This window comes from Chiloscyllium plagiosum, unplaced genomic scaffold, assembly GCF_037043375.1.
Source record: "Chiloscyllium plagiosum isolate Xiang-an unplaced genomic scaffold, Cpla_swu_hap1 HiC_scaffold_5, whole genome shotgun sequence".
Lineage (NCBI taxonomy): Eukaryota > Metazoa > Chordata > Chondrichthyes > Orectolobiformes > Hemiscylliidae > Chiloscyllium > Chiloscyllium plagiosum.
This window is the reverse complement of record NW_028270143.1, coordinates 36,802,451-37,304,608: the sequence shown is the minus strand read 5'-3', so window position 1 is coordinate 37,304,608 and position 502,158 is coordinate 36,802,451. Positions and strand designations below refer to the sequence as shown.

General features: G+C 41.3%; 4 protein-coding genes across 5 annotated transcripts; 1 reads left to right on the top strand and 3 right to left on the bottom strand.

Annotated features, from left to right (window-relative positions):
- Window positions 1-101,432: 101,432 nt before the first annotated feature.
- On the bottom strand, window positions 101,433-361,074 carry crppa (CDP-L-ribitol pyrophosphorylase A). 2 transcript variants are annotated; one of them, XM_043689823.2, is made up of 10 exons: window positions 360,807-361,074; window positions 346,880-347,159; window positions 295,872-296,021; window positions 286,229-286,333; window positions 281,614-281,659; window positions 275,692-275,789; window positions 259,212-259,301; window positions 246,050-246,145; window positions 241,667-241,798; window positions 101,433-101,818 (listed from the first exon to the last, which is right to left on the bottom strand). In XM_043689823.2, exons 1-10 carry the CDS (start codon window positions 361,046-361,048, stop codon window positions 101,714-101,716), a joined length of 1,344 nt encoding a protein of 447 aa, XP_043545758.1. In that variant the 5' UTR covers window positions 361,049-361,074; the 3' UTR covers window positions 101,433-101,713. The 2 variants fall into 2 exon arrangements, with proteins under 2 accessions (XP_043545758.1, XP_087843235.1); XM_087987109.1 differs by lacking the exon at window positions 246,050-246,145.
- Window positions 361,075-366,008: 4,934 nt separating this feature from the next.
- LOC148149910 (general transcription factor II-I repeat domain-containing protein 2A-like) lies at window positions 366,009-366,874 on the bottom strand. The gene is made up of 2 exons (XM_087986886.1): window positions 366,476-366,874; window positions 366,009-366,323 (listed from the first exon to the last, which is right to left on the bottom strand). The coding sequence occupies exons 1-2, from the start codon at window positions 366,872-366,874 to the stop codon at window positions 366,009-366,011; spliced, it is 714 nt and encodes a 237-aa protein (XP_087843012.1).
- Window positions 366,875-390,853: 23,979 nt separating this feature from the next.
- sostdc1a (sclerostin domain containing 1a) lies at window positions 390,854-394,287 on the bottom strand. Its single transcript, XM_043689824.2, has 2 exons — window positions 394,026-394,287; window positions 390,854-392,532 (listed from the first exon to the last, which is right to left on the bottom strand). The coding sequence occupies exons 1-2, from the start codon at window positions 394,243-394,245 to the stop codon at window positions 392,084-392,086; spliced, it is 669 nt and encodes a 222-aa protein (XP_043545759.1). The 5' UTR covers window positions 394,246-394,287; the 3' UTR covers window positions 390,854-392,083.
- Window positions 394,288-416,977: 22,690 nt separating this feature from the next.
- On the top strand, window positions 416,978-490,626 carry lrrc72 (leucine rich repeat containing 72). The gene is made up of 8 exons (XM_087987107.1): window positions 416,978-417,045; window positions 432,612-432,681; window positions 444,535-444,591; window positions 456,418-456,499; window positions 472,612-472,701; window positions 472,793-472,939; window positions 481,405-481,435; window positions 489,306-490,626. Exons 4-8 carry the CDS (start codon window positions 456,442-456,444, stop codon window positions 489,460-489,462), a joined length of 483 nt encoding a protein of 160 aa, XP_087843233.1. The 5' UTR covers window positions 416,978-417,045; window positions 432,612-432,681; window positions 444,535-444,591; window positions 456,418-456,441; the 3' UTR covers window positions 489,463-490,626.
- The last annotated feature ends 11,532 nt before the right edge of the window (window positions 490,627-502,158 follow it).

Genomic DNA, 502,158 nt, shown 5'->3' with positions numbered 1-502,158 from the left:
GGCTGGTACAATTGCAACATTTAAGGGCATTTGGATGGGTATATGAATAGGAAGGGTTTGGAGGGATATGGGCCGGGTGCTGGCAGGTGGGACTAGATTGGGTTGGGATATCTGGTCGACATGGACGGGTTGGACCAAAGGGTTTGTTTCCATGCTGTACATCTCTATGACTCTATGACTAACCAATCATTCACTCATCCACTTATCCAATTAGCTACCTCACCCAATCAACTCCTACTCTCTCACTCACACACACACCCATTTACCATTCATCCACTCAACCATTTACTCTTCAATTCACTAACATTCAAACACCAGACCTTTAAACTTACCTTTACAGCTGGTGCAGTAAAAAACAATTATGTTCTATCCTCCCCCTGTTCTGCACAGAAGGAATTCTCTGAGGGGTGCTGTACTGAGAAATTTTTTTTAACAGCCAAGATCATAAGATCCAGGAAGAAATGTGCAGCTGCATGGGTCAGGAAAATCTTTGAGAGCAGTAGCAATCCCTTCATTATTGTCAATGATGTGATGATTCAGGCCAATGTATTGCTTTTCATAAATGGTAATCTGGAAACATAGGCTGTTTAAGAGTACATATGATGAGGGAGTTAGTAGTTTATCCTCACAGTTCTTTAATAGAGGTACTTTGTAATCCAAGATTATTTTACTTTCAATAGGAATTTCTCTTATTGGGTTGCACTTTCAAATTCAAACACTGATGGACAGTCTGTTTTATCACTGATTAGTGTCATGTGTGGGCATGCAAGTTCATTCGTATCTACATGCATTATATGTACATGTATATCAGAGATTTCTACACTCGGCATATACTAGTGTAGAATTCTTAGCTGTGATTAATTTTTTTGTCAGATATTGACCCATGATAAAAATATAAACATGGCTCAAAGAGGCCAATTCCATTGATAATGTAAATATGAAGAATCAATAGCTGTGCAGTAAGAGTAGTCTCCAGCTAGGTTTACATATATCCAAAGAGCCATAACCCTGGAAAATCCTATATTTAAAACTTTCTGTTCTTGAAGGTGTCTGGCAGAATGTGGCTGTTTCATCAGCTTTCTGTGTTCACAGTTTGAAAGGGTTCATGATTGAGTGTGAGAATTACCTCTCCCAACAGACTATGTTCAACTGCGTCAAGATACTAATGGTATCGAAGCTTCTGATGACAAGCAACAAGTAATATTTACACAAGTACCAGGCAGTGATCACCTTCCAGAAGAGGGAATCTAATGATCACTCCTTGACATTCAATGGCATTGCCATTGTTGAATCTTCATATCAATATCCTGCAAGTTACTATTAACAAGACACTAAATTGAACTAGCCATACAAATACTGGGTCTACAAGAGCAACTCCAAGGCAAGGAAATCATGCAGAGGATCACTCACCATCTGAATCCCTGAAGCCTTATCAGTTCAAAAAGGTGGTGCAACTCCAAACTTGTAAAGTCAATTAGGGACGGAAAATAAATGTTGGCCTTGCCAGAAATGCACACAAAACTACGAATTAATACATTTAAAAAGAAACTATATACAGATAGGGATACAACTTGGTTGATTGAGGCGATCCAGTTGTTCTGAGTAATATCAACAAACACAGATACTGACTGGGCAGTCAAAGCACTGTCTGTGTGAAATACTGGCGGTGCTTTAAACTGCTGCATCTATTCTCCCACTATAATTCATCTGTGTTTGTGAATTTTGAGAGTGTGCATGTGCAAGTTGGAGTTTATAAAATTATTTTACTTAGACCAAGTACAATAAATACTGCTTTCTTGTATTTTTTTGCAAAAGTCAAGGAAAAATATCTGTGTGTGTCTTTTATAGTTGGAACACATGTAAACAGTTAAATAGTCATTCAATTGGCATGCATATTTCTTTTTCTGAACAAAACAACATTTTTCCACTCAAACAAGGAGTGGGACAGAGAGAAGCCATCCTACTGCTGCTCACACGGTTGTAACAGATGGGGCTGATATGTCCAATGCATGATTGGAGCTCGGGAACTACACCGAGCTCAAAGTTAAGGGCTGAACGAATTAAGTCTTCCCATTCGATCCATAAATTTGGTGCAGAAAAGATGGACACCTTCATTATCTCTATTGCAACATTAACATCGCAGTTAAAGTGACCAGTACACATGGACTCCAAATATAATCTTAGTTAACTGAATCAAAATGAAAGGTACAATTCATGAGGTTTTCTTGAGTGAAAGAAATTAATTTTATTACCTACTACCCTGAAAAGCTAATAGAATTGCCGCATTGTGGAGATCGTGAAGTGCTCAAAATTTCTTGGCATCCACCTGGCAGAGAATCTCACCTGGTCCCTCAACACCAGCTCCATAGCCAAGGAAACCCAGCAGCATCTCGACTTTCTGCATAGCCAGCTGCATCACAGCCTGGTTCCAATATTGCACCATCTTGGATCATGAGACCCTACAACAGACAATGAGGACAGCTGAGAAGATCATGGGGGTCTCTCTTCCTTCCATTACAGACATTTACACTACATGCTGCATCCGCAAGGCTAACAGCATTGCAGATGACCCCACATATCCTTCATTCAAATTCTTCTCCCTCCTGCCATCTGGCAGAAGATACCAGAGCATTCGGTCTGTCATGACCAGACTGTGCAATAGTTTCTTCCCCCAAGCCATCAGGCTCGTTAACACTGTATGACCAGATTCTATTCCATTTGCAATTTTCAGATGACGTTCTGAAAACAATGTTTAATTAATGATCATTCATTGATACATTGTAATTTGTCCACTACTGTGCCTATTGTCTTGTCTTGTTAGGAACTATTGTGCTGTCTTGCATGTTTTGCATTTCTCTATGCACTTTATGCTGCCCTGTGTATGGCTGTTCTCTCATGTAGTCTGTGTGTTCATATAGCACCTTGTTCCTGAAGGACTGCTGACTTGTTTTTAATTGTATCAGTTGTATATTATTAGAAACGACAAATAAAGTTACTCTATGTTACTCTCTCCATCAAATATGCACACAAGCAGGTAATAAGCTTTAAAAAACCAAGAGGTGGTGGATGACTAAACAGACAAGAAGATAAAGCAGTCCAGCTTAAAGTTTTGTGAAATTTCGATTGCAAGAGTGAATCCTGAGACCCAACTGTTTAACTATTGTCCTTTTTTTTATGAGTTGCAAAACTTGCAAAAAACTTTGAATTCTTGGGTAATTGGTGGTTTTCCAACTTGATTTTTGAATTGCACAGGTTTCTGAGATTGAGAACTAGAACACCTTTCAGTAGCCTTGCTGCAATCAATCCACTTGTTTTCTCTCTCTCTTTGCTGCGCTAAGGCAAGCTACTGAAATATGGCTCATTTGAATGTGCCAAATATAGTTCCATTGTTTTTTTCAAACTGAATCCACAGATAATCTTAGATCTACTGAAATGTAAATTTATCATGCAAGTGTAATTAAAAGAGATGTGAATTTATTGACACCTAACTGAGTTTCAATACTTTTCGATTAAAATGATAATTCCAGTTTAATGGGCTGGTGTAATCCATGTGGGTTGCCTTGGTTTGACAAGTGACCACATCAACCATTTTAGGTGAGTAATGTCCTTTTATTCTATGAAAATCTCAGGCCATTAAAATCATATGATGAAATTGGAATGTTGATAGTCCATTTCACTATGATTGTAGCAATAAATGACGATTGACAATCTTGATTTACTCCTTAGTTGATAGATATAAGTTTAATTATGTAAAAACAGGGACTGCAGATGCTGGAAACTCGAGTCTAGATTAGAGTGGTGCTGGAAAAGCACAGCAGGTCAGGCAGCATCAGAGGAGCAGGAAAATCAATGTTTCGGGCAAAAGCCCTTCATCAGGAATAGAGGATAAATGGTGCTATATGCTCTATTCCTGATGAAGGGCTTTGCCTGAAACATTGATTTTCCTGCTCCTCTGATGCTGCCTGACCTGCTGTGCTTTTCCAACATCACTCTGATCTAGAATCTGGTTTCCAGCATCTGCAGTCCTTATTTTTACCTAGTTGATTTTAACCCTACTGCGAATCCTCTTGCAAGGATGCCTGCCTTGAAGAAGTTTTCCTCCTCTCTCTACAAGAATCTCAGGGAGTCCCTCTCCCACTGCAACTCCCAAGTCATTTCCTCTGCCCTGAAGCTCTTCAACCATATCCTGAAACAGACTCGCTACTACAGCCACATTTGCTTCCTCAGTGCCTGCCTCCGTAACCAACTCATCTCACACGGAGTTCAGACTACCTTTAAACCAGCAGAGTTCGGAACCGAACAGGACAAACAGTACAGACTACAGATTCAAATACATCAGCAATGGTTCTCCTTCAAGATCCTCTGCTCCACGCTCGTAGCAAAGCACCGGCACCTAACCTCTCTACAGTCAGATAGGTAAAAACAATGACTGCAGATGCTGGAAACCAGATTCTGGATTAGTGGTGCTGGAAGAGCACAGCAGTTCAGGCAGCATCCGAGGAGCAGTAAAATCGACATTTCGGGCAAAAGCCCTTCATAAGGATCCCTCCTTTACTATATTCTCAGGAGAATTCATACTCTCAACAAACAGTATTTCAACACCGTCTCAAACATCAAAAACTGTAAGTACAACAAACTTTTATCTACCCACCTCCATAACCAGAGCTCTTCAAACATTCCAGAAGATTCCCTCGGCCTCTGGAACTGCTCGGACCCTCTATACGTTTAATTATCTCTGATCAATTTTTACATGGAGCACACAGCCTAAAGGAATACGTCATGCACTTCTGTACCTTTCAGTTTCTTTAAGAGAGCCTCAGTGAGGCAGTAGGTCAAAAGCTGTACCCAATCAATGAGTGCAAATTGAATGAAATATAGGAACGTAGATAGTAGCAGCAAGAATAGGCCATTCAGCCTCTCAGGCCCCCTCCACCATTCAACTAGATCATGGTTGATCTTTGACATGAACACCATTCTCCTGCACTAGCCCCATGTCCATTGTTGTCTTTAGTGTCAAGAAATCTATTAATCTTGGTCTTGAACATACTCAGTGACTTAGTTGCGGAATTCTGTGGACGTTTCTCTCCACAAGCTCTGGCGAGTGATCTCACATTATTCTCTGCAGCCCATCTAATAGCTATCATAAGCTTGCCAGTGGCAGAAGTACTTGTCACTACCAGTAGTTTCCAGGATTCACACCTCCAGCACCATGTTTAAAGTCCAGCTATGCAACAGCTCAAACACGGTTTCTCAGGAATAGCCCTTTACTGTACATATTGTGAGAGGGAAATTAAACGAAGAAGATTCTGAGGGCACATGGTGTCACAGTGACACTTTATTAAAAATAGAATCTCACATTGATAAATATATTGAATGTTTATATCATCAACTTTCTGATTGTTATTGTAACTGCAGCTACAGAAATGAAACTGCAGAGACTTCCCATCCTGAGCACCATTTTATGTTAGAACCACTGCCTGTAGGAATGTTACTCTTTTTCTAATGCCCAGCACAGCAAATTATCTTGTCTTTGTTCAGTGCAGGAGGCTCACATACAGAAAAACCTTCAAACAGTTGTTAATGTTAACATTTATTGAACAGCAGAGAAAGTGAAAAAAAAGAGAAAAAAAGGCTGAATTTGTTTCTGAGAACAAACAGGGATTGCTTTCCTTTTGAACAACCATGCCGTATCGTCAAGGAATGATCACTGCACTCAACTCACATGTACTGGACTTGGGTGCCAATTAAGTCCTGTCTAGCTTGTTGCACCTGACACTGCACTGTTCTGTCATGCTGAAGATCATTCTTCCTCCTGCACCATGTTCTCACCCTCCTCCTCCAAAGACATTTGCACACTCTGTCTCGAGTGTACTGCAGCCACTGGTGACTACCCTGGACCTGAGCTTACTGGTACATTTATCATGCCTTGATTTCTCTGAACCTTCATTATACAGCAGTCACAGACATGATGACACTTACTGTGAATGGATCCATTGGTCATGGTTCCAATGAATCTATTCGGAGAACATCAGAAACAAAACAGGTCTTCAATAATGTTGGTAGTCAGCATTCATGGTTTGGCATGGACTCCATTCTGTTAGACGTAGAGGACTTGGATAAGGTGGACTATGGCATGCCTCTACATGAAGTTTTCTAAGCACTACAATCAATGTCACATGGTGGAGTGGACTCGATGGGCCGAATGGCCTTACTTCCGCTCCTATGTCTTATGGTCTTATAATACAGTTGGAGATTTTAAGTGCAATATGATCACTGAAACTTTGCCTCTCACCTCCATATAATCCAAAAAATGCAACATATAAAATATTTTGGCAAATACTCAGTGTTCAAGCTCAGTAGTAGAGCCCATGTCCTCAGACAAGGAAAAAAAAACTTACTCCACCCTCTCTCAATGTGGTGGCAGCCAATTATCATTTTCATTCTGCATTTGCAATTCAGATCAGCATGAAGCCAACATAGATAACGCTTTGAAGAGTGAATTACAAGCTCAATCTGTTAATCCAGGGGATCGCAAAACCTCATATTCCCTTCTTGCTTGCACTCCCTGTTCAGCCCATCAGCCTCCCAATGTTCCCACCCAACAGTTCCATTTAAGTCTTCATCTCCTCATATTACCTCCAAAATCCTGGGCCTACTGCTTAGTTGTGCCCACCCAACCCTGTCAACTTCAGTATGGTGGCAACATCAATGAGATCACCTCTCACTTTTTTAAGCTCTAGAAAGTACAGACACAGACTCCTTAATGGCTTCTCATGGACTTTCTCACCATCCTAGAAATAAGTGTGGTGAACTTTCATTGCACCCACTCCATGGCAATGATATCCTTTAGTAAAGGAGATCAAAACTTCACACAGTATCTCAGCTGCAGCCTCACTTTGACTCTGCCTAACTGCAGGAAGACATCTTTACCCCTATACTCAAATCCTTTTATAATAACACTGACATACCATTTGCCTTCATAATTGCTAATTAACTTGTAATAACTCATGAATTAGGTCACCCAATTTCCTTTGGACTTATACACTTTTTAGAGTCATATGGCAGGAAAACAGACCCATCGGCCCAACTCGTCCATGTCAACCAGATTTTCCATATTAAATTTGCCACACTTGGCCCATATCTTTCTAAGTCTTTGCTATTCTTGTACCTGTCCAAATATCATTTAAATGTTCTAACTGTACATGCATCTACCACTTCCTCTGGCAGCTAGTTCCATATGCATACCACACACTGTGTCAAAAAGTTGCCCATTTAAATCTTTCCCAAATCTCAATGTTTGAGAAATACTGTGCATTTTTATTTTTCATGCTGAAGTGGGTAACTTCACAATTACCCACATGATATTCCATCTGCCATGTTCTTGCGCACACGTCTAGCCTGTCTAAATCTCTTTGAAGCATTTTTGTATATTCTTCACAATGTAAATTCCTGCTTAGGTTTGTGCCACATCCAAATCATTGATATAAATTGTGAATAGTTGGAGCCCAAGCATTGATCCTTGTGCTACTGCACCAGCCCTGGGTTGCTAACCTGAGATTAACACATTTATTCCTACTCTTATTCTGTTGTCTGTCCATTAACCAATTCTTGATCCATCCAAGTATATTACTCCCAATTCCATATGCTCTAATTTTGTTTATTAGCTTCTTGTTTGGGAACTTATAAAAATGCCTTCTGAAAATCCAAAGCACCACATCTACCAGTACTCCCTTATGTATTACTTTCTTGGTAGGTCCTCAGGTTTGTCAAACATGATTTCATTTTCAAAAATCTACATTGACTCTACCTAATGCTATCCTTATTTTCTAGAACACTATATTTCTCATCCTAAGGCGATGACATGGGTGAGAGGAAGGCAAATATATTCAAGTGGGTTGGCATGGCTGAGGTAGTGACCTCTTCCCAATAACTCAGCAATCGCTCTGGGCAGGAAGGTTCATGGGTGACTTTCTCATTCTACCACTAATTAAGACCCTTTAATTGTTAATTAACAGCCAAGTAAGGGCTTCTACCCATGACTAACCTGATTATCTACCATCCTGGCAGGCAGGAAAATCAGGGTGCTATGCCCGATAGATCGATCATTGGAAAGAGGAGGAGCCTTTATTGCCTCAAACTGGAAGGAATTGGGAGCACAGATGGCAGGCAGAGGGTGGTTAATGGAAAGCCTGTCCCCAGCCTGTCCTTCAATCTCTTAAAAATATCAATTTACCTTTTTGCGTACTGGGCCTGTAGTGACCATTCCAGGTCCCAGAATCTGTCAGCATCTGTTGGCTGGCTGCTTGTTGTAGGGAGGCACATTAATATTGAGGCTCATAATTTGCTGAAAAGCCAGTAGACACCTCTTAAGTGGGTGACTGGAATTTGATCTGGAGGGGATTCACTCTGATTGGGGAGTAAGTCATCTCTAAAGACGCCTCCATCACAATTAGAGCAGTTAGCGCAAAATCCAGTTCAGCCCTTATGTCCAGTCATAAAATCTTTTAAAATAGATTTTTTAAAAAAACATTATTTTTAATAGATACTAGCAATTCACCCACTATTCATGTCACACTAAGTCGCTCTCTATCTCCTTTCTCAAATAGTGGGGAAATTGTTTTCTACTTGGTAATTGTTTATACATTATTGCATCTCACAAACATCAATCAACCCCAGATATTCATCATAAAAGCAATCAAATCTAGTTTTCCTTTCTGTTTGCATTATTAGTCTCCAACACATCATCTACATGATATAGAATCCCAAAGACTACATTAACAGCATGAGATATCAATATAATTCCCCAATATTTAATGATTTCAATAGGATTTCCTCAATTATGGCTGAAAACTACTACTGAGCTCTGGAATACCATGAATATGTGTCCCTCAAGGAGAATCCTCTTTCCCATCTTCAGAACAGTGTTTCTAAAGCGAATCAGGCAGTTTCTGGTTTTAATGTCTAAGACTATTGTGTTTACATTACATTGGCAGCTATGAGGATCGGTTATTAAAAGCAATCAGAATATTTTGTTTGTAATCATTGTGATTTCATTTACATGCCATATGTTGGAAAATTCCAGAATCGGTCATTAATTCAAGGATTATGAAAGAACTATCAAACTTTAGGAATGTAAAAAAAGTAAAATATAATTCAGGTACAAGGAAATAAAATTCATTCTGTCCTGCAAACTAAGTTCAAGCCAATCAAGTAAAAGTAAGCTACCAACTACAACTAAACATGACAAGCAGAAAGATTCCTGTATCTTCAATTTCTTGAGTCGCAAACTTGCATGTTAAATATACAAAAGAAACAGAAGAAAAAAATAAAATGAAGTGGAACTCTTGGATTGGTAATTGAATGTATCAAACCATATCAGTCTGATAATAGGAAACAGGACTTCTCTGTTTAAAAGTTTGATTAAGAGACAATATCAAGTCTCTAGATTTCACTTATTTCTAAATGATCTACTTGATTGCTAATGATACCCAGATATTGCAGATGAAAATTACTTCTTTACATGCACTATTATAAAGTTATAAGAACCAATTATGTCCAATTACAAACATAAACAGAAATTGCTGGAGAAAGTCAGCAGGTCTGATAGCATCTGTGGAGAGGAAGAGCTGAAAATGTGTTGCTGGAAAAGCGCAGCAGGTCAGGCAGCATCCAAGGAGCAGGAGAATCGACGTTTCGGGCATAAGCCCTTCTTCAGGAATCAGAAGGGCTTATGCCCGAAACGTCGATTCTCCTGCTCCTTGGATGCTGCCTAACCTGCTGCGCTTTTCCAGCAACACATTTTCAGCTCTGATCTCCAGCATCTGCAGTCCTCACTTTCTCCTCTGTGGAGAGGAAGCAGAGTTAACATTTCAAGTGCTGTGCCCCTTCTGAAATGATGATCAATTCTCTGGCACTACACATCTGGAAACATAGCGTAAAATTGTCAAGGAGATGAGATGGCAGTGAATAAGGGAATAAGCTCTGTTTCAATCTCATTCTGATGTTAAATTTTCCATTGTACTGTATTTCAGAATTTAGGCTGATTGCATACATTTCCAGTGCCTGTCTACTGATACACATGCTCCTGGCATTTGGAGGTGGGGAATATTTTTATAATGTTCAAAGTGCCTGTTTAGTGGAGAAATTTTGTTAGGTTTTACTTTACACAGGACCAGTGATCAAAACAAAGATTTTGGGTTAGTCCTGCCATACAATTTGTTCAAAAACTCTATTTCATGTCTCCACTTTGCATTATTCTGTCCTTTCAATCTCTAGTTCTTCAACTTGAGTAAAGGTTGAAAATTACTATGACCATTTCTGAGTGATATTTATTAAAATTGAGTCTCTTCCAACACTTTATGATAAATTAGATGTATAGATGTAAGGAAGTGAGTAAATTACAACGAGAATGGGGCATCCATTTGGGATTAAGATTACTATTTGTTTCAGGCAAAAATATCAACACAGCTAGTTGGACTAAGAGACCTGCTTCTCTGTAGTAATTTCTGGATAACTTTGTGCAATGTAGGTGTGTAAGAATTGGAAAAAAACCCTTTCAGTACATTCAGATCGTATGAACATCTGAACCCTGTTTCAAACCTGCTCACTATTTTTCACCAATTTTTCCCAATTTGGCCTCATCTGGAGTTTTCTTCTTGAATATGAAATGCTTGCTAAACTTTAGCATTTTATCTACTCTACAGAATAATTTGTGTTCTGTAACAATATTTGAGAAAATATGCTGTCAATAAACTCTTAGGGATAGATTTTGTAAGAACAGTGGCAACAAAACTATTAGCAAAGTATAAAGAATGAAGAACAGTACAGCACAGGAACAGGCCCTTAGGCCCACCAAGCCTGAACTGTCACATGATGCTTGTCTAAACTAAAAACCTTATTTCTCTGTGTTGACCATATCCCTCTATTTCCTGCCTATTCATATATCTGTCAAGATGACTCTTAAACATTGCTATTGTATCTGCTTTCACCGCCTCTTCTGATAGAGTGTAGTAAGTGCCTGAAATGCACTATGTAAAAAAAAAACTGTCTCTCACATCTCCTTTAAACTTGGCTCCTTTTACTTTAAAGCTGTGTCCCCTTGAAATTGACATTTCTACCTCAGGAAAAGAAATTCCAAGTATCCATTCTATCCCTGCCTCTCCTAATTTTGTAAACCTCTATTGGGTTGCCCCTCATCCTTTGACGTTCAAGTGAAAACAAACCAAGTTTGTCCAACATCTCCTCATAGCTAATACCCTCCAAACCAGGCAACATCTTGGTAAGCCATTTCTGTATCCTCTTCAAAGCCTTCACATCCTTCTGGTAGTGTGGCGACTAGAACTGTACACAATATTCCAAATGTGGCCTAACTAAAGTTCTGTACAGCTGCAACATGACTTGCCAATTTTTATACTCTATATCCCAGCCAATGAAGTTAGCATGCCATATGCCTTCTTGACCACCTTATCCACTTTTGTTGTCATATTCAGGGAAATGTGGACCTGTACACTGAGATCCATCTATATGTTGATGTTATTAAGTGTTCTGCCATTTACTGTATACTTCCATCCTGCATTAGAATTTCAAAAAACTATCACCTCCCATTTGTCCAGATTAACTCCATCTGCCATTTCTCCGCCAGGTCTCCAGTCAATCTGTATCCTGCTGTATCCTTTGGCAAAGCTCCTCACTATCCACAACTCTCCCAGTCTTTGTGTTATCCACAAATCTACTAATCAGACCACCTTTCCGCTTCTCCAAAATTACTTATATATATTACAAAAGCACTGATCCCTATTGAACCCTACTGGTCACAGATCTCCAATCAGAAAAATATCCTTCCACCACTACTCTCTGTCTTCTATATCTAAGCTAATTCTGCATCCATCTTACCAGCTCACCATGGATCCCATACAACTTCAACTTTTGGATCAGCTTGCTATGAGGGACCTTATCAGAGGCATTGTTAAGGTTTAGGAAACCAAAGGCTCACGAGCCTATCATTTCCTGGATTCTCCCTGTTGCCTTTCTTAAACAATGGAAAAATGTTTGCTATTCCCCACTTTTCTGGAACCTGTCCTTCGACTAAAGAGGATACAAAAAATTCGTACAAGTCTTCAGCAAATTCCTCATCTACCTTCCTCAGCATTCTGGGATGAATCCCATTAGATCATGGGGACTTGTCTACCTTCATGATTTTCACGACATCCAACACCTTTTTTATATTGACATTCCCTTGAATATCAACATACCCTTCCAAGACTCACCACCCCCCATGCCCTTCTTCATTGTGAATATTAATGAGAAGCATTCGTTATGGACCTCACCCACTTCCACCGGCTCCACATAATAATTTCCTTCTTTGTTCTGGAGCAGACCTACCCTTTCCCAAGCTGCCCTCTTATCCTTTTTTTTGTAAATATATTTATTAGCAAAAAAACTTTTTTTGACTTTACAAAACTATAAAATTATAAAAAATATAACAAATACCAGTACAATAAAAAACGCAAATTGCAATACAACTACTGTCTACTAACTGCTAACCCACCCTATAAAACAAAACAAAACCAAACACTGGCAAAACAACACCAATAAATAAATAAGTGACTAAAACAAAAGCAAAAGAACATACAAGAACACAAAATAACTGTGCTCAGTGTAAAGCTCCCAAAGAGAAGAACTGGAGCATTGTATAAATACCCATATTAACTCAGGAGACCCCCTTCCAGGGCCCAGGGCTCAGCAAACCTAACCATCCTGGTTAAACAAATGCCCTAGTTAAGATAGCAGACAAATCTGTGTCCAAATAACTCAAAAATGGCTGCCATGTCTTATAATAAAAGGTTTGTTGTGTGGTGCACCATACTTGTGAAAAAATCCAAGGGGATGTGCTCCATAATTAATTTTCAACATCCCAGCCAGCCGACACTCTGATACCCAATTCATCAGAATATTCTTCTGTGTACAGTAAGTAAGAATATTGAATGTTTCTTCCCATGCCCATCTAAAGATAATAAATTTTGTAGATCGAGAAGGAGAGATGTCGGGTCTACTTTTTCAGTCCTCAATACCCTCCCTATCTCTCCCACCACAGTGCTCCAATAAACACAGAGTCTGTGGCATGTCCAGAAGCAATGGGTAAGAGTACCTACGCTTATTTTATGTTTGGGGTACATTGGAGATGTCCATTTTTTTAAAACTTCGCCAGACGGTCTGGTGCCAAACGAACCCTGCGCAGAACTTTTAACTGCATAGTGCATTTCCTATTACAGATTGAGATCTTTCGCGCATTCTCCCATATGTCTGCCTACATTTCAGAAGAGATCTCCACTCCTAGCTCTTGCTCCCAGACTTCACATAGCCGGTTAATATCCTGCCAGGCCCTACCATCCAGCAGGTGATAAAGGGCAGTAACCGAGAGAGTGCTTGTGGCACGTAGCCACAACCACTCTGTATTGGGCTTATAGGGCTTAGTGAGAAGAGTAGTCTTCTTCTGGATGAAATCCCGAACCTGAAAAAAACAGAAAAGATCTCTGCTAGGAAGCCTGTATTTGCGGCTGCAAATTGCTTGAAGGACATCATAACCTCCCCCTCAAACATGTCTCCCAAACTAGAAACTCCCCTCGCTATCCATAGTTTGAACCCTGAGTCCATCATTCCTGGTCGGAACCCCGGCATACCAACTATGGGAGTGAGTGGCGAAGTCTTGGATAAGCAACCCTCACTCTGACTCATTGCTGTCCATGCCATGTACTAATAACAATAGAGTTCCGGCAGTGGACCACAACTGTCCTCATCTTACCCATGAACAACAGGTTAATAAGAGGTCACTTTGCCTGGGAGGCCTTGACATCCAGCCATATTGAGCCTGGATCGTTACCTGCCCAATCGCACAAAAGGACAGCATGAAACACAATTGATACCTCCTGATATCTAGGTAATCAACTCCTCCCCATCTTTGAGACAACTACAATTTAGTAAGTTTGATGAGGGCCCACCCACAACATTAAACGAAAAAATTAAACCAGCCCATAAGGTTCCTCCATGTTGACCTGGGAAACATAGGGAGCATATGCATGGGATAAAGCAAACGAGGGAGGACATTCATCTTAATGAGGGCTATTTGGCCCAACCATGAAATTGGAAGACCGTCCCATCTCTGAGGATCCCGCCTAATATTGTCAAGCAGGTGAGCAAAATTAGTCTGAAATAACCGATCAAACACGGGAATAATAAAAATACCAAGGTATCAGAAACCCGCCCATGACCACTTAAAGGGGAACCTAGGGCCATCTTCAACCTCTGACACTTTCTTAAGGTCCCCCAAAGGCATAGCCTTCGACATCGCAAAGTTGATCTTATATCCTGAAATGGCCCCAAATGAATTAATGTATTGTATCAGATGGGGTACAGAGGTCATTGGGTTCATTAAAAACAAAAGGACATTATCTGCATACAGTGTAATCTTGTGTGCCCTCGATCCCACTTCCAGAGCGGTTATGTGTACGTTCTGACGAATGGCCTCTGCCAGCAGCTCAATCACCAATGTAAACAACAATGGTGAAAGGGGGGCAGCCTTGACGATTACTCCTACCAATCCTAAAGTTCCCATACTTCACCCTGTTGGTAATGACCATGGCCAGAGGGTGGCGATATAAAACCTCCACCCACCCAGCAAAGACTCCACCCAACCCAAACTGCTCTGAGACATAGAAGAGATATGGCCATTCCATCCAGTCAAATGCTTTCTCTGCATCTAAGGAAATCACCAACCCCTGGTTCAATCATTGCTGACATGCTTGGATCACATTCAGCAACCTTCTAATATTGTTAGAGGATCAATGGCCCCTTATAAAGCCTGTCTGGTCCTCTTTAATAATATGGGGCAACACCTTTTCCAATCTCAGCACCAGGATCTTGGACAGAATCTTGAAATCTGAATTTAATAGAGAGATGGGCCTGTATGTAGCAGAATCCTCCGGAACCTTCCCCTTCTTAAGAATTAAGGAAATATTAACTTCTCTCAAAGATGGTGGTAGGCATTCGTGCATATAGGAGTGATTGTACATCTCCAACATCGGCCCTGACAGAATCCCTATAAACTCCTTATAAAACTCACCCGGAAGACCATCAGGGCCAGGCGCTTTCCCACTCTGAAGTTGCCTAGCTGCCTCCTGTATTTCCTGAACTGTCAAGGGGGCATTAAGGAGAGAGGGCTGTTCCAAGGTTACCCCGGCAGGTCCAGGTTCTTAAAAAAGGTTTCCATCTTGACTCACCTATCCTCGCAACCTTCAGATTGATACAATTCAGAGCTCTGAAAAGCCTCATTAATCCTTTTGGCATCGTATGTAAGAAATCCGGCACTGTCTCTAACTGTAGTGATGGATTGGGGAGCACACTTTTTCCTAGTCAGATATGCTATATACTTCCCTGGCCTATCCCCGTACACAAACAGCCTTTGTCTTGCAAAAGCAAGTTCTTTCTTTGTGATCTTTGTAAGTACTGAATTACTTAGGGGGAGCCTTGATCAGCTATAGCTTAGTCACCGAAGGCCTCGCAAAATGTGCCACCTCAGTGGCTTTCAGCCATGTCTCAAGTAGACCTGCTGTTTCCCCTTCTGTCATTTCCAGGTAGCTGAATAGGAAATAACTAAGCCCCAAACAAAGGCCTTAGCGGTCTCCCATAGCATAGACAGACTACTCGCCGTGCCTGAGTTGATAGTGAAAAACTCCTGAAACTCTCTCAAAGAGTATTCCACAGATTTGGAATCCTTCAGGAGAAAAGGATCCAGACACCATTGCCATGAACCTAGCCCCTTACTCATGGCCTTAGCCTTCAAATATACTGCCGCGTGATCAGAAATAGCTATGTTCCCAATTTTACAACACATAATCGAATCCAGAAGGGTCAAGGGTGCCAGAAAAAGATCAATCCTCGTGTGACATTTATGCGGGTTCGCAAAAAAAGGTGAAGTCCCTGCCAGTAGGGTGAAGACATCTCCAAATGTCCACCAACCCCAACTCCTTGCATAAGTCAGTCACCTGCTTGGCCTGTGAAGAGATAGTTGGGGGCCCATTAGGCATCCTGTTCACTATTGGATCCAAAAGGCAATTGAAATCCCCCCTATAACAGAGTGCCATGTTCCAAAGGCACTCAGCTTAGAGAAGGCACTAATCAAAAATTTGAGGGGATGCGCCGGGGGACAGTAAACATTTAAGATGCCATATTCCTCCCCATGTATCAGGGCCTTAAGTATCACAAACTGTCCTTGCTCATCTTTCACCTGCTCTAATAATGTGAATAGAAGATTTTTCTGGATAAGTACAGCCACTCCCCTACTTTTAGTAGTAAAGGATGAAAAGAATACCCGGTCATAACCCCCCTGTTGTAACTTCAGGTGTTCTCCTTCATCAAGATGGGTTTCCTGCAATAGGGTGATATCAACTCTTTCCCTCTTAAGGCAAGGAAGCCCTTTTTTATTTTTAACAGGCGAATGATTTTTCTTGATGTTGCAGGTGTACCATTTAACAAGACACTTAGCTATATCCCCTTTCAGAGACCCTTGAACCCCCGGGAGGGAGAACTCTGCTTGCAATGCGCCGAGCACAAGTAAATGAAGACTCATGAGTCGTAAAATTGTGTATACAAAAACTACTCTAACATAACTACAAACAACTATTGCTACCAAAAAAACTACAACGAAAACCAACTGTAAAACCTTGAATGGGAGACTCTCCTCCCTGCCTATAGAGGGCACTCACCCTATCCATCCCCCTCCTTCACAGGTTCTTCAAGCCCGGACTGTGCCCCTGCCTTAGGCAAAAAAAAAATAAGTAAACAAGAAGATGATCCTTAAATCAATAAAAGAAGACAAAGTCAGGATAAGCACTCCACCCATCCCCTGCTCCATGTCAACCCCAATTATGACTAAAAGAGAAAAAGCAAAAAAACAAAGAGAAAACAACAAAGGGCACCCATACAATTTCCCATGAGAAAATCCAGCTTTAAAAATATAATCGGAACAACATATTCCAAGACATTTCTTCCTAAAAAAAAATTATTAGGGAGAGAGGAAAAAGGGGAAAAGGGAAAACACAGGGCAAGAAGGAAAAGAGGACAAATGTTAACCATATCCTTCAGATTAGTCGGTCTATTTTAAAGTGTCCACAAAGTTCTTGGCTTTATCTGCCGAGTTAAACATATAAACCGAATCCTCCTGGCTGAAACGGAGCACCGCCGGGCGCCCCATGAAGTACTGGATGCTCGGGTTCCTCAGCCTCTTCTTAACCTCATCGAAGGACTTGCTCTTTCGGATTACAGCTGCCAAGAAATCTTGGAAGTACATAATTTTTGACCCCTTGTGCTGCAGTGCCTGTGGATCTTTCCTCAGTAACCTGGAGGATTCTATTACTCTTTACCTAGCCTTGTATGAGTGGAAGTGCACTAGGACCGGTCTATGGTGCTGTACCTGCCCAGACCTGTGCACCACTACCCGAGAGGCCTTTTCAATCCGCAGCTGGCCAGACTCAATTCGAAGGCCCAGGAATTGCGGCAGCCAGTGTTCAAAGAAGCTGACTGGCTGCCCACCTTCTTCACACTCCGCGAGCCCGACAATCCGCAGATGCATCCTCCGCCCTCGATTTTTGAGGTGGTCGATCTGGTCTCGCAAGGCCCGCATTTGCTGTTCCAGGGCCTGGATCCGTCTGGACGAGGACTCGGTCGCCTCTTCCGAGGTCATGGTTCAACCCTCCACCTCCTCCATCCACTCCGCTGGAGCTCCCATTCATGCATTTGCAGCAAGAACGCGATGGGTTGAATCTGGCCTCAAATCTCCTTGTACGCAGCCTCAACCTTCGTGGTATGTCTCACCATTGCCGCCGCCAATTCCTGTGGGTCGGTGAAGTCCCTCGGGGTTTCGGGAGAGGCCACTGCAGCGGCCTCTGGCATGCCTGGTGCTGCAGGGGAATATCCTTCCTGCTGCTGTTTGCTTGCTGCCTTTTCCTTTGGCATCCTTTTCACTCCAAATTGTGAACAAATATGTGTTCTCAAAGCTTTAAATTATCAATTCTCTCATAGAAGTTAGTCAGGAATGGCAAAAAATACCAATTGGCAGAGCTATCCACGGCAGTTGTAATGATTCATCGCCATCTTGCCGAGTCCGCTACCCTCTTATCCTTAAACATGCAGACAATGCCTTCAGGTTTCCTTAATCCTGTTTACCAAAGACATTCCTGGCCCCTTTTAGCTTTCCTAATTACTTGTTTGAGTTCTGCCCTACTATCTTTGTACTTTTCGAGGGTTCTGTCTGACTTCCATTTCCTAAGCCTTACCAATGCCTCTCATTTTGTTTTGACTAAGTTCTCAATTTCTTTTGTCATCCAAGGTTTCCAAATCTTGCTATTCTTATCTTTCATTTTCATAGGAACATGTTGGTCCTGAACTCTAATCAACCAGCCTTTAAAAGATTCCCACATACCAGATGTAGATTTACCTGCAAACAGCCACCCCAACGTACATTCCCCAGTTCTTGCCTAGTATTGTGGTAGTTAGCCTTCCCCCAGTTCAATACTTTTATATGAGGGCTACTCTTATTCTTATCCATAAGTAATTTAAATCTTACAGAATTATGATCACTGTTGGCAAGATAATCCCCCACTGAATTTTTTCTCGCCTGGTCAGGCTCATTCTACTATAACAGGTCTAGTAGAGCCCATTTGCTATTTGGATTGTTTATATATCATTTTAAAAGACCATCCTGAACACACTAACAAATTCCCCACCATCCAAGCCCCTGGCAGGAAGAGTCCCAGTCAATGAAAAGAAAATTAAAATCACTCATTACAACAACTCTGTTATGTTTACACTTTACACATAAGCTGTCCACCTATGTGTTCCTCTATCACTCTCTGGCTGTTGGAAGGCCTGCAGTACAATCCCATCAAAGTGATTGCACCCTTCCTATTCCTGAGCTGTAAACACATGGCCTCGCTGGATCAGTCTTCCAAGGTGTCCTCCCTCAGTACATTCGTGATATCCCCCCCTATCAGTAACACAACTCCCCCACGTCTTGTACATCTCCCTCTATCTCATCTGAAACATCTAAATCCTGTTAAATGCTAATCTTATCCCTCTCTGAACCAAGTCTCTGGGATAGCTACAACATCATAGTTATGTGTATTAATCCAATCTCTGAGTTTATCTGCCTTACCTGTCATACTCCTCGCATTAAAATGAATACACCTGAGACCACCAGTCCTGCCGTGTTCAGTAATCTCTTACTGTCTCTTCTTCCTCTCAGTCTTACTGGCCTTAGTCCCAGATTTCTCTTGCCCTTTTCACTTGCTGTTCTTCTGCTCTGGCTCATGCTCCCCTGCCACATTCACTTAAACCCTCCCAAGTGAAGGAACAAACCTCCCTGCCAGGATATTGGTGCCCCTCCAGTTTAGGTGCAACCTATCCTTCTTGTGTAGGTCACACCTGCCCCAGAAGACATCTCAATGAGCTCCCTCTTACACCAGCTCTTTAGTCACATATTAACTGTACTATTAGCCTCAATGGCACATGGCAGAGGAAATGATCCGAGATTATAGAGTTAGATCACATGTGATTCAGGGTGTGTTTGTTAATCGAATACAAAATTGGCTTGACAGTAGGAGACAGAAGGTGATGGTAGAGAGTTGTTTTTCAGACTAGAGGCCTGTGATGAGTGGTTCTCCGCAGGGATCAGTACAGGGTCCACTTTTGTTTGTCATTTATATAAATGATGTGGATGACAATACAGGAAGCACAGTTAGTAAGTTTACAAATGACACCAAAATTGGGGGTTTAGTTGACAGTGAAGAAGGTTATCTAAGATTGTAAAGATATCTTCATCAATTGGGTGAAAGTGAGGACTGCAGATACTGGAGATTAAAGTCAAGGTTAGAGTGGTGCTGGAAAAGCACAGCAAGTCAGGCAGCATCCGAGGAGCAGGAAAATCGACATTTCGGGCAGGAGCCCTTCATCAGGAATCCTGCCTGAAACATCAATTTTCCTGCTCCTCGGATGCTGCATGACCTGCTGTGCTATTCCAGCACTACTCTGATCTACCTTCATCAATTGGTCAATGGGCTTAAGGAGCAGCAGATGGGGTTGAATTTGGGTAAACGCAGGGGATTGCATTTTGGTGCAATGAACAAGGGCAGGAATTATACAGTTAATGGTCAGGCCCTGGGTAGTGGTGTAGAACAGAAAGACCGAGGATTTAGGCACATAAATCTTTGAAATTTGCATCACATGTAGACAGGGTGGTTAAGAAGGCATTTAGCATACTTGCCTTCATTGCTTAGACCTTTGAATAGAGGAGTTGGGATGTCATGTTAAGGTTGTACAGGACACTCGTGAGGCCTTTTCTGGAGTACTGTGTGCAGTTCTGGTTGCCTTCCTATAGGAAGGATATTATGAAATTGGAGAGTGTTCAGAAAAGATTTACCAGGATGTTGCTGAGATTGAAGGAATTGAGTTAGAAAAATAGGCTGGATAGGCTGAGATATGTTTCACTGCAGTATAGGAGGTTGAGGGGAGACCTTATTGAGGTCTACAAAATCATGTGGAACGTAGATTAGGTGAATGACAAGGGTATTTTTCCCTAAGGTGGGGGAGTTCAAAACTAAGGGGCATTATTTAAGGTGAGAGGAGAAAGTAATTTAAAGGATGTGAGGGGCAATGTGTGGAATGAGCTGTCAGAGAAAATCGTGGATGCAGATATAGTTACAATATTTAAAAGACATGTGGATAATTACATGAATAAGAAAGGTTTGAAGGCATATGGGCCAAACACAGGCATATGGGATGGGTTTAGTCGCCATGGACTCGTTGGAGTAAGGGTCTGTATCCATCCTGTATGACCCTATGACTCTCCAATCCTACAGGGCCTGCTTTTCAACTTCCTATCTAACTCCCTTAACTTCCTTTGCAGGACCTCATCTCTCTTTCTGGCTGTGTCATTATTACCAATACAGGCCACAATTTATGCTTGTCATCACCCTTTTGAGAATATGTTGTGCTGGCTCAGAGGCATCTTTGACCCTGTGACCAGGGAGGCAACACACTACCTTGGAGTCCACAGAAAAACCCATCTCTGCTCCTGACTTTACTGTCCCTATCATATGCCTTTCCTACACTTTGAGCCTCAGTCAAAAAGTGCAGCGTTGGAAAAGCACAGCCGGTCAGGCAGCATCCGAGGAGCAGGAGAGTTGATGTTTCAAGCATAAGCTCTTCATCAGGAATGTTGGGGGGGGGGGCACGGGTGCAAGGGGCCTGAGAGATAAATGGAAGGGGGGGGGGTGGGACTGGGGGGAAGGACTAACAATGTGATAGGTAGGTGAAGGTGGGTGTGATGGCGATAGGTCGGAGTGAAGGGTGGAGCGGGTGGAAGGAAGATGGACTGATAGGACAGTTCAAGAGTGCGGTGCAGGAAAATCGCTGCTGGATGTGGAAGGATCCTTTCGGGCCTTGGATGGAGGTGAGAGGGGAGGTCTGGGTGCAGGTTTTACACCTCTTCTGGTGGCAAGGGAAGGTGCCAAGAGTGGAGCGTGGTTTTTTTGGGGGGGTGGGGGGGATAGTGGTGGGGGAGGAATTCAGGTAGGGGCGGGGAGGAAAATATATCTCTGGTAGTGGGGTCTGACTGTAAGTGGCGGAAACGGCAGAGGATGTTGCATTGTCTCCGGAGGTTGGATGAGCCTCCCTGTTGTGGTGCCAGTGATCTTGCTGCTGCAGTTGCTTTCCCTGATAGGCTATCACCCTCACAGCATCCAAAACAGTATAATGTCCAGAGAGGACTCCTGCACTGTCTGGCTTGCTAAACATGCTACCCACAAGATTCTCAGCCTCATGGATGCTCCGTAGTGAGTCCATCCGCATCTCCAGGTGCTCCATGCCGCAAATCAGGACCTGCAGCTGAACATACTTCCTGCATACGTAGTCACCACAGATATTGGAGGTCCCTGTGTTCCCACATATTGCAGGGTGGGCACTGCATGGGCCTGTGTTCTCCTGCTATTTCAAACCTATCGACTAAATCAACCTTAGCAACCACAGACAGTGACCCAGGAACTGATTACACACTTATCATAAAATTCAGGTCTTTGTCTCCCGCTCTCTATTCCTGGCAGATAACATCTCCAAAAAGTATATACTTTAATTCTGTCCAGGCACTACTCACTCACTCTGTAAACTTGCTTCCTGAGCAGCCAAGCCTATGTCACTGTCTGGGGGGAGACTTCGCCCTTTGATTCAGCGTCATATTTGCTCCAACTGACCCTGCTCCTCAGGTATTTATCCTGCTGCCACAGTTCTTCACCCAAAGGGTTATGAACCTGTGGAATTCCCTGCCCAGCGTAGCAGTTGAGAGTACCTCACTGAATGCTTTTAAGACAGAGATGGATAGATTTTTGAACAGTAAAGGTGTCAAGGGTTATGAGGAGTGGGCAGGTAAGTGGAGCTGAGTCTACGAAAAGATCAGCCACAATCTTATTGAATGGCGGAGCAGGTTCGATGGGCCAGATGGCTTACTCCTGCTCCCATTTCTTGCATTCTCTGTTCACTCGTAGATTTACTCTGACTGACCCCGCTCCTCAGGCATTTATCCTACTGCCGCTGTCACTGTTCACCCCCCAGGTTCACTCACCTTCATCTGTCGCTGTTGGATTGATCCACAATCACAATCGTTGTTCCCTTGAAGCTGACAGAAAATTCTCAAGGCAGCATATGCACAGAAACATGGGGAAATCCTTAAGTTGTTGTCAGTGGCACCACTCTTCGCCAAAGTGTTGAAATTCCTGTAAGTTACAATTGACTAAAAATCACTGAACTGAACAACATGGTGGATGCTGCAAGACCTGTAAGAGTGTCGACATGGATACCACCATTACACGTGGGGACACCTCCCAGCATGTATGTGGCAGGTACTCATGTGACTCGGTCAACGTTGCCTATCTCATACATGCAGGCAAGGATGCCCTGAGGCATGGTACCTTGGTGAGACCGAGCAGAGGCTACCGCAACGGATGAACGGACACAGCACAACAATCACCAGACAGGACTGTTCCCTCTCAGTTGGAGAACACTTCAGCATTTGACCAGGACATTCAACCTTGGACCATCAGGTGACGATCCTCCAAGGCAGACTTTAGGACAGGCAACAAGGCAAAATGGCCGAGTAGAGGCTCATAGCCAAGTTCGGTACCCATGGGGACCGGGACCTTGGGTTCATGTCACATGTCAGGTGACCCCACTGTACCCCCCCAACACACAATACACTCCAACAGACATATGCACTCAGGAAGACCCTTTCTCTCATACACTCATACATACACTCCCACACACACACCCTCTCACCGATTTATACCCCTTTACACTCACACTAACATACATACACATACACACACTCTCTCACAGACACTCATACACCCCCGCACACACACACACACAAGTAAGTTTGTGGGGTGAATATGTACTTGCAGAATTGCATTTTATTTTTGCTCAAAAACTGCATGAATCCATGTAAGATTCTGTAAATCCCCTTTTGTAGATTAGAATCAGTCTGAACATTGGGGTACAGACAGCCTCACACAGGGGCACCTCACACCTTCAATGCTTTATCTGGGCCAACATGGCCCCTATTGTTAAAATTCGCTTGAGAATGTAACTTTAAGAAAGTTCTGGGATTTACATGTGAAAGAACTGAAACCAACATGCTCATTCTAAAAAATGAGAGACTTAACAAACAATCCAGGTCTTTTTCAATAAATAAATAATATCAGTTACATCACACTGTAAACTTTTGCTATAAATTCTGTGACCTATGATCTTATACTCCACAACCACCAATAATGAGCAGCGCTTCGAAAGCTAGTGCATCCAATTAAACCTGTTGGACTATAACCTGGTGTTGTGTGATTTTTCTTTTTTAACTTTGCACACTCCAGTCCAACACCAGCATCTCCAAATCATGAACTGATTAGAACTTCCTATTTTATGCTGTTGTATTGCCATCGACAATGCCTTGTTAATGAGGTGCATCTGGGTTTTTAACAGTTTATTAGGTCATGATTACTATACTTCCCAGGGCCTGGAAATTTAATTTTGTTTTTAGTTATTGTCAAATCTAACTTACCTGTCAAAGGTTCCATGGTTTGAATATAATAATTTAAAAATTTTATTTCTGAATTCCAACTTCTTCTGAGCACGTGCCACTCATTTAATCCAGGCCAGTAAAGTCTATTCAAAGTGAAAGTGATCAGTGTATTCCTGCTGCCTGATTTTCTGTCTGTGAATACTTCAATGTGATTAGCTGCTTACACCAATTGATGATATTACTGTTTTTGATGCCTTGAAATCCCTTTAACTTGATGCCAGATTAAAATTGCTGTCAGCAAAACTAAAATCCATGTCACAGAGATTGCAGAATGACTGTGGGCAGCTTCCTTTGAGGTCAGTCGCAAACAAAGTCTCTTCACTACTGATTGCAAAACCCAATCCTTCGATAACTCTTTACTATCTTGCTTTGGTATTGTTTATGTCAATATGTTTGGACAAGATACGCACTTCAGTTTGGTGAAAATGTTATTCACCCGCATTTAGCAATCAGGGATGCAATCAGATTATGAGATGATAGACGTTGATTTCTATCTCTACAGTTGGGGTCCATCCCAAGGAATGACATTAAAGTCACCATCAGTTTTCAATGCTCAGGAATAGAATGAGAACTTCAGAAAACCACATACGTACCAACAATACATTGAACACAGAGATCCAAACTGCCTGAATAGGTTAGAAAATAAAGCTGAAAAATGTGTTGCTGGAAAAGCGCAGCAGGTCAGGCAGCATCCAAGGAGCAGGAGAATCCTGTTTAAGCATGTACGAGTGATGTATCAAATCTGGATTGCCAGAACACATAACATAAGAAAATGTATTCTATTCTATACATTGCACCTGTTTACATTTTTCGCTACTTTAATTGAAAATATGTATATCTTGACAAATGCTTAGTATTTTTAAAATTCATAAATATCTCAACAAAACTTCAATAATTTAACAATACTAAACACAAATACATCTCTGAAATGTAATCATGTTTTATATGTGTACCAAATCTGTAAATGCTAAAAGTTATCATTTGTGTCCACCGTGGAATCATACAAACTTCTCACTGGAACTTTGCCCTTCTCCATTCAGATTCTTAATGATTTTCAATGTCTCGTGCCTACGTTGCAAACATTATCCAATCCTACTTAGGCAAGATTTTTGATGCTATGTAATAATTGTGTTAATTTTATTCATGGAATGACTTGGGTATGTAAGGTTGTCAGGAGCCAAGATATTTCCTCAAACACATACTCCACGCATATAAAAGCTTCCTTTGCCCCATCGTTGGCAGCTGTGCATTTAATCATCCTGGCCCTTATCTTTCAAAATTTCTCTGTAAGCCTCACTGTCTTTCTCTCTTCTCTTTTAAGATTCTTTTTATCCAGAACATCTCTGCAAGAGCCTTAGGCACAACATCTTCAGCTCCTTCAACAATGGCCTTCCCTCCATGATAAGGTCAGAAGTGGGGAGGTTTGCTGATGATTGCACAATGTTCAGATGCTGAAGCAGTCCATGTTCAAATGTAAGACGCACTATCCAAGGCCCCAGACACACCTTCTAGGTGAAGCAGTGATTCAGCTGCACTTCACTCAATCTAGTATACTGTATTCGCTACACAATCACTACACTGGGGAGACAAAGCGCAGACTGGATGACGACTTTGCAGTAACACCTAAATTCTGTCCACAAAAATTATCCTGAGCTTCCAGTTGCCTTCCATTTCAACACACCACTGTTTCTGTAGTCAATATCTCTGTCTCAGGCTTGCTGCAGTGCTCCAGTGAAGTTCAGTGCGAGCTGGAAGAATATCACCTCATTTTTCGCTTGGGAACCCTGAAGCCTTCTGGACTCAATATTGAGTTCAATGATTCTTGGGCCTGAGCTGGTTCTTCCATATCCTTACCCTAACCCCTACACACTAGATCTTGTCATCACTAAGGTTGCTACCACAAACAACCCACCATCAGCCACTAACAGGCCACATTAGCAGCTATTCATTCTCCCAGGCTGACCTTTATCCATACCTTTGTCTGTCCAACTGTCTTTCTCTCTCCCTGGTCCATCTCCACCTATTGTTTACTACTCCAACTCCCCACCCCTTCTTCAGCATTTATACCAACCTTTTTCGAGCCACAGACCATTCAGAAGAAGGGTCACTATACCAGAAATGCTAATTCTGCTTTCTCTCCAAAGATGCTGCCAGACCTGTTGATATTTTCCAGCAATTTCTGATTTTGTTTGTGGTTTATTTGTACTTTTGCTTTTCAACTGATGTAAGAAGATAGTCCATCGTAAGAATGTGTTTTCACACACTAATGGCTAGAGATTAGGCACAGTGATGTCCACATAAATGCCTTTAATCACAGTTGGCAATCCTATCTTTTACAACAAAAACTGAAATCGCTGGAAAGACTCATCAGGTCTTGCAGCATCGTGGAGAGAAATCAGAGTTAATGTTTCAAGTTCAGTGACCCTGCCTCAGAACTCCTTTATAACACTCGCATAATGTTGATGCTGCTAAACTGTCATCGTGAACTAATATTTCCTTAAATATATCCACTGCTTATTCAGTTCACCCTCCCCTTTGATTTCTATGATGAAATTAGAATGTGAATCTGAATATCAAAATTTGGAGTAGAAATACAACATGATGAATGGAGCTCACTGATATCAGAGAAAGACATGGACCCCTACAACAAAACACATTTTGAGGAAAAAAAGCATGCAAAATGGAGGATTTTACAACAAATGTGTTCCGTAAAGCAGTGTCTATTACTACCGCAATCCAACTTTAATGATTCATAAACCTCTTTAGGATTTATGCTAGTTTTAGTTAGATAAATGAATATTAATGCAACAAGAAATGAGAATGATATATGTCTCAAATTCTGAGCCAGACATTGAGTGCAGAGAAGCAAGATTAATTTGTGTGAAGCTGAAGTAAGGGTTGGAAGAAATTCTTCACAAAAGATATCAAATTTCACTAATGATATCAAATTTCACGAATGTATTTAATGCAAATCATGGTCTAGGCCGAACTATCTTTAACTGCTTTACCTTTCCTCGATCGTATGATCAGACATGGGGATGCTCAATACTATTCACAATTCCTCAGATACTGCAAATGGTGTCTGAATGCAGCAAGACCTGAACAACATTCAGACTTGAGCTGAGAAGAGCCAAATAACATCCATACCACACAGCGGCAGGCAACAACCATTTTCAACAAGGGGGAATCCACCTATCAACCCTTGACATTCAATGATGTACCATTACTGAATTTGTCTCTATCAACATCCTTGGGGTTACCGAAGACCGAAACTGAACAGCGTTATAAATACTGTGGCTTACATGAACAGGTCAGAAGTTAGGAATTTTACAGCAGATAACTCACCTTCTGTTTTCCTAAAGCTCATCCACCTTCTACAGGGAATATGCCAGGAGTGTGATGGAATGCCCCCTACTTGCAGTTCTAACAAAACTCAAGAGGTTTGAGACCATTCAGTCCAAAACAGTCTATTGGTTTACATCCCAGATAACACCCTCAACTCTAACTCTTCCCACCATTGATTCACAGTGACAGCACTGCACTACTCAGTAAGAATCTTTAGCAAATTCCAAATGTACCATCTCTATCACTTAGAAGGACAAGGAAATCTGATACAAGGGAAGACTACTACTCGTATGTTCCCTTCCATGCCATGTGCCATCCTGACATGGAGCTGTATCAGCCTTCATTCACAATCATTGGATAAAAATCCTAGAACTTCTTCCTTAACAGCATAACAGCATATAACATATGAATTGCAATGGTTCAAGAACGTAGCTCACCATCACCATCTCGGGAGCAATTAGAAACAGCCAATAACTGCTGGCCTAGCCAGCAATGTCCACATGACATGAATGAATAAAAAAGCGAATTGTTAATGTCAGTATTAAAATTGTCAAGAGAAAAATGAAGGAGGTATGGTCAGAAGATAACGTTACAATTACTTCCAGTTTTACATCTCTTACATGTGTCATTGAAAATAATGGTTGATATACACTGGTAGAGCAGATCAAATGGGTGCTTTACTGAAGCAGAATATTGAAAAAATATGATCCATGCTGTCTGTAAAATAAAACAGAGGCACCTAAAAGCCTGTGGAGTCATTCTACCACACAAAAGACAAAAGCTCCATTTGTTTAAGAAATCAATCCAAAATAAAAACCTTGCACAGAAATATAGGAAAAGTGAGTGCTTAAATGATTCTCTGTAAGTAATGAAGTGAAAAAAAATATAGATTTGAAGATGAATTTGCAAGCAACAACCCCCTGGTACTGTAAAGTTTCTGAAAGTGATGCGAAAGTGTTTTTAAAAGTATGGTGGAAAGTTCCTGCATTTGGCAGAGAATTGCTGCATTTTCACAGGGATCACAGACGATTAGGAGACTCATCCAAACAAAAGTATGGGCACCGTAGTTGGCATGCTTTTGGATCAACAGCACAAAAGAGAACTGGAATAGCAGCTGCAGATAGGAAACTCTGGACTCTCTGAGCTTCTTGACTGTGACTGTGGGTTTATTTAGTAGGTTAGGAAATGCACACAGCATCCTGGACTGCATCCTCATTCAGGGCTCTCTTTCACGCTGCTCCATTGAGGTCCTTATTTGAATCCCCATAATAGAGTTCATCTGTGAACTCGGGTGAACGGGCATGTACATTCCCTAGATGTAACTGCAGTCCACTTTGCCTGATAATTCAACATGTCCCGATTCGAACTCAATGTCACCCATTAAGGTATGTGTAGAGCCAACAGATGCACATTTCTGAACAAGTGGCAAAATTCTTCATTAGTGCTAAGCTCTTTGTCCCACTCTCCTCTCTTCCTTGGATTAAGGTAACATTTGTCAGGCAGGGAAAATAAGAAGGGGAGGGTAGAGATGAGGACTGTAGGTTGGAAGCGAAAACAAGAGATCCATTTTGACACATCTGCGCTTGCTCACAATGCCAGATAAATTGATAAGGATGAGCTGGGAGCTCAAAAACCAACATAAAGCAGGAAGCGAAGTTGCTGGAGAGGCTCAGCAGGTCTGGCAGCATCTATGCAGAGAAATCAGAGTTAATGTTTCGGTGACCCTTCGTCAGATTTCACTTCACATTTGCTGCCAGACCTGCCGAGCTTTTCCAGCAACTGCTGTTTTTGTTTCTGATTTATAGCAAGTACAGTTCTTTTGGATTTTACAAAGCAGGAAAATGCCACCTTCTGAATGCTGCTAACTGCCTCACCAAAATGGTATCCACTGTGATGTGGATGTGTAGCACACATTTTGGTAGCATAATAGCATACACAGCACTAAAGCCACAGGTGTCATGAAGCTGAAAGTTGTGGCCTACAGCTTACAATCAGAAACACTGAATGCATCATTAAGAAGCTGCTAACATGCAGCTATCCTTAGGACTGATTCACTGAGTCTTTAAAACAAGTGAATAAAAATTTTATTTATCTGAATCTTCTGAGTGTTTGCCATTTCTTAGCTATTTATTAGTCAGAATTAGTTTTCACACAAGACAAAAAAGAACATAGTGCCACAAACACCAATCTTTCATGTGAAATCTTCAAGACAGAGAATCACCACAGTAATGCTCTGGAGAGTGATGGGGCAGCAGATGTCAATCCATAAGGTAATGCAGGATTTCAAAAGTTTTATATCTGAAAGGTGCAGCCGGAAAGCAAAAAAGGGCATATTCCCTCTCTATCCCAGTCACATCTGTAGCATCTGATTGAAGAAATGAGTCTGGAGGGAATCAATGAAATTCATTGAAGCAACGCAATAGTTTCATGGTTAGTTAATCCACAGGAAATAGCTTCTGACTTTTCCTCTTGTGTATATTTTTCTTTCTTTAGCAAAAGAGCATAACCACACTTCAATGAACATTTCATTGGCATAAGCTCTCAGCATATTAGTTGATTTGACATAGTATTTTGGAGATCATCCTACCTATATTTATAGAGGATACTCATGGTAATCAGTTGAAAGTGGACTTTTTCTCCATAATATGAGTAATTATTTAGATATCTGTCTTTTGTGTGTTCACAGAACATGCGTGAAACAGTATATTGAATAAATTACAAACTAATATTCTATTTATACCACAATATTGATTGCAAATACAACTAAATTAATTTAATTTTAGTTTTATTTCTATTTTAAACATTTAAAAAACATCATATGTCCTTCAAATATGAAGAGATTTTTGACACATTTTGGCAATACTAGTACTCACCTTTGTACCAGGGGTCTTTTCCAATCTCAAAACTCATTATCTCCCAAAATATTTCAGTTCTCCTCCTGTGTTCAGACTTCAAAATATCTGGTTAGCCGAACAAATTCTCTATCCTTTTGCATTCTCTTACATTCTTTTAATCTTGCTCTGTCTTGCAATATTGAACTGGGCTGCTAACCTTGATAGTTCGACAAAGAAGGTAAAATGCTCTTTGGTAACTCAGCAAATACAGTAGCTTTTTCCATTATATATTCTGTAACATGTTATTTTCAAGCACAACAGTTTTATAATCAGCCACTTAACAAAATTTATATGATCCCACCTTACTTGTAAACATGAATAATGGTTCAATGTTATTCTTTTTATCTATGCAGGATAGAAAAAAGCTGATTAATTTTGAATCCGCATCTTTTGGACACTTATTGCCTTGAATACCGAATTGACCTGCCATTTTTGTATAATATAATTTTGCAATTAGAGCAAAAACTTGTCGCGCAGTGTATTTTTGGATGCAAAATGGTGCAGTGGTAACAAAGCTAGCAATGGGATTATAAAGCTAAAGTGTGAATTTGTGCATCTGCTAAATTTGTTGAGCCTATTTTTTAAGTATCCCAGTGGACCATCTTAACCGAGGTGTTAGGCTCCTTGTTCCAGTTAATGATGGGCCTAATTCCTGTTTATGGGCTCTTTTGATTTCCAACGAATGAAGTACCAGCAAGGTTTGCTCGACTCAATGTTCTCCAAAGGTTGCAGACTACTAAGAAGTGAGCATCAGAGGCATGGAACTGTTCAGACAGAAAAATTAAAACATTGTAGTGGAGCGAGAAGAACAGGAACCTTGTATTGACTCCATAGTATCTTGATTTTGCCTTCTCATTGCCATTCCACACCTTCCCCTCCTTAGGCTTATCTTTGAGTGCTTTCAGTGAAGCGAATGACCCAGTATTCATTACGTTCATTAAGGCAAGATGACAGGGAAGTGTGACAAGTACTGATGGTTTACTCAGTAAATTTTCGCAAGACTGAAATGGAGTTTGGAATGGGTTACTATATCATCAGATATCTTCATAACCAAAACTGGAAAGCAACACATTTTATACATCAACCTCATTCAACACAGTTTTCAGGATATACTTTGTATGATTATAAATAATCAGTTAGCAAAAAGGAAAAGTAATTTAGTCATGTGAGTCTTAGTTTAATTGTATCACTCCTTCCTCTGAGTCAGAATGTCAGATTATTAAAACCAATTCCAGACTTAATTACATAAATTAGACGAGGATTTCAATGGCACATTAAAATACGCCTGCACTTTCAGAAATGGTGGCCTAGACTTTTCTATCAGAGTATATTTTAAACTCTAATCATACAACAAAAATGCACTGACCTTTGAAGGAGTTGTCCTGGGAAAAGTCCAGGTGAGGAACCCATACAGTTGAAGATATGTACAACTCCTGTTCTTCCTGTGTTCTTCCCATGTACCCTTCCTGTTCTAAGGAAAGACCATTCGACCCAAAATATTAACTCTGATTTCTCTCGACAGATGCTGCCAGACCTGTTGAGCTCTTCCAGAAACTGAATTTGACTGTGTTTACAAGAGCAGGACAGAGACGAGGAATTCTGTAGCAAATAATTTACCTTCTGTCTTTCCAAGTCTATCCAGCATCTACAAGGTAGAAGGCAAAAGCACTCAAGAGGTTTGATACCATCCAGGACAAAACAGCCTGTTTGACTGGTACCCATATACCACATGAAACATTCACTCCCTTCATTATTAATGCTCAGTGTTAGCACTGTATACCAAATACAAGATGCACTACAGTAACTCACGTTTGATAGTATTTTCCAAAACTGAAATCTCTACCACCTAGAAGGATAAGGTTAAAAATCACACAACACCAGGTTAGAGTCCAACAGGTTTAATTGGAAGCACACTAGGTTTCGGAGCGACGCTCCTTCATCAGGTGATTGTCCTGATGAAGGAGCGTCGCTCCGAAAGCTAGTTTGCTTCCAATTAAACCTGTTGGACTCTAACCTGGTGTTGTGTGATTTTTAACTTTGTACACCCCAGTCCAACACCGGCATCTCTGAATCTAGAAGGATAAGGTTAGTGTTGGGGCCACAGCTGTTCACTTTACATATAAATGATCTGGACAAAGAGACTTGGGGCATTCTGGTGAAGTTTGCCAATGATACAAAGTTAGGTGGACAGGCAGGTAGTTCTGAGGAGGTGGGGAGGCTGCAGAAAGATTTAGACAGTTTAGGAGAATGACCCAAGAAATGGCTGATGATATTCAATGTGAGCAAATGCGAGGTCTTGCACTTTGGAAAAAAGAACACAGACATGACCTATTTTATAAACGGTGAGAAAATTCATAAAACCAAAGTACAAAGAGATCTGGGAGTGCTAGTACAAGATTCTCTAAAGGTTGACTTGCAGTTGAGTCTGTGGTCAAGAAAGCAAACATAATGTTGTCATTTATCTTAAAAGGGTTGGAATGTAAAAGCAGTGGTGTGCTACTCAGACTGTATAAAGCTCTGGTTAGGCCCCATTTAGAATACTGTGTCCAGGTTTGGGCCCCACACCTCAGGAAGGATACACTGGCGCTGGAGCGTGTCCAGCGGAGATTCACACGGATGATCCCTGGAATGGTAGGCCTAACATATGATGAGTGGCTGAGGATCCTGGGATTGTATTCATTCGAGTTTAGAAGGTTGAGGGGAGATCTAATAGAAACTTACAAGGTAATTCATGGCTTAGGAAGGGTCGACCCTGGGAAATTGTTTCCGTCAGGCAGGGATACTAGGACTCATGGGCACAGCCTTAGAATTAGAGGGGGTCAATTTAGAATGGAAATGGGGAGACATTTCTTCAGCCAGAGAGTGGTGGGCCTGTGGAGTTCATTGCTATGGAACACAGTGGAGGCCGGGATATTAAATGTCTTCAAGGCAGAGATTGATAAATTCTCAATCTGGCAAGGAATTAAGGGCTACGGGGAGAGTGCGGGTAAATGGTGTTGAAATGCCCATCAACCATGATTGAATGGCAGAGTGGACTCAATGGGCCAAATGGTCTTACCTCCACTCCAGTGTCTTATGGTCTTATAAGGACAGCAGATGAATGAGAACATCACAACCAGCAAGTTCCCCTCCAAGCCACTCATCATCCTGACTTGGAAATATATCGCTCTTCCTTGAGTATTGCTGTATCAATATCCTGGAACTCCCTTCCTAACAGTATTATAGGTGTCCCTGCACTCCAAGGAGTCCAATAGTTCAAGAAGGCAGCTTACCATAACCTTCCCTATCAAGCTTGGCAATGAACACTTACCTGGCTAAAGATGCCTACATTCTATGAACGAAATAAAAGAATGATGCTAGATTCCAAGATTTCAAGGTCCAGAAATTTATCCTTCAAAATCACTAAAAGCATGAATCTAGTCATTCCTCTTTGCTGTTTATAGGACCTTACTATAAGACCATAAGACCATTGGAGCAGAAATTAGGCCATTCAGCCCATCAAGTCTGCTCTACCATTTGATCATGCCTGATAGGTTTTTCCTGCTTTCTCCCCATAACCTTTGATTCCCTTAGTAATCAAGAACTTATCTATCGCTGTTTTAAATATAGTCAATGACCTGGCCTCACAGCCTTCTGTGGCAATGATTTCCACAGATTCACCACTCTCTGGTTAAAGGAGTTTCTCCTTATTTTCGTTCCAAAGGGTCTTCTCTTTACTCTAAGGCTGTGCCGTTGGGTCCTACTCTCTCCTGCCAATGGAAACATCTTCCCAACATCCACTCTGCCCAGGCCATTCAGTATTCTAAAAGTTTCAATCAGATCCTCCTCATCCTTCTAAATGTAGTTCCGGAGTCGTCAAACATTTGCCATTTATTAAGCCTTTCATTCCTGCGATCATTCTTGTGAACCTCCTCTGGACCAGCTCCAGATCCAATATATATCTGCTGAGGTATGGGGCCCAAATTTGCTCACGATACTCTAAATGTGGTCTGGCCAGAGCTTTATAAAGCCTCAGCGGTACATCTGCTTTTATATTCTAGCTCACTCAAGATGAATGACAACATTGTAATTGCCTTCCTAACTATTGACTCAACGTGCAAGTTTACCTTAAGAGAAACTTGCACTAGGACTCCCAAGTCCCTTTGCACTTCAGATTTCTGAATTTTCTCCCCATTTAGAAAATAGTCCATGCCTCTATTCTTCCTACCAAAGTGCATCGCCTCATGGGAGGCACGGTGGCTCAGTGGTTAGCATTGCTGCCTCACAGCGCCAGGGACCTGGGTTCGATTCCGACCTCAGGCGACTGTGTGGAGTTTGCACATTTGCTCTGTGTCTGCGTGGGTTTCCTCCCACAATCCAAAAGATGTGCAGGTTAGGTGAATTGGCCATGCTAAATTGCCCATAGTGGTAGGTGCGTTAGTCAGGGATAAATGTAGGGTCGGGGGATGGGTCTGGGTGGGTTAGTCTTCGGAGGGTCGGTGTGGACTTGTTGGGCCGAAGGGCCTGTTTCCATACTGTAGCAAATCTAATCTAATCAAATCTCACACTTTCCCACATTGTATTTCATCTGCCACTTCTTTGCCCTCTCTCCTAACCTGTCTAAATCTTCCTGCAGCCTCAATACTAACTGCTGCTCCACCTATCTTGTATCATCTGCAAACTTAGCCAGAATGCCCTCTGATCCTTCATCCAGATAATTAATGTATAAGGTCAACAGTTGTTGTCCCAGCACTGATCTTTGTGGAACACTACTAGTCACCGGTTTCCTTCCTGAGAAGGATACTTTTATCCCCATTCTCTGCCCTCTACCAGACAGCCAAGCTTCTATCCATGTTAGTAACTGGCCTCTAGCACCATGGGCCCTTATCTTACTCAGCAGCCTGCTGTATAGCACCTTATCAAAGGCCTTCTGGAAGTCCAAATAGATAACATCCATTGGCTCTCCTTAGACTAAGCTACTCGTTAACTCTCTAAAGAATTCTAATAGATTTGTCAGGCATGACCTCCCTTGATGAAACCATACTGACTTTGCCCTATTTTATCATGTACTTCCAAGTGTTCAGAGATCTCATTCTAAACATTAGATTCCAAAATCTTACCAACGACTGAGGTCAGGCTAATTGGCCTATAACTTCCTATCCTTTGCCTTGTTCCCTTCTTAAACAGGAGAGTTACTATAGCTATTTTCCAGTCCTGTGGGACTCTTCCTGATTCCAGTGTTACCTGAAAGATCACTACTAAAGGCTTCACTATCTCTTCAGTTATCTCCTTCAGAACTCTAGGGTATAGTCCATCTGGTCCATGTGATTGATCCACTTTCAGACCTTTCAGTTTTTCCAGCATCTTCTCCTTGGTGATGGCCACCGCACTCATCTCTGTCCCCTGAGTCTCTTGAAGTTTTGAGATATTACTCATGTCTTTCACTGTGAAGACTGACGCAAAGTACTTATGCAGTTCCTCAGCCACATTTTTGTTCCCCATTACTAATTCTCCAGCATAATTTTCCAGCGACCCAATGTCCACTTCTGGCTCTCTTTTGCCCTTTATATATCTTAAGAAACTCTTTCCTAATATTGCTGGCTAGCTTACCATCATATTTAATTTTCTCCCTCCTTACTTTTTTCTTTGTTGCCTTCTGTTGGTCTTTGCAGGCTTCCCAATTCTCTGGTTTCCCACTGCCCTTCACCATAGTATATGCTTTATTTTTTGCTTCTATGCCCTCTCCAACTTCCCTCGTCAGCCATGGTTGCCTCATCCTCGGTGTAGAATGCTTCCTTTTCCTCAGGATGTGTCTCTCGAATTACTCCCAGAAATTCCTCCATGTTATTCCACTGTCTTTCCTGCTATGCTCCTCTCCCAGACAATTCTGGTCAGCTCCTCCCTTGTGCCTCTATAGTTGTCTTTATTCAACTGTAATATCATTACATCTGATTCCACCTTCTCCCTCTCAAACTGCAGAGTAAATTCTATTACATTATGGTCACTGCCTTCTAAGAGTTCCTTCATCTTAAGCTCCCTTATTAAGTCAACCTCATTGCACAATATTAAATCCTGAAATTAGTTTAGAATGGTGCTGGAAAAGCACAGCAGGTCAGGCAGCATCCGAGGAGCAGGAAAATCGACGTTTCAGGCAAAAGCCCTTCATCAGGAATGAAGGGCTTTTGCCGCAAATCCTGAATTGTCTGTCTCCAAAAAGTCATCTTGTAGACATTCCACCAATTCCTTTTCTCATGATCCACTGCCAACCTGGTTTTCCCAGTCCACCTGCATACTGAAATCCCCCATGATCACTGCAACCTTGCCTTTCCTAAACGTCTTTTCTATCTCCTGGTTTATCTTATGCACCAAATCCTGACGACTGTTTGGAGGCCTGTAGATAACTCCCATTTTGTTTTTTTAAAACGTTTGCTGTTCCTCAACTGGGTGCTATCCAAATAGACCCTTGCATTCAACTGTTTGTCAAAGTGATCACATTTCAAAAGTTGTTTTTTTGGCTCAAAGTGCTTTGGAACACATTAAGCCCATAAAAGCCATCATATTGCTCAAGATTAATTCCATCCTTACAGTATAAAACTACAAACTAAACTCAAAATACAGTTTAAAACTGTTTGCTAGAGCAGATACAAAATCCAGTCACCATCAACAAGACATCAGTTTTCAGTGTCTATTGAGATAATGCAGCTTGATTTCTTTTTAAATCCAGTTTTAGATGAAACAGGATGCAATACCACATTAACTCCCCTGGCATATCTGTTGAGGAGGAAATCAGAATCCAACTACTGTGTTCACAAATATCCAAGGGAGACATTCCAGTCAAACTCAAAGCATTCCTTAGCTCAGGCACAAACAAAACTAGGAAAGCTAATGTAATAAAGTCTCATGGCAATAGTTGTACAGGATAGTGTAAACAATCCCAGAAAAAAAAGGAGATTGAAATTAAAATAAAGAAGAAAAAAATTAGTTTAGATGAATGCAGGATAGACAATACAATTGAGAACCAACCTGAACGTAGACTGTACAGAAGGGAGATTTAACAGCAAATATAAGAAGTAGAGTGGGATTATGAAATGAGATTGGCAGCTATCATAAAAGGGAATCTCAGAGTCTTTTATCGATATATATACAGTGAGAGGGAGATTTAAGGAGGAGTAGGTCTGAATAGGGTCCAAAATAGGTATACATGCAGGAAATAAAGGGCATGTCAGAGGTATTAAAAGAATACTTTGCATCTGAATTTACCAAGGAAGCAAATGCTACCCAGGCCATTGTGGCAGAAAGGGAATTCAATCAGTAGAAGCGTTCAAACTTGATAAGGAGGAAGTGGTGGACAAGCTTTTGACATTTTTTTTTAATAGATATTTTTATTAGAAATTTAACATTTTTACAAGTTTACAAAAATAAACAAAACTCTCAGATATAAACATTGATATACAATTAGCTCAAATATACAATAGCCAAAATTTGACAAAAAAAAACAAAACAACAAAAAAAACCGAAAAGAAAAAAAAACAAACAAACAAAACTCAACTATCTACTAATCTAACCTACAACTAATCAGGGTGTATATTTAAGTCTCTTACATGCTCGGGATGTGTTAGCATCAGATATGATAAAACCCGTATTCGTGCGGGATTCCTCCCCCGAGGGGCCGCGGACCAGCCAGGTTTGTAATCTCAATTAAATAAAAGCCTTTGTTAGGATAGCCGAAATATCCGTATTTATGTAATTCAAAAAGGGCTGCCATATTTTATAAAATAATTCGGTCTTTCGGTGCACCATATTTGTAAGGAAGTCAAGGGGAATACATTCCATAATTAGTCTGTGCCAATTTGAAAGTCCAGGGGGGCCCTCCGCCACCCAGTTCACCAAAATATTTTTCCTTGCACAGAAAGAAAGAATAGAAAATAGTCTCTTCCCGTACGTGTCCAGGGAGGGAAAGTTCGAAAAGCCCAAGAGGAGAGATACGGGGTCCACTTTTATTTCCGTTCCTAAAATTTCTGTCAGGGTACTTGCTACTTTAGTCCAATATCTACGGATCTTATGACAGGTCCATAAGCAATGTACAAGAGTGCCCACCTCTATTTTGCATTTAGGACACATTGGAGATGCTCCTGCCTTAAATTTTGCCAATCAAACCGGTGCTATATGGGCCCTATGAAGTATCTTCAGCTGGATAGCCTGGGTTCTGTTACAAATAGTAATTCTTCTAGCATTTTCCCAGATATCATTCCACGTTTCTGTGGAGATTTCTAGTCCCAGATCCTGATCCCATGTTTTAAGCAGATTATCCATATCTCCCGATACTTCAACATGTAGTAAATGATAAATATTACTGACGGAAGATACCCCCACTGGTCGTAGGACACTACATTCTCTATCGGATTTATAAAGACTATCTAATAACGTAGTCTTCTTCTGTATATAATCTCGAATTTGGAAGTATCGAAAGAGGTCTCCATTGGGTAATCCGAATTTCTGACGCAGCTGTCCGAAAGACATCAGGACCCCATCTTTAAATAAATCCCCGAGACATGAGATACCCCTGGATCTCCAGAGTTTAAAAGTGGCATCTGTTAACCCCGGTTGGAATCCCCATGCTCCCACTATCGGTGCATAGGGGGATGTTTTATGTGAATTACCCTCATTTTGCCGCATTATATTCCAAGCCTTGATTGTATTTAGTATTATAGGGTTTTTACAGTGATCTGTAATGATTTTCCTCTTGTCTGAGAATAAAAGGTTAATAAGTGGGTATTTTACTTGAGAAGCCTCGATGTCCAACCAGATTGATTGTGGATCAGACAAGACCCAATCAGCTATATAACTTAATAGGGAACTTAATTGATATTTCCTAAAATCTGGGAAGTCCAATCCACCCCTTGTCTGTGGAAGCTGTAGCTTCTTCAGCTTAATGAGGGGCCGCCTATAATTCCAGATAAAGGAACTCAGCCAGCCGTATAATTTACATAAAGCCGTCCTCGGCAGCATCACCGGAAGCATTCTCATAGGATATAGGAGACGGGGCAGGATATTCATTTTGATTAATGCTATTCTACCCAACCAGGAAATTGGCAGGTCTCCCCATCGCTGGAGGTCCTGCCTTATCCTTTCCAATAAATACACAAAATTAGCCTTATACAACTGACCAAATACTGGAGTAATAAAAATGCCTAAATATAAGAAACCCTCCAGGGACCAGCGAAAGGGAAAAAGGGAACCGTCCGCTAAGCGGGGTATCACAGCAAGGCCACCCATTGGCATAGCCTCCGATTTTGAAAAATTAATTTTATAGCCTGAGAATGCACTAAATGTATTAATAACTTGGATTAAGCGAGGTATGGACATCAAAGGGTTACTGAGGAATAGAAGAACATCATCTGCATAAAGGGTAATTTTATGTTTACCTGTACCAATCCTTGGGGCCACTATATTAGGATCAGCTTGTATAGCTTCTGCTAGTGGTTCAATTATTAGCGTGAATAACAATGGCGAGAGGGGACATCCCTGACAGCAGCCCCTACCCACACTGAAGCTATCCGAGCCTAATCCATTGGTAACCACAACTGCTTTGGGATCACTATACAATGTTGAGATCCATTTGGTAAACACCTGTCCAACACCAAACCTCTCCAATGTGTAAAACAAATATGACCATTCGACCCTATCAAATGCCTTTTCCGCGTCTAATGAAACCACTACTCCTGGTATCTTTCCCTGATGACAAGCTTGAATCATATTCAGAGCCCTTCTAACATTATTGGATGATCTACGGCCCTTAATAAACCCCGTCTGATCCTCCTTTATAATATGTGGCAGTATCCTTTCTAGTCTCAGTGCTAACGTTTTAGAGAGGATTTTAAAATCTACATTTAGCAAGGATATTGGTCTGTATGATGTACAATCTTCTGGGTCCTTTCCTTTTTTAAGGATAAGAGAGATATTTGCCTCTTTCAGCGAAGGCGGGAGACAGCCCTGACTATATGCATAGTTATACATGTCCATAAGTGGACCAACCAGTATTTCTGTAAATTCTTTATAGAATTCAGCTTGAAAGCCATCTGGGCCCGGTGCCTTACCATTTTGAAGGTGCCTAATTGCATCAACTATTTCTTGGGGTGTAAGAGGAGCATTTAGGACCGATACTTGTTCCGGAGTTAGGTCTGGAAAAGTCAAATTTTTTAAAAATGACTGCATCCTCTTCGTCCTATCTTCACAATCCTGTGATTTATATAACTCAGAATAGAATTCTCTAAAGGTCGCATTAATCTTTTTATGATCATGAGTCAAAATACCCGTACTTTCCTTGATAGACATAATAGTCTGAGGGGCCTTTTTTTACTTTGCAAGAAATGCTAAGTATCTACCCGGTTTGTCGCCATATTCATATAACCTTTGCTTTGCAAATAATATTTCCCTCTTAGCCGTTTGAGTAAGTGTAGTGTTTAGAGCTGTCCTAAGAGCTGTAATCCTTTGCAATTTAATAATAGAAGGTCTATCAGTGTATGCTGTTTCAGCCGCTTTTAAGCGGGCTTCAAGCAAACGCTGTTGTTCTCCCTTTAATTTCTTCTGGGTCGCTGAGTAGGAGATGATCAAGCCTCGCGTGTAAGCTTTGATGGTCTCCCACATCATTGACGGGTTGCTAGCTGTACCTGAATTAATTTCTAAAAAAGTTTTAAATTCTTGAGAGAAGTACTTTACAAATTTACTATCTTTCATTAAGAAGGGGTCCATACGCTAATGCCGAGGGGATGTCCCACTGTTCCTCGCCTTAGTTTCCATATATACAGCAGCGTGGTCAGAAATTGCTATATTACCTATTTTACAGGATGATATGGAATTTAAAAAAATCGAGGGGGGCAAAAAACATATCAATTCTGGTATGACATTTATGTGGATTAGAGTAGAAAGAAAAATCTCTACCCTGTGGATGAAGACATCTCCATACATCTACTAATCCTAATTCTTTGTTCAGATCCATCAATTGTCTAGATCTGGGAGATACTCCTGCAGTACTCTTGGGAATCCTGTCTATTTCCGGATCTATTTAATACAATTAAAGTCTCCCCCTATAGTTATATGACGGGCATCAAAAGCCATCAATTTTGAAAAGGCTTCCGTTATAAATTTAAAGGGGTGTGCCGGGGGGGCAGTACAAATTTAAAATCCCATATTCCTCTCCATTTATGAGGGCTTTAATCAAGATATATCGTCTAGATTCGTCTTTTATCTGCTTTAGGATTTTGAAAGGGAAATTCTTCCGAACAAGAATAACAACTCCCCTGCTTTTTGAGCTAAAAGAAGAAAAAAAGGCCTGATCAAATCCGCCCTGTCGTAATTTCAAGTGTTCTTTATCTGACAGGTGTGTCTCCTGCAGGAGAGCTATATCAACTCTTTCCTTCTTAAGATTTGATAATATTTTCTTCCTTTTAAGTGGCGAATTACTCCCCTTGACATTCCAGGTGCACCACTTAACCGACTGATCAACCATAATCCTCTGGGCCAATCCGAGACCCCTCGGGAGGGGGATCCCTATCCAGAACATCCCGAGCGTGGAACATGTAAAATTTACAAAAATAAAGCCTCTTTAATACACCCACAACAATACAGTAAAAAACTATTTCTAAATAAAAAAAATATAAAACGTATCTAAGTGGAGACTTTCCCCCTTGTTCCCAGGGGGCGTCACTTCCTCTCCAAAAGTCCCTCATATCCTCTCCCAACCAATGCCCCACCCTTGACCCAGGCACTCCTCAATAAAATGAGGAGAATTCAAATATAATACAAAGCTAGAGTTAACAGTGAGCACCCTACCCCCACCCATACCAACACCTGGGTATATTTGGTAATGTTAATACCATATATAAACATATAACTATAAAATTACCACTTCAACAAATAATAATTAAATATGATAATACAAAATAACGAAGGGAAAAAACAACCCCCTCCTAAAGACAGAGGTAAAATCGAATAAGGTAACCACCTCCCCCCACCAACATTAACCAAATCCCCCAGCTTATATATATATATACATATATATACATACACATACACACACACACACACATATATATATATACACATATATATACATACATACACATACACACACATATACATACATCCCTCATATATACATAAAATAATAACAGAAAACAACTCCAAGGGGGGGGGGGGGGAGAAAATCAAATCCCTCTCCCCACCCCCCATGATAATATTAAGCAGTAAGGTAAGAAAAAAATAGGGAGGGGATATAAACCAAAGCGGGGTGGGGAAAGGCAGACCAACATCCATTATGTCCTACAGTTTATCTAAGAGAGTCCAAGAATTCCTTAGCCTTTTCTGGTGATCCAAAGTTATATACGGATCCTTCATGGTTAAAGCGTAACATCGCTGGGTAGCGTAAGGAGTACTGAACATTTAAGTCCCTTAAACGCTTCTTCACCTCGTCGAATGCCTTCCTCTTTCGAACCAGAGCCGGGGAAAAGTCCTGAAATAGCATGATCTTGGATTCTTTGTAGATCATAGCTTGGGGGTCTTTTCCGAGATTTCTAGAGGCTTCTAGGAGTATCTGCCTCTCCCTGTAGCTCTGCAGCCGGAACAGGACCGGGCGTGGGCGCTGGTTCGAGCCGGGCCCGCGTATTGCTACCCGGTAGGCCCATTCCACCCTTACCTGGCCTGATCCAGCTTGCAGATTTAAAAGTTGTGGCAGCCACTGCTCCAGGAATGCTGTAAGCTGGCCTTCCTCTTCCCGTTCGGGAAGGCCCAGCAAACGAATATTTTTTCGGCGACCTCGATTATCGAGGTCGTCAATATGATTTTCCAAGGTCCGGACTCGCTGCTCGAGAGTCCGGACCTGATCCACGGCCGATTGAGCGGTTGTCTCGGAGGTCGCGGCCTTTAGCTCCGCCCCTCCGACTCGGCGTTGAATTTCTTCAATCTCACGGTCGTGCTTCTGCAGCGCGGCCGAGAGCGACTCCCAACGGTTTCTGGATTCGACAATAAAAGCATCGATCTTCGAGTCAAGCTTGGAAAGCATTTCTGCAAGACTTGCTACTGTAGGTAAGTCCCCCGGGGCGGCTGTGTACGCCTCTGCTGCAGCTGGAGAGTGTGGGGGAGGGGTTCCTGCTTGCTGAGAGCTGCGGGCTCCCTTCCCTTTAGTCATTTTAACTTAGGATTAAGTTGTTTAAATGTAATATTACACAACTAATTGAGTTACTAAACTATTATAAATGATTTATAAATGATTTGGTGAGCTTGGTAGGGGGTAGGTGACCCACTGTGCCCAAGTCTTGGGAGGAGCACTATAGACTCAGTCTTACTGGGTCGCCGCCATCTTGGATCCCTCGCTTTTGACATTTTAAGTTAACAATGCACCAGAATTGGATGAGAAGCATCTCAGGATCATGAAGAAATTGAGAGTTCAAATGAGAAAGCATTGCTTCCAATTTATCAGTTCTTTAACTCAAGGATGGTGCCAAAGGACTTGATTTATTCATTCACAGGATTAGGACCTTGCTGGCCAGGCCAACATTTATTGCCCATCTCAAATTGCCTAGACAGTAGTTAAGAGTCAACCACATTGCTGTGGGTCTGCAGTCATATATAAGCCAGACCACTTCTTCATGAACCAGATGGCTTTTTTCTTCCCGATGACAATCAACAATGGTTTTCATGCTCACCATTAGACTCTTAACTCCAGATTTTTAATACTGAATTCAAATTCCACTGCCTTATTGGGATATGAACCCAGGTACGCAGAACTTGCCTGAGTCTCTGAATTAATAGTGTAGCGATTATACCACTCAGCCATTGAGCTAGGCCCTAGAATTGTAAACATTACACCCTTGTTCAAAATGGGTATGACAATTAGCCCAGCAATTGTAGACCAGTCAATTTAACTTGGCTGGTGCTGAAATTCCAGAAACAACAATTCATTAGAATTAATAGTCAATGTGGAGAAATGCAAGTTAGTTCAGTGGTTATTATCGTGTATGCCCATGTGCATTGTGATGTACTGTTTGGATGCATCGTCTATTTCCTTGCAGGATTGGCCATCACTCTTTACAACACTATACAATTGCCCTTGACACAATGACACAGGACAGAGTCTTATAGGGCTCTTTGTAAATGTGGGCTATGATAAGATGGGGCAGAATTGGGTGACAAGTGTTTTGAGAGCCATTGTGATGCTGAGATGATCTCGCTTCAAGTTTTATGCTTTTCACAAGTGGTGAAGTGAGATTCTTACTAGAATGCCAACAGATGGGGATTAATGCTCATAAAATATCTTATTTATGCATAAGCACCTCATTGACATTCAGATTCCCATTTTACCTAACTTGCCAAACAAGCTGGACATTAGGAAAACTCAGCGAGAAAACTGGAGCAGGTACCTGGCAGATTCAGCTCACTGCCCGCTCTGAGGAACCTTCATGCTGGACACTGGATAACATCTTGGGACATGATCCATGGGTACCAGCCATACACGCCCTTCGTCTATGGACATTGACATCTGTCATCTGCCAACCAATATATCACCTCTCCAAAACAATAGCAGGGCACTCAAGAGGTAGAAACTTGTAGTACTGAGCACATTAGCAACGGACAGAGACCCTAACTCTTGGATTGGATCAGGCTGAATATCAGCGCTGCTCACTTTCTGTCATTTTGTGCTTACCTGCATGCTCGCACCATCCATGCCAAGCTTGCTTTGCTTTGCCTTGTGATGTTGTGCTCCAGTCAGAACCAAAGGTTTTCACTACTGCTGTTTTATGGGCCTGTTTGCTGTAGACATCAGACAGGCTGCTTGTCATGCTCTTTAATATTACACAGTCCTGGATTGTGGGTGGATACAACACCGAGATGGCAATGTAACACCTATAGCATGGTGGGCGGTACGGTGGCACAATGGTTAGCACTGCTGCCTCACAGTGCCAGAGACCCGGGTTCAATTCCCGACTCAGGCGACTGACTGTGTGGAGTTTGCACATTCTCCCCGTGTCTACGTGGGTTTCCTCCGGGTGCTCCAGTTTCCTCCCACAGTCCAAAAATGTGCAGGTTAGGTGAATTGGCCATGCTAAATTGTCTGTGGTGTTAGGTAAAAGGGGTAAATGTAGGGGAATGGGTGGGGTGCGCTTCGGCGGGTCGGTGTGGACTTGTTGGGCTGAAGGGCCTGTTTCCACACTGTAAGTAATCTAATCTAATCTACTGAAAGCATGTGACAGCTGCCTGCAGGGGCAAACTCACTACACACTAATTTAACAAAATAGAAACTGAAAGAACTGCAGATGCTGTAAATCAGAAACAAAAACAGCAGTTACTGGAAAAGCTTAGCATGTTTGGCAGCATCTGTGAACAGGAATTATTTCGGGTCCAGTGACCCTTCCTCAGAACTGCTGGTATTTAGGAAAATGTTGGTTCTCGTGCCAAAGATAGGGTCGGGGATGGGGTAAGGAGTTGAGGATAGAGCCCGAAGAGAGAGAACACTTGGACAAAAGATTGGATAATGATCTGGCGAGGAGAGTGAATAATTATTAATGGAGACTGTTAGTGGCTAACTCTGTGTGTAATAGCAGACTATGTGATCACAAGACCTGGGGTGTGGAGTTGAGAGCTAGGACATAGAAGAATTCAAACCGCAAAGTTTATTGAACTTTGACATTGAATCCAGAAGGCTGCAGTGTCCCCGAGCAGAAGATGAGGTGTTGTTCTTCCAGCTTATGCTCAGCTTCGCTGGAGCACTGCAGCAAGCCTGAGACAGAGATGTTGGCTAGGGAACAGGGTGGGGTGTTGAAGTGGCAGGCGACTGGAAGCTCAGTATCCACACTTCCCTTGCTCAGTATCTCTGTTTCTATTTCTGGAATTAAAAATGAATCTAATGGCAACCATGTAACCATTATTGATTGTTGTAAAAACCCATCTGGTTCCCAAATGTCATTTTGGGACGGTAATCTGATATTCTTACTTGATCTGGCCTATTTGACTTTGCATCTACAGCAATGTGGTTGACTGTTAAATGCCCTCTGAAAGACCTTGCAAGTGCTCACATCAAAGCGCAATTAGGCATGGGCAATAAATCCTGGCCCACTCAGCAATGCATACAAACCATGAACTAATATCAAATGATCTGTATGAGCTTTTATGTTATGATCAGATGCATTTGTTTGCTTTTGGCACTTCTAGGAGATGCACAGCACCTAGATGACATATTATGTGTCCCACACTGAAGCAAATATCAGAGCAGCTGTCCACTCCATAGTTTGACTGTCTTATATGTGAGCCAATCTGTATGTATCGTGCTGCTGCCTGCTAATCCAAATTTCATGCTATCTCTCTACCTACACAAAGCAAAAATATATTTAACATTCCAACTCTAAACAATTCTATGCTTCAACTCCACAGCTAGTAGTCACAATGTTGTAGAAAATTATTTCTTTAATATTATTCTATAGAAATAAATATGTTCTATTTTGCAAATGGAAAAGAGCATATGAGTTCATAATATGCATGTATTTGTGCTAGAACTCTACAGAAAACAACGCCAGGCTTCTTTATTGTAATCCTGTAGCCCTGTAAGCATTAGTTTTTCTAAACTGTTTTCCATGATTTGTTGCTTGAGGAACACTTTGTTGCCGAAGATTTTAAAAGTGACTTGTGCAAATACAGAAAATGTGACTGCCAAACTTATTTTAATTTGGGGAAAACAAGGTAGGAAGCAAATTCTTTTGTCATTCATTTGCCAGATGTTGAGCAGCATAATGTAAATATGTCCAATCTCAGTTCCACAGAGTTCCTTGATCAATTAATTAAATACTTTCATGCAGAGCCAATGAATGATGGATTGTTGCAGGAAGACTTGTCTCTTATTTATATTTCACTGAGTGATATATCATAAACCAAGTTGAGGATTGCCCGTTTCCGTTTTGATACTCCTTCAAACTTCAAAGTACAGAGACTGGAACTTCCTCTGAGCTCTACATAAATGACAGAATGGGACTTCCACCTAGCTGTTACCTTCCCTGGGGTGGGGGGAGCTGCTTCTCATTCTAAGTGTATGGTGGGCTTGCAGCAGTTTTTCCATTTCTGAGCAGTTTACGTTATTAGAAGGTGTCAGATCCAGCAAAAAATCCCCACTATTAAAACATGTGGACAAAATCCTGGATTTTGAGCAGACCCCTGGATTTTCAAAACTTTTAAAAGAAGAAAGACAGCTGGACTGAGTCTGCGGCAAATGCACATGGTGGTTGCTGACTGGGACTATTGTTCAGTCTGGAATCCCAATTTACACTCCTTTCTAAGGGGCAGAGTCAAAAATCACACGACACCAGGTTATAGTCCAACAGGTTTATTCGAAACTGAGGACTTTCGGAGCCGATGTCCCATCCTCAGACAGCGGAAGGAGTGAGGGCTCTGAAAGCCTGCGGCTTCTAATAAACCTGTTGGAATTTACCCCAGTGTCATGTGATTTTTGACTTTGTCCACCCCAGTCCAACACCGGCACCTCCACAACATCTCTCAAGGACAATTGACCGAAACCAACAGACCCCAACCCAAGACAGCTTTTACACCTCGGGCTACCCAGCACAGACAGCATGGGGCTGACAGAGATACTGGGCATTCAACCTTGATCAAAACCCATCCATACATACTCTAACCTTCTGGAGGCCAATTAATTTCAGGTGGCCTTCCAAGAGCACAATCAAAACTACAGATTTGGCATGGAGATAGGGGGTACCTATAATTACCAGCCCTCATCCCACCCGAGGGTGGGCTTTTCCAACAACAAGCTTCTGTATGAACAGCTTTCCCACAGGCTTCACCCCCCACAAGCAGAGAGGGGAAGGCGTGTGGGACCCTACAGGTAGGAATTCAGATTAAGGGTCTAAGCTTAAACACTATTGTTTTCTGTCGGTTAGTAAGATAGCTCTAATTATAGAGAATTTTAAAGTACTATTGTTCTCCTGCGTTAATTGTGAAATTGTGTTAATTTCGTTGACTTTTTACATTACTTATTTCTTATATTATAATTACCTTTAGTACCTTAAATAAACAGAGATTCTTTTGCCCTTAAACACCTGTCTACTCATTCACATCCCCCCAAAAAATTGTATCCAGAAACAGAGGCCTAAGAGGGAATAGAACCACTTGAAGATCAGGAAAATAATGGATTGCAAACCCAGAACCCTACAAAATGGCAACTACAACAGAACACTGGCAGAAGAACATGTGATGTGGCAGAGTGTGCTGTGGAGGCAAAGACTCTGATGGAGGAAAGGATCTTCTCCTAAGCATTTAAATAGGTGAATATATCCAAGAAAAGGGTCCTCGATCTCTTGAGTCTCTGGGGAGGCAGCAGCCCTGTGGACTGACGGCAAGGAGTGTAAGTGTTCCATAGACAAGGCAATCTGCCTTCAGCAACAGGTCCAGGTACTGGATACGAAGTAAGGGAGTCCGATGGAAGCTCTAGCATGAGGGCCACAGCAAAAGAAATGCTGTATGTGCACCTGCAGTGAGAGAGGCAAGAGAGGTAGCAAGCAGAGGAAAGGTACAGGAACCAGCTAGAATACCTGCTGTGTCAAGAGTCAAGAGTATGGTGCTGGAAAAGCACAGCAGGCCAGGCAACATCTGAAGAGCAGGAGAATCAACATTTCGGGCAAAAACACTTCATCAGATCAGGTCACTGAATCCAAAGGAAGTGAACAGGCCCTGAAGAAAGAGAATAACCATCTGGGGAAGCAAGATGAAAGTACAGGAGAAGAAGCTAAGAGACTTCCAGGCAGTCTATAAGTAGGAGAAAGTGAGGACTGCAGGTGCTGGAGATCAGAGCTGAAAAATGTGTTGCTGGAAAAGCACAGCAGGTCAGGCAGCATCCAAGGAGCAGGAGAATCGACGTTTCGGGCATAAGCCCTTCTTCAGGAAGTCTATAAGGTAGCCCACAGAAAAGAGTATCAGTGGGTTGAGCACTGGCCCTGCCAGGAGCAGATCATAAGCTGAGCCTAGCTCTGTCCAAAGCCAGAGGCATGGTTTGGTCGTGCGTTTGGAAGGTGGTGTCTAAGGATCTTTGGTGAATTTCTGTACTGCATTTTGTAGTACATGTACTACAGTATGTACAGTACGTAGATAGTGCATACTGCTTTCACTTTTGGTTTGGAGTTTTGGAGGGAGGGGATGCTTGTGGATGTGACACCAGTCAAAAGGGCTGCTTTGTCCTGGATGTTGCAAAACATCCCTGAATATTATTGGAGCTGCACCTATCCAGGCAAGTGGGAAGTATTCCATCACAATTTGATTTCTACCTTGTAGATGATGGATAGGCTTTGCAGAGTCAGGAGGTGACTCTTAGCCTCTGGTCTGTTCTTGTAACCACTGTGTTTATGTGACAAGTGCAGTTGAGTTTCTGGTTAATGGTAACCTCAAGGTTGTTTATAGTGGGGGATTTAGCAATGGTAACACCATTGAATATGAATGGGTGGTGGTTAGATCATCTCTTATTGCTGATGGTCATTGCCTGGCATTTGTGTGGCATGAAATTTTACTTGTCGCTTGTCAGTCCAAGCCTGGATCTTGTCTAGATTTTGTTCCATTTGAACATACAATGCTTCAGTCTCCAAGGAGTTATGAATGGTGCTGAATATTGTGCAATCATTCACAAACATCCCCATTTCTGACCTTATGATGGAGGGAAGGTCGTTTATAAGCAGCTGAAGATGTTGGACCCCAAGACACTATCATAAGGAACTTTTGCAGAAATATCCTGGAGCAGAGATCGCTGACCTCCAATAACCATAACAATCTTGCTACATGCCAGGTATGACTCCAACTAGTGGAGAGTTTTCCTCTGATTTCCATTGATTCCAATTTTGCTAGGGCTCCTTGATGCCACACTCAGTCAAACGCATCTTTGATGTCAAAGGCTGTCACTCTCACTTCACCTCTGGAATTCAATTCATATCTGAATCAAGGCTGTAATGAGGTCAGGAGCTGAGTGGCTTAGTGGAACCCAAACTGAGCATCACTGAGCAGGTTATTGCTGAGCAGATGCTGTTTGATAGCACTGGTGATGACACCTTCCATCACTTTACTGATGATCAAGAATAGACTGATGGGGTGGTAATTTGTCTGGTTGGATTTGTCTTGCTTTATATATATATATATATATATATATAGGACAAACCTCAATAATTTTCCACATTGTTAGGTAGATCCCAGTGTTTTAACTGTAATGGAACACCTTGGCTGTTCTGGAGCACAACTCATCAGTATTATTGCTGGAATGTTGTCAATGTCAATAGACTTTGCAGCATCCAGTGCCACCAACTGTTTTTTGATATCATGTGGAGTGAATGAAATTGGCTGAAAACTGGCATCTGTGATCTTGGAGACCACTGGAGGAAGCCAAGGTGGGTAATTCACTTGGCATTTCTGGTTGAAGATTACTGTGAATGCTTCAGCATTACCTGCTGTACCTGCAAAATAGCTTTCTGTGACTCATGTACAAAAACACCTAGATCTGTCTGCGCAAAGATTTTTTGAATTTTCTCTCATATTAGTTGCCTTTTATTCTTCCCACCAAATTGGATAACTTCACACTTTTTCATGTAAACTCCAGACGTCAAAATTTGGCGCATTCACCTTACATCTTCATATCCACTTGTAAATTTCTTCTTTCTTCATTGCAACCAATATTTTCCCCTATTTTAATATCGTCTGTAAACTTGGCTATCATACATCCCATCCCTGCATTCAAGTCAATAATATAGATTGTAAACAGTTGGAGCACAAGGCTTGAACTCAGTGTCAACCCACTAGTTACATCTTGCCAATGAAAAAGAGACCAACTAATCCAGACTGTCTGCTTTCTCAGCAACACAGTTTCTTGGTGGTTAGCGTTGCTGCCTCACAGTACCAGGGACAGAGGTTTGATTCCACCCTTGGGTGACTATCTGTGTGGAAGTTACACCTGCTCCCTATGTCTGTATGGGCTTCCTCTGGTTGCTCCAGTTTTCTTCCACAGTCCAAAGATGTGCAGGTAGATGGATTGGAGTAAGTTGCCCGTAGGTGTGTAGGTTAGGAGGATTAGCCATGGGAAATGCAGGGTTACAGGGATAGGGTAAGAGGAGTTAATCTGGGTGGGATGCTCTTCAGAGGGTCAGTGTGGACTTGACGGGCTGAATGGCCCTTTTCCACACTGTAGGGAATCTATCCAAGGTAATAACTTATCACTTACTCCAATGTGATCTTAGATTGTGTATTTACCTCTTGTATGCACCTTATCAAATACTTTCCAAGAGTCCAGATATATTGCATCTACAGGATCCCAATTATGTACATTGCTTCTTACATTTTCACAGAACTTTAGCAAATTCAAAACATGGTTTCAAACTGTCTCATTAATAACTTCTTTAATAATTGATTCTATCAATTCCCAAATGGCAGATATTAAACGAACTGGTCTCTGGTTTCCTACTTTGTGCCTCCTGAAAGGGTGTTGTCATTGCTCATCTTGGTGAGGTTCAGTCTAGGGCATCATATGTGGTACCCATCTTGATGTAGTTGAGCAGCCCCTTGAAGGGCAGGCAGTAACACTCAGCAAAGAGCAATGAACAAACTCTTTCTACTAGCAGGGATGATAGTAGCCGTAAGTACTGAGCATGTTATGGTGGGACTGATGTTGCGTACTCGCCTTGCATTTGCTGATGAGTTTCAGGAAGCCGAGGAAATTTTTGGAATTGAAGCAGAGACAGAGCGAGTGTTAATATCACTCTAACTGATCAGTGAACCTACATTAATTGGTGACTCACCTCTCCGAGAGAGTAGTGGGCACTCAGCCTCACACAGTCCGATTAATTGGTGAAGTTGGCAGGTTGAAGCTGTGTGCCTGATGCACTGACGATTTTCTCAGTTTTATGATCCGCCTGTATCCAAATTCTGCCAAGTTAAAATTGAGTTGAAAGTTTAATTACCAAATAGAAGAGAATCTAACAATGTAATCTGAGACACAACCTGTATTTATAACCTCTGTAAGGATGTACTTCCCTTTTAATTAGACCAGGCCCCATTTTCCACTTATACAATTAGGGGCGCAATGATTTAATTATGCTCCTATTGAGTCTGCTGCTTCAAATGTATTATATTTCTCATAAATTTAATAACTAAGATAAAAACACAAGCTCTGTGCTGTTAATAGGTCTGCCCTGCAGCAAATATACCATCTGCTGAGAGGCAGAAACTTTTTCCAATGACCATCAAAAGTGCAGCAATAAAGTCCTCCGAGTCCTAGGCTGACTTAGAACTATATACAGTATACCTTTTTTTCCCATTGATTCATGAAAGTACATTGCTGCCTATCATTTCTGACATCAATTTCACAGCATATATTTGGGCAACTAGTTGATTGTCTAATTAGTTATTATTATGATATTCATTGAGTTGGAAATGCTAGTAAAACTGGTGAAGGAAAATAATAGGACGAGATAAGTACATAGTGATTTTTCAGGAATTTGCAATGAAGGGAAACTAGATCATCTTCTGTTTGAGTACTTCAAGTTCAGGGGAGTCCTGCAGGTGTGCGTCAGGGTGGGGTGGGGGCATATGTATGTGAGACCAAGTGCATATGTTCTCCAGCACAGGGGCTTTTAAATGAATATCAGACTCATTGGTGAGAGTTCACGTTTCTTGGAGGTGTTGGAATGTCTATAAAAATCACCTGCACTTTGTAATTCTTTCGACTTATTTGTTCCTTTTCTTTCCACTTGCTTTCTAATTGCAGTTTGTGGGCACAAGGGGAAGTCTCAGACATGCTGAATGAACTGATTCAAACACATGTGGTGGTTAGCCATACCTCTCTCATAAATGGCATCACTGCCTGCACCATTGCAATCTGGTCAACTACCTTTGTACTCCTTCCAGTAAGGAAGCCAAGAAAATATGTGCAGCAAATCAGTGCCATGAATCATTTTAACAACGTACACTAAGGGGTGGTAGGAGCTAGTGTCAAATGTGCAAAAGCCATAGGCAACCTGCTTCAATTACTTCTTTTTTTTTGCTGAAATGCTGCATTTATTGTTACTAAAGATCCAACAGAAATTCCTTTTTGTTACTCCTTTTTATCCCTTCTTAAAGTGGAACAAAATTTCCAAAAAATGAAATGAAAAGCTACGAAATAAGGGTAATGATGTCACCAGCTGTGTGATACTCATATTGATATTTCACTGAACCAGAAAAATAACCATTGTTTGAATTTCCCATTAATCCATCCCTTCTAAATCCACAAAATGCTTTTGGAAAGCTCTTGGGCAAGCATATTGTTTCCAAGATGTATGCACCTGATCTTCAATATGTTCTGTTTAGTATTTATAAACACCAATTCACTGCATGACTTAATTACAACCAAATTATAAAGGATAACTGGGCCTCCCACCAGCTGTGAGGCCCAGCCCACCAGGAATATTGGGCACAGACACCAAGTTTAAAGGCTTTGGCTTGTCACGATAGCCCACTTTGCTGGCTGCCTTGGGGGAACTTGTCAAGCGTGGGTCCCTGCTGCTTTGCTTCTGAGATTATTTTATTAAAAAAAGCCTCACAAGTGGAATTCCAACTGTCTGGTTCCAGAAAATGTGGAATGGATTAATGTGGCATACAGAACAAATCACTCCAAGATCAGCTTGAAAAAGAAACAGCTAATATTAAGCAACGACATCACAAACAGAGCTTTCGTGAAGGAACTAAAGTTTTGTATACAAGTTTCATTTGCTCAATCCTTAAGCCTACAGGGTGTTTGGAAATAGAAATTGTGTATGGGAATGCTATTTCAAGATCCCTCACCAGAACAGATGCAATGCAATCTAGTTTCTGTGCATATGAACTTATGTTCCTTACGAGCAGAGGTCAAAGGTAATCTAATTGAGGTTTAATCGTTCCTTTGCAAAGTGTTTTTTTGGAAAATATAAAACTACAGAGCATGCAAATACTTTCTGAATTGCAGCATTCCAAAATGCCCATGCCTGGTGTGAATAAAACTCTGATAAAGTTAGCAGCAGGCTGGCTAAGGTGCTTGCTCTACACTGTCTTGGACCATGCAGACATTCATACTGAAATGCACCAACCACATGTGGACAGTTGTTCAATTTTCACACAGGTTATTACAGATATTAATGTATCCAAATGGCATGCATAATCCACTCCGCAATTCTGGGATGACCAGAAGAATCAGTGTTGTGTAATTCCATAAAGCAAAAAAAACTCTATAGTTATTTCTTTTGTACTTTTCACAGCAACATTCTTGAAGTGTCCAGATAAGTTTCATACACATCTTTATATTTCTGTTCTTCTTTTTACCTTGCTGTATTGTTTCCTTGAGCACTTTTCAAAGAGTGTGTCGATCCTGCCCCAATAACAATTATATCTAATTATCCCATGATAAAGTAGAAAATACATTTTCGGGTTAAAAAAGAACAGGTCAACAGCACAGTTGATCACTACCACTGAACCAATGGAAATTAACATTATAGCCGAGGTGTGAATGAGCAGAACAGGGAGGGAAATATGAGATGTTGAACAAAGTAGTATCACTTATGATCCTAAGTTTTATGTCTCAATTCAAACTCACAATGTTAAACTTACAAAATGAGCAGTGGTATGCATTTAAAACATTGATGGCTCCTGCTGTTGACTGTGGTTTTCAGCTATGAAAAATCGCTGTGCTGAGCAGTGTGCTCAGCATGAACATCCTGCTACTGCTACTATTTGTCAAGTGTACGCAAAAATTCATTTGCTAACTTTCACTGTAATAATGAAAAAAATATTTTCTGCCACAGTTACGTCTTTCCAGGTGGCTACTCATTCAAGCAGTAGCTAGTTATCTGCTTTCAGGCTCATAACATTGATGGATTATAATGGAGATTGAATAAATGGGGTACAGTAGATTCCATAATGGGGTAAATTATGCACAGAGTGTAGAGATTTGATCTACTGGCCTGTTATTGTAGAGGTTCAGGTTAGCTCACCTGTTAGTTTTTGTTTTTTCCTTTTTCACTTTGTAGGTAGCAAATCCCAAATGGCACAACTGTGTTCTGGAATATACAGAATTAGGAAATATGAATGTAATCTACCTATCACCATCATGAATTAATAATAACTTACTAGTGACCTGGAATGTTTAATAAAAATTGTATTTTTTTTTCTAAATTTATAATGAATAGTGTGTTTGACACTTGCTAATGAAAGTATGGAAGGTATATGGCCTGATGCCATTCCCTTCATCTATTACTTCCTCCTCATTTGGACCAACCTTTCACCTATATCATTCATACCCACTATATTTGTTACTTAATGTTGATGTTTAACAAAATGATATACTCTCAAGAAATAGAAATGTTTACCATGATCTTGAACACCAGTTTTTGGAACTCAGGTGATTAAAGGCTTTTCTTCATAAGAATAACCGCACTTTCTTCATATAATCCCACTGGATACATATTAAAACTTTTTCATTGCTTTTTCATCCTTTGTTATGATCCCAGTTAATGGTATTACTGGACAAGTCAGATCCCAGACTGAAATCTGGCTTGATTGACCATATGTTGTGTTTATTTTTTTCTTTTAAATAACAGTTTTGCACTAAAACTCTAGCATGTAATGCTGCAGATTTAATACAACAAGAAAATGTTCATTATTCAAAAGAAAACAAATTAAAATAAACGAAAGTATTGATATATAAGTTGAGAGTGTGGTGCTGGAAAAGCACAGCAGGTCAAGCAGCATCAGGAGTTGGTGGGTGGCAGAAACCTGTGCTTCCATGCACATTATCTACTGTATCCATTGTACCAGATGTGGTCTCCTCTACATCGGGGAAACAGGGCGCCAACTTGCAGACCGCTTTAGAGAACATCTCAGGGACACCTGCACCAACCAACCCCACCGTTCCCATGGCTGAACATTTTAACTCCCCCTCCCACTCCACCACGGGTATGCAGGTCCTGGGCTACCTTGATCACCAAACCCTTACCACCCGACGCCTGGAGGAAGAATGCCCCATCTTCCACCTTGGGGCCCTGCAACCACACGGGATCAATGTGGATTTCACCAGTTTCCTCATTTCCCTCCCCACCCCACATTATCTGAGTCCCAAACCTCCAAATCAGCACAACCCTCTTGACCAGTCCTGCATGTCCATCTTCCTTCCTTCCCACCCATCCGCTCCATCCTCTCCTCTACCTATCACTTCCACTCGCATCTTCATTTACCTATCACATTCCCACCTCCCCTCCCATTCATCTCTCAGCCCCCTGGCCCACAACCCTCATTCCTGATGAAGGGTTTATGTCTGAAACGTCAATTCACCTGCTCTTCGGATGCTGCCTGACGTGCTGTGCTTTTCCAGCACCATACTCTCGACTCTGATCTCCAGCATCTACAGTCCTCATTTTCTCTTATTTATATATAAAACAAGTTAAAGATTTTGAAACAGATAGTGAAATGTAATGCCATTAATCGCAAAAGCATTCCTCTATAGTCCTCAAATACGAGAGAGAGAATTCCTTTTTCTATCACAAATCGGATTTGATTTAGCTGTGAGTTCAGTTCTCTGCTCTTGAGATTCGATTTATCTTTTTCTTGAGCTTGGTACAACTGAGCCTCGGCTTTCTCAGCTTCAAATAACCCTTTCAGGGTTTGAATTAAACACTTCTAGTCTGGCACTTTTGAATGAAACTGCTTACATTGTTGTAACCTGTTTCTTATTTGTTCTAAACCATCTCCTTTCTTTCAAAGCAAATGTTTTTCGCATTCAACTTGAGCCAAGAATTTCTGCAAGAGCGCCAAATACAAAAATGTTTTCTTTAAGCTGTAGTTGTTTACCCTAAACCAAAATCAAATCAAATCCGAAATCTTCTAACTGAAGCCAAATGCAGATCTTTTTTTACTGTTTGCTTGTAAACCTCTCCCACTGAAAACAAAACCTCATTAGCCTTCATGAACTATCTCTCTCAGACTGTTTTTTAAAAATTCACCATGGATACAGAGGTACTTCTTCAGAACTGAAAGGTGCTTGAAAAGTAATGGGTATCTCCCTGGGATGGGGAAGCTAGAACTCATTGGTACAGTCTCAGGTAAGAGATTAATCATTTTGGACTGAGACAAGACAAAACCTCTCCTGGAAGGTTGTGAATCTTGGAATTGTCAACTCCATAAGCGCTGTAAATGGTCCATTGTCGAGAATAACAAGACTCAGATGAAGTGGATTTTGGCTTGTCTGAACAGCAGTATTTCAGGAGGCTCAGGTTTATTTGTTAGTTTGTGCAAATTGCACCTTCCTGAATGATAGGAAGCATAATAATGGTCAACGGATATCTTTCTGGTTGGAAGAAAGTTTATCATGGAGTTTCTAGGGTCAATATTGGAATCCTTGCTTTTCCTGACATACATTAATGATACAGATCTTGGTATGCTGGGGAAAATGTAAAAGCTTGCAGATGATACAAAACTTGGAGAGAATTGTAAACTGAGGATGATGGTGAAGATCTCCAAAACAGCATAGACATGTTGGTGGAGTGGGCGAATGGTTGGCAGATATGTTTCACTCCAGAGATATGTAAGGTGATACATTTTGGTAGGAACAACATTGAAAAACAATATAAAATAGGAGGTACAATTCTACAGAGAGTTCAAGATCAGAGGGCCCTGAGTGTATGTATGCACAGATCATTGAATGTGGCAGGATGGATGGGGGACAGCAGTAAGTAAACCATACGATACCCCTGGTTTTATTAATAGAAGCATACAATACAAGAGCAAGGAGGTGATGTTGAACTTGCATTAGACATTTTTTGGACCTTTGCTTGAGAATTGGACACAGTTATGGACACTACATTATCGGAAAGAAGTGAACACTTTGGGAAGAGTACAGAAGTAATTTTCAAGAATGGATCCAGGGTGAGATACATCGGTTTTGAGGATAGATTGAAGAAGTTGGAACTGTTCTCATTGGAGAGGAGATCTGATTGAAATCATAAAGGTTCAAAGGGATATGGGCCAAATGTTGGCAAATGGGACTAGATTAATTTAGGATATCCAGTAGGCATGGACAGGTTGGGCCGAAGGGTCTGTTTCCAGCTCTATGACTCTATGACTCTATCAGTGGGCTGGATAAATTAGATAGGGAGAAACCTTTCTGGCTTTTAAAACGAGCCAGAATGAGACAGTGTAGATTTAAAGTGTAGATTTGCAAAAGAAGCAAAGTTATGTGAGAAAAAAAACTTTTCACTCACCAAGTAGTTAGATTATGGAAAACACAGCCTGAGAACGTACTCACTTTTTAAACTGCAAACAAATCTGTCCAACAGTGCACTCTTTTGAAATTCTCCAAAATTACAATGAATGGGCAGCTTTTACAAGGACACAATAATCTTGCCAATATCCTCACTGATAACTGACTAGGAACTGAGGAACAGGAGGAGGCCATTCAGTCTTTGATCCTGTTCCACAATTTAATAATATCATGCCTGATTTGTGACCTAACTCCACTTGCCCTTTGCTAATATCCCTTAAATTCTTTGCTTGACAAAACATAACTATCTCAGATTCTTTATTGTTTTAAAACAATGGCTTTCTTTCTGATAGCATAAGGTTGTAGCACAGCTCAATTGGCTTAATCAAAATGTCCAACAGCAGCAGTTTGTTGGAGTGAGCCATTTCTTGAGTAATCCGAATTGGGCTGTTTCTGGAAATCAAATCTCACCTTTTTCCGTCTCCCCATCATCTGGTAGACATCTCAATTATCATGATCTTTGAGAACATAGATAGCAGTGAAAAATTAATGGAGCTAAAGACTGATAAGTCCCTGGACCTGATGGGATTCACCGTAGGCTATTAAGGGATAATGGCATGAACATTGAATACACCAGTTTCCAAATCTCCTCTTCCTCCACCCTATCCCAGATCCAACCCCCCTACTCAGATCCACTCTCTTTTCCTGACCTATCTGACCATATTTCTTCCCACCTATCCATTCCTCACTTCCCACTGACCTATTACCGTCACCTCCTACCTTTGCCCATCTATCACCATCCCACCTACATTTCCCCTGGCCCCACTTCCCCCATTTATCACTCAGCCCCCTCCCCAGTCCTGAATAAGTAAAATGTCAACTCTCTTGCTCCTCAGATGCTGCCTGAGCTGCTGTGCTATTTTCAGCGCCATGCTTTATCAAAGCTAACTCTCCAGCATCTGCAGTCCTCACTGTCTCCTATATGGGAAGTAGCCAAAGAGATAGTGGATGTATTGGCAGTAATCTTCCAGGAATCCTTAGAGTCTGGCAAAGTTCCAGAAGTCTGAATATCTACCAATGTAACTCCTTTATTTCAAAAGGAAAGAAGACAAAATATAAACAGGTAACTATAGACCAACTAGCTTAATGACAGTTATGAGGAAAATGTTACAGTATATTATCAAGGATTTAGTAGCGAAGCATGTATAAATACATAATATAGTTAAGCCGAGTCAACATGGACTCACATAGGGGAAATTATGCCTGACAAACTTACGCAAATTCTTTGAGAAGGTAACAAGTAGGATAAGATAGATAAAGAGAAGCAGTGGGTATAATATATTTGGATTTCAAAGGCATTTCATAAGGCACCAACATTTGCCTACATAATAAGATAAGAACCCATGGCGCTGGAGGTTGCATATTAGCATTAGTTTGTCTTATCTACTCCCTTATCTAAAGAAATATATACAGGCTTTGGAGGCAGTCCAGAAAAGTCTCATTAGACTGACACTGGGTATGGAGGGAATGTTTTCTAAGGAGAGGTTGAGTAGGTTGAACCTGTGCTCATTTGAATTTAGAAGAATGAAGTGCACCATATTGAAGCATTTAAGATTCTAAGAGGACTTGACAGAGTAGATGCGGAAAGATTGTTTCCAATTGTTGGGGAGTCTAAGGCCAGAAGTCATAATCACATGAAAAGGGATTGCACATTTAACATGGAGATGAGGAGGGATTTCTTCTCTCACAGAATAGTGAATCTGTGGAATTCTTTGCCACAGACAGCTGTTAAGTACATTCAAGACTGAGGATGGACAGATTTTTAATGAGTAAAGAAATCAAGGGTTGTGGGGAAAAGGCAGGAAAGTGGAGTTAAGGAATGTCAGATCAACCATGATTGCATTGAACGGCATATAAGACTCAATGGGCTGAATGGTCCACTTCTGCTCTTACATCTCATGGCCAAATGATCTTAAAAGCATATCTAACCATTCCACATATGCCCCGAAATCCACTCAGTCATAACTGTGCTCTCCTGGTTGACCAATAATACCTACTGATGCAGCCATCTTTGAAGATCATTTCTGCATTAGGCCCACTTTTCTGTACACCAGATTTTCAGTTTCTCTCTCACAAGAACAACAGTCACACTCCTCAGCTGGTTTGCTGGAAGCTTCTCCAGCCCAAATTTGTTCATTCAAGGAATTCCGCAATCCCATCTCATTACCAGAATGTGAAACATGGAGTCTATCAAAAAGCTGTGAACTACTTTAATTTGATTTGTTTGAAAAACATACAGAATGGGTCACCATATACAGGCAACATTAAATTATTCCTGTGTGAACTCTGCTTTAAAAACGGAAAAGAAACCAAAAGTTCAAGAGCAGATAAATACATTTTAACTTCTGCTATATTGCCATTGCCAAAAATAATCAGATCTTACATATGAATTCCAATCACCTGATCTACAATTAATGTCCATTCATGTGTTTAAAGACATGTGATTACATGTTTACAGATTGTAAATAGATTGCTTGATGGTGTAATGTTCACTTTGGATGTTTTACAACATAAAATAAATAATACAAAGAAGTCAGTTGAGAATAGCCTGATCTGGGGAAAATGAATTGAGGCTAAAAATTCTTAGCCCATCCAGGAATCTGTCTAAGGTGTTAAAAACCAGCCAGGGTTCCACAAATACCACGTCCTTGTTTAAAACCTAAATATTCTAAATTCTGGAAAACTGAAACAAAAGCAGAAAGTATTACAAGTAACCACCAGATAAGGCAGCTTTTATGGAGAGAGAGAAAGGGAGAGATTGAGAGAGAGAGAGAGAGAGGGGTAGCAAGACATTGACAGAGAGATTCAAATTTTGACTCAAATGAACTTTGTCCATAACAATGTTTATCATTTGGATGACTGAAGAGCATCTGCTCTTCACATTTATAATGTCAGTGATACAGGAGAGGACTCCAAACAACAACAAACAAACAACAATCCCCTTAGAAGGACCAGACCACCATGGGCAGCATGTGATCATTACCCAGTACTCAAGTTTTGATCATAATTTTTAAAATTGAGCCCCTACACAAAGACACCAATGCAATGCAGTTTCTGCTGATGTTTTGACTGCGGAGTCTGGTACAAAAGTACCTTCCCTATGCTAGTACACTTCCTCCAACATTCAGCACCTCCTGAGAATGCCCACCAATTGACCGAAATATGCCTGTTTCACCAGAGCATTGTCAACAATGGATGTTCCAAGGTGCTGCATTCTAGCATTTACACTGCTATGTTCACCTGGAGCCATGGCCTTTCAGACTCACTAATACTGTTCACGTGCCCTTTGTCATGATTTGGAGATACTGGTGTTGGACCGGGGTGTACAAAGTTAAAAATCACACAACACCAGGTTATAGTCCAACAGGTTTAATTGGAAGCACACTAGCTTTCGGAGCGACGCTCCTTCATCAGGTGGTTGTGGAGGGCTCAATCGTAACACAGAATTTATAGCAAAAATTTACAGTGTGATGTAACTGAAATTATACATTGAAAAATTGATTATCTGTTAAGCCTTTCATCTGTTAGAATACAGTGATAGTTTCACTTCTTTCATGTGTAAATCACAAAACCCTTTTTTTTTTAAAGTTGCATTCTCGGGTTAGCTGTTAACAATGGTGATAGCTAGACAACATGTTGAAGGTGTTAGCCCCCTGTGTTCTCTGTCTATGCCATGATGTTTAGATTGATTCTAATCTAAAAAGTGAGATAACAGAGTTTTACATAAATTCATGCAGTTTTTGAGCTCAGAGTTCTAAATGCATGCAGTTTTTGAGCAAAGTACAATGTAACTCTGCAAGTACAAATTCACCCCACAAAATATATGTGTGCATGTGGGTCTTTGTCTGTCTGTGTGTGTGTGTGTCTGTCTGGGGTGGGGGTTGTGATTGTGAGAAAGTGTGTGTGTGTAGTGAGTGCAGAGTGTCTTAAGTCTGTGAGGGGGTGCATGTGTGAGTGTGGGAGTGTGCGTGTCTATAAGGGTGTGTGTGGGTGTCTGTGTGCACGTCTATGTGTACCTGTGTACGTGTGTATGTTGAGAGTGTGTGTGTGTAGGAATATCTGTGTGTGTGTGTAGTGCAATGGTGATCACCTGTAATGTGACATGAACCCAAGGTCCCGGTTGAGGCCCTCCCTATGGGTACCGAACTTAACTATCAGCCTCTGCTCGGCTACTTTTCTCTCCTGCCTTGCCTACAACGTATAAGATAGACAACGTTGGCTGAGTCACATGAGTACCTGCCATGTACAAGGTGGGAGGTGTCCCCATGCGTAATAGTGATATCTATGTCCACAATCTGACACGTCTTGCAGCATCCACCATGACAGGGTTGTATGGAGTTGTCCTGAGAGCTGGGCAGTTTGCTACGAACAATGATCTATTTGAGGTTTGGCGGTTGTTTAAAGGCAAGTAGTGGAGGTGTGGGGAAGGTCTTGGTGAGGTGCTCATCCTCATTGAAAATGTGTTGCAGGTCACGAAGAACATGGCGTAATTTTTCAGCTCCTGGGAAGTACTGAACAACGAAGGGTACCCTGTCAGTTGCAGCACGTGTCTGTCTCCTGAGGAGGTCATTATGGTTCCTTGCTGTGGCACGTCGGAACAGGCGGTCGATGAGTTGAGCATCGTACCGCATTCTTGTGAGGGCATCCTTGAGTACTTCCAGGTGTCCGTCACGTTCCTCCTCATCTGAGCAGATCCGGTGTATGCATAGGGCTTGTCCATAGGGAATGGCTGTTTTAATATGTTTTGGCTGGAAGCTGGAGAAGTGTAGCATTGTGAGGTTGTCTGTGGGTTTGTGGTAGAGTGTGGTGCTGAGGTGTCCATCCTTGATGGAGATGCATGTGTCCAAGAATGAGACAGATAGTCGAGAGCAGTCCATGGTGAGTTTGATGGTGGGATGAAACTTGTTGATGTCACTGTGTAGTTTTATCAGTGACTCCTCGCCATGGGTCCAGAGGAAGAAAATGTCGTCAATGTACCTGGTGTACAATACTGGTTGGAGATCCTGCATTGAGAAGAAATCTTGTTCAAACCTGTGCATAAAAATGTTGGCATATTGGGGTGCAAATTTGGTCCCCATGGCTGTTCCGTGTGTCTGGATGAAGAACTGGTTGTCAAAGGTGAAGACGTTGTGATCAAGAATAAAGCGGATGAGTTGTAGGGTGGTGTCTGGAGACTGGCAGTTGTTAGTGTTGAGTACTGAGGCCATTGCCACGATGCCATCATTGTGGGAGATGCTGGTGTAGAGTGCGGAAACGTCCATTGTGACGAGGAATGTTCCCGGTTTGACTGGTCTGTGGGTGCTGAGTTTCTGTAAGAAATCTGTAGTGTCGCGACAGAAACTGGAGATCCCCTGTACAATAGGTTTCAAGATGCCTTCCACATAGCCGGAGAGATTCTCACATAGGGTCCCATTGCCCGACACGATGAGACGTCCTGGTGTGTTGGCTTTGTGTACCTTTGGAAGGCAGTAGAAGTCACCTACACGAGAAGTACGTGGGATGAAGGCGCGTAGGGAACTCTGAAGGACTGGATCCAAAGTTCTGATCAGTGTGTTTAATTCACGGGTGTGTTCTTTGGTCGGATCAGCTGGTAGTTGCCTTTAGTGTTCCTGCTTGTTCAGTTGTCGGTACACTTCCTTGCAGTAATCTGTTCTATTCTGAATGACAATGGCTCCTCCTTTATCTGCTGGTTTAATGACAATGTTGTGATTGGTTTTGAGAGCCTGGATGGCATTGTGTTGTGAACGGGTGATGTTTTGCTCTACCTTGTGGGTACGGCTGATGAATCTGGCATTTATATATTTCCTGACAGTTTGAGCATACATGTCAAGCCCAGGGCAGCGGCCCTCCGGTGGGGTCCATGTTGACACCTTCTTTGGTCGCTCCTCTACAGATCCCTGTGATGACTGTTCCAGTTCATCAGTGGGCTCAGTGGGATCACTGCCGGTACTTGAAAGAATTCCTGGAGTCTCATTCGTTTGATTAATTCCTCTGTGTCTGCTGCCAGAACCAACGGGTCCATTTTGGTGGTGGGGCAGAAGTTGAGACCCCTACTCAGGACTTCAATCTCTTCCAATGAAGGGTGTGGTCCGATAAATTGACAATAGACTTTCCCGCAGTGATAATGTTGTCTACTGTGGTTCCAGGGCGGGATTTGCTATTACTGGTGAGAATGCCAAGTTTCTCCAGTTTTTTGTTCTTGGCATGCTTGTACGTGGTGTAGTTTTGTTGCCTTGTCTGTTTGGCAATGTCACCTAATTGTACTGATGTATCCTATGTGCAGGCTGTGAGTGTGGACTCCATCTGAATTTCAAGGTTGTGGCGCCTGCTGTAGAGTTGGTGCACGAGATGATTGAGGAGTTTACGAGAGGTGCGGTGGCAAAGTCTCTCTGCGTAGTCTGTGTTGTAGGTCGACCTAAGTGGGTTCGTGATCTGTCATCCTTTTGGGATCTTTCCTGCTTGCCTGCATTCCTGTAGAAACTTGATGTCTGTGTCGACATGTGCAACCTTCTTGGAGATCCTCTCCACTTTAAGCCGGCGGTTAGTGGTGTTGATAGTAGTCATGATTTGGAGATGCCGATGTTGGACTAGGGGTGTAAAAGTTAAAAATCACACAACACCAGGTTATAGTCCAACAGGTTTAATTGGAAGCACACTAGCTTTCGGAGCGACGCTCCTTCATCAGGTGATAGTGGAGGGCTCGATCGTAACACAGAATTTATAGCAAAAATTTACAGTGTGATGTAACTGAAATTATACATTGAAAAATTGATTGTCTGTTAAGCCTTTCATCTGTTAGAATACAGTGATAGTTTCACTTCTTTCATGTGTAAATCACAAAACCTTTTTTTTAAAGTTGCATTCTCGGGTTAGCTGTTAACAATGTTGATAGCTCGACAATATGTTGAAGGTGTTCTCTGTCTATGCTATGATGTTTAGATTGATTCTAATCTAAAAAGTGAGGCAGTTGTTGCTTTGGAAGCTGCAGGACTGAAACCTTTGACTTTATCCTCTTTGGTTATTCTCCAGGTGGTGACTCATTGAAAAGAGTCCCAATCTGTCCCAACTCAGGAAAGTATCCAAAGGTCTGCAGAAACTGCATTCACAGGTGACTTTGGAATTCAAACAAGATACAAACCTATGTGCCTACTCTACAACCTATCAGATTTCAGAAAGGCTTGGTGTTCATCATTGAAACAATTATTGCACTGGTATTTTTAAAAAATTCATCTCTTAACGATGTCTGTCAGTGTGTGAGTGGGTGTTGGTGAACAAAGAGAGTGGACTTAGATTGTAGATAGCAATTGGATCGCCTTTTAGTTCATCTGCGTTCTGCTAAATTTACATCATTAAAAATAAATTATTAATATTTGTTGACATGATAAGCTTTCTGTCCAAGAACATCTATTTTTAAATTAGATGATTAAGAACAATGGAATAATGTTGATGGTCATCAAATGTTTTAATTTCACTACGTTGCAAATCCAGTGTTAGCGTATCTGATTTGGATTGGCATGCAAACCCCATGTCATAACAATTCCAATGTTATGCTTCTCAATAATTAATTTTAATTTTACAGATTAAATTTACTGTGATTGGAGTTTAACTTTAACAAAAACAATTAAAGTGTGGCAATGGAGTGGAAATGCACTATACACTTTCTCCAAATTATTTATTTTGTAGAACTGTTACAGGCCATTATGCCCTTTACAGGTTGATACAATGAATGCCAGAGGTAATTTTCAGTCACAACCTCTGAATGTCTGTGAAAAATCCCTCACAAATATGATGGGCTGTAACAATTAGTTAGGTATCGACAAAGTGGGTAGAGAGGGGAATGCTAGAGAACTGGAGGGTTTACAATGGTACGACCAGAAAGAACAGCGAGTAGGAGAAAAAGAGGGAGGATGGATGTAGGAAGTAAGGAAGGAAAAGGAAGAAATGAAGAAAACAGTTGGGTTGATACAAATATTGAAATTGTTGCCAATGTCTTTTAGGAAGATTGTAAAGATTTTGCAAATGAAGAATTACTTTGAAATATACTGACTATGGCTACATATTTTATCATGAGAGGCAAGTTACGCTTGGCAAATTCTTACAACAGCACTTTCTAAACTTAAAACCTCTAACAGTTAAGAGGACAAAGCAGTAATCACATGGGAGCACCACCACATTCAAGTTGCCCTCCGAGTCACACATCATCCTGACATGGAACAATAGCATCTTTCCTTCACTTTAACTTGGTCAAAATCCTGGCATTACCTTCCTCACATGATGGTGGAAATCTTTGCACTAGAAGCATTGCAGCGCTTAAAGAAGACAGCTCATTACCCATTCTCCAGGGCAATCAATGCTGGCCTACTCAATGACCCCCACATCCCCTGTATGATTAAAATAAAAGCAAATAAAATCAAAGGTTGAATCGGTAAATTCTTGATGCTGGTCATGTGACAAATTCATCGACATTTAATTAATTTCTTTCAAATAACTCCCCCAAATTTCTTAGAAAAGAATGGAAAGGTTTGTGAAAAAGTCACAAGAGATTACTCAAAATTAAAGCCGATGTGGAAATTTCTGTTAGAGGTTTTGATGCTGCTTACTAAGAGAGGAATGTTAAACGATAAACACTGGGCATGAACCCAATCAACAAAACTAAAAACTGAATTTTTATTAACCAAGTCTACTTCAACTTCCAAGTACAAGTTACACAAAGGCATTCACATTAAACCCTTAACACTTTCACCCTCAAAAGTCCTCTGTTGCAAATTTGCACCAGACAATTCATCTTCTAAAGTCATTGCCCTTTTCACTTTGCTAGAATATCCCTTGCAAGGGCAATCGTGGTAACATGCATGAAAATTATCCAGAAATTACCAATCGCTGCTGGAGGTGTTAAAAACAAGTTTATTTGTTAATTTTTTTTAACTTGCCATTTTTTTCTCAAAACTCGATACTTTTCAACACAAAAATATTTTACACCAATCATAACAAAAAATGGTTGTGACTGATAGCAGGCAGGCAATTTTCTTAGTTCAAAAGTGAGTCGTGCAGCTGTTCCAAGGCCAATCATATTAACTGTTTAAGTCCAAAGTATTTTCCTATGGGTAGCCTTGACTTTGTTGTACAGTGCAGTGATTAGAGCCAAGCATTGGCCTTGATATGTTATTTACATTATTAGTCATTCCTGCCAGTGCTAATTAAACTCATGCAAAAAGGGAAGGATATTGCAGCATAAATATTAACTAACTTGGTGGCCTCAGTTTTAAATAATAAAGGCATGTTCAGCAGAGAATTCCATTTTATTAATTTGAATCTAAATTGAGCCCAGGATTCTGGAATGATAATTATCTGTGTTTAATTGAAGACAGTTGGAACCAATATGTACAAACAGAACTTAGAATTAACAATTGTTTTGCAATAAATGAATAAATAAGTTCAATTAAACTGAGGGATAATGTTTGAAATTTGCTGACTTTGATTTGTAAATGGCAAAGGGCTTGTATGCCAAGTTGTTAGATCCATCTACTCATGCAAATGCGTATACACTCCAATCTGTTTTCAGAATTGTGACCCATTATGATGTAAAAAGAGAGAAAAATGTCTGAAAACATACAGCAGAATGAAATTATAACTAAATTAAATATAAATAGGTGGATTTTTTTAAAATCAGGTGTAAGATTGTTTATTTTCTGAGCTGAGTATTTATAATACTCCAGATTTAGGTTTGATCACTGAGCGAGAAGGTTTGTTTTCAGATGTTTTGTCACTATACAAGGTAACATCATCAATATGCCTCCAGATGAAGCACTGGTGGTATAGCCCGCTTTCTATTTGTGTTTAGGTTTCCTGGGGTTGGTGATGTCATTTCCTGTGGTGATGTTATTTCTGGTGGTGATGTCATTTCCTGTTATTTTTCTCTGCTGGCTGGTAAATGGGATCCAAGTTAATGTGTTTGTTGATAGAGTTTCAGTTGGATTACCGTGCTTCTAGGAATTCTCGTGTGTGTTTCTGTTTGGCTAGTTCTTGGATGGGTCTGTTGTCCCAGTCGAAGTGGTGTCCTTCCTCATCTGAATGTAAGGATACTAGTGAGAGAGGGTCATGTCTTTTTGTGGCTCGTTGATGTTCAGTTATCCTGGTGGCTGGTTTTTTTCTCGCTAATTTATCATATTATTTTCAATAAAAGTTAACCAAACTCTACATCTTAATATTGAGTTCAACACCTTCAAACTGTGAACCAACTCCCATTCCTTTCCTTTTGGTTAGCTTTACTTGTTACATTCACTGTCACCATGACCATCTTTTACGTGAGAAAGCTGTCCCTTAGGTCCCTTTTCTCTCTCATCCTAAACCTATGTCCTCTATTCTGGACGCCCCCACCCCAGGGAAAAGACCTTGTCTATTTATCTTTTCCATGCCCCTCATGATTTTATAAACCTCTATAAGGTCACCCCTCAGCCTCCGATGCTCCAGGGAAAGTAGCTCCAGCCTATTCAGCTTCTCACAATAGCTCAAACCCCCTAACCCAAGCAACATTCTTGTAAATCTCTTCTGAACTCTTTCAAGTTTCACAACATCCTTCCTATTGTTGGAAGACCAGAATAGTACACAAGCAAGCTGTCACAATCTTAATAGATGAACAGACTCCTGTGTAAATCCAAGATAACCACCCATACAAAAAAACAGAGAAATTGGGACCCATTCTTCAAAAAGACAACTTGTAAAAAGTGAGACAGTTTGTGAACACAAGCAGATAAGAAATGGGAGTAGGAGTAGGCCACTTAGCTCTTTGAGCCTGGGCTCTATTAATAAGATCCTGGCTCAACCTCTACTTCAACTCCACCTTTCTGCATTATCCTTGATTCCCTCAATAGCCAAAATATTATTGATCTTTTTCATGAATATATTCTGTTGAATGGCAGAGATGGCTTTGACATTTTTCAACATTTGCAAGGTGTGTACAGTCTTAATTTTCCAAGTGCATCTTTCAATGTATGGGGACATTTGCTGCTTATGTATAATATAAATAATAGTTGGCTTGAAGGTTTGTGGGAGAAAGTGAGGACTGCAGATGCTGAAGATCAGCGTCAAGAGTGTAGTGCTGGAAAAGCATAGCAGATCAGGCAACATGCGAGGAACAGGAGAATTGACATTTCGGGCATATGCCCTTCATCAGGTATCAGCCTCACCTGTTATGCTTTTCCAGCACCACACTCTTTCAGATTTCTTGGCTATGGATTGGGTCAAGGGCCAGTGCTGCAGCAGGTCTGAGTATGTTAACTATCCATTACTGTCCAGATGCAAAGCCAAGAGCAGAAAGAATACAAACGGAACAACTAAATTTTAGACAGATGGTAGGTGAACAATACCGTAAGACATAGGAGCAGAAGTGAGCCATTCAGCCCACTGAATCACTTCACCATTCGATGGCTGATCTGATAACCATCAACTCCACTTTCCTGCTTTTCCCCTCTCATCCTTAATTCTCTTACTGTTTAGAAATCTATCACAACCTTGAATATAGTTAATGACCCAGCCTTGACATCCCTCAGTGAGAAAGAATTCCACAGATTTACTACCTTCTGAGAGGAAAATATCCTCCTCATTTCTCTCTCTTAAATGGGCAACTCTGTACTGCGAGACTATGCACTCTGGTCCGAGATGAAGCATTTTCTACAACATCCGTACAGTATTAGCGTCATATCTTCCAGTTAACTTTTTCAAAGATTAGATTCCCTACAGTGTAGAAACAGGCCATTTGGCCTAACCAGTTCACACAGACCCCCTGAAGAGTAACCCACCCAGACCCATTCCCCTCTGACTAATTCACCATTATGGACAATTTAGCATGGCCAATCCACCTAACATGCACATCTTTGGACTGTAGGAGGAAACCCACAGAAACAATGTGCAAACTCCACATAGACAGTCACCCAAGGTTGAAATCGAACCCAGGTCCCTGGTGCTGTGAGACTGTAGTGCTAACCACTGAGCCACCATGCCACCCCATCATTCAACACGTATTATACAACAACACATGTCTTTTAGTAAATAACCATGACCAGACCTTCAGCAGTAGACAGGAGATTCCATCAAAAAGGTTAAAGGAATCAGCCTACTTTCAGGTTAATTGCCAAATTATTTCTATGGGTTGTTTCTATGATTTCTATAAAAATAAAAGCAAAATACTGCAGATATTGGAAATCTGAGATAAAAAAAGTAATTCTTGGAGAAACTCAATTGTTCTGGCAGCAGCTATGGCAAGAGGAACTAAATTAATGTTTTGAGTCCAGAATGACACTTCTAAGTTAGCAAAAAGAGTGACTTTATTCATTATTAAATGCAAGAAAAATTTCCAGCGCAACACTCTTATAGATTACCCATACAAAGAAGAGGTGAGTTCGAAAGGGTCAAAGATAAAAAAATTATGTACGGATTGTTTGGAAAACGAGAACAGCTTAATGTTACAGCCATTGATGTGAAGATTACCACTAGCATTGACATTTGTACTTGAATGTTTGGCTTTACAAACTTTTTTTTTTCAGGCTGACTGAAGTCCCTTAGTCCTGATTTCTTTATTAATTGATTTGAAGCACTCAGACAGGGAATCTTTATCAGCAATACATGTGTAACTAGGGGATAGTTCTTCAACTGTTACCTTCACAGCATATAATACTCCAACCCTGAATGGTATACATGAAGATATTTTGACCCACAAGTCCACTCCAGTAAAGTTGAAAGTGCCTTGTCATTGTGCATTTATCAAAGGGAAAAACAGAAAATATGTCAGCAGTTTGGGACTTAAACTGTGTCAGAAGGCTTGCTAATGAGTCAAGGATTATTAGTCTCTCATTATCTTTGTGGTCACAAGAGATTATATTCTAGAGGGTTTGAGGTTTCTTTGCAGCTTTAGGTGTTACAACCCATCAGTCCCACATGGATTTTTCGTTGCTAACCAGCTACTGCATTTACATTTGTGGTTTGTCTCTCTTTTAAGAAAACACATTTTGGAATTAAAGACTAAAAATGCCTTGATATTTTGGGCTTCTGACCGGTAACACCAATCATTAGCTCAAGATGTTTTCAAGATCTTACTGCACATGGAAACACACTGTTTCAGTATCTGAGAAGTCGCAGATGGTCTGCAATATTGTCCGATCATCAGCCCCGAATCTGACCTTTACGATGGAAGGCATTGCTGAAGCAGCTAAACATGGTTGGGCCTGGAACTGAAGAACTCTTTCAATGATGTCCTATGGCTGAGATGATTGACCTCCAGCAGCCACAATCATCTCCACAGTGTCAGTATAACTCCAACTATTGGTGAGTTCTCCCTCTGAGTTGCACTGACTTCAGTTCTGCTGGTGCTCCTTGATGTCATATTCAGTTGAATGCTGTGTTGATGTCAAGGGCAGTCACTCCAACCTCACCTCTGGAATTCAGTTGTTTTGTTTAAGATTAAGATTGAAGATGAAGAGATTCTGTTCAGTGGTCCTTTTGCATCATTATTGTTCTAATCTTCCACACCTTGCTCTTCGTTCACTGCCTGGTCAGGTTGATGCTTTCAAGAAGCTGTCACAGTTGAATAGCTGACAGGATGTGTAAACTGTGAAATGTGAGTGTGAGGGTTACAACTATGCTAAATTAGTGAGCATGTGGTGAGACAAGTGAATGATAGATGAATGATGAGGGTGTAGTGCAAGAAGCTGTGATTTTAGTGGCAATGTGGTGGAATATATCATTTGAGGATATATTCACTGACCCTGACCACTCACGTGAAGTCAATGAAATGTTTGAGGCACTATGTTCATGTCATTGCAGATAGACTCTTGGCAGAGCCTACAATGGTATCTAGTCTAACTGTCTTCACAAATATTTTCTGGAGAATCTCCTGTAAATAGATTACAGCTTTCCTCCTCTTCATCTCCTGCATCAATTTCTCCACTGAAGTGTTTTTAAATCTTTGAGCACATTCTCTCTTGTGTTGTGCAACTGTCACATGTTTTGTCGGTCAAAAATCACCTTCTAGCAATTCTGCAGACACAATTCTGATTCAGCAGATAATGTGAATTACCCTTCAATAGTGAATGTGCTTTAATGTGTCACCATCTCCTGAAATCCAGAGTGCCCAGCAGGGTACGCCGATTAGTACTTTACTTCCAGGCACTTCTGGGGTAGTGTGCATTTTTAAAAAAACTTATTCGTGATCATTGAGCTGAATGTATGACATGGATCAAAATGTCAGAGCATCGTTAGATTTTCTGATAGCCAGAACCCAATATCTAAAGGTGCAGATTAGGGTAGTCAACCACAACTTTGCACCCAACAATTCACTGGCTTGGTCAATGATTCCTGTGGAATGATTTTGCCATCCTGCAGCTCCTAGGTCTTTCATTCCAGAGGGGTACACAGTGGCATAAACGATCCATCTGCAATGTATCCTCTTGAAAACAGGGTACCCACAGATGCCAAAGACATTAACTATCCCGTTTGCTGCAATTCTTCCACTGACACCTTCAAACGTATATCTGTAAATGGATAGCTGCTCCTTCCTGCAGCACTTCAACTTCTTCTGCAGGCAGCATTTCATGTGCCCTTTTAAATGGCAGCTGCAGCTTTTACCAGTTCCAGCTGCACACAATTTCCTGCTCCAGCTTTTGCTTAACCCCTGTAGGTTAAATGTATGTTCAACCATAAGCTCCAGAATTTCCTGGCAGCATGTGCAAGGATGGGTATAAAGTTCACCATTCTGCTACTGAGCTGGTTCAGTTCCTATGCTGGAATGTTGCCCTCTTGCGTGTATTAATCAAAATCCATCATTGGACAAGCATAGCAAGTGTTAACCTTATCTGAACAATGGGGCCCATGAAAGTATCAGTACTAATATTTGTTTGAAATAATGGATGGAAAACTTTACGCAATTCTTGACCAAATTTCCAACGTGCACAACTCGCAGTAAAATTCCCCACGGCTGCACAAATTCGGAAAATTACCCATTAGGAATAAGCTTCTGGTGTGCTTATGGATAAACTGTTGGAGAAAGACCAATGATAAGTTTGCTACTTTAGTTCATGAAAAAAATAAAAAAGGGCAGTCTCTAAATTAATTGGCTCACGACTTTATACATATATAAAAAAAGACATTTGATTGTTTAAACGCTGAAAGGAAGTCATTTATCTAAGCAGTGACAGATTTATACAAAACCTTTGTTGTATGTTTGTTTATATAGAGCTTTTTTGGATTGCAATTTGATCCATTTGTTGCAATCAACTATCACGTAAAGCATAGATTGATTTAAGAATTATTTCAGCTGTAGAGCAAGTCTCTTTCACCAGAAATAAATGATTGGGAAAAGACATCTGTTTATTGGGTTTCAAAGGTAACCACAAAATGAGCTTAATCTAAATTTATGTGTGCAAAATGAAGTCAAAATCCCTTTGTAACACAACGAGTCCCATTATAATACTCCCTGAACAAAATGATAGATTGCGGCAATATTTATTTATGAGTATAAAAACTGTATAATTTGTTTCAGAAGAAAATATTACACTGGACAAGCCACATATCATTAACTTTTGAACGTTGATGACAATCTGATCAAGGGGTCTGTAGACACCTGAAGTTGGACATGCTGCAATATTGCCAAAGAAAAGTAGGATTTTCCATTTGCTTCTAAAGTAGTTTAAAAGACTTCCCTCGAATACTTTTAGACTGTATTTTGGAACTTAAACAAAACTTAAGTGTAAAGAAAATAAGGTATTAAAGGAAAGCTTTATAGGGTATATTTTCCAACAGGATATTGGACATATTTCCCAGTTGCCATGACCCTGGTTATGTGAGATATGCTTTATAGTCACTACAGCCTTTGACAAAGAGGAATGGATCTAAAGTGACCACACAAAACCAATGAATATTTAGTTAACAATGCACAGTGACTAAAGCCTATTCAGCTTTCCCATTACCTATGACATGGTCATCTCTGGAGCACCCCTCACCCAACACCCTTCTCTTAGCTTCGTCTTTTTTGTTTACTTATGTTCTAGAGAGAGAGAGGCAGCAGCGGCGATGGCATCGTAGGGGGCATGGCAGCAGCTGGACATGGAGCAGTGTTGACTTGTGGTCCAGTATGCCCAATATCGTTCAAGCGAGCCTTAAGTCTCGGTCCCTAGTATCTGTGACATCAAGAGAAGAAAGCCTGAGGTTTCCTGGATAGTGGGCCAAAACAGAGGAGACCGAGCCCTGGCAGGGAATGCAGGAAGACAGTTCACCTTTGACCTTTATTTTTCCACTTAATACTTGGAAGGACTTTAATGTTAACTTTTAAATTCATTTCTTTATTTTTCTACTTATACTAAGAACAACAGTAATGCTTTACTTTTAACTTTGTTTCTCTGTATTACTACTTGTACCTGAGTATCTTCATACCTAAGGTAGCGTCATGTATGGCTACATATACACTATTCACTGTACTCCTATACTTCTGTACTTAAATACCACATGACAACTAAGCTTAAATCAATTTTCTCCTTTTCTAGTTTAAGGACTGTTTATTGTTCAAAGTTTGTGTGAAGATTTGTAGCTCGGGTGCTCGTTGTTGTGGTTCTGTTCGCCGAGCTGGAAGTTTTTGTTGCAGACGTTTCGTCCCCTGGCTAGGCGACATCATCAGTGCTTGGGAGCCTCCTGCGAAGCGCTTCTTTGATGTTTCCTCCGGTGTTTATAGTGGTCTGTCCCTGCCGCTTCTGGTTGTCAGTTTCAGCTGTCCGCTGTAGTGGTTGGTATATTGGGCAACATGAGCAAAACTAATGTAGTGTACAAAATACCATGCAAGGACTGCACAAACACTATATAGGACAAACAGGAAGACAGCTAACAATCCGCATACATGAACATCAACTAGCCACGAAACGACACGACTAGCTATCCTTAGTAGCCACACACGCAGACAACAAGCAACATGAATTCGACTGGGACAACACTACTATCATAGGGCAAGCCAGACAGAGAACAGCCAGGGAATTCCTAGAGGCATGGCATTCATCCACAAACTCCATCAACAAACACATCGACCTGGACCCAATATACCAACCACTACAGTGAACAGCTGAAACTGACAACCGGAAGCGGCAGGGACAGACCACTATAAACACCGGAGGAAACATCAAAGAAGTGCTTCGCAGGAGACTCCCAAGCACTGATGATGTCGCCTAGCCAGGGGACGAAACGTTTGCAACAAAAACTTCCAGCTCGGCGAACAGAACCACAACAACTGTTTATTGTTATAACATTTTCATTTTAAAAAAATTAGCTTCTGATAGTGTTTTGACATGCCTCTGCCCTTTAACACTGGTGGCAGCCTACCATCTTGTAAGAATTAAATATCATCGAATGTGAGTCAGGAGGCCCATTCTGCCACACTTGTTGGAGAGGGAGACAGTGGGCTGTTAAGGCATACCATTCACTAGACTCTGTTTTCTGTTCTTCCAAAACAATATCCATCCGTATAAATTTCGTTTGTTTCTGTCCAGTCAGGTTTCCGGCTCATCCACTGGTCTGAAGCAGAATTAAATAAAGTCACAAGCAACTTTGTCTTTGGTACAAGCTAACATCAATTTACCCTGACTAAAAATGGCAAGGCCCTTCCAGTTCCTGTTCATTTTTAAATTGAAAGCTGTCAGTTGGGTGAAAGTATAAGAAAAAGGCAGATTTGGTTGCTCGGAGAAAGGCAAAAATATTTGTTCAGAGAATTGCATAATCCTTTACTTGTTCCCCATTGATTCATGGAAAGAATGTTGATAGTTACTTTATTGCAGTGACAGAATATACAGGATGGCAGATAGGGACTAAACAGGAGTAACAAAAATCAGGTTAAAATACATGGAAAACAAGAAGGAAACTTAGAAAATAAATTTAACAATTTACAATAACTAAACTTCAATCTTTTCAGGAAAAAAAGTCAGTTTGGGGAAAACCCAAAAAAGAAGCTTATGGATTACATAATTCAAAATAAATATTGTGAATTTAATGTGGTCTCCAATCGGTATGACATTCTACACTGGAAAAACACCGATAATCAGTGGTTATTGATGCTTTCAATTGCATGGAGACAGGCCATGTGTTTGTGGAGCAATAATAAAGACCAGAATAGTTTAAAATAACTCTCTTTCTCGAGATAAACAACTAGCCTTGATTTGAGACCTAATGTAGATCAAGTAAAACATTGACAGAGTAGGAGAAGAATCAAAGAAAGCATTCTAAAAACAATCCCTAAATCATAGGCTAAACTCTTCTGGTCTTGTTGAATGAATTTGTGTCATTCTCAGTTTGAAGTGCAGCATAGAAAGAGAACAAAATACATTTCCTTTAAAACAACAGTAAAATAAATTCTGATAAGTAATCAAACTGAGTTTAAGGTGCATCAAATAATCACAGAGCAACATTAGCGGGGATCTTGAAATCACCTCAGCCCAGATAATCTTGTCCACCTTGTCTTAAAAAAAGTGATTGTGATCAATTAAAAAAGAGGAAAGAAAAAAAAGTAGCACAAAATGATGTCATATGTTAAACATGTGTACCAGATGTTTCTTGATATAAACCAGAAAAGTCCAGTAAACATCAAGATGCTCCGAGCATAGCTTTGATTCCAAGTTTGGTGAACGTTATGATGAACTGGGAAATGTAACTGCAATATGCAGCCAGACAGCCTAAGAAAAAATGGAAGTGGCATGTGCCAAGAGCATTAAATAAAAGATATCAAATTAACATTTCAGCCTGATGGGTTTAGAATTTGCAGTAAGCTGATATGACTTTATGCAACCCAAGTTACCTTTAGCTAATCTGGGATATTAACACACACACACATAATTGGCATATCTCCCATGTTCTTGCTCACGATGAGTCTAAGGATACATTGTTTTACAACAATGGAGCTGTTATACCATGTAGAATATAACTTCAAGGTTTTGGAATGAGCCAAGTTCTGTTTTATCACAGAGTGTACTGGAATTTTTACTGGTGCTTTGGGAATCAAATTCTTTGCCTCTATCCATTATTCTCTTAACACCACAAAATGCATATACCATTCTTTGAGAAAGAAAGTAATATTATAAACTTTACCTACATGCTTGGTTTTTATCCTTTGACATTTAAAAGCTGAGCATATAGTGAAAACCACAGTGCATAATAAACGGACAAAGCAATCCCACAACTGATGGATAATATGTGAGCAAATGCGAGGTTTTGCACTTTGGAAAAAAGAACACAGGCATGGACTATTTTATAAACAGTGAGAAAATTCATAAAGCCAAACTAGAAAGAGATCTGGGGGTGTTCGTACAGGATTCTCTAAAGGTTGATTTGCAGGTTGAGTCTGTGGTTAAGAAAGCAAATGTTAATATTGTCATTTATTTCAAGAGAGTTGGAATGTAAAAACAGTGAAGTGTTACTAAGACTTTACAAAGCTCTGGTTAGGCACCATTTAGAATACTGTGTCCAGTTTTGGGCCCCACACCTCAGGAAGGACACACTGGCAGTATGTGTCCAGTGGAGATTCACACGGATGATCCCTGGAATGGTTAGCCTAACATATGATGAACGGCTGAGGATCCTGGGATTGTATTCATTAGAGTTCAGAAGGTTGAGGGGAGATCTAATAGAAACTTGCAAGATAATGCATAGCTTAGAAAGGGTGGATGCTGGGAAATTGTTTCCATCAGGCGAGGATACTAGGACTCATGGGCACAGCCTTAGAATTAGAAGGGGTCAATTTAGAATGGAAATGAGGAGACATTTCGAGTTATAGAGTCATAGAGATGTACAGCATGGAAACAGACCCTTCAATCCAACACGTCCATGCCGACCAGATATTCCAACCCAATTTAGTCCCACCTGCCAGCACCAGGCCCATATCTCTCCAAACCCTTCCTATTCATATACCCATGCAAATGCCTCTTAAATGTTGCAATTGTACCAGACTCCACCACTTCCTCTGGCAGCTCATTCCATACACGTATCACCCTCTGTGTGAAAGGTTGCCCTGTAGGTCTCTTTTATATCTTTCCCCTTTCACGCTAAACCTATGCACTCTAGTTCTGGAGTCCCTGACTCCAGGGAAAAGACTTTGCCTATTTACCCTATCCATGCCCCTCATAGTTTTGTAAACCTCTATAAGGTCACCCCTCAGCCTCTGACACTCCAAGGAAAACAGCCCCAGTCTGTTCAGCCTTTCCCCATAGCTCAAATCCTCCAACCCTGGCAACATCCTTGTGAATCTTTTCTGAACCCTTTCAAGTTTCACAACATCTTTCCGATAGGAAGGAGACCTGGATTGCCTGCAATATTCTAACAGTGGCCTAACCAATGTCCTATACAGCCGCAACATGACCTCCCAACTCCTGTACTCAATGCTCTGACCAATAAAGGAAAGCATACCAACCGCCTTCTTCACCATCCTATCTACTAGTGACTCCACTTTCAAGGAGCTATGAACCTGCACTCCAAGGTCTCTTTGTTCAGCAACACTCCCTAGGACCTTACCATTAAATGTATATGTGCTGCTAAGATTTGCTTTCCTAAAATGCAGCACCTCGTATTTATCTGAATTAAACTCCATCTGCCACTTTTCAGTCCATTGGCCCATCTGGTCAAGAATCTGATGTAATCTGAGGTAACCCTCTTCGCTGTCCACTACACCTCCAATTTTGGTGTCATCTGCAAATTTACCAACTGTACCTCTTATGCTCGCATCCAAATCATTTATGTTAATGACAAAAAGTAGAGGACCCAGCACCGATCCTTGTGGCAATCCACTGGTCACATGCCTCCAGTCTGAAAAACTCTACACCACCACCCTCTGTCTTCTACCTTTGAGCCAATTCTGTATCCAAATGGCTAGCTCTCCCTGTATTCCGTGAGATCTAGCCTTGCTAATCAGTCTCCCATGGGGAGTCCATATAGATCATATCTACCGCTCTGCCCTCATCAATCCTCTTTGTTACTTCCTCAAAAAACTCAATCAAGTTTGTGAGACATGATTTCCCATGCACAAAGCCATGTTGACTATCCCTAATCAGTTCTTGCCTTTCCAAATACATGTACATCCTGTCCCTCAGGATTCCCTCCAACAACTTGCCTACCATCGACGTCAGGCTCACTGGTCTATAGTTCCCTGGCTTGTCCTTACCACCCTTCTTAAACAGTGGCACCACGTTAGACAACCTCCAGTCTTCCGACACCTCACCTGTGACTATCAATGATACAAATATCTCAGCAAGAGGCCCAGCAATCACTTCTCTAGCTTCCCACAGAGTTCTAAGGTACACCTGATCAGGTCCTGGGGATTTATCCACCTTTACCCATTTCAAGACATTCAGCACTTCCTCCTCTGTAATATGGATATTTTGCAAGATGTCACCATCTATTTCCCTACAGTCTATATCTTCCATTTCCTTTTCCACAGTAAATACTGATGCAAAATACTCATTTAGTATCTCCCCCATTTTCTGCAGCTCCACACAAAGGCCACTTTGCTGATCTTTGAGGGGCCCTATTCTCTCCCTAGTTACCCTTTTGTCCTTAATGTATTTGTAAAAAACTCTTTGGATTCTCCTTAATTCTATTTGCCAAAGCTATCTCATGTCCCCCTTTTGCCCTCCTGATTTTCCTCTTAACTATACTCCTACTTCCTTTTTACTCTTCTAAGGATTCACTCGATCTATCCTGTCTATACCTGACATATGCTTCCTTCTTTTTCTTAACCAGACTCTCAATTTCTTTAGTCATCCAGCATTCCCTATACCTACCAGCCTTTCCTTTCACCCTAACAGGAATATACTTTCTCTGGATTCTCGTTATCTCATTTCTGAAGACTTCCCATTTTCCAGCAGTCCCTTTACCTGCGAACATCTGTCCTCAATCAGCTTTCGAAAGTTATTGCCTAATACCATCAAAATTGGCCTTTCTCCAATTTAGAACTTCACCTTTTAGATCTGGTCTGTCCTTTTCCATCATTATTTAAAATCTAATAGAATTATGGTCACTGGCCCCTAAGTGCTCCCCCACTGACACCTCAGTCACCTGCCCTGCCTTATTTCCCAAGAGTAGGCCATTTCCCTATTCCCTATTATTAATTTCCAGTTGCATCCTCTAAGCGTCCCATATATACTCTCTTTCTCATATACCTGTAGAAATGTTTGGTGTTTAGTTTTATATTTCTTGTCAATTCATTTTATGGTCAATTTTTTCCATTATTGTCAGCTGTGCATTAATCCATTGTTGGTTCCTAAAAGATTCTGTAATGTACGGCCACCATTATTATGGTTTTGATTAGATACTCTCCTCTCCCACCTTTGTTGACCACAGGTTGGCTGTCCTTCTCACTGAGTCCTTTTTTTTGACCAGAATATATATTTTGTTAAGTATTATGAAGTGGCCATTTACATGCTTACTGCTGATCAAACACTGACATTCTCCTTACTCTATTTTTCCAGCCTGTTTTAGTCAACATTTTCTTCATACCTCTGTAATCACCCTTAATTAAGTCAAGGACATTGGTTTGAGATCTGAATTAATCTTCCTCAAACTGAATTTGAAATTCTACCATGTTATAATCACTATCATCAGAGAATCATTAACTACAATAATAATCCTCCCTCATTGCACATTAGTGGATAAGCTGTTCTTGTGTAGGTTCTGCAACATACTGTTCTAACAAACAATCCCTGAGATACCATATCAATTCATCTTCTATATTAACCTTGCTCACCTGATTTGTTAAATCAATATGCAGGTTAAAATCTCCCATGGAAGTTGTTTGCCCTTCTCACACACCTTCATTGTTTCCTGATTTAATATTTGTCCTGCAGTGACAAACACTTTGAGGCCTATAGACAAGATCCACCGTGACGTCTTTCCCTTGTTATTCAAAATTTGCATCTCAAGTGATTCAACATCCTGATCAATTTCACTGCTCACCACTGCACTGATACCTTTTATTATTAACAAAGTTATCTACACTTCATTTTTTACTTTTTGTTCTTTCCTCTAGACCACCAATAACCCTTAAATATTGAGTTCCCTGTCTTGATTAGCCTATAACTATCAAGTCATATTAACTTAATTCTATTTGTGCAGTCAACTCATCTGTCTTTTCCCAAATTTTGTACGTATTCCGGTAAAGAGCCTTAACTTTTAATTTTCTATCATTATTTCTTAGTCTGGTTTTAACTTCTGTTGCATGCTCCTGCATATATTTTCCACTCCTTCCTATAACATTTTGATTTTCATTTGCCTCTTCACTACCATGCAACGTGGCACTCTCATTTCTTTTTGATTTTTGTAAATTTCCCTTCAACTTAACCCTCCCCCTCAGTTTAAAATGCTAACTACTACCCTAATTATATGATTGATCAAGATACTGGTTTCAGTATGGATCGAATGAAGCCCATTCCAATGTGACGGTTCTCTCTTCCCTCAGTACCAATGCCAGTGCCTTATATATTGGAATCCATTTCTCCCACACTAATCTCTTAGCTACAAAATTAGCTGTCTGATCTTATTTACTCTGCATGTGGCTCAGGCAGTAATTCCAAGATTATCTTTGTGGTCTGCTTTTTAATTTAGTTCCAGGCTGCTTATAATGACTCTGTATTGAAGACTGCAAAGGCAATGGGCCCTGACAAAGGCAATGGGCCCTGGCAATAGCACTGGCATTAGTGCTCCAAAACTATCCACATCACTAGCCAAGCTGTTTCATTACAGTTTCAACACTGACATCTACCAGGAAAAATATGGGTATGGTATAGCCCAGGTCTGACCTGTCTGTAAAAAGCATGATAAAGCAATCTCAATCAACTACTGCCACACCAGTCTGCTCTCAATCATCAGCCCATGATGGAGGATATCATTGTCAGTGCTATCAAATGGCACTTACTCAATAATAACTTGCTCACTGACAATGTTAAAAATCACACAAAATCAGGTTATAGTCCAACAGGTTTATTTGGAAGCACTAGCTTTCGGAGCGCTGCTCCTTCATCAGGTGGTTGCTCACTGACATTCAGTTTGGGTTGTGCCAGTTCCAGTCAGCTTGTTACATTCTTGCTCGAAGCATGGACAAAAGAGTTGAAACTCAAGAGAGGCATTAAGGAAGACTGTGTTTGATATCCAGCAGAATTTGACTGAGTGTAGCATCAAAGAGCTCTAGCAAAGTGTCAGTGGGAATCAGGAGGAAAGTCATAATAAAAACCACAAAAGAATTAAGTTGAGATTGTTGAATGTCAATAATCTCAGCCACAGGGCATCGCTGCAGGACCAATCATTGTAATCTGCATCACACATGATATTGCCTCATCATAAAAGCAGAACTGGGGATATTTGCTGATGATTGTGCAATGTTCAGCACCATTCATCACTTGCAAGACAGTAAAGAAGTTTAAATGCAGCAAAACCTGGAACATCTTCCGGCTTGGGCTGTGAAATGGCAAGTAACACTTCACCACACAATTGCTGGGCAATGATCATTTCCAATAAAAGAGAATCCAACCACCACCCTTTTACATTCAATGGCATTACCATCATTGAAACCTACACAATCAACATGCTAGGGATTACCATTAACCAAAAACTGGATTGGAGAATTATATGGATACATAGTTACAAAAGTAAGTCAGAGGCTAGGAATCCTACAGCAAGAAACGCACCTCTTCAAACTCTGTTCACTATCTACAAAGGCTGAATTCAGGAATGTGATAGAATTCTCTCCACTCAACTGGATTTTTAAAAAAATTCGATAGGCAGATCTGGTATTTAGGAGTATTTCAAAGTAGCAGGCTTTATCTGCACTGAGCGTTTGGTTCTGGGACTTGCAGAATTAAGGGTTTGGCAGTGTGAAAAATGTCCCATGTTATGATCCTGGCTGGTGCTATTATCAGTCAAATCAAATCCCAGACCGAAACGTAGCTTAAAAGGTCATTTTGTTTCATTTTTAATGAGATGGACTTTCACTGAAACACAAACTCCACTTCTGCAGATTTGGGTTTAAAAATAAAACAGAAGTTTACTCAAAAGTAATTATGATATAATACAAATTTAAAGATTTCAAAGTACATGAAAACATATACACCCATCAATCCCAACAAAACACCTTTATAATAATCATTTCACAGAATTTCTTACTTTTCTCATATCTATCAGGATTCATTTAACTGTGGCTTGAATTCCACATATTCAGATTTTGATAGCCTCTTCCTGGCACCTTCATATGAATGAGTTTAGATTTTCTCATCTTCAAATAATCCCTTCAGGATTTTAACTAAATACTAATGAGCTGGAACCTTTTAAACTAAACTAAATCCATACACTGAGGTAACATTTTTCTTAACAGTCTTAAAAGTAGCCCTCTTTCTCGGGTGCAGCTGTTTTACATATCCAACTTCAGCCAAGACTTCTGCAAACTTCCCTTAAATGAAAGTAAAATGCTGATTTTTTGAGCTATTGGTGTTTCCCCCAATCTTAAGGGGGATAAAAAAACAATCTCAGGCTATGTAAAGTAGAATAGAATAGTCATTTATTGTCACTTGTATTTTTTTACAAGAATAAGTACAGTGAAAAGTTTTTAAGTCACCACACCACAACGCCTGGATTAATAACAGAAGGCGCAAATAAAAAATAATAAAATTAAGACAACGTCCATCTTAGTTCAATTCCAGGCTCCTTGGTTTGGGAAAAGACAGTACCGCTGCAAGAGTGCCGTGCCACGCTACTGGAATCCCAGCCACAAGGTTCCACTGAAGCAATCCCAAGGAACAATCTCATTGTCGAAGCCGTCCATTCACATTGCCGATCAGTCCAATGGAATTCTGGGCCATGCCGCTGAAGATACCAAAACAGATCACTATCAGACACAGCTGCAATGGCCACATGGAGCCACCATCGTCATCACAGCAGCCAGCCAAGACACCGCTCCTCCACCTTGCCGATGTTGCTTCCATCGATGTAACAGCTAATACTGGCTCCCCAGATCCCACCCACTCCCCCTCCCCACCTCCAGCCGTCTCCCCAACACCGTTGCTAGAGTCCCGCTCTGACCTCACCAGCTACTGCCACACTCTGGACTTGACAAAGCCATTTCCGACTGCCTTCCACCGAAGAAAGAGAAAAGAAGAGAGAAAAATAAAAGCCTACAGTACAACAGTTTAGTTTGTTCACTGATAAACTCTTCCTGTGTAAACAAAGTCTCATTACTCTCTGAAATAACTCTATAGAGGCTGGTATCATGTCACCAAGTCACCCTTCATTTACATATGAACAGAACTTGACTATAATACTGCCTCATACGGAGCCAGGCACCAGAGTATCAGTATCCCTGCCACTCTTTTTTTTTTGTTTTTTTTTGTTTTTTTCCCAGCACCCATAGTGTGTGTGTGCAGGTGTGAGACACAGTGAGAGATACAAGGTGCATGAATCTTTATTCAGTTTCCACCATCAGGAAGAAAGGAAACACCCGAGTGGCCAGTGACAAGCAGTGCCCTTCACAAAAGGGCAATGCTGTGCGATCAAACAGTGAAGGGGAGGGCAGGGATTAAATCAAAATAGAGTTGGAGGGTGAAATATTGCACCTCCAACTCCAGGGTGTTGGTGGAGACCGCGTGCTCCTTCTCCAAGGACACCCAGGCTCTGCCACTCATTTTTTATATCATCCTGGGCTCACTGATTGGACCAGATTAATAGTCCCAATCAGGGAACTCATTTGCTACTGGCTGACCTCATTGCAATCACTTCACACTCCAGGAAGTCTCTCTCTAATATTGTGCTTTAAAAGAAATCGCCATGGCTGCAGGTTATGTTACAAGTTAATCAGTAAACCTCTTCCTATACACAGAAAATCTATAATTATGCCAATAGTTCAAAATTGAAAAATCCAAAACTAAATGGAATTAACATTTTTATACATCACACACCTGTGATATGGTACATGGTATTTTGTAGCTGGTGGAGAAAGTGAGGTCTGCAGATGCTGGAGATCAGAGATGGAAATGTGTTGCTGGAAAAGCGCAGCAGGTCAGGCAGCATCTAGGGAACAGGAGAATCGACGTTTCGGGCATTAGCCCATTCCTGAAGAAGGGCTAATGCCCGAAACGTCGATTCTCCTGTTCCCTAGATGCTGCCTGACCTGCTGCGCTTTTCCAGCAACACATTTCCATTTTGTAGCTGGTGACAAACCTAATGATTGGAAGAACAGGAGAGTAGAATCTGGAATTTGCCTCTCTGAAGATATCCTGGTTTCTGTAGATAAGGAATGGGAATAAAACTTTAGAGGGGCTTTACTAGAATAAATGGAAATTCATATGATACACAGATACGTCAGTTCCATGCACTAAAAATCCTGAAATGGTCTTATATGAGTAGGGTTTCCGCGCTTCACTGAAAAGTTTGATTAGTCAAATGAGGTAAATGTAGATGAAACTTTGGTGTTCCTGTTTTGTGCTTTTTTATTTCTCTTTTGTATGGAGGTGCAGATACACCTGGTCAGCAGATGTGCAGCCCACCTGAGGTTCCAAACTGACATCAGTTTCTCTAGGGTGATATAAGACAAGTCACAACATTTTGCCAAAGGTTTTCTCACTCTTCTGACATATCCTGAGTAAATTATTGACAGAATACATTAATAAAAGTCAATAGAAATTAAAATCAGAAGGAACATAAAACAGGCCACGACTTTGATATCATCCATGTTATACAACAGCACAAAGTCAATTACCACCCCAAAAATTGATCAAATTGTAGAATGTGCCTCTGGCTAGGATTGTGGAGGTAAAACTCTTGGAATAATTTATAACACATCTGGAAACTACGATGGGGACTGGATGTTATTTCTGTATAGGTCAGCAAAGAAGAGTTTTATGGCTTTCTTCCTTCCATTTATCTATTTCATAATCTGGTTTATTTTGCTCAATTTCACATGTAGCAGTAATTTAATGGTTCACTAACACAACTGTCACTTTGCTAGAAGTACAAAGGCTCTATTTTTATCCGTCAAATGTAAAAACAATGGAATGCTTTCTCTAAACCCACAAATCTACATAATGCTGTTCTCCCACATCCACATATTTTTCTTTTTATTTGGCTCAAGACTGGTCAGCTGATTATGATTAAATATGAAACAACACACAAGAGGCTGAAAGACACTAGAAAGCTAGTTTATGGCTTGAGGGAATAAAGGAATTCTGATAATGCCATGAGCACTGACAGAGAAGTACAGAGAAATACACTTCTGACTTAGGGATGGTGAGTTGTCATCCACCTTCATGTCTTACTTTATTGTCTCACATTTACTAATTCAAATTCAGATCCCGTGTCTGTCTGTTTTGACATCAATATTACCATCAAATCTGATGTAAAAAATGAAACTGCTCCAAATTCTCAGCAGTTCAGACAGCACTTTTGCTGGAAGAAACAGAGATAATATTTCAAGGCAATGCTCTGCATGTATATCTGCAGCATTAGTCACAATGATTTCAGTGAATAGCTGAGCTACATAAATGGTGAAGTTCCAGATTTGAACCCTAGACCATGTAGATTGAGCTGATAATGTTATCAATATGACCTTAGCAACAAGTTAGAGAGAAGATTTTTAAAAAAGCAGGTCAAATGATCACTGTCATAGCTGTAAGGGGACAGGCATCAAAAGAGGACAGATCTATGTTTGTCTGTAAATGCAAAACTAGGAACTACATGGTGGAAGCACTGGAGAGGACTGGTGCTATTGTGCTTAAATGCCACTGAAGTACCCAGAGAAAGGAAAGAGAAAAATGGCAAGAAAACAATATGTGAGGAACAAAATCTGAATGGATATCTGGGTAGGATCGTGGAGGTGTAACCTATGGAATAATTTAGAATACATCTGGAAAATACAACACGGATGAGTTGTTATGAGTGGTATATAGATCACTAAAAAGGATCCTTATGATTTTCTTCAACTTTATCTATTTCATGGCTTATTTCCAGTTTTCACATGTAACCAGTAATTTAATCACTCACGAGCACAAATTATTGCAAAAGGCTCCATTTTACGAACTAAAAGCTGCTTCCATAGTTTCAGACAAATACTAAAACAGCCAATTGCTTTGGCTAAACCCACAGCTGCTGCAAATAATTCTTATTCATATTCCAACTTAAATTAGAACCTTAATGTGCAGCCCAGAAGGAACCCGTGGGAATCAGTATAATATTGACGACTGGGGCAGAGAGGAATAACTACTTTAAATTTGTATCAGGTAATTTTTAGGAGTGCAAAAGCATGAGAATTTAAAAGGGGTGCTACACAATTTCACATACCAGGCAGTGGTCGGAATTTGGTGACCAAGGAACTATCAACATGGTTTTGGGAGGGAAATGCAAACCAGAACAAGTGCTATGTTGAAGCATCACCACTGGTAATGGTGTGAGATTTACTTGAACTGATACTGAGGAGATCACCCATTGCCCCTTTTTTACCCCTGAATCAATGATGGTGAGCCCTGGTATAAACATAAGAAAGAGAAGTAAGAGAAGGCATAGCCCATTGAACATGACAGATCCTTGTTTCAAACCCCACTTACCTATCTCTCCACATGCCCCTTGAACTCTGGAGAGAAAGAAAATCTGTCCAGAGTTCAAGTAAAAAAGGTTCAGTGATGAAGCATCCACAACATTCTTCTGCACTCTAAAGATTCATAACCTTTGGAGTGAACAAACTTCTCATCTCAGTTCTATACAACTGTGTTTTATCCTGAGACTTTGCCCCCATGTTCCAAAATACATTGCAGTCATGAACTTGTAGAAGCCTGAAATGCACAATATATTTTCATCGGTGTTATATGAGCTTTCAGGTATAGGAGGTCATCAAGAAAGGTGATTACCCTGACATGTCATGGGGTTTTCTATCCAATCTGTGACAGAACAGCATGACGAATTCCAGACAAAAAAAATCTGATCACTTGAACAAGTAACAGCTGATGAATGAGATTCAGCATGGATTTGTACAGTCGAGGTCAGATATTAGATACATATTAACAAGGTAAAGTTGCCATCTTACCAAATTGAGGGCTGCTCTCTCATGAGAAAGAGACTGTTGGTGGTTTAACCTGAGACTCACCATGCTGCAGGTGAGGGAAGAGGTTAAGAAGGAGAACACTTCATCGTAACCTCTCTTGGTGCAGGTATTGAACCGATGACTGTTGGCGTCAGTCTGCATTGTAAAACAATTGTTTAGCTAACTGACCCCCATTAATGAGAAAGTGGAGTATGGACAAAAAAATGCTATTTATATGGAAGGAAGAGGGCACTTGAGAGTAAAGAGATAATCATAACCATCATAAGCGATTATTAATTAAAATGAAAGACCACAGAATTGCATGGATTCTGCAACATAGATTGATATGTTAGTTTGGAATGTGAAGGACCTATAGTGGAATGTGACAAGTGATGTTCCACAGGGATCTGCACAGTTTAACACTATTTTATCAGTCGTCTGAATGGAAGAATAGAGAGTTGTATATCCATGTTTGCAGTTCAAATATGTTAGGAGGCAAAGAACATGGGAAACTGAAGTTATCAAGGGTCATTCATTAATTCATGTGTGCCTTTGTCCAAAGACAGGTCCTTGGCTCATTGTCTACGAAAGCTTCATCCAAAGTTATTTGCTGAGTTGGCTTTTTATCGGGGCCAGGAAGGGATTCAACAGGTTAGATGGATAGACTCATACAGTCAGTTCTGCCAAGGTCAATCAGCTCTAGACCACATTACAAAATTAAACAAGGATAAAATATCTAAATTCCTGAGATGAAGTGAGAATGAATTGCCCTTGACATTAATGCAGCATTTGATTGAGTTTCATATGAAGGAGCCTTGGCAAAATTCAAGTTAATGGAACTCCAGGATAAGCAACACTGATTAGAGTCAGCATGAGATTTTAAAAGGGGCGCTCGACAATTTCACATACCAGGCAGTTGTCAGAATTTGGTGACCAAGGAACTATCAACATTGTTTTGGGAGGCCCTATTCTCACCCTAGTTACTCTTTTGTCCTTAATGTAATTGTAGAATCCCTTTGAATTTGCCTTAATCCTATTTGCCAAAGCTATCTCCTATCCCCTTTCTGCCATCCTGATTTCCCTCTTAAGTGTACTCGTACTGCCCATATACACTTCTAAGTATTCATTTAATCCCTGCTGTCTTTACCTGACATTTGCTTCCTTCTTATTCTTGAATAAATGTTCAATTTCTCTAGTCATCCAGCATTCCCTGCACCTATCAGTCTTGCCTTTCACCCTAAAAGGTACATACTGTCTCTACTCTATCGTTATCTTGTTTTTAAAGGCTTCCCGTTTTCCAGCTGTCCCTTTACCTGTGAACATCTACCCCCGATCAACTTTTGAAAGTTCTTGGCCTTCCTCCAATTTAGAATTTCAACTTTTACAGCAGGTCTATCCTTTTCCATCACTATTTTAAAACTAATAGAATTTAAAAACTAATAGATGGGTTTTTCCTGACAATTGAAAATGGTTTGATGGTCATTATTCGTCTCTCATTTCCAGATTATTATTGAATTCGTATTTTACTATCTGTTGAGTTGGAATTCAAATAATATCTCGGTCTCTGAGTTACCAGTCTAGCGGTAATACCACTAGGCTACAATTAAAGTTTCACCATCCAGGTGTGGTAACTGAATTGAGGAGCACCTGGGGTGTACTAATCCCCTTCAAGAATACCACCATGATCCCATTTATCACCTGGAGTTTTCCAGATATTCTCCCTCTTGCTCAAGTGAGAGAGAACATTTGAACCAGGATATGTGGAAAGGAACGGGAATCCAATGAAATCCCACAAAAGGGTACAGCAACACAGCAGTTTTAGCATCTGAAGTGATCATTGTAGGTATCTGCATCATTGTGGGGTGACTGAATTTGAAACTCTGGCAGGGTCACTGCTGAAAGACTCCATCAGGGTCAATCACAGCATAATGCTCAGGATCACGATCCAAACAGTTTTGAGGCCAATACCATCAATTGGAACTGTTAGACTATAACACCATAAGACATAGGAGTGGAAGCAAGGCTATTCGGCCCATCAAGTCCACTCCACCATTTAATCATGGCTGTTGGGCATTTCAACATCACTTACCTGCATTCTCTCCCTAGCCCTTAATTCCTTGCGAGTGCAAGAATTTATCAATCTCTGCCCTGAAGACACCCAAAGTCCTGGCCTCCACTGCGCTCCGTGGCAATGAATTCCACAGGCCCACCACTCTCTGGCTGAAGGAATGTCTCCTCATTTCTGTTCTAAATTGACCCCATCTAATTTTAAGGCTGTGCCCACAGGTCCCAGTCTTCCCGCCTAACGGAAACAACTTCCCAGCGTTCATCCTTTCTAAGCCATGCATTATCTTGTAAGTTCCTATTACATCTCTCCTCAACCTTCTAAACTCTAATAAATACAATCCCACTATTAGTGCTTAGTTATGTCACATAGATACCACAGAAGCAAATTCTTAAAATATATCTCAAATGGCAGTTATGTGTGAGCTGGGTAATCTATGTTACCAAGTGCAATACTGTAAAGGTACTGTACTTCTGAACTGCAACATAAGTTTCCATCTATTCTTCCCTTGGTAATAAATTATAGAACAATTCAGTAAAATACATTTCCCCTTCGGACATGGAATATTCACAGACACATGCATTTTATTAAATCAAACCAGGTGACGAGGAACAATTTGGATAGATTTTCCTCTTGGTTGGTATTCTCACCCCTCCTGCTGGTCAAAGACAGCATAACCATGCAGGGGATTTTCATATTATACGTTGGCACATTCCATGCATGGGTAATAACTGCAGGAAGAGGTGAGCAGGAATGGAAATTCATTGCATTTATCAGTACGATCCAGAGTCAGGAGTGCAGGATATTGTAGCCCCCAGCTTGAGGACAATGGAGGCTCCATAGGGGGTCAGGCTGACAGAGTGTTTGGGCAGGCTTGCAATCGTGCCTGTGGATTGGATGAAATGTTTGTCCTTTAGAGATGTCAACCTCCATGATCTCATAATGGCTAGGCTGTGATACAGTGGACAACAACTTTGTCATTTGCTGTCGGTGAGCTCTTCAACATCTCAGAAGTTAAGATTTTGTGACCTCTCATGTAAGGTTGCCTCTTTTGACCCAGGTTGGGAGCAAGATCACATTGTAGTGGATAAATATCAGTCTAAAAATATGGAACCTTGGAGTAGGAGTAGGCCATTCAGCCCTTTCAGCTTGCCCTACCATTCAATATGATCATGGCTGCTCTTATATCTCAGTGCTATATTTCCATTTTCTCCACATACTACGTGATGCCTTTAAAATGTAGAATTTTATGCGTCTTTTTCGTAAATATATTTTCTGTGCTTAATGGCCTTGTAATCACTTGCATTACAGACACCAGTGGGGAGACTACGACTGGCACCAGGGAGGTGGGCATCTGTAGCAAGCTGACCAGAGGCAAAGCCCATACCTACTCACACTCCATTAATCCCTTCTTCCAAGCCTTTTCCAAATGGCAAGAAAGAGTCTGACCAAAATTTGATTCCCTCAACAATTTTGGGTGGTGCCACATGATCCTAAACTTGATTTTCCAATTAGTGAAAGCCCCATTGCAATATTTGTAATGGATAATTGATCCTTTTGGAGGAGGGAAGTGATGAGGTGAGTTTTCAAATATTTTTTAAGATAGGAAGAGGAGTAATGTTTGGGAAAATTTAAAGATCCTCACAATATTTATTTGCCGCTAATCTCTCTGTCAAGCTCCTCTGTGAATAGCTCTGCTTTATGCCACAGATTAGCAATCGATGATAATTCCTTTCTATCATTGTACACAGTCTAGGGAGTGGACACTCCAATTAGAGGTGGGTAGCAGGAGACGGAACATGTCCCAGCTCACTTGTCCACCTCAGGAAAATCCTTGGAAAGGTTTGATTTCCCTTTTGAGGAAAGGGGAGGAAGTGTGTAAACCATTAGCTCAGACACAAATCAGAGGTGGGCACAGAAGCTAAGTAGCAAAGGCAGACTGGTTAGAAGATCCACTTTGGTGCCCTGGGACATTGCCCAATTGTTCTATTCAATATTAGTCCCTCTAGCCCACATCATTCATATCCCCTCAACCCTCATCACTCTGTGCCCCTTCCATATCAGCTTATGCCCGTCTATTCACCTCTAACTGTCCCTCAGATCATCCATGCCAATAGATAGCATTTCCACATGCGGTCACGTCATGTATTCTTTTTATTTATTCTTGGGATGTGGACATTGATAGCTGGGTCAACATTTATTACCTATCCCCAGCTGCCCTTGAGAAGATGGCAGCAATCAACCTTCTTGAACCATTGCAATCCATTTGTTACAGGTAGTTCCACAATGGAAAGAATTCCAGGATTTTGACCTAGCAACAATGAAGGAACGGCTAAATATTTCCAAGTCAACATGGTGAGTAGCTTGCGGGGGAACTTGCAGGTGATGGTGTTCCCATGTATCTGCTTCACTTTTCCTTCTGGGTGTTAGTGGTCATGGGTTTGGAAGATGCTGTCTAAAGATCTTTAAATTTATGCACTGCAATTTGCAGACAGTACACATTGTTGTGACTGAGCATTGGTGATGGGATAGAGTGGATGCTTATTGATGTGGGGCCAATCAAGCAGGCTGCCTTATCCTGGATGGTATCAAGCTTCTTGACTGCTGTTGGCCAGGGAAGTGGGGATTCGGAAAGTGAGTTCCTTGATGCAGACTCCCAGCCTCTGACCTGCACTTGCAGCCACAGTATTGATATGGCTCATCTAGTTCAGTTTTTGGTAAATGGTAAGTTTTAGGATTTGGTAGTGGTGTGTTCAATGATGATAATACTTTTGCATACCAATGAGCATTGGTTGAATTCTCTCTTGTTGGAGATGGTATTAAGGACTAAGCTAGACCATTCAAAACATTCTTAAGCAGGTAGCTCAGACCATAACTTTGCAATTTGTTTCAGTAAGTGTACAGTGAAAATTACCCAGATGAAGTTAGTGAGGTTGACTACTAGATTTTGAAACAGACAAAAATTTATTCACAAAATTACACAGTGAAACACAAAGAACAGAATAAAGAACGCCTACAGAACTCAGCCTATCCAACTAGACTTAATTATGCTGTTCTGAATATACATAACAGTCCCAATTAGCAAACTCCCTTTAAAAACCAGTATAAATGGAAAACATGCTTACAGGTTGAAGTTGAAGGGCAGAAAGAGAGAGAAAGTTTCCACACAGCTCCCTGTTGAACTCCAACCAGTTCAAGGCTGAACTAAACTACTCAGCTCAGCTAGAGGGCTGACCACTCCCCTTTCATTCTACATGTCACTTTTAAAACATGACCACTTTGGCCTGAAGTCTCATCTGTTTACATAGAAACAAAAGGCCTCTCAAAATCCTTTTCATCTCTGTACCAAATCAGACTGATCGAAGCCTGGCCCGGTTTATTGCCCCTCTGAAAAAATCAAGAACACAGTCTCCTTGAGCCAAGGAATAGCTTTTAGAAATAAAATGGACTAGTTTTGTGACAATGGTCATTGCCTGGCATTTATCCGGCATGCAAGTTACATACCACTTGTCAGCCCAGGCCTGGATATAGCCCACATCTTGATACACTGGCCTGACTCAGCATTTGAAGAGATGCAAATAGTGCTTAACATGGCACAATCATCAGTATATAGCCCCACCTCTGGCTTTATGAAGGAGGGAAGGTCAATAATAAAACAGCTGCAGATTATTGGGCCTAGGATACTACTCTGTGGAACTTCTGCAAGATGTCATGGGACTGAGATGACTTGCTTCCAACAACCAGAATCATCTACCTGTGCTAAGTATGACTCCAAACAGTAGAGGGTTTTCCCCTGTTTCCAACTGCAGTTCTGCCAGGGCTCCTTGACGCCACGACTCAGGGGAATGCTGCCTTGATGATCAGGGCAGTCTCTCTCATCTCACTCTGGAGTCCAGCTCTTTGAACCAAGGCTATAATGACCAAAACTCCATGTTAGTGATCAGGCTACTGCTGAGCAAATGTCACCTGACAGAACAGTTGATGACCCCCTTTATCACTTGGGTGATGGCCAAGAGCAAGCTGATAGGAGATGAGTTGACCAGATTGGATTTGTTCTGCTTTTTGCGTGTATGACATTCCTGGACAACTTTTCACATTGCTGGGTAGATGCCAATGTTTTTACAGGCATGGATCAGTTTTGGCTAGATGCACCCACTCATTCTGGAGCAGTAGTCTTCAGCATAACTGCTTGCATGTTATCAAGACCTATATCCTTTGCAGTATGCAGTACCTTGACATTTCTTGACATCATGTGGAGCAAATTGAATTGGTTGAAAACTGGCACCTGTGATGCTGGCAAACTCTGATGGAGGTCCAGATGAATCATCCACTCTGCTATCCTAGACGAAGATTATTACAAATGTTTCGCTGAATGTGGCAGGACTACAAGGCATAAATCTGATCCCTTGGTTATAGGCTTGCTTATCTCTGCCTATTGGATGTGACCTCCACTGTTTGGCATGCAAGCAATCCTATATTACAGCTTCACATGGTTGAAAATCTGACGTCAGTTACATCATGCCCTCATTCATTAATCCACAGTTGATTCCCAGTCTTGACTGCAATGTTACAGTAGGTGTTATGTCACATCATGAGGTTACAAATTGTGGTTAAATACAGTTCTGCTGCTTCTACATGTTCATAGCACCTCACAGATGCCCAGCTTTAAGTTCCTAGCTCTGTTCAAACTCTATCCCATTTCGCACACTGGTAGTGCCATGCAACAAAACGGGAGATATTTGTCAATGTGAAAATGGGACTTCATCTCGACAGTGACTTTGAGGTAGAAACTCTTATTAATATAGGTGCATTTGCTTCAGATAGATTGTTGGGATGAGATCAAGTAAATTCTTCCCTCGCCACTTGCTACAGACCCTGTCTAGTCGCCATATCCTTTAGGATGTTGTCAGTTCAGTGAATGATACAGTCTTAGTGAAGTACATTGAAAGCCCTCACCCAGAGTACATTTTGTGCTCTCCCCACCCTTACTGCTTCTTCCAACTGGCATCCAAAAGAGAAGAAATGAGACATGAGTAGCCATTGGAGTGGGTGCAGGGGCCTGGGTTGCACACGGACATGAGGGGCCATTTTGGAGGGATGGAGAGCATGCATTTTCATTAGGAACATACCCTTTTGAACCTATCTTTAATAGATTTTCACATTCAGACTATGATTCATGTTACCTCTGAGAGGTGGGCCAATTCCATTAAATTTGCTGGGAGTTTAGGAGATGTCTGTCCTCACAATAGTGTTGGCCAATTTATGAATGCAGACCGCCAGCACCCTTTACATTTGCTCGTGATAATCTCTATGATTCCACAAAAGTGCAGTGAGGAGACTGAAATTATGTGGTAATATCGAAAGTTAAATGAACAAATCAGAGTGAGTAACCTCAACCAAACTGAACCAATTCATTATAACGATCTCAAGTTCCACAGTAAGTATGATGCACAATGACATGGTCTTATCTCAACTATTTTCAAAGGAACAATCCACAAAGTTAGAAGAAGTGGAATTATACACCTCAGTCAAGAAACAAGTAAGAGAATCCTGCTGGTCTCACCAGGAAAGTGAGGTGTGAAGGTTGAGGAAATGTGCAGCAGGGCTGCAGTCATCAATGCAATGTCAAAAGCAATATTATGATCAACCAGTTTAGCAACAATGAGGCCATTTTCTGAATCACCTAATCCTATATCTTAAACATCCATCTCCAACATTCTGCTTTGCTTTGCAAGAACTTCTCTATCACATCACTCCCCATCCATTCACCGAGAGCAGCCTCCAGGCTCCATTTTCATTGCACTTAGACACCAATGTATTTATCCATCCAGTGCTGATACTCATCCCAATCCTTATGCATTGGATATATGTATCTCAGTCATCCTCACACCGTATTCTTAGGTTTGATGCTTACTCAGTCTGGTTGGGGTTTTGCATTGTTTGCAGAAGTGAGAGTAAAATATAAGGGAGAAGGATGTGGGTGATTACAAGTAGTCTACCTGAATTAGGAAGATACTCTGGAGGTAAATGCACATCATTAATCACTTTCAGCCATAGACAGATTGGCATCAGCTGGACTTTTCCTTTGGATGCTTGCACCCTGTCATCAGGTTTAAATGCGGTTCAGCTTATGAAGCAATCAGTCAACCTCATTTTCTCTGTAGAGTGCATTTAACAGTCAGGCAGCAAGTTTGTCATCCATGTTGTGCAATTCCAGCTTGAAAGCAGCAGCAGGATGTCAATGCAGGTGGGTGTCGGAGAAGGTGCTGTAAAACGGAAATGCCCTCTCTCTGACATTGTGAACTTTGTGCTCTCAGTATGCTGCTGGGAGTCTATTTCTGGCCAGCTAACCATCCTCTGCTGGCTCCAGGAACCTGAAAACAGACCAAAAAGTCCCAGTCGATTCTTTCAATAGACCCTTAGATAACCCATTGCTTACAGATGAGCAGTGCAGCTGGATCCCATTCCATCCCTGAGAAGGTAGCTCAGGATGGGGAGATGTGTTCAGGAAACTGGCATCCAGACTAGTGGCGTGAAATTCCACATCAGCCCACCTCCTGGTCCTGGTCCTGGTGGAGCGAAAGATCTGGTCCAAAAGCTTGTAAATCGTTGGTGACAGATTTACAAGTGTCTCTGACACACATTTGTTGACTTCATTATTGAATGAACTATGATAAGATTAAATATAGTGATTGTCAAGATTGTGAATTTAACTAAATCATATCTCTTTTGTATCTTTCCAGACTGTTCATAAGTCTGGTATGTAGAGCCAGACAGCTGTACAGCACAGAAAGGGACCCTTCCATCCAACCTGTCTATGCCAATCAGACATTCCAAATTACTCTAGTCCCATTTAACAGCATTGGGCCCATTTCTCTTCAATCCCTTCCTATTCATATACCCATCCAGATGCCTATCAAATGTTGCAATTGTACCAGCCTCCACCATATCCTCTGGCAGCTCATTCCATACAAGTCGTTCAGCTATAATGCGACAGTTGTTTTCCTCTGTTACCTCATGTTATAGAAAATTGTGTTTTTCACGCTGTAGAAAACTGCTATACCCAGTCAGTAGAAAGTTTGCATTATCCAAACAACATCCACAACTCGTCAATTGCATTATAGCCAATTTGCACTGACAAAACACGCATTATAGCAGATCAACCTGTACATGTACCACCTTCTTTGTGAAAAGGTTGGACTTTAGGTCTCTGTTAAATCTTTCCTCTCTCACTTAAACCTATGCCCTCCAGTTTTGGACTTGCCCATCCTGGGAAAAAGACTTTGGCTATTCACTCTATCCATGCCCCTCATGTGTTGAAGGATGTCCATCAGACCAATTCCTCAGAGGACCTTACTCCTTCTGAGGCTGCATGTGCAGCCATGCACCAGTGTAAATGCTTTGGTGGGTTCTCTTGAGTTTTCATCAGCTGATTCAAAACTCACAAGTGACTGTGAGCAGGAAATTGTGGTAGGTACAGCAATAATGGCCTGGCCTGTAACTCTCTCCAAGTTCTGTTCAGTTGGACACAGATACTGAACCCTGGGAACTACTGTTAAGAAAGAAAGTACTGCCAGTGCATTAGAAATTTGGCCAGGTTCTAAAAAGATGTGCTACACAAACACTCAACAAAAGTAGAAAGGATTGAGGAGTTTACTCTGATCACAAGCAGTTTGGTGGTGGAGGAAATTGTATGGAGGTTGCCACAGTGAGAGTCCATGGAGCTCTAAGCAAGTTTTTAAAGAAGTGCATGACAATGAAGACTTGGAATGTAGTTTGTTAGCCATCTTAAGCAGGATGACATATGTTGTATCAATGATCTTACAATGTGTCACTGACTATCACCAATCTGTTCCACAGCAGAGGGGTAGCAGTGATGTGGAAGTAGATTATGATAGGAGTTTGGCAGCAAGCACATGGATGTGGAAACTCTAGTCAAAATCCACTCCACTTCTCATCTGAACTTATATTCAAACACCTTGACTGCTCTGGAAGAAGTCTGGACTGGTTGATTGATCAGCTTTACAACAAGTAGCTGCAGGGTAGAAAGAGAAGAAGGATGAAGAACGGCGTAAATAAGAGAAGAATCTGTCTGGATAGCTCCCTTCCATCTAATTTTACAATCGCAATTCACCTTTTTATCAACAGTACCTCACCTTATATTTGCTCAGTCACATATCATCACCATGACAACTTGGGCACACGGTAAAATATAACTCAAAACAAAATAAATATTCCAAACCAAATTTATAAATTAGGTTTTCCATGTTGCGATCCAACTAGTCAAAAAAATTGTGATTAAGACCACACCAGTAAATCCTGCAGGTGGCAGTACAGTCTAGGAATTTAAGATAGTTAGAAATGTTTGAAACTGTCGGCTGAACTTTCTCAGAACTTGCAATGTCCTGCCATTTGGACTGAAAGTGGGAGGCAGCTCTGCCCTCACAGTTGGTGAGACACTGGGTTACATTTTGCCAGTGACTACCAGAACTGCCACCTAATTGATAAGAGCAGCCCCCATCACAATCTAACCAGCAGTGGCAACTGCTGAAAATGCAGCATATGGAATAGGGCACCTCTATATTAGTTTTGGTATTATCTGAATTTGTCCCTAAAAACTATTTTGCTACTTTCTGGATCTCTTGTTGACTCTTTTCCTGTTAACTGTTGTCCATTTTAATAAAATCAAAATAAGCAAAAACAACCAGATGGGATGTGCATATATGTTTAAAGTATGACTGAGTTAAGCAGTAGCAGAGTGGCAGTGGTATCAATTAGGGTGAAACGGGGCAGAGGGAACAACAAGATCTGTGCAGTTCTGTTCACCCTGTTATAGGATGAATACTATTAAGCTGGAGAGATTTCAGATGAAATTTACCAGGAAATTGCCGTGTATGGAAGGTTTGAGTTTTCAAGAAAGACTGGATAGGTTGGGACTTTGTTCACTGGACCATAGGAGAGGTGACCTGACAGAAGTTCATAAAATCATGAGGGGTATTGCTAGAGTTAATGGTAGTTACCTTTTTCCTAAAATGGAGGATTTCAAGACTAGAGGGCACATTTTTAAGATGAGATGAGAGAGATTTTTAAAAACGATATGGGGGCAAATATTTTACACGGAGGGTGTTGGGTGTGTGGAATGAACTTCCTGAGGAAGCAGTGAATGTGGGCATAATTATGACATTTAAAATACATTTGGATAAGTCCATGAAAGATTTGGAGGGATATGGGTCGGGAGCAGGCAGGTGGGATTAGCTTAGTTTGGGATTATGTTCGGCATGGACTGATTGGACTGAAGGGTCTGTTTCTGTGCTGTATGACTCTATGAGAAATGAAGTAGCAAATTTTCTTTTGACATAGTTCCCCAGCAATACAAATAATGAAGGTGTACAAGCCAAGTGACACCAAGATTTAATGCGGAAGAGCTAGTATTGGATTGGGGTGGACAAAGTTAAAAATCACACAACACCAAGTTATAGTCCAAAAGGTTTGTTTGGAAGTACTAGCTTTTGGAATACTGCTCCATCATCAGGTGGTTGTGGAGAATATGACCATAAGACACAGAATTTATAGCAATATATGCATGACACTAATCTTTTGCTATAAATTCTGTATGTTATGGTCTTACTCTTCACAACCAGCTGATGAAGGAGCAGTGCTCTGAAAGCTAGTGCTTTCAAATAAACCTGTTGGACTATAATCTGGTGTTGTGTGGTTTTTTTTAACTTTGACCAAGATTTAATGCAGTCACCAAAATACCACCTGATGAAGGAGCAGCGCTCTGAAAGCTAGTGGTTCCAAATAAACCTGTTGGACTATACCTGATATTGTGTGATTTTTAACCAAAGTAGCGATTCAGGGCAGCTCTGAATGTGACTCTTGAGACTAGTTTTCTCTTTTCATTGACAAGTACTGTTAATAGTGGTGCAAATCAGTGAATCAGAGACTTTTAATGTATAACAATTTTATTTTCTAATTGTTTTTATTTTTCTAATTAAAACAGCAATGTTAAAAGGAAAGAAAAACTTAGTGCTCCTGGTAATTATCTTGAAAATACCTCACCATAATCATGTGAAGGAATGATTACCAGACTATGATTTACAAACAAAATTCAATATTTCAAATCAAAATGACAGGTCTCCTAAACGAGACTCTCTTCAGGTTTTTGCTTTGCATTAATATAAAGGTACAGTTCAGCTATACTCCAAGCCATTTTAAATAGCTGGTGGGTAAAAGGCCTTTCCCTGATGATGTGGAACAGAATTTCTGTTGTAATAAAGTTGAATAACTTTGTATTGGAATAGGGACAGTAGAATTGCAACTGATTCTCTCCACCAGTGATGAGACTTTCTGAAAGAGCAAGATGGACAATACCAGTTAAAGTAGATCTGGCACTGAAAATGAAAAATGCTGGAGATCACAGCGGGCCAGGCAGCATCCACAGAGAGACAGCAAGCTAATGTTTCAAGTCTAGATGAGTCTTCATCAGAGCTGCTTCAACATCCCAGTCTGATGAAGAGTCATCCAGACTTGAAACGTTAGCTTGCTGTCTCTCCATCAATGCTGCCTGACCCACTGTGATCTCCAGCATTTTTTGTTTTCAGTACAGATTCCAGCAACTGCAGTAATTTTCTCCTAATTTTGACCTTAGCAAGTCTGGGGCATAATTTTTGATAGAAATATTGACATGTTCAACTAAATTTCATGTCCTGTTTATCTTCCTGATTAAAAAATTGATGAGATGATACTTGCAGTTTTTCACAGCTATCATTAGAGGGCAGTATATTCTTTCACAGTATTCAGACATCACAACACCTGTGCCCAGAGAAGTTCCTAACGACAATCAGACCACAAGGAAATGCCCAATTAGGGCAGGGCTCCGCTGCTTTATTAATGAGTCGATGATTGAGGCAGCTTCTTTCACAGATTCTTCAACTTTATCCAATTCCTGTTAATAAAAAATGAAAGATTGATAACAAATCATCAGTGACGGAGAGAATTTCAACTTTTGTCCAGTACCAAAATCTACCAGAATTAACACTTGTTTCCAAAGCCATCTGATACTTTACAGCTTTATTGTAATATAAATAGTCACAGAAAAAAAATCCATTTTACCAATGTGTATACAGCTTATTAATGCTAATCAGTGCGGCAAAATATTTTGAAAACCAATGACAACAAACTGGATCACTAACAAAGAAAAGCTCACTGTTAATATCTCATTTCAATTACAATTACACATAATTATAATTAACTTTAACATTTTTTGGCCTATTTGCGACTTGTCATGCACCTCAAACCCGTACCTCACATCCCAGACCCCCTTTTACAAAATATAGATGTTTTTGCATGAACTTCACACATATGAAATTCTTCTCTATTTTCTTTGCTCTCTGCTGCTCTTCCAAGTCAAAGACAGTTCAGATTGCCAACAGGAAAGGAATTCACCTTTCCTATTCTTTTGACTTTGTCTGATAACCCAAGAATTGTTGGAGAGACTCACAGTACTGGGTTTGTGATACGACGGAGTTTCTCAAGATCAGTTCATGTATGAACAAAAAGTACTATTCGTTAGAGTATCATGTCTGCTGTCAATGGTACCCCATGTAAATCTCATGAATTGAGGGTAAACAAACTGAGGAAAAATATCTCCTGCTTATATGAGTCAATGTACTTTGTGGTTCAGTAAATGTTCCTCTTAACTACAATGACCTAGTTAATTACAGTGGATGTACAATTATAATTACGAGGAATATACAGTGATTTTCTTTATAGAGTTGAAAGCTTGGAAAACAGCAGTTAAAAAAAGCTCCTTGCATACAGTGACACTGACATTTTCTGTCTGCAATCATGTTTTGTCCTGCATATACTTGGGTCTTATAATTTTTCACTCATTTTATCACATAGCATCTGGCCAAAATGCTTGAAAAAGATCTGATACACTGGGTAGCACAGAGAGAGCCAATTCTGAAATATTTCAGACTGTTATTGTGACCCTTACAATAGGAATAGCAGGAAAGTAGAAAGAAAGAACTTGTCACATCCTCCAAAGCACTATGCAATTCAGAAATTATTTGGAGAGACGTCCCTGCTCCTTTTAAAACCAAATGCCGTGAAATTCGTTGTGTCAACAAGAACAGGAAGATTCGTTGTCAGCTTAATACTTAATTGGAAAAGTGAAAACTGTGATCATGCAGCATACCAAAAACCATGCACTTCTACATAACTTATGTGCTCAAGTCCATAGTGTGTTTGAACAGCCAACGTTCTTGACCAGGAATTGCAAATGCTGAAAATGGAACTCACATTCAGCCACATTCACACACAGCATGTGTGTCAAATTTTGCCACAATAAATTATGTTTTAAAAAACTATAAATAATTGTTAAAATTTGTATTTTGTGCAAATTTAACCATGTGAATGATTTGAAATATTTGATTTCTAGACTTGTTTTAATTGCAGTGATGTGAAATATTAACTCTGATTTGTGCTGCCATTATGTGGTTTACAAGATTACTACATTTTGGGACGAGAGATTTAAATTTAGGGCAAGTGGAGGAGGTCATATGACCTGTTTTAGCTGTAGCCCTGTTGACAGTAATCCTGGATGGATTGATTGTTAGATATCAAAGGAAGGTTTAGATTGTTCTACCAAAACAAGGTGCAACATATTTATGCTGGGAGACAATAGCAGCAGTCTAAGCTGACAATTAAAAGACTTTGAGTTTCTCAAAGTCATAGATATCAGGTGGTAAACAGTTGTATGTAGTTTCTTCAGTTATTTCTAAGATGAAAGGGAGTTGGGATCAAAGATAGCTAATTAGCATTCCACCAGGTTGCCATGGGAAAGCAAGCAGTGGAAGCCATTTTGAGATTGAGTTACAGGCTTCCACAAAAACCAATGAATATGAACATCACTGGGAGGAGTTCCTTGTGGTCAGCAGAGATTTAAAAAAAGTTGCTTGATTTTGCGAGTTACTACAGCTGGAAGCGGAAGGGAGATGGAATGTAGCTGAAGAGTCATATACCATCATCATCTATGGATTTGTGGAACTTATAGTCTGGCAAGGCTGGATGGGGAAGAATCACCAGCGCAGGTTTTACAGCTGGTGCTGGATGTAAGACTCTCCAAAAGTTGAGGGAATGCCTGCAAATGGTCATTTAATGTTAATATTCAGCAATGTGGAGATATAGGAACCCCAGGAAGCTGGGATTAGAGTGCATTGTTTGCTATGAGGACAGTTATTCCATGGAAAGTGATAAGTTTGAAAGGGAACATTCCTGTAGTGTAAAGGAGTAGGTACCTACAAAAAGAAAATGGTATTTAGGTAATAGTTTTAGTCATTTGTTATAGTAAAAGTAAAATAGTCGAAGTGAAATCTTGTGAGCTATTAACTGGAAATTCAAATCTCATTGTAAAAATTGCAGAGATGGTAACAGAAGAGAAGAAAGAATGACATTTAAGAAGAATTTTGAGACAACGTGATACTATATTAAACTTGTGATTTAAGTTGATAAGATCAACTCCTGAAAAGTGAGAGTTATTTACATTTTGATGATTAAGTTGCACAGTCTCTATTAATTTCCCCTTTGCTCAACACCACCTTACATTTATATGTGTCTTTAATATAGCAAGACACCTTGCAGACTCAGACATCCATAGGAGACCATTCAGCCTATTGCAACCCTATAACAACAAACATCTGGCGACACTCATCTCATTTTCTAGCTTTTGGCTCATAATCCTGGTGGCTGTGACACAAGTGAATATTGAACACTGCTTAAATGTTCCAAGTGTGTTTGACTCAACCATTCTTTCAGGTAATGAGTTCCAGATTCCCACTACTCTCTGGTGAAAAAATCTCTCTACTCTCCTTTTAGCTTTCTGCCTCTTACCACGCTTCGAGGGAGTCAAACAAAAGTCGATGTTCTACCATATCATCAAGTTTGTAAGGAGCGTCTTAAATCTCCTGAGAGAGGTGGAAAGTTTCAGAGCGTTCCAGACCACTGGGCCTCCCAGCTGAAAGCACAACTGTTAATGGTCGACCAATAAAATCAGGATGTGCAAGAGGCTGGTATCGAATGCAACCTCAGAAAGCTGAAGCGCTAGGCATGTCACCAAGATTGCGAGGTGAGAAGCTGTGAAAACATTTGAAAGGTCAGTCATTTTAAAACTGAGTCACTACTGGGGCAGATACTCAATATGAGTTAGTGAGCAAAGAGTTGGTGGCAGTTGTGCGGGAGGTAGGACATGGATAGAAAAGGTTTGGACTACAAAAACAACATATTTTTACAAACTACCTTTAAAGTAATAAAATGTCCCGAGACGCTTCTCAGGAGCATTATAAAACAAAATATGGCTTGGGGTGACAGGAGGATGTCTTCAGATAAATTTAATCAGATTTCCTACAGTACGGAAACAGGCCCTTCGACCTAACAAGTCCACACTGACCCTCCGACGGGCAATCCACCCAGATCCATTCCCCTACTTTATATTCACCCCTGACGAATGCACCAAACACTATGGGGCAATTTAGCAAGGCCAATTCACCTAATCTGCACATCTTTGGATTATGGGACGAAACCGGAGCACCTGGAGGAATCCCACGCAGACACAGGGAGAATGTGCAAACTCCACACAGACAGTTGTCCGAGGCTGGAATCAAACCCGGGTCTCCGGTGCTGGGAGGCAGCATTTCTAACCACAGAGCCACCGTGCTGCCCCAAAATAGGAAAGCAAAAGCAAAGAGTTAGGTGAAAGGAGAAAGCTGAAGTAGAGAGGCAAAGAGGTATAGGGAGAGGATTCAAAAGTTAAATGCTAACAAAGGGGGAGAAGAATTAAAATCAGGGGTGTTGAAGAGGCCAGAATTAGAAGCGTCAGATATCTCATAGGATTGAGAGCTGAAGTGGATGACTGACCCTGGAGAGTCAAGAAGCATGTATCTAAAGTTACATCATCTGAATCTATCAATATGTCTGTCTATTCCTTTCTTTCTTATGAACCCTATCTAATTTCCTCTTGAATGCATTTATACTAATTGTCTCAACAACCATATTGTGAGTTTCACATTCTCACTGAGCTGAATAATACCCAGTTTGTACTGTGTTAATTAATCGAATCCAAACTGGTAAACTGGTGCTTCAATTGGCCTCGGTGTCTTTGTCTTAGGGAGAGGAACGATTAACTATGGTCATATTGCTGACTGGTCAGTGACCTTTGTTAGATAACTGTTTTCCTTGCATGCAGTCTAAGGAGGGAATTGCAAACCATGTGCACAAGGTATTGAAGTTTAGCCTATACTTATCAGGAGGAGGTTATGCCACTATCTTGTGATTCATGTAAAATGATGGTAATGTTAAAGTATCTTTATGTTGCTTTAAGTTGAAAGCAATATCAATAAAATAAACAATGATGGTAAAGGTTACAGCATCATGTAAGATACATTTTCTGAATGACATCTGATACAATAATCAATTTTTGGAAAATGTAATCATACAATAACAACCCTAATAAAAACAAACATTCAGATTTACTTAACCAGAAAATCTGTCCACTTATTGGGTACATTTTTTGCACAATCAATACTTTGATCTAACTCCCTGTAACAAACCAGAATGGATAAGTTCAATATATGATTGGAAACAGATTTTTTACATTTATTTAATACAAACCTTGTGGTGCTGAAGGTTTTTTTTTAATTTCACAGTGGCATTATATTACTTAGAATGAATATGAGAAGGTGCCATGTTTAGAGTCATAAAAAGTTATATATACATCCAACCGTCAGTAAATGTTTCAGTCCTTGGTCATTTTCACTGGAATTAGGATCAAATAACCTTCTTATGAGAAACATCTAAAGACTAATTCAAATAAATATGATTATTACATTGACTTAATATTGCTGAATTCAATCTGTTATTCTAACAAGTTCACTAAAAGATCTAAATGAAGTAAGATTATATTAATTTTGATTCTGGTCCTTAGATCCATAATATTTAAATACAGCCATAGGTTAGACTCTCGGCATAAGCAAAATAGTTTTTAAAAATCACAAATATAATTACTTGAGTTTTATGTAAGTTTATTATTTAGTAACTAGCTGCATGTGCAAAAACAGGCAGATTAATATTCACCTCACCTTTCACACAGTCACTAAATGTAGTTCAAAAGCAAGATTTCAAGACTCTCACTACTCCCATCTTATGAATAATGCGGTCAGCTTTGTTGCTTTCTCTGATCAGCTGCTCCTAAACACAATGGCTTGGAGTTTCCTCCACACTGGCAAAGAGATGTGTATAATCTGGCGCAAATCAATTCCATGGCACATGATATCCATGAAGGACAGCTCAGTCGTTGAAACCCTGAACTCTAACATGAATTACTGTCAAGGTGTTTCAGTTCCTTCAGTCTCAATGAGATATCTACAAAGTTTCTAGTGTTATATAATATTGGCTTATGAGCTTTCTGTTTTGACTTCATTTTGAAGCACTTTCCAAGGATCAAATAATTCATGTGGGCTGCTGAGTTGCAGTTTGTCGATGATATTTCTTCTCACTAATCTATACGAGAAAAATGGCTTGCGTACAATTTTGAATTGGATAAAGTTTGTTATCAATCTTCTTGAAAAGATGCTGAGGTAACCTGTAAAGAAAAGTCCTGCGAGCTATCGGGGGCTCAGAAGGAGCCTTTAGTATAGTATAGTCGGGTTGAGAGTGGAGAGGATGAAAGCCCACAGCAGTAACTGCTTGATGGAACTGAGCTGTATCAGTGCTCAAGAAACAAGTCCACTGGCGGTATTAGTTTGGTGAAGCTTGCTGTTTGTGAAAGTACTAGAGTTATCCTTTAAGTGTCAGAGTACAGGCAGTTTCCAGACTACAGGGGAGTGTAGTGTCAGGAGAGGACAGTGAACCATTAAATATGAGCAATTGTTGTCCATGATGGAGCAGCCTTTCAGGAAGTTTCAATGTCATTTTGTTGAAGGTGAACAGTTTGAATCCCTTGTGAAGTTTTGATGAGATTAGATTAGATTACCTATAGTGTGGAAGCAGGCCCTTCGGCCCAACAAGTCCACACCGACCCTCCGAAGGGAAACCCACATCCCTATATTTACCCCTGACTAATCCACCTAACACTACGGGCAATTTAGCATGGCCAATTCACCTGCACATCTTTGGACTGTGGGAGGAAACCGGAGCACCCAGAGGAAACTCACGCAGACATGGGGAGAATGTGCAACCTCCACACAGACAGTTGCCCGAGGCGGAAATTGAACCTGGGTGCCTGGGGCTGTGAGGCCACAGTGTTAACCACTGAGCCACCGTACCACCCCTAAACTTATCCTATCAACTCTGTGAGTGTACTCAATGCCTTGGGCACTAGGTGCATTTGCGCAAAAGGAAGATGACAATAGGACTACACGGAGGTGATTTTTCAAAAGGTATCATGGTGGGAGGAACCAGGGATGTACTAGATTGACTCATACATCCTTTGCAGATTTCCCAATGCTCCTTGTTTATGCTGCAAGGACCGGCTCATTCTCCAGTGCTTGTTCATCAATATCCGACATGTCCTCCACTCTGTCTGAAGAATGGAGATCAGCCGTGTCCTCCTGATGTAAGGCCTCCAACCTCATCACTGCCAGATTGTATCAAGCACAGAAAATCACACCAATAGTTGAGATATGCCTGGCTGGGGCGTATTAAAGGACTTCACCAGATCAAAGCAAAGTATGAGAGTCTAACTTTTGCCAGCCCAAATACCTGCTCAATGGTCATGCGGGTAGAAACATGCTAGTATTAAATCACTTCTCGGCTGCTCTGCAATGGTTTCTCATAGGTGTGACCAGCCATATCTTCAATGGGTATCTATCGGCCATGAGAATCCATCCCTGAAGGTGCACAACAAGTTGAGGAAGTGGCAGTATCTTGTACTAAATTTGTAGGGACCATGGTTACACCCTAGAAACTGTGCACACACCTACAGGACGTGATTTTAGGGCTCACAGACTGTGCAGTTGGATAAAGCTCAAATGAAAGCTCTTCCTGTTACTGAAGACCACTGATTGGTCTGTGGGAACCTTGATGGCCAAGAGAGCAGTTGATGACTTTGGAAGCAAAAACATGAAGATTACTACCTGAATGGCTGCAAGATGGGAGAGGGGAGTGTGCAGTTGGACCTGGGTGTCTTTGTGCACCAATTGCTGAAGGTAAGCATGCAGATGTAGCACGCAGTAAAGAAGGCAAATGGTATGAGAGGTTTCAAGTACAGAAGCAGGGAGACATTGTTGCAGTTATACAGGGCCTTGGTGAGGCACACCTAGAATATTGTGTGCAGTTTTGGTCTCCTTTTCTGAGGAAGGTTACCCTTATTCTCGAGGGAGTGCACAGAAGGTTTACCAGGCTGATTTTGGGGGTGGTGGACTGACATATGAGAAGAGATTGATCAGGTTAGGATTGTTTTCACTGGAGTTCTGACAGGGATCTCATAAGAGACATATAAAATTCTAACAGGACTAGACAGGGTAGATACAGGGAGGATGTTCCTGATGGTGGGTGTGTCCAGAACCAGGGGTCACGGTCTGAGGATTCGGGGTGGACTGTTTAGTATGGAGATGAGGAGACATTTCTTCACCCAGAGTAGTAGGCCTGTGGAATTTGTTACCGCAGGAAGTAGTTGATGCCAAAATATTGAATGTACTCAAGAGGCAGCTAGATATAGCACTTGGAGCAAATGGGATCAAAGGTTATGGGGAGAAAGCAGGATTGAGCTACTGAGTTGTGCGATCAGCCATGATCATGATGAATGGCGGAGCAGGCTCGAAGGGCTAAATGGCCTCCACAATCTCCTATCCTCAATGCTTCAATGACACCTGGCACCCATGGAAATCTAGATCCAAATCTGTGTCCACCTGAATGTCAGAGTAAGTTCAATAGCACATGTAGTTGCTGAGCCTCCTGAACAAGGCCATGATTTCCTTCTTGGCACAGCTTTGGGCAGCTACCTGGAAGATCTCACACATCACACCAGTCGGTCACTGGAAAGATCTAGATAGAGTCATACAGATGTACAGCGCTGAAACAGACCCTTCGATCCAACTTTTCCACGTTGATCAGATTTCCTAAGTTAATCTAGTCCCATTGCTAGCATTTGTCCCATATCCCTCTAAACCCTTCCTATTCATATACCCATCCAGATACCTTTTAAATGTTGTAAGTGTACCCACCTCAGTCACTTGCTCAGGCAGCTCATTCCATACATGCACTAGCCTCTGCGTGAAAAGATTGCCCCTTAGATCCCTTTTAAACTTTTCCCCTCTCACCTTAAACCTATGCCCTCTAGCTTTTGACTCTCCTACCCCAGAAAAAGACCTTGGCTATTCACCCTGTCCATATTGCTCATGATTTTATGTTTAGAGATTGAGCACCACATGGATCTTCAGGGACACAGACAGTGAGTATCCACTGAAGACCCTCCGTTCCAGCTCACACTGCAGCTTGCTGCATAATCAAAGCCTATATGGAGATCTGGAAACTTCACAGACACTGGTATTTAGACATTTGCAGGTAGATCAGGCCATGTCTGGGACATTGTCAGGAGTGAAAGTTTACCTGGCTCTGCATGCCTCTGCTGTGCAGCACCATGGTTCACAAACACAGGATGGATGACACTCATGCCTGATGGTCTCTTCCTCCTCCTACACACTGACCCTTAAAAGAAGACCCTGCCTTTGTTATCTTGCCCTTGCCACTCACCCCCTTAGAATACCTGCTAAATCCCCCCGCTCCCACCCTTGCTGTGAATGCTGTAGCACCGATGGCCAATGTTCCCTTCACACTCTTTATTTTCCCAGCATTCCACATGGTTGCCATCTTGAAGCAGCACAAAGTGCTTGCCTCAGCACCGCCATCTCTAACTGGGCAGAGGTCAGAAGATGCATAATCCCTGTGTGCTACTGATTAAATTTATAAGCTCCTCTAAAACTGAAGCAAGTTCTGGGCAAATTCAAGTACTTGCTCAGCAATTCAAAACCCAGTCTTGCTTCCTTACTGTCTTATCCAGGATGGAGCTTTCCCATTGTTGACAAAATTTGGAACCAACATCAATTTTTTGGGTGAGATCATCTCATCACCAATTTGCATCACCCCACTTCTCCCAAGCCATCTCTTCGGGTCACACAAAATTTAGCCAATAATGTGCTATTCCCATGCCAGAGATCAATAAATGCTCTCCACCACAGCTCTGTATGCTCAATAGTTATAGTAGAAAAAAGCTACATTTTTAAGTTTCCAAAAAAAAGAGTCACATCAGCGTCATTATAATGATGTAGTCATTAAGTATTGCTTTTTAAAATTGAGGTTCATATGGCAAAGCAAAAATGCAATGGGTAATTTTATGAATATGCATTCTCAGACAGAAAATCCCGTTTGTTGACCTCTGCAGCCAAGTTGTCTTTGATTTCTCAACTTCAACTAACACAAGGGGGTGATGTGTATTCCTGATAGGTGAAGCTCCACTTTAGGAGCATGAATTCATAAAATTACCCCTACAGTCCAGCTCATGATTTCTGCATCATCAATCACTATTTCAAAACTTGCAAAAAATTATTTTTAAACAAGCGGCGATTGTTTCTTTTAAAATCATTTTTTAAAAAATAAAGTCCCAAGAGACTATTAACACGGGTGTTGTAATCTAATAGCTGCCCCATCTGTCCATCACCTCTCAAGGCATGGCAGCAACAACTGATTTACTTACTGCAGGAAACATGCATCACTTCTAAGTTTTCACATAAATACTTGACCCATGTAAGTCTTACTTTCCTTCATAATAAAGATAGATTTTTTTATATTAAAGAAGGCAAAACATCAATAACCTCAGTTCAACTAAGACTTAAAACTTCTTCCAGCTGAACATTTTGTCAAAAAAAGCTGGCAGCTGTGGAACACACACCATTACTCTACAGATTTGAGTGCCACTGTTAAATCTGAATTTGCACAATTGACACAAAAGTGGTTTTATTCCAAAGAACCCAGATGTTTCTCTTTAAGAGGCTTGCCAGCTGATCTCTGCATAATTCAGACAGTCAGAAGTTAATGCCAGTCCAATTATTTGTGGAAAGATATCATGTCCCCATTTGTTAAGGTAGAGGTTTAAAGATGATATCTGAATACATCATACTAAATGTTACATTTAAATTTTACCGTGGAAAAATGTCTGAGAATTCAAATTGTGATTACTACACATTGGTGGGCTTTTGATGCCTAAACGCATACTGACAGCAGAAGCTGGATTGGGCTTCAGCAGATTGTCCATTAAAGGGGCAAAGTTCTGCATCACAGCCTACCAACATCTCACAAAGCCGACCTGATTCCCTTATCCCACCTCTTCTGGGACCACCTCTCTGTCTGCTGAGAGCATGCAAAAACTGACAAGGGACAGTGAGTTTCTTGCATTTCTCTCTTTTTTTCTGATGGAAGTGGCAGGTAATACCTGATATTGGTTTATAGGCAAGAATCAAGACGTCCTTTCATTTCTCAATGGCTGAAGATTATATTGATGCGTCTTCTTTCTCTAATCTGCCCCCAGTACTTTACTTAATTGAGCTCATTGATAGGATATGAGCTGAGTTCTTTGGGAGTTCTCTGCTCCTTTAATGGTCTCCTTATGATAGTGTTTCTGATGAAGTAAGGGGGCTATTACCGTTGACAAGAATCCTAGTGGAAGTTTATCATGAACGCTTCATGACTCATGATTCAATTACTAGATCCTGGGTCATGGAATGTTAAGGGGTACTGGTGTAAGATCTGCCCCTCCCCTCCCTCTTACTTGCTGCTGCCAACACCTCCCTGGATTCTTGGCCCTGGCTTCATTTTGAAATCCCAGTTGTACACCAGGTCAAGCCCTGTCAGTCAGGAGCTGCTCTTCCCCATGCACATAGTGGGAGAGGAATCAAAACCAAGAGCCTCTCAGAACAAGGTTGACACTTCTTTGCAAATACAAGTGAATAAACTACACAGCTTACCCATCCTTAGCAACATCCCATCTTAGATGTCTGTCTAAGGGAGTGTTGCTCTTTCCCTAGTGCCTAAAATAACATTTTCTCATTGTTCAGTGTGGGACTAGCATATACTGGAAAGCATTCAAATGGTTGAAAGCATTCGCTTTCATTCAGCAGCAGTCACAGTGATGACTAAATAAACAAACAGAAGCTGTGTTTGCTTGTGGGAACAAACAGGAACCGCTTGCCTTTTAAGTACCAGCAAATTTGCAGGCAATGAGTGATTACTGCACCCAGCTACACAGCCAGGTGTCAGTTCAATCTGGTATACAGCACTGCGGCATCAGCTTCATTGTGATGCTCCACCAGCACAATGTCCTCATCCACCTCCTCAGAAAACCACTGAGCTTCCCCAGCTCTTCAGAGTCCATCTTTTTTCTTGCTCCAGTGGTGCAGAGCATAGCATCTGGGCTTTGAGAAAAAAAGCAGGAACATACGATTTCTCAGGATATAAATTGGCAGCTCCCAGGGTACCTGGCACAGACATCTGAGGTGTGGTACCAACGAATTGCACATTGATGGAACGGTACCCTTTTCTATTGATGAACTCAGCTGCATGATGATATGGCATAGTACATGCAACGTGTGCCCGGTCTGTAGAACCCTGCACCCAGGGTAAGTCAGCTGTATTTTAAAGTCTTCTGCGATTACTTCTGCTTTACAGAAATGACTATGGTCAATGTGCAATTTCTAATCTCAAGCTGGTGAACAGGATTTGTATCCAGGATTTGTGAATTTATAAGTCGGATGAGAATGGAAAGCATCATAAGTCACAGTTGGCACAGCGACTCCTTCAGAACCACTCCCCTTAGACTTCAGAATGGGTATCTGGTCAAAGCACATTCAGTGCATTGTCCTTGTAAGATGCATTCACATAGTGCAGATGCGAGGTTGAATTAGCTATACAAAAACATGTCCATCCTCTTGACTGATGAAGGCTGACAACGTGGCAAGCTCCTGGGCCTGCATCCAGTGCTCCCTCTAAGCTGCGTGCCTGAGTATTTGTTTCAATGTTGCGTGCACTGTGATTGGTATCGGCATGTTGATCATGGCATTGATTTTTCTTTCCAGAAGTCACTACTGCTTACAGGCTTCAGAAGCTCACACAGCTTCTGGGGCAGCACAGTGGTTCAGTTGTTAGCACTGCTGCCTCACAGAACCAGGGATCTGGGTTCGATTCCAGCTCAGGCGACTATCTGTGTGGAACTTTCATGGTTCCCTGTGTCTGCGCGGGTTTCCTCTGTGTGCTCACGTTTTCTTCCACAATCCAAAGATGTGCAGGTTAGGAAATTGGTCATGCTAAATTGCCCATAGTGTTCAGGGATGTGCATTAGTCAGGTGTAAATGTAGAGTAATCGGGTAGGGGAATGTATCTGGGTGGGTTGCTCTTTAGAGGGTTGGTGTAGACTTGTTGGGCCGAAGGGCCTGTTTCCACACTGTAGGGATTCTATGATTCTACAGCTGGTATGAAAATTACAGGGAACAGGTTTGTGCCTATGCTAATGGCAAGTCAAGACAAAATTATTGTGAGTCTTTAAGTTGTGAATGAGGGACAAAGCACAACAAGATAAGGAAAATCAGAGTAAGGCAGAGATGCTGTGAGCATTCAAGTCGGTGCAAAGTAAGTGAATACTAAGAGAGTGAGCAGCTCTGAAATGTAGCCTGGTCCAATCTGAGAGTTTGGTATCTGTCCCTGCCTTGGAAACAGCACTATGAGGAAGGGGCTCAGCGAACTTCAATGTACAGCACTGAAATGCTGACAGTTGTTGTAAGTAGACCAAAGATTGCCAGATGGGTGATGGGCAGTTTGAATGGTCACTATTCATGGACCACACCCCAAGATGTTGGAGATGACTGTCAAAAATGGAGACCAAGAGTAGCAAGTGATGAGCTGGAGTCACCAGGTATCTGCTCTGACTTTCATGTCCGATATAGTCGCCATTTCTATGCGACAGGTGCAGGAATGAGAAACTGATATTAAGTGAGGCAAGATTAGGTAATAATGAGATGTTAATCCATGCAAATCGATCCCAACGTAGTGTTGCCATTCAATCGTAATGCCATTGAATTCCTAGTTGGAGAATTTCATTTCTGCCAATCTCACCCTGTTTTCTCAACCTTCTCACCAATGCCCAAGCTGTTCAGAGGCTGGGAAGAATCTGTCCTTATTTTGAAGGGTTCAAAGCCCACATTTTAGTCAGCAACTCATAATTCATTCCAACACTAGGGATTAGTCTTGTCGTGCTTTCTTGCACTGCTTCCAACTGTCGAATGCATTCCATGTATCTTGATGACCAGAACTGGATAATGACCCAAAGGGTTGTGAATCTGTGGAGTTCACTATCCCAAAGTGCAGTGGATGCTGGGATAGTGAGTATATTTAAGGAGTTAGGCAGATTTTTAATTGGTAATGTGTTGAAGGGTCATGGGGAGAAGGCAGGAAAATGGGGATGAGGAGCACATCAGCCACAATCAAATGGTGGAACAAACTCAATGGCCGAATGGCCTCATTCTGCTCCTATATCTTATGAATTTATGATCCAAGGACACAGTCTGAGCATAGCACTCAACAGCTTGGTTATGACTTCCTCTGTCTTTTCAATGATTTGGCTGTAGAATTGGCATTTTAGAAGCTTTGTTAATTGCTGTGCTGTCTTGTTTAGACAAGCATATTCGATTCCTAGATTTTCTTCAAATTCTTCATCAGCTGTAACTCCTTGAGATTTATTTCAACAATAAGTTTTCTAAAGAAAGCAACTGTAGATACCTAAAATTTAAAAATATACTATCCCTTTATTACCACATAAGCATCCACTCAAACTGAAGGCAGTGTAGAGGCTATTGGAGAGTGCATCTAAATCAGTAATGGTTGCTCTGTTGTACCCGATCTGCCAAAAAGGGTCTCACCCTAACCAACTGAAAGTAATTCAAACTATTAGAAACTTCTCTGTCAAACGAGGGACTGAGGGGAGAAATTAACCATAAACTAAAATAAATATTTTGTATTTGGAACAGACAGTTCTCTCTTAGATTGAAGTGGTTTAATCTAAATGATTGAAAAGACCAAACTTGCTACTTTGCTTTGTAATTTCTGTTCATTAATTTGAATTACTGAACAATTCAACATGTTAGGCACTAAGATGATATCGATTTTGGAGTAGACTACCTTGATTTAAAATGTTTGTGTTCCAAGAGAAGTCAATGCTGAGAATGGAGTGGCGATTTTCACTTCCGACAGACAGTCAGATTGGGATTCTCTTTCTCAGGGTGAGATTCATGTAGTGATACTTTGACCAGGCACTTTAAACCTTCCCAATCTTGACCAATGCACTGGGTTTAGCCTCCATCATCTATGTGTGGCAGGTTCCAGCATGGATTCCCACTGCCAGCTGGGAGATTGACCTTGGATAAATGAAGGAAGGGGACCAGCCCCTTCCATTGCACCTGTGCTTCAATGTTATATTGCAAGTATATTGGATAATTAAGCTGGTGGGGGCTCAGAAAAGACTTACCAGGATGTTACTGGGACTGGAGAGTTTGGGTTAAAAGGAGAGGCTGGATAGGCTGAGACTTTTTTCACCGGAGTGTAGGAGGTTGAGAGTTAATCTTGTCAAGATTTATAAAATGATGAGGGGCACAGATAAAGTGAATGGCAGGTGTCTTTTTCCTAGGCTGAGGGATTTCAAGACTGGGGGCATAATTTTAAGGTGAGCAGAGAAAGATTTCAAAAAGACCTGAGGTGCAATAATTTCTTTTACACAGAAAGTGGTTAATGTGTGGAATGAACTTCCAGAGGAAGAGGTGGATATTCAACAGTTACAGCATTTAAAAGACATTTGGATAAATCATATATTAGAAATATTTGGAGGGATATAGGTCAAGCGCAGGCAGGTGGGACTGGTTTAGTTTGGGATTATGGTCGGCATGGACTGTTTGGACCGAACGGTCTGTTTCCGTGCCGTACGATTCTAACTGAATATCATGATCCACATCATTCCCTAACCACCAGCAATCATACAGCTTCCTGCTATAAAACAGATGTTACTAAAAAGAATATCCCAAGGTCAATGCAGGGAAAAGGAATTCTGGGGAATTTTCCTTCCAAGCCCCCAGAGGTGATCGAAGTGAGGGAAGTCTGAGCTGTGTTGCCGTGGGATCTGGAGAGTCAGGAATGACGTAAGGGGCATGAACTGAGATTGTGTTCAAAGTAATCTCGTTTAGGACAAACACCCAGCAAAGGGAGGATTTTTTCAATTCCATTAGTTTCAGCTGGTTTCCTAACTCAAGGGAGTCTGAGAGTGAAAGCTAGTGCGCTAATCCATGTGCCACTTATTTCCTGTTTTACTTTTCAATTGAAAGCACTTGCTGAACACACTCCCTAATCCATTGACCCTTATAAGATTTCTCAACACCAGTCCGAGAAAACGTTCCACAGAAAGCCAGCATTAATGTTTGCTTACACTATATGAGAGGAATGTTACAATCTATGGAGATCTATCTGCAGAACTCCTTAAACCACTATAACAAATTCAAGGCAGCTGTGAGAATCAGGGAGATTTTTTTATCAACCACTACAACCTGCCCATTTTAAAAGGTTGGACTTCACTCTTTACAATGTCACGATTTGGAGATGCCGGTGTTGGACTGGGGTGTACAAAGTTAAAAATCACACAACACCAGATTATAGTCCAACATGTTTATTTGGAAGCACTGTGACAGTAATTATTCTGAGACACAGTTGCTCATTGTCACAACGTTTTTCAAACATCTTGCATATTTCCTGATTACCTTTAGTTTGCTAATTACAAACAAATTAGAGACCTGCATAGATTTGTTCGATGCAGTATTAAGTGATGGAAATGTGTCTTAGAAAGTATGGAGAACAAAAGACTGCAAACAGCTATGCACAGATATTAAAGATGAACTGTTTCAATAGGGCTCCTAAGTTGTTATGGTTTTGCTGCATTGCTATTTTTTGCTCTTGGAGTACTTTATGTTTCAGCACTTAATATTTTAGATCTTTGAATGGAGACAGAGCTGCATCAGAGAAAAGCTGACTGCTTTTGTGGACAGCATTGCATTTAATGTATCATGTGTCAGTTACTTTGCTTTTTTGATGCTTAGTTGTTGTAAAGCTAATCTACATGTTTTATGAAACATGCAAACTAATGTTAATCAGGTGTACAACCCAAGAAGGAAGGTGAGCATAATAGGTCTGTGTAGTTCTCTTCTGGATATGTTTGTATCAAAGTCATTAAAAGACATTAAAATGAACACTACACACAGCACTCCATGAAGAGGAAGAGGTCTCTCCATGCTGTATATTCCGTCTTTTCCCCATAGCAGCCAGTCTCACAATAACACATGCAGACATGAAATCAGGTCACTCGCTCAACTCTTAGAACTACAGAACAAAAGGAGGCCATTAGGTCCATTGGCTTGAGTTATATCCCTCTTTTCCCATGGAGAGGGTGGTGGTGGAGGGTTGTTTACAGACTGGAGGCCTGTGACCAGTGGAGTGCCACAAGGATCGGTACTGGGTCCACTACTTTTCGTCATTTATATAAATGATTTGGATGTGAGCATAAGAGGTATACTTAGTAAGTTTGCAGATGATACCAAAATTGGAGGTATAGTGGACAGCGAAGAAGGTTACCTCAGATTACGACAGGATCTTGATCAGATGGGCCAATGAGCTGAGAAGTGGCAGATGGAGTTTAATTCAGATAAATGCAAGGTGCTGCATTTTGGGAAAGCAAGTCTTAGCAGGACTTATACACTTAATGGTAAGGTCCTAGGGAGTGTTCCTGAACAAAGAGAACTTGGAGTGCAGGTTCATAGCTCCTTGAAAGTGGAGTCAACAGGATAGTGAAGAAGGTGTTTGGTATGCTTTCCTTTATCGGTCAGAGTATTGAGTACAAGAGTTGGGAGGTCATGTTGCAGCTGTACAGGACACTGGTTAGGCCACTGTTAGAATATTACGTGAAATTCTGGTCTCCTTCCTATCAGAAAGATGTTGTGAAACTTGAAAGGGTCCAGAAAAGACTTACAAGGATTTTGCCAGGGTTGGAGGATTTGAGCTATAGAGAGAGGCTGTATAGGCTGGGACTGTTTTCCCTGGAGCGTCGGAGGCTGAGGGATGACCTTATAGAGATTTACAAAATTATGAGGGGCATGGATAGGGTAAATAGGCAAAGTCTTTTCCCTGGGACGGGAGAGTCCAGAACTAGAGGGCATAGGTTTAGGGTGAGAGGGGAAAGACATAAAAGAGACCTAAGGGGCAACCTTTTCACGCAGAGGGTGGTGCGTGTATGGAATGAGCTGCCAGAGGAAGTGGTGGAGGCTGGTACAATTGCAACATTTAAAAAGCATTTGGATGGGTATATGAAATGGAAGGGTTTGGAGGGATATGGGCCGGGTGCTGGCAGGTGGGACTAGATTAGGTTAGGATATCTGGTCGGCATGGACGGGCTGGACCGAAGGGTCTGTTTCCATGCTGTACATCTCTATGACTCTATGAAAGTCCACCAAATGGTTGGCTGATGGTTATTTAGTTGACAAATGGGCCATTAATAAGTAGGAGGCAGCACTTCCACCTTTCTGAATCAGGTCAGCCCTGTCTCTGAGATTTGCCTGCCAAACAAAGAGCTGCCAGGAACTCTCCAGCAAATTGAGCTTGTTGTGCTGGATCATTTAGGGATGTTCTGGTGTCTTGCTGGGTGCTAGGCCTAACATGGCTGGTGGAAAGCTGAAGTCTGGGTGGACCTGGGGATGATGAACAACTTTGGAGCATGATAAGAAACCTTGGTTGTGGGTCCTCCAATGGGTTCAGGGAGCACTTTACAGATGGAACCTTGCCCCTCTATGGAAAGCTATTGGGCTGGCCACTTGGCAAAAGGCTCTCCGAGCTCCCACATGCTCCTAATGACAGTGAGATGGGTATCTTAAGTAGGCATTAATTGAATAGCTCAGGAAGAAGCTCAGATTAGAGATTTTCTAAAACATTTTAATTCCTATAAAGCTTAAACTGATGCATGTCGTATATATTTTGTCCATTGCTGGAGAGGCTATTCTAACATTTATTTGAACAAAATACAATGAAAAGCGTGTCACCTGAGAAATAATCACTCTCAACCCTCTAGACTTGCAAACTTTTTGTCACCGCAGTTATTATCTCTTTATCACATCAATGCTGTGTCAAAAGCAGCACTCTCTCATCTAACAAGTTCTTCTTCCTTCCTTTATTATCCTTTATTATGAAGACACATCATACAATCTCTGACATTGTTTCAGAATCTAAAAACCAAAACTTCTCATGTCTCCCAGCCTTTCCTTCCTTTTCTAGTGATTGTCTTGTTTCTTTTCATCTTAGTTTCTCAATGATGAAACTATACCTTTGACTTGTTATTCGGAAGTGTGGGCCATTATCAACAACTGTTTTGCCACTCAATTATTTGGGCTGCAGCCAGTTCATTTTACCTGAAGATTTTGGATAAGGCCTACCCTTTGGCACTGTCTCATAAAATGACCAGAGAATGGTATTTATCATCTGTCAGAAACAAGCTCAAATTATTCTTAAAAATGCAAATAATTTATTCCTGGAAAATTCTTACTGTTGATGAACTTAAAATTAGAATTACATTATAACTTTTATTCACTTTCCTCTGAAATCTATTGCGTAGATATACATCAAATCCCTTTTGGAAGTTCATGTAGATGACAACAAAAGCCTTGGCCTCACTAAATCTCTCTGTTACCTCTTCAGAAAACTCAAACAATTTAGTGAGGTGTGGTTTCCCCTCAACAAATCCTTGCCAATCCTTTCACATTGACTCATGTTTTTTCATGTGACTGTGAAGTCTGTCGCAAATAATTGTTTCCAAAGGTTCCACCACCACTGAAATTAAACGTTAACTTTGGGCCTATCTTTATGACCATTTTAAACTGCAAAATCTCCAGTCTTCTGTCACAAACCCGGAATGATTTTAACATACTGTTCTTGGAAAGCATCTTGGGATTCCTGGGCCTCTGTGGATATGCTTTGACTTCAAAGAGAAAGGTGGGAGAGAACCCATTCAACTCTAATAAGTAGCTCATTAGGCTCCATGAGGGGCTTGCTTATCATCTGGGAAATGTGAGAATGCAATCTTCAAATGTGAATTCAGGGAACCCAAACAATCTGGTGCACATTGGTGCATAGCCGTCAGGCTCAAAAGCAAAATGTTACATTTACACAGTAAAATGTATATGAATCTGAGGACCTTGGGTCAGATCATGCACATTATCATCCCTTTGGTCACATGACCATTTTTGGGACCATTTATGCTGCTGGCCCTTCCCGGAGCCTGCTCTCTTGAGCAGGACAATGGAAGACTCCAAAAAGTTAGTCCTCTGTCTATGCTGTTCATGCTCTGCAGGCAGGTTCTGCTTCTTGGGGATACCTGGTGCCACTGACTGAGAGACAAGGTCACCTCTGACACAATAAGGGCATTTATGTTTCAGAACAGCATTGCTTGACACCAGATCAGGACACAGAAATCACATAGGCATTAGGTTCTCATCCCTGTTTTGAAAATCCATCTCGAAATGTATAAGCATTGATATTAAAATCAAAATGAAAAAAAATTCTCCAAATTTAAAAGGCATATGGATGGGTGTATGAATAGGAAGGGTTTAGAGGGATATGCGCCAAGTGCTGGCAAAGGGGACTAGATTGGGTTGGAATATCTGGCTGGCATGGACTAGTTGGATCAAAGGGTCTGTTTCCGTGCTGTACATCTCTATGATTCTATGACTCTAAGTTACAAAAATGGTGAATGAGTTTGCATGCCCCAGCCCTTACTTTTTTAGTAAACTGTCGGTAAGCAGAAATCAGGAAGAGATAGTCAAAGTTGCAATCATGTCACTCAACAGTGCTCTAACATAACAGTAAGAGAGACTTACGTCTCCTTTACTAACACAGGAGGTTTTATACTTCCAGTCTTCTTTCAAAATAATGGGTATTTTAAGGAACAGATTAGCCTGGAAAATAAAAGAGAAAAATATGTCTGTGTCCCCAAGCAAGTCACTTGTAAATAAATATGATCTGTGCTCTCTCAATCTTTGTCTGGCTGACAGAAATATAAGAAAATAAAACTTCTTTCCTAGAAGCAAACACAAAGCACTGAAGCACCAGAGTGCAGGTAACCCAAACATCAGTGCCTCAGGCACCCTGCAGCGTAACTTGTCTGCAGTGGTGGTGAGAGATTCAGGTCTATTCCCACAGTCTAGGCTCCTACTAGCCTTACCAGTGCATATTATCAGATCAACCCTGTCAGAACGTAAAGTTTGTGATACAAGCCGAAAGTGGCAAAATGATTTCCTTGGAAGATTCTGCTAGTTCAGCAGTGAAGATGGTTTAACATAAAATATGGAAGTACTAAAATTTAGTGGTAAAATCTTTCGGAAATAATTACCCCTGCGTAGCTTTTCAGGTCTGGTTTGGAGGTTTTAAATTTTGTCCACTTCAAACATGCTGGACTTGCACCCTTGCCATTTGAGCAATTGCGTCATCACAGAATCCTTGCACATGGCACAAAAACACCCAGAAGAATGCCACAGAGGCAATTTAATTACATTTTGAAGGTTTCTTCGTGGGCCAAGAACTCAAGCCCTACAAAGAAGTCACTAGCTTTCCTGTCATGGATGTCTGTCCCTTTCAAACACCGTCATGTCTATACACCTACCACACTCTCATCACCAGGCATCAGCCTAACTCACTTGTGTTCCGGAATTTCCTGTTATCTGTTTCTGCCATGCTTACCTTGCTCTCACCAGCCAGCCCTCACTGCTGGAATTGATAAATATGGTAATGAGTCCTTAGAGATAAAATGACCAGATCTCAAGAGTTCTACCACTTTGGACACAGCTGGTGCCTGGGAACACCATATCCTGCAGGTTTCCATTCAAGCCATACAGCTGCTTGATTAATTGCTGTTCTTCACTCTGACTAGTTCAAAATTCTGGGCCTCACTTCCTATCAGCACTGTAGGTGTATTCAACCCTTTACGCTATGTACGACTGCAGTCCAAGAGGGCAGCTCAGCATCCCCTTTGCAATGGAAGTTGGGATGGGCCATAAATGATGTACTAGCACCATCCGCATCCCAATTTATCTGACTCCCCACCCATCTCCACATCCCAATTAATAGCCGATCTGTGGGATTCATGGCAAGTGCTGAGCTACGATGGGATGTCCCGTAGCGCCAGTTTGGGCCATGACCAGGAAGGATGTTCTAGTGCTGGATTAAAAGGGTGGCAGCAGTGACGTTGACATTTTGACGGCCAGCATTTGAAATCTGGCTGCCTTCCTGACAAAGCCAAGACTCAGTATAGGTGCATATCTATGGGTGGATATGTGGGAGGGATTGGTGTGGGAAGTGGGCACCATGGAAATGGATCAATGAATGGAGAACAGCTAATACCAATTCTAGTAGCCGTGGCCCCCTCGGGGATCTTTGGGTTAAAAAGGAAGTGTGGCATGAGAGGAAATACTGCCACATGGACAGGTTTGGAGTCCCGCTCTGAAAGCATGTTGTCTTCAGATATGGAACACCTAATTCTTCCACTGTCTTAGCAAAAGAAGAAGGCCCATAGTGCCAAGGAGATAGTAAGACCCAGTAGGACAGTGCCCAACCGGCAGTGATGATCCAAGCAGAGAAGAGCATCCCGAAACTTGCCAGTCGCTTGGATTGCAGTGTCAGAGATAATGATGGGAGAAGAATATTTAAGGAGGATTGAGGAAACAAAAATATAGAATACATTTACAGTGAATATGAGATAAATTACCTGTTGAATTCTAAGTCCTATAATTGTCAGTACAGAGGAACTTTGATTATCCGAATAACAATTATCCGAAAATCAGATTATCCAAAGGAGATCTCGAGGTCCCGATAGAAACATTACATCAAAGACGTATTTCCAACAGTAACTGCGTCTTTTGTTTACAGTGATTAAACAGACATCGTCTCCAAATGACTGACCTCCCACACTCTCTCTCTCCCCACACTTTCCCTGGAGTTCTACAGAGGGGTGCACCCTAACCCCCCCTCCCCCTTCCACAGATAATCTGACCAACATTGTCCTGTGCAGGGCAGAGGTGGAACCTGTCAAAAAGTTGCAGTATAAAGGTGTGCGTGTGGCTGTGAGTGTGTGTGTGTATGTCATTTGGAGACTTACCACACAAAGGCGCAGCAGCAGCAGCATTTAATCAATTAACCGAATAATCGATTATCCGAACGAAATAGTGCCCGCCCATCTCATTCAGTTAATCAAGGTTCCTCTGTCATATCCATGCCAAACCTAGCATGAATACAAATAGACAAACAGTCCATCTTCCACATCCGCAAGGGTTCTATTCCTGAGAAAACCCCGATGTATAATGAAATTCATGAGGTGTGCAGATTGTTTAAAAGTAAGAATAGGTTAAAAATTTTGACCACAAATGTTGAATTTTGTCAATAGGCATTTTTTGGCACAGACAGGCAAATTCATGATTCGTGATTTCGTGGATACCGAGGATTTTAACTGGATGTGTTAATGCAAATAACAGAAATTTCTGGGGAAACTCAGATGAGCATGGAGATTAAGAGTCACCAGCCTCCCTCTTGGGAGAGATCCAAGCCCAGGAGGTGCCCCAAATTCGGTCGGGGCAGAGGGCAAATTGTATCCCATCCTAGAACAGGGTGCAGACCTTGCCCTGGCCTGGTCTGAATGCTTTTCCACCATTTTTAGAAGGGAGTGAATGCAGCATTTGCGACTTCTTGGGAGACTTCTAAACCCAGGAGTCACCCCAGATTCGGTTAGGGTAGAGTACAGATGGTGTCCCCATCCTAGGGCAGGGTGCAGGCCTTGCGCTGACCCAGTTTGAACAATATCCCAGCAGAAGTGGTCCATTTTTGGATGGGAGTGAATCTGGGATGTGCTTTCTTCCCACAGACACTGCCAGGTATGCTGAGATTTTCCAGTAAGTTTTGATTTTATTTCAGATCTCCACCATTCAGTTTCTTTTTGTTTTATTAACATGAATTATATTGTGTTTAATTAAATACACTGTTGCTCAGATTTTGATGTAAAACTGGGAATCGATCTTCCAGAATATTTCAGACCCATAATATAAAATTGGACTCATATTATACCTTATACGATGAACATGGGTTATGTAAAATCATGAGAAATCAATTGAGAGGGATTCTTGGAGGTGACTTCGAGGGCACCTTGCAGGCTGGGATTCCAATAGCCCATCGCGGTGGTCTTCTTCAGTGATGGCTGTGGTGATGAGGTGGGTCCTTGAGGCAGCTTCTGTGGCATCTTCAGGGGCGGGGAGGTCCAGCCCAGCATGCCAATGGCCTGAGATTCGGCAGCTTTGATGTCAGCTTTCTGCAGCAGTGGAAATGTGATTCCTGTCTTTTCATCGACCTTGGGAACCCATGAGCCGTGAATTGAACAAGGATGGGCTTGTTTTAACTTTTTTTAATAGATACAATTTCTGTAATTAATCCAGGTGTCAGAGCATAGTGACTTAAACATTTTTCACTGTATTTTTCGCAGAAGTACAAGTGACAATAAATTACTTTTGTTTTTATTCTATTGTTCTCGGCATCCTCACTATCTAGGAGAAAGTGAGGACTGCAGATGCTGGGGATCAGAACTTAAAAATGTGTTGCGCTTTTCCAGCAACACATCCTCACTATCTAGTCCACTTGCTGCTCCTCTCCTCTTCCTCCTTAATCAACACCGTGAACACTATTATTTATCCAGCCTCTTTCTGTTCTGAAGAAGTCATATCAGATTCAAAAGCATTAACTGTTTCTCTCTTCAGAAACGTTACACATTGCTGAGTTTCTCCAGCGTGTTTCCTTTGCATTTCAGATTTCCAGCATCCGCAGTATTTTACTTTCACTAGTTTAACCTCAGTTGCTAGCACACAAGACTAAACATCAGTTAAAAGTAAACAACACAATTTTTATCTGAAAATCTGCAATATCAGTACATTACTCACGGTGTTTACATCAAAATGAAATTATATGAAGTGTTAAATATTGCAGAGTCAAATACTACCACTCAGAAAAACAAAATGCTTGCAGTGAACAACAAGACCACATTTATTAGTGCCCTGCGCCAACAAAGTTAAAAATCATACAACACCAGGTTATAGTCCAACAGGTTTATTTGGAAGCATTAGCTTTCGAAGCACTGGTCCTTCATCATGTGGTTGCTTTGGAGCACTGCTCCTTCATCAGGACTGTAACCTGGTGTTGTGTGATTTTTAAACTTTGTACATCCCAGACCAACACTGGCACCTCCAAATCACGTGCACCACCAGACGTTTACTTCATTGTTTCAAAAAATGCTTGTAAATGATATTGGAACTGTAGCTGACCTGGCAGTCAACCTTTAACAATATGTTGTATCAACATACACATGAAATGTATAATTGTGTTTATTGCACAAATACCAAATATCCACAGATTTATTCAGCAGTATTTATATTAATACCCATGTGTGAGAAAGCAGACATTGTGACAAATACATTACACACAGCTGTACGTGAATTTCATACAGACTAGGTAGAAAAATGCATTTTTTGGTTTAGCAGGCAAATGTTACAGCACATAATTATACACACTTCCTTTCTCTGCAACCACTCTTGTTGAAACTGTACTAACAATTAAGTGTAGAAGTAATGAGAAACGTTACAACATGGCACAGATAATCTCTGTATTGGAGTACTACCAACTTTAAACACTCAAGGAAAAGTCTGCATATGAAGTGATGTTGATCCTCTGTGGAATTTATATCATTTACACAAGTCACGGATGGCTGCCTCCTCATTGGGATTGCAAAATCCCTGCTGTTTGAACACACCCAAGCAACAAGCCAGCTGTGGGTTAAAGTTTCTCTGTTTGACTTCCAGCTAGAGACATTAATAGAACTATGCTGGGTGCATTTGAAGTAAACTTTAAAAACAAACCACTGACTGATCAGAAATGAATGATCTGAACCTTCACTCATTACCACTGCAGTTGAACTAACACTTGTTCCTCATGCCTGATCCCGAATTAAATTCAAACCCCATCAACCCCATTGCAGCTTGTCATAATCCCAGCCTTTCCTTCTCCCAGTTGTAGGAGATTTGAAATTGAGTAGCATTCTGCCGGCAATGACTCAAGGTAATGGAAGTTGGAGCTTCTTTACCTTTGGTTTTTGATGGTGACTTATGGCACTGATTTAATTAAAATGTTGCTGTGTTTTAGTTCCTATATTTTTTTTAAATGCCAGCAGTTTTTTGCTGCCCCAGCACCAGACAAAATTTGCCCCCTTAGGCAACGGTCTAGTTTGCTGAGAGATTGCGCCAGGGCAGTAACAGTTGTCCTTGCCACTAACACCGTACGCCATGGATGTATGAATAAAAATCCTCAGTTCTCCTCAAGATTATAACTACAACCTGGTGAATGTGCAATGACAGCAGACTGAGGAATCTCATTGTTAATTGAATGGAACCAATGGCAAACGAATTGAGTGAGCTTACAACTTAGCTCATACAGTGTTCTTCACTCAGTTTTTCATGAGCTCTGTGTGGTCTATAGACTCTTTACAAAAGGAGATATTAGAAAGGCATCATGTTCCTTTCTTAGTACCTTCTTTTCCTTTGCACTTGTCAGCGTACCCATTTTCCCCCCCTTCATGAACATGAAGGGTGTTGTGGATCTGCAGAATTCTTTACTGCAGAGGGCTGCCAAGGTTAGATCATTAGTATATTCAAAAGCGAAATAGTAGGTTTTCATTATTATGGGAATCAAGGGTTATGGGGAAAAGAAGGAAGGTAGAGTTGAGGATTATTAGATCAGTATTGATATCATTGAACGGTATACTCAATGATCTCAATGGCTTACTTCTGCTCTAATGTCTTATGGTCTTATGAGCAAGGCATCCCCAAGGAAAACACAGTATTGTGACTCAAAGTATTCTGGGTAGGGAGAGTGAGAATTTCCCAAATGCCAGACATATGCCCTTAATTTGCCTACGGCAAGTTCACTGCAGTTTATTAAGCAAAAAAAAAGCTGTTGAAAATATTAGTTGCCAGTCGAGGTATAAAACAAACTGCAGACAGGAAGAATGTTTCCCACGTTAAAAGCTGGTGACAACAGATACACCTCTTTTATCTTGGCAGCACTTAATTTGAAACAATAGCAGCACAAATAACATGACTTTAGACAAGCAATGTCATTCTCATGATTTTAAATAAGCTCCCATATGAAGGAGTACATGGAGAAAACAGATGTCCTAGCAAGGCTGGAAATCACACCACTCAAAAACAGGATAGAGAGCCAGGAAATGGGCTCAACTCAAAGTGTATGACTCACAAAATGGCATCGCTGAGTTCTTATGACAGGTCATTGATTATAATCACTAGCTTTGTTTCTATCTCCACAGACGCATTTTGGATATGCTAAGTACTTTCAGTCTTTTCCACAAATATTATACTTGCAACAGAAGGAGCACAGTATGCTTTGTGTTTATGCTGGGGTTAAGGTACAAAATTATCATTATTTTGAGTTATGAAATCGTGCAGCGTGTTCTCAAGCAGCAGATGTGGTATAGATATCACCAAATAAAGTGTGTAATCACCGCTATCAATATCTTTATTGGACTCCATGTAAATTGTATTGATTTTTTTCATCACTCATTAATGTCCAAAATATGAAACTATTCTTATGAATGTTTGCTTTGTAAGCTGCAATAATTTAGAGAATCAGTGTGAGATGTAATCACTTTGTACTGCAAACACCCTCTACCACACTGAAATCATTTTAGACTCCTGATCTTACCTGTGTGACCTATTATATGGAGAGGCATATTGAAACCTCGAAGAAAAAAAACTGTTATGCGTAGAAGAAATTCATCTTTTTGAGCTCGCATATCTCTCATATCCCAAAAACAACATATTTGCTTAATTTTCAGGACATTCTATTAAAATGTTATTTCAACGGTTGGACAATGGCCTAGAATTACACATTGGCAGTAAGACAGCCAATAATAAATAGCAAAGAGCATTGAATGGAGTCCAGTAAAGATTCATGATAATATGGGTTTGCATAGTGTATGTGGAGACAGCAATCAGTTATATATTTGGCTCCATGTCAAAGCTTCAAAGTTCTTTTTTCACAAAATGTCACAATTTAACTGTTGAATCTCTTCAAAGAAATATTTGGCAGCAGATGGCTTTCAATTATTTTAAGTTATATCGGAGAGGAAATTCAAAGAAAAGCTTTTATAGGCGTAGTATTGATATTTTAGCCCAATATTATGCTCCAAATAATTTTTAAATCTTATGTTTAAAGGCCTGTGCATTATGAACCCAGAGGAGTTGGAAGCCAACGTTTTAGGAACTTGAGTTTAGATGCACCAATGGCTACCTCTTTAAATCAAGCAATGTTTTTAATAGCAGACGTGACCTAACTGCCTTTTCTAGTACGTCTGAACTATGTCTCTTTTTATTCATTCTTGGGTATGGGCATTGCTGGTTAGGGCAGCATTTATTGTCCATCCCTAATTGCCCAGAGGGCAGTTAAGAGTCAACCACATTGTTGTGGGTCTGGAGTCACATGTAAGCCAGACCAGGTAAGGGCAGTTGTTTCCTTCCCTAATGGACAAGAGTGAACCAGATGGTCTTTTTTTCTAGTTTCATGATCATCATTAGCCTCCTAATTTCAAAATATTATTACATTTAAATTCCACTATCTGCCCCGCCAGGATTTGAACAGTTCCCCAGAACATCATCTGGGTCTTTGGATTATTCTCAAGTGATAATATCACTAAGCCATCACATCCCCTAAAAGACAATATGAAGGCAATTACGTTTTAGTTAAAAACACTATGGATTAAATAGCTGTCTCTCCATTACCCTGATAGGTGTCTTACCCCTCACCTAACATCCTGCAGCTTTCATGGACATTATTCTTCACCATCCTCTAGCCACAGTCCTGCACACAGGCACTCCACACTCTCCATCTCTTCCCACCACACATCGTCCCCTCTGTTCTCACAGACAATTGCTGCCTGCTCTCTTATGAGCATATCCACACAAAACCATTTCTCTCCACTGCTATCTCAGGCATGGAGCCCTCAGCAACCTTTGAGTGTTAAAGTGGAAACACAATAGGAAAACCTTTGGAAAACACTAGTTTACAAGAGGATTTGTAATTAATAAATAGAGATAGGAAACATATCATAGCAGGTGATATTCACAAAGAAATAGGTTGCCTTGAAACACTGATAGATAACGACAAGACGACAACTCGATTAGTCAAACAATTTTAATGTGGCCTTACTTTTTTGTGACACATTAAAAGCAGTACTTTTCACTGCAAACTACCGGAAACTGAAAAATACCTGTTGAATACTAGTTTCATTCTGACGTGATCTTGTTTATACATGGAATGCCAGAAGTTATTCAGAATAATTTCAGATAAAGCTAACAAGGTAGGCAAACCCATCTGACTTACAAGAAGCCAAAGTCTAGTGGCTGTAACTTAAATTTTTAGTTATCTTATCCTAAGTTGCTGGGCACTTTTTTCCCAAACCCCCAACCAAAACGAGTTATGGCCTTTAAGCTGGGGAAATCTGGCGAGATGGGAAAAATAAGATTCTTGATGTTGAGAAAAGAAGTCCAATTTCCCAGCCAAGGTTTTAGCAGCGAGGTGAGAATCTCACTGGTGATCAGTGACTAGCCTATTTGAATGCATTAATATCTCATATTACTTAATCTTACCCAACTTATTTTCCAAGGCAGTGGAGAGAAAAATCCCTTTGTTGGGATTCTGAGCAGGTACCTGGCCGCTCCAGTTTGCCACCTGCTCTTCTGGTCCGGCATGGTCCACCTTCAGGCATTATGCTTCCAACCTGACCATTACCTCATAATACATTTCTGACTCACTTAGAATCCTGTTCATCACTTCAATATTGCACTTTGGAGTTCACTAACAACTTTCATTGCAATGCTGTTACCAGGCCACTTTGCATGCAAGGAGTGGCATCCATCCGATGCATCAGAGCAAAGCGCATCTCAGGGCTTCTGGCTTGCTCTCCTAGTGCTCACTTACTTTGCGTCTACTTTGATGCTCACAGTATCTCTGCTTTGCCTTGCTTTTTTAAGCTTTGCCACCTTATTTAGAACATAAAGGCTCATGGTCTTTCTGTCTTACCTTGCCTTTCAGAACAAAAGGAAAGCCAGGCAACTTGTCATGATTGTCTGTAGGGAGTCAGTCAAGAGGATAGACATTTTGCTGTACTGTATCATGCTACATCAATTTTTTTTTAAACTTGCATGTTCGTAGTATTCGCAACAAAGTAGATTAATTAACAGCACAAATCATCGTAAACAATTATGATGTGGTAGGCATCACGAGACGTGGTTGCAGGGGATTCAGTACTGGCAGTTAAATATCCAACAATTTACAACTTATCGAAAAATCAGGAAGGTCGGCAGAGGAGGCAGGTTAAGAATGAAATTAAATCTATGGCACTAAATGACATAGGGTCAGATGATGTGGAGTCTGTGTGGTGGAGTTGGGGGGGGGGGGCGGCGGGATTAGACAGCCATGGCTGATGGAAGTCAGGAAATGTATCAAAGAAAAAGAAAGAGCCTATAAAGTGGCCAAAAGCACTGGGAAATCAGAAGATTGGGAAGGCTACAAAAACAAACAGAGGATAACAAAGAGAGATAAGGAAGGAGAGGATCAAATATAAAGGTAAGCCAGTAATCTAAGAAATGATAGTAAAAGTTTCTTTCAATACATAATAAAAAATGAGAGGCAAAAGTAGAAATTGGGCCACTCCAAATTGATGCAGGAAGGCTAGTGCTGGGAGATAAGGATATAGCTAAAGAACTTAATAAATACTTAGTGTCAGTCTTCACAGTGGAAGACATGGATAATATCCCAACAATTGAGTATGGTAGCCATTACAAAAGAGAAAGTGCTAGAAAAGCTAAAGGTGTAAAATTTGAAAAATCCCCTGGCCCCGATGGGCTACATCCTAGAGTTCTGAGGGAGGTGACTAAAGAAATAGCGGAGGCGTTGGTTGTAATCTTTCTAAAATCACTGGAGTCATGGAAAGTCCCAGATGATTGGAAAATTGCTGTTGTAACCCCCTTGTTCAAGAAAGGATCAAGACAAAAAATGGGAAATTACAGGCTGATTACCCTAATCTCGGTTGCAGGTAAAATTCTAGAATCCATCATTAAGGATGAGATTTCTAAGCTCTTGGAAGTGCAGTTTCAGATTAGAACAAGTCAGCATTGATTTAGTAAGGGGAGGTCGTACCTGACAAACCTGTTAGAATTCTTTGAAGAGGTAACAAGTAGGTTAGACCAGAGAAACCCAGTGGATGTTATCTACCTAGACTTCCAAAAGGCCTTTGATAAGGTGCCTCACAAGAGGCTGCTGAGTAAGGTGAGGGCCCATGATGTTCGAGGTGAGCTACTGGCATGGATTGAGGATTGGCTGTCTGACAGAAGGCAGAGAGTTGGGATAAAAGGTTATTTTCAGAATGGGAGTGAGTGACAAGAGGTGTACCGCAGGGTTCAGTGTTGGGGCTGCAGCTGTTCACTTTATATATTAATGATTTGGATGAAGAGACTGGGTTAATTCTGGCAAAGTTCGCCAATGATACGAAATTAGGTGGACAGGCAGGTAGTAGTGAGGAGATGGGGAGGCTGTAGAAAGATTTGGACAGTTTAGGAGAATGATCCAGGAAATGGCTGATGAAATTCAATGTGAGGTCTTGCACTTCAGACTAAAGAATACAGGCATGGACTATTTTCTAAACGGTGAGAAAATTCATAAAGCCAAAGTACAAAGGGATCTGGGAGCGCTAGTACAGGATTCTCTAAAGGTTGACTTGTAGGTTGAGTCCGTGGTTAAGAAAGCGAATGTAATGTTGTCATTTACCTCAAGAGGGTTGTAATATAAAAGCAGTGATATGCTACAGAGACTTTATAAAACTCTAGTTAGGCCCCATTTAGAATACTGTGTCCAATTTTGGGCCCCACACCTCAGGAAGGACATACTGGCACTGGAGCGTGTCTAGTGGAGATTCACACGGATGATCCCTGGAATGGTCAGCCAAACACATGATGAACGACTGAGGATCCTGGGATTGTATTCATTAGAGTTTAGAAGTTTGAGAGGAGATCTAATAGAAACTTAGAAAATAACACATGGTTTACAAAAGGGTGGATGTTGGGAATTTGTTTCCGTTAGTCGGGTAGACTAGGACCCATGGGGGCAGCCTTAGAATTACAGGGGGTCAATTTAGAATGGAAACGAGGAGACATTTCTTCAGCCAGAGAGTGGTGGGCCTGTGGAATTCATTGCCATGGAGCACAGTGGAGGCCAGGACATTAAATGTCTTTAAGGCAGAGATTGATAAATTCTTGATCTCGCAAGGAATTAAGGGCTCCAAGGAGAATGCGGGGAAGTCGAGTTGATGAAATGTACATCAGCCACAAATAAATGGCGGAGTGGACTCGATGGGCCGAATGGCCTTGTTTCCACTCCAGTGTCTTATGGTCTCATGTCATACCTACAGCATGTGCCAGTTGCGCACATAGTACACACAGAATGTGCTTGACTTATACACTTAATGGTAAAGTTTTGGGGAATGTTGCTGAGCAAAGACATGTTGGAATGCATAGTTACTCGAAAGTGGAGTCCCTGGTAGACAGGGTGGTGCAGAGAGCGTGTGGTATACTTGCATTAGGTGTACGAGTTTAGGAAGTCATATTGTGACTACACAGGACATTGGTTAGGCCAATTTTGTAAAACTGTGTTAACTTCTGGTCTCCCTGCTTTGGGAAGGATGTTGTTAAACTTGAAACTGATCAGAAAAGCTTTACAAACATTTTGCCAAGGTTGAAGGGAGAGGCAGAATGGACTCGGTCTTTTTTCCCTGGAGCATCAGAGACTGACGGTTGACCTTATAGATGTTTATAAAATCATAAGGGGCATGGATAGGGTGAACAGCTAACGTCTATTCCCCAGGGTAGGGAAGTCCAAACCTAGGGGGCACAGGTTTAAGATGACAGGGGAAATATTTAAAAGGGACCTAAGGGTCAACGTTTTCATGCAGAGGGTGATGCCAGAGAAAGTGGTAGAATTACAACATTTAAAAGGCATCTGAATGGGTATACGAGTAGGAAAGGTTTAGAGGGATATGGACCAAATGCTGGCAAATGGGACAAGATTAGGTCAGGATATCTGGCAGGCATGGATGGGTTGGACCAAAGGGTCAGTTTCTGGGCTGTACATTGTTCTGATTCTATAAATGGCTTTGTCTCAGAACCTAATGTGAGTAGTCCTCAGTCAGATCAAGACAAATTGTCAGGCAGGACGTGTCATCAGAATCAGTTGAGGCCATCATCCAACCTGATTCCAGAGACCTGGACCAGGTCAGCCAGCAGCTTGGGCAGCATAGAACAGGACTTCCATATCAATACAGTAGGGCATGTACCCGAAACGTCGATTCTCCTGCTCCTTGGATGCTGCCTGACTGGCTGTGCTTTTCCAGGACCACACTCTCGACTTCCATATCAATACAATCCAGGCACAGTCAATCCTACAGTTCTAGTGCAACCAGTTTGGGGATGAGTGGTATATCAGTCAAGCTGCTGCACAGAGTTAAGTCAAGGGTCTGGTCACTCATCTGTTGGGACTGTCTTCTAAGTCAGTTGGGCAGGCAGAGTCCTGGGGGAGTCTGTTCATTGAAGGTCAAGGAGGTTACAAGGGTCCACTGCTGTTCAGGGCAAGTTAGAGGATTGGGACTGCATGCTGGAATATAGAGGGGACAATAATTGTGAAGAGGGCAACTCAAATGTACAAGGATGGGAGATGATAGAGCATTGGAGGGCATGAGTTATGATGGAGGTCATTGTCAATCATCATCACACTAGCTTCAACAGGAAGAATATGTAATGCATTGGTTGGTAATAACTAAGCTGTAAACTTTGGACTCGGTGGTAAAGTGGGAAGGTGAAGACTTAAGTGAAAGAGTTTAGTGATAATGTGTGGATGCTTAGAACTGATGGGTTTTCGGGGAAGGCAAGAAAGAAATAATTAAAAATCGCACAACATCAGGTTGCAGTCCAACAGGTTTATTTGGAAGCACTAGCTTTTGGAGTGCTGCTCCTTCAAAAGAACTTTTTATTGGGGAGGGAGTCATCTAGATTGACAGAGTGAGTCACATTGTTTTTCATCTCAATCTGAATTGCAAATACACAATAGCAATGAAAAATGGCTGCCACCACACCCAGAATAGATGGAATAAATGTTCTTTTTTAATCAATTTGGGGAAGTGGTCTCTACTTCTGAGGTCCTTTAAGGGGCAATTGTACTGACTGACACAGTACAGGTTGAAGAAATGTGTAATCACAGAACTCAGCATGTGAACCACAGTGTTCAAATCTGTTGAATACAAATCCTGACCACAAGAAATCTTAACCATGTCACTGATCATTGCAGTTTGGTCTTCGATATCTCTGAGAAACAGAACAAACGATAGGTGACCTTAAATGATTTACCTGTGTACCAGAATTTTCAAAGATAATCCAAAGTCTCACAGGTTACACAAGAGAACAGAGCTGGTTGACTTGAAGCTGGAACTGTATGTGCTTGACAACAATCCCATATATTCAACGCAGTCTTTCTCATATAATGTGGGATGGAGATGGTCAAGCATCAAGTAATCCTACTGGAGTTACAATCTCCTTCTGTTTTTGTGTGAGAGAAGAGGGTGCTGCATACATCAGAATAAGAACCACTCTACCAAGAATCCAAGTCCATGCATTCCCTGCCCTTGCTTGTTGGAGGCCTCTATGTCCTACAGTAACAAGGTCCATGGTAAATGGTCATTTGTGTGGGATGAAAATTTTTGACTGCTTATACTGTGAATGGCCTGGTTTGTTTTTGATATCCCCCACATAGGCTCATTGGAATCATGACCAATGGATCCAACCACAGCAAGGGTGATCATGACTAGCCATTGTACAATGAAGCCGCAGAGAAATCAAGGACGAGCACGTCGGCAAGACCAGTACCAGCAGCAACCTCTAGCTCCTGTTGTAAATCCTCCACCTGAAGAAGTTTTAGCTGAAGGCCTGCATAGAAGGTGGAGGAGGCACAGGAAGCTCAGAGTTTATTGCCCTGGATGCCATTTCCTGATTGATGCACATTGTTGCCACAGACTGAGCACATTTTTTTATATGTTAAATTAAATTTTTTTAATTACATGGAACAAAAGTTAAAACTCATAGGAACTCAATGCCAATAACTGTGAAGCTTGCACATGCCGTATACAGACAAGGGATGCAGTAGGCATCCCTGGCAGCATCTGTGTGAATGAGGCAGGAGCCCATCAAGGTTTTAGGTAAAGTGCAGTTTTAGTCTGCATAAAACAAGCTTCTGGTGAATGCTAATATCATGGTAATATGATAAAAAACAAATTAGAAGTAAGTGAAGAGGGCGCTCTGTGGAGCGTATACTTGTGTCACGCTGTGTTAGCGTCATTACAATTAGGCAGTTCTACCTCAAGACTTTTCCCTGCCTGGTTGATGCTCTGTAATACATCACAGCAGCTGAGGCAATCCACAACAGTCTAAAACAAACAACTATTTTCTATATAAAACAATGCACGTGCTAAATAAAAGCCAATTCATTTCACCTCCCAGTGATGCCGGATCCTGTAAAATGTTTCAGGCTTCAGGCCCATGTTATATCAAAAAACCAATCATTTCTTCCTTAGGCTGCACTCTATCCACATACCAAGTTTCACTGATGTCTGTCCATTAGCTTTTGAGATATATTGTTCATAGACAACAAGCAAACAGACTAACAAAAAAAGGTGGAAACATTACTGTTCAACCAACTAGCTTATTTCTCCCATACCATTTGCCTCATCTCTGCTGCTGAGCAAGTACTTCTGCTCCCTTTTCTCTTATATATCCATCTAGCTTCCTTTCAAAACTTTGAACGATTGCACACATTGGGCCTTTATTCACTGCAGTGGAGTAGAATAGAGGTAATCAATGTGAAACATATAAGATCCTGTGGGGACTCACAGGATGAATTTTGAAAGGCTGTTTCTTCTTGTGGGAGAGATGAGAACTGGGTGACACAGTTTAATAATAAAGTGTCTCCCGTTTAAGATCGAGATAAGAATACTGCTTTGAGGAATAGGAATCAAGGCAATTTTTCTGCTTTGGGGTGCCATTAATCATTGGGACCCTCCTCTCCGGACAGCAATGGAGGTAAAGTCATTAAATATTTTTAAGGCAGCAAGAGATTGACTCCTTTATTAGTAGGGAATCTAAGAGTATAAAGGAAAATGGAGTTAATGCCATAATCAAATCAGCCAAGATAGACTAGTGGGCGCATGGTTGAATGGCCTATTCCTATCCTAACTTAGATATTTAAAAGCTATTTGTTTGTATTTGAGTGAGTTCCATATTCTGCCACCCTTCGAGTAAATATACATATCCGGATTTCCCGACTGGATTTTTTATTAATGACTATTTTGTATTTATAGTTCGTAGTTTTGGATTACCTCAAAATTTCTCTCTCTACATCTACTGTCTGTAACCTATTCATATCTTTAAAGAGGTTTTGTAATCTATGCTGCCTATTTCACTGTACCATCTGTCTCTAGATGCTCATTAACCTGTCTACCGTTTTGGTATGGATTCCAGCATCCTTCCAATTTAAGAACAAAAAATTCAAGTAGTCCCAGAAATGGGCTCAAAAAATAAAGTGATTGCACCTTTGTAGGGATTTATTCAGAGATTTGTTCTCAGAAGGAAGATAAGAACACTGCTTTGAGGAATAGGAATCAAGGCAATTGAATTTTAAAACATGGCATATAAATATTGGGACCCAATCTTCCATCAGGCAGAAGGCACAGAAGCCCAACACATTCATCAGTAGGTTCAGGAACAGCTTCTTCCTGGTCATTATTAGATTGATGAAGGAACTCTCTAGTCTCAAATAATGCTGACCTTGCTCACTTAACGCACACCTGTGATATGTAACCTCTATGCTTCTGTCTAAGTCTTTCTGATCTGTCCATCCTTGCTTACTATGATCTACCTGTACTGCTCATAAACAAAGCTTTTCACTGTACTTTAGTACACGTGAGAATAAAATCAATATCGAATGTACAGAATTAGAAAACTGTTAGTGCAGAGCAACGAGTGGAGTTTGTTCCACGTACAATCCTCAGCAATCAACAACTGACTCGTTAGTCCTCCTTGTTGAATATCACCCTTAGTTGCATCCTTCTCCTCTTCCTCAGTTCCTGCCAAGGACTCAAGTTGATTTTTTCTATGCCATCAGCTGAATGGGTCAGATGTGCTGTCCTGGCCCACACAATCCTGCCTGATCCTACGTAATTCAACAGGTTCTGGAGTTCACATCTATGGGAAAAACAGATGACCACAACAACATGCTGAGCATTCTTGAACACTAATTTCATTTGGACTGTGAACAGGCGACGGGTATTATGAAAAGAATGTGCAATTTAATGCAAGAAATAAAACAATAAAATCTAACCAGAACATATTTAGCACAATAAAATTGTTTTAGCGTTTGGTTATTTTAATGATCACATTGGTGTGTTCGTGTTGCTTCTTCAAAATGATATGAGTAGAACCGCTGCAAAAACAGATGTGAGTTTGAGCAGCCAAGTCTTGATAATCAAATGATACTCAATAATTTGTTCTTATGACAGACACATCAAGCAAACAAATGAGGAATATGAACTTCACTTGTGTGATCCTCAGGAAATGCTGCTGCATAAGGGACCATAAATTGTTGTCTAGCAACCTCTGTTGATGAAGGAAAACATTCATTTTACAGTTTCAGCTGGCATGCTTGGACACAATTGTTTGCAGGTTTTTATTACCTCCAAAAATGGCGTGAACGCTGAAGCTATGTGAGTTTGTGACTGTGTAGTCTCAGTCAGGTATGGCATGTAAAATGGAAAGCCAACAGCCAACAAATACAACTGTAATTCACATTTCCTCCAGACCTCTCCAGCAAGTTAGTTTAGCAAAGATGGATCGAGTATCTCTCGCAGCATGTCTGAAAGAATGACTGCACTGGAAGTACTTGCATTTTCCACACAAATACCATTCCAAACAAGTAGAATTTCAGATTACCATGAAGCATTTTTTTAAATTAAAAACAGATCTGTCAAGTTGCATGAATTAAGGCAAAAGAACATGACAATCTGAATTTACCAGAATTTCAGGTCCCCAGAAGTGTGTTCGAGTAGTGATTGATTGGTTCCTGTGACTCAAAGTTAAGTTAAGTTTTGTGTGACTAATGGATTTGGAAGTTTTAAAATTAGTAATTTGAAATAGAAGTTACCCAAGTAAAGATTCAGTTACGACCCATGCCCTAACTTTACATAGTGTCTTTAACATAATAAAACATTGCAAGTCACTTTGCACAGGCAATATAAAATAAATTACGACACAGAGCTATGTAAGTGGACAGGAGGTGAAATGACCAAAGATTTGGTCAAAGAGCTAAATTCTAAGTGAGTTTCTAACGAAGGGATGCAAAGTGGAAGAAACAGAGGTTTAGGAATGGTATTTCAGACATAGAATAACCAAGGGTGGAACAATAGCAGCTGGGGATATTCATGGCACCAAAATTAGAGTAATGGTGACTGAGGAGAGGTGACCCAATCTGGAGGCTACAGTATGATAGCCCTGGACCTACCGATTCAATTTCATTCAAACAGTATGAACTCAAAGTCTTCCTTAATTTCAGACTGAGCAGTCAGGCCTGGGCTGTTTTTACGTCAACTTGCTGCAGGCAGGAACTAGCAGAGATTACTTGCCTCCAGAGTACCGGAAAACACAGGACATCATGCAGCTGAGCTGAAAGGTGAGTGGCTGCAGGTCTTTCTGTTGGTGGGGGGAGGCGGGGTGGTGGTTTGTAAAACAAATACATGAGTGTGTGGTGGGACACAGAGGCGCTACGTGAGTCTCCTGTCAATGTGAGTAGTAGCTAATTCGTTGTTGAGGGTTTATGGAAGCAAGTGGGTGAGATGGGGAAGGGGTGCTAATTGGGTAAGGGATGATGATACCTTGGGGGGGGGGGGGGGGGGAGGGGGGGGGGGAGTGATGGGTTAATGTGGGCTGATGCACAAGGAGCAATTGTAGAATGTGAGTGAGTGAGAGGATAGAATCAGTCCGGAACTGGAGGTAGAGTTGTGTTTTGGGGAATGAGTGTAAATAATTGGAAGGTCAAATTCATAGTGAGCCAGGAGTTCCAGCAGGTTTTAATGCCACTAATTCTTCCCAGGCAACTACTCAGGTAAGCAAGACTGAACCTTCTGAAGTCTCAGAAACTAACTCAGAGGCTTCCAGATGCTGGATAATTGCCCACTGGAAGTTTGAACCTCCCAAATAATCACCACATAGTCACTGAGTCGGAACTTCTGTGACAACCCATAGCATATTATTCAGCATATGTCCAGTCTTCAACCATCCAGAGACTAGGGGGTCAAGGCTGATATTTTTACAAAGTACTCCAAAAACTCAGACTGTTGTATTTATTTGATGCATTTTCTGTTCATCGGCAATACACAAACTTCGAAATTATACACTGAATATGAACAGTTTTGCTTTACTGCAGTTTGTTTATGCTGACATCTGTTATCATGCTAATTTTCAAATGTTAAAATGGAGTCCTCTGAAAAGTTTTTTTGAGAAGCACTGGTGTAAGCTTCTATTGCCTGAACAAAACCTCCCCCTTGGGCCTGTCCCCTTTCACATACTCCTGAAGTGCAACCTAGCTAAGGTGTAGAGGAACATCAGGAGCGCAGTGTTGATAAAGAAATACCAGTTTCACACTCAAAACCACTAGCTCAGATACTGTCACTATGTGTAGTTAAACCATAGCATGGAGGGTGAATCAGCATGTAGTACCACACTGTCAAGGCTGGGTGCAATGATAGTGCAGCAGCTGCCCTGTTTACCTGCATCAATGGGTTTTCCAACCGAGATCTTAGATGAACACTTCGTTGGAATGATTTATATAAGAATGCCGATCAGTATGCACCAGAAAATGCTTGGAGCATTGGAAAACTTGCATTCAGTCTCAAACAGTGCAGACCTGTTGAGTATCAACTTTGCACAAAGGTTGAAGCCCTTTCTTCCCAGCATGGAAATAGTGGCTATCTCTATCCACACACTTGTAGACCCAACTAGGACAAGGCACTGGATGGTTATTGTCTCAGCTGGAACTGCAGCACAAACAGCAGCTGCACAATAACTGAGTGCAAGTGCAGAGAGCTGTCATACTAGATGAAAAGGCCGCGATCACGGCTGTGAATTAATGTGTGCAAAGGAGCTTGCAGGGTGTCGCAGTCTGTCCTCTGATGGATTACAGGGATTATTGAGGTTTAGAGCCTGGCGGTATGGCAGTGGCTCCATGAAGCAGGGTTAGGTTGCTCTTTTTGTCAGGATAAATACGTGTGCTCCCCTGCCATCCCCCCGGTAGTGCCCCAGGTTGCAGCTGTCTGTGCCATCTTTGGGTAATTTGGAAAATGGATTATAGCACCAGGAGTGGTTCAAGTCTTCCTTCCCAGACCACTTACAGTCACCCATACTGAAATTCAGCAGCCTTCCACCAGGCATGATACACCATTGGGATAGCACTCCATACTAGCTCAAGGGCAGGCACTAGTTTAGATTGGATTACTTACAGTGTGGAAACAGGCCCTTCGGCCCAACAAGTCCACACCGACCCGCCGAAGCACAACGCACCCCCCTACATTTACCCCTTCACCAAACACAATGGGCAATTTAGCATGGCCAATTCACCTAACCTGCACATTTTTTTTGGACTGTGGGAGGAAACCGGAGCACCTGGAGGAAACCCACGCAGACACGGGGAGAATGTGCAAACTCCACACAGTCAGTCGCCTGAGGCGGGTATTGAACCAGAGTCTCTGGCGCTGTGAGGCAGCAGTGCTAACCACTGTGCTACCATGCCACTCAGTTTAAGTTTGGTTTCATTTATATGTTTGGTTTCAATTGCTAATTTTATGATGGCTTTTGTTTTTGCATTATGGTGGATACTGTGATGGTCTGTGACAAAGGGAAGGTAAGGTGTGGCACTGTTGGTGAATGGAAATTGTGGTTGCAGATATTGGTTAGCACACTTAGCAAGAAAGGGGCTGTCGATATTGTCACCCCCACACACTTCTTCTCCTCCACAGAAATGAAGTAAGCAGGATACGAAGAAGAGGACGTAGGCAAATCTGTGAAGTGGCAGACACATAGCTGATGAAATCTAATGCTCAGAACGGTGAAGTGATTCATTTTCGTTGGAAGAATGAGGGATGAGAAAATATGAGTGGTTCAATTGTAAAACAAGTAAAGGGACATTAATTATTACAAAGGACCATAAGAAATGGGAGCATGAGTCGGCCATGTGGCCCATCAAATCTGCTTTGCCATTCAGTAAGATCATGGCTGATCTTTTCATAGACTCAGCTCCACTTACCCGCTCATTCACCATAAGCCTTAATTCCTTTACTGTTCACAAACTTACCTAACTTTGCCTTAAAAACATTCAATGAGGTCGTCTCAACCACTTCATTGGGCAGGGAATTCCACAGATTCACAACCCTTTGGGTGATCAGTCCTAGATCTGCTTCCTCTTATCTTCAGGCTATGCCCCCCACCCCCAGTTCTAGTTTCACCTGCTTCTATCTTATCTATTCCTCTCATAATTTTATATGCTTCTGTAAGATCCCCCCTCCTTCTTCTAAATTCCAATGAGGATAATCCCAGTCTCCCCAATCTCTCCTCAAAAGCCAACCCTCTTAATTCTGGAATCAACCTAGTGAACCTCCTCTGCACTCTCTCCAGCGCCAGTACATCCTTTCTCAATTAAGGAATCCAAAACTATACACCAGTACTCCAGGTGTGGCCTCACCAGTTACTTATACAGCTGCAACATAACCTTCCTATTTTAAACTCCATCCCTCTAGCAATGAAGGACAATATTCCATTTGCCGTCTTTATTACCTGCTGCAACTGCAAACCAACTTTTTGTGATTCATGCACAAGGATACCCAGGTTCTTATCATGCATTAATTATTCAAATCTGTTTGCATATGCTCAGACAACAAAAGTAACTAGATTAAGTCCATTTTTTTCCACACAGAAGAACGCCATTCAAACACTTCATTTCTATTCCTGGTAAATGATAAGGGTTGAGGTAAACTAATGAAGAATATCTTTCAAACTCAGCATAAGGCTTTTAACATAGATTGGTTCTATTTTTGTACACTTTGCATTATTGATTTAAAAACTTGCTATCCTATGTTTTAAAATTGAAACCAAGCTTTAAAATAAATACAAATAAACAACATTAGGATAAGTCATTCCTTCAGCTGAATTTCTTAAAGCACACCATAGCCGTAAATCGGACATCGGCGTAACAGATTAACAGGATGTATATTTTGCAGACATGTAATGGTAAATACATTGTCAAGTAAATCTAGCTAATGTTGAGTCACTCAAAGAAGTAGCTATTTTTCTTAAATCAAGTGGGGACATGCTGAGTACTGTTTGCCTACTAGAAATTACTCAACTTTATTGGGCAAGTTCATGATTTAAAATATGATTTATAGCTGTTGGGTAAACTCACAACATGTTGAGCTAAGCTCTCATAATTAAGCGAACGGAAACGTACCACAAATGAAAGGAAGCTGAGAAACAAAGAATGATGTCTTTTACTTTCAGCTACAGTGCTAGCTAAAGATATCAAATGTTTCGGTAGAATTGCCTATGTCTAATTAGTTTAAAGCTTGTGATAGCTAGTTTCACAATGAATGTAATATGACTGGAGCACAAAAACAGATCTTTTTAAGTTACTCAGAGGTTTATAGTTGCTAAAGTTATATTAATCAGACACATGATTGAATGTTTATTCTCAATACGGTGATAAGAGTTTTTTTAAGTTTTAAGAAATTAAATGTCCATGTTGATTAATTAAATGGAATATGCTTCATTGTAAGTATGTTAAAAAACACTTGGTAATAAACAAGTACCCTAAATCCACTGTCAGTGGGAATTGGAGCATTGAGTGAAATTGACCAGTCATTGCACGTCACAGTGCATACAATTTGTTATGTCATTGCACATTGATAACTTCCAAGGAGGAGGTGCAAGGAGGGTATGAAAAGGAGATCCAGGAGGGATGGAAGGAAATTGTTTCTTGATGTGCTGTCTAACTAAAAAAGCCTCATGTCTATTTAAAGGTCCTTAGCTAATCTAATCAAACCCAGTTTGAAAAGAAGATCATATCAGACTCTAAATGTAAATTCCATTTCTCTCTCCATAGATGCTACCAGACCCGAGTTGCTCCAGCATTTTCTATTCTTATTTCAGATTTACAGCATCTGCCGTATTTTGCTTTTTTTCAAAGCACGTGCAAAACAGGTTCTTCTCAAAGTGTAAAGCATTTGTAGGCAAATAGATATAGTTTTTGAAGTTTATCTTCCGTTAATGTAGAATCAGGGAAGAAAGATTCGCCTTCCAACTCCACAGCACTTCAGAGAACCCTGGTTAGTCCACAATCAACTTCCCTGCACCAGCCAAGCTAGAGCTCAAGGCCATCCACAACCAAGTAGATGACTCCAATAGAATCATTCAATGACTTTAGCACTAAAGGAGATCATTTGGCCTTTTGTGTGTTCCCGCCTCAGGGAACTGTCTGTGTGGAGTTTGCACATTCTCCTGGTGTCTGCGTGGGTTTCCTCCGGGTGCTCCGGTTTCCTTCCACAGTCCAAAAATGTGCAGGTTAGGTGAACTGGCCATGCTAAATTGCCCATAGTGTTAGGTGAAGGGGTAAATGTAGGGGAATGGGTCTGGGTGGGTGCTCTTTGGAGGATCGGTGTGGACTTGTTGGGCCGAAGGGCCTGTTTCCACACTAAGTTATATTAAAAAAAAACACAGAACATAGAACATTACAGCGCAGTACAGGCCCCTTGGTCCTTGATGTTGCACTGACCTGTGGAACCAATGTGAAGCCTATCTATCCGACATTATTCCATTTTCATCCATATGTTTATCCAATGTCCTTAAAGTTGGCAAATCTACTACTGTTGCAGGCAGTGCTTTCCATGTCCCAACTACTTTGAGTAGAGAAACTACTGTAGGAGCAACACAGCCGATACCAGGAAGTCATGTGGAATATTTCTGAACAGATCATGTGGCTATCTGCATTAGCACATACTAAACTTTTTGATCTCTGTAGGGAAAACATCCTCAACTGGCTCAGATAAAAATAAAGCATTCCCATTGACACAGTTCCTAATGAAACATGCTCCATACCTACAAACTGATTACTGCCCCATCACAGAAATATGGAATCATACCATACAGACTCAAGTCTGTACCAACAAAAAAAAAAATCTCTTAACGATATATCTCATGGCTGTATGTAAGGATCACCAATCACAGCCTGGGTAACTAAGCTGACTTCTGAATCCCAGGCTCAACCTGCTATGAAAATTCTGGACAAACGTCAATGCTGAAGGATAGGTTGAGGGAAGATGTTCACTTGCTCAACAAGTGGAACATGAGGAACAGTTCCAATTGTGACTGTGGCTATCTAAGTCAGGTAATTATCTAAATATTGAACCTCTGCATTCCTAGTGGCATCACAACCATTCACACAACAGCAGCTGATGCTGTGAAACAGACTGTTAACTTCAACATCAAACGGTTAACTGTTTTCCCAATCATATGAATTTTAAGAAAAACTGTTCTCCTCTTTGGCTTGCTTGATCTGCTGAGGCCATTACATGATTGAATTGCTTCTGGAGATGTGCTCGGTGTCCTCAATTCATCAGAAATATTGTGATGGGCTCCAAGCTCAGGCTTCCAGATTCCAGTGGCTGCGTCGAGAGAGTAAAATCAAACAGGTAAAATCAAATTCTCAGCTTAAGTGTTATTTTCAAAAGCTATTTAGCTGTAGAAGAAAGCTGAAAGCACCTGACCAGGCCTAAATAAGTAAAGCATAGAGTATATGTAGGATTGACAGAGCTGTGGAAAATAGAGAAAGCTTTCAGCTCCCGAAATGATAATGTGGATGTTTATTGTCACGGTTCTTCGCCTACAGATGAAACACTGGCTTGCCAGAAGTGAACTCTTCAGGTTGGCAGCTTTAAAGTTTAATTAAGTCCAGCTGTTTATTTATAGAGGGAAGGTGATACCATCATTTCTTAAAGCCAAGTGATGCAGAATAAAGGGAGAAAGGTGACTGTAATGGAATTTTTACCATATATTGTATAGCATCACTGCAGTCCACCAACTTAAAAACTCTGTTATCATCACAGTTCACTATTGTGATATGCCAAATGATTAAAAATTTGATTAATTAAAAAAAGTACCCATCATGTCCATATGCGAGACTACAATGTGATGATTCCTATTCAGCTTGAAAAAAATTCAAACTTGTACAAAGATTTAGCAAAGACCAACCAAAGAAAAGAAGAGGAAAAGAAGATCCAAGGATAGGATACGTGCAGAGCAAACATAAAGCAAGAAGAGAAAATCGAGAATGTGAACATCATCAATTGAGCAGAATAGAAGTGCTAAAGTATATTCATTCATCTGGCTTAGTGAATTCTTTACTTGTGCAATCAACCTAGACTGAGAAGATACGTTTACTTTGCATAAGTTTAAGAAAGATTAAAAGTATCATGTTAATGCATAACAGAATTCTCTTAGTGGTTACCTTCTGCAATTGAAGGTGGGATGAGGTAATGTTTTTGGCTTGTTTGTTAGTCTGCTCACCTGCAAACTACACATATCAAAAACTAAGTGGTAGCTTTCAACAAAATGTAGTTCACAGACAGGATAAGGCCCAAGGAACAACTTAGGAGTTTTTGGCAAAGATGCATTTCCAGATCTTGGAACTTTTTAAAAGGATTTGTTAACATTGGATGTAGGAAATGTACCACTTTCTGAAAAAAAATTTGTTTATTGTAGCATTTCAAACGCTTTTGACTGTTTTGCAATGTTATAGGCTGCTTCATCTGCTATGATGGAATTTCTCAATTGAAAAATGAAAGTAGAGTTTTCAGAGCAAGTTGTTGGTGAGGATTTGCCAAAAATACCTTCTGTGACATGGAAGCTCTCAAAAGATAAAATAAGTATACCTTTTCAGCTTTGTAGGTACGGTGTAATAATCAGAATGTGAAGGGCCTTAGGGAACAGCTGTATAATTGTAATAAGTTGAGTTAACTCAGCATTGGTACAGTGTTGAACATTGGGATCTCTTAATAACTGAGTTTTCCTAGTATTTACACAGTAGCATGAGATTTCATTTTGCAGCTATTATAGCAGTACTTAACTTTCCAAAATTCTAGCATATGAAAAGAAAGGGAATAATTATAAAAAACAGAGGTTAGAATGCCCATTGTTCTGGCAACAACAATTTATCTGGCACCAATGCACCTTTATATCAGTGCATTATTTTCAAAAGTGAGAAGTATTGCCCCTAAGAAAGAATGATAAACTAACCCTCAGGCAAGGTGACAATGATCATCTACTGAATTTCCTCTTCACTTTAAATACATTGAACTCAGTGAACACAGCCACTCTGAAATTACATCCATATTTTACTCTCAATCATCAACCTATCGGAAAGAAAGCCCCACCTTTCAGATCTTCCAGCGAATCAAATGGAGGTGGCCATTTTGGAGTCCGCAGGCAATCGGAAAAGGGGACATGGGGTGATGACTCATCATAGAATCCCCACAGTGTGGAAACAGGCCATTTGGCCCAACAAGACGACACCGACCCTCCTCAGAGTATCCCACCCAGACCCATTCCCGTATTACTCTACATTTACCCCTGAATAATGCACCAAAGGTACACATCCTTGAACATTATGGGCAATTTAACATGGCCAATCCATGTAACCTTTACATCTTTGGTGAACTTAAGCATAAGTATGGTGTTGGAGCTATACTCTCACATCCTCACAAGGCGGTGTTAGGGTCTGAGACATGAGTGTGCGCGCGTGTGAGTGAGTGAGTGAGAGATGCAGGCCCGAACATTGATGACTGCTCCCACCTTGCTACTTTTATTTGGTGCCTCCTTCAACAGGGTAAACTCCAAACATCAAAGCGAGAAAGCCTTGAAGTGGACATTAACTGGGTATTTCATAGCCTCATCTGACCCATGAACAAAGCATGCCTTCCCTTCCACTGGAAAAATTACCACAGGACATGACGAGACAGGTTGGGGACACGCACCAAGCCACTGCCATGCTGTCCAGCAGCATATGCACCCTCGTGCCCAACCCTTCATTTTACCACAGCCATCATATCCTTGGGTGTCACTGGATCTGATATTAACAGCATGCAAGTGAAGGGTTGAGCCCAATGTATGACATAATATTATTGGAACATATATACAACTGCAAAGTTTGAAGTTTACAATAAGAACATTTTGCAGTGAGTCGTAAACTAAAAACCAGATGTAAAAATGACAATTACACATAAAGCTTGTAAACTGGAAAACGGATTTTTCCTGCAGCTGAACTGAGTGCAGTTAACTTTTTTCAAAGTGTAATTATGAGTTTCAGTGAAAGAACTACAGTTCAACTCTTTCCAACCCGGAGACACTGGCTTCCATTGATCTTCAAGGCACATTCCACAGTTTCATAAGCTTGAATCAAATAAAGATTAACATTCAAATTTTACTATGAGTAGCTAGTAATTAGTGAAATACTTTCACGATAAGTTATAATTTTAAAACAGATACTTCCAGGCGTTGTGGGGTGTGGGCAAAGGTAGTGCAATGATCACTTTCTAACACATTTGACTCTGATGGCTGAAGTTAACCAAAGAGGAATTCTACTTGGGTATAAGAAGTTAGAATACAATGAGCCACAAAAACAAATGCATGCTCCAAAAATTCTACTTCATCTAACCTGTCTATCAGCGTGTGAACCAGCCAGAAAGAAGAGTGCACAAGCCTGTCCTCTCTTTGCACCACACCCCTCACTCCTCCACCATCCTTTTACTTTTGACTTCAGATACCAGCTCAACTCCATTACTAACTTCAGTTTGCATTTTTCTATGTATCATAATGTCACACCTCTCAAGTTCACTGCTCCTGCAAAAGACTTGAACCTAAAAATTCTGAACGCTTTTGGAAAGAGTTAAGGTAAAATGTAGCGTGAGTTCTGTCCATGATTTAGTGGTGTGGCCTGGACAAACTCAAATACTGTGAATGGAGTCCTTTGTAAGATTCAGTGCAGATGTCCACATTTGGATGAGTCTGTCACAACTGTAACCTAGTAGATGTACCTGACCCTGAAGCATGAATCAGGTCCAAAGCAATGCCATCATTTTCTTCAGGAAATCAAAGGGGAACTAAAATGTAAAGGCATTGGAATGAATCCCTGCTCCAATTGCAGTGAAGACAAAAGATCTTCAAAGTGAAACCTCCTATTAATCACAGGCATGAGATTTAAATGCTGTAACACTGTTTCCTGCCAAAACATTGGAACAGGATGCCAGTGCCACTGCCACCACCATCGTATTTTCAGAAGGAAGTCGCTACCCAATCCCATGATATTGGTATGCATCTGCTGAACAGTCGCTACTCATGCTCACCCTGTTCGATGCCCCACTGGCTGCCCCTCTCACTGCCTGATTGTTCCACACAATGCCCTTCTCACTGCCTCCCTGACCGCCCACTCGCTGTCCCACTGGCAGACTTGCACACTGGCCACTCTGCTCCATTGGCTCTTTGGTCCCCTCAGTGCCCACTCTCCGACTCACCACGCTGTTATCGCATTTGGGGAAAGACCAACAGTGAGAAAGCAGTATGCTGAGTGGAAGGGAGACACTGAAGGAGTGGGATGGCCAGGAAGGCAGAGCGTGGGTGACCTTTAATATTAAAATGGGGCAGGCAAGAGTTCAAAATGGGGCAGTATCATGGGAAAATTGCAGTCCCATGATTCATAACTGGTATTTTGAAGTTTCATATTTCTCTGAAAGCTGCATTGACAGAGTAAAAGCACACAACATTTAAACGACTGAAGAGCAAAGAAATACTTGAAATTGAACACATTTTATTACAACTGCACTCATCAAAATACTAGTAACTTGTTCAGTGTGACAGACAGTTAAAATATCTGAGACAGAAGGTTCCCTGAAGGGTCATTGGCACCAAGCACATATCTCGGACACTTACTAATTTTTAATACATTTTTTATTCATTTATCAGTTTGGTTTGGAGTTTGTGAACTTAGAACTGTGAGTTGGAAGTCGCTTGCACACTCTGGGGTGATTTGTGATGGAAGGAATAGAACAGAACAAACAAACTTTGTTTATTTGTGAGGCCAGGCCTGGCAGTTAATTGCACGATAAATCTTGATTAAAAGGATTCCAATAGACACATCAACCCTGGGAAGAGCACTGTATTTAACATATAGCAGAAGTTGTCTATTAACAAGATCAATACCTGAGAATTAGCTCCGGCAAGTCTGGAAGATATCCTATGTTCAAGCAGATGGCAGATATTGAGTGGTAATTGAGGTCTAAGGAAGAGGCAGTCTATTGGAGTGGGACCAGAATTGAAGTTGTTTTTTGCACTGTGCTTTCTGAGGAAATGAGCTTGGCTACTGACAGGACAGCATGAAGATTTGAAAGCTCCCTGCCTGTTCTGTTACACCAGCTTTTGGAAACCAAAAGAGGAAACGTCTGAGTTAGAAGCATTGCCCTCTTTGCCTGGGGGAACCGAGAAGGTGACTCTAATTGGCGATTCCAGAAAAGCAACCAACAAGTCCATATCTATACCTGTAAAACAATATATCACAAACGAAAGCCATTTACGTAATCTGGCCACTAATATAATTTCCTTCCACTTGTCTCTGAACTGTGTTTGTTTGTCTGTCTGTCTGTCATTTTTATGAATCACGGTTGGGAACACATGTTTTGGGTTTAAAGCATAGCCCTCAGTTTACCTTGCTGTTCATATTTTCATTGCTAAAGTCATTGTATATATAATAAATAGTTAAGTCTTTTGTTTGAGATACAAAACTGAATTAATTATTCACAAAGACTGGGATTGGTTATTACAAAGCCTGGCTAGAAACCATTGGAGTAATTACAGGGGTCTTTGATGGTTTAATTTTACTGAGTTGCAAATACAAAGGTAGAAAGGCAGATTTGGTACCTTTGCCTGTCTCCATGTCATAACATCATAGTGACTTAAAAAGCCTACTGTCTTGTTAATTCTTTGCTTTCCATGCTTAAACGTAGTAGTTGCAGTGGGACTGAGCCACACCTAGCAATTTGTGTTCAAATTCAAATCTATTGTCAGTGAAAGAAAAATGAAGCTGAAACAGAAGATGCAAGAAATATGGAACTGTCAGCTTCTTTTGACTAGAATAAATGTCAATGTAACGGCCTTCAACAGATCCGAAAACAATGGAAGAAAAACAAGTGGATACTAAGAGAGCAATAATATGAAAAGGTTTGTCCCTTGTGGAATATTACCAACACTTTCTGTTTTTGTTTCCAACACCCACAATTCTTGTTCTTTCTTTTTGTTTGGAAAAAAGAACGATTATTAAATGGCTGAGATGATAATTTCTTCAACCAAAGAGGCACTGAAAACAATAAGGGCCAAAAGACCATAAGAAATAGGAACAGAGGTAGGCCATTCAGCCCGTCAAGTCTCTCCACCATTCAACAGGATCAAGGCTGATCAAGTCCATTTTCTTGCCCTTATCCCAAACTCTTGATTCCTTTACTCAGCCTTATACATACACAAGGACATGTGCCACAGCTCACTGGGGCAAAGAGTTCCAAAGTCTCTCAACACTCAGAAGAAAATCTTGCTCATCTTAGTCATAACTTGGCATTCCTTTATTCTGAGACCATGACCTCTTGTATAAACTCTCCCATGATGGTAAACATCCTCTCAGCATTTAACCCATCAAGAAGCTTAGATGTTTCAATAACATCACCTCCCATTCTTTTCAACTCAAATGCATAGAGTCTCAATCTGTATGTATGGTTTTGATCGAACTTTTAAATAAAGAAACAGGTCATTCAACCTACCAAGTTAATGTTTCAGCTTTACATGAACCCCTTCACACACACTTTTCCTCACGTTTCACAAACGTTTTCTTTTTCTCCCATACACTTAAACGTAGCATCAAGTATTATGTAAATTGAAAAATTTGTTTGACAATGAAAGTGCTTCTCTAGCATCACAGGTACATTTGCACATTTCCACAGGTGCAGCTCCCTACACACATTACAGCTTGTTTAGCAATCCGTATTCCTTCAAACCATACATAGTTACTGTAACTTCACTTTTCACCCTTTGGTATTTCACGGCAAACAAATATTGCTTGTGTCTATTGTAACTAGCCTTGTTATATAGTATTTGTTGTGTAGTTTTCTCTTAAGTAAAACAGTATTCATCTCCCACTATAATATGACATGACCTGATTTAATAGGAAACATTAAAAAGAAAAATCAAAGCAATGCCTAATTGAGCTACATTGAAAGGATTACTGTCTTTTATGTTAAAAGTATCTTTATTGTGGAATGACATTCTGAACAGTCAGTAAAAAATTATTGCTTAAAAATGTGTTGCTGGAAAAGCGCAGCAGGTCAGGCAGCATCAAAGAAGAAGGAGAATCGACATTTCGGGCATAAGCCCTTTTAAGCTCTGATCTCCAGCATCTGCAGTACTCACTTTCTCCTAGTAAAAAATTATTGCCAAGAAAATGCAATATTTTTTCAATGTTGAACTAGACATACAGCAACCCAGGGCAACAACACTTTTAAGAGTGCCTCGTTGAATCTATCTAGTGAGGTACTGAGCCATATCTTCAAATAAGATTTAGATCTGGTTCCTATTCTGTTCTGAGTTAGCTACCCAAAGACTCAGTCATGATAGAGACCTTGCAATCAACTTCAATGGTGTTTGATTCTGGAAGGGGAGAAAAATCAAGGTGCTCTCCAATTCTGATTACTACCCTCCCAACCCTTCAAAACAGTTCATGAGTGTGAAGTTAGCTTGTGGAAGGATAAGGATCAGTTGTGATTCACAATCTATCTGAATCGCTTGCTAACAAATTAATGGGCCACTTGAGGAGGATTCCTCATTGGGCAACAACAGAATTTGTATGTAGGAGTGGTGAAGTCTTGCATCAACTGTATAAAATATTAACTTGACTGTACCTGGAGTACTGTCCTCTGACCTTAAGTAGGATGATGCTGCCATCAAGGTGAATGTAATGGAAGTTCACTCCACCATTCCTGCGATAGCAGAACTGTCCTATGAAAAAAATATTGTGGAGACTGGACTCTCATTCTCTAGAGTTCTGAAGGAGAAATGATCTCATTGAAGTTTACAAAATATTTCAAGGGATCGACAGGGTAGATGCAAGTAAGGCATTTTCCCTGGCTAGGGAGCCAAGAGCCAGGGATGCAATTTTAAAGTAAGGGGAACATTAAGAACAACAGGAGTAGAAATGATCTTACTCAGAGTTGTAATTATTTGGAATTTTCTATCTCAAAGAGCAGTTGAAGCTCAAAATTTTGAGTAGGTTTTGAGATCGACAGATTTCTAAGTACAAATGACATAAAGGGATATGGGATTAGTATGGAAAAGAGCCATTTAAGTGAATGATCGTTATACTGAATAGTGGTACATGCTCGATGGGCTGAATGGCCTACTTTTGCTCTGATGTTCTGATGGAACAGCAACCCAGCATGGAGTCAAAACCAGCAATGAAGGAGCAATGAAACAGGCTAAAAGTGAGAAATACAAACCTAAGAATATTTACACTTTCCAATCACTTTTGCTGAGTCTAATATAATTATAGGATATGTCAACATTTAGATAAAGATACTGGCACTACACCAACACAAGGAGGGGCATGTAGAAGTGATTAGGAATGGCAATGGCACACTGAAATAATTAAAACAACACTGAAAACTTATAGTAACATAAAAGTGATGGACATTGAAGCTATACTATTAGGTTAAATGTTTTATCATCTTAAAATATAGATTGCACCAGTCATATTTCATGTAGTGTGCATTCACATCAATCACCTTGTCCAGCAGTCTAAACTTCAGAAACTGCATTACAATGTCTGGTCATGCAAGAAGACTGCCTGATTGATGTACTGAAATTCAATGTGTTTAAAAGATAAATTAGGAGGTAAATGAGGCCATTTAGCCCATCAAGCTCTAAGTGTGGCCTTAACTCCCACTTCCCTGTGCAGCCAATAATTTTGGCCTGTATTAAGTCCTCTGCTCTGCACCTCTCAGCAAAGATGGGGAAGAAACAAGGTTCTGGGGTAAAAGAGTAAACTATAACAAATGAAACTGTAGTCTCAACCACCCCCCCCCCCCCCCCCCCCCCCCAACCCTTGTACATGCCAGTTGCTGTACTTCCTGGCAATAGATAATGTGTCCCTCAAGGGTTGGCTCAGTGGTTAGCACTGCTGCCTCAAAGCACCAGGGAACCAGGTTCAATTCCAGCCTTGAGCGACTGTCTGAATGGAGTTTGCATGTTCTCCCTGCAGCTGCGTGGGTTTTCGCTGTCTGCTCTGCAGTACGAAAACCTGCAGGTTAGGTGGACTGGCCGTGCTAAATTGTCCAGGGATATGTAGATTAGCCATGCATGATGAATGTGAGGTTGTGAGCATAGGGTAGGTGGTGAGTCTGGGAGGATGCTCTTCAGAGGGTTTGGGGCAGACACAAGGGGCCGAATGGCCTCCTCCTGCACGGTCGGGGATTCTAGAGTAAGAGCCCTGGAGAAATCATTAGGCAATCACTAACTATGGCTACCAACGAGCATCTGGGAGCCTGATTTCAATTTAAGTCCTTTGGCCAGGTTTCCTAAAGTATGAGAATTCCACTAGGGAGAGAGATGGTAGATTCTCACTCTAGAAGGCAAGTGCTTTTCACAATACATTTTGTAGGTTGAGAGAAGCAGAAACACTATTCTGAGCTTCTTGAAGAAGCCTTAGCCTCCCTCCTGCTGATCATGGCCTCTCCCTCATCCCTCCCATAATTGCCAATCTTCTTTCTGTACCCACAGTGCAAACCCTGATCTGTGGTCAGCCCCTTGACTGCAAATACCAGGTACTAATCCCGAGGCCTGTGGCTTCCTGCCACTAATGTTTCCACTGAGGAAGTTATCAACCTGTCAATTTGATCATCTGCGGGTTAGCAAAAGAGAGAGAGAAAAAAAATATTCCTGCCATTAAATCTGGCAAGATCTCAGCACTCCATTCTTGCTAGGTTTTCCCAAAGCTATCATTTTCTTCAAATCCTCCATTTAAATATTGGGGCCTTTATATTTGTTTAACATAAATGATTTTTCTCCTTCCATGCTATGCTTATTTTTCTGAAAATAATGAAACCAGAAAGGATGCATACATTCCAATCTACATTTTAACAGCAATCAGTTGTCTTTTTTAGAAAATGTATTTGACAACATGATGCTCCAGTTGAATTTTGTACAGAAATACAGATATTTCAGTTTGAGCATGAAGAACTGTGTATCTATGCCCCTGTCATGTTTCTGTTATTTTTAACTAAATTTAAAAGGTCTCTTGCTGTAAAGCCTTAATTTCGCTCTCTCTGTGATTTAATTGCTGTAACAGTGATTAAGAACAGTTGATATCTTAATTACATATATAAAATCTGGTAACATTTTGCAGAATTAAAAGGTCAAGTATAAATTGCATAATTGGTCAATAAAGTCTGTATAACTCAAATATGTAATTAGATTTTTTTTGTGGGAGACGTATGAACTTTAAGTTTATAAAAATGAGGTACATCCAAGAGGGAACTGAAGATTTTTGATTCTTTAGCCACTTTATATTGGATTCATAGGGTCGCAATTTTTAATGCACAAGTCTGGTGTAGCTGGAAACAACCCTTAAGTAGTTTCCTGAGGCCAATGCACAGTTTTAGCATGTTTACACTGGGGCTGCTAACAGCTGCAGCACTGCCTAATGAGCCAAGAAGCCTCATTGCTCATCAAAATGCTGAAGATTGGTGAAGGCAGAGCAGTAGACGTTGTCTTTCAGGACATCAGCAAAGTGCTCAAAAGGGTTCCGCATGGTAGACTGATATGATCACAAGGAATACAGGGAGTGCTAGCCATTTGGATACAAAATTGGCTTGAAGGTGGGTGACAGAGGGTAGTGGTGGAGGGGTGCCTTTTTGACTGGAGCCTTGTGACCAGCAGTGTGCCGCAAGGGTCAATGCTGGGTCCTCTGCTATAAATGACTTGGAAGTGAACATAGGAGATATGGTTAGTTAGTATACAGATAACACCACAATAGGTGGTGTAGTGGACAGCAAAGAAGGTTACCTCAGAGAGCAATGGGGCCATGATTAGATGGACCAATGGACCGAGCAGTGGCAGATAGAGTTTAATTTAGATAAATATGAAGTGTTGCATTTGGTAAGGCAAATCAGGGCAGGACTTGTACACTTAATGGTAAGGTCCTGGGGAGTGTTGCCAAACCAAAAGACCTAGGGTGCACTTCCTTATAAATGAAGTCACAGCTGAACAGGGCAGTGAAGAAGGCGTTTGGTATACTTGCCTTTATTGGTCAGTGCATTGAGAGTAGGAGTTGGAATGTCATGTTAGTTAGGCCACTTTTGGAATACTGCGTTCAATTCTGGTCTCCCTGCCGTAGGAAAGATGTTGTGAAACTTGAAAGGGTTCAGAAAAGATTTACAAGGATGTTGCCAGGGTTGGAGGTTTTGGGCTTTTGGGAGAGGCTGATTAGGCTGGAGCTATTTTCTCTGGCGTGTCGGAGGCTGAGAGGTGACCTTATAGAGGTTTATAAAATCATGAGGGGCATGGTGAGGGTGAATACCCAATGCCTTTTTCTCCAGAGTAGGGAAATCTGAAAATAGAGGACATAGGTTTAAGATGAGAGGGGAAAGATTTAAAACAGACCTGAGGTGCAACGTTTTCATGCAAAATATGGTGCATATACGGAATGAGCTGCCAGACAAACTGGTGGAGACTGTTATAATTACAACATTTAAAAGGCAGCTGGATGGGTACATGAATAGGAAGGGTTTACAGAGATATGGGCCAAATGCTGGCAAATGGGACTAGATTAATTTAGGATATCTGGTTGTCAGGGGCGAGTTGGACTGCAGGGTCTTTTCGGTGCTGTAGAACTCTATGACTCTACTGACACAGAGTGAAGTCAACTGTTCAAGATATTAACAGAAAGAGACAGAGTAGATGAAGTATTTCCAAAAGTTAGGGATTCTAGAATGAGGGGGCATAGTCTGAGAGTTAGGGCCGGACCAATAAGGCCTTCAAAAATGAGACAATGTGAGTCCAGAGACAGTATGTTCCTGTTAGTGTGAAGGGCAAAGCTGGGTGTAGGGAATACTGGATGACGGGAGAAATTGAGACTCTGGTCAAGAAAAAGGAGGCATATGGCAGGGAGAGACAGCAAAGATCGAGTGAATCCCTTGAGTATAAGGGCAGTAGAGGTATACTCAACAGGGAAATCAGGAAGGCTAAAATGGGACATAAGATAGCTTTGTAGGGTTAAAGCAAAACTAAAGAGATTCTACAAATACATTAAAGGCAAAAGAGCAACTAGGGAGAGAATAGGGCCTCAGAGATCAGCAAGGCCGCCAATGTGTGGAACCACAGGAGATGGGTGACATACTAAACAAATTTTTTTCTCACTATTTGGAGAAAGGATATGGAAGCAAGATAACTTGGAGAGATAAACAGTGATATCCTGAAAAATGTCTATGTTTTTGGATGAAGTTTGGATGTCTTAAAATGCACAAAGGTGGATAAATCTCCAGGACCTGATCAGGTGTTTCCCAGAACTCTGTGGGAAGTTGGTGAAGTGATTGCTGGGCCCCTTGCTGAGTTATTTGTATCATCGATATACACGGGTGAAATGCCGGAAGACTGGATGGTGGATGACATGGTGCCATATTTTAAGAAAGGTGGTAAGGAAAAGCCAGGGAACTAAACACTAATGAACCCGACATCAGCAGTGAGTAAATTGTTGGGGAGGATTCTGAGGGACAGGATTTACATGTATATTACATGAAACTTGAAAGGGTTCAGAAAAGATTTACAAGGATGGTGCCAGAGTTGGAGTGTTTGGTCATAGGAAGAGGCTGAATAGGCTGATGCTTTTTCCCCCCCTGGAGTGTTGGAGGCTCAGGAATTACCTTATTGAGGTTTATAAAATCATAAGAGGCATGGATAGGGTGATTAGCCAAGGTCTTTTTCCCAGGGTAGGGGAATGCAAATCTAAAGGGCATAGATGTGAGGTAAGAGGGGAAAAGTTTAAAAGAGAAGTAAGGGCCAGCTTTTTCACATAGAGGGTGGTGCATGTTTGGAATGAGCTGCCAGAGGTAGTGGTGGATTAATTAAAAGGAATTAAACAATTAAAAGGAATCTAGATAGGTATATGAATAGGTAGGGTTGAGAGGGACATGGGCCAAGTGCTGGCAAATGGGATTAGATTAATTAGGGTATCTGGTTGGCATGGACGAGTTGGAGTGAAGAGTCTGTATCGGTGTTGTACAACTCTGTGACTCTCTGAGAGATGTTAGGAAACACTTCTATACACAAAGGGTGGTAGATACTGGATCGATGGTTAATTTGAAATCTGAGATACATACTTTTTTTAAGCAAAGGTATTACAGGATATGGCCAAAGGCAGGTACATGCAATTAAGCAGAAAGGTGGCACAATGGTCAGCGCTACTGCCTCACAGCACCAGGGGCCCGGGCCACTGTGTGGAGTTTGCACGTTCTCTGCGTGTGTTTCAACCAAATGTTCCGGTTTCCTCCCACAACCCAAATGTGTTTATGTTAAGTGGACTGACCAAGCGAAGTTGCTTCATAATGTCCAGGGATGTGTAGACGAGGTGTGATAGCCATGGTAAATGCAGGGTTATGGGGATAGGGTGGGGGGAATGGGTCTGGTGGGATGATCTTCGGTGCACTTGCGATGTGCCGAATGGTCTCTATCTGCATTGTAGGGTGGCTATGGTTCCAGGCCATAGATCAGCCATGATCTTACTGAATAGTGGAACAGGCATGAAAGACTGAATGGCCTAGTCCTCTTCCTATGTTCTGAACAGCGCATGGGAAATGGCTGAGGTTACCAACCTGCCCCCTTGCCTGAGGTGTGGCAACCCTCAGGTTAAACCACCAATCATTTCTTTCTCATGACAGAGCAGCCCTATGGTCCTCCGACACTATGGTGACGTTACTTAAAATTAATTCAGTGTTTTATACTTAAGGATGACAGTTTATTTATAAATGATTTGAAAAACATTAACCAAGAATAAAACACGGCTAAACAAATTCACTGTTGGTAAATTTACAGAATTGGCTATGATGATATTTTGTATTAAACAGAAAACAACCTGGAACGTTATTACTGCAGAGTCCTGATAAATGCAGAACTAATTCATGCTGAAATGTTATGGTTGGACAAGGGCTTATGCATAATAGAAACTAACAAGAATGGTAAGTTAAATTTCATGCTTGGATTTGGTATGCATTTTTCCGCTCCAAGCTCTATTATCACTATTGCCACGAAGGCCACTTGAGATTATGATTTTCCATTTGAATCAGATAATTCACTTTTCTTCAATGCTCAAATGTGTATATTTTAATACTTTCCACTTTGACTTGCCAAATGTAAAACCACATGAAGTTCGCACTCCTGCCTCACAGCGCCAGGGACCTGGGCTTGAATCCATGCTCAGGACAACTTTGTGTGTGGAGTTTGCATATTCTCATCTCTGAGTGCTTCCTTTTCCCCCCACAGACCAAAAGATGTGCAGGTTAGATGGGGTGGCCATGCTAAAGTGCCCATAGCATCCAGTGATGTGAGGCTCAGTGGATTAGTCATGGAAAATGCAAGGTTATGTGGTTAAGGTAGGCAGATGTGTCTGAGTGGGCTGCTTTTTGGAGGGTTGGTGTGGACTTGGTGGGATGAATGGCTGCTCTCCTACTGTAGGGATTCTATAACTCTGATTCTATAAAGAGCATCTTATAATCCTTAAACTGGCTTATGCCTCGGACACTATGTACCATGCAGATGGATACGAAGCCGAAATCAATTAAATTAGAACTATGCATTAATTGGATGACTGTTGATAAATTATATTGTTACCCAGGAAATGATCAAATTAAGTTAAAAAAGGTTATCTAAGTTTAGTTTCTTGTACTTTTCTGTCCCAGAAAATTATACATCCTTGTCATTGCAGTCTGTTATTGAAATGACTTTAGAATTAGAAACCGTAACTAATTTTGGGCCAATTCATTAAATATATTCAAGAGAGAGCAGGATGTGGCCCTTGCAGCTGAAGGAATCAAGGGGTATGGAGAGAAAGCAGGAGTGCAATACTGAAATTGCATGACCAGCCATGATCTTATTGAACGGTGGTGCAGTTTTGCAAGCTGAATGGCCTACTGATGAACATATTTTCTATGTTTCTGTGTAAAATGGCAAGTTTACTTTTTACTGCAAACTGACCTTTTGGGGTGCGTTTTATTTCTCCAATTCAGTGGCTATGAGGGTGGTGCAAGGTGAAACTGGAACTTCCTGCAGCGTGTTTGTCAATGACCATTGAACCCAGCCATTGAATTTGAATCTGATTTTGAAGTTTCACTAAAGAATTATACAAATGGACATGATGATAACCCGCACAAATCTTTTTCAGCTAAAGTACAGCAAACTTTTTAATTAACTGCACCTATGGCACCAGGAGTGTACCGGTTCATCAAACATTCTGGTTGATCAAGAAGTCCACAAAAATCAATGCAAAAACATACATAAAGTAATGGAAATGAAATGCAGAGGTTATACACATCACTGTTACACTTCATTTACAGCATAAATCACTTAAATAATAAATAAAACTTACTGTCAGGCAGCCTTCTCACTTGCACCCTTTACTGAATACTCATACAATGAGAGATTGTGATAACACAATAAACTTTTATAATTATTGCTGGTTTATCAAGAGCGCTGGTTAAACAAAGTTTGCTGTATACAAAATGATCTTGCTAAGTAAAATAACTGAATGCATGGATGTTCCAACAGAGTTTGGACCAGCAGCACGTGATTCCTGAAATTACATGGATTACCTCAGTTCAATATTACGCTGTTACAATTGATGTTGCGATTGGCAACAGACCCAGAGTGAGATCCATTTCCTTGCCATGGGAGGAAGAAGCCTGTCTCAGAGAACAAGATGGCATGGTTGGAGATTGCGGAGGAGGTCAGCAGCAGATATTTAGGAAGATGAGTAGGAGCAGGGCGCAATCAAGCATGTGTGTCAAACTCAACCTCCCCTCACTCTGCCTTCTCAAGTCTTCTCTTAGCATTTCTGCTAAACTGCATATGTACGCTGTCTTAAGGGTGCCATAGTGGTTTTCTCTGATGGTAAATTACACGAGTACACAACCCCACACCAAAAACTTAAAGGTACGCCACACTGAAAGAAATGAGTGGTCCTCAGCAACTAAATTTCAAAGGGAACATTGCTCCTCACATAATGACCAAACTGACACAATGTTGCCCTTAGCAAAGTCAACTCATAACTTTCTTTTTTCCTCCTTCAGGAATAGCAGAGAACCAGATGTGGCCATCTCCATGTGGACAGGTTGGGGAAGCTCTCCTGAAGATATGGTCTTGGCATGTCTTGCCTTTGGAGCGAGAGAGCTCCTGCGGTGCCAGAATCAAACATCTCACTGTGAACTGGCATTGAACATTCACTCATTCTAGCTCCATTTCAATGACCAATGAAACTGGACTGTGCACATAATGATGCCTTAAAGTTTTCTTATATTAACAATTCTAAATCTTACCTCACAGGCTTATCAAGGATCCTGAAAGAGCTAATACAAGAGGATGCTGAGGGAACATTTGTGAGGCTGCACAGACAATAGTGAGGTGATGGCCCAGTGGAACTGTTACTGGACCAATGATCCAGAGAACCTGGTAATGTTCTGGGAAAACAGGTTAGAATTCCCAGCATGGCAAATGGTAAAACTTGAATTCAATGAAAAATCAGGAATTAAAAATCTAATGACGACTATGAAACCATTGTTATTTGTTGTAAAAACCTGTCTGGTTCACTAATGCCTTTTAAGAAATGAAACTGCAGTCCTTACATAGTGTAGTCAATATCTGACTCCAGACCCATGGCAATGTTGTTGACTCTGAAGTGGCCGAGCAAGTCACTCAGTTGTATCAATCTCTATAGAGTCTAAACAAAGATATGAAACTGGACAGACCACTCGACATCCACCAAGGCACCTGAGATGATGACAAAACCAGCACTGTTGACCTGCAAAGTCCTTCTTGCTAATGTCTGGGCACTAGTACCAAAACTGGGAGATGGGTTTCGCAGACTCATCAAGGCACAGCCTGATATAGTCATACCTTAGAGACAATGTCCCAGACAACACCATCACATCCATGGGTATGTCCTATCCCATTGGCAAGGACAGACCCAGCAGGGTTGTGGCACACTGTATACACTCAAGTAGGAGATGCCCAAGGAGTCCTCAGCATTAAATATGGGCCCCATGAAGTATCATGTAATAAGGTGAAATATGGGCAAGGAAACCTCCAGCTAATTACCACGTACCTCTTGCCTGAAACATCAATTCTCCTGCTCCTCTGATTCTGCCTGACCTGCTGTGCTTTTTCAGCATCCCACTCTCAACCATGTACTTCATCCCCAACCCGGTGAATCAGTACTCTTCCGTGTTAGGCAGCTCTCGGAGGAAGTAGAGAGTGGCAAGGGTGCAAAACATGAGAGGGAAAATGGAGTACGAAGATTGGTAATACAACACTGAAGGATGAGTAAAGAGTGTAAGGAAATTTTGCCTTATTGATTGTAGGACTGTGTTGCACTGAAGAACAAGGAGGCAGTAAAAGGGAAGAGAAGCATGTGGATTCAGAGTCATGTCAGACTTCAAAACTTAACATTGTTTCTCTCTCCGAGATGCTGCCAGATTTGGTGAGTTTCTCCAGACCTTTACATGTTTTTATTCCATTATTTGCTGTACTGGTTCCAGATTCCTGTGTTTCATCCATCATGAGTTCCACATCCCCTTCCAGCCTTTTGTCCTTTAGTCAATCACTTGTCATGGTAAATATACGTCTGACATTACCCAGACCCAAATAAATCATACTGTCTTTTCCTGTTTTGAACTACATCTGGCACATCCAGGCCCATGCTCCCAATGTATTGAAATGTATCTGCATCAAATGAAGTTAATCAATGTTTGTAATGTTGGCACATAATTTTTTCATCAATAATCTTATACACTATTTATTTAATTCCTTCATCCAAATCATTGATATGGACAGTGAAAAGTGATGGTCAATGTGGATTTCAACAATCTCTGCTTGTGATTAAAGCCCAGTTGAGGATTTTCCACCATTAATTACTCCCCACTGCAAACAGGAATGTAGCCAATTTACTACCCAGCTTTTAAAAACAAGCGCACCAATCTCACATGATCAGAGCTTACGTTAATCATTTTTACGCAATACTTTACCAAAGGCTTTCTGGAAATCAAGTCATGGGTTCACAGAGTCATAGCACAGAAACAGACTCTGCCAACCAGACCCGGCCAACCGTAATCCTAACTAAACTAGTCCCAGCTGCCTCCACTTGATCCACAACCCTCCAAACATTTCTTATTCATGTACTCATCCAAATGTCTTTTAAAGTTCTACATCATTAACTGGATCACTGTCATTCAACAATCCAGTCACCTCTACAAAAAAGGGCAATTTCAATAGATGAAAAATATCGATAGCAGCTTCAAACCAAAAGATCTGATACAAATCCCAGAGATTTCTTTCATCAAGCAGGGGGAAGTGACGAAGACCAGAGGGGCAGCTGGGAAGGAAAGCAGAGAGTATAAATACTCACCCTTCGACGCCAACGGTCATTTTGAGTGCGAGCAGCAGCAGAGTGTAAAGGAACCTGGAAGGCTACAGCTAAGGTGAGACAGTTTGTTTTAAAATTACTTACCGGTAGCGGGCAGCGGTGTTTTTTTTTCTCTTTTCACAGAAAGAGCGGGAGCAGCAGGGGGAAGTGACGAAGACCAGAGGGGCAGCCGGGTAGGTTTTTTCCCTATAAAAGCGTGCAGGAGAAGAACCCGAGGCACTACAGAGGTAATGCCTCCCACCCGCCCTCCTCCTCTAACCTAATAATAAGACCCGTTGTGGTAAGTAGGTAAGTGCTGCATTTTGCTTGTTCTATTCTTTAGACCCAGATTTTTTTTTAAAAAAAGGTTACTTTTAGAGGGATGGCAGTGAAGGCAGTGCAATGTTCCTCTTGCAACATGTTTGAGGTGAGGGATGCCATGGATGTCCCTGCTGATTACACTTGCAGGAAGTGCACCCATCTCCAGCTCCTCCAAGACCGTGTTAGGGAACTGGAGCTGGAGTTGGATGAACTTAGGATCATTCGGGAGGCAGAGGGGGTCATAGATCGGAGCTTTAGGGAAGTAGTAACTCCAAAGATTGCAGACAGATGGGTGACAGTGAGGGGGGACTGGCAGGAAGCAGCCAGTGCAGGGACCCCCGGCGGCCGTTCCCCTCAAGAACAAGTATACCGTTTTGGATACTTGTGGGGGGGGGGACTTACCAGGGGTAAGCAATGGGGCTCAGGCCTCTGGCACGGAGCCTGTCCCCGTTGCTCAGAAGGGAAGGGTGGAGAAGAGCACAGCAATAGTAATTGGGGACTCGATAGTTCGGGGCAGAGATAGGCGGTTTTGTGGGGGTGAGAGAGACTCACGTTTGGTATGTTGCCTCCCAGGTGCAAGGGTACATGATGTCTCTGATCGTGTTTTCCGGGTCCTTAAGGGGGAGGGAGAGCAGCCCGAAGTCGTGGTCCACATTGGCACCAATGACATAGGTAGGAGGAGGGCTGAGGATGTTAGGCAGGCTTTCAGGGAGCTAGGTTGGAAGCTCAGAGTTAGAACAAGCAGAGTTGTTGTCTCTGGTTTGTTACCCGTGCCATGTGATAGAGAGTCGAGGAATAGGGAGAGAGAACAGCTAAATGCGTGGCTACAGGGATGGTACAGGAGGGAGGGATTCCGGTATTTGGATAACTGGGGTTCTTTCTGGGGAAGGTGTGACCTCTGTAAGCAGGATGGTCTACACCTGAACCTGAGGGGCACCAGTATCCTTGGTGGGAGGTTTGCTAGTGCTCTTGGGAGGGGTTTAAACTAACTCTGCAGGGGCATGGGAACCTAGACTGTAGCTTTAGGGTGCAGGACCTGGAGTGTAGGGAGGTTAGGAACATGGCATCAATCTCAAAGGAGAGTGCCTGTAAACAGGAAAGTGGCTTGAAGTGTGTATACTTCAATGCAAGAAGTATACGAAATAAGGTAGGTGAACTTGCAGCGTGGGTTGGTACCTGGGACTTCGATGTTGTGGCTATTATGGAGACATGGGTAGAACAGGAACAGGACTGGCTGTTGCAGGTTCTAGGGTTTAAATGTTTTAGTAGGGTCAGAGGTGGGGGTAAAAGAGGGGGAGGTGTGGCATTCCTTGTCAAAGATCGTATTACAGCGGTGGAAAGGACGATGGATGAAGACTCGCCATCTGAGGTAGTTTGGGCTGAGGTTAGGAATAGGAAAGGTGAGGTCACCCCTGTTAGGAGTTTTTTTTACAGGCCTCCTAATAGTCCTAGAAACGTAGAAGAAAGGATTGCGAGGATGATTCAGGAGAAGAGTGAAAGTAATAGGGTGGTTGTTATGGGGGACTTTAACTTTCCTGATATTAATTGGGAAAGCTATAGCTCTAGTTCGTTAGATGGGTTGGTGTTTGTCCAATGTGTGCAGGAGGGTTTCCTGACACAATATGTAGATAGGCCAACAAGAGGTGAGGCCATACTGGATTTGGTTCTGGGTAATGAACCAGGCCAGGTGTTAGAATTAGAGGTAAGTGAGCACTTTGGGGACAGTGACCACAATTCGGTGACTTTTACTCTAGTGATGGAGAGGGATAAGTGTGCACTGCAGGGCAAGAGTTATAGCTGGGGGCAGGGAAATTATGATGCGGTGAGGCATGACTTAGGATGCGTGGCTTGGAAAAGTAGGCTTCAAGGCAAGGGCGTAATTGATATGTGGAGCTTGTTCAAGGAGCAACTATTGAGTGTCCTTGATAAGTATGTACCTGTCAGGCAGGGAGGAAAGGGTCGTGTGAGGGAGCCGTGGTTTAATAAGGAATTGGAATCCCTTGTTAATTGGAAGAGGGCGGCCCATGTAGAGATGAGGCGTGAAGGTTCAATTGGGGCAATTGAGAGTTATAAGGTAGCCAGGAAGGACCTGAAGAGAGAGCTAAGAGCAGCAAGGAGGGGACATGAAAGGTCCTTAGTTGGTAGGATTAGGGAAAACCCTAAGGCTTTCTATAGGTATGTCAGGAATAAAAGAATGACTAGGGTAGGAATAGGTCCAGTCAAGGATAGTAGTGGGAAGTTGCGTGTGGAGGCTGAAGAGATTGGGGAGACACTGAATGAATACTTTTCGTCAGTATTCACTCAGGAACAGGACATTGTTGCCGATGTGGATACTGAGTCACAATTAAGTAGAATGAATGGCTTTGAGGTATGGAGGGAAGAGGTGTTGGAAATTCTGGAAAGGGTGAAAATAGATAAGTCCCCTGGGCCTGATGGCATTTATCCTAGGATTCTCTGGGAAGCAAGGGAGGAGATTGCAGAGCTGTTGGCCTTGATTTTTATGTCCTCATTGTCTACAGGAGTAGTGCCAGAAGACTGGAGGCTAGCAAATGTGGTTCCCTTGTTCAAGAAGGGGAGTAGGGATAACCCTAGTAACTATAGGCCGGTGAGTCTCACTTCTGTTGTGGGCAAAGTCTTAGAGAGAATTGTAAGGGATAGGATTTATGAACATCTGGATAGGAATCATGTGATTAAGGATAGTCAGCATGGTTTTGTGAAGGGCAGGTCATGCCTCACAAACCTTATTGAATTCTTTGAGAAGGTGACTTAGGAGGTGGACGAGGGGAAAGCGGTAGATGTGGTGTATATGGATTTTAGTAAGGCGTTTGATAAGGTTCCCCATGGTAGGCTACTTCAAAAAATACGGAGGTATGGCTTGAGGGTGAGTTGGAGGTTTGGATTAGGAATTGGCTGGCTGGAAGAAGACAGAGGGTAGTAGTTGATGGTAAAGGTTCATCTTGGAGTGACGTTACTAGCGGTGTTCCACAAGGATCTGTTTTGGGACCATTGCTGTTTGTCATTTTTATAAATGACCTGGAGGAGGGGCTAGAAGGTTGGGTGAGCAAGTTTGCGGATGATACGAAAGTCGGAGGAGTTGTTGACAGTGAGGAAGGATGTGGCAGGTTAGAGTGGGATATAGATAAGCTGCAGAACTGGGCAGAAAGGTGGCAAATGCAGTTTAATGTAACTAAGTGTGAGGTGATTCACTTTGGTAAGAGTAACAAAAAGATGGGGTACTGGGCTAATGGTCGGATACTTGGTAGTGTGGATGAGCAGAGGGATCTTGGTGTCCATGTACACAGATCTTTGAAAGTTGCCACCCAGGTAAATAGTGCGGTGAAGAAGGCATATGGCATAATGGCTTTTATTGGTAGAGGAATTGAGTTCCGGAGTCCTGAGATCATGTTGCAGTTGTATAAGACTCTGGTGCGGCCATACTATAGGAAGGATGTGGAGGCACTGGAACGGGTGCAGAGAAGGTTTACCAGGATGTTGCCTGGTATGGTAGGAAGATCGTATGAGGAAAGGCTGAGGCACTTGGGGTTGTTTTCATTGGAGAAAAGAAGGTTTACGGGTGACTTGATAGAGGTGTACAAGATGATTAGGGGTTTAGATAGGGTTGACCGTGAGAACCTTTTTCCACGTATGGAGTCAGCTAATATGAGGGGGCATAGCTTTAAATTAAGGGGTGGTAGGTATAGGACAGATGTTAGGGGTAGGTTCTTTACTCAGCGAGTCGTGAGTTCATGGAATGCCCTGCCAGTAGCAGTGGTGGACTCTCCCTCTTTATGGGCATTTAAGCGGGCATTGGATAGGCATATGGAGGATAGTGGGCTAGTGTAGGTTAGGTGGGCTTGGATCGGCACAACATCGAGGGCCAAAGGGCCTGTACTGCGCTGTATTCTTCTATGTTCTATGTTCTATAACCTATTTGGATATATTAAAGCACACCTCCAAGGCAGGTGGGACTTGAACATTGATCTTCTGATGCAAACGGAGTGGACACTACAATTGTGCAACAAGACCATCCTCTGCACCACTTAACGAAAGGGGTTTGGAATAACTTATGTTGCAATATGACAATCAATCCTTTCATTACCTTGAGGAACTCAATCAAACTTCCTTCATGCCTACATGTTGTTTCCAGAGCAAAAAACCGTAGCCCAAGGTTTAACGTGGCAACTAATAGCAATTACACTATTTAGTCAAATAGTGACACTCCTCCTGGTCTTTTCCAAAGCCTCCATATCAGTACGTGTGTGAACCAACCATGCGTGGCAACACTGTGTACTTTTCACTGTACTTCTGTACATGAGTACATGTAACAATAAAACTTTAATAAAATCAAATCAAAACAGTAGACACAATTCTATCTGAGTCAGGACAAAGTTAGAGAGTCATAGAGACATACAGCACGGAAACAGACCCTTCGGTCCAACCCATCCATGTTGACCAGATATCCCAACCCAATCTAGTCCCACCTTCCAGCTCCTGGTCCATATCCCTCCAAACCCTTCCTATTCATATACCCATCCACATGCCTTTTAAATCTTGCAATTGTACCAGCCTCCACCACTTCCTCTGGCAGCTCATCCATACATGTACCATTCTCTGCATGAAAAAGTTGCCCCTTTAGGTCTCTTTTAAATCTTTCCTCTCTCACGCTAAACCTATGTCCTCTAGTTCTGGACTCCCTGACCCCAGGGAAAAGACTTTGTCTACTTATCCTATCCATGCCCCTCATAATTTTATAAACCTTTTTAAGGTCACCCCTCAGCCTCTGACACTCCAGGGAAAACAACCCTAGCCTATTCAACCTCTCCCTCTAGCTCAAATCCTCCAACCCTGGCAACATCCTTGTAAATCTTTTCTGAACCTTTTCAAGTTTCACAACATATTTCCGATAGGAAGGAGACTAGAACTGCACGCAATATTCCAACAGTGGCCTAACCGATGTGCTGTACAGCCGCAACATGACCTCCCAACTCCTGTACTCAATAATCTGACCAATAAAGGAAAGCATACCAAATGCCTTCTGCACTATCCTATCTACCTGCGACTGTACTTTCAAGGAGCTATGAACCTGCACTCCAAGGTTTCTTTGTTCACCAACACTCCCGAGGACCTTACCATTAAGTGTATAAGTCCTGCTAAATGCAGCACCTCACATTTATCTAAATTAAACTCCATCTGCCACCTCTCAGCCGTTTGGCCCATCAGATCAAGATCACCTTGTAATCTGAGATAACATTCTTTACTGTCCACTACACCTCCAATTTTGGTGTCATCTGAAAACTAACTATACCTCTTATGCTCACATCCAAATCATTTATGTAAATGATGAAACGTTGTGGCCCCAGCACCAATCCTTGTGGCACTCCATTGTGAAAAGTAACCCTCCACCACCACCCCCTGTCTTTTACCTTTGAGCCAGTTCTGCATCCAAATGGCTAGTTCTCCCTGTATCTCATGAGATCTAACTTTGTTCACCAGTCTCCCATGGAGAACCTTGTCAAATGTCTTACTGAAGTACATATAGATCACAACTACCACTTTGCCCTCATCAATCCTCTTTGTTACTTTTTCAAAAATCTCAATCAAGTTTGTGAGACATGATTTCCCACACACAAAGCCATGTTAACTATCCCTAATCAGTCCTTGCCTTTCCAAATACAAGTACATCCTGTCCCTCAGGATTCCATCCAACAACCTGCCCACCACCAACGTCAGGCTCACTGGTCTATTGTTCCCTGGCTTGTCCTTACCACCTTTCTTAAACAATGGCACCACGTTAGCCAACTTCGGTCTTCCAGCACCTCACCTGTGAGTATTGATGAGGCCCTGAAGAGGCCCAGCAATCACTTTCCACAGAGTTCTAGGGTACACCTGATCAGGTCCTGGGGATTAATCCACTTTTATGTTTTTAAAAGAAATCCATCACTTCCTCCTCTGTAATATGGGTATTTTTCACAATGTCACCACGTATGTCCCTACATCTTCCATGTACTTTTCCACAGTAAATACTGATGCAAAATACTTGTTTATTATCTCTCCCATCTCTTGCAGCTCCACACAAAGGCTGCCTTGCTGATCTTTGAGGGGCCCTATTCTATCCCTAGTTACCCTTTTGTCCTTAATGTATTTGTAAAAACTCTTTGGATTCTCCTGAACTCTATTTGCTAAATCTATCTCATGTCCCCTTTTTGCTCTCCTGATTTCCCTCTTAAGTATACTCCTACTGCCTTTATACTCTTCTAAGGATTCACTCGATTTATCCTAACATATGCTTCCTTTTTCTTCTTAACCAAACCCTCAATTTCTTCAGTCATCCAGCATTCCCTATACCTATCAGCCTTTCATTTCACCCTAACAGGAGTATACTGTCTCTGGACTCTCGTTATCTCATTTCTGAAGGATTCCCATTTTCCAGCTGTCCCTTTAACTTGCCAACATCTGCCCACAATCAGCTTTTGAAAGTTCTTGCCTAATACCATCAAAATTGGTCTTTCTCCAATTTAGAACTTCAACTTTTAGATCTGGTCAATCCTTTTAAAACTAATAGATTTACAATCACTGGCCCCAAAGTGCTCCCCCACTGACACCTCAGTCACCTGCCCTGCCTTATTTCCCAACAGTAGGTCAAGTTTTGCACCTTCCCGAGTAGATACATCCACATATTGAATCAGAAAATGTTCTTGTACACACTTAAACAAATTCCTCTCCATCTAAACCCTTAACACTATGGCAGTCCCAGTCTATGTTTGGAAAGTTAAAATCCCCTACCATAACCATCCTATTATTCTTACAGATAATGGAGATCTCCATACAAATTTGTTTCTCAATTTCCCGCTGACTATTAGGGGGGTCTACAATACAATCCCAATAAAGTGATCATCCCTTTCTTATTTCTCAGTTCCACACAAATAACTTCACTGGATGGATTTCTGGAAATATCCTCCCTCCTCTTTTGCCTCCCTTTCTGCCCTTCCTGTAGCATTTCTATCCTGGAACATTAAGCTGTCAGTCCTGTCTATGTTTCTGTAATTGCTATGCTATCCCAGTCCCATGTTCCAAACCATGCCCCAAGTTCATCTGCCTTCCCTATTAGGCCTCTTGCATTGAAATAAATGCAGTTTAATTTACCAGCCCTATCTTGTTCTCTGCTTCGTGCACAGATTAGAAAAAATATTTCTTGAATATATATAATTATTTCAACTATCCATCCAGCCTACTATTTGCTTTTGTGATAGCCTCAGCTCACAGGTATGAATCTTCAACAATTAATGCAGTAACACACTTTGGTCTTTTTAGCTGATTAGCAACCTTGAGTAGGTAATTCTGCAAGATATACACATGATTGGCTTTGTCTCTATCCAAGTGCATTTCACATTAAACATATTAAAACACATTAACAAAACATAGGACTGTAGCTTGATCTACCTGTGATCTGTTTTCTCACAGGTCTTGACAGCTAAAAAATTCTGTGTCATCTGAGAAGGCAAAAGGATTCTCAGTAATCCAAGATGGAGGACGGGAGATATTTCGGCTGTAACAGCTGCTGCTTTTTTGAGGTATTTTAGGTGCTGGTGGTGATTTCCTCGAATTCCAGGAGCAGCAATCACTGTTTTAGATGCTGTTGATAAAAGAGACCTAAGGGGCAACTTATTCACACAGAGGGTGGTACGTGTATGGAATGAGCTGCCAGAGGAAGCGTGGAGGCTGATACAAGTGCAACAGTTAAGAGGCATTTGGATGGGTATATGAATAGGAAGGGTTTTGAGGGATACGGGCCGGGTGCTGGCAGGTGGGACTAGATTGGGTTGGGATATCTGGACGGGTTGGACCAAAGGGTCGGTTTTCATCCTGTACATCCCTATGACTCTATAACTGAGGGAGCATTTCCCCATCTCCTTCAAATGGATCACTCATGAAGAAGCAATTGACCCAATTCCTGTAGAACTCTACTGATGACAAACTTTACACAGAACTACTACTCTGAAGCATTACATTATATGACCGTACAAACAGCTCCTAATCCAATCCAGAACTGCCTATCGTGCAACTTCTGTTATACCCCTTGAATTATACTAACAATCTTATGGAAAATGGTCATTTTATATTCAAAATCAAAGAGGGGAATGACCAGTCTACTTTAAAACAAAATTGAGTTGGGAGATCAGTTGAATTCCCCCTTTGTTTACCAGAATAAATGAAACTGCAAAGACTTAAAGTTAACCTTTTATATGGACAGGAAATTAACAAGTAAATCACCTTTTGGAGACTCATATTGAGAAGATTAAGTTGTGTGGTGATACCTACTGACAGGCTTCTGAATACAGGTTTAATTTGAACATCAACAAAAAGCTTTATTAACACTTTATTAACATCAAAAAAACTTTAAAAAAAAACTCAGTTTAATTCCCACCAGTTGTTGCTGCAGACAATGTGACACTGAAGTGGCAAGGAAGATCACTTCGGGGTAATCTCACACATTTGTTTGAATTTGACTAGGTTAACTTTAAGCTCACTATAAATGAAGAAACTTTAGGTAAACCAAGTAGTTAAATTCATTGGTTCAGATTAGAGTGGCACCAATTTCACTTTGATCTGTTTATTGTGCTGTGTTTTTTTTAAGATAAAGGAAATGAACAGTGAAACTGCGTAACAATTTTGCTATACTACTTCAAACTCTCGCAAAGAGGAAATCGAGCTTTCAGAAGTGTTTTGCCCTCATTTTGTCCTCAGTCTCATTGAAGAAACAGACATTGGTAGAAGGAAATTGATTGCTTGACACAATGCCACGAGTTAAAAGGAAAGGTAGCTTAGGCCAATGTCAAAATAAAATACTGACACAGCTGTTGGAAAACCGTTGGGACTGACTTCAAACTCACCCGGGTGAAACCTGGAAGTGGGTGGGATGAAATCAAAATCCTGACCCAACATCACTTAAGGAATTTAACACCCCATACTCAAACTCTTCACCCTTGTCTGCAAAATAACTCTTTTCATTAGCTTCCATACAGCTGAAATTGCAGTCATTGATTAAAAAGAATGTTCATTAGTATTAATACAATGATTACAAAGTCAGTATTATTTTGCTTTCAGAACAAAATAGATTTTATTGTTGAATATATAGCCCATAGCTAGTAAAAGAAAATCAGCTAATATGTTGTAATAAAAATAGGATTGATTTAAACATTATGAACTCTCGTGTCTTGACTATGGTCTTATGCAGTTAACTGAATGGATCATGAACTTTTAAATTTAATACGACAAAGTAGTAATAAATGGTAGATAGATAAATTAACATTTCTAATTTGAAAATATTTTTATTTGTAAATGTTTTAACATCTGAATACAATCAGAGATCTGCACTGGCTACCTTGCCTTTGTTCTCTTATATGGTTACATGATATTTCCTGAGTTGAAAGCAATCTGTGGATATTGTCAGTGAGGCATAGGTCTTAAGAATATAAAGTACAGAAATAGGTCATTCAGCAACAAATAAATTCAATTTTGATCGGTGTAAGCTTCACACACCTATCCGCTCACCATTTTTCTCAATATCTTTTTTCTGCAGAATATAACTCTGGAATAAACTTACAACATCCACCCCAGTGGCTTCCTTGAGTAACTGATATTGTACCAACTTCTTGACAAATCAGTACTGTATGTCAAAGTAGCATAACATATAAAATGAACACTCATTTCCTTCTCCACGCTCTTGTTTTCCGAATGCTATAAACTGCTGAGGTTTGATTATAATTGCTGGAATGGCAGTACTGTATCTATTTTTCAACCTCTGAAGTTAGCATTCCAAGACCTATCTACTGCACCAGACTTTAATTATTAATCCACCTGCAAAAGAATTGCATTAAAAGTAATGGAAAATATTTATAGGACAACGGAACTGTGAAATATTAGTCCAAGTGAATGGATCCAATCACTTCATAAATGGCAATTGCAATTAAAAGGCAGCAGTGCATAAGTAACTATGAGCAGTATTTAGAGAATGAATTACTGTCTTAAATTAAGTGCTAAATAACAGTTATTCTGTATTCCGTTCTTCACTGCTTTTTTAAAGGCAAAAGTTTTTTTGTGCACATTGACATCTGAGAATGAGTAGTCTTACAATTCCATCAAGGTTCTCCTGGACTAATACAACAACCCCAGCATCTTCACACCTGAAAGATTCCATCAATTTCCAACTGAGAGTAATAATGTGACCTGAGAAATTCAGGGCCAGTTTGACAGGTGAAAGTGTAAAACAAATTATAAGTTTGAAGGGGAATTGAACCCTGAAACACATTTATCAATAATATCTAACTTTTTCTTTCCCTGAGGAGATTACAGGAAATAAGACCAACAAATATATATGGAAATTATTTAACTTGTCACGCTGACGTTATAAAATATGGAAGCTAATAGATTGGTGATGAGAAACATGTTGTACTTAGTGTTCTGGGTACTTGGAGTCATGATTAGATTCGATTACATTACAATGTGGAAACAGGCCCTTCGGCCCAACAAGTCCACACCGACCCGCCGAAGCGCAACCCACCCAAACCCCTACATTTACCCCTTACCTCACACGACGGGAAATTTAGCATGGCCAATTCACCTAACCTGCACATCTTTGGACTGTGGGAGGAAACCGGAGCACCCGGAGGAAACCCACGCAGACACGGGGAGAACGTGCAAACTCCACACAGTCAGTCGCCTGAGGCGGGAATTGAACCCAGGTCTCTGGCGCTGTGAGGCAACAGTGCTAACCACTGCGCCACCGTGCCGCCCTAACCGCTGTGGTGTAAGAGCTTTTGTGTGCCATCTGTGGAATTACTAAAGAGACCCCACTTGGTGTCAGGGTTGTGTAGCTGAAAATATGTGGATATTTAGAGCTGCAAGTTGTTATAGAGTCAAAACATCATACAGCATGGAAACAGAGCCTTTGGTGCAACCACTCCATGCTTACCATAAATCCAAATTAAACTAATCCCACCTGCCTGTGCTTGACCCAAAACCCTCCAAACATTTCTTGCTCATGTACTTATCTAAATGTCTTTTCAATGTTGTAACTATGCCTGCATCCACCACTTGTTTGGAAAAGACAGCAATGGAATATCCAACTGAAAATGTGTGGATTTCCACAGCTATAAGAGAGACAGTTGCTGATAAAGTGGGCAAGAAGGAAGTAAAAATAAATATTTTCTAACTTTGATTGCTAGGTAAGTCAAAGCACACCCTACTGCTGTGGAAATGAAAGGAGCTTTTAGACAGAGTTGGATTATTTTCATTCTCAGAGGCAGAACTGAAATAGCAACAGAATTAATTTAAAAATCTGAGCCTATTAGGAAGAGAAAGTGCATTGCTACCTAGATCTCACCTAGAAACAGAAAACCCAGACAGGAGCGAATTTGAAGGTTTTGAAGTCCAGGTTAATGTTACTTATGAATTGCATTTGCTAAACATCAGAGCTCAAGAGGAGAGGAAAACTATTGATCAGTACTCATACATTGAGCTGAATCCGGAGTGTGGACAACTGAAGGATGATCTCATCAGAGATGGGCATAAGAATACCTACCAAGAAAGCACATCGAGGGAGAGAGATAAGGAATTACTTCCAAGAAAGTTACTGACATGTGAAGAAGCTCTGAGGCTGTTAGTCAACAGCTAAAGCATATTATTGAGAGAACACGTGAGGCTTTGCATTATATGGGAAGACATTCCAGGCTAAATGAAAACAATAGTTTGGGAAAGAGACAAGAAATATTTACAGAAAAGCCAGCAAAACGATCTTGGCTAGAGGCTAGGACATAAATATTGTGAAGGATATCACATCAAAAAAAAAAGAACCATATCTAGTGAGGGAAAAGTGCTCAATCTCAAGCAACTAAATCACCTTGCATGTAAACACTTCGCTCAAAAGAAACAGAACAAATGTAAAGGTGGCTGCTGGACTGATAGCAACCAATGATGCTGATGATTCCCTCTATATTGCACTACAAATTGGCATCATCAGGTCTAAAGCTGATAAATCGTTTGTGATAGTTAGAATGACGACTGCAGAAGGACAGCATCAACAGAGTGTGAAGTGTCAGAAACCCACTGTCGCTCCTTACAATATCATGAGCTTTCCAGGCCTCTTTGAAGTTACTCAAGATGGTGAGACAAAAACAAAGTCCTCAAAAATGAGATTGAGGATAATGATGCCAAGAGAACAAATGAAGCAGAGATCCCAGTGCAATGGGAAGAATGAGGATCTGGAGTTTCAGATAGCAGATGGGAAGGAAAATCCACTCATCTCTGTGGAAGCAAGTCTAAAACTTCAACTCCCTCAAATATGTCAGGGGAGATTTGCAGTCTGTCGCAGAACACTAAGCCATTGACAGATCATAACAAATTGTAATAATGTTTGCATTATTCTTCGATATGTTCCTGGTGAACATCATCTCAAAGCAGATGAAAGTGAGAGAAAAAACATAGCACTTGTTGAGTAGCGATCTAGCTACTGACAAGGCCAGTTGGAAAGAAAAGATTGAGGAGCTGGAAAAGAAGGAATTAATTAAGAAAATCACATCTCCTACAGATTGGATTAGCAATTTGGTAGCAGTGAAGTAGTCTGGAAACTGAGATTATGAATATTTTCATAGGATCTCTGCAAAACATGAAGAATCTTACTGTTCCATGGCAATTATTGAAGAAAAGTTGTAATTTCTTGTGAAGGCACAGATGGAAACTTATCAAAATAAAACTAAATGAAAAGGACATTTCAAATGCTCTGGAAGAGTGTCAATGCAGATAACAGGAAATAGTGTGTATAAAAGAAGTATACTACAGACTCACATTATTATTATTCAGGATTTGGGTTTTAAAATAGACTCTCATAGACCTTGGTTAGTTTTGTGAAGGTAATATCTTTTTAAAAAGATCAGAAAGTCATTTGGAACCATGTGCTAAAAACATCATTTTCAAGAAGGTATGAGGCGGTGGGTCAGTGGTCAATACTGTTGCCTCACAGTGCCAGGAACCCAGGTTCTATTCCAGCCTTGGGCGACTGATGGAATGGAGTTTGCACAATGTTTGTCTAGGTTTTCTCCAGGTGCTCCCACAGTCCAAAGTTGTGCAGATTAAGTGGATTGGCCATGCTAAACTGCCCATACTATCCAGGGATGTGCAAACTGGGTGGGTTAGCTTTGCGAAATGGGGGGTGGGTCTGGGTGGGATGCTGTTCAAAGGGTGGGAACTTGATGGGCAGAATGGCCTGGTTTCCCCACTGTAGAGATTCTATAATTCTATGACTTCAGTCAAGTATCTAGCAGGATACCTGTGGTGTCAATGATTGGAATGTTTAGACTGCTGAGCTAAAACTAAACAAACTTCAGCTCCATTCAGCAGAATCAGGTCAGGAAATTCTAAAGGGAGAACAGTTTTCTTTTAACAATGAGTTTGCGCATTTTTATGCGCAATCTCCAAGGGCAGCTGACTGTCCCAAAGGTATCCTTTGACTATATCCAGAAGGATACCTTGCCTCTCCAAAAGGGCATGCTACTTCTCCAAAGAACTCTGATAGCTTTCGTTCTGCACCAAGCTGATCAAAATTGCACAAGTCATGTTTCAAACATCCCACTGATGAAACCTGAGGCAGCCGCACGTGAATACTTACAGTGGCTTCTGTGAACTAGTGGTATGCCAGCTCAAGCCTGCCTCCATTCTGCCCCATCCCCAAAACAAAACACAAAAAGGGTGACAAGTTTGTTCAGGGCAGGTTTGGGTCTTCACCACATTTTTGTAACAACAGACAGGGTCTCTTTCTGTATGAAAATTCAAGCTTTTCTGGTCACCTAGGGTATAGGTTCATCATAATCTGCACTTTTGAGGGTACCCTAGCTTAATTTGGCATTGAAAATTTATGTTCCAATTAAATACTGTGGACAATCCACTTCTTCCAATGAGCATATATTTAATTTTTTGTGTGTGTGATCATAAACACAGTGCAAGATCAGCGGAGTAGCATACCTTAAAGTCTCAGTTTGGATGAAATACTGTTTGAAAGCCCTTCGCCACTGATGTGAATAGGTCGTAAAGGTAAAGATGCCAAAGTCCTAGCCGACCAGAGGGTTGCTCTCTCATTAGGCAGAGATGTTTGGTGGTGGTTTGACCCGAGGATCACCACATCTCACACAAGGGAAGAAGTTGAGAATGAATATTTCATGGTAACCTCAGACAGTGCGGGAATTGAATCCATGCTGTTGGTGTTTATTCTGCATTTGATAATGTAAAACACGGTGACAAAATGATAGTTGCAACTGCATCGGTGTTCTCTCATTAATACTGTGATTAGATTGTTTGATACTGCATAACTGCAGAGTCCTAATAGCATCCATCTTCTTATCCAATTTCCTCAATGCCATGTGCCAGAACTAAAGATACTTCCATTCCTACTCTGAACAAAAATCTCCATTTGTCTTTAGACTATTTGACATGAATTAAACTTATCGCCATGCTTGAAGGTTTCAAATTTAAATAATCAGCAATCCACATAAATGCTTTACATTGGCTTATAAGCAAATCATACTGTTTGCTAGATTCCATTTAGAAAGACCAGAAAAAGTTGATATACATTGGACCAATCCGATTTTAAAATTACAGGTATACTGCTGGAAGTTAATCAGCTAAAACCATGGACTTTATGAGCCTAAAAGCTGGTAAACGTCTAATTGCTTGTCTAGTCAAGACAGCTCTACCCATTATGGCACAGGCTTGCAAGATTATCTGGAAGAATTCCAGCCCCAGTACTGGTGCATTCTCCCATGTCTCATAAATCAGGCTGGCTGGCTGTCATTTATCACAGCATCCTGAAGTTCTGCAAACCTGCCTGGCTGAGCTATCACATTACATAATCTACCACAGACCATTGATTCAGTTCCAAACTCCCATCCTCAAGGGTATCATTTTGGAACCATTGCAACCACAATGAGTTATTGCATCAGCAATTAAATGTTGCGCATCAATCATGTGCTTTGCCTCAAACAAAACAAGATTAATTCAATGCACACGTTTCACGGAGACCTGTGACTACTGAGCCTATTAGTGATTTTTGCTACTGTTTATTTGAGTGTCAGTGTGGGAAAAAAAAACTACTTGGCAAGCATGTGAGCTGTGGAACTGGTAGGAAATAAATATCTTTATTTTCACCGAGGATAGCATCATACTGGAGTTCCATTCCCACTAAAAGTTGCACACCAGAGTCTACACCAACAAAGTAGAATATGGCTGCAATTACTCATTATTTTCCTACATCTTATTAAGATGCACAGTCAAAATTTTCAGTCAATCATTTTTGGTCTGCTCACTGAAAGGCTAAACATTGATTTGCAATTGAAATTGCATTTAAATGACTTAACTTCTTGTGGATGAAATGCACATGTCATGTACTACAACACTTTACATCCTGTTTGTATGATTTTTATTATAGTTAGAAGTTTAGAAAGTCACAACTTAAGTTCAATGCATATTTTAGGCAAATCATAAATTCCTGAAGATGCCAGATTCAAAGCTGCAAGAGCTGATCTAGAACGGATAGTGATAAGTACTTTAAAACGGACCTCAGCTGACTTGTTCCTGATCACATTTGGTAGCCCCTGCTGGCAAGTATGCACATGCATTTGGAATTTGCCTCTGAGAATTTTCCTCTTGATAACAAGCTTGGAAAAAGAATGGACTAATGGTCTGCATGCCAGCAAAAAAAAAATTCAAGGAGACAGAATGAGAAAAGAATTGGAAATAAATTAGTAAAAAGGATGTTGCAAAGTACAATCATCTGACCAAAGCAAAGTATATTGCTGAATATATTACAACAGTAGTTGTATTAACAAGGGGAGTCACAGCAGTTGGGTAAGGGGTCAAAAGGAGACCAAAAGTGGAGTCAATCACTGTGTCTTCAGTCTATCCCCAATGTTAATTTGCCAAATAATATTTTGTACGTTTGTAGCTCACATGAACCAGGACATATCACCTAGCAATTACTCCATTTACTGTACACACATAGAAATACATGAATCAGAAGAAATAGGCCTACAAAATACTAAATACATTTTACAAACGTTTTCTATCTCAAGGAATATCAAGTGGCCATTTTCTTCTTACTATAAAAGCCTTTAACATGGAAGAGCTACAGAGTGTATCACAGTCATTAAGCCACAGTACTGAAAAGAGATTTCATTTTCACGAAACATTCATTAAAGCCTAGTTGTATTTAATTGTGCAATAAAATAACCAAATTCTTGTCACTATCACTAATCAAGTTCTTTGTTCTTATTTATAAATCCTTCCATGAATTTTCCTCACTATATCTCCGCAAGCTCCGACAGCTCCTTACTCCCTAGGGTACACGCATTTAACACTATCACATTCTTCTGTGGGACTGGAACAGCCATACCCTCCCAAAACCCTCTGTCCAGCTCTTTGGATTAGACATTTACATTAGGAGCACTGCCTTCAGCAAGCTTGGCCCCAAATATGCAAATTTCCCTTGGCAAATTTGTCCATCACTGAGTCTCTTCAATCGAGTTTAGATGTTACCGTGAACTTTTCCTTCTTGATGCCTAATTGCACTGTCTGCATGTGCACTGTCATGTCTCTACAGTTCTGATATTGCAGATCTGTAAGAAAAGTACTTTTGAAAGAACATTGCTATTTTAAAATCTGTAATTAAAAAAAACACTAAGTTAAGTTTTAAAATTCTTTTCAAGCTGAAATTTATGGTAAATGCAAGCAGAGGGATATTGTCACCATTTCTCTCTCCTTCGGTCGAAGGATCTTTGTGGTTTACAGTGGCAGAGGATCAAGTCCAAAAAAAAGAAACTTTTGTCCTAACAAGACAGAATTTACTGCATGATAGCAATAATTACAGGTGATGTTAGCTAGTTAGACATTGTAACTGAGACTTTTAGGAAGCAGAGAAGGCACATTAAGATCTAGAACTATTCTCCCAATTTCCCAAACCAAGACAAATGATATCATCACATTGGGTTAATACAGGGTCCAATGTAAAACCCTTCCCGAACCATTATCTTGTGTAACAGAAATCACAGCATACAAACATCTGTTACATTGGGCTGGTTTAAAGTGTATCAAGTTGTGTTTTCTCTGCACCAATCACGGAAGGAGATACTTAGAACTTCGTTAACTCTTGGAGAACACAATGGGTTCAACTAAAGGTGGAAGAGTTCCAAATGTCTGGGAGAATAAATGACAGCAAAGGACCTCAATGTAATTTGTCTTGAGGAACAAGGACTCATTTGAAATTAACAGAGTAACGATAGTTGAGAAAAAGGCTGCTTCACCAAAGCTGTTTTGTGTAGAACTTCCAGGAAGAACTCTGAGAGACATCCTCAGAAATGGCTGCTGGCCAAAGGCAGCCCAAGAAGAAAGACCTTCAGAAATCAAGAGCTGTACTACTTAAGGAGCCCAGCCAATCTGCAAATGCAGTAACCGCAGAGTTGCTGAGGGTCAAGAAACCTTTCTCTCTCCCAACTCCTGCTGTGTCCACAAGTACAGGCAAACACTAACTTTTCAACAACAGGATTCAACTTAAGTGCTGAGTCTGACTTCAAGTATCAATACTTCAGAAAAAGGAACTGCAAGAAGTTACAGGCTTGTTGATAGGGTTAAGGATTGACCTACTTTCATCTTCATAAGTATCTTATACCTTTACTTACATTTAATTTTTGTACATTTATTTTTAGCTAATAATCTAAGCACTTTCACATGCACAAATTCAACACTGGTTGTGCAATAAACTAGATTTTATGGTATTTAAACATAATGCTGTGCTGATGGTTGTCTTTAAGTTGAAACACTTGTAAACTAAAAGGGGACTAAATTAGAGTTTATACAAATTCTCAGTTTATGGACTACTCCAAGAACATTCCTGGTGTGGTTGCGACACTATTCAATGAAGAGCGTGGAATGGTTCTAACATCAAAGCTACAATATTTTACTGCTGAGACAAATAATTGCATCAAGTAATACTGTGTCTTTGCACCCACACAATCAATGCTGACATCTTCTGAGAACTTGCCAACTAATATTCATTAGGCAATCTATTGGGCACAGGGAATTCATCTCCCTTTTGAAGTGGATTTGGCATAGGAGGCAAGTAAAGCTGCAAACAGAATCAAGAGCTATGAACTGTCCAATTACTAAAATTCCTTCAAAAAAAAAAAAGAGCAATCTCAGACTGTTCTGCTTTGGGCCCACAGTCTTAACAATGGCAAACTCAGGTTAGAGATCATTTTAATTTTCACAACTCACTTGAGAGGGTCCACCTCCAATACGCAAACTAACAATTACCTTCTATATTTGTCACTTCCTATGTCTTCAAATAAGTAAGATCTCTTGTTCTAAAGTAAAATTTAATCTTTTCAATTCTCCCACTTTGGCAATATCCCAGCTAATGCCTTAGTAATGATCTCATCTCAGTTGCTCAATTTTGAAAAAGAAATGCTTGACATAAAGTTTTGCAGATTGTATGCACATTGCTTGGATTGGTGTAAAATATCATGGTTCAGCCATGTCGGCTTTGGCTTAAACAGAGAGATCAACCACTTGAGCAGCTGTTATGTTGCTGCTGCACTCATGTTGTTGTAAATCTATTCTATAACTGAAGCACTGGAAAGCAATAATGTAGAGGTGAACATTGACAACAAATAACCTGCTTTCCTTGAGACAACTGTTTTTCATTTATCGATATGGCTGAGGCTGAGACCAATGAATGAATTTTCCTTGAATTTCACCCAATCGGACATCAGAGCTACATTCTGCCATTCCACTTTACAAAGACCAGCTCTGGTTTAAGTACTTATTTAAGTTTTCCACATCCATTGTGCAAAGCAATTGAAGATCATTTCGAGGTTTTCCTCAAACGTCCACTTGAAGTTGGAAACTAATGACAGAATGGTTACAGCGTCATAGAAAACCATTCGGCCTGTCGAGTCTGTTGGTTCTCTTCAGTGAAACTCTACTGTTCTTTGCCAAACTGGTCCACAATTTTTCTCTTCAAGTAATTACCCAATTCCCTTTTAAAAACCATGGTTGAATCTGCCTCAATCACATTCATTAGAAGCACATTCCAGATTTCACCACACACTTTGTAAAGAAAAGCTTCTCCTATGATCCTGTCCCAATTATTTTAAACAAGTGTCCTCTCATTCTCAGACCTTGTGACCATGCAAACAAGTTTTCTCTGACTACACTGTCTAAGATTTTCATGATTTTGAACACTTTTATCAAATCTCCTTTTGATCTTCTCTTCTCCAAAGTGAGCCTCTCACTCGAATCCTAACCAACCTATCCATATAACTGTAGTTCCAAATCATTCTTGTAAATATTTTAAGTGCTCTTTTGAAAGCCTTCATATTCTTCCCAAAGTGTGGTACCTAGATTTGGACCCTACACTTCACTTGAAGTTAAACATGTTTTATAATCACTCATTATTTGGAATACTGTGTACAATTCCAGTCTCCCAACTATTGGTTAGGCCACATTTGGAATACTGCATTCAATTCTGATCTCTTTGCTATCGGAAAGATGTTGTGAAACTTGAAAAGGTTCAGAAAAGATTTACAAGGATGTTGCCAAGATGTTGGAGAGTTTGAGCTACGGGGAGAGGCTGAATAGGCTAGGAGTGTTTTCCTGGAGCATCGGAGGCTGAGGGGTGACTTTATAGATGTTTATAAAATCATGAGTGGGTGGAAAGGGTGAATAGCCAATGTCTTTTCTCCAGGGTGTGAGAGTCCAAAACTAGAGAGCATAGGTTTAAGGTGCAAGGAGGAAGATTTAAAAGAGAATGGTGCGTGTATGAAATGAGCTGCCAGAGAAAATGGAGGAGGCTGTTACAATTCTAACATTTAAAAGGCATCTGGATGGCTATATTAACAGGAAAGATCGAGAGGCATATGCATTATATGCTGCAAATGGGATTAGATTAGGTTCGGAGATTTGGTCGGCACGGACGAGTTGGACCAAAGAGTCTATTTCCATGCTGTATGTCTCTTTGGCTACAATGAATATGTAAGAGTCGAACCAAACTAAATCTGAGAACTGAAAGCTTACAGGAATTGGAGAATGCAGTATTGTCACCTCTCTAAGAATGCTGTTTTGACTTGATTAGGTGGAGGATTAGATAGTGTTGAGGAAGCAGGGAGGCTGCAGAAGGACTTGGACAGGCTTGGTCAGTGAACAAAGAAATGGCAGATGGAATACAATGTGGGAAAGCGTGAGGTTATGTACTTTTGTAGGAAGAACAGAGGTGTAGATTATTTTCTAAACAGGCATAGGCTTCAAAAACCTGAAGCACAAAGGGAATTGCTGATCCCTGTTCAGGATTCATTTAAGGTTAAGAAGCAGGTTCAGTTCAGACAGTAATAGGGCCCACCAACACCCTCCCATCCCCAACCCCATGGTAAGTGGTAGATCACTTACCAATCATCAGTGTCAACATCCAAAGGATTGTTAGCTGCTATTTCCGCCACCTCCAGTGGGATGCCACCTCCCATGTCAGCCTTCCGCAGGGACCATTCCTTCTGGGACAACCTGGCCCCTTCTCCTTCACCCCACCCCACACCACCTTTCTGTGATTTCGCAGAAGATGCAACACCCGCCTATTTACTTCTTACTGCCTCAAGGCATACCTTCCAAATGAAGCAGTGATTTACCTGCACTTTACGTAATCGAGTCTACTGTATTTACTGCTCACAATGCTTTACATCGGGGAGACAAAACACAGACTGAGTGACTGCTTTTCGGAACACCTACATTCTATCTGCAAAAATAAACCAGAGCTTCCTGTTGCCTGCCAATTCAACAGACCACCGTGCTGCCTGACCAACATCTCAGTCTCAGGCTTGCTGCAGTGTTTCTGTAAAGTTCAGCACAAGCCGGATGAACAGCATCTCATTTTCCACTTTTGAACCCTGCAGCCTTCCAAATTCAAGATCGAATTCAGGGCCTACGTTTTAGGGCTTGAGCACTTCCTCCCATGTCCTTCCCACAAACAACTCATTGTCAGCCACTAAACATCTCTGTAAGTAGCTACTGATTCTCCAAGGCTGACCTTCACCCATTGCTTTGTTTGGTATACTGTTCTTCATCACTGGGCTCTATCTCCGCTATTTACTCCTGTCATTTAGTCCTCACCCTCCCCTCACGACATCTTCTGCATAAGTACCAACCCTTTCCAAGCTAAAATTAGTGCTGAAGCAGGGACACTGGACCAGAAACGTTAACTCTGCTTTCTCTTCACAGATGCTTCCAGACCTGCTGAGTTGTTCCAGCTATTTCTGTTTTTGATGCAGGTTAGGTTGACAGGTAGGAAGGCAAATTCAGTTAATCTTAGGTAATCCATCCAGAAAGACCTCAAAACCTCCCTAACCACAATACCCAATCATATTTCTTTGCTCTCCCTGACATAGCTAGCAATCAACTCCATAGGCACGGATTGTGTGAACTACTTGGTGACATTAACCTGAACTTTCCTTTTAATTGTTGAATCTGCATTCACCTGTCCTATTCTTCCAATTTAGTTTAAAGTCATTCATTTGAATTTACCTCTTTGATCTCATGATTTCATTTACTTCTGTGATATTATCTCCAAGATAATTGCTTTCAAGACACAAAGCAAGTGCAGCTTTTTCCCATCTTTTTTCATAAATATATCTCTCTGACTTCACCCCTTTCTGTCACCGTCACCTCCTGCATTCTTACAAACATTTACTGAACTCCTTATACCCTGACCCTGAGAAATTATACCCAAACTTCTTGGTCAAGATTGGGCTTTGTGACAAGTGTCTTCACTTCTCGTGTTTATGGTAAGTTAGCAAACATTATGCTTGCTCTTTTACTCAATTCACTGTTCTGCCCCCTACTATAACTTCAATCTCTGTCCTTCAATTCTATACTTCTGTTGCTATCCTCCAATGCATTACTTTCTCCGGTTTAAAGCTAGTTTCGCCTTCTCGCTCACATTTATCTTCCTCTCCTCCTTCCACATGCTTTGCTTTTTTTTAAAAAATTTCTGAATTTCTCTGTCCTGGGATTTGCTTTTTCAATCAGTTTCTTCTTAAGTCATCCCTCCAACATTTGACTTGCCACATGCAGAGAGGCAAGTAACAGATGAGGAAATCAGACATGTTTCTCAATCAATCAGACAGGCAGCAAAACTTCACAAAGGAAGGCAAATGCTTTAAAATCAGCACAGAAAGTAAAACATTATGGCAACAGGACCGCAAAAGTGCAAATGCAGCAGAGAATCAACTCACCGGTCCCACTAAATTATGGCCAGGCTGTTTCAACCATATATTGGTACTTTATTAAAATTAGTATCAGCAATTAACTTAAAAGTAAGAGACACAATTGCCCACCACTGGAACGGCCTGTTTAGGCTAAAAGACCTCGAACAAGTAGCACTTTTATGTGCCCATCTTGTTCCCACATCACTGATTTGTTTCGGTTCACTGTTTAACCTATTTTTACATACTGGCATAGATGTTGTCAAAATTGTTCTTCATACAATGATCCATCCATTATTCCCTTCTATGTTGCATTTACATCCTGCCCTGACATCATTTAAAAGCACACCAGGGTCCACATGCACGCTGACAACATCCAGCTTGATGTCGCTATCACCTCCTTTGATCCCTTCACTGTCTCAATTGTTAAAAACTATTTCCTCCAACTCACTATTGGAAAGACAAAACTATTATCTTCAATTCTCATCACAATTACACTCCCTATTGATGGACTCTGTCCCTCGAGATTCAAACAAATTATCTGTAACTTTGTTTGTTTATTCACTTATAGGATATGGGGCATTGCTACCAAGGTCAGTACTTATTGCCCATCCCTAACTGCCCTTGAAATGGTGGTGGTGAGCTGCCTTCTTCAACTGCTGCAGTCCATGTGCTGTAGGTAGATTCACAGTACTGTTAGGGAAGGAATTCCAGGAATTTTACCCAGCAACAGTGAAAGAAAGGCAGTGTCACATTTGATGCAGAAATGACACACAACAACCCTAAAACCACCTACTTCTACAACATTTCATTCTATTCCTCAGCTTATTTGTTGCTGAAACCTTCATTTCAGCTCTTTTCATCTCTAAGCTTGCTTAAGCTGGGCTGTATTCCAACCTACAACCTCGACAAACTCACTCAAAACTTAGGTTGTAAGTTTGCTTGCTGAGCTGGTCGGTTTGTTCTCAGACGTTTTGTCGCCATGCTACGTATCATCATCAGTGAGCCTCCATTGAGGCGTTGGTGTGCTGTCCCGCTTTCTATTTGTGTGTTTTGGTCTGTGAAGGTGGGTGAGACAATTTCCGGCTCTTTTTCTCAGAGGTTGGTAAATGGGGTCTGAATCAATGTGTTTAGTGATGGATTCAAACCAGAACTCCATCAATAAACATATCGATTCAGACCTTATTTACCAACCTCTCAGAAAAAGAACCGGAAATGATAACACCCGTCGTAACAGACCAAAACACACAAATAGAAAGTGGGGTAACACACCAGTGCTTCAACAGAGACTCACTGATGTTACCTAGCATGGTGACAAAACATCTGAGAATACACCTACCAGCTCAGCAAGCAAACTTACAACCTGAACCTCTAACCTGAGCTACAAATCTTCTCAAAAATCACAAATCACTCAAAACTCTGTTCGTGCCAGTATTCTTATATACACCAAGTGCTGTCTGTTCTGTGTTCACTAACCTGTCAAGCCTTGATTTTAAGGTTCCAATCTTTGATTTTAATCACCCTATGAATTTGTCCTTCAATATCTGTAGCCCAGAACCTAAAAATCCTTGGAGATATCTGTGCACCCTCAATTCTGACCTCTTGCACATCTTGTTACAACACAATGTTTTCAGATTAGGTTGGATTACCTGCAGTGTGGAAACAAGCCCTTCGGCCCAACCAGTCCACACTGACCCTCTGAAGAGTAGCTCACCCAGACCCATTTCAGCTGTCAAGGACTTGCAACTCACTGCTTCCTTCAATTTCTTTCTTTCTAGAAGACATTCTTTCAAATCTAAACCTTCATCAAACTTCTGAGCATGTGCATTGATGTCTCCTTCTATGACTTGTTCTCAAGTTTTGTTTCTTAATATTATAATCTTAAGTTTCTTGAAATGTTTGATGACAATTAAAGGCACTATAGAAATGTAATTGATAATGAGATCGCAGTCAAAGAACTGTGGATATATTCATAATTATTGTTTTGCTTTTCATATGTTTTCATTTTGCTATGAAGGCCTCCTTCGCAGGATCCCAAGGATTTAAAAAAATGCTTCAATCTGCGTCAGTGTCATGTCAATGTTAGAACTCTCCAAGGAGTAAGGTGCCCAGTTGTCTGATTTTCTGATTCCTCTTCTACAACTATTCAGTCAGAATCTATGTCAACATGACAGCAGTCCTTATGTTCTAAGGAAAGTAAACTATTTGCTTTTGAATTTACAGGTATTGAATTCTTGTGATAAATTACATTCTTTTTCACAGCACAGTGAGCTACCTATTGATACTGCACAGTTGTGTGGTTGTATTTACAAAGTAGCATTCTCAGCGTAGCCATTCATACTGCACATGTGCTGGACTTTCAAAATCTTTCCAGCAAATTTCCATTTGGCTGAGAGGACCAGGTCTAAGTGGAGAGGTCAACGTTCATTAATAAAGTTTGTGACATCTTACATATTTGTGAAGAAGGTCTTTTTATTGACCTTTAGTTCACCTTTAAGAACGAATCCTGAGTAGTCCAAGGTTTGTAACTAAACAGAGGGAACAAGAAACTTCTTCAGGCCACAATGTCTGTTTACACAGCTAACTTTAAAATACAAGTGCCAGTTCTGTTTCAGCAGTGTTCCTCATACACTGCAATCACTTTTCATACTCTAACTTGGTTCTGCCTGAAGACACTGGAAACAAGGACAGTAAATTAATCCATCAAAAGAAAGAAACTGTCAGAACACACGTACCTTGTGAACAGAATCTCTGCTGCAAAAATTAAAATTCCGAAAGCATTCCTCACACAGAGCAAGTGTTATTAATTTATTTTCAATCTGTTGTGTGCTTGTCATTTAGGTAGTGCTGTAAGTGAAGAGCAAATTCTGGTATCCTTAATTTTTAAAATTCCTATTTTTAAATGGGGGGGTGGGGAGATGGGGGATATGGTAGCTCAGTGGTGAGCACTGCTGCCTCACAGCACCAGGGACCCGGGTTTGATTCCACTCCCAGGCAACTCTCTCCCCATGTCTGCGTTAGTTTCCTCCTGGCAGTCTGGTTTCCCCGAACAGACCACATATGTGCAGGTTAGGTGGACTGGCCATATTAAATTCGTTATAGTGTCCAGGGATGTGTACGTTGGATGTATTTATCATGAACGTTACCGGAATAAGATCAAGGTAGATTGGTGATGACTCAATGGGCCAATGGCCTGCTTCCACACTATAAGGAATCTGTGATTCTGTCTGATTAGTTAGAGAACCCTGGCAAAGTAAAGGCAAAAAGGTTCCAATTTACGTGCATGGATACTGCAGTGCTATTAACAGACCTCACTGAGTGAAGATCATGGCACCCCTGAATTAAGGCTTTTGATGGCAAGACATTTGACGACAAGACATTTGACAGCTGAGGAAGTGAGTCGTTTTTCACAAGTACTCAGCCTTGGTCATTCTCTTGTAGTAAAGGTGTTGGCGTGGTAGCTATAGTTTAGCCTTGGGTCAATAGTGCCACTAAGTGTGGTATCATTTACAATAAACAGGAGGAGATTAGGCGTCTTTTTGTAAAAATAGTCAATCTTGGCTCTTATGTGGAGGAACATTTCTAACACATATTAGCCCAAGCTTGGATGTTGTTCAAATCCTGTTCTCAACCACTATGAGCTGCATTATCAGAGAAGTGGTAAATTAAGCAGCTAACTGTGGAAATGTCACTTACTCGAACATTGCTGGATCGTGTATGCTGCTCTGAGGATTTCCTGCAGCAATATGCTGGGACTCTGACATTCTCTCTTTATGCCAGGTTATGACTCCAAGCACAGGAAGTCTTACCTCTTGAACTCTAGTTACCTCTTATGTTTGAGTGAAAAAAGCATTGAAGTGATATAAAATAGTGAAAAAGAAATTATTTCAATGTTGTCGCACGTTTATGCTACTTAGTTCTTCTCCCTGCAGACTAATGGCTTTCATAGCATTTTCATATTTTACTTTTCTTTAAAAATATTTTTTCTTCAAAAATATTTTTTCTTCCCCTATTTCTTGTTCATCGGGTTTTATATTGGTTGGCTCCACACTTCTATAATTTGTTTATTATTAAGCAGCAGTGTTAGGAGAAGCTGAAGTTGCTGATGAACAGCAAACTGCAAAGAGCAAATGAGGATCAATCACAAACTATGAGAATGAAAAGCAACAGGTCAAGCCTGCCATCAAGCAACACAGAAAGGGAGGGAGCAGGCCACAGTTGCTTATGAACCACAGGGAATGGGAGTGCGCAGTCTAGAGCAGCAATGTAGTACAAAGAATGAGGCAAAGGATGCTGGAACCTCAGGAACACAGAAACTATTACACAAAACAGGAAACATGCCAAAAAAACCGAACAATCGCTAATCCAAAAGGAGAAGACACAGAGATGGAAGCACCCAGAAAGGGAAAGGAGCTAAACTGGTAAATAAGACGCTCCTTGAAAGTGGAGTCGCAGGTAGATAGGATAGTGAAGGCGGCGTTTGGTATGATTTCCTTTATTGGTCAGAGTATTGAATATAGGAGTTTGGAGGTCATGTTGCAGCTGTACAGGACATTGGTCAGGCCACTGTTGGAATATTGTGCACAATTCTGGTCTCCTTCCTATTGGAAAGAGGATTTGAGTTATACGGAGAAATTGAATAGGCTGGGGCTGTTTTCCTTGCAGTGTTGGAGGCTGAGGGGTGACCTTATAGAGGTTTATAAAATCATGAGGGGCATGGATAACATAAATAGACAAAGTCTTTTCCCTGGGGTAGGGAGTCCAGACCAGAGAGCATAGGTTCAGGGTGAGAGAGGAAAGACATAAAAGAGACCTAAGGGGCAACTCTTTCACGCAAAGGGTGGCACAGGTGTGAAATGAGCTGCCAGAGGAAGTAATGGAGGCTAGTACAATTGCAACATTTAAAAGGCATCTGGATGGGTATATGAATAGGAAGGGTTTGGAGGGATATGGGCCAGGTGCTGGCAGGTGGGACTAGATTGAATGGGATATCTGGTCGGCATGGACGGGTTGGACCGAAGGGTCTGTTTCCGTGCTGTACATCTCTATGACTCTATAGTCTGACTGGTCCCTTACTGGTCCTCCATTTAACAGTATTATCTGTTTCTTCCTTCATGGTAACAACCATGATCAAGACATCAAACCCAGAAATTTTAGATACAGTGATAGTTACATTGTATGCGGCTCTAGTTAATGATTTGAAAATTCTACAAAGGGAGGCAACAAAATGAATCAGACATTTTCCAGGCACAGTTGAGATTAATTTTTAAAATAGGTACTTTTTCCTGAATAAAAGGTTCAAGGACAAGAAGTAAATCAACTAATCTGAGAGTATTGAACTTATCTTTCCAGCAGAGTAGGCTCAAGGTATGATTCTAACAATATTGTTAATATATTGCTGTGGCCTTGTGAAGTTGTGTTTGTGAACAAAAGCAATTAAATTAAAGAGACTTGCTTTCGGCTGACAAACCCAAATAACATTGTTGCTTGGAATGTTGTTTTGAAATAAGGTATAATTACCTATCAGTGTTTAAGTTTAACAGCTTGCAGTAATATCAACATGGCTTTCTATGTTACCACATAGTTAACTGAAGCTGTATAAATAATTCAAACACTGCAGTCAAAGTGGTGGTTACAACTAGATGTGGCATCTGGACAATTATGTCTATAACACTAAAAAATCCTCATATCAAATAGTCAAATTAAACAAGATGAGAGTTTGACTCGGGTCATGCACTGTGACACCCATCTGAGCGGTACAGTTATGACCAACATTTCATTTATAAATTGGCTTTGACAATGTCAAGGTATTCCTAACTGCTTCTCAGCTCATCTATCAGTCATTAATGCATTTGTTCCTGACCACACTGGGAGTACGATCACCACACAACTCCTGGAGAGACACTGAGGATACCATCACTTTGTGCACAATATGATAGTGGCTCACATGGAGTAATCATGAAAGACTGCAGACCATGAGCAGGAACAGAACTGTATAGCATTACAATCTGTACTCTTCCAGTCTGGGATTTACAATAAAATATTCATAAATATACAGAATAGACTGCAATTTGCAAATTAATTTCAATACAGATAAACATAAATTTATGTTTACAAGTTTATTTGAAACGAATGTAGGAACAGGAATCAGTCATTTATCCCCTGCTGATCTGTGGCCTCAATCCACATATGAGCCCTTTCACCATATCCATTGATGTCATTACCTAACTAACATGATCAACATCAACTGAGAAACTAACAATTGATCTGGCATTAATTACATTTCACAGAAGAGAGCTGCACCCTTCTACCATCTGATTCATTTGGAAATAGTTTCTAATTCCTCGGCTACAAGAATTAATTCGTGTAGGACTACAGTGTCCAACTACCAGAAACAGTTTCTCCAGATCTATCCCATCTGTCTCTTTATTATTTTGAGACATCAATCAGATAACCCCTTAACCTACCAGGGAATATCAGAATTTCTACAATGTTCCTTTTTAGGTTAACCCTTGGAATAAACCAATCTTTGTCGTAAATCAACACTCTCCATGACCAGTAAAACCTCCATAAAGTGCAGTGCCCAGAACCAGAGTCATAGAGATGTACAACATGGAAACAGACCCTTCAGTCCAACCCATCCAGGCTGACCAGATATCCCAACCCAATCTAGTCCCATCTGCAGCACCAGGCCCATATCCCTCCAAACCCTTCCTATTCATATACCCATCCAAATGCCTCTTAAATGTAGTAATTGTACCATCCTCCATCACTTCCTCTGAGGAGAAAGTGAGGTCTGCAGATGCTGGAGATCAGAGATGGAAATGTGTTGCTGGAAAAGCGCAGCAGGTCAGGCAGCATCTAGGGAACAGGAGAATCGACGTTTCGGGCATTAGCCCTGAAGAAGGGCTAATGCCCGAAACATCGATTCTCCTGTTCCCTAGATGCTGCCTGACCTGCTGCGCTTTTCCAGCAACACATTTCCATCTCCATCACTTCCTCTGGCAGCTCATTCCATACACGTACCACCCTCTATGTGAAAAAGTAGCCCCTTAAGTCTCTTTTATATCTTTTCCTTCTCACTCTAAACCTATGCCCTCTAGTTCTGGTCTTCCCCACTCCAGGAAAAAGACTTTCTCTATTCACGTCCTCATAATTTTTAAACCTCAATAGGTTCACCCCTCATCCTCTGACACTCCAGGGCAAACAGCCCCAGCCTGTTCAGCCTGTCCCTATAGCTCAACTCCTCCAACCCTGGCAACATCCTTGTAAATCTTTTCTGAATGCTTTCAAGTTTCACAACATCTTTCAGATAGGAAGGAGACCAGAATTGCATGCAATATTCCAACAGTGGCCTAACCAGTGTCCTGTACAGCCACAACATGACCTCCCAACCCCGACATTCAATACTCTGACCAATAAAGGAAAGCATACCAAACGCCTTCTTCATTATGCTATCTACCTGTGACTCCACTTTCAAGGAGCTATGAACCTACACTCCAAGGTCTCTTTGTTTAGCAACACTCCCTCGGACTTTACCATTAAGTGTATAATTAACTTTAAATTATCCAAGGAATGGTTATGATGTGTAGCATGTTGGAAAACCACCAGGCATACATAAATGTACAGTATCAATCCAATGAAATTATACCACTGTACTACATATCTGCTAATCAGTGGAAACCAAACTCTGACTTCACAATCAATGGATCAGGCCAAAGCTCTGCTGTCCCATCACATTCAGTTGTCGAAGTAGTAAATCAATCATGTTGTGAAACAGTCAACTAACTGCAGGAAGAAAAGGTTCCATAAACATTACCATCCTCAATAATGGCATAGTGAGTGCAAAATTCAAAGCTGAACGTTCACAGAAATGTTCAACCAAAACTGCAAAAAGGCTTCACCATCACACATGCAGCTCTTCAACTAATTCAACTCGCTCCATGTGGTATCAAGCAAGGATTGCACACTCTAAACTCAGCAAAGGTGATGAGTCCCCACAAATAAGATGGGCTAGTTTAGTTTAGACATGGAATGATTGGACCAAAGTGTCTGTTTCCATGCTTTAAGACTCTATGAACCTATGACACCTCAAATGATTAAGATCTGTATTCAAGAACCTTCAACACTAGTCAAGCGGGACATCTCACCACAAATAAGACATTGGCATAAAACTATCCAGAAATGCTCTGTACAAGACAAATCCAAGCTAGTCAACTGTTACTCTACTCACCAACACTTGGTCACCTTATACAATTATAAAAGCATTAATATTGAGCTTTCAAATGGCTCTCTCCTTGAGATCCACCAGCACCAGATTCCAAATATCAGGGAGGTAACGGTGTAACAGTAATGTCACTAAACTAGTAACCGAGAAACCCAGGTTTATGTTTTGGAGATATGGGACTGAATCCTACCATGCCAGATGACAAAATTTGAATTCAATAAAAATCTGGAATTAAAAGCTGGCCTGATGGCAACCATGTAACTATGGTCAGCTGTCATAAAATCCTATCAAGTTTATTGATATCTGAAATAACTCCATAGAGGTCAATATCCTGTCACCAAGTCATCCTTTCTTTACATGTGAACAGTCCTAGACTTTCGTCCTCCTCATTCAGAGCCAGCGATCAGACTGGCAGTATCTCTCACACTCCCCCTTTTATATGTTAGCCAGAGCTCCCTGATGGGACCAGATTACCAGCCCCAATCAAGGCACTCAGTTTCTGAAGTCCAATTGGCTGATCTCATTACAATAACTGCATTATCCTTCAAGGAAGTACATCTGCAATCCTTACCAGGTGTGGCTTACACACAACACCAGTCAAGAGTGTAGTGTTAGGAAAACACAGCAAGTCAGGCAGCATCCAAGGAGCAGGAGAATTGATGTTTCGGGCAAAAGCACTTCACCAGGCTTTTGCCCGAAAATGGACAGACTATCACAACCTGTGAAAACTTTAAAAATCACACAATACCAGGTTATAGTCCAACAGGAAGCACACTAGCTTTCGGAGCGACGCTCCTTCATCAGCGTCACTCCGAAACTAGTGGGCCTCCAATTAAACCTGTTGGACTATAACCTGGTGTTGTGTGATTTTTAACTTTGTACACCCCAGTCCAACACCGGCATCTCCGAATTGTGAAAACTTGGTCTGAGCATCAGCCTCAGAAAGATAAATGTCATGGTCCAGGATGTTGCCACTCGCCTTCCATCAGCACTGACAATGTGAAGCTGGAGCTTGATCAGAGCCTCATGTCCCACAGCATGAGTAACATGAAGTTCCACAATCAGGAGCATTCTGTAACTTGATGCTGAAATCAACTCATACTTCACAAATACTGCAGCTGAGTTCAACTGACTAACAGTGTGCGTGATATGACAGTAAGCTAACTGGGAACACCAAGGGGGAAGCAGTGATATAGTAGTGATGTCACTGACTAGTAATCCAGGAACCCAGGCTCATGTCCCAGGGAAAGGGTGGGGTGCATCCCACCATGGCATGGGGTGCAGTTTAAACCCAATAACAATCTAGAATAAAAATCTGGTACCTGTGGTGACTGTGTACCCCTGTCAATTGCAGTAAAAAGCCAACTGGTTCATTAATGTCCTTTAGGAAAGGAAATCTGCCATCCTTACTTGGTCTGGCCTAACATGAATCCAAATCCACAGCAACGTCATTGTCTCTTAATTGCCCAATTACAGATGGTCAAATAATAATGGTCTACCCAGTTATGTGCACATCCCATGAATGAATTAAAAAAAAATTAGGGCTTCTCAAGCCTGCAGCCTGAGTATACTGATCCGCTGCAGAAAGACCCTGAAACATATACCAGGTTGGGAAAAAGCTGAACAATTTCTGCTTTCACTGTCTCAGGTATATCCATGGCATCTCAAGACAGAAAATGAGCACCAATCGAGAGACCCTGAAGCATATTGACCAATATCTGCACTAGCTTGACTCCGTTGTTCAGGTGTAAACTGGTCACTGGTGGATCACATACCTTTTGGGTGTCCAAACTTCAACTACAAGGACATCTGCAAGTGGGATATGAAGATAGTGGATATTGACACTGACAACTGGGTGACAGTTGCTAATGACATGACTTCTTGAGGCTGACTTTTGGAGGAGCATTGTGACAGAGACTGCAATGTCAGATTGGAGCGCCTGAACCACATTTGATGCTGCTGGATAGAGTTGACCACCACAATGCAGACCCGTGTCTTAGGTGATAGCTGCCACAAGCTGATATTTTTGCTAAAGCTCATTGGTCGAGAGCTAAAAAATGGATTTTGTCTGAGTGATTTGCCTTCTTCACTCTAATTGGTCATTCGGAGTTTCTTTTCAGAAGGGTTAACCTCGTTTTCAGCGGCTTTTCACTTTCGATAAGAAGAAAAAGAAGAAGAAGAAGAACAAGAACAAGAACAAGAACAAGAAAATATACAGGCCAGGAACAGGCCCTTCAGCCCTCCAAACCTATGCCGATCCAAATCCACTGTCTAAACCTATTGCCCAATTCCTAAGGATCAGTATCCCTCTGCTCCTCAACTACTCATGCATCTGTCCAGATGCACCTTAAATGAATCTCCTGCCTGCCTCTGCCACATCTGCTGGTAACATGTTCCAGGCACTTACCACCCTCTGTGTGAAGCACTTTCTGCGGGTATCCCCCTTAAACCTTTCACCTCTCACCTTGAACGCATGACCGCTCATTATTGAATTCCTCACCCTGGGGAAAAAAGCTTATCTCTATCCACCTTGTCTATACCCTTCATGATTTTGTAGACCTCAATCAGGATCCCCCCCCCCCCCCCCCCAAACTCCTTTTCTCTAATGAAAACAATCCTCACCTACTCAACCTCTCTTCATTGCTAGCACACTCCATACCAGGCAACATCCTCGTAAACCTTTCCTGCACCCTCTCCAAAGCATCCACATTCTTTTGGTAATGTGGCAACCAGAACCGTACACAATATTCTAAGTGCGGCCAAACCAATGTCTTGTACAATTTTAACGTGACCTGCCAGCTGTAATACTCAATACCCCATCCAATGAAGGCAAACATGCCATATGCCTTCATGACCACTCTATCCATCTGTGCAGCCACCTTCAGGGTACAATGGACCTGAACTCCCAGATCTCTCTGCTCATCAACTTTTCCCAAGGCTCTTCCGTTTACAGTATAGTTCACTCAAGAATCAGACCTCCCAAAATGCATCACCTCACATTTGCCCAGATTGAACTCCATCTGTAACTTCTCCGCCCAACTCTATCTTATATTATCTATCTTATACTAAAGGCACAAGGAAGCTCCACAAAGAATGATACAAGAATTGAGAGATTAATCTTCTGAACAAAAGGTGAATAGGCTGGGAGTCTCTTCTACAGAAAAAAGAAAGCTGACTCGGGACCCAATGGAGGTTTTGAAAATTTTGAAGGTTCTTGGTAGGATTAATGACGGGAAAATTGTAGGAGTTGCCAAAAATAGGGGCCACAAATGTGAGATGGTCACCGATGAACATAATAAGGAGTCATGGAAAGTAAGAACCTTATCTAGAAACAGGGTAGTAAGAATTTGGAACTCACTACTATATGGTCTTGTTGGCCGAAGGATGACACACATTCCAAGATACGGCCAACAGTTTCGAGAGGAGCTGTACCAAGGTCAGGGGTATGTGTACCATCTGTGAGAAGTGTAAGACAATGACGACTGGAAGGGAACAAGGTGTCTGCCAGCCGCCTTCACCGTCACTAGTGGAACATATACAGCACTGACCATTTCTCTACTTAGGAAGTAATCTCTACATCTTTTTCGGTATCGGTAAAGCAGAATCGGTAAAGCAGAATCGGTCTTCCAGTAACTCCATACAAAGTGTGGACTCAATAGGGTGAATAGCCTGCTTCCACATTGTAGGGACTTTATGTGGGCATCCAAGAATATCAAAATGACCATGAAGCAGCAACTCCACATACCTCCAGTAGTGTCAACTTTGTCAACAGGGCATGGAAGAAACAAACAGAGGCATTACATAATTTGGATGAAGTTGACCAGCACTACGCATCATCAAAACCAAATGCTTGAGTATGCTAATATCCCTCACCTTGACAGGTATAAAAATTCAGCAAAATATGAGGAAGGAACACTGATTTCAATAGTTTCAAAAGCCATAGGCTTATGCACTTTCAAAGCCATGGCGTAATTTAAAACAAATACAAATCTCTGGAATTAATTTTCTTCTTTGATGTACTGTCCAAGAATTCAAGACAAATCAGCAAAGAAAATTGGAAACTATAGAACATAATTCCAAGACTGCGCACGCAACCGATCTGTGATGATAAGGGAGCAGTCAGTACACAGGATAGTCAGCTCGAACACATTTGAGCAATTAAATCAAAATTAAAAAGCAGAACTTCATCGATATTTTGGATTCCGAGTGAAACATTCATTCGGTGAGGTTTTATTAAGGCCAAGCATAACAAAGTAATCTTTGAAACATCTGGTCTTTCTTTTAGATAAATATTATTAGGGTTCTCGCATAAGATTAGACCAATGGAAGAAGAATAACACTCAATGAAGTGGAAAATATATCATCTTGCATTTAACATTCTTTCTGCTTCCTGTATACCAAGGAGGAAATGACCTAAAGGTAAACATCAGGATTCTGTGAATTGAGGAACAAAGGCCCACATATGTAACCTTGGCAGCACTTAAAATTATTGACAAGGTAATGCATAACCAACTGGGAAACAAATTTCAAACAGCAATAGCACAAGAGTAAAGGGATACACCCAATGACTTTTAAAAGCATTATGAAAAATATAGAAAATGCATTTCTGTCAACAGCAGTGCTTGGAGGCTAGCAACAGTAGATCTGTTGCCATTGAAGATACCAATCAAAACGTTTCAGCTCAAAGTACAATAAACTATATAATATCATTAAATAATGCAGACTCTCTCATTTAGGCTAGTTCTTGGTGATATCTTCATGTACGAGTTAAAGATTCCCTCGCAACTGAGTCTGGTGAAACTAAGTTAAAACGAACATTTGTAGGCAGAAGAGAAAAAGAAAAAAGTGGGGCTGACAGGTTCTGTTGAAATACTTATTTGTTTTATCACAATTACAGAGCCATACAGAGGGGTCCATTGCTCAGTCATGGGTGTGCTAATAATTTGTTGGAGCTATCCAATTAATCTCATTCCTCTACTTTATTTCCCATATCCTTGAATAATTTTCTCTTCAAGTATTTATCCAAGCCCTTTTTAGAAGTCATCACTGAACTCCCCAGTACCCTTTCGGGCTTTATCCTTCAGACCATAACAATTCACTGTGTAAGAAATCTTCATCTCAACTTGCCTCTGGCTCTTCTGATAAATATTCCTCTATTCCTGATGAAGGGCTTTTGCCCGAAATATCAATTTTCCTGTTCCTCGGATGCTGCCTGACCTGCTGCGCTTTTCCAGCACCACTCTAATCTAGACTCTGGTTTCCAGCATCTGCAGACCTTGTTTTTACCACCCTGATAAATATTCCAAACCTGCATCCTCTTGGCCCCATCTGTCACTGAAAAATCATTTCTCTTTACTTTCGCTATCAAAACCCATCTTGAATTTGAACATTATGAATAGCCCTCTTCGTAATCTTCTCTACTCATTGAAGGGCAATTATACCTTCTCTAGTCTTGACACTTTACTGTACAATGATGCTCCTGACAGCATCTAGAGTTATAGAGTCATAGAGATGTACAGCATGGAAACAGACCCTTCGGTCCAACCTATCCATGTCGACCAGATATCCTAACCCAATCTAGTCCCACCTGCCAGCACCTGGCCCATATCCCTCCAAACCCTTCCTATTCATATACCCATCCAGATGCTTCTTAAATGTTGCAATTGTACCCGCCTCCACCACATCCTCTGGCAACTCATTCCATACACGTACCACCCTCTGTGTGAAAGATCCCTCTCCAATTCATTTTTAAAAAGATGTGAAAAAAAGAAGTCATCGAATACTTTAAGTTTTTTAAAATCATCTGTAATTAGAATCATCTCTGATAATAGGTAAAAACAATGACTGCAGATGCTGGAAACCAGATTCTGGATAAATGGTGCTGGAAGAGCACAGCAGTTCAGGCAGCATCCGAGGAGCAGTAAAATCGATGTTTCGGGCAAAAGCCCTTGCCTGAAATGTCGATTTTACTGCTCCTCGGATGCTGCCTGAACTGCTGTGCTTTTCCACCACCACTAATCCAGAATCATCTCTGATAATGCCTGTATTGAATATGAATGGAACTGCAAGATAATAGCAAAAAACACAAATTACATAGGAGAGGGTTTGATTTCTTTCTTGGTAAAGGTAAGGTTGAAGAGAATCATAACAAGGTAATTGCTCCACAAATCCAACTTTTGACAAGGCTGAATAATTTGAAAAAAATCAACCATTCTCGTGCTATAGATTTCCTTTAATCCATTACAGAATTTAAATTTCAGTGTAAAAAGGACAGTTCCAGGCAACACATTTATATGTGCACTTACACTCATTGGGCACATAATTTGGCTCCATAGCCTTGCTAGAGACAGTGCCATGGAAATTAAACACCCCTCTAGAGGTGTATGCTGTATTCGTCGTTATTTCTGACCACAACCCTAGACCATGTTGGGGAATGACGATCAGGGGACAATTCTCTGAGTGTATCAGAAACAGCTGGAAAAATGGCGTGTTCATGATGTCACACAGCCCAACTATCATTTTCCAAATGCAGAGAGTGCAGTCAAGGGATTCATTTGTTACTCACTTAGGATAACCTTCTGAATCTTGCCAAAAATTGGCTACTTTTCAACTTTGGCAGGTTTTATGGAGGATTTCTTTCCATTCGGCCCAGTAAATCTCCTCACACTACATTCCCAAACTCACCTCATTACTGATGTACCACTCCCCCCAGGTACTCCTCTTGTCATATCTTCCCATTCATCAGGGTGGATATATTGGCCATTGCTGGAATTTCTGGTGCCGGTGCCATCTTTAACCCACAACTATTCACCTAATAAAGAGCAGGCAATCTGCCATTTGTTTTATTTGCCTCACACATGACAGAGGGCAATTGACACTCCACTTTCCTGCTAGGGACCTGGAGGTCCTGCTGGAGGATGGGGTGCCCATGGAGCATGCCTGAAGATGCTTATGACTGAGCAGCAGGCTCGAGTCGCCAGGTTACCGCACTAACTTCCATGTTGGAAAGTGTCGCTGCCCAATTTCTATCTGGCAAAGGATTATTCATGGGGCAACATAACATAATAACGAGGGAGTTCATGCATGCTAATGCAAGCCAATAGCCTTCTCACCACTCACTAGTGAGAATCTCATCTCTTCATTCAACATTTGGTTGGGAAATTGGACATTTTGCTCTTGTTGGAACTCACAACTGTGCCGACTTTCTCGTGAATGCACAGGAGGTTCCGGCAGGAAAGATTCCGCTCAATGTGTTCAACGACAATAGGGGTCCAGCACTCCAATTATTTAATTGGCCTGGCAGTCAGCCTGCAGGTAAGGCATCTATCCCGTATAAAAGAAAATTGCCTGACAGAGGGGGAGAGAGAGCAAACTTGTTGCCCTCCCGACCGTGTGTCCCCTCCGACACCCCAACTCAGAAATGCTTTAATCTACCTTAACCATGCACTCCAAGAGAGAATCCAACAATTTTGTATCATAAACCTTTCTACATTTTTTTCATACTTTCTTTCACAGAAATTATATTCTGAGGCACTACATGGTAGGGGAAAGTGATAGGTGGCATCTATAGCCAAGGAAGATGAAAAGGCAACAGAATAAAGTTGACAGAAACTAACAAGCAGAAACTGGACAATGAGGAGGCTAGAACAAGTGCATGATGTTAACAGGGGGTAACAAAACGCAAGAAGAACCAAAACCTTTTAAGGAAGTTTTTTCTGAATGATCCTCATCAAAATTATGAGTCAGATTCAAAGTATGACGTTGGCAGTAGATCAATGTTTGCTAACAATGCAGTCTAATAAAGTAAACAAAAAGACACTTCCAACATGTTGTGCAAATGGTAAAGTACAAATGCCACCCTTAAGTTGAAACCTGACCGACGGAATGTTTTTATGTGAGCAACAAAATCAAAACACTTGTTGAAGAACATCACAAAAATGTAACAGTTGAACAGGATCACCAAGAAATCGTGTCATTTTGGCTCAAGAAGGAAGAATTTCTAAAGTGGTCTACCACGAATTATTTAATGCTTTAACAATAGGATAAGCAGCAGTTCCTAGCTCAGCAAATAATGCCCACAATGCATGAACAAATAGCAAAAAACTCCACTGTTTTGCTGTTGAGAGACACTGAAAATGTCGGGGATGTGTTACACATCTTACCTTTGACACCTATCATGAAATACATATTCAGAAAATTGCCAGTGAATAAATAGATGAATATATAAATTTTGATCCAGAGGATTTTGATAGCAATACTGAGGATATAGAGTAGAAAAGTTTGGAGTATTGTAATTTTGTGTACTTTAGGTATTTATGTTTCATACTGATGGGATTAAAATTCTTGTTCACATAATTGCAAAAAAGGGCAATTATGGAAACTGTTGAATATAACCAATACCTTAAATAAATGATTTCACAGAAACACTTTCAGCTTTAATACCCATCTCATTCAGTCTACATAACAGTGGGACAAATAGCTCAAATTATTACTTATAAAGTCATAGAGTCATAGAGATGTACAGCACAGAAACAGACCCCTCGATCCAACCCGTCCATGCCGACCAAATATCCCAACCCAATCTCGTCCCACCTGCCAGCACCCAGCCCATATCCCTCCAAATCCTTCCTATTCATATACCCATCCAGATGCCTCTTAAATGTTGCAATTGTACCAGCCTCCACCACTTCCTCTGGCAGCTCATTCCATACATGTACCACCCTCTCTGTGAAAAAGTTGCCCTGGAGGTCTCTTTTAAATCTTTCACCTCTCACACTAAACCTATGCCCTCTCGTTTTGGACTCCCCCACCCCAGGGAAAAGACTTCGCCTATTTACCCTATCCACGCCCCTCATAATTTTGTAAATCTCTATAAGGTCATCCCTCAGCCTCCGAATCTCTAGGGAAAACAGCCCCAGCGTGTTCAGCCTCTCCCTATAGCTCAAATCCTCCAACCCTGGCAACATCCTTGTAAATCTTTTCTGAACCCTTTCAAGTTTCACAACATCTTTCCGATAGGAAGGAGACCAGAATTGCATGCAATATTCCAACAGTGGTCTAACCAATGTCCTATACAGCCGCAACATGACCTCCCAACTCCTGTACTCAATACTCTGACCAATAAAGGAAAGCATACCAAACGCCTTCTTCACTATCCTATCTACCTGCGACTCCACTTTCAAGGAGCTATGAACCTGCACTCCAAGGTCTCTTTGTTCAGCAACACTCCCTAGGACCTTACCATTAAGTGTATAAGTCCTGCTAAGATTTGTTTTCCCAAAATGCAGCACCTCGCATTCATCTGAATTAAACTCCGTTTGCCACTTCTCAGCCCATTGGCCCATCTGTTCAAGATCCTGTTGTAGTCTGAGGTAACCCTCTTTGCTGTCCATTACAAGTCCAATTTTAAAGTCATCTGCAAACTTACTAACTGTACCTCTTATGCTCGCATCCAAATCATTTATGTAAATGACAAAAAAGTAGACACTTCATAAAAACAATTCTTTATCTTGCATTTGAATCTTATTTTTAATTTTCATCCTTTAACTTCCAGAATGCAAGACAAGTAACCTGCCTTATAATTTAGAAAACTTCTGTGTAGTGCATTTCTAGATGTTGTGGTGAACTCCTCGATTTGATAGGGAGGTTTACTGCATCCTGACAGGAATATGATTTGATTTGATTTGATTTATTGTCACATGCACCGAAGTACAGTGAAAAGTTTTGCTTGCAGGCAATACAGACAGATCATAGTAAGCAAGGGCTTACAGATCATGGGGTGAAAAAACTTGGACCGAGTAAGGCATACAGGTTACACCAAATAGCACGTACACAAGACAAAATTAGCAATAATAAGATTAACATTATTTGAATTTAAATAGCCCATTCGTCAGTCTATTAACAGCAGGGAAGCTGTTGTTGAACCTGCTGGTGCATGTTCAGTGGGATAGGTCTTTATGTTGGCAGCCTTTCCTCAGCAACAAAGTATAGATGAAGTCCACGCATGGGTCATTGGCTTCCACAGGCTATGTACACAACCTTCTGCAGTTTCTAACGGTCCTGGGAAGAGCACTTGCAGTGCCAGGCCATTATGTTGGACAGTATGCTTTCTATGGTGCAACTGTAAAAGCTGTTGAGGGGCCTTGTGGACTGATCCATGCTCTTTCACATTAAGAGGGGATTGTCAGGCACCTTAGTGTGTATACCATTCACCAGTCTCATGTATGGAGCCCTGGTCAAGTTCTCATTTATGCCCTCTGCAGTACCACTCTGAATAGCTATTCCACTTCTTTACTTTATGTCCTAATCTATAACAACACCCTCCTGACAAATGAAAGGTTCTTTCTCTGGCCTGGCTACTTGTGCTCACTGACTCAAGGTTTGTGCCGCGCCAATATCATGCTGCTAATATCATGCATGTGTTAGATCAAGTAATCGTTCTTTTCATTGTGCTGTATTGTTACTCTCCCTCCATCTCCTTGAGCTACTGTCTGGGCAGGGAGCAATTTTGTGTGTTTCAAAAAGGAAAATCAGAGCAGAAGTTCCAGGTGAAGGCAGTATTGAAGAGTGAGTGGTATGTGGATGCGTAAGGGTGAGCTGGGAGGGGAGAAGGTCCAAAAGAATTATTATGGTTTCAGCAGATTGTAGCACTGGACAAGTCAGATTCCAGCGTGAAATCTGCCTCGACAGATCATAGGTTTTGCTTCTGCAGTTTGGTTACAGCAGTGGTCAGTCATTGAACATATTCATATGAGATTGCAATGTACTTCAACCTAAGAACAAAATTTTATCACACAAAATAATTTTTTTTTTAAAATGCTGTATATCAAAGGATTATTCGCAAAAGTCTGATCATAAATGGCAAAAACATATTCCAATCTTTCTCCCCAATCATAAATTTAAAGACTCTCAACCCCAGCAAAATATCACTCCTGTCTTCACTCATTTGTCACTCAACCATGTCATAAATTTCTGACTCTTAAAATAACTTGACAGAACCAAAAATCAAAAACCCTTTCACCTCTACTTTAGAATCCAAGATTGCAAATTACAAAAATATATTTTAAAAGTTTCCTTCCAGAAAAAACATTGACATTAGATATCAGGGGCTGCAATCCATTATGTGTCACCTTGTCCCATGCGCGAAAGAATATAAGTGATTTAGGAATATTTTGTTTGATTGATAAGCCTACAGCTGGAGACACTAAGAGGTGGGCATTCTTTTGGCAGCATTGAGGGCAAGTGTAACGGTGAGGTGAATTATCTGGATGTTCGAAATGGGAGCCAAGTGCCAGGATCTGCTGTTGGCTGGCTGATTGGTTGTGTTTGCATTGAGCTACATGAGAGCTTAATGGTGTGATAGGAATACATGCCACATGAAGATGCATTCAGTGAACATGCCAATCCACATGAAGTCTTCAACTTATTGTGGCAGAGCAGAGTCAATAGGAAAAATACTTCTATTCCCTCAGTGTTACAGAGAAGATGGTGCTCCATGTAATGGAGTTTTGTATGTCAGAACCTGGAGCATTCAGCATTGCTTAGAACAGTGAACATTACAGTGATGTCAGGTGAATAGGATCAACTGTGATGCCCTCTACAGTTGAGCAACAGGCAGAATTGAGAGTTTAGATCAGAGTAGTGCTGGAAAAGCACAGCTGGTCAGGCAGCATCAGAGGAGCAGGAAAATCGACGTTTCGGGCAAAAGCCCTTGATCAGGAATGGAGGCAGGGAGCCTCCAGGATGGAGAGACAAATGGAGGGGGAGTGAGGCGGGTGGAGGGGGAGTGAGGCGGGTGGAGGGGGAGTGAGGCGGGTGGAGGGGGAGTGAGGCGGGTGGAGGGGGAGTGAGGCGGGTGGAGGGGGAGTGAGGCGGGTGGAGGAGGAGTGAGGGGGGTGGAGGGGGAGTGAGGGGGGTGGAGGGGGAGTGAGGGGGTGGAGGGGGAGTGAGGGGGGTGGAGGGGGAGTGAGGGGGGTGGAGGGGGAGTGAGGGGGGTGGAGGGGGAGAGGAGTGGGGCTGGGGAGGAGGTAGAAAAGAGTACAATAGGTGAATGGGGGTGGGGATGGAGGTGATAGGTCAGAGAGGAGGGTGGGGGAAGGTAGCAAAGCATCTGTGGTAGCGAGTCTGTTTCAGTACATGGTTGAAGAGCTTCAGGGCAGAGGAGATGACCTGTGTGTTGCAGTGAGAGAGAGACTCACTGAGATTCTTGTGGAGAGAGGAAGAGAACTTCTTCAAGGTAGGCATCCTTGCAAGAGGATTCGCAGTAAGTGAGAGTCAGAAATTGTATGGGATGACTGATCACAAAAGCAAGACTGAATCAAAATATTAGAAATATATAATTTGTGATAGATAGACTCATTTGCAATTTTAAACTTATTATCATTCTATCTTTCTTCCCTACCTCCTTCACTGACACAAATCCGCTTCTGGATTTCCTCCTTTCAGATATCCTAGAAGTGCAGTCTGACCAACCCAACACATGTTGGAAAAGAAACAGAGCGACACTGATGAAGAGGTCCTGGCATTTCCCATGGCATATGCACTTAACCAATCACCAACTGGTACCACATGCAGCTCGAGGCTGATTAACAAGTAGTAACTCACCAGGCACAAGTGGGCTCCCGCAAGGAGAAAGGATGGTTTGCGTTCTAGCTCATTGGAAGAGGAGATCACAGATTAGTTCTGTCACAAGGAACTCAAATCAGATTATCCAAGAGAAAGCATATGGGATAGTCCTAATGACACTACACACAGACATTGGGCATGTTAATTGACAGTGGCAGATATTATCTGGCAAACCAACGATCATGGAGGTGTGTGGTGATTCCACAGGGAAAATTATATGCCTTCCTCTCTCCACAGCCTCCCCTCCACTCTCCTTGTTGTACTGCAGATCCAAATGTTCTCGCGCAACAGCTACCAAAACAGTATCAACCTGTCTGTAGACTGGTCATCAAATCCTTTGCCTACTCCAAAAGAATGCAACAAAATTCTCCACGAAATCCAGGAAGTCATCAATGCTTCCTAAAATACTCTACATTGCATACACAGATTCTTCAATGGCAACAATTATTCAAATTGACACTACTTGCCAGTTGGGTGCCTGGTCCTTTAAATAATACTCATACCTAGTTCCTCATGTGGGTGAACCCATATACTTTGGGGAGTGGCAATCAAGGAAGCACAGAGTAAAGAGAAATTGACAATTTTCAGTTGGCTAAGTAGAGTGTGAAATGGATCAGTGCCAAGGTCTGAACTGCTTGCAATGTGTGTTAGTGATTTGGATGTGGGAATCAAAAATATGATAGCAATCACTGATAGCACAAAGGTAGGTAGAATGTAATAATTGTCAAGAAATCAGAAAATGTCTACAAATGGAGTTGGATGATACTTTGGCTTTAAGAGGTGTATTTCATCCTTTTCTTTACAAGGAGAGATTGAGACAGAGGTATTGAGTGTTCGGCTTAAAGCCAATGAAATAAATAGCTTGTGAGACCTTTTTTTTAAATGTTCGAACAATAGAAGCAGCTGAATGGGTTCACACCTCCATGAAGCTCCCACAGAACCAGGATTTTTAGATTAGCTTTCAGTGACATTTGCAGGGGTCTTAAGGCTGGATGTGGAAGCTCTTATTCCTCTCTCTGTTAAAGCTAAATGCTGAGGTTCTCTTCCTGCTGCTCGAATTGCATGTGAGACTATCTACTTTACTGAATTTGCCTTTGCAAAGAGCGTGCTTAAGGAATGTTACTCCATTGGAACAATTAATGGGTAGTTTTTTATTTTGATAAGTATTCCAACAGAGTTACAGTTAAGTCAATTCCTTTCTTTTATTTTGTCTGTATTTTAACTATCATGTATGAATAAAGCATGTTTTGCTTCAAGCCTGATAGGTTGACCAATTGAAATGCATTCGGAACGCAATGCCTGACATTTGCCTTGAAAATAAGAAAATGTTAGGGTCCAGACTATGTCCTGGACATGTTTTGAGAAGGTTTGGTCTGGTCCATAACAGAGTGAACAGACAAAAACTGGCAACTCGAATATAATGTGTACTTTTCCACTTGGACAGGAAAACTGAAAAGCAAGACGGCATTTAAATCAAGAAAGGTGCAGAACTCTGTGGTCTGCAAGGATTTTTATGTCCTGGTATATGAACCACAAAATGTTGGCATGCAGGAGCAGCAAGTGATTAGGAAGCAAATACAATGTTGGTGTTTATTGCAAGGGGAATAGACTATAAAAGTAAGGAAGTACTGCTGCAGCTGTGTCAGACCTCAGTTAGAACACATCTGGTGAACTGTCGACAGTTTTGATCTCCTTAGTTGAGAGAGGATATAATTAGAAGCAGTTCAGAAAAGGATCACTAAACTTATTTCTGAGACAAAGGGATTGTTTTGTGAGGAAGGGTTGAATCCATTAGAGTTTAGAAGAATGACAGGTGATTTTATTGAAGTATATCAGACCCTGCCACTTGATAGGATGGATGTGGAAAGGATATTTGTCTTTGCAGCTGCCTAAGAAATAGGGTTCACAGTTTAAAAATTAGGGGCATCCAATTTAAGACTGAGATAAGAAGTTCTTTTTCACACTAAGGGTTATTAGTCTGTCGAATTCTCTTCCCCAGAGCGCAGTAGAGGCTGAGTCATTAAATATTTTTAAGGCTGAGTTAGCTAGGTTTTTGATCGACAAGGGAATCAAGGGTCATGAGGGATAGTCAGGAAAGTCAAACTGAGGCCACAATCAGCTGAGCCATGATCTTAGCAAATGGCAAATGAGGTTTGATGGGTCAAACATTGTACTCCTTTATTTAATTCTTGTGTTTTTCTTCTGAGTACACTGTATAATTCAAGTTCATAAACTGAACACAAATTGAACAGATTGATTGTGGTCACGACAGTGCAAGTTCAGAGGGTTCCAGAATATGCAGGGAGTACCCATCTTCCGAGTTTTTGGGGGTGTGGTTGAGGGAAGGGGGATGTGTGTGTATGCGCAGACTGTACTGGAAGCCTTTCACGATGCAGTGTCACTTTTAGACAGCCTGTGATTTCGACAATGTCACGTCCAGCAGTACTGCAGATTCAAATTTCACGCTCAAGGAGTATACAGAGAACTCAGCAGCACAGGACTCTATCTGATCAACTGGATTTGTCTAGACTATGAATTGAGCTTGGTGAGTAGGTAAAAATAATACTCATGTTAGACTTCAGTGAAAATACACAGTTCGATTGATGGATCACTTTTGATGACAGAGAAATTATCACTACCTCAGATCACAATAACGTACTGTCCTGGTAGCATTTGCTTACAATCACTCAATAAGATGAAATTGTTATTGTACAGACTGCCTGAACTGGAAGAAATTACTCATAAGAATTCTTTGTGCAGAAAATAGGTCAACAATATATTCTATATATACGTCATACCTTTCATTCAGTGCAGAAAACTTTAATGAGCATGTTTAGGGCTTTGTTGTATTTAATGAACGTAAGAATTTCTCCTTCATTGTGTCTAATGTTTCAAGGCACTATTTGAAATATTCAAAAATATTATAATTAAAATCAGAAACCCAATATATTGAACTACTAATGAAGATTCTACACCAAAAAACTGACCTTGCCTTTGCAAAACAAAATGGTGGTGGTGGACCAATATTTTTAGTTTTGTGATCGAAGTTTCCTGTATTTAGTCTGTCTAGGATGTGGAGGTGCCGGTGTTGGACTGGGGTGGATTAAATTAGAAGACACATGACATCAAGTTATAGTCCAACAGGTTTATTTGAAATCATAAGCTTTCGGAGCACTGCCCATTCCAAGGGTGAAGTCTTCTCCTGACAAAGAACCAGCACTCTGAAAGCTTGTGATTTCAAATAAACCTGTTTGACTACAACCTGTTGTCGTGTGACTTCTGATGCAGTCTGTCTATCTCGTATCAGATTAGATTAGATTACAGTGTGGAAACAGGCCCTTCGGCCCAACAAGTCCACACCGACCCGCCGAAGCGAAACCCACCCATACCCCTACATTTACCCCTTACCTAACACTACGGGCAATTTAGTATGGCCAATTCACCTGACTCTGCACCTCTTCCTCATCACAAATTGCTAGTCAGGCTGCACATGACAGTAATTGTGTGTCATTTTTAATTTTTCAATAAATTTTGACTCATTAGTATTAGTCATAAACAATTCTTGAAGTACAGCTTTGGATTCTGAGAAATATGACATTTTCAACAAATACTGTTTCATATGAGGGGATCTGCAAACCAGAATAACCAGGATTGACTGAACAAACCTGGACTGAAGAAATTGCCAAGTGAGATTGTACTTTTTGTGACTTTTACTTTAAAGTGAATCAGAATCAAACTAACTTATAGGTAAATTAACAATCAAATCATAATTGATACAAACTAGAAGTTGTATAGTTTTCTTTTGTCAAAGCTTCTAATACAAAAATTACAGTCCAACGCTCAAAATACACAGGGTCAGTATATCCCTTAAAATCCCCATCATGGTTGTGGAAATTCAATCTCGGGGCCAACCAAATGGAGAAGGGGCAAGCCTCTGCATGGAACTGTCAGAATCTCTGAAGAACTGTTCCTCCATTGACTTATTTTCCCTCACATTTCTGGCTTAGAGACTCATCACGAACCTATTAGCAACAATAATGGGAGATAAGCCACATTTTGGCTTTGAATGGTGCAGCAACGTAATTACCCATTACTACTCCTTTTGGCTTTTGTTTCATGAAATGTTTTGATATGTAATCTCTCCTGCTCACACCCTCAGATCGTCTCTATTGTTCTTTACTCCCTCTCCTTCTCCTCTACCCCAATCAAAACTATTACACTTCGTTCTTTCCTCAACTCTGTTGAAGAGTAATCGATCTGAGATAACTCATTTTCTCTCCAAACCGCTGCTTAATCTGCCTAGTATTTCCAACACTTGCTTTTTAAATCAAGCTTCCACTATCTAAAAAACTGTTCTTACTCCAGGCTCGTACAACACATGACTGACACCAGAGATTCAATTACAGTTTGCCAGACACCAGTATTTGTGTACTCCTTGTCTTTTCTTTGCCACTGACCATCACATAGTCCACTTTCCCAGAAAATAAAAGTAAAAGTCAACCCAAAATGCATTTCGTAATCCTGTTCCCTATGTACAGTGGTTTGAGAGATCTAATGGAAGCATCACAAAGTTGGGCGAATGATGTTTGCCCTGTAATGATAGCTAAGACATTAACCTTCAAATGGTGCATCAGAAACTATTAGGCTTCAAATTCTAACATCCACTGGGTAGTAAGTGATCTAAGACAGGACTTCAAGCAATAATATCAAGACTTTGCATGTGACTACTTCTGCTACATTAAATGAACAAAAGTACGAGAAGGAATAAAAGCATAAGCTAGATGTGAGACAGCAGGCATATTGGCATGTTTCTGTTATATGTCATTTTATTATATTCCCCCCATTAACCACTTCAAGGCAGTAGTAGCTATGTTTTCACTTTCATCCTTATAATTTGGACAGGGATACACAAATGATCTTTTGAGCCTTAGAAAGGTCCACTAGCAATTCAATTGAATATGAAATTATCTGGGTAACACAGAAATTTAAAGGGAATGATATCCATTCAACTAGCTGAGATGGTAGTGAATTGAAAACTGAAAGTTGTATAGATTTTTATTGATACAATGCAAGGTATTTGCTGGAGAAAGTGAGGTCTGCAGATGCTGGAGATCAAAGTTGAAACTTTATTGCTGGAACAGCACAGCAGGTCAGGCAGCATCCAGGAAACAGGAGATTCGATGTTTCGGGTACAGGCCCTTCTGAAGAAGGGCCTGTGCCCGAAACGTCGAATCTCCTGTTCCCTGGATGCTGCAAGGTATTTGCTGGAGCAAGTTAAATCAAACCTCGGGTCAAATTGTTGAAAGTTGCTTTCTTAGTTATTTTCTTACAAATCTGAGACTTCATAAAGATGCTGCGAAGTTTCTGAAATCACCGTAAATCAGTTAACAACAGGATACTAACAAATTGGCACCTGTACAGCCATTCACCCAGAAGCAGCAACAGCAAGAAAAGTTTGTAATTAGTTTCAGATGTTAGGGGAAGCTGCAATTGGTTAGAAGAATGTACGGAGAGGACCGTTAAGCTCTCATGCTACATGTCAAGTAATCAATTGCAATTTCTGGATAACATTGAGACCTTGGTCCATGTGACCTAGCAACCCTTGGCTTGGAAGCAATGCCAACAGGGAACAAAAATACATAGGTGATATGGCAAAGAAATGAGAAGGCAAGAGCTGGATACTAGAAGGAGAGAACAGCCAAGTTGGAGAGTTGGATTCCTGAGCAGTCAGAAAGAACATGATGTTATTGTTTCTTTCACTTCTGAGCAATTGCATGCTGTGAATGAGCCATATCATACAAAGGTAAAAACAGTTCTGGTAGATTCATGCTAACACAACTGATGGAAACTCATCGTCAAGAGGATATGCTGAGCCCTGTTTAAGCAGAACGTGCTATTTGCAGAGAAACAGCAAAGTCCTTGCCAAAACAGAATTGGCAAGCTGCCTGAAGAAGATTCAAACATGAAAGAGCTATATGGCTGAAATTGGTGCCAATAAGATGTCATTTTTGTCACTGATTTTTTATGGACAATTTCTAGTTTGTATCAATTATGATTTGATTGTTAATTTACCTATAAGTTAGTTTGATTCTGATTCACTTTAAAGTAAAAGTCACAAAAAGTACAATCTCACTTGGCAATTTCTTCAGTCCATGTTTGTTCAGTCAATCCTGGTTATTCTGGTTTGCAGATCCCCTCATATGAAACAGTATTTGTTGAAAATGTCATATTTCTCAGAATCCAAAGCTGTACTTCAAGAATTGTTTATGACTAATACTAATGAGTCAAAATTTATTGAAAAATTAAAAATGACACACAATTACTGTCATGTGCAGCCTGACTAGCAATTTGTGATGAGGAAGAGGTGCACTAGAATTTGCCAATTGCTACAATTCTGCTGTCAGCATTGTGCTAGTGTCATCCTACTCTTAACATCGCTATGAGTTCCAAGTGTTATTGCATTTGCACATTAATTGATTGCTATTAATCTCAGAAAGTTAAGCCTAATAAATATGATTGTGTAAATATCCACAGAGGCTGGTATCCTGTCACCCATTATTTACAAGTGAAGAGTCCTTCACACTGAGCCAGCTCTGAGTGAACAGAACCTCAGATACATCTATCTATATCTGTCAGCCAGGGCTCCCTGTTTGTACCAGGTTAACATTCCACAGTCAGAAAACTCATTCTGTGAAGTCCAACTGGCTGACCATGTTACAATCACTAGCTGCTGGTGATAGGCTAGATGTGGGAAGAATGTTCCCAATGTTGGGGAAGTCCAGAACTAGAGGTCTCAGTATAAGAATAAGGGGTAAGCCAGTCAGGACTGAAAGGAGGAAGAATGTCTTCACTCAGAGAGTTGTGAATCTGTGGAATTCTCTCCCACAGGAAGCTGTTGGGGCCAATTCATTACATATAAGAGGGAGCTACATGTGGCCTTGCAGCTAAAGAAATCAAGGGGTATGAGGGCAAGAATGAGATACCGAGCCATGATTGTACTGAATGGTGGTGCAGGCTTGAAAGTCCAAATGGCCTATTCCAGCACCATTGACTTTTAATCAACCTGTCCGGCTCAAGATGTGAACAAGTAGAATTGCGAAATCTCATTTCTTTCGGTAAGAGGTTCTTGATGATATTAAATTTGCCACATTTTAAAAGATTCTGCTTTTCCTTTACACTCTCTTCTAATTTAATTTTTCTTTTACTTCACTTCTGTTTCTGTACCTGATATAAAACATGGAAGTAAAGTGAGCAAATCCATTCTGCATCTCTGTGGATTCCAATTATTTCTTAATCCTTAAGTTTAATCAGTTAAGGAGATATCATGTTCATCCTGTAGTTCACCAACACGCGAGATTTCCTGCTAACTCACTGCAGATATCATCTTGATTTCCAGCAACTCACATGGCATAAATGTGTCGAGCTAAAGAATGCAGGCTCCCCATCAGAAATCCTGCTCTAGCAAATTCAGGCCCATTAAATATTAACCACAGTACTTTCAAATTATTATTCTGTTAGGTTCAACTGCTAGAATATACCTTGCGGACGTGTAAAGTTAACTGGCATCATCGATGAACACAATACTTATTTGTGACTAATGTGATCTGCTTTCAATCATCAAGTTGTCTACCTGTGGTTTTAATTTGTTCCAATTTGTTAATGAATGCAGTTTACACAAGAGAATGTTTGTACTTCCATGGGTTTCTCCATATGGTTTGCATTTTTCTGTGTTGATATCTTGTCTGAAAAGCCCAAAAGACATTTTATAAGGATAAACTGATTGGCAAGATAAATGCTAAATTATGCCTATTTTTGGTATTAGGCAGTTCTCAACAGTCGAAAACAGGTAAAAAACCACAGTTTTAATTAGGGGCAGCTTATTATTCACAGCTCTAGTTTCACATTTGGATATTTTACAGGGCAGACAACAAAAGTGATAAGAGCATAACATGCAAATCTTGAATTTCAAAATAAAGAATGTTATTTATGAAATACAATATTTTTTTTCCATTTGGCTTATGACCTGGATCACATCTCTGCACTGTGGACAATAATCAACTGGCAGTGATTTTCCTGAATTGGCTAATTAGTGTCTGGAGGTGGGACAAGCTGGATTCAAGACGCCAGCTAGTCTTGTGAAGCTGGAGCCCATTCAGAGGTCTATTGTTGGAAGTTCTTTCGTGCGTTCAGATGAGCAGTAAAGTTGAGGCCCCATCTACCTAATGAGGTGGTCACAAACTATCCAAAAATAATACTCAAAGAGAAGCTGGATAGTTCTGCCCAGTGTCCTGCTCAAAGTTTATCCCTTATCCAACTTGACCAAATAAAAATATTTGCTTATTATCAAGATGAAGTTTGTTAAATCTTACTGTACATAAAGTGGTTTATAGGTTTTTGATATTACAACAGTACTGATACCTCAACATCACTTCATTGTAAAGCTCTTTTAGAAATCCTGTAGGTGTTGTATCAAGCCAGCACTTCTTTGAGAAGAAAATTGAATACTAGGAATAAATTAATTTTACAACATTTAGAAAAAGTGTAAAGGTATCTCAAACTACAACAACCTTTTGCTAAAGGAGGCAGATGTAAGAAATGACTGCCAAAATTGGAAAGAAAGGAAGTCTGCAATGTAAAATAAGATGACAAATTAGTAACATAAAGGCCTCGCACTGAAACCTTTGTAATTGAGCATGGTGATATGTAGGCCTTATCGGCCCCTTTAAGATATTATTCCCATAAATCAGCACTGGAGTAAAAATGGATGCAGTATGAAATCATTTGCTGACAGCCAACTGTTCGCAAACCCTTTGAAGCTGCCAGTATTCTTCTAGTGTATGGCACAGCACTGGATCCCAATTGATGAAGAAAATATTTAAGTAAAGTCACTACATTCACCAGCAGGTAATTGTAATAATGCCAGCAAATATGGCTAGTGGCACCTTTATAACTCCAGAAATCAAATTATTCCTGCTGTTGAATACCTTGGATGGTACATTTTTTCCGTTTTACTGAAAGGACAACATTTCATTAATACCAGAATGGTTCAGCTAAATGGTTAGCAGATGCTGGAGATCAGAGCTGGAAATGTGTTGCTGGAAAAGCGCAGCAGGTCAGGCAGCATCCAGGGAACAGGAGAATCGACGTTTCGGGCATAAGCCCTTCTTCAGGAATGAGGAAAGTTTGTCCAGCAGGCTAAGATAAAAGGTAGGGAGGAGGGACTTGGGGGAGGGGCGCGGAAATGTGATAGGTGGAAAGAGGTCCAGGTGAGGGTGATAGGTCAGACTGGGGTGGGGGCGGAGAGGTCGGGAAGAAGATTGCAGGTTAGGAAGGCGGTGCTGAATTTGATGGATTTGACTGAGACAGGGTGGGGGGAGGGGAAATGAGGAAACTGGTGAAATCAGAGTTCATCCCTTGTGGTTGGAGGGTTCCTAGGCGGAAGATGAGGCGTTCTTCCTCCAACCATCGTTTTGTTGTGGTCTGACGATGGAGGAGTCCAAAGACCTGCATATCCTTGGTGGAGTGGGAGGGGGAATTGAAATGTTGAGCCACAGGGTGGTTTGGTTGGTTGGGAGACAGGCCGGCTACTTGCGGAGCGTTTCAGAGAACACCTCTGGGACACCCGGACCAACCAACCCAACCACCCTGTGGCTCAACATTTCAATTCCCCCTCCCACTCCACGAAGGATATGCAGGTCTTTGGACTCCTCCATCGTCAGACCACAACAAAACGACGGTTGGAGGAAGAACGCCTCACCTTCCGCCTAGGAACCCTCCAACCACAAGGGATGAACTCGGATTTCACCAGTTTCCTCATTTCCCCTCACCCCACCCTGTCTCAGTCAAATCCATCGAATTCAGCACCGCCTTCCTAACCTGCAATCTTCTTCCCGACCTCTCCGCCCCCAGTCTGACCTATCACCCTCACCTTGACCTCTTTCCACCTATCACATTTCCGACGCCCCTCCCCCAAGTCCCTCCTCCCTACCTTTTATCTTAGCCTGCTGGACAAACTTTCCTCATTCCTGAAGAAGGGCTTATGCCCGAAACGTCGATTCTCCTGTTCCCTGGATGCTGTCTGACCTGCTGCGCTTTTCCAGCAACACATTTCCAGCTAAATGGTTAGCCAGGCCTTCCTGTATACCTGTGCTGGATCTGTTTGTATACCTAACTTTGAGAGTTACTGCTTCTTTCAATGCAACATTTAAAAGGCATTTGGATGGGTATATGAATCGGAAGGGTTTGGAGGGATATGAGCCGGGTGCTGGCAGGTGGGACTAGATTGGGTTGGGATATCTGGTCGGCATGGACGGGTGGGACCGAAAGGTTCGTTTCCATGCTGTACATCTCTATGACTCTATGACTCTAGTAGAGCACAGGGATGCATCAATGGGTAGGATAAGTAAAATGGGATCGAAGTTACCGAACAAAAATGCAGGGTAACTTGAGCAAGGGAGAAAGATTCAACTTTTGGGATTGCTGCTAATAAAGAAACATGAACAGGAAACTTAATGAGCCTGACAGAGATTGTCAGGAGACGGAGTAAGCTTCCCATTTACTCTTTGTGGCCACTAAATGCATTCAACTTTCAGATTATTTGTCATCTTTTGTTGTCCTGGGTTAGACTGACTCTCAAGCTCCTCATGCTGTTCCCACTCCAATCTAGTCGAGTCCAGGAGATAAAATAGCAATGAAGTTTCATGCAATGAAGAAAATTCATATGTAAGAAGCAAGGTTGGGAGCTGTGCAATTTGTTCTGCACTATTAGGTTTAGCTTGCAGATTGAGCAAAAACACAGCTACAGTTGAATAGGGCATGTTACATGATGGAGGAAAGGAAACAAGTGAGTGGGAATGAGAAAATGGCCGTCGATAGAGTTACAAAGATGAGGTGTTTGATATAAACTGGGAAGAGATAACAGCTCACATTATCAGATCCACCAAATTTGCTTTGTCTTTAAGGGGTGGATAACTGGAATGCAATGGGGTTATCGGAGACATTCTTGACACAGAAATTGTGCTGAATGAAATAAAAAAAGGATTTTACACATTCTTCATTGGATGCCAAGGATTTGCTGTTCAGGCAAGACACTACTGAAATGCATGAAATCAGCAGCAACCACAGATGGGAGTGAGTTCTCTTTCCTGCTCTGGTAAATGTCTTTGCTCACCTACAGGGCAGTGTGCTGCAAATATGCAGTATACAGGTCCCAGGATACTGAGAAACCAGGCAGATCATAAAGTTTGTACTTGGCTTGCTGTTTCTGCAGCTGTATCATAAGAAAGTTCAAGTGTGGCATGCAGTTACTTCTCAAACAAGCACAGCACCAGCAAAGTTGCACACAATTTTGAAACTATTGGTTATCATCAGAGCAAACACAAGGAACAATACAACTAGACTGAGAGAATGGTGATCATTTGTAACACTGGGACAGTAGGTGGTAATTATAGTTTAATACCTTTCGAATTTTGACTCCCTACGAAGAGTATGCAAAAACACTACTCATTTGTGTCAGCACTGTTTGTGTCAAAATCTTTCCATCTAGGTGAAACCCTAGATAGAATATTGTTCTGTATAATAAGATAGAAAAGAATATCGTCATGAATATCTAATTTGTGGTTCGTGCTAGTGTTTTACAACTAATTTTTTGATCTGGAATGATGCAAGTTACAAAAAAGAATGAGATAAACACAATTAAAGCAAGGTTGGAGCCGATTTTACCCAAATGTTTGGGAGCATAGGTTTAGGGGGAGGTTTAATTTCAGTTTGAAGTTTGTAAAGAAACAGAAGCTGGAAAAATGCAATGTTTGAAACTAATGTGAAAATCCACTGTGGTCCTTGAGGTCTTGTGGTAAAGAAATCAACAAACACACCAGCTTGCAAGTGTTGAAAAGTGACCAGAACAAGGAACGGAGATATCCATATCCAAGAGGTGGTGAGTGAATGTTTTACCTCTGAGAGCAGCTGGAGCGGAGGAAAAAAAATTCTGGGAGGGTGTGGCATACTAATTGGTGGTCCCTACAAAAGTGAATAACTTTAGGATTAATGCATTTTATAAAGAAAATTCTTTGGGGAAGTGAGAAGCAAACAGTACATACGAATGCCTAACATGCATAATTATAAATCAGGCTATAAAGTTAATCGTGCTTATTTATATATTTTTTGTTTAATTTCTTTTATATAATCTAAAATTTGTTTTATGAATAAAACTGAAAGCTAGTGGCATATTTCTGTTCATTAAGACAATGTGTTTGGATTTCTATTTAAATAACAGCCACCCCTAACTAGGTAGTAACAATATGTTGAGATGACTGAATAAATTAATAATAATTAAGAGGAATGGTGCAAACACTACAATTGTATTCCTTTCATTGTAGCAGGTTGATACAGGATCACCTGGGCAAAATTTGAAAACTTTTAGTCAAGTTTAATAGAGTAAACAGGATTCTATGCTGAGGCAATACTATCTTAAATTTCAAGCCAGTCTATTTCTTTTAACTCAGCCAATTTTATATTATGTTATGACAATCCCTGTTACTCCACAGGTTTTCTCACACATCTTTTGTGTGCCCCTGTGTTGAACCTATTCTGGAAAACCATGTCAAGCATTCCTGTTACCTCTTCAAGAATTATCCAGCTAGTTAGATTAGGTTAGATACAGTGTGGAAACAGGCCCTTCGGCCCAACAAGTCCACGCCGACCCGCCGAAGCGCAACCCACCCAGACCCATTCCCCTACAATTACCCCTTCACCTAATACTATGGGCAATTTAGCATGGCCAATTCACTTAACCTGCACATTTTTGGACTGTGGGAGGAAACTGGAGCACCCAGAGGAAACCCAAGCAGACACAGGGAGAATGTGCAAACTCCACACAGACAGTCGCCTGAAGTGGGAAATGAACCCGGGTCTCTGGCACTGTGAGGCAGCAGTGCTAACCACTGTGCCGCCCACCAGTTAATTAACCATGATTCCCTCTTTCAAAATCCATGCTGGTCCTTCCTAACCAACCCACCTTTTACCATGTGACTAGTCATTCAATTATGAAAAATTGTGTCAAGAAGCTTCCCCATCACTGAAGTTAAACAGACTAGTCTGTAATTCCTGGACTTATCCTTATAACATTTCTCAAACAACCTCTTGATGTTTGTAATTCTCCAGTAATTTGACACCACTCCAGAGACTAGGGAATACAGAAATATTATAGCCAATGTCCCTACTCACTTCCTTCAATATGATTAGGTGCATCTCATTCAATACCACTGTCTTGTCTACTTTGAATATCAGCGATCTATCCAATATTTCTTCCTTACCAATCATGAATCCTTGTGACAATGGGTAGTAGCTAACCCCTTGATAAACACAAATGCAAAGTATTCATTTGATACTCAGTTATACCTGCTGCTCACATTCATGATTTAGTGCCTAATTAGCCTACCTCCTCCTTTTATCACTCTTCTCCTACTTATATGCCTAAAGAAGATTTGAAAATCCTCTAAGTTGTCTGCCAATCTTTCCTCAGAATTCTTGTATGCTTTCCCAATAAGATTTCTCACCACCTCGGTGAACCTTCAGTATCCCTCTTATTCTGAAATGTATTTTCAACCTGTCACAAGCACAATTTTCCTTCATATTCTTCTTCTTTTCATCTAGGGAGCTCGAGATTGGTTTGTGCACCTTTCCTTTTTGAACCATCTGCTCTTTGGAGGTGGCCTATTGCACAACTACACTTGTTCCTGCCATATTTTACTCCCGTCTATCCAGCCCAGCCACATTCTTGTCCAGTTGCCAACTGACTTTGCTTAATCTTGATTAGCAGTTGTCATTCTCTACCATCATCCTAAACCCTATAATGATTACTGTCTCCTAAATATTCCCAATGTAACACTTGATCTACTTGGCCCATTTCATTTCCAAGAACAAGACCCAAGTGTGCATCTTTTCTTGCTCGACTGGTCACAAACCACGGTTGAAAATTCTCATGAACAGAATTTAGGAACACTTGTCCTTTATCACCCTTTACACTACTAGTATACCAGTCTATTTTTAAGTTATTAAAGTCGCTCATAATAACTGCACAATGTTATCATCTCTGTATAATTCCTCTGCAGACTTGCATTGGTCAGTTAGCTCAGATGGTTAGAGCGTGGTGCTAATAACGCCAAGTGTAGTGCTGAGATGGGCAAGCCTGCGATGTTTGTAGTGCCAGGCACAGTGGCTAGCACTGCTGCCTCACAGCGTCAGGGACCCATGTTCGATTCCAGCCTCGGGCGAATGTCTGCATGGAGTGGGTTTCCTCCGGGTACTCCGGTTTCCTCCCACAGTCCAAAGATGTGCAGGTCAGGTGAATTGGCCATGTTAAATTGCCCATAGTGTTAGGTGCATTAGTCAGAGGGAAATGGGTCTGGGTGGGTTACTCTTCGGAGGGGCGGTGTGGACTGGTTGGGCTGAAGGGCCTGTTTCCACACTGTAGGGAACCTAATCTACCTCCTTCCACTGGCTGGTGATCCCGACTAAGTCATTGGCGATATTTATGTTTCACAATCTCTGGCAGTTCACTTCCACCCCCCTCCCCACCAAAGAACGTCCTGCAGCTGATCTGCAGCACACTTGACCCTGGCACCTGGGAGGCATCATACCAACCTGGAGTCATTTTTCAGCCACAGAAATGCCCATCTGTTCACCGAACAAATCTCTTCTATTGGCAAGCCTCTCCCTTCCTGTGCAATGCTACAAATGTCACATTAACTGCATTCCCTTGAAGAACATCAATGAACTGACTTAAAAAGAATAGAAGAAAATATAGCGTCACCTAACTCGCCTTCATCAAACTCTGCACTCAGCACACTTTACTCCTTGCAGCAAACCCCTTTCCCCTTACCTCCTTTGTGCTTATAACCAAATTCTCAGATAATCTCCCTCGCCCTTGTCTGTGACTCACTCAGCCAAGTCACCCTCACATTGACCGTGGAACATTAATGATTAGCTGCTTTAAAAATCCTTTTCTTATATAGAGCTATGAGGAGTCACTTCCTTGCTTAGCTTCATGCTCCAGTAACCAACATCTTATTCAGACAAGGGGATTCAGGAACTGATAGGTAAATTCAGGCAATTCACAGTTACTTGTTTAAATAGGATGGTTTATCTTATTTAAAGGCTATTAGTTCTAGGTCAGAAGCTGACTTTTATTCCAAAATTGAACTTAAACAAGATTTACCCATTGAATTACAATTTTGAACTAAATTCTCAGATATTCTCACTCAGTCTCTGTGCCAATCAAGCAAAGTCTCCCGAATGGTGATTGTAGAGTCCTGAGTACTTGTCAAATACTCACTGTTCATTTTTACTACTTCACAGCTTTGACAATTTAAAATCTTTCTGGTGGAACACTGGATTGAAAGACACCAGGCACATTGATATGGGCTCAAGAAGTTTTAAAAACCATTCCACTGAAGAAGTATCTGGTAGGTTGGCAGATATTACTGTGCAAATGTTGCTGGGTGATTGTGTCACCACATGTGCAGACTTTCTACGCCTGGTGAAAGAGGGCTAAAGTTCAAACTCATCATTCAAGAGGCAAAGTTTGCATGCGTGGGCAGATATTGCACAACTGGACATACACTAAGGTGCCTTAAAACTGGCCTCAGAAAGCAATTCTTGCTTCCCAGCCCAGTAGTGCAAACTCCAAAAGATTTGCATATTTTCTTGCTGAAATGACGGCTTGCTGACCTCTCCACCTAATTCCACATCCCTCACCAGCAAAGTCCTGTATCTTGACAGGGTAAACCAAATGGAGAGACAAATTGTAAGTTTTGGCGGGGAAATAAGGCATACTGGACATGTTGCAAAACCTGGAGTGTGTTGCAAAATTACCAGGCTAGGGTAAAGATGATTGAGCAGATGACATCTAGCAAAAAGAGACATGATGAAAATAGTTTTCTTCATGTTGTGAATTCTTATGAAGTAGAATGGACTACCTGAAGGATAACGGAAGCAGATCTGATAATAACCCCCAAAAGAGAAAACTGGAAGGGGAAAATTGTATTGAGTTCTGGATAAAAAGCAGGGAAGCTGGATTAATTCTTCCAAGGAACTGGCACTGACACAACCGACCTTCATCGATGCTCAGGAGGCAGTGGGGTGGATGGCAGTGTCTGCAATTAGTTCATAACTCAGCCGAACGCAGGATTTTGTTCGAAATGTTATTAATGCCACAGATTGCAGGGATACCTGGTCTGCATGGACGAGTTGAACCAAAGGGTCTGGTTCCATGCTGTACATCTCTACGACTCTATGAAGTTAAAATATAATTAACTTTTCCCGAGACCCCATGTACTCCTGTCTGCAGTGACTGGTGATGCAACATTGCTGCAGGAATGCATCAGTAAAGAGGGAATGTCATAACTGAATCAGATCCTGCTATCACTAATGATCAAGCAAATACTTTATATTTGGGTTCACTCGGGAATAGAAACCTCGGTTGATTTTTACCCTCTGCTATCCAAAATTGAGACTAAACAATGTTGACTACTATAATATTCGGTCTGATTGGGTGACTTACTGGAAATTGCTGATTAAACCTGAGACACTCCTGATTTAGACTGCTTAAATTGATAGCTTTTAAAATATGAATTGGAAGTCCCATTATGTACTTACATGCGGTTCGACAAAGAGGGGTGGCAAGCAGCTCACATACAGGGCTGAAGAGCCTCTTTCTATGTTACAGGCTCTATGTAACTTAATTCTAAACAACTCAATAGAATAGAGGTAACCATGCACCCCTCCCAGTTAGTATTGCAAACAGATGGATAATTGACTGTACATGTTGGTCTCTTACGTATGGTGAAATAATAACTCATATGAAAATGGTCATAATATTCCTGGGATGGTGTTAGCTCCAATACAAATAACTATAGTGTAAAGAGTTATCTTTAATGAAGAAAAAAGTACTTCAGGACGCAGGTTTTTAAACCAATCTCTCCACAGCCTTGACCGACATGTATTTCGATCTCATAGATCCCACCACCCTTTTTTTTCTAATTCATTTCCAAGTTGCGGGTGACCCTGATTAGACTAACCATTATTGCCAGCCTTAATTGCTCTTGAGAGATAGTGATGAACTACTTTCTTAAATTGGTGTAATCCACAGGCTGCAGATGCACTTGCAAAGCCGTTAGGAAGTGCGTTCTAGGATTTTGAACAAGCAACAGAAAAGGAATGACAATATAGTTCCAAGCTAAATCAGAATCAGCTCTGACTTGGAGGAGATCTTGCAGGTACTAGTGTACCCATGCATTTGCTGCCCTTGTCCTTTTATTTGGTAATGGCATGTATAGAAAATGCTGTCGAAGATGCTTTGATGAGTGCTTGCAGTGCATCTTTTCAGATGGCATATGCTTTACTTCAGTTGTGGACACAATGAATGTTGAAGGTTGTGGAATGGGTGCCAGTCAAGCAGGTTGCTTTGTCCTGGATGCCACTGAGCTTGATTAATGTTGTTAGAGCTGCACTTATCCAGACAAGTGGGGAGCATTCCATTAGTTCTGATTTGTACCTTGCACATAGTGAACAGGCTTTTGGGAGCCAGGAAATGAGGTACTTGTTTCAGAATTCCATGTTTTGACCTGGTTTTGTGGTCATGGTTTTTAATATGGCTGATTCTGTTCAGTTTCTGGTCAATGTTAATCTCCAGAATGTTTGATAGTGGGGAATTCAGCAATGGCAGTGCTACTAAGTGTTGCTATCTTAAACAGTAATTGTGATTCCTTTTACCACCAATTTAGTCACATCCAGTGAGGCTCATGGAGCAAAAAACTGAATTTGAAGGAAAACAAAACTGTCCCATGTGAAACTTAGAAATGAAGACTGAGAAATGCACATTTTGCTCTTAATCTGTCTTGAATTAGTGGATCTCATAATAGGAGAATGTAGCAAATTGTCCGAGCTAATGTTTATTAACTTGTAACATTTTTTATAATGATAGCTTCAACATTGCCTTTCAACAATAAATCAACAGCTTGAAAATTCAAAGATGGACAGTGGTGATCTGAAGTATCAATTAGAGTTCGTACATAGATTTATTACATACAAGCCTGTCTTGCTCACGAGACCACCATTCTCTGCAACACCTGAAAGTCCAGGTGTTACGTATTCTGCTTGCACAGTGGAGAACTTAGCTATAGCAGACACATAGGGTTTCTTGCTCCCACGTCAAAAGACAGACGTTCAATTTAAGGCAGGAAATGCGATTGACATCTCAATGAACTGAGCCTCAATCTCAAAATGTAAAGGGGGCAGTTCCTGGAGCTCTTCGCCCTTCTCTCTCAGATACAAAGAATATTGCAGCCTGTTTCTTTTTAAAGCCTGAATTGGTTTTGCTTTGAAAGTGAGTTTGAGAAGCGAATCTATAATCCAACAATTTTCGGTCAAGTTTTTATTGTTTTTCATAGATAAGAAGTGTGGGAAATCATCTCCTTGCCATTCACATTTTGCAGACACAAACCAGTGAATAGTCTAAAACTGTGGCTGTCTTGATGCATTACTTTTCGGTACACTTCAATTTATTTTAATTCACATTACTTGAATTCAAATGGCAGCCTGTAATACATTTAAGTAGCTGACATATGGTCTAAAGATTTTTTCTTTCTGTTATGATTCCTAGATATGGCAATTGGTTAATGAGATGCTAGACAGGAAGAAAAAGCACATTATAAATTGCATGGAATGCAAAGTGATCTCAGGTGCACTAAAAGAAATCCAGCAATTTGTGGTGAAATATGTAACAAATTAGGTTGTGACAGATCTGTGCTTTACTATGATGTAGAATAGGCTGCTGACAGTAAGGACAGCAGTGGTCACTTAGTCGTGATATTGGAGCTCTGGACTGGGACAGCTGGAGATGGTTCATTCCCATTTGTCATTATTCTGTCATCTTTAATCCTACCATTTTTTGTCTACAAAGTTGCATTTTAAAAGATTCATTAAAAATAACTCACTATTGCTTAAAAGATAATTATAAATGAGGATGACTGTTTTGCTAATTTAAATTCACCCATCCACACAGTAACTAGTTCCGTCTAATTGCTTTTTGAATAATTTCAGGGTGTTTTCTTCCACTACTGCATCTGAAAGCTTCTTGCACAAACTAAAGTATGAAAAATGGTTTCCTGATACTGTATATAAATCCCAAAATTATGTTTTATGAGTGTGAATTTGTGTCTCAGATCTACGCCTATAATTTAATTTAAAATAATATTTTGGTTCACCTTTTCCATGTCTTTAACAATCTCATACACCTCTGGATCACCTCTTGTTCCAGTCTCCAATTCACATCTATCTAAACAATTTAATCCAAATAGCGAGGATCAGTCTTGTGATTTTCCTTTGCAGTTTTTTGATTGTTTCTCTAATTTCTTGGAGACCAAAAATGAACGCAGTATTCAAGGAACGCTCTGACTAAAGCAACCTACAATATAATCATTCTGCGATTATTCCTCCATTGACTTGGATTCAAATATTCTGGCTGTTTACTGGACATACTTGCATAACAGTTGAGTTTCTCAGACAAATTTGTAGCCAACATGTATGGGGTTGACTTACACAAGAAAGGATTGAAGTTCACCGCTTCCCATCGTCCTGTTTTATTGCAGAGTTGTCAGGATGGAGACTGTTCCTATCAGGCCTGCTCCCAAAGATGGCACAAAAAGATACAGCATGCACCAGTATGTTGCTGCCTTTACATCACGTGTTGACGTGCATAGGTTTGAGGAGCTGAGCAAATATGCTTTAAGGTATGTTATTCAATGATTCTATCAAAGAATATGTTTGTGCCAGGGCAAGTTTGATTTCAACCAAGGATACTGAATACAAAGAGATTGGTTTATTTGAACAAGAGCCATCGGTTGACTTTTACAAGAAATTGACTGTTATTCAAGGATATTCTGGATTAGTGGTGCTGGAAGAGCACAGCAGTTCAGGCAGCATCCAAGGAGCAGCGAAATCGAAGTTTCGGGTAAAGCCCTTCATCAGGAATAAAGGCAGTGAGCCTGAAGCATGGAGAGATAAACTAGAGGAGGGTGGGGTGGGGAGAAAGTAGCATAGAGTACAATGGGTGAGTGGGGGAGAGGATGAAGGTGATAGCTCAGGGAGGAGAAGGTGGAGTGGATAGGTGGAAAAGGAGATAGGCAGGTAGGACAGGTCCGGACAAGTCATGGGGACAGGGCTGAGCTGGAAGTTTGGAACTAGGGTGAGGTGGGGGAAGGGGAAATGAGGAAACTGTTGAAGTCCACATTGATGCCCTGGGGTTGAAGTGTTCCGAGGCAGAAGACGAGGCGTTCTTCCTCCAGGCGTCTGGTGGTGAGGGAGTGGCGGTGAAGGAGGCCCAGGACCTCCATGTCCTCGGCAGAGTGGGAGGGGGAGTTGAAATGTTGGGCCACGGGGCGGTGTGGTTGATTGGTGCGGGCGCCCCAGAGATGTTCCCTAAAGCGCTCTGTTAGGAGGCGCCCAGTCCCCCCAATGTAGAGGAGACCGCATCGGGAGCAACGGACACAATAAAGATATTAGTGGATGTGCAAGTAAAACTTTGATGGATGTGGAAGGCTCCATTAGGGCCTTGGATAGAAGTGAGGGAGGTGGTGTGGGCGCAGGTTTTACAGTTCCTGTGGTGGCAGGGAAAAGTGCCAGGATGGGAGGGTGGATTGTAGGGGGGCATGGACCTGACTAGGTAGTCACGGACGGAATGGTCTTTGCGGAAGGCGGAAAGGGGTGGGGAGGGAAATATATCCCTGGTGGTGGGGTCTTTTTGGAGGTGGCGGAAATGTCGGTGGATGATTTGGTTTATGCGAAGGTTGGTAGGGTGGAAGGTGAGCACCAGGGACGTTCTGTCCTTGTTACGGTTGGAGGGGTGGGGTCTGAGGGCGGAGGTGCTGGATGTGGACGAGATGCGTTGGAGGGCATCTTTAACCACGTGGGAAGGGAAATTGCGGTCTCTCAAGAAGAAGGCCATCTGGTGTGTTCTGTGGTGGAACTGGTCCTCCTGGGAGCAGATACGGCGGAGGCGGAGGAATTGGGAATACGGCATGGCATTTTTACAAGAGGTAGGGTGGGAAGACGCGTAATCCAGGTAGGTGTGGGAGTCGGTGGGTTTGTAAAAAATGTCAGTGTTAAGTTGGTCGACATTAATGGAGATGGAGAGGTCCAGGAAGGGGAGGGAGGTGTCAGAGATGGTCCAGGTAAATTTAAGGTCAGGGTGGAATGTGTTGGTGAAGTTGATGAATTGCTCAACCTCCTCGCGGGAGAACGAGGTGGCGCCAATGCAGTCATCAATGTCGCGGAGGAAGAGGTGGGGAGTGGAAGGATATACAGTAATTGAAAGTGCTATTAGCTTTGTTGTTTACAGCTCTGTACTGGAGGAACATAGCTATTTTAATAGATTCAATCAATAAGTCTCATTCAACTTTCTCATTCCCTACTTTAAGATCAGACTATGCAGCTCATCTATTATCCCCTCCTGCAGGCAATTTGCAAGTTTTATACATTCTCAGTCGCATTGTTGTGGGACTAAAAGACTTGTTTTCTGTTGTGCTTGGCATCGTTTGTTACATTTCATTCCTTGTTTCTCTTTGCCCATCTGATCACCTTTCAATCTGTTTCTACAATTTTTTTAGTCACCCTTTTCCTTTCTTCTTGCAGGATTTGTACAGGTCATTGCCCCTCTATTTCAACATGAAATTGTCTGCTAATCCATTTCACTTCATTTTGCTCAGTTTGAGCTGGTTAGTTTTGGGAATATATTTATCTACGAGGAGAAAGTGAGGACTGCAGATGCTGGAGATCAGAGCTGAAAATGTGTTGCTGGAAAAGCGCAGCAGGTCAGGCAGCATCCAAGGAACAGGAGAATCGACGTTTCGGGCATAAGCCTTTCTTCAGGAATGACCTGACCGGCTACGCTTTTCCAGCAACACATTTTCAGCAATATATTTATCTAGCATACTTCGCATTGTTACTCAGACTGCAGTAAATTAGATTCCGCTTTTCCTTATAGGTTGCAGAACATGCTCACAGGTAGTAAATGTACAGTTCATTGATAAAGTTATCCCTTGCTTGGAACAGAAAACAGCATATATTTCCAAACCCCTTTTATCTAGTTTCACATGTGGTTTTTACAAAATGGCCTTCAATTAGGATGGGGAAATAATTAGCTGGATAGAGTAAGTGAATAAACGCAGTAGAAAATGTTATAATAACAGGTTAGAACAGAGGAAAGAAAGTACATTAAAGATAGGTTACAAAAAGTGTAATTATGGGGAAGAGTGGGCATAATTTTGGTATATAACACAGGAAAATGGATTACACAAACATTTCCCCAAATTGAGGTGTTCTGGTGCACTAATATTCAACAAAACAAGAAACAGAAAAACGTCTCTCGCAGCATGTTTGCATTAGAGCTTATAAACTATTTGTCTTTATCACAGACTTAATGGAACCAGTTTTATCATGCTGAACTTATAAAATACAGATCGGTTTTATTTCTCTTATACTATAATTCGTTAACATTCTAAGTGAATGTTCGCAGGTCTCTCCATTAAAAACATCTGTTTCTTGAGGAACTAATCTCTCAGGAATGCAATGGTAATATTTAGCGTGTAATTATAATTTTACAGTCTACCAGAGGAAATTAAAAGACGTGCTTACAGAATCCATTGGACAAATGCCAAGTCTGGAAGATTTACCAATCCTTCATTTTTACAGATTAATTATGGTAATGTTCAAACTGTTAAGTCTTTTGAGTGTTTTTACCATCAGTGAAAACTCTACTACAGATGGTAGAATAGATATGCATCAAGACTTAAGTACAATTGATTAGAAAGGAAATTTTTGACAGAGAATTAATTGCAATCAAGGAAAGAAGCATTCAGCATGCAACATTTATCATAGGAGTCATAGAATCCCTCCAGTGTGGAAGCAGGCCATTTGGTCCATCGAGTCCACACTGATCCTCCAAAGAGCATTCCACCCAGACTCGCTCCCCCACGCTATTCCTCAGACCGTGCATTTCCAATAATTAATCTATCCAGCCTGCATATCGCTGTATGCTATGGGCAATTTAGTATGGCCAATCCACTTAACCTGCACATCTTTAGACTGTGGGAGGAAAGCAGAGCACCAGGTGGAAACCCACACAGGAAAAATATTCAAACTCTATACAGACAGTCACCTGAGGGCAGAATCGAACCAGAGTCCCTGGCACAATGAGGCATTGTGCCGATTATTCAAGTTATGTTCCAATCCTTGCTAATTATACAATGCTCTGACTCGATGTTGCATTCCAATTCTAGATTTACTCAATTTGTTTGAGTGTGTAAAACCAAATGAAAGACATAGTACCAGCAGAAAATCAAATAAACAAAACTGCAGGAGAACCATTATCTCCACATTTATTTCTTAAACTGCAGGAATTAATTCTAATCTCAATTTTCATTGTGTCATATTACTCTTTTACAAGTGTATACTAAATTTGGTTTTGAATATCTGATAGGCTTTCCCTTGTTTGTTACTTATGTTTAAATATTCCATGATGCAATAATTCTCTGTGAAAAGAATACCTCCAGCATCCGATCTCAGGAAGCAACTTTGGCTGCTTTTTGCCCTTTTCCCATCACTTTTTATCTTGCCCTCATCTCACTTGAAGGTGTTACATTATTGAAGTTACTTAGCGACTGACTAAGTGTTGCTGGCAAGACCAGAAGTTATTGTTCATCCCCAGTTGCCCAGAGGTGGTGGTGAACCTTAAAGCACTGTATTCCATGAAGTGTAACAGGACCTTCATACAGCTGAAGTAGGTATTCATCTTCAAGGACAATATACCCATGCCAAATTCTGCCTGAATCGGATACTTACACATATATGTATTCTAACATGGGGTTGCATTTTTGACAAAAGTAAAGCATTTTACAGACAATTAAGCATTTGTGGCCTCAAGTGTCATGACGACAGGTCAGAACCCCAAAGTATGTGGACATTTTAATGTGTAATTCCAATAGGTATTGTTATGAAGTTGAAGGTATGTACTATACCTTTGAGACAGAGTGAATGCTGTTTTGCACTGAGAGCGTACAAGCAGCTGTCATATAACTAACTAGCAGTCTCAGAGTTTACTGAAAATTGAATATATGTAATGTTTGGCTGTGAAACTGATACCCAAGTTGGTTGCTGTTTTGAGAAGAATTCAAATTTAACCAAGTTAAATTATGCCCAAGGAGACTAAAACCCAATTGAGTTTGAATTTATTGTTTTGCCAACATTGAGGCAATGAGACGATCGATCGAGAGAGAGAGAGAGAGAGAGAGAGAGATGTAATTTTAATAACTCTTTTATTGAAATAGCATTTTGTAATAGAGTTGGACATAAGTAATAAACAGTTAAGAGAAAGGGGGGCTTAGAGTGGTGAATATCTGTTGTTTAATGTCCACTTTTAGAGTTAAAGAGTAAATTAATATTATTTTCTTTAAATAGTGGAATTTGGGAGTTCTGTGTCACTCAAACTTTGACAGATTACAAGGTGAGGTGCACTTTTCTGGATGTTAACAGAGGGGTTCACCACCATGTCATAACAGTATTTTTTTAAAAGAGGACTGATACAGCTGAAAATGACTGTGGATATAAAATTAAGTGGCTGTCTGCAAAAAGATTCATGGATTATCACGTTTAAAGATACAAAAGTTCAACAACCACCCTTCAAAGAGGCAAGACGAAACAGACTGGATAGTGATCTCGTATTATTTTAAAATGTATTTAGGGGCAGATGACTCCTTGCTCAACAGCAAACCCTTTCCCTGAAAATTATGTCCCAAACTGCAGACAAATCATGTTTTCTCCTTTGAAGAACAAGCAGAGAGAGGGTGGAATAGATTTTTTTAAAAAGTAGTTTTTCAACCTTACTGGAGTGTAGTAGTGTGACTGAATGTTCTCATGTGAACCAGCCTGTGTGTAAAGATTGACAAGCTGTGAAGTTCATAGTTGAAGAATTGGCAGTGAGTCACATTTGTGTTGCAGACTCTCTCACTTTGAGTAGTCGAAGTTAGATACTACACAGCTGGACAAAAGATTACAGGACAAGAAAGGGATTCTCACTCACCATGGAACTCAAACACGGTGTTAGAACAACAGAATCTCAATCAACCTGCAAAACTCATGATATTGAAATCAACTCTGCAACTACAAACATCAATGCCACCAGTAACCTCTACTGCAATCACCACAAATCTTTGACTCTTCATTCTTTGTGAACATCTTAGAAGCAAAGTATGCCTTTTCCTTCAATTCTTATCTTTTTGAACTCACCTCTTATTTTTAACCTGTGTGCATGTGTGTTCCATCATTAATTTCTTTTAAGTTCAGTAATTAATATACTCACTCCCTATTAATGCAAGAAAGTCTGGTTGGTCTTTTAATAAAATAGGCTTATTTTAAAACATAAATTCATTTGTGCCTAGGAGAAAAAGTATCTGTGGGGCAGCACAGTGGTACAGTGGTTAGCACTGCTGCCTCACAGCACCAGGGTGCAAGGTTCAATTCCAGCCTCCGGTGCCTGTCTGTGTGGAGTTTGCACATTCTCCCTGTGTCTGTGTGGGTTTCCTCCGGGTGCTCACGTTTCCTCCCACAGTCCAAAGATGTGCAGGGCATGTGAATTGGTCGTGCTAAAATTGCCCATAGTGTTAGGTGCATTAGTCAGAGGGAAACGGGTCCGGGTGAGTTACTCTTTGGAGGGTCGGTGTGGACTTGTTGGGCTGAAGGGCCTGTTTCCACACTGTAGGGAATCGAATTAAAAAAACAAGGGAAGTGATCCTTTGTAAATTAACCTTGTCACACGAACAGGATGAGTGAATAAGAAATGGAAGCTTGTTAATCTCTCTTCATCTGGGAGTTTAACAATAGGGGGTATCATCTGTGTACTCATAACAAATTCAGGGAATTGCATCTGGGATCCAAGCGTAATAGATTTCATCTTAGTAGATAGGAGCAACCACTGGCTTAGAACAGGATGCTTGAACTCTAATGCTTATTTTAGCCCGCTTTAGGGAGGATCCTTAAGAAACTATTTCAATTCCTCAATAGGCACCCAGTGTTATGCTGTAGCATTCAGCCATGTTATCACATGTACATAATTAACTCACCAGTAAGGCAGAATTCCTCATGCCAAGAACCGAGACCCACCGGCAGCTCTACATTATAGGCAGGAAGGAGGCCTTTACTGATAATTACTGCTACAGTCAGATGAGTTGAGCTGGTTGCAGGCTATGGGGAACACAAGACTAGGAGTAGGCTATTCAGTCCCACACGATTGTTCCACCATTCATGCTGATGCATGGCCTAACTCAATATACCTGCCTCTGGCCCATATCCCTTAATACCTTTACTGAACAGAAGCATAACCATCTAGGGCATAAACCGAACAATTGAACAACTGTCGCTTTTGGGGAAGGTGTGGCTGGGGTCATGTGGAGGAGAATCGGAAGCAAGGTTAGCAGGGTGGTTGTCAGCCCCTTGCCCAATGCAGGGCTCCTCCATCAGGCACTCAGTGGTTTTGAAAGAAGGATCCCCTAGAAAATTACTGGTGAACCCGACAGCAAGTTTGGACGGCACGGTGGCACAGTGGTTAGCACTGCTGCCTCACAGCGCCAGAGACCTGGGTTCAATTCCCGCCTCAGGCGACTAACTGTGTGGAGTTTGCAAGTTCTCCCCGTGTCTGCGTGGGTTTCCTCCGGGTGCTCTGGTTTCCTCCCACAGTCCAAAGATGTGCAGGTCAGGTGAATTGGCCATGCTAAATTGCCCGTAGTGTTAGGTAAGGGGTAAACGTAGGGGTATGGGTGGGTTGCGCTTCGGCGGGGCGGTGTGGACTTGTTGGGCCGAAGGGCCTGTTTCCACACTGTAAGTAATCTAATCTAATCTTATCTAATCATTTATCAGGAGGCCTTCAGGGAAAACTTGCAACCAGAGCAAATTTGGGAGAATATGCGGGGCCACCATAAGATTTCAGCAGGTTAAAAAAAAAATTACCATAAATTAGCTTAGATAAAAAGCCAATTGCTCCTGAGGGGCGGGTTCCCAAACATCAGTCCATCCCCAAAGTCAGAGTCAGTTATCCCACTGAAGAATGAGTAACTAAGTTCCATAATACATACTGCTTTTTGGGGAAGAAAGTTCCACATTCTAGCAATGCTTATTTTAACTTATTCACTGAACTGACTGCCTCTAATTTAAAGTTCTGTGCCTTTGTTCCAGACTATCCCAAACAGAAATGAGCTCTTGAAAAGGAAATCCTTCTGTTATTCAAAATACTAAACACATTTTTATACCTCAAAAATAGATTAAGCTTACGGTTTTGCCATAATGTCAGACCAAATTCTCTGCACTAAAATCGATCTTTCAAATTACAATCTTCACAATCAACTTCAAGATCAAATTGCAGAAAGAAGAAAATGCAGGAAACTTATCAAACCGTCAAGAAATATGTTGTAGTAACATGCAAATATGCTATTTCAAGAGATTTCCAGTTGAATGAAAAGTCACAACTAGAAAATTAATTGGAGGAACTCCCCACCAGGGCATATGGCCACTTTATTGACTAAAGGGGCAGAGGAGGTCTTTAACAACAAAAATAAACTCACATTAAGATATAGATAACAGCGGAAACTCTTATTAGCACGGATAAATGGTTGTTTAACCAACAGTGAATAGAGCTAAATGAGTCTTTGGTTGGCCAGCTATCACTGGTGAAGGATCACAGGAATTAGTGCTGAGCCCCAACTACATACAATCTATATCAATAACTTGGATGAATGGACCAAATGTACGGTGACTAATTTTGCCAGTAACACCAAGATAAGCAAGAAAGTACTTTTTGAAAGAGAATACAGAGTCTGAAAAGACATAGAAACACATTAAATGAGTGAGAAACACTTTGCAGATGGATTATAAAGAGGGATACAGGCCTATAGAAGACAGAGGGTGCTGGTAGATGGAAAGTATTCAGCCTGGAGCTCAGTGACCAGTGTGCTCCGCAGGGATCGATTCTGGGACTGTTGCTCTTTGTGATTTTTAGAAATGACTTGGAAGGGTGGGTTAGAAAGTTTGCCAATGACATGGAGATTGGTGGAGTCATGGATAATGTGGAAGGCTGTTGTAGATTGCTGATAAGTGGCAGATGGAGTTCAACCTGGAAAAATGTGGTGAGATTCATTTTGGAAGGTCAAATTTGAATGCAGAATACAGGGTTGAAGGCAGGATTCTTGAAAGTGTGGAGCAATAGAGGGATCTTGGGGTCCATGTCCATAGATTCTTCAAAGTTGCCACCCAAGTTGATAGGATTGTTAAGGCGGCGTATGGTGTGTTGGCTTTCACTAGCAGGGGATTGAGTTTAAGAGCTGCAAGGTTACTCTACAGCTCTGGTTAGACCACACTTGGAATATTGTGTTCAGTTCCGGTCGCCTCATTAGAGGAAAGATGTGGAAGCTTTAGAGAAGGTTCAGAGGAGATTTACCAGGATGCTGACCAGATTGGAGGGCATATCTTATGAAGAAAGATTGAGGGAGCTAGGGCTTTTCTCATTGGAGCAAAGAACGATGAGAGGTGACTTGATAGGAGGTGTACAAGATGTTGAGATGCATAGATAGAGTGGATAGCCTGCAACTTTCTCCCATGGCAAAAATGTCATATCATGAAGGGGTTTAATTTTCAGGTGAATGGAGGAAGGTTTTTTAGAGGTAGGTTCTTTGCTCAGAGTGTGGTGGGTGTGTGGAATGCACTGACGGCAGTCGGAGTAGAGTCAAGATACATTAGGGATATTTAAGCGACCCTCTGATAGGCACATGCAAAATAACACAATGAAGGGTATGTAGGTTAGTCTGATTTTAGAGTAGGCTAAAAGGCTGACAAACATTGAAGGTCAATGGGCTTGTACTGTGCTGTTCTGTTCTATGTTCTGTCGGTAACTATGAACTTGTTCATTTTGATAGAACAGAGGGGCAGGCACAGCAAGGGATAAGGAAGGCAAATGGAATGTTGTTTCTTGCAAGGAGAATGGAAATTAAAAGTCAGGACATCTTGCTGCAGGAGTCTGTACTGTTCTGGCCTCCTTTGTTAGAAAAAAATTATACAATTGCTTGAGACATAGTTCAGTGAAGACTCTCAGATTTTATTTCTGGAATGTAGTCTTATCCTATGAGGAAAGGTTGGATGGATGAGGTCGAGACACACTGGAGTTTAGAAAACTAAGAGATGATCTTCTGGAAACGTACAAGGTGTTGAGGAGACTGGTTAGGATGATAGCCAGATGATATTTTGTTGAGAGGCTACCAAAACTAAAAGAATATAGCTTCAGAGGAAGAGGCCTACTTTTAAGACAACAATCAAGAGATTGCTTTTCCCTCTCAGAGGATCGTTAGAGTGTGAAATTCTCTTCTCCAGAAGGAGGTGAAAGCTAGGTCTTCAAATGATTTAAAGCGGAGCGTGCTGGATTTTTTTTAATAGACTAGAGTCAAAGATTATTAGGAGCAGATGGGAAACTGGAGCTAAGACCATAACTACACCAATCATGATCTTATTGAATGGTGAAGCAAGCTTGAAAAGTTATATGGCCTACTCCTGCTTCTAAATCCTACGTGCACCTGTCAAGGAAAACAGTAGCAGAGCTGAACTTCTGAAAAGGAAGAATGCACAGACTTGTATGGAGAGAGTGGGGATGGTGACACTAGGAGAATTGATTCTTCAGAGAGCCAGCACTGTCGTGATTGATCGAATTACCTCCATCTGTGCTGTTACCATTTCATGAATCTACACACTTATACATTAGCTGATCCTAACCCTGAACAGTAGACCTGTACAGTTGTATAGTCACCCTTATCCTGTATAGGTAGTCATTCTGTCATTAGTGATTGACCCTTACCCTGAATAAACAATGACTTCTCTCCCACAAAAATCTGTTACAACAAACCACAGCTGTCAGATTCTCATATTTGGCTTAATTTAATGAAATAGAGGTATGACAAAGATAAATTAACTTAAGGTAGATACTAGTACTTGGAAATGAGCCAAGCATATGTGGTTGAGGCATTAAGACTTCCTACTGTTAGGAAAGGTATCAACAAACTGGTCTAACTTTTATAAAGTTCAACTTGCTTTTGATCAAGACAGGTGCCTAGAATTTTGAACAGGAAGAAGAGACAAGACTACTCAGGCCCAAACAAGGTACAATCTTAGAGACTATACATGGAACAAATCAAATCAGCCCTTAAAAACTAGCTCAATCAGCACTAATATAGGAGTTGAAAAAAATCATTTATGGCTCAGAAGGCTGAGTAGCATGACAATTTATAACATACCCTCTTTTTATCAGTTGATCAATTTGCAAATACTGCTAATTTCTTTTTAACCAACTTCAACAATAAAGATATCAATTCTATCAAGTGTCATTTCTCTCTTCCCTTTCCAACTTCAGATTTTCCTGTGGTTACTAACTTTGACCACTTTCTCTTAAGGTCTACATCAAGATGGGTCATGTCCAACTTTGTGAAGTAATCTCATATTATATCAATGAATTGTGCCACCAACTACCCAGTTAGTGTAGAGCTTGAAGAATTATTGAGAAATGTACATATTTGCCCTTGTAATCAATGGAAGTTCACAGCAGAAATATATCAACATGAAGAGCAATTAAATCTAATATACTTGCAATGCACACCGTCACTTGGATATTCTCAATTATCCAGCAGATTGGTAATCGGAAAACGGTGCAAGTCATGATGACAGCACTTTTGTTCTTTCATCCAACTTTGACATGTTTCTCTGACAGTTAGGTTAAACAGCACTGAAGGGATCCATCATCTGGAGGCTCCCAATGCAGCAGTCATCAACTCCTGTCACATGGCCCAGCACAGATGTGAATCAGATAAAACTGCCCCTTGATGTAATGTACTGTCCGTGAGCTCCACAGGAGAATGCAAACTCATCTTCAGTATTCTCAAGTGGAGATGACAATATGAAAAACCAAAACTGAGCCTGTCTCTTTAAACAGATTTCCATTTTAGTTACTGAATTGCAGTATATCTGAAGTGTAGTATACCCACATTATAATAGCAGCTAATGGTATAAACATTTAGATTTAGATTTAACATGTGCTCTGCTCATTGGCACAGGCAAGTTATTCAGGTCTGCCTTTAACACTTGCATTCTTAGCAGAGAGATCCACAGCTAGGATAGCAACTGAAAGCAATTTTTGGATAGCTCACTCAGGCCTATGCCGGGCAGAGACATCAATGGCAAAGATGTGGGCCAGCACATCAGTTGATGGATGAGATTTTCTACTATCACTATAAGAAAGGACAACATTGAAGCGTGGGCATTAATCAGGTGAAGGAGGATGGGGACGGGTCACCTCCACATCCAGGTCTACAACCAACACTGGCAACAATGAGCACATGGATGAGTGTACATTTCAGCCAAATCAAGAAGGGCTTGTACTATGATTTTGTTGATTTAATAAACTAATGTATTTCAGTTTAAGCCAAAATCTTCTTGTATTACTTTCTTGTAATTTTGGGGTCCAAAATCATTATCACTGGGAAAGGAATGGAATTCATGATCGCAGCAGCCTTTGACCTTTCTGCAGTAAACAGAAAGTGACTAAAGAAAACTGAAATGGGCATTTGAGAGGTGGCGTATTAACAACGTTGCACAACAATGAAGACGAACTGGGGTCTTTCAATTATTTGCTAGTTTCTACTGTCCACCGGCGATCAGGACTCATTTTATTTCAGTATGGAGTGGATAATTTAAATTGCTTGTCTGAGTGCATCATCATTTCAAGACTAACATTCATATCATATACTAATAACAAGTAGAAATCATAGCTTTAATCAAATAGAGACTACTACCCCATATCCTGTATTGATAACACAGAGTGCCATGACTTTCTTCTCAGAGGTGCAAGTCAGGATGTGAAACTGATACTGCCATTGCAGTCCTGCCTGAGTCAGTCTGGAGGTTGGCCTAACAACAGGAAAGGCAGTAAAGTGGTGCTGGAATAAACAGATTAAAAGGCCCACTTCAGTTCTCAATTAAAAAAACTCAGTCAGGCCTTCTAATGGTATCAGCAGCAAAGACTGAACTATATTCAGATGGACTGAACTATATTCAGATGATTTAATTATATACTTAATTAAATACCCCATAATTCTACTCTTCCTACTCTTTCATTATCACTTTACGAAAATAACTCACAAGCTATTTTATATCGGCTGGAAGCTATTGAGTAGCTCATAAAATTCCGCAAGCAAATGGACTCTTCAAACTGGCTGTGTAAAGAGAGGCCAGCACATGTAAAGTGAATAGACAATTGGTGCAGGATGTTTGCAGCCAAGAGTTTACTAAACAAACTGACCTCAGAATTTCTAAAATCAGCAGACATCTGAGGTGAAAGCATAAACGCAATGAAAAAGATTAAACATTTTCACATTGTTTTTACATAAGGATATCCATCCAAATTAACTCTGTCTCATTGTATGAGCATAGGAACTAGAGAAGACCATTCGGCCCCGGAAGCCTGTTCTCCCAGTTATTAACATCATGGTTGATCTATGGCCTAAGTCCATATACCTGCCTTTGGCTCATATCCCTTTACCTTTGTTAAGCAAAAAAATTACCTCAGAATAAAAACAACAATTGATGCTAGTTGAAGTGCTTTTAACATCTCTCCTGCATGGTCTAACCCTAATTATCAGACTTTGTCACCTAGTTGTGAAATAGTTTATCTACCTTGTGATTTCTTGTTAATATCTCAAAGATTTTGTATTAGATTAACTTCTGAAAAATTCATTGAAAGACTTTTTATATTTATAGTCAGAAGTAGTAATCTGGTAAACAAATTGTTCAGTGGGTATTTATGTAGAAATATAGGGAAAGGAGTAGGCAATTCAGCCTATTGAGTCTGCTACACTATTCAGTGAGATCATGGCTAATCATCCATCTCAGTGACACTTTCCTGCATCATCTTCAAAATGCATAATGTCATTAAGCTTCCAGAATTCAATCAATTTCTGTCTTGAACATGCTCAATGACTGAGCTTTCATGTCTCTCAGGACATGAGAGTTCAGAGAATTCCACAGATTCCAATGTTGTTATCCTGAGACGATGCCTCCTATTCAGTATGTCATACCCTGTAAAAACTTTGCAATTAAGTCACTCTTCATTTTTCAAAACTCTCGGGAATACAGAACCAATTTCCTTAATGTTTCCTCATAACAACATCTCACCATGTCAGGGATTACCAAGTGGACAGCCACTGGACACTTCAATGTCCAGATTATGTGTTCTTAGATAAGGAGACCAAAACTGTACACCCATTGAAGGTGTGGAATATCTTCCAATCACAGCACTCTCATGATACACCTTAAATGAACATATACAACTCCTGCTACAGCATTTCCTGATGTACTGTTAAGAGGACAAAACCATTTTTTAAAAACACCTGATGCCTTCAACTCATGGTTTATGCTTGATGTAGCTAGTGTAAAATCCAAAGGTTCGTCGGGTCCATCAACCTCCCTGAAAATTGAAAGACTTATGGAAGATGGCCTTTCAGCATGCCTCAGAACATTGTCAATTACGCCCCATTCTCTCCCCAGAATCTTACATAAAAATGGTCAAAGAGAGGAACAGAGGTGGAACTTTTAGAATACTGCTCAGAGCCAATTATTAATGTCAATCCCACCTCCATTTGGTCCCAATTAGGACCATGAAATTCCAGCCCAGCACATACAACCAGGAAAACAAAATAGAAAGTTGATAACTGTAGTGAACAGTTTACCTTGCCAAATAACTGATACTAAAAAGGAGGATTTAAAGCTGAGATTTATTCACTCTCAAGTTGTCACTGATAATGATCAAAGGTAATAATGGGTCAGCAAAATATCACGCAGTATATTAATGTAAAGTCAACACAATTCAATAATAAAATGTTCCCAATACTTTCTTCCATGTAATGTGCTAAGGCCATAGGAAGTACAAATTTAAAGCCCATGAAAAGAAATCAAGAAACAATGCTACCATATTGATTGTGTCTAATTTGATAGGTTACTGTCTTCTTTATAACACAATACTAAAACAGAAAGAAAAGATCCCTACCTGGGTATAATTCAACAGCAGTCTAAAAATTAAGATATTTTTTCTATTTGCTTCCTTTGCCAGTTCTTTGATGCTGATAAAATCTTCCATTTGAACACAGGGAGATGAAGTTTCCAAATTGTTCGGGTGAACCTATAGTAAAAATAATCCAAAATTATATACGTAAATGCTTTTGTCATAAGTCAAAGAAAACAGGAATAAAGGCCAAAACTACTTATTTATTACTAGTGGAGATAAACTCAGAACATGTTGATCACCTCTAATACTGAAACTAATGGCCCAGGCTTTGCAATTATATTGACAATGAAATCTGTCAGTGTTCACCGTCAATAAGCCTCTAAAATTGTCAACATATGCACAGTTAAGTGCAAAATGTCAGACTTATAGGAGCACAGGAACAGCAGTAGGCCATTCAGCTCCGCAACCCTGTTCCTCTACTGAATGAGATAATGGCTGATCTGTGGCCAAACTCCTAACATAGGTCTTTACTCAATGTCCCTTTATACATTTTTCAACAAAACTTTCTTGACCTCTGATTTAAAACTAAAAATTAATTTAGAATTCACGGTCACTTGTGGGATAGTACTAAACATCTACCAACCATTGTATGTAAAACGCTTCCTAACATCCCTCCTAAACCATCTAGCCTTAGTTCTCAGACTATGTACCCTAGTTCCAGAATCCTCAATCAGGGAAAACAGTTCATCTTTATCTACCCCGTCTATATCTGGCACAACATACTACAGCATCAACATAAGAAAACAAAGAACTGGTGAAAATCTAAAATAAAGAGAGAAATCAGCAGATCTGGCAGCATTTGCCGATAGAAAGCAGAGTTAAAGTTTTGAGTCCAGTGCTTCAGTGCTTCTTCAGTGCTGATAGGAACTAGGAAGAAAATAGTATTTATACTGAAGCCGAGGTGGAAATATGAGCAGATAGATGGAGACAGATATTAGAGCATGACCATATTTCCCAGAGTGCCAATACATAGATTTTGCTTCCAAGGCGCTAGATACTGAGTTCCTGATATTATGGAACCACACTGGGATTTCATTGGCAGATATTTTCCCAGAAAAATACTTTGGTGAAAAAAGCCTGAAATATGGAGGAATATATCCCTTGAAGCTACCTGCTTGACCCCAGCCTCAGCCAGGGTAGACTGGATGGTCGAACGTGAATGAAAATGCAGCTAACAAACATATTTTTCCAAAATAAAATGTCTCCATCTGCTCTGATTCTGGCATTTATAGTATTTGGGAGGTGAAAAATTCATCTACTTACCTAATCATTCCATCACATTCTTCACCGTCATTGCTCTATCGCATGCCTTTTACCTCTATTCCAGTTACCATGGAATGCAAATTGTTCTTTAGTTTCTCACTGACGAAGCATACTTAATCCTTTTATAGGTGCTTAGCTCTATTTTTTATTTAATTTTCACTCACATTTATGTATCAAACTCTGCAACTGGAAGCATCTTTTGTGCTCCCAGGTTTAAACAAAATGGGCAGATTTCAGAAAGTTACAATAAATTCACTCTGGAAATATTTGCTAAACAAATAATTATGTTGGAATTTCTTTTCCCCATTCATGGCCTCGGTAGGGGTAAATGTCACCTTTATATTTTTCTGAAAACAATATATATATACATATACATACATGTGTGTGTGTCTGTTAACACCTTTGCTGCAATCCAACAGTTTCCAGACTATTTATTTTACCATTTCAATCATTCTAATGACTGAGCAGTATTATTGACCTGACATCCTTCATGCCCTATGCCTCTGTGTCAACATTTAACACAGTTATTGAAGTTCAGGAACTGAGAAGAGCCAGCTCTGCTGCTGGCTCCACTGAATTGGTAGCAGCAGCTACTCGGAGATTTGAACATAAAGAGATTTGGGACTGTGTGTATAGGCGCTAGTGCATATTTAACAGTGAAGTGATAATACAGAATGCATTTCACTCCTACTGAATGACAATAGATAGGTTAAACATCCAAAGGTGCGTTGAAGAATCTATTCCAATTTTCTACTTATTGAGAAGAATTTATGTTATTGTCCTTAGAGGTTCCATGATGATTGTAAAGAAGAAAGGCATCTAGAGGTCATGCTTCAGTCAAACAATAATAGTCAGTTATTAAACTAACAAAAGTTGAAACAAGCTTTTATGGGAAGTATGCCTACATGTTGAAACAACTTCTAAAAGATTGGTTTAGCATCGTAAAGGAAGAGAAATTCTAAAATAAAATGTAACAAAGTTAACTGCAGAAAAGAATAATGGATAGGAAATCAGACACAATGAAGTAACCATTCTGCTGGTAATGAGGCTAAGAACTTTGGTTTAGAAAAACTCTAATAAGAAAATTAAAGCTCATAAAAGGCAATCTTTGAAAAGGGGATAACACACATATATATAATTTATACATATAGATATCCATGTACAGATACAGAGGGTTGATAGCACAATATAAACTGACTCTGGAGGAATTCTGCTGTGTGCCCATCTGGAAAATAACTATTTTCTGTTTGTCAGCCAGTTTATTATTCCATGAGCCACCACTTCCTTAGCCAGCTGTTAATATGGTACACAATGTAAATTCTCACCATCAACATTCTATGTTACTGGAGCAAATTTAAACTTCATGTTACCGATCATTTAATCCTTTTTTTATTATGAGCAATCTATTTGACAGTTTATGGATGTTTTTTTAATATGGTGGATTGCTGGTTAAATTTTACAAAAAGTATGACTCAGTGTGCATCAAATGGCTTCTGTAAGTTTGAGAATTTAAGTACATAAATAGGAATGCTAGCAAACAAGTGTGGGTGATGCTCTTAAATACAGCTTTTCATAAATCCAGTTCAATGGCTCAGTCAACATGCTCAGTATCTGTAAAGTCTTAATGAAATTTTTCACTTTCTTGTAGTAAGAACATATTTGTAGTACTCTTTCCATTCAATCACGTTATTAACTTGGAACTTTATGAATATTATTAGAACTTGATTTCATTCCTCTTGCAGTGCAGAGGTATCAAATAAACACCCTCTGAATAGCTTTCAGTAAAGATTAAGATTTCATGCATTCAAACCTAACAGAAAACCAGGCCCTTTCCCCAGTCTAAATCCCAGCTACAAGCTATAAACATTCACACGCAACAAAGTGAAAATAATAATTTATTACTCTTCGAGCCTCTATAAACATGATATCTGAATTCACAAGTAGTTATTTTAGTCACAGTGTCATATAACATCATGAAGCTCCTGATGATATTGTGCTAGTGTATAGGCATCAGCAACTGTCCCTCAAGTTGAAAATGACGTCCACTTACTGTTCTGAGAAAGGGTCACTCAACCCGAAACACTAACTCTGATTTCTCTCCACAGATGCTGCCAGACCTGCTGAGCTTTTCCAGCAACTTCTGTATTTGTTTCTGATTTACAGCATCTGCAGTTCTCTCACTTTTTATCCACTCACTGTTGCTGGTTTCTGCCATGAATCTGCATGTGACTGTACAGGCAGGTCTTTAGGCACATGGAAAGGACACCCAGTTAGTAGAAGCCACAGTGCCGGATGCCCACCTTTTCTGTCTCATCATTAAGTTGTTTCGGCTCCAAGCAAAATGCAGTTGATGGACAAGATATCACCATTTTGAATGTTTTGTAGCAAGTTCCTCCCAGTCATTAATGTCAATGCTGCCTGGTTCAAGGAGAGTTTCAGAGTATCCTTGCATTATATTATTTGCCCTTCTCAAGAACACTGACCACTGGTAGAATAGTGAACAGGAGCTTGCAGTGGAGATGCTTTTCAGCTATCTGGATGTGGTGCACATTGTGGTTAGGTTTTCAGGAGTAGCGCCTGAACACTTCGAGTGGTGACTTCAAGGGCACTTGTGTTAGTTTATTGGGCCCCCTTTGAAACCACAGTATGTGGTATAACAATTTCTGGTTAAATTTCTCTAACACACTTGTGTGTTGCTGATTTTGTGTGTGTCACGAGTGACTTCATTGAATGGATTATGTGGTCCACATTTAGAACTGGAGAATTTACATCACTTATTAAAGCTAGGAGACATCAAATTTAGTGAAATTCAATTGCTTCCAATGAAATGAGAGGATGCCTCAATTAATGTGCATCTCAAAAGTGGTATATCACATGGGCTGCAGAAACATTTGGCAATACAATGCACACGCTCAAGAAGGCTTCAGTTAAGTCCATTGATCCAAATTTCTTGTGCAAAATGTTAGAGAATGCAATTTTTAACATCCCTGGCCTATTACTGTGTTCTTTTAAACTTCTTGAGCAGTGAATACTATGGATTAGAGGTAAATAATTCAGGCAAGTTTCAACGGGAAAACAATATGTGATCTTTTATATACATACCACAGTCAGAACTACAGGATACAGGGCTGAAAGTTTTCTATTTTCAATCAACTCCAGCAGTTTCACAATTTCCTGAGATAATTCAAAATTGTTGACCTGATCAAGACAAAAAACAATTCAGTGAAGTGAAGGCAAACATGTCAACAGAAATATGCAAAACAGGAGGCAAATAAGGTATTCAGGGGATGCACACCAACTCACATAGTAGGACATAGCTCGAACACTAACTTCCACAGCCTGTGTGGTGTTCACAGTGATCTAATTGGAGGCTTTATGTGGACAATGCAGGTAACACCCCACAGTGCAGCCTGCCTCAGTGACTTTATATAAATCTACTATGTAGCACAAAATAGTTGCACAATTAGATTTCTTCCCCATTATGTTCCGCATAACAAGCATGAGAAAAACGGACTATACTTTGCTGAAATTGTATTCTCAGTTAACTAAAATCAGCAGGGCTGAGTGTGTCATCTATATTAATTTTTCACGATCGATGTCTAAATTTTTTTTATTAAAACATTACAGAGCACAAAACTAGTAACAGTCAACATTAGATGAGATCAGCAATGGGACAACATTTGCTCAATAATCCTGAGAGTATGAAAAATTATGCTCACAAACATCTTTGGATTGTCAGTTGGACTCACAGTGTGGCACACTTGCAGATACTGTAAGCTACATATATTAACAGATTAGGCACTATTCTCAGACAGAAAAAACATATGTGTGCAATGTGACTGCTTCAAGTTCAGCTTCAATATTTACCTTGAGGTTGACTGGGATCCTATTTTGGGATCGGGAGTTTACTAGTTTTAATTAAATGAGTAATAACTCTTCTCCGTCAGCTTTGGCTTAGGGCTTCACATGACAAAATTATCCAGAAACGTGTATTAACTTTGGAATTGTAAGATTGGGCACATGGGACATGGTAGAGGGTTAATTGTACCAACACTGTGACAACAATTACTGCGTATTTGCATTAAGGTGCTAGGTCATGATGATGCCAGGTCACATTAGTGGAATGGGATAAGATACTCATGAAGTCCTGTGTTAGCAGGGGGAGATATAAAGTTTATATTCAGCATTTGTATATATACATAGTTTATACCAAATAAATATTGTCCGTTTGTGTTCAGCCTTTGTATGTCTCTTGTTTCTGGAAGCTGCGAATCGTATTCCTATATATGGCAAGAACCTAGCTAATTAACTGAAATATTTGAAGCACTGCTTCAGGGACATCAATATCCTGCTCGATAATGATCATGGAGCTGAATCTGTGCTCCTGGCTAATACAAAGCCAGCCCAGATTTTAAGATGTGGACAACATTCAAACTAAGGCTAGCAATGTTTTTTTTTTAGAAACCAAAAGTACTAAATTCCTGACAGACAAGTTCAGAAGACCTTTCAGAAAGCAAAGAAACAAAAAAAAAATTCCACTGGTCAACAAATTAGTAACCAAAAAATAAACCATTCAAACAATTGAAAACAGAGGTTAGGATCTTTTTTAAAATACAGAGGACATGTTAATGTATAAAATGCCAAGCCAGGAACAGTAATCAATACCAATGAAAAATAATTGAGAAGACTTCGAAGGCCATAACAATGGAGTACAGGTACAGAACTAAGTGGTTAGCTTTTTCAGATTTCCATGATGAGCATAATAAGCCAAATATCCTTCTTTGGCGCTGTAACATTTTATAATAAGAGTCGCTAATTCAAAACATGCTGGATTCAATCTATCTGATGTGGAATCATTTCTAAAGCCACTTGCTAGCTGTAACAATCCCACTCTGCTTCAATATGAGCTGGTCAGAAAAACTAATCATTTTTGTCACCGTTAAAGTCAGCAGTGAGAATTATGGGTAGGTAGACATATAATCCTATTCACAAATATTTCAGATAATGGCCGCAGACTTTCTAGAGAGCTGAATATTCCCAACTGGATTGCAATCCCAATATTATCACAAATAGTGAGGGATGATGGTTGCATCAATGAGGATGCAGGAGGCTATCAGAAGCCTGTGTGAATCAATCCAGGTGCTGTAGTCAGTAATATAGTCCGAATAAGTCCTGATAGCTGTGCAAGTCAGGATACATTTGCATTACCTTAACCAGAAAAGCTTCAGGAAATATCCTGGCTTTGTGTGGGGCAAGGAGAGTGAGAGCGAGAGTGCTCCATGTTTCTTGAATATCCTTGGGGACAAATCCGCCAACACTGGGGCATCAGTCCAGACAAGCAAGCTTAAATAGTCCTCCTCTAAGAAAGGAGTTCTGTCAGGAGATGTGAGTGCAGCTCTTTTACAGCACTGTTGCCACTGCTGATTTCACCTCTTTTGTTGGCACAGCTGGTGCCAGGCCCACTCCAGTCCCCACCATGAAAACAGTATCAGTAGGCAGTGCAGGTTAGTTGGAGGAGTCTCAATGTCAGGATAGTTCCCTAAATCCCAGTACTCACTTCCACAATGAAAATTCAAACACGACATTTCATTTCTGAGTATTATGTGTTGATGTTTCCCTATAGACATTGGTAAGAAGACAATGTGAGATCCCAATGATCATTTTCTTTACAACACAGGGAAGTGTTTTTGCATTTATTCTTATCTCTAAGCAAGTAGAGTCATAGCATCATACAGAATAGAAACAGGCCCTTCAGCCCACCATGTCTATGCTTATCATAATTTTGTATACCTCAATCAGATCCCCCCTCATCTTTCTCTGCTCCAAGGAAAACAAATCCAGTCTCTCCTCACAACTGAGACTTTTCATCCCAGGCAGCATCCTGGTGATCTCTTCTGCACCCTCTCCAGTTCAATCATGTCTTCCAATAATGTGGTGGCCAGACCTGCTCACAGAATTCTATTTGTGGCCCAACTAGCTCTTTATAAGTTGTCACAAGACTCCCTTGCTCCTATATTCTATGCCCAGCTAATGAAGGCAAGCATCCCATATGCCTTCTTCCCCATTCTGTCTGCTTGTTTTGACACCTTCAGGGATCTATTGACTTGTTCATCAAGATCTCATTGTTCCTCAGTTCTCCATCGGAACCTTCCATTCATTGTGTACATCCTTCCCTTTTTAGACCTCCCAAAAAGGCATAATTTCTTACTTATAAGGATTAAATTTCATCTACAATTTCTCTGCCCATTTATCAGTTGGTCAATATCAGACTGTAACCTGAGACCATCCTCTACATTATCATCACCACCACCAATTTTCAGATCACTTGCAAACTCATTAATAACACCTTCTACATTCACATTCAAATTGTTAAGGTACATAACAGACAGCAAGAATACCAGCACTGATCCTTGTGGTACAATTTGTCAAGGTGATGGCGTCAAAATGGGTCAGTGAGGAAGATTTTACAGGTATGCTTGTTGTGTGGGACCATGCAGACGCTATGACAATGGATGAAGGGACACTGCGCAACAATCGCCAGACAGGAATGTTCCCTCCCAGTCAGGGAACACTTCAGAGGTCAAGGACATTCAACTTCCTCCAAGGCAGCCTTTGAGATATACAACGCCACAGAGTCACCGAGCAGTAACTGATAGCTAAGTTCTGTACTGATGAAGACGGCCTCAATCTTGATCTTGAGTTCATGCCGTCTATGTCATGTGACTACACCATACTCTTCTGCATTTGTAAAATCTTTCTTACTGTCCTGTTTTGACACCATAACCTTGATAAATGGTTATGATCTCTCTACTTTCATTAGTTTATACAGTTTGGATACTTATTACTTTGGTTAGAACCTTGGTGTGGGACTCTTACACTTATCAGGTTATCCCAGTCAAATAAAAAACTGAAAGAACTGCAGATGCTGTAAATCAGGAGCAAGGGCAGGGGTTGCTGGGGAGGCGGGGGGGCCTCAGTGAGGCCGGTGACCCTTGCTCTGGTTTTTCTTCACAGATGTTGCCGGATCTTCTGGGCTTTTCCAACAGCATTTGGTTGAGTTCTATGTTTATTCCCGTCATTTGGTTTGTCTCCAGAACCACCCTTAATTTTTTGTAATTATCTCTCTGCCTCTTTTAATTGGATTATAGGTCATCCCTTCGGTCTTTATTCAGCTATTGATTCTTTACTTACACCGTGTAACAACTTTGGTCACCTGCAGAGACTTATTATTCGACGCTCCACTCACACCGTCTGTATGATCTTCTGCCTATAAATTCTGTGTTCTGTCACTCTCTCACTTCACCTGAAGAAAGGGCTATGCTCCGAAAGCTTGTGATTTCAAATAAACCTTTGGACTATAACCTGGTGTTGTGTGATTTCTGACTTTGTTTACCCCAGTCCAACACTGGCACCTCCACACCATGTCTAGCTCTGTAACATTGCATACGTTTTTAAGAATCCCAGGTCAGGTTGAAACTCTTTTTTTTAATATATGGCTTTACTAACTCTGGGCACAATTGTTTTCAATATTTTCCTGGTTCACCTCACAACTTTCATAAATCTTACACCACTTACATTGACCCAGCACTAAGCAGTGCTTATTTATCATCTGTGTCTTTATTGGCCTATATTAGCTCTCACTCCGACACCCACATTTAAAATTCTCATCCTTAAGCCTATATTCCTTTTTGACTTAATCTCTTCCTATCTTGGTAGTTTTCTCCGATCCTAAGCCACTGATATAACTGCACAAAGGCGTCATCGAGTCACCCTTTATCTATGTGTGCACAGTATGCTGGTTATGGCCAGCCAGTTTGGCGTCAGTTAGGAGATTCTGAACCCCTTCTTTATATTGGACAGCCAGGGTTCCTTAATTCGTCCAGGTTAACAACCCCAATCAATGATCTCATAATCAATGAGTTCCATCTGGTTCCAATCACTACACCCACATTATTACTTCTTATCTGCATCTTACACTATCCTTCTCACACCTTTCTGACCTCCCATCTCTCTCAGCCCCATCTTTTATAACCATTGTTATAATCAATACAAAGGCCTCACACTCCAGATATTCTTCTTAAAAAACCTCTCCCTCTTCACTTTCTTCTATTCCTTCAAAGCTCACCTGAAAAGCTACTTATTTGCCAACGCATTCAGCCACCATTCCTAACCTCTAGCTCTGGCTTACCATTTGTTTTCCTTATGCTTCTGCAAAGGACCTTGGGATATTTTAAATTAAAAACAAATTGGTGTCACTGTACATAAAGTAAAAAAATGTCATGCCTATATTACAAGACAGTAAAAAATCGATTGCAAACCACAAGTTTGAAATCACACTAGTGTAATTATAACAAATGACTTAATGATAGCAAAATACTCTTTTTTCACAATTTAATAGTTGCCTACTTCTTTAAATGATTTAGCAACGTCATTAAAACAGTTGAACTAAAAACTTCATACAAACACATTCATGATTTTACTATGAACATTATACATTGAAATTTCAAAGAAGCAGTAATTTATCAGTGGTATTTGAATTGCAAACCGTGTTAGCACCTTACAGCACATTTCTACATGTGTTATTGTTTAGAATGTACTAGTTAATAATATGTGGCAGAGCTCTGGGGGCATTCCAGACTTTGTAAAACAATTGTGATAGTTAATTGTTAATTTAGACTGGCCCTCAGATAAGTGGTCAACTACTTCCTACAGGAAGATGACCTAAACCAGCAATTCTTGGAGGGCGGTTAAAGATCAAGTCATGTCACTGCTTAAGTTTCTCAAGATTGGCAGATGCTTGACTCTTTGCTGGGTCAAGATGGCCAGTAGGGATTGACTGGTCTTTTATGTATCCCTTTGTCAAAACTGAAGACTGTTCAGCTTTGATTTGTTAGTGTGATATACAAACAATAATATCTGAATTGCTGAGGAACATACCTCAAAGCTTTTACAAGCTCTATTTATATGTTTCACACCTGCATGTACTTTCCACCTGAACACTTGACTTCCTGTTGTCAAGGTAAGTCACACTTCTTAATTAACACATTCCTACTATAAATTTCTGAAAAGAGTACAAAAGGATGGAAGGATGTTATTATGCACTTTTATGACAATATAATGACACCAGGAACTTGCTCTTAATTGAGAATATCAGAGCTGAAAATGTGTTGCTGGAAAAGCGCAGCAGGTCAGGCAGCATCCAAGGAGCAGGAGAATCGACGTTTCGGGCATGAGCCCTTCTTCAGGATTTTAACCTACTGCGAATCCTCTCTGATCTCCAGCATCCGCATTCCTCACTTTCTCCTAGAAGATTTTAACCTACTGCGAATCCTCTTACAAAGGTGCCTTCCTTGAAGAAGCTCTCTTCCTCCATCTGATCTCCAGCATCTGCAGTCCTCACTTTCTCTTAATTGAGAATATCCCAATGAGCTTCATAAATATCCAGCATGGAAACAGACCCTTCAGTCCAACTTGTCCAAGCCATCCAAGTTTTCCAAACTAAACTAGCCCCATTTGCCTGTGTTTGGCCCATATCTATCGAAATCTTTCCTTTTCATGGACTTGTCCAAATATCCCTTAAATGTCGCAACTGTGCCTGCATCTACCACTGCCTCTGACAGTTCATTTTTCGCATACAAACCACCCTGTGTGTGAAAACATTGTCCCTCAAATCCATTTTAAATTTCTCTCGTCTCACCTTAAAAATATGCCCTCTAGTTTTGAGCTCCCCCACCCTTGGGAAAATACTCATCTTATCTCTGCCCCTCATGATTTTATAAACCTCTATCAGGTCACCACTCAATCTCCTACGCTCCAATGAAAATGTCCCACCCTATCAAGCCCAATTTTATAACTCAAAACCCTCCAGTCTCAGCAACAACCTTGTAAATCTTTTTTGCACTCTCTCCATTTTAATAATATCGTTCCTTTACTAGAGCGACCAGTAGTGTATACAGTACTCCAAAAGAGACCTCAGCAACATCCTGCACAACCACAATAAGACATCCCAACTCCTGGATTCAATGGGCTGAGCAATGAATGTAAATGTGCTAAACACCTTCTGTACCACCCTGTCTGTGACACAACTTACAAAGAACTCAGTACTTGAACCCCTAGGTCTCTCTGTTCAACAACACTCCCCAGGGCCCTATCATTGGCTGCAGAGGTCTTGCCCTGGTTTGCCTCACGAAATGCAACATCTTATATTTACTATTTACCCAAATTAATCTCCATCTGCCACTCCTCAGCCCACTGGCCTAATTGATCAAGATCCCACTGTACTTTTCGATAACTCTTTTTGCTGTCCACTGCACCACCAATTTTGGTGTCATCCGCGAATTTACTAACCGTGTTTCCCAGAACTTCGCTAATTTTGAGACAACTTAGCCAGAAGCCCCTCAGACAACTGTTTGATACTTCATATCAAACCCTTCTTCACAATGCCAAACTGCATAGGCTGAACAATTAATCGTATCAAATGTTCCTGGTAGGAATCTGTCTCGTAGTGTATAATTAGTATAAACAGAGACAGTCTTGAAGCTAATATTTACAGAGTCACTGAATGGCTGTGGTGCAGGAGGAGGCCACTCACACCATCATGTCTACTCTCTAAATGAGCATGACTTTGTGCCATTCTCCTGCCTTCTCCCTGTTACCTTGAATGGAAACCCTCACTCAATGGCCTCTTAAATGCCTTGATTGAACCCACTTCTATCACACATCCATGCAGTGCATTTCAGACTCTAATTACTCAATGCGTGAAATGCTTTTTCTTTCTCCCAACATCGCATTTGTTACTTTTGCAAATTTCTTTAATTCTGTGCCCTCTTGTTCTTGATCTTTTTATGAGTGGAGACCTTCTACTTGGATTGAATCTATGACCAGGAACTTCAGTTTTTGGAGTTAAGGTATGGTGGTCAGCATCTCAGATGGCATTCTACCTGCCAGTGCCTGGCATGGGTCATCTCACACAATCACATGCTTCTCGGCTCATTTTGTAAGTAAATCACATGTAGCGATTGAACTGGAAGTTCTCACTACTGTATGGATGTTCTGAGGTTGAAGGTTTTGGCAAGACATTGGATGGTTAGTTGGACACTATTTCATTCACTGCACATCAGGAACTTCCCAAGAGCCTATCGTGCTACACGCACCACGACCAACCCTGCATAAAAGCTCAGAAATGCCTGCCAGCAAGTCTAAGATGGCTCCCAGCTTTGCTAATGCTGCTGGACTAAGTCATCAAGAGAAGGTCCATCTTGTTACCATGAGAGTCTCTTGTCAGACACATCCAACCTGATCTGCACATCGCCAGGGATGGCAAGCAGTGCCCACGGTAAGGAATGATTTTCTCCTCTCCACAAGGTTAACTGGTGCCATTTCTCTCTGCTACTACACACTCACAAAAGCATCACTCTGTCTCACTCTGCCAAGGCAGAGGCATCACACAAACGATCATGGCCAACAAGATTCAGACCACCTGCTCACAATGGCTCACACCTCATGCTTTCAAATTACCAAGCCCTCCTGTCTAATGTGCTTTCTACTCACTTACTGGGGACAGTTCACTACGTTGCATAAGTGATGAATGCTCGTAAACTGCTCCTTCACCCATTCCCCTCGCATTCAATCCTTCTCTGCATCTCATTGCAGGAGAAGCTGGTATATCCCTTTGCTGAAAAGGCCAAGCCAGACAGGACAGAAGTGCTGGATATCAGATCCTCGCCACCACTGTGGAAATGGTCAGGGAAAACCGGGACAATACCTGTGGTGATGGGAAGACACACAAGGGCTGGCAAACCAGAAAGAAACAGTGTGGCCTGCTCTTCTCAGATGAGCAGAGAGATAAACACTTTGCCCTGCATAAGATACTCTCTACCTTCACCAAGTAATTCTTTAGCTTCTCTTCTGCAGACATTTCTGGCACTCAGCAGAAGATCCAGTGCAAGAACTATATTTTGCAACCTCGAGTACACTGAACATCAGTGAGGATGTTCAGGCATTTCAAAGGTCAACTGAAAGTTCATTGTATTCTGCAGCATTGACAGGATTGTAAGGATGTAGGGTGCATAAGGAACAGTCTTAGGATATCGGTCAACTCAGTCTTTTTCACTACAGTGTGGGCTCCCTGATGGGACACATATGTCTGTTCACTTTGGTGCCACAATCCAGGAGATGGAGATAGTGTCAGTGCTCATTGTAAAAACATTCCTTTAGCATTAATCTAGGTTGAGAAACATACTTTAGGTCTCACTAAGAGGAGAATATCAGAGCTATGCGTAGAAGGGAAAAAAAAATAATGTTTTTTTTGCATAGATTAATCAAATCCATGAGGAATGTGGCAAAAAGCAAGTAGAAGACTCAGAGCAAACTGCACAAATGTAATGTTAATAAGCACAGAAACAATTTCAACAAAATTTCTTCATCCTGGAAACATATTTTGTTGACCTCCCTGACTTAGTTAACCATTGCCCATCTTCCTTTCTTTGATGACATCCTGGTCCATCTCAGGGCCAACACCACACCCTTCCCCTTCCCAGAAGTTTCTTGTCTCTTCTGCACTCTTCCTCAGTTAATACATCCACCTTTCAGTCCCTGAGGTTGTGGAGAATGCACCACAAGGATGATGCAGGGCACCCGGTCAGTGGGTTTACTGCATCATACCACTCAACTACTCCATTAATTTATCTTCAAGAAGCCTGCTATCTGTTCTACAATGGTCCTGACCAAAGTGTGGGGGCCACTTTATCGATAATAAATTCCAATAGTGCAATTGATTTTTGGATCAATGTGATGAGCTTTAGAATTTGCTTTTGCTACAATGACTTGCAGGCTTTGCTTGTAACGCACAACATCCCCACCTCCATTCTTCCACTTCCCTAGTGGATCCCAATGACCATTCACCCTTTCCCATTTTTGTTTTAGGCTCTTTATGTTACGATTAATGTCCCTGTTTAAACCCAGAGCCCATGACTACTGAGATTCTGATGCATTTGTTAGTCTTTTATCCTCCCCATATTGAAACCAGAGTGAATATGGTGTGCCTTGAATCGACTTCAAGACCTTCGAGTCCCCTCTTCCAATCTACCAGGTCCCACTCTGCCATCTCCAATCTTCACATCATCAATAGCCTCCATGACTGAGACCAATCCCTCAGCTAGTGACTACAATCAGGCCAATTTCAGATTAAAGCTGTAACAGACTTGAGGACACCATGAACTTACCCTAAAATACCCCCTGGATGTGTGTAATCCACCCTCCTGGATGACCACGGCCCAACCCTTGGACTGAATTGCAAAGCAGCCCTAACTGAGCGATCAGCAAGGCCTGGACTGATTTTGCTCAACTTCTCAGGCTGACCTGGTCTAATTCTCTGATTGAATTGTGCCAATTCCCAGGTCTGTGTTGCACCAACTACCTCACCAATCACCAGGACTAAAAATGGCCCGACCCCTAGATTGACTGTGAGGAAACACCCTGATTGCCTGAAGTCCACCCTCAGCTCATTTGACATAACTCATCTTTCCCTTTCACATATCCCTCAGCTCTTCATGCACATTAACTGTGTTTGCCTTGTAAGTTGTTGGCACATGCACCACCTTTCACATTTGATCTGCAGGAATCAAGGAGGGAATGGGAGAGAAAACAGGGAACTACACACCTGCTGGCCTCACATCAGGAGTGGAGAAAATGATAGAATCTATTATAAAAGTTGAAATAATTGGACATTTGGACAATAATGTGATTGGATATAGCATGGATTTGAAAATGGAAACTCTTGTTTGACAAAATTCTTGGAGATCTTTGAAGATGTTCCTAACAAAATTGTTAAAGAAGAGCTGATGGTCATGGGAGAAATTGAAGACAGCAGATGCTGGAGATCAGAGCTGAAAAATGTGTTGCTGGAAAAGCGCAGCAGATCAGGCAGCATCCAAGGAGCAGAAGAATTGACGTTTCAGACATAAGCCCTTCTTCAGGAATGAGGAAGGTGTGCCAAGCAGCCTAAGATAAAAGGTAGGGAGGAGGGACTTGGGAGAGAGGTGTTGGGAATGCGATAGGTAGGAGGTAGTTAAGGCGAGGGCAATAGACCGGAGTGGGGGTGGGGGCAGAGAGGTCGGGAAGATGATTGCAGGTCAAGAAGGCGGTGCTGAGTCCGAGGGTTGGGACTGAGATAAGGTGGGGGGAAAGGGAAAATGAGGAAGCTGGAGAAATCTGCATTCATCCCTTGTGGTTGGAGGGTTCCTAGGCGGAAGATGAGGCGCTCTTCCTCCAGCCGTCGTGTTGCCATGGTCTGGCGATGGAGGAGGCCAATGACCTGCACGGCCTTGGCGGAGTGGGGGGGGGGGGGGAAGAGCTAAAGTGTTCAGCCACGGGGCGGTTGGGTTGGTTGGTGCGGGTGTCCCAGAGGTGTTCTCTGAAACATTCCGCAGTAGGCGGCCTGTCTCCCCAATGTAGAGGAGGCCACATCGGGTGCAGTAGATGCAGTAAATGATGTGTGTGGAGGTGCAGGTGAATTTGTGACAGATATGGAAGGATCCCTTGGGGCCTTGGAGGGAAGTGAGGGGGGAGGTGTGGACGCAAGTTTTGCATTTCTTGCGGTTGCAGGGGAAGGTGCCGGGAGTGGAGTTGGTGGGGGGTGTGGGCCTGACAAGGGAGTCGCGGAGGGAGTGGCCTTTCCAAAACACTGATAGGGGAGGGGAGGGAAATATATCCCTGGTGGTGGGGTCTGTTTGGAGGTGGCGGAAATGACGAAGGATGATACGACGTATCTGGAGGTTGGTGGGGTGGTAGGTGAGGACCAGTGGGGTTCTGTCCTGGTGGCGGTTGGAGCAGCAGAGTTTAAGGGCGGAGGAGCGGGATGTGGATGAGATGTGGTTGAGAGCATCATCAACCACGTCTGAGGGGAAATTGCGGTCTTTGAAGAAGGAGGCCATCTGGGTTGTTCGGTATTGGAATTGGTCCTCCTGGGAGCAGATGCGGCGGAGACGAAGGAATTGGGAATATGGGATGACATTTTTACAGGAGGCAGGGTGGGAGGAGGTGTAATCTAGGTAGCTGTGGGAGGCAGTCGGTTTATAGCAAATGTCCATGTTGAGTTGGTCGCCCAAGATAGAAATGGAGAGGTCGAGGAAGGGGAGAGAGGAGTCTGAGACGGTACAGGTAAATTTGAGGTTGGGGTGGAAGGTGTTCGTAAAATGGATGAACTGTTCAACCTCCTCATGGGAGCACGAGGTAGCGCCGATACAGTCATCGATGTAGCGGAGGAAAAAGTGGGGGTGGTGCCAGTGTAGCTGCGGAAGATGGTCATGGTACACTTAGATTTTCACAAGGAGACTGGTTAGAAAGCTTAACACACGAGGATGGGAAGTAATGTTCTAGCATGGATTAATGATTGGCTAAAAGATAGAAAACAGAGATTAGGAATAAATGGGTCATTCTTGTATTGACAGGCTACAATTAGTGGGATACCACAAGCATCTATATACTTGGTCTCCCAACTGTTCACAATACAGATCAATAACCTGGAGATGGGAACCAAATGTTATGTCGCGGGAAGCTAATTTATTTGGACTCTTACCCAATTAACACCTTGCAGATTGTTCTATACAAGTGCATCATGCTAACAGAACAGAGTGCAGGATACAGTGTTACAGTTGCTGAAAAGATGCAGAGAGATTAACATGAACATTAAAGAGATCTATTCAAAAGTTTGATAACAGTAAGGAAGAAGCTGTTCTTGAATCAGTTTGTATGTGTATTCAAATTTTACTTCTTCTGCCTGATGGAAGAATGTGAGAAAGAGATTATAACTGGTGTGGGAGGGGTCTTTAATTATGTTGGTTTCATCCTGGTGCAGCAGGAAGTATAGATGGAGTCAATGGATGAAAGGCTGGTTTGCGTAATGGACTGGGCTGTGTTCATGATTCTCTGTAGTTTATTTCAGTCTCGGGAAGAGCAGTTGCCACACCACACTGTGATGCATCTGGATAGAATGTTTTTCATGGTGCATCTATGAAAATTTATAAGTGTGTTTTTGGACATGCTGAGTTTCCTTCGCCTCCTGAGGATGTAGAGTCCCTGGTAGCATGTTCTAGATCATAACCATGTCCTGCAAAATAAATTATTTTCCTCATGTCACTGTTAGTTCTTTCTCCAACCACCTTAAATTAATGCTGTTACTTGACCCTGTCACAATTATCCACCACCAGTTTGATGTGGAAGCAAAATCCAATTTAAACATTTGAAAAATATATTTCTCACTCACATTTATGCAAACAAAATTATAGTACTGGCCTGAGGAAATGGTCTGAATACAGCGACTCTCTTTATTCTCTGACCAGTTCAAAACATCAACCTGTTGGCAAGGAAATAGAAATCATTAAACTGCGAGACACTAAAAATATCAAATGGTAGCATAATCTGTCAGCTCAGGATATTGATTAGAAGTAAAATAGTAATATTTGAAGAACAGTACACTGAATGCAGAACAAAATGTAGTTGATTGCATAAAGATTCTGCAACAATCTAGTGACAAACTTTATGAAAGTAAACTTACATTTTTTGGGAACATTTGGCCATATTTTTGCCGTAAAAAAGGCATATTTTGAAAAATTCATCATAAGTGTCTGACCTTCTGTCCAAAATCTCAGTCATAAAGATTTCCAGATGAAGGAGGCTGGGAGCACTAAATTATTTAGATTAATCAGATACTCCTACACTGCCAAAGCACTGCCAGGGAGACTCGGTAAGCCCAGGCTCGGGGATGTCTCAGCAAAGGAGCTGATGGGATTCGGGTGTCTGAATTCAAAAAAGCATAGCAGAGATATAGGATGGAGGACAAGCTTCCAGCGAGCCGGTGGACCCACGGGAGAGGTTTTCCGCAAATGCCCAACTCCAGCCGATGCATCTAAAGCTGCCGACCACCCACCTGACTTGGGTCCTCCGCTATCTTATGTAAAATACCAACCTGGGTTACTGAAGGGCCTCAAAAGGCCCACGGGATGGTGGACTGCCTGATTGCTAACCCCACCTCTGGGGTGGGTGGAAGGTGATGCACTGTTCATCATGTGCCTCCAAGCTCACTCGCAATTCACTGGATTGTAAAAACCACCCTAAGCAATGTGCTACACTTTCAGATCCTCCCATGGCCCAGCCAGTAATTATGCCTTGCTTTAGTTATATTGCATTGGAGCTGCTGACAGGGTGACATCTACGACATATTTTCACAATCTGCTCCACATCGCTTACCACCTGACCACCAGACTCTCCTTCAGAGGTTATGCTGAACACCACCAGCCCTAAAGGATTCTCCCGTGCTACCATCACCAGTCTAGGTCGAAGCCTTTATTGTGGTTACAATTATAGTTTACATTTTAAATTATTAATTCCACATCATCAAACACACAGCACAAGAGGTTTTACACAGTTTCCAGTATCTTGGTATACAATGGAAACACTGCCTTAAGAGTCTTATCCCATTGAACAAAGAACAAAGCAGCACAGGAACAGGTCCTTCAGCCCACCAAGCCTGCTCCGACACATGATGCCTTTCTAAAGTAAAAACCTTTTGTCTCTATGCAGTCCATATCCCTGCATTCCCTGCCTATTCATGCATCTGTCAAGATTCCTCTGAAATGTTATTACTGTATCTGCTCACACTACCTCCTTTGGCAGTGCATCCCAAGCACCCACCAACGTGTGTAAAAAGTCTTGCCTCTCATCTCCTTTAAAATTTTCTCCCTTTACTTTCAACCTATGTCCCTTCGGAAAGGACATTCCTACACTGGGAAAAAAACTCCAACTATCCACGTGCCTCTCATAATTTTGAAAATACCTATCAGGTCACCCCTCATCCTCTTACGTTCAAGTGAAACAAACCAAGTTTATCCAATCTCTCCTCGAAGCTAATACCCTTCAAACCAGGAAACATGCTAGTAAACCATTTCTGAACACTCTCCAAAGCCTCTACATCCTTCTCAGTAGTGTGGTGACCAGAATAGTGTGCAATATTCCAAATGTCGACTAACTAAAGCTCTATATAGATGCAACATGACTCGCTCATTTTTATCCTCTCTGCCCTGACCAATGAAGACAAGCATGCCATACATCATCTTATTTACATGTGTTGCTAATTTCAGGGAACTGTGGACCTGTACATTCTCTCTGAATGTTAATGTTTCTAAAGGTTTGGCCATTTGTTGTATACTTGCCTCCTGCATTAGATCTTCCAAAATGCATCGCATTCATCCAGATTAAATTCCATCTGCCACTTTTCTGCCCTAATCTCCAATATATCTATATACCACGGTATACCTTGGCAATCCTCCACAATCCTCCATGATTTTCGCTTCCCCGGTCCCCAACGCTTTAGCTTCACCATGGACATCCAGTCCCTGTACACCTCCATCCCCCAGCACGAAGTCTCAAAGCCCTCCGCTTCTTCCTTTCCCGCCGTACCAACCAGTACCCTTCCGCTGACACCCTTCTTCAACTGACTGAACTGGTCCTCACCCTGAACAACTTCTCTTTCCAATCCTCCCACTTCCTCCAAACCAAAGGAGTAACCATGGGCACCCGCATGGGCCCCAGCTATGCCTGCCTCTTTGTAGGATATGTGGAATAGTCCATCTTCCGCAGCTACACTGGCACTACCCCCCACCTTTTCCTCCGCTACATCGATGACTGTATCAGCGCTGCCTCGTACTCCCACGAGGAGGTTGAACAGTTCATCCACTTTACCAACACCTTCCACCCTGACCTCAAATTTACCTGGACCGTCTCAGACTCCTCCCTCCCCTTCCTAGACCTTTCCATTTCTATCTCGGGCGACCGAATCAACACGGACATTTACTATAAACCGACCGACTCCCACAGCTACCTAGATTACACCTCCTCCCACCCTGCCCCCTGTAAAAACGCCATCCCATATTCCCAATTGCTTCGTCTCCGCCGCATCTGCTCCCAGGAGGACCAGTTCCAATACCGTACAACCCAGATGGCCTCCTTCTTCAAAGACCGCAATTTCCCCCAGACGTGATCGACGATGCCCTCCACCGCATCTCCTCCACTTCCCGCTCCTCCGCCCTCGATGCCCAGCCCTCCAACCGCCACCAGGACAGAACCCCACTGGTCCTCACCTACCACCCCACCAACCTCCAGATACGTCGTATCATCCTTCGTCATTTCCGCCACCTCCAAACGGACCCCACCACCAGGGATATATTTCCCTCCCCTCCCCTATCAGCGTTCCGAAAAGACCACTCCCTCCGTGACTCCCTCGTCAGGTCCACACCCCCCACCAACCCAACCTCCACTCCTGGCACCTTCCCCTACAACCGCAAGAAATGCAAAACTTGCGCCCAACCTCCCCCCTTACTTCCCTCCAAGGCCCCAAGGGATCCTTCCATATCCGCCACAAATTTACCTGCACCTCCACACACATCATTTATTGCATCCGCTGCACCCGATGCGGCCTCCTCTACATTGGGGAGACAGGCTGCCTACTTGCAAAACTTTTCAGAGAACACCTCTGGGACACCCGCACCAACCAACCCAACCACCCCGTTGGTCAACACTTCAACTCCCCCTCCCACTCCACCAAGGACATGCAGGTCCTTGGACTCCATCGCCAGACCATAACAACACGACGGTTAGAGGAAGAGCACCTCATCTTCCACTTAGGAACCCTCCAACCACAAGGGATGAACTCAGATTTCTCCAGTTTCCTCATTTCATCTCCCCCCACCTTGTCTCAGCCAAATCCCTCGAACTCAGCACCGCCTTCCTAACCTGCAATCTTCTTCCTGACCTCTCCGCCCCCACCCCCACTCCGGCCTATCACCCTCACCTTGACCTCTTTCCACCTATCGTATTTCCAACGCCCCTCCCCCAAGTCCCTCCTCCCTACCTTTTATCTTAGCCTGCTGGACACTTTCCTCATTCCTGAAGAAGGGTTCATGCCCGAAACGTCGATTCTCCTGCTCCTTGGATGCTGCCTGACCTGCTGGGCTTTTCAAGCAACACATTTTCAGCTCGAATCCTCCACAATAGCCTCTTCTCCCACAGTCTTCGATCCCAAGTCAAAAAACACCCTTCCTCTGCTACTCTGTCTTCAAATGACTAAACCAGTTCTATATCCAGCTCACTGTGGATCCCATGTGACTTCACCTTTTGTATTAGCTCCACTTCACCTTTTGTATTGGCCTGCCCTGAAGGACTTTGTTAAAGTTGATGGAGACAACATCCACCACTGTGCTCAATAATCACCTTTGTCACTTGCTCAAAAAACTCAATAACGTTTGTGAGACATGACCTTCCCCATACAAAGCCAAGCTGCCTATCACTAATAAGAAGTAACTGGTGTACATATGCTTCCTAGGCAAGGGCTATCTAGATAACAGCCATTCTATCAGAAAGCACGTACTGTATTTCTGGATCACCATTGTTCCAAACACATATTCCCAAATACACCATCTGTCATGATCAAACATAAGCAATTAACTTGATTATAAAACTGCTGAATGCCAACTTCATAAGGCAATTCACTGAGCCCCCTTTGCAATTATTTGTAATTACAATCAAATGTGCTCATCCTAAGTTAGATAAACAGAAGAGGAGACTGACAGCAACGTCTCTCCAGTGTGTCCAGAAAGACATTGACTCAACACAACCTTTGCCGCTTAGTTTAATATGGTAATTTAGGTTACCGTGTAGAAATAAGAAATTGACTTTTAGCATTTCTTTATGAAATGCAGAGTAGTTGCATTCTTTGACATTCATACTCTTTTAAAAAAATGTATCGACAATTTAGCATTTTCTGTTCTAATTATACAGTACATTTATAACAACATAATACTAGTATAACACCACAAACCAAATGCCTGACATAATATCAATCATCAGCAAATCTACATCAACTTGTATTTGTATAATTCCTTTGATGTAATAAAATGAAGTGGAGAGGCTAGGCTTGTATTGGCTTGAGTTCAGAAGAGCAAGAGACAACTCAATTGAAAATATAAAATACTGAGGACTCTTAACAAGATGGATGTGAAAGGATGTTCCAAGGTCACTGTTTAAAAGTAAGGAATTGCCCATTGAAGGCAGAGATGAAGAGAATATTTTCTCAGCGTTCTTTGGAATCATCTTCCTCAAGAAGTGATTGAAGAATCCTTGATATTTTATTTTAAGACTGAAGAGGATAGATTATTCGGTGAAAGATGATTGAGGACAGGTGGGAATGTGAAGGGAAGGTGAAGATTTTATTAAATGACAAGCAGGCTCAAAAGGCCAAATAGCCGACTCCTGCTATGAATTCATATGTTTATACGTGTTTAGACACTTCAAAAGAACCATTCGTAGAGTCAAAGCACAAAAAGAGACCCTTTGCTCAAACTAGTCCACACCGGCCATAATCCCAAACTAAACTAGTCCAACTTGCCCACTTGGCCTATATTCCTCCAAACATTTCTTATTCACATACTTATCCAAATATCTTTTAAATGTTCGAACTGTACCCGTATCCATCACGCCTCCAGAAGTTAAGTGCACACACAAGCCACTCTCTGTAAAGAAAAATTGTCCTTTTTTTAAATCTTTCTCCTCTCAGTTTAAGAATATACCCCCTAGTTTTGAAATCCCCAACCCTAGGGAAAAGACACCTGCCATTCACATTATCTATACCCCTAATGATTTTATAAACCTCTATGAGGTCACCCCCCCCCCAACTTCCTACACTCCAGTGATAAAAGTCCCAACCTACCCAGCCTCTCCTTATAATTCAAACCCTAATTTTCCAGCAAGATCCTGGTAAATATCTTCTCAACCCCTTCCAGCTTAATAATATCCTTCCTATGGAGCATTGGAGGCTGAAGGGTGACTTTACAGGAGGTTTATAAAATCAGGAGGGGCATGGATAGGGTAAATAGGCAAGATCTTTTCCCTGGAGTGGGGGAATCCAGAACTAGAGGGCATAGGTTTAGGGTGAGAGGGGACAAATTTAAAAGGGACCGAAGGGGCAACTTTTTCATTCACAGGGTGGCGAGTGTACGGAATGGGCTGCCAGAGGAAGTGGTGACGGCTGGTACAGCTACAACATTTAAAAGGCATCTGGACGGGTATAATGAATAGGAAGGGTTGAGAGGAATATGGGCCAAGTGCTGGCAAATGGGACTGGATTAATTTAGGATATCTGATCGGCATGGACGAATTGGACTGAAGGATCTGTTGCCATGCTGCATCTCGCTATGACTCTATGACCAGAACTGAACACAGCACACCAGAACAGGCCTCACCTACATCCTGTACAGCCTCAACATAAATCCCAATTCCAATACTCAAACATCTGAGCAATGAAAGCAAGTGTGCTAAATGGTTTCTTAATCACCCCATCTAAACGTCATGCAAACTTCAAAGAATTATATACCTGAATCCAGAGGTCTCTCTGTTCTACAACACTGCCCAAGAGCCACATGTTAACTTATTCAAACAAATGACAAAAACATTGTCAAAAAAGAGATCTTTAAATGCACCTTAAAAGGAAGAAAGCAAAGTAGAGCAGTCAGCAGTGTGGGGAATAAATTTCAGAGTATAGGATCGAGATAGCTGAAGGCGCAGTCACTGGTGAGAGCAATGAAGACCATTTGGAAAAGGTGAAATCATAATCTTCATGCTGTGTATAGCACATTCCTGAGTGCAAAATGCTTATTACTTACAACTGTAAATAATAACAGCTGCTTTCTCTCACTCCAAATTCATCCATTCATTGGCCAGTGACATGAATTCCACGGGTTCACTCGAGTTTGCTGATGAAGCACTCGTTTCCCCCACTCTCATTAATGCAAATGGAAGTAAAACTAGCTGCCCCCACACATTGTTTTTTAATTAACCTGATAGCACGCTCAGCACTGAAAGGACTGATCCTTTCACTGAGCTTTTCAAAATGACCAGCAAAGATCAATAGTTTTATCTGTTGACCGAAGAAGATACTTTAAAATGGTTCAGAGGAATGAATTAATTGCTTTTTGAGTGATGAAGTATTAGCAATCTGCTTCAAGCAGTCTGATCACTCAACACAATCTCATTGGCAGATACCACTTGCACAACAAACAGGACACTCAAATAAAGTAGCTTCTAATTTGTGTGTGTATAAATCATGTCCCAATTTGGAAACAGATTATCTAAAACACATTGATGGGTAAATTTGTTTATAGTAATTAAAATGTTTGAAAAGAGCATAAATTAAATTTTATGGAAGTAATTTTCTGTTTTATATATCAAAGGTCACCCAACCAAAAATATTTGTGCTCTCAGAATAATTTAGGTTACAATTTTAATTAAATTCTGTGGATCCAAAGAAATGGTAAGTTAGTGCTCTAAGTCAGACAGTGGGTAAAGAAAAGGCAGTGAAAAGTGAAAGGGAGGCTAGCTGAGGGAAAAGAAGCATACATGTTGCCTCTAATGTCTCTTAGTAGTTACAAAATCTCTCCTGCTCTTCCTCACTTGTCCCTTACAGTTGGATAATGACTGGCCAGGTAAGGAATCAGAATGCAGACACCACTTATGGAGTCCTAATTCAAGAAAGACAGTGGGACTGGTGAAGGGATGCAAGATAATATTATTTTTACAAATCTGTTTATTAATCTACAAGATCAACTCACATTACTTCCTTAGCTATGTTAAAGTCAACAAATAACAATCAATTTTCATTGCAATACAATAGGCTGACTAAGAAGTATTTGCTGTTTTATTCCATTGGATCAAATTCAGCAAAATGAGTATTATCGGCACGGAGGATTAAATACCTTTTATCAATCAATGTCAAAATCAAATACACCTAGTCAGATACAATGTGGCGTTCATGAAGAGAAAAGTTGTATCCTATACCAAATAGCAAAAGGGTAATTTAATCAATGGTCGCTCTAGCCATATCTGCGACCTTAATAAAATCAAAGAACTGCATAGGAAACATATGCAGAAATTGTTGGAGAAACTCAGCAGGTCGGGCAGCATCTGTGTAGAAACAAAGCTAAAGGTCAAGACTGATATGACTCTTCTTCATAACAGAAGAAGAATAATTATACTGGACTTGAAATGTTAACTCTATTTCCCTCTCTAGAATATGCCAGACTTGTTATTTTTTCCCCTCTGAAGAGAGGCAACTGCATTACTCTTTCGCTACTTCCAGTATTGAACCAGACAGGGTTCTCAGGGCACTTGACAAGCCAGATGCAGAAATGTTATTTACCTTTTTGGGAGAGAGACGAGAAGGCATAATTACCCACAGAAAATGGGGGAGATACTTAATGAGTATTTTGCATCAGTATTTACTGTGGAAAAGGATATGGAAGATATAGACTGCAGGGAAATAGATGGTGACATCTTGCAAAATGTCCATATTACAGAGGAGGAAGTGTTGGATGTCTTGAAATGTACAAAAGTGGATAAATCCTCAGGGCCTGATCAGGTGTACCCTAGAACTCTGTGGGAAGCTAGAGAAGTGATTGCTGGGCCTCTTGCTGAGATATTTGTATCATCGATAGTCACAGATGAGGTGCCTGAAGACTGGAGGTTAGCTAACGTGGTGCCACTGTTTAAGAAAGGTGGTAAGGACAACCAAGGAACTATAGACCGGTGAGCCTGACTTCGGTGGTGGACAAGTTGTGGGAGGGAATTCTGAGGGACAGGATATACATGTATTTGGAAAGGCAAGGACTGATTAGGGATAGTCAACATGGCTTTGTGCATGGGAAATCATGTCTCACAAATTTGATTGAGTTTTTTGAAGAAGTAACAAAGAGGATTGATGAGGGCAGAGCGGTAGATGTGATCTATATGGACTTCAGTAAGGCGTTCGACAAGGTTCCCCATGGGAGACTGATTAGCAAGGTTAGATCTCACGGAATACAGGGAAAACTAGCCATTTGGATGCTGAACTGGCTCAAAGGTAAAAGACAGAGGAGGGTGGTGGAGGGTTGTTTTTAAGACTACAGGCATGTGACCAGTGGAGTGCCACAAGGATCGATGCTGGGTCCACTACTTTTTGTCATTTACATAAATGATTTGGATGCAAGCATAAGAGGTACAGTTGGTAAGTTGGCAGATGACACCAAAATTGGAGGTATAATGGACAGTGAAGAGGGTTACCTCAGATTATAACAAGATCTGGACCAGATGGGCCAATGGGCTGAGAAGTGGCAGATGGAGTTTAATTCAGATAAATGCGAGGAGCTGCATTTTGGGAAAGCAAATCTTAGCAGGACTTATACACTTAACGGTAAGGTCCTAGGGAGTGTTGCTGAACAAAGAGACCTTGGAGTGCAGGTTCATAGCTCCTTGGAAGTGGAGTTGCAGGTAGATAGGATAGTGAAGAAGGCGTTTGGTATGCTTTCCTTTATTGGTCAGAGTACTGATAACAGGAGTTTGGAGGTCATGTTGCGGCTGTACAGGACATTGGTTAGGCCACTGTTGGAATATTGTAATTCTGGTCTCCTTCCTATCGGAAAGATGTTGTGAAACTTGAAATGGTTCAGAAAAGATTTACAAGGACGTTGCCAGGGTTGGAGGATTTGAGCTATAGGGAGAGGCTGAACAGGCTGGGGCTGTTTTCCCTGGAGCGTTGGAGGCTGAGGGGTGACCGTATAGAGGTTTACAAAATTATGAGGGGCATGGATAGGATAAATAGGCAAAGTCTTTTCCCTGGGGTCGTGGAGTCCAAAACTAGAGGGCATAGGTTTAGGGCGAGAGGAAAGATATAAAAGAGATCTACAGGGCAACATTTTCACACAGAGGGTGGTATGTGTATGGAATGAGCTGCCAGAGGATGTGGTGTAGGCTGGTACAGTTGCAACATTTAAGAGGCATTTGGATGGGTATATGAATAGGAAGGGTTTGGAGGGATATGGGCCGGGTGCTGGCAGGTGGGACTAGATTGGGTTGGGATATCTGGTTGGCATGGACGGGTTGGACCGAAGGGTCTGTTTCCATGCTGTATATCTCTATGACTCTAGGACTCTATAATAAGGAGTCATCCAATTAAAACAAAGATGAGAAGGAATTTCTTCTTTCAGAGGGTTGTGAATCTGAGGACTTCTGTAGCACAGAGGACTGCAGAGGCTGTATCATTAAATATATTCAAGGCTGAGATAGACACATTTGTAATCAGTAAGGGAATCAAGTGTTACGGGAAAAAGCAGGAAAGTGGTATTAAGGATTATCAGGTCAATCATGATCTTATTGAAGGGCTGAGTAGACTAACGGACCAAATGGACAACTTCTGCTCATACAGCTTTTGATCTTCATACCTTGGCCATCTTCATAAATATAGAAAGTAAGATTGCCAGTGAATTCATCTTCAGGTATCATCACAGCTATGTCCATCCTATCTCTCATCAATATGGGCATCAAACAGGAAAAATAATTTGGCTAATTTCTTTTACCTTTCTAGCCCAGGAGTATTGATGTCTATCTATCGTAAAGAGGTCATGGATACCTAACATGTACATAACCTGTGTGATATCATCATTAAAAAAAACTGAGTGAAACAAAATGAGTTAAAATCGACATCAAAAATTAAGTTGAAACACGAACAGCTCTTAAAACATTATGTGAAAACCACCCTAATAGATTCAATGGGCCTCTCTCAACTCTGCTCAGTATTTTTGCCTTCAAGTGTTTTATCCTATTAAAACTAAAAAAATGTATTAATACTCGATATAAAATGTTACCAAAGCAATCACAAACCATGTAGCTTACAGGTTGTTGAATAATGGATGCTCTGGGGTGAATTTGTCAGACACGCCTGCAGACCCAGACTAATTTGAAAACAGGTATATACATGAGTGATGCAGTCAGTCAAGCACACACCATCATAGAACCAATTAGGCAGCCTCCCTACGTGCCTGTAATTCATTACCTGACCATCCGTTGTTTTTTTCTGATATTTGCGCAATCTTACTTTGATCTATGCATCAGTGAGCAAGATTTGAGTCAGGCTGTGAGGCACTGTGTAATTATGCAAAGAGAGTACAGAAAGGAAGCCTGGAGGAGTCAACAGTTCTGTCAAAGCTTAACTGTAAAGTCTTTAAAGAGATGTGTACAATTTGGTTCCACTAAGATCCTTTTCTCCCCCACTCACTGACAGTGTTAACTGGAGATTTCAGGATGATTTAATGGAAGAATGCAAGTGTGAATTGGACATTTATTTGAATTTAAAACTAAGATAAAGTCAGGAGTAAGCCTTCAGTTTCAACTTCTCAAAGCTATCAAATTGGTTTTGATCTTGAACAATTACTTTTCCTGGGTACACCAAGTGGCACTCAAGCGGCCTTAGCGAAAATGTCTTTTGCCACTCACAATACTTTTAAGAATAATGATTGTATTTTGTACTGTGTAAAGCATATTACCTATAAAAAATATTATTCCTGGCATTCATTCTATGATTTCACTCATTTTTCTCACTTCCCATTCAACTTAGGGCGGCACGGTGGCACAGTGGTTAGCACTGCTGCCTCACAGCGCTCGAGACCCGGGTTCGATTCCCGCCTCAAGCGACTGACTGTGTGGAGTTTGCACGTTCTCCCCGTGTCTGCGTGGGTTTCCTCCGGGTGCTCCGGTTTCCTCCCACAGTCCAAAGATGTGCAGGTCAGGTGAATTGGACATGCAAAATTGCCCGTAGTGTTAGGTAAGGGGTAAATGTAGGGGTATGGGTGGGTTGCGCTTCGGCGGGGCGGTGTGGACTTGTAGGGCCGAAGGGCCTGTTTCCACACTGTAAGTAATCTAAATCTAAATCTAAATCTTAATCTGATCTTCAAAAGGAAGAAATGACTGATTAAACCAAATGCCTTCAGTAGAGATCACATAATTGCATATGCCAGCTCTGAACTCAAATTATGAATAATATGGGCAGTTCATTTTACTGCTCAAAGCCTGCAACACAGTGTTACAACTAATTAGGTGCAGTCATCTAAATGAATCATTATCTCAGTCCTACTGCACCAACTTTCTGACCACATCCAGCATTGTAAATTTCTGATGCTGGCAAACCATTGTTAAAACTGCAGAGCCTGAAGTGCCGCTTAGTTCTTCTAATCTTGTGCTGTAACTTCGATGAAGGACCAACAGAATCCCTCCAAAAACTACTCTCTACAGGCTTATGGTAAGAAATTGGGAAATCATCACAGGAACTCTAATCCATGAAGCTTTGCTCTCATGGGGACAGGTTGGAAATGCACTTCAGGAAGGAAAACATTTGAATGATTTGGAGCTCCTTCAGAATGATAGCTGCTGCTCACAATGATCACAAATCTTTTCACAGACATATCATCCTGGTGCATGCTTCCTTTTTACATGGAGCTGTAGAAATTCCAGGATTTTGATGCACAAGTCATTGTGGCTTCAATCTGTCTTGATTTTTTGTTCAAGCCTGAATTTAATGAAAATAAATAAATATCGGACAGTTAAAAACCAAGCTGTCAACACACTTTCACCCTTACATTAATGCCTGATGTATCCCAGTGATGTTTTTAAACACATTGACTATCAGACAGAATGGGCATCAACAAAATAATCCACCACTATATGTAGATTCAATTATGTGAGCTAAATGCATTCCAAAATGCTGATCTGCAGAGAGAGTTATGCCAGAAGAGCCTGAGAGCATTAATCCTGCATCTGTTTTTATGCACAGTCTCTCAGACAAAGATGGCACGCAATTTGCAAAACAAACTGAATTTATCCAGACATGATTTTAAATATGGGCTCCTGTGTTTTGCTACTAAATGAACGTATCTGCAATCAAACTGCATCTGGATTTAAGGATGACTTAAATTAAGTTGATGATACAGGATGAAAATGAGCTATTTTAACTCCTGGATAAAAATTAAGTTTCAACCTATTAGGAAGTTTGGTGGCTAGATTGGACGGCCAGAAAGACGAGTAGGGGTCACACTGTGCAATTATCCCACAACAATTTAAGGCAACATTGCAGCATGTCAGTACTTTCAGCATGCAGTGAGTGACAGCAAACCTGTTGCGCAGCTGGACTTATCAGCGATACAGTAATACTGAGGAGTGGTTAGCTCCACCTCAAAGTGAGCCTCCACCTGGTAAAGAGGTGTAATGTAGCTGGGAGTGTGCGTTGCTGACCTTTATAGCTGGCTGCATAAATTACTTGGGTTCCTTTCGTAAAGTGGTAGCATCCCCACCTCTGAGCATGAGGCCCCGGATCAAATCCCAGCCGACAGAGACGTATAATAACATACCTGAACAGAACATAGAATAGTAGAGCACAGGAACAGGCCCTATGTCCCACCATGCCTGTGCTAACAATGATGACATTCTAAACTAATCCCATCTACCTGTACATTGCCTGTCTCCATTAATTCCCTGCTGGTTCTGTCTGGATGCCTCTCAAACATTGGTGTCAAATCTGCATGGTTGATTAGAAAATGTTTTGTCAATGGGCATTGTCTCCAAAGTCAATCTGGCCAGTAAAATATTAAAGAATGGCACAGTATGTGAAAGACTCGGATCCAATCTTTAGGTGCACTGCACAAGATTCTTTGGTGGAAGAGCTAAGATTTCCTGTACATGGTGACGGTCAATAGACCTTACAGACATCTGTTATGGACCAGGCCAGACCCCCTCAAAACATTTCAAGAAGGTAGCCCAGACCCTAACTTTTTTTGTTGTTTTAAACAGGTGTATAGTCGATGTTCCAGGAGGGATGCAGCTGGTAAAACCACTTCGTTTTAAACAAAACAGAATTCATTTACAGAATACTGCATGAAACACAAACAAAAGAAACCAAATTTAGAATCAACTCTATCGCAACTTAATGCTGTTCCAAATACCTGCAACATCCCCATAAACACCACCTTGGCAAAAAAGGCAAAATCAAATACAGGTCCTTCCAGGAGAGATTGGGTGAATTGGTCATGCTAAATTGCCCATAGCGTTGTTGCATTAGACAGAGGGAAATGGGTCTGGGTGGGTTACTCTTCAGAGGGTCGGTATGGACTTGTTGGGCTGAAGGGCCTGTTTCCACACTGTAGGGAATCTAACCTAAGATGTCACAGAGAGAGACTCAGCCAAAAAAACTTTGTTGAATCCAGGAAACTTTTCCTCCAGCCGTTTTCTTGACCAACAGCTTCAATAAGACTGCTTGCTAAAACCTGAGCTGAAAGAACTGTCCACTCCCCTTTCATTGTACAAATGATTTAAAATAAAAACATAAAAAGCCTTTTGCCTGAGGCAGTGTCTGTTAGCCATAATCAAAGGGCTGAACTCAGCCAAATCGTAACCTCTGCCATTTATAACCCCTTTTGGAAAAAAAAGCAAAGGACAGCATAACCTTGTTAAAGGAGCAGCATCATCACACATATGTCCAAAAGTCATTGGGAGCAGACGGTTGTGAAGGTCAGTGCCAGAATCAAAGTCCTGCTGCAAGAAGTTAATTTACGTCACATGACTGGCTAAATTCAGTAAATGTATTTCAAAATGCAACATTCTGCTAACTATACCACGACACTCAGAAACTGCTCAATTCACAACACCCTCATCACTCACTTTGCATAAATTTCTTTCAATCAAGACTCATTATGACTTTCATATGCTTCACGTCACCCTCACACACGACTACAAGCTTCACACTCGCACATTAGTACCAACACGTATTGTTATTTGTTCAACTACCACAATTCACATTTGACAACACTAATTGACACACTTCTCATTATCTTGCAGATCAAGGCAGAGCAGCAGAAGTTTGCACCGGGGGATAGACAAGCCTGCAGGCCCGAATCCCCATGCTGGAAATGATGTTGGCATTATTAAGATACTCATTGCTCAGATTGTGCTCAAAAGTGAGGGTGAAATCATTTGAGATGACAGTGGCCTCATACTTATCCTCCTCCTCACAATTCCATCTCCCCTTCATCCCACAAACTCTCATGCTTACAAGTTGCAGATAATGTAGGCAAGTCATCTCTTACTCTCTCCCACCCCAGACCACAACAATACCTGTTTGTCTTTCTCTATCAGAGACTTAAGAAATCTAACCTGATGGGACAGTGAAGGAACAAAAACTACTTGGTGACAATAAAAGCACATCATCATTGCAACCACCAATGCAGGTACTAACACAGCATATATATTTGGTTAGAATAAAGGTGGAGTCTGCGCATAGTGAGATATTTGACATGAATGGGCTGGAGTCAAGGGTAACATAGATGGCAGCTTGCCATGCACTAGGGCTCCAGGAAATCTACTCTTCTGTAGTTATCTGCAGTCTTTCTCTATTCATGTAATTTCCTTTAATTTTCCCTGTCAAAGTACATAAATTCACATTTTCCCAAAATTATATTCCAACTCATTTAACCTATCCCTATCCTTACGTTGACTCCCTGAGTCATCCTCTTTCTTTGACTTCCTAGTTATTTTTGTATCATCAGCAAATGTGGCAATAATACATTCGCTTTCTTCACCCATGTCATTGCAATATAATGAAAGTAATTGTGGCCCTACACTGACCCCTGAAACTGACCTCTGAGACACTCCACTCATTACATGTTGCCATACTTAAAGTGCCTTCTTGTCCCATCTTCTATTAGTTAGCCAATCCTTAAATCTGGCCATTTTTAGATGTGAAATAAAAAGGAGCATTTTTTCATCCAAAGGGCTGTAGAAATCTCATTCAAAAAACTCATGCAAAAACTAAGGGTATTGTACCAGTTAAAATTTTCCAAGACAAAGAATGGTAAATCCTTGTTTGGCAAATACATCAAAATATATTGAAATATTCTGAAATATGAATATATCAACGGCAGTTAAATTGTGCCCAGCAAAAGGCACATCGTAATCTGATCAAATGTTGAAATAGGCTCAAGGAGTGCAATGTCCTACAGAAATACACACAAAAGAAATGAAGGGATGCAAATAACACTTGTTCTGTTTGCAATGGGATTATACATATGCTTAAGAAGAAACTGGTATACCTTCATAGATTATCTTAGAACATAGATAGGCATTTCCAAATGCCCATATCTTGCCATGGCCAATTTTCACACTATCTCCCTGACAATGAATGGTTGACTAATATGGCAGTGCCATGCTTCCCTGTCTATCACCACCTGTATAAGTGGCATTTTCATTCTACAAGAAAGCAACAAAAATATTTTCCTATTGTTTCCTCTTCACCCTTAGTGACCTGGATCTCTCTCTCTCACTCAAAAGTGACAATATATCATTGAGAGTTCTTTTTCCATGAGGCACTTATGCTGGTGGTGCATCTATAGCACCAAAGCAGGCACAAGTGCCAATACATAACAGGGAAATAGAACACAGTCATGGCAGGAACAAAGCATCAGGATCACCGCCCTTGTGGCAGAGATATGGCACTTAATGCACAGCTTTTATAAGTGACCAGTCAACACAAGCAACAAAAGCATCAAATGAGTACAGTTATTAACAATGAAACTAAATGCATAGTCTTGCATCTATTATTAATTATCAGTGTTTCTGACTGGGAACATTGTTTTTGGCGCAATGGTGCAGCAATATATGACTATGCACTTACAGATGGCTCCTCATATAGAATATGCTGAGATTCAGTTGTTCATGGTGTGTCCGTGAAGTATTCAATAAATTATCGGGGCTTTTTGATGCTTAGTCTTACTAGTGTTCCACATTAGCAATTCAGTTTGAATATACATATCACACAGTTTACACATCTAACAAACTTGACTGACCTCCATCAACTTTTGTAAGGCCTCTTGCAGCAAACGGCCCAATTGCACTGGTTCTTCTTGTATTCCAGTGAAGATACAGACTCTCTTAGAAAGACTTTCTATGGGGAGAAAGAAAAATTAATTCAAGATTTTCATTTTCTCAGTGAAACATTCTGATGCTCCTCCACTGGAGTAATGTTTCCACTTCATTTTTGTTTTAAAACACCCCAATGCTAAAGCGGGCACATAAGTCAAATGCCTGCTCCCAAACATATTTACTCATTTTCTTATCACTCTTCCTTTCCTGAAGGCAGTATTTCATGCTGTTGAACAGTTGTCCACATTCCTCTGGGACCTCATTCTGTAGCCATGGAAATACGAGACTCCACTCCCTACACAGAGACTTGTTTTATCTCTGTGTAAATTGGAGAATGTAACAGGGCTATCAAAGTTTGTTACATCCACAAATGTTAGAATCTGGTGTTATCATGACATGACTGAGTTTGACGTTTGCCTATACTATATGTACTTACACGAGGAATTCAAGAAAGTAGCCGGAGTGTGATTTGTTGTGTTAATAACTAAGATGTGTCAAAAAGCCCTTTCTAACTGGGCATCGGAATTGGTAACATTATTAGTTCAGGAACACTTCCATCACTTGCTGCATTTGTTGTTATTTACAGTACAAAATCAATAATAGATGTATAAGTAGCTGTAAACCATGAAGCCAAATGTGTTACACTCTTTCCATATGGTAAGCATTCCTTACTTTTCACTGGAATTGATAAATACAGAAAATATAGCAAAGGCAAAAAGTCAATCAACATTTGGAAAAATAAATTCACTATTTCAGCAGGACCCTTCATGAATAACCTATTTCTTTTACTGCAAATACAGACAGACCTATTTCTATTCTTTATTTCAAATAGCTAAAATTAACTGGCTCTTTTTAATTATTGTGATAATACTATGGCTTTAAGAGATGTATTTTATCCTTTTTTTGTGAAGAGAGGTTGAGATGGAGTGATCTGTTCCAAGCCAATAAAGTAAACATCTTGTGAGGCCTTGTTTTTTTTTGGCCTTGTTTTTTTTTTAAAGTGGAACATTAGAAGCAACTTAAAGGTGTGTGGTCAAGCTCTCACAGAACAAGGATTTTTGTTTAACTTTCAGTAGCTGTTGAGGTTTGGAAGGTGCTACACTTCTCTCCATGCTACAACAAAATGCTTGAATTCTCTCTCACTCAGAATTTTCTCTTGATGTTCTTTCCTCCTGAACTGGAAAAATGTGACACGTGAGGCAAGCTATTTTACTGAATTTTCCTCTGCTAAGGGTGTGTTTACTACATTACTACATTAGAACAGTTGCTGTTTAGCAGTTAAATAATCTATAATTCTGTTAAGTTTTCCAATATGGTTAAATTATTCAATTTTTTTTCTTTTTCTTGTATTTTAACTGTTGTCTAAGAATGGACTGTTTTTTGCTTCGAGTTGGTAATTTGACCAAGCAAATTACACCACTTACCCTTGTCTTCAAAAATAAGAAAAAAGTTGGGGTCTAGACTATCTTTAAATATATTTTGAGAGAGTTTGGTCTGAGCCATAACAATATTATGTTTCCTACACAAGAGGTGGTAAATATTTTCATTCCTAAAGATTTGGTCAACATGGAGCTGAAGGCTAACCTGTCCTCTGTGCCAGGGCAGCAACTCACTTATGCAAAACACATTTGTGTCAGTAAGATCACTTCCAACAACAGCGATTAAAACCAGAAACTCATGTTGAAATGAGTAAAAAGCCTCCTCGAATTCCCACAATTTTACCTGATCCTATCAGGACAAAAAAACATTCGGAGTAGTTGTTTTTGTAGTGAAGACTGCTGCTGTACATCGGGAACACTGGGAAATCCCACACAGCTGATTCTCAGGGAATTGAAAATTCCAAATAGTAATTTGCCTGCTTCATTAATTTCTCCAAAAATAAACTTAAAGTTGAATATTTTAGAGGGCTCCAACTCATTTAAGCATAGTAGTGATACAGAAAAGGTTAGCAGATTAAATAAAAAAGGTAAAGTCACCGTTTTCCAAAGAACCATAGGGCTGCTCTCTCATTACACACAGACAACGTTAGAGAGAGTAATGAGTTTAATCTGAGGGTCACCACACCTCGGGCAGTGGCCGATGCTGAGAAGGCAGGGCTTTCATGGTAACCTCAGCTAGGACGGTAAACCTCAGAGGGTAATGTAGAGGATTAAAACCCTAATCAAACTCCAGGGTTAATACTAACAAAACTACACCTCAACTCACCACTCCCTTCCTCAAATATACCCACCCTGAACCCTCACACATCCCATACCCAATAGCAGCCCCACCAGAACCCCTGCACTAGCTACTTTAATAATAATATTCGCTGATAGTTCCAACTGCACTGCTTTTTCCAAGGGGAAACAAAGTGTAATCTCTTTCTTTGTCTCACAAGATACAAATAATACCATTTTTTTGAAATGTAATCATCGTTTTCTAAAAAGAGCTATTCTGGCTGCAATCACTTAACTGTTTAATGGACTTCCAAAAATGTAATTTAGCCATACAATTTCATAAAGGCCTCTGATTCCACCCAAGGTATATTCAGACTTCCAATACAGAAACAGCAAGATTGCTATAAGTGGCCCTTATCCAGAAAGGGATAAACAAACAGCAAGAATCTAGTCACGATCACGATGCAGTTGTTCCAGACTTTGCATGTGGACATTGGAGATGGATAGCCGACACGTGAATCATCTGATGATACCTACTAGACGAACTAGGTAATCGTTTAAAAATTAAGAACTAGAAGCCAGGAGTAGGCAATTCAGTCGCTTAAGCTTATTCCGCTATGTAATACACTCATGGCTGATCTCCTCTTCCCTTCAACTGCACTTTCCACTTTACCAATGGACATTTGATCCAGAAAAGTCAAGACTCATGGAATTAAACATGTGCTGCTCCCGACAGAACACTTCGAGTTGACTCCACCTATATTACAGACTTAACAATAGAATAAATGTCTTCCCTGTGCACATCAGCTCAGATGTGTGGAATAAACCTGATGTATGTATGAGATATCCAGATAATCTATCCACTTAATTCATTGCTGATCGTGAAATTTGACAAATAACCATGACTTCTGCTTAGAAGTAACTAGTTGTGCACAGATGTTCACACTGATCATTGCTGTCAGAACTGTGTCACTATTTTGAACTTGTTGGGCAGGCTTGGCTCCAGAAGACAGCTTACCTCTGTTACTAGGTCCACAGTAAATCATACAGATGATTAGGACAGATATGAAAGGTAGCTATTTTTACCATGCAAAGAGAATAGTTTGAGATCTGGTTGGGCTGATTATATATAGTAGCATCCGACTATAAATTTCATCAGGTTCCATCACTGAGTCCTTTGTAAAACTGTTAATGACATGGCTGTGAAAGCCATTCTCCACCACCATCAATGGAAAAGAAATCCAGCAGAGTGTAAAACAGACAGTCAATTCACTAACACCCATCTCATGCTGCTACCACCAATTTCACCTTAGATATGCTTCAATGTATTATGTGATGTCTGCAGCAAGGAACAAGATGCCATATTGAAAATGAATTCAATAGATATGTTGCCCCAATAGCCCCAGAGGAAAAGTTATTCAAGAAAACCAATCAATTACACCAAACCGGCGGTTTCACAGGACAGGCAGCCTGTCATCTTAATCTAGTATGACCTGCGTGTAACCCTAGTTGCACGTTGGGGCTAACTCTAAGTTCCTTCAAGTCAACCAGGGATGGGCACCAAATGGTTCATTACCAGTGCTGCAAATATAGCGTGTCGGAATTTTTCAAAAACATCTTGTGTTCAAAGAGTAATGGTCAAATAAATACATGCCAGATCCATGTGTGGCTGTCTCCATTTTAGATCGGAAGCTTCCAACCATCTTGAGCCATGGGGTATCAGTTCAAAGAAAGGAGACCCGTTTGTACCTAAACTGTCATTTCAACTCCGCAACACACTACTGCAGTTTAAAAAAAGTTCCAAAGGATTCCAGATCTTCAAAACTTTTATAATATCATTAAAGACAAAACTGTTGAATTCCAAATTTGAGGTAAGAGTGACAGCCCTTGACATCAAGACTGTATATGATCAAGTGTGACATCAAGGAGGAGAAAGTGAGGTCTGCAGATGCTGGAGATCAAAGTTGAAACTTTATTGCTGGAACAGCACAGCAGGTCAGGCAGCATCCAGGGAACAGGAGATTCGACGTTTCGGGCACAGGCCCTTCTTCAGGAAGAAGGGCCTGTGCCCGAAACGTCGAATCTCCTGTTCCCTGGATGCTGCCTGACCTGCTGTGCTGTTCCAGCAATAAAGTTTCAACACTGACATCAAGGAGCCCTAGCAAAACTGGAATCAATGGGTATCAGGGGCAAATTCTTTGCTGGTTGGAATCATACCTGGAACACAGGAAGATCGTCTTGGTTGTTGGAGGTCAGTCATCTCAGCTCCAGGACATCGCTGCAGAGGTTCCTCAGGATAGTGACCTCGGCTCAACTATCTTCAGCTGCTTCATAAATGACCTCCCCTCCGTCATAAGGTGAGAAGTGGGGATAATTGCCAATGATTGCACAATGTTCAGCAACATTTGTGACTCCTCTGATACTGAAGCAGTTCAAATGTAAACAAGAACTGTACAAGATCTAGGCTTGGGCTCATAAGTGGCAATAACATTCGTGCCACATAAATGCCAGGTAAATACCATCTCCAATAAGAGACAATTTAGCCACCACCAACTGACACTGAATCCTCATTACCAACATCCTTGAAGTTACCATTGACCAGAAACTCAATTGAACTCACTACAAACACAGTGGCTACAACAGCAGGTCACAATCTAGGAATACTGGGGTGACTAGCTCACCTCTTGACTCCCAAAGCCTGTCCATAATTTACAAGGAAAGCGTCAGGAGTGTGATGGAATGCTCTCCAATTCCCTGAATGGGTGCAGCTCCAACAAGATTTTAGAACCTTCACAGGCACCACATTCACAAACATCCACTCCCTCACAGCAGTGTGCACTATTTATAAGATTCACTGCAGAAATTTACCAAAGATTCTCAGCAGCACCTTCCAAATCTACAACCACTTCCATCAAGGAGGATAGGGGCAGCAGATATATGGGAACACCATCGCCTGCAAATGTCCTTCCAAACCATTTACCATCCTGACTTAGGAACATTTGCTGTTCCTTTAATCTCACTGCGTCAAAATCCTGGAATTGCCTACCCAGTAGTCACAGAGTCATAGAAATGTACAGCATGGAAACAGACCCTTCGGTCCAACCCGTCCATGCCGACCAGATATCCCAACCCAATCTAGTCCCATCTGCCAGCACCTGGCCTATATCCCTCCAAACCCTTCCTATTCATATACCCATCCAAATGCCTCTTAGTTCACGAAGGTAGCTCACCACCATTTTCTCAAGGGCAACTAAGGACAGGCAATAAATGGACTAGTGATGCCTACATCCCACGAATGAACACTTCTCATTCAATATGGTGCTAAAAATCAATTTTGTTTGTTTTTCAAGTGGTTTTCATCAGATTAAGCAAAGTTAGCAAAACTAAGAATGAAATAAACTTGAATAAATGGATATACCTCCACTTGACAGTGGATTAAAATTCCTAATCTGGGACTTTTTTTTAAGTAACTATTCTCAAGTCACTAATTGTGCCTAAGGACAGTATATAAGTGTCTACTCACTGCTCGGTACTGAATAATGTTCCTAGTTCTGTAATACATTATTGTGCAAATTGCCAACACACTCTGAACCCAATTGACACACAGTGATGCTAGAAACAGATTTAAGACATAGCTAGCTCTGTAAAGCATTTCAAACAACTCAATCTGACATGAACATGAAGACATACCCTTGATAATCGATTCAGCTGCATAGAGGTCTCGCTTGTAAGTTACCTAAGGGACAAACAAATTGCATTATGTTTATTACAGAGAGAAAATCAATAGCTAATGTAATCATAGCCTGGAGCTGTTTATTTAAATTATCAAATAAAGAAAATGAAAAAAATCGCAATGTACTCAGGATATCTGATTTTGCTTTAAGCGCAAACATTAAAATTGAAGTATGTTATATTACACTTTCTTCACTGTGTAGTGTTTCATCAGTTAGCAAATCCTTACTGTAGGTGGAATCTTCTACTCAAAAAGGTTGGAGAGTGGATGGGCATTTAATTTGGTCGGAAGATGGCATACCCTAATTCCACAGCTTTCCTGCTTTCAGCAGAATTACATCCTGGGTGAGAAGGTCCATGGGAAATCTTCTTGTCTGTTTGTTGATTGAGGACACTTAAAGGACTCTCCACATTTCTACTGGGGTTCACATGCCACCCTTTGTTTTGGAGGTAGGGAAGTGTTGATGAAAGGCAGTCAGTGCCAGATCAAGACACTGGACGTCAGGGAGTGACTGCTGCTTGGAGCCAGTCCCGAGCCCTTGCTTCCACAATTCTCTGCTTCCCTTTTGCTGTGACACTCAGACTCAGAATCACGCCCCTCCACCCAAGTCCACAAGATCATTTACTTTGTCCTGGGTCTTCCCCAATCCTGTGTCGCAATGCTGAGCCCGAGCTGCCTGCCCTCGGACTGTCTGGCAGCTCCTGCTGGGCAGGACATCCAAGTACAGGGCCTTGATTCACTGTAATGCCAGACTGTTTGCTTGCCCCCAGTGCGTGATTGCCAGTTGACTCAGCTGTATGAGGCAGTGAGGGTCTTTCACCAATCATGCAGCTGGCAGGCAAGAACAAAACGCTTGAACAAGATCCACCCAATACTTCACGCCAACATTCCCCATCAACTTTAGGTTTCCACTGACAACAGATTTCCTTCTTACTTTCTCCTCTTACTCGCTTTCTTCACAAATTCCAACCCTAACTACCCGTCAAAAAGAACTTCATTGGCCTGTAAAGAGTTTTTAGACATCCAGTCATGAACAGTGCTGTAAGGAGCCCAAGTCATTTTACTCCCTCAATGTAAAGCTTCTCCTTCCTTAGGCAAGGGGACTAGAACTGCTCACAATACACCAAGTGCAGCTTGAACAGTGTTCAATACAATGAAGCAGGATGTTTTTGATCCTGTGCTCAAACACCCATGTCAGAAAAGCTAAAATAAGACTTGCTTTCCAAATTATGTGCTGCCTCTAGCTTTTGTTCACACTTATGAATGAAGACTCTGAAGCCCCTTTGGACATTAATACATGTGACTCCAATCCTCCTGCCAAGGTGGATAACCTCTCAATGATCTACATTGTATTATATCAGTCATGTTCTTGCCCACTCACTCACCTGGCCTGTTTAAATCCCCATTAAAACCATTCGCACTCTCCTCACAACTTACATTCCTCCCAAGATTGTTTAATCATCTGTGAACTTGGAAATATTCTACTTGGTCCCCACATCAAAATCATCTCTAAGACTGTGAACAGACAGTACTTATCATTAATACTTGCACTAGTCACAGCCTGCCAACCTGAGAATCATCCATTTACTCCTCTTCATTACTTTCATCAACCAATCTTCAATCCACATTGGCACCTAATACATGGGAACATAGCGACAGCCGCCGGACATTCAGCCCTCGAGCTGTTTCACCATTCATTGAGATAATGGCTGATCTTTAGCCTAAACTCCATTTACCTGCCTTTGGCCCAGATCCCTTAATACCTTTGCTTAACAAAAATTGCTGTACCTCAGATTTGTCAGTAACAACTGATCAAGCATCCATAGCTTTTTGTGAAAGACAGTTCCAAAGCTCACCCACCCTTTGTGTGTAGAGATACTTCCTAACATCTCTCCTGAACGGTCCAGCCCTAATTCTCAGACTATGTGCCTAGAATCCCCAACCAGTATGACTTACCTTTATCTACCCTATCATTTCCTGTCAACAGCTTGAAGACTTCAATTAGATCACCCCCTTAACCTCTAGAAATCGGGATGAGATCCTGAAGGAAAGGGAAGAGCCGGACCTTTAAAGCAGTGATCTCAGGATCACGACCAGAACCTTGTGCTCATGAGTATACAATAGGAAGACTGATCAAACACACTGAATTTTGGAGAAACTCAACAGGTTTGCAGCATCTTTTGTAGCATCCCCATAATATGGCAGCAGGACATTCGGCCAATCAAGTGCATACCAACCGCTCTGAAGAGCATCCCACCCAAACCAACTCCTACCCTGACCCTGTAACCCTGCATTTTCCATGCCTAACCCACCTCGCCTGCATGTCCCTGGACACTATGGGCTAGTTAGCATGGCCAATCCACCTAATGTGCTCATCTTTGGACTATGAGAGGAAACTGGAGCACCCGGAGGGAATCCATGCAGACAAGGAGAGAGCTGTAAAGTCCATACAGACAGTCGCCCATGGGTGCAAGGGAACCGGGTCCTTGGAGCTGTGAGCCAGCAGCGCTAACCACTGAGTCACCATGCCACCCTCTCTTCTTTGGAGAAATAAACAGTGTTAACATTTCAAGTCCAGTGTGATTTCTTCAGAACTATCTGTCAGCATGCTCAGCATTGTATCTGCCCTCTCCATCTGTCTGGGGGTTTTGCAATGATGTCATTAGCCGTGGTCACAGTGAGGAGCTTTTGTCCCGCATTAACTAGCCTAACAGCCTTTAGCATTCAGTATTCTCGGTTTGTTACTCCCACATTTCACCCTGAAAGCCTGAGACCTGAAAACAGTCCTGATTCATGTTTCTTGCTGGACAGCAAAAATGCAGTCCATGTTGTCGGTGTCCCATAAATACTTTTAATTTCCTTCAGTCTGACTTTTCTTATTTCCCATACTGATATTATTTAAGCCATTTAGCCAACTAAGAAGCTCCACTTCACTAATGATTCTTTGGTGCTAAAATTCAGCATTGGCAGCACTTTATATACCCAGTACAATTTTCATTATGATTAAAGCAAATGGAAAAGAGAATTGGTGGGAGAGCAAAGTGCTGTTGTGCCTTTTGTGTTATTCCCCAAGATGTGTTTTTTGTCCATGTTTTCTCACTTCTTATCTTTGCTCTACTCCTTTATAAAAACAATTCGTCTGTAATATCTTTCAGTTCTGTCGAAGTGCCCACACAATGCTCTCCACAAAAGAAAGTAATGATAGCTCCATATTGTATATTCCTGCAACATTTACAACAAATGCATCGTCAGCAAGGAAGTAAACACCAGTGTAATAGGGTATAAAATGACAGACCCAGCTGCAATTATACTTTGTTTACTATGTAAGTCAATTTTTAGTATGAAAAAGTAAAAATTTCAACACATTTAATTAGTATATGTCTTAAATAAAAACATTTTCTACATTCATATTCTTATATTACCTTAACACGGACAAAGTATGTATTTCGGTTAAGATTGTTATTTCCTACTGAACTGTATTGAAGTCTTAATAACATTTGTATGCAAGACTCTGGTTCTGTGTGTGTAACAGTAGAAAATGGTTCAACCGCAGCACTCAATCTCAGTAACGTACACATTTTCTCGATTGTTTTTATTGACAAATAAAATTTGAATATGTGACATATATTTCTGGGTTTTAATTCTCAGAAACAATTATGTGACAACAGAAGCCATAAATAGAGCTCATCTGTCTTATTGTGCCCCTGCTGGTACATTAATAGTGCAACATAAAACTAATCTGACTGTCCTGCTCTCTTCCAAAAAGTTTTGTATTTTTTTCCCCAATACAATTGCTTTTATATTCTTCCCTCACAAAGTGTAGGGGTCTGCATATCAACCATGCCAATAAAATATGTGCAAATGGATCTTTCCTAATGTTTTTTTTTCTTAGTAGTCTTTAATCGACAGGCTATAAACATTTCCCAAACACAATGAATACTTGTTCCTCATTAATTCATATTGCAATACTTTCTGAACCTAAATTAAATCTCCCCTTCGCATCTTCTGCTCTAGTGGGCAAAGTCCCATATCACAAGTATCTCCTTAAAACTAGTTTCCCATCCCTGGCATCAACCTTGTGAATCCATTTTGGATGCTCCAGGACTTTCATGTTCTTTCTATAATGGAATTCCCAATACTTGCAGTTGCAACAGTAGTTCAACACTACCTCTTAATTCTTGTACTTGATACAACAATTTATAAAATGTCTCATTTAATTCCCTTTTCTGTCCATTATATATCTAAATGGAATTTGTTCTAAAACAAGTCATGAGAACATGCTCACATTCTAAACAACACAACAGAATCTGGAATTAACATTATTAATCTGCACCCTTTTTAACGCTACTTTGTAAATTTTATTGAATATGAAGTTTCGAGAGTTAACTTTTCAGGCCATAACCGAAATTGTTAGCCCTCCACCCTCTCCACCTGTTGAGTATTCCTGGTACTTTCTGTTTGCATTAAGTTTCTGGTCATAAAGTTGAGGGTCAAGGTAACCCTCCTATTTTAATGATTAAAAAAAAACTTTTAGGAGAGCATACTAGTTAAACTTGAACCATTCCCTCTTACCTTCCACAGATCAGGTGGGCCATCAATAAGCCTGGCGGAAATGCCACAGTATTTCAGAGCTAAGTGGAGACATTCCGTCCCATACTCAAAATCATAATCTGTGCACTGTAACAAAAAAAATAGAAATCTGAATCTTACCACACAGATCCTTAAAATTATTAGTTACAGATTAAAGTATATTTTAAGCAGCCTTGAGGCATTGTAATGTCGCACATGTGAAGTTGAAATGTACAATCTTCCGTCTTCTACATGACAATAGATATTTCTAACCTGCTGGCTGTGTCAGAAACACAGACAGAAATTACCATAAATTATTCATGATCTTTCTAAATCCCATTGTGCATTGTAAGTTGGAATAGTTGCTATTTTATTACAAAATAGCTTTTTTAGTCATATCATAGAAGGGAAACATGAAAGTAACTAATAAATAGGAACGGTATAAGTATAAATCAATCTTTATTAAATGGGATTTAATGGCTCTTTTTAAGTCCAAGATTGTGTGTGATATGAATTCACAGCTCCACCATCAAGGAAAATTAGGGATGAATAATAAATCTTAGCGATGAATAAAAAAATCTTACTGAGAGCTCTGTGCTGTACTGAATTACTTTAAAATATTTTCAACACCAAGGACACACAGCAAGACAGGCGAGTTGAAGGAAGATGAACTCAATGGAACTGAATACTGGAATGAACATTTAACAAGTTAGCCAATTTATATTACCGCAAGATAAATTTCTACCCCACTGTGTCTGTATCTATCTTGTCTCTCCCCTCTAACCAATCCACACATATCCAATAGCTTAGAATGTTACATTGCCACAGATGTTCCCTAAGGTAGTGGCCCAGGCCCAAACACCTTCAGCTGTTAGAAAGAATAGCCTTCTCTCCATCAAAAAGATCAGGCATGGGAAAGTTTACCGATAATTACAGTGCTCAGCACCACTTGAGACTCCTCGGATACTGAAGCCACCCTTGCCAATGTGCAGCAAGACTTAGACAACATCCAGGCTTCTGCTGATAAGTGGTAATTAATATTCACATTCCATTTGCCATGGCATTGATGTACAAGCATCAGGATGGTGAGCTCTTAGAATGGGAGAAGGGTAGAATTAAGGGTAATGACTTATACCCTTAGTCCCCATCCAATGTAGTGGAGCTGCTCTCTAATCATTTCAGCCATGCCTGCCATTGAACAAAACCTTGTTCTACCAGGATTACGTGGGTAGTCAGTGTGCTCCAGCCACTCATGATCAAAGAACCTACGTACAGGGATCTTTCATCTGCGGAAAATGAAGTTTGGGACTTGGAACTTCATGGGCATTCCCTGCAGTGACAAATGTAAACATTGCAGCGCTATTGTAACCTAGGAACTCCAGTGCCACGGCATTAACATGACTGCCCTGAGTCAGAGATGGTGGGAAAGAGAAGGTCAGCTTAAAGAACAAGGAGGCAGATGCACCTTCTTCTGGAAAGGGAAATCTGAGAAAGAAAACAGACTCCATCAAAACAACTAACTAGTTAATCTCAGCGAGCTCCCAAGGGACAAATGAACACCTTGTGATCTTTCAGCCTTCCTTAATGCCAATGCAGTTTATCACAGATCTCAGTGTGTATATCCTAGCCCGAGAAACAATGGATGAGGCCAAAGAGGAATTCTACACCAGCCTTGCTCAATTGCTTTCAGGGTCTCAAAAGGGACAAAAGCTGATTCTCTTCAGTGATTTCAATCTCAGAGTGAGAAGGGATGTATACTTCTGGAAAATTGGGAATGGCAAAGATAGGGAAGGCAAACAACAAAGGGATCCACCTCCCGGTGACAAACGTGGATCCCAACCTGATCTTAACAAACACCCTATTTCATCAGAGAGATAAATACAAGTCCTCATGCTAACATCCTCACTCTGGATAATGGCATTTACATCATCCAAGCAAGTGACGTGAAGCATGTTAGAATTACCCACACCATGACAGGAGCTGACAACTGCTGGACTGATCATCACCTAATCCCATCTACAATCTCCAACAGCCCAGCAGAAAGCAGTAGCCACCATTTGTATGGCCTTCTTTGACCTTACAAATGCCTCTGACTCTGTCAGCCTGTGAGAATTACGGAACATCCTCCTCAAATCTGGCTAACCTCAGAAAATCTCCACAGCTTCCCAATGACATGTAAGCCTTGATGTTCACCAATGGATCCACCACAATGCAGTACATGTACAAAGTAGAGTCAAGACGACTTTGTCATTGTTCAACATTTTTCTCCATCTTCCTCGCTGCAACACCTATACTTATCCATGCAGCTCCCTGGGGGAGTGGAGCTTCTTTACAGGATTATTGGGAAACTGTTTGACCTTTGTTCCATCCTGTCCAGGACCAAGACTACACCAACCTCTACCATTGAGCTGCAATACACAAAAGTCACTCGCATGTGCTCACATTTAGGGGCTTTAAACCATTATCCATGCATTGAAATAATGTCATTGAGGTTAGCTAGGGTTTTTCTAATATACAGCACACACCTGAAATCCCTAGAGAAATAACACCAGCAATGCCTCTTCTCAGTCTTGCAAATCCATTGGCAGGACAGATGCTCCAACGTTAGCCTCCTGTCAGGCAGGCATCCACAGCATCAAGGCACTGGCTGCAGTCAATCAGCAATATTGGGTGGACCACATCAAATTTATACAAGGCTTCCAAAACAAGCTCTCTCCTCTACATTTTGTGAATGCAAGTGCTTACTGAGAGGGTTGAGAATATGCTTCAGAGGGATCCTCTGTATAACTCAGGAAGCCTCACTAGAAAGGAACGTTGTTCATTATTGAACACCAAAAAGAGCCACTATTTGCGTTGTACTTAGACGAACCGAATCATTTTTCTCCCCATCACCAAATCACCGGGACTTTTTAAAATTATTAACCAGCACCAGTAAATCACCCGTGTAGCCAATTTTTGAGTCTGCTTTATTACTTTTTAATCCATACAGGCCTCCTGGCTCAGAGGTAAGGACATTATCCAAGTATCACAAGTCGCCTTTTTTTTTTATAATAATGGTAAATAATATTCCAAACCGAGAAACACACCATTGACAACAATCCACACACATGGGTCGGGTTTATTTTTCTCTACACCCAGAAGTGCTGTCACGCACAACTGATTGACTTTAACATCACCAAAATCACCATTAACTCTTTTTTAAAGTACTAACCACCAACAGTAATCACCTGTGTAGCTGATTAAACATACACAAGCAAAGCCCATTATGGGCAATGCAAACCATCAGAAGTGAGGGAGAGGCAGGGAGAGGGGGAAAAAGCTACATGAAAATGGAGTTGGAAGAGGCAATAAAGAACTGTATCCCCTGGGGTGCCCATAAGGCATCAAGAGCACTGATGGACACCGACGTGCTATGTCTCCATGGGTCTGCTTTATCCTTTTGTCTATCTTCGGAAGTGTTATCACATACAACCGAACAGTGTTCACATCACCAAATCATTGCATTTTTTTTGTTTTTAACTGCTAACCCCAGTGTGCAGCCAATTAGAAGTTTAATGCAAAGTTCATTATGGGCAATGCAAACCATGGAAGGTGAGGTGGTAGGAGAGGGGTTAGCAGAGCAGGAGGTAACCATAACACCATGCTTGCCCATGGTGCCTACCTCTCTGTAAAGACCTGGATCAGCTTTATCTTCTTTTATGATCTACCCAGAAGTGTTTTCCCACGCAACGAAGTGACCTACTCACCACCAAAATCACCGTGACTCCTTTAATTTTGTGGGGTTTTTTCCCAACTACTAACCACCACCAGTAACTCACCTTCATAGGATCCTTGCAATATGGAAGTAGACCATTCAGCCCATCGAGTCCATGCCAATCCTATGAAGAGCAGGACATCCAGACCCAGACCCCTACCCTCACCCTGCATTCCCCACTGCGAACACACCTAGCTTGCACATCCCTGGACACTATGGGCAACTGAGCATGGCCAATCCACCTCACCTGCACATTTTTGGAATGTGGGAGGAAACCCACACAGACATTGGGAGGATGTGCAAACTCCACACAGACAGTCACCCGAGGGTGAAATCAAACCTGGGTCCCTGGCACTGGGAGACAGCAGTGTTAACCACTGAGCCACCATGCTGCCCTGTGTAACCAATTCAATATTTACAAGCATGGCCCATTATGGACAATGCAAACCAAACAGGGTCTACTTTTCTGTAAATCTATTTTCTATCAACCTGTTCAGAGATATTGTTTCATGTTCTGGAAGGGGTGGGACTTGAACCCAGCCCTTTTGGTTCAGACATAGGGACACTACCACTGCACCATAAGAGCCCTACACTTACTGACATATGTAAAACACTTGGTGCAATTTAAAACACAGTCATTGAATCAGTAAATTGAATTAATTGGCTGTCCACCTCTACTCAATGGGCAGCTGCACCACTACCATTCCCACTTGTAGGAAAGTTCCACAACTAGTGTGGAGACATTGAACTTTTCATTCCATAATTCACCCCTCTCACCTTCTGAGCTTCCCTGTACACCAAATCAAGGGCTGGAAAATTCCAACCTCTCTCCAAAGCTTATTGGTTTTCCATCTCTCTCAGTCAGCCTCTCTGTTAATAAAAAAACACTCAGGTACATGTTTTTCAATAAAGATTTTCAAATTCTTCCCAACGATAGTCCTGAAACAATTGCGAAAAATAATGCCTGAGAAACTGCTAAATGAAAAGAAATACACTCCAACAACTTTGCAACTGAGTGATACTGATGGGTCCTGAGGAAAGTAAATATGCTGCACATGATCAGACCACACATAAGTTGAATTTTATAAATTCAAATCATCGCTCAGGAAAACTCACTGCATTCAGAGGCATGATCTCAATTCCCCCAGACCTGAGCGAACTGTTCTCCTCAACTGTGGCCTTGCAATGCAGGCACTCCTGCCAAACAGGCTGTCATTATACAGTAAACAGACAGAAGATATTGTAGTGTTACAAAGTGTGGACATTCACAATTCCAGACCTCAAATCAGTGTGAATTGTACTTTCACTCAAATATCCTTCTATCATGCTATGCAACCGTCCTCATTTCCAAATATCAATCACATACTTCAGCTCATATCATTGAGCTTAGCTAAGATTCTGATAGTTATCTTCCTTTTGTTGTTTTTCCTGTTGAAAGTTCTATCCTATTGATCATGAGAATAGGATTAACCATGTTAACTGATGAAAATAGAAATGTTAACTGAATTTTTGAGTTGAGTTCTTGGTTACCAGTCATGCAGTAAGCTTCACTAAGCTGGATAGGAAAGGAAAGGAGGATGGGTCAGTTATCCATCTCTCTCAACCCTGAGGGATTCTAAGTACAGGGCTCATCGTTCTTGTGTTATAGATTGTAATTGAGGGGGAGAAACCACACTTTGCTCCAGGAGATATATAAACAGTTAAGTCATTCAAAATCAACATTGTTCTTTATGGCAAGAAAAGGAAAATGGATATACGATTAATGATTAATCACAGGAGCTGGATTTCTATCCGAAATTAGATCTACAAATTACATACTCTCTCTTGTTAAGAGGCAGCTATGTTTCCAGAGTTCTTTTTGTATTTCTTCCACACCCACAGACTTTTCTTTAAGTCACTACTACACATCTCAACCATCATTCAAGAAAATGACAGTTATGTTTTATGGTCTCTAAAGGTTTTAGTTACTTTAAGTAATAGAGCCACAACCTTTACAATAAAAGGCATATTATTTATCTAATCTCAAAATCTGATCTGTCGCTCTCCATCTTGCCAAACAAAAGTGTCTTCCTCATCTCCAAAATTCACAGGCAGACAAAAAAAAAAGCAATTGCTTCACCTTTTGCTAAATCTCTTTTTGGTCTCAGCAAAGTACACAAATGATAGCCCGCTTCACAATTCTCTTCAATTCACATCCAATATGAAGCTGCTGCAGACTGACCATAACCACTGAATAATACTTTATATAATATGTCTTCATATAAATGTATAGTTAAATTGCCTGGAGGATTAAAATATTGCAATTGCGTTACTTAGATATTAAAATTGTGTGTTTGATACATTATTGCATCAGGCAGTTTCAGAATATTCAGCCATGTAACTTTAGCATATTAAACTCACAGTTTATTTTTAAAATAAAATTAATTATCACTTGTCAAAATTCATTTTTCAATAATCAGGAATTTTGATCTTCATAATCTAGTTAGTCTTTCAAAATGCTCCACTTTTGCAGGTAAGACTTGAGGTGATGAAAACCCTATGGCATCATAATGTTTAACTTTTGAATTTAAAATGGTGGATGATTTTTGCCATGTATTATATAAGGTTCAAATAAAGGCAATGGAAAACTGGTGAGAAAATTGCTCTTTCTCTCTCTCTCTCTAAGAGGCTTGCATGTAATCAGTTTCAGTTGATTTAACTCAGCTAGGAATGGATGTTGCCATAGTATCAAGCTGACCTTAATGACTAGCAGCCTTACTCAGGAAAAAAAGATGACCATTGAAATGGATAAAAAAAACACACTAGTTCAGGAAGAAGCATTCTTTGTAGTTTTCGGCCATGGTTAAGGCAGAAGCTGTGTGGGAATGTGTAAGCTGCTATAAAAATCTAAGTTTATTTTTTTCTGGACAATAAATTAATTTGCCATATCACATAAGAATTAAATATTTAGAAAGGATCAAATTTTGGGGAGTTTGTAAATTTTGTGGCTTCACAGCACAGTTCCCCAAGCTTTAACAAATAACCTAGGGTGGCAATCCATAGCAGTATGGAAGGATCACTGCATTATCAAAAGCTTTGTCTTTCAAATAAGGCATTTTTGATCAGTGCCCATCTTCTTATTTCGCTGGATGTCAATGATATGGCAGTATTATTTAGATCAAAACAAGGATGTTCTCCCCATATCTGCGTGGGTTGCCTCCAGGTGCTCCAGTTTCCTCCCACAGTCCAAAGATGTGCAGGTTAGGTGAATTGGCCATGCTAAATTGCCCATAGTATTCAGGGATGTGTAGGTTAGGTGCATTAGTCAGGGGTAAATGTAGAGTAATAGGGTAGGAACTGTCTGGGTGGGTTACTCTTGTGGACTTATTGGGCCGAAGGGTCTGTTCCCACACTGTAGGGATTTTATGATGAGTCTCTGGAGGTTAGAATCAGATTCAATAGGAGCTTTTGAAAGCCAGTTGGACATGTACTTGAAAAGTACTAATTGTGTTATTATGGGCAGTAAGCTGGAGAATGGAGCTAAATTGACAGCTCTTTCAAAAAGCCAACCTACTCTTGTTGGGTCTTTGTAAGATTGTACATTTCTATCAGTACTCTGGTCAATGTGCTGCCCTCAATATGAACTGGACAGTTCAAGGAAAAGGTTCAGCATTTCCTCAGAAGAACATGAGATGGACAAGTATGCTAGCTCTGTCTGGGACACTCAAAGACTGCTCTTAAATTGAAATAAATACTTCAGCAGCACAACTAATTGGCCACAAACCATTTACTACTTGCAAACTCTACTGTATATAAGCTGGCTGTCAGGCTTGCCACAATAATAAAATGACAGCACTTGAAACATATTTTCTTGGTTGGAAGACATTTTGAGATGCTCAAAAGATATAAAATACACTATACAAGTCCCCATCCCTTAGTCACACTTCCTTCTTTATTTCTTAATATCAGGTTTCAACTGCTTTGCCCAGCTGCAGCAAAGGCCCACAAGGTAGTTCTCTATGATATAGCTACACATTTTCCCAATAAAGTCAGGTTCTTTAACAGACTGACGACATGCGGGAAGACAGGCAAGAACTAGCTACGATAGCCTGGTCACGCAGTATGGACATAGACACTGGATCAGGACATCTTAATATGATGCTGGGAATGCATAAACATAGATTACTAAAATTGGCAATTGGAAGATTTGAACAAGTCCATGATTATCATGTATTTACTGTGTAACTCTCTGAAATGCAATGGTCAAAAGAACTGAACATTTTCTGCTGTTCGCAAAAACCCAAGTGACCTTAGGACAAAACCTTTGAAAGGGAGATAAAGGAATGCATAAAAGCCTATTATTGCTAGAAAAATAGACTACATTTTGGAAGAGATCTAATGCTGAAAGTTGTCCAGCAATAGCTTCTGGACTTTTAGCTTCTGTTTTGCCACAAACTTTAGAGTTGTTCAGTTATGGAAAGGTTTACAAGAAGACAATGCTACCTCTCTTGCTCTCAGGAGATAAATGACAACCATTAAAGAAAAATAGTTAAAGATATCTCTCCGTGAATATCTTTTGGGTACTTGAGGAAGTTCCAGGAATCAATACTTCTAAGGACCTCAAACTCTGAAAGCTGAACCGTTAACTCAGTCATGGGACCTAGGTCTAACCGACATGCACCCGAGCAAAGGGTCTTCCAACACTCTGTGGCCGACTGCAATGTGATCACGGTCCATGAGAAACTGAAGGAATTGTGAAAATTCTGATCTATTGAAACTGAAGGAGGCAGAAGACTTGGTTATTCCAAATCTCCAGGTTTGCGTAATATGAGACTATGATGGCAGTCTTCAGGAAACTTTGCCCCCTTTTGACTTTCGGCTCTTCCTCCTTCTATTTGGAATACTGGAGCATAAGTACACCATTTGAGCCTGCTCCACATTCTAGATCAATGCTGATCCTCTATTTCAATGCCATATTCCTGCATCATCCATTGATACCATTAGTAATTAGAAATCCATCAAGCTTTGCCTTGAACTTATTTAGTGACCTAGCTTCCACAGCCCTGTGGGGTACAGAATTCCTAGGATTTACCACAGTCTGACTGAAGGTGTTCCTCCTGATCTCAGTTCTACATGGCGTGGCTTTTATTCTGAGATTAGGTCCCCTGTTTCTTGACTCAACAGCCAGGTCAGACATCCTTTCCGCAACTACCTTTGCTTATCCCTTTAAGGATTACATTCAGAGTCAATCAGGGCACCACTCATTCTTAAAAACAGGCCCAGCATCCTTGATTTCTCCTCATGGGACAATGCCACCATCATAGGAATCAATCTGGTGAACCTCAGCTGCATTCTCTCTATGGCAAGTGTATTGTTCCTTAAACAAGGGCTCCAGTCCTGTCCACTAAACTCCAGATGCAGTCTCGATAGTGCTGTGGCATGTCTTCCGTGCTGCTGTAGAAAAAGAGGGTTCCCTCTGTGCAGAAGATTTAATGCCTTCAGTCAAGACCGTCTGGATAGAATTACATAAAATATACAAAACAGAAAAAGGCATTGGCACAACAAATCTATGGTGGTGTTGATACTTGACGTGTCTCCTCCTATTCCAGCTAACACATACAGGCTTTAAAACATATTTTTCTCTGAAAAAGACTGAGGCAAAGGAATCAAAGCAATGGGAAACCTTTCCAATGAATTTATATATTGGTACCAAATGTATTGGTACAAGTCATGCTGGTGTAAGCCAATGATAACTTGCAATTATTCAGCACCCTTAACAGAGAAATGGTCCCAAGAGACAAACGAAAATATATACACCTAATAATTGATAATAACCATAATCATCCACCCCATGATGTATTCACATAGAAGATCAGAATCACTGGAAGGGCAAAGTGAAATTAAGAATTTTACCTGTTGATAAGCTCTGTAAATGACATCAAATGTGAAGGCTTGAGGCATTTCACTCGCCCTGTATTTGGCACGTTCTAATGAATGATCAAGGTAGCTTTCTGGGTTGGTTGCAACGACTGTGGAAACAAGTGGTCTGATAGCTCCTGCGGCCTAAAAACAAAGAGATGCAGCGTTATAGTGCATTTTCCTTGTGGATGGAAGGAATGGAAACTCAGGTAACGAGCTTCAGCTTGCCACCCAAAAACTCATTTTCATTGTCTAAAATAAAACATCCATCACAAATGTTGATATATAATACGCATTAGTTATGGAAATTATGAATTCAAATGAAACATCGGGCACTGATATTATATGAATACATTTTTTTTAACATGCTTGAATAGTTGGATGAAAATATGGCATTTTTCAGTATAATATTTGCTACTCAAAATCTAAGACTGCTGTAATTATAACTGACAAGAAATTGTTAAAGACTGAAGAGTATAATTGAAACAAAAATGCAGTTTACATGAGATAACAATTGGTGTAGCTTTGCCATTCCTGCTCTACTTCAAATACCTTGTTCCTGAGTTTTTTGTAAACTACCTTTGAGGACAGAAGGGGTCTTTGGTTTCACACCTCGTCTGAATGACAGCACCTGACAGTGACTTCCTTCATATTGCATCGAAGTACCAGCCTGGATGAGGTGCTTAAAGTGTAGTTTCATCCTTGAGCTTCTCTGCAGAAGTGGCATAGTGGCACTGAACCACAGTTGATATTTCCAATGCCTTTATTAACTTGCACCAAATATCACATAAACGGAGGAAGGATGCTGCCGATGACCAGGGAGATCAGAACCAGGGGGTCACAGTCTAAGGACACAATGTAGGCCATTTAGGACTACGGAGAAATTTCTTCAACCAGACAGTGATGAATTCATCTAACTCTCTACCCAAGAAACTGGTTGAAGTCAAAATATTGACTGTTTTCAAGAAGGACATAGATGCAGTTCTTAAGGTCAGAAAATTCAAAGAGTATGGGGAGAAAAACAGAGATAGCCAAGTTCTTGATTGCCAAGGGGATCAAAGGTGACAGGAGAAAGCGGGAAAATGGGGTTGAAAAACCTGTCAGTCATGACCGAATGGTGGAGAAGACTTGATAAGCCAAATAGCCTAATTTCTGCTCCTATGATTTATGTTCTTATAAAGCAGGAACAGGATATGGATTTGGATGTTGAACTAATTCAAAGGGCCGAATGTCCTACTCCTGCTTCTATTTTCTATGTTTCTGCCACATACTGCAGCAAAACAAAGTGACCAAAAAAAGGCTAAGTTGGATCAGTAATTTTGGTGATCTGTAAATATGAAGTAGAAACTAATAAATGAAAGCCAACATGTATTTGTTCAAGTCAAATCATATTTGACTAAAGTGATTGAGTTATTTGATGAAGTAACAAGGATGTTTGCTGAGTGTTAGTGTAGCTGATTTTGTGTACATGGCAATTTGTTATTAATATGGAAGCCCAAGGTAATAAACGGGCAGTGGCTGGGTGGACACACAATTGAATCTGGAACCGAAAGCAGAGAACAGTGATGAGTGGATGCTTTTCAGACTTAAAGGAAAGGTTCAGTTATTCTCCAGGAGTCTGTACTGGAACCACTACTTTTTGTTGTATAGTTGTGACTTGTGCTGTTTTGTTCCAAACTGCAGATAGTAGGAGCAAAGCTGAAGTAAAACAGTAAAGTGTGGTGGGTCAACACCAAGCATAGGTTTTAAATGTTTGTGGGTTGGAGAAAGGAGATACAGAATGTAAGAACAGCAGCACTGAGTACAAAAGCAAGGATGTCATCACAAACCTGTCTCAAACCTGTGTTAGCACAGCACACTTCAGGAAGGAACGTGATGGCTTTAGAGAGAAAGACTGCAGAAAATATTTACATGGATGCCTCCTGCATTGAGGACTAAAGCTACATGGACAAATGAGAGAAGCTAGAGCAATTCACCTTTTAGAAGAGAAGGGTGACAGAAGGTGTAATGGAGGAATACAAAATCATGAGTAATCTGTTTGCATTGGGCAACAGTACAAGAACTAGAGAACACAAATTTAAAGCATGTGGAAAAAGAGCCAAAGATGACATAAGGAACAACTGTTTCCTGTAATGAGTGCTAAGGATCAGGAATTCATCACTTAGAGTTTGTTGAAGGCAGATTTAAATGTAATTTTCAGTAGGAACTTGGATTAAAGTCAGAAGGGAAAATAAAAATTTTCAGAGCCATGGGAATGGACAGGCAGTGGAATTAGCTAAATTGCTCTTGCAAAAAGGTCCTCAATAGACTAAATAGCCTCCTCCATTGCTGTAATCGGCAATCATTCTATGATTCTATGAGGAAACAAAAGACAAGGATAGTAACTGAATTCAGGAGGACATTAGCTGACTAAAGGGCAATAAAGATCACAGATGAAGTTTACACAAGGTATTGAAGAAGCAGTGCATTGTACAAAAGATGGAGATGAGTCAATATAAATGAAATGAGACAGAAGCACTTGAAGATGTACACATATGAGTGTTTTGAAAGGCAGACCGAAACAATGACTTTACCAATAGAGGAACTGAATACAAGCCCAAAGAAAACATGCTCAACTTTTTTTTTGAAAATGGTTAGATCCTTGTAATCATAGTATTTTCAATCCTGAACACCACACCTCAATAAGAATGTGAAAGCTTAAAGGGAGTGCATTAAGGTGAAATAGGAAACCACCTCCATGGGTAAGAGGCATCAGCTGCATGGTGAAGCTTGAGCCATAGTCTGTAAAGAAGAGAGGTTAAAGGAAGATTAGACAGAAATGTTCCAAATCATGAAGACCTTCCCCCAATGCATCAAGGTTGGTAATGCGAGGATACAGACATGAGGTAATTGTTAGAATAATCAGAGATAATACAAGGAAAGTGTGTGGTTATGATCTGGAATGAAAGGGAAATAGAAGAAATAATACTTTCAAATTGGTATTGGACAAAACCAGCAACTTGCCTTAATTGCGCTTTTGAAGGTGTTAACTCATCACGTGACACTCCACAGACAGAATTACATTATGAACTCAACTGGTACCACCAGACCAGTCAGATCTCTGAATTAAATCTGAAAAATCATGTGTTTACTTTTTAAAATCTTAGTTAATGTAATAGTCATTCATTGAATTATAGTCACACAAGGATGCAGAGTTTCTTTAACAATAGTGTAGAATTTTATTACACAAGATCAAAACTGAAAAAACCTACCTCGATACGAAAGACAGAAAATCTTAAAACACTGGAGCGTCAGAGGCTGAGGGGTGACCTTATAGAGGTTTACAAAATTATGAGGGGCATGGATAGGGTAAATAGGAAAAGTATTTTCCCTGGGGTTGGGGAGTCCAGAACTAGAGGGCATAGGTTTAGGGCGATAGGGAAAGATATAAAAGAGACCTAAGGGGCAACTTCTTCACACTGAGGGTGGTACATGTATGGAATGAGCTGCCAGAGGATGTGGTGTAGGCTGGTACAATTGCAACATTTAAGAGGCATTTGGATGGGTATATGAATAGGAAGGGTTTGGAGGGATAGGGGCCGGATGCTGGCAAGTGGGACTAGATTGGGTTGGGATATCTGGTCGGCATGGACAGGTTGGATGAAGGGTCTGTTTCCATGCTGTACATTGACTCTATGACCTAAAAAATGAAGTTTCAGCCTACTCGCCAACACCATCACTTCAGTGATTCAAATCCAAAGAATTTAGATCTCTACATCAAATAATGTTCAACTTAACTGATTCCCCCCAGCTTCTGTCCTATGGAGTATTTTTACGTGAATATTTTCAATACTGATAAGTTAGACTTTCTCACCTGCATACTTCTAACCAAACATTCCAGGTCTGGACAGTGCACTAACATTTCTACTGAGTTAAAAATCACACAACTAGTTATAGTCCAACAAGTTTATTTGAGAGGACTAGCTTTCTGAGCACTGCTCCTTCATCAGGTGGTTGTGCCATCATCAGGTGCCCATTACCACCTGATGAAGGAGCGGAGCTCTGAAACCAATGGACTTCCAATTAAATCTGTTGGATTATAACCTGATGTTGAGATTTTTAACTTTGTAATCCCTGGATAGGCAGTGTAAACGTTGAAGGAGATTAGCTTGTTTTCAGTTTAGAATAATTTAGAGTCATGGAGTCATTTCAGCACAGAAAGAGGTCCTTTGGCCCATCGCGTCCACACCAGTCATCAAACATCCATCTATTCTAATCCCATTCTAAACCCCAGTGCTTAACCCATAGCCTGCTATGTTATGGCATTTCAAGTACACATCTAAATACTTCATAAATGTCTTGAGAGTTCCTGACTCTACCACCCTTTTAGGCAGCGAGATCCCTCAAGGTGAAAAGAATTTTCCTCAAATACTCTTTAAATCACCTGCTCCTTAACTTAGAAATGTATTTCCTATATTGAACCCTCTACTAAGGAAAAAGGTGATTCTCTATCTACGCCCCACAGAACTTTGTGCATCTCAATCAGTTCCCCCACGCATGCCTGTCCCTTTAGCCTTCTCGGCCTTAAGGAAAACAAACACAGCTTATCTCGTCTTTTCTCACAGCTGAATCATTCCAACTCAGGCAACAACCTGGTGAAAAAAATATTCAGAAGAACTGCGTATGATGAACGTCAGAAGCAAAAACAGAAATGGCTAGAAAAACTCAGAAGGTCAGTCAGCATCCATGGAGAGAAAGCAGCGTTAACATTTCAAGTCCACTTGATATCAGTCAATCAAGCTAACTATATAGTAATGGCCGTGGAGTTCTGAAGAAGAGTCCCAGGACCCAAAACGAACAACCTTGTGAATCTTGTCTGCATCCTCTCTAGTGCAACCTCATCCTCCTATAGTGTGGTGTCCAGAACTGTACACAGTTCACCAGCTCTGGTCCAACTGAAGTTAGCTCCATTACAAACTCCTTGACCTCGTATTCAATGCTTTGACTCATAAAAGCAAGTATTCCATATAATTTCTTAACCATATTATGTACCTGCAATCTTGCCTTCCTGTGAACCTCGTAATTAGGTCCCTCTGAACCTTTGTAGTTTCCAGGGTCTTACACTCAATGTACTCCCCTGGCTTGTTAGTCCTACCAAAATCCATCATCTCATATCTTTCAGGATTAAATTCCACTTGCCACTGTTTCGCATATCTGACCATATCTTCTATATCATCCTGTGGTCTAAGGCTTTCCTTCTCACTATTTACCACACCACCAATTTTTGTGTCATCAGTGAACTTAGTGATCAAACCTCCTATGACCATGTCCAGATCATAATATACCCAGCAGGCAGGAAGGGACCAGTGCCAAAACCGATTGGAAGCCTGAGTCCAGTGGTGTACAGTCACAAAAACACCCTTTGCCCTTTGGGTGAAAACCAAATCTGCCTATGTTTCACAGTGAGGGACCATCTCATTAAAAACAAAAGGAAAATAAAAGTATGATCGATCAAGGCAGATTTCAGTTTGAGATCTGACTTGTCGAGTAGTATCATCAGCTGGGATCACAACAAAAGATAATCATTCTTAAAAATCTAACTAACTTAAAAAATTCAAATTAAATAAAGTCCTGCCTGCTCATTGTGCTTGAAATCTGCAATCTGCTTGAGTTGACTCAAGTGATGGGACAGAAATGAAAAGAGACAATCTCTGTCATGACATAAATGTGAGATCAGAAGATCATCTCAAGATCAAAAATGACAACAGGCTTCTTTCGACCTCAAACTTTTGCCATACAGAGTGATTGATTTGGCAACTAGGCGAAAGAGTTTGTGAAGGGTTTTGTACAGTGATTTTAGTCTTTCCAAGATTTAGTTAGAAGAATTTTCTACTAATGCAGTACTGGATGTCAGACAAGTAGTCCAACACTATAAACACAATGAAGGGGCTGAGCGACAGAGTCGTAGAGATATACAGCACAGAAACAGACCTTTTGGTCCAACTCGTCCATGCCAACCAGGTATCCTAACCTAATCTAGTCCCATTTTCCAGCATTTGGCCCATTTCCCTCTAAACCCTTCCTATTCATTTACCCATCCAAATGCCTTTTAACTGCTGTAATTGCGCCAGCCTCTACCACCTTCTCTGGCAGCTCATTCCATACATGCACCACCCTCTACAGAAAAAAATGCCCCTTAGGTCCCTTTCGTACCTTTCCAGTCTCACCCCAAACGTATGGCCTCTAGTTCTGGACCTCCTCACCCCAGGGAAAAGACCTTGCCTATTTAGCCTATCCATGCCCCTCATGATTTCTCATGACAGAATGCAAGGCCTGATCAGGATGCATGTAGAAACTGACACTTTGTTTTCAGATGATGTCACTGAGGGGGGAGTGTGTACGTGCAAAATAGAGGTGAGGGCTGGAGGACAAGGATAGATCCTTGGGGGCAACCAGAGGTAACAACACAGGAGCAGGAATAAAAGCAATTACAGATGGCTCACTGACGAGGACTTCTTAGAGAGGCATCAGGGAAGGATTGTGTAGTAAATCATGCCAAAGACTGCAAACAGGTCAAGAAATGATAGCCACATTCCATCTTATTATGTTGACCTCAACAAGGTTGGCAGAGGTTGCACCCTTAACAGGGTTGAACTGAATTTGCAGCCTTTATAATGTCAGTAGCGTGATTCAATATCTGTAGACTTCCAGCTCTGCTATTCATTAATGCACGGTATATGAAGAGAAATTGAGCTGAGTAAAAACAAAGGTACCACGACAGGCAGTTCTTTGAAAATGTCAGAGCTGCATTCCCGCGGGATGCCTTGGGAAAATCACGCAATTATAGATAATCGTGTAATAGAAAGAACTGGACCTATGGGGGAAAACAGGGTTGGGGCGAACCACTAAAAATACCAGTAAAAATCAAAACAAAAATGGTAGTTAGCCTAACATCAACGTTGGCAGTGTCTAAGTAAATGTTATAACTGACCCATTGTATGCTAATGTATAGTGCAATTCATTCGAATCTTTGACTGATTACTCTCGGTTGCCATCTCTACCTGCTAGCTGCACTACATTCTAGCCAGTCTCCTGATCCTATTCGATGGTAACACTGCACAAGTTGGATCCCAGAATGAAACCTGCCTTGATAGATCAAGGGCTGAATCTTAATTTCTTTTGTTATATGTCAGTTTTGTCAAGTTGTTCAGAGGGTTTCACATCATGATGCTTGAGGACATCTATCATTTTCCAAAACGTGCCTGATTTATTACCTACCCCATCCTTTGATGCTCCTCTCACACATTCTGGCACCATCATACCATGTGCCATTTCCAAAACAACTTCCTGGATATCGTGGAATTGACCAACATCCATGGTACAGCACAGTTTTTAAAAAAGATATTGTGCACCCAGAGAAGAGCTAGCACTCTGAAGCTGCCCTGCATGGTCCCTGACATTAGTGCTGGATGTGGCTGGCAATAGAAAATTGGTGCCTCTCTTTGGGGACAGGGACATGGAGATGCTGCTGATGGGGATGGGGTGATGCAGAGACAGAATGTCCTTTTCTCCCAGGCCAACAGAGAACACCAGCCTGGACTAGGGTTACCATCCAGGCCAGTGCAGTCTCTTCCGTCTGAAGGAATGCAGAGAATGTAGGCAGAAGATCAATGACCTTCTCCACTCTGCCAGTGAAGGTGCCATTATCTTCTCTTTGATACCTCACACTCATTCTCTCTCTGCTACTGTACCCACTATTTCCTGCAACATCTTCCCCACTCACTCTCATCTTCACTAACACTGACCTTGACTAACCCTGAATCTCTTCTGCAAGTCTTATTCACCCCCTCAGGTCATCTCCACACATGCACCAAAAGTAACAGTGTGCCATCCACCTTTCTCTCCCTCACCCACTATATGCAGTGCTTCCTGACTGACCATGTCCAAGCCCCTGTACTGGCATTCTCTTTGCAGTTGGTTACCTTGGTGATTAGTCACTGAAACAGATTCACATGAGTCTGCAAATATTCTTTAACATCTAACATATTTTTTAATATTAGAGAAAAAAGCTCTTAATACAAACAAGAAAGCCAAGTTTCAAACTGCTCTGCTACACTGTCCTTTTACGGTTCGTCAATGCCAATGAAATTTCACTCTTATCCCAAACCTTTAAATTTTTTTTAAAATTAACAAATTGCTCCCAGCTTCTTGTCCTCAGGCTGTAGAGACACTATTGTGATACTTTTCCAAGTCCACTCGCATGAACATTTCACAATACCTTTCATGAAGCTCTTCATGAGAAAGTGCACAAGCCGACTGACCACGTAATGCCAAGGAGCCATCCAGTCCTCCGTGCACCATGACACCTCGTGCCAGGGATGAGAATCGTGTAACACAAGTTCACTTTATTTAAAAAACGGTGAGCAATTCACAAGTCGCGTTATGGACAAGTCAGGTTTAAAAAACACGTGTTATCGGAGAACTACCTGTATTATAAACCCTTGTACATACTGCAGCATGAACAGGCTACGATACTACTTCTTAGGTTATTACAGGTCAAGATACCATTTATTAGGTTATTATAGGCCAGAATACCACTTACTATGTTATGACAGGGCAGGATACTAATGAGATTAATATACCACTGCTCTCAGTTATCCTATGTACGATAATGTAACGCTCTTGAACATGGTGTTACAACTAGAAAACTTAGGCCAGACTCTGAGTTATTTGCCCTTGGTTAACTATGGTGCTAAATACGCAAGATTAAATCTTTGCAATGCAGGAAGAATGGAAAATCAAGGCACCACAGCACAAGGTTATCTCTATATGTCAGATTACTGACAGGATCTAATACTTCGGCTTTTTTATTTTGCTGTATATTCACAAAGCCCAAAACGAACACTTCTTTCTCAAGTCATGACTCAATTGTTTGGTTCATGTAAGGCAGACCGATGACAACTGCACCTCCAAAGACATGTTCTATGAACCTGTTATCAGCACGAGACCAACAGATCAAATGTGTGATAAGCATAGGGATGGGTGTGATACAAGCAGTTGGACCTCAGGTTGACTGGGATTTTGCTTCATCCATGACTTGATGTCAGACAATCATCTAAACGAATTAGTCATGGTCATAGAGTCAAGAGTGATCATTAAGTGACAGAGTCAGATGTTGTTAGCACACATGAAACCTGATACCATGTCAACAGAAAACATCATTAAAGTGCAATGTGTTAAAAAGGATGAGACCTTGTGATAATTCCAAGTAATCAAGGTGCCAGATGGATGATTCCATTACTGGAATTTTGTTAGGAGGCAAGAGCAAAACCAAGTAACAGTAATGACATGGAGATAGAAGACAGTAAAGATATCAACTTTGTTAAACATCATTCATAGGTCAAATTTAATCAGAATGTCTTAATTCTGTGGACAAGGATGATAGTGAAGGAATTTGCACCGGGACTGCCTAGATGGATGACTGTAGAACTGAGTGTGAATGATGAATTAAAAAGGACATTAGCATAGAAAGGGAAGATAGATTTGGGAACACAATTACAGGGAAGATAGGAACAATTGTAATCTTTTCAGTGAGAAGAATGATGATTATAACTTTGAGAAGTAAGTGAACAGTGGAACAAAGAGGCTCAAGATTTAGGTTTCATGATATAAATAGGGATCCAGATGGAACTGCAAGAGTAAAACTTGAGCTACATTACAGCTAGGATTAGCAATGGGTCTGACATTTTCTCAGCCTTATTTTCAGAAGTCAAAAAGAGAACTATGGATGAGGCAGGCCAATTTTTATCCAGCTTGTCCTTCCATAGAAGATGCTACCCGACCTATCCAGCCCACAACCTCCACACCACACTCCACCTTTCCCATTACCTCAATGTTCAGACAGCAACTTTTCACATGTTGTATACCACTTTGCTATGTTACAACAATACATTCCAAATTCTACTATTAGAGTAGAAAATGTAAAAGCAACCAGTATTTCTGCTTGCAACTTCCATTGAAACAATTTAATGTAGCAGTTAATGGGTCAATTATGACACTACCTTCGATTAAAGTGTTTCTGGGACTCACATTAATAGGTTTGACTTCACTTAAGAGAAAATGTTAAAAGGCCTCTAATTATCACTGTCATTTCCAGGCTTATGTTCAAGGCAATTTTGGCAACAAGATGCATAACAGCTCACAATCAGGATGATTAAGTTTGGAGGAGGTTAATCATTCAAAATTGCTTCCAATGTCAATACCATAAAAATAGGTTTATACAAGTTTAGATCACTTAAAGTGATAAAGTTTCAGACAGTTTATTGTTAATAGCTTTCACAGGGAAATGGCATTACCTGTGGTCTCAGCACAGTCTTGTACTGTTACAGGTAAAAACGTGCATCAGAGTTTCAGACGTCTGCAACAAAATTTATTTTAAAATTTGTGTCACGCAAGGAATGCAGAAACCACATAAAGACGGGATTTGCCAAAGCGGACATTCCAATTATTCCTTTTCTAAAAACTGTGTATATACATGCACCTAGAGTTGCTTTCATTATTTTAAGAAATCTCAAAGAATACAAACTTAACAGACATATCCTTACAGGCATATCCTAATATCAAACCTAGATCATTCAAGATTAGATGTTTGCCCAGGTGACACATTAAGTACTAGGACATTGTAGATACAGTCGGACATTGTAGATACAGTCAGACATGGTTCTCAAACACGTTAAGCTGTATTTGTGATTCTATCATGAGAAAGTAACTTATGCCACAATATTATTTGTATTTAAGCCCAAATGTCAATGTATTAATAACAGCACCTCATCTGAAAAATATACAGTCAACTGGTTGGTTGATTTCTGCCCCTGGTCACCACTGACATTGAGATTCCAGATGAAAAATGTACACATAGAGATGGAGTAACGTAAGGACTGGGCTCCACAATCAAATAGCTGCTGACCTCCAGTATATTTCTTCAATCAGAGGTGGTCAACCTGTGGACTGCTCTTCCATACAATTTATTCATGAGCTATAAATGTTCTGTTTATCTGCAACACTGTCAAAACTTTCTCATCCAAAATTTGATATGAAAATAAAAGAAACATTTGATACATTAGTGATAGGGTGAGGGCTAGTGTTCAAGTTCTAGACTTTAGGTGAAAAGCCCTGAGGCCAACAAACAGGATCCGAATTGTTTTGACAGAGTGGTGCTCAAAGTCACAGAGAAATCCATCCAGTGGAATTGGGCAGCAGGAGGGACTTGGGCAGGGTGGGGAGGGCGGGAAGAAGGGGAGGTAGAATGGGGGAGGTTGAAAGACATATGGTACACTTTCCATTATCAGTCAAAGCACTGAATAAAAATTCAAGGAGGTTATGATGGAGCTAACTCTAGTTATGCTGAAAATGTGTTGCTGGAAAAGTGCAGCAGGTCAGGCAGCATCCAAGGAGCAGGAGAATCGATGTTTCGGGCATGAGCCCTCATGCCCGAAACGTCGATTCTCCTGCTCCTTGGATGCTGCGCTTTTCCAGCAACACATTTTCAGCTGCTCTAATCTCCAGCATCTGCAGTCCTCACTTTCTTCCCTAACTCTAGTTATGCCATGGCTAGCAAACTGCGTACAGTTCTGGTCACCATGTTATTGCCTGCATGCACGCATGCCATAGATTGCCTACCATTGCCCCCGGTACAGTAAGGCTCTCCCCTGCCCAACATCTGTCCTGGTTCAGGTGCTTAAATTGGTATTTATGAACTTTAATTGAACTGGGGAAGGAAGGTCATTTGTGTACGTTCCCACCAGTGAATGATTTGGGGCAATATCAGGAAGGTGTTGTGACCCACATCCAGCCGCTATTTCAATGTCTTTTGGGATCTTAATAAACAGTAAATCACATGATTCCCACAAGGTTACTCTGCCATTTAACAAGACCTTGGTTAACCTAATGCCTCGTGTCCATTCTTCCATCTGCTCCCCATATTCTTTGTTCCTCTGGGTCTGAAATTTGTCTGAAATATACTCAACAAGAAGTATCCACAACAGGCTGGAACACACAATTCCAAATATTCACAAACATTAGAATGATGAGGTTTCCCCTCAACCAAAAGATCAACATTGAAGGAAGTTTTCAATCATCAGGTAGGCTTGTATATCTGTGTCTCCATCACCATTTCCTTACAGCACGGGAGATAACAAGACATTCCAAGGAGTGCATTACGTAATCAATCTCTATGTAATATTATGGGTGGTCTTCTCCTTTAAGAGGAATTCAAAAAGACCAAAATCTGGAATAATGACGATTGCATGAACAAAGCAATTTTGCACCTTTTAGTGGTTACTTAGAGGTAAAGATTGTGATGGAATACGACAAGTGAAATATTGCATTGAATTTAATCTAAGTTACAGGGCTCTTATCTGCTGGTTCGTCAGCTGGCAAGAGACTCTTGTCACCTCCTTTGATGACCATATAAAGTATCTGTTGGGCACTTGAGCAGTCAGGGCAGAGGATAGGCAGCAGTCAGGCTTACACTTTCTAAGCCAATTAAATGTCCCCTTCCTTCCTCCAAGCCTGCCTCAGGGTATTGTATCCAATTCTGACAGTACACTGAGGAAGGATGTGATATAGAGGAGATTTGTGTGATATCAGGGGTATGCCACTTCAGTTTCATGGAGAAATGAGAGAACTTGGACTTGATTCTCCTTAAAGTAGAGAAGATCTAACAGAAGATATAATAGGGGTGTTCAAAATCATCAACTTGATTAACTAATAAAACATCATATTGGATGTCTGCAGATACGACAGAAGCAGGTTTTTGATGAGATTAAATTCCCTGCAGTATGGAAACAAGTCCACACCGACCTTCCAAAGATTAACCCACCCAGACCCTTTCCCCTACCCTATATTTACCCCTGACTAATGCACCTAACACTACTAGCAATTTAGCAAGGCCAATTCGCTGACCTGCACATCTTTGGATTGTGAGAGGAAATTGGAACACCTGGAGGAAACCCACACAGACACGGGGAGAATGTACAAACTCCACACAGACACCCATTCTTGAAATGGAAATATTTTATTGGGCTATGAAGACAGAGCAGAGCAAAAGGACTTTCAACTATGCAGCACAGGACAGGCAGCACAAACAGTTGGCTTCCTTCTGTGTTCTATGATTTTATAAAGTAACTCAGAAGTAAAGAATGAAAGGAGGTTGACCTTACCATTCTATTCACAAGCGTGCACTCATTTAAAATACTGAAACATTTCTAACATTAGCAATAATCTATGCAATGGACTGGTTATTTAACCTTATTAATCTATCAGGAATCTCAGGGATTCAATTATAGACTAATTTCACCAATTTAGATCAGAGATGGATTTCAAGTGTAATTTAATAATCGGTGATCCATTTAGTATTGCATTATGGTAACATGCCTGAATTGTCTTTACAACCTCTAATTCATTTTAAGGAATTATGTCTATTCGTAAACCTCCATTATTATTCATAACTATTCATGTTTGCATACTCACATCCTTTCATTTAGTGATTATTATGATCTTAGCACCAACAGTTGTTCCAACGTGACATGTTACCTGTCTTTTACTTTGGTGAATTGGCAAGTCATTCATTTAGTAGCTAATTGGTATCCTAATTGAGGGATAATGAGTTATTTCATATTCAAAATCAAGATGAGTGCTGCAAATAAATTGAGTCAGTCACCTAGATGAAGATAAGTGATAAACTCAAGACAATTCATTTATCACAGGTTTAAGACTTGCTTTGGAATTCATATGCATCACTGATTATCAAGATGCCTCAATCCAAAATTCTTCTGAATGCCCAACACATGAGTCACTCTTTGAAAGTCAGAACATACCCAGTCATTGGATCAATACCTAGAAGCTGAAGTTTGTTCAGAGTGAAAACAGGAAGGTCAATGAGGAAAGCATTTGAGAAAGAACATTAAAATTCTTCATGCAGATAAAGAGGAAGAGGCAGTGAGCACTTGTATCCGGGAAGAAATCACACAATGAGTTACATTTTGTACCTAATGTATAATTCTGCCAAGCTACAGGCAAATAATTAACAAAATTACTTACACAATGAACAAATCAGACAGTGTTAGGAAAGCTGCGAACATCAGGCGAAGATGTAACAATGGGAAGCAAAGATAACAGGAATTAATATTACATGGTAGGCTTCCAGAAGACAGTACATGAAGATATGCAGATCAACACAGATGATGACACCTTGATTGTAGTAAAAAATAACCAGTGGTTGGTCTCAAACTGACATTTGATTCTCTGCTTTTTTGTGAGATAATGCTCAGACTTCATCTAAGGATCTTAAAAGAAGTGGGATAATAAATGCATTGTTTCCAGTTTTCCAGTTTTCCAATTTTTGATTTAGGGATGGTCCTATTAGATCAGAAGATAGAAAATGATACCATTATTCAAACTTTTATTCAAAAAGGAAGACACAAAGTATGAAAGTACAGGCTAATTAGCTCTATATTTATCATAGGGAAAATGTTAAAAACTATTATTAAAGTTATGGTTGAGCACAAGAATAAGTTCAAGGTAATCGGAGTCAGCCTGGTTCTTTAAAAGGGAAATCATGTTTGAACAATTTATTGGAGAGCTTTTAAGGAAGTAATATGAACTTTGGATAAAAGGGAAACCAATCAATGTAGTGTTATTAGACTTTAAGAAGGCTTTTAATAAGGTGATTATTGCAGGAAATAACAGCTCATGGTATATAGTGTTGCACAATGGCATGGATAGAAGATTGGCTGGCTAATAGTAACAAAGAATAGGCATATATGGGTCTATTTCAGGCTGACAAATGTAACAAGTGATGTGCCACAAGTACTGGTACTAGGACCTCAAATATTTACAACTTAAGTGAAATAATTGAAGGCATGATCACCAAATTTGCAGATGGCAAAGATAGGTAGAAAAGTAAGTTGTAACGAGGACATAAAGAGTCTACAAAAAGATATGGATAGGTTAAGTGAGTGGGCAAAGATATGGCAAATGGAGTCTGACATAAAGTTGTCCATTTTGGTGGGAAGAATAGAAAACAGAATTGGGTAGAATCTTCCGAAGAAGATCAAAAGTCACACAGCTGCAGGTTATAGTCCAACAGGTTTATTTGAAATCACAAGTTTTTGGAGCTCTGCTCCTTTGTCGAAGGTGGAGCACTCTGAAAATTTGTAATTTCACATCAATCTGTTAGACTATAACCTGGCAACATGTGACTTTTGGCCTTGTTCACCCTAGTCCAATACAGGCACCTCCACATCATGGCTACCTTCTGAAGAAAAGTCACTGGATTCAAAACATCAACTCAGTTTTCTCTCCACAGCTGCTGCCAGACTTGCCGGGTTTCTCCAGCAATTTCGGTTTTCGCTTCAGGTGGAATCTTCCCAGCCTCTGAATAACATAAGCAAAGTCAGTCAGTTCGGAAAATAGGGCGAGATCGGAAGAGGTGAGATTCTCAATGTGGAGAAAAAATGTCTGATTCTGCAACCAGTTTTTCAATGATGAGGCAACAATCTCTTCCATGAGCAGTGACAGGCCTATGTGTATACATTTGCATTCCATCAGTATGCCGTTTCCTGTTCTCCCTCGCACTGGACAGAGACCAGACAGCGACAGTTGCCAACATGAAAGACAGAGTGGTTAGATGGAGGCTCCAGCTTGTCGCTTACTCTCCAGGTCTCTATCTAGGACAGCGGTCACCATCCTCAGTAAGCTTTGCATGGTCAGTTAGGAGAGATCACATCCCGTGTGAGACACAGTGTGCATCAGTCTATAGTTCAGAAACTTCAGAGGCAGTGTGGGAATTCAGTACAATGGGGAAGAGGTATTGTTTGTTTGATCTTTTTTTGGTTCACAGTTTGAGAGTACTTTTTTTAAACAGGGTAAACCGGAGCCCAGGATCAGGGGCCCAACACAAAAGGTTGAGTGAAATCACAGGAAAATCTTAAATTCAGCAGTTGGCAATAGTTGCTAATTTCACTATCTTTCAGATTGAAGGTAAACAGAAGAAATATTTATAGATTACAAACTAAAAGACTAGAAAACTTTAAAAAACTCTCAAATTAAGAACTAAGAAATGAAAATAGAGATGCTGGGCCAGGCAATGTCAGCTATAACTGCATGATGTGGGAGCTGCTGAAGCCCATTGTGGTTCAGAGTGACCACATCTGAAGCAAGTCTTGGTTGCTTGAGGAACTCCAGCTTAGAGTTGATGAGCTGGAGTCTGAGCTTTGAACACTGAAATACATCAGGGAGGGGGAAGAGATATGTGAATGCTCTGTTTTAGGAGGCAGTCATAGAATCATAGAGCATGGAAACAGACCCTTCGGTACGACTCATCTGTACCAAGATTCCCAAACTAAACTAGCCCCACTTGCCTATGTTTGGTCCATATCCCTCTAACTCTTTCTTATTTATGTACCTGTCTAAATGTCTTTTAAATGCTGTAACTGTACCTGCATCTATCACTTCCTCTGGCAATATATTCCACATACAAGCCACCACCTGTGTAAAGAAGTTGCCACACAGGTCCTTTCAAAATCTTTCTCCTCTCACCTCAAAAAAAAGCCCTCTAGTTTTAACTCCCCCAGCTTAAGGAAAAACCTTGTTATTCACCTTACCTATGACCCTCATGATTTTATAAAAACCTATGGTCCACTGAATAAAGTCCCAGTCTATCCAGCCTCCCTTTATAACTCAAACACTCCAGTCCCACAGTAAGGAGCCAGGTTACTGAAAAAAAGCACTGCACTATCTTCCCTTGTGTATCTCAAAGCACCATCCCCAAAACTGATGTGAACGGAATTAAACCAGCAACATAGCAAATGAAGGTCAGATATAGAATGCATCTCAATCAATAGATCTAGGAAGACTTATCTGGTTGCCGGGGTGGTGGGGGGGGGAGGCATCCATACCAGAATAAAAATTGCACCCTCACCTCACCCTGAAGGAAGTTAGCTTTGATTCCATTGCCAATATCAATTTCTAGCCAAAGCATTTCACTGAGCTGACGCTACAATAGGCTTCACACTGACATGTTGCGAGACAATGGAAGGGAGAGAATGAAGTAAAATGGAAGGGGAAATAAACAGGAAATGCAAAATTCAGAATCCTGTGGCCAGGATCAAGAAGGCTGTGTTGCCTGCCTGGCGCCTGGGTTCTGGGATGCAGCAGGACTTCAATCGGGAGGGGAAAGATTCAGATGTCATGGCCCACATAGGTACCAACACCATAGGGAGAAACAGAAAAATTCTGCTCAGGGAATATGAGTTGCTAGTGGCTAAATTAAAAAGAGCAGAACTAAAAGGTCATAAGGATTACTACCTGATACACAAGCTAACTGGCACAGATTCAGCAAGAACAGGTAACCACGTGGCTCAAAGGTTGATGTGGGAGAAATGGGTTCAAATTTATGGGACATTGACATCAGTACTGGGGAAGGACAGAGCTGTTCCATTGGGAAGGGTTCCAACAGAATCATGCTGGGACCATAATCGTGTCAAATCACATAACTAGGGATGTGGATTGGGCTTTAAACTAAATAGTCAGGAATGGCTACAGTTGCATGGAAAAATAGCAAATAAATTAAAGGGAAGAAGGGCTCAGGAGAGATTATTAAAGTTTTCAGAACAAGTAATAGCAAAGAAAGTGTAGAATGGGTCAGGAATCTAACTTCGGGCACTGCAGATTAGGGACAACTATGAGAAATGGGTTGCTACAATGCAAGACTGAGGGTGTTGTACTTAAATGCGCACAGTATACAAAACAAAGTAAATCAGCTCTCAGCACAGATTGAAATTAGCAGGTACACTGTTGTGGACATCACAGAGACATGGCTGCAAGGAGATTGGGGCTGGAAGTTAAATATCCAAGGATAAAAGTGCTTTTAAAAGGCAGATGTGTAGAGGGGGTAGGGTTGCCTTCCCAGTAAGAAATGAAATTAAATCTACAGCAAGAAGTGATTATAGGATTGTAAGGCATAGAGTCATAGAGATGTACAGCATGGAAACAGACCCTTCGGTCCAACCTGTCCATGCCGACCAGATATCCCAACCCAATCTAGTCCCACCTGCCAGCACCTGGCCCATATCCCTCCAAACCCTTCCTATTCATATACCCATCCAGATGCCTCTTAATTGTTGCAATTCTACCAGCCTTCACCACTTCCTCTGGCAGCTCATTCCATACACGTACCACCCTCTGTGTGAAACAGTTGCCCCTCAGGTCTCTTTTATGTCTGTCCCCTCTCACCCTAAACCTATGCCCTCTCTAGTTCTGGACTCCCTGACCCCAGGCAAAAGACTTTGCCTATTTACCCTATCCATGCCCCTCATCATTTAGTAAACCTCTATAAGGTCACCCCTCAGCCTTCGACACTCCAGGGAAAACAGCCCCAGCCTGTTCAGCCTCTCCCTATAGCTCAAATCCTCCAACCCTGGCAACATCCTTGTAAATCATTTCTGAACCCTTTCAAGTTTCACAACATCTTTCCGATAGGAAGGAGACCTGGATTGCATGCAATATTCCAACAGGGGCCTAACCAATGTCCTGTACAGCTGCAACATGACCTCCCAACTCCTGTACTCAATACTCTGATCAATAAAGGGAAGCATACCAAACGCCGCCCTCACTATCCTATCCACCTGCGACTCCACTTTCAAGGAGCTATGAACCTGCACTCCAAGGTCTCTTTGTTCAGCAACACTCCCTAGGACCTAACCATTAAGTGTAAGATTTGGTGGTTGTTTAAAGGCAGCACCTCGCATTTATCTGAATTAAACTCCATCTGCCACTTCTCAGCCCATTGGCCCGTCTGGTCAAGATCCTGTCTTTGGGAGGGCCCTATTCTCTTCCTAGTTACCCTTCTGTCCTTAATGTATGCTGTCGTCCAACAGGTTTATTTGGAAGTACTAGCTTACAGAGCACTGCTCCTTCATCAGGTGGCTGTGGAGTATAAGATCGGAAGACAGAGAATTTATAGCAAAGGTTTACAGTGCGGTGTAACTGAAATTATATATTGAAAAAGACCTGGCTTCTTTGTTAAGTCTCTCAACTTTTAGAATGACCATGTTGGTTTCGGTTCTTTCATATGTAAATCGCAGAACTTTTAAAGTTACATTCCCAAGTGAACTTTAACAATTGGTGAAATGTCAGCCGAGATAAAGCATTTAAGGTGCGAGGTGCCCTGTGCGAGACTGTCTGTGTCACAGTTGTCAGACTATTCTAATCTAAAAAAAACAGATTTACAGAATCTTACATGGTTTAATGCAGTTTTTGAGCAAAGCAAAATGTAATTCTGCAAGTACAAATTCATCCCATAAATTTATATGTGTTTGTATGCATTTGGGTGAGTTGGGTTGGGGGAGAGGGTCATTCAAAATATAACAGATTACTGCAAGGAAGTGTACTGACAACTGAACAATCAGGAACACTGCAGGCAACTACTGGCCGATGTGACCAAAGAGCACACTCGTGAATTAAACACATTGATCAGGACTTTGGATCAACTCCTTCAGATCTCCCTACGCACCCTCATCCCACATACTTCTTGTGAAGGCGACTTCTACTGCCTTCCAAACATATGTAAAGCCAACACATGCCCCATCATATCAGGCAATCGGACCATGTGTGACAACCTCTCTGGCTATGTCGAAGGCATCTTGAAACCCATTGTACAGGGGGCCCCCAGCTTCTGTCACGACACTACGGATTTCTTACAGAAACTCAGCACCCAAGGACGAGTCAAACTGGGAAGATTCCTCGTCACCATGGAGGTTTCAGCACTCTACACCTGCATCCCCCACAATGACAGCATCGCGGCAACAGCCTCAGTACTCAACACCAACAACTGCCAATCTCCGAGCACCATCCTACAACTCATCCACTTTATTGTCTATCACAACATCCTCACCTTTTCATCCAGACACATGGAACAGCCATGGGGACCAAATTTGCACTCCAATATGCCAACATTTTCATGCACAGGATCAAACAAGACTTTTTCTCTATGCAGGACCTCCAACCAACACTATGCACCAGGTACATTGACGACATTTTCTTCCTCTGGACCCATGGCGAGGAGTCACTAAAACAACTACACAGTGACATCAATGAGTTTCATCCCACCATCAAACTCACCATGGACTACTCTCTACCACCTGTCTATTCTTGGACACATGCATGTCCATCAAGGATGGGTACCTCAGCACTTCACTCTACTGCAAACCCACAGAAAACCTCATGATGCTACACTTCTACAGCTTCCACCCAAAACATGTTAAAACAGCCATCCCCTATGGACAAGCCCTACGCATACACAGGATCTGTTCAGATGAGGAGGAACGTGACGGGCACCTATAAGTACTCAAGGATGCCCTCATAAGAACGGGATACGATGCTCAACTCATCGACTGCCAGTTCAGAAGTGCCACATCATGACCTCCTCAGGAGACAGACACAAGCTGCAACCGACAGGGTACCCTTCGTTGTTCAGTATTTGCCAGAAGCTGAAAAGCTACAACATGTTCTTCGCGGCCTGCAACACATTATCAGTGAGGATGAGCACCTCACCAGGACCTTCCCCACGCCTCCACTTCTCGCCTTTAAACAACCACCAAACCTGAAACAGATCATTGTTCGTAGCAAACTGCCCGGCTTTCAGGACAACACCATACAACCTTGTCACTGTGGATGCTGTTAGACAGGTCAGACAGTCAACATGAATACCGCCATTACGCGTGTGGACACCTTCCATCATGTACATGGCAGGTTCTCATGCGACTCAGCCAATGCTGTCTATCTCACATGCTGCAGGCAAGGATACCTTGAGGCATGGTACATTGGCGAGAATAAGCAGAGACTACGGCAACAAATGAATGGATACCACACAACAATCAACGGACAGGAACGTTCCTTCCCAATTGGGGGGCACTCCAGCGGTCCAGGACATTCAACCTCAGACCTTTGGGTGACTGCCGTCCAAGGCGGCCATTGGGGCAGGCAACAATACAAAGTGGCTGAGCAGAGGCTAATAGCCAAATTTGGTACCCATGGGGATGGCTTCAAGAGACCTTGGGTTCATGTTGGACTATAACTAGTGTTGTGTGATTTTTAACTTTGTACATTCCAGTCCAACACTGGCATCTCCCAATCATGACATGTTGTCGCACAGCCCCATGCTATGTTAATGCTTCAATCAAATGGCCATGTAACAAAGTCTAAGGGAAACAGTCCTCAGTCAAGTCAAGGGTCCAGACATGCGGAGTATATCCTATCCAAATGCAGGCTCATCTCCTCGGCTAGAACTTCCACAGTCTGAGGGTGGTACGCAGGTTAAGGCTTGAAGGCCCAGCCACCTCCAGAGAGGAGACTTCTCAGGAGCCTGATTGTGGGACATCGTCCGGCTAACTGCTTATGGGGGCAACCTTGTCTCATTCTGAAGAAAGAGCACTTCAAGTGCAGTCAAGTGACATTGATGTTGGTGCTGAGCATAAATGGGTAGAACAATGAAATGCAGGTCTACACAAGTACCCAGCAGACTTTGAGGGTGCTGGACCTGGCTCTTCACAGCAGCAGCTTCCATGGAGAAATCCAGATGCTCACACAACAGAGGCAGCAAGCTACAGGCTGCATTGGTGGATTCTGCCAATCTTTGAGTCAGGTTATCCAGTGTCTCGGAGAAGCCTGCCTGCTGCTCCTGTGTTTGTGCATTTGGATCAAACTCTCAACAGCCCACACCATGGGGTCACCTCCTGCCTGGGGCTAATCACGTGCCTACTCTCTAACTGTCCCCCAAGTGCCAATGCCCTGGGGCATTTCTTCCTTAGCCAGCTGTGGACAGATGGCAATGATGTGCTCCCTAGAATGTACTCCTGACCGTTAACTAAAGTACCCACCAAGGTGTCAGCATCAGATGGAGGGTGCAGGAGGCAACTTTGCCAGTGCATCCTTGAAGCGATCCATTGCTTCTTGCTCAGAGGTGGAGGAGACGTTGATGCCTTGTAGGGATATTCTTTTGAGGCTTGAGATTGTACAGGTGCCACTACTCAAGGGAGAATGAGTTCTGAAATACAAGTATTAGTTCGGGAATGTTAAGAATATATCAAAGTGATAGTAATGGCAGAGCGACGTATGTGTTGATATTGAATCTTACTTGCTTGTGAGGACATGGAGGTTTCAACTTCACCACATTAAGCAGACCCTTCCACTAAGCAAGGATGCTTTCCTTACAGAAGGGGAGGAAAACCCCACAACCCATCTTTGGTCTCTCCAGACTATCGTGAGCTATTTTCTCCTGGGCTATGACAAAGGGAAAGGTTGAGTGTGATGAAAGCGGCTGTAGAAGCTGGTGCAAGTGGGGAAAAAATAGTGGTGATGTGTTCCGAGTGAGTGAGGATGCAGTGGTGAGTGAGAGCAAATGAGGAAAGATTAAAAGTCTGTACATTTTGAACATCTTAAAATTTTACTTAATGTATTAAGGTTGAGGGATGTATCGTGGAAGACTGCGTTATTCATCAGATCCACTGCCTCTTGGATCTTTTGTGCAAATTGCAGAAATCAAGCAGCAAACTGTTGTTGCATTAAAGTATATGTAAACATTTATGGAAGATGAAAGTTCACCAAATCATTTGTTTCACCTAACTCCTTCCTTCATATTTGCAACTGCAGGTTTTTCTTTAGCATAGACCATCCATTTAAAAAAAAGAGCTATGCAAGTCCGTCAATTTCCCAATAAAAATTTCCAAACCCATTGTTAAAACATTACTTGAATAGGCAAATATTTCTTCATCCTACCCTGCCCCCACATTCCCTGAATTTGTATTTAATGGGATCAATATTTCCTTTCTTCGTTCATCTGTCAGCAATTACAATTCCTTCATTGAAAAATTCACCACAAAAGAGAAAGGTAAATCTCAATGTGAAAAGCAAAGCTATTGCAAAATACCTTATAATAATCCATTCATGTGAACACCATAGGTTGTTCAAGCTTGCTGGCCCAACCCAAACTAATAAGAGATTTCTGAAGAATGTTTTACAGTGCCTTCTCCACTGCTAATTAAATTAAGTCTGAAGGCTAGCACACAGAAAATGTAATCTGTCATGTTATCCTATGTCTGCACAAAGGAAATGAATTTTATGTCATTAGTCACTAGGGTGAATAACTTTCCATTAAAGCAAAGCTTGAACTTATTGGGCAATAGGCTGTAGTGATGGTGGACTGGGGATTCCTGGCTGTAGTAGGCCCAGAACATGGACTCTTTCAGTGGTGAAGGAACGTTGATTGTGGCAGTGTTGATGCATGGAGCAGGGATCCTGGCTGTGGTAGTCCTGGAGCTGTACTCAGGGCTCCAGCCAATAGAGATGAACCCTATTTAAAGTACTTTATTCTTATTCTTTTGGGCTCCAAAAAGGTGCTAGATTGCGGTGACAGAACACTTTTCACTGTATCTCCCTAAATAGATGTTACAATAATTCATTCATTCATATTGACTTTACAGGGAAAAAAAACCTGAAAGGTGTTCAAATTAGCAAAAGGATTCCATCATACAGGACTTCCAGTGGAGTTATGTGAAGACCAGATCAAGGTCGTAATAGAGTCAACTGAAAATGTCCTTGCTTAAATTTACTCAAAAAGTATTGGTCAGTCTAGAAACATAAACAAAGTAGAACTTTGGGAACGGTAAGCTGATGAGCGTGATACTTAGGAAAGCTAAAATAACAGGAGCAATCATGAATGCAGGAATAATTAAGTAGTTTAACGGAAAGAAAACAGAGGAAGAATAAAAGTATCTTTCTCATGTTGGCAGGAGTACAGATACCTTGCTTAAGTTCTTAGGCTGTGTGCTCACTCCACTGCTGTTCACCCTGCTGACACACGACGGTGCAGCGAAGCACAGCTTCAATCACATCACCAAGTTTGCTGATGGCACGACTGTAGTGGGTCTCATCAGCAGGAACAAAGAGTCCGCATACAGAGAGTAAGTGGAGCGGCTAATGGTGCAGAGCCAACAACCTGTCTCCGAATGTGGGCAAGACGTAAGAGATGGTTGTTGACTTCAGGAGGGCACGGAGTGACCACTCTTTGCTGGACCTCGACAGCTCCCCCGTGGAGACCGTGAAGAGCACCAAATTTCTTGGCGTACACCTGGCGGAGAATCTCACCTGGCCCCTCAACACCAGCTCCATAGCCAAGAATGCCCAGCAGCATCTCTACTTTCTGCGCAGGCTTAGGAAAGCCCACCTCCCACCTCCCATCCTCACCACATTCTACAGAGGGTTCAATGAGAGTACCTGAGCTGCTGCATCACTGCCTGGTTTGGGAATTGCACTGTCTTGGATTGTAAGACCCTCCAACAGATAGTGAGGACAGCTGAGGAGATCATTAGGGTTTCTCTTCTCTCCATTACAGACATTTACACCACACGCTGCATCCGAAAGGCAAAGAGCATTGTGGAAGACCCCACACACCCCTTACACAAACCCTTCTCCCTCCTGCCATCTCACAGAAGATACAGGAGCATTTGATCTGTCATGGCCCGACTGTACAACACTTTGTTCCCCCAAGCCATCAGACTCCCTAACGCAGTATAATCGGACTCTTTCCCATCTGAAATTCTTTTGTATTGCTGCTAGAAAATTGTCTATTATTGATCATACTTCTATTGCACTGTAATTTTTGTGTTTTACACTTCTTACGCACTGCTTTATGCCATGTACAATTGTGTAGTTTGTGCTGTCCATGTGGCACCCTCGGTACTGGAGGAACGCGGTCTCGTTTTTACTGTATCAGTTGCATATGGTAGAAATGACAAATAAAAAGCTGCTCTATTCTACCAGAACGCTGGAGAGACTGTATCTGGAGCATTTTGCATAACTTTGACTGTCTTTGTGAAGGAAGGATATACATATCATGGAGTGAGTGCACTGGATGTTCACCAGTTGAATTTCTGGGATGATGAAACTCTCCTATGAGGAGAGACTGAGGAGGGTGGGACTGCACTCTATAGAAGTTGTAAGAATGAGAGGTGATTTCATTGAAACTTTGAAAATTCCAAAAGAGATAGAAAGGGTCTCATAATAACAGGCAAGCCATTTAGAACTGAGACGAGGAATCTCTTCAATCAAAGGGCACTGAATCTTTGGATTCTCTAACCAAGAGAGCTGATGAAGCTTAGTCAATGATTATGTTGACAACAAAGATCAATATATTTTTACTGATAAACCAATGACCAGAAAGTGAAGTAGCTACATATCTCTTCCAAACTGTAGTTGCACCATATACAAGGCACAAGGAAGTAGTGTGATGAATATGCCCCACATGCCTGGATGAGTGCAGCTTGAACAGCATCAAGAAGCTTGACACCATCCAGGGCAAAGTGGCCCACTTGATTGGCATGATCTCCATAAATACACATACAGCTGTATAGACAGAGGGCTGGATCATAAGTTTTACAAAGACATGAGAATTTGCATGAAGCACAGTTCCGGAGTGTACAGTGCTTAATTCTGGGCACTCTGCCAAAACTGGCCTGGGCGAATGCACAGCAAGAGGCAAGATAAGCTTATGATGCAAGAGACTTGGTTAAGAGGGGTCAATACAAAACATGATATTGATTTAAATTAAAATGCTAGAGACATTGAAGAGAGAGAAAGAGAGACAATAAAAAGATTAGCCTCCTGTAATTTGAGATAGTACTGATGATTTAATTATTAGTGTTTGTTGCCATTACTCCTCTGAAACTGACAACAACTTCCAGAATAGAAGACTTAGTCACCCAGCGGTCCCAAAGGATAGCTGTCAACTGTGTATCTGCAAGAAAATCAGGCCTCTAGGTTATGAGTAGGGTGGAACTTATCTGAATTTATCTTCATATTGCAATATTTCAATAGGGTATGACATGCTTCACTTCTTCACATAAACAACACAATCTGAATAAGCATTATCTCGATGTCTCTGCTACAATACAAAATGCCAGCGATAGAAAGAGTGATGTGCTTTAAAAATGTTGGCTAAGAATAAGCATGCCTTAACAGACTGATTAACGTGATCTACAGAACAAAACAAAATTAAAACAAATCATTATATATTTCAATGTCCTAATTAAGGCAGCTGGCAGTAACAAAATGTTCTTTGTTATTCAAAAGATAATTAACTACTTTTCTTATCATAATTATTACATGTTGCAACATTGAATGCACATCGTAAAATAAAATTACCGCTTTTTAATAGCAATATTTAGTCACTTTTATTAAGTATCAACATCTAAACATTCTTAAAGGAATAAAAATATACATCCATCAAGCCCTCAAGGCTTTCACATTGAAATCAAAGCACATGGCATATTTCTCATCTGGTTCTGCAGTAATCATGTTACTGGTTCTCCATTTTTCTTCTTTTACAGCCTCTTTTATTGTGCTTAACTTTTTACTTAATTTTCTCTCTTTCACATGTGCTCTCTCTTGCTTTTATCACATTTAAATTTTTCTTTTGTTTTGTTTTGAAAGAGAGTTAACGGGTTATACAGGAGGATATGATAGGAAGAAAAGCTTACCAAAGCCTAGAAGGTGGATTTCTGATAGAGTCCTGGAACAAAAATGTAATCCTCTTTTCCTAAACCACAATACCTGTATTTCTTCCCATTTCATCACATACATGGCTTCCCCTAAGTTTTCACCTTTCCAACATATATTGCTTCTCCAATCTCCTCCTCCTCACTTCTTTCTAACTAACATAACTTCCTTTTTGAAATACCAACCCAACTACAAATCCTTTTCCCTTCCCTGTTCTACTGTCTCTCATTGATGTGAACAGAGGGGTCATGTTGGAGAAGAATCACAAAGGTTGTAGAATGATCAAGAAGAGATCATAATCTCATGGTTAGACCAATTTTGTTATTGGACAAACAACTCCAAAATATCAGAAATTCTGAGCAGGCCGGGCAGCATCTGTGAAGAGACACACAAAGTTAATGTTTCATCAGAACTGATCATCAACCTGAAACATTAATTCACTTTCTCTCCACAGATGCTGCCTGACCTGCTTAGCGTTCCAGGAATTTGTGTTTTTACTTCAAATTTCCTGCATGCAAATTATTTTGCTTTTGGAACTGCAAGATGGGGAAACCTAATTATATGGAAGTCACGTCAGATTTGAGAAGTGACGTTCAAAGAATTAGGTTGAGACGGAGCAGTGGTTTACAATGGCAGACTGCTCAAAGGCATTGTTATAACAATGGAGTAATGGTGGCAGCATTCGATAAAGGGCTGAGGTCAGTACTTGAGGAAGGAGTGAATAATTTACAATTTCAGGGTATGGACAGAACATGAGCCTAGAAAAAAAGGGAATGAAAGAACACTATGGAATATAGTGGTGGAAGGGCTATCCGAGAATTCTAAAATTACACATAGAATAGATTCCCTACTGATTTTGAGAGGTATGTAATTGTGTGTATTAGATAATTCAGTTTGTGATAATAAATATAACATATATATTCAGAAATAATAAGTAATATGAGGGCAGTCAGATAGTAAAATTCCATTTGTGCCACAAGGATCGGTGCTGGGTCCTCTACTTTTTGTCATTTACAGAAATGATTTGGATGCAAGCATAAGAGATACAGTTGGTAAGTTTGCAGATGACACCAAAATTGGAGGTGTAGTGGACAGCGAAGAGGGTTACCTCAGATTACAACAGGATCTGGACCAGATGGCCCAATGGGCTGAGAAGTGGCAGACGGAGTTTAATTCAGATAAATGCAAGGTGCTGCATTTTGGGAAAGCAAATCTTAGCAGGACTTATACACTTAATGGTAAGGTCCTAGGGAGTGTTGCTGAACAAAGAGACCTTGGAGTGCAGGTTCATAGCTCCTTGAAAGTGGAGTCGCAGGTAGATAGGATAGTGAAGAAGGCGTTTGGTATGCTTTCCTTTATTGGTCAGAGTATTGAGTACAGGAGTCGGGAGGTCATGTTGCGGCTGTACAGGACATTGGTTAGGCCAGTGTTGGAATATTGCAATTCTGGTCTCCTTCCTATCGGCACGGAGGAGAGGTGTGGGCACAGGTTTTGGACTTTCTGCGGTGGCAGGGGAAGGTGCCAGGGGTGGCTGGTGGGGAGGGGGGGGCGTGGATTTGACAAGGGAGTCACGGAGGAAATGGTTTCTCCAAAACGCTGATAGGGATGGGGAGGAAAATATATCCCAAGTGGTGGAGTCTGTTTGTAGGTGGAAGAAGTAGCGGAGGATGATGTGATGTATATGTAGGTTGGTGGGGTGGAAGGTGAGGAACAGGGGCATTCTGTGCTTGTTGCATTGGGAGAGGTGGGGTTCAAGGGCGGACGTGTGGGAAGTGGAGGAGATGTGCTGGAGGGCATCGACAACCACATGGGAGGGGAAATTGTGGTCTTTGAAGGAGGAGGCCTTCTGGGATTTTCTATGGTGGAACTAGTCATCCTGGGAACAGATGCGGCAGAGGCAGAGGAATTGGAAATAAGGGATGGAGTTTTTACAGGATGCAGGGAGGGAGGAGGTGTAGTCCAGGTAGCTATGGGAGTTCGTAGGTTTGTAGTAGATGTCTGTGGTTAGTCAGTCACCAAAGATGGAGAGCCCCAGGAAGGGGAGGGAGATGTCTGAGATGGTCCAGGTAAATTTAGGGCAGGATGAAAGGTGTTAGTGAAGTTGATGAACTGTTCAACCTCCTCGTGAGGGCACGAGGTAGCGCCGATACAGTCATCGATGTAGAAGAGGAAAAGGTGGGGATTGGTGTCGGTGTAACTGCAGAAGATGGACTGTTCCACGGACCGACAAACAGGCAGGCATTGCTGGGGCACATGTGGGTGCCCATGGCTACCCCTTTGGTTTGGAGGAAGTGGGAGAATTGAAAGAAGAAGTTGTTAAGGACGAGGACCAGTTCAGCCAGGCAGATGAGGGGGTCAGTGGAAGGGGATGGTTGGGACAGCGTAAGAGGAAGAAACCGAAGGGCTTGGAGGCCTTTGCTGTGGCAGATAAATGTGTACAGGGAGTGCATGTCCATGGTGAAGGTAAGGCGTAGGGTGCCAGGGAAACAAAAGTCTTGGGAGGTGGTGAAGGGTGTGGGTGGTGCCCCGAATGTAGGTGGGGAGGTTCTCGACAAAGGGGGACAGGACAGTGTCAAGGTATGCAAAGATGAGTTCAGTGGGATAGGAGCAGGCTGAGACAATCGGTCGACCGGGGATGTCAGGTTTGTGAATCTTCTGTAGGAGGTAGAACCAGGTCATGCGGTGTTCACAGACAATGAGGTTGGAGGCTGTGGGTGGGAGATCCCCAGAGATGATGGGGTTGTGGATGATCTCGGAGGTTACGGTTTGGTGAAGGAGGTGAGGTTGTGGTCAAAGAGGAACATTAATCATCTCCCAGCATCGACCACACCTCCTCCCACCCTGCCTTTTGTAAAAACACCATCCCTTATTCCTAATTCCTCTGCCTCCACCACATCAGCTCAGTGGTTAGCACTGCTGCCTCACAGTGCAAGGGACCCAGGTTCGATTTCTACCTCCAGCAATAGTGTGTGTGGAGTTTACACATTCTCCCAGTGTCTGTCTGGGTTTCCTCCGGGTGCTCCAGTTTCTTCCCACAATCCAAAAGATGCGCAGGTCAGGTGAATTGGCCATGCTAAATTACCCATAGTGATAAGTGCATTAGTCAGGGGTAAATATAGAGTAAGGGAATGGGTCTGGGTGGGTTACTCTTCGGGGGGTCAGCGTGGACGTATTGGGCTGAAGGGCCTGTTTCCATACTGTAAGCAATCTAATCTAAATCTGTTCCCCGGATGACCAATTACACCACAGAAATCCTAGATGGCCTCCTTCTGCAATTTCCCTCCCATGTGCCCTCCAGCGATCTCCTCCATTTCCTACACCTCCACCCTGGAACCCACCCCTCCCAATGCAACAAGAATAGAACCCATCCCGGTCCTCACCTTCCACCCCACCAATCTTCGTATGCATCGCATCATCCTCCGCCACTTCCACCACCTGCAAACAGACCCCACCAATAGGAATATACTTCCCTCCACATCCCTATCAGCATTTTGGAGAAACCATTCCCTCCGCCAGCCCTCACCCCAAATCCGGAACCTTCCTCTACCACCACAGGAATTGCAACATCTGCCCCCTCACTTCCGTCCAAGGCCCCAAAGGATCCTGCTACATCCAACAGAAATTTACCTGTACCTCCACAAATATCACCTACTGTATCCGCTGCAGCGGATGTAGTTTCCTCTATATCGGGGAGATAGGACGTCAACTTGTGGTTCATTTCAGAGAACATCTCTGGGACACGTACACTAATCAACTACACCACCCCATGACTGAACACTTCAACTCCCTCTCCCACCGCACGAAGGACATGCAGGTCCTGGGCCTCCTCCATTGCCAACCCTAACCATTCGGACGCCTGGAAGAAGAATGCCTCATCTTCCACCTCGGAACACTTCAACCCCAGGGCATCAATGTGGACTTCACCAGTTTCCTCATTTCCCCTCACTCCCCACCTTACCCCATTTCCAACCTTCTAGCTCAGCACTGCCCTCATGACCTGTTCTACCTGCCAATCTTCCTTCCCACCTATCTGCTCCACCCTCCTCTCTGACCTATCTCCTCCATCCCCACCCCATCCACCTATTGTACTCTTTGCTACCTTCTCCCCAGCATCCCCACCACCTTTATCTCTCCACTCTGGAAGCTTCCTGCCTCCATTCCTGATGAAAGGCTTTTGCCCGAAATGTCGATTTTCCTGCTCCTCGGATGCTGCCTGACCTGCTGTGCTTTTCCAGCACCACTCTGATATAAACTTCCAAGCTCATGCAAACACATTGTCGATATAACAGAATATCAACATTACTGATCCAAGATGATAGTGTGGACCATGTTTCATAAAACATTTATGATACATATATCATGTGCTGAAGGTCAACAGATGGCATTATCAATTTTTTCAGATATCGGTGTGCACCACTGATTACTAATTTAATTAAAAAGACAAACAAAATGAGAACTGCAAAATCCTAGAAATTGTTTCACTTGTAGAATAGCCAATAAACAAAATACAAGGAATAGAATACACACTGCTAGCCATAACTGATGCTCATCAGTTAGATTTGAAAAAAATTTTCAATGACTCTTGCCTCGTTTTGGACAATTGTTTCTTCTCAAGAAGTTTGGAAAGCTGGTTCAGTAAGTGGAATGCTTTATCATTTGTGTTGGTGGCCTGCTAAAAATAATCACACAATAATTCCGACTTATTGAACCTTCAGCACCAGTAACATGTTAAAGTTCAGCTTCTGTCCTGACCTCATCATCCTCAGTCTCTGCTTTTGTTAGTCTTCTGCAATGGCATCAGCAGTATCATGGAATCCCTATAGTGTGGAAGCAGGCCATTCGGCCCATTAAGTCCACACTGAACTCCTGAACAGCATCCCACCAGACGCATACCCCTACCCTAAACCTGTAACCCTGCATTTACCCATGGTTAATCCAGCTAGCCTACACATCCTTGAACACAATGGGCAATTTAGCATGGCCAACCCACCTAACCTGCACATCTTTGGACTGTAGGAGAATACTGGAGCAGCCAGAGGAAACCGGTACAGACATGAGGAGAAAGTCTGTGTGGAGTTTGCACAGTCACCAGAAGGTGGAATCGAACCTGGGTCCCTTGCACTATGAGGCAGCAGTGCTAACCACTGAATCACCCGAGTCGCTTTATAAGTTTTTGTGGGGGTGTAGCAGTGAAACCCAGAAGAGATTTTACACTAAAATGATGAAACAGAGACTTGCCACTTCCCCACTAAAAATTAACTGAGCCAATTAAAAGTTCTTGCTTGTCAACTCCTAATTTTAAGAAAGATGCAGCTTCAGTGTCGTCGTCTGTGACACCAAATAATGAAACTTCATTAAAACTGTTATCATTAGCTTCAAAAAAAATTGTGGACATGAAGCAATTCTGGATTGTTTCCTGCTTTACCTTATTCAAGGCTTACTTCAGGATGTACACTGATTAGATTAGGTCTATATTATAGTTTCCTCTGGATTCCAAGTAGGCCATTTCTTATTGACAAGCATCGTGCAGTAAAAGCATTTTCAACTTCTAATTATACCTTGGTTCATTGGCTGTTATGACATGCTTACTTTACACCAGCAACACTGAAAAGATTTATCCTGTGTAGTAATCGGAGAATTCGAGAGGCCAAGAACTATTTTAAGTAAAAATTAAACAACTTTATTTCTTAAAGTATAACAGAGAACTTAAAGTATAACTAACTAACAACCACAGTTGCGCCTCGATATACGAACGACCCCGTTCACGAACAAATCGGTTTACGAACAGGATTGTACGTAAAATTTTGCTTCAACGTACGTACGAAATTCAAGGTACAAACGCAAAAGGCCAGTGTGCGACCACGTGGTTTCATTGTTCTGCTTTGCTATGTGCTTGTTGAACGCAAAAGCTCTTGGGCCCCGCGTGATCTCATTCAGTTCGTCTTTGGCGCGTGCGCGGTGAACAGCCGTCCAAGCATTCTTACGCTATCCGAGCAATGGGAAAAATTGATTCAGTTCGCGAACCGGGTCCCGGAATGGATTAAGTTCGTAAGTCGAGACGCTCCTGTCTTTACAACTCCTTCCTCTAACCTACCTTTTACCTTCCCTTCTATAATACCAATCCGATAAAACTCTCCCAATTAAGATTTACCAAAAATTCAAGTTTTCAAAACCAGCCAGCTGTCGAATCTTCTATTTGGATCTTCCTGTGTCTTATTTTCTTATTATTAGGGATTGTGTATCACAGATCACAGATCCATAAAAGGTACCTTTATTTTTCACATAGTCTCTACATGCTGGTGCCGTGGCAGTTCTCCTTCCAACTGTTCAATTTTCTCCAGTTTTATACTCCCAAAGCATCGGATTGTGTCGCTGGCTTTTAAATTTGTCAATATACTAAATTAAAGCTTGATTGGAAATTGGTATTTTGGGGGGTATAATTTAAACTGATTGGCTTAATTCGAATCTGCTTTTCTCTCTAGGCAACCCCAGTTGCTGGACCATGTGTTACATTGTATCTTATTCAGAACACTTGGTGCTGTCAGATGGTTCTGCTAGCTTTTAACTCTCTTAAACATACAGTATACCCACATCTTCAAAACGCTGTCTAATGGAAGTTGAACTCGGTGGGAGAGAAAAAACAAACAATCATATGGCTTTTGGTCCTTGGACATTAGGATGAGCTGAGCAATATCCATGAGTAACAGGATCTTGTGTTTCTGGAACTGCATGCAGCATGCAAGTTTCTGAAGCCATGAAGTAAAAATTGTTGATGTCATCCAGGCCTTTGGTTTGTTTCATAGCTGACTGGACAATGATTGATGTGGTAGTCAGTTGGCCCATTGTGCTGGTTGATTTGTTCTCAGACGTTTCAACACCATGGTAGTAACATCATCAGTGAGCCTCCGGTGAAGCACTGGTGTTCTGTCCCACTTTCTATTTGTGTGTCTTGGTCTGTTACAGTCGGTGATATCACTTCTGGTTCTTTTTCAGAGAGGTTGGTAAATAGGATCCAGATCGATGTGTTTGTTAAAGGTGTTCCGGTTTGAATGCCAGACCTCTAGGAATTCCTGTGTGCGTCTTTGTTTAACCTGTCCTAAGGTGGACGTATTGTCTCGTCGAACTGGTGTCCCTCTTCGTCTGTGTGTATGGATACTAGTGATAGTTGGTCATGTCTTTTGGCGGCTACTGGATGCTCATGTATCCTGGTGGCTAGTTTCTTGCCGGTCTGTCTGATGTAATGTTTGTTGCGGTCCTTGCAGAGTATTTTGTATATGACGTTTGTTCTGCTGGTTGTTAATATGGCGTCCTTTAAATTCATCAGGAGCTGTTTCAGTGTGGTGGTCGATATGTGGGCTACCATGATGTCTAGGGGCCTGAGCAGTCTGGTCCTCATATCCAATATGTCTTTAATATATGGCAGTGTGGCTAGAATCTATGGGGGCGTTGCGTCTTCTTGTTTAAGTCTGTTGTGTAGGAATCTGCGGACTACGTTTATTGGGCACCCATTGTTCCTGAATATGTTGTATAGGTGTTTTTCCTCAGCTTCTCATAGTTCCTGGGTGCTGCAGGGTGTTGTGGCTCATTTAAATAATGCCCTGATTTTGCTCCGTTTGTGGGTGTAGGGACGATTGCTCTTGTATTTGAGTATCTGGTCAGTGTGTGTGGCTTTCTTGTAGATGCTGGTCTGCAGCTCTCCATTGGCTTTTTGTTCTACTGTGACATCTAGGAAGTATGCTGTTGTCCTCTTCGGTGAACTTCATACCAGCAAGGATGTTGTTTATGTGTTTCTTCTGATTTGTTGCATTTTGTGATGACAAAGGTATCATCCACATAGCTGACCCAAAGCCTGGGCTGGATCATGGGAAGGGCTGTTCATTCTAACCTCTGCAAAACTGCTTTTGCTAAGAGTCCTGATACTGGTGATCCCATAGGCATCCCATTGATTTTCTTGTAGATCTGGTCATTGAAGGTGAAGTGGGTTGTGACAAACTATCACTAGTGTTCATACAGACAGATGATTAAAATTTGATGTTAAATTTAGCTTGAATATCTTTGCATGTTCTTCCTTCATCATGTATCCTCAATGCCCTGTACTTGATTTACATGTATGTGTACTTAAAAGAAAGCTTTTTATTCTCACCAAGATTAGCCATGATTGTGACAGCAATAACCAAAACACATATTTCCTTAAACTGCAATATGCATGGCATTTTTAATAGAATTAGTGTTTGTTTTTATTTCCCTTAATATTTTTTATTTGCATCTTTAAATATCAAAAAATTGCAAATGTGTAAGGTTGTTTCAAAAAGAAGACATTGGGGGCAGGACGAAAGCCTGCATGGCAACATTGAGATAGCGAGGTGAAATTTGCAAAGGCAAAGAGAATAACAGATTGGGATAGTAGTGTGTAGCCAACTTAGGCAGAATGTCAACTTATTTGAGGTCAACATAAGTGGTAGCCCTGCACAGCATTTTAATCCTTTCTTACCAAACCCTTTTGAAAGGATATCTACTCCTGTTCACATGTGATGAATACATGACACTCCCTCTCAATACATCTCTTACTCTATTCTGAATATGAAATCTGAGCAACTGGTTAAGAAATTTACAAATACAATGTTTTGAACTACATATATGATAAAATCTCAACACACAGTTGGATTAAACATTTTTATGTTATACTGGTAAATCTCCCCATGGTTTGTTGAAAACAACTTACGTTTCTATACACAAGACAATGAAAAAAATGAGAATTTCAGAAGCTCTTTTTACAGATGTAGTAATCAAATCCTGCAATTACATGGCACAGTTGGAAAACAGGAAGAGACCTGCAGTCATATAGCACTTTTCATAAGCACTGGGCATCTCAAAGCACTACAGCCTATAGAGGAAGTTCAAACTCAGTTCATTTATCCTAGCAGTGGGTTTCAATTCTATTCTCTCTTGCTTCTTGTATTCAATGATGCATTGCTTTGTCATGCTGTGTTGGAAGGCCCTCATTGTCAAAACCCTGATGCTCATCCTCATCTTCCTCCTCAGGTAACTGCTGTCAATCCTCTGTCTCTTCTGCACTGGGACATTCCCCCTTTGCTTGGTCCATTTGCGAGGGGCGTAACAAAACAATTTTGCAGCATACCTTTTATGGGCTATACTGCAAAACTTCTAGAAAAGCCTCCTCATTGAAACCACACCTTGACCTGAAGGGGTGGGTGACCATTCTATCCCAGAGGCCATCAAGGTGATAGCTACACTAAACTGTTATGCAGCTGGCTGGATGCATGGATCCACAGGGGATGAGTGTACGAGATCTCAAGCCTCAACCTACAAATGTACCTAAACTGTAACCATTGCGATTTGTGCCAGATTACACTGCTTCGTCTCATTTCCCTGTGACAAAGTCAACATTGCAACCTAAGCAGTGGGCTTGGCCAATAAGGCTGGCATCACTGGGTGCCATAGACCATGCACACATCACATTTGGGAGACCATATCATAACACAGCTGACCTTATCAATAGAAAAGGGTTTCCATTCAATCACGGAGCAAGTCATCTATGGTCATAGGTACCTCATCTTAAAAGTCTCCATTAGGTATCCCAGAAACTTCCATGATGTTGTTAGCCCTCAGAACCATTGTGCTCCTACTTCGTTTCAAGGTTCCAATGCTTGAGAACTGAAGAGTCATATAAGACTTGTAACATTAACTCGGTTTCTCTCTCCAGAGGTGCTGCCAGACCTGCTGAGTTGTTCCAGTACTTTCTGCTTTTATTTCACATTTCCAGCACCTGCAGTACTTTGCTTTTAACTAAGCAGTTTATTTGCAAGAAAAGTTGTATTCAAGTAAGTGCTTTCTCGGGTACTGGTACTCTGAAAATTAAAGCACAACATAAAGTTGGCAAAAAATGGCAAACAGCTAATGAATTCAAACATTCAACACATTCAAGCATGTTTCTGGGTTATTTGCTGTATATTTGTAGCAATTTACACTCTGGTTTACGAGCGGTCTTGCGAAATCCGAGTGATAAGCAGCCATAATGGAATGTTGACAATCATTCCTCACTTTTATTCTGTACATTGCCATATATTTTGTAAGACAAAATTCAATATCTAATGAATGTTCTTACACGTTTTATGCTGAAAGTGAACTGATCAAAGTACTCAACTATGCCTTGTTCCTTCATCAGCTCGAGGGTACTAATTAGAGTATTAAAACATGCTGATACACTTACTAAAGTCATTAGCTGTTCTGTACTACTTTTGATTTGGTATTTTACATATCCTGTGTGCCTTGAATGCCAAAACAGCACAATTTGCTCAATCAGCATTTTATGTGGTGTAACAATGTGAGGCTTTCGCAAACAGTATTATTTATTTATCAAATAATTCCACTATCAACAGCTAATTTATAAATGAATTAAAGTCAAAGCCAAACAAAAGCTAAAAACTAAGCTTTCATACAGGGTTTCCCTCTGAAAGGCCAACCAAGTTCTCTCACCACATCCCACCAAACGCACTTCATTAACTACTAACACACCCATATGATATCCCTCTCACTCAATTCTAGCCCCAATTTACCACTCACCATTTCCTGGAAGAGCTCACTGCTCACGAGATATCCCTTGAAAGACCACTACCCCAAGTGCCCAGGCCATTTTTAAATGCTGCTGTGCCCATTTTTGGTAATCTGGCATTGAACTTCACTGGCAACATCATGGCTCAGCAGCCACAAGCCCCACAGCCCATAACACATCGGCAGCAGTGCTGATACTTCCTTAAACATACAACCCCATTGTCTCAGCCGAGTTGCTTTTTAACCACACACTTTACCTGTTCATAGGTGCATCCCATCTAAACTTCCTCTCGAAGTCACCACCACCCTGTCCCCAGTGTTCACTGCCAATTCACATCTTGTCACTCTCTTGCAGTGGAGCATCACATACAGGCAAGCAATTGGATCATTCCAAAAGAAAGCAAAAGGAAACTGAACAAAACCAGGTTCCCACAATATAAATAAAATGCTGGTGTCACATTCCACAATGAACTGCTATACCCAGCTGTCATAGACTGGAACGGCCTGTCAATCTGGTCTATATTAGAATGGTGCCGGAAAAGCACAGCACATCAGGCAGCATCTGAGGAGCAGGAAAATCGGCGTTTCGGGCAAAAGTCCTTCATGAGGAATGCGACAGGGAGCCTCCAGGGGTGGGGGAGATAATTGGGACGGGGGGGTGGGGGTGGAGGATTGACAGGTAGGACAGGTCATGAGAATGGTGCTGAGCTGGCAGGTTGGAAGTGGGGTAAGGTGGGGGGAGGGGAAATGAGGAAACTGGTGAAGTCCGCATTGATGCCCTGGGGTTGAAGTGTTCCGAGGCAGAAGATGGGGCATTCTTCCTCCAAGTGTCAGGTGGCGAGGGAACAGTGGTGGAGGAGGCCCAGGACCTGCATGTTCTCGGCGGAGTGGGAGGAGGAGTTGAAATGTTCAGCCACGAAGCGGTGTGGTTGATTGGTGCGGGTGTCCCGGAGATGTTCCCTAAAGCGCTCTGTGAGAAGGTGCCCAGTCTCCCCATTGTAGAGGAGACTGCATCCGGAGCAACGGATACAATAAATAACATTGATAGATGTGCAGGCAAAACTTTGATGGATGTGGAAGGCTACTTTGGGGCCTTGGATGGTGGTGAGGGGGGAGGTGTGGGCGCAGGTTTTGAAGTTCCTGCGGTGGCAGGGGAAGATGCCAGCTGGGGAGGATGGACTGTTGGGGGCCGTGGACCTGACCAGGTAGTCACGGAGAGAACGGTCTTTGCGGAAAGCAGAAACGGGGGGCAGAGGGGAGGGAAATCTATCCCTGGTGGTGGGGTCCGTTTGGAGGTGGCGGAAATGTCAGATGATGCGGTTTACGCGGAGATTGGTAGGGTGGAGGGTGAGGACCGGGAGGTTCTGACCTTGTGGCGGTTGGAGGGGTGGGGTTTGAGGGGGCGGAGGTGCGGGACGTGGATGAGATACGTTGGAGGGCATCTTCAACCACGTGGGAAGAGAAATTACGTTCTTTAAAGAAGGAGGCCATCTGGTGTGTTCTGTGGTGGAACTGGTCCTCCTGGGAGCAGATACGGCGGAGGCGAAGGAATTGGGAATACAGGATGGCATTTTTGCAGGAGGTAGGATGGGAAGAGGTGTAATCCAGGTAGCTGTGGAAGTTGGTGGGTTTGTAAATAAAATGTCAGTGTTAAGTCGGTCATCATTGATGGAGATGGAGAGGTCCAGGAAGGAGAGGGAGGTGTCAGAGATGGTCCAGGTGAATTTAAGGTCGGAGTGAAATATGTTGGTGAAGTTGATGAACTCCTCGCGGGAGCACGAGGTGACGCTGATGCAGTCAGCACCCTCTTCCTCAATGACCTTGTCATCCTCCGTTCCTCACTTCATCAGCATCCAGCACATCACCTTATTGCATGCCAGGACGGCGCAGCACTCTCCGTCCAGACTCTACTGCAGGGTTCCTCCTAGACTGGTCCAAGCAGCAGAACCACATCTTCAGCAACCTGATCAACATGTTCAGTATCACAGCTGCCTTCCATATCAGTCAGGGGCTTGTGGAATGGTGTTATCAGCCATGATCACAGTGGATTGCTCTTGCTCTTCCTGTTTGTCCTATGTAGTGTTTTGTGCAGTCCTTGCATGGGATCTTGTACATTACATTGGTTTTGCTCATGCTGGGTATCGGGTCCTTTGTCCTGGTGAGTTGTTGTCTGAGAGTGGCTGTTGGTTTGTATGCTGTTATGAGTCCTAGTGGTCGTAGTGGTCTGGCTGTCAGTTCAGAAATGTTCTTGATGTATGGTAACGTGGCTAGTCCTTTGGGATGTGGCATGTCCTCATTCCGTTGTCTTTCCGTTAGGCATCTGTTGATGAAATCTGCTGAAGACAGCTAACAATCCGTATCCATGAACATCAACTAGCCACGAAACGACACGACCACCTATCCTTAGTAGCCAACACGCAGATGACAAGCAACATGAGTTTGACTGGAACAACACTACAATTATAGGACAAGCCAAACAGATAACAGCCAAGGAATTCCTAGAAGCATGGCACTCATCCACAAACTCCATCAACAAAAACATCGACCTGGACCCAATATACCGGCCACTGGAGTTGACAACCGGAAGCGGCAGAGACAAACCACTATAAATGCCGGAGGAAACAACACAGAAGCGCTTCACAGGAGGCTCCCAAGCACTGAGGATGTCACCTAGACAGGGGACGAAATATCTGCAACACAAATTCCCAGCTCGGCGAACAGAACCACAACAACGAGCACCCGAGCTACAAATCTTCTCACAAACCTCTTACAAAGTTCTATTCTATCACAGCTCATCAACCCAGCATAGTACCAGCAGTAGCAACACTTCCACTGGTAGTTCAAGAGCTTGTAGCTTCTGAAACAGGTTTTCATACTTTTAGAGTTGGAGATCCCACATCCAACCTATTAAGAGTCAATTGACTGCAAGACAGCTATTCTTTCCCTGGACAAACTGCTTTCCCAACATCTTAGCCAATGTGGAATTGACAATTGTGGCATGCTGTCTTAATTCAGTCCACTGAGATTCAGCCCATCAAGGATATAACTTCCTAAAAGTGCAAATGCAGGTAGGTAAAGGCAATGAATAGATCAAGTAGTTAGGGCTCTTGTTTGTAGTGCAGTGGTAGTGTCTGTACCTCTGAGCTAGTAAGCCCAGATTTGAGTCCTACCTGCTTCAAAGGTTTGTCATAACATCGCTGAACAGATTAATGAGGAAATATTGATAGACCAAAGAGTATTATGGAGAACATAGGCAAAGGCTTTCACAAGGGTAACATAGTCATTTTCAATTTTCTGTTAAAAGTATCCTGAAATGCTATGAGACCCAATAGGAAAAGAATATCAAACCCATAGAATCCACCATAAATTCAGTGGAAAGATATTGGTTTAAAACATTACAGTTAAAAGGATTGACATGAGGCACTGGGTCAAAGAGTGTGGTGCTGGGGAAGCACAGCAGGTCAGCAGCATCCGAGGAGCAGTAGAGTCGATGTTTCAAGCACGAGCTCTTCATTAGAAACTAGGACTATCTTAGCTCCAATGTGGAAGGCAAAATTGGAGACTTAATAGAAAATTTTAAAAGTATAAAAGATCCTGATGTAGTGATTAGAAAAGGACTATTCCTCAAGTTGAGGAGTCAATGACCAGTGATCATCAATTTGAAACTGTTACTAGGATAACACAGAGGATTTAGAGCAATATCTTTATACAGAACTCTTAGATCATGGAGTACTTTGCCACATGGAAATAGTGTGTTTGGAGCTTTGAGACAAACATTTGAAGTAGAAAGATTGCAGGACTATGGGGATTCAGCACCACAGTGAAATTAGTTTCAAATTGAGCTTGAACCCATCAGGGTGCAGTCATGATTTACCAAATAGCTTTCATTCTCTCAAAATTAACTGCCAAAATAGTGTGGCTCCACTTTGCGGCATTGCATATTATTTCCCCATTACACAACAGCACTGTACTTAACTATTCTTTTCATCTCGGACTAAAGTCTTATCTAGTTCCAAAACATGTTGCTACAAGATCTTTTCTTGTCTAAATTGAAACTACCATTTCAAAACCAATAATAAACCAAAGGAAGAGCTCATTTTTGCCATTATATTCACAATAGCTTTGGCATAGGCTTAGAGAGAGGGGATTTGGTTATTAATTAAATTGCATATTTAGTTGATTAATGTTTATGAGAAAGATGTGCAAATCAATGCCCAAATTTTAAATCTATTACGATTGATGTCAACACATGAGAAGAAAGCATTTTCTTTCCTTGCAAAGTACACACAGTAATGCTACTCAATTGCTCTGCACAATTCCTCAGCCAACTTCTGCAAAAATGTTCACCTGATGTTAAATTTTCTTTTTAGAATTGGCATTATATATAATGGAAGTATTGTAAAAATACATTGCTTTTCTGTAATATATTCTGTATTAAATAATAGATGCACAAAAAATTCACTAGCTGTCTCAAACACTTTGGCTGAGAAAGTCATGGTCGTGAACAAATGAATAAAACAATATGTTAATTCATAATAGCACCTCATCTCAAACTGTTTTACTTTTGAGATGCATTGACATTGCTATTTTGGCAAAAGTGTGACTTTCAATCTGAGCTACAAAATTGCTGCAGGAGAGTGATATTGATCTGGGCAAATTGTTCACTTGAGCAAAATATACCTGACAATACAAACTGAAAATAAGGAAATTAGTGTTAAAAAAGGAAGTATTTCTAACACAAGAATACTAGTTTTATGGAGTCCTAATTAAAAGTGCATTGTTAGAAAATAAAACAAATAACAAAATGGCTAACTCAGGAAAGATGGGTAAAAGAAATCTGGCTGAGTCAGCATATTAAGTCAGTCATATGGCCTAATACAGCTTTCCAACATAAAGCCACAGAAAAATATGTTTTGAACAGATCAGTCAGAACAGGAGGATAACATTAAGAAAGTAGTAAAACAGATGTGATAGTTAACCACAAGGCAAATGGTATTTCTAAGCAAAAAAAATTTGATTAATAATGCACACAAAACAATAAACTAACGAAATGAACATTGAATTAATAGAAAATACTGCCCAAGGTAGGAACGAGTTCAGGGACAATAAGAGCAAAATTGAGAGAGCCACAGATAAGAACATAGTGCAAAGCTACAGTAACCTTGGAAGCTGTGATTAGCTAATGTAAAAGGAAATGCATGAGATTACATGTGTCACAAATGGAGCTGCAGAAAACAAGATTTTTAAGGAAAAAAATGGCTTTTTAACGAGCACAGCAAGATTAGTTAACTGTTATTTCAAGAGGTCCAAACATTTGGCCCAGACAAGAAGTGCCAAATCATGACTTATACTTGAATAATTGGCTTACAATTGAATAGATGGATTACGATCTACCCTGAACACAAGCTTGAGTTACATTTGGATGAACATAAAAATAAAAAAGTTGGCATCAAACTGAAGTGCTTTCTGTGTTTGTCAAATCAAATAATCAGCCATTTGTGCACACTCAAAAGATACTGTAATGACAATGGCACTGACTAGCAACTCCAAGGACAAAGAGTTCAAACTCCACCAGGACAAGTTGTGAAACTGAGTTCAATAATTTAGGAATTTGTTACCTAATAGAAGAAATAAAGTGCTAAAAGATAAGTGATGCATCAATATTCCTCAGAGAAATCAGCTTGCTTCCTCTACCTAGTAAGGATTGGATGCAGTCCTATATGGATATGTTCTAATCAACCTGCTCAGAGATGTTATTACAGACCTATGGAGTGGTGCGATTTAAATCTGGGCCTCCTGGCTCAAAGGCAGGGATATTATCACTGTACTAGAAGAACCCTTCCAATATGCTATATGATTATTTATTCCCCATTGGCTGTTCACTCTACTGTGACATCTAGGAATGGCAGTTTGTGCTTAGATTAGATTCCCTACAGTATGGAAACAGGCCCTTCAGCCCAACAAGTACACACCGACCTTCCGAAGAGTAATCCACCCAGCCCCATTCCCCTAACTAACGCACCTAACACTATGTGCAATTTAACATGGCCAATTCACTTGACCAGCACATCTTTGGATTGTGGGAGGTAACCGAAGCACCCGGAGGAAACCCATGCAGATACGGGGAGAACGTGCAAACTCTACACAGAAGTCACCCAATGCAGGAATTGAACCTGGGTACCTGGTGCTGTGAGGCTGCAGTGCTAACCATTGAGCCACCATGCTGCCCATGTTGCTGTTTTCCTCCTCTTTCGTGAATTTTATGTCAGTAAAGGTATTATTGATGGTCATGAAGGTTTCCTCTAATTGGTTTTGTTCAGTGATTCAAAGGTGTTATCCAAATAGCAGACCCAAAGTTTGGGTTGGATGGTTAGCAGAGCTGTTTGTTCAAGTCTCTGCATTACTGCCTCTGCTAAGAACCCTGATATTGGAGATCCATGGGTGTTCTGTTGGTTTGTCTGGAGGTTTTGTTGTTGAAAGTGAAGTGTGAGGTAAGGCATAGATCCACTAACTTGATGATACTGTCCTTGTTGATGAAGTTATTGATGTTTGGTGTATGTGTCTTTGGGCCTTCTAATAGTGTAGGCAGTGTTTCCTTGGCTAGGTTAATGTTGATTCATGTGAACGGGGCTGTTACATCAAAGGAGATTGGCATAAAATTCACTAAAGAGGAGGAAAACAACAAACTGCCATTCCTAGATGTCACAGTCATGCAAACAGCCAATGGGAAATTTCAAACCAGCATCTACAGGAAAAACACATACGGACAAAATATTGATTTACAGAAGCAATCACCCCAACATCCACAAACGAAGCTACATCAGAACATTATTTCAACAAGCCACAACACTGCAGCATAGAGGAACTACACAGAGCAGAGGAAAATTACCTATACCATGTATTCAAAAAGAATGGGTACCCAGTGAAGACAGTCTGCCGATTTCTCAGCAACAAACCCAAACACGCAGACAATACACATCCAGAAACCCTAGCCACTCTCCCCTACATCAAAGACATCTCAGAAATGACTGCCAGACTACTCAGACCCTTGGCATCATGGTAGCCCATAAACCCACCAACACTCCAAAACAGCAGCTAATGAAGAACTTGAAAGACCCTATGCATACAACAAGCAAAACTAATGTCATTTACAAAATAGCATGCAAGGACTGTATCAAACACTACATTGGACAAACAGGCAGAAAACCACCATCAGGATAAATGAACAACTAGCCACAAAATGACATGACCCTCTCTCACTAGTATCTTTACATACAGATAAGGAAGGACACCACTTCGACTGGGACAACACATCCATCGTAGGACAAGCCAAACAAAGACATGCACGAGAATTCCTAGAAGCATGGCATTCCAGCTGGAACTCTATCAACAAACACATCACGTTAGACCCCAGCTACCCCTCCCTGAGAAAAAGAACAGGAATTGACTTCACCATAGGAAATGACATCACCAACCCAAAGAAACCCAAACATATAAAAAGAAAGCAGGAATTATCAGCAGTGCTTCACCTGAGGCCCACTGAAGATGTTTCTTAGTAGGGTGACAAAAAGTGTGGAAATTAATCTTCCAGCTCAGCGAGCAAACCTACATCCATTATGACTTTCTTGCACAACAATTTTTTATGACTGTAATAAACCAAAATAAATTTAACTTTTGGTGAACCTCTATCAGCACAGCATTGATAGTTGAAATATATCTCACCTTAAGTACACAAACATTTACTTACTTATTAATAAGTAAGCTAAGAGGTAGGTCTCCAGTCTTGAGTAATATTACAAAACCTATAAGAAATTCAAATAATGATACTATACAGAAGGGGGTAATTTATCCAATTGAACTTGTGCTGGTTCCACAGAAGCTATTTAGTTAATCACACTCACTTATACTTTTCCCAAGGTGACATATTTATTTTTCCTCCAGTATTTCTTCTGTCCTCTTTCGAATGTTATTGCTGAATCTATTTCCTTTTCAGGTGGTGCATTCCAGATCACAACTACTCACTATTTAAACAACAAATCTCATGAAGTTTCTGGTTACTTTTGCCAATTATTTTAAGTCTGTGTCCTTGTATTCCTCTGCTCCTGCAGCTTGGAACAGCTTCTCTTTATGTACTTCATTAACATTTGAATCCCACTATTAAGTCTCATTTTAACCATAGTTTCTACAAGGAAAAGAACCAAGCTTCTCCATTCTCTATGCATATATTTCATTTATCGTCTTCATTTGTTCGACTTGCTTGAAACGTCCTGTTACCCTTTCTCTCCTGAATTAAACACTCGTGATAGAAAATAGTCTATCACCCATGGGCTCACCGATCTCGGGACTCATAGCAGAAGCAGTAATGCAAAGGTTAGAACAGTCTTACCACAAATTCAACCCAAACTCTGGCTCAGATACGTGGATGACACCTTTGTAATCATTAAAAACACGGAAATAGAGAAAACACACCGGATCATCAACTCCACACTCACAGGAATCCGATTCACGAGAGAGGAAGAAAAGGACAACCACCTCCCATTCCTAGACGTGAGGGTACAGAGAACACCAAACGGAGAATTCAGCACTAAGGCATACAGGAAAGCCACACACACAGACCAAGTCCTGAACTATGAAAGCAACCACTCCAATACACACAAACGAAGTTGCATCAAGACACTATTCAAAAGGGCCACAACACACTGCAGCACACCAGAACTGCAAAAAGAGGAAGAGGAACACCTATACAAGGTATTCGCCAAAAACGGATATCCTCGCAATTTCATCAACAGATGCCGAAGGGAAAGACAACGGAACGAGGACATGCCGCAACCCGAAGGACTAGCCACACTACCATAGATCAAGAACATCTCTGAAATGACAGCCAGACTACTGCGACCACTAGGACTCATAACAGCACACAAACCAACAGCCACACTCAGACAACAACTCACCAGAACGAAGGACCCGATACCCAGCATGAGCAAAACTAATGTAGTGTACAAAATCCCATGCAAGGACTGCACAAAACACTATATAGGACAAACAGGAAGACAGCTAATGATCCGCATACATGAACATCAACTAGCCACGAAACGACACGACCAGCTATCCTTAGTAGCCACACACGCAGACGACAAGCAACATGAATTTGACTGGGACAACACTACCATTATAGGGCAAGCCAAACAAAGAACAGCCAGGGAATTCCTAGAAGCATGGCACTCATCCACAAACTCCATCAACAAACACATCGACCTGGACCCAATATACCGGCCACTACAGCGGACAGCTGAAACTGACAACCGGAAGCAGCAGGGACAGGCCACTATAAATGCCGGAGGAAACACCACAGAAGCGCTTCACAGGAGGCTCCCAAGCACTGAGGATGTCACCTAGACAGGGGACAAAACGTTTGCAACAGAAACTTCCAGCTCAGCGAACAGAACCACAGCAGTCTATGTATTGTGTTGAAAATGTGTTGCTGGAAAAGCGCAGCAGGTCAGGCAGCATCCAAGGAACAGGAGAATCGACGTTTTGGGCATAAGCCCTTCTTCAGGAATGAGGAAAGTGTGTCCAGCAAGCTAAGTAAAAGGTAGGGAGGAGGGATTGGGGGAGGGGCGTTGGAGATGCGATAGGTGGAAGGAGGTCAAGGTGAGGGTGATAGGCCGGAGTGGGGTGGGGGCAGAGAGGTCAGGAAGATGATTGCAGGTTAGGAAGGCGGTGCTGAGTTCGAGAGATTTGGCTGAGACAAGGTGGGGGGAGGGGAAATGAGGAAACTGGAGAAATCTGAGTTCATCCCTTGTGGTTGGAGGGTTCCTAGGCGGAAGATGAGGCGCTCCATCTCCAACCGTCGTGTTGCTATGGTCTGGCGATGGAGGAGTCCAAGGACCTGCATGTCCTTGGTGGAGTGGGAGAGGGAGTTGAAGTGTTGAGCCACGGGGTGGTTGGATTGGTTGGTCCTGGTGTCCCAGAGGTGTTCTCTGAAACGTTCCGCAAGTAGGCGGCCTGTGTCCCCAATATAGAGGAGGCCATAGCAACACGACGTTTGGAGACTCCGGCCTATCACCCTCACCTTGACCTCCTTCCACCTATCGCATCTCCAACACCCCTCCCCCAAGCCCCTCCTCTCTACCTTTTATCTTAGCCTGCTGGACACACTTTCCTCATTCCTGAAGAAGGGCTTATGCCCGAAATGTCGATTCTCCTGTTCCCTGGATGCTGCCTGACCTGCTGCGCTTTTCCAGCAACACATTTTAAGCTCTGATCTCCAGCATCTGCAGCCCTCACTTTCTCCTCTATGTATTGTGTTGGTTCACCAAAGACAGAGGATAGTCCAACATAATTTGGCCTACTCTCTCATCTACAAATGTCACTGGCTAATAACAAAGAATAACAGCAGAACAGAAGGAGGCCATGTCTACTCTTTGAAAGAGCCACCCAGTTGGTTCCACTCCCTGTTCTTTCCCATAGCCCTGCAATATATTCTTCTTTTCCAGTTATAAATCTTATCCCCATTTGAGAGTTATTACTGAATTGATTTCCACCAGAAAAGTGCATTCCATAGCGAAATAATTCAAAACAGTCTGTTCATTTCTCGGATTTTTTTAAACGAATTATTTTAAATCTGTTCTCAGCTTACTAACTGTCTTGTCACCAGCTTTCTTGCTTATTCTTTCAAAAACTTACATAATTCGAATACCTCTCCTTAAATCTTTCCTTCAAGAAAATAAAAACTTGTGCTTATAAAATGCCTTTGGAAAGTGATCAGTTCTTCAAAACGCTTTACAGCCAAACAAGCACTTCTGAAGAGGATCCCTACTCCCATACAAGAAGGCGAGCATCAGACTTGCACATAGCACTTTCCCACAAACAGCAATTTGAAAAGAGCAGCTGGGGCTGGTTTAATTGCATTGGTTGACTTTAACTTTCTCTGCTTTTTTTTTTAAAATTCAATTTTGTTAGTCTTTGTACATATAAGTTTGCCATCCCGGAGAAATTATCACAACTAATTTTTCATTCGCCCTATTGTGCTGAACTATTGTCCCTTATTTCAATTTGGAGCTGAGGAAATGGTTTCTTGTTATTTTTTCTCCTTTCACCTTTCTCCACACATAGCAACGTCCACAGCCAGGAAAACAGGTCATCTATTTCCAAGATTCTTGTTGATATAATTTTAACTGCATGACAACAAAATGTCACTTGCTCTGAAATATTCTCTTTGTATGGCATAGTTCTATAATACAGTAAACATCAATAACCCATTCCTAAAGTCCTTGATATCATTCCAAAGCATCTCGTCAAATTATATTGAAGCAACAGTTAGTAATAGAAAACCTTTATGTACTGAAAAATTTGTATTAGAAATTTAATACAATATTCCCTCCATGAAACAGATGCCACATAATCAATAGAATAACCTTCATTTTTCCCAAACCTGCTGTTATTCAATGCACACAACATAGGAGTATTTTAAAAATACAAGCAGAGCAGACATCTTCTCCTGAGAACTGGATGCAGTTTCCACTGCACCATGGACCTCCTGACATTTATGTAACATATCAACCTTGATAACCAGAGTTGGTAACATTGACACACCATTAACCTTTTCCATTGATCATCTTTACATAAAATCATGCAGAGAATTTATAGCACATATATGGGTCTTTTGACCCAATAGCTCTAACAATGCCAGTGTTATTTTGGTTCATGGAAGTTGCATACTCAAACAATGAGAATATCTGGTCCAATCACAAAAATATGCATTTGCTACATTCCAGAGTTATTTTGTTGTACAAGTAGATTATAGAGAAGTGTGACTCTGAGCCAGAAAAATTGACTATAGCAGATGACAGTTAACACGTTGGCAAAATATTTCACCAGTTGACACTTGAAGCAACATTGAGCAATGTTGCTTAGTTCATTTTTAGCAATTGCTATCTTGATCAATTCACCTCCAAGTCAATCCAAGCTGCTAAGTAACAATGACTTGTCTATGATGGTTAGTACTTCAAGTTAGCACTATGGAGCGCCCCATGTGCCTGACCTTTGAATGAAGACAAATGAAAGATCACGAGATAGAATATTCGATTGGTCAAATTTCTGCCCTCATAACACAATGCAATGATGTCAATTGCATAGACCCTAGCACCTAACCTCTGCGCGAGATCTTTTATTTCAGACCTGACAAAGCATGGGATCATCATGTCTGAATGTTGGGGTAAAAGCTAATGTGTCATGAGAACAACCTTATAAAAGATATTAAAATGCAAGCCCAAAACAGTTTGTGAAGAAATCTAAGTCGAAAGAATTGTTAGGCATATAATGATCATTTACGTAATAAGAAAATAATATTTCAGTGGGTATACTGATCCAGAGTTCCTGAATTTCTATTCAAAATCTTTAGTAGAATCTTGACAATTGGCTGAATAGCCATTTTGACATGATTCCTCCCAGGGTTCCACAAATCTCCCACTAAAGAAAGAGCAGGAACCCCTTGACAAATGAGGGTCATTCTATTAAATGCAAATGTTATCCGTTATAAACTTTTTTTAAAAACTCATCGAATCCCTACAGTGTTGAAATAGATTGTTCAGTCCACCAAGTTCACACCAACCCTTCAAAAAGCATCCCACAGACATCCACGCCCCTACCCTATCCCTGTAACCTTCCATTTCCCCATGCCCTCCACCGAGCCTGCATATCCCTGGACTCAGTGGTCAATTTAGCATGTCCAATCCACCTAACCTGCGTTTCTTTGGATTGTGGGAGGAAACTGGAGCACCCATAACAAACCTACATAGACACAAAGAGAATATGCAAACAGACAGTTGCCCAAAGGTGAAATCGAACCTGGGTCCCTGGCGCTGTGAGGCAGCAATGCTAACCACTGAGCCATCGTGTCACCCTGTTATTGATATTGATTCGTTGGAGTGCTAACTCTGATCTTGTAGTAACTAATTGCAAAATGCTTGGTGTTCAAACAAGACACTAAATCCACAAATTAGCCAATGACCAAGCATTATGTTATTGCACTGAATCAGAAGGTCTGAGACTCAGTCTCTTCTCTGTGGTAAATTAGATGCTTGGATCCAAGGCTTGCTCCAAGAGGGTGATGATTGGCCTCATAGCTGATGATTCAGAGCAGGTGGGAATTATTCAAGGTTACAGTTCATGATCATTTGAGACCACCATGGAAAGTGTGAAAGTTGAAGGAAGACAGAAGCCAGCTTTGTTGTATCAACTTGAACAATCAAATAACCTATTAATATTCAAGGTCTGGGTTAACATGACTAGCTGGATTATGACCACATCATAGTGACTGCCTTCAGGACTGAAAATAAATAGTAATTCACTAGGGAACAGGAAGTACCCATATAATTCACACAATGAATGTTTCTGTAAATACAGGTCTTTGTGAAGTTGATAAGGTCAGTAGAGAGGGGTAGGGGAGTTCAGAACAATAGAGCTAACATTAAAGTTAACATTAGAGCTAAGCCAGACAGAGATTGAAGTCAGAAAGCACTATTCCACACAAAGGATTGTGGAAAATTCAAACTTTTGCCCTGCTGTAAACATTTCACTGCACTCCTATGCTTCTGTACTTGAGTACGTGTCAATAAATGAAATTTTCTTCTTGTTTCCCCCTACTCTACCAAAAGCTGCTGAGCCGCGGACAATTGACAATGTCAGAATTAATGTCAATACACATTTGCCCAGAACCAAGGCTGGAAGTGCAGTTTAGATACAGATTAGTCAAGATCTAATTTACAAGTGAAACCAGTTCAAAGAGCTGAATGGCCTCTGGTTCTTAGCAGCGGCATCATAATATTCTTACATACCCCACATTCCTTCGCAGCTGTGGCCACGTGGAATAACATATCTTCCTCTACGAAAGGCCTCACCGCATCATGGATGATCACCACTTCAGGTTTCTGCAGCCAAGCTATACAAGGTTGATTTTCCACAAATGCTTTTAGCCCATTGAAAATAGACTGGTGACGAGTGAGTGCACCCTCAACAACTGTTGTTCTCGAGTGCCCATAACGCTTTATAATCAAATTCATCAATTCAAAGTTCTGTTTTGACACCACCACGACAATGTCATTTATCCAATGAACTCTGTAAAAGAAAAATAAAATGTATCAAGAAGAAACAAAGACATTTCACAGAATTGTAAACAATATTAGTACTACTGTAGACATAACTTCTTCATGCAAGCCAATCATAAGATTAACATTAGATTAATTATGTAAGGGTCTTCAAACAATCTTTTCAATACTCCTTACAGGATTTATGTAGATCTCAAAACAGCCAATTCCAGTTTTTGAGATGGCTTTCTCAAAACCTAGATTTTCAGCACGTCAGAATTTCTCAAGAGCTTTTTAAAATGATGGATGTCCCTGCTTTCCCAGGCTTCCCTACTTTCTGGACTGCCTAATATGGGTGTGGGCCAGCTCACTGCATGATCCCAAACCCTGCACATCACAAATGGCCACTTCATGAGCCATATCACTTATTCTGGGTAGTAATCCAGTAAATGTCCCCGAGCTGCCTCCACTGCATTTACATCTTTTTTAAATAAAGAATTCATAATTGCACACATTATTTGAGATGTGGTCTCATCAATATCCTTTTAAATTGGAGCATAACATCATTACTTCTATGTTTAATTCCTCTTGTCACAAAGAAAAACATCTTATTCTTGAATACCAGCTGCAAGAGCAACCTGACTAATGACTCATGCACTGAAACACCTATGCCCTCTGCACCTCAGAATTTGGCAGTTATTCTGAATTTAAGTACCCTAAAGACACTGCTTTTTTATTCTTCCTTCCAATGTCACATTTTCCCACATTACACACCACCTGTCAGATTTTTACTATTTGTTCAACCTATCTATATCCATCTGCAATTTCCTTACGTCTTCTACACAACATACTTTCCTGTCTCTCTTGGTGTTATTTGAAATTTTCGGCATGATGCCTTCACTCTCTTTATACATTGCAAATAGTTAAGCCCCATCACAGATACTGTTGACTCCACAAGTTGCATCCTGCTAATCAGACAAACACATTCTCTTATTTTCTGCTGGCTAGTCAGTCAATCTTCTATCTCTGCAATTATGTTACTCCCTAAACCATGAATTTTTATTTTCGCAAAAAAGCAACTTATCGGGAGCTCCAAGTATAGTACATCTACAGCTCCCTTTTATGCAGAGCACGTTATTCCTTCACCAAATGTCAACAACTTGAAAGCATGCTAACTGTTCTGATGTATCTTGAGGTTTTTTTTTTAAAGTATTAAGCTACAATCTCTTCAAATGATCAAATCTAACACTTTCCCTACGCCAGATGTCAAGTTTGCTTGCCTATAGTTTCCTGCGTATTGCCTCCCTCTTCATACTTTGGAATGCTCAGTTGCTATTAAAGGCAATCATTTTGAATTAAAAATGTTCCAGTCATCAAGAACTCCCACCTACTCAATGAACTTTCCAATATTTCAGCAATCTATGCCTATTCTTTGCATGTTGTTCACATGTTCACTCGGCCGACTTGCACTCAGTCAACAACATTCGGTCCAACTCGTCCATGCCGACCAGGCATCCCAACCTAATCTCGTCTCACCTTACAGCACCCGTCCCATAACCCTCTAAACGCTTCCTATTCATATACCCATCCAGATGCCTTTTAAATGTTGCAATCATACTAACCTCCACAACTCCCTCTGGCAGCCCATTCCACACACACACACATCACTCTCTGCGTGAAAGCATTGCCGCTTAGGTCTCTTTTATATATTTCCCCTCTCAACCGAAATCTATGCCCTCTTGTTCTGGACTTCCCCACCCCAGGGAAAAAACTTTGTCTATTTACCCTATCCATGCCCCCCCCATGATTTTATAAACCTCTAGAAGTTCACCCCTCAGCCTCCGATGCTCCACAGAAAACAGCCCTAGCTTATTCAACCTCTCCCTATAGCTCAAATCCTTCAATCCTGGCAATATCCTTGTAAATCTTTTCTGAACCCTTTCAAGTTTCACAACATCCTTCCAATAGGAAGGAGACCAGAATTGCATGCAATATTCCAACAGTGGCCTAACCAATGTCCTGTACAGCTGCAACATGACCTCCCAATTCCTGTATTGAATACACTGACCAATAAAAGGAAAGCATACCAAACGCCTTCTTCACTATCCTATCAACCTTAGACTCTACTTTCAAGGAGCTATGAACCTGCACTCCAAGGTCTTTTTGTTCAGCAACACTCCCTAGGACCTTACCATTAAGTGTATAAGTCCTGCTAAGATTTGCTTTCCCAAAATGCAGCACCTCGCATTTCTCTAATTAAACTCCATCTGCCACTCCTCAGCCCACTGGCCCATCTGATCAAGATCCCGTTGTAATCTGCGGTAACCTTCTCCACTGTCCATGACACCTCCAATTTTGGTGTCATCTGCAAACTGACTAACCATACCACTTATGCTCGCATCCAAATCTTCGATAACAACAACAAACAGTAGTGGTCCAAGCACCGATCCTTGTGAAACATCACTGGTCACAGGCCTCCAGTCTGAAAACAACCCTCCACCATCACCCTCTGTCTTCTACCTTTGAGGCAGTTCTGTATCCAAATGGCTAGTTCTCCCTATATTCCATGAAATTTAACTTTGCTAACCAGTCTTCCATGGGAAACCTTGTCGAATGCCTTACTGAAGTCCATATAGATCATGTCTACCACTCTGCCCTCATCAATCCTCTTTGTTACTTCTTCAAAAAAACTCAATCAAGTTCGTGAGACATGATTTCTCATGTACAAAGCCATATTGACTATCTCTAAACAATCCTTGCCTTTCCAAACACATGTACATCCTGTCCCTCAGGATTCCCGCCAACAACTTGCCCACCACATATGTCAGGCTCCCCGGTCTATAGTTCCCTGGCTTGTCCTTACCACCTTTCTTAAATAGTGGCACCACATTAAACAACCTCCAGTCTTCCAACCCCTCACCTGTGACTATCAATGATACAAATATCTCAGCAAGAGGGGCAGCAATCACTTCTCTAGCTACCCACAGAGTTCTAGGGTATACCTGATCAGATCCAGGGGATTTATCCACTTTTATGTGTTTCAAGACATCCAGCACATCTCCTCTGTAATTTTTCAAGATGTCACCATCTATTTTCCTACATTCTACATCGTTTTCCTATATCCTTTCTTAAATTAGGAAAACAATAATATACTATGTACTTCAGATGTGATCATTCAAGGCCCTGTAAACCAAAACATAATTTTGCAGATTTACTTTTCCCATCTGCAAAATATCTCATCGCTGGTTTTGTTGTAAAAGTTTGTTTTGAGTTAGAAAATTTTAGGTTCAACCCCAACTCCAGAAATTTGGGTAGAAATTTCAGTAGATTATTGACTGAATGTTGCACAATTGTGGTTCTAGTTTTTCAAATGAGATGTCAAACTAAAACCTTGTCAGCCCTTTCAGGCACAAGACCAGACTATGGTATTTCAATCGAACAAAAGACTCTGAGTAAGTCTCAACAACAAAGATAACAGGCTGTCTCAATAATTTAAGGCAGACTTTAAAAATTTAGGACAAGGACCAGCTGAAAACTGGTGAATAAATGTACACTGAAATTCATGCCAAATAGATCTACGAAAAGCATATTAAAAAGGTGTTGAGGCACGCATTTATATCCTGAAGACAAAAATATATCACTGAGGAAACAAAATAAGCCAGTTATGTATTGAGTTGCAGACAGAAACATATAAGCTACAGACAGAAATTGAAGGAAGATAGACATTTATCATCAAAAGTACACCAAAACAGTGGGTCATAATTTATGAACTGTGCTGCACAGCTTGAGAGAGACAAATATACACTGGGATAAAGACACAAACTGCGAATTAGAAGCCAGGGATTTAATTTTCTTGGTAACAAAGTTGTGCTGTTAAAGATTTTCCACCTATTTCATAAAGCCCTGATCCCTCGACAAGAGACTTTTTTTTAATCTTTGTGCAATTATTAGAGTTGTGGACAATGGCTCATTGCGTTCTTGCATATGTTACAGAAAAGAGTGAATATCAGCTGCAGCAATCACCAGAGTCCAGAAAATAAAACACAGACGTTTTGCAAAGAAATTGGTGAGTTGACAAAACACACTACACGTGACATTGTTGATGTCAATTGCACTGACACATCTGAGGTGAGGTTTAACAAGGAAGGACAGCAAAGAACGATAGATTGAGGAGACATTTTCATGGGAACAGACATATGTGGAGTATTAACACTGTGGGAGATCAGCTGAGACAAATGACCTGTTTCCACGCTGTTTCTAAAGCAGATTAGACAATAAAATTCACCACAAGTATCATGAAGATAGCTACAAACATAGAAACCAGATGATCTTGCTTCTGTGTCACTACTTCACTAAAATGTGAAAAAAACAATTACAATATGTATGGTTTTACATTTTCTAAATTATTTTAGCTTTCCAAAAGTACTTGTTTTTAAAAAAATGATTCTTTTTTATATTAACGGAAAATATTTTGGAGCAGAAGAGAAATACTTTTGATTCTCCCCCAGAATAGGTTGCTTTTAAAATCTCTTATTTCTCCCTCCCAGTAGATATTCACACTGGTGCTGTTCAGAGTAAGCAGATAACCTGAGGCACTGCAACTGGCCATTGCAATCCTACCCGAGCGAGTAAGTCATTGTCCCTGCTTCTAATTGTTATCCTACAAAACCTGTTGGGAAAGGTACATTTAGAAAAGGCTACAAAAATCTGTTAGGAAATGTGTGCTTAGAAAAGGCTTGGTAAGTCGAGCTTAGAAACAGATAGTCGACACCAGAGTAAAGTATCACAAAGTCACCCCCATCAGGAAAGGAAGGAGACAAGTCTATAAAACAAATTACCCTGATCGTTACAACTTTGGTTCAAAGATACAGCATTGAAAAGCAAACAGTGCCATTAGAATTTTACAACAAGTATTTTAACAATCTGAAGTGTACCAACCAATCTCAATTTATGAACTGAAAGGATTTAGCTGTTAATCACTCAACTGTGTGAGGCAAGACACAGTTCTATAATACAAAACCAACAACTCAATGCTTTTGCTTGAAATTACCAGTAGAAAAATATTGGATAGTTACTCTGATATTTTTCAATGAAGACATTCACCCTTAAAAATCTTCTCTCTTACCAAACAAACAAACAACAACAAAGAAGTAGGTCATTCAATCTCTCGAGCATGATCTGCCATTTAATAAAATTATAGTTGATCTGATTTTAACTTCAAATTCACATTCCTTCTCAAACCTGATAACCACTTGTCTCTTGCTTACAAAGAATCTGTCCACCTCTGCCTTTTTAGGAAAGAGTTCCTAAAATACACAAGCCAGTGTAATGTAAAAAAATTCCCTCCTTAGCATCATCCTGGCAAAGTAGGACTTACAATCAGCATTATAACAATGAATAGAACTTCAGAAGTTAGAATATCCTTTTCAAATTCTAACAAGTTTACAGGTCAAGGTGCTACGTTTATGTGTCTGTTGCATGAATTTAACCAAAATGTGCAAGGGCACAAAGTCAGGCCAAACAATTAATATTTATTTTGCTTAAATATATTCAAAAGGCACACAATCTGTAGACAGTCAATATTTTTTATAATCCATATGACATCTTATAAATTCCTTCTATGGAAATAGAACCAGTCTGACTCACTAATGAAACAGACAGTATTCTAACCTCACACCTTTAGTACATTGTCTGAGCTGAAACAACACTTTTTTTTAATAAACCTTAAATTATCTCAGGAATGTGACTTGGAAGAAGTTCTGGGATTTATACATTAATGAATTGAAACCTGTAGCCCATTCTAAAAGATGAAAGGCTTAACAGTAATCTTGGTTTGCTCAATATATTGCATTGGTGTATGACACTATGATCTTTTGCTATAAATTCTGTGTCCTATTCCACTAGCTAGCTGACAAAGGAGCAGCGCTCCAAAAGCTTCTACTTCCTGGTGTCGTGTGATTTTTAACTTCGTCCACCCCAGTCCAACACTGGCACCTCCACATCATATTATATTTATGCTTCTCGTCACATAAAGTTGTAGATTTTGCAGGAACCTAATTTTTTTCATTAAATCCTGTCTGGCATACTATATATATCAAGGTTCTGGATTAGTGGTGCTGGAAGAGCACAGGCTTTGCCTGTCCTCGGATGCTGCCTGAATTGCTGTGCTCTTCCAGCACCACTAATCCAGAATCTGGTTTCCAGCATCTGCAGTCATTGTTTTTACCTCTATATATATCAAGGGCTGAGTTCAGCTATTAACTCACCAATCCCCAAAATTATCCTTCATTACAAGTGACTACACTTCAAAAGTATCTCATTAGCTACAATGCACTTTGAGGAGTACTTAGATTGGGAAAGGTGCCGTACAAAATCTTTTCTTTCTATTGTTTCCCAGAGAATGAGGAGTAGTAGAAAACTCCCCTCCTTTCCCACACCCATTTAATTGCTGTAGATTGTTTTTAGGATAATACATTTTTAATTCATGAGTGTTTAACTATTTATGTATTTTATATTTAAGATGTTTAAGATTTATATGCAAGCGACATACAGACGTTTTTTTAAGCAAGATGCAAGGAAAGCAGAGTATTTGTTGTATTTTATGTCATAGACTTCGCTGGTGGGCAAGTTGTTGGAGGGAATCCTGAGGGACAGGATGTACATGTATTTGGAAAGAAGAGAAAATGAGGTCTGCAGATGCTGGAGATCAGAGATGGAAATGTGTTGCTGGAGAAGCGCAGCAGGTCAGGCAGCATCTAGGGAACAGGAGAATCGACGTTTCGGGCATTAGCCCTTCTTCAGGAATGAGGAAAGTTTGTCCAGCAGGCTAAGATAAAAGATAGGGAGGAGGGACTTGGGGGAGGGGCGTCGGAAATGTGATAGGTGGAAAAAGGTCAAGGTGAGGGTGATAGGACAGATTGGGGTGGGGGCGGAGAGGTCGGGAAGAAGATTGCAGGTTAGGGAGGCGGTACTGAATTTGATGGATTTGACTGAGACAGGCTGGGGGGAGGGGAAATGAGGAAACTGGTGAAATCCGAGTTCATCCCTTGTGGTTGGAGGGTTCCTAGCCGGAAGATGAGGCGTTCTTCCTCCAACCGTCGTGTTGTTGTGGTCTGACGATGGAGGAGTCCAAAGACCTGCATATCCTTGGTGGAGTGGGAGGGGGAATTGAAATGTTGAGCCACAGGGTGGTTGGGTTGGTTGGTCCGGGTGTCCCAGAGGTGTTCTCTGAAACGCTCCGCAAGTAGGCGGCCTGTCTCCCCAATATAGAGGAGGCCACATCGGGTACAGAGGATGCAATAGATGATATGTGTGGAGGTACAGGTGAATCTATGGCGGATATGGAAGTTTCCTTTGGGGCCTTGGAGGGAGGTGAGAGGGGAGGTGTGGGCGCAAGTCTTGCACCTCCTGCGGTTGCAGGGGAAGGTGCCGGGAGTGGAGGTTGAGTTGGTGGGGGGTGTGGATCTGACGAGGGAGTCACGGAGGGAGTGGTCTTTACGGAATGCTGATAGGGGAGGGGAGGGAAATATATCCTTGGTGGTGGGGTCCGTTTGGAGGTGGCGGAAATGACGGCGGACGATGCGCTGTACATGGAGGTTAGTGGGGTGGTAGGTGAGGACCAGTGGGGTTCTGTCCTGGTGGCGGTTGGAGGGGCGGGGTTCAAGGGCGGAGGATCGGGAAGTGGAAGAGATGCGGTGGAGGGCATCGTCGATCATGTCGGGGGGGGAAATTGCTGTCCTTGAAGAAGGAGGCCATCTGGGATGTGCGTTTTTGGAACTGATCCTCCTGGGAGCAGATGCGGCGGAGTCGAAGGAATTGGGAGAATGGGATGGCGTTTTTACAGGGGGCAGGATGGGAGGCAAGGATGTATTTGGAAAGGCAAGGACTGATTCGGGATAGTCAACATGGCTTTGTGCATGGGAAATCATGTCTCACAAACTTGATTGAGTTTTTTGAAGAAGCAACAAAGAAGATTGATGAGAGCAGAGCAGTAAATGTGATCTATATAGACTTCAGTAAGGCATTTGACAAGGTTCCCCATGGGAGACTGATTAGCAAAGTTAGAACTCATGGAATACAGGGAGAACTAGCCATTTGCAGACAGAACTGGCTCAAAGGTAGAAGACAGAGTGTGGTGGCGAAGGGTTGTTTTTCAGACTGGAGGCCTGTGACCAGTGGAGTGCCACAAGGATCAGTGCTGGGCCCTCTACTTTTTGTCATTTACATAAATGATTTGGATGCGAGCATAAGAGGTACAGTTAGAAAGTTTGCAGATGACACCAAAATTGGAGGCGTAGTGGACAGCGAAGAGGGTTACCTCAGATTACAACAGGATTTGGACCAGATGGGCCAATGGGCTGAGAAGTGGCAGATGGAGTTTAATTCAGATAAATGCAAGATGCTGCATTTTGGGAAAGCAAATCTTAGCAGGACTTATACACTTAATGGTAAGGTCCTAGGGAGTGTTGCTGAATAAAGAGACCTTGGAGTGCAGGTTCATAGTTCCTTGAAAGTACAGTCGCAGGGAGATAGGATAGTGAAAACAGCATTTGGTATGCTTTCCTTTATTGGTCAGAGTATTGAGTACAGGAGTTGGGAGGTCATGTTGCGGCTGTACAGGACATTGGTTAGGCCACTGTTGGAATATTGTGTGCAATTTTGGTCTCCCTCCTATCGGAAATATGTTGTGAAACTTGAAAAGGTTCAGAAAAGATTTATGAGGATGTTGCCAGGGTTGGAGGATCTGAGCTACAGGTAGAGGCTGAACAGGCTGGGGCTGTTTTCCCTGGAGCGTCGGAGGCTGAGGGGTGACCTTATAGAGATTTACAAAATTATGAGGGGCATGGATAGGATAAATATACAAAGTCTTTTCCCTGGGGTCGGGGAGTCCAGAACTAGAGGGCATAGGTTTAGGGTGAGAGGGGAAAGATATAAAAGAGACCTAAGGGGCAACCTTTTCACACAGAGTGTGGTACTCTGTATGGAATGAGCTGCCAGAGGATGTGGTGGAGGCTGGTACAATTGCAACATTTGGATGGGTATATGAATAGGAAGGGTTTGGAGGGATATGGGCCGGGTGCTGGCAGGTGGGACTAGATTGCATTGGGATATCTGGTCGGCATGGACGGGTTGGACTGAAGGATCTGCTTCCATGCTGTACATCTCTATGACTCTGAGCTGTACAGCATAGAAACAGACCCTTTGGTCCAACCAGTCCATGCCAACTAGATATCCTAAATTAATCTACCAGTTAAAAATCACACGACACTAGGTTATAGTTCAACAGGTTTATTTGGAAACACTAGCTTTTGGAGCACTGTTCCTTCTCAGGTGATTGTGGAGTATAAAATAGAAGGGCACAGAAATTTATAGCAGAAGTTTACAGTGCCATAGAATTGAAACTATATATTGAAAAAGACCTGGATTGTTTGTTAAGTCTCTCATCTTTTACAATGGGCATGTTGGTTTCAATTCATTCATATGTAAATTCCGAACTTTTTTAAAGTTACATTGTCAAGCGAACTTTAAAAATAGGTGCCATGTTGGCCCAGATAATGCACTGAAGGTGTGAAGTGCCCTCTGTGAGGCTGTGTCCCAATGTTCAAACTGATTCTAATCTAAGGTATTTACAGAATCTGCCATGGATTCATGAAGTTTTTGAACAAAATAAAATGTAATTCTGCAAGTACAAATTCACCCCACAAACTTGTGCGTGTGTGTGTGCACGTGTGTGTTTGTGCGCAGAGGGGTATGAGTATCTTTGAGAGACTATGTCGGTGTATGTGTGAGTGCAAAGGGGTATAGGTCTGTGAGAGGGTGCATGTGGAAATGTGTGTGAGAGCATCTGAGAGAGAGTTTGTGTTTGAGAGAAGGTCTGCGTGAGTATATGGCTCTGTAGGAGAATGTGTCTGTGTGTGTAGTGCAGTGGGGTCACCTGTAGTGTGACACGAACCCAAGGTCCTAGTTGAGGCTATCCCCATGGGTACCAAACCCAAAGGGATGGCCTCAACCTGGACCTTGGGTTCGTGTCACACTGCAGGTGACCCCACTACACACACACTCTCTCCTATAGAGCCATACACTCACGCAGACCTCTCTCATATAGAAGCTCTCTCTCTCACACATACATTCCCACATGCACCCTCTCACAGACTTCTACCCCTTTACACACACACTCCAAATCATAGTCTAAATGGTAGTCCCATTTACCAGCATATGGCCCATATCCATCTACACTTCCTGTTTGCATACTCATCCAGATGCCTTTTAAATGTTGTAATTGTTGCAGCCTCCACCATTTCCCCTGGCAGCTCATTCCATAGAGGCTCCACCTTCTGTGTGAAAAAGTTGCCCTTTAGGTCCCTTTTAAATCTTTCCCCCTTACATTAAACATATGCCCTGTAGTTGACAACAGATCTAAGTAAAATAATAAGAAAGAGCTGCAGCTCTGAGATTACATTCAAATGTACACAAACACACATATACAAATTTGGGTGATAGTAAAAGTATTTTTTCAAAGTATAATAAAAGGATGTGATTTTTATAGATTAATGACCGAGGTAGCTTCAGAATATGCTCAGTAGTCTGTGCATTTGACATTAAGACCAGTTAAGATGTTGATGGAAAATTTATGTTTTCTTCTGGGGAGAAGCATTGCTGGGATATTTCTTAAAACATGGACTATGCCATGTGGATGGTCAAGCAAGTGGCAGGGCTTAAGCATGCAAGATGGAGAGAGAGAGGAGAAGGGAAGGAAAAGAAAAGAAGGCAAGGAAGGGAAAAAAAGGGAAAAGGAAGGAAATTTCTCAAGCAAAGAAGCAGGGTTTATTTATTCTTACTGATTGACCAGTTACTCAATAACAGCCATAGAAAGTTGATTCCTGGTCCATGGAGTAGACATGATTACATTTTAACTGGATGAGTTCCATTATCAGTAGGATTCCACTGGACAAAGTGATTACATCAAATGCTTGTTCCCCACCAGTTGAATACATTGGTGAAAAAAGTGTTAATGTTTCGATTCCAGTGGCCATGAAGTGAAGAAGGGTCACTGGACTCAAAACTTTATCTGTTTTCTCTCTACAGATGCTATCAGACATGATGGGTTTCTCGAGCAATTTCTGTTTTTGTTGCTTCAGATCTCCAGCATCGACATTTGTTTCATTTTAGTGGATACACAGGTGCTTGACTAGATAGTTTGTCAATGGGTCAGGAGCTAGTCTATTCACACTCCTCCAAGGTAATTGTCTCTAATAGGTTTTCTGGACAGCTGTCCCCCTACTAGTGGCTCTAGAATTTGTAAGACACAGTAATGATAATGTTGACCATCTTAGCAGCTGCTTCTTTGAGTCACTGGGATGGTGTTTCAGGTTTTTTGTTTTCAGCCCAATAATTACATCGTCATTTTTGATATAATGCCTGCCTTAATAACCCTATAAAACCACAACATTCTTCTTGGAAAATCACAATTGTCTTCAGATATTCATCTGAATAAATTATAATAGTTACTTTGTTTGGACTCTTCCACTCCTATTTCTCATCTACATGCTACATCTCTATGAGGAGAAAGTGAGGTCTGCAGATGCTGGAGATCAAAGTTGAAACTTTATTGCTGGAACAGCACAGCAGGTCAGGCAGCATCCAGGGAACAGGAGATTCGACGTTTCGGGCACAGGCCCTTCTTCAGGAATGAGCCTGAAGAAGGGCCTGTGCCCGAAACGTCGAATCTCCTGTTCCCTGGATGCTGCCTGACCTGCTGTGCTGTTCCAGCAATAAAGTTTCAACCTACATCTCTATGACATAATCTGAAGTTGCAGCATTAGTTTCCACTTGCATGCAGCTAACACCCAGCTCTGCCTTATCACCAATTCTCTCCATTCCAATGCTGCTGTGAAATTATCAGACTCCTTATGCAAAAGGCCACATATTTTCTTATTGGGGATGAAATGAAATGGAGATGGACTGCTAGAACTGAAAGATTTTCATGATTTTAGAAAAATGTCAGTGGCATGACAAAGATTGTTTTCACTTCCTCACATCACCCTGTCTCAGCCTATGTTTACCTCTAACATGGACCATTTTCATATATGCCTGGTTGATCTCTCATATTCTACCTTCCACAAACCCGAGGTCATCCAAAGCTGTGCAACCAATGTCTTCCTTGACAGCAAGTCCCATACTTCTATCACCCCTGTGCTCACTGACTTACTCTGGTTCCCAGTCAAGCTACAATCTCTTCTTTGGTTTCAAATCCATCTGTGGCCTTACCCCTTCCTAGCTCTGTAATCTTCTCCAGCAAAACTGCTATCTAAGATTCCTGCACTCTAATTCTGCCCTCTTGAGCATTCCCAATGATATTTCCCCTTCATAAGTGCCTGTGCCTTCAGTCCCCTCGGCCACAATCCCCGAATCCCTTTAAATCTATTTTTTTTCTCCATTGGTGCCCTCCTCATTACCTGTCTCTTTGACCCAGCTCCTAGTTATGTGACGTAGTATCACTTTAGGTGACACTTAGTTTTATACTCCTGTCGTGAAGTGCCTCGAGATATTGTATAACATTAAAGACTTACATAAATATAAGTGGTTATTCCATTTACCATGATACTAGTAGTAATCAAATATATATCAAGGCTTAAGCATGGAAGTGTTCCCAGTGAGGTAGCAACATTTTCAGAAGAAAAAGGGTAGGCAGAAAATTAGTGTACATATGATTTCACTCCCCCCCCCCCCATTTTCTTTCTTTTCTCTCCTATGCTGCAGAAGATATCAGTCCATGAAAGCAAATCTCCGAATCATGACTAATTGACTCCAACAGTGACCCAAATCGTCAATGTTGCCATTGTTCATATATGCCAATACACTCTGAACATCAGCAGGCTATTTTACTTAGGATTTGGAGCATCAACGTGACATGTTCTGCTCAACATACATGTATAGTTTCAATCGGGGCCTTAATTCAGCAAAACCAGCACAAAGTTTGAATGACATTTTCCACTTTTTGCGTAGGACCATCAAGACCAATTTTAGGAAGCCCAACATATGCAGCATGGTTACTGATGAAGAAAAAAAGCATATATTAAACATTTTAAAGCAAGCATGTATTTTCTACAGAGCCACAACCATTAGCAACAATGTGGTGAGTGGGAGGATCATCAAGGGATGTATAAATGAAAATGGAATAAGTGGTGAAAATGTCTCCACAGGTGTGGCTATGGAGCAACAGGAATAGAAACCAAGGAAGTTAAGATATTTTGGTTTTGAAGAGTGAGTAGTGTACCATCACCTAGTCCAGTGAGTGTCCTTTATGCAATTGCTTAGTTACTGTATTTCAAGTTGACCCAGTTGGAGGCAGGAGGTATTATTATAAGACTTCCAGGAATATGTCGAACCAAGATTAACAATCGTAAACGTAACCTCTCGGAATGCCTTAGGCAGATTTAACAACGCAGTCTGCCATATATCCTCTGATTACAGCATTCATCTACGGTTTCATACAGCAGAGACCATGATACGACGTGTTTGTATGTCTGCAAAGGAGCGTTGGGGCTCTTGGGCGGTAACGAAGGTGCTATACAAATTCAAGTGACTTCCATATGCAGGTTTTTTGCCCTGAACCATTATGACGTCAACAGTGAGTGGAGCGTTGAGTGATCCCTGGGCAACGTTCGAACTTGCTCACCTCTCGAATGTTTCCAATGTGATACTGATGAGCGGCCTCTGCAGGACTTGACAGAATTGCTTCGGAGTCGCCGTTCCCATTCTCTCCCCGGAACCACCCGCAGGCAGCAGCGCTGCCACTGAGAAATCGAGCCTCCGGTTCCCAACGGCCTGCTCCATCTGGTTACAGTGATTGCAAACTAAAGGCCGATTCGGTTCCGAATCACTCGCTGCCTCTGCCATCAAAATGAAACATGTCCACATACACAAAAAAATTATAAAATACGGGTTCGGGGACTAGAACCCGGAAAAGGTTTTGCAGTCTGTCTTCAAAAAAAGACAGTTTGGGTGCCTCTTTGAAGATGGACTCTGCTGCTGGGTAGCGGGCGATGTTTGACAGACACGCGCAAGTTCGGGATTTGCAGCTGATACCATCGAGACACACACCAACATACATTAACTTCTGTGCGTTTTCCAGCTGATTCACATTTAGGAGAATGTGTTCTTATAACAAGTACACATATTTTCATACGAACATTAATTGATTTCGGTGCATTGTTTGAATAAAAGCCAGAGAGAAGATAACATTTTCTTAAACAAACTATGACCTGATTGTGTTCCCAAAAGGTTTAATGGAAACAGTTGCATGGTAACTTAAAAATGGAGTTCGATGGCATATTTGAAAAGGTGGAAATTGCACTACATTGCGGGAAAGCAGAGGGGTGTGGCTACTTGGATAACTATTTCAAAGAACAGATACGGAAGGGTAATGGACTGAGTGGCCGCCTGCATGACGTGATGAAGATAAATCTATTTTGTTTTCAAACATAATTGAGGTAATATAAAAGTTTACATTGCAATCCAAAGATGTGCAAGTCAGGTGAATTGGCCATGGCTAAATTGTCCATAGTGATAGGTGCATTAGTAGGGCAATGGGTCTGGGTGGGTTAGTCTTCAGAGGTTCTGTGTGGACTTGTTGGGCTGAAAGGCCTGTTTCTGCACTGTAGGGAATCAAATCTTACTTTCTGCTCTTACTATATGATTTCTTTCAGTCACTTGTATAAATTCATTATTGATTCAGGTTGTTCAAAATTATCAAATAACATTTGAAGGTTTAGATGTTTGCAGTCACCACTGCAGCTTACATCAGCATGCTAAGAAGGAAAGATAAAGTCAAAGACTCTGTTAGTCCATGCTATATTAGAGTAACATAAATATTCTAGGTGAAGAAAATACCATAATAACGAAACTAGAGCAAGTGCAAAAAATGTGTAAAAGTAGGCCAAAGGATGTGTTAAGTTTTCTTGCCCAATTGACCTTGGTATACCGACTGCAGAAAAGATTGAAATTAAATAGTGAACTAAAAGGTCAAGTAGTGGACTGGGAAGTTCTCATTTAAGGAATGTGGTGAGCTACTGCAGTGCACCTTGTAGGTAGTAGACATTGCTACCAATATGCTTCGGTGCTGAATATTGAAGGTGTAACTGTGTGCCTGTGAAGCAAGCTGCTTTGTCATGATGGTGTCAGCCTTCTTGAATGTTGTCAGAGGGGAAACGTGATAAATTAATCAAAAACAACAAAGCGATAAGTAGGTTAGCTTTTGGATAATGAAACCAAATTGTAAGAGGAACAGAATTTAAGTGTTCACAAGATAGGGGACAGTAGCTAGGGTTTCTGGATGTGTTTTGTCTGCTTGTTTGGGTTTGTTGCTGAGAAATCAGTGTTCATTGGTTACCCATTCTTTTTGAATATGGTGTGTAGGTGATTTTCCTCTGCTCTTTGCAGTTCCTTTATGTTGCAGTGTGTGGTGGCTCGTTGAAAGGATGCTTACAGTCATTTTTAAATTGAACAGACTACATTGAGAAGCAAACGCATTGCTTGCAGATTCCAACACCTACCAACAAGTGACAATAGACCCGACCCCACAACTTGAGAACTGAAGTTCTCAAGAAACTTTAGAAATCTGGAGAATTAAACTTTCAAAAAAATGAAACCAGAGAGATCCAACACACCACACTTCTACAGATTACCCAAAATTCACAAACAATGAGCTCCCCTCAGACCCATAGTCTCGCTACCTGGAACACCAATGTACAAATTAGCCAAAGAGCTACACGAAAGACTAAAACACTTAGTAGAAGAATCACCCCACTCCACCCAAGAATTCCTGAACACCATTAAAGATACCAAGGTAGAAGAGAATGAAATAATGGTCTCCTTTGACATAACAGCCCTGTTCACATCCATCAACATCAACCTGGCTAAGGAAACACTGACTACACTATTAAAAGAACCAAAGACACATACACCAAACATCAGCAAAGACAACATCCTCAAGCTCGTGGATCTATGCCTTATCACCCTCTTCACTTTCAACAACAAAATCACCTACACAGCATATTCAAAAAGAACGAGTACCCAATGAACACAGTCCACTGATTTCTCAGCAATAAACCCAAACAAGCAGACAAAACACATCCAGAAACCCTAGCCACTCTCCCCTACATCAAAGATATCTCGGAAATGAATGCCAGACTACTCAGACCTCTTGGCATCATGGGAGCCCACAAACCTACCAACACACTAAAACAGCAGCTAATGAACTTGAAAGACACTATACAGACAAGAAGCAAAACTAAGAAGCAGAACTGTAACAAACACTACATTGGATAAACAGGCAGAAAACTAGCCAGCAGGATACACGAACATCAACTAGTCACAATACATGATCCACTCTCACTAGTATCCTTACACACAGACGAGGAAGAACACCACTTCGACTGGGACAACATATCCATCAGACAAGCCAAACAGAGACACGCAAGGCGTGGCATTCCAACCGAAACTCTATCAACAAACACATTGACTTAGACCCCATTTACCACCGTCTGAGAAAAAGAACAGGAAATGGCATCACCACAGGAAATGATGTCACCAACCCGAGGAAACCTAAACACATAAATGGAAAGCAGATGACTCACACCAGTGCTTCATCTGGAGACTCACCCAATGATGTTACCTAGTATGGTGACGAAATGTCTGAAAGCGATCCTTTCAGCTCAGCGAGCAAATGTACATCCAGAACCTCAGCCTGAGCTACAAATCTGCTGAAAACTCGCTGATAAATAGTGTTTTTGGGACATTTGCTTAAATGGTACATTCTAGTTGCCAACTCAGGTACAGCATACTTTAGGCCTGGAAGTGAGAATTGAAACAGGATTAGTTAATGACTTCATAGTACTGGAGCCTCTCAGCAACAGGGATCAATGATAGAATTTGACATTCACTTCAAGGGTGAGACTTTTGAATTTAACACTAGAGTCTTAAGCGTAAATAAGGACAATTCAAAGGGTATGAAGACATTTAATGCGAATTGGCAATTAGGTTAAAGGTAGGACAGTAGAGGAGCAGTGGAAGATTTTTAAAGGAGCATTTCAAAACTTCTAATAAAGATATATTCCATTAAGAAAGAAAGACTGAAAGTTGTAGTAACTAAAGAAGTTAAGGATGGTATCAATTGAAAATAAAAGCATACCATGCAGCTAAGATTAATGTTCAACCAGGCATTTTACAGCTACCAGCCCTAGCATCTGGAAAAAAATCTACTGTCTTGTTCAGGAATTAATAGCAGGGCATTTCGAAAATCATAATACAACCAGGAAAAATCAGCACGAGGTTGAGAAAGGAAAATGATGTTTGACTAATTTATTAGAGTTCTTTGAGGGAGTACTAAACAAGATGAATAAAGATAAAATAAAATAGGTGATGTGTACTTGGATTTCCAAACAGCAATCGGTATGGTGCAGTCACATCAAACACAAGGTAAGAGCCCCGGTTGCAGGTGGTAATGTATTAACATGGATCGAGGCTTGCTTAACTCACAGGAAGTAGACAGTAATGATAAATGAATTATTTTAAGTTGGCAACCTGTGACTCGTGGAGTTCCACAGAAATCAGTGTGTCTCAAACCATTTATAATCTTTCCAAATGAGTTCGATGAAGCAACTGAATAATACCTGAATTTGCTGATGATGTGAAAATGGGAAGAAAACTAAGCTGTCAATGGGACATAAATTGTAGTGTTTGTGGACAGATGGCAAACTGCTCAACACCTCCAACTCTCAGAAGGAAAATCAGTGGTGAGGTGAGTCCGTTTATCAGAGAGAATCCCAAGCTGCAGCCTAATCATGCTGAAGGAGTAGACCAGGGGTGGGCAATTAATTCTTCCAAGAGGCCACATGAGAAACCTGAGTTGTGTTGGAGATCCGAACCAACAATAAGTTGAACATAATTCTGCTCAGTATTAATTTTCTCCCATTGTAAAAAGTACTAAATTATATAGTTTTCCACTGAAACTTATAATCAAAAGAATACGGATGTTCTGTTATAATAAAAATATGAATTGTGGAGTAGGTCAAATATAGAAAAAATAAACAGTAAAAACAATAATTTCAGTATTTCATTTTATTCTTAACATGTTAATTTCACAAACCAATAATGAAAAGTTGTTTCATTATTGTTCAGTATTACAAACAACAAACAACTCTGTACAAAAAGCAATAAGTGCTTTTGATGTTTTTCAGTTCATTTTACTTGTTTAGTGAGAAAAATCCAGTCTGTTTTGGGCTTGAACAAGTGCACTGAAATCTGGTTGAATGTCTGAGGTGGCTATGCGAAGGACAGCTGAGAGGTGATCATCAGTGATAGAGGGTCTGTATTTGGATTTATTGAACTTCATCACTGAGAATGTACGTTCGCATATATAGGTAGATCCAAAGAGGACTAGAATCTTCTGAGCATGCCTCCTCATGTGTGGAAAGTTCTTCTCTTTGAGGGAAGAGTAAAGATCAAGCAGTGAGGCTGACCTAAAGTAGTCTGCCAGAAGTGTGTCAGACTGCAGGTCAATGAGTTCAAGCTGAACATCACTAGGTGCATTCTCCACATTGCATGTAAATGGGGAAAAAAATCATGTACATTTCATTCTCAAGCGATTTACAGTCTTGAAACCGCCTTGAAAATTCACCATGCAGTGCTTCGAACATAGATGAGTACCTGTGGAGGTGGTCAGCTGAAGGTGCGGCTTCCTTCAGTGTTGGTAAGTGGGTGAGAGTGTTGTCCTCCATTTGGCTTGAGAGAAGCTGCAACTTTCTCATAAAAGCCTTCACCAAGTTGTACATTTCATGCACAAAAAGGCCCTTGCACTGTAGTTTCACATTTAGTTCATTCATAAGTGCAGCCATATCAACAGCAAAACCAAGGTCTGCAATCCAGTCTGCATCTGAAAGCTGTGGAATGCCATTCCCTTCACACAGAAATCTTGAATCTCTTCTCTCAGGTCCCATACACTTTTCAGCATTTTGCCCAGGCTGAGCCACCTGACAGCTGTGTGGTAGCCGATGTCACGATGTTCAGTCTCATTTTCTTCCAAAAGTGCAACAAACTGCCTGTGATTCAAAGCTCTTGCCCTGATGAAGTTGACTAATTTAGTTGCAACCTCAACCACATGGTTAATTTTTAACACTGACTTACACAACACTTCCTGATATATAATATAATGCAAAAATACCAATTTCTGTCACTTTATCACTTTAAGAGTCTAACATATTTTCCCGTTAGATTTGGGCAACCATCCGTTGTCACACCTGCCAGCTTGTCCCATTTTAGTCCAAATGTGTCCAAACAGGCATTTACCTCTGTGAACAAATCATTACCAGTTGTTGTTCCTTTCATTGACTGCATGGCTGCCAGCTCCTCTGTGATTTTAAAGTCCGTAGTTATCCCACGTACGAAGAGGAGTAGCTGGGCTGTGTCACGTACGTCGCAGCTCTCATCCAAAGCCAAGGAAAAAAAGTCAAAATTGACCACTCTGTGCTGCAGCTGAAGCTCCAGATTTCTCGCGATGTCCCCAATCCTTCTCGTTACAGTGCATTGGGAGAGGGGCACATTCTCAAATGCCTCCTTTTTCTCCGGGCATATTAGTTCTGCAGAGTCCAACAAGCACTCCTTCATAAACTCTCCATCAGAAAACTGTTTACTGTATCTGGTGATTTTGTGGGATATGACATAACTTGTCTTGGCGTGAGCTGACATTTTGAGAGCTAGCCAGCAAGCATAATTTTTAGCTGTTCACGCACGTGCACACACACATACACGCGCATGTGCGACTATACGTAAATTTTAAAAAGCACCCTTTTCAAAACAAAAGCAACACAGTTGTATTGCGTGCATGGCATAAATACTTTTTCATTTATGTTCTAATTTAAGATTGACCTCATGCGGGCTGGACAGGAACGAGCAAAGGGCCGGATATGGCCCGCGGGCCATAAAATGCCCAGGTCTGGAGTAGACAGTCGGATTTCCACCCCTCACTGGAGGGACAAATTTCCACCCCCTGGAACTGCTGTCAATCTTGATTGGCCAGCCACTCCTACAGCTTGCCAGCACCAGAGCTCATTAGTGGGCATTGCCAGGATTGCAGGCAGGATCACAAAGGGGGCCCTAGGGATAGCGCAATGATAAGTGAGCAGTATTAAGTGTGTGTGTGAGGTGAGAGGGTTGGGGGCAATGGAATTCTTATTTATGAGAGCATGTGCTAGGGTAAGAAAAGATCATACTCTGATGCATCTAAGTGAACGTACTTAGCAGATTCTCATCTTTGATATGAGGATCATGCAGTGTCTTTCACACCAATAGGTGTTGAAGATTGCTCAGTCTTGTCATGTTAGCGCTGAAGAATTGAATGGCATTTTTATTTCCTGACTTTTGAACTTGTAGGGTATTCATTAATGTAACACATTAGGAACTTGATTTGGATTAACTTGTCACGGTTATCATTTAAGTTAACATCACAGAATCTCAAAGGTTTCCCCCTGTTTTGCTTCAGTTGGAAATGGGAAGGGAGTTGCTGTGAAGGATATTGGGCAGAGCATGTTAAATTAGCATCACAGTTAGTGTAATCTTTCATCACAGGAAAAAAGTTTACCTGGATTTTCATTACAAATATTTTAAATATCTTTAAGGCAAAGATGAATTGATTCTTCATAAGCAAAGAGGGACATGTGCAGATGAGAGGCTACAGTCCCTCTAATTTTTCCTGTCACTGTGCAAGTCTCTGAGGTCTGTCCACAGCAGTAACTTCTTAGCCTAAAGTTGATGTTCTGTGTACCAATTAGTATATGTGGAACCTCTGAGCAAGGCTGCACATCATAGAGGGAATACTAATGGCGCATGGAGATCAGGTTACACGTGATATCACGTGATCTTATTGAATGGCAGAAGAGGCTTGAGGGGTGCAGTGGTCTACACCTGTTCCTAATGTTTGATTGTGTGTTTGTATGACCTTCCCTGTTGGCTGCATTTCACAGTGTACAAGTATTAAAAGCAAATGACTAGTGCATTGTATGCAAGAGCAAGCCATTCATTCAAATCCCTAAGTGTGACTAATAGGGGCTGTAAACCTTTTCCTGGTGGCAAGATTTGCTCCAATACAGGCATATGATACCTGTCGTACATATTTCCCTAATTTCCCTAATTTCTTGCATGAAAGGGAGTGGCTACAAACTCCCTAATTGTGCAGTTTATCTTTAGCATACATTAGTGCAGGTCATTGCCACCTTTGTGAAGGTGACCACATGTGCCTTCACCACCTAGTTGCACACAGATTGAGGAATGTTTTGGGGTGAATAATTTATGGATGTAACTGAAAGAAAAAAATGACAGAAGTCTAAGCTTTTGGTACAAATTTTGTACTTAACACTGAAAGTATTTTTAGCAAATTAACTTTGTCACACAAAAAGAAATCAAGGTTAACTGCGAGATTATCAAACCTAATATACTGGAAACATTAAAATTATAATTAGGTGCAGGGGAGTACATTACCAAAGGGTTCTTGTAGTACAATTGTATTGCCCTACCTCTGAGCCAAGAATCCTGGGTTTAAGTTCCACCTGCTTCAGAGGTGTATCATAACAACTCTTTGAAAAGATTCTTTTGAAAGTATCTGGAATGCATCACAGACATGCTCAGCAAATCCAGCAATTTGACTAGTCATGACCATACCCCAAGACTGTGGTAGGAAAGTCTCCGAGATTATTGTTGCCTACTTATTTTGTATAACTTTGACATGATCACGGGGCAAATAAAGTGGAAACAAACAGCTGCAATGGGAAATGAGGAACATGGACAGGGAATGCAAAAGTTCTATGTAAAAGTGCATATAGTCAGCTGGGACCTTATGTTAGATTTTTGTCCATGAAATATTTTAAAAATACTCCTTCCACTCAAAGCATCAGCAATCACCTTAGCATCTTAAACATCTTAATCCCAAACTTGTACCCAAGTAGTTGTATCATGCATACTTTAACTTTTATTCTTTCTCTCCGTCCTAAATTATTTTCACTACACTAACATTTCCAAATAATAGTTATAACATGTTAACTCTATTTCTCTCTCCACAGGTGCTACCAAACTTCTTGTTTGGCTCTAGCAGTTTTTGTTGTCTTTTACATTGATGTTTTTGGGCCAATCCATCATTGCAAATGGATTATTTGTGGAGCCTTCTCCTCCTGTTAGTTGTTTAGTAGTCCACTATTATTCACAATTAGATGTAGCATGACTGCAAAGTTTAGATCTCTTTCTTTGCCACAGGGTCACTTAGCCCTGTGTCTTACATGCTGCTTCCACTGTTTGGCAGGCACATAGTCCAGTGTTGTAACTTTACCAGATTGACATCATTTTTTTTAAAGATTTGTTTGGTGGTGCTCCTGGCATGCCTTCCTGCACACTTCGTTGAACCGGGGTTGCTGTCCTGGCATGATAGCAATGATAGAGCGAGGATATGCCAAGCCTCGAGGTTACTGATAATGGTTGAATACAATTCTGCACCTCATGGATATACCATACCACCTCTGGTTGGCCTTTCATGATGACTGGACAGGACATACTCAGGGATGGTGATAACAGTGTCTGGTACATGCACCTCATGGATGCCTAGTCTGAAATTGTAAAATCTTTTCAAAGTTTGTCCCATTTAGCAGGATGGTCATTGCCACACAAGAGGGTATCCTCAATGTGAAGACAAAACTTCATCTCCACATGACTGTGGGTGGGCAAGGCCAGGTAGATATTTCCTTCTCTCTGTTTCCCTCATTATCTGTTGCAGATCCAGTCTAGCAGCTATCTGCATTAGGGCTAGGTCAGCTTAATTAGTAGTGGTGCTACTGAGCCACTTTTGATGATGAACATTAAAATTCCCATTCCCGTCATTCTGTTCCTTTGCCACCCTTACTGCTTCTTCCAAATTAAATTCAACATGGAGAGATACTTCTTTAACTGAGGGGATTCAATATGTGATAATCTTCAGGAAGTTTCCATGTCTGTTTTTGACCTGATGTAATGAGACATCATGAGGTCTGGAGCCAATGTTGAGAACTCAAGGACAACTCCCTCCCAATTGTGTACTACTATGGAACCACCTCTGGTTGGTCTTTCATGCTGATGGGACAGGGTTGGTGATAGTGGTGCATGTATGTGAGATATGATTCCATGTTTATGTCTATGTAAGGCATCACCTCTGGGTTTGCCATTGTAATTTCCAGTACCTTAATCAATGCTGCGTGGACCATCCAGTTTAATTCCTTTCATTAGGTTTTGCAGAAATTTTGATGCAACTTTTCAGGGCACAGTTGAGAGTCACATGTAGGCCAAACCTGCATGGACATCAGAATTCCTTTCATGAGGACATTAGTGATTCAGATCGGCCTTTATGATAATCAAGAACAGTTGGATGGTTGCCCTGAGACTCGTTTTTATTTCCAGATTTTTAGTTAATTCAAATTTCACCATCTGCCATGGTGGGATTCAAGCCCCATTCCCGAAAGCATTAGCCTGGAACTCGGGATTACTCGTGCAATGACGTTGCCATGCCACTACACATTCAACACTTCTCCCCAACCTCAAATGCTGGTGTTTAGTTTAACTTCTGTGCTCTATACCCTTAATCTGTTGTATCCCTGTATTTTCATCCCTAGGATGAGGAATAAGTGAGGTGAAGATATTGCCCATTTTGTCTCTGTGGGAATTATTTGGGAATGAGGCTACTGTCATTCATTAATTAGATAATGATATGATTAGAGTGAAGTTGCTGTGTTATAGCTATGCCTCTGTGTGCTACATTTTCCCACAAGGAAGCCCAACTAAGAATTTGAAATTAAGAGAAATAAATATTTTTCTGTTCATGTGTCACCCTGCGATCCAAGATCATTGTGATCACACGTATATTCACCAGGAGCTCTTGTGGTGCAGTGGAAGCATCCCAACCTCTGGGACAGAATTCCAGATCTGATTCCTACACAATGACTTGTTGACCATGCAAAGTACTTTTGTAACCTGGTTAAAGAAGCTGACTGACAGTCAGTGAATCCTGATGGCAGGCAGTAAAGATGGGAGAGTTACCTAGTCAGCCATCTTGCAAAGACAATGGCAAAACGTAGGAGCACATTGCCTATAAGCATGGACCAATCCAATGGAAGATCATGGCCCAGACTATGGTAATGAGGACAGGAAAAAAGACACACAGATATGTTCCTCACAGAGGACCATACAAATGGTATAAAATTTGTGTCAGTGGGGTAAAGAGCTGAGAAGCCATTGAATTCTATGTTGATGTCCAGGTTGTTGACACCTGAGTGTAATATGTGCATTGTAAGATATTAAATTTAAAATAGCATTATTGGGAGGATATATATTGTGCCTCAAATAGCTTTTACAGTTACTTAATATAAAGAATTATGGATAATTCTAGCTTAACTAGCCTATTATTCTCTAGCAGCAACTTGTCTGAGTATTTCTGTCTGTGTTGACTGTATTGTCATCTCATGATTAATGCTTCATGATTCTCTTTTGTGGTTAGTGGTTGAAGAAGACCACTATCATCTGCCACAATAATACTTCCACAGAATTGTCACCTTTGCCAAAAGTGATACTGTACCATTTCACATCTCTCACTAAAGAAAAAATAGTCTTTGCTTTTTAGAGATTACACTACATGTAAGGCAGCTCCTTTCAAGGTACTGTTTCAAGACTACCCTGTAACAATACCAGGTTAGAATCTGCAAAGTCCCTTTGGGAGAAGTGCTGGCAGGTCACTTCAGGGGTAAGGCTGTAATTTGCTAGCAGGGCATTTAACATTGTCTTCTGTTAGTTCGACTTGCACTTGCAAATAGAGACTTTTTAAATTCTCGATTGGCAAATTGCTAAAGGTGGAAACTGATAGTGTTGCAGTGAGGGAATCCAGCACAACTGAGACCTGAGTAAACAGGGCAAGAAACCGTATATCTCATTAGTGAATCAGATAAAAGAGGCTGTGAAGAACTGAGAAGGAAGTTAGATTGACTGAACACAATGTCAGAGAATAGAGAAGGAAATGAAGGTTGGATAAGAGGGAGGAGAATAAAGACCAAGTAAAACAACATCTCCAGTAACAATATTCAAATGAGACATCAAATTTATAATGTTTCATTTTCAATGCCAGGAAGTTGATTGGCACTAATTAACACAACTTTGTTAAATGAGTGTTTGGGTTAAATGAGCGAGCCTTAGCTTTTGGTTGGGTAATTAGTTCATATTTGAAAACTTTACTTAAGCATGGGTGAAACAATTCCAATGACACAACTCCATAATCAAAGAACAAATGAATGATGATTGTGACCACCTCACTCATATTTCCCTCAAGATTATAAGATGTTCAGGAACAATAGGTGGAAATCTTGATTATGGAGAGTGTTTTAGATATTTTCTGACAACAAACTTCCTCCACATTATTGTACTCAGCTCTGAGTTGTTGAGGTGTAGTTTCTCCACCAATCTTCCTTTCTATATATTTTTAGTTAATCTGTTTCAGGTGGGATTTGACACCAGACTTTCTGTTTCAGGAGTAGCAGTTCTACCACTACACTACATGAACTTTGCAGAGTATTTTTGTTTTGGAGAGAGAGAATACCATAGAGCAGTCAAGGACAGAATTTATTTGTTTAGAGTTTAAAAAATCGATAGAGATGCCATTGCTTTATTTTGTTTATTCTATAGGCAACTAACTATTGAGAAAAGTACAATGGATCAAATTTGCAAGGAGATTGCAGAGGTACAAGAACTATAGAGCCTTTTAATGGACTTTAATTATCATTATAAACTCAGATAGCAATAGTTTAAAGAGCTGAGAAGAAGGAGAGTTCCTATGGTATGTTCTCGAGATTTTTCTTGATCAGTACACTTCTGACCTAACCAGAATGGAAGCATTGGACAACAGATTTTTGGGAAATGAGGTTTGTGAAGTGTCAATGGGGGATCATTTAGTGAAAAGTGGTCACAGCACCGCAAGATGTACACTCACCATGGAGAAAGACAAGGAGCTATCTAAAGTAAAACTGTTTAAGTGAAAGGGAGGCAATTTCACCTGTTTGAGAATGGACTTGTGCAACTTAAATTGGAATGAATGATTGACAGATTAAAATGTCAGGTCTGTTTGAAGTGAGATCTCTTTGAAAATAAATGATTCCATCGTAATTGAAGCACATTCCCAGGAGTGAAAGGTAAAGGCACCCAAAACAGAGCATGATAGAAAATAAGATGAAGGAGTGAATGACAAATGCCAGGTTGGTAAGTGACAAGCAAGCTGATAGTAGAAAGATTGCAGAGGCAAGAGGAAAGGAAATAAGAGAGCAAACACAACCATCAAACCCAGTTTATTACTCTGCAAGTGTGATACAGGAGAAGTACTTGTGACTTATTACCCAAAGTCTTTTCTTATAGGATGTGGGCATCACTAGCATTTATTGCCCATCCCTAGTTCTCTTTGAGAAAGTGGTGGTGAGCTGCCTTCTTGAATCACTGCAGTCCATCTGCTGTAGGTAGACCTGCAATGCCTTTAGGTTGGGAATTCCAGGATTTTGACCCAGTGACAGTGTAGGAATAGCAGTATATTTCCAAGTCAGGATGGTGAGTAGTTTAGAGGGGAACTTGCAGGTGGTGTTCCCATGATCTGCTGCCCCCATCCTTCTAGAAGGCAGTAGTTATGGGCTTCGAAGAGGATGTCTAAGCATCTTTAGCAAGTTCCTGAAGTGCATCTTGTAGATAGTACACAGTGCATCAGTGGTGGAGGAAGTGGATGCTTGTGGATGTGATGCCAAATAAGTGAATTGCTTTGTACTGGATGGTGTCAAGCTTCTTGAATATTGTTGGAACTGCACCCCACTAGGCAAGGGAAGAGTATTCTATCACATTCCTGGCTTGTGCCTTAGGTGAACAGCCTTTGGGAGATAGGAAGTGAAGAATCCACTGTAATGTTTCTCATTTCTGATTTAGCCTCAGCATTATATATGGTGAGCCCAGTTGAGTTTCTGGTAAACAGTAACCCCCAGGATGTTGCTAACACCATTGATAACACCTTCAATCACTATACTAATGATTGAGATTAGACTGATAGGGCAGTAATTGGCCAGGTTGGCCTTGTCCTGCTTTTTGTGTACAGGACATACTCTGGGCAATTTTCCACACTGTCAGGTAGATGTCACCATAACTGTACTGGAGCAGCTTAGCAAGGGTTGCAAGAAGTTCAGAAGCACAAGTTATCAATACCATTGCTGTCAGGGCCCATGGCCTATGCAGTCTCCAGTGTCTCCAGTGTCTCTTGATATCACTTGGAGTGAATTGAAGTGAGTAAAGACTGGCATCTGTGATGCTGAGAGCCATTGGATGTTGGAGAGATAGATCATCCACATTCTGACCGAAGATTGCTGTAAATGCTTCAGCCTTATCTTTTTACTTATTTGCTGGGCTCTTCCATCATTGAGGATGAGGATTTGTGGAGCTTCTTTCAGTGAGTTCATTAATTGTCTAATCCCATTCACAATTGGACATGGAGGACTGCAGAGCTTGGATCTGTTGATTGTGGGATCATTAGTTATGTGTCTATCACTTGCTGCTTATGCTTTTTGGCATGTAAGTAGAACTGTTTGGTAGTTTCACTGCGTTAACTCCTCTTTTTAGGTATGCCTGGTTCTGGCCCTGGTCCTCCTCTACTCTCCATTGAATGCCTAGCTTGAAGATAATGGTTCAATGGGGGAGTATGTTGGACCATGAGGTTACATATTGTGTTAAAGTATGATTTTGCTGCTGTTGACGACCAACAGCGCCTCATGGATGCCTAGTCTTGTGTTTCTAGATCTGTTCAAAATCTGTCCCATTTAGTGTGCCGATAGTGTCACACAACATGATGGAGGGCATTCTCAATGTGAAGGTGGGACTTCATCTCCAAAGAACTGTATGGTGATCGGTGTTACAGGTATTATTATGGACAGATTCATCAGCAGCTGGCAGATTGGTAAGGTTGAAGTCAAGTATGTTTTTCCCTCTTGTTGCTTCCCTCACCACCACCTGCAGACCAGTCTAGCAGCTATATCCTTTATGACCCAACGCAATCAATAATGCTGCTGCCGAGCCACATTGAAGTCCCCAACCCAGCGAATATTTTATATTCTTGCCACACTCAGTGCTTCCTCCAAGTGTTGTTCAACATGGAGTACTGATTCTTCAGCCAAGGGAAGATGGTACGTGGTAATCAACAGGTGGTTTCCTTGCCTGAAGACAAGGGGTGCAAATTCACAGTTGAGGGCTCTCAGGGCAACTCCCTGCTGACTGCATACAACTGTGCCACCACCTCTGCTGGGTCTGTCCTGCCAACACATCCTGGGTTGGTGATGATAGTGTCTGGGACTTTGTCTGTAAGGTATGAACCCACAAGTTTGACTATGTCAGCCTGTTGCTTGACTAGTCTGTGAGACAACTCTCCCAGTTTCAGCACCAGCCCACAGATGTTAGTAAGAAGAATTTTGCATGGTCAACAGAGTTGTTTTTGCCAGTCGTTTCCAGTCCCTCATTGATGCCAGTTGTTCCTTCAAGTTTTGACCAAATATGAATCAAACAGTAGCTTTAGTCACCAGCTAGTTAATGAAATTTGTAAGGAAGGAGATTCAAGTAAAATTATGTATTCCAACCTCTTTGGTGTTCTAAAACTTCACTTGAATCAGTCATAGAACATAGAACATTACATTACAGCGCAGTACAGGCCCTTCGGCCCTCGATGTTGCGCCGACCTGTCATACCAATCTGTCATACCATCTAACCCACACTATTCCATGTACGTCCATATGCTTGTCCCCAATGATGACTTAAATGTACTTAAAGTTGGCGAATGTACTCCCGTTGCAGGCAAAGCGTTCCATACCCTTACTACTTTCTGTAAAGAAACTACCTCTGACATCTGTCCTATATCTATCACCCCTCAATTTAAAGCTATGCCCCCTCCACCGTGTGCCGTCACCATACTTGGAAAAAGGCTCTCCCTGTCTACCGTATCTAACCTTCTGATTATCTTATATATCTCTATTAAGTCACCTCTCAACCTTCTTCTCTCTAACAAAAACAGCCTCAAGTCCCTCAGCCTTTCCTCGTGAGACCTTCCCTCCATACCAGGCAACATCCTAGTAAATCTCCTCTGCACCCTTTCCAAAGCTTCCACATCCTTCTTATAATGCGGTGACCAGAACTGTACACAATACTCCAAGTGCGGCCACACCAGAGTTTTGTACAGCTGCAGCCTAACCTCATGGTTCTGGAACTCGATCCCTCTATTAATAAAAGCTAAAACACAGTATGCCTTCTTAACAACCCTGTCAACCTGGGTGGCAACTTTCAAGAATCTGTGTACATGGACACCGAGATTTCTCTGCTCATCTACACTACCAAGAATATTACCATTAGCCCAGTACTTTGCATTCCGGTTACTCCGACCAAAGTGAATCACCTCATACTTGTCCGCATTAAACTCCATTTGCCACCTCTCAGCCCAGCTCTGCAGCTTATCTATATCTCTCTGTAACCTACAACATCCTTCGTCACTATCCACAACTCCACTTAGTGTCATCTGCAAATTTACTAACCCACCCTTCTACGCCCTCATCCAGGTTGTTTATAAAAATTACAAATAGCAGTGGACCCAATACCGACCCTTGCGGTACACCACTAGTAACTGGACTCCAGGATGAACATTTCCCATCAACCACCATCCTCTGTCTTCTTTCAGCAAGTCATTTACTGATCCAAACTGCTATATATCCCACAATCCCATTCCTCCGCATTTTGTGCAATAGCCTACTGTGGGGAACCTTATTGAACGCCTTGCTGAAATCCATATACACCACATCAACTGGTTTGCTCTTATCTACCTGTTTAGTCACCTTCTCAAAGAACTCAATAAGGTTTGTGAGGCATGACCTACCCTTCACAAAACCGTGCTGACTATCCCTAATCAAATTATTCTTTTCTAGATGATTATAAATCCTATCTCTTATAATCTTTTCCAACGCTTTACCAACAACTGATGTAAGGCTCACTGGTCTATAATTACCAGGGTTGTCTCTACTCCCCTTCTTGAACTGGTGAACGACATTTGCTATCTTCCAGTCTTCTGGCACTATTTCATGTGAAACATTTAGTTTGTTTTGCTTTCATGTCCAGAAATACTCTGATTTTATTGTAATTGAAAAAATGATTAGAGTTGATACAATAGTGTTTTAACAGACTGGCATGATTATATATTGAGAGAGACACAATAAGACCCATCCGCATTTGATTCACCAACTTATCAGGAATTTGATAAATTTCTGCATTTTATTTGATATCTTTCATGACCTCAAAGTGATCCAACATTTTTTAAACACACAGACAGACAGAGAGTATGCATAGAAACTATAGTTGAGGACCATTTCAAGACTCAATTTCTTTTGTCTAACTCACTAGCTAAATCTATTTGATGCTTTCAGATATACCCAGAAAGAGTCCTACAATGGGTTGTGATTTCACCCGACAAAAGGAAGGCTATGATCTATACTTAGGTGTTTCTTTTAACCTATTGCTTAAATAACCTACTTCACAGTTAAGATGATAAATAAAATGTTCTCCATATATTGAAGTAAATACAGATATTTTTTAGCAGCCAGAATATTCAGTTTACAGTCGATTAAATATCCACTCTGACTAAAATGAGGAATGCAATCATGGATTGAGTCTGCTAAGTTTAAATTGATCTCAGAACCTTATCTTGAAACCTTAAATTGCATCACATGTTTAAGATGGCGCCAGCTACTTCCCTTGCCAAGACCAAAGACTCTGTCTCTTTTACTTGACAGTCGAACAAAACCTTTTTATTTTGAGGATGTCACTTCAAGAGTTGTATGTATAAATTCTAACACAAGCTTTGAAAGCAGAATTGATATTGATACTACTGGTCAATAGTACCGGAAATACCTTTAAAAAATTATATACCTTTCTGCAAAGGACAACAGCTCAAGGCTAGTTTCTTTTTGTACAAATTACTGTGAAAAACTAAACCTCTTTGAGAATTATAAAAAGAGTCTAACAATAGAATTGTTCTCATTTTGAAAGCCATTTGAGTGCATCACAGATAGTGTATCTTTTTGGTCACTACAAAAGGACAGGTTGCTATTTTTTCATCACTGGGTTTCAAAGATCTACAAAATCCTATCACCATGGTTAAACTAAGCTACAGCACAGGTAGAGTAAGGATTTACCTTGTATTGAATATGTATTTACCCTAAGGGAACATACTCGCTGAGCTAAATCCAAAGATTTTACATGTAGTTTGAGGTAGCCAACTCTTAGAGACATTGAGATGAGTGCAGATGCTGCTGAAATTTAAGGAGCTAAAATTGCACAGAAGATATCACAACAATCCTGCTATTTTCTTTCCAGTTAGCCTTTATTTAATTTTACTTTATATCCAGAAGTGCTCTTGCACACAACAAAATGTATTTTTTCCCCATTGCCAAATCACCAGTGGTGTTTTTTTCCCCATCTATTCACCACCAATAAATCACCTATGTTTCCACTTGAGAGTTAGGCCCTTTATAATCTATTGTAGCACTGGCTTCAGGTGTCTGGGTTAAGTGTGAAAAATCCACGCAACACTTGGAGATTTACAGGTTCCCACAGTGAAAAATTACTCCTCCCAAATTATCATGAATCTGGAGAACTTACTATTTCAGTGTGTGATGGATACCAGGACATTGGGTAAATTTCAGGAGAAGATAGACAGATTTTTAATTTGTAACATTTTGGAAGATTATGGAGGGCAGGCAGGAAAGTGGAGTTGAGGCTGAGAGAAGATCAGCCATATTGAATGGCGGAGCAGGTTCGAGGAACTGAACAGCTCACTCCAGCTCTTATTTCTCATGTACTTCACAAAAGCAAAACACACAAATTCAAAAATTAAACACAAATTCTGGGCTGTATTTTGCCAGAAATTGAGAAATGTCAATTTTGGCAAGTTTCATGGAGGGTTTCTCTCTGAGCCCAGCAAGATTGCTAATGCTATTTACTGAAACTCATTTCATTAGCTATATACCTTGCCTGTATGATGCCCCACTCATCATCCTGTTTTGCCTCCTGCCAGGAGCTCGTATGATTGCCAGCACTGGGATCATCTTTGAAAAGGTAAAAACAATGACTGCAGATGCTGGAAACCAGATTCTGGATCAGTGGTGCTGGAAGAGCACAGCAATTCAGGCAGCATCCGACGAGCAGCAAAATCGACGTTTCGGGCAAAAGCCCTTCATCAGGAATAAAGGCAGTGAGCCTGAAGCATGGAGAGATAAGCTAGAGGAGGGTAGGGGTGGGGAGAAAGTAGCATAGAGTACAATAGGTGAGTGGGGGAGGAGATGAAGGTGATAGGTCAGGGAGTAGAGGGTGGAGTGGATAGGTGGAAAAGGAGCTAGGCAGGTCGGACAAGTCCGGACAGGTCAAGGGGACAGTGTGGAGCTGGAAGTTTGAAACTAGGATGAGGTGGGGGAAGGGGAAATGAGGAAGCTGTTGAAGTCCACATTGATGCCCTGGGGTTGAAGTGTTCCGAGGCGGAAGACGAGGCGTTCTTCCTCCAGGCGTCTGGTGGTGAGGGAGCGGCGGTGAAGGAGGCCCAGGACCTTCATGTCCTCGGCAGAGTGGGAGGGGGAGTTGAAATGTTGGGCCACGGGCAGTTTGGTTGATTGGTGCGGGTGTCTCGGAGATGTTCCCTAAAGTGCTCCCCAATGTAGAGGAGACCGCATCGGGAGCAACGGATACAATAAATGATATTAGTGGATGTGCAGGTAAAACTTTGATGGATGTGGAAGGCTCCTTTAGGGCCTTGGATAGAGGTGAGGGAGGAGGGGGGGGCACAGGTTTTACAGTTCCTGCGGTGGCAGGGGAAAGTGCCAGGATGGGAGGGTGGGTAATAGGGGCGCGTGGACCTGACCAGGTAGTCACGGAGGGAACGGTCTTTGTGGAAGGCGGAAAGGGGTGGGGAGGGAAATATATCCCTGGTGGTGGGGTCTTTTTGGAGGTGGCGGAAATGTTGGCGGATGATTTGGTTTATGCGAAGGTTTGTAGGGTGGAAGGTGAGCACCAGGGGCGTTCTGTCCTTGTTACGGTTGGAGGGGTTGGGTCTGAGGGCGGAGGTGCGGGATGTGGACGAGATGCTTTGGAGGGCATCTTTAACCACGTGGGAAGGGAAATTTGGTCTCTAAAGAAGGAGGCCATCTGGTGTGTTCTATGGTGGAACTGGTCCTCCTGGGAGCAGATACGGCGGAGGCGGAGGAATTGGGAATACGCGATGGCATTTTTGCATGAGATAGGGTGGGAAGAGGTGTAATCCAGGTAGCTGTGGGAGTCGGTGGGTTTGTAAAAAATGTCAGTGTCAAGTCGGTCGTCATTAATGGAGATGGAGAGGTCCAGGAAGGGGAGGGAGGTGTCAGAGATGGTCCAGGTAAATTTAAGGTCAGGGTGGAATGTGTTGGTGAAGTTGATGAATTGCTCAACCTCCTCGCGGGAGCATGAGATGGCGCTAATGCAGTCATCAATGTAGCGGAGGAAGAGGTGGGGAGTGGTGCCGGTGTAATTACGGAAGATCAACTGTTCTACGTAGCCAACAAAGGGACAGGCATAGCTGAGGCCCATATGTGTGCCCATGGCTACCCCTTTGGTCTGGAGGAAGTGGGAGGATTCAAAGGAGAAATTGTTAAGGGTGAGGACCAGTTCGGCCAAACGAATGAGAGTGTCGGTGGAAGGGTACTGTTGGGGACGTCTGGAGAGGACAAAACGGAGGGCTTGGAGGCCCTGGTCATGGCGGATGGAGGTGTAGAGGGATTGGATATCCATGGTGAAGATGAGGCATTGGGGGCCGGGGAAACGGAAGTCTTGGAGGAGGTGGAGGGCGTGGGTGGTGTCTCGAATGTATGTGGGGTGTTCCTGGACTAGGGGGGATAGGTCAGTGTCGAGGTAGGTAGAGATGAGTTCAGTGGGACAGGAGCATGCTGAGACAATGGGTCGGCCAGGGTGGTCAGGCTTGTGGATCTTGGGAAGGAGGTAGAACCGGGCAGTGCGGGGTTCCCGGAATATGAGGTTGGAAGCTGTGGGTGGGAGATCTCCTGAGGTGATGAGGTTCTGTATGGTCTGGGAGATGATGGTTTGGTGATGAGGGGTGGGGTCATGGTCGAGGGGGCAGTAGGAAGAGGTGTCCTCGAGTTGGCGTTTGGCTTCAGCGGTGTAGAGGTCAGTGCGCCAGACTACCACTGCTGAATCATCTTTGAAAAGGCAAGTGCTGTCAGTTTGGAGCTGCCTTTCCTGTGTGTGAAGACTTGCCCTAGGGATTGCTTGATGAAGCAAGACACCCAGCAATGTATGAAGAAAGTCAAAGATCTTCTGCAGTCTGCCTGGGTAAATTGCCATCATTTTGTCTCTGCTCCTTTGCACTTAAAGAGCCACCACTTACCCTAACTCTGCCATTGCAGACACCCCGTCATCAAGGCTCATGGACTGCAACAGTCATTATGCATGTGTGTGAGAGATTGTATAGTGTAGTGGGGTTACCTGTAGTGTGACATGAACCCAAGGTTCCAGTTGAGACCATCCTCATGGGTACTGCGCTTGGCTATCAGCCTCTGCTTGGCCACTCTGCGTATTTGCACACCCCGAAGTCCGCCTTGGAGGATGGTCACCCGAAGATCCGAGGCTGAATGTCCCTGACCACTGAAGTGTTCCCCGACTGGGAGGGAACACCCCTGTCTGGCGATTGTTGCACAGTGCCCATTCATACTTTGCTTAGTGTCTGCCTGGTCTTGCCAATGTACTATGCATCCTTGCCTCCAGCTTATGAGATAAACAACATTGGTTGAGTCACATGAGTACCTACCACATATACACACACTCTCTTACACACTCACACACTCATGCAGACCCTCTGTCATACACACACTCTCTGTCATGCATGCACACATACACCCCCGCACTCACACCCATGCACACACCCTCTGACAGGCTCATATTCCTTCACAATCGCACATACTTTACCAAGCATCCACACATGCAAACACACACTGTCTCACGTGCACTCACACTCACATGCACACACTCACACTCTCTCTCATGCACGCACATACACATATAAGTTTATGGGGTGAATTTGTATTTGCAAAATTATATTTGCAGATACATTCTATTTTGCTCAAAAAGCGCACAGTCTGCAGGCAGCCAATGCAAGCAGCCAATCCATGTAATATTTTATAAGTTCCACTTTGGAAATAGAACCAGTTTGACTCAAGATTGGGATGCCCTTCCTGATGAAGGGCTTTTGCCCGAAATGTCGATTTTCCTGTTCCTCCGATGCTTCCTGACCTGCTGTGCTTTTCCAGCACCATACTCTCAACTCTAATCTCCAGCATCTGCAGTACTCAGTTTCGCCCCAAGACTAGGATACGAACAGACTCTAACCTTACATCTTTAATGCATTGTCTGAGCTGAGAAGTCATAATTTTTTTTAATAAAACCTTAAGTTATCTTGAGAATGTGACTTAAGAGAAGTTCTGGGATTTACATATTAATGAACCAAAACCTGCAACCCATTCGAAAAAACTTAACAGCAATCTAGGTTTATTCAATATATCATTTCAGTTGCATGACACTGTAATCGTCTGCTATAAATTCTGTGTCTTATGTTTGTGCTCTACAGCTACCTGATGAAGGAGCAGTGCTCCGAAAGCGAAAACCCGGTGATGTGTGATTTTTAACTTTGACCACCCCAGTCCAACAGTTGCTCCTCCATATCATAGCTTGGAGGAGATCTTGCAAGTGGTGGTGTTCGCATGTATCTGTTGTCCCTGTCCTTCTAGATGGAAGAATTCATGGGTTTGGAAAGTGCTGTCTTAATATCTTTCAAACATTCAATTATCACTGTCCAGCTACAGTGTCCAATTTGGAGTGATGCATATTATTTGAGCTCCCCTTTTCCACTACAATTTACAGTACACTGTACATATTGTTGTCCTCTCCTTGGTTTGTTTTACATAAAAGTTCAGTTGAGATGCATCTTATAATCATTCAATCATAGACAATTTTATTTCTTGTAGACTCATTTATGCAAGATAATGGGATCATGGCTGGAGTGGCTTCTTAAATGTGTTTTCAGTTTGCACAACACTCTACCAGGTGAAAAAAGCTCAGAAAATAATCTAGAAAAGCTCATATCCATTTTATCTCCCAACATTATAACAATTACAACCAGAATCCCCAAACAGATTACACCTTAATTAAAGGCATCAATACACAACAATTTAATAGGCAAAAGTGATGACTGCAGATGCTGGAAATCAGTGTCTAGATTAGAGTGGTGCTGGAAAAGCACAGCAGGTCAGGCAGCATCCGAGTAGCAAGAAAATACCTTCATCAGGAAACGTTGATTTTCCTGCTCCTCAGATACTGCCTGACCTGCTGTGCTTTTCCAGCACCATTCTAATCTAGACAACAACTTCACAGTTCATTTTGTTTCTGTTTGGCACTTAACACACTTTACTATACAATGAACAATGAAAGAAAATGCCTTTGTCTTTCAAAAAAAATGCTCATTTAGGACATTAGGACATGAAGTGTGGAGAAGTTTTTTCATCCTAATGTCCTATGTACAAATTGAACAATACTTCCTATCTATACATACTAGTTGCCAACTGATTTTTATGATTTTATCCAATATGTGGATAATTACATCACTTTGATGCATAATTATGAATCATTCCTCATTCATATGCATGGTTTCACGTAATCATTCTTTCGACATTACCAACAAGATGTTGAATTGAATTAAGAATGATAATTGAATAAAAGCAGGGAATGACAATTTGAATAGAATGTACTGTGCAACAAAGGTAACATAACTCAATTTTCTTTTATGTTCAATTAGATCGGTACAGCCAATTTCATGCTGATTATGCTGTTGTTTGAACAATTATAAGAAAATCTTTCTCTTCCTTTTTAAGGTGCTGCACAATATGGTTTGAAGGTATTATCTAGTAAAACATTGTTGTTCTTTTGTATTCATGCCAATTCTAATTGTGAAACTGGAACGATTACAGAATCTGCCAAGGCAATGTGTGAGGTTTGAGTTTATGAAGACTTAAATCAAGTATAATTTTCTCAAACTACCTCAGATCAAAACAACTATTTCAGAATGTCGTGTTTTATGTTTGAGTTATGTAACGGAATTATTGCAGGCAAATGGACGTAGGCTTTGATGAGAGCTGGGATATTCAATCTATTAAAAGTGACTGGGCTAGAATATCAACACTGTCCTACCCATTTCTGGGTTTCACCTGAATGTGTGAAAGCAAGTGGGAAACCGATTGGAGCTATTGGTAAGTAATATTCATTATCATGGAGATCATTAACTTCTGATTTCGCCAAGTAAAACCAAGCATAGACTACATAGTTGCAGCAGGATTTACATTAACAGGAATAGCAGGAGCAAATTTAATAGCAGTGCAAGCAGCTTTCCCATAAGCCACAAAGCTACTTTACTGGTCAGACAGGATAGACACAGAGGTCTATCTTGATGGAAACCCCAACACAAGGTCCATGGGCAGGAAATTAGCTCACTCAAAACGTGTGACATAAAAGCTGAGCCTCAGGTTTTTGTGATAGGACATTGCTGATATCTACAGTGTCTAAGAAGACCTTCTTCCCACTTGTCTTGGTGGCCATCAAGGTACCTGTCAGTGGAGGCCCATGCAACCCCTTCTCATTCACTCCCTGCTACCACCACGCTGTTTCCTGTGTCTCTGTCTCTTATCAAGATTATGTGCTCTCTTCCTCTGCAATGAAAGAAATTAGAGAATTATGAATGGTTAATTTGGGGTTGTATGGTGAGGAGGAAAGGACACAATTTGTAAATGACGGTTAAGGTGCATGTGTCTGAAGGGACACTAGGATGAGCTTGAGTGTTATCTCTCCAGACGGGAAGATGTGGAGGTTCCTGTGGAGTTGTTATTTCTAAAGACTGCTATACAGAAGTGTTCTGGGACAGTCACTCAGCTCGACCAACTGCCTGCACCTGGACATGTTATGTCACTTACTTCCTTATCTATAGAAGTCTTGATCTCCTTGTATTGTCTCCAGGTAGAAGAGACTATACTCCTGCTGCTGCAGACCCCTTTGGCCTCTCCCATGCATGCATGCCTGGTTTCAGAGACTGTCGCTAACCATTCTTAGGAAAATGCACCTTGTTGCAGTCCCTCAGATCCTCAACAGAATTTCCAGGGAAGGTTCAGAGAGCCAGGGAGGACCCTTCTCAGCTCACTTCTCCATTCTTAAAGCTGTCAGAACCTGAGGATTCCAGAATCATTTGAGCTTTTTGAACCCTTCTCAGGGTCACTTAACTAGAAACTATTCCTTCAAAAGGATCAACATATCATCTGGCCTGTTGTTCTAGTTTGGACAGGGAATCTTGAAGCAGGGTGCTAATACATGGCGCAGTTAAAGAGGTTTGGCAAAATCTTTTCCAGCATCAATAGCTTTCCTAAACTCTTCAGGGGGTATGGTTGAATTGACCTTCCAGGAAGAGGAAACGAAAGTCATGACTATTTAAAAATCATGGTGTAAACAATTACCAGCCCAATTTTCATGGGACGTCCTTTGATTGACCTGGATATAGATTTGCTCGATGTTTGGTTTTTTGGGAGCAGGAACAAAGGTAGGTGTAGTTAAGTGCAGACATAACATGATTTAAACACACATGGCAGCGCATTACCATTGTTGCTATTTCACTGTTTTACTTTCAGCATTGTGGTGAATAGTGAGGAGGAAAGTCTTAAACTACAGGACAATGTAAATAAGCTACTCAGATGAGCTAAACTGTGGTAAATGGAATTTAATCCTAAAAAGTGTGAGGTCATGCATTTTGAGAGGATTAGTAGGGACAGGATGTACATGTATTTGGAAAGGCAAGGACTTATTAGGGATAGTCAACAGACTTTGTGTGTGGGAAATCATGTCTCACTAACTTTATTGAGTTTTTTGAAGAAGTAACAAAGAGGATTGATGAGGGCAGAGTAGTAGATGTGATCTATATGGACTTCAGTAAGGTGTTCAACAAGGTTCCCCATGGGAGACTGGTTAGCAAGGTTAGATCTCATGGAATACAGGGAGAACTAGCCATTTGGATACAGAACTGGCTCAAAGGTAGAAGACAGAGGGTGGCGGTGCAGGGTTGTTTTTCAGACTGGAGGCCTGTGATCAGTGGTGTGCCACAAGGATCAGTGCTGAGTCCACTACTTTTTGTGATTTACATAAATGATTTGTATGTGAGCATAAGAGGTATAGTTAGTAAGTTTGCAGATGACACCAACATTGGAGGTGTATTGGACAGCGAAGAAAGTTACCGCTTATTACAAGAGGATCTTGATCAGATGGGTCAATGGGCTGGGGAGTGGCAGATGGAGTTTAATTTAGATAAATATGAGGTGCTGCATTTTAGGAAAGTAAACCTTAGCTGGACTTATACACTTAATGGTAAGGTTTTCAAGAGTGCTGCTGAAAAGAGACTTTGGAGTGCAGGTTCATAGCTCCTTGAAAGCGGAGTCACAGGTAGATAGGATAGTGAAGAAAGCGTTTGGTATGCTTTCTTTTATTGGTCAGAGTATTGAGTACAGGAGTTGGGAGGTCATGTTGTGGCTGTACAGGACATTGGTTAGGCCACTTTTGGAATATTGTGTGCAATTCTGGACTCCTTCCTTTCAGAAGGATATTGTGAAACTTGAAAGGATTCAGAAAAGATTTACAAGGATGTTGCCAGGGTTAGAGGAGTTGAGCTATAGGGAGAGGTTGAATAGGCTAGGGCTGTTTCCCTGGAGCGTCGGAGACTAAGGGGTTGCCTTATAGAGGTTTATAAAATCATGGGGGCATGGATAGGTGCGGGGGGCCCAGAACTAGAGGGCATATGTTTAGGTGAGTGGAAAGATATAGAAGAGACCTAAGGGGCAACTTTTTCACGCAGAGTGTGTTACATAAATTGAATGAGCTGCCAGAGGAAGTGCTGGAGGCTAGCACGATTGCAACATTTAAAAGGCATCCGGATGGGTATATGAATAGGAAGGGTTTGGAGGGATATAGGTTGGGTGCTGGGACTAGATTGAGTTGGGATATCTGGTCAGCATGGACGAATTGGACCAAAGGGTCTGTTTCTGTGCTGTACATCTCTATGACTCTGTGACTCTAAAGCAAGGGAATAATGCTGCTTGGTATAACCCTGAAAACACAGAGAATCAGAATGACTTTGATGTCCATGTCTATAGATCCTTGAAAGCACCAGGACAGGTAGACATGTGGTTAAAAAGATATGTGGGATATTTGCCTTTATTAGTCAAGGCATTGAATATAAGTGTAAGGTGGTTATAATGAAGCAATATGCAACATTAGTTAGGCCACAGCTGGAGTACTGTGTGCAGTTCTGATTGCCATACCATTGGAAGGATATAATTGCATGAGAGTGATGCAAAAGTGATGCACCAGGATGTTGCCTGGGCTGGAGTAATTCAGAAATGAAGAGAGATTAGGCAGGCTCTGTTTTTTTTCCTTAGAGTGTAGAAGGGCAATGTTGGGGCGGGGGATCCGATTAAGATGGGCAAATTTCTGATGGTGGAAGTAGATACATAGAAAGTTTCATGTTAGTACAGGGGTCAGTAACCAAAGGGCACAGTTTTAAAATCTGGAGCAAATAGTTTAGAGGGGATTTGACAATAATATTTTTCACACGAATGATTCCAAATATTTGGATCTCACTGCCTAATAGGTTGGTAGAGACAGGAAACCTCAAGGCATTTAAGAACTATCTTGATTAACATGTGAAACGCCAAAGCATACAAAACTGGAAAATGGAATTAGAATTGATGAATGTTTGATAACTAGTGTGAAAATGATGGGCTGAAAAGCCTCTTTCCCTTTAAAAACTCTATGACTATGATTCAGGAGAGCCACAGATCTGAAACCAGGGGTAAGGCAATCCCTATATTTGCTGGGTTTTTTCTTTTAAAATCATAGAATCCCTTTAGTGTGAGATGCAGACAATAAGGCTGTGAGCAGAGAGGGGGGATATCCGTTTCCTGGAGGGAAACAATGCAGGCATCGATAACTAACTAGTCAATAAATATGTGCTGCACAAAAAAACTGGATCTCAAAAAACTAGCCTTGGTTTTAAGTAGATTTAATGACCTAATTCACTCTGGCTGCTTGAATGCAAGCTGTAACTTTCAGGACAAGCTCTGTGTGTTCACCCCCCTCGGCAGACACACTAGTTCAGACACCTCTGGACATACGCTGTTCCTGAATTTGGGAGGAGTGTGTGCCCAGGGCCCTTTTAGAATGGCTCAGAGATACAGCTCTGCTGAAGACCTGCCAGAATTGAAACATGCAACTTTTATTGAATAGGAGAAGCTAGGATTGTTCACCAAGGATAGAAATCCCTGAACATTCTCGCATTCTTTCTTTGCAGGAGAAAGAAGCTCAAACTATCCATAACAGGCCTCATGCAGGAGAAGGCATTCCCTACTTTCCTATTGTCGTCACCATGAAGGCGGACGACACTGGGATCACTGACCATCAGGAGGGTGTGCAAAGTGAAATGGTCAGCTATGGTGGAGATGGGGATTACACCACATGCTACATCCTGTAAAGGGTCATCTGACAGTGTACCAATAACCATACATAATGAAGACTCATAATGAGGTTTCTCCTTTCATATTAAATGTTAAAGCAAAGTACTACAGATACTGGAGAACTGACATAAAATCAAAAATTACTGGGTACACTCAACCATTGCGTCAATATCTGTGGAGGGAGAAAATATGTTAATGTTTCAAGTCTTCTTCTTTCTGATCTCAAAGGCTGGTTCTCCTGATTTCCTCTGTGTCTCTGAAATGTTCAGAATTCAAGACAATGATGACCAATCCCCTCTTTATCATTGGTGCAAGCACAGTGACCTCAGAGCTCAGAAGAAGCACTGTCACATCTTACAAACTCTTAGAAGGTCACCATTCCTCTCTTTCATCAACCTGCTCCCCTTCTTTCTCCTATGAGTTTTTGTCTTCCAGGCCAGAGCCTCGCATTCTTCAAGATTCACTCCTGATATGGATAGGGCAACAGAACATCCAATGAGTGAGACATTTACATGAGTGTACTGCAAGTCACCACATGACTGGTACAGGTTCAGGAATCACCTTTTCAGACATCTGATGGCCTTGTCAATAGCTGAGTGCTGGTTGTATCACCTTTGTATTTCTGCCTCCGGCTTTCACAGAGGACTAATAACCAACTGTCCAAGAGATTTCTAGTATCCCTGGAATCCATCAGGAGATTCAGAGGGATAGAGTGGAGAGCTGCAGCAGCCAGGACAGTTGGAGGATGAAGGATTCTGGAAATTGATTAATCACAAAGTGGAAGCTCTTGCTGTGGTTGCAGATCAAACTGTTGAAGGACTGGAAGCCTTTCCTGTTGGTGAATCTCACTCATTCATTCAATGCTTTTGATGCCTTCATGGCTACGATCAATAATGCTCTGAATCTGGGGAGAATGGAGACAAAACCCTGTGCCCTGTGTGTCTGTAAAGTTGTGTATGCCTGGAATTGAATGGACTGTCCAATTCTTGTCAATAAGGTAGCAATGATCAGCAATTGCTATGCAGCCATTTGTAAGATGTCACTAAGGTCCACACCGGATCTTTGAAGCAGGTCAGAAGCAAAGGAGTTCAATAGTGCAGTGACTTTGATGGATGTTGTCAGGGAATGATGAAAAGTACCGCAATGTCTAAGTTAATTGTGATAAAGGCACAGATCTCTGTGACCATCTGCCTGTTTATTTCTCATCTTCCAGTCATCTCAAGGTAGCTGCCACTTTACCAATACACCTTATGCTGGATTTGTTCTACACCTCATTCATCTCCTCTGTCCTCCTGATGCCCCAGGTTCTGCCCTTCCTGTGAAGATGCTGCTCCTCATCACCACTGAATTTAATAGCTGAGAATCAGGCTTCTTTGTGCTTGGCCAGCATCCCCAGTTGCATTTGTCAGCCTTGTCCCCTCAATAAATGCTGACTGTTCTCACCACAACCTGTATTGAACAGAGGGAATCTGTTTCCAATGAGGCTGAGTTCCCTATGGAACTCATCAATGAGATTGAGCTTTTTTTTCATGGGATCCAGCTAAATCTCTCAAGCAACCATGACTTTCTCCTCACTACATATCCTTTATAATTCACCTGGTCTTCCCCCGAAAGCACATGCATCATGTCTACATAGTCATAGTCGTAACATGCACCTTTGCAAGCTGTCAACAAAACCTTTAATTCTCGTAATTGGCCTTTTTGGTCAGGTCAGATTCTGGGCTCGACCTCCACTAGTCCTAGTGAAGATCACCTATACTGGGAATGGCATTAGGATACTGGAAAGAGAGCCTCAGCTGGTATTTTTATTCCCCTCCTGCCTCTATTCTTACCGCAGCATGATCTGAAAGTTCAGCCCCAGGAGCTGAAAATTTCACCCATCTTGTTGTGAATTGCCAATAGCTCATATAAACCAGATGGAATTGAGATGATCCCTGGTACATATAATTGCAACAAATTAATGGATACATGAAATAGACAGAGAAGCTGTGACTTCACTGATTTATTTTCTATAATTTTACTCTTGTGAAAATGTACATTACTCTGTGGAAGACATTAAAAGACAAAAAAACCAGACTAGTGGATGTCTACAGAAGATAATCTTTTGCATTCCATTTATTATTTAAGTAAAGCTAAGTTTAGAGTTTCTCATACTCTTCAAACTCTGCAGCAAAAAAAAAGCACAAAATAAAGCTGGAAAATTTGAAGAGCCAAAATGCTATTAGCTGTACAAAATGTACATTGTTATTTGCATTTTTGTTCTGGTCTCCTAATGCAAAACCTGAAAATACTTGCAGACACATAATAAAACCAGAAATAAAAACTTATGCTGAGTAATTTTCTAAAGCCAAATGAAACTGTTTATTAAATATCTACATTGAAAAAAATAAATAGACAACAAATGTTCTTTCAAAGGCTGAAATAAAGATCTTGTCATCAGATTTAATAAGTGTCATGTTTCATAGATCCCATCCATTAAATGAACCTTTGGATATTTTTTCATTAAGAGGTGAGGGCTTGATAGTTTTGATACTAATGAACTTTATTTCAACAGAGCGAACAGAAATGAGTACAACTTTCTATTGAGAAGGTGTGGCTTGAATAAGTTGAACCAATATCACTGATCAGATGTATTTACTTCACACTATCTATTGCATTAAAGATAAATGTACATTTAGAAATGCACAAAATGTTTGAGATCAACATATTTAATTTCTTATATGGTATCCCATGCAGATTAGATCTTTATCCAAAAATATCTATATACATAAATTGTCACCAATTTATCTGATGAAAATGCAATTCAACAGAATTATTGGAAACAAAATAATTCTTAGTTTGATTTATTCAACCAGTGGGAAACTGTAATAATTTTAATCATTGTTGAATAACTTAATTGTTCTACAGCCATTTATTGTACTTTTGTTCTATTACGCATTTGAAAGTGGTGTCAATGTCTTTTCTTTGAAGTTATATTTAAGCAAAAGGTGCACGGTAAGGAATGCTATTGAAAACATTAATGTAGCCAGGTTCCTGAGTATATATGTTTTAATCCAGGAGTCCTGATCAATTATACGCATCTGATGGACCATAATTTTACTTCTTCTTTAATTAATGATACCTAACACATATGGAGTAAGCTTATTTCAATAAATGCAGAACACGAACAAAGGAAGCCCACTTTTGCGCAGTACAGTTCGTATGGCAACAAGGAAAATCACTGTTTCTCTTCCACTTCATGCCAATTTGCTTTATGCTTAGTCTCCTCTTGCTGAATCTTCCGGGATCTTTTTTTGCCTCGGAATCTTCTCTTGTTTGTGGGCAGTGCCTCCTCAATATTGGTATTGCTTGATTCATTGTGCCGTCGTGTGTATCTCTTGCACTTGCATGAAATAACTACTGTGATTTTGTAGGTTCGTGTCCCACCATTCTGGCACTGAAGCTGAATCCTCTCAGTACGAGTCTTGTCTGTCACACAGCGCCACTCTTGTGCATTCCTCCTGCTCCAGTATTTTCGACCATAACCTCCAATCCAGTTGGGAAGAACAGGCACAGGTAAGCACTCCCCAGCACACACTAACTCCTTCACTGGATTAATACTAGTACACAAGCCATCAGAAATGTACTTGGTTGATCTAAGCTCACGACAGCCAACTTGAGATCGATCTACATTTCAAAGAGAACACATTGTAGTTTACATTGAAATCACTTTTATTATAAACCTCAAAACAAAATTCAATTCTAAGAGTTTCTATAAACATTAACTACAAAAAAATCAGTGTTGCTTGCAAATATTCATAATTTTTTCTTGAACTGTACTTTTTTCTGGCAAATGTTGCTCGTTAAAACTCAAGACATCTTTCCTCAGTATCAAACCTATTCTAAACTTATAGCTTTCTCACAGCTACAGCAAAAGTGCTTAAAAATCTGTTCTACTATAAATGGGAGCCCTTTTAAAAGTACAAAGACATATTTTTCATTAAATGCTTCTACTATCCTAGACCGGCTTGTAACCAAATAGCCGTGAAACCTTTAATTGATTTTCAGAATATGGAGTGAACAGTGATCGGTTGGACTTGCCAATTATTTTGTCTGTTATTTTCTGAGCTCTTTTCACTTTGAAACCTTAAGATACAAAAGAAAATACTTGAACAATAAGTATATTTTATTTATTTTACTGATTCTGATTTTCATTCATCCAATGTGTGTTGCATGAGTCTTGGCAATTGTCTTTAAGTACAGACGTAAAATGTGGCATGCCTTAATAAAGATACATATCATTGGAAAATTAAGCAAGTAAATTTAGAAGGCTATGTTGATAAATTGAGCAATTGATCTTTTACATTTGGTTTATACTGATACATTAATAAGAATTTGTACATTTTTCACTATACCCCTGAATACCTATACTTGAGTACATGTGACAATAAAAGCTAATTCCTAATATTCACTTTGGAAGGAATTCACTGAAATTCTGCTGACTTCTGCGTCAGAAATCCCATATATTTGCTGTCGGTTCCTTTGAAGGTAATGCAAAGATAGATTGATTTAAAGTTTAGCTGACATGATAGCACATGTAATCCTAGTAACTGTAACTGAAAACTAGCTGAACGTTCAAATGCTACTTGAAACCGTCTTGCATCGATCAGAATGCATGTCTACTTCTCAGAAACCTGCCCAAAAGCAGGTTCAGTTTGATTGAACTCAAGATAAAAATAATTATTGTGATTAATAATTTTAGAATCACAGAAGGAATTGAAATTATTATCTCGTGGAATTATCTGTACATTATATACTACCATAGCTGTGATTACATTTTCATGCACTGCCTTGGTGCATCTATGCTTAGTTCTCATTCAATAATTTTTAAAAATCCTTTCTTTTCAATTTTACTTTACTGAATCATGAGCTTTTGTTATATTACATAACCTGAACATATGAAGTTGTTTACTTATACTATATCCTTATATCAATAAATTACATTATATAAGCATTCAACTTTGTACTTTTAAGTGATAACATAAGCTGTTAATTTATGGAAAAATCAAGTTCTGTAACTTAATGCATCTAACAATATCATTCTATTACTTAGACAAAGCTAAAACAGAAAAAAAACCTTTGAAACCAATAGAGTATTCCTGAAAACATATAAAACATACCATTACGACTCAAATCTGATGGGTTAGGTTGTCGTCCTCCATTCCTTGCCTGATTTAATGTTAAATTGCTTGGACTATCATGTTGTAGTACCTTTCGATTGTAGAATATTTCTGTAGCATCATTTTTAGTTTGTTCAATACCCTTGTCAAAAGCAAAGCAGCATTTGAAAAAGATGCATGCTATCACAAAGAATGTGCAATCAAACGACTGTGAGATCATGGCTCCAGAGCTCTCAGGATGAAGACCAGGTTGCAATACTGCAGCTTTTAACAAGCATTTTCTGTGCTTCCCCTTTTATAAAGCTGCCTGGCATTCATTCAAGTGGAAACAGTGTAGCTTCAGAATGGAAACATACACACATATCTTGCTAACCAATAGCAGACCAGATCACACACGTAGAAGTGTGGTATATGCAAATTGTATCAGTTTCAAATTTCACACTTCTCATGTTTCACTTTGTGAAATATTTCCTTTGTAACGCCCCTTAAAGAGACAAATCCCTTATGTCATATGACATATGGTGAATTTCCAAAGTAAGGCATTAAACGTACATGTTTTCTAAGTCATCCTCTACTGTGCTTTGCTATTTTAATCAGCAATCATTCTTTCGATTATAATCCACTTATTTTTAATTACAACTGTGATAATAACTACCACTTCAAAATAAGGTTAAATTTGTCATTGAAGTAATTTTTACATCACACTCTTTGAACATTTTTAATTTTACACAATGAAGTTGCACTTTAACAACAAGCAGCCTGTCACATGTTTAAATAGTCTAGTATCAGGAGCTTCACAATACTGCCAAGTATTTTTTCACTCAATCCAATGAAAACAGTTAAAACACATTTGAAATTATAACAAAGGTTTTTCTTGCATAATTTTCACATGTGTGCCAACACTAAGCTCTACCTCACTTATACTCTCTCAACATCTCCATTGTTGTTCAATTATTAGGTTGATTATCATTATTTAGTAGCAGATGGACAAATTTCCTCCTCTTAAAAACAGTGAAGGCCATAGGGCCATTGCAGTCCTTTCTCCAAACTCTGTTGTCCTGAATGCCATCCCTCCCACTGACAACTGTTTGACACTAAACCAGTCTGTCTGCAACCTTGGTATCACTTTGATTTCAATACCTCATATATATCACAGCACCAAATCTATCTATTTTCACATCTATAGCATCTCCCATCTGAGCCCATTTATTAATGAAATCTTGACTGATGCCTTCATTATCTCTAGACTCATCAATTCCAATACATTCATGATTGGCTTGAAATATTTTAACCTCTGTAAACTTGCTGTCTTCCAAAATTCTGCCATCTATATCTTAATTTGCAGTAAATACTGATCCCTTTCACTCTTATGTAAGCTGATCCATGCAAACTCTTAGGCAAACAATATCTTCTTTTATAACTCTAATCCTTGTTTTTAAATATTTTCATCACTTTCACTCTCCAACATATCTGAGCTCCTTTAATTCTGACAACTTGTATATATTTAACCATCTTTGAATTCCTTCATTTGCCAAAGCCCCAAGCTCTGGAATACACTCCATGTGTCTCTCTACTACTCAATCTCATTTTCCTTCTTTCAGACACTTCATAAAACTTAACTCTCTCACTGAGCTCTCTCACAGAAAATCTCCTTATGATATTCTTTGTTTTTTACTACTCCTGTGAAGTGTCTTGGTATATTTCATAATATTTCATAATGCAAGTTGTACTGAACACTAATTCAACACAGATCTCCAGGTTTCTCCAATAAATACGTTTTATAATATAGAAGTTATTGTCTCTGAAGTGATAGTCATTTATAATTAATTAATCAATGAAGCTTTATAAAGATCTATTGAAGACATTTGACTTTCAAATGTAATTTTCATGTAATTAATATTAATGCAGCAATTATAATGCTTAAAGAATGCAAGCACAACTTCCTAATGATTAGATGTGTAAATGTGATATAATTACACTCAATGTTCTAACCAGTGAGGGAGAAAGTCAGTTATTGTTCCCACTGGAAATTGTGAATTTTGCTGTAAGGAAGGTTAATCAAAAAACTTGCTGACTAACTTTCAAATTCATGAAGGAAGAATGGCCACTAACAATGTTAGAGAATGCCAGTTTTCACGGAACTGTAACATGAATAATATCCTTCAGAAAAGGCAGATAGAAATGTAGGAGGATTATAGAGGGAGCATCAAAATAAGTTGATCTCTCAGTCGCTGATACTCAGCCTGTTAAGTGATCATTCAAATCAATTTTCTTCATCAATGTCCAAACAAATTCAATAGTGGAAACCATATTGTATTTTTAATCAAGAGGTACACAACATACTACTACTTAAAATTCAAGACATGTACTAATAGGACATAGATGCTTGTGAAAGGAGGAAAAACAAGAATTTACATTTAAAAAGCTCCATTTATTAGCCCAGGACATTACAAATCCCTTCATAGCCAGATGAATAATTTTGAAATCACAGCATTTGTTTCATGCAGGGAAACACAACAGTAAATCTGTGAAACAAAAAACTCCCACAAAAGCAATTTGATAAATGGCCAGATAATCTGTTTTAATTTAGTGATATTGTTTGAGCGACAACTATTGCCTGCTGCTCTTTGAATAATACAACAGTGTCTTTTACATTCACACTGTAGTTGGATTTAAGCTTCGCATTCCATCTGGAAAACAGGTCCTCTGGCTGTGTTCAATAACTACAAAATAATCATATATTTTTTTAAATGCATAATTAATATTGATTTTTCATCATATAGTAAAACATTAGACAGATACTGAATGATAAAAAAAAGCCACCCAAATGTTTTGCATTTTGCCAAATATCTTTTGAATCTCTCTAAACAATTATCCAGTATTATTTCCTAACAATGTTGGAGTAAGCAGCCTTATTTGATATATTAAAAATATAGAGACAGCATATGTCCTCACAAATTTGTCGACTTTAATGTTTTCACACATCAACACAATTATTGTGTGAAAGACACATGAATCAAAATCTGGGATAAGCCATGCTGAATGTTGAAAAATGTCATCAAAACAAAACCAGGGGATGATAAGTGTATACGTAATTTTGTTTCCAACAACAGCAGGAAATGAAATGATAAATTTCAATTTGAAAGCAAATTCAAGATATTTAGAAGACAAACAATGCAAGTTTGTAAAATCTTGGGCCGAATTACTCCATTTATCGTGAAAGTGAGGTGTAAATGAATTTCACTGCATTTGACCTGCCATGATTTGGGCAAATGTCTTCATGCAGTCTTTTGCTTTTCACCCAATTAATTATACTATTGGGCTGTAGACTGCAGTTTTCAGCGAACTGTGTGGCAATGATGTGGATAGGCTCATCCCTGGTGAGATATTCTGGCTTCCAGACCTCTGGCATCATATTGAAAACCCAGATATACATTGCTTCACACATTATAAGCCAGGAACAATCTCTCAGACTGCAGTCCCCAACACAGAAAACATCTCAGAGGAAAGTCAAGCTAGTTTCCCGCTTCTAGCACAGAGAAGGAGGTCTGTTGGATAGGGTAGAAGAGAGAAGTGCATTTTTCTTTCCAAGCTGACCACCAAAAGAGACCATATCAACAAACCCAGCCAGGTAGATAAAATTTACAATACAGTTCAATATTTTGTGGAAAAGGGATATCCAGTAGTGCCACAAGAAGATTAATGATCTTTCATGGTCCGCAAGGTTGTGGTCATTACCTTCTTTCTGTTTTTTTAATACTCAAGAACCAGCTCTCAGTCTAATTCTGTCACTGCACACATATCACCACAAGGCTCGTGGACTACAATTCTCAGTATTGCATACATCATGTCCACTCAAGAGCTCTCACCTTTCTCATCCTCCTAAAACCCCATGTCTGCTCCTGTTCATGTATGATTACTAACTGCTCTTGCATCCACTTCCATCATCCTCATTTCTTTACTTTGTCTTATTGAAAGACAAACTGTCCCCTCTGTCCAAATTTCACTGATGCCTCAAAAGCATCACAACTGACCAATCTGTAATCCTCAACTGTTTGCGCTTGACCTGTAGGACTGACTCTGGTCAATCCCCTTTGGTGTAATCTGATGAGTCACTTAGCTGACTGTGGTTTTACTCCCCGACGGATTGTAGACCCACATCACATCACTAATGACTCTTCACAATTGACTCTCACACATTGCCATTTGCTTGAAGCATACACAAGTTCCTCTTTTGGAGTACCATGTCCAGTTCTGGTCTCCCTGTTATAGGAAGGATATTATTAAACCGCAGAGGGTTCAGGAAAGATTTTCCAGGATGTTGCCAGAAAGGGAGGGTTTGAGTTACAAGAAGAGGCTGGTTCGGCTGGAAAAACATTTTTTCACTAAAGTTTGAGTGTTGAGAGGTGAACTTGTAGAGGTTTATAAAATAATAAGGGGTATAGATAAGCTGAATGGTATGTGTTTTTTCCCCAGGTGGGCAACAGAGAGTGGTCCATGTGTGGAATGAACTTCCAGAGGAAGTGATGAATGCGGGTCCAGTTACAACATTTTAAAAGACATTTAGGTAAGTACATGAATAAGAAATATTTGGAGGGCTATGGGCCAAGAGCAAGCAGGTGGGACTGGTTTACTTTGGGATTATGGCTGGCATGGACTGGTTGGACTGAAGGGTCTGTTTCCGTGCTGTATGACTCTCTATGCTGCAACTTTGATGTTGACAAAGCCTGGTGCAACACAGTAATCTGTCCCCTCTTCTCTGGATGAACCATTTACTCTTCATTGTTCCACATTGGTACAAACTACCTGCCTCTCCCTCAACATTCAAAAGTATGCTAATCTACAGACCTGTAACTGAGTACTTAAAACCTTCTGCGCTGATAAAACAATGTCTCACACACACACACACACATACACGCTGGCTGTAATCAGTGCTGATGTTTGTGAGCACTAAGAAAGTAAGCTAACAGCCACATGTTGTGTATGTGTGTCCATAGGTACCCTGAGTACATACCCTGAGTAGATACAAAGGTACCCTGAGTAGATACATGACTGTTCCTATGCACAAAGCAACCTGGCAGAACCATGCAACTTATTGGGAGTGGGGTGGCATGGTGGCTCAGTGGTTATCACTGCTGCTTCACAGGGACGTGGGTTTGATTCCAGCTTGGGGTGACTGTCTGTGTGGAGTTTGCACATCCTCCCCTGTCTGTGTGGATTTCCTCCAGATGCTCCAGTTTCCTCCCACATTCCAAACGTGTGCAAATCAGGTGAATTGGCCATGCTAAACTGCCAATTTAGGTGCATTCGTCAGGGTAAATGTCAGGAAATGAGTCTGGGTGGATTACTCTTCGGAGGGTCGGTGTGGACTTGTTGAGCTGAAGGGCCTGTTTCCGTGCCATAGGGAATCTAATCTAAAGTGTTGAAAGCCTGAAGTGATGTGAAACTCCTCCAAGAGCAGGCTGAAGGTGCGGTAAGGCAGTTAGTTTGTCAAAGCAGAGTTGTGTGGAAGAAGAGTCAAGGTGGATGCTGGAAAATCCAGGAACATTGTGCCTAAGAAGCAGTAGAATGACGGCTGGGAGAGGCATTTGCAAGCTACGGCTGGCAGGTGACCCGCTCTGTTTTCAATGTTGAGAAATTGTGCTCTCTACTTTCTCAATGGAGGGGAGGAGAATTGGAATTGAAATGTAGTAGCATGTGTTGAAACTGTAATAAGATTCAAATAAAAGAAAATAAAGTTAAGGGTAAGATAGATGTTGAGATTTTTCAATCACCATTAAGATTTGAAGGAAAATTGGAAAAGATTTTCTTGATAGTGAAAATCTGATTTTTTTCAATCCATCCCCATTTTCTCAACATACTCGCCTTTAGTCTCACCACAACAGGGAGGGGAAGATTCTAATCATTGTTACAAATGATAATACTATAGCTCCATACGTAAGGAAGATTTCTTCTTGGATTTCAATTGTTTGAAGTTGGAACATTTTCTATCCATCTTGTAGACAATGTCCACATCACTGGGAAGCTTGTTCTTGACAAGATGAAGAATGGTGGTGATAAAGATGGAGAAAATGGTAGGGGAAATGTCACATCCATACTCAACCCCTGTCTTAACCTCAAAAGATTCTGCCATATTTCCACCAGTGAAGACCATGACTGACAGCTTGTCATGGAGGAGATGAAGGATGTTGATGGAGTTCTCTGCACAGCCGGCCTTTGACAGGGTCTGCCATAGATCTTCCCAATTGACTGGGTCAATGATAAGGTTCATCAGTCACACAAGGATCCACCAAACCCATGACCAGTGACATGGATTTTCCTGTGTGAAAAATCATTCTTGTTAGTGAGTGATTGCCAATAATGGGTAATAGAATTATATTTCTTTTTACAAATATGCTGGGACTAAAAGTACAACCATTAAAGGTAAGATTGAACATATGAGCAAGAAAAGTATTGGTGTTTCTTGCAGACAGACCAGATAAACATCAATTATTACCAATATCAATCTTATGAATAACATTAATTAATATAAATGCAAATGCAGAAAAACCAAAGACAAAACAGTGTAAAGCAGGCTGTAACAAAAAATCGTAGTAACTCAAAAAGGATAAAATATCAAAAGTTAATTACAGGTGAAGAACAAACATACAGCCCATCTTATAACATTCATTAAGAGACAATATTGAGTCCCCTTGTTATTACATCTAGCTATTTTCTACATATACTCTGGTATTTTGTCTCCATCATTCTACCCAGAAGTTCATTTTTTTTGTGTGAAAGGAAGCTATTATTTATCATTAAGTTATTATTTACCAGTTTGATCATGTGTGCCCTTGGTCTAGTCTCACAGTTTAACTAATACTCTATTATAGCTTTTATTGAACATCTTGTTCATCTCCATAAGACCACCCCTCATGTTGCTTTACTCATCCTATGGCCAGATACTAAGATTAGCCTTGATTCTTTCAGCAAATGATATTTCCCTCAGTTTTTGAATACTATTACTGAGCACAATTTTTTTATTTCAAAAATATACTTTATTCATAAAAATAGCTTTTTCTATATACACAATCACAACATATTTCATTTCTGTACAGTAGGACATCAAGGAAACAAACCAAACAAAGGGATCTCTTACTTGAACCAGACTATATTTAAATGGATTTGAGGTACAAGGAGGGTCTGAACATTGAATGAACCGCCATTTAACTTCAGGAGAAAGACAATAGACAGTGGTCTTTCCCCCCTGTGCCTTGTGGCAGTTGCCCCAAGTCTTAGTGCGTCACTCAGCACGCAGCCCTGGACCTTGGAAAATGCCATTACGCAACACTCGGTCAAGGTCAACTCCTTGCTCTGGAAACCCAATATGTTCCAGGTAGTCCAAGGAGTGTCTTTCATCGAGGTGATGGTCCTCCAGGGGCTGGTGTGCATTGGGGAACAGACCATAGAGCAAAGAGTCCTGTATCATGGAGCTGCTCAGGACAAACCTTGACAAAAACCACTGCATCTTTCTCCAGATATCCTTTCCAAAACAGAACATAGTACTTTGTCTGATCAAAGCAACATAAAGTGTAATCAAACTTCTCCTGGTAATCTTCAACTGTTTTGGCTCTACAATTCCACATTGTAGTTGTTCTGTTGATTGCTGCTTTGTATTGCATGTACAAATTTAGTTTATTAAGGCTATTAGAATATAGAAAAGTACAACACAGAACGAGCCCTTCGGCCCACAATGTTCGTAATCTAAAATAAAATAATCTAACCTATCCACCTCTCGATTCACTGCTATCCATGTGCATGTCCAGCAGTCGCTTAAATGTTCCTATTGACTTTGCTTCCACCACCACCGCTGGCAATGCATTCCATGCATTCACAACTCTCTGCGTAAAGAACTTACCTCTGATGGCTCCTTTATACCTTCCTCCTAATATCTTAAAACGATGACCCCTCGTGCCAGTCAATCCTGGGGGAAAAGTCTCTGGCTATTGACTCTATCCATGCCTCTCATTATCTTGAATACATTGATCAGGTCACCTCTCTTCCTCCTTCTCTCCAGAGAGAAAAGTTCAAGCTTAGTCAACCTCTCGACATAAGACAAGCTTTCCAGTCCAGACAGCATCCTGGTAAACTTTCTTTGCACCCTCTCCAAAGCCTCTGTATCTTTCCTATAACAGGGTGGCCAGAACTGGTCACAATATTCCAAGTGTGGTCTCAGCAGGGTCTTGTAGAGCCGCAGCAAAACCTCGCGGCTCCTAAACTCAATCCCCCTGTAATGAAAACCAAAACGTCAAATGTTTTCTTAACAACCCTATCCACTTAGGCTACAACTTTGAGGGATCTATGCACTTGAACGCCAAGATCCCTCTGTTCCTCCACACTGCCAAGATCCTTTCCAATTCATCCTGATCTATTTTAAGATGTTTGTGTAGAATGTGCCCTGCTTACTTGACTATACTTTGCAGTTGTCTACATTATATTTTATGATTTATCTATTCACATACTTAATCACAGCTCACCCATCACAATTCAAATAATAGCCTCCCCTCCAATTTCGAACCCCTGCTCACAACTGAGAAAATAAGTGAAATGGTTTAAATATATTATTATGAAATCTGGTGTAAAATGTCTTGTTAAATGTCATTTTACAAGCAGCACAATATATTTCATGAAAATTAGAAACGTTGAATAGTCAGTAAACATATTTGTACTCAGTCAGAAGCAGATAAAAATTAAGAACAAGCATATATTAATAAAATAAAGTTATAATCTAGTATAAATGTAAAAAAAAAGGCTGGGTTGACCATTGGTCATAACAAAGGGCTACAGAATTACTTGTATGTGCGTGTATCAAATTCTTGAGATCCACCCCATAACCCAGTTCTGATGCGCAGTAGCATTTATTGCTGACCTCTGGTGGTTATTTGTTTTATTGCATGTTCAATATCTGCTTCTAATGCTCCCATGGGTTTTTCAGTGTTGAATCAACAATAAAATCAGGCTATCAATATTTATTTTGCCAATAGTACTGATGTTTGGACAGTAGGACTTACAAGGAAATGTAAAGCTTACAATGTCTATTCCCTCAAGTCGTGCAGAGAAAAGATCAGCTCTGATTTTAGGTGCCCTTCTAATTTAGCTTATAGTCAATAGTAACAGATATAAGCATAGCATAAGTAAAAGCAATTTTACATCAACCCATCATGGCTAACAGTTGTTATAGTGAGTTATTGTGGATGCTACTGAGTAAATATTCACTTGTTCTAAAAGAAAAGCTGAAATTTTATTGATTCATATTAACATGATTAATTTATTTACATTTATTAACTCCTCACAATCTGACAAGATTGACTTAGCATTTCGACAGACACCACAAATCTCAGGCTTGCAGTGCTCCTTTATGTATACAGAAATCCAGGCAACTTGTTGTGGTTACAAGCATGGAACAGTAAATGAACTGCATATGGGTCTGTGTATGTCAATGTCACATCTACAATGTGTTACAGCATATATGTGGCAAGCACACTGCATATGCTTCAACCAAAAGAGCATTTCTTAAAGTCAAAGAGGAGTAAGTCCTTAGTCAAGTGAAGACAGACTATGGGTAGTCATGAAATTCTACTACACTCAGTCAAGGGCACCATCCAATCTCACTCCAGCAAAAGGAGGAACTGTGAGGTAAAAGTGGCTGGAAGAGCTGTTAGTGGCACTGCAGGTGCCAGGAAGATGGTAAATTGAATAACTGAGTGAGTAGAAAGTACAGAGTGTAGGAAAACTTAGTAATTTGGGAGAGTGGGTGGGTGAGAGCCAATAAGTGAAGATATTGCATGCAGCATGCAGTGGTAGACAATTCGCCTTGGTGGGAGGTATGAAATGGCAGAGTTATAGTGAGTGTCAACTAGCAGACAGAAGATGGTGGCACTTATCCTTGCAGAGTGAAGAATGTCATTAACATTAAGACCATAAGACCAAAAGACATAGGAGCAGAAATTAGGCCATTCAGACCATTGAGTCTGCTCCACCATTCAGTCATGGCTGATAAGTTTCTCAAACCCATTCTCCCACTTTCTCCCCAAAACCGTTGATTCCCTTGATACTCAAGAACCTGTCTATATCAGTCTTAACTATACTCAAAATTCTCTGACTGTAGAAGTTTCTTTTTATCTCTGTTCTAAAAGGTCTTCACTTTATTCTAAGGCTGTGTCCTCTGACCAATGGAAATATCTTCCCAACATCTACCCTATCCAGGCCATTCAGTATTCTGTAAGTTTCAATTAGACAATAGACAATAGACAATAGGTGCCGGAGTAGGCCATTCAGCCCTTCGAGCCTGCACCGCCATTCAATATGATCATGGCTGATCATTCCTAATCAGTATCCTGTTCCTGCCTTATCTCCATAACCCTTGATTCCACTATCTTTGAGAGCTCTATCCAACTCTTTCTTAAATGAATCCAGAGACTGGGCCTCCACTGCCCCCTGTGGCAGAGCATTCCACACAGCCACCACTCTCTGGGTGAAGAAGTTAGTGGGCGGCACGGTGGCACAGTGGTTAGCACTGCTGCCTCACAGCGCCAGAGACCCGGGTTCAATTCCCGCCTCAGGCGACTGACTGTGTGGAGTTTGCACGTTCTCCCCGTGTCTGCGTGGGTTTCCTCCGGGTGCTCCGGTTTCCTCCCACAGTCCAAAAGATGTGCAGGGTCAGGTGAATTGGCCATACTGAATTGCCCATAGTGTTAGGTAAGGGGTAAATGTAGGGGTATGGGTGGGTTTCGCTTCGGCGGGTCGGTGTGGACTTGTTGGGCCAAAGGGCCTGTTTCCACACTGTAATCTAATCTAAGTTTCTCCTGAGCTCTGTCCTAAATGGTCTACCCCGTATTTTTAAGCTGTGTCCTCTGGTTCGGCACTCACCCATCAGTGGAAATATGTTTCCTACTGCCAGAGTGTCCAATCCTTTCATAATCTTATACGTCTCAATCAGATCCCCTCTCAATCTTCGAAACTCAAGGGTATACAAGCCCAGTCGCTTCAGTCTTTCAGTGTACGGTAATCCTGCCATTCCAGGAATTGACCTCGTGAACCTACGCTGCACTCCCTCAATAGCCAGAATGTCTTTTCTCAAATTTGGAGACCAGAACTGCACACAGTACTCCAGGTGTGGTCTCACCAGGGCCCTGTACAGCTGCAGAAGCACCTCTTTGCTTCTATACTCAATTCCTCTTGTTATGAAGGCCAGCATGCTATTAGCCTTCCTCACTACCTGCTGTACCTGCATGCTTGCCTTCATTGACTGGTGTACAAGAACACCCAGATCTCTCTGTACTGCCCTAGATCCCCCCTCATCCTTCTAAACTCCATTGAGTATAGACCCAGAGTCCTCAAACATGTTAAGCTTTTCATTCCTGGGACCATTTTTATGAACCTCCTCTGAACACGCTCCAGAGCCAATACATCTTTCCTGAGATATGGGTCCCAAACCTGCGCACAATACTCTGACTAGAGCCTTATAGAGCCTCAGTGAACATCCCTGCTTTTATATTCAAGTCCTGTCAAAATAAATGCCATCATTGCATTTCTAACTACTGACTCAACCTGCAAGTTTATCTTGAGAGAATCCTGGACTAGAACTGAAACTCTCAAGTCTCTTTGCATTTCAGACTTCTAAATTTTCTTCCCATTTAGAAATTGTCCATCCCTCTATTCTTCTTACCAAAGTGCATGACCTCACACTTTCTCACATTGTACTCCATCTGCCACTCCTTTGTCCACTCTCCTAACTTGTCCAAATCCTTCTGCAGTCTCCCCACCTCCTCAATACTACCTTTCCCTTCACCTATTTTTATATGTCTGCAAACTTAGCCAGAATGCCCTCAATTCCTTGATCTAGATCGTTAATGTATAAAGTGAAAAGTTGTGGTCCCAACACTGAGCCTTGCGGAACACTACTTGTCACCAGCTGCCAGCCCAAGAAGGATCCTTTTCTCCCAACTCTCTGCTTTCTGCCAGACAGCCAAGCTTCTATCCATGCTAGCACATTGCCTCTGACACCATGGGCCCCTATCTTACTCAGTAGCATCCTGTGCGGCACCTTGTCAGAAGCCTTCTTGAAGTCCACGTAGATAACATCCATTGGCTACCCTTGGTCTAACTTGTTTGTTACTTCCTCAAAGAATTCTATCAGGTTTGTCAGCCATTATCTTCCCTTTGAAGAAACCATGGTGACTTTGCCCTATTTCACCATACACTTCCAAGTATTCAGAATTCTTATCCTTCACAATGGATTCCAGGATCTTACCCACAACTGAGGTTAAGCTAATTGGTCTGTAATTTTCTATCTTTTGCCTTATTTCCTTTTTAAACAGGGGTGTAATGTTTATGATTTTCTAGTCCTCTTGGACTCTCCATGACTGTAGCAATTCCTGAAAGATCACCACTAACACTTCCACTATATCTTCAACCATCTCCGATAGCACTCTGGGGTGTAGTCCATCTGGTTCAGTTGATGTATCCACTTCAGGCCATTAATTTTTCTCGCTCCTTCTCCTTGGTGATGGCCATCATAGTCAGCTCTGCCCCCTCACTCTCTTGAATTTTTGGGATAGTCCTCGTATCTTCTACAGTGAAGACTGATGGAAAGTAATTATTCAGTTTCTCAGCCATTTCCTTGTTCCCCATTATTATCTCTTCAGCGTGATTTTCCAACTGCCCAAGTCCACTTTTGTCTATCTTTTGCCCTTTATATATCTTAAGAAATGGTTATATTACTGCTACCTCATATTTAATCTTCTCCCTCCTTATTTCTTGTTTGGCAATTCTTTTCACTGGGGACAGTGCACTGCCCCAGATGGGTATCTTGCTCCAGTCGGCAGCGTCTCCTGTCATGGCCTCGTGCGTGAAGCTAGGGGAAAGATGACAGCTCTCCTTTCACTGTACCATCCTGCAAGACTACAGATCCCTCTCTGCAAACTGATTTCAAACCTCACCTTCTCACCATCTCCACTACAATAGCAGCTGAGACACAGACTTTGAGATTAAATATATGACGCACAGAAACTTCACCAGTGATAATGCAGTGGACACTGCGATGATCATTGCAAAAGGCCAATTATCATTATAGCAAACATTGCAGTGGACATTGATTGTTGCAGTGGGAAGTGATCATTAGAGTGGACATTGGGCTGGGTGGTGGACTTTTGTGGTGGACAATGCAGTGGGTGGTGGACATTTCAGTTGAGGATGGACATTGCTGTGGTCATTGGTCATCGCAGTGAGCAGTGGTCACTGCTGTGGATGGTGTTCATTGAAATGGGTGGAGGTCATTACAGGAGGCAGTTGACATTGCAATACATAGTGGACATTGCAGTACATCAAGGTCATTGCAGTGTGTGATGGACTTTACAGTGGTGGTAGTAATTGCAGTAGGCGATGAATATTGTAGTAGCTGGTGGACATTGCAGTGGACATTACAGTGGACAGTGGACATTGCATTTGATGGTCATTGCAGTAAATGGTGAATTTTGCAGCAGGTGATGGTAATTGCAGTGGTTGTTGGATTTTGCAGTAGGTGGTGCATTTTGGATTAGGCAATGGTCATTGCGGTAGGCGGTGGACATTGCAGTGGGTGATGTATGTTGGACTTTGCAGTAGTTGATGGTCATTGCAGTCGATGGAGGATATTGCATTAAGTGGTGAATTTTGCATTAGGTGATGGTTATTGCAGTAGATGGTGGATAATGCAGTAGCTGGTGGATTTTGCAGCAGCCGATGGATATTGCAGCAGCTGGTGGATTTTGCATTAGGTGATGGTCATTGCAATAGATGATGGATATTGCAGTAGCTTTCGGATAACGCAGTTGATGGTGGGTTTTGCAGTAGGAGCTGGTCATTGCAGCAGGTGGTGGACGCTGCAGTGGACGCCGACCATTGCAGTGAAAAATCATCGAGGACGTTGCCATTCCAGCGGACGGCGGTGACGGCGATGAGCCGCGCGCGCGCAGCGGGCAGTGCTGAGTGAGCGCGGGGCCTCTTTGTGAGGTCACGTCGCTAGGCAACCGCTTTCGACAGAAAGATGGCGGCGGAGGAGGTGAGAGAGTCGGGAGCGGGGACAGAGTCAGACCCTCCCTCTGTGTAATACCACCGGCTCCCCAAAACCCCGGCCGCCCTCAGCTTCCTTCCCCTGGCCTCCCCACATCTCGCCAGCCACTCATAGTTCAGTAGTGAAACCCATTGCAGTTCCTGATGTGCCCAGTAGATAACAGGAGCACAGGAATTTAGTTTGCACAGTGGAAAGTCCCTCAGTTTGAGTGATGTTCAAAACCTTTGGAAGTAGGCTCTTCTCAGATCTTGGACGATGCATGGGCATTTGTTCAGAGATTTCGGGTCTACAGGTTATTATTTTCTGAAGTTGGACTGAGGTGGAAGGATTGGATAAGGGGGTGGAGGGGGGGAAGCGAAGTCTTACCCATGGTTCGCAACAGCAGGTGCCCGAGGTGACTACAGAAAGTGCTAGGGTTACTTAATAAAAATAAATTAGTAATCAGAGGACATGGAAAAGAAAACACTGGTGAAGGGAAATCTAAAGGTGTTTTATAAGTATTTTATGAGAAAGGGGATAACCAGAAGTAGGGCAGGACCAATTCAGGGCCAAAGGAGCAATGTGTGTTTGGAACCGGAAAGCATGTTAGAGTTTTTAAATGAATACTTTGCATCTATATTCACTATAGTAAAGGATAGTACAAGTATAGAAGTCATGGAAGGGGCCTGTGATATATTTGACCAAATTAACATCAAGAGGTTGGAGATATTCACAGTTTTAATAGACTTGAAAGTGGATAAATTCCCAGGCCCAGATGAGATGGATTCCAGGCTGCCGAGGGATATGAGGGAGGAGATTGCAGGAGTTCTGATGTAATTTTCAAATCCTTTCTGGCCATATGCGGGGTAATATAGGACTGGAAGACAGCTAATGTGGTGCCATGACTCAAGACGATAGTAGGGCTATGTGAGGAAACAACAGGCCTGTTAACAATTGTTAGCATAGGGGAACTATTGGGGAAAAAACATCTGAGGAACAGAATTAATCTCCACTTGGAGATAAAAGATTAAGCAAGGACAATCAGAATGGTTTTGATCATGTCTAATGGAGTGATTATAAAGAAGTTAGCCAGCTGGACATCATAGAATATGAGTTCCCTGATTGAGGCTGTTAATCTGCTCCAATCAGGTAGACCTGGCTGACATAAATGAGGAAATGTCAGGAATATTGACACTCTAGCGCCTGACTCAGTGAGAGGTAGTGCTATTGTTAAAGATTATGCTTTTGTAAATAGCAGGTGATTGTTGTTAGGATATTTGCTTCTGAAGTGGTATTTCATAGAACAGATTTAATTATTTGAGGAGATAACTAGGTGTGTAGATGAGGGTAGTGCAATTGATGTAGTCGACATGGACTTCTTTAAGACTTTTGACAAAAGTTTGCATGGCAGACTGGTTAAGAAATTAAGAGCCTGGAGGGTCCCTGGCAAACTGGACTTAAAATTTGCTTAGTGAAAGAAACAGAGGGTGATGGTCAAAGGGCATTTCTGTGACTGGAAGCCTGTGTCCAGTGGGTATCGCAATATTCAGCATGAGTCCCTTTCTGTTTGTAGTGTACATTATTGATCCAGACATGAATGTAGGAAGTTTGATCAGTAAATTTACAGATGACACATAAGTTGGTGGTGTGGTAAATGACGAGGAGGAAAATTGTTCAGAGGGCAGTTAAGAGTCATCCACATTGCTGTGGGTCTGGAGTTGCATGTAGGCCAGACCAGGTAAGGATAGCAGTTTCCTTCCTTCAAGGGCATCAGGGAACCAGATGACATTTTCTGACAATCAACAACAGACAATGGTCATCTTCATTCTAGATTTGCATTGAATTCACGTTTCCTGATCTGCTGTGGTGGTGGGATTAGAGTACAGGAGTAGGAATGTCTTGCAGCAAACATGCAGGATCTGGGTGAGACTACATTTGTAGTATTGTGTGTGGTTTTGGTCTCCTTATCTGAGGAAGGATGTTTTGGATTTGGAGAGAGTGCAACAAAAGTTTAGCAGATGGGCGGCGTGGTGGCTCAGTGGTTAGCACTGCTGCCTCACTGTGTCAGGGACCTGGATTTGTTTCCAGCCTCAGACGACTGCCTGTATGGAGTTTGCACATTCTCCGCATGTCTGTGTGGGTTTTCTCCGGGTGCTCAGGTTTCCTCCCACAGTCCAGAAATGTGCAGATTAGGTGAATTAGCCATGGGTAGGTTAGTGCATTAGTCAGGAGAAATGTAAAGTGATAGAGTAGAGGGATGGGTCTGGGTGGAATACTCTTGGGAGGGTCGGGGTGGACTTGTCGCGCCAAATGGCCTATTTTCACACTGTAGAGATTCTGTTCTATCTATGAACAGGTTGGTTCCTGGGCTGGCAGAACTGATATATGAAGAGAAACTGATTCAATTAAGACTATATTCATTGGAGTTTAGAAGAATTTGGTTGATGGGGAAGGGGTTTGATCTCATAGAAACCTATAAAATTCTAACAGGACTAGACAGGGTATGGACAGAAATGATGTTCCAAATGACCAGGAAGTTCAGTCTAAGGATATGGAGTAGGCCATTTAGGATTGTGATGAGAAATTTGTTGACTCAAAGAGAGGTGAGCCTAAGACATTTTCTGTCACAGAAAATACTTGAGCCCAAAACACTGAAAGTTTTCCTGCTCCTGTTTTCTATGTTTAACATTAAGAAAGCATAGAAGGATACTTCCTTTATGAGGAAGGCATTGAATGCAAGAGCAAGTTGGTTATGATGGAGCTGTCTATAACTTAGTTGAGCCACAGCTGGAGTACTGCAATTTCGGTCACCATACTAGCGGAAAGATGTGATTGCATTAGAGAGGGGTGCAGAGAAGATTCATCAGGATATTGCCAGAGGTGGAGTGATTCAGTTATGAAGATAGGCTAAGGTTGCTACCCTTAAAGCATAGAAGGCTGAAGGGATGGTGAGGTTGGGGAGAGATCTGTTTGAAGTGTATAATGTTCGAAGGGGTATAGTCAGGGTAGATATTGAGAAATGTTACATGTTAATAAAGGGGTCAATAATTAGGGGGCACAGTTTTAAGGTAAGGATTAAGTGGTGTATAAGGTATATGAAGAAATTTCTTTTCACCCAAAGGGTTGTGGGTACCTGGAACTCATTGCCTAAAACAATGGTAGTGATGAGAATGGTCATGGAAAATAAGAATTCCTTGAAATGCCATAACGTAAGACTAGTGATTGATTCAAGTGCTTGAAAATGGGATTTGAATAGATAGATACTTGATGATTGACACAGACATTATGAACCATAGGACCCTGTTCTGTGGTATAAAAATTCTATGACTATGTTTAGTTTCTGGGTGAAGTGCAATTTTCTTTCAGAATGACAGAAGCAGCACTAACCTTGCTGCACAGTAACGATCAAGTTAATGAGCCGATAGATCAGTTTCCAATTAGTGCCACAAAGCACTTTATAAGTTAGTTTTGAAGTGTTGTAAATTAAGAAACATAATAGTCAATGTGTACAGCAAAGCCCATAAACTACAATAAAGGACCTCTCAAATGTTAATGGTGATCTTTGTCACTCCGTGGCAATAACATGTATTCTGCACTGCTATTGGAAGCACTTTGCATGGTACAATGTGCCTGTAGAGTATGCAAAGCAATATATTTCACTGTAATTTCGTATATGTGACAATGTCAAAACAAAGATAATCTGATGACTGAGGATAAACATTGTCCAACACAGAAAGAAAACTTCACTGCTCTCTTTCAGTGACATTGGACCTTGTACGCTCTTGTTAGAGGTCATATGGTAACTTGGTTTCATACCTCAAGTGAGGCACATTGGACAAGGTAACCCTCTTTCAATACTTGTTTGTGATGCCCACATCCCAGGAGAGAATAAAACAGAATGTCAACTCAGGTTTTGTAATGAAGTGTGCAGAGCAGGGTTTGAACCCAAGAGTGTACAATCTAAAATGAAAATCTTTGCAACGGAGCAACAGTGAAAGTCTTGGAGAACCAGTACTAGAGGGAGATTGAAGTTACAGTGTGACACATCTACATTAGTTTCCAATTCGGATGTGAGCATTTAAAGTTGGAATGTGTTGATCCAACAACTGACAAAAACATGCCACTTGCAAGTAAGGTATGCAGACAGGAGGCATATGCAGATGTAAGCCGTTTCCTGCATGAACTGGTGAATCTTTGTAGCTTTGCACAGGGGTCTCAGGATTTTGATAATATTTAGGTGAATAGAATTACAGGTTTAAGTTTGTTGGCAAGGTAAAAGTAGAGATTAGATTCCACTACAGTATGGAAACAGGCCCTTCGATCCAACCAGTCCACACCGACCCTCCAAAGAGTAACCCACTCAGACCCATTCCCCTACCCTATACATACCTCTGACTAATGCACCTAACGCAATGGGCAGTTTAGCATGGCCAATTCATCTGACGTGCACATTTTTGGATTATGGGAGGAAACCTACGCAGACACAGGGAGAATGTGCAAACTCGACACAGCCGGTCACCCTAGGCAGGAGTCAAATCCAGGTCCCTGGCACTGTGAGGTAGCAGTGCTAACCACTAAGCCACTGTGCTGCCCATGTTTCTTTATCGGCTTTTGCAAAACATTCAAAATGATATCAGTCATCTTAGTAATATATACTGTATCCTCTGATAGGCACTTCCAAAAAGAGGCTGAATTATTTGATCATTACTGTTCTGTTGTGATTTACTTTCTAAGTTTACTGTTATTTCTTCATATGTATTGTGTTATTTTTCTGAAAATATATTACAGTCATAGATAGAGTCATAGAGATGTACAGCATGGAAACAGACCCTTCGCTCTAACCCGTCCATGCCGACCAGATATCCCAACTCAATCTCGTCCCACCTGCCAGCACCCGGCCCATATCCATCTAAACCCTTCCTATTCATAGCTGAAAATGTGTTGCTGGAGAAGCGCAGCAGGTCAGGCAGCATCCAGGGAACAGGAGAATCGACGTTTCGGGCATAAGCCCTTCTTCAGGAATGAGGAAAGTTTGTCCAGCAGGCTAAGATAAAAGGTAGGGAGGAGGGACTTGGGGGAGGGGCGTCGGAAATGTGATAGGTGGAAAGAGGTCAAGGTGAGGGTGATAGGTCAGACTGGGGTGGGGGCGGAGAGGTCAGGAAGAAGATTGCAGGTTAGGAAGGCGGTGCTGAATTCGATGGATTTGACTGAGACAAGGTGGGGGGAGGGCTACACCTCCTCCCACCCTGCCCCCTGTAAAAACGCCATCCCATTCTCCCAATTCCTTTGATTCCGCCGCATCTGCTCCCAGGAGGACCAATTCCAAAAACGTACAACCCAGATGGCCTCCTTCTTCAAGGACCGCAATTTCCCCCCCGACGTGGTCGACGATGCCCTCCACCGCATCTCTTCCACTTCCCGCTCCTCCGCTCTTGAGCCCCGCCCCTAAAACCGCCACCAGGACAGAACCCCAGTGGTCCTCACCTACCACCCCACCAATCTCCATGTACAGCGCATCATCCGCCGTCATTTCCGCCACCTCCAAACGGACCCCACCACCAAGGATATATTTCCCTCCCTTCCCCTATCAGCATTCCGTAAAGACCACTCCCTCCGTGACTCCCTCGTCAGATCCACACCCCCCACCAACCTAACCTCCACTCCCGGCACCTTCCCCTGCAACCGCAGGAGGTGCAAGACTTGCGCCCATACCTCCCCCCTCACCTCCCTCCAAGGCCCCAAAGGAAACTTCCATATCCGCCACAGATTCATCTGCACCTCCACATACATCATCTCTTGCATCCTCTGCACTCGATGTGGCCTCCTCTATATTGGGGAGACAGGCCGGCTACTTGCGGAGCGTTTCAGAGAACACCTCTGGGACACCCGGACCAACCAACCCAACCACCCTGTGGCTCAACACTTCAACTTCCCCTCCCACTCCACCAAGGATATGCAGGTCTTTGGACTCCTCCATCGCCAGACCACAACAACACGACGGTTGGAGGAAGAGCGCCTCATGTTCCGCCTAGGAACCCTCCAACCACAAGGGGTGAACTCGGATTTCACCAGTTTCCTCATTTCCCCTCCCCCCACCTTGTCTCAGTCAAATCCATCGAATTCAGCACCGCCTTCCTAACCTGCAATCTTCTTCCTGACCTCTCCGCCCCCACCCCAGTCTGACCTATCACCCTCACCTTGACCTCTTTCCACCTATCACATTTCCGACGCCCCTTCCCCAAGTCCCTCCTCTCTACCTTTTATCTTAGCCTGCTGGACAAACTTTCCTCATTCCTGAAGAAGGGCTTATGCCCGAAACGTCGATTCTCCTGTTCCCTGGATGCTACCTGACCTGCTGCGCTTCTCCAGCAACACATTTTCAGCTCTGATCTCCAGCATCTGCAGACCTCACTTTCTCCTTCCTATTCATATACCATCAAAATGCTTGTTAAATGTTGCAATTGTACCAGCCTCCACCACATCCTCTGGCAGCTCATTCCATACACATACCACCCTCTGCATGAAAAAGTTGCCCCTTAGGTCTCTTTTATATCTTTCCCCTCTCACCCTAAACCTATGTCCTCTAGTTCTGGACTCGCCGACCCCAGGGAAAAGACTTTGCCTATTTACCCTATCCATGCCCCTCATAATTTTGTAAACCTCTATAAGGTCATCCCTCAGCCTCCGATGCTCCAGGGAAAACAGCCCCAGTCTGTTCAGCATCTCCCTATAGCTCAAATCCTCCAACCGTGGCAACATCCTTGTAAATCGTTTCTGTACCTTTCAAGTTTCACAACATCTTTCCGATAGGAAGGAGGCCAGAATTGCACGCAATATTCCAACAGTGGCCTAACCAATGTCCTGTACAACCGCAACATGACCTCCCGACTCCTGTACTCAATACTGTGACCAATAAAGGAAAGCATGCCGAACACCGCCTTCGCTATCCTATCTACCTGCGACTCCACTTTCAAGGAGCTATGAACCTACACTCCAAGGTCTCTTTGTTCAGCCACACTCCCTAGGACCTTACCATTAAGTGTATAAGTCCTGCTAAGATTTGCTTTCCCAAAATGCAGCACCTCGCATTTATCTGAATTAAACTCCATCTGCCACTTCTCAGCCCATTGGGCCATCTGGTCCAGATCCTGTTGTAATCTGAGGTAACCCTCTTCACTGCCCACTACACCTCCAATTTTGGTGTCATCTGCAAACTTACTAACTGTACCTCTTATGCTCGCATTCAAATAATTTATGTAAATAACAAAAAGTAGAGGACCCAGCACCGATCCTTGTGGCACTCTCCTGGTAACATGCCTCCAGTCTGAAAAACAACCCTCCAACACCATCCTCTGTCTTCTACCTTTGAGCCAGTTCTGTATCCAAATGGCTAGTTCTCCTTGTATTCCATGAGATCTAACCTTGCTAACCAGTCTCCCATGGGGAACCTTGTCGAATGCCTTACTGAAGTCCATACAGATCACATCTACTGCTCTGCCCTCATCAATCGTCTTTGTTACTTCTTCAGAAAACTCAATCAAGTTTGTGATGAATGATTTCCCATGCACAAAGCCATGTTGACTATCCCTAATCAGTCCTTGCCTTTCCAAATACATCCTGTCCCTCAGGATTCCCTCCAACAACTTGTCCACCACCGAGGTCAGGATCACTGGTCTATAGTTCCCTGGCTTCTCCTTACCGCCCTTCTTAACAGTGGCACCAAGTTTGCCAACCTCTAGTCTTCCGGCACCTCACCTGTGACTCTCAGTGATACAGATATCTCAGCAAGAGGCCCAGCAATCACTTCTCTAGCTTCCCACAGAGTTCTCGGCTACACCCGATCAGGTCATGGTGATTTATCCACCTTTACCCATTTCAAGACATCCAGCACTTCCCTCTCTGTAATCTGGACATTTTTTCAATATGTCACCATCTATTTCCCTACAGTCGATATCTTCCATATTCTTTTCCGCAGTAAATACTGATGCAAAATATTCATTTAGTATTTCCCCCATTTTCTGCGGCTCCACACAAAGGCTGCCTTGCTGATCTTTGAGGGGCCCTATTCTCTCCCTAGTTACCCTTTTGTCATTAATGTATTTGTAAAAACCCTTTGGATTCTCCTTAACTCTATTTGCCAAAGCTATCTAATGTCACCTTTTTGCCCTCCTGATTTCCCTCTTAAGTATCCTCCTACTTCCTTTGTACTGTTTAAGGATTCACTCGATCTATCCTGTCTATACCTGACATATGCTTCCTTCTTTTTCTTAACCAAACCCTCAATTTCTTTAGTCATCCAGCATTCCCTATACCTACCAGCCTTTCCTTTCGCCCTGACAGGAATATACTTTCTTTGGATTCTCGTTATCTCATTTCTGAAAGCTTCCCATTTTACAGCCATCCCTTTGCCTGCGAACATCTACCTCCAATCAGCTTTCGAAAATTCTTGCCTAATACCGTCAAAATTGGCCTTTCTCCAATTTAGAACTTCAACTTTTAGATCTGGTCTATCCTTTTCCATCACTATTTTAAAACGAATAGAATTATGGTCGCTCGCACCAAAGTGCTCCCCCACTGACACCTCAGCCACCTCCCCTGTCTTACTTTCCAAGAGTAGGTCAAGTTTTGCACCTTCTCTAGTAGGTACATTCATATACTGAATCAGAAAATTGTCTTATAAACAAATTCCTCTCCATCTGAACCTTTGTAAATCAGGCATTCATGCTGAAGATAAAACTTTTATTTTGGAACAGTTTGATTTAATCAAGAAGTATTAAAGGTGATAGTCATACAGTAAAATGTGATAATAGCAAAATGTTTGAATTTAAAATTGCAATAAATGTAATTTGTATGCTATTCCTTAAATTACAAACAGGTTATACAAAATCAATTAAAGCTCTCTAAATGCAAGGTGAAAAATGATCTCATTGAACTTTACCTGGCTAACGAGTAAGTAACATAATTCTTTATCACAAAATCATAAAACATTAATTAATAACTCCTGTGGGATTTTTGCTGACCCACTCAATTTTCACAGAATATGTTTTTCTATCTATCTGAGCATCTGGGATAGCTGAAACATTATTTTAGATGCTCGTATAATTATTTTTATATTAATTACTGAAGCTTGAATTAATTTTTAAAAATCAATTTGATAATATGCCTTTCAATCTGTAACATTGTGGCCAATTATATAGATTCACTGAAATCTATGAAACATATTACAAGATATAAAAAACATCTGAACTAAGAGCATTTTATCAGCTATTCTGATTTCCTACAGTTATCCATACTTGTGGGGAGAGAAATGTTGCCTTACTTGCAATGCATGTGTGTGATAGAGGAGGCTTTCTTACTGAATCCAAAAATCATGCCACATACTAGTTAGTGAGAGCAAAACGAGGCTAACTGTGACAGAGGCAGCTGTAATAAACTGAAATAAAATAAAGAACTGTGGATGACGAAAATCTGAAACAAACAGAAATTGCTGGAGAAACTTAGCAGGTCTGGCAGTATCTGGAGAGAAAAAGCAGAATTAATGTTTTGGGTCTAGTGACCCTTCGTCTGCTCTCCACAGATGCTGCCAGGTGTGCTGGGTTTCTCCAGGAATTTTTGTTATCTTGTGGTTAACTGGAATTGTCCAGAGCCAATTGAAAGAAAATATATTTGTGCAAGCTGCTGCCCCCACACCATTTATTTGCGCTCTCTATGCCTTCACTGAAAGTTTATCATGTCGTCCAATGACAAAGCAAACACTTGATGCAGATCTAAGTCGATTTTATGTACAATTTGGGGCACTTGGGAGTTTTGAATTCACTGGATTTAAGAATGATCTGAGTCTTTTTGTTAAAGTAACCCCATGGATGCTTCTGAGACATAAAGTGTTGTGTTGACTTTATTGCTCAAAGTTTAGATATGATTTTGGATGTTGCTACAAGTTTTCTGGACTTGGAAAATAAAACAGTGGATTATTTAAAATATTTGATTCAGGCTAAACTGAGGGATTTAGCAGATATATTGAAGGTGGGAACCAAAACAGAATCTCCAAAAGATGAGGCGCTTCAAGTAATTACACGACACTTAGAATTGGGAGACAGAAAAGTAGAAATGATGATGTCACAGTTGAAATTGGTTAAGGTACAGTTAGAAATTAAAAAGTAGACAGAGAGGGAGAAATTTAAAGAAAAACTTGAAGTGAATAAGAGGAATATAGAAACAAACAAAAGGACAGTGGAAAAAGAAATTAAAATACTTGATTTAAAAAAAGCAAAGGAGAAAGCAGAGAAAAATACAAAATAAGATGAAATTAATAAGCGTGAATTCCAATAAACTGAGGAATGTAGAGAATGTGAGTTAGCCGCAGAAAATCTTAGAATAAAGAAGGAAGAAAGAGGTAGTAGTTTGGACTTGTTATGGCCCCAGTGAGGAATTTGATTTACCCAAGAATCTATGATTCATGCCTAAATTTAATGAGGGTGGAGTTGAAAAGTATTTTACCTTTTTTGAGAAGGTAATTGGATAGATGAAGTGGCCAAAAGAAATTTGGATATTATCGTTATAGTCTGTGTTCAGAAGAAAAACCTGCTGTGTGTGTAACTATTGAAGAAGCCATACTCAATGCTTATAAACTTGTGCCTGAGCTTATGAATTGAAAATTAAGACTAATACTGTGGAATTTACAAGGAAGGCAGAACTGCTGTGGTGTCAGTGGTTTAGATAGTTTTTAGCTAGAAAAAAAAACTTGAGAATGTAAGGGAAATTCTGATCAGGGAAGAATGAGGAAATAGCACTGCTGCAAAAATTTATTCAGGTGAGCATCTAGTGTTGAGGATCAGAGAAGCAGTGGTTTTGAAAGATACCTATGATATCTCACATCGACAGGTATAGGTGGGGAAATGGTCGTATGGATATCCACAATGAAATTGGAAGTATAGAAAATCTACAGATAGAATAGATATTTGTTTTAGAGAAGAGACAGAAGGATGTCAATACAATAGTGGAGAAAGGCTGGAACTGAAAAGTTCGGAGCCGATTGCTGGAGATTAAATGTGAGACCAATTGCAGTAATAGGAAAATCTAAGGAGTTTTCATACAAGACATCATGAAAAGATATAGGTACTAATCTGTTGCAGTGGTACAAAGAGAACATGTTTACTCGGGATGTATTAAGAAGGGTGAGAAGGCTGAGGACAGTTGTCAATCTTTGAAAGAGAATTTCATGAGGAGAGTTAGATTGCTGCAAGCTTTGAGTATTCTATCGCATAAAGGGAGGGACTTAATCTATGTTTCACATCTAGGAAGGGAACCAATGAGGATATGAGACACACTGGACCAGGTCATCACTGATGCTGGCTAATAATACTATTTATTTTCTAGAGGTTTAGATGAAGGAGCAAATATTAATTAGTGGTATTCATAGTACAAAGAATAAAGAGTGACTCGGCAAGTAGAGAAATGAAAGTGGGAGAAGTGAACCAAAAACTATAAAAGGAATTGACTTTATTTTGTGAAATAACCTTGCAGTTTAAAAAATACTGGCCTCATAAGGTGGTGGAATAACTAATGGAGGTGAAAGAAACTGAAATATTATAAAAGAAACATCCTAGATTCTTTTCTGATTCTGTCATGTCTAAACATAAGGCCGATAAAATTAGACAGGAAGAAAAGGGCTCTCTGAGCAAGGAGATAATTTGAAATTTACTTATTGAATGTAATGTTTGAAAATTTAACTGACAAGGATGAAAGCAAAGAGAATGATGTTGACATGGTTATAAGTGCAACATGCAAATTTGGAATTTAGAGTTACACAAATAGGCTTACTTAGAAACTAAATCAAAAACAATACCTGAATGTCATTGCTTGAAAAACAGAGAATTAGTGAGGAAAGTCAAAAATCACATGACACTGGGTTGCAGTCCAACAGGTTTATTTGAAAACACAAGCTTTCGGAGCCACACTCCTTTTTCAGATGCTACAGGTATGTTAATGAGAATAAAATGGAGACCATCACAAATACTAGCCAATGCAAAATGGGCAATGGTCCATCAGGTAATATTCCATCTGAGTATGGAAAGGAAATTTTCTGAGTTGCTCTCAAAATTCTAGCGGCAAGTCAATTGGGTATAGGGAAACAAACTGAAGTATTAAAATATTTTTATTGACCAAGTTTACATAAAGATGTAGTCAAATTTTCGCAGGTATGCCATACATGTCAACAATATTCCGTCAAAGCTGTGTGTGCTGATCAGTGTGCAGAAGCATTGACTTCTGGCTCCGGAAACAGTTGTGGCGTGTGGACCTTTGAGATTGCATAGCAGCAGGAGCTATTAAAGGAAATATATCATGTCAGTGGTGGGGAAATCCAAACCTTCAATTAAACTTGCCCTTTTAATTCTAATACAATTCAGATTCCAATTCTGAAGAGCTGTTTAGTTGGATCTTTAGGCCCTGCCTAAAATCCAGAATCGAAAACTAATATCTTTTAATGCCTATGAATGTCTCCACAAGATTTCCTGAAACACTGCCTTTTTGGGAAATTACTGCGAAAGTACTGGTAGAAAAGTTAGTTCATTTGCTTTTTACGTAATGTCGATGAACTAAATAAATCCTATCAAGGTTCACATCTTCTGTTGCATATATGTATCGAAGTTATGACTAGTTTGGAAATAAATATTCACATCTGTGTATCACCCACAATCTTAAACTGCATTGGAAAGTTAGCATCAGACTTTGAAGGCTATGATTATGGGTTATGATCAAAAATGTCCTAATGATTGGGAATTCCTTTGTTACAATTTGCCATTAGGGCTGCTCCGGATAAGTTATTCGAATTTGTTCCTTTTGAACTAATAAATGGACTAGATTTAAGCACACTAATTAAAATTATTAATGCAAAGTTAATAAAACAAATTTCAGAAACAATGTTTCCAATCTATGTCTCAAATTTTAGAGAGAAACTGACTAATTGTAAATTGCCTAAAAAAATCTGAAAGAAGCTCAACAATGAAAACTAGCACAGAAAAAAGGCAAAAATTTGAAATGTTGTTGCAGGAGACAAGGTGTTAATGTTATTGCCTGTTTCTGGTGAAATATTAAAGGTAGGTTCACCAGACCGTCTCAAATTAAGAAGAGACTCAAAGATATGAATTATCTTTGAGTACCCCAGACAGGATAGTGAGTTGGTGAGTGTGTTGAAAAGATATGATGGAGATGGTATTTGATAGAAAAGGTACTTACAAGAGTGAAGGAAATAGGGAGATGCAAATGCATGTCATTATGATAGTCACCAATCAATACTGAAATTCTGAAGTGATTTATGGCTTGAGGAGAAAATTGATAACATTCTTCTTGTCACAGATAATTAAATTCTTTGTAGTCTGACTGTATTTTCCTGCAATTACTCACACCACACTAGGGAAGAGGATATTCTGCACAAAGACCTCCAGTGACAATTGTTTTTAAATCTTTTTCATTCAGTAATAAATAACAACATTTAAAGCAATAGCATTGATTCCTTTGAGAAAAGTGTGTCTCTGTACTGGAGCAGACAAATTCAAACTAAGACCAACTCATCAGATTAGGACACAGTATCCGATCTACTAATCTTCAAACTTCAACTGACCGGCATAATGAACTTTAGAGGGATGCTTCATCAATGACTTTCCCTTCATTTTAAAGTCACATGTGGGGATGTTCACTAATTATTGCGTAATATGCAGCACTATATGCAACTTCTAAGATAATCAAGCAGTCCATGTCCAATTTCACAAGACATGGGCTGACAAATAGCAAGTCATATTTGTGCTACACAAGAGCCAGGCAATTACCATCACTAACAAGAGGGAATCTAACAATTGCCCCTTTACATTTATAGATTCCCAACAGTGTGGAAGCAGACTATTTGGCTGATTGAGTATATACTGATGTTCTGTAAAGCATTGCACCCAAACCCACCCTCCTATCCTATCCTATCCCTGAAATCCTGCATTTCTATATCCCTGGACATTATGGGCAATTTAGCATAGCCAGTTCAACTAATCTGCATATTTTTGGACTGTGGGAGTGAACCCACACAGACAGTCACCTAAGGATGGAATTGAACCCGATTCCCTGGTGCTGTGAGGTAGTGGTGCTCACCACTAAGTCACCATGCCACCCTCAATGATATTGCCATTACTGAATCAGCCGATCCATTATCTGCAAGTGTGATGATGCTGCTCCTTTAACAAGGTTATGCAGTTCTTGTTTTTTATGTCAGAGGGGTCTTAAATGCACAGGTTCTGAAATGCCTGAGTTTATCTACTTGAAGAACATCTTAAGTTTTTTTACAAAATACTTGTACAATGAAAGGGGAATGACCATTTCTCTCAGCTGAGTTTTTCTCTGGTTTGGTTTGATTTGGTTTTAGCAAGTAGTCAGTCTTTGAAGTTGCTGAACCCAAAGAAGCAGCTCCATGCATATTCCCCCCCCCCTCTCTGACATCTCTCCTGTGAGAACCTGTGTTTGATTTTAACCTTTTTTTGCCAAGAGAGCGTATATAGGGTGTTGCATATATTTGGAACAGCTTCATTAATTTGTGATAGAGTCCGTTGGGTTTTCAGATAAATTCAGTTATTCTGTATTCTGTTCTCTTTTGTTTGTGTTTCATTTGGTACGATGTAAATACATTCTGTTTAGTTTGAAACTGAGGTGTTTTGACCAGCTATATCACTCCTGGAATATCCACTCTACATCTGCTTAAAACAAAGAGAAAAGTTGGGGTCGAGGCTACCTACTTGAAATGTTTTGAGGGGGTCTGGCCTGGTCCATAACAGATTGGGGGCTCTTTGCGGGATTTATTTGGTGGTTCCAATTTGGCATTAGGGTTGTTGGACTCAGCAAGTGGTGGGTACGAGTAACCTTCGTAACGAGTGTTGTATTCAGTTGGTTTAAACGGTGCTTGGTGTGGTAATGGCTATTTCAGTCACCAAGAGTTTTCTGGGGGTGGAAGAAGTGACTTTGGGGGCTTTGAAAGAGATGAACAAGGCAAAGCTGTTTTAATTGACAGTCAAACTGGAGTTGGAGCTGCCTCCTTCCATGAGGGAAAGAGAGATGATCACAACAATAGCTCAGCATTTAGATTTGAAAATGCCACCAGAATATTTGGAGATGGCTAAACTTCAATTGAAAATGAAGCAGTGTGAGTTAGAGGCAAAAGAAAAGAAAAGGGCAAAAGAAATGAAACTGTCTGAATTATGATTAAAAGCAGAGATAAGACAAATAGAACAAATTTCTTTTGAAGAACCAAAAGAAAGAGAGAGAAGAGAGAGAAAAGGAGAGAGAGGGAAGGAAGAAAGAGTGTTTGAACTTCAGAAATTGGCACTTAGGCAGGAATGTCAGCTTAAAAGGATGGAGATGAAGGCTGAAGGTAAGCTTAGTGAGGCTGAGCAAACCCATGGTTGTCAAAGGCCTGGTGAGAATCTGTTTCAAGCATTGCCTAAATTTGAGGAAAAAAGTATATAAGCCTTTTTCATCTCATTTGAGAAGGTAGCTAAACAAATGAAGTGGCCAGAGACCATGTGGTTTTTGTTCATCCAAACACACTTGTATGTAGAGCCAGTGAGGTATTCACAACACTATCAGAGGAGGTATCTGACGAGTTTGAGGAGGTGAAGAAAGCCATTTTAAGTGCATATGAGTTTGTGCCAGGAGCCTATGGGCAGGGTTTTAGGAATCTAAGTGAGGACCAAGCACTGTTTAAAGCAACCAAATACAACACCTGGAGCAAAAGTTACTCATACCACTCGCTGGCTTTGAGTCTAACAACCCTAATCCCAAATTGGAAGCACCAAATAAATCCCGCATAGAGCTCCCACTCTCTTATGGACCAGGCCAGATCCTCTCAAAACATTTCAAGTAAGTAGCCCAGACCCTAACTTTCCTCGTTGTTTTAAGCAAATGTAGAGTGGATATTCCAGGAGAAAGTGAGGACTGTAGGTGCTGGAGATCAGAGCTGAAAATGTGTTGCTGGAAAAGCGCAGCAGGTCAGGCAGCATCCAAGGAACAGGAGAATCGACATTTTGGGCATGAGCCCTTCTTCAGAAATGAGGAAAGTATGCCAAGCAGGCTAAGATAAAAGGTAGGGAGGAGGGACTTGGGGGAGAGACGTTGGAAATGCGATAGGTGGAAGGAGGTCAAGGTGAGGGTGATAGGCCGGAGTGGGGGTGGGGGTGGAGAGGTCAGGAAGAAGATTGCAGGTTAGGAAGGTGATGCTGAGTTCGAGGGTTGGGACTGAGACAAGGTGGGGGAAGGGAAATGAGAAAACTGGAGAAATCTGAGTTCATCCCTTGAGGTTGGAGGGTTCCTAGGCAGAAGATGAGGCGCTCTTCCTCCAGCCTCGTGTTGCTATGGTCTAGCGATGGAGGAGTCCAAGGACCTGCATGTCCTTGGTGGAGTGGGAGGGAGAGTTGAAGTGTTGAGCCACAGGGTGGTTGGGTTGGTTGGTCTGGGTGTCCCAGAGGTGTTCTCTGAAACGTTCCGCAAGTAGGTGGCCTGTCTCCCCAATATAGAGGAGGCCACATCGGCTGCAGCGGATACAGTAAATGATGTGTGTGGAGGTGCAGGTGAATTTGTGGTGGATATGGAAGGATCCCTTGGGGCCTTGGAGGGAAGTAAGGGGGGAGGTGTGGACGCAAGTTTTGCATTTCTTCCGGTTGCAAGGGAAGGTGCCGGGATGTTAGATTGGTGGGGGGTGTGGACCTGACGAGGGAGTCACGGAGGGTCTTTTCGGAACGCTGATAGTGGATGGGAGGGAAATATATCCCTGGTGGTGGGGTCCGTTTGGAGGTGGCGGAAATGACGACGGATGATACAATGTATATGGAGGTTGGTGGGGTGGTAGGTGAGGACCAGTGGGGTTCTGTCCTGGTGGCGATTGGAGGGGCGGGGTTCAAGGGCGGAGGAGCTGAAGTGGAGGAGATGCGGTGGAGAGCATCGTCGATCACATCTGGGGGGAAATTGCGGTCTTTGAAGAAGGAGGCCATCTGGGTTGTTCGGTATTGGAACTGGTCCTCCTGGGAGCAGATACGGCGGAGATGAAGGAATTGGGATATTCCATGAGTCAAACCTACTTTGAGTCTGAAAAGATCAAACAAAGTACTTTTGATAGGTGGATAAGGGCATTAAAAATAGACAAACCTATGACACCCTTAGAGAGATGATTATTTTGGAGAAGTTCAAAAATTCACTTCCTGAGGTCGTGAAAACTCATGTGGAAGAGCAGAGAGTTAAAACGGCAAGATGAGCAGCTGAAATGGTTCATAAATCAAAGTTTGGCTTCCAGCTTCAGTTTCAATATGTGAGGGATAGAAACTGGGAAAAACAGAAATCCTCATGAGGAAAGGGAAAGATAGATCTCAGTGAAGATCATAAGGATAACTTACCACAGGTAAGAAGGGAATCCTTGAATTTTTTTAGATTAGATTACTTACAGTGTTTAAACAGGCCCTTCGGCCCAACAAGTCCACACCGACCCGCCGAAGCGCAACCCACCCAGACCCATTCCCCTACATTTACCCCTTCACCTAACACTACGGGCAATTTAACTTGGCCAATTCACCTAACCTGCACATTTTTAAACTGTGGGAGGAAACCGGAGCACCCGGAGGAAACCCACGCAGACACAGGGAGAACGTGCAAACTCCACACAGAGAGTCGCCTGAGGCGGGAATTGAACCCGGGTCTCTGGCACTGTGAGGCAGCAGTGCTAACCACTGTGCCACCGTGCTGCCTAATAAGAGCAAAGAAAAGATAAAAAGATCAGGTGTTTTCACTGCAATAAAGTAGGCCACGTGAAATCATAGTGTTGGTAGGTTCAGAAAAGCACTGGGAAGCAAGATGTAGGAAAACAGGATAAACAAGTGAAGTTTGTTGAACTGGTAACAGAAAGCACAGAGGAGGCTAAAAGGTTGCATCAGAATATACAACCTGGTTGTATATTCCTGCAAAGTTAAAGCTTACTTGTATAGGCCTAGAGCAGCAGGAAAAGAGGTTACAGTGTTAAAAGATACAGGATCCTCTTGAACTTTGATTTTGAAAGATGAGATATGCACCTCTGAAGGACCATTGCCAGGAGAAGTGCTAATAACAGGATTCACGGTGAGACAAAAAGTGCTCAGTTATGTGGAGTGAGGTTAAAGTGTCTAGTGAAAAGAGGAGAAGTCATGGTAGGAATACTGGACAAACTCTCAACTCCAGGAATATAATTTGTCCTTGCTAACTATGTAACTGGTTCACAGGTAGGAGTGTTGCCTACTGTGAATGGAAAAACCAGTGGAAATTCAGGCAACTGAACTATTAAAAGACATATGTCCTGGGATTTTTCCTAGCTGTGTGGTAATGAAGTCACAAAGTCACCAGCTGAAACAGGAGAGATCAAGGAGTATAGCTAAGAAAGTTGAAGTGGAATTAGCAGAGACTGTATTTGATCAAATGTTTGAGACAAACCAGGAGCAAATAGATGACAAAGCAGACATCTTTAGTTCAGAGAAATTAACTGAGTTACAGCAGAAAGATGAGGAACTAAACCAATTATATCAAAACACATACACAGAAGAAGAACCAAGATGTATCCTGGTGTGCTAATCTTAAAAATGATGTCTTAATGAGAAAATGGAGACCACCACATATTCAGGCAGATGAGAAATGGGCAGAAGTTCATCAAGTTGTATTGCCAGTGAGTTATAGCAAGGAAGGTTTGCACGTGAACTACCAGTAGGGGGTGATTTAGGAGTATGAAATTCTCAAGCTAAAATGCAAAAAACATTCTTACTCACCTGGACTGCACAAGGATGTAATTGAATTTTGCAAGATGTGTCATACAAGTCAGGTAATTGGAAAACCATAGGCTTTTGCAAGAGTCTTAATTGATTGTGAAGGACCTCTGCCTAAAGCAAAAAAATGGGAATTAGTATTTGTTAACAATAATGATGTGTCCACTAGATTTCCATTGGCCATTCCATTACACAATATCACAGCTAAAAGGATTGTAGTGGAGTTAATCAAATTTTTCACTAGATATGGACTACCTGCAGAGATACAATCAGATCAAGGGTCAAACTTTACATCAAAATTATTCAAAGACGTTATGGACAGCTTAGCAATAAAGCAATTCAAATTCTCTGCTAGCCATCCAGAATGGCAGAGAGTGCTAAACAGGTGGCATCAGACCTTAAAGACCATGTTGAGGGCTGAGATTCAAGATTGTCCAGATGATTGGGATAAAGGAATTCTATTTGTACTTTTTGCAATCAGCGATACACCAAGTGAATAGACCAATTTTAGGCCATTTAAATAAGTTTTTGAGCATGGAGTGCGAGGACCACTAAAATTGATTAAGGAGAAATTGGTAAGTCAGAATTCACAGACCAAGTGTCAAATTTTAGGGAACGGTTAAGTAGAGTAGGGGAGTTGGCTAGACAGAATTTAAAAGTATCACAGCATACAATGAAACAGGAAACAAACAAGAAATCAAAAACCCGCAATTTTCCAATTGGCGATAATATGTTTGTGCTACTTCCAGTGATAGGTGAATCTGTAAAAGCAAGGTTTAGTGGACTTTTTCAAGTCAAAAGGAGGTTGACTGAAATGAACTGTTTGATAAGGACTCCATATAAAAAGAAATATTACAGATGCTCAAAAGGTAATTTGATAGGGAAAGAAAGCAAGAGGAGAATGTGTTGTTGTTATTGGTTACAACACAGAGTGAAGAACCAAGTTCAGACTTGGACATGCCTCAAATTCAATTGGACAATGAGGAAGTTGTCAAAAGTTGGGATAAATTATTGAGTTATCTTCTCGAGGAAAATCAAAATGACTTGAAAGAATTATTGCCAGTGCATGGAAGATATATGGAAATAAGACGGCAAGTACTAACCTTATTATGCATGATGTAGTTATCAGAAATGCTGTTCTGATTAAGTACCTTCCTTATAGGCAGAAGTTGGCACAGGTTCGAAAGGAGATTGAATGTCTGCTCCAAGATGACATAATCGAAATGGGTTACAGTGACTGAAGCTCACCCATAGTAATGGTGCAAAAGCCAGATGGTACCCAATGACTATGTGTGGGCTATCACAAAGTCAGTGCAGTTACAATGATTGATGCATATCCGATTCTGTGTTTGGAAGACTGTGTTGATAAGATGGGACAAGCAACTTATGTTTCTAAGTTTGACTTGCTCAGCGGGAACTGGCAGGTACCTTTGTCTGAAAGAGTGAAGACAATTTTGGCTTTTGTAATGCCGAATGGACTGTATCAATTTAAAATCATGCCATTTGATTTGAAAAATGTGCCAGCCACATTTCAGAGACAAACCAATAAGGTCATTTTCAGATTACCCAACTATGTTATATATATAGATGACCTGGTGATTTTTAGTCACACGTGGAAGGAGCATTTGCAACGTTTATCGGAATCGTTCAATCGACTTCAGGAGGCAGGCTTGGTGATAAACCTGGCTAAAAGTGAATTTGCTAAAGCCAGGTCACCTTCTTGGACCATGTTATTGGACATGGACAAATAGCCCCACAGAAAGCAAAAACAAAGGCAATTGGAGAATTTCCCACACCATCGACAAAAAGAGCAGAAAACTACTGTTCCTGGGATTGAGTGGATTTTATCGGAAGTTTGTACCAAATTTTAGCTGTGTGGCTACTCCACGCACTGAATTACTGAAGAAAGGCAAGACATTTCAGTGGATAATGAATTATCAAAAGGCATTTGAAAGCCTGAAAGTTGTGTTTAACCACTGCTGCAGTGTTAGCCACACCTAATTTCATGAAGCCATGAAAGTGGCTGTCGATGGCAGTGATGTGGGTGTCAGTGCTGTGCCCTTGCAGGAAGACTATGAGAAACTAGATAGACCTATTGGGCATTTCTCCAGGAAATTAAGCATTCATCAGCAGAAATATTCGACAGTTGAGAAAGACACTTTGAGATTGGTGTTGGCGTTACAACATTTCATCGTTTATGTTAGCAGTAATGTCTGAAACGATCATACACACTGATCGTAAACCATTGAAGTTTGTGGAGAAATTTAAGGACAAAAATTCCAGACTGTTTCGATGGAGCTTGTTACAGCCATTCAATTTGAAAATTGTGCTTGTGACAGGAGAAGAAAACGTGATTGCCAATGCATTGTCGAGACTTGGATGAGAAATGAATGTGTTCGCTGGCAGGAGTAAATGGACTGAAACCAAATGTAGTAGTGCATGTTTGCATGTTTACAGTCAATGTAACTTATGTGGGCGTTGTAGTGTACCAACAGTGAAAGGTTAAGGGGTTTTAAAATGAAGCCACCTTTGGATTTTGATGGTTCATTATTTTTAAGAGGGAACGAATGATGATGCTGCTTCTTTAACATGGTTATGTTGTCCTTGGATTTTTTTCACAAGGGTAGTAAAGACACAGGTTCTGAAATGTCTGGGTTTATCTACTTGAAGAACCTTTTAAACTTTAAAAAAAACACTTGTACAATGAAAGGAGAGTGGCCAGTTTTCCCAGCTCAGCTTTTCTCTGGTTTGGTTTGGTTTGGTTTGGTTTTAGCAAGCAGTTTTTTGAAGGTACTGGACCCACAGAAATAGCTCCATGCTGATCCTCTCTCTCTCTCTCTCTCTCTCTCTCTCTCTCTCTGACATCTCTCCTGTAAGGACCTTTGTTGGATTTTACTTTTTTTGCCAAGGAGGTTATTGCAAATATTTGGAACAGCAATATTAAGTTGTAATGGTGTTGATTGGATTTTCAGACAGATTAAGTTATTCTGTATTCTGTTCTCTTTTGTTGGTGTTTCATTTGGTACCACGTAAATTAATTCTAGTTTAAAACTGAGGGGTTTTGATCAGCTGCATCACTCCTGGAATATCTACTCTGCATCTGCTTAAAACAACAAGAAAAGTTAGAGTCTGGGCTACCTTCCTGATGTTTTGAGGGGGTCTGGCCTGTTCCATTACACAAGGCACAAGGCGAAAGTGTGGTGGTATACTCTCTGCTTGCCTGGTGTTGGAACTACACTAAACCAGGCAAGCATAGAGTATACCAGAGTGTTGTTGAAGCTGCACTAAAACACTCAAGGAGATTGACACCATCCAGGACAAAGCAGCCCACATTATTGACGCCACATCTACTACATTCACTCCCTTCACCACTGATGTTCACTAGTAGTGTGCACCATCTCCAAGGTGCATTGTAGACGTTTACCAAGGCTCCTTAGACAGCGCCTTTCAAACTCACAACCACGACCATCTAGAAGGACAAAGACAGCAACTATTTGGGAACGCCACCGTTTTCTCAGTTCCGCAATCGGTCAATAAACACACCTGTAAACACTTCTTTATCAATCACACAAGCAATCGTTTATTCTTGATACGGCTAGGTGGGTGGACTTTGATCAACCCAGGAGTACTTCTACACCAAAAGAATCCGACCCCTTATAAAGTTTGCATAGGGTTCATACATATTGTTTATAGGCAAGTATGGAGCATGATCATTTGGTAATAACCAATGAAATAGCATAAAACATTCATGCATACTGTCTCATGCTATCATAATTTCTTTGTCCTGCGTTGTGGTTAGGGTTAAACCGTTACTTTTGTGTTTTTATCAAGTTTGATCAGTCTGCGGTTTCTTGTTTCTGTCTGGTTCAGTACAATATAATTTAGCAGTGCAGAAGCCATTTTGTGCAGCTCCTTCAGCCAATTTGTCCTACCTCCAGATACCCACATCCTCACATCTATCACTCTGCCTTCAATCTTCTTTGTCATCTCTTCAAAAGACTCAATGACCTTGGTTTGATTTCAGCCTTGGGCGACTGCCTGTCTGGAGTTTGCAAGTTCTTCTCATGTCTGCATGTTTCCTCCGGGCGCTTTGGTTTCCTCCCACAGTCCAAGGATGTGCAAGTTAGGTGAATTAGCCATGCGAAATTGCCCATAATGTCCCTGGATGTGTAGACTAGGTGGATTAGCCATGTGAAATTGCCCATAGTGACCCTGGATGTGTAGACCAGGTGAATTAGCCATGCGAAATTGCCCATAGTGTCCCTGGATGTGTAGACTAGGTGGATTAGCCATGTGAAATTGCCCATAGTGACCCTGGATGTGTAGACTAGGTGGATTAGCCATGTGAAATTGCCCATAGTGACCCTGGATGTGTAGACCAGGTGAATTAGCCATGCGAAATTGCCCATAGTGTCCCTGGATGTGTAGACTCGGTGGATTAGCCATGGTAAATGCAGGGTGTTGGGATAGGGTGGGGGCCTGGGTTTGGGTGGGATACTCTTCAGAGGGTCGGTGTGAACTCGATTAGCCAAATGACCTCATTTCACACGACAGAATCTGTGTTTCTGATTGTGAAATGTAGGTAGCTTAAAATCAAATATCACAATGCTGAAATAAAGCTGACATATTACTTTAAAAAACAATAAGACCATAAGATTAAGGAGTGGAAGAAAGGCCATTCGGCCCATCGAGTCCACTCCGCCATTTATTCGTGGCTGATGAGCATTTCAACTCTACCTACCCACACTTTCCTTGTAGCCATTAATTCCTTGCTAGATCAAGAATTTATCAATCTCTGCCTTGAAGACGTTTAACGTCCCGGCCTTCACTGCACTCCATGGCAATAAATTCCACAGTCCCACCACTCTCTGGCTGAAGAAATGTTTCCTCATTTCCGTTCTAAATTGACCCCCTCTAATTCTAAGGCTGTGCCCATGGGTCCTTGTCTCCCTGCCGAATGGAAACAACTTCCCAGCATCTGCTGTTTCTAAGCCACGCATTATCTTGTAAGTTTCAATTAGATCTCCCCTCAACTTTCTAAACTCTAATGAATACAATCCCAGGATCCTCGGTTGCTCATCGTGTGTTAGGCCGACCATGCCAGGGATCATCCATGTGAATCTCCGCTGAACACATTCCAGTGCCAGTATGTCCTTCCTGAGGTTTGGGGCCTAAAATTGGACACAGTGTTCTAAAGGGGGGCCTAGTTAGACCTTTATAAAGTCTCAGAAGCACTTCACTGCTTTTATATTCCAACCCTCTTGAGATAAATGACAACATTACATTCGCTTTCTTAATCACGGACTCAACCTGCAAGTTAACCTTTCGAGAATCCTAGACTAGCACTCCCAGATCCCTTTGTACTTTGGCTTTATGCATTTTCTCACTGTATAGAAAATAGTCCATGCCTGTATTCCTTTTTCCAAAGTGCAAGACCTCACATTTGCTCACATTGAATTTCATCAGCCATTTCCTGGACCGCTCTCCTAAACTGTCTAAATCTTCCTGCAGCCTCTCCACCTCCTCAGTACTACCTGCCTGTACACCTAACTTTGTATCATCAGCAAACTTTGCCAGAATGCCCCCAGTCCCTTCATCCAGATCATTAATATATAAAGTGCTTTTGAGTGTCTCTTTATGTTTATATTGTGACACTTGTTTAACCAATAATTAAAATAAAATGCTTGTTTCATATTTTATTTTAAGAGGACTAACAGAAGTGCCTAATCTGTCGAGATTTAAATGGTTAAAGTATTTGTGGCTGCATCACAATAAGGTGAGTGAAAATGTTTGTAATTGCTGCACAGTTTGCGGATTTTGCTGATCCATAGAAGTATTTGAGAATAACATTTGCAAGCCCTGCTGTTTGCTTCTGTCAGTCTAACAGCTGGTAGCTAACATCAGTACATATAAAGTAGAAGAAGGAATAGGCTACTCGGCCCCTTGAGCTTCTTCTGCCATTCAGTGGGATTCTGGCTGATCTAATTATTTGACATTCCTGCCTACCTCAGTAGCTTTTCATTACCAATGTAAAGCCCTTCAAAAGATTGGATTAACCATGCTGTTTTAAAAAAAAATTAAGATGTAGTACCTAACTGACACATGCACTTCTATGTATTTGATTAGATTAGATTAGATTACTTACAGTGTGGAAACAGGCCCTTCGGCCCAACAAGTCCACACCGCCCCACCGAAGCGCAACCCACCCATACCCCTACATTTACCCCTTACCTAACACTACGGGCAATTTAGCATGGCCAATTCACCTGACCTGCACATCTTTGGACTGTGGGAGGAAACCGAAGCACCCGGAGGAAACCCATGCAGACACGGGGAGAATGTGCAAACTCCACACAGTCAGTCGCCTGAGGCGGGAATTGAACCCGGGTCTCTAGCGCTGTGAGGCAGCAGTGCTAACCACTGTGCCACCGTGCTAAAATCTGTGTCCAAATATGCTGGCGGTGATTTGATTTTAGTAATAGATTTAGCCTTTCAAACAACTTTATTCAAAGATTCTGTTAGTATATTTATTTCCTGCCTTGAATTAGAATTCTAACCCTCCAACTTGTTTATTTCCTATAAACAAGGGCATCCTCTTCAGAAATAAAAATTGATAGAGATTCGACATGCAATTTTTAAGACACATCTAATTACAACTACTCTGAATATGTGGAAATATGGAGGATACAGAGCAAAATCTGGTTGAAAGAATGCAGATTGACCAAGCATAGGGATTTTGCATCTGTGGATAAATATTGCCAATCCAACATAACATGCTTTGCATAGCTTATACTGATGGAAATTTGACCAAAATCTGGTGTGTGGTTAAAATATTAATTTTTATGTGCCAAATGTTTGCTGCAAGCTAAGTAAAATTTAGTGATAACTAAGTCCCTTATTCAAACAAGCTATAGAATATTATGTTTTGTTTCTTCTTAATTGCGGTAAATGTCATAGCAGAGAATGTAAGTAACATTTCAGACATATTTTCAGACAGGAATGAACTTTGAGAACATTGACCTTAAACATTTTTATTGTAGACAGCACATGCAATAACAAATAACTGATGTAATTCTTAGGACAGATTGATAATAACTGACTGTCCTTCACCTTCAGGTTTAAAGGATTTAGCACATACTGGGGTAGATTTCATTGTGTGTTTTCAGGAGCAGAGCATACTTGGTTTTGTGAGTGAGTGCTCCACAGAGTGACAGTAAAGAATATTGCAAAGTCATGCAATTAATTAATTTAAGGAAAGAGATTGTGTTGGATATGGCCAAGCTAATCTGATAATGCCAAGTCTCGTCTGATCTCAGAAGCTAAGCAGACTCAGGCCTGGTTAATACTTGGATGGGAGACCGTCTGAGAATACAAGGTGCTGTAGGAAGGGGCCCACTTTTGGCATATTGCTAGTATTCTTGCACCTAGATCAGTCCCACCTGCTTCAGAGGTATTAATTAAAGCAAGTCCTGCTCTCCATTGGCATTTCATCTAATGGAAGATTTCGCTTTTTCTTGATGTTCCAGAAAGGGGGAAGAGATAGATTTAAATGTTTTATCCTCCTCACATTCTATCCAAAAGCAAAGTGGCTTAATTTTGAACAGTTGTAGTCGGTTTTCAATGCCCTTTGTTTTGACAAAGTCAATCTAAAAGTGATCTGCAGTAAACTGTCTTAAGCTTAAATAAGGTAAAACAAGGACTGCAGATGCTGGAAACCAGAGTCTAGATTAGAGTGGTGCTGGAAAAGCACAGCAGGTCAGGCAGCATCTGAGGAGCAGGAAAATTGATGTTTTGGGCAAAAGCCCTTCATCAGGAATAGAGGCAGGGTGCCTGCAGAGTGGAGAGATAAATCGGTGGGGGTGGGTAGAAAGTAGCATAGAGTACAATAGGTGAATGGGGGTGGGGATGGAGGTGATAGGTCAGAGAGGAGGGTGGGTGAAGGTAGCAAACAGTACAGTGGGTGAATGGGGGTGGGGATGAAGGTGATAGGTCAGAGAGGAGGGTGGAGTGGATCGGTGGAAAGGAAGGTAGGCAGGTAGGACAGGTCTTAGGGTGGTGCTGAGCTGGAAGGTTGGAACTGGGGTGAGGTGAGGGAAGGGGAAATGAGGAAACTGGTGAAGTCCACATTGATGCACTGGGGTTGAAGTGTTCCGAGGTGGATGATGAGGCGTTCTTCCTCCAGGCGTCGGGTGGTGAGGGAGCAGCAGTGGAGGAGGCCCAGGACCTGCATGTCCTCAGCAGAGTGGGAGGGGGAGTTGAAATGTTGGGCCACAGGGCGGCGGGGTTGATTGGTGCGGGAGATGTTCCGTAAAGCACTCTGCTGGGTGGCATCCAGTCTCCCCAATGTAGATGAGACCGCATCGGGAACATCGGATACAATAAATGATATTGATGGATGTGCAGGTAAAACTTTGATGGATATGGAAGGCTCCTTTAGGGCCTTGGATGGAGGTGAGGGAGGAGGTGTGGGCGCAGGTTTTGCAATTCCTGCGGTGGTTTGGGAAGATGCCAGGAAGGGAGGGTGGACTATTGGGGGGTGTGGACCTGACCAGGTAGTCACAGAGGGAACGGTCTTTGCGGAAAGCGGAAATAGGTGGACAGGGAAATCTATCCCTGGTGGTGGGGTCCGTTTGGAGATGGCGGAAATGTCATCGGATGATGTGGTGTATTTGAAGGTTGGTAGGGTGAAAGGTGGGCACCAGGGGTGTTCTGTCCTTGTTACGGTTGGAGGGGTAGGGTTTGAGGGTGGATGTGTGGGATGTGGATGCGATGCATTGGAGGGCATCTTTAACCACCTGAGAAGGGAAATTGCGATCTCTAAAGAAGGAGGCCATCTAATGTGTTCTGTGGTGGAACTGGTCCTCCTGGGAGCAGATACAGCTGAGGTGGAGGAATTGGGAGTATGGGATGGCATTTTTGCAGGAGGTAGGGTGGGAAGATGTGTAATCCAGGTAGCTTTGGGAGTCGATGGATTTATAAAAATTGTCAGTGTCAAGTCGGTCATCATTAATGGAGATGGAGAGGTTCAGGAAGGGGAGGGAGGTGCCAGAGATGGTCCAGGTGAATTTAAGGTCGGGGTGGAATGTGTTGGTAAAGTTGGTAAATGTGTGGAATTGCTCAACCTCCTCGCGGGAACACGAGATGGCGCCAATGCAGTCATCAATGTAGCGGAGGAAGATGTGGGGAGTGGTGCTGGTGTAACAATGGAAGATGGACTGTTCTACGTGGCCAACAAAGAGCCAGGTATAGCTGGGGCCCATATGGGTGCCCATGGGTACCCCTTTGGTCTGGAGGAAGTGGGAGGATTCGAAGAGAAATTGTTAAGAGTGAGGACCAGTTCGGCCAAACGAATGAGAGTGTCAGTGGAAGGGTACTGTTGGGGACGTCGAGAGGGGAAGAAACGGAGGGCTTGGAGTCCGTGGTCATGGCGGACGGAGGTGTAGAGGGATTGGATATCTATGGTGAAGATGAGGCATTGGGGGCCGGGGAAATGGAAGTCTTGGATGAGATGGAGAGTGTGGGTGGTGTCTCAAACGTATGTGGGGATTTCCTGGACTAGGGTCGATAGGACAGCGTTGAGATAGGTAGAGATGAGTTCAATGGGACAGGAGCATGCTGAGACAATGGGTCGGCCAGGGTGGTCAGGCTTGTGGATCTTGGGAAGGAGGTAGAATTGGGCAGTGCGGGGTTCCCGGACTATGAGGTTGGAAGCTGTAGGTGGGAGATCTTCTGAGGTGATGAGCTTCTGTGTAGTCTGAGAGATGATGGTTTGGTGATGGGGGGTGAGGTCATGGTTGAGGGGGCGGTAGGAGGACATGTCTTTGAGTTGGTGTCTGGCTTCAGCGATGTAGAGGTTAAGCTTAAAGAAGGAGAGTTCTTTATTCACACTTTTAAACCTAAGGTACATCCATCAGTTCCCTTTTATGAACTCTACTTGTTATGACCTCAAAGAACTCTAGCTCATTCATCAAATATGATTCCCCTTTCACAAAACCATGTCGACTCTGTTAGACTGTGTTAAACTTTTTAAAAATATTCTGCTGTTTCCTCAATAATGGATTCTAGTATCTTTTCAATGGAAAATGGTAGGCTAATTGGCATATAGTTTCCTGCTTTCTTTCTCCCTTCCTTCTTGAAGAGGGGCATCACATTAGCCATTTGCCAACCCACCGGAACACTCCTGGTATCTATTGAAATATTTCAACCAATGCCTGCACTGTCTCTGCAGCTGCTTCCTGTAGAGCTCATGGATTCAGGTCATCAAGTCCTGTCTGCCTTTTGGGCTATTAGCCTGTCAAGTACTTTGTCCATTGTAATAATGATTGTTGTTTGATCTTTTCTCTCGTTAGCACCCTCCTTATATGTTATCTTTTAGCTGTTATCTTTGAGTATCCTCCACCTTGAAGACCAGTACAAAATATTGGTTTAAATTATCTGCAGTTTCACTAAGTGTAGATCCTCATAAGGTCTACACTTAATTAACTACTATCATTTTATATACCATAGAAGCTCTTTCTATTTGGTTTTCTTTTACTTGCCAATTTATGTTCATAATAAATTTTCTTTCTCTTTCTGAGATTTTTAGTCATCTGCTGCTGGATGCTAATAAAATTCCCAATCTGGTCGTTTACTATTAGTTTTTGCAGCTTTATATGTCTTAGTTTTTTGCCTGGAGTTTTCTGCTTGACCGTCTTGATTAACCATCATTTCAATAGAGTTCTTTTTGACTCAATTTTTTTTCTGAGTATTATGAAATACTCACTTAAATGTTTGTCACTGCTGAACCACTGAATTTCGTCTCTGTATATTTTCTCAGCCTACTATGGACAACACTTCCTTCATAACTCTGTAATTACTCCTATTTAACTTGAGGACTGCTGTCTGTCAAAATGAATTTTAACTTCTTTCCTGTTGTGATCCCGAGCCCATGGAAGATACTTAACTACAAGGTTTCTTAGTCATCCGCATCATCTCACATTCCTATCTGTCAAACTAGGTGTGAAATAGCCTGTTCCTGGGTGGGTTCTACAACGTATTGCTCTACAAATTTGTCTTCTGTGTTACCCTTTCCCATCTGATTTGTCCAGTCAATATTGTCCTGCAGCAAAACAACTCCTATAAATGGCTACTCCCCATGATTTATCTCCTTTGTTATTCCTTATTTCCACCCAAACCAATCATGATCTATTGTACCTACATGAATATTTATCATTTACCCACAGAAAGGATCCTTTCTTAACAGTGCTACCCCATCTATTTTCCTTTTTGCTGCTTTTACTAGAGCATTGAACTCCCTTGAACACTGTGTTCCCAGTCCCAGTTGCCCTGCAACCAAATCTCTGTAACAGGTATTAAGTCAATTCATTTATTTATATTTGTGCCATCAACTCATCTGTCTTTTTACAAATACTTCATGCATTCAGATAAAGAACCTTGTGGGCGGCACGGTGGCACAGTGGTTAGCACTGCTGCCTCGCAGCGCCAGAGACCCGGGTTCAATTCCCGACTCAGGCGACTGACTGTGTGGAGTTTGCACGTTCTCCCCGTGTCTGCGTGGGTTTCCTCCGGGTGCTCCGGTTTCCTCCCACAGTCCAAAGATGTGCAGGTCAGGTGAATTGGCCATGCTAAATTGCCCGTAGTGTTAGGTATAGGGGTAAATGTCGGGGTATGGGTGGGTTGCGCTTCGGCGGGTCGGTGTGGACTTGTTGGGCCGAAGGGCCTGTTTCCATACTGTAATGTAATCTAATCTAATCTAATCTAAACCTATATCTTTGACATTTTATCATCATTCATTACTCTGGTCTAATTTCTGTTGCATTCTTCTGCATGTATTTTCAACCTTTCCTATCACACTTCGATTATCATTCATCTCTTCACTTTCCTGCATCTGTACTGTCACTTGAATGGTACTGCACATTGCACCATCTTCGGCGAACATCCCTACTTCTGACCTTATGATGAAGGAAGGTCATTGCTGAAGCAGCTGCAGATGATCAGATCTAGGACGCTATCCTGATGGACTCCTGCAGACATGTTCTGGATCTGAGATGACTGACCCCCAACAACCACAATCATGTTCTAAGTTCCAGGTATGATTCCATTGCAACTGTTCCGTTCATTTAACTTCACTTGGATTTTCTATGACTTTCTATAATCTTCACTCGTAATTACCTAGGAGAAAGCCAATTCCATCGACGGATAATTTTTGAACAACTACTACTGTCATTGATTCATATACTATCATACTCTGAATGCCTTTGTGCAACAGAAGGGTATTACATTCTACTTATCGTATTTACTAGAAACCTGGCTTTCAATTCACACTCTGGAGGTAAATCTATTTCCTTCTGAACAATTTGAATACATTCAGTATCCTTTAATATATTTATGAAATTAGTTGTATTATTTAAAGAAAAGGGTTTACATTTCCGTTCAACAAAAATCCTTCTTAGCTATCATGTTCCTTTCTCATTACTTCTGCAGTCACAGTCATGTTTATCTTTGACCTCATAGGTGTAGTTAACACTGCAGTTTGCTCACTGAGTTCACGTTGCTAAAGAAGACAACTTGGTACATTTTCTGAAACACAGAACTGATTTAAGTACAGAGCCACTATACTTGCAGTCGTAGCTCCCAGGGATGGTTATTTCCTTGTGAGTTCTTTTCTTGCACTCATTCTTATGAACTCCAATAAATGGGCTTCCCATGCAACTTAGATCATTCTGAATGTAACATTGTTACATTGGAAATACTTAAGCCTATGAATGTCAATTCTACCCTCAGTACCTTCCTTTCCAGTTTGTAAAGGAATTCTCGACCATCCATCATTTTATCCTGGTTACTTGCTGTCCTTTCACGATCTCATCTTCTATACTTTCAGGTTTAAGGGGTGAATAGAAAGGTTAGTTTTCTGGGTAAGCTTATGATTGCCAGTCATTCCTTCTGCCTGTCTCGCAGCTATAACCCTCTGATCTTCAACTTGAATTCTAATTAAAAGGTACATGATCTGTGTAACCAATGAGTGAACATGGCACAGTTCTACTATTGACCTTCAAGTTGCTAAGGAAGATAACTTGGTACATTTTCTGTAACACAGCAGTGTTCTAATTTCCATTTTTCGCAGTTTATATTTCAAAAAAGAAATATAGCCTTGACACATGATACGCTAGTTAAGGGAGTTATTTTTAAGGCCTGTTGAGATTCAAGTCCAGCTGAAATTATAAATTTCTGAGTTAAATACAGAGCCACTATATTTAGAACATACCTTTATCAATAGCTCCCAGGGATGATTATTGAATTGCTCTTACTTAAACATTTGCTAAGGAAATTCATGAGTTGCTAACAAGGCCAGCATTTATTGACTATCCCTAATTTCCCTTCAGCAGCTGCAAAAGTGCTGCCTTCTTGAGCTACTGCAGTCCAGCTGTGATAGGTTCATCACAAGGCTATAGGGGAGGAAATTCCAAGATGTTGACCCAGTGACAGCAATACATTTCTTAGTGGGAAACATTAAAGGTACTCCATTGTTTCACAGCAATGGTTTGGTAGAATGGGAATGTAACTTAGCAAGACCTACAGAGAATAAGTAACTGAGCTGAATCACCTACTAAATGAATTACCCTTTTGCAAGTTCTAATAAGTCTGTAGTGCTTGTTTCTCTTGATCGTGAAAGTGATGAGTTTGGTAGGTGACACTCATCCAAGCAAATGGGGAATATGGTCACACTCCCCAGTTATACCTTGTGATTGTGGACAGGCTCTGAAAAGTCCAAAAGAAAGTGCCTCATCACAGAATTCCCAGTCTCTGACATGATCTTGTAGACCAGCATTTATATAGCTGTTCCACATGGGTTTCTGTGTTTTGATGATGACCTCCAGGCTGATGATAATGTGGGTATCAGGAAGATCAGTAGGAGATGGACAGTTTCAAGAAGGTTCAGGAGGCCAAGGCGTTAAACAGCAAGAACATTGTTCAGGAGGTACTCACTCCAGAGAGAAGTGTTTGTCTGCCTAAAATGGATGTTTTTGTCTTTATTATGTCATGTGATCAGACTCTTAAAGTGACAGTGCACCATATGTACACAAATACACACCATACCTCCCCTTTATATCAGAGGTTGCTTCAGTTAAAACATTCACATACAGCCCTCAGTAGGTAAGGCATTCCAGAGGATGTTAATTCCCGAGGGGCTGTTGGCACATCTCAAATATCTTTATAATCAGCTTCTTTTGTACTAGGTAAGATTTCAACCATTTGAGTGTCTTCCCAGATTGCAATTGATTTCAATTTTGCTCGAGCTTGTTTGCATTTATGTAAATGTTGCCTTGATGTCAAGGACAGTTACCCTCTCCTCATCCGTGGAATTCAGCTTTTTTTTGTTCATAATTGGACTCAGGCTGCAATGAGGTCTGAGCTGAGTGGCCAGGTGGAACTCAAACTGAGCACTGATGAACAAATAGTTAGTGAATAAGTGATGCGAGGACCAATTGCAAAATTTCCAGATTCACAGATGATACCAAACTGTGTGGAAATGTAACTTGTGAGGAGGATACAAGGAGACTTCAAAAGGACTTTAACAGGGTAAGTGAACGGGCTAGAACATGGCAGATGGAAAATAATGTGAATAAATGTGAACTTACTCACTTTGTTAGATAAAATGGAAAGGTAGAATATTTCTTAAATAGTGCGAGGTTGGGAGGTGCGGATGTACAAAGGGGTCTGAGTTCCTTGACAATGACTTATTAATGTATAGTTGCAGGTGCAGCAAGCAATTAGGAAGACTAAATGTATGTTGACATTCATTTCACCAGTATTTGAGTACAATATTAAAGATGCTTTGCTGTGATTGTATAGAACTTTGATGAGACTTTACCCAGCCATATTGTATACAATTATGATCTCCTTATCTAAGGAAGGTTATACTTACCTTAACAGGAGAGCAGTTGAACTTCATTAAATTAATCTCTCAGATGGTGGAATTATCTTGATAGGGGACACGGACAGTATATTTCCTCTTGTGGCTTCCTCTGGAAGCAGAAATCATAATCCCAGGATAAGGGGCAGGATATTTAAAACTGTGATGAAGGGGAATTTCTTCACTGAGCATGATGAAGCTTTGGAATTCTTTAACCCAGAAGGTAGTTGAAACTCAGTCATTGAACGGGTTTGAAACATGAATCGATAGATTTTGGGAGACCAGTGAGGTTCAGGGTTATAGAGAGAGTTCATGAAAGTGATATTGAGTAGATGATCAGCCATGATCAAGAATGACAGGGCAGCCCTAGTTAACTGAACAGCTTTCTCCTATTCGTATGTCCTGCTGATGGGCATGCACTCACTGATAATGAATGCATTGGCTGGTCATAATGGGTGATAATGCTGGCCCCCTCTTCTAGCTGAATGCTTGTTCTTTTGTGAGTTAGAATCAAATTATAATCAAATTATTGCAATGAGCCTGTGTTGTCCTGCTTTGAAAGCTGGGCATTACATCAATCAATGAGTCACACCATGTTATAACCAAACCATGGATTCAAGTCTGCATCCAACAGCTGCATAGTCAGCATGTTGTGTCACATGGGCAGTGACAGTAGTAATTGGAAAACTTCAGTAGTGTCATCAACAGCAGTGTTATGTATTTGAATTTTATGACCATATTTCAATTTGCAAAATGGCAATGGAATTATGTTGAAAGAATTCTGTTAATGTGCTCAAAATCATAGTCATTTCCATGCCTAAATGTTTAGATCTAAGGTGCAGCTGAACTGGGATTTCACGCATGTGAGGTGAACACAAGGGCTTTAAATTTCTGAATATTATTTTGCCAGTAGCAGCTCTCAAGAAGGCGATTTTAAATAGAACATGATTGTAATTGCAAAAGGAGAACAGCTAAGAATGTTATAAAGCAATCAAGATGTTAAAGAGGGAGCAATCAGACTTGGCAAGATGGCGGCGATTCTGTGGAACTGTCGTGGACGGCTCTGCCTAACAGCCAAAGCATATTGGTTTTTTTGCCATCCCTAGTCAACTTATGTGGATTATTAGTTTAAAACCTTACAGAACACATATTTGTTAATATTTGGGAGTGGGAAGGATACCTAAGGGAAAAGGAGCGAGCAAACAGCAGCAGGGAGGACACTCCCCTGCAGCACTGGGCACACCAGAGACCGCAGCAGCAGCCTTTTCGGAATCTCCCAGGGACCTGACAGACTCACAGGAATTGGCGGTGGAGATGGAGAGGCTTACCTCGAAGGTTGGGGCTGCGATTGAGAAGATCTTGGAGGAGATTCGTTCCCAGGTCCAACCCATCACGTCCATGCTGCAGAAGCATGAACGGGAGATCCAGGGCCTCGGGGAGCGGCTGGTGGAGGTGGAGGGTTGAACCAAGGCCTCGTAAGCGACGATGGAGTCCTCATCTGAGCCGATTCAGGTGCTGGAGCAATAAGTGCGGGCCTTACGAGACCAGATCAACGACCTCGAAAATAGAGGTCAGAGGATGAATCTGCGAATTGTCAGGTTCCCAGAGGGTGAAGAAGGTGGGCAGCCAGTCAGCTTCTTTGAAAGCTGGCTACCGCAATTCCTGGGCCTTCAGATCGAGTCCAGCCGGCTGCAGATTGGAAAGGCCTATCGGGTCGCAGTGCAAAGGTCTGGGCCGTTGCAGTGCTCCTGTCCAGTCCTACTCATACAAGGACAAGCAAAAAAGTAATAGAAGCTTTCAGATTAGTGGGAAAAGACCCACAGGCAGTGCTGCACAAAGGGTCAAAAATCATGTTTTTGCAGGACTTCTTGGCAGCTGAATTTGAAAGAGGAAATCTTCGATGAAGCTAACAAGAGGCTGAGGAACCTGGGTATCCCGTACCCTGCAGTGCTCCGTTTCAGCCACAAGGACTCAGTTTATACATTTGACTCAGCGGACAAAGTGAAAAACTTTGTAGACACTTTAAACTATATGCATTGGTCTGAAGAATATGGTTAGTGTTCGTCCTCTTTTCCTTCTTTCCCTGTTTTGTCCTTTTTTTTCTCCTTCCCGAATAAATTAAAAAAAAAACTCAGAATATGTTGTTCCTTTTTTTAATAATTGCATTTCATTATGGGAAGTTTTGTGGATGTCCTTTATTATCTCCTTTTTTTTGTTTGTTCTCTTTCACTTTTAGTCACAAGTAGGAGTGGCATGAAGCCGGAGATGGGTGGAGTGTTTATCGTGACTTTGTCTTTTTTTTGTTGATTTAAGGATCATCTTTTTTTTGCTAAGGCTGGGGCACACTCCGGGCTTGAAGGAGCTGTGAAGGAGGGGATGGGTAGGGTGAGTGCCCCCTATGGGCAGGGGAGAGATTCTTCCTTTCAAGGTTTTATAGTTGGTTTTCTTTGTAGTTTTTTGGTAGTAATAGTTGTTTGTAGTTATGATAGAGTAGTTTTTGTATACACAAATCTTCGACTCTATGAGTCTTTATTTACTTGTGCTTGCCCATTGTAAGAAGGGTTCTCCCTCCCATGGGTTCAAGGGTCTCTGAAAGGGGATATGGCTAAGTGTCTTGTTAAATGGTGCACATGGAACATCAAGGGAAGTCATTCGCTTGTTAAAAGGAAATAGGTGCTTTCTAGCCTTAAGAGGTTTGATATCGCTTTGTTGCAGGAAACCCATCTTGACTATGAGGAACACCCGAAGCTACAACAGGGGAGTTATGACCAGGTATTCTTTTCACCTTTTACTACTAAAAGTAGGGGAGTGGCAGTACTTATCCAGAAAAAGTTTCTGTTCACATTATTGGAGCAGGTGAAAGATGAGCAGGGACAGTTTGTGATACTTAAAACCCTGATACATGGGGAGGAATATGACATTTTAAATGTCTATTGTCCTTCGGTGCATCTCCTCAAATTTTTTGATTAGCGCCTTCTCTACTGCCTTTGGAACACGGCACATTATTATAGAGGGGATTTCAATTGTCTTTTGGATCCAACAGTGGACAGGATGCCTCGTGGGCCCCCAACTTTGCAGGCCAAGCAGGTGACTGACATGCGAGGAGTTGGGGCTGGTGGACATTTGGAGATGTCTTCACCCTACCGGCAGGGACTTCACCTTTTTTTCAAACCCACATAAATGTCACACGAGGATTATCTCTTTCTGGCTGCCTCGGCCCTTCTTGATTTGGTTATGGGTTGTAAGATTGGGACACAGCTATCTCTGATCACGCGGCGTTATATTTGGAAGTTAAGGCCAAGAGTGAGGGGCTAGGTTTGCGACGCTGGCGTCTGGATCCTTTTCTCCTTAAGGATTCCAAATTTGTGGAATACGTTTTGAAGGAGTTTCAGGAATTCTTGACTCTCAACTCAGGCACAGCTAGTAGTCTGTCTATGCTATAGGAGACAGCTAAGGCCTTTGCTAAGGGATTAACTACTTCCTATTCGGCTAGCCGGAAAGACAGAAGGAGGAACAGAAGCATCTACTTGAGGCACAGTTGAAAGCCGTCGAGGTGGCACATTTTTGCAAGGCCTTCGGTGACTAAGCTACAGTGGATCACATCCCTCCAGGCTGCCTTGAAATCAATACTTGCACAAACCACAAAGAAATAACTTGCTTTTGCTCGACAAAGGCTGTTCGAGTATGGGGATAGGCCGGGGAAGTATTCAGTGTACCTGACTTGGAAAAAGTGTGCTCTTCAATTCATTATTGCAATCAGAGACAGCGCCGGTGTCCTTACATATGATGCCAAAAGGATTAATGAGGCTTTTTGGAGTTTTTACTCTGAATTGTATCAGTCTGAATGTTGCGAGGACAGATGGGCTAAAATGGAGGCCTTTCTTAAGAGCCTGGACCTCCCGGGTAATCTTGGAACAGGCCTCTCTCCTTAATGCTCCCTTAACAGTTCAGGAAATATAGGAGGCAGCTAGACAACTTCAGAGTGGGAAAGCGCCTGGCTCTGATGGTCTCCTTGGAGAGTTTTATAAGGCATTTATAGGGATTCTGTCAGCGCCGATGTTGGAGATGTACAATCACTCCTATATGCATGAATGCCTACCACCATCTTCAAGAGAAGCTAATATTTCCTTAATTCTTAAAAGGGGAAGATTCCTGAGGATTGAGCCTCATACAGGCCTATCTCTCTGTTAACTTCAGATTTCAAGATTCTGTCTGAGATCTTCGCGGTGAGATTGGAAAAGGTGTTGCTCCATATTGTTAAGAGGACTAGACAGGTTTTATAATGGGCCGTAGGTCCTCTAATAATATTAGAAGGTTTCTGAATATGGTCCAAGTTTGTCAGCAACGATCGATTCAGGGGTTGGTGATTTCTTTAGATACAGAGAAAGCATTTGACCGGGTGCTGAAAATGTGTTGCTGGAAAAGCGCAGCAGGTCAGGCAGCATCCAAGGAGCAGGAGAATCGACATTTCAGGCATGAGCCCTTCTTCAGGAATGAGGAAAGTGTGCCCAGCAGGCTAAGATAAAAGGTAGGGAGGAGGAACTTGGGTGAGGGGCGTTGGAAATGCGATAGGTGGAAGGAGGTAAAGGTGAGGGTGATCCTGAAGAAGGGCTCATACCTGAAACGTCGATTCTCCTGCTCCTTGGATGCTGTCTGACCTGCTGCGCTTTTCCAGCAACACATTTTCAGCTCTGATCTCCAGCATCTGCAGTCCTCACTTTCTCCTCGAAGATTTGACCGGGTGGAATGGCCTAACTTGTTATATGTCTTAGAACGGTTTGGGCTAGGTGGGGTTTTTGCTAGTTGGGTGGAGGTTTTATATCACCACGCGCTGGCTGCGGTCATCACTGACGGGTGAAGTCTGGGAACTTTAGGATTGGTAGGGGTAGTCGTCAAGGCTGCCCCCTTTCACCGTTGTTTACTTTGGTGATAGAACCGCTGGCAGAGGCCTTTCGTCAAAAAGTCCACATAACTGCTCCGGAAGTGGGATCGAGGGTACACAAGATTATATTGTTTGCGGATGACACCCTTCTGTTTTTATCGCACCCGATTGACCTCCGTACCCTGTCTGATACAATGTATCAATTCATTTGGGGCTATTTCAGGATGTAAATCAACTTTGCAAAATCGGAAGCTGTGCATTTGGGGAACCTCAAGAAAGTGCCAGAGGTTGAAGGTGGCCCTCGGCTCCTTTTAAGTGGTCACGGGCAGGGTTCCGATACCCAGGCATTTTTATTACCCCCAAGTTTGATCAGTTATTTCGGACTAATTTTGCTCACTTGCTCGACAATATTAGGCGGGATCTCCAGGGATGAGAAGCTCTTCCAATTTCATGGTTGGGCTGAATATCCCTCATTAAGATGAGGGAGCAGCAGAGAGCGGGGGGAGCTGGGCGGAAGTGAAGTCGGAGCGCAGAAGCTGTTGGGAAGGTGGGTGAGTGTTATTTAAGTAGGTGTGTTCTCGGCCCCAGGTCCTACACAGTAGGGCCTCCCTCTCACCCACCTCCTCTAACCTAAATTAAAAGTCCACAGACTTGCAACAAAACACGGGGTCGAGGGAAGTTTCTGTTGAGAAAAGAGCGAGTCTTTGGCTCAGGAGTCTTCGACAAAGAAGTTGAGAGAAGTGATTACGCCACAGTTGAAGAGGGTGCATGATGTGGGAGGTCAGGGACTCTGGTGTAGCTGGCTTGTATAACTGTGGAAAGTGTGTACACGTTCAGCTTGTGACAGAGCATATTGCAGCACTGAAGAAAGAACTAGATGTCCTTAGGCTCATCCGAGAGAACGAGATCTTTCTGGACAGGACCTACAGCGAGGTTATTACCAGAGCATGCCAGAAGAGAGTAGAAGGGAGAAGACGATGAGGAAGGCAGAGATGAGACAAGTGCAAGAGACCCCGGGGAAAGTACCTGTCAGGAACAGGTTGAATCTCTTGGAAGCCGTAGAGACAGACGTCACTGCTAGTCCGAGAGGCGGTCAGGTCTGCCAATCAGAAATTGGAGGCAGAGCCAAGGAGTCAGACATCACACAGAGCCGTGGTAATAGAGGACTCCATAGTGAGAGGGACTGAAAGGGGTTTCTGTGGCAACAGGTGGGATTTGAGGATGGTGTGTTGCCTTCCTGGTACCAGGATTAAGGACATCGCAGACAGAGTGCTGGAAATCCTCAAGGACGAAGGGTGAAGAGCCAGACGTGGTGCATGTCGGCACAAATGACATCGGGAAGAAGAGGAGGGACATTCTACAGCGGGACGTTGGAGAAGTCGGAAGACAGCTGAAAAGCAGGACATCCAGAGTGGTTATCTCCGGTTTGCTTCCAGTTCCTCGGGCTGGAGAGGACAGGAACAGGGAGATAATGGACTTGAATGTGTGGCTGGGGAACTGGTGCGGGAAGCAAGGATTTAACTTTTTGAATCACTGGGGATGTTTAGCGGTAAGGATAAATTATACAAGAGGGACGGTTTGGACCCTAATAGGTGGTGGACCAGCATTCTGGCAGGTAGGTTTGCCACTGCAACACAGCTGCGTTTAAACTAAATAGCGGGGGGGAGGGGACAAACTGGAACTTTAAGAAGGAAGTTAATGGGAAAGTTAGAACAAGAGAAGTCAAGAAAGACAACGGAATCAATGGAGCGGAAAACTCAAAAAAGGATAATGCCGTAAGGTCAAGTGAAATAGGTATTGATAGGAAGGGTGAGGGGAGTAACAAATTAAAAATATTATATATGAGTGCACGAAGCATCAGAAATAAGGTGGATGAGCTTGAGGCTCATGTGGAAATTGGCAGTTACAACGTTGTGGGGATAACTGAGACGTGGCTTCAAGTGGTCAGGGCCTGGGAAATGAATATTCAAGGCTATACGTGCTATCGTAAGGACAGACTGACTGGCAGAGGGGGTGGGGTAGCCTTGTTGGTAAAGAATGATATTCAGTCCCTTGCATGGGGGGGGGGACGGGACCTAGAATCAGGGGATGTAGAGTCAGTATGAATAGAGCTGAGAAATTCTAAGGGTAGAAAGACCCTCTTGGGAGTTATCTACAGGCCCTCAAACAGTAGCCTGAATGTAGTGTGTAAGTTGAATCAGGAGCTGAAATTGGCCTGTCGCAAAGATATTACTATAGATGTTATGGGGGATTTCAACATGCAGGTAGACTGGGAGAATCAGGAAGATGCTGGACCCCAAGAAAGGGAGTTTGTGGAGTGCCTCCAAGATGGATTCTTAGAACAGCTTGTGCTGGAGCCTACCAGGGAGAAAGCAATTCTGGATCTGGTGTTGTGCAACGAACCGGATTTGATCAGGGACCTCAAAATAGAGGAGCATTAGGAGGTAGTGACTACAGTACAATAAGCTTTAATCTGCAGTTTGAAAGGGAGAGGGTAGAATCGGAAGTGACAATATTTCAGTTGAATAAGGGGAACTATGGAGCTATGAGGGAAGAGCTCGCCAAAGCTCAATGGTGTAATACCCTAGCAGGGATGGCAGTGGAACAACAATGGCAGGTATTTCTGGGTATAATGCAGAAGATGCAAGATAGTCCATTCCAAAAAGGAAGAAAGATCCTAAGGGGAGGCAGGGGTGGTCGTGGCTGATGAGGGAAGTTAAGATTACAACAGGATCTGGACCAGATGGGCCAATGGGCTGAGAAGTGGCAGATGGAGTATAATTCAAATAAATTCAATGTGCTGCATTTTGGGAAAGCAAATCTTAGCAGGACTTATGCACTTAATGGTAAGGTCCTAGGGAGTGTTGCTAAACAAAGAGATCTTGGAGTGCAGGTTCGTAGCTCCTTGAAAGTGGAGTCGCAGGTAGATAGGATAGTGAAGGCAGTGTTTGGTATGCTTTCCTTTATTGGTCAGAGTATTGAGTACAGGAGTTGGGAGGTCATGTTACGGCTGTACAGGACATTGGTTAGGCCACTGTTGGAATATTGCATGCAATTCTGGTCTCCTTCCTATCAGAAAGATGTTGTGAAACTTGAAAAGGTTCAGAAAAGATTTACAAGGATGTTGCCAGGATTGGAGGATCTGAGCTATAGGGAGAGGCTGAACAGACTGGGGCTGTTTTCCCTGGAGCGTCAGAGGCTGAGGGGTGACCCTTATAGAGGTTGACAAAATTATGAGGGGCATGGAGAGGATAAATAGGCAAAGTCTTTTCCCTGGGGTCGTAGAGTCCAGAACTAGAGGGCATAGGTTTAGGCATAAAAGAGACCTTTAGGGCAACTTTTTCACGCAGAGAGTGGTACGTGTATGGAATGAGCTGCCAGAGGATGTGGTGGAGGCTGGTACAATTGCAACATTTAAGAGGCATTTGGATGGGTATATGAATAGGAAGGGTTTGGAGGAATATGGGCTGGGTGCTGGCAGGTGGGACGAGATTGGGTTGGGATATCTGGTCGGCATGGACGGGTTTGATCGAAAGGTCTGTTTCCATGCTTTACATCTCTGTGACTCTATGACCATATAAAGACAAAAGGGAAAAAGTATAACATAGCAAAGATGAGTGGGAAATCGGAGGACTGGGAAGCTTTTAAAGAACAACAGAGGATAATTAAAAAGGAAATACGCAATGAAAAAATAAGGTACGAAGGTAAACTGGCCAAAAATATAAAGGAGGATAGTAAAAGCTTTTTTCGGTATGTGAAAAGAAAAAAAAATGGTGAAGACTAAAATTGGGCCCTTGAAGACAGAAACGGATGAATTTATTACGGGGAACAAAGAAATGGCAGAAGAGTTGAATTGGTACTTTAGATCTGTCTTCACTGGGGAAAACACGAGCAATCTCCCAGATGTAATAGCGGCTGAAGGACCTGAACTGAAGGGAATTTATATGAGGCAGGAAATGGTGTTGGAGAGACTGTTAGGTCTGAAGGCTGATAAGTCCCCGGGACCTGATGGTCTACATCCCAGGGTACTGAAGGAGGTGGCTCTAGAAATTGTGGATGCGTTGGTGATCATTTTCCAATGTTTTATAGATTCAGGATCAGTTCCTGCGGATTGGAGGGTGGCTAATGTTGTCCCACTTTTTAAGGAAGGAGGGAGAGAGAAAACAGAGAATTATAGACCAGTTAGTTTGACTTCAGTGGTGGGAAAAATGCTGGAGTCAATTATAAAGGGCAAAATTACGACACATCTGGGTAGCAGTAACAGGATAGGTCAGAGTCAGCATGGATTTATGAAGGGGAAATCATGCTTGACTAATCTTCTAGAATTTTTTGAGGATGTAACTCTGAAGATGGACAAGGGAGATCCAGTGGATGTAGTATACCTGGACTTTGATAAAGTTCCAAATAGGAGGTTAGTGTGCAAAATTAGGGCATATGGTATGAGGGGCAAAATACAGACATGGATTGAAAATTGGTTGGCTGACAGGAAACAAAGAGTAGTGATAAATGGCTCCCTTTCGGAATGGCAGGCGGTGACCAGTGGTGTGCCGCAGGGATTAGTGCTGGGACCGCAGCTTTTTACATTGTACATTAATGATGTAGATGAAGTATTAGGAGTAATATTAGCAAATTTGCTGATGACTCAAAGCTGGGTGGCAGGGTGAAATGTGAAGAGGATGTTAGGAGAATACAGGGTGACCTGGACAGGCTACGTGAGTGAACAGATGCATGGCAGATGCAATTTAATGTGGATAAATGTGTGGTTATCCACTTTGGTGGCAAGAACAGGAAGGCAGATTACTACTTAAATGGAGTCAAGTTAGGTAAGGGGGCAGTACAACGAGATCTAGGTGTTCTTGTACATCAATCAATTAAAGCAAGCATGCAGGTACAGCAGGCAGTGAAGAAAGCTAATAGCATGCTGGCCTTCATAACAAGAGGAATTGAGTATAGAAGCAAAGAGGTCCTTCTGCAGCTGTACAGGGCCCTGGTGAGACCGCACCTGGAGTATTGTGTGCAGTTTTGGTCTCCAAATTTGAGGAAAGACATTCTGGCTATTGAGGAAGTGCAGCGTAGGTTCACAAGGTCAATTCCCGGAATGGCGGGACAATCTTACACCGAAAGATCGGAGCGACTGGGCTTGTATATGCTTGAGTTTAGAAGGCTGAGACGGGATCTGATTGAGATGTATAAGATTATTAAAGGATTGGACACTCTGGAGGCAGGAAGCATGTTTCCGCTGATGGGTGAGTCCCGAACCAGAGGACACAGTTTAAAAATAAGGGATAGGCCACTTAGAACAGAGTTGAGGAGAAACTTCTTCACCCAGAGAGTGGTGGGTGTATGAAATGCTCTGCCCCAGAAGGCTGTGGAGGCCAAGTCTCTGGATACTCTCAAGAAAGAGTTGGATAGACCTCTTAAGGATAGTGGAATCAAGGGTTATGGAGATAAGGCAGGAACAGGATACTGATTGAGAACGATCAGCCATAGTTGGTATGCCAGGGTTCCGACTAGGGGTGATGGACTCAGGGCTCAAACTATGGGCAGCGAAAGGCGTTTCCAGTTTGGGAGACTTGTTTGAGGGGGAGGTTGTGATGTCCTTCAAGCAAATGAGCTGCAAATACAGGCTGCCCAACAGGGAACTTTTCCGTTTTTTTCAGGTCAGGGATTTCATACAGAAGAAGACTATTCCTCTCACTAAGCCCTATAAGCCCGATACAGAGTGGTTGTTGCTACGTTCCACAAGCACCCTTTCGGTTAGTACCCTCTTTCGCCTGCTGGGTGGCAGGGCCTGGCATGATATTAACCAGTTATGTAAGGTCTGGGAGCAAGAGCTAGGAGTGGAGATCTCTTCTGAAACATGGGAGAACATGTGGGAGAATGTGCAAAAGATCTCAATCTGTAATAGGACATGCTATGCAGTTATAAGTTCTGCACAGGGTTCATTTGGTACTGGACAGTCTGACGAAGTTTAAAGAAAGGGCATCTCCAACATACCGCAAATGTAAAATAAGTGTAGGTACTCTTACCCATTGCTTCTGGACATGCCACAGGCTCTGTGTTTATTGGAGTGCCGTGGTGGGAGAGATAGGGAGGGTATTGAGGACTGAAGTTAAAGTAGACCCGATATCTCTCTTTTGGTCTATCGAATTTATCATCTTTAGACAGGCATGGGAAGAAACTATTCAATATTCTTACTTAATGTGCACGGAAGAATATTCTGATTAATTGGGTGTCTGAGATCCAGTTGGGTTTGCTGGGATGGTGGAAATTAATTATTGAGCACATTCCCTTGGATTTTGTTTTTACAAACATGGTGCACCACACAACAGACGATTTTTATAAGACATGGCAGCCCTATTTGAGTTATTTGGGTATAGATTTGTCGGCTATTTTAACTAGGGCGTTTGTTTAACCAGGACTGTTAGGTTTGTTGAGCCCTTGGCCCTGGAATTAATTTTTTTGGGGGAGCATTGTGTCGAGCATTGCTGTTTTGTGTTTTCTTTGTGTTTTTTTTGCTTTTCTTTTGATTTATTAGTCACTTATTTATTTATTGGGGTGATGTTTGGCACAGTGTTAGGTTTTGTTTTGTATTACAGAGTAGGTTAGTAGTTAGTAGACAGTAGTTGTATTGTAATTGTGTTTTTTTTTCTCTTTATTATACTGGTATTTGTTATTGGTTGTATTTTCAATAATTTTATATTTGTGTAAAGTCAAAATGTTTTTGCTAAAATTTACAAAAAAAGAGGGAGCTATCAAGTCAGAGGTTGAAGCAGTGATTGCAGGCAGTGTAATTGGTAGCCAGTAGTGGGCAGCAGTTTTAAAATGGGATAAGGAAATGTAATGCTTTCGGATTCGCTTTAAGTTTTTATTTACACATACATTTGTTTAGTGGTGACTTGCAATGTTCCTTTAAAAACTGCTATTCAGTGAGGTGTAAATCGCAAATTTCTTCAATGCACCCTGTTCAGTACCAAGTGAATACAGTTTCAAAGTGCATTGTCTAACAGCTGTTTCAGAATGCACCTAGTTCATGATGATCATGAATCTTCCTGTCTGCCATTTCTCATGCTCAAATTAATGAGTGCGGCGTCATCGGTTTTCTATGCCTCTGTGTTTTAAGGCCTTGTAAACAACTTAACAGCTGTTAGTTTTATGTTCGTTCTTCTGCTGGCAAACAATCTACATTTTTTTATTTATTCATTGACATGGACATTGCAAGCAAATGTAGCATTTATTGTTGAATTCTGAACCTCAAAATACAGAAATCCATTTTATAACATTAAAGCAAAAATGTAATATTAAGGAGGGATTTTACAAGTAATCTTTGGGCTGAAACTTACCAGAAATTGGCTAATCGTTATTTTGCTGAGCTTTATAGTGCATTTCTCTCAGAAAGAACTTAACGAGTTTTTTTGTACTATCAGCTCAAACTGAATTCATCATCTAGGTACCACGCCCTGTGAGGCTCCGCTTATCAGATGGTGGCCTGGTTCTCTCTCTTTCCCGAGGCTAAGTGCTCACCTACCACTGGGATTTTCTTGGATCCCGAGTCAGATGCCATTGTTAAATGGTTTGGTGCTCCCGGTCAAGCGCTGGCAGTCCGGAGTTGCCTTGCATGGTTTGAGACATTTGCCTTGTAACTGCAAGGAACCTGGTGTACTGCTTTGTGGTCAGAGTCTTTGAAATCTGAATGGATGGGATAGTGCAGAGAACGACCTGTCCTCGTCCTGCAGGAGGCCACATCAGACCCTGCCAGCTTGCTCTGAAGTTACAGCTTGGGTTAGTGCAGTATCAACCATTTGAAGGAACACTCAGCCATGCAATTCAAAGGGAAAGAACCTTTTCCCTCTGCCAGGCTAATTGGTATTAACTTCTCTCTGCTGCCTTACAACTCACTCTAACTCTGCTACTGCACCCACCTCCCATTAAGGTTCATGAGTAGCTGCTCACATTGTTGCATGCAACATCTTCCATTGTTTGCTCTTACCTACTCAATCCCCTCAGACTACAAACCCTGCATGGCCTCCATACCTCCTACTGACTAATGTGGGACACCTCACCATCTTTCCCCAATCTTCACTAATGCTCGTCACTTTTATCTTACTCAATACCTCCCTTTCTCTCATTCCAGGAGAAAATGCCTCTCACAATTAGACTGAAAGAGCCATGATGGATTGTGGGGCATGCGAGGAAAGGATCCTCACCATGGCCTGCTCAAGTGGTTGGCTGACTATGCCAAAATCCTTATCAGATGAAATGATTTACTTTTGTTGTGCCTTAAGGGAGTCTCCTTTGCCTTGCCTGAGATCTACTCGCATAGACCTAATTGATTGAAACACATACAATATATTTGGCATATACACAGATTGCACATAGTACAGATTTGAGCCTGATGTGCACAATACCACATAACAAGATGTTCACCCCCTTGACTGATCACTGCTGACAAATAGGACAAGCTGCCAGGCTTTATTTCTGCACTGAAAAGTAAGGCAAGGTACAAGAACTGTGAGTGTGTTAGCTCTGGCTGGGGGGAAAAAGTATACAAAGGCAAGGTAGAGATGAAACATCAAAATGGGGACAAGTGAGCAAATGCTAAGGGACCGAGCAAAAAGCTCTCATCCAATCAATGAGTTGAGTGCCTATCTCAAGATGTAAACCTTCCTTGCATCTGTACTCTAATGAAAGGTCGCCAGTTCATTCCAAAGTGCAGCACTGACATACAGAAGCATCCTGTAAATGATGATGTGGTGAGGGTGGTATATGTCAGATGCCAAGGTCCATGGTTGGGCTGTGTGTGTGCTTGTTGCCTACGGGATGGGCCCTGAGATGTCAGTGTCAAAAAGTGTGGCGCTGGAAAAGCACACCCGGTCAGGCAACATCCGAGGAGCGGGAGAGTTGACATTTCAAGCATAAGCTCTTCATCAGGAATCTTGAAACGTTGACTCTCCTTCTTGGATGCTGCCTGACTGGCTGTGCTTTTCCAGCACCACACTTTTTGACTCTGATCTCCAGCATCTGCAGTCCTCACTTTTTCCCTGAGATGTCAGTGCCTGGTGTCCAAGTTGGAGGACCAAGTGGTGAGCTGCAGTCAACAGCTAACTGCTCTGATTGTCAGTCAGGAGTACTTGGTGTCTAGTTTTGATCCCATAGGTGGAACAATGGGAAACTGGATATTAATGAGATAAGATTGGGTGACAATGAGCAATAATCCATGCATATAGGCTTCTTTCTGCTTATTGGTGGGAATCTTATTTCACCATGGAACAATTGGTTGGAGAATTAAAGTTATTGGTCTCAATGTCAAGAAGGTTCTGGCTGGGTATCTCACCCAATTTTCCTAACTTTCCTGCCATGGTTCATGCTGTAGAGGAGCTGAGAAGATTCAATGTTTTGTTTTAAACATTTTCTGAAACATTTGTTGAAATATGGAATTGCTGCGTCTCTATGTTATACTTCAAAATAGCTTTCTAGTCTAATTCATTGTTAAAGTTGACTAAACAGAAGTAACAATCAAATAAACATGTAAAATTATTCAAGCACTGGATCTCATTATCAACATTTTCTATACCATGTATGTAAATGGAACTGAGTAGTCATTTATCACGTGAACACACTACCTTCATTTTTATCATTATTTTATTGAGTTTAAATGGGCACTGTTGACTTTCTATGCTATTATTGTATTATTCAGTTTCATTTGTCTGTTATAGATTAAAACAATCAATTTCTTGAGCATGAATTATCACATCAAAGAATTATACTTACACAACAACCTGATCACTGATGTAACAGGTACAATTTTGTTTTCTTAAATATAGTTAATTTTGGATTATGTTGCTTGCTGACTCAAACACTTTGAAAGATAATTTTCAGTTTTTAATATGTATTTCAATTTATACTATTATCTGTCACCTCTGTTACCATGGAATATGTTTGCATTACAAGCAAAATACTATCGCTGCTAAAAATCTAAATGAGCAGGAAATGCTGGAAACACTCAAGTAGTCAGCCAGCATCTATGAGGAGAACAAAGGTCACTGATTTAGCTAAAGATTCTTGCTCTGAATGGAGTGTTTTGGTGTTTTAACTAGAATATTATTGTAATTATTTTAAGTTAACTTTCACTCATTTAGTTCTTAAATGTTTTATGGGGTTGACAAATTCAGAGTTCCTTAATGTCAGGGTTCTTAAAGAAGAGGATAAAGGGAAAAGCAAAGTTTGTGGTAGATATCAATGATTCACTATTGTAGAAAACCTGGAGGAAGTGCAGGGACAAAATTAAAGAGGTATTTAGGGAAGCAAGGAAAGGACATGCAAAAAATAACAGAGGCAAGTTCTAAGTATATAAAGAGCAAGAAGATAACTAAAGAAGGATTATTATGGTCCACAAGGGTGTATAGAGCCACAGGATATTGTTCCTAAAGAATACTTTGCATGCTTCCTTCCTAAGTGAAGGATGATACAATCAGAAGCGGAATGTGAAATGTCTGATTAAATTATCATTAGTAAGTTACACAGTAACATCTTTGAATATGGATAAATGTGGCCCTGAATAAATGTATCCTAGTTTGTTAATGGAAACCAGAGAGGAAATAGTAGAGGCTCTAACCTATCATTTTCCAGTCTGCACTGGCTTTATTATGAAGAATACAATTGTAAATTTCAGGAATTTATCAACGGTCTATACAGTGAAACAGTGGCAAATATAGTTCCAGTTTGAAGACATGTGAGCTAAAGCATTCGGGAAACCTACAAAAGCAATAAATGGTATGATACTGAGAAGTCGAAAAGATGGGGAGGGATGTTTGAGGTCAAACCCACAAATCCTTGTAGATGGCTTGACAACAGATGGCTGGATAAAATGGTCAAGATGACATGTGGGATACTTAGTTTATTTAGCTGAAGCACTGTATATTAGAGTGGAAAGGTTACTCGGAAGTAATATAATTATTAGTTAGTCTACAAGTGAAGTTCCGGTTGTAGTTTTCATCACTACACTACAGGAAACATGAGTATATTAGTGAGGGTAAACAGGAGATGTGCGAGAACATTACCTTGCTTGGGGAGTTATAGTTATAATGAAAAATGGCATAAACTGGAATTGTTATCTTCAGAACAAAGAAGGCTGAGAGGAAATCTAACTGAATAATATAAAATAATCAGGGGTCTGAATAGAATGCAAAGTAAGGCACTTTTCTCCTTGGTAAAGGCTTGAAAACTAGGGGGATAATTTTGGGTAGGAGGTTTGGCGGATTCAATCGCATATTCATTCACCCAGAGGATAGTGAAATCTGAAGCTCACTACTTGAAAAGTAGGCACAAACTCTCATAACATTTAAACATATTTGCAGTTGCATTTCAAGTGTTATAATTGACAGGGCTGCAGGGCAAAAGCTGGAAAATGAGATTAGCCTTCATGACTCCCCATCAACTGTTATGGACACAGTAGGGCAAATTACCTATTTCTGTGCTCTAAATATTGATCTTACCATTCCAGAATGAACTATTCCTATGTAGTCTACTGCTTTGAAGATTTTCTGAGAATTCCGTTTGGATTTTAAATAATAGAGTATGCAAATCAAATTTTGAAAAAGTGGAATAATTAGGTTGTACCAGAAATATACTCAACTTATTTGCTTCTGCTTGAGAAATCAGAAATTATTTACATTAAATTCAATTGTTTCTCATCTCAACTGATAGTGCAAATTGTATAATAATGTGTTAAATTTGAATCATTGAAATCAACTTTAACATTAACCATTTGAATTCAGCTAGAACATTGTCAACAAGGATTTTAAATTTGGATTAGCAACAATTGGAAATGACAACTTAATAATTTCTCATCATTATATATGGGACTTAGTTTATTGTTTTAAAATTAACTGTTGGAAAGATCTATCACCTCTATTCTTATACGTTTCCCATCGTTTATAAGTTTTAATTTTTTTTAAGCCTTCATGTTGACAAGGCTGCAAGACCAACATTTGTTGCCTAATACTAATTGTCCTTGAGATATAAGCTTAAGCTTGATATCATCTGTACATCTTGTGATTTAGTTTTTGATATTGTCCAGCAACTTTTCCGTTCCTTGCAGATGAAACTGCCTACTTGCGAGGTTCACAAAAACTACTTCAGTTTGCAAAGGTTTACATTTTCTTATGTTGTCAATGTTGGCAAAGTAGATTTTACTAATCAAAATGTCAAGATAACTGCTGATGATTTGCACCAACCTTCTCTGTTTTTCTAATTGAACATACTGCAATGAACAATGCAACCAATCAGAAATGGTGCAACCACTGCCTGAAGTTGTTCTCACTACTCCATTGATATTCTTTGAAACCTTCATTTTGAACTATTCTGTCATTATATGGCCATGGATTAAGCATTCAAATACATTTCAATATGCAAGTTTTGTTTAAGTTGATATGTTATTTATGTGAAATCGAAGAATACAATCAAATTGAATACTTTGTGCCATTGACCTTCAATACTTTTTTTTAATGTCTCGATAATATTTGCTTGAAAAGTGGCTTAAATTCAGAAAAACTGTGATCACCATTGATTTAAATAAGGGGTGAAGATAATGGTTTTCAGCAAAGGCAGTGACGAAAGTCACAAGAGTTCCAAGAAATCTTGGAAGGACATAATTAATTGGGTTAATGTTAACTTGTTCCATAATTTGTTTCATTCTTCTGTACCATTCAGGGGTTTCTACACTGTGGATGTACCTAATTGACGGTTCAAGTCCCCAACGAATTCTGAACTATTACATCTAATATGTTTTAAAATTTAAATCTTTATTCACTTCCCATCACTTCTTTGTGTTCGTAATTTCTGTATCCACATTTATAATGGAAACTACCCAGGTGAATTTGCCATGCTATAATTGCATCCTCGGCCTATTAGAAATACTCAGTGCCATAGCTCCTGAATTTGTAATGGCACTGTATACAGATAAGAATACATGACATTAAAATGGGGACTGGATTACATTTGTCATCCCGGTTCGATTATGTTTCACCTCCTAACTCTCTTTACTGTAACACTGTCCTTTATCTTAGCCCACGTGCTATGCATGAAAAGCCAACTAGTTCTTAGCTTTATTCCTGGAATGTGGATGAAACTGCCAAATCTGGATGGCTGTGGTGGTTCGGCATTTGTCTAAATGGTCCTAGGACTAGTATTCAGGTAGGTCATCAGGCAGGGAAAGAAATGGATCAAGTTTAGGAAGATGTAATACATTGAATAGAAAAGACAAGACAAGAGAGCTGCTAGCAATAATGGAAATGATTACCAGAATGTGGCAAGAAGGGAGAGAACATGGAAACTAAGAGTGCGTCAAAATAAAACGAGCTTATTCAAACAGTTAAAGGACAAAACTATAAGCTCTCAGTTTGAATGTGTTTAATTAAACAAAACAGATGAATTCCTTGTACAAAAAGAAATAAGTGTGTTTGATCTGGTAGCTATTACAGTGACATGCCTGCAAGGTGAATAAGACAGATCCAAATATTCAAAGTACATGACATTTCAGGAAAGTTAGGAATCTAGGAAAAGGTGGCAGAATAGGGATGGCATTAGTATAAGATCAGAATGATGACTCCAGTTGTGAAGATCAAAATGTAGATTTAGTTTGGGTAGAGATGAGAAAAAGTTTAAGTAAGAAGTTTCTTGTGGAAGTTCATCCATAGGCCCCCTAACAGCGACAAGGTATATTGGAGAAATAGTGGCAGTTTATGAAAAAGCTTTTGATAATCATGTGCAATTTAAATCTACATATAGTTTGAATGAATCAGATTGACAAAGGTAACCTGAGTGATGTGGTGCTAGAGTGTTTTCAGATATTTTCTTAGACTAGCATGTTCAGGAGTCAACTAGAGAGCTGGCTATATACACAGATCTGATACATGTATGGTCTATATATGATCTGTATAAATCTGGTAATGTACAATGAGACATCATTAATGAAAAACCTCATAGTAAAAGTGCATCTAAGTAACAATGAACATAATAAGATTGAATATCGCATTTAGTTTGAGGGAGAGAAGAGTGGATCTAACGTACATGGTTCAAATTTAATAAGGGCAATTATAAGGGTATGTATACAGCTGGTTAAAGTGAACTGACATTCGGTTATTGTCAGCAGAAATGCAGTGACAGACATTTAATGAAATATTTCAGAATACTCAAAATGTATAATCCATTGAGTAAGAAAGACTTCAAAGGAAGCATGTGCATCTTTGGTTAACTGAGAGTGTGTTCTGAAGAAAGTTCAGTGGACTTGAAATGTCAATTTTGCTTTCTCTTCTCAGATGCTGCCAGTCATGCTGAGTTTTCCCAGCAATTTCTATTTTTGTATTAAATAGTTTCAAAATGAAAGAAAAGTTATGTAATTTGGGAAGTCAAAATTGAACAGAATGTAAACAACAGCAAAGCTTGACTAAAAAATTAATGAGAAAGGATAAATTATAATAGGAGGTAAAGCTAGATAGAAACACAAAAACAGTAAAAGTTTTTACAGGTATTTAAAAAAGAAAATAATTGGTAGAGTTGATCAGATGGGCCAATGGGCTAAGGAGTGGCAGATGGAGTTTAATTTAGATAAATGAGGTGCTGCATTTTGGAAAGGCAAATCAGGGCAGGACGTATACACTGAATGGGAAGGTCCTGGAAAGTGTTGCTCAACAAAGAGATCTTAGAGTGCACGTTCAAAATTCCTTGGAAGTGGAGTCCCAAGTACACAGGATAGTGAAGAAGGAGTTCGTATGCTTGCTTTTATTGGTCAGTGCATTGAGTACAAGAGTTGGGAGATCACGTTGCAGCTGTACAGGATGTGGGTTAGGCCAGTTTTGGAATACTGCATTCAGTTCTGGTTTCCTTGCTTTCGGAAGAATGTTGTGAAACTTGAAAGGATTCAGAAAAGATTGACAAGGATGTTGCCAGGATTGGAGGGTTTGAGCAATAGGGAAAGGCTGAATAGGCTGGGGCTACTTTCCCTGGAACTTCAGAGGCTGCGAGGTGACATTATAGAGGTTTGTAAAACCATGAGGAGCTTGGAAAGGGTGAACAGCCAAAGTCTTTTCCCCAGGTAGGGGAGTCCAAAACTTAGAGGGTATAGGTTTGAGGTGAGAGGGAAAAGATTTAAAAGCAACCTGAGGGGCAACTTCACGCAGAGGGTGGAGTGTGTATGGAATGAGCTGCTAAAGGAAGTGGTGGAGGTTGGTGCAATTACAACATTTAAAAGGCGTCTAGATAGGTATGTGAGAACAAAGGTTGAGAGGGATATGCTGTAAATGGGACTGGATTAATTTAGGATATCTGATTGACATGGATGAATTGGCCTGAAGGATCTATTTCCAAGTGGGCGGCACGGTGGCACAGTGATTAGCACTGCTGCCTCACAGTGCCAGAGACCCGGGTTCAGTTCCCGCCTCAGGTGACTGACTGTGTGGAGTTTGCACATTCTCCCCATGTCTGCGTGGGTTTCCTCCGGGTGCTCCGGTTTCCTCCCACAGTCCAAAAATGTGCAGGTCAGGTGAATTGGCCATGCTAAATTGCCATAGTGTTAGGTGAAGGGGTAAATGTAGGAGAATGGGTCTGGGTGTTTTGCGCTTTGGTGGGCCGAAGGGCCTGTTTCCACAGTGTAAGTAATCTAATCTAATCCATGCTATACAGCTCTATGATTGGAAGTGAGTCTTAGACTTCAACAGAGTAAGTTTGAGGAATTAATAATCGAAAATAGATACACAGAAAGTTATATTGAACTGGCCTTTTTGCATCTGTTTTCAGTGTAGAAAACATAAGTATCATTCCAGAAATAATTGTGTGGTGAAAGGGTATGAAGATCTTAAAACAATTACAATCACTGGTGAAAGCATATTGAGAAAATTGCTCAAACCAAAAGTTGCCAAGCTACAGATTCTGATGGACTTTGTCGTAGGATATTTACAGAAGTTGGCGTTGAAACTCAATGGCTGAGTTGCGCTCTTTCAGGAGTAGAGGAGTCAGAACCTTTTGCATCTGTCCCAAGGAAACGCTGGAATATTTTATTCAGAAGGACATAATGGGAACATTGTGCAGTACCATAAGATCAGTACTGATGCCATAATTACTTGCAAATTTGCAAAGTTATGTAGGAAAGTAAGTGGGAAGAGAACATAACGAATCTGCAAAGGAATATATAAAATTGAGAGAGTGATCAAAATTTTGATGGAGAACAATGTAGAAAGATGTAAACATGTCCACTTTGATAGGAAGAATAGAAAAACAACATACTATTTAATGTAGGGAGATATTGCAGAATTCCGAGGTATAGATGGATCTGCGTGTCCTGATACTGTTTTTTATTCACTCATGGGATGTAGACATCATTTGCTAATAAATTTTAGAAGATTACTATATAGATATAGCTAGTAATTAGGAAGACACAGTAAATATTCCTACAAGGAGAACAGAATATAAAGTTAGCTATGTTTTGCCACATTTGTGAAGGGGGTTAGTGGGGCCATTTCATGAGACATGCATACGGTTTTGGTCTCCTTATTTAAAAATGAATGTAAGGGTGTGAAAGAGATTCAGAGAAGATTCATTTGTACTGGATTATGTTCTGAGAAAAGGTTGGACAGGCTGGGTCTGGATCCATTGGAGTTTTGAAAAGTAAGGTCATCTTGTTGAAGATCAGTAAGGTTTTGAGAGTATGGATGCTAGAAGGATGTCTCTCTTTTTGACAGAGGTGAACAGCAGGAGACACAGTTTAAAGTAAGAAATTATTTGTCTCAGAGTGTCTTGAGTCTTTGGCAATCTCTTCCCCAGACAGCGGTGAAAGCAGAGCCATTCAATGTTTGTAATTCAAAGGCAGATACATTCTTGCTAAATAAGAGGTGAAACATTATGAGTAAGTAGGATTATGAAGTAATCAGGATTATGGAGTAATTTGCAATGATATTACTGAATAGTAGCGCAGGCTGAGGGAGCTGAGTTGCCTCATGGTAATTCATAGGTTTGTATGATTTTGAGTATTTCATTACAAGCACACTGGAGTTAAATGGAAGCTATACAGATTGAAGCTGGAACCAGATAATGGTGAAAGATTCCTGATTCTGAAGGGAATTAATGAGTAATTACATGAAAATTACTCACCAATGGCCAGTTTGTTAAAATGCATTTCAGTTTGTCATTTTAAAATCTGGAATCACAGTCTCCAATTCAGAGCTGTAATCATGAGGTGATTGTGTTCAGAAATTACTTTGTCAAGCACAATGTTTTCAATTAATTGAAGTGTTTTTAGAATTACATTTTACAAGATGCCTTGTATTGTAGGTGCTCTGAAACATTTGACATCATTGCAGATATTGATGCTACAAAATAATTGGCTTCATAAGGTGGAGAAAGTCATATCAGAATTCAAGAAATTGAGATGGCTACACACACTAAGTAAGCAATTGTCTGCCTCTGGGATATTAAATTGATTTTGTAAAGTGTCAGTTGGCACAGGCCACATTTAGCAAAGTTTATTACGGTAGAAATAAATATAAATGAACCATACTGCTAATTGTTTTGATTTTGTTTTGATAAATATTGCTATAATAGCAGTAAGTTTTCAACAACTGTCTCCAACTTAGTTTTTTTTATTCTGTGATTAATCGGAAATAATGCCCACAAATGATCAATTTATATAATGACCTGTAAAAATAAAAAGGTTTGAATTATTGAATCATAACAGTCACAAATATGCAATATGTTTCTTTTAATGGCATATCTTTCATAGATAATTAACTTTTTTTTCCCACAGACATAAGCATTGGAATGTAACTCTAATTTACACCAAGTCCTGTTCCCCCATCACTTTTGTGCTCTTAGTCTGATTTTGCAACCAGATTGTGAATCTCACTAGGGTGTCGTAAGAAGATTATTTACATCTCATCATGATCTAATTTTGGATCATTAATCTGCAGTTTCCTAATCTCTAATTTGCCAGCGAGGAATTAGATGACCGCAGACATGAACTTCAGAGTGGATATCTCCCAACTCCAGTTTGTCGCATGTTCCTCCACGACTCCAGCTCAGACAGTTCTCCAACATCTCAGGTTACAAGGCATGGGCAACAACTGCCTGCAATCCCCAATCCACAGAGGTTGGCTTAAAACTCTCGACAGCCTCACCCGTGATCCCAAGGCACATTTACGACTCAGAATATGGTTTTTCTCTTCAATATTTTGGAGCACACCGCTGCCTTGCAGTTAATGCTATTGCTGAACCCACTTTGTGCATAGAGACGAACACCCCCTTCGTGGATTGGACCAGGGTGCACCTCGCTTACTCTCCTAGCTCTCACTCACTTTTTACCTATTTGGATGCACACTGCATCTTTGCCTTGCCTTGCTTTGCCACTTCATTTGGAACTGAGAGGTTCGCAGTCTTTCTGTGTTGCCTTGCCTCTTAGAGCAGACTCAAAGGCAGGCAACTTGTTATGATTGTCAGTAGTGATCAACTGAGGGGTGAATATTTTGATTTGATTTGATTTGTTATTATTGTCTTACGTACTGAGATAGAGTGAAAAGTATTGTTTTGCATGTTATCCAGCCAAATCATATGTTACATAAGTACATCAGGGTAATAGAATAGAATGCAGGATATAGTTTTACAGATACAGAGAAGGTGCAGAGAAAGATGAACTCTAATATTTGAAAGGTCCATTCATAAGCAGGGAAGAAGCTACTTTTGAATCTGTTGGTATGTGCTTTCAAACTTTGTATCTTCTGCCATATGGAAGAGATTGAAAGAGAGTGTAACAGGGGTGGAAGGGGTCTTTGATTATGTTGGTTGCTTTCGCAAGGCATTCGGGAGTTTAGATTAGATTCCATTCAGTGTGGAAACAGGCCTTCGGCCCAATCAGTCCACACCGACCCTCCGAAGAGTAACCCACCCAGACCCATTTCCCTCTGACTAATGCACCTAACACTATGGGCAATTTAGCATGGCCAATTCACCTGACCTGCACATCTTTGGATTGTGGGAGGAAACAGGAGCACTCAGAGGAAACCCACGCAGACATGGGGAGAATGTGCAAACTCCACACAGTTGCCCGAGGCTGGAATTGAACCTGGGACCCTGGTGCTGTGATGAATGGTGGCATTCGCAACTGTCTATAATTTCTTGCAGTCTTGGCAGAGCAGTTGTCATACCAGGCTGTGATGGTTCCCGATAGAATATTTTCTATGGTGCATCTATAAACATTGGTAGGAGTCATTATGGACATGCCAAATTTCCTTAGCTTTCTGAGGAAGGAGAAGCATTGATGTACTTTCTTGACTGTAGAGTTGACGTAGATGGACCAGGATAGATTGTTGGTGATATTTCCTCTGAGGAGCTTGAAGCTCTTGACCATCACCACATCAGCGTTATTAATATAGACAGGATTGTGTCCTCCACTCTGCTTCCTAAAGTTGATGGCTGACTGCTTTGTTTTACTGACATTGATGAAGAGATTGTTGTCTTTACACATGCCACTAAAATCTCTGTCTCTTCATTGTTTGAGATCTGACCCACTACGGTGGTGCCAACAGCAAGTTTGTAAATGGTGTTAGAACTGAAGTTGGCCACACAGTTGTGAGTGTATTAGGAGGATAGTGAGGTGCTGAGTACGCAGCCTTGCAGGGCACTGGTTTTGAGGATTATTGTGGAGGAGATGTTGTTGTCTCTCCTTATTGATGACAGTCTGTGAACCAGGAAGTTGAGGATCTAGTTCCAGAGTGGGTAACGGAGTCCTAGGTCTCTGAGTTTGGAGATGAGTTTGATTGGAATATAGGGGTGTTGAAAGCAGAGCAAAAGTTAGGATTCTGACGTAGGTGTCCTTATTATCCAGATGTTGCAAGGCTGAGTGTATGGCTGAGGAAATGGCATCTTCTGTGGACCTATTGTGATGGGAGATGAATAGCAGTAGATCAAAGCAACCTGGGAGGCTGGAGTTAATGTATGCCGTTACTAACCTCTTGAAGACTTCATAATGATGGATGTCAGGTGTCAGGACCACAAGGCAACAGTCATTAAGGCGTGTTGCCTGAACTTTCTTTGGCACTGGGATGATAATTGTCTTCTTGAAGCAGGTGGGAACTTCACATTGAAATGAGGAGGGATTAAAGATTCCTGCGAATACTTCCTCCAGCTGGTCCACTCAGAACCTGAGTGCATGGCTAGGGACTCTATCTGGGCCAATCACTTTTCATGGGTTCATTTTCAAGAAGGCCAATCTGATGTCTGTGGCAGAGAGTGTGGATACACGTGCACCTGAGACTGTTGAGGCAGGTGACAACATTTCACTGATCTTCTGTTCAAAATGAGTATAAGGTCAGTGAAATTCTGTCATCTGCCCCAGCAGCCTGAGGTGCACCTGTGCCCATAGTTAGCACCATGTGGCTGTATGGCCCTCTTCTACATCAGTGTCGCGTCTACACCATCTGCTGGCAGCATCCACAGCAAACATATTGCAAGTGCTTCAAACAGTTATCGTAGAAGAATCCCTACGGTGTGGAAACAGGCCATTTGGCCCAACAAGTCCACACCAACTCTCTGAAGAGTAACCCACTCAGACCCATTTCCCTACCCTAGCCATGAATCAAAGTCAAATGGAAGTAGCCCTCCGTCAAGTCAAGGGAGATTGCCGTCAATCATAGCATACCAGCACTTTAAGTCAATTGCACCATTTGCAGACATGCTACGGCTTGGACATGATTATTCAGCCGCTTGGGATGTCCAAAATAAGGGCTCCATACTTTTACAATCTGGGATTGGGTCATGTCCAGTTTTGTGTGATGGTTGAGCCAGTTTGGAGAACAGGGGGTCAATCAAGCTGCTCAGAGATCAATCAGGGGCTGGTCACTCATTGGTTGAGGCTATCCTTTCAGGTCAATGGGAAACGTCACAATCAGTTCGACAGGTCTAGTCATGGAAAGTTTAGGGGGTCTACCAGGGTGCCACTCTACTGATTGGGATGCTGGGGAAATCAGTTGTAAGGATTGAAGGCATCATAGTGGGATGTAGAGAAGACAATAATTGTGAAAGATGGTGATTCAACATATAAGGATGGCAGATGATAGAGCATGGGTAAGGGCTACTGTGGCAGAGGTGGGGTCGTGATAATTACTATCCCCTGGCTTTGAGGGGGGTCAGTGTATCACTATTTTGTGGTTCATAAATAATTGCATTAATTTAAGAGATTGTGTAGTGATTGTTAGGAGATCAGCCAGGTTGAACTCATAGAATAGGAGTTCCTGATTGGAGGTGTTAATGTGGTCCAATTAGGGAGCCCTGGCTGAAAATAAGAAGAGGAGCGTGATCACACAGCATTGCTCTTTTGTGAAGGGCACTGCTTGTCACTGGCCACTTGGGTGTTTTCCTATCTTCCTGGTGGTGGAAATTGAATAAAGACTCATGCACTTTTGTGTCTCTCACTGTGTCTCACACCTGCACACACACACCATGGGTGCTAGGGAAAAAATAAGCACTACCGCAGTTAGGCGGTAGTGTGGGGGTTAATAAAAAAAAACAGGAGTCCCCAGTGCTTATCAAAAAAAACGGAGAGAAGGGCATTGCTTGTCACTGGCCACTCGGGTGTTTTCCCTATTGAGAAAAGAAAAAAAAAGAACGTGATCACACAGCATTGCCCTTTTGTGAAGGGCACTGCTTGTCACTGGCCACCCGGGTGTTTTCCTATCTTCCTGGTGGTGGAAATTGAATAAAGATTCGTGCACTTTATGTCTCTCACTGTGTCTCACACCAGCACACACCAGCTGGGGAAAAAAAAGCACTACTGCAGTTAGACGGTAGTGTGGGGGTTTAATTTAAAAAAAAAGAAGAAAAAAAAGGAAAACAAAAGAGGAGCGTCAACTGCAGGTTGCGATGGTTCACGGACTCCCAGCCCAACTGCTTGTTCTGTGCTGCTGTGGAGTCCATGGACCACGTGTATATTGGGTGTGGGCGTTTGCACTCCCTTTTTGATTTTCTTAAAAACCTCCTCCTCTGCTTTTGGTTGCACTTCAGTCCCACGCTCCTGATCTTCGGGCACCCGTTACGGAGGAGGGAGGGCAGCTCTGAAGACCTCCTCGTGGGTCTGCTCCTGGGCCTGGCCAAAGTGGCCATAAACAGGTCCAGGCAGCGGGCCGTGGAGGGGATCGTTAGGGCCAACTGCCTGCCCCTCTTCCGCAGTTACGTTAGAGCCCGGGTGTCCTTGGAGAAAGAGCACGTGGTCTCCACCAACACCCTGAAGTTGTTCAGGGAGAGGTGGGCGCCGCAGGGAGTGGAGTGCATTATTTCCCCCTCCAACTCTATTTTGATTTAATCCCTGCCTTCCCCTTCACTGTTTGATCACACAGCATTGCCCTTTTGTGAAGAGCACTGCTTGTCACTGACCACTCGGGTGTTTCTTTTCTTCCTGGTGGTGGAAATTGAATAAAGATTCATACACCTTGTATCTCTCACTGTGTCTCACACCTGCACACACACAACATGGATGTGGGGGAAAGAAAGAAAATAAAGAAAAAAAGGGTATGTAAATTATTTGGATGTGAACATAAGAGGTACAGTTAGTAAGTTTGCAGATGACACCAAAATTGGAGGTGTAGTGGACAGTGAAGAGGGTTACCTCAGATTACAACAGGATCTTGACCAGATGGGCCAATGGGCTGAGAAGTGGCAGATGGAGTTTAATTCAGATAAATGCAAGGTGCTGCATTTTGGGAAAGCAAATCTTAGCAGGACTTATACACTTAATGGTAAGGGCCTAGGGAGTGTTGCTGAACAAAGAGACCTTGGAGTGTAGGTTCATAGCTCCTTGAAAGTGGAGTCGCAGGTAGATAGGATAGTGAAGACAGCGTTTGGTATGCTTTCCTTTATTGATCAGAGTATTGAGTACAGGAGTTGGGAGGTCATGTTGCGGCTGTACAGGACATTGGTTAGTCCACTGTTGGAATATTGTGTGCAATTCTGGTCTCCCTCCTATCAGAAAGATGTTGTGAAACTTGAAAGGGTTCAGAGAAGATTTACAAGGATGTTGCCAGGGTTGGAGGATCTGAGCTATAGGGAGAGGCTGAAAAGGCTGGCGCTTTTTTCTCTGGAGCGTCAGAGGTTGAGGGGTGACCTTATAGAGGTTTACAAAATCATGAGGGGCATGGATAGGATAGATAGACAAAGTCTTTTCCCTGGGGTCGTAGAGTCCAGAACTAAAGGGCATAGGTTTAAGGTGAGAGGGGAAAGATATAAAAGAGACCTAAGGGGCAGCTTTTTCACGCAGAGGGTGGTATGTGTATGGAATGAGCTGCCAGAGGATGTGGTGGAGGCTGGTAGGAAGGGTTTGGAGGGATATTGGCCAGGTGCTGGCAGGTGAGACTAGATTGGGTTCGGATATCTGGTCAGCATGGAAGGGTTGGACTGAAGGGTCTGTTTCCATGCTGTACATCTTTATGACTCTATGAATGTCAGGCATCCTGTCACTCTGAAAGCTGTCTCTGAGAGCTGGATCATGTCAAGGAATCACCATGTGTAAATAGAGGGCAACTTGGTGATGGAATACCTGTCTCTGTGGAGTTATTTCAGAACACAAGTCACTTTGACACCATGGCATAAGCACTTAATGCAGGAAAGCTGGTCAAACATTTTTTAAATAGTTTGATAATTCCATTTTTAAGCTATTTATTCATTCCTAAGGTATGGGTCTTACTGGAAAGCTAGCATTTCCTTCCCTCAAAGACATTAGTGAATGAATTTGTATGTCATTTGAGTGTTTTCACAGACATTATTACTTAATTTTTAACTGATTGAGCTTAAATTCACAAGTTGTGTGGCTGCATTTGAACTTGTTTTTCCAGGTTGTTAGTCCAGGCCTCTACATTACCAATTCAGATTCACTGTTAGTGTACTACTGTACCCTTTTTTTGGGAAATTTAAAGTGTTGGTAAAGCAATGGAGGATTTTTTTGTGTTCTATGTTCATATCAAATTTTCATAGCATGCGCTTACATCAAATATTTTTTCTTAAAACAAGGTTTATTTAATTTCAGGAGAAAGTGAGGACTGCAGATGCTGGAGGCAGAGTCAAAATGTGTGGCACTGGAAAAGCAAGGCTGGTCAGGAGAGTCATGTTTCGAGCATAAGCTCTTCAACAGGAATGTGGGGATGGGGGCCAAATGGGACTTACAGATAAATGGATGGGAATGGGGCTGGGCTGAAGGTAGCTAGGAATGTAATAGGTAGACCAAGGTGTGTGGTGGTGGTGATAGGTCAGAGCGGAGTGTGGAGTGGATAGATGAGAAGGAAGATAGACAGGACAGTTCAAGAGGACGGTGCCGAGTTGGAGGGTTGAATTCGACTCTCCTATTTGTTCCACGCCCCCCACCAACCCACCCTACACTCCTGGCACCTTCCCTTGCCACTGCAAGAGGTGTAAAACTTGTGCCCATACTTCCCCCTTCACCTCCATCCAAAGCCTCAAAGGATCCTTCCACATACGGCAGAGATTTTCTTGCACCTACAAGTACCTCATCTACTGTGTATGATGATCTCAATGTGGTCTCCTCTATATTGGGGTGACAGGATGCCAACTTGTCGAATATTTCAGAGAACATCTCTGGGACACATAGACTAAACAACCCCACTGCTCTGTGGCTGAACTCCCCTCCCACTCTGCCTAGGACATGCAAGCCCTAGGCCTCCTCCACTGCCAAATCCTAGCCACGCGATGACTGGAGGAAGAACACCTCATCTTCTACCTTGGGACCCTCCAACCATATGAAATCAAAGTCGATTTCACCAGTTTCCTCATCTCCCTTCCCCCAGTGCTATCCCAAATTCAACACTCCTATTCGCCACCTCTTGAATTGTTCTACCTGTCCATCTTCCTTTCCACTTATGTGCTCCGCCTTCTCTTCCAACTTATCAGCATTACCATCCACCTTCATCTACTTATCACATTCCCAGCTACCTTCCCCCCAGCCCTACCCGCCTCCCATTTATCTCTCAGCTACGTGCCCCCCCCCCCCCCCCCCCCAACACACACACACACACATTCCTGATGAAGAGCTCAAAATTGTTGAAAAGTGTGGTGCTGGAAAAGCGCAGCAGGCGAGGAGCAGGAGAATTGACGTTTCGGGCATAAGCCCTTCAGGAATCAAAATGTCAACTCTCCTGCTCCTCAGATGCTGCCTGACCGGCTGTGCTTTTCCAACGTCGCACTTTTAGACTATTTAATTTCAATTTAATAATGTTACTGTAAGAAGTTACAGTTTTGGAAGATGTTAATACATTTATTTTCACAGCTAAACACAATGGATTAAGTTATTCAATGGCATGGTGCTTCACAAAAGAAAAGATTTGAGATAAGTATCTCCGTTCTTTCTGAGTTTTATTCATTTTCATTCTCACATCTCTCCTGAGAGCATTGACACTTTTTGGGTTACATTTCATCTCATCTGCATTTTGGCAAATAACATCTCACCCACAAGGGTCAAATAAATGTCAATACATTCATAGGATAAACCCAACCAAGTAAGCCTTCATCATCATCATCATTATAGATGCAGTCAACAAATGTAGGACAGACAGGTAATTGAATCTCACACTTTCCGGATCTGTATCACTCCACTAAACTTTACTGCTGAAGTATTGGAAGCAAAGGTTATTTTTGATTATCTTTAAATAAGATAATCAGACCTGTATTTGATAGCAACACACCAAATGTGTCCCAAAGTACTTTAATTTGAACTGTTAACAAAATCTTCAACTGGAAAACATATACTTTGCACCAAATTAAATCATTTGAGTATTCTTAATAATTTAAATATCAAACTGAACACTTGCATCGTAACATCACTTTTCTTGGTGTAATTTGATGTTGTAAATTTGATTCTCTTTCAGATTTATTCAATAATCCTTTGACACAGGAGCAAGATTATCGCCTTTATGTCATCTACCATGTGCCTTCAGTACAGCTGCTTGATAGACAGTGTCAGTTATTCAAAACTTTGAACTTTATTTTTGAAAATTTTGAAATTTGAATTGCTAATGATATTACAGTGCATACTCATTCCTTGTACAGTGATTACTCAGAAGGAGCGAGATGCTGCTTTTGGTACCTACTGTCAAGATCAATTCCGAGTACGTCAATCTTTGGCTTTTGGGCAGAGAAAACCATATTTTACTGTTCAACACATCACACCAAAGAAAACTTATAAGAAATATCCAGGTGGGGATTTGATCATTACTTAAGTAAATATTATAATTAATTTGTGAAATTAACTTTATCTGTTAAAAATATAATGGCTGCAACTACCAAAATAAATGTTACTATAATGGATGGTTTATTAAGAACACTTCATATTTAATGTCACTTTACCTATGGTCATTGATGAGACCAGGTTGTAAATATGATAGGGTTGAAGGGGTAGAAGATTTTTTTTCAAAAATGCATAAATAAGTAAATGTGTATCTATAACGCAGCAGTCGTGACTCCTCATACAAGATTCTTAATAAATGAGGCTTCAAGCATCCAAAACTGACAGCTATTTATAAACTGAGTCTGAGCATTCTTGAGACCCATACCTTTGATAATGTGTCTTGAACTGACATAATCTCATAGCTAAGGTTTATCTCTCGTTATTTTATCAGAAAATTTGAGTGCTCTTAATAATTGGCATTGATGTTCCAAGAGAGCACATTGGCACATGTGAGCTATCAGAAGCAGCAGGATAGTATTCCACTATAATCCGTAACCTCAAGATGTGGCATATTTCTCACTGTGCAATTACAATCAACCCAGGAGAATCAAATCTGATACACTGATGAATGTTGAGCAGCATGTATCCAGTGTACCTCAAAATGACATCCCACAAGCAATAGATCAAATTAAACCTCTTCAGTCCCCCCACATCCAGCCCTGATATAAGTGGACAATCAAACAGTTAAAAGAAGGAGAAGACTGCATCATCATTTGCATCCTCAATGATGGATGAAGTTACTTTGCGTGCAAAAGGCAAGATTGACGAGTTTGTAACCATCTTCAGAGAGAAATGCTGAGTGAACTCCTTTGTTGATCCACCACCATCTCAAATCTCCTTTGGTGATCCATCACCATCTCAAAACCATCTTGACTATATTTACTCACTCGGTGTGATATTAAGAAACAGCAGAGTGCACTGGTTGCATCAAAGACCAGGACAACAACATAGTTCAGGTACTAAACTTTGTGCTCCAGACTAACTATGCCATAATCCAAGTTGTTCTAATATGCCTATAAAACTGAGATCTACCTAATAGTATGTCCAGATCACAAATCTAATCTGGCCAATTACTATCTCATCGATCATTGCAGCCCAATTTAGGTAATTCCAGGATAGCTCTGTTCCTGACCTTGTAAAGGATTAGTAAAAGCATAGATAAAAGCTGAATTCGGAAATGAAGTAAAAGTGACTGTCTCTAATATCAAGGCGGAACTTGTTTTTTTCGCATCAAAATCTGCGAGCAAAATGGACATCATTGAGAATTGGGGAGGGGGTCAGCAGTATAATCCATGAGTTGATGATCTACTCAACATTCTTTTGTTAGAAAATCACTTACGGGATGTGGCCAAGATTGGACATCTCCAATTGCCCTTGATGTCATGGTGGGCTATCCTTTTGACCACTGAGTGACTTGATAGGTAATTTTAGGAAACAGTTAAGAGTCAGCCACATGGCTGTGGGTTGGCATCATATAACAGACACATCAGGTAATTATGGCCCCTTTCCCTGAAAATCATTAGAGAGAAATTGTGATAAATTGGTCAGGTCACTGGACTAATAATTCAGAAACACAGACAAGTGTTGAGGATACATGAATTTGAATGCCACCATGACAAATGAACAATTTAAATTCTATAAATATTTGGAGTTTAAAGTTAGCCTAATATTGGCCATAGCCATTGTCAATTGTCATAAAACTCATCTGGCGCACTAATATCATTTCGGAAAGGAAATCTATCATCCTTAACCAGTCTGGCCAAAAGTGACTCCAGACTCACTGTAATATGACTGGAGTTAACTGCCTGTAGAAATGGTCTCGCAAGGCACTCAGTTCTGTCAAACTGCTACACAGCCTGTTCATCCAGCTAAGTCTGACTTACCAACAACTTGGCTTATGCCAAAACTAGGAGAGTGATTGCATAGACTAGCCAAACAACAGCCTGACATAATCATTTTCATGGAATCATGTATTACAGGTAATGTTCCAGACACTGCCATTACCATCCCTACTGATGTCCTGTTACAATGCTATATGGTCAGGAGGGGTTGCCTTGGGTGTCCTCAACATTGACTCCAGCTTCATGAAATCAAGTCAACTATGGGCTATGCTGATGCAGCATTTTGAGGAAGCATTGAGAATGGCAAGAGCAAAAGATGTACTCTGGATGGGGGGACTTCAGTGCCCGTCAGCAAGAGTAGCTTAGTAGCACTGATGTCGACTGAGGCGCTCGAGTCCTAAAAGACATATCTGCTAGACTAGGTCTGTGGCATGTGATGAGGGAGCCATTAGGAGAGAAAAATATAAAACCTAATTTTCATCAATGTATCTGTTGCACATGCATCTGTCTATAGCAATTTGGGTAAGACTGACCACCACACAGTCATTAAATCTGCTCTCTGCATTGGGGTTATCTTCCGTCTTGTTAGATGGCACTCATGGGCATAGATAGTAGTCACCCCGGACCCAGGTGTTGGTCCTAACTTGGATCCCTGCCCTTGCCACACTCTTAAACTGAGCACTACCAGCCCACCACCCTAAATATTGGACCATATTGTAACTCCCTGTCCTGGCCGTTGGTGGCATTACTACCAGGCTAAATGGAACAGACTTCTAACAAATCTAGCACCTCAAAACTGGGCACCCATGAGGTGCTATAGGCAATCACAATCTGTAATGCTATGGCCTGGCATATTGCCTATTCTAACATTATCATCAGGCTGGGAGGACAAGCCTGGTTGAATGAAGAGTGCAGGAGGGTATGCCAAGAGCAACACCAGGCGTACCTAAACATTTCTGTGGGTCCTGACAACATTCCTGTCAATGATCCTGAAGACATGTGTTCCTGAACTAATCATGCCCCTAATCGAGCTGTTTCAGCATAGCTACATCATTGACATCTACCTGCCAATGTTGGACCTTACCCTATCATATACGGTGCACAAGAAGGAGAACAGATTCAACTTGACGAATTACCAGCTTGTCAGTCAACTCTCCATTGAATGTAAAGTTACAGAAGATGTTGACATTTCTATCTATCAATACTTCCAAAGAAATAACCTGCTCATTGATGCTCAGTTTGATTCCCACCAAGGCCACTTGGCTCCTAACTTCATGACAACCTCAGTCCAAGCAGAGTCGAATGAGCTGAACCCCAGAGATGAGTTGAGAGTCTCTACCCTTGACATCAAGGTAGCAGTCAATCAAGTAAATAATCTAGGAGCCTTAGCAAAACTGGAATAAATAGGAATTGGGGGAAATTGGAAATGAAGATGGTTGTGGTTGTCGGAGATCAATAATCTCAGCCCAAGGACATCACTGTAGGAGTTCCTCGGGATGGTGTCTTAGGGTCAACCTTCTTCGGTGCTTTATCAATGACCTTCCTTTCATCACAATTTCAGAAATGGGCATGGTCTCCTGAAGCTGCCTGAGTCTTTGTGCTGCAAGACCTGGGCAACATTCAGGCTTGGGCTGATAGTATGTCACATTTGTGCTGCACAAGTGCCAACCAATAGCTATCTCCAACAAAAGGACACCTAACCATCAGTCTTTGACATTTAATGGCATTAATGAATATCTCACAATTAACATTCCCAATGGTTATTAATGATCAGATCAACTATATCAATGCTATGGCTGCAAGATCAGATCAGAATTAGATCCTTGTCTCTTAATTATTCAGTGTTAGTGGCTAACATGGTCAGGTGTGAATTCATGTCAACTTAAATTAAGAGAAAATTTCAATTCATTTAAGTTTCCACTAGATGGCAACCTTTTATTTTGAAAGACAACTTATTTCAATTGAATTTTTAAACTTATTTTCAAATAGTATAATCCAAATATTTGATTGTCTTCAATACTGCGAGATGTGGTTAATCATAAACTGTTCAACTCACCTTAATTTATGCTGCAGTTTAAAATCAGTATGCTCTATTTATAACAAAATCACTTTGCATACTGCTGGAGATTTATATAAAAAATAAAGTACAGAGGAACCTCAATTATCCGAGGAATACGGCCAGGGAGTATTTCATTCAGTTAATCGAATTCCAGATAATCGAATGCAGGATAACATAGTTTAGCCAAGTACCGGGACCTTGTGATCTTGCCAGATAATCAGATATTCAGATAATCAAATGTCAGATAATCGAGGTTCCTCTGTAGTATCCCATGTACTTTTCAAAAGGAGTTAGTGAATATGCTGTTTTATAATAAACAGGGCTGTTTATACCATGTGAAGAATACCAGAAGGGAAGTTGACTTATGGTACAAGACCAATATGGATTATTTCCATTCTTTAGTTGACCTGAGAAAGTAATTGCAGACTTTCTCTTTGAACCATTGCAGCTCATGCATTGATGGTGCTTCCATTATTGTATTCAATAGGTAATCCCAGAATATGGACCCATCAATGATGAAAGAAAATGTTGTGTCTTGCTGGAGTACATGGAGTTTATGGTGTTGTCATGTCATTGCCATTGTTGTCCTTCACATAGGAAATGCAAGTCTGAGAAGTGCTATTGAAGTGGGATCAGTATGATGCATCCTGTTACAAAGAAGTTGAAACCATAGTGCAATAGTGGAGGAGGAAGTTGGCTATTTAGTTTGGTGACAGGAGTATCAATTAAACAAATTGCTGTGTCTTGCAAGGTTCAGTGCTGTTGTGGGAAAGATAGCCTGCTAAGTGTAGCATTCTTATTTTCCCTTTCCTGCTCAACTTTCATGTCATAGCTGGATTAAGGCTGTGACAAACGTTGAAGCTGAATGGTAGACAAACAGGAGGTTGGAAGGACCCAGCAAGCCAGGCAGCATCAGGAGATGGAGAAGTCAGCGTTTTGGATATAACCCTTCTTCAGAAATGGAGAAGGGTTACGCCTGAAATGTCGAGTCCTCCACCTCCTGATGCTGCCTAGCTTGCTGTGTTCTTCAAACCTCCTGCTTGTCTACCTTGGATTCCAGTATTTGCAGTTTTATTTATCTCTGAATAGTTCTGAAAGAGCTAAACATTCACTGTGAGTAATCAAAGATGCCACTAGCTGACACTGTTGTTGAACCCTTAAAGTTACTTTATTGATTATGGAATTTGGAACATGGTCTGGTTAAATTTGTACTAAATCAAAAATATCTTGTGTAGGTATCAGGAACATAATGTCAGTTAAGATGGCGGTGGCATGAGGATTGAGCAGAGTGTCAACAAGATTGATTCACATTTCTTCAGCATTGCAGCCTGTGTTTTGGAGCCCATAGCTTTCACTGTGTCCATTTTTTATTTCATATTTAAATGTAAAATAAATGTATGGAACTGATTAACCCTAGCATCTGTGTTGGTGAGGACCTCGAAGGAAGTTTAGTAGATTGGTCTAACATTGGAACTTTTGTCTATTAATATTTCAGTTTTGTTTCTTGCATCCTTATTCTGAGTTTCACCATAGTTCAAGATGGAAATATTCATAGCCCTTCTGTCTTCTGCTACTGCCTGATTCTTTTTCCCTATTCTCAGAAGGCAAGACGTATTGAAAGGATCTATTGGTTATGTGACAACTGATTTGGTATATTTTTTGAGATATGTTTCATGTAGCTCTTGACTGTCCTTGACTCCATGTGGTCTCTACACTGAATGAAGCTAGAAAGGTAAACAATGTTCTGTTCTGTACTCTGGACTGTGGATGTATATGATCCTGCTGCTGTTTATGATGGCCCGCAAGTATTAATAGTATTCCGGTATTGGATTGCAAGACCCGTCCTTAGTTTCACCCATTCATGGGATCAACACGCTTTGAGAGAAGTTGTCCTTCCAAAGGATAAGTAATCCTCCTAAGTATCTAGTCAGGATCTGTGATGACTCCAGCAGGGTTTGCCTCTGTGCATTAATTGTATGAAAATGATGCCAAATTATTTAGTTTAAATGAACAATATTATTTCTGGTGTTTATGCTGGTAAAACAACAGTGTCAACTTTTACCCCCTCAAAACGGGTGTCTCCAGTTTGCAAAAGCTATATGAAAGTATATTTAAGAAATTCTTTAGTAGGATTTTTGTGGCTATTTGGTATCTTTTTGTTTTCACTTATTTGATAGGTATGTCTTACTTCAGGTTTTTTTTTGTTTTATGTATGTATGAGGTTTGAATTTTAGATTCCCAACATGAAGTAATCCAAGAGTAATGGAGATCAGGCTACACAAGACACAGTGTGCACCTAGTTATCATTATCTTCCTATCCACATTTATTTATATTTGCAAAGGACAATACCATGTTAGCATATCATAAGCATGATTTATACAAATTGTGTTCTCATGAAAATGTCCTGTTGTCGGCATAGGAGCTAGAGCCAACCTATACTGTGTCAATGTCTCTCACCGCAAAAGCGGGTCAGTGTTCACAATGGTAAAGCTAATGGTAATAATATCGAAGTAATTCTTAGCACGCCCAATTAGAATGTTTCTTTCTGGAATATATAAAACTAAAATTAAAGACGTAAAATTAAAGTCATGGCAATCAATATTATTCATATTTCAATGTTTAGATGTTACAAACTTAATAGTCCTACCAATTATAATATTTCCATTTTATTGATTATGGAATTTGGAACATGGTCTGGTTAAATTTGTACTAAATCAAAAATGTGTAGGTATCAGGAACATAATCTTCAACAGAAAGCTAAGTATCTTGGCCTGGATCTTCCACTCGCCTTGAGCTTTCACACTGCAACATTGGAATTTCTTGCCAAGTCTTCGGAGCTTCACTTTTCCAGAAATTGTAAATGCAGAGTCCAATGCAGAGTTCCTTCTCAGAGTTGTAATGCTGGGAGAAGAAAACACATATTCCCTTAATACAGTACAAGCTGCTGTAAGCTAGGTTTAATGGTCCACTGTGAATTTTACAGAATGGATGAATGTTAGTGAATGGGTGATTACATGAATGGGTACGTGTGTAATTTTATTTGGAGGGTGGCTGGTAGATAGGGTGGCAGGTTGCTGAGGTGGGTACATGAGGTGGTTTGGGGGTAGTCGGCACAGGTTGGTTGCAGGTAATTAGATCGTGTTTAGTACTTTATCGATGGAAGGTAGTTAGGATGAGAGAACATTCAAGTTAGGGTTGTGGGAGAAATCATGGGGCAGAGGTAGTCAGGTCTGGTCAGTGAGTTAGTTGGGTGATCAGGAGCTAATGTCATTGGAAGGGGTAGTCAGGGGATGGGGTGTGGTCAAGTGGATGTTGAAGGTGGCTGGCTTGATGGAGTGATGGTCAAGGGGGGAGTTAGGAGCATGGGTGTTCATTGTGAGTAACTGGGATGTCTGCTCTGTAGTTACCTAGGAGTTAGAGTAGATTTTAATCTGTCTTAACGTTTTCTTGATAACTCTTCAGATAGTAACTGCAGAATCATCTAAAGTTTCTTCATACAACTTCAGAGTTGGGGACCTTTGCAAAAAGTCCTGGGGAGCAGGGAGATTGCCTGTCAGAAGTTCAAACCTCTGGACAATTCCCACAGGCGTTCTTGCGTCTTCTGATGGGTTCCTGACATGCATCTTGGTCTGGTCTCAGATGATTGAAAGATTGGAAGATCTGAGCCATTATCTGATTCCAAACTGGGTCAAGATCAATAATAACCATTTATTGTAAGATCTTTTCTCTTGGAAAAAAAATCTTCTTGACTCTCCAAAGCTAAAATCAGGAATTTACCGAATGGACATACAAATCCTCCAGCTGCCACTTTGTACACCACTTGTTGGATACAACATAATGCTTTGTCACTATCTTATATATCACCGGTTATTCATGTTAGTGGTATTTTTGAAACTTGTATTTTGTTGAGAGAGTTTTTTATCCCTATTCCATTGAGATGTGAAATCTTTCAGCACTGTACATATGTGTTATACACCCAAAGGATAGATATAGTTTCTTTTACTCTATCCTAGGAAAATGATTAGCTGTCAAATCAGAAAACTAACACCTACTTTGCATTGTGGCATTTCGGTTTCCTGTATCAGCTATCCATTTGGCATCTCTGTTTAAATCCTTCGGAAAATTTTATGTAATATATTTGTACCACGTTTACTGGAATGGTTCAAAACAATTTGACTTCAAACAGCAAATTAAAAAAATTATGTTATCTCATTAGTCTGGGCTTGGCTTTGAACCTGTGTACCAAAGATGAATGGATATTTTATTGCATCATTCAGTTTTCTAAATTGAGTTAATTTTAAATAGCTCAGTCATAAAATACAAATCAATCTGGTACAGGTATTGTTCTTTGTATTTATTCTCCATTTTATCTATATTTATATATTTGTATAATGTGTCGAGCTTTGTTTATCATCTTAAAATTAAATTCTGACATGGAACAATGCAAACGTAACACGAGGGCAGAGGGACCACCAGCCTTATAAAAACGCCATTGATGCCAATTTTAAAAAAGTAATTTTGATTTTATTTCAGGTGTTTTAAACCAAGAGAACAAAATGATCAGGTTTGTACCTTCTTCAATTCATACTAAGAAATTTTAAAGTGTTTTAGAAACATGCCTAACAATAGTTGCAACTATGAAGCAAGTTGAGAATTTAGTTTTTTTTAACTAACGTTTTTCTCTTACTGTGCTCCATGTGGAATGAGGTCAGATATGTCATCAGAAGATATCAGGAAACTGCTCAGTCAATTGATCGATCGTTGCCACAATATACAGTCGTATTTTTCTGTTGCTATTTGTTTCAAAGCAAATTGAGAAAGTACTAGATGTTGGGGTTTTCGAATTGTGTGCTGAAGTAAACAATGGGATTTAACTATCTGAAACATGCAATGTCACAAAACAAAAACCTAACAATTGGTTTTGTAGAGCTTGTACTGAATGATAACTGGAATCAAGTGAGGGTTAGTCCAGCTTCCTGTAACAGATAAACCACCCCAAGAACCAGTGAACCCAGTTGACCATTAGACGTGCACCTGATTTAAAATTAAAATAAAATTCTATAAATGCTGAATCTGAAGTAAAAATAAAGTGCTGGAAATATTCAGCAGATTGGCTGGCATCTCAGGACAGTGAAACAAAGTTAACATTTTGAATCAAATATGACAACTTCTGAACCTTTTTGGTCAGAAATGCCCCCACAATCAGTGGATCTTTCTACCTGTCTCCAGTACTCTTCCTGTGAAGGGTTTATGCCTGAAACATCGATTCTTCTGTTCCTCGGATGCTGCCTGACCTGCTGTGCTTTTCCAACATCAGACTCTTGACTCTGCTCTCCAGCATTTGCAGTCCTCACTTTCTTCCAGTACTCTTCACCTGAACCCTCATTTCTGTTCTCTTGCTCACTCCTGACCTTTTCATTGAGAACTGTTGATGTGTGATACTGGCCATCTTAACTCCTCTGCTCATATTACTTATTCTAACCTGCCTCCCTCTGAATTTGCTATGCACCTGATTTGTCTCTTTTGGGTTTCTTAACCAGGGTTCATAAAGTAGATAAAATGTAATCAGTTCAATTTGTTCCTCTTTGTTTTCATTTCCTAATTAAATAGCTATTTATAGATATCCTTGGGAAATGATATAATAATTCCATATTTTTATCATTACTTTACTTGTTCAGTTGGCATTATTTCAGTTTTAGGAAGATTGAATTTAAGTTGAAATACATAGATTGAAATGCAACACAAAAAAATGTCATTGACCCAATTGGTCTGTGGCAGTGTAGAAGCTCCGCACAAGTCTTCTCTCATTTCACTTTTTCAATGTATCCTGTTTTTTTCTCACTCATCTGCTTCTCCTTAAATGCATCGATAAGAAATATCATTAGCATTCCATATGGTATCATTTATGGGATGTGGGTCCCAGGATCTATTGCCCGTGCCAAGTTGTCATTGAGAAGGTGGTAATGAGCTGCCTTGTTGAACCGCTGCAATCCATCTGCTGTGGGTTGACCCACAATAACATTAGGGAGGGAATTCCAGGATTTTGACCCAGCGACAGTGAAGAAACACCAATATATTTCTAAATCAGGATGGTGAGTGGCTTGGAGGAGAACTTGAAGGCGGTAATGTTTCCATATGTCTGCTGCCCCTGTCTTTCTAGATGGAAGCGGTCATGGGTTTGGAAGTTGTTGTCTGAAGATCCTTAGTGAATTTCTGCAGTGTACCTTGTAATTAGCATCAGTGGTGAAGGGAATGGATGATTGTGGGTGTGGTGCCAGTCAAGCATGCTGCTTTGTCCTGGATGGTGCCAAGCTTCTTGAGTGCTGTTGGGATTGCACTCCTCCAGGCAAGTGGGGAGTAGTCTATCACATTCCTGACCTCTGCCTTGTGGATGGTGTACAGGCTTTGGGGAGTCAGGAGGTGAGTTACTCACCACAATATTTCTAGCCTCTGACCTGCTCTTGTAGCCACTGTGTTTATGTCATGAGGCCAGTTGAGTTTCTGGTCAATGATAACCCCAGGATCTGGATAATGGGGGATTCAATGATAGTAACACCATTGAATGTCAAGGGGTGGTTGTTAAATTGTCTCTTATTGGTGATGGTCATAGCCTGACGTTTGTGTGGCGTGAATGTTACTTGCCACTTGTCAGCCCAAGCCTGGATATTGTTAAGATCTTGTTGCATTTGAACATGGACTATTTCAGTGTCTGATGAGTTGCAAATTGTGCTGAACATTGTGCAATCATCAGCGAGCATTGCCACTTCTGACCTTATGATGGAGAAAAGGTCATTGATGAAGCAGCTGAAGATGGTTGGGCCTAGGACATTACCCTGAGGAACTCCTGCAGAGATGTCATCGAGCTGAGATAACTGACCTCCAGCAACCACGACTATCTTCCTATGTGTCGGGTATGACTCCAACCACTGGAGAGTTTGCTCCCTGATACCCACTGATTCCAGTTTTGCCAGGGCTCCTTGATGTCACACTTGGTCGAATGCAGCCTTGTTGTTAAGGGCTGTCACTCTCACCTCACCTCTGGAATTCAGCTCTTTTGTCCATATTTAAACCGAGGCTGTAATGAGGTCAGGAGCTGAGTGGCCCTGGAACCCAAACTGCGTGTCGCTGAGCAAGTACTGTTTAATAGCACCGTTGATGACCCCTTCCATCACTTTACTGATGATTGAGAGTAGACTAAGGGGCAGATAATTGGACAGGTTAGATTTGTACTGCTTTTTATGTACAGGACGTACCTGGGTGATTTTCTGCATTGTTGGGTAGATACCAGTGTTGGAACTGTACTGGAAGAGATTGGCTAGGGGAGTGGCATGCTCAGGAGCACAAGTTTTCAGTACTATTGCTGGAATGTTGTCAGGGCCCTTTGCTTTTGCAGTATCCAGTATCTCCAACTGTTTGTTGATATCATGTGGAGTGAATCGAATTGGCTAAAGTCTGGTAACTAATGCTGGATATCACTGGAGGAGGCCGAGATGGTTTATCCACTCAGTACTTCTGGCTGAAGACTGCTGCGAAAGCTTCAGCCTTAGCTTTTGCAGTGATGTGCTGGACTCTTCCATCATTAAGGATAGGGATATTTGTGGAGCCTCCTCCTCCTTCAGTGAGTTATTTAATTATCCACCAACATTCATGACTGTATGTGGCAGGGCTACAGAGTTTAGATCTGATCTGTTGGTCATGGGATCACTTAGCTCTATCACTTGCTGCTTATGTTGTTTAGCATAGAAATAGAAATGGCTTCATCAGATTGACACCTCACCTTCAGGTATTCCTTTAGATGTCATTCCTGAAGAAGGTCTTTGACCAGAAAGGCCGATTCTTCTGCTCCTTGGATGCTGCCTGACTTGCTGTGCTTTTCCAGCACAACTCTCTAGACTTTGATAAAAACTCCAGCTTCTGCAGTCCTCACCCTCACCTTCAGGTATGCCTGATGCTGCTCCTGCCATGCCCTCCTGCACTCTCCATTGAACCAAGGTTGATCCCCTGGCTTGATGGTAATAGTTGTGTGGGGGATATGCGGGCATGAGGTCACAGATTGTGATGGAGTACAGTTCTGCTGCTGTTGATGGCCCACAGTGCTTCGTGGATGCCCAGTCTTGAGTGCTGGGTCTGAAATTGTTGTTCAAAGTCTGTCCCATTTAGCACAGTGATAGTACCACACAACATAATAGAGGTTATTCTCAGTGTGAAGGCAGGATTTTGACTCCACAAGGACTGTGGTGTGATCACCCATAACTGTGCTCTCATTGACAGATGCATCTTAGAAATTGTTAAGGATGAGGTCAAGTAAGTTTTTCCCTCTTATTGGTTCCATCACCAACTGCCCCTGACCCAGTCCAGTAGCTATGTCTTTTAGGACCCAACCAGTTCAATCTATAGTACTGCTGCCAAGCCACTCTTGGTGGTGAACATTGAAATGCCCCATTCAGATACTATTGTGCCCTTACAATCTTCAGTGCTTCCTCTAAGTGTTGTTCCAACATGGAGGAGTACCGATTCATTAGCCAAGGGAGGACAGTACGTGGTAATCAGCAGGAGGTTTCCTTGTCTGAAGTGGGCACTGCAGATGCTGGAGATTAGAGTCAAGATTAGAGTGGTGCTGGAAAAGCACAGCAGGTCAGGCAACGTCCGAGGAGCAGGAAAATCGACGTTTCGGGCAAAAGCACTTCATCAGGAACCAAAGAGGTTTCCTTGTCCATGATTAACCTGAAGCCACAAGACTTCATGGAGTTTCAGAGTCAAATGTTGAAGACTCCCAGCGCAACTCTCTCCCGACTGTATACCACTGTACCTCTGCTGGGTTTGACCTGCCAGTGGAATAGGACATAATTCTAGTCAGTTTTCAGTAAAGAAGATTCTCCTGAACTCTGTCTTGGATTCATTAGTCACTTACGTTTATGGCATTGAATTTTGGGCTTTCCTACAAATGGAAATATTTTCTGTACATGTATCCTGCTGGATCTGTTGAGTAGATTTATCTCTGAGTCCTCTCTTTTCTTGAGAAAAGTACCCCAAACTATAAATGAATATTTCTTGATAGAATATTTTTTCTTCTAATTTCAACATGGAAACAAAGAGCAGGAGCAGGCTATTGGACCTTTTCAGTTTGCTCCGCCATGCAGTTTGATCGTAACTGCTCCTCTATCTCAATGTCATATTCACACTTACTCCCTAAACTTCTTGGCATGTTTAAAAATCTAGCAAAGAAAGTCTCCCTTTCAATGAATATATTCAGTGACCTGGCCTCCACAGCCTTCTGCATTAAAAAAAATCCACAGTTTCACTACTCTTTGAATGACGAAATAGAAACAAAGAAGAAAAGAACAGGAACAGGCCATGCAACCTCTTGAATCTACCTCGCCATTCAACATGATCGTGGCTAAAGCCTTCTTATAGTCCAAATAAACCACATCCACTGGCTTCCCAATCAACTCCATGCATCCTTGAAGAACTCCAACAGATTTGACAAGCATGACTTACCTTTTGTAAATCTATATTTACTCTGACTAATTCTACCACTGTTTTCTAAGTACTGCACTATAAGATCCTTTATAATGGGCTCTAGTCTCATCTCAGCCCTAAATGGTCTACCCATACCTTGAGACTGTGTTTCCCTGGTTTTAGACTGCCCAACCAAGGGAAACATCCTCATGGCATCTATTCTGCCCAGCCCTATTAGAATTTGATGTTTCAATCAGACCCCTCCCTCATCTGTCGAAACTCTCATAACTACAGTCCCAGCTGAAACAATCTCTCCTCATAGACAGTCCTGCTATCCCCAGTATCTGCTCTTCTTTTTTAGGTATGGAGATGATAACTATGTGCAATACTATACCAAATCACCACATAACTGCAGTAAGACATCCCTACTTCTGAGCTCAACTCCTCTTGCAATAAAGGCCAGCATTTCTAACTGCTTGCTGTACTTGCCCATCCACTGTGTGCAAGGACAGCAGGATCCCTTTCGTGCATCCACACTTCCCACAATACCCCCATTTAAGTAATATTTTTCCTTCCAGTTTTTCATACTGAAGTGTATAATTTCACATTTAGTCATGATGTATTCTCAACTGGCTGGATGACTGTTGTGATATAGAGTGATGCCACCGGATGAAGTTAGCATGAAGGACCCTCCTAAACATCTTCCCTTGTCCAAGGTGTGGTGACCCTCAGGTCACCTATGATGAGAGAACAGCATTATGGTCCAATAGAACTGTGGCAGCCTTATCTTTACCTCAATCTATCTAGCATGTGTAGGTGCACTCATTCAACTTGTCCAAATCACCTTGAAGCCTCTTTGCATCCTCTTCACAACTCTCAAGCCTGCCCAGTTTTGCGTCGTCAGCAAAGTCGGAAATACTACATTTGGTTCCCTTGGCCATGTAATTTATATCTGTTATATATACTTGAGACCCAAGATCCTTGTGGTAACCCACTAGTCACCACCAGCCAGATAGAAAAAGACCTGCTTATTCCACCACTCATTTCCTGTCTGTCCACCAATTCTCCATTTGTGCTGATGTATTCCACCTATTCCACACTCTCTCCCTTTACCAACTAATGTCTTATGAGGGTACTTTTCAAAGCCTTCTGAAAGTTCAAATAGAACATATCCACTTGTTCATATAATTTGTTCTTATCCAAGGTGTAATCCTTATCCATTTTGTAAAATTTATGAATGTTTATCAACATTTCTTACTTTTCAGTTGTACTCCTTTAGAAATGAAACCAGGGCATTATTTGTATTTTTATGACCTGGATAATTTTTCAAGATTATAAATCTGCATAATTAGTGGTTTCACTAATTAGTCCAGTTGCACTGAAGGCCAGTCGTGAGTCTACCATGTGCCTAATAAAGGATTTTGAAAGGCTGTACATATTATACCCATATCATTATCTTGTCGCCTTATGTGTTACTTCTGCAAAGAGTTCAATACATTTAGTTAAGCAAGGCCTACCCTTTTGAAATGTCTGCTGGCTATTCTTTATTGTTTTTTGGATTCTGGTTTTCTAGTGAAACATTTACACTACCAACTCCTTCCACTTTAAGAGCTGTTTTCACTTTGACTCGCAGTAAGATAGATTGTTAAGCACATAACCTAGGTTTGTGTGCAGAAATTCAAATTCTTACTCTCCTCAGGTTTTCACCTTTCATTATCATAGTACGCATAAAAATTTCCTATGGAAACCTATGTTAAGTTACATCTGGTACTGTGGATTGTGTCTGAAGATTTGCAGGGAACTAAAATATTGTGAAAATGTAAAGTGTATCTCAGTTAATGCTCAAGAAACAGAAGTACAAGGAATATGCAAACCTAAAACAGTAGAAGTCATCTAAATGATAAACTTACAATTCCCTCCATATCACCCTCATAAGCTACAGTATGTCACTTACATGGTCATAAATTTAGTTCATTAGAGATGGGGCAGTATTATTGAGAATCATAATAAATAACATAATAAATAACATATTCCAACACGACTACTTTTGTTGTATTGGAAGGCTGCTGAATAAAACACCTGCTCCTAAATGGAGAAACAAGTATGTTGTGTCACAAACAATTCAGACATTAGTATGAAATGTTCACATCCCAGTTTACATTCTGTTAATAGGTTTCCTTATGCTTGCTACATATGGTAATGTGTAAGGAATGTTGATCAAAATGAGAGAGTGTTCTTTGTCAGGTATCAACTATGTTGAAACTGTTGATCAACTTTTATTGGCTTTCTAGGTTACCACATTTGTCTATTGTTTTAATTATGCATATATGAGCAAGCTCCTTTATTAAAATTTTCAAGCCTTCTTCCCTAAGCAGATCTTTCTGGAAATATAGTTTGCAGCTGTTTCTGAGATTTTATTGCAAATAGAATATAAGGCCGACTCAAAGTGACCATAGGTCCTTTTGCATTAGGTCACAAAGTTTCATAATAGATTTTTTGGGGGAGTTTCCAAGTAGTGTGCTGCTCCTGAGATGGGTCTTCAAAGCTCTCTGCTGCCTCTACACTTGTCTGGAGGGGGTTGATATATAATAAACTAAAACAGAAATTACTGGAAAAGCTCAGCAGGTCTGGCAGCATCCATGAAGAGAAATCAGAGTTAATGTTTTGGGTCGAGTGACCATTCCTCAGAATATAATAAAGTCTGCCTCTGAGAAAAAAAACACAGGTAGCTAATTGATGCTAAATGTTTGGCGCATATTAGAATGGAGTATCCTGTCCCTGTAACACAGTTGGAAGTATCTTAATGGCAAAATAGTTTCTATTTTTTCAATTTATCTTTGGAAGATTTGACTTTAAGAAAATTAGCAACTCTTTGACATATTTGAATTTCAGTTGAATGCAAATTGACTTTTTAATTGGTTTTTGAAATGTAAGAATAATATTGTGTTGTTTTATTTCAATTTGATACGTTTCAGAGAGCTTTCTGAGGATATTATTGGTTCACAAATGAGACGAAGATCAATTATGCAGTTTTCTACTCTGGATTGGAATAAAGTTCCTAATGCACAACAGAAGCGTTTGGCAGATGAACCTTTGTATTCATCTCACATAATTGTTACCCAGTTCAGATGACTTCAATGCATCATAGTGTATTTGGCTTTGAAACAACATGCCAAGATATTTTAAAAATGTACTTGAAGGATAAATGCCAAAGATTTAATTCTTACTATTGTTACTCTCTTATTAGCATTTAAGTCATAGAAATGTACTGTACTATTTTCGCAGATCTTTCTACAATTATTTTGCCCTAACGTTTGTACTCTTTAAGGGTGCAGATAGAAAGACCTTCAATCTCTAAAGTAGATACCAGCATAAAGTACATCTACATATATATGCCAAGTTAGTAAAATGTCAAAAACAAAACAGACGACTGTGGATGCTGAAAATCTGAAAGAAAAACAGAAATTGCTTAGAAACTTAACGGGTCTAACAGCATCTGTAGAGAGAAAGCAAAGATAATGATTCAAGTCCAATGATCCTTCTAGGGTATAGAAGATGGTTACTGGACTCTAAACAGTAAGACCATAGAAGAAAGAACAGCAGTATGTTGTTCAGCCACTTGAGCCTGCTCTGCCATTCACTAGGATCATGGCTGATCCGGCATGCCCCATGTCCACTTTCCTGTGTTTTCCCTGTTGTCCCTGATTCCTCTACTGATTAAGAATCTATCTCAGTCATAAATTTTCACAGGACCTTTGCACTCACAGCTTTCTGTGTCAAAGAGTTCCAAAATCTCACAAACCTCTGAGAGAAGAATTTTTTCCTCATCTCAGTCCATGATTGGTGCCTGTTTATGCTGAGACTCTCCTGGACTCTCATGGCAGGAGTAATAACTTGTTAAGACAATCCCTCCATACCAGGGATCATTTTAGTGAAGTTTCTCTGACCTGCCTCCAGAGAAAAACTCTGTTTTCTCACCACAGCTGAGATTTTCCAGCAATTTCTCTTTTTGTTGGTAAAATGTCAGCTATCTGGATACATGATGCTCCGGAAGTATATATAATAGCATATCTAAAGTTTTTGGTTATGTCAGTTTAATAAAAATAGTATGGTGTGCATTTTCTATTTTACATTGCACTTTCTGTACAAATAACGAATTACTTTGGTAGTACAGTCAACCTTAAAAAGTATCAGGTATTAAATTCATTTCCCATGTCAATTGGCAGTACATGTAGTTGTAACTAACATATTTTAGGCTTAATTACAGAAGGTATTAAAATCAGTAAGTGCTTCATGTTCTATTTTATGCTTTGCCATAAATTATCAACATTTAGCCATCATCATTTTCCCTCATCTCTCTAAGTGTTTGCTTTCTAATTCCACATTGTTAAGTGAACAGCTATTAACAGAGGGTGGAATGGTGAAGCTTGATTATGGACCTTCCTTTGCAGCAGCAAAGCATAATTTGAAATCCATTAGCTCCTAGATGTACATGAACCCATTATCTGCCGGGTCATTCACTTTTCTCCGAAACCCGTCTTGTAAATTTGAGAGAATAGTTAATGAGTAATTCTAAAGTGCAGCTGGTTCTTCAGTATTATGTTGTCCATACTGTGATTTTTCACCCAGTGTACTGATGGTGATGCAATTCTATATCAGAGACAGCGTTTGTTTTTTTTTTGGTAATTATTGAATATAAATGTTCAGAGGCATTTATTTATGCTGATATATTGTTTCTTTAACTTAGAGGATTCAGGGAGTATTTTATATAGAAAGATATGCTTTGAGAATTAGCTGCATTCATTTTTAAATAAAAAACTACAGATCACTCATCTTGAAAATATTTGATGAGTGGTGAGAGTTTGAGTACTATGCCTCATTTATTTATGATTGGAAGGAGTTTGCATTCAATATCTCCCTTCTTCCACTACCACCAAAGAAGTATAATGAGGTTAGATGTTAGATTTTGCCCTTAAGTATTCCTGGTGAGGAAGAAAGGGTAAACATTGAATTGCATATGTCAAGGTGACACAGAAGGTCCAGTGCAGTTGGAAGGTGCTCATACCAGGTTTGAGAAAATACAAGGTGAAAGTGAAGACTGCAGATGCTGGAGATCAGACTCAAGATTAGAGTGGTGCTGGAAAAGCACAGCAGGTCAGGCAGCAATTGAGGAGCAGGAAAATCATCAGGGCTTTTGCCTGAAGGGCTTTTGCCTGAAAGGTCAATTTTCCTGCTCCTCGGATGCTGCTTGACCTGCCGTGCTTTTCCAGCACCACTCTAATCTTGAGAAAATACAAGTCCAGACTTCAACATGTAGGGTTATTTTGGTTAGAATTTACATATAATGGGATGTGAAATTTAAGAATAAATGAGACAAGGTAGACAAACAGTTTCCAGTGTCTCGGTATGTAGAATGAAGGGATATCCAAACTTGAACTGCAGAATGTATCATTGGAGTTAATGTTTGAAGCAGAAACCATGTCAATGTTTCAGAGTGGACTTGAAAAAAAAAAGGAAATAAAGAATAAGGGAATTCAGCAGAAAAATGGTATCAGGACCATTGTTCATCTGAAGGATAAACAGTGGCAGGATCAAATATATGAAATGATTAGTATTCTAATTGTTATTTTAATTTTATTATTTTTATTATGGTTCTGATCTTCTCTGAAGATTCAACTGTACTTCAGTGCCAGCAAAAAAGGAAGACATAGTTATGGGTATTGCTGATAAAAGAAACATGCATATTTTCATGAAGAGGGCTTCCAATTGTTCTAAGCGTGTTTCTCAAGTTTGCTGCACAGAAAGACATCATCAAGTTACATTACACAATAAGCCTGCCACCATTTCATTCATCATACCTTAAAAGATTGTTACAGCATTTTAGAGTCTGAAAGGCATGATTTGACACTGTTATACTCAGTCTGGAGTTACTAAGGTCTTTGCGTTGGTAATCAAGGAAACCCACCAGTGACTGTTAAGTAATTATACCACAAATGTAAGCTGCTTTACCTACCCTATCGATGCAAGCTTCCAGCTAGGGTATAGAATTGGAGTCAACTCTGGTCTGTATCTTTGGTAGTCAGTGCAGAGCTTTGTGTAGTCATTCAGCTTGGGCACCAGGCTAACCGGGGACTCCAGCTACTGCTGTTAGGTTCTATTAGATGATGCTCGTGTGTATAGCTATTCTACTCTTGAACATCAGCCAGCTTTTCTAGGCCTTGTCAATATGAATGTTATTTTATTGGAGGGGCTTTGTGATTTATAGCATTTAACATACATTTAGAGCTAACTCAGATCAGGAATAATTCGGTGTTAACTTCCAGGATGTGCAGGCTAAAAGATTCGCCATGGGAGAGACTGCGCAATGGCTCAGTAATTAGCACTGCTGCCTCACAGGGCCAGGGACCTGAGTTTGATTCCACCCTTGGGCAACTGTGTGGAGTTTTGCATATTCTCCCCTCGTTTGCTTGGGTTTCCTCTGGGTGCTCGGCTTTCATCTACAGTATAAAGATGTGCAGGTTAGGTGAATTGGCCATTTAAATTGGTCTAGGATATGCAGGCTAGATGTGTTAGCTATGGGAAATGCAAGGTTACAGGGAGAGGGTGGGAACGTGGATGTGGACTCAATGGGCCAAATGGCCTGTTTCCCCACTGAAGGGATTCTGACTTATATGCGTTTAATTCAAGCAAACCAATTTCACAAATGTTTAATTTCGGATTTATGTAACCATCCCACAAGGGAAGAAGATATCTGAGAATGTTACCTGCCTCCACACAGCCTACTTCATTTTAATAACCTTTTGCTATGTTGTTAATATCCCCGATAGTTTAAGAGTCAGGAATTTCTCTGTTCAGAAAGTACTCTCACTGAAGTGTATATCATATGTAATGTAACAGATTTACTAATTATACAATTTTGACAAATGGTGATAAAGTATCTTTTGAAAAATATTTTCTGAGGGTCCCACAATCTTAAATCCTTAAGAAAGGATTATTTTATCAGTAGTTTCATTTCACTGTCCTTTTTTTCTTTAATCAACCCATTTAGAAATATTATGACACACCTCTGGAGCAGGTGGAACTTGAATCTGGGTCTCCAATTCAGAGATAGGGACATTGCACTGTACCAAAAGAGCCCTTTTCTGTCCTTTAGTGTTTTATCTCTAGTAGTATTCATGTGATAAGGATCTTTACTATTTTAACTAGTTGAATGGTCCCAGTAATCGTTCTGTAGATAGCAATTAATTTTCATGCCCAGGTGTGATGCTGCCAGACGTCTTTCTAGGCTTTCTTCAATGATTAACTAATTGTTCATGTCTTTTTGTTGTCTGTGGTTGAATGCTAATTTAGTTAATAGCTTATGCATGTCATCTCCATGTTTCTTTAAAGGTATATCTTTTTCTTGCTATTCGTGACGGAGTCTTTCATGGTTATCTCCAAATAAATCAAAATGTTTTTAATATCTGTGGGTATCTAACCGAAATAGTTAAATTTACTTTTCAAAGGAACCTTTACCTCTAACCAGATCTCACCATAGCCTCTCCACATTCACATGGTGTGCTTGGCTTGTCTTTATATCAGTTCCTAAATGCAGTGAGCAGCCTCATTCATTCTGCTTGCTGTTCTGCGCCTCAGTGAGTAAATAGATAGTCTAAATTTGCTAGTATTACCTTATTTCACCCATAGTTTCCCTAGAACAGAAGTGAGAATCATTGGTCTGGAATTCTTTGTCTTATTTCTACCACCTTTCTTCAAAGGTTCGTACGTAACCAATCATAGCTCAGATCGTGAGTAATGGAGTATGACCTTTATGAATCTTGCACAGTTTGTACATATGTCGACATAGTGAACCATGAGGAAAAATTTTATAGTTTGTGCCAAAAGTTTGTGATTAATCCGAACAGTATAAACATTTTGTATAAGTAGCTTACATCCCAGTTGTGCAGTCTTAATTTTAAAAATAGAAATATTAAAAGCAAGACCAGGAATGTTTTCAAACTAGGGATTGGATGATTAAAAAGCTTCAAATTCTGCTTCATCTGATGATTACACTTAGTATTCGGTCATTGGTCATTTCTTCCAGGCAATTAAATCGATGAGTAGCAGCACATTTTACATGTCAACACTTTTCTATTTGAATGCAAATTTATCAGGATGTGGCAAGCAGACCTCAACCGCTGTTAGGGCTATTACCATTAGCCTCAATGTTGATGAGCTGAGCAAAGGAAAAGTCCTTACAAATATGCAATGAAAACATTGGGCTTGATTCTTAGTTTCTGATCTTCTGGGATTAGTGTTACTAATTTACTGGGATTGGAGGTGAGTATTGGCAGAAGTATACAGAATGCCCAAGTGGGAGTGCATCTGTTAGTAGCTTTTAAACCAAGCTGCTGAATTTGGGTCTGATAGTGGAGACAAAAATAAGTTCATGAACAGCAGAACTTGGAAATTTTTGTTTTGAATTTTACTCTTCAGTGTTTCCTAACCCCATGCTGTATTTTTTGTGGCCTTTCAGAAGTTGAGTTGGAAATACTTTAAATCACCCACAGGTGAACCTGACTTTATGTGAGGTCTCTAGGAAATCTGAACTTTCTCACCCCTGTTCCTTTTGTATGCTGGTGAGGACTTTGGAAACATAAAGAGTCCATGTCACTGAAGAGTTTGTTTTCACCGGGGGACTTCCTGCTAAGAAGTCAGGGACCTTCTAACAGGTAAGCATTTAAGGTTGTGACAATTTCAAATATTAGTTCATATATCGTTGTGTCAATATATTTTAATGGTTGTGATTCATCATAGATCTCCAATCTGGAAAGCCAAGTTGTCTATTAAATTGACCATCATTGTTTAAGCTTTCAAATGTATTCAGGGTTGAGAATTTTCTGTCATTTGGTAGATGTTCAACTTTTGCATCTTGGAAATCCACCACTTTAAACATGTTTCAACCTTCATACTTGGTTTAAAACAAAATCGCAACTCTGCAGTCAGCAAGGGCTGTGTTCAGCTAAATTCAGACTTCTGACACAAAACCATTTAATCAGCAATCAACCTGCTCTCTCCAGGGTGAAGACAGGTCACTCAGTTCCTTTTTAGACAGGATAAGCAAAAAGCTTACAACCACTGCTTATAAGAAAGAGGGCAACCTCCACGTGTGTGTGTGTGTCCATTCAAGGGAAAGCAAAACAAAATAATAGATTAAGGAAATATGGGGGATAGCAAACAACATCCATCGTAGACAAAGGGGTAGCTACCACCTCAGCCATAGCTGTATCCCATTGAGGTTAATATTATTAAAGAGTAGCTGAGCCTTTGCAGACCCTGGGACCAAACGCTACCCACCTATAATGTAGCAAAGATTAATAGTAACGCAGGGGATTGGGAAAGTTTTAAAACCCCAAAAAAATGATCAAAAATAGGAAATAAACCTTGAGGATAAAATAGCAAGTAATCGTGGCTATCCTTCGAGGTCGAGGATGATGGTTTTCGTTCCGTTGATCTATTTATGGGCTCTCAGGTGGCTTATGAGTCCAATCTTGGCTTTGAAAATTCTTCTGCATTCAAGACAAGTTGTTCCAGATGGTAGATCAGGCTTTGGTTGTTTCTGCCTTGCTTTCCATTTTCTTCTATTTTCTTCTAGTTCTGCACATCTGTTGGCTTCAAACGTTGCTTCTCGGATGATGGTTTGCCAGGTTTTCGTGTCCTTGGCATTGGTTTCCTAATTGTTGATGTTGATTTACATTTTTCATGTTGGCTTTCAAAACATCTTTGAATCACTTCTGTTGTCCATCTCTTTTACATTTGCCTTCTTAATGCTGGGAGTAGGAGGTTTGTTTCGGCAGATGTTTGTCTTTTATCTGAACAGCATGACTGCTCCATCTTAGTTGGTTCTTGATGACGTAGACTTCAATGCTTGTTGTTTTTGCTTCATTCAGCTCACTAACATTGGTTCTTCTATGTTTCCAGTTGATATTCAAGATGTTTCGAAGGCAGCGTTGATGGAACTTTTAAGTACCTACAGATGTCATCGGTATGTTGTCCAAGTTTCTGATGCATACGGGAGCATTGGGATCACCACTGCTTTGTACACAAACATTTTGGTGTTTGTCCAGATGTCACAATCATGGAAGAGCTTAAAAATGTGTTGCTGGAAAAGCGCAGCAGGTCAGGCAGCATCAAAGGAACAGGAGAATCGACGTTTTGGGCCCTTCTTCAGGAATGAGGAGGGTGTGCCAAGCAGGCTAAGATAAAAGGTAGGAAGGAGGGACTTGGGGGAGGGGCGTTGGGAATACGATAGGTGGAAGGAGGTTAAGCTGAGGGTGATAGGCCGGAGAGGGGGTGGGGGCGGAGAGGTCGGGAAGAAGATTGCAGGTCAAGAAGACGGTGCTGAGTCTGAGGGTTGGGACTGAGATAAGGTGGGGGGAGGGGAAATGAGGAAGCTGGAGAAATCTGCATTCATCCCTTGTGGTTGGAAGGTTCCGAGGCGGAAGATGAGGCGCTCTTCCTCCAGGCGTCGTGTTGCCATGGTCTGGCGATGGAGGAGGTCAAGGGCCTGCATGTCTTTTGCGGAGTGGGAGGGGGAGTTAAAGTGTTCAGCCACGGGGTGGTTGAGTTGGTTGGTGCGGGTGTCCCAGAGGTGTTCTCTGAAACATTCCGCAAGTAGGCGGCCTGTCTCCCCAATGTATAGGAGGCCACATTGGGTGCAGCAGATGCAGTAAATGATGTGTGTGGAGGTGCAGGTGAATTTGTGACGGATATGGAAGGATCCCTTGGGGCCTTGGAGGGAAGTGAGGGGGGGAGGTGTGGGCGCACATTTTGCATTCCTTGCAGTTGCAGGGGAAGGTGCCGGGAGTGGAGGTTGGGTTGGTGGGGGGTGTGGATCTGACGAGGGAGTCGCGGACGGAATGGTCTTTCCGGAAAGCTGATAGGGGAGGGGAGGGAAGGGAAATATATCCCTGGTGGTGGGGTCCGTTTCGAGGTGGCGGAAATGACGAAGGATGATACGATGTATCTGGAGGTTGGTGGGGTGGTAGGTGAGGACCAGTGGGGTTCTGTCCTGGTGGCGACCAAAAACTTTCATGAACTTACCCCCACAGTCCAGATTCCTCAACCGTTCCAGAATCTTCCATCGGCCTCCGGAAGCGCTCTGGTGCCATTAACCACGCGGCTGCTGCAGCAACCGCCGCCACGAACCATGACGTCACTTCCGCCCCCACCGACCATGCAGCCTCCACGATCGACAGGAAGATCATCGCCGACAAATTCGCGGACTCCGCGGGGTCCACAACCACCGGGAACAACACCGTTTGTGCATTCGCCGCAGCCACTTCCACCCCCGGAGTTGCCGTCGCCGCATCTACTCCCGCCCCCAGTGACGTCACTCGCCTGCACAACGACCATACCGCATGCATCTCCGCCCCCACGCCTAACCCCACCCCCATGCCGATCTCTCCACCCCCACACCTAACCCCGCCCCCACACCTAACCCCACCCCCACTCCCAGTCCAGTCCCACACCAGCTCCCAGGTCCTAGCTCCCAGCCCTGCCGTAATTTCATCATCCCTCCAGACCTCCCCCTCTTTGAGGATGAAAGATTAGTCCTCAGCAGAGGCCTCACCTTCATCCCCCTATGCTCCTGGATTAATTAATTCAACACGCGGCGAGACATCAAGCATTTCTTCCGCCGCCTTCGCCTCCGCATCTACTTCTTCAACCAGGACTCCCGCCCACCGTCTGACGACCCCCTCTCCCACCTCCAACACACCCTATCCACCTTGGCACCCCATGCTGGCCTCTTACCCGCCCTCGATCTCTTCATAGCCAACAGCTGCAGCGACATTGACCGCCTCAACCTCTCACCCTTGCAATGTGCAGCCCTCCACTCCCACCCCAACCTCACCATCAAACCGGCTGACAAGGGACACGCGGTGGTAGTTTGGCGCACCTATCTTTATATTGCTGAGGCTAAATGCCAGCTCACAGACACCTCCTCCAACTGCCCCCTTGACCATGACCCTACCTCCCACCACCAAATCATCATCTCCCAGACCATCCATAACCTCATCACCTCAGGGGATCTCCCATCCACCGCCTCCAACCTCATGGTCCCACAACCCCACACCGCCCGTTTCTACCTCCTGCCCAAAATCCACAAACTGCCCCGGCCGACCCATTGTCTCAGCCTGCTCCTGCCCCACCGAACTCATTTCTGCATACCTTGACACCGTCCTGTCCCCCTTAGTCCAAGAACTCCCCACCTACGTTCGGGACACCACCCACGCCCTCCACCTCCTCCATGATTTTCGCTTCCCCGGCCCCCAACGCCTTATCTTCACCATGGACATCCAGTCCCTGTACACCTCCATCCCCCATCACGAAGGAGTCAAAGCCCTCCGCTTCTTCCTTTCCCGCCGTACCAACCAATACCCTTCCACTGACACCCTCCTTCGACTAACTGAACTGGTACTCACCCTGAACAACTTCTCTTTCCAATCCTCCCACTTCCTCCAAACCAACCGAGTAGCCATGGGCATATGCATGGGCCCCAGCTGTACCTGCCTCTTCGTTGGATATGTGGAACAGTCCATCTTCCGCAGCTACACTGGCACCACCCCCCACCTTTTCCTCCGCTACATCGATGACTGTATCGGCGCTACCTCGTGCTCCCACGAGGAGGTTGAACAGTTCATCCACTTTACTAACACCTTCCACCCTGACTTCAAATTTACCTGGACTGTCTCAGACTCCTCCCTCGACCTCTCCATTTCTATCTTGGACGACCGACTCTACACGGATGTTTACTATAAACCGACTGACTCCCACAGCTACCTAGATAACACCTCCTCTCACCCTGCCCCCTGTAAAAACGCCATCCTATATTCCCAATTCCTTCGCCTTCACCTCATCTGCTCCCAGGAGTACCAATTCCAATACCGAACAACCCAGATGACCTCCTTCTTCAAAGACCGCAATTTCCCCTCAGACGTGGTTGACGATGCTCTCCACCATTTCCTGCTCCTCCGCCTTTGAACCCCGCCCCTCCAATCGCCACCAGGACAGAACCCCACTGGTCCTCAACTACCACCCCACCAACCTCCAGATACATCGTATCATCCTTCGTCATTTCCGCCACCTCCAAACAGACCCCACCACCAAGGATATATTTCCCTCCCCACGCCTATCAGCGTTCCGGAAAGACCACTTTTTCCGCGACTCCCTCGTCAGATCAACACCCCCCACCAACCCAACCTCCACTCCTGGCACCTTCCCCTGCAACTGCAAGAAATGCAAAACTTGCACCCACACCTCCCCCCTCACTTCCCTCCAAGGCCTCAAGGGATCCTTCCATATCCATCAGAAATTCACCTGCACCTCCTCATACATCATTTACTGCATCTGCTGCACCCAATGTGGTCTCCTATACATTGGGGAGACAGGCCGCCTACTTGCGGAACGTTTCAGAGAACACCTCCGGGACACCCGCACCAACCAACCCAACTGCCCCCTGGCTGAACACTTTAACTCCCCCTCCCACTCCGCCAAGGACATGCAGGTCCTTGGCCTAGGAAGAGTGCCTCATCTTCTGCCTAGGAACCCTCCAACCACACGGGATCAATGTCGATTTCTCCAGCTTCCTCATTTCCCCTCTCCCCACCTTATCTCAGTCCCAACCCCTGGATTCAGCACCACCCTCTCGACCTGCAATCTTCTTCCCGACCTGTCCACCCCCACCCCGGCCTATCACCCTCAGCTTAACCTCCTTCTACCTATCGTATTCCCAACGCCCCTCCCCCAAGTCCCTCCTCCCTACCTTTTATCTTAGCCTGCTTGGCACACCCTCCTCATTCCTGAAGAAGGGCTTATGCCCAAAACGTCGATGCTCCTGTTCCTTTGATGCTGCCTGACCTGCTGCGGTTTTCCAGCAACACGTTTTTAAGCTCTGATCTCCAGTCCTCACTTTCTCCTACAATCATGGAAGACCCTTGTTTGGAGATGTCCAAAAGCTGCTCCAGCGCATTTAAGACGATGATGAATCTTGTCATTAAGGTCAACATTAGAGGAGAGGTGACATCCAAGTTACGGAAAGTAGTCCATGTTTTCCAAGGTTGTTTCACCAAGTTGAATTGATGGTTCTATCCGATTAGTCTCAGTCGGTGACGGTTCATAGATGATCTGAGTCTTCTTGGAATTGATGGCAAGTCCAAGTTTCATGTATGTATGGTTGAAGGCAGTCAGAATGTGTTGTAGGTGGTTTTCTGACAGTGCTGCAACAGTGTTGTCATCTGCATATTGAAACTCGATGAGGGAACTCAGATGTTGAGTGCCTGTTCCACCTTGGTTTTAGATTGTTGGTTGGATTGGACATTTTTTTAGTCAGAAGTGGATACTGCAGATGCTGGAAATCAGAGTGGTGCTGGAAAAGCACAGCAGGTCAGGCAGCATCCGAGGAGCAGGAAAATCGACGTTTTGTGATGAAGGACTTTTGCCCAAAACATCGATTTTCCTGCTCCTCGGATGCTGCCTGACCTACTGTGCTTTTCCAGCACCACTAATCTAGACTCTTGGATTGTTCTTTGTCAGTGACCTCAGCGCCATGGATGATCCTACCAGGAGCATTGCTCCAGACGTCATCACTCACGAGATTTCAGGACCACACAAACATCTCCACCGCAAGGTGACAATCCACAGAGAATTAGCAAGTAATATAAAAATACAATAAGAATTTAGTTAAGTATATAAGAAAAGCAAACAGAAGCTTCTTAAGAGAACGAACCTAAGAAATAGCAAAAGTGGACCATGCAGTGCCTGAATTACCATTCAAAAAGATCCGGCTGATCTGCCCCAAGATTCAACTCTTATTTTGTGCCAGGTCAGGTCAACTACCTAATATATTTAAATACCTACCTCTTTTTCAAATATTTTCAGTGATCTCACCTTCATAAAGTGAGGGCAAAGAATTTAAGATATTCACTTTTTGGGGATACTCTTTGGGGAAATTCCTTTGCATTTCAGTTTTAAATGAATATCGCCTTATTCTGTAACTATGGTCTCTTGTTCAAGATTCCCCCACTAGTGAAAGCATTTTTAAAAATATATCTACCTTATCAAAGCCACTCAGAATCTTGTATTACGATCACCTCGTTCTTCTCAATCTGGATACAGGCCTAACCTTTGTAGCCGCTGTTGATGAGGCAACACCTCATCCCAGGAATCAGCTTTGAGACTCTTGAAATGTCTCTAATGTTAGTATATCTTTATTAAACTCAGTTAACTGGACAGTTGGCTTGTAGTGCAAAATATACTAACAGCGCCGGCTCATTTCATGTCCCGGCTGAGGTTACCATGAAGGACTTGGGTTGAACTACCACCAGTTCTCTCTGTCTAATGAGAAAGCAGCAAGATCATCCTCTGGGCGTATGGCAGCTTTACTTTTTTTCCCCTTTTTAAAGTATGGGTACTGAAATTGCACAGGCATCTCCTGGTTCAGTCACACCCACAACCTGTACAGCTGTAACAAATCTTTTTAATCTCCATCTAGCAATAAAGGCCAAAATTTCATTTGCCTTAATGACCTGTTGTACCTGTATGCAACCTTTTTAAATGTCAACCAGATACCTCTGCACTACACAATGTTTTTGTTGAAGACTCTCCATTTAAATAAGTTTAGGGAAATAATCATGGGGAACTGGGAAACAGTAGAAGAGTTCAATACTTTGCAAGAGTTTTCAAGATAGAACACATTAATAGCATTCCAAAAATACAAAATAATGGAGGGGCAAAAAAAGGTGGAAGGAAATAAAGACAATAACCATCACAAGAGAATGTACTAAAGAA

What these genes read in the sequence shown, in the direction of transcription:
- LOC148149910 (XM_087986886.1), bottom strand. Translation starts at nt 366,874, where the DNA reads ATGTCAGCTCACGCCAAGACAAGTTATGTCATATCCCACAAAATCACC. An exon ending in GTAATGATTTGTTCACAGAG is followed by an intron (nt 366,324 to 366,475) that starts GTAAATGCCTGT and finishes ATTATATATCAG; the next exon opens with GAAGTGTTGTGTAAGTCAGT.
- lrrc72 (XM_087987107.1), top strand. Translation starts at nt 456,442, where the DNA reads ATGAATTATCACATCAAAGAATTATACTTACACAACAACCTGATCACT. An exon ending in AACTTATAAGAAATATCCAG is followed by an intron (nt 472,940 to 481,404) that starts GTGGGGATTTGA and finishes ATTTTATTTCAG; the next exon opens with GTGTTTTAAACCAAGAGAAC. An exon ending in CAAGAGAACAAAATGATCAG is followed by an intron (nt 481,436 to 489,305) that starts GTTTGTACCTTC and finishes GATACGTTTCAG; the next exon opens with AGAGCTTTCTGAGGATATTA.
- crppa (XM_043689823.2), bottom strand. Translation starts at nt 361,048, where the DNA reads ATGTGGACATGTTTCATTTTGATGGCAGAGGCAGCGAGTGATTCGGAA. An exon ending in CCTTACAAAAGTTGATGGAG is followed by an intron (nt 259,302 to 275,691) that starts GTCAGTCAAGTT and finishes CCTTGCCAACAG; the next exon opens with GTTGATGTTTTGAACTGGTC. An exon ending in ATAATTTTGTTTGCATAAAT is followed by an intron (nt 246,146 to 259,211) that starts GTGAGTGAGAAA and finishes TGTCTTGATCAG; the next exon opens with GTCAACAATTTTGAATTATC.
- sostdc1a (XM_043689824.2), bottom strand. Translation starts at nt 394,245, where the DNA reads ATGATCTCACAGTCGTTTGATTGCACATTCTTTGTGATAGCATGCATC. An exon ending in ATCAGATTTGAGTCGTAATG is followed by an intron (nt 392,533 to 394,025) that starts GTATGTTTTATA and finishes TTTGAAATGTAG; the next exon opens with ATCGATCTCAAGTTGGCTGT.